The 546,690-nt window shown below is 40.3% G+C and overlaps 7 protein-coding genes and 1 long non-coding RNA gene across 14 annotated transcripts; 4 read left to right on the top strand and 4 right to left on the bottom strand.

Moving 5' to 3' along the window:
- Positions 1–3,055: 3,055 nt before the first annotated feature.
- On the top strand, positions 3,056–38,386 carry slc15a2 (solute carrier family 15 member 2). The gene is made up of 22 exons (XM_028022140.1): positions 3,056–3,438; positions 7,580–7,667; positions 8,919–9,060; positions 9,247–9,339; positions 9,588–9,687; positions 10,893–10,983; positions 11,071–11,148; positions 12,437–12,519; positions 12,698–12,781; positions 12,890–12,979; positions 14,544–14,588; positions 14,861–14,896; positions 16,848–16,936; positions 18,012–18,093; positions 18,280–18,405; positions 18,772–18,936; positions 19,196–19,242; positions 19,330–19,437; positions 19,536–19,635; positions 36,729–36,872; positions 37,216–37,320; positions 37,428–38,386. The coding sequence occupies exons 1-22, from the start codon at positions 3,430–3,432 to the stop codon at positions 37,659–37,661; spliced, it is 2,139 nt and encodes a 712-aa protein (XP_027877941.1). The 5' UTR covers positions 3,056–3,429; the 3' UTR covers positions 37,662–38,386.
- A 1,115-nt stretch (positions 38,387–39,501) lies between these two features.
- hspbap1 (hspb associated protein 1) lies at positions 39,502–57,857 on the bottom strand. Of its 3 annotated transcripts, none has more exons than XM_028022141.1 (8): positions 57,696–57,855; positions 55,967–56,189; positions 55,451–55,629; positions 53,949–54,085; positions 51,556–51,727; positions 49,266–49,349; positions 48,223–48,333; positions 39,502–40,622 (listed from the first exon to the last, which is right to left on the bottom strand). In XM_028022141.1, exons 1-8 carry the CDS (start codon positions 57,777–57,779, stop codon positions 40,119–40,121), a joined length of 1,494 nt encoding a protein of 497 aa, XP_027877942.1. In that variant the 5' UTR covers positions 57,780–57,855; the 3' UTR covers positions 39,502–40,118. The 3 variants fall into 3 exon arrangements, with proteins under 3 accessions (XP_027877942.1, XP_027877945.1, XP_027877943.1); XM_028022144.1 differs by having other exon boundaries at positions 57,646–57,778; XM_028022142.1 differs by lacking the exon at positions 49,266–49,349 and having other exon boundaries at positions 57,696–57,857.
- A 46-nt stretch (positions 57,858–57,903) lies between these two features.
- On the top strand, positions 57,904–109,883 carry slc49a4 (solute carrier family 49 member 4). Its single transcript, XM_028022145.1, has 9 exons — positions 57,904–58,330; positions 63,047–63,140; positions 72,832–73,103; positions 74,549–74,678; positions 79,105–79,213; positions 83,831–83,898; positions 89,918–90,045; positions 94,867–95,049; positions 108,225–109,883. Exons 1-9 carry the CDS (start codon positions 58,033–58,035, stop codon positions 108,338–108,340), a joined length of 1,398 nt encoding a protein of 465 aa, XP_027877946.1. The 5' UTR covers positions 57,904–58,032; the 3' UTR covers positions 108,341–109,883.
- On the bottom strand, positions 66,786–70,214 carry LOC114147636 (uncharacterized). The gene is made up of 2 exons (XR_003596092.1): positions 67,765–70,214; positions 66,786–66,959 (listed from the first exon to the last, which is right to left on the bottom strand). It is a non-coding gene; the product is annotated as an uncharacterized LOC114147636 (long non-coding RNA).
- A 29,588-nt stretch (positions 109,884–139,471) lies between the features above and the next one.
- sema5ba (sema domain, seven thrombospondin repeats (type 1 and type 1-like), transmembrane domain (TM) and short cytoplasmic domain, (semaphorin) 5Ba) lies at positions 139,472–381,208 on the bottom strand. Of its 2 annotated transcripts, XM_028022681.1 has the most exons (23): positions 380,940–381,207; positions 329,553–329,630; positions 281,448–281,693; positions 259,504–259,603; positions 259,034–259,079; positions 225,525–225,587; positions 224,674–224,772; positions 224,360–224,573; positions 214,292–214,577; positions 198,137–198,272; positions 194,105–194,312; positions 193,791–193,998; positions 171,410–171,527; positions 170,112–170,296; positions 167,188–167,331; positions 166,357–166,504; positions 165,359–165,584; positions 161,180–161,392; positions 155,547–155,717; positions 149,914–150,051; positions 146,657–146,701; positions 145,000–145,205; positions 139,472–142,148 (listed from the first exon to the last, which is right to left on the bottom strand). In XM_028022681.1, exons 3-23 carry the CDS (start codon positions 281,644–281,646, stop codon positions 141,972–141,974), a joined length of 3,330 nt encoding a protein of 1,109 aa, XP_027878482.1. In that variant the 5' UTR covers positions 281,647–281,693; positions 329,553–329,630; positions 380,940–381,207; the 3' UTR covers positions 139,472–141,971. The 2 variants fall into 2 exon arrangements, with proteins under 2 accessions (XP_027878482.1, XP_027878483.1); XM_028022682.1 differs by lacking the exon at positions 146,657–146,701 and having other exon boundaries at positions 380,940–381,208.
- Positions 381,209–382,846: 1,638 nt separating this feature from the next.
- On the top strand, positions 382,847–447,732 carry pdia5 (protein disulfide isomerase family A, member 5). 2 transcript variants are annotated; one of them, XM_028023609.1, is made up of 17 exons: positions 382,847–382,997; positions 394,106–394,235; positions 397,897–397,984; positions 404,539–404,622; positions 404,789–404,834; positions 406,555–406,647; positions 408,206–408,266; positions 408,931–408,998; positions 411,316–411,407; positions 415,198–415,269; positions 419,100–419,236; positions 426,454–426,524; positions 429,427–429,590; positions 430,681–430,811; positions 435,446–435,516; positions 443,650–443,784; positions 444,743–447,732. In XM_028023609.1, the coding sequence occupies exons 1-17, from the start codon at positions 382,932–382,934 to the stop codon at positions 444,821–444,823; spliced, it is 1,590 nt and encodes a 529-aa protein (XP_027879410.1). In that variant the 5' UTR covers positions 382,847–382,931; the 3' UTR covers positions 444,824–447,732. The 2 variants fall into 2 exon arrangements, with proteins under 2 accessions (XP_027879410.1, XP_027879411.1); XM_028023610.1 differs by lacking the exon at positions 382,847–382,997 and adding an exon at positions 385,052–385,117.
- Positions 447,733–450,870: 3,138 nt separating this feature from the next.
- sec22a (SEC22 homolog A, vesicle trafficking protein) lies at positions 450,871–467,563 on the top strand. 2 transcript variants are annotated; one of them, XM_028022572.1, is made up of 7 exons: positions 450,871–450,990; positions 452,184–452,394; positions 455,610–455,773; positions 457,483–457,662; positions 458,952–459,070; positions 460,653–460,718; positions 461,018–467,563. In XM_028022572.1, the coding sequence occupies exons 2-7, from the start codon at positions 452,213–452,215 to the stop codon at positions 461,216–461,218; spliced, it is 912 nt and encodes a 303-aa protein (XP_027878373.1). In that variant the 5' UTR covers positions 450,871–450,990; positions 452,184–452,212; the 3' UTR covers positions 461,219–467,563. The 2 variants fall into 2 exon arrangements, with proteins under 2 accessions (XP_027878373.1, XP_027878374.1); XM_028022573.1 differs by lacking the exon at positions 450,871–450,990 and adding an exon at positions 451,020–451,709.
- Positions 466,831–538,425, bottom strand: adcy5 (adenylate cyclase 5). 2 transcript variants are annotated; one of them, XM_028022570.1, is made up of 21 exons: positions 537,436–538,425; positions 506,754–506,903; positions 506,042–506,163; positions 492,903–493,014; positions 489,458–489,585; positions 489,116–489,274; positions 488,854–488,995; positions 485,730–485,852; positions 481,353–481,375; positions 479,224–479,383; positions 478,383–478,480; positions 476,719–476,806; positions 475,780–475,896; positions 475,531–475,689; positions 473,628–473,812; positions 473,517–473,537; positions 473,130–473,262; positions 471,465–471,728; positions 471,009–471,213; positions 470,692–470,816; positions 466,831–469,887 (listed from the first exon to the last, which is right to left on the bottom strand). In XM_028022570.1, exons 1-21 carry the CDS (start codon positions 538,423–538,425, stop codon positions 469,759–469,761), a joined length of 3,633 nt encoding a protein of 1,210 aa, XP_027878371.1. In that variant the 3' UTR covers positions 466,831–469,758. The 2 variants fall into 2 exon arrangements, with proteins under 2 accessions (XP_027878371.1, XP_027878372.1); XM_028022571.1 differs by having other exon boundaries at positions 479,224–479,368.
- Between the last annotated feature and the right edge of the window lie 8,265 nt (positions 538,426–546,690).

The following is a 546,690-nucleotide window of genomic DNA, read 5'->3' as shown; positions in this document are numbered from 1 at the left end:
GTTCTTGACGAGTCTACCCACTGCATCTCAGGAGAATCTGTTCAAGGGAGAGAACAAAATGTCTTCTTGAGAACTCGTGTGTCGTCAGATCGAATCTGAACAACCTTCAGTTAAACTCTGCTCTCTGCAGAACATTTTCCTGCAGAGATTTTAGTGTATTAAAGGGACTTTGTTGTATAAAAGTACCAGTCAGTGGAAGGCTACAAAACATTTGTCTCCCCAGCAGACGTGATTGAATCAGATGGAGATTTTATTCTCCATTATTTGATAATAAAATTATTATCAAATCACAAACTTTATACAATGTGAAAAGTTAGGTACAATACAAAGTGCACATCTTTCAATAACGACCCGATCGTAACGACGTTACATCCTTTTTAAATTCGTAGTAAATAGGATCACGTTTTTCTAGCGACTTTTACTCAAAAGCAAATTTTGGTGACTTCAAATCAGCGTTTAATTTATTTATCAGTCTTGGCTAAATGCAGAAAGTGTTTTCACAGGAAACGTGACCCAAATCCTTTGTTTATTGATGGAAATAATCAATTTCCCCCTATTTTTTGCATTTGAGTCCAAAAGGACGTGTGCCTGGATGCTTTGAATTAAGGCCAACCTGGAAAATAATTTTTAACGTTTTGTAACAAAACTTATTTTCATCATAAATGTTAATCATCATAAATCATGTATGTGAGAATGTGGCTGTTCTTCTTTTTCTTTTTTTTTGCCAGTTGTTTGTTGATTCTTGCGTTGTGTGAATTGTGAGACAGTTTATTTTTTGTTTTTGGACATGTGCACCAACTGATGGCACCCTTTGAATTTCGTTGTCCTTGTGACAATGACAATAAAGATTTATCTTATCTTATCTCTTATCTTATCTCTTGAAGACACAAAACACAGTGTCTAACGTCACGACTCACTTTCTAGATAATTATCTCAGAGCTCATATACAAGTTTCCATGAAGCACCACATTTTTTGCAGCTTATCATTAAGCGGTTGAAATAATTGTTCTAAAACATGTTGCCTTGCCAGGTTGTTTTGGACCTGAACAAGTTCAACCTGTTAGGACTCAGATCGTGAACTAGTTGTTCCTTCATCATTCGGCAGTCTTATCTGATTAGATCTACACCCACTTTGTACCAATCAAACCAAGATCATCAAATATTCTCCTGTGTGAATCACGTAATTAAAACAAAAACAAAAAAAACACGACTCTCTGAAAATAACCTCTAAATAAACCTTCAACTTTCACACATGTTGTCACTTTCCAGCCAAAAACCTCCATATATTTAATTGAGGTTGTTTGTAGTCGTCCACTACAAAGTACAGTGGGCTCCTGTGAGGTTTATCTGTGGAACGTAAAAATGCGGCTTGGATTTCTGGAATAGCTAGCCGCAACTCTCCTTGGTGCTTGATTGGCTACGGAAGTAAGGAAGACCGTTGATGTCATCTTCTGCTGCAGTGCTAAGACGGTTTCCACTGGATACCAGTGAATATTACGATATATTTGGTGTTTGAACCATTAAAATAGGCAGCTAGTGTTTTGAGAGGAGGTCTCAGGTATTACGGTGGTTGTTGTCACTATAACGCAGCAAATACTGGGTGTGATACTTAGTGAAGAACTGTGCAGTGGATTTCCTGCTGAAAAACAAAAAACAAAACAAATACTGCGTCTCCACAGCATGATGCTGCCACCACCGTGTTTCAGGCAGTCAGTGATATGGGGAGTTACCCAGGGCTAAATTTGAAAGGGATTTGGGTCCGGGGGTGGAGGCGTACATTCACCAGACAATTGTACTCATTTGCACATCTTGACCGACTCGTTAACTACGTGAGGGCGCATCAGTGGGAAGCTGAGCATAGGAAGAGTGTTCACATGCTTTCCTGCAATCTGATTGGCTGGGTGAGGGTGGCAAGAGGAGAGGCTTGGTCATTCGTACCGCAACTACAGCTGCCTGCGATAACATTCAGGGTCACTTTGCATAATGTCCACTGAACCTTATGTGAAATGCACACAAGGCGTGGCGTTTAAATGCTGGTACATTTTTATTAATGTAAAACAATACTTAAATGTTTGAACATTCTGAAGTTGTAGTGCATATGTTCAGGTCCAACATTCTCACATGGGACGGTTTTAAACACCCTGTTGATGTGTAGGCCTGTTTATCAATATAATGATATTTAAATCTGATTGATTCTTTTTTTTTCTTTTTTTCCAGGTAGGGCACCAAAACTGACCTCAGCCCGGGGGCCCTTATCATTCTGGCTGCGGCCCTGTGTGAGTGCGTCAGTGTGAACACAAAAGCAGAATTAGAAAACTAGCAAACATGCGAGGTTTGCTCAGGACTTTATTTTTGGTGACGCACTTCCTCTTAGTGAATTAGTGTGCGTGTTAGTCACAACGCTGCAGTCCTGCTCAGCCATGAGAAGATGACCGCAGTGGTTTTCAGGCTGCAGTGACCTCAGTGGTGTCGTTCCTATTATCTTCAAGGAACAACAAAAAACAGGAAGTTAAAAAAAAACAACAAAAACACGCGCCCCCCCACACACAGACACACCACGACTTCTCATCCTGCGTGTTTTAGATCCGTCATCGTTCTATCACACCTGATGTAAATGAAGTCCTTAACGTGACTTTTTTTTTTTTTAAATCAGGAGAGATGAAGCACAAAGAAAGAAATAAAAAAAAGACTCCAAAAGAAGCAGGACGGTGGTCGACAGGGTGGGACATATTAGGAACTTTTTCAGTGTAGACATGGAAGAGGCTGCAGCGTTGTGACTAACACACACACACACACGTACACACACACGTACACACACTCACTAAGATTAAGTGCGTGTTGCTCATAATGGTTTTAATCACCATGCCTTTAAATTATCCAGCCGGAGAACCTGGACAGCACTGCCAGAACACTTTGACCCAGGATCCAGGACCAGGTTTGCGTCCGAGCGCAACAACGGCGCTATTGTGCACCCAGAGCGGCTGCTGCTGTCCCTCTCCTCCCCCCCGCCCCCTCCAACCTCCCTCTCCACTTCCACTAACGGACCTCCTGATCCACAGAAAGTGAGTTTCAAACGCCAACTTTCTGTCTCTTAACGATCGTCGGGACAGAACACGAGCTTTTTGGATCGGATCAGATTGGAGGGCGCAGTTTGTCTCATAAAAGTGGCAATAAGTCCCAAGTTTTCCTCCCCAGTGGTGGAAGATTAACTTTAAAGTCGTCGGCGTTTTTTTTACGAGCTGCGTGATCTCGTTTTGTCCTCCTCTTTTTATTTATGTCCGAGCCCCGTCAGAGAGCGGAGCAGAGAGAGGGAGAGAGGGGACGGACTTGGAGGTAAAGTCGGAGCTGCCAGATGCTTCAGTAAACAGAGATCCGCAGAAACAACAAACGTCGCACAACGGTGTGAAAAAAAGCACCAAAAAAAGCAACATGGGCAAGGTAAATACGACCGATGCACGTGTGTAGTGTGCGCATCAATTTGCATGTTTTCTTTACTTTCGTTGTGTGCGCATTTTTATGTTTTTTATTATTATTATTATTTTTATTTTTTTTTTTAAACTAGTTTGTTGAAAAGTAATGGGTCTACTTCGGGCTTGGAGTCGAGCCGGTTTCGGAATATTTGGCTTTCCGAGTCAGGATCCGACGGTGTTCGGTTTAATCCGGGGTGAAATGACGCGACCGCCTCCTCTGCAGAAGAACAGTCAAAAAGTTGTTTTGGTGAAAGCCGATTGCCACGCGTGGCCTCCGACCGTCTTCCCCGGGAGGGAAGCGCATCGCAGCGGCTCATCTCTTTGTCCTCACAGCAGTGGCGTGAGGTTCATAGCTGGTGAGGCACCGACTGAATCATAATCAGGTTTACAAATATTGACTCCCATGCATGTTATTTCGCACATGCGGGCAAAAACATTATTTTTCTACATGTCATCCACAGCCGCGCTGCCGCCGTGGAATAATTTAGAATAATTCCGTTAATTCAATCAAACTTGGACATTAAGATATTATTAATTTCGTGCTGTGCTCCACAGCAAAGGAGAAAACCCGTTAAAGTAAAACTCAAACCCGCGTCTTTTTCTCTCTCTGTATCAGCGCAGATACGCGCCGACTCGTTGCCATAGCAACTGATAACGCCACAAAAAAAAACAACCACTCAAATATTTCCCACACAGAGAGCAGAACATTCAGTCTGTTGCAGTATTATGGTTTTAGGCTTAATCTTTATTTTGCGATTATTAATAACTGATTGCTGTGGTACGAGGAGAAAACTATAAATATATCGCTGCACTTTACTGTATTTCTAGCTCGCTGTTACCGTCTCTTACTATGCAGTTGTGGAGTCACAATGTCTGGGATCATGAGCGCCCCCTGCCATGAGGCAGGAGAACTGCCTGCCTCACCTCGAATCTGTTCTCTGACGTTTCTGATCGCTCCTCAGTTCACGAAACACGTTACACACACAGTTGGTGACAAAAAACACTGTACACTATATACATAAGCTAAATGATGGAAAATCAGTTCATATATTAAATGTTTTTTAGCCATTTTATTGGCGACGTACAGACAGGAGGAACATGCTCCCATAAAATGGCAGCCAGTGCAGTTAGCGAGAGGTTGATCAATCCCAGGTGAGGCTCAGCTCGCTGCCTCCTCACCGAGCATTTAAATGGAAAAATGCGAAAATTCAGCGATTTAAAAAAAAAAATCAAAATTGGTTAAGGTAAATGAAAAATGGGTACTTTATAGTACAAACACACAGGGTGAAAATAACAATATAATTTCTTTTATCACTGCCTCACAGTCTGTTCTGTCCGCTTTTTTATGAGATAAAAGAATTACTTTGTGAGGCTTCAGTATCACATGGCAGGTTGTTTTTTTTAAGATTTAGTTTAAATTGTCTGTGCCGAGTTGTTAGAAGGGTAGAGGAGCGGGTAAACAAGTTTGACTGGTCCCCAAACTTGTGTGGACAAGTTTCCTATTGCTTTACAGTGAGCATTTATAGGTTTGAAGATAATAAACCAATAAACCATTTCAAAATTGTTCTTAAGCACATTGGGCAACTAGAACCGGGTGTGTATTATTGAAAGAGTTGCAGAATCGAAGTGTCTTAAGCAGGTTTTTACACCTATTAGTGGTCTAACAAAAAATGGTCATGCATAAGAAGAAACAAGAACCTGTCAGAATGAGCTCGGCTCAAACTGCTGTCTTTTGATCACCTTCACTGCATTGCACCCTGACGAGCAAGCAACACTTGATGCATGTGATAATGTTAACTTTTATTTTATTTTTTTTTAACAAATACTGACCTCATCATTCATCCACATTGTGCTTAAGCCGGGTGATGCCTCTGAGTACAGAGGCGTTGCTGCTGCATTACAGTACAGTAGTCGTGGTTAGAAACTGTAGAAGTTTTTTGTTTTGTTTTTGTAAAACAAACAGAAAAGCCGGTTCGATGTTTGACACTTCAGATGAAAACCTGCGTCGATGTTCCCCTTGTCAATGTAGTAACGATTTCTTCATACTTGATGTTTGTTTTCTCACCAGACTGAAATAGTATATTTGGTGTCCTATCACAGCTGGAGGCATTTTCTGGCAATTCTGCATCATTTACAGAATTAGTTTGTGGTCTCTGAGTTTTATCATGTTGCATAAATAAATATGATGAGCACAGAACCCAGTGACTTAAATGTGGTTTAAACTTCCCTGGTTTCCTGCTATCTCCTTGGTTTTTCCTGGTTGGTTTTGTTTCTGGATTATTTAGTGCTACTTTCAGATAAAAATTTTTTGTTAGCTACTTTTTTGTTACAAAATAATCATCTGCAGAACATTACGCTTCTTTCTTCTTTTATTTTTTTTTACGCCTGCTGCATTCGGGTCAGCTCTTAAAACGCATCACGACAGTGGGTTTTTCAGTGTGCCTGAAAAACCCACAATACTGCCCCTTTAAAAAATGTTTTGTATAAGACAAACATGGTTAGATGCTATTTTCTAATGATTTAATTTAAAATCGAAACCAGCACGGTCGTGTATAGTTACCCGTTTCTTAAATCACGCATTAAACAAATTTTCTTCCGTACTGCTGAATTCAATTTCGGACCAAAATGTACCAAAACTTTCCTACAAACTTATCCAGGTGGTCACACAAGAACCCAGAACGACATTTAAAAGTGCTTCCCAACTTACTGACCTGAGTCAGTGTTCATAATTTGGAAATAAGAAAAACTGCCGAACCAAAAAAAATCTGACGATTCTACTCCTTGATATTATCCGCAATTTTTAATTAAGAGGAAGAACAGTTAGACAAATGTTACAAATCTCTTTATCTGACACGTTAGAATTTAGAAACTAGCCTAATAAATGACCTAAGTTACTAATCAGTATTAATGTTTCTGTTTACACTGTCCTCTTTACTATTACGCCTCATAAACACAGGCTGTATATTCATCTACTTAATTGCAAATTACTTTACAAACAGACTAAGCATACAAACTAAACTAGGGATTAAATGACACTGTCAACTATAAGACGTGGCAGCCAAACCGTGCGTTCGGGTCTCATTGATTCTCCTCGTACTGAATGGGTAACGAGCGGACCTGGCGACCCAACTTGGTTTGACCAAATCCAACACAAATCAACCAGAAAACGGCAGCGTTAGTGTTTCATGAGCCGGCACACACAGATTCATCCAGGACACAAGCTGCAACCGTCGACTTCCTTGTGTCGCAAACACCAGGAGAGTCTAACTGGGCTAAGGTGATCAACGGTTCAAAAGTCCTCAGCAGATGAAAATAAATTTTGCGTTTTTGATTTGGAAATCAAGATCCCAGAGTCTGGAGGAAGAGTGGAGAGGCACAGAATCGAAGTAGCTCAAGGTCCATTTGTATACCAAGCCACTTTTTTTCCCCTAGAGTTGTTCCGTACCAAACCTACGAAGGCAATTCAGCATTGTGTATGTGTATGCTTATTTTCTATGTGGAAAGGCTCCATTTGAAAGTGTTTTTTCAATGCATTTCCTCAGAATGTTGTCACTGTAACCAGTGGTAAAGTGAGTTAAACAGAGGGAATGTACTGTACATGCAGTTCGGTGTGATATTTTATGGTACAAAATGGTGTTGCCGATCACATATTTTCCTCTGTTTTCCACAGCGTCTGATCCCATCAGAGGTCTCACAGCTGTTAAACTTTCATAAAATCGCTATTTGTGCATAATAATTAACCCAGAATGTCACGACAACCGGAGCGACATCGACAACATTCCTTGGATCTGCGTTTGTCCAGCGAAAGGCTGGAAGATAACGTTAGAGTGGATTTATTGTAATTTATTAGGTTTCTTTGTCTCGTCTATTGGCGTACCAAACCAATTTTTTCCCTCAGTGCCTTGCTAACGAAATCACACCCTCACCTTGCTGAAACAATGGGCAAACTCATTTTTTGCCAAAAGTATTTTGGGCAAGTAGAGGCAATTAAAAGGGACAAGGTTTTTTTTAAATTTTATTTTAGTTGTTTGTTTTTCTTTGGTAAATCACTTGTGACAGAAAGTGTGGACTACTGTATTGTGAATGCATGTTGTTGTTGCTCTTTTTAGAAAGTATGTGGAACCAACTACCCAACCAGCATCTGCTTCATAGTGGTGAATGAGTTCTGTGAACGTTTCTCCTACTATGGCATGAAAGGTAAGGGATGCTTTCTGCAGATTCTCCTGGTTGCTCTTCTCCTTCTCTCACACGACCGCCTTCGCACTCGCATGTTTGTCACAGTACAAACTTACACAAGCACGCCGTTCACCAGGCCAGTTTCCTGCTCGACGGCGTTTACATTTCTCACCGTAAAGGTCTCGATAAGATATGTTTTGAGCGTCGCTTAAAATCGCCTTTTAGAAAGCGGACGGAGAAATCAGCGAGAGAAGAGAAGCTTTTAGTTTTTTCTTTATCTTTTTTTTTTTTTCCTGAGTTTTATTTCTGATTTCTATAAAAATCCAAGCCTGAAGTTGGCCTCTGAGTTTATCACTGGCACATGTTTGTTTTTTTCTTTTTTTCTCAGTTTGTATCAAAACACATCTTTTTTTTTTCTCACTGTCAAATGGGGCAATTATAGAACCACAAATTACTGTGAAATGTTTTTCTCTACAGTTCCAGATTTCTCATGGCGATGAATGCTGGAGGTTTTTCTTCCTTCCATGTCGTTATTATTATTATTTTTTTTAAGTTCATTAAACTGTGTATATTTTACCTACTTTCCACACTACAGTTTCTGAGTGAAGTATGAAAAATGAAGATAAATCATGTTTGACTTTTAGACCTCTGTAATGATTTCCATTCAGATTGTGTATCCAGCTCAGATCAACAGATTTATGGCACTTCTGCACAACCGACTCACTTTATATCGAGGAGCTTTGTCAACACCAAATAATCACGCAGATAAATTTAATTATATACATTTCAGGTCAGTTAATTATGCCAATTGGTAAAAGTTTTATTTTTTATTTTTTTAACTAAGGAAACCCATCAAATGTAACTTGGTTATGGAGTCTTTAAGTTTGCAGCAACCTTGTAAAAGTAGAGAGGAAATTACAGAAAACATACCTGTTGGCAGATTATTTTCTCTTGTAACAAGATAGTTTTCCCATGTTATAAGTGAAATAATCTGCCAGATATTTGCACTAAAAACCATATAGACCAAAACTACCTGGTAAGATTTTGCATTTTTGACAGACTAGCAAAGGAGACTGGAAGCTGAACTGAATACAAAAGTTTTTTTCCCCTTGTTGTCCAACACATTAGTTTTTCAGTTGAATTGTACAAGGTTAATGTCACCGTACATGTGGGGAAAAAGTTTTGAAACAATTCGTCTCGCTACCTGGCTTTTATTTGTATTTTTTTATTTGTTGGAGGGTCTCAGCTAATGCCTGTGTGCTCTGATCGCAGCGGTGTTGACGCTGTACTTCCTCAGCTACCTGAAGTGGGATAAGAACCTCTCCACCGCCGTCTACCATGCCTTCAGCGGCCTCTGCTACTTCACTCCCATCCTGGGAGCCGTCATCGCCGACTCCTGGCTCGGAAAATTCAAGTGAGTTCGCCTGTCGCCTCGCCTCTGACCCCCGGGGGTCATCGCCGGTCAACTCCGCGCGACACAACGTCTAGCAATCGGCGCGTGGCGAGGGAGGGCGTGAGCCGCTCTGACCACACATGACCAAACAAGAAGATTAGAGGAGCTCAGCGCCGCAGGCACACAATGACTGTTTACTCCCAACAGGACCATCATCTACCTGTCCATCGTTTACGTGATCGGCCATGTGGTTAAGTCTGTGGGAGCCATTCCCACTGTGGGAAACACCGATGTGCACATGTAAGTCACAGATTCTGGACCTTTTACACTCACACGGACCTGATTTCATTGTCAGAATGAGTAAAAGAAACAGTCATTAGCTAAAATGGAGAAAGAACCACACATTAACAAAATAACAAGAAATGCTTTCCAGGGTTGTTTTAGAGTTAAAGAGCCATTAAACTCTGTCTTAATTTTGTCCAGTATGCTGATGACGGATCGTTCTCTCGACCCTGTAGTGAGTCTGACTTTTGTCTTTTGTGCTCCAGCGGTCTGTCCATGTTTGGCCTGATCCTCATCGCGTTGGGCACCGGAGGAATCAAACCGTGTGTAGCAGCGTTTGGAGGGGACCAGTTCGAGGAAGAACACGTAAGCGTCCAATCGGAGTTTATGGTGTGGCTCTTTGCCAAGGGCAGCATGGCCGTGGGGATGGCCTGACACCTGACAAATGTATGATAAACTGTTACTTTATCTGTATCAGCTGAACATTAATTCAGCTGAAAGTTTACTTCCAGGTTTAGTTTTACTTTTTTGGCATTGGTATCACTTGAGATACTGGGAATGTAGCACTTTTGAAGTAAGACCTTCTGCTGCTTGCAATCTTTTCCTTAGATTGAAGAGATAATACAATCTCTTCAGATATAATTCCTCCATTATCTAAGTAGGACGCCGCGTGGGGATTAAACCATAAAAAGAGTCGATAGGTTGAGGAAATGAGGTAAATCAGTCCTTTATCATGATGCATTGATGCATTCAAGGAAATCCAATGTGTGTAAACATCTCTATCACACACTTACCACTTTGGGCCAGTGTCACAATACAACGTTTTTGTATATATATATATATCGTATCGTATTATTGCATATTGCAGCTTTGAGTATCAGTCGATACCAATATTGACCCAATATGATGGCACCATGACTCATACATACTTTTCTGACATATTTCGGTTGTTTGCTCAAACAGAAAACAATAGTCAACAACAATAGGTATGAGAACAACTGGCACAGTCATTCATTATTAACCGGTGGGTCTGCGTGCGGGAAACAAGCGCTGTTGGATAGAAATGGTGACGCAAAGTAAATACTTGTAGACTGATTTAATTGTAATGCTTACATAGGAGATTTTAGATGCAGGCTGATACGATCCGATACTCATTATTTAGCTGATATTGGACCAATTTCCGATATCAATATCTGAAATTGCTGAACCACTAGCATCTATTTCAGTCCATGCTTGATCGTTATAGTACATTAGAAATCTTTATACAGCCAATTGGTCACTTTAAGGGGAAAAGGTATCAGGTGCTTTTCTGCAGTAAATTGGTGCCCTGGTAGGTAGTTTTTTATCCTGTTAAAGGAAGTTTAATCAGGATAAATGTGCAAAAATGTCAACCTTTAGCAGCATCAGAAAATCTACAGCTCTGCTCCAGAGTGAAATATTAGAATTTTTTTCTTACAATGCTCTTTTGATTTTAAAACCATCATTATCGTTTAGAAAATACTAAAAACAAGTGCACAGTCACATTTCAACGCTTTATAACTCTTTTTAAAAAAAATTTTCTTTACCTCCAGATAAAGGAAAGACAGAAATTCTTCTCAATTTTCTACATGTCGATCAACGCCGGGAGCGTCTTGTCGACGCTGATAACGCCCATCCTCAGAGGTGAGCGTTCGCCGTCGTGACGCTCGGCGCGTGTCGCGCCTCCTTGGGAGCTTCCTGGCGTCGCTAAACGCCGTCTCCTCCTTGCAGGTGACGTGAAGTGTTTCGGTGACGACTGCTACGCCCTGGCCTTTGGCGTTCCTGCGGCTTTGATGGTCGTGGCTCTGGGTAAGGATTTTATCCAGGTATTTCAAAAGAGGCAGGGAGGGAATTCAACCATTTACAGAACAGCCTGAGAAAGGCGTGATGGAATCTGGAGTCTGGCATTCAAAGACGATAAGAGACCAGGGTAATATTTGTTTTTACACAAAGTCGTTACAGATGGATAGAAATGTTAGATATTTTGTGTTTGTTTTTACTGAGTCTTTTGTGTGTGTGTGTGTGTGTGTGTGTGTGTGTGTGTGTGTGTGTGTGTGTGTGTGTGTGTGTGTGTGTGTGTGTGTGTGTGTGTGTGTGTGTGTGTGGAGCCTAAATCATATTTGGTAAAAAAAAACGTTTTTGTCTTAATTGCTACAGGGTTTAGCAAGTAAAAAAAATATGCAAACTGCGGAAAAAAAACAAACAAACTAATGTAAACGTTTATAATCTACGGGGACCTCGATGCCGTTGCAGGATGTGGGGGTCATCACAGGCCGCAGTGTGCAAGCTGAGGCTGTTTTCACAAGCCGGGCTTCACCCTGATCAAGGCCCGTCCTCATCCGTTGTGACGGCCAGCTTTCTCTGCCCGCCGTTTCCCCGTCAGCCCTGATCCATGTGGGATTCATGCCTGGTCGCCTGCTCACTGTGGGAGCAAACTGTGACACGAATGACACACAGATGGATGTGGAGTTTATAGCCTGAAAGGAGCTTTAAGCATTCAAGGTTTAATTTGTGTTTGTTGGTGGTTGTTTTGAGCGAGGGAAAAAACAGAATCATTCTTTTCAAGATTGCTTTGCTGAAGATCAACTACTGTATGTGTTACTTTTAAAGCAGGACCGTCGGAAAGGGAACCGTATTTTGTGAATAGGCGGTTCATCTCAATAAACGGCAGGCATTTGGGAAGAAAAAAATTTGCATCTAAGGCATTTTTAAATGCGTTTTACAAAAATGTATCAGTCCACAAGAAATGAAATCCTGAGATTGATTTACTGAAGAGCGACTGTGTGCGACAAAAAAAAAAGAAAAAAAAGAAAAGAAAAGCATGGACCCTCTGGAAAAGGTGAAAGCAGTTTTAAAAAAAGCTAGATAATGCAATGTAGGAAAAAACCTAAGAGATGAAATAAAATAAAAAAATCAAACAAACGTAGGACGACTAGGGTACAGAGAACCAAAAGAATAGTCAAAATGAGCAGTATGCTTTGTGAAATGCGACTTATTTTAATAGAGGTCAAACTTTTGGAAAGACTCCCGTCTCCTCTGGTGGTTTGAAAATAAATTGGTTTGAGCTGATGCTAGTTCTCCATCTGGTCCTCCACAGCTGTGTTCATATTTGGCAGCGGTATGTACAAGAAGACGCCGCCTCAGGGAAACGTCCTCGGGGAAGTCTGCAAATGTATCGGCGTGAGTCATTTCATCTCCAACTCCTCTCCTGTCAGGTTTAGGATTAGACATGTGTGTGTGTGTGTGTGTATGTGTGTGTGTGTGTGTGTGTGTGTGTGTGGGATTAGCTTAGTGCACATTGAAGTAGGATTGTTTTGTTTTTTTCTTTTTTAAAATTCTTATATCTTCCTCCGGTCAGTTTGCCATCAAAAACCGCTGGAACAGCTCAAAAGATGACGTCAAGAGGAAGCACTGGTTGGACTGGGCCGAAGACAAGTACTCGGTAACGACCGGCGAAACGCCAAAGCTGCTGGAGACCTGCTGGAGGAAACTCGCTTCAACCTTCACGGCTGCACGAATCCATCCGCGTTTCTGCTTCTCTGTTTAACAGAAGCGACTGATTCAGGAGATCAAGATGGTTCTGCGGGTTCTGGTGCTCTACATCCCCCTGCCAATGTTCTGGGCTCTGTTTGACCAGCAGGTACACGTTCACATTCATCCCACTTTGCAAGGAAATTAAAGTCCTTACCATTTAGCAGCAATTGACTGATTGTAAATTATGTCATAGAAAAGAAAAACAACAACATCTATTGTCATAAGAAATACTGAAGTTCAAGAGTTTTCTCCTTTCACTTTTTGTTCTGTCTCCACTTTTTAAAAAAATGTTTTAAACAATTAAATTGCTTCCTCTTCAACCTGTTGGACAGCGGTGAGGCAGCCAGTAGGGATATTGCAATCCACAGTTAAGGAAACATCCAGTACAAAACATCATGAGCATTGAGTAGTAGCTGTAAAGTGTAAAGCTTACTGCGTAGAAGCTTAATTTATACATTTTTTGCCAGTAAGTGCCGCTTGGACAGAGTATGACGAAAATGTCCAACTAGGAATCCGGCTTATTGTCTGAATCCAATGAAGATTTTCCCAAAACATGGCTGTCCAAAGTGTGGCACAGGGGCCATTTGAGGCCCTTTGAATGATTGTGTGTGGTCCTCCCCAAAGCAATGTAAGAATAGTGCAAACGTGACTAACCAGAACAGGCAGTTCATAGGATAGAGAAAGCATTAAAAAAAGTGAGTCAAGTCAAGTGAAACAAGTAGCAACAGTTATGATGTCATTAAGTGTCATTAATATTATCTCTTATCTACATAATTTTTAAAGCTTAATCAGTAATACTTTTATAACACATTTATGTCAGATCGTAATTTCTTGGTTAATGTCAAGTTGTCGTAACAAAGACATTTTGAATAATGTCAACTTTGTATTAAAAGTGTCATGATTTACCGAATGACACTTTATGACAACAGTCATAAATATTCATGAAGACTTACTCATGTTCATAACATGGGTTATGTCATGTTTATGACGGAGTCATGATAGTCTTATGTACACGTCAAATAACGTGTTAGCAAAAAACTGAATGGTGCATCTTGATTGGCTCCTTTGCGAGCATTAGCCAATCACGTGTCAGCTAGGTTTGAATTTCAGTTTCTAAAGATGCATTTTCTTTAAAATATGCCAGATATGCTCTACAGAAAAATGACTCATGAATACTGAATGGTGAATATGCGGGGATCGACTGTAGTTTGGTTCTTTCATTATAGCCAAAGTTTCCTTAATATCCGAACATGTTAAAGTTATAAAAATAAAAGAAAAACATCCAAACATTTGTACATCTTGGCTCATCGTCAGAATTATTACTCTGTTTTAGGTTAGATTGTGAGAGAAGCTCTATTTTTACTGACTCTGAGCACGAAACAAAGTATCAGTTTGTATATTTGTATCCGGTCAAAAGCTTGTTTTGTTTAATTCTCTACACGGACCAATGAAACCGTCACGACATTTCCCATTCCCGACTTTCATCTTGATGAGCTCCTCCTTCACTTGGCGTAAAAACTGTTGGAAAAAGTTTATTTTAAAAATTGCAGTTTTCTTCGATGGCATATGAAGTGTTTATTATTCAGTTCTATTGTTATTATCCCTTTTAGCAATGTGTGATCAAAGTGTCATTCTGCTGATGTAACTCTGAGCTGGTTTCTTTATTGCAGGGTTCCCGCTGGACTCTCCAAGCCACACGGATGAACATGGCTTTTGTAAGTCTGTCTTTTTCACGTCATTTGAACGTGCCACAGAAAAAATAAAAACAAAAAATTAAATGCTGACATTTGCGCTCTGATATCTGTGGGCGGATTTCGATGTTGAATCCGATTGCACAAACTGTCCCATAAAGCAGATCTTCCTCCGCGTTCCGACATCGTTCGCCGTTTTATTCCAGTGACTTTTTAATGTTTATGGCTTAGATAGCCCATGCAGTGCCCAGTTTTGGATTCGCTGAGTTAAACTTTAACTTTCTGTGTCATAACAGGGAGAATCCTTCACAATTAAGCCCGACCAGATGCAGGTATGTATGTGCAGCTCATTCTGCCGTCGGTGGGGTCCGTTTGTGTTGTGTGATGCATTCTCATGCAACTTTCATGAAGTGACGTGATTTAGTGTTCATGAGTGGAAATTATGGGGTTCAGAGTTTATTTTTCATTTGGGGACAAATAAAACAATTTCCCATTTTACTTGAGTTCTGCACTATTTTACCTTCATTTCATTCTTTGTTGAAAATCGTCCTACGTTAGACTATGTTTCCTTTATACTCCTTATACTCCTTTATGCTCCTTTTTCTGTTTTGAACAATAACTGACACCTGGGAAGAAAAATGTACAAGAAAAGACTTGCAGATAATGATGTGGTTTATATAGATTATAGGGAGTTCTTATATTTTGAGAAGCAGGTGTAAATATAGAGGAAGTTTGTTTGGGTGGTTTTGACCTCTCCTTTTAAGGAAGAATGTTTAAAATGTCCTGTTTTCTGGTACAAATTACTCACAAAAATGTTAACAAATTGTTAAATTACACTATTTATCTCAACATCCCTTTTTAAAGTGCTTTTTTATTTTTTATTTACATTTTTTACAATAAACTCTTTTTTTTGTTTGTTTGTTTGTTTGCCAAAGATAAAATAAAATACCATCAACTATTTGCGCCTTAAGGTATGAAATGCATGTTTAAAATGTCACCGGCACTGTGACAAAAATGAACAGAAGCTTCGCAAAAGTCCTTATTTTTATATTCATAATTAAAAGAAACACAAATCAAAGCATTCAGAATGTCAAACATAACGAGAGAGAGCTGGAAATAATTACGAAAACATGCCTCAGGCCTGCGGGAGTGAAATTTCAGAGGAGAAAAAACCTTATAACAGACTTGTATTTATTAACTGTGTGTTTTATTAGATTTTTCAGTCATTCTGATTTACTGATCTTAAAAGAAAAAAATGTCCTGTTCCATTTTGTGTCCAGCTGCTTTTTTTTGGTTTTCTTGCGTTAGGCTGATTTTGTTAGAAGCCACTGAAGCAAGACAAGAGACGGCCAACAGCAGCAGTGGGTGAACATGATGTGTGTGTTTTTGCAGCTGTAGGGCCAAAGCTAGCAGAAAAAAGTGAGCTGGTAGGAGGGTCGTTTCCTGGTGCCCAGGTTTCATTTCTAGGTACACTCACTGCATTTTATGCAATCTCACTTGATCGGCTCGACCAATCCAGTGGGATTCCCACCTCCTAAAAACAACATCAAAGTGAATGGGAAAGTAAAGTTTCACAAAGGTAAAATAGGTTGATTTGTGTGATTTTTGTGTAACATTTGTCAAGTTTATGCTTCTAGTTTAGTTTTCTTGTATTTCTTACTGATGCTGCTGTGGTTTAGTTAGTAAGGTGAATGACAATCGCGTCCTCTTTGCTCAAATCAAAGCTGCTTGTTTTATGCGTCTCTGTGTCTGTCCCTCATCTCAGCTGAGATCATTTGAGTTTACATTCATAAGACGCAGACATTATTTTTTTGGTTGCCACCTGTGAGTTTGATGTCACGTGGCTTTCAGTCGCCGTGTTTAAAGGTGGACTTGTCTGTAAATGTACTGCAGAAGTTGGTGTCACATTAAACCCTAAAGTCTGTAAATGTTTTGACGTGGTAGACCGAGAGACTATAAAAGTTTATTTATCTTGTTTTACCTGTCCCCCCCCAATCCTCACATTTTCATTTGTTTTTTTATACCTTTTAAACAGTGTTAGTATTTGCATTTTCAAATTAATAGTCAAACATTTTTCTTCTAAGTTGTGAACTCTGCGTCCACCGCAGGAAGACCGCCGGAGTTAAATGCTGCTGTCACTGTTATGTCAACACTTTTATGAGCGCTTATCGCTGCCATCTTCTCTTTAAACTCATTATATTTGAACGACGAGGCGTTTATGAGTTTTATTGAAGTTTTACTGGGCCATTTTAAAGGCTTGTTGTCCTCATGTCCGCTGCCCAGATGCTGAACGCGCTGCTGATTCTCGTCTTCGTACCCATCTTTGACCTCATCATCTATCCGCTCGTCGGCCTCTGCAGAATCAAAATCACGTGAGTAAACCGCTGTTGTTCTGGACGTTCCGGCCTCTGCGGCGGCTGCCAGCCTTTGGGCGTTGAAGGAAACACAATGATTAATAGTATATGTTGTATAAACCTCTGCAACTACTTAAAATGATTGCTGTTAAACTAACACGGCAACACATTTTACTATTCTAATATTGTTCATGGTGATAAAAACTCATAAGCTACATCCAGTACATGTCACGTTTCCTTCATTAAGATGTTCACACACACAAACGTATCATCATCTGATAATTAATTTTTCGACATAAAATGTTTTGGGGTTTTTTTCTCTTCTGGGATGGTTTCACAATGAAATAAATGTCAAGGCAACTTTGCAAAGTATGAGCCACATTTCCACTGAGAAAGTAGAGAAATAGTCAAACAGATGAATTAAAATCATGAATCACTTTTAAGAAAGAGACATAAAGCTACCAAATCCAAGAGCAGCTGATTAACCTGGACAAGTAATGACAGTATAAAAATATAGAGATTCAGTTGTTTACAATATGATCTTATTGGATACAAAAAATAATAATAATAATAATGGCAAACTAAGTCATCTGTGGTATAAGTCTATCCTTTCAACATTTTTCGTTTACATTAGAATTTTGATGCGTGTAAAAGTCGTGACAGGGTAAGATCAAGAATGTTACGAAATAAACAAATAAATGAGGAGGAGCAATTTAAGATCAGCTCACGTTAAACCAACAGTCCTCACAATAAAGACTTGAGGTGGAAGTCCAGTGGTTGGGGAACACAGCGGTTGCCTGGATGAAATGTCTCACTAGGCGCAGTCTTCAAGACGGCAGAAAGACCGTCGTCGAAATCAAAGGTTTGAGTAAGGACAGAAGGGGGAAAGCTTCGAAAAGGTCGCCGACTCGTCTTGGATCAAAAAGGAAATATTGGCGAATATTCTGCAGAAAAACGTTGCAACATTGGTCTTCCACATAAGGATCAACGATCATCAGAGAGATGCCAACTAGCCGACTAAAAGTCATTCATTCTTGTTTTGTGACGCCTCCAATTCCTACATAGTACATGACGCGTGTCACTCTGCCTTCAGGCCTCTGAGGAAAATGGCCACAGGGATGATCTTTGCAGCTCTCGCCTTTGGCGCAGCCACCCTGGTGGAAATCAATGTTGTGGTACGTCTGAGCGCCAATCACACTGTTACCGCAGGATTTTACTCTTAAAGTATTGTGTTTATAGGAGATAATACTGATACCTCCTATATAAGGAACTGATTGTAAATGTGTTTTACCTTTTAACAATCATGAGTCAGTAGGATGTTGATGAAACATCGTTCTGTTTACTGTGATTGTGTCTGCTAGAAAACTGTGGTGGAACCTGCACCCGCTGAGCAGAGCCTGCTGCAGGTCTTCAACCTGGCAAACGGGACCGTTGGCGTGAAGGTCGCCGGCGGCAACCCGTTTCAAAACCCCATCAGAGAACTTCAGGTAACTCGAAAAGTGCCTGAAAAGCCATTTCATTGTTTTAGTTAGTTTTTTTTTTTGGTAAAAACCAATAATATTTATTCTTAGTTTTTGGTTTTAGTTGCATTTGTTTCAGCCTAATTTTTCCTGGTTTGTATTTATTCTTTCATACTAATAAACTAGCCTCAATGCTAGACAGAGATGCCATGGAAACACTTACATGAAACATTTCAACAATTTTATACCAAGATTTAATTTGCTGTTGGAAAACTCTTTACTGTTGCTCCGTTTTGGGTCATTAATGGGATTTATTTTGTATTTTTTATTTTTTATTGTGGTTTTATGTCCAAATTTTCACCATTAACACTCCTCTCTCTCTCTCTCTCTCAGGACCCCTCGACATACGAGCCTCTCCCCCTGGGGGCCCCCAACAAGGAACTGAGTATTGATGTCACATTTACAGGAAGGTCGTATTCTTGCCGCCATGAATTTGAAGAACGAAAGGCTTACAGTCTCATCGTGCACCAGAAAGCTCCTGGCATCGAGTGCAAACTTGTAAGTACACTTATGACTTGTTTTGATTATAGCATTAATTGTTAAGGTTGCAATAAGCTAAACATTTCTCATGCGAGGTAAAGTTAATAATAAGCTTGTAAACTGGTGTGTATTTTAATAGTAGTCAGGGGCAGAAGTCTTCATGTAGTTCATATCCAAATGACTGAAAACTGAAAGAATACCACAGATAAGCTAAGAATAAAATGCTAATGTATGTTACTGATAGAAAACTGCCTCAGTATCCATGTTTATGTTTCAGGTGGAAGACTACATCATCAAAAATGAAGATGGGAACCCTAATGTGCGGTAAAATATGTTTTATTCCTGTGGATTATACTGGTTTCCATGTAATTTGATCTAAGTCCCCTGTTGAACCCTGTTAATTCTTAACAGCTTCTTCAACACATTGCCAGAAGCCATGAACATAACTGTGGGAGAAACGGAGTTTTACGTGCCCCCGGACTACAGCATGTCTGCAAACAGCGCCGTGAATCGGGGATTGTGAGTAGCACGATCAGAGTCATTGATTTCCTGAATAAATCAAGCTTAATGCTTTGTTCCAATCCAGTTTTTTTCCCCCCTCCTTCTTTAAATTAAAGCTACCCGGCAGTCCGCTGCAACCACCAGTCAAAGAAGAGTGAGAATCTCAACCTGGGCCTGCTGGACTTTGGAGCTTCTTACACGTTCATCCTCAGGGAGGTAAAGACACTAAAACTGATTTTATTTCTGTGATTCTTGTAGAGCTTTGACCTGCTGCATCCGACCGATTTTAGCCGATTCTGATTTCTCTTGAAACGCAGCGACATACTCAGATGTAAGAACAGCATTCAGGATATTATTTTCTCCCGTTCCTGCCGTTAATGGTCAGTAGTTACCGTATTTTCCGCACTATAAGGCGCACCTAAAAACCTTCAATTTTCTCAAAAGCCGACAGTGCGCCTTATAATCCGGTGCACCTTATATATGGACCAATATTGAGCCACAACAGGTCTCACAACTACGGTAAGCAGCCGCCGACTTCATTTTCCCCCGTAGAAGAAGAAGCGCGCGGCGCACGCTGGGTTTTGTGTAAAGACCCCAAAATGGCTCCCATTAAGAGACAAGCTTACGGCGCAGAGTTTAAGCTCAAGGCGATCAGTCACGCAGTAGAACATGGGAATAGAGCAGCAGCGAGAGAATTTAACCTGAACGAATCAAAGGTGCGGAAGTGGATATACTGTACATTGTGATTGCACTAATGTTTGATTTACCGTAACAGTATCAGACTGTTTTTTCCGTGTTTATTGAATTGAGGAAAGGTTCCCCTCCACTATATGTTATACCTTGTTGTTGTTAAAAGATAAACTGTGTCACGAAAATACCACGTCACTGACTTTACCTCGGGGAAAATAATAAAACAGCTGTTTATTCATTTTGGGAATGAACGGAGTTCTCAGAACGCTGGTTTGTAATCTATTAATAAAGTTTGACTGACCTATCTGACTATTTTGTTGACATTCCCTTTAGCGCAGCTCCAACTAATGGATGCATAACGTAACCCCAGCCTCTACTGTAGCGTCTATTCTATGCACCTTGTATATGAAAAAAGTTTTAAAATAGGCCATTCATTGAAGGTGCGCCTTATAATGTGGAAAATACGGTACTGTTAATATAAATAAAAGCTAACAATCGGATTGAGTTTCTGATTTAGTGCTATAAATCAGAAGACAAAACTAAAACTTTTTATAAATTAAATGCTAACAATAAACAGTCGCAAATATTAGGAGCTGAGATACTTAATGGTTTTAATTGTGATTAATCAATTATTGAAGTGATTGTCAACTAATTTAGTAACTGATTAATCATTAACTGGAGTATACAGACTCAGAAAAGTTATTTGATAAAAGAACAACATCCTCAGAACAGTACTCAAGGCAAAATGTACAAAAATATATACATTTTGCATTTGAGATAAGAAAAACCGTCTGTAAATACGTTCTGCCCAAAACTCATCAAGTGGCAGTTTTAGCTTCACCTGGTTCAAATTCAGTCCAAAAAATAATCTCACACTAAAACACATTTTCAACTCTACAGCGCATTAACGTTAAGTCAAGCACAAAGGACACAACTTTTCAAATGTTGATGTTAGAGATCATTTTCAGCTGCAGATGCATCCTTTGCTATCGCTGATCAAGCATGCTATTTAGGAAATAAAATTAATATTTTCTCATTTAAAAAGGATTTGAACTAATTCCTTATTTGTATATTTCAGTGTATTTCTGATTGCATAAAAAAGTCTTAAATAAAAAATATATTTTTTAAGATAGTAATTAGAATTATAACTAAAATAACCTTTAGTTGAACACGAAAGTTTAAGTTCAGGAGTCACAGAGACTTCACAGTGACTTCAGCCTCTGTGATTCCTGTCGTCAGAAGTTTTCAACCTCTGTGACTCCTGACGTCACAGAGGCTGAAAACTTCTGATGTCAGGGGTCACAGAGGCTGAAAACTTCTGTAATTCTTGACGTCAGAGAGGCTGAAAACTTCTGACGTCAGGAGTCACAGAGGCTGAAAACTTCTGTGACGTCAGGAGACACAGAGGCTGAAGACTTCTGTGACTCCTGACATCACAGAGGCTGAAAACGTCTGACGTCAGGAGTCACAGAGGCTGAAGACTTCTGTGACTTCAGGAGTCGCAGAGGCTGAAAACTTCTGACGTCTGGAGTCACAGAGGCTGAAAACTTCCGACATCAGGAGTCACAGAGGCTGAAGACTTCTGACGTCTGGAGTCACAAAGGCTGAAAACTTCGGTGACTCCTGACGTCACAGAGGCTGAAAACTTCCGACATCAGGAGTCACAGAGGCTGAAAACTTCCGACGTCAGGAGTCACAGAGGCTGAAAACTTCTGTGACTTCAGGAGTCGCAGAGGCTGAAAACTTCTGACGTCAGGAGTCACAGAGGCTGAAAACTTCTGACGTCTGGAGTCACAGAGGCTGAAAACTTCCGACATCAGGAGTCACAGAGGCTGAAGACTTCTGACATCAGGAGTCACAGAGGCTGAAGACTTCTGACGTCAGGAGTCACAGAGGCTGAAGACTTCTGACATCAGGAGTCACAGAGGCTGAAGACTTCTGACGTCAGGAGTCACAGAGGCTGAAGACTTCTGTGATTCCTGACATCACAGAGGCTGAAAACTTCTGTGACTCCTGACATCACAGAGGCTGAAAACGTCTGACGTCAGGAGTCACAGAGGCTGAAAACTTCTGTAATTCTTGACGTCACAGAGGCTGAAAACTTCTGACGTCAGGAGTCACAGAGGCTGAAAACTTCTGACGTCTGGAGTCACAGAGGCTGAAAACTTCCGACATCAGGAGTCACAGAGGCTGAAGACTTCTGACCTCAGGAGTCACAGAGGCTGAAGACTTCTGACGTCAGGAGTCACAGAGGCTGAAGACTTCTGACATCAGGAGTCACAGAGGCTGAAGACTTCTGACGTCAGGAGTCACAGAGGCTGAAGACTTCTGTGATTCCTGACATCACAGAGGCTGAAAACTTCTGACGTCTGGAGTCACAGAGGTTGAAAACTTCTGTGACGTCAGGAGTCACAGAGGCTGAAAACTTCCGACATCAGGAGTCACAGAGGCTGAAGACTTCTGACGTCAGGAGTCACAGAGGCTGAAAACTTCTGTAATTCTTGACGTCACAGAGGCTGAAAACTTCTGACGTCAGGAGTCACAGAGGCTGAAAACCTCTGACATCAGGAGTCACAGAGGCTGAAGACTTCCGATGTCAGGAGTCACAGAGGCTGAAAACTTCTGACGTCAGGAGTCACAGAGGCTGAAGACTTCCGATGTCAGGAGTCACAAAGGCTGAAAACTTCGGTGACTCCTGACGTCACAGAGGCTGAAAACGTCTGACATCAGGAGTCACAGAGGCTGAAGACTTCCGATGTCAGGAGTAACAGAGGCTGAAAACTTCTGTGACGTCAGGAGTCACAGAGGCTGAAAACGTCTGATATCAGGAGTCACAGAGGCTGAAAACTTCTGACGTCAGGAGTCACAGACGCTGAAAACTTCTGTAATTCTTGACGTCAGAGAGGCTGAAAACTTCTGACGTCAGGAGTCACAGAGGCTGAAAACTTCTGTGACGTCAGGAGACACAGAGGCTGAAGACTTCTGTGACTCCTGACATCACAGAGGCTGAAAACGTCTGACGTCAGGAGTCACAGAGGCTGAAAACTTCCAACATCAGGAGTCACAGAGGCTGAAAACGTCTGTGACTCCTGACGTCACAGAGGCTGAAAACTTCTGACGTCTGGAGTCACAGAGGCTGAAAACTTCTGTGACGTCAGGAGTCACAAAGGCTGAAAACTTCTGACGTCAGGAGTCACAGAGGCTGAAAACGTCTGTGACTCCTGACGTCACAGAGGCTGAAAACTTCTGACGTCAGGAGTCACAGAGGCTGAAAACTTCTGACGTCTGGAGTCACAGAGGCTGAAAACTTCTGACGTCTGGAGTCACAGAGGCTGAAAACTTCCGACATCAGGAGTCACAGAGGCTGAAAACTTCTGTGACTTCAGGAGTCACAGAGGCTGAAAACTTCTGACGTCAGGAGTCACAGAGGCTGAAAACTTCCGACATCAGGAGTCACAGAGGCTGAAGACTTCTGACGTCAGGAGTCACAAAGGCTGAAAACTTCGGTGACTCCTGACGTCACAGAGGCTGAAAACTTCCGACATCAGGAGTCACAGAGGCTGAAAACTTCCGACGTTAGGAGTCACAGAGGCTGAAAACTTCTGTGACTTCAGGAGTCGCAGAGGCTGAAAACTTCTGACGTCAGGAGTCACAGAGGCTGAAAACTTCTGTGACTTCAGGAGTCGCAGAGGCTGAAAACTTCTGACGTCAGGAGTCACAGAGGCTGAAAACTTCTGACGTCTGGAGTCACAGAGGCTGAAAACTTCCGACATCAGGAGTCACAGAGGCTGAAGACTTCTGACATCAGGAGTCACAGAGGCTGAAGACTTCTGACGTCAGGAGTCACAGAGGCTGAAGACTTCTGTGATTCCTGACATCACAGAGGCTGAAAACGTCTGACGTCAGGAGTCACAGAGGCTGAAAACTTCTGACGTCTGGAGTCACAGAGGCTGAAAACTTCTGACATCAGGAGTCACAGAGGCTGAAGACTTCCGATGTCAGGAGTCACAGAGGCTGAAAACTTCTGACGTCAGGAGTCACAGAGGCTGAAGACTTCCGATGTCAGGAGTCACAAAGGCTGAAAACTTCGGTGACTCCTGACGTCACAGAGGCTGAAAACGTCTGACATCAGGAGTCACAGAGGCTGAAGACTTCCGATGTCAGGAGTAACAGAGGCTGAAAACTTCTGTGACGTCAGGAGTCACAGAGGCTGAAAACGTCTGATATCAGGAGTCACAGAGGCTGAAAACTTCTGACGTCAGGAGTCACAGACGCTGAAAACTTCTGTAATTCTTGACGTCAGAGAGGCTGAAAACTTCTGACGTCAGGAGTCACAGAGGCTGAAAACTTCTGTGACGTCAGGAGACACAGAGGCTGAAGACTTCTGTGACTCCTGACATCACAGAGGCTGAAAACGTCTGACGTCAGGAGTCACAGAGGCTGAAAACTTCCGACATCAGGAGTCACAGAGGCTGAAAACGTCTGTGACTCCTGACGTCACAGAGGCTGAAAACTTCTGACGTCTGGAGTCACAGAGGCTGAAAACTTCTGTGACGTCAGGAGTCACAAAGGCTGAAAACTTCTGACGTCAGGAGTCACAGAGGCTGAAAACGTCTGTGACTCCTGACGTCACAGAGGCTGAAAAATTCTGACGTCAGGAGTCACAGAGGCTGAAAACTTCTGTGACTTCAGGAGTCACAGAGGCTGAAAACTTCCGACATCAGGAGTCACAGAGGCTGAAGACTTCTGACGTCAGGAGTCACAAAGGCTGAAAACTTCGGTGACTCCTGACGTCACAGAGGCTGAAAACTTCCGACATCAGGAGTCACAGAGGCTGAAAACTTCCGACGTCAGGAGTCACAGAGGCTGAAAACTTCTGTGACTTCAGGAGTCGCAGAGGCTGAAAACTTCTGACGTCAGGAGTCACAGAGGCTGAAGACTTCTGACGTCAGGAGTCACAGAGGCTGAAGACTTCTGTGATTCCTGACATCACAGAGGCTGAAAACTTCTGACGTCTGGAGTCACAGAGGTTGAAAACTTCTGTGACGTCAGGAGTCACAGAGGCTGAAAACTTCCGACATCAGGAGTCACAGAGGCTGAAGACTTCTGACGTCAGGAGTCACAGAGGCTGAAGACTTCCGATGTCAGGAGTCACAGAGGCTGAAAACTTCTGTGACTCCTGACATCACAGAGGCTGAAAACGTCTGACGTCAGGAGTCACAGAGGCTGAAAACTTCTGTAATTCTTGACGTCACAGAGGCTGAAAACTTCTGACGTCAGGAGTCACAGAGGCTGAAAACCTCTGACATCAGGAGTCACAGAGGCTGAAGACTTCCGATGTCAGGAGTCACAGAGGCTGAAAACTTCTGACGTCAGGAGTCACAGAGGCTGAAGACTTCCGATGTCAGGAGTCACAAAGGCTGAAAACTTCGGTGACTCCTGACGTCACAGAGGCTGAAAACGTCTGACATCAGGAGTCACAGAGGCTGAAGACTTCCGATGTCAGGAGTAACAGAGGCTGAAAACTTCTGTGACGTCAGGAGTCACAGAGGCTGAAAACGTCTGATATCAGGAGTCACAGAGGCTGAAAACTTCTGACGTCAGGAGTCACAGACGCTGAAAACTTCTGTAATTCTTGACGTCAGAGAGGCTGAAAACTTCTGACGTCAGGAGTCACAGAGGCTGAAAACTTCTGTGACGTCAGGAGACACAGAGGCTGAAGACTTCTGTGACTCCTGACATCACAGAGGCTGAAAACGTCTGACGTCAGGAGTCACAGAGGCTGAAAACTTCCGACATCAGGAGTCACAGAGGCTGAAAACTTCTGACGTCAGGAGTCACAGAGGCTGAAAACGTCTGTGACTCCTGACGTCACAGAGGCTGAAAACGTCTGACGTCAGGAGTCACAGAGGCTGAAAACTTCGGTGACTCCTGACGTCACAGAGGCTGAAAACTTCTGACGTCTGGAGTCACAGAGGCTGAAAACTTCTGTGACGTCAGGAGTCACAAAGGCTGAAAACTTCTGACGTCAGGAGTCACAGAGGCTGAAAACGTCTGTGACTCCTGACGTCACAGAGGCTGAAAACTTCTGACGTCAGGAGTCACAGAGGCTGAAAACTTCTGACGTCTGGAGTCACAGAGGCTGAAAACTTCTGACGTCTGGAGTCACAGAGGCTGAAAACTTCCGACATCAGGAGTCACAGAGGCTGAAAACTTCTGTGACTTCAGGAGTCACAGAGGCTGAAAACTTCTGACGTCAGGAGTCACAGAGGCTGAAAACTTCCGACATCAGGAGTCACAGAGGCTGAAGACTTCTGACGTCAGGAGTCACAAAGGCTGAAAACTTCGGTGACTCCTGACGTCACAGAGGCTGAAAACTTCCGACATCAGGAGTCACAGAGGCTGAAAACTTCTGTGACTTCAGGAGTCACAGAGGCTGAAAACTTCTGACGTCTGGAGTCACAGAGGCTGAAAACTTCCGACATCAGGAGTCACAGAGGCTGAAGACTTCTGACGTCAGGAGTCACAGAGGCTGAAAACTTCTGTGACTTCAGGAGTCACAGAGGCTGAAAACTTCCGACATCAGGAGTCACAGAGGCTGAAGACTTCTGACGTCAGGAGTCACAAAGGCTGAAAACTTCGGTGACTCCTGACGTCACAGAGGCTGAAAACTTCCGACATCAGGAGTCACAGAGGCTGAAAACTTCCGACGTCAGGAGTCACAGAGGCTGAAAACTTCTGTGACTTCAGGAGTCGCAGAGGCTGAAAACTTCTGACGTCAGGAGTCACAGAGGCTGAAGACTTCTGACGTCAGGAGTCACAGAGGCTGAAGACTTCTGTGATTCCTGACATCACAGAGGCTGAAAACTTCTGACGTCTGGAGTCACAGAGGTTGAAAACTTCTGTGACATCAGGAGTCACAGAGGCTGAAAACTTCCGACATCAGGAGTCACAGAGGCTGAAGACTTCTGACGTCAGGAGTCACAGAGGCTGAAGACTTCCGATGTCAGGAGTCACAGAGGCTGAAAACTTCTGTGACTCCTGACATCACAGAGGCTGAAAACGTCTGACGTCAGGAGTCACAGAGGCTGAAAACTTCTGTAATTCTTGACGTCACAGAGGCTGAAAACTTCTGACGTCAGGAGTCACAGAGGCTGAAAACCTCTGACATCAGGAGTCACAGAGGCTGAAGACTTCCGATGTCAGGAGTCACAGAGGCTGAAAACTTCTGACGTCAGGAGTCACAGAGGCTGAAGACTTCCGATGTCAGGAGTCACAAAGGCTGAAAACTTCGGTGACTCCTGACGTCACAGAGGCTGAAAACGTCTGACATCAGGAGTCACAGAGGCTGAAGACTTCCGATGTCAGGAGTAACAGAGGCTGAAAACTTCTGTGACGTCAGGAGTCACAGAGGCTGAAAACGTCTGATATCAGGAGTCACAGAGGCTGAAAACTTCTGACGTCAGGAGTCACAGACGCTGAAAACTTCTGTAATTCTTGACGTCAGAGAGGCTGAAAACTTCTGACGTCAGGAGTCACAGAGGCTGAAAACTTCTGTGACGTCAGGAGACACAGAGGCTGAAGACTTCTGTGACTCCTGACATCACAGAGGCTGAAAACGTCTGACGTCAGGAGTCACAGAGGCTGAAAACTTCCGACATCAGGAGTCACAGAGGCTGAAAACTTCTGACGTCAGGAGTCACAGAGGCTGAAAACGTCTGTGACTCCTGACGTCACAGAGGCTGAAAACGTCTGACGTCAGGAGTCACAGAGGCTGAAAACTTCGGTGACTCCTGACGTCACAGAGGCTGAAAACTTCTGACGTCTGGAGTCACAGAGGCTGAAAACTTCTGTGACGTCAGGAGTCACAAAGGCTGAAAACTTCTGACGTCAGGAGTCACAGAGGCTGAAAACGTCTGTGACTCCTGACGTCACAGAGGCTGAAAACTTCTGACGTCAGGAGTCACAGAGGCTGAAAACTTCTGACGTCTGGAGTCACAGAGGCTGAAAACTTCTGACGTCTGGAGTCACAGAGGCTGAAAACTTCCGACATCAGGAGTCACAGAGGCTGAAAACTTCTGTGACTTCAGGAGTCACAGAGGCTGAAAACTTCTGACGTCAGGAGTCACAGAGGCTGAAAACTTCCGACATCAGGAGTCACAGAGGCTGAAGACTTCTGACGTCAGGAGTCACAAAGGCTGAAAACTTCGGTGACTCCTGACGTCACAGAGGCTGAAAACTTCCGACATCAGGAGTCACAGAGGCTGAAAACTTCCGACGTCAGGAGTCACAGAGGCTGAAAACTTCTGTGACTTCAGGAGTCGCAGAGGCTGAAAACTTCTGACGTCAGGAGTCACAGAGGCTGAAAACTTCTGTGACTTCAGGAGTCGCAGAGGCTGAAAACTTCTGACGTCAGGAGTCACAGAGGCTGAAAACTTCTGACGTCTGGAGTCACAGAGGCTGAAAACTTCCGACATCAGGAGTCACAGAGGCTGAAGACTTCTGACATCAGGAGTCACAGAGGCTGAAGACTTCTGACGTCAGGAGTCACAGAGGCTGAAGACTTCTGTGATTCCTGACATCACAGAGGCTGAAAACGTCTGACGTCAGGAGTCACAGAGGCTGAAAACTTCTGTAATTCTTGACGTCACAGAGGCTGAAAACTTCTGTGACGTCAGGAGTCACAGAGGCTGAAAACTTCTGACGTCAGGAGTCACAGAGGTTGAAAACTTCTGTGACGTCAGGAGTCACAGAGGCTGAAAACTTCCGACATCAGGAGTCACAGAGGCTGAAGACTTCTGACGTCAGGAGTCACAGAGGCTGAAGACTTCCGATGTCAGGAGTCACAGAGGCTGAAAACTTCTGTGACTCCTGATATCACAGAGGCTGAAAACGTCTGACATCAGGAGTCACAGAGGCTGAAAACTTCTGTAATTCTTGACGTCACAGAGGCTGAAAACTTCTGACGTCAGGAGTCACAGAGGCTGAAAACCTCTGACATCAGGAGTCACAGAGGCTGAAGACTTCCGATGTCAGGAGTCACAAAGGCTGAAAACTTCGGTGACTCCTGACGTCACAGAGGCTGAAAACGTCTGACATCAGGAGTCACAGAGGCTGAAGACTTCCGATGTCAGGAGTAACAGAGGCTGAAAACTTCTGTGACGTCAGGAGTCACAGAGGCTGAAAACTTCTGTGACTCCTAACATCACAGAGGCTGAAAACGTCTGACGTCAGGAGTCACAGAGGCTGAAAACTTCCGACATCAGGAGTCACAGAGGCTGAAGACTTCTGACGTCAGGAGTCACAGAGGCTGAAAACTTCCGACATCAGGAGTCACAGAGGCTGAAGACTTCTGACGTCAGGAGTCACAGAGGCTGAAAACTTCCGACATCAGGAGTCACAGAGGATGAAGACTTCCGACGTCAGGAGTCACAGAGGCTGAAAACTTCTGTAATTCTTGACGTCACAGAGGCTGAAAACTTCTGACGTCAAGAGTCACAGAGGCTGAAAACTTCGGTGACTCCTGACATCACAGAGGCTGAAAACGTCTGACGTCAGGAGTCACAGAGGCTGAAAACTTCGGTGACTCCTGACGTCACAGAGGCTGAAAACTTCTGACGTCTGGAGTCACAGAGGCTGAAAACTTCTGTGACGTCAGGAGTCACAAAGGCTGAAAACTTCTGACGTCAGGAGTCACAGAGGCTGAAAACGTCTGTGACTCCTGACGTCACAGAGGCTGAAAACTTCTGACGTCAGGAGTCACAGAGGCTGAAAACTTCTGACGTCTGGAGTCACAGAGGCTGAAAACTTCTGACGTCTGGAGTCACAGAGGCTGAAAACTTCCGACATCAGGAGTCACAGAGGCTGAAAACTTCTGTGACTTCAGGAGTCACAGAGGCTGAAAACTTCTGACGTCAGGAGTCACAGAGGCTGAAAACTTCCGACATCAGGAGTCACAGAGGCTGAAGACTTCTGACGTCAGGAGTCACAAAGGCTGAAAACTTCGGTGACTCCTGACGTCACAGAGGCTGAAAACTTCCGACATCAGGAGTCACAGAGGCTGAAAACTTCCGACGTCAGGAGTCACAGAGGCTGAAAACTTCTGTGACTTCAGGAGTCGCAGAGGCTGAAAACTTCTGACGTCAGGAGTCACAGAGGCTGAAAACTTCTGTGACTTCAGGAGTCGCAGAGGCTGAAAACTTCTGACGTCAGGAGTCACAGAGGCTGAAAACTTCTGACGTCTGGAGTCACAGAGGCTGAAAACTTCCGACATCAGGAGTCACAGAGGCTGAAGACTTCTGACATCAGGAGTCACAGAGGCTGAAGACTTCTGACGTCAGGAGTCACAGAGGCTGAAGACTTCTGTGATTCCTGACATCACAGAGGCTGAAAACGTCTGACGTCAGGAGTCACAGAGGCTGAAAACTTCTGTAATTCTTGACGTCACAGAGGCTGAAAACTTCTGTGACGTCAGGAGTCACAGAGGCTGAAAACTTCTGACGTCAGGAGTCACAGAGGTTGAAAACTTCTGTGACGTCAGGAGTCACAGAGGCTGAAAACTTCCGACATCAGGAGTCACAGAGGCTGAAGACTTCTGACGTCAGGAGTCACAGAGGCTGAAGACTTCCGATGTCAGGAGTCACAGAGGCTGAAAACTTCTGTGACTCCTGATATCACAGAGGCTGAAAACGTCTGACATCAGGAGTCACAGAGGCTGAAAACTTCTGTAATTCTTGACGTCACAGAGGCTGAAAACTTCTGACGTCAGGAGTCACAGAGGCTGAAAACCTCTGACATCAGGAGTCACAGAGGCTGAAGACTTCCGATGTCAGGAGTCACAAAGGCTGAAAACTTCGGTGACTCCTGACGTCACAGAGGCTGAAAACGTCTGACATCAGGAGTCACAGAGGCTGAAGACTTCCGATGTCAGGAGTAACAGAGGCTGAAAACTTCTGTGACGTCAGGAGTCACAGAGGCTGAAAACTTCTGTGACTCCTAACATCACAGAGGCTGAAAACGTCTGACGTCAGGAGTCACAGAGGCTGAAAACTTCCGACATCAGGAGTCACAGAGGCTGAAGACTTCTGACGTCAGGAGTCACAGAGGCTGAAAACTTCCGACATCAGGAGTCACAGAGGCTGAAGACTTCTGACGTCAGGAGTCACAGAGGCTGAAAACTTCCGACATCAGGAGTCACAGAGGATGAAGACTTCCGACGTCAGGAGTCACAGAGGCTGAAGACTTCTGTGATTCCTGACATCACAGAGGCTGAAAACGTCTGACGTCAGGAGTCACAGAGGCTGAAAACTTCTGTAATTCTTGACGTCACAGAGGCTGAAAACTTCTGACGTCAGGAGTCACAGAGGCTGAAGACTTCTGACGTCAGGAGTCACAGAGGATGAAGACTTCCGATGTCTGGAGTCACAGAGGCTGAAAACTTCTGTGATTCCTGACATCACAGAGGCTGAAAACGTCTGACGTCAGGAGTCACAGAGGCTGAAAACTTCTGTAATTCTTGACGTCACAGAGGCTGAAAACTTCTGACGTCAAGAGTCACAGAGGCTGAAAACTTCGGTGACTCCTGACATCACAGAGGCTGAAAACGTCTGACGTCAGGAGTCACAGAGGCTGAAAACTTCGGTGACTCCTGACGTCACAGAGGCTGAAAACTTCTGACGTCTGGAGTCACAGAGGCTGAAAACTTCTGTGACGTCAGGAGTCACAAAGGCTGAAAACTTCTGACGTCAGGAGTCACAGAGGCTGAAAACGTCTGTGACTCCTGACGTCACAGAGGCTGAAAACTTCTGACGTCAGGAGTCACAGAGGCTGAAAACTTCTGACGTCTGGAGTCACAGAGGCTGAAAACTTCTGACGTCTGGAGTCACAGAGGCTGAAAACTTCCGACATCAGGAGTCACAGAGGCTGAAAACTTCTGTGACTTCAGGAGTCACAGAGGCTGAAAACTTCTGACGTCAGGAGTCACAGAGGCTGAAAACTTCCGACATCAGGAGTCACAGAGGCTGAAGACTTCTGACGTCAGGAGTCACAAAGGCTGAAAACTTCGGTGACTCCTGACGTCACAGAGGCTGAAAACTTCCGACATCAGGAGTCACAGAGGCTGAAAACTTCCGACGTCAGGAGTCACAGAGGCTGAAAACTTCTGTGACTTCAGGAGTCGCAGAGGCTGAAAACTTCTGACGTCAGGAGTCACAGAGGCTGAAAACTTCTGTGACTTCAGGAGTCGCAGAGGCTGAAAACTTCTGACGTCAGGAGTCACAGAGGCTGAAAACTTCTGACGTCTGGAGTCACAGAGGCTGAAAACTTCCGACATCAGGAGTCACAGAGGCTGAAGACTTCTGACATCAGGAGTCACAGAGGCTGAAGACTTCTGACGTCAGGAGTCACAGAGGCTGAAGACTTCTGTGATTCCTGACATCACAGAGGCTGAAAACGTCTGACGTCAGGAGTCACAGAGGCTGAAAACTTCTGTAATTCTTGACGTCACAGAGGCTGAAAACTTCTGTGACGTCAGGAGTCACAGAGGCTGAAAACTTCTGACGTCAGGAGTCACAGAGGTTGAAAACTTCTGTGACGTCAGGAGTCACAGAGGCTGAAAACTTCCGACATCAGGAGTCACAGAGGCTGAAGACTTCTGACGTCAGGAGTCACAGAGGCTGAAGACTTCCGATGTCAGGAGTCACAGAGGCTGAAAACTTCTGTGACTCCTGATATCACAGAGGCTGAAAACGTCTGACATCAGGAGTCACAGAGGCTGAAAACTTCTGTAATTCTTGACGTCACAGAGGCTGAAAACTTCTGACGTCAGGAGTCACAGAGGCTGAAAACCTCTGACATCAGGAGTCACAGAGGCTGAAGACTTCCGATGTCAGGAGTCACAAAGGCTGAAAACTTCGGTGACTCCTGACGTCACAGAGGCTGAAAACGTCTGACATCAGGAGTCACAGAGGCTGAAGACTTCCGATGTCAGGAGTCACAAAGGCTGAAAACTTCGGTGACTCCTGACGTCACAGAGGCTGAAAACGTCTGACATCAGGAGTCACAGAGGCTGAAAACTTCTGTGACGTCAGGAGTCACAGAGGCTGAAAACTTCTGTGACTCCTAACATCACAGAGGCTGAAAACGTCTGACGTCAGGAGTCACAGAGGCTGAAAACTTCCGACATCAGGAGTCACAGAGGCTGAAGACTTCTGACGTCAGGAGTCACAGAGGCTGAAAACTTCCGACATCAGGAGTCACAGAGGCTGAAGACTTCTGACGTCAGGAGTCACAGAGGCTGAAAACTTCCGACATCAGGAGTCACAGAGGATGAAGACTTCCGACGTCAGGAGTCACAGAGGCTGAAGACTTCTGTGATTCCTGACATCACAGAGGCTGAAAACGTCTGACGTCAGGAGTCACAGAGGCTGAAAACTTCTGTAATTCTTGACGTCACAGAGGCTGAAAACTTCTGACGTCAGGAGTCACAGAGGCTGAAGACTTCTGACGTCAGGAGTCACAGAGGATGAAGACTTCCGATGTCTGGAGTCACAGAGGCTGAAAACTTCTGTGATTCCTGACATCACAGAGGCTGAAAACGTCTGACGTCAGGAGTCACAGAGGCTGAAAACTTCTGTAATTCTTGACGTCACAGAGGCTGAAAACTTCTGACGTCAAGAGTCACAGAGGCTGAAAACTTCGGTGACTCCTGACATCACAGAGGCTGAAAACGTCTGACGTCAGGAGTCACAGAGGCTGAAAACTTCGGTGACTCCTGACGTCACAGAGGCTGAAAACTTCTGACGTCTGGAGTCACAGAGGCTGAAAACTTCTGTGACGTCAGGAGTCACAAAGGCTGAAAACTTCGGTGACTCCTGACGTCACAGAGGCTGAAAACTTCTGACGTCAGGAGTCGCAGAGGCTGAAAACTTCTGACGTCAGGAGTCACAGAGGCTGAAAACTTCTGTGACTCCTGACGTCACAGAGGCTGAAAACTTCTGACGTCAGGAGTCACAGAGGCTGAAAACTTCTGACGTCTGGAGTCACAGAGGCTGAAAACTTCTGACGTCTGGAGTCACAGAGGCTGAAAACGTCTGACGTCAGGAGTCACAAAGGCTGAAAACTTCTGTGACTCCTGACGTCACAGAGGCTGAAAACTTCTGACGTCAAGAGTCACAGAGGCTGAAAACTTCGGTGACTCCTGACATCACAGAGGCTGAAAACGTCTGACGTCAGGAGTCACAGAGGCTGAAAACTTCGGTGACTCCTGACGTCACAGAGGCTGAAAACTTCTGACGTCTGGAGTCACAGAGGCTGAAAACTTCTGTGACGTCAGGAGTCACAAAGGCTGAAAACTTCGGTGACTCCTGACGTCACAGAGGCTGAAAACTTCTGACGTCAGGAGTCGCAGAGGCTGAAAACTTCTGACGTCAGGAGTCACAGAGGCTGAAAACTTCTGTGACTCCTGACGTCACAGAGGCTGAAAACTTCTGACGTCAGGAGTCACAGAGGCTGAAAACTTCTGACGTCTGGAGTCACAGAGGCTGAAAACTTCTGACGTCTGGAGTCACAGAGGCTGAAAACGTCTGACGTCAGGAGTCACAAAGGCTGAAAACTTCTGTGACTCCTGACGTCACAGAGGCTGAAAACTTCTGACGTCAGGAGTCACAGAGGCTGAAGACTTCTGTGACTCCTGACGTCACAGAAGTTTTCAGCCTCTGACTCCTGAAATCGTGTTCTGTAGTCTGAACAGGCAAACAACCTAACAGTGTCCCACATGCGCAGTAGAGGGCGCAGTAGCGTCAGCGGTCTGAGTGTTCTCCCAACCGCCATAAAAAGAAGAAGTGCTCAGTGTTCAGACTGTCATGAAAAGATCAGATACAGGTCGAATTAAGTAAAAAAAAAAGAAAAAGAAATCAGAAGTGGGTCACTTCAGGCTGCAGTGTGAACGCAGCTTGATATGTATTCATTAAAATCAGAGTAATATCAGTCTGTTCCTATCACTAGTTCATGTTTTACATGGGAGAAATGATGAGATGTGCTTAGCCGCCAAGACTACATCTATTCGTGTTTGGCACCACAAACAACGTGTGACTCAATTTCAGCTGACAGATTGAGATTAAAAATAATGAAAATTTACACAAAAATCAAAAATGGGTTTCTGTCCAAAAAAAAGGGCTATTACCGTATTACCGGGCTATAAGGCGCACCTAAAAACCTTCAATTTTCTCAAACGCCGACAGTGCGCCTTACAATCCGGTGCGCCTTATATATGGACCAATATTGAGCCACAACAGGTCTCGCAACTATGGTAAGCAGCCGCCGACTTCATTTTCCCCCGTAGAAGAAGAAGCGCGCGGCGCACGCTGGGTTTTGTGTAAAGACCCCAAAATGGCTCCTATTAAGAGACACGCTTACGGCGCAGAGTTTAAGCTCACGGCGATCAGTCACGCAGTAGAACATGGGAATAGAGCAGCAGCGAGAAAATTTAACCTGAACGAATCAATGGTGCGGAAGTGGATATATATTGTGATTTAACTAACGTTTGATTTACCGTAACAGTATCAGACTGTTTTTTATGTGTTTATTGAATTGAGGAAAGGTTCCCCTCCACTATATGTTATACCTTGCTGTTGTTAAAAGATAAACTGTGTCACTAAAATACCACGTCACTGACTTTACCTCGGGGAAAATAATAAAACAGCTGTTTATTCATTTTGGAAATGAACGGAGTTTTCAGAACGCTGGTTTGTAATCTATTAATAAAGTTTGACTGACCTATCTGACTATTTTGTTGACATTCCCTTTAGTGCAGTTCCATCTAATGGATGCATAACGTAACCCCAGCCTCTACTGTAGCTTCTATTCTATGCGCCTTATAATGCGGTGCGCCTTATATATGAAAAAGGTTTTAAAATAGGCCATTTATTGAAGGTGCGCCTTATAATGTGGTGCGCCTTATAGTGCGGGAAATACGGTACTTTTGTATGAGTAGAGGTGATGTAACAGTGTTGTGTAAGAGAGCAGTTGTTGTAAAACAAACCTAAAAACAAAATGAATGGAGGGTCGACATTTAGCATCTTACATTAGCGACTAGCATGGTTAGCATAGCTGCTAAAAACCTCCATGTGTATTCGCTAAAGAATGTTGACTAAGCAGAAGTTTAAAGCTTATTAGGATAAAACTTTGCACCTTATTGTCATGCATGTCGCCTTCTTGTTATCTGCTGAAAGTCTTGCTCTTTCTCACTTTCTCACAGCCCAAATGAACTGCAGAAATGTCCCAACACGCACTAAACAACACAGTTTATTTTTTAAATGGTATGCTTTACGTCACCTGGATTCATTTTAAAGACCTGACTGGAACTAAAAATGGCTGTCCAAGTAGCCAGCTAACAACTTCCACACTAAAGAGTGTTATCACTTCAGATTGGTGCGATCACAGAAAAAGGTTGTGTTTCCATCCATCTCACCACCAATCGGGATTAAAAAAAAAACAACAAAAAAAAAAGTTTCCAGTTTCTGTTGCTAGGTAAATTCTGAGTGATTTTCACACGCTTTGGCATAATTGTAATATTTCGCACAACGTCACAGATCTCGCTCTCTGTGTGTTTATCTCATCAGAAAGATGGTAAAATTGTGGCTGAAAAGATGGAGGATGTGAAAGCCAACAACGTGCACATTGCCTGGCAGATCCCGCAGTACGCCCTCATCACAGCAGGAGAGGTCATGTTCTCCATCACAGGCTTGGAGTTCTCCTACTCACAGGTTTGCCATAAAACTGTTAAATTAGTCTGCGTGTATTGAGTTGCAGATTGAATAATCAAAAAAATTGAGAAAATGGCAGAAAGCTGTAGTTTTTCACCACCAGCTTGCAGCTAAATCTGCAAATAGAAAATAACGAATCCAGTCACTAAATGTCAAAACTACTTTGAAGGTGATTGAATAGTAAAAAAAAAATCCAAATAATCTGGAACTCCAGCTCTTGAAGGAATAGCAAGAGATGTTGTTTTTATTATTATTATTTTTGCTGTGCCAGTCGTTTTTGTTTTGTCCATTTTAAGCTTTAGATCGCTGGGATATTTCTTTGCTTACCCGTTTCGTCCTCCAGGCTCCGAACAACATGAAGTCGGTGCTGCAGGCCGGCTGGCTGCTCACGGTCGCGTTCGGAAACGTGATCGTTCTGATTGTGGCCGAGGGGGCGGGACTGGAGCAGGTATTCGCTTTCAGAAGACGCAGAAGGAATCAAAATTCAATTCTTCCTAGCGATATGAACCTGAAGAGTTCAGCTTGTTTACCACTTTTTGTGTGACGTTTCCTCAGTGGAAAGAGTTCCTGCTGTTCGGCGGCCTCCTGCTGGGTGTCTGCATCATCTTCTCCTTCATGGCCTACTTCTACGCTTACGTCGACCCCGAACAGCTGAGCAAAATGTACGCCGGAGACTCGGGGAAGAAGAAGGAGTGTGAGGAAGAGGAGGACGACTGCGACAACATGAAGAAGAAGGAGAAACGTGACGTCATACCCCTGACCGAAAAAGGAAGGAGCACCAAACTGTGATTTTTGCGACACAGGAAATAGTTGTTTAATTTGTTTAATTTTTTTTTCAGGAATTTCTTGGTTATTAGACACTAAAGGTTCAATACTGATGACATTGTTAATATATATACATAATCTGTGAAATCTTTCAACAGCCTACTCAATCTTGAGCTTGTAATCACACAGGAAGCCACTGGAACAGCTCATGTATGTGTAATAATGTTTACCAGATGCAGTGATTTTTATTTTTTTCCCCTCTGATTGACAGTGTTTAACTTTATAATCTGTATACGTTTGCTGCTTACTTTGTCGCACAGTGAAATTCATGAAATTATGTGGTTTACAATCGGTTTCTGAAACAATACTCGACAGCAAAAGAAACTTCACATCGACACTTTTTTTTCTTTTCTTAAGCTAAATTACAGTTTCTTCAGACTGGACTGTAATATATGATCACATTTACTGTAAGTATTATGAGATGGCAGATCAGGAAAACATCTGCTGTCCATCTAGCTTCTTCTCTGCCATGGTCCTTTATGTTCATGCTGTCTTGATTTACCGGGAGACTGTAATTCTGGCATTAATATGACCACTATAGCAACATCGTTCTTCTTCTGTGGTGTCGTAATCTCGTGTGTTGTGCCAAAACCAAAGCTATAGACTTAATCCGTCAGGTTTCGTGACCGTCTTTTGTTTTCCCATTCAGGGAAAAACTAATCAGGCTGCTCCCAATAAACCTCTGTAAATAAATATCTGATGGTGAACGGATCTTGTTCTTGCTAATATTTGTAAACGTGTCATTTTCTCTTAAAAAAGACATTAAAAAGGAAATCTATTTTAAAACTATTGGTACTTCTGAATGGATAACATCAAGGAAAAGTTTAAGTAATTCAAAAATTGCATGACACTGAATCATTAATCACAGTTTTATACACACTACTTAGGGATATTTAGCTTTTGAGGGAAATTTCAAGATGAACCTAAAATGCACTTTAACCTTGACAGGTGAACTTAATATGATCTTCTCTAAAACTTTGAATGCACATATACAACTGTTCAATGATGTGGTACTTTTTGCACAACTTCCTGTTCTCCAACAGGAAGTTGCTTAATTCACAACAAGGGTTTGATCCAGGACCTGACAAATTTCCTGGTTCAATCAGAATCTGTATTTCAACAGTCATTGAACGGTTAGCCGCTAGCTGCATAGCGCTGCACCCAAGGTTGTTATTAGAAGGTTTAGAGGAAGGAAAAAGTGCACAAGCAACATGCATTCCACACAGACTGGTATATTTCAAGTGTTTATTTCTGTTTAATTGTAGATTACAGCCAATGAAAACCCAAAATTGAGTTTCTGAAAAATTTAGAATTGTAGAAAAAGCCTAATATAAGAATTTTTAAAACAAAAAGCCAACCTAGTGAAGGGTAATTCCCCTGTAGGACACAGTATTTACGCTCAATGCTTTTCATGAGATTCCTTTTGCACAAATTACTGTATGAATGCAGCAAGCCAGGGAGGTTTTAAGGAAGCCCAGATTGCTTCAACAGTGGTTTCATCATCTTACTCTTGAAACACACCTAGTTTATTAGGTGTGTTATGTTTGCTGGCCAATCAAGCACAAGGACACCATGGTTATTAGGGCAGGTATTGGTCTTTTTTTTCTCTTTTTTGCCTAGCTGTATTTAAAATTAAAATCTTCATTTCCATAAGCTTCTCAGCAGAGGGAAGCTGATGTGCTCTAAAATGTACCTTTCAGTTTTTCCTTCCGCTAAACTTCCCACCTATGAGTGGGTACCGATTTTCATGAAGAGCCTTGTTCTTGTGAAGGGTGTCGAGGACTGTGTAAACTATAACACAACATTTCTGTTTTAGAAACCCTTTCCTTTATTGTTCTGATGTAATATCTGAACTTTTCTACGACATTCTAGTTGACAGAAATGGACTTTTGTGCAACGAACAACAAGTAAAATCAATTAAATCAGAAGTATATTACACTTTTAATGTAGAAGTCTGAAACATTTTGGTCAGTTTCGGTCACTAACTCCACGTTCAGCTCTTATACATCCTGAAACCATTACGATCAGGAAGTCATGGAGGTTCAGGCCCAATTTTGTTTTATCACTAAATGACAACAAAACATCACGGAGAGAACAAATGCTTCCACCAGAGGAATATTATTCTGAATTATTTGATGCATTAACATGCTAACTTGATCGAGGTGGTCTTTTTTCCTCTGCTAATCAGCTAAACCAGATTAGCATGTTCTGGATGACACAGGGAGGAAATGTCCGAGCCACTCGTCGGCATGACTCACCACATAATTGCGTTTATTCAAATTTGGAGTCTGCAGCGCGAGGATCCCAGAATGAGGGGACAAATGAAAGGTGTCGCATAACAGCAGGAAGTGAGCAGTTTGCTGCTGGAGATTCATGTTCGACATGGAGCGCCTCCCGTCTGCGGCAGGTGAAGATCGAAGATTAAAGATGGCCGCCTCCGTGCCGTTCCAGGAGAAGCTCTGTTACACGGCTGATGATGTCTGGATGGACCAGACAGTCTAACAGGTCGTTAGTGGTAATCAGCGAAGGTCCTGAGCCCTGATTATTCCCGCGCTCCGTCGCTAAATCGCAAGAGCTAAATTGAGTTAAATCAGCACCACATGTGTGTTTTCCCTTAGCGCCAGCAGAACCGTCCTCCCCGGGAGAGACGGCAGCATCACAGGAAGAGTCCTCCGGAACCGTTTTCTCCGGTTCGTCTTCTTGACACTTTACGGGGATGAGATGTTGCCCGAACGGGAGTCGGACGGACGCAGGGACCTTGACCCCGTCTCCTCTGAGCTTTAGTCGTCCACATGAGTCCCGTTTGGCAGGCTGGGTGGCCCTCGGGTCCGGGCTGGGCTTCCTGTGGAAGAGGCCCCTCTTTCTCTGAGCAGACACTGCCAGGTTAAGATACTGCATGTTTTCTTCATGGGAGAGCTTTTCTTCCTGGAAAATGTAAAAAAAATCTTTCAAAATATTTAATGTTTTAAACTTCATAATGCTTTTAAAAAGATCTGTTAGTTTGCTGCAGGCCTACATTTCTCCAGAAGAAGGCCAGGATTTCAGCTAATAATCAGACAAAACACTTTATTCAGTGTTGTGTGAAAATGTTTGAACTTGCAAAAGCTTTACACCAGCGACAGTAAATGAAATCAAACGGCACGACACAGATGCCTCTTCTAACTCCAGGAAGAATCAGATACAGTGCCTTGCACAAGTATTCACCCCCCCTGTTTTGTCATATTTATTGGCATTTTATGTGTTGGCCAAAGGAAAATAATACATCAAACATGGTTTTCAACTTTTGTCTAGGACTTAAACAATTAGATGTGATGAATCGATTATTGAAATAATAACTGTGAACTAATTTAGTAATTGAATAATTGTTAATAGGAGTGTACAGACTAAAAAACCGGAAAGAACAATGTACTGAAAGCAGAAATTAAGCCAAAACTGTGAAAAAAATATACTTTTTGCATTTAAGATACAAAAAAAACTCACTTATAAATCTGTCCTACCCTGAACTACTCAAGTGGCATAGTTTTAGCTACACCTGGTTCAAATACAGTAAAAATCTCCTTTTTTTTGATATCTCATTCTTAATTGGTTAAAAAATAAAAAACTCAACAATTCAGAGCTATACTTAAGTCAAGCAGAAAGGGCTGAGCTTTTAACGTGTTGATGTTGGAAGTATTTATTTTGCTGATAGAGTGTACATTAAAGGAATGCTGTCATTGCATTTCAAGCAAGAAAATGAACATTTTCTTGCTTGAAAAAGAAAATGAAGGACTTCCGGTTTGAACGTCATCGTGATGGCCGCGCTGTGAACGGGCTCCCTAGAGAACCTAAGAAATTGAAATCCCAACCCCACTTAAACGACGAAAACATACCTATAAAGGTGAAAAAGAACTGGGGTGAGCGAAATACTTCAAAACTGATGCTTTGTAACGCCAATAAGCGGACGTTTAAAGTCGAGAAAATATTGCTAGCATTTTAGCTAATGCCAACTGCTATTCATCTCGAACCTCCGGTCTGAAAAATTACCGCTGCACTTTTTGACTTGAACTAAACAAACAACAGTGATACTATGGCTGAATGGGAGACGGTATTGCAGGAATTAAGAGGCTTCCGACAGGAAAATAATGCGCATCTGGGGGAAATAAAAGAAGAAATTCGAAAGATGAACACCAGACTAGATGAGGCTGAGGATCGGATTGAAAAAGCGGAGGAGAGGATTTTAACCACGGAGGACGCCGTCACTGAAATAATAAAGCTACAGATAAAGCTGGAGGATAAACTAATGGACCTAGAAAGCCGTACACGAAGAGAGAACATACGCATTTATGGCGTACCCGAGGCGGCAGAACGGGACTCGGCGTCAATGGGTGACTTTGTGGAGAAGTTGCTCCGTGAGGGCTTGGCGCTGTCCCAAGACGAGCTCGACATACACATTGAACGGGCCCACCGCTCTCTAGGCCCTCCGCCTCCAAGCGACGCTCCCCCGCGATCTATTGTTGTGAAATTCCTCAGTTTTAAAACCAAAGAACTTCTCCTTCGCAAAGCATGGCAGAAAAGAGGATTTACCTGGAACGGCAAGCAAGTGAATTTGGACCATGACTATCCCCCTCTGATTTTGAAAAAACGAAGAGAATACGCAGACGTGCGCAAGATTCTGAAGGAGCAGCAAATCCCCTTTCAGACTCTCTTTCCTGCCCGGCTGAGGGTGAAATATGGAGATGAAACGAAGATCTACAATACAGTGGTGGAAGCTACTGAAGACATGTCCAGTAGAGGCTACGCTGTGCGGGTCGTTAAGTCACCAGAAACGGCCCTGGAGCATCTGAAGCAGCTGACCTGGAGCAGAGTACGCGGCGGACCGGGGAGTGGGCCAGCAAACAAGAGGCGGGACCCCGCAGCCGGCTACAAAGAAAAACTCAGAGCCTTCAAGAGGTCTTCCCCCGCGCACAAGGAAAATTAAGGTTTATTCACTCAGTTACTAACAATCAAGACTTGTATTTGGTTTATGAAGTACAATAAGTAAATAAGGCAGGTTTCTCACGGTGCTCTCTACACTGAGGCCATAGCCACCAAGGGCCCCTTCATTAACCGATGAAGAAGCTGCCTCTGGAGGTGAAGCAGGGTTCTCATCTGAGACCCCCACCTTGGAAGTCAAGAGTTCAGTTTGAGTTCTGTTTGTTCTTAATGTTGACTTTTTTATATGTTTTATGTTCAGTGTTTTTTAGAGTGAGCGGGGAGCCCAATAATCTTTGTGATATAATTAAGAAATATAAGTTAGATGAGTAGCAGGTTGATAAAATTGGTGTCAAACAACATTAATGGCTTACATAGTCCAGTAAAAAGGCAGAAAGTCCTATCTAAATTTAAGAGAGATAAAGCCCAAATTGTTTTATTGCAGGAAACACATCTACCGGATAGCGAGCATGTTAAGTTAAACAAGATGGGTTTTAAACATGTGTTTTTTTCGTCCCACAATTCTGGGAGGCGAAGGGGAGTGGCAATTTTGTTATCTGGAATTCTTAACTATCAACACATATCAGAGTACAAAGATAAAGAAGGTCGCTACATAATGATTACGGGCAGGATTGATGGTATCATGACCACCATCCTGAATATATACATTCCACCGGGCAGTGATTGGTCCCTGTATAGACAGGTTCTCGAAATTGCAACAACGAGGAGTCAGGGAACTTTAATATGCGGGGGTGACTTCAATATTTTATTAAACACCAAATTTGATTCTTCTAGTGGGAAAGGCGATGGACGAAATATTGGTAAGAGGATGGGACACCTCATGGACGATTTAGGATTAGTTGATGTATGGCGAGAACATCACCCAACTAATAGAGAATACACCCACTTCTCTCACCCTCATAACTTATATTCTAGGTTAGATTACATTCTTACGTTCAAGAATGATTTGTTTAAAATTAAAACTTGTGAAATCGGTCCATGTACAATCTCTGACCATAATCCAGTTTACGCTGATATTTGTCTGAATGGGAAAAAGAGATCTACATTATGGAGGATGAACACAAATATTTTAAACTACCCAAACATTAAAGAGAAGTTAAAAAAAGAAATAGAAAATTATTTAGCTCAAAATGATAATGAGGAGGTGTCACCAGGAATATTATGGGATGCAATGAAGGCAGTGATTAGAGGGAAAATAATTAGTATATCCACCCACCTAAAAAAGGAAAACATACAAAAACGTAAATACCTGGAAGATAAATTGTTAAAACTGCAACACGAACACTAGGTGACTATGAACTACAGCATTAAATCGGATATAGCAAAATTTAAAAAAGAATTAGACGACTTAAGCATGGTTGAAGTACAGAGAAAAATAATTTTTAACAAGCAGCAGTACTGTGATGTAGGCGGGAAATCATTAAAACTTCTTTCATATAAACTCAGAAAGCAGCAAGCAGAGAGGACTATACACAAAATAAGAAATCCTTTAGATGGCCAATTAGAAACCGAAGAGGAGAAAATTCAACAATGTTTTCAGAACTATTACAGAAAACTTTACTCCCAAACCCATGTAGATAATAATCAAGATGTTAATACTTTTCTGTCTAATTTGGAGTTACCAACAGTGACGGAGGAACAAAATAAATTGTTAGTATCCACAATAACCAGAGAAGAAATTCACTCGGCAATTAAAAGATTAAAAGGGGGTAAAATGGCAGGATCAGATGGATTTGGCCCAGAATGGTATAAAATAATGCAGGACCATTTGACTCCCATCTTGCAGAAAACATTTAATTGGGTAATGAAGGGAAAAATTGTACCCCCATCATGGAAAGAAGCAATAATCTCTATAATTAAGAAAGAAGGAAAAGACAACCTAAATTGTAGTAACTACCGCCCAATCAGTGTATTAAATATTGATTATAAGTTGTTCACTTCCATCATCTCTAAGAGACTTGAAACTATCCTACCAGGACTAATACATAATGATCAAACAGGCTTTATTAAACATTGACAAACTCAAGATAACATTAGGAAAGTTTTACATATTATGAACCAGGTTCACAGACAAAAAATAGAGACTTTAGTGTTAAGTTTAGACGCCGAAAAGGCATTTGATTCTGTGAGGTGGTCCTTTTTATACCAGGTTCTTGAGAGATTTGGATTTGATAAATCTATAATAGATACTATATCTGGGTTGTATAATAAACCAACAGCCAAAATTAAAATTAATGGAGACCTTACTGAATCACTCATACTCGAGCGAGGGACTCGACAGGGCTGCTGTTTGTCGCCACTCCTCTTCGCCTTGTTTATAGAACCATTGAGCCAGTGGATCAGACAAAGACGGGATATAATTGGAATAAGGACCATAGGAGGGGAGCAAAAATTGGCATTATTTGCTGATGACTTGTTGCTTGTTATATCTCATCCTACTCAGGCTCTCCCCAAGTTAATGAAAATCTTATCAGATTTCGGTCTATACTCAGGATACAAGGTTAATGTGAACAAAACACAGGTTCTAGCGGTGAATTATGACCCACCAGCTGAAATTAAAAATTGCTATAAATGGAAATGGGAGGCAGATAGTATTAGGTACCTGGGGGTGGTGATCCATCGTGACCCTAATGAAATGTTTGAAGCCAATTATGCCCCCTTGAACATAGCCATAAAGTCAGATATCCAAAGATGGAACGCCATACCTTTTTTAGACCTACACTCCAGGATTGAGTCAGTTAAATTAAACATTCTCCCCCGATTTTTGTATTTATTTCAATCCCTACCAGTTCCCGTACCGTCAAAACAATTTGTAGAATGGGATAAGATGCTGTCCAAATACATTTGGAAAGGGAAAAAAGCCAGAGTCAAATACAAAACTCTACAATTAAAAAAGGAAAAAGGGGGTTGTGGGCTTCCATGTTTACGAGAATATTTTTGTGCAGCTCAGTTGAGACCTTTGATATGTTTGTGCTGTCCGGATTACACTGCAGGATGGAAAAATGTGGAAGGGGAAACGGTCAAAACAATGCCGATTAAAGCCATAATAGCTGACACAAAATTACAGAGTAAAATTAATTTGGCAGATGAACCAATATCACAAGTAATGATATCTGCATGGAACGAAGCAATTAGAATCTGTGATTTAGAAAATGCCTCTAAACTCTTAAGATGGTGCGCTTATGATTCGGATTTCCCCCCAAATCAACAGGACGATAGATTCAAGAAGTGGATTTCAAAAGGCCTAACTAATTACTATTCCTTTGTCCATAAAGGGACATTCCAATGTTTTGAGACCCTGAAAAGAAAACATGATTTATGTGCAGATGACTTTTTTAGATTTTTACAGGTCAGAAATTATTTTAATAAAGAGCTAAAAGTACATTTACATAATTTGAGATTTGTGGAAACGTTTATATTACTAACTAAATCAAAACCAGGTAAAACAATTTCCAGGTTATATGACGCCATCCTGCGGTGTAAGAAGGACAGCACTGTTTATATTAAAATGAAGTGGGAAAAAGAAGCCAGCCTGACAATTTCAGAAGAAGATTGGGGCCACATCTGTAAGATTCCATGGACAACAACAAGATCGAAGGTTTGGCGTGAATTCTGCTGGAAAAATATTATAAGATTTTTTATAACCCCAAAGCAGAAACGATACCAGGGAAGGGGTTTTACCTGCTGGAGATGTGGAAGGGATGACGCCAATCATTTCCATATTTTCTGGGACTGCCAAACCATTCAGCAATATTGGTCTCAAATCCATAATCATTTACAGAACATCTTCACGGCTAATTTTCCTTTAACTTTTGAATGCATATTTTTATGTAACATACCGGTTGACAAACTGAACTACAACGATCAAAAACTTCTGTTCATTTTACTGGCCGGGAGCAAAAAGGCCCTCACAAGAAAATGGCTTAAACGGGAACCTCCAACAACTAATGACTGGATAAATGTAGTGAAAGAGATCTATATACTGGAGAGACTATCTTTTTCCATTAATGTGCGGAGAGATGCTTTCTACAAGATATGGTCAAAGTGGACAGAATATGTTAAACCTGTTGTGTCTGATTTTTCGTAAACCTTGCTGTCATTCAGATTTATGCTCTAATTTGACATGTCAATTATTGGTCGGTACTCGGGTCGCCCCGCCGCTCCCATTTAAGTTTTTTTTTTTTTTTTCCTTTTTTCTTTCTCTCTCTCTTATCTAAACTTAGAAAATAGAGGAAGCATGTAACAATGTGAATGTAATCGGCGCAATTATATAATTGTATTGTAATGTGCCTTCTCAATAAAAATGTTAATATAAAAAAAAAGAAAAAGAAAATGAAGCATTTGTTTATCCGCATCTTTCATTTCTAAAGTTATATAGAAAGGCTTAAGTGGTTAGATGAAAAATCTGCAGACTGCCACGACTGTCATTTGAATTATGGATAGACTAATCATTAGCTAAAATAATCGTTAGATGCAGCCCTACTTTCATCTAGAAACAAAAATCTGAAAAGTGTAGCATGAATTTGTATTCACACATTAGGAGCTGGATATATTTAGATTACACACATATACCAACTTTATTTATAATTATGTGACTTCTGAATGCAACTGGCTGTAATGAATCTTATCCAGAGGTATCAGGGTAAAATTAGGCATGCTTTTCAGATTTAGATTTTCCTTTGTGAAGTGGAAGGAAAGAAAAAAAAAAGAGAGAAAAACGATTTTGCACCGCTTTGTGTTAGTGTTTTATATAAAATCCCAATAAAAAGAGCTGTTTTGGCAGTATGTGTGGAACGTACTGTACATGTTATAAGTCAGCTGGTTTTATTGTCATCAGCATAGATTTAAAAAAAAAAAACCTGATTCTCTTACACAGTTATTCTGGCTGATCTCTTAAACTTCACTGTACAACAATACACACATCCGGTGTCCTCTGGGAAGCTCCTGCTCATCTCTGCATTTTCAGAAGAGCTGTGGTCTCTCTATGCACACTGTGGTCTCAGTGGCAGGAGCAGCTTAAAAACACAAACTAAAGAATGTCCTAGAGGTGGGATAACAAAATTTTCATGAGGTACTGATAGAAGAAAAAGAAAAATGTATCTGGTAGTCCCAAAAAGAAACACTAGAGGGCGACCAAGGTAAGACAGACCCTGAAAAAGTTTCCCTTAAAGGTCATGATGATTTGTATCTGACTACAGACTGGATGGAGACTTAAAAACTATTAGATGTTTTCTCCAGAGACAGGGATTTTTGTAGCAGATTTTTTTAGTTAGATGAAAATAAGGATGCTTAAATGGAAATAATACCGTCTGATATTTTTGTTTCTGTTTGATTTAAAATGGCTGCCGCTTTCAAAGAACTTGCCGCACATTTTGCTATTTCCTGTTTTTCAAACCTTAGTGAAGGAAATAATAAAAAAAAGAAAAAAACATGTCAGTAAATATATATATAGTATTTGGAAACTGGATTTTTAAATCCATCACTTTTGTTTTTTAATTTTATCTTGGATTATGAGGTGCTTCAAATGTTTTTCATGGTAGCATGTACTTGTTACCTCAGTGGGGTTCAGCCAGGTGTCGGCGTTGTCGTCACTCGGAGCACTTTTCATCGCACACACAACCGTCCTGGTCACGGCTTCGCTGACCCGAGCTGCGTCGTCCACTTCCTGTGCAGAAACAGAGAGACAAACGTAAGCAAAATCTCACCCGCATTTATTATAATTTTTGCATTTAATGCAGACAGTTTTATCGTGTTTGTGACCTCTCTGGGAAAATGCTTAGAAATTTGCTTTTGTTTTTATTGTTCGAATGAAATGCCTCCAATCAAACACATTGTATATTAGACAAAGATAATCTGAGTAAATATAAAAAGCAGTTTTATAATGATTTTAATTATAAGGCAAAAGAGGTATAAATCAACTCGGATGATAAAATTGATTTTAAGTTTCGCCAGCCCACCCACCTCCATCTTGTTAGACAATTATTTTGAATATAAATTCAGGTCAACTCAGAGAAGGGATGACTAAAAGACAAGTCAGTTTTTGACAATATTTTCTGTTATTTGTAATTTCTTTTTAAGAAAAGGAAGTGACAAAAACAAAAATGATTAAAATCGTAAATCAAATTTGGTATGAAAAAAAAATAAAGATTTTATTTTTAAGCCAAATCTCCCAGCCCTGAAGCAAGCAAGGAAGAAAAGACAAGAAAGCTCACAGAAGCGTGTGAGGAAAGACAGGACACGACATTTAGACCATGGGACAGGGAACAAAGTCTTGAACAACATATATTTTTCCACGATCAATATTAAAATTCCAGTGTTTTCCAGACTGCACACAGGAACCCTGTTACTTGTATATTGTAAGATTATTACATTATTTTGGAAATTTCAGCTTTTTAATTAGAGAAAATCACAGCATTTAACTTCTTTTCCCACAGCTACAGGCCTACAACACAATGAAATCTAATTCCTCCCTTTCCCAGACTCCAAAGGAACCCAGTTTAAAAACCTCAAAGCGCTTGGGCTATTTAGAGCGTCGTTTCAGGAAGGTTTTAGGTGAAGAACACAGGATGAAGGAGAGACGTGACGGGGCGCCGGTACCAGCTCGATCCAGGAGTTGACGCTGACGGTGATGGGATCTATTGACTCCACATAGTGCCACCAGTGCCTGGGGACATAAAGCACCTGGTCACAGGAGATAAAAAAGAGAGAGAGAGAAAAAAAGCCCATTTAATTTATCAAGAGTTCAATGGCAGCAATTAGTTTCTAAACTTCTGTTTTCCAAAGATAAAAAGCTACTAAGTACACAGATAATCCACCAGATGGCAGCATAAACCAGAACCCTTGACGGTTAGCGGTCCATCAATTCATAAGGCGACTCTTTTAAAAAAATAAAAAATAACGCAGAAGGTTTATCGATTTCAGTCCAGGAGAGATAGAGACCAACAGCCTTTCCTTCCATGTCAACAAGACATTTCCAAATGTAGATAAAACAAAACTCAGGCCAAAAGCTGTCCTCAGGAACCAAAGGTTACCGATTATGTGAGCTGCAGCACAAAACACAAGGCCAATGAAATCGATGGTTAAAGGTGCAAAGGTCAGGAATGCCACACAGACTCGTTTGCGACTGGTTTATGGAAAAAGGATAAGGATAATACTTTTCCAGAAAAAAAAAAAGAAAACAGGAAAACAGGGATTCTGCTGAAATATATTTAGGTCATCTTTCTCAGGAGAGATTTCAAATTAAGCAGGTAACAGTGACTTCAGCTTATGAATCAACTCGCATCAACATGTAGGCGGGTTTTTCTAAAGGTTGAGGAGGCTCCAAGAAGAGCAGATACAAAGGACTGATTTCTTTGTTTCCTGAGTAAAAAAAAACATGAGAAACAGGATGAAGAAGGGCAAGTAAAGGAAAAAAGGAACTGAACGGTGAGAAAGAGGAAACGTTAATGGTCCTTTCCCCCCTCCCCCAGAGTTTACCACAGCTCTGCTGTGATGTAGAGCTCATCTTTATCTGAAGTGGGAAGTTAAGTCAATTGTCACTCGACCTGCTGACCTGGTCTTAACCCTGATTTCTTCCCCCCACCCGAACACATAATCCAAAGAGGTGATGAGGTTTACCTTTACAAAGCTATGAGCTCTTGCTTTCTTTGACATAAAATCCCAAATCACCCTTGTTAGAGGTGAAGCAGAACCACAACAAAAGTGTAATTTCATACGGAGAAGAGATACAAAGAGAAATGAAATCCGTTTTATTATTTTCAAATTTCTATCTTTTTTTCCCCCCCCAATTTCTACTTTTACTGTGTACATTTTTTCTGGAATCCATTTTAATATCACGGGAAAAATGTCTTGTTATAAGTGAAATAATCTGCCAGTAGAATTAGCACTTTTTAAAAAATCAATTTTAAGGAATTATTGATCTAAAACAAGCTCCTATATCTTCCTGAAAAGTGACTTGTAAGCCAGGTTTGTCCTATTTCAACTGTAGTAAGATATTTGCACTAGAAACAAGACCAAGAGTACTTTGTAAATTTGGAGGTTTTTTTTGCAACGAGAAAAATACAGGACAGCACCGGACGACAGGAAAAGGATCCATGAACACACATCCAGAGCTACAATGGAAATGTTTAGAACAAGCCATGTTTCACAACGGCCCAAAGTCCAGATCTAATTAAAAATCGGTGTAAAAACCTGAAATCCTGACGTTCACAGATGTGCTTCAAAACAAAAAAAAAAGCAGCTGTGATTGCAGGGAGGTAAGGTTAAGGTACAATTTATTAACTCAGTGGTGCTGAATACGTATGATCTCAACTCCTTCTTTGATGTTTTATCCTACACAGTTTTGATAAATAATGTTTCTCTTTCTTCCCCGTTCGCAAAGACACGCTTCTTTGTGCTTGCCTATGACATAAACACAATAAATCCATAGATTGTTTTGAGTTGGCTTTGGTATGAGAAGGAAAACCATTTCAAGGGGTGTGAATACTTTTGCTATAAAACCGTATGAGAAGCACTCTGTCTGTTTAGATAACTTACTAGAATATACATGTTCTAATCTGTTAAATTTTTTTAAATAAAAGTTTGGAAAACTTCACTTTTTCCATTCTGGTTCAGACCAGAAGTTACAAAAGGACTTTTAAAGACGGCGTATGTACCGTGTAAATAAGGTGTTAAAATAAGGTTGTAAAAGCCTGAATTTCATAGAAAGTGGCCATCGATTCATCAATCGACATAAGAAAAAGGAAGTAAGGAAGATTTAATTTAGTCTTTAATTAACTTTAAAGATAAATCAATCCAAGCCTTTGTTTGTGCGTCCTGGATCAATAAACTCATCAAGTAGTGTCATCTTTGAAATTAGATTGCATTTTTAACCTTGTCACTTTCTGACCTGCCCGGGCTCCAGAGTCACCGTGTGGGCCCTGGCCCCCTGGAACTGCGGGAACTTCCTCAGGTCTGGATGGAGAACGTGGACCTGGCTGAAGACGCTGGACTCCTCGTAGGGGATCCGGGTCGGGTAAAGCTTCGCTGTGTCCTCTGGAGGGAACAGATGCCAGCGTTTCCTGCAGAGAAGGGACACCATTTTAATCTGAATCCAATCTGTTACACTGTATCCATGCCACATAAATAAAAAGGAAAAAGCAGTAAAAGAAAGCTGAAGTTTCTAAAAACCCAAACCCAATCCAAATTCCAACTCTGCTCTTATTCTCCAGCAAAGGCAGCTGCAAAGCCATCAGTCCCAGACAATCTTTTCTAACCTAAAACCTAAATTACATTCTCTCTATAGTTTGTTTAAAAACTATTTGACTTTGCCAATGCTTTTTTTTTATTTCCTGTTGATCTGATCTAGCAGAAGGCCAAATGTCATGATATCAATCAACACCGTTGTATTTTCATAGATCAGCAGAGTTAAAAGACCGCTGGAGCGGCATTTCATTCCTTCAGAGATCAATACCAAATAAAGGAACCTGAGACCCAATTACAAGCTGTGAGACACAATTGTTGCTCCCCGAGAGGCTGCCAAAACGAGATAACGCAGACCTTTCCCTTTTCATTTCTTGGCTCGCTCTGTCCCGTTATTGTGGCTCGCCCTGTCGTCTGCTCTTTCCTGCTCCTTAGGAGAGCAGAGGGACAAATTAAATCCTTTCCAGAAGGCAGAGGACGGATCGTGGCGAGTGTCAGCAGCCGCGGTGCTTTTCACCTTCAGTGTTGTGGAAGAGTTGCGCACTTAGGAGGCTGAAAACGTTCACATGAGAAATCCTGCTCAGCTGCAGGTCCGGTCTGTTAAATTGAAGTGTGACGTTGTTTCAGATTTAAATGGCAGGGATTAGTTTAAACCAGTGGTTCCCAAAGTGTGGGGCACAGTGCCATTGCAGGGGGGGCGCGGGAAGCGGTACGGATGAATGAAAAAAAACAAAACAAAACAAAAAAAAAACTTACACAAAAGTGTTTCACTGTAAAGATGGTTTGTAGTGTGTTTTGTTGCAACCTGAAGTGTGAAATAAACTTCAGTGCAGTTTGAAAACAAAATGTGTGTATAGGTTTATGTCTGTTTGAACGATGTGTGTGCCCAGTTGATTTTATATTTTTTCTTTTTTTGGGTCGGATGTTATTGTAATCCATAGGGGGGCCCAGAAAATCTTTGGGAACCACTGGTTTAAACCATTAAATTCAGCTTTAAAAAAAACTAATTTCTCAGATGCCTTCATCTGTATTTGATTCAAAAACTTTATTTTCAAAGTAGGGGATCTTTTATTCAAAAAAAGGTAAACATTACCTTAACCATAACTGACCGACTGAAAATAGTATAGATGAACCGATATGAAAGTTTGGGCCGATGTCAATATCCGGTATCCGATACCAACTCTGCTGTTGTTGTCAATAACCCGTAGCTACCAATATGTATATTATTGTATATTTCCATACACTTTTGACACTGTGTAAAAGCGACCACACCAGTTCGGCAGAACAGCAAACACATATCCAGCTACTTCCACCTCCCGAAACACAAATGACAACAAAACCCAAATAAACATTGGTTGTTCACGTTGTACCACTTTTACCAACCGATACCCATATGTCAGAAAAAATTACTAGCATCAGCCGATACCAATGTTAATGCGGATGTATCATGCATCGACAGACAATAAAATTGTTGAGCATGATTACATTTTTAAACATTCCTTCTGTGCATGAGAGAAACACCATGATCAATGATGTGGCTCCTCTGAAGAGTTTCTAAATTTTTTTCAGACTCAAAATTCCAGAGTGCTCAGCATTTTCCTCCTGACTAATTTAAAATGCAAACCCTAAAACTCACTATGGCACAGTGGCACCAACTCCTGTGCCAGAGAAGTAGCTATTGGCTGACCTAAAGGTCGCTAGAGGTCAAATGCATGATGGGGAGATAATGAAGCTAATTTCTTTGATTGATGGAGGTTGTGTCCAATGTGAATTTGATGTAGTGTGCAGAAGTAACGTACCCACAGTAGTTTTGTTCCTTTTAAAACAATATTTTTGACTCTTTTTTTTTTTTTGCCAACTCATTTTTAGACTAATAAGTAAACCATTTTTCAAAAATTGGCCTGTTTAGTTATTTGATTCATTAATAACAAACAACTTTTAATTAATTTATATTTTTTAACCTTTTATTAATTTATACCCCTCTAGCTCCAAAACAAAAGCCGGAAAAGTAAAATTTTGGGGGCTCGTCCGGGATATAGCTGAAGAGCTCAGGTTGTGTAATATTTTTTTTTTGTGATGAGTTCAGGTGTTCCTTCTTACCGTCCTTGAACCTGCAGCACAAGGTTACAGCCATAGGTGTCCAAATGGCACGGCGTGTTAGCCCCTTCTGAGCCAATCCAAAGAGTGCTCTCCTTCCCGTTACGTCCTTCAAAGCCAAACTCAGACCACTTTACATCCTGGAATAAACAGCAATCATTTATTCCTTTCAAAACAGTGTTGAAAATATAACTAAATTTAGTCCATAATTATTTTAAAAATATAGGAATAAGGCTGATATAGTCACCAGAGTTACAACCCTGCCATCTCATTGCTTATTTATAACCTTACACCATCAGCTGCAGTGACAGAGCACATATACGGTAACAAATGAAGTTGTCCAAGCAGAAAAAGTACACTTAAGATTGGTAATTGTTTCTAGGAAAACTGCCTCATCAGTTACATACTACCAAAGCAAAAATACTAAATCCCACAAGGTCCCAGAATAATAAAGTCATTATTCTATATGAAAGCAGCTGGAAATGACAGACTGGTCAATTTAGCCTTGAAGAAGCCTTCCTCCAACACCATGATTCTCTTAAGCCCATGTCTGCTCGTCTCATAGCCATAAATGTCAGTAGATAATAATTACAGGTGGATGCCCAGTAACAATTTACCACACAGACTAAAAAATGTAATAAATTCCAGGACATTGCTAAAAAAAAAAAAAAGAAGTGACACTTATGTAATTCTTGAGCAGAGGATGAGTCAGTAAGTTAATAAACAAATGTAAAATGTCAAACAAGAGGTTCAAATTAAATGCAAGATTGGAACTGCTATTCTGGCTTTTAAGGCTGTGTTTTTTTAACAGAATGCTTAATATTTGAATTGTTGAACATTACAATCTCTTCCACAAAGTTTGGCAGGCTGAAGTGAGCAGCATATTTTTATTTATTATTATTATTATTATTATTATATTAAATTAAATCATGAGTTAAGATATTTGAGGAGTGTGCAAATTAGTTGAGACTAAAATATAAAAAAATAACTATAACGTTTAAATTAAGAACATGTATCGAGTACATTTCTATGAAAAAATGTCTAAAGATCGTTTTGTTTTAACAAAACTGACTGGTGGTGCTACTATTAGCATTCAAGATGCTCATACAACAGCACTTAGTCTTCTTCTATAACATTTCACAAGGTTAGACAATACATGGAGAGACTGAGAACCATTCATTTGTTACATCATTCAGAGTTTTGGGACTTATGTTCTGTTCCTTTCAGCTCACCCAAAAGGTGTATTTTTTTTTTTTTTTTTTTTTAGGATTTAGGCCAGAGGACAGAAATGGCCATTGAAGAAGGCTGTGTTTTTTGTCTGGTGATCCATTTCAGCATTAATTTGGCCACTTGCTTTGAAAAATTATCCTGCTAAAAGTTGCAATAACAAGCTGTTGAGCATGTTGAGCATTTTTTTATTAAAATCTCAAGGTGTTCCATGGCGATACTATATTCAATAGCGTCCAAATACCAAACAGAAACAAAAAGCGGCGCAGTACGGTTACCTCAAACATGGAAGGTTGATCGTGAAACAGCGTGGTGATGTACTTGTAGTCAGCATAAGCCCAGTACTCTGAGCAGGGGTATTCAGAGAAAGACCCCACATCGGTCTGATGCTGAGTCCAGCGCAGGAACTGAGTCACTGTGGCCTCAATGTACGAACACTGAGTCTCAAACAGAGGAGCTACAAAGAGGGAGGAAGAAACAAGAGAGTTTGGATGTAAGAACTTCAGTCCTATTCATAACCCCTTTGTTTTAAAACATTTTAAATTAATTATATAAACAAACAAAAAAACCTACAACACATTTTTATAAGCCCTTCAGTCTTTTTTCAATACTTTCTAATGGTTTTCTTTCCATCTGCATTTTAAAGCTGAATTCATAAACAGCTTTAACCTGGTGAGAGCCAGAGTAGGCTCACTGTAGCTTGAGGTCTAATTTCTTGCTAAACATGGATTCTAGATGATTTATTACTGAGGAGCGACGCCTTCCCTCTGAAGGGATTCATCATCTGTTCTTACCGTTTGTTGCCTCTTTCCTTCCGAGTCTGAATCGGATCAGCCTGTCTTGGAGGCAGCCTGACAGATGCTGTGCAGTCCAGTGCAGGACAGGCCAGCCCTGGGTCATGTTCAGGAAAACTGTAGGATGCTGCAAATGCTCCAAAATCCATCTGGTCTCCTCTGGGCTGAAAGGTTTAATGGGGGTCACGGCAGCCATTGCCTGGGGGTCCACGCTGTTCACAGGCTGCAACATGGGAATAAGATAGGGTATTAGCAGAGTCAGCGTTTAACATTATTGTGCCAAACACAGATGGCATGCAGAAGGTAGAGAATGATGTTTTCTTTTTTGAGGCATACAGCAAGTGGAAAATTAAAGGAAGCAATGTTAATTTGACTCATTATCAGATTACGATATATTTTGTAAAATGTATCTCTATGTTTCCAATACAGTTTATTTGGATTACTAATAAATTCACTTGACTTTTGAATCCGATGATAAACAGACCGGTCTTGGTTTATTAGATGCAGTTTTCAGTCATTTGGATGCCATTGATTTGTTTGGTCTTTGCCCTAATTTCTTTTTTGCATTTTTAATCTCTACTTACAACTGTGTTATTTTATAAGCATAAAATAGAAAGACTTGTAATTCCTTCCCTGGTCTTTTTGTTTAAAAACTTTGCATAACACACTATTGAAGTTCGTTTTGGTTCTTCTTCCTCTTTGGGTTAATTGACTCTTGACAGATTCTAACCTCAAATAAACTAAAATAACTCAGAAAACACAGCTGCTGGTAAATACACTTTACTATAAAATAACCTAATTTCCTAACATAAAACTACTTCTAAATAACAATCAAAACCACCACCTAGTGTGCATCAGCTAACAGGCAGCCCTTTTTAGTATCCAAAAATCTGCGTACGAAATTATCAAAAGAGATTTCTGAAATTAGAACAAAGACACAAGATGACATTCATCCTGTATGACCACAAAACCTTTACATAAACTGAGAGTTTATGTAAAAACAGAGTGGTGGGGCGGGGAGTTATGTGCTTGTTAGCAACAAAAGGTCTTGAGTAAAAGAAAACAAAAAATCTTCTGCATATTAACGCTATTTTTATATTATGTAAAATGTTAAAAGATCTGAAGAAGATTTCTGAAGAAGATTTGTTCGGATAACCTGTTGATTTTTGAAAATAATATAACTATTTAACCACATCCTTGTTAGGTTTGGTCACAATATTTGCCAGGTTAGTAATTTTGCATCTGTTTTGAACGTCGTTCCTGTTTAATGACTTTTTGTTCTCTGGAACGTGTTTGGTGTGTTTTGAAAGCAATTTCCCGGAAAAAACATTAAAATTGAATCTTGCTGGGAAGCTAAAGCTAATTTTGAACTTCCGCACTGAATGCTAATGAACTGTAATGAGACAACAGCGGGAACCCAACGACTTATTAACGTTATCTTTTGCTTTTAGTATACTTCAATAATTGAGATGACGTCTACTCTAATTTCAATCAGAACACCAGCTGAACGGGACTGTACATTTGTTGAAAAATAAAAACGGAACTAATGATGTTAGCTGCCTTATGTTTTTTGGTAAATATAGATCCATGTTTTCCGTTTAACAGTGAAAATTTCCAAGTAAACCCAGCTCCAGCTAGCTTCGTGGAGACGTCTGTATCTGTGGAAAAGCCACACTCACCTATCCCTACACGTGCAGAGGAACTTCTGGCGGATGTAAACAAAACTCACATGACACAACGCGGCTCTCAATTTACATTCGGCACTTTCCGACATGTAACTGCTCCATTTCGGCTCTGTTTTCGGCTTCAACATCCTCAGTGAAGCTCGCGCTTAAGCGGGGCCGTAATGGCGGCGGTAGCACGCCAGTTTCCCACACCGAAACTACTTCCGTTTGGACATGCGCAGTGGAGCAGCTACGAAAAAAAAAAAAAAAAAGGGGGGGGGCTGTCGGCTTGGCTGTTATTATTTTTGTACACGACAATAGCTGAGCAACACGTCTGTTGTCCTTCAAACAGACGTAAAAGTTAGCTTTCGGACTACACCGACAACCGAGCGAGCGGCTACTATGGGTGCCGCTTCGAGCACCGAGGCAGAAAGGGAGCCGCTTCTTGCTCCGACTTCCGCTGGGACTACTAACAGCCTGCCTGTAAACAGCCGAGTGTATGGCAGAAGATGGCTGGTTCTGACCCTGTTTTCCCTGCTGGCACTCATGCAAGGGATGGTGTGGAACTTCTGGGGACCCATTCAGAACTCGGCTGTAAAGGCTTATGGGTTCACCAAGTCTGACATCGCAGTTTTGGTTCTGTGGGGCCCGGTTGGGTTCTTCCCCTGGTTGCTGTTTATGTGGTTAATGGACAAAAAAGGTGAGTTGTTCTAATTTGGCACTACGTGTCCTGTCTGTCTCGACGTTATATTGCTGCTTGACCCCTCATCCTCGTCAATACTGTGACACATAGATGATCGAAGTTTCGATGATCAAAACACACAAAGGTTTGGGTGACGAAAATCAGATATTGCAGCATTTTAAAGACGACAGTACTGCCACCGTTTTAATTTTTATTAAGGTATGAGTACATTTACTTAGTCTTTGTATGAGGATTGTTAGCTTAGAACAAAACTTTGAAAACAAAAAAACCCCACATTTTTGCTAATTTTTAAAAAAATGATTTCACTCAGTTGTTCAAAGATCTGATCACAGGTTAAATAATAAAAATACAAAATATATATTTTCTCCCCTACACTTTAAAATATTCTTGCATTGTAAAATAATCAATTTCAGGTTTAGCCAGTCTAGACATTTTAGACTTTGAGCTGATGAAATGTAACCAAACAACAAGCAAAACAAAAATGTAAAACAGTCTTTGGATTGAATTTGAAACTGTAAATAAGCTGGCATCTTTAGACACTTTCGTGTGCACTTGTATTTTCTTACAGTGTATAAACTGCACATTAGTGTCGGGGTGTCCATTTTTCATTGACAGGACATCTAAATAAGCAAGAGAAGTCTTAATTTTTGGGCCCCTAAAGCTGTGCTGCCCTGGGTAAAGAGCCCATATCAAAACTGTAAATTGACCAAATGATGAATTAATGATTCCATAGTTTCCTTCAGTAAGTTTACAGCTGAAGTTGGAGCCATATGAACATAAACACTATTGATGATGCATTAGAACATATTTGCATTTTAAAACTTCAGACGTCACTGACGTCAGCATTTAGAAATTCCTGAATATTTTGGGAAGCGCTTTCGATTTATTACGAGGAAGTTGAAGAGGCCGACGTAAGCCTATGAGTCAGAGTGGGCTCCACCTAACCAGTTCAGACTGCATCACCTGACACAAAGTGTGTAATGTCCACACTGAACTGGTTAGTAGTTTTGTCTGACGAAGTGCTGCGTTTCATTATCCTGATTGGAAACATGCAAAAACCTGAGTGGAATAATTCTGCCAGTCTTGTGATCCTGATTCACCAGCATTTTGGGAGTTCTGTTTTCATCTGCGCCAAAGTTGGTTTCAGTCGGCGTTTCTCCTTCTTTACATAAATGTTAGGAAATTCATAACGATGAGGCAACATAAAGCTGCTCCCACATACTTATAAAACCTAAAAAATAAATGAGGACAAGATGTCCTATTTTCTCAAATTGCTTTGTCACATGGTCTGATATTGTTTACAAGAGCGGTTGCTGCAGGTTTAAACCTGGTCTGCCTTCATGGATTTCTGTGCTGCATATATACACATGTTGACATCCACATGCAGGGACACGAATCAGTGGGGGAAAGGCTTTCGCTCCCTGCTGAGAGCTCCCGCTTACTCGGAGGTAGAAACTGCTTGTGAACAACGAGGCAGGCGTCGCCATTTAAAGAGAAATCCTGTCAAAGAAGCGTCAGTGTTACAAAAGATGCTTTGAGAGTATAATTATTTGGTGATGGAGACTACTTTCCAAAATTCTGATCCCAACATTTTGCTTGTAATGTTATTACCACTTCACAGTCTTCTTGGAAGCACATGTTAATTATAAAACCACTTCTACCTGCTGATAACTGTTGCTCACGTTCTTTCATTCAGTTTTTGATCAGAGTACATCCGCCGGTTTTATTAGAAGACTTTTATATAAAAGGCTGGTCACTGTGGACGAAGGATTTTCATCTTTAATCTCTAGGCAGAAAGAAAACTTGAAAATTAAAACATCTTACTGCAGACCGAGTCGATAAATTTGAATATTATTGAAAAGCCCATTTATTTTAGAAACTTTACACCCATTATGTAGTCACAGATGGATGTTTGAAAGCTTTTATTTCTCTTAATTATGATCATTTTCCACTTACAGGTAATTGAAAACATGACATTTAACATTAGGATATTAAATCAGACCGATACTACAACTACTTTTAAAAACAGAAATATTAATGAAAAGTATGTTTAATTCTTGCTTAAAGGTGCTTTCCATGATTTCTGTAAGTGGTGTTTTTAAGACGTTTGCTTTATAAAACGCATTTAAAGAGCAGAGAGACGAGTAACTAAAACAATATGAAGCATTAAAAAAATATATTTCTGATAACCTAAATAAAAAATCTACTCTATTTTCACCAATGAAACATTGTGAATTTTAAATTCACTACACTTAAATGGTGATGAAGGGAGGAAGTGGAAGAACCCGTGGTTACCTGTTGACATGGGATCAGTCAGGTGATGACGGTGTAGCAGCCTCTTAAAATATCTGCTTCTGCAAACATTTGTAAAGAAGAATGATGAAAGCCTTAAGCAATAATGCCGTGTGCAAAATTTTAAATGGTTATTTTCATTTCTGGATGTGCTGACATTTCGTTCCCGAAAAATCTTTTTTGTTGTTGTTGTTCTGCGTGCATAACTCAATCGTATTGAATTTTAATTACGCTTAATGAAAAAAAAACATATTTCTTTCATCTGAAAAGGTGAAATGGTTGGTTTTGAAGTGTTTGAAAGAATGTAAAACAAACGTTAAAATGTGTATGCATATTATGGCTTCTCCTTAAAATTAATGACCAATAGTTGTTTTTTTTTTCTTTCTTTCTTTTTTGGATGAAATACATCTTATTTGAAGCTTTTTCTCACAAGAAACATCTTGACAAGATGTTTAGCTAGTTTTTTAGTCATACTTTTCTTGACTTGTAATTGAACCACAGACAGCTAACAGCCTTCGAACATGGTGCGTTTGCCATACTTTTATACCACACCTATTAATGAGATAAAGCTTTATGGTGACTATATCAACTTACAGTGTGCAATATTACAACATAGCTGGTCCACTGACCCACATAAGGAGCAGATAATAATGCTGCAGATATGATTGGTTTCTCGCGCAAGTATCAGTCGATCGTCAATCTTACAAAATTATCACTCCCACTCAGCGTTTGTCCAATGTAGTAACCATATCCACAGCAAATTTTTGAACACCTAAACAAATAAAACAGTGCTGCAGGAATATGTGTCAGGAATGAGTCCCACGTCAGGTCTGCAAGAGTAGAACAATTTCATTTCAACCTTACAACACAACAAATCGCAAAAATATTGGCATCTCATAATCAGCGGGCTCAAATATGTTATTACACACAACTGTTTTGTACGCAGTCTTTGTTGGATATTACTTTCAGGTGTCAGAAATGCATTTTGATTCTCTTAATGGCCATAATTCATTATCGTTTTGGACAGTGTTCGCTGGAGCAGATGCCCACATTTGGCACGGTTGACAGTACTCTACCTGCTGAGGTCACAGAGGTCACTGGAAGCACCGTAGTGTCTAATGCAGCATCTACATCAGTTCAAACATAGCAAGCAACGTAAAATATAAAACAGTATGTACATTAGAGAAAGCATAAAAATTGAGTCGCAATCACTAAATTAGCTAGGCGCTCCTGCTGGAAGTCAAATGGGAGGCTAACTTTTAAACAGCTGCAGCTCTGACAAAACCTGCTCCAAGACAATGTTCCAAGGCAGGCTGCAAATGTGCAACACAGAGGCTGAAACACAAAGGAATCAAGTTGTTGCACAGACCCAGAAGCTAAGGCAACGCGCCCGGTAGAAAACTGAAGTAATGTTGAGAAGAGGTGCAGATCAGAATCAAAGCCCCTATTTACTAGTGAATGTTTATCCAGCTAATCTGACCCCTTCTGTTTTATTATAGGCTGCTAACCAGAGATCTGGGATATACCTGGAAATAGGCCAACTAATTGTGTAGCTTAAATACCCTCAAGGCTAAGAGCGATAGTCTTTCTCAAAACTTTATTCATTGTATTGATGTAACCCAGGCAACCTTTAACAAGGTACTAAGAGCTTTTTTTGTTGATATACATGAAATGTTCAGGTGATATAAATGAGGCCTTCCTGTCCCAAATCCGACATACAGAGTTTCATGGTTTACTTTTTGTTGAAACTCATTTTAAAAGAAGTTGATTTTAAAAAAAGAAGGAAAAACCGCAACCATTGTTTTTTTGTCCAACTGAAGCCGACATAATGCAGTGCCTTTCAATTAATAATACTGCGGTAACTTTCTGCATTTCATCACATTACAGCCACAGACTACAAAGCACTTTGTTGAGATTTTGTGTGATAGATAAACACAAAGAAATTAATAATTTTGAAGCGACAAGAAAAAAAAAGTTTCTTTTCGCAAATGAAAATGCAAAAAGTGTTGCATGCAGGAAATCTTTCTGCATATCCTCAATGAGATTGAGATCTAGACTTTGACTGGGTCATTCTACAACATTAAACAATTCAAGGAGTTATGAATATATTTACTCAGCATTGCATTTCTGTAAGTAAGATTAGTTGAAATAATAAATGGAAACCTGAAACGTAGCAAAGTGGTTTTTCAATAATTAACCAGTTTTGCTGATTGATTGAACTGAACGTCTGTTCTTGAGCTACAGGAAGTGAGGAATACTTTCGGAGGTTGCAGCAGAATCATGCGGCACAGAAATGTTGATCAGGGCAAATTGTGAACACGGTGTGGTTATAAAATAAACCACTCTCACTCGTTTCAGTTGCAGCCAGTTCTTCCTGTCTAGTCGTCATCTTCTTTAACATCTGTGCCTTTTGCTGTCCAGGCTTACGGGCTTCCCTCCTGCTCTCGGCCTTCTTCATGCTGCTGGGATCGACCATGCGAAGCATCCCGCTGACAGACCTGAACCTCAGACGGTGGTAAGAGTCCTGCATGCATTATGGAAGCAGATGGTCTTAGAGGGCAAACGTGACGCTGAGGGTGAAAACGAGGCACGGAGCGACTTGCGAACTGCAGCCTGGTCATTTCGGAACTAGACGCGTTTGACGTATTTTTATGGCTAAGCAACAGCTTGACGGAAAAAGAGACCAGCATGTCAAAGTCAGGACCTCTTCTTCTCTGACGAATCTGATAGTGAGGTATAGCTGGCGATGTCTGCTATTTTTTGTACCCTTTTTGATCCAGTGTCAGTTAGGAATTTGAGGCATTTATGCTAAACTAATTTTCTAATCTAAAGCACAAAATCTGAACATGAACCTATCGCAATAGGTCATATACGTCTGATTTGTTCTTTGATGTTTTATGTACAGTAATCATGTTTGTCAGTACTTATATCGATTGGTATCCTAAGTTAAGTAGGCGAGGTCAGATGAGGTTTAGAGAGATTTATCTCTTGCTGCTGCCTTATTCACCCTTCCAGGAAGGATAAAGTGTGGACTCTTCCATACTCACTCATCTGACTCAATGGCTCTTAAGTTGTTTTTGTTATTTTTTTATACCAGTATCACTAGGCAACATGGCAAAAATATTACCACAGCTTTTTTTTTTCACTGGAATTCTTGGTACTAAAGTTACAGCGACAAAGAGACTTTAAGCCAAAGAACATTTCTAATTCTGAACATATTCTCATCCGTTTGTGAAATTTTGCCAACCTGGATCAAGTACAGTTAGCATTCAATTAATTACACTTAAGTTTAACACCATGTCAGAAATGACATTACACTTTGTAGGAAGTCTGTGTTTTTTTCCCCCTCGTCAAAGTGCTTCAGGGAATGACGATCTCAGACTCTCCTGAAGTTATGTTGGTTTTTTTTTTTGAGCTAATGAGGATCGAGCTAGAGTACAGCACGCAGCTTCAGTTATTACAGCTAGAAGCTAATCAGGCCTGAAATCTGACCTGGACCTTCAGAGCCACATAAAGACAGTTACAAAGTTGGCCTTCTATCACCCAGAGAACATTTCCAGGATTAGAGGACTAATGTCTCAGCGAGATCTAGAGAAACTCATCCATGTGTTTATCTTCAGTCCCATTGAATACTGCAACAGCACAACTCAATTGGGCAAAATGCTTCTGTTAGTCTATAAATCACTGACCAGCTTAGCACCAAAATACATTACAGATTTGTTGTGGTTCTATCAAATTTCCAGACCTCTCAGGTCTTCAGGTTCTGGTTCTGCTCTGCATCTCCAGAACCAGAACCAAACAGCATTCAGCTTCTATGCACCACAAATCTGGAACAAACTTTCAGAAAACTACAAAACCCTGAGTTCCTTTAAATCTGGACTAGAAACCCACATCGACCATCATATTTGATGATGCCACTTGATGATGGCATTTGACTAAATGTAATGTTTATTGCTTGTTTCGTAATTGGTGACAATGTGATTTTTTTATGATGTAAAGAACTTTGAACCGCCTTGTTGCTGAAATGAGCTGTACAAACTTGACTTGATTTGAGCATCAGCAAACCTTCGGGTGCAATACTGATAGTTTCAAAACGTCAGCAAACTTACAACAAGTTACAACCTTGATGACCGCAAAGTACAGCAGAGGAGAAGCTTCTCCATTAGCCAATCATCAACCGGTAGTCTTCTGATGTTGCATTTCCAGTTTGACTTTAGTATTGACCAGTCAATACTAAATCGTTTCTGGTAGCTTGGACCAGTATCTACTGGGAAATTCTATAAACTGAACAGAGTCGACTGTTGCTTTTTGTATGTGGAATGGATTACCAGTAGGGCTTCATGATATTGGAGAGTCTTGCAATGGTGATGATACTGGTAACTTTTTTGATGCCAACGTCAACCACTATATATTCCCTATTTTCCTTTTTCCTCTGTTTTTTATCTGTCAATCCTTCACTCTGTGACCTTTAGCATTTTGGGTAATCTAATATTTTTCCGCTGAGCATCTGCTGTTGTGGAACTCTATCCAACGGACTCGATATCACATGAAAAATGCAAGTTTATAACACTTGGAATGGATCAGCCAACAGTTGCTGCACTCCAACCAGTCCTATGCTACACAAACATTGCACACAGTGATACTGCAGTGGAGATAGATCTGTGATATATTGTTGCATAACACTGTAATTTAGAAAAAGCTTTTCTCTTTCTGTTTTTACACCACTTCTCAAATCTTATCCTCTTGTTCGGGTCTTTGATGCTAATCTTACTATTTTTCTGTCTTGTTTTATCTTTTTGTTTCCTCTTACACTAACTAGTCTGATGTATTTTCTTCTGTGTGTTTACTGTATGCTGCACTTTGGTCCTTTGTGGTGTTTAAAATGTGTTATAAATAAAGCTGGGGTCAGTACTATTTAGATATTGAATTATCCCTGCTATGCTGTCAGTGAATAGGATTTTAGTGGTAATTTAATTTTAAATGGTATTTCACATATTGCGTTTTTCATCTTATGAATGAATATTTTGTTAACGTTTTCCGGCCAAACTTTTCATTTGGTATTCCTCATTGGAGAGAAACGCAGCCGCACTGAGGAACTTGATTCTGAAAGCAAACTGCTTGTATCTTAAGCACAACTCTCCTTTCATTTAAGATGGCAAAAATAGGGAAACAAACTTTTTATTTAACTTTTTTAGTCGTCTTTGTAAGCCCAAGGTTTCTCTTTCACAGAATACAAGTTCTCCGAAAAGTTAATTATTAAACTGTTTCAAAAATGCATTTTCATTGTGTGGATAATTTCCTTTGGGCTCTACCATAAGGCAGGATATCCAAAATGAAGCCTGCAGAAAATTGTTTCTGTTAAATGAATCATATCAGTTATACTTTGTAAAATATTTCCTATTAAGTGCTAATAAATAATATCTCACTTTGTGTCTCATTGGGGATTTGGTAAGAAAGCGGTTAATGAAGGGATTTGCTGTGCACAAAAAAACAGCTCATTTCAGTGCCACTTTATATAAAAAATATTGTTTCAAATAAATTCTTTAAAAGAAACAATTAAAATGCAGTAACTTAGGCGTCATACATTTTAATATATTTGTTTTTATATTTTAAAATATTTATTTGTCAAATTATATTATTTATTGACATGTTGACAGGCGTATCTGTTTTCTACGCTTAAAATAAAATAATTCTTCATAAAATGAAGCTTTCCTCATGAGACTGTTTTACATCAACTGTATCTTCAGTCAGAGGCTTGTTGAGATTCCCTGTAATACAGACTGCTACAGGTGCTCACAGCCGCCACCATCTACAACAACTCCTTTTAAGAATCTTCAATAATGAGTTTCAAAAACATTTACCTGAAGTATTTTTAATTAAATTGAAAATGAGCAGGTCCAGTTTCATTACTGCACCTGGACCATAAAACCCCCCCTCAGAAAACTCTCAACAAATTTAACAATTCTCTACTTTTCTCACACAGATTGGAGTGGAACAGCTCAGCAGTTTTCTGCTCACATATTTTTTAAACTCCGAAACTGTAGTGGATGACTCATAAAGAGGAAATTAATTATACAGAGACCGTTCTCCTTTCGAATGCACTCAGAGCTGGATTTTCGCAAAGCTTCCAACACAAGCTAAAACTTTTCATTTTTTCCTTCTTCTTCAGCGCAGCGTGCCTACGTCTTATCTGAGTCCAGCTACACAACACCATACATCATCCGTTGGCATCTGATGAGCCGAAGCTAAATAGCGCGCAGTCACAGCCGCCTGCTGTTTCCTTTGGCAGGAGTCGCCCTGCGCAGCCGTGACCTTCAGCTCTTTTGGAGTTTTCCTTCAAAGGGGAAAAACAAGAAAGCCCGGTGAAAGCCGAGACAACATTAATCACACCGCAAATGTTAGTGTGACACGGTTCAGATTCATTTGCATAATAAATGTAATAGGTCAGAGCTTGTGAAGCCATGTTTTAATGGATGACCTACTGCATTCTCGGAGGGAAAAAGAAAAGTCAAAGTATGCTGTAGCTACACGGACCACCAGTAGGTGTCAGTCTTTCCCTTGCATTAGGGGGGACTCGGCTTTGCTTTGTTATGTCGCTGTGGACTGTGCTGCCTCTCTTGTAGCCGCCACTTGTTTTGTATCAGACATATGGAGCTGAAATGACTTTGATTATGTGATGGAGGGGAAAAATAGACATTAAACATTCAAATAGCTGAAACTGGCTGGCCTACAAATTGTGAATGAGTTTTAAATCAAGGGCGTTACATGATCAGTCAAATCCCAGCAGGGACTTTTCCCGTTTCTGTGATCAGCCTTGTAGTTGAGAAACAATAACGTCCCTTAAACCCCCCCCCATCTCTGTTTGTTCCAGACTTCCAGACATCTTTTCATATTTGATAGGCTAGGCCCTTCTCTTTGTGATTTACCTTTTGATTTGCCTCTTTGTTTCATGTTTATAGGAATGTTTTAAGGGAATCAAAGGAAGCCGGGGGACGCTGACCGGTCTAACTTCCCTTCTCTGTCGTGTGTGTGTGTGTGTGTGTGTTTGTATGCAGAGCTGCTTAAAAAGATTTCAAAGACAAAGACAAATTTTGAACAAGATTCAGGGTTTGCATCAGTGGTCACTGATTAGACCTCACCGTGATTTGTTCTTACTCTCAGATGAAAAAGGTCAGCTTCTTTGACCTTTTCCATCTCCTTTGTTTTCAGACGTTCACTCATTCTCTTGCCATCTCCGGTCTCGCTCCGTCTATCTGTCTGGCATTAACATACAGAACAGCTGTGTGATTAGCGTAAATCAGGTGGATTCCACTTTCCCTCGCAGACTGTCTGATTGGCCACCAGACCCCTTTCCGCTGCTCTCGCAGGAGGCTCTTATATTACCCATGATTGCTGCGGTGCCATTTTCCACAGGAGAATTGGGTTGGCCTTTTTTTTTTGTTCATTTGGTTTTTTTTCTGAATTGGGTCCATAAGCTCTTGCAGACCAGAAGCAGTTGGGCTGATTTCGCAGAGGGGCAGGTTTCTTCTGTGTCTCGTTCTCAATCAAATTCGGCCTGACAGGGTTCATCGACTGTGATTAATCGTCACTTTTTGAAATGGCTACTCCATTTCTCCCCTCTTCCTTGCCTCAAACAGTGCAGCATCCTCAGCTGACCTCTAATTCGTCTTGTTTGTCACCATTTTTCTTCATCTGCTGTCATTCCGGAGACATTTTTGAGATCACATTCTTCCTGTGATTTAATAGACAGCAAGGGACCAAACTAAAAAAGATTTCACAATCTCTGCGGTCCTGAATGCTCTTTTCTTTTCCAAGTTGGCTAGCTGTTTGTTATTTTTGCTCCATCTACAGTTTGCAAATAATCTAATTTTTTTAATGGATTAGCTGTTTGGCAAGTAATCGTATTGTTAAAAGATGTATGCAGAAAAACAAGAGGAAATAATTCAGTTCATTTATGTAATGCAAGTTCACAGCAAATGTCAGCCTCCATTAAATGCAAGTACTAAGTAACAGAGTATAAGCAAAGTGTATTAATGTTCAGAAATAATAAAAAAATAAATCATGAAAGGCCTCATTATAGGATAAAGAATAGAAAAACATAATAAAAATTTAGACAAGAGACTAAAACGACACTAAATGAAAGAATTGCTGTTCAAACAAAATCATTGTGTGAAGAAGACGGCTTCTGCTGCTTTTTAATCGACAGAGGAAGTGGATTCCCAGGTGTTGGTGTCACAGATAAATCCTCTGACTTAAACATCTAGTGCAGCCATTGGCTTATCCAAATTACTGAGGCATGATTTAACAGAGGAGCCTATAAAACTGAGATATTGCTGGATCAATGGCTCCGTTTTATATTCATTTAGCTGGAGAAAATGGCCATTAAACCCTTTTTTTCTTCTTTTTAAAAAAAATTCCGACAGGCACTAAATTAACTTAGACAATTTATGAAACTCGGAATAACCGAGAGGAAAAAAAACAAAAAAAAGAAACAAAACAGTAGAGCTGGATGTCACCAGTGGATGTACACAGCGTAGGAAAAGAATAAGGCCCAGAACTGAAGCTTGAGGAACCCCACAACATGAGGCTTTCTGATGCGAACAGATTCAGATGAAGACTGTTTCTCAGATGTGATGCAGGGGTGTAGTTTATTTTTATAATCATGAACTGGACATTACTGGTCCAATTTATGCCATTGGCTTCTGAACACATAAGCACTTAAGCCTACTTTCTATGGGAATAAAAAGAAAACAAAGAGTGCACAAAGTCACTGTCTATAGCTTCATTACAAATAATTTATCTTATTCACGTCACACAAGTTTGATACAATAACACAAAAATCAATCTAAATTTAACTGGAAAAATTCCCAGACTGAGAAAAAGTAGTTATATTAGTACAATCTTAGAATCATCCAAACCAATCTAATCATAAGATTTATCAAAACAGAAAGTACATCACATTGATATGAACAGATGCTACTTTATTTTACTTGGAGTATCTTTCTTTCCTTATTTCAAAGATAAACCGATCCAGCAGGTTTATAATCATTAGCGGCATAAATCAAAGAGGTTTATGTCTGAATCTCAATAGAAAGAAAAAGGTGATGCACTTTCCAGCACTGAAAAACCTCGAAAGGGTTAAATCGTCGCAACCAAAGACGAAAGAGAAGGGAGTTCAGGTTCTAGTTCTAAAGAGTCAATTGGTTCTGTCGTTCTTAACAAAACACCTTATTTTTGTGAGGCTGTGTGAGCTCTGACTGAACCTACCTTTCCACATCTCTTGTGTTTGTTTCCCGATCACGAAAAGCCAAGTCTGCTTTGCCTGTTGAGTTTACAACAACAAAAAAATAACAGTGCAAGGCAGCTGGTCGTTGGTTCAGAGTCCTGAAACAGCTTTGTTCGAAGCGTTTCAAAGCAGCCACTCAGCAGTCTTGAGTGGGACAAAGTGACTCAGGTGGGGACGTTGGACTTTTAGCTTTTACACACTGAGAGCGTTAAGTAACACAGTCAGGAAAGTTACAGACGCAGAGTTCAAGGTTTGTCCTCCCTGAACTTAATATCCCCTGCCGTTTTTCTTTTTTCAAACTGCATCCCGTTTCATAAGTAGAAGGTTAACACTTAAAAATTTACATTATCATTTCTTTATATTTGAGATTTCCTGACTTAGTTTTTTGCCCGTTAATGTCTTTACTAGATTGCTGCAGCAAATGTTCCCAGCTTTATCAAAAGTGTTTTGTGAATGCAATAACTTTATTATTAATGATGAGCCAATCAATCAGCTATTAAAAGAAGTCAATGTTTTTAATAAAGATATTTGTTTTTTCCACGTTCAGTAAATGCATCAAAACTGAAAAGTCAACCGGTAGTCTTCACATTTGAAAACTGTTTTTTTTTTTTTTGTAGTGAACATTGCCAAATTTCTGCCTTTTAATTCAAAACGTCACGTGTAGTGATGAATTGTGGGTAATATACTTCACCAAGGTCCTCCTGGATGTGGGCTTAGCAAAAGTACGGAAATAGGACCCAAAAGGGACGGGGTGAAAGACGGATGTGGAAAACTGGGACCCACTACGCACTCAAACCCTTCAACACAAATGTGGATTTGAAGGACACAAGGGTGGAACGCGAGTGGAAATGCGAGTATTGGGACTGGAGCTATATGACTTATCATGGGGGCAATATTGGTAGTAAAAACTCTCTTTTATAGTTGTGAGATTTATAGAAATTGAGTGAGACTACTTCTTTTCGCTCAGTGGTTGCCCAAAGCAGGATGTGTAAATCCCTGATATATAGACTTATTGCCAAATGAATTGGTTTAATAAAGTTTATTGTACTCTTGATCGTGAAATTTCCATTCTGAAGGGAAACTTGCTGCATATTTTTGAGTCTTCAAAATCTCCACATAAGCATGAGATCTCCTCTCCTCGCCCTCTTTGTTTGCCATCATTTTCTCTCCCCTCCTTTCCCGCCTCAGTCCCCACTGAGCCACCTCAGACTGCTGTGAATGAACGGTGTCTTTACTGAGCTTAGAGACAATCAATCAGCCGTGAGCTGTCTCCAGCGGCTGGCTGTCTCAGTCAGACAGGTCCGGAGGGGGCTTAGGGTGGCGAGGGGCTCCGGTGGCATCGGTTGGGGGCGATATCTCACAATGCATCTGTCTCGCACAGTTGGGTCTCAAGGTACGAAAGTGCGACTGAAAGTTGGACTCAAGTTGCTAAACTAATCCCTGGAGATAATTACATCTTGCTTTTTTTATTCCTTCGCTTGCCATTTTTCTGTCAGACGCTCATAAACAAATAATTTACTGCATGTCTTCATTTGTTTACTTTATGTTTCATGAGTACACTGATGGAACGCCTTATGCCGTCTTTAACTTGGTTATTTATTAGTGGAACAGACATTGACAAATTTGTCGCCGTCTCAGGCGAAGATGTGTAACAAATACAAAAAGAAATTAGGTTTTTCTACTGTTACCTAATTTCACACTTAGCATGTCTTGGTGGGGGGGATCCTATAAATATTAAAGAAAAATAAATATTTTAGAAGGAAAGTAGCTAAAGATTGTTTCAATTTATGCTTAACTTTTCTTTCGGATTCTTCAATGTTTCTAGAAATGTCTAATTGGTATTTCGTGACTCTGCTGTCTTGAACCTAAAAAGATGAGCTGTCTCTGTGCTTCCTCATAAAGAGGATATACTGTAGATGTATCTTTCACAACTGTGAGTTTACACTAACTATAGTCACCAGTCATCACTATGTCTAAAATCTGCACTGTAACTCCCTATATGTTATTTTGAAAACAATAATTGACGACAAACTTATTGTATAGATCTTGTTGTTGCATGACCAAAAGCTTAAACTTTAAAGAATATATCTTGCCTTCTCACGCTCTGAAACTCAAAATCGGTTTTGTGAGTCTCTTCCAAAGGCTCTCCTCGATAGAATGAGACTATGTATGGCATCATAAGTACTTTTTAATACCAAGACATTTCAAATTTAACAAAGCTGTAGAAAAGAGAGCCGGCTAGAAACCATGGCCAATCCAGAGGGATGGTGCAAAGAGGATTGGTGAGAGATCTTCTTTACTGCTCAAACGTTACAAACTGTTCTGGCGAAGACTAATGGCCGTCCTATTTGCAAAAGACAGTACCCAGGGTGATGCAACTGTGCTTTTGTTAAAAAAAACTGTTGTTTCTTGCTGTAGGATTTCTACTTTTAAATAAATCTCTTCAAACAAATAGTTGGATTTCTTGGAAAATGACTGGATGTGTGCAACACGGCGATCACATAGAACTGTTTGGATGCAGTGTCTGGTTGTGCCGTGCCTATAAACTCTGCTTGTCGATAATATATTTGACCTGTTGGACAGACTTTCACAGCCTTCACTGACTGGATGTATGTTTGATGCTAAAGCTAAAACAGTGTGGACATTTTGATGAAAGAAAACAGTCAAGAGTTTAATGTAAACATAATTGATATCATCATTGGAATATTCATCTAAAGCAATTGATCAAAAATTTATATTGTGTGGCCCTATCTTTCATGCATATTTACCAGGTGTGCCAAGTAATGGGACAGTGAATGGGGATTAATTTTTTAAGGGAGCGAGTAAACAGTTTTACTCTATCTTTTAGCAGAAATGCATAATTTTTCTCTTTTTTTTTTTGCGTGGTTGAAATTACCATATTTTACCTTTTCTGTTACAGGGTAATACATGGAGGCCAGTTTCTAAACGGTCTGGCCGGGCCAACCATAATGAGCGCCGGGCCGTACCTCTCCACCACATGGTTCGCCCCCGACCAGAGAGCAACGGCAACAGCCGTGGCCTCTCTGTTCTCCTACCTGGGAGGCGCCGCGTCGTTCATAGTGGGACCTCTCATCGTTCCAGCTCCCAACGACTCCCAGACGGGCACCGCGTCTGCCGCACCGCCGTCCACCGCCTTCATCCGGAACAGAATCCAGCTGGTTATGTATGCAGGTGCGGGTGAAGAGCAAGAAACTCACAAAGGCACGCGCGATCGATGGCACATTATTTCGACATTGTGTCTGCGCCGTCAGGGGACAGAAATACAATCAGGCAACAGGGTTTCAAGAATCTTGCACAAAGAGCTCCAGCTATAATCCTCGTAACTGTGCCTCTGAAAAATAGCTTGCTGGGACTGTTATGCTTAACTGATTCAGAAAATTAAAAGGATGATGAAAAGAGAAACAAGTGTGCTGTAATAGACTGAAGCAGCGGCTTTGTTTAATCTAAGGTAGTGTTATTAATTTTTGAAGGACACAGCAGACGTAATTTATCCAATTGGAAGTTTTTGAAGGTCATGGAAAGGAAAGAGAGATTTCCTACTTGAGGTCCAACAGGGCAATATTTGTAGTTCACTCCTATGGAAGAGTGAAAAGAAATTATAAGAAGTCCCATTTGTAATTTGTCTCTAGCTACGTAGGGAGCAAAACAAACATGTGGATGAAGGCTAATTGGCAAGATGAGACCAGTATTAGACGTTTGGCCAACCAAAAAGAAAAAAAAACTGACCGCTGCACATCATCCTGAACAAGATGATCACTCAAGTTTCAGTGTCAAAGTCAAGCTGCAGTTTCAGACTAGATGACAAAGCAGGCAAATGTGACCCCATTTCCAAGGTTTTCGTGGGAGTCTGAACACCTCAAATCAGACTCCCACCCAAAGAGTCTGGGTGGGATCTATAAACAGTCTTTCTCTGGTGTGATCAGTCGTAAAAGCAAGCCAGTGTGTGAGTAGCAGACTGCAGGTCTGACAGGTGATGCTTATAATTTCCTACAAAAGGATGCGCTTTATTTATTAGCCGGTGACAAGTGATGTCAGTACGAGTAATCTAACTCGTTTCTATTTCAAATCCAGTAGTCGAACTGCAGTTACTTATCGAAATCACTTTGCGTTACTGTGTGTTACTATCTACTTTTGTAATTTCATTTTATTTCCTCTTCGCGTCTTGGGGAGTGACCCCCGTTTCTACGCGACAGTGTCAGCTGTCAATAAAGTAAGTTGATGTTTGAATGACAAAAACCTCAAAGTGTGGGACTACTTTTCCTTGCCACTGTCAAAAAAAACAAAAAACAACAACTTACATTTCACGCTTTCCTCCATGTTACAGTGACAGAAAAACAACATGGTAGTGCAGTTTTTCCGTCATTCTTAATCCCGAAAGCGTAAACCAGATTACGTCCCCAAGAGAAGTGGGTTGTAGTGTCAACCAGATGATATTGTCAGACACATTCATTTTAATGTCATGTCTTCTAGTCTACAATTTTATCTCAGTGAAGAGTCTTCAGAGGACTCTTCAGAAATGTCATGTTGACCTTTTTCTCTTTCTAAAAAAAAGTCACATTGTTGAGTGTCTTACTGTATCTGTAAAACTAACTTTCAGCGTCTCTGTGCTGTGGCAGAGTTGGTGGCGATCGGGGTGTTTTTCGTAGCCGTCCTGCTCTACTTCCCATCACGCCCACCCGTGCCCCCCAGTGTTGCCGCGGCTAGCCAGAGGCTCAGCTACAGGAGCAGCATCTGCAGACTCCTCAGGTAAAAGTCCTCATGCTCAGACGGCAAACACAGACCTACCCACACCTTGTCTGCAACATTTCGCTCTCCTAACCTGTGTTTGTGATTGTTGAGATCCATTCCCACAGAAACTGCTTTTCCAGTGCTGTATTGTTTCATGGCCTCATTTCAGTCAGGGGTCCGTGGGTGTTGGGGGGGTGGGGATGTTTTTGCAGAAGCTTCAAAGTTTTGTCCGCAGAGTCTGGCTTCTCGTTTGCAGATGCTAGGGGCTCCTGAAAAGAGCCAAGCAATGGATGGCGGCCATTGTTACCAAATCAAAGTTGTTATCAAAGAAACTCCCCTGCCCTCCCCCTAGATTCTTAACGGATGATAAAGTAGTTGCTATTTTATATAAGCATTATTCCCAAGAGACGCGTCTAATGTTCAGACAGAGATGGTCTATTAAGACAAGGCCCTGGAAGTCAGTGGCATCTATTTGTTGTTTGTCTATTTCCACCCACAAGAGACTCAAAGAGGAGGTAAAATTGAATCACACTTTATTATAATCCTGTGCACTCCCTTCCTACCCTCACCCCTCTCCCGTCTCTTCACACCATCACACTTTCCATCAAGGGCAAGTTTATCCCCCTGGGCCACCAGGAAGCAGCAGCGCCTGAGAATCAGTGCTTGGCTTGTTAAGGAATGACGCCCGCAGCAGTGGCCGGGGAATAAAGGCTGGAGAGAGAAGAAGACAAGCCGGGCGACGGCAGTCAGGGAGTTGGCTTAACTTTCTTGGCTGCATTTGTTCTCCTTGAGTAAGAAATCACTCCACTGTGGCGCCTGGATTTTCAGAGGCTTGTGACCAGCTCAGAGAGGCTCAGCGCCCTCCACTGTAGGAGTTCCTGTTGATAGATGACAGAGACCAAGCAGATAGAAACCCAGGGGGATGGTTCTGGACAGAGGTGTACACATTTACATGAGGTTACAAATGGGAACTCGAGGTTCTGCTGCAGTCACGATGGGTGGCCTGCCCATTCTGATTTTAGCTGATAACAATTTTTTATTTTTTTATTTTTGCAACTGGCATCGTCAGTCAGCAAATGGATTAACACACCCATGATTTCTGCCTCTTAAATGTTTCATGTTTTGCTTCATTATAACCATCAACTCCAATGCAGTCTGTATTGGGCATTTTGTAATAAAAAAACCCCCCAAAGGAATAGCCAAGTCAAGTTTGAACTTTGAGTTAAAATTGACTCTAAAAGTTGGTCATTCATTTGTATTTTGCCACATTTTCACTAAATCTAAACCTTTAGATTGTGACACAAAAAGCTAATGAAAGCTTTGGCTGTTCTTGTGTAGCTGAAGCTCAGTCAGATTGGATTGAGGCTTTTTATGAAGGTACGTCTCTAGTAGTTTGGTACATGTGGGGGAATTCTTGCCCATTCGTCTTTGCAAAATAGCAAAAGCTCACTGAGATTGGATTTATTATTTTCATTTAACTTTTACTTAACCAGGATAGAAACTTGGTGAGATTAAACATTGCATTTGTTTTGTACATGCGTTAAAAGGAATAGTTTCATTTGTTGCATGCCTTGAGAAAACTCCCATTGTAATTTTATGTTGTTTTCTTTCTATAATTGCTTTCCTTTTGCCACTTTTCCATAACATTAACACTTTAGAGAGCACAGCTTCTGCTGGTTTGAGATCTATGTCGAACTCCTGTTGGTAGGTTTGGTTGATCCTGCATTTGTACACGTTCACATTTTAAGTCTATTTTAAGCTGATCAAAATGTTAGACATAAATGACCATAAATTTACGATGAATGTTTTTCTTGGTCAGCCGTGGCGGGACAGCTATCCAGCAGCTGGAGTTACCGAGTTTGAATTTTGAAATGAAAAATGTAGGACTACACATAGTAACTTTGAAGGCAGGTGCTGCACAGCAGATCACTTAGTATTCCTGACACCTTCCCACTGATGTATCTGCTCATCCATTTACCCTGTCAAGATCTAAGCACACGCTAATGATCTTCAGCTTGATGTGAGCTTCCAGTTGCTCACATCTGCTTCCACAGCAGCCGCCTAATTAAAACCCTGGCTGTGTCTTCGCATTGTATATATATATATATATCTGTGTGTTTTTTCCCCATTTTTGCCTCTGGGAGATCAAACTCCACAGACCAAAAAGCATGAGTATTGATCATCCCTCCTTTCCGATCAGACACACTTTTAGCTTTGAAAGTTGTCGTCTTGATGCATTCGCCTCCAACCTGCTGGGCCAAGGACAAATGGCACTTAGCTGATGACACCCTCTTTTTGAGACCTCCTTGGAGACTCCTGCAGAGGTATTTCATCACTGCCAAAAACTGGAAAGTTAAAGCATACCTAGCATGTGCTTGCTTTCCTTTGGATGTCTATATAAGGTCATGTATAAAGATAAAGGTGCTTGGGTATTGATTTTATGCTGTTGTGGCAAGGTTAATGAAAAGGGTGCTCAGGAAGAAAAAGAAAAAAAAACCCACAGAGTGCTCCATCAGAGTGCTTTTATGATTGTCCTGCCACGCTGTCACCAAGGCCAAGGAGCCTCGTGTTGCTCGGGACGGAGCGTGCAATCTGCAGCAGGGAGAGAGCTGGAGTTTTCTGTTCACTGTTTTGAAGTGAAACAACATGCGAGGTCCACCATTGAAAGAAAGGAGTGCGCACATTTTCCCAAAAAGCTCGCTTTGTTCTCTGCTCAACATTTAAGCCACAGAGTCTTCCTTCTGCAAAGTACCGTTCAATAAATACTCGGGTTAGTATATATAAAATAAAAAAAAGTTAAAAGGGAAAAACTCTTCGAGCCTGCCGCCTGCTCTGCCAGCCTTGCCTCATTTGTCAACCGCTTAGTGTCTCTAATCGCATTGTTTGGGCCGAGTAGGTGGCTCTGATTTTTAAATTAGTTTGCCACCTCACTGGGTAAAGGTGATTAGATTTTTGTGTCCCCAGTGATTGTATTCAGGTGTCATATGAGTGGAGAGGTGCCACACGATCCGAAATAGGAAAGTGAAGTGGGCACACTTAAGCTATTAGGGAGTTGGTTTTGTTTTTCTCTGATGGCAAACAGCACAGAGTTTGTGTTAAATCCTGCAGCACGGTACTAGTAGTCTATCATGAGTAGTTTTATTTATTTTAATGAGATAGGAATAAGCCAAACCAAATCAATCCAATTTGTTTCTCTAGAAGGTCTTTATAATTTACCATCATGGTCAAATTACAATCACCAAAATGTCAAAGTGAAAATTTATTTTTTATAAAAAATAATGACAATTTGACAAAAACATGCAAAATAAAATAGTAAAATGATGTTGATCATGACTAATTTATAAACTAAATTAAATGGCACTGCTATTTGAACAATTTTCCTCTCTTTTGAGACAATCATTTGTTTTGTTTCAATAATGTCAGCTATACATGAGTCAAGGTAAAGTTCTTACGGTATGAAAACATTTAGTAAAAATACCAACGATTTAAGGTAACATTGGCAAAATATTTGAATAAAGATGATCATAGGATGATCTAATTGTGTTTATCTAAAAACTAAGAAAAACAAAGTTTATTCCTCCATATATTACAATTACAGTGATCTTATATGTAGCATGGATATCATATTTGAATTTAAAGCACACACATATAAAATATTGAATAAAGAATTGTATTTAAGTAAAATTTACTAGGTGTTTTATGGTGTTTGTTGTGGCAAATGTTATGTTTTCTCCTCCTGCCCCTACATTAGCGAGGCAGGCTGTTTGGTTGCTAGCTATTATTTTACAGCAGCATTTCCTTCATAAGAATGGCTAGAACTTCCTTAGTGTTGAAATCATTAGTTAGTGTTTTTAGCTGGGAGACATGTTTTCCTTTCTTAAAAGTTAGGGAAAACTAATTAGCATGCAATTTGGAAATTGCGAAGTAATAGGTGGGGGAGGGGCCATCCTGTGTTACTGTGAGCTCCATATAGTTGCAGTTTTCCAGTTCCTTCAGCTGTGTGTCTGGATTTTTAATTGACAAACGTTGAAACAACAGTAAAGGTTTGACAGAAAATTTCAAATTTTCTTTTTCTAAACTGTGGTTACTTAATAAAAATGTTGGTATACATTGATGCAGTTTACCATTACATACATAGAGCCTGATATTGTTGATTTTATTAAATTACTTCCATTCATGTTCCTTAATAGACAAACATTTAACAATGTAAAACTTTCAATTTTATATTTTGGTAACCAATACTTTTATGGGATACAAATACCATGAACTAGAACTCCAGCTCATTGACTCTTTGGATAGACCGTTTGTTTGTTTTTTTGCATACACTATATGGTTAAATACTTTTAGACACTGAAAATTAAATAATCAGTAATAGAAATGTGAATTTCAAGGGATTGTGAGCCCTTTGTGTTCAGGCTTGACTCGTTTTCCTTCTCGCCTTTAGTAACTTCCGTTTCCTGATGATTGCGTTGGCCTACGCGGTCCCTACAGGAGTGATCGGCGGCTGGTCTGGAGTCCTGGACATGGTTCTTACTCCGGCCAAAGTCAGCCAGGTAAGATCCAAATTATTACACGGTCCTTCTAAGTTTGAGCACAGAAAACATGTTGAGTTTAAACAGACAGTGATTTTTATGTGTCCTTTTGATTTGTGAGCCAAAGCGCACCATTTTTCATGTTTTTAAAATGTCAATTATTTAATAAAATAATAATAATAGCAGGGAAGTGTTTTTTTGTATGTTAGCCCTACATTTCCGCAGCTCCACAGTGTGTCCTCGTCTTAATTTTATTCCTGCTGGGTTATTTGTTCACATTTCTCAGACCTGTCAGATTGTCATCGTTGCTTTCCTGACGTTGCCAGAGTTTTGGACATGTTGAGTTAGGGACGGGGCTGTTGTGCAGCTCGGAGAAAAACACTCTGCATGATTTGTACCTCCCTACCTTCAACCCGTGTCAAAACAAGCATTATTTTGAGGTTCTCATCAGACAGGTGCTGCTTGTGGGGAATTTACACACAGGAGAGCAGAGGATGAGACATTTCTTGCCACACCTCTGCTTTGTGCCTCTCTCGGGAAACCGCAAAGAAGGATACAAGTTCGTTCCTAGATTTAATTTCCCCTCGAACTTATCAAAATCTTTTCATCAGTGCTCGTTAACGTTAGTGTTTTGAGTGAACTTTATTGCTGGAATTTGTGCATGTATTTCATTAAAGGCAAACGAGAGAGCAGAAGGGCGGAGGTTGCTAAAGTGAAGGAGAGGTATTGCAGTCAGGGGAAAACAAAATGTTTGTTTAGTGACAGTTTGGGGGTGTCTGAATGAATAAAAGATCATATTTAGACATCTTGTGCGAAACCCAATGTGGGCTTACATACTCCAACTACATTTCAACTCATCCTGTCTCTCTGTCGGTGAAAGCTTTAGAGATGTTGTTCAGATCCATAAACTATGCAGATAAAAGCACATCACATAGGCATCCTGTTAAACGGTAAAGGCATCGTGTCTGTCACCCTTCTTATTTTTAAGTGAAATTTATTTATGCTGCACTTCTAACATAGATGACTTTTCCTTCCTTGTGCCCACAGAAAAATCAGTGTCACAGAAAGCATTAGTATAAATATAAGAATAAAATGTTTTGCTGCTGTAGGAATAATTATTGCTTTCAGTTTGAAATAAAAGTATTTAGACTGTGTCACACATTTCTTGTGTGTAAATGCCATAATGGGGTTAAACTCTGGTTTTTTCACTCTCAGACCAGTCCACGAATCCAGCACACACTCCACACAAGCAGGTGTGTGACCTTGCATTTGATTTGGCAGCTTTCCTTGAAGTATGTCCATTAGTTATTTAATCAATCTTTTTTCTAATTTAACACCAGATAACACGGGAGCTACTGCTGCTGGATGTTTTTCATATGTGTACGTTTTGATTGTATCTAAAAAACATAAATAAAACGGGCCGCATCATTTTGTCCAAAATCTCCTGTAGATGTAAAACACACGTATCGACTTCAAGGCCGGAGAGAAATGGTGACAAAGTAGCTCTGGTCTCCCTGCTGTCATCCTGAGATGCCAGTTAGACCTGGAAATGCACCCAAACAGATTAACAAGTTGCATAAATTGATTCTGCAAGCGATAAGCACAGGCGCAAAGGCAAAAAAAAAAAGAAGAAAAAGTCTCGCTGGCTGGTAGATGGTACGCCAAGAGGGATGTGAGAACCCAGAAAATTAATAACAAACATGTTTTTTTTGTTGTTTTGTTTTAGTCTCACAAGTAGCTGCTGTCTTACATGAACATGAGCAAGATTTTCAGAAGGAGCTAAGGTGTTTGGAGAGTATACTAGTCTCTCAACAAGCGTGGTTTTTCACAAATCGTGTAGCCATTAATTAAAAAATTGCTCCTTTTTTACTTCATCCATCAGCTTATTCCCTGCAGCTACACTGGCAATGCCTCACCTTGCTAAATCAAATCATTTTAGCCAGGTTTTTGCAGGTAATGGACATACAGTGAACACCTGATATTCATGGGCTTTAGGGGCCACAACAAATACTTGAGACCCCCTTATAACTGCCTGTTTTAATAGCTCAAACACCAAATATACCTCATTGTGTCAACACTCACAGTAGACACTATCACAGAAGCTAAAGCCTGGTTCAGACGGTGAGACTTTTATGGCAGATTTAGACCTGATCTTCCCCTTCTGACATCTTGGCATGCTCTGATTGTCGTGACTACTCTAAAGAAATTCCTGCTGTGTGTGGTGTGTGCTAAGAGTGATCTAGGCTGCTCAAAAGAACATCGGGACATGTGGCCTGAAGCCAATCAGAAAGCGATGTGATGGAAACACCTCGCTTCAAAATACAAGATACAGAAGACAAAACGTTCTGCCATGGCATACCAAAAAGTCAGATGAACTTTGGAGACATCGTTTTCTACTGTCTTTTCTCTTGATAAAAACAGTCCTCAAGCTATCCCCATTGCTTCTTCTTCGTCGGCCATGTTTATTTGAATGTTTGTGAGTGAAATCTGTTTGTTGTCTTTGTCGTACTCGGCGTAGGACTAAACCTGTTCTGTCGATGATATTTATATCGTCATATGGGAGGTCTCTCAGGTTTTGAAAATCACCAGACAATTTCAAGTCTTGCTGTGTGAACCAGGCATCACCTCTCGGCACAATGATTGCCGCTTCCCGATTGGCTGCTTTGTAAACGCCAGCCGATTAGCCTTTCAAGCAGGTTTGCGACTCCCAAGCTGCATTTTCTTTTGAATATTTTCGACATCTTCCATGGAAAAATCCCCGAATGGGCAAATTTTCCACATAATTTGGAGTTGCATTGCACACAAAAAAAAAAAATCCATGAATAGGTTGGGGTCTACTGTATACCATGCCTACAGGTGTGTATCATCATAGGACATAAATACACGCAAGGTGTATTTATAAGACTGTTAAGGGGGTACTAAAATGGGCATTAATAAGGATAGCCACAGTTTTCACTTTCAAAGCGTTTTGTTTTTTTTGTCTGTGCGTGTGAAAGCCCTCATTAAAGCACAAAATAATGTGTAAAGTGACAATGCTTGCTCGCGTACTAAAGGATTAGTATACTGAAGGTTTTTTTCTTTTGTAAAAGCATTGGAAAGTATGCAGGATCTGTGTATGGGGAAATCTGTGAAACCTGTCGACAGGCCCATTGAGCGCGAACGTCCCGTCACCATAACGACTACGTTTCAGGAAACAGGTGCTCCACTTTGCTCATCAGTCATCTGCTTTCACTGCTTTAATGGATATGCATTTTTAATTCAAGCACCCAGAACACTGATCCAATGTGTCTAAGCTTCTTTTAGGTTAATTACCTCGTTTTGTTTCCCCTTGGAATCGTTCTCCAAACCACTTTCCAAGGTCCAATTTGACCAGAATGCAGAAGCCGCCTTTTCTTCCGAGTTCAACCGCTAAATCTGACGTGTGGCTTTTCAAGATTACATGAAGCCGTTAGGAGAACGAATGTGCCGTCGAAATAGAGCTGATAGTAATATTTGTTTTGACTTTTGGTTTGAATAGATTATTGAGAGAGCAAATTAAAGACAACAAAGATGAAAACCGGTGTAAAGCCTGGAGCCTTAGATTTACCTTTTTATAGCAGCAGTCGTCTGAAGCTTATTAACACACTTTAAATATAGCAAAGATGATTAGGCGTCAAATCTGCCCTTTCTAAGTTTTCCAAGGCACTAAGAATACCGCGGTTAATTAACTCTGCATCCGCTCGTGGTGCACGACAATTCAGATTTAGGAATTGGAATATCTTAGGAGCTTATCTATGTTTCGCTTCCTCAATAAGAGCAAATGTTAAAAAAATAAATAAATCTTGCTATTGTGCTGCACAAGCTTGCATTGACAAATATTGGATATTCATTGAACCCAAATGTTTGGTTGTAATTCTCCTGATTAAAATGTTTCTTTTTGGATCTTTGCTACACGTCTGCGTTGGAAGATGCAGTTGCGTTTTGAGAAACCTGGTCCTCCAAAGGACAGTCCACAGGAAGTCATTTACATCAAGCATAATGGCATTCAGGCATTCATCACTCACTACGCCAAAACACATTTTATGTTCAATAACTTTGGCAGTACACTTTTATTTATTATTGCCTTCGGTGACACTTGGGCACAGAGGATGATTAAGCAAAAAGCGCCGGATCCTTATTTTGACTCTGTTCCCTCGCTGCGTCGTCCTCCATCTGGTCGGATTTGGTGAGAAGTGAGTTATTGCCCCGGGGAGGCTGCTGGCACTTGCTTGTTTTCATCTGGGTGCCTCGCCCTTATTGGTTGTGTGTTTGTGTGTAGGTTTGCAACACATGCAGCATTTTACCTGCCATTGATTCTCCGACAGTCCCCTGGCCATAACATCCTGTCTCCTGACTTTGAGCAAATGCTCCAGCGTTGGCTTCCATTCCTCTAAATAGAAGCGGGACAACAATCCTTTATACACACACACACACACACACACACACACACACACACACACCCCTGTCAGACTAGGCAATTTAGCTGACATGGTGACTGAAAGGTCTCAGTAGGCTTCAAACACTTAGTGCTTGCTCTCTGTCTTGCTCTGTCCTCCCTCTCTTACCTTCTCTTTTAACCCACTGTTCAATTTCTTTTTGTCTTTTTTTTTTTGCTTGCAGATGAATGCAGGCTGGATTGGTTTCTGGTCTATTGTTGGCGGGTGTGTGTTTGGAATAGGAATGGCCAGGTAAGTTAAACACTGCTACGTTTACTGTACATCACACCAAGTTAAACCTGTTAATTCGTGTTCAATTCAACACAATCCACCAGATTTCGACATCTGATTCAGCAACAAGGCTAACCAATTTAGCCTGTAGAACTGAACAAACAAGTCAAGACTTCTGAGTATGATTAAGTATGATTATACAATATGACTAGAGTGTGTGATAGACTCTCTAATTTTCAACACGGAGACTCTTTCGGTACTCTTCTCTATTAACACTTTAAATTATAGTTCTTAAATGGAAGGAAAAGGTTTTTGAGGTTTTTGTTCTTAAATCTGTAATGTGTAGCATAAATCTCTTTCCACATCTGGAGACTGATATTTGTGCCAATGTGTCTTGCAAAAACGGTTCAACCTCTTTCTAATTTTACCAAGAGCATCAATGAACTGGAGTTTTCAAGCTCTACCACAGATTCGCCACCAGACTTTTACTGAGCCACATGAATTCATATTAAACTAAACCAATCCATTGTAGCTACATCAGTGTTGTTGTCCTGGATCATCTTCTTCTGAATGTGTTCTGTCTCCCCTATGTGGCTTGTAGCAACCTGCAAATCTGACTTCTGCTGCCTTCTTTTAAACAAAAACTTCCTTCTTGTAATTCTTCCAGTATGATCAGATTTGTGGAGCGGTAGCTTTGTTAAAAGATTCTTTAGTCTGAGCCATCGAGCCCTACAGCTCTTTTAGAGTTACAACAGACTACAACGAGGGGAAGCAGCACCACAGAAAACGATGTAGTAGGTATGCCGGGCCAATCGGTGGCGCTGTAACACTGGCAGAGAACGACACAAACAGCAAGTGGCGCCATTTTTGATACCGTACTTGTGAGAATGAGGTGCATGCAGGACAGAGACTTCATTGTTGTAAAGAAAAACATGAAGGCAGCGGATACACCTGGAGCTGTTTGTTTGAACGGACCTTAGATTAACTTTTGCCTTAATTTATAATTAGTTGATTTCTGAATTCAATTGTAAGATAAAAAAAACCCAAAAAACTTTCTCTCCTACTACACCCGTCTGCACTTCTCTGTGTTGGTCTGTCACATAAAATAGTTTAGTTCACATTTGTAACATGCGATTGTGAAAGAAATATGTCTGAATACTTCTGCAAGGCACTGCATGCACATTCTTCTCATCTACACTACCAGACTTTAACAGCAAGTGTCAAAACGAACGCGGTCTGCAAAAGCAACCCTTTGCAGACTCGCGAGACAACCGGCCTCTAACATATCTGATTTTTAAATGGCAGTTCAGTTTGTGTATTAAGCTAATACAAGCCAGCTCAGTAGAAACTTGATGGAGCCACTGAGGCATTAAATTAGAAAATAAGCATTCACTGTAACACCTCATTAACAGCTGCGCTCCTTACTTGCAGCTCAGTTGCACACACATTCTGTGTCTAATCCTCAATGTCGTGCTGTGTCAGTTATTCAGAAGAAAAGGTCGTCTACAGCGAAAAGAGGATGCAGGCTTGTTCCCTCTGAAAGACGCGCTTTATACACATGAGGAAAGTCACCAGTTGCTGTTGGTGAACTATAAAGCGCGCAGTTGTTTTAGATCAGACCTTGCTAGACTGGGAATTGGGGTTTGGTGTTAAATTTTCTCTAAAATATAAAGGAGGCCATCCAAACGTGAAACGGTAGCGACAGAAATAGACGGCAACAAAGTGGATTTCAATTTAGGAGGCAAGATAAGATGGCAAACATACAAATTCATCTTTCAAAACATCTGCGAGTCTAACATATATGACAGCTGACAGACTGTCAAAACAGTATGGAAGTATAAAAGGCGGTTGTCAGTGAGGTGTCATCTGAAGACGTATTCAAGACGTATTCGTGTTCTTTGCGGGAGCCTCGGCTGTCACTATGCTGCCTAACCAGTGAGATGAGCCACTTCTCTTCCCGCACTTTAGCAGCATTATTTATAACATCAGTCGTAACCGATAAGGCCCATGTGAAGAACAGTGGAGCGTCCACTTGAACTTAACAAAGAGGATCTGTCTCTTTTGTTTCCCCCCTCGTGTCATCTGCTCTCTTTTTTTTTTTTAATACAAGAGCCGAGAGCCCAGTGACAAAAGAGAGAGTGGAATTGATGCTGATGCAAGTACCCCCTCCGCTGATGGATAGAGAGCCACGCGGTGAAGACAAAGCGTGGAGTCTGCAAAAGACGGAGGGGGGAAAAACTGGTTCAGGCTCTGATGGATGCGGGCCGACGGCCAATCGTCGCTTCCGGGCAGTTCTGGTGTTTTCTTTAGGCCGTAATCAGGGAAATGAACCCGTTGCTCTCCCGCCTCCCCCTCCCCGATCTTAATCAATATGGCCGTTTGCAGCACGAGATGAAAGCATTTGGTTGTAAACAAAACTGATAAATTGTGGTGTAGATTATGCATTCTGAGAGTCAGGGGAGGGAATAATTCCTCTCTCTCGTTGGAAATGATTTTTGGCTTTGGCAATTATCCCGTCGCTTCTTTCGCTGGAAAAATGTATTGAACAGGAATGGAATCATAGTAATGAGGTTTATTAATCTTCCAACAACTCAAATATATATATATGTATATTTACACTGGCAATTTTTTAAAATTACATTTTAATTTGGATTTGAGGTTAAAAAAAAAGTCTTTTTTTTTGTATTGGGAATTTTTTTGTCTTAAGGTATCATTCTGAAGAAGAATGAGAAAACAGCATAAAAATTAGACTTTAGTTTATACAACCACATGTAGTGGGAAAAGGTTGTTGCTGTGTAGTGCAACCCATCCACACGCAGCGACCATTTAACCACACTCACTGAACTTATGACACGTGAAGCGATGAAGGAAAGCGAAATATGATTAAAGAGCTGAATTGCAGTTTTAGTGTCTTTTTATCACAAGAATCTGGTGTTCTCTTTATCCATATCAGCGCTCACTGGGACTGTGTTTAGAAAGTAACCTCGACGATGCGATTTGACAACTCTTTGATTTTAAAACAGTTTTGCAAGAGCTGTTTCACATAAGATGAACCAAATAGGAACTAAATAGAATTTTTATTTCTTCGCTGACTTCCTTTGTTCATCCTCTTGTATCCAAATATGAGCTTTGATTTATATTTATTTATTGTCTGATCTTGTCATCTTGCTACAATAAACGATCGCTTAATACATTCTTTTAAAATCGTGTTTTCTTTCCACTCGCAGCCTTATTGTAGCATGGTTACAATGTAACTTAAAGTTATTATACAGCCCCTGCAAAGATATTTATACCCTGTAAAAGTTTAGAAGAAGTTCATAGCAGGGTTAGATTCTAGAAAATATCCCAAGCTTTGGAGATTTCACGCAACAGTCTGTAATCCAGTTCATCATAAAAGATCATTGGCAGCTACAGCGAAAGCCATTAATCTGTTTTTAATCCTGGATTAAAAGCAGATTAAAATCCTGGTTGAAGCAATCAACACCTTGTTCCTGAAGCAAGGTGTTCGGGAACACAGAGCTCAGCATTTACCTACAAATTGGCTCTTTCCAGTGGGCGCTCTCACGACGGCGTTTGTTAAACCAGCCGCAGTCCGAGTCTTCGCGCCTGTCATGAAACACACACGGCAGAAAAACTAGTATCTGTTCGTCAGCTGATGGGTTCAAAGATCCATGCTGCGCCCTTTTCTTTTCTTTCTTAAACGAATCAAAGAATGTGGAAAGAACAACTTAACGAGCTTCAGCAATTATCCTCCCATTACAATTCCCAAGAGAGGCAGAAAAGCAAACCAGGTAATTTTCCTGCACGTCACGGAGGCCTGAGGTGCGCAAATCTCCAGCTTGATGAGATGATACAGAGCAAATACAAATGATGATCAGCTTCGGCCTAATAGGCTTTGCCTGTAACCAGGGACGATTTGTGATTGCGTGTTGGTCATCGTATTATTCTATCTGTGCTTGCCACGCTCAAACTACGGACAGGCCTGAACAATAATATCATCGCCTGCATGCACTGGAGAGCAGAAAATGCAATTTGATTCGACGCTACTTAGATGAGCTTGTGTTTATTGGTAATGAAATCTGTTACAAAGATGGAAAATACTGACTTTTATTTTGAATATTGCCTCACAGATTTAAGTCGCCTAATTTACCAAATGGCATTTGGTAAATTTGTCTCTCTCTCATGTCTCTCTCATGTGAGAGACAAAGTTTTAACAATATTTTTTACGTTTTAAAAGAATTTAGAGTCCTCTGTTTTTTAATTTTTTTTACAGGCTTTGCAAATCCTGTACTGTGTTTTGACAAATCTGCGATCAGTGTAGAATATTCCAGCCTTAAGCATTGTATTTATTGCATTTTTTATGACTAATACTATGTTGCTCCTGATTCCAAAGAATGTTGAAACGGCCTGCTTTCTGTTTACATATCTTGACTTTGTTTTAAATAATCTCTGACGTAGAATTATTTAGTTCAGGTTTGATTAGTCCAGTTATGGGCTTACGGCTAGCTGCTAGCCGCTAACAACTCCACTATTAAGTTACCATTAGCTTTACAGCTTCCCACTGGAAAAGCTGCTGTCACCCTGTTTTCTGTTTTAGCATTTTAACTCAATTCAGCTTATTTATATTTCACCAATTCACAACATGTCATCTCAAGCTACTTCCCAAAAAAGTTAATTCAGTCCAGTCATACATAGATTCTGATTATCAAACACTGCAGTCAAGTTTATCATTCAAATTAGTTAAGAACATTTTCTATCAGGGGAAACCCAGCAGGTTGCATCGAGTCCTTGACTCCTCTTTGAACCCTCAAGTTCAGCTGACATTTAGCAAAAGCAGTAACAAACATCTTTATTGAGTGTACTCTGGGACTAGATGGGGAACTATTTGAGAAAAGCTGCTTGGTGTGAATAAACGAGCCGATTGGAATTCATACAGCTCGGTCGTCGGTGATCTTCTCCGCAAAAGAGTCGAGAGGCTTTTGCGGGGCGCGGGGGGAAATGTTTTCGCACATCTCTGGCACCAGAAGTGCGTGAAGAGCTGTGGATGCGAGCCAGCCTCTGGCAGATGGCGACTGCAGATTTTAGCGGTGCGACTCTGGGCTAGGAACAGAGATCCATGTGTTTTGGCAAGTGCAGGACCATGAACGCCTCATTCGGTGTTTCGTCAGGTTACGCTCTGTGGCCTGTCACGGCGATCCGTCGAAGCATTCACACGTTTCTCTTGTCCCGCGAACACAGAACTAATTTGTCAGCGTATAGAACGCATAAAAGGCATTAGTCTTGTAAAAATGCCACGGCGGAGCACAATGTGTCTCTCAACGCAAAGGCTGTTTTCTGTCATCCCCTCGCTTTCAACTCATTGACAGAACTCCACCACCCAGCCGAACCGATCAATCACTCGCAGCAGGTTCTTTTATTCTCGTATCGGGTTGCTTGTCAGGCTCAGCCCTCTTTTCTTCTGCATCTCGTCTGTGACCAACGAAATGAAAGCAATTAGTGCCTGTCTTTGCTACAGGCAAATCCAGCCTCATCTAATCTTCCTCAAGCATACATATGTATACCCAGAGGTAAAGAGAGGGCCAGCTGAAATGAATTTAGACGGGGCTGCGGAAAAAAGTCTGGAAACTTAAAGGATCTCTTTGTAAATATGGCCCAGTGGTTTCCCTTCCACACTATAATATGCTGCGTGTCTTGAGTTTGCCTGCTCAGTTGGTGAGACAAATTGAATCAACTCGACGCGTTTTGTCTCCCAGTCTAATGAGAAGTAGAACTGACGCACTCAGAAACAAGTGGGAGATGGAAATGATCTATCCTTCCTGTGAAACAGTGCGTGTGCTCTGTAATATATTTTGACACTCGTCACAGAGGAACCTGAGTTGCTGAAAAATTGCGTCGCATCATCTTGTGTTTGTGAAGGATGCGTCTTGTTTCCGGAGCAGCTATCTTTTAATCTCGTCAGCTTGTATGTATCTTTGAATTTTTACGCAACAGGGAGTTTTATTGTTGTTTTCCACCCTCCTTGCCTTTTTCTGAACCTCAGATTTGCAGACTCCATCCGTGGGATGCTGAAGCTGATTCTGGTGCTGATGCTGGCAGGAGCCTCGCTGTCCTCGACATGGTTTACGCTCACCTGTTTGAGCACAATTACCCACCTCCCGGTTACTGCAGGTAGGCCCGCCGTCAAGGTGACTCTCAGATTTTTTCTTTTTTTTCCAGTCACTGAAGCTTAGTCACATGTTCCACCCTGTAGTCACTGTCTCATTGTGCGTGTTGGAGTACAAAGTCAAAATGATTAAAGGAAGTAGGTGTGACAAGCCGAGCTATCAATCAATTCACATCAGCGATAACATGGGATGTTAGTGGATTTAGCTCCCCTTCCCTAAGCCATCTAATAAGCATATAATCATGTATTTCTAAACCACAGATTGTAATCACGATCGTCCATCATCATTCTCCCAGCCCCTGGAACCGCTCTCTCTCTAGCTCATGTCCTTTTATACACTGGCAGCCTGATGCAGCCAGCTCCCAGTCTCATTTGTCTGGCATCGTACCTAAGAGGGCAGCAAGACATTGCGATGTGACACCTAGCATGCCTTTCTCTCTTCACAAGGACTTTACATTGACTTTAATTCAATTTTCATTCATTTCTATAACCTGGACCCTTACACTAAACTTAACCATTACCAGCACATGCTTAAACTTAAGCCTAACCTAAACTCAGTTCACACCTTAGTCTTAACCCTTAACTTTAACTAAAACCATAACCCCTATCACAGGGAGGTCCACAGCATTAGGATTAGGGCTGTTGTAAACAAATATTTTAGTAATCTAATAATCTATCAATTATTCTTACGATTAATCGAGTAATTGGATAAAAAAAAGATACAGTAAAAACATCTAACATAACAGCAGTATTACTACCGCATATCAACATCAGTCCAATTTTTCATATTTGAGCATCCCTAACAGTTACTTTTTTGTAGTTTAGAAAATTAACCTGTAACAATAATAGCTCACTTTCTAAGTTAACCTGAAGAAAAGTTAGACAAAAATCTGAAATTATATTCAACTCAATAATAAAGAGGCAGGCTCACAAATACACTTATAAAAATGTCTATGATCCAACTTTTTGTTTATGTATTCATCTGCAGTGAATTTAATAGATGAACTCTCACCTTGCCCAGACATTTATAGCTCTTGTGTTTATGTTAGCGACGGGATTTGACATCTTCGTTCGTCACACAGAAACTCGTCTACCAGCTACGTGTCACCAAGATGAGCTCCACCACCCATTTGTTGAGACCGGGATGATATGAGATAAATGTTCTGGTTCGTCTGTAAAGCTACACTTACGTTAATGATCTAATGCACAGCCGCCCGCAGTGTTCATTCTTTCCACTCACCTGTATAAATACACCTGCAGCGCTGTTCCCCACTGTTCGCTCTGAACTAACCACGAGGCAGCAGCTCTGGGAGGAAAAAAGCTGCCGTACTCCAGGCATCTCGCCAGTCATTTTAAGGATGCTTATTGGTCCCCCGAAAAACGATAAAGACCCAGACATAATCATCAATCAATAAAATCCTCCCAGGCCGGACTTTAAAACTGGACGTTATGCTGCTAACACTTATCTTCCGTCAACAACTCAGGCGGAAGTGAGAGCACTGCACAATGCAAGTAATACCTCGGCCGGAACACGGTGCACTAAATAATAAAACATAACTTAACGAAGCTTCGAGGTAGATACATTTTCCGTAAGAAATTTTAATAATCGAGGTACTCGAATCACTCGAGGAATCATTTCAGCCCTAATTAGGACTAGGCTTTGGTTCCAATAAGGACCATTGGTCTTCAGAAGGATAGTAAATATGCCAGAAATAGAACTAAGAAGAATAGCTTCTTAGAACTATAAGAAAGTACACACACACAAGTTTCAGGGTTTTCTTCAGTGTATTATCAGCCTGGCGGGCCAGTAACAGTAAAGACACCAGTAACAGTAAAGACATTTTTTAAACACTCAAACATGGTAGCGTTACCCAGCTCCCCCTACCACCAGGCTTAGCAGGTTTTCTGGAGGAAACCCTGAGTTTGTATTTCTGCCCATGTTAGAACTTTGTATTGACTTTCATTCATTTTAGTGACTGTATTTATGTCTAACCCAGACATTTTCCTTGACCTTAACTAATACTAAATCATTCTTAACCCCAACCTTAACCAAACTTAATTCACACCATACCTCTAAACCTAACATCTAACACCGAATTAGACCCTTGGGTCTTCAGAGGGTTAGTAAATATGTCAGAAATAGAATACCTAAACAAGTACACCCCTACACACACGCAAACACAAAGAAGCTAATGCATTCCGTTGAAAAGGAAGTATCATATTTTACAACCAGAAAACATCCCATTCATCAACATATAAAACATAAATTAATCACAATTGGGCATTTCACAGTTTTTCAAGCAGAAACATAAAAGGGATGTTAAAACACATTTTTCTGACACAAAAGCATTTGTTCTCTCACCCATCACTTATAGATGATGTGGCATCTGGAACCACAGAGCATGGAAGCGTATTTGTAATCCAAAAATCACTTCTCATTCTAAAGGAAATGAGGTAAACTGATTGATGGTCGAGGGTTATAGATATGCAAGGAGTCTATGTTTACAGTATAGCAGACGCAAGATTGATCTAATAAAGTGAGTCAAGCAATTCAGATATCTCCAAATATCCCTTTTCTCTAGAGTGACACTTCCCTGGTACATGTAGGCAAGTAGTATATCCATGTGGTATGCCTAATATGCCAGGCGAAAAGAAAAAAAAATATTCGGTGGGGCTCCTTACAGCAGAATAAAAAGGAGAGTGCGCACTTCTTTTCTCCAAAATTCACCAAAGTACATTGATTAGTTTTGTCATATTGGACCACTTAGGAGGATGGAATTACCCCAAAAGCAATATTTCTGTTGGAAACATTATTGCCCCAATTGCTAGAAAAAAAATGAAAAGTTAGCAACAACTCAAGGCTAATGGACAAGATCATGTCTTATCAGCAGCTGCAAGTATTGTTTGAAGGCATTCTTGGTAATAAAATATGTTGTTTCAATGTGGTTTTTACATTTTGTGTGTCAGTACTAAACATAACCTATGTATAAATCAGCAGACAATAAATTAATGACGGACCCGCCCAACGGGTCACATCTGAGGCTAACAGTAGTCACCACACTGATGCCAACTCAGCAACTTTGTCGCTAAAGTTTGCAACTTTTCAGACAGAAAAAAATTGGTATCGGCCAAAATTTGTAATCAGCAGGAAAGACTTTTTTAAAAATCAGTGATCGTCCAGAAAAATGCAATTGGTCCACCCCTACTGATGTACCTTATTACCAGTCAGACGTTCATACCTACTTCCAACTAAATACATAAATAACCCAAAAATACAGTCGGGTTGTGACTCAAAACCTACTTACCAACATAGAAACCCACTCCAAATATTGGTTAACATAGAATCCACAATTAAGACATGAACGAGTGGGTGGAAAACAGGATTATCTATAGAAATATCACATATGCTAAGATGGAACACAAGGTATTCTATCTCAGCATGTGCTAGATGTGACCCAAACACCTTTTTGTGACGGGGTGACAGTTCACTTACTCAGAAGGCAACGAATGGATACAAGTCTTTTATGTAACAAATATTTATAGATCTGTAGCGCTAAATTCTGGTCGTGTTCTCATTTTTACATTTTCTGCCAGCTTACAATATTCAAAGCATTCCTCAGAGATGATTAGTTATCGTCTTCCTTCAAAGGGTCTCCTCCTACCTTTTGGGACCCGACATACAGAAAACACATCTCCTTTTGAAGGCAGCCTCTTGGGGGCGAGGATTCCCAGTTGCAAACCTGTTCTCAGGAATGCAATGTACCTCAGAGGAGCTGCGATAAAAGGAACATGCAGACACATTGCCATCGTTTCGCTGAGATTAGGAAGAAAGCGGGGACTCTGGCACGATGAGTTGGTTTCTTTACACGTTGGCGTCACCTCGGATCGAATCGGTAGATGTCGAATTAAAAGCTCGCCCGCAGAATAAGAAATTTCATTTTGATGTACTGTAGGATCCGTGACATGAGCTGCATCTTAATGTGGCGTGCGCAGGCGAACTAAAACCAGTGATATATTGCAAAATAAATTGAAACTGAATTTGTCGGCCAAGGCAATCAACATGTTTTTGTTGCACGACATGCCAGACTGGTACAAGCAGTCTCCCCAACCCCAAGTGGAGAGTAAGAATTAGGACAGGATACATCACACCTCACTCAACTTTTTGTAAAGATAGTTGCAACAATTATGAGTCCAGAGCTAATATATTCATCATTGAATATTTTCCCCAAAGTTAAAGATGAATTATTTAAAAGATTTAAGTAAGAAAGAAGAAACTGAAAACACAATTTGGTGGAAAAACAAATTGCTGTTCTAGAGAAACGTGTTTTATTCTTACATGTTCTATTAGCTTGTGCACCTTCTGCTTCCAACCTATTACTTCTGAGACAGCGCTCATGAAAGAGAAACATCATAATTATGAAGTTGAGCCGGAGAAACACATTTCGAGTGACAAACTAATCATGTCACACCGAGGAAAAGGGGCAAAAGCACGCTGGAATTGGGTTTGAGAAAGAAAGCCATTTACTGTGAAAACACCTACAGTATTTTGGTTTCCTGTTAAATTGCCACCTGGAGGCCTCGCTTACTAAATGGACCGTTGTGTCGTGGTGAAGGTCCGTCATAAATCTGGTGCTGGTAAAAAAAAAAAAAAAAAAGGTGGAGCAGGAAGCCCTCAAAGGTTGAATATATCACTCCTGTTCCACAAACTGCATCCTCGTATCTTTCTTTCAGAAGAATCGCTCGGGTTTATTTTATTAATGTGTTGCTTTAAAATATATTTATTTCTTTATTTATTTGGTTCCGCCGTTTGTTTTATCTCTCCACAGCCATCCTCTACACTTCCTGCATCCTGGTTGGCATATTCGTGAACAGCAGTGTGCCGATATTCTTCGAACTCTTCATTGAGACGGTGTACCCGGTCCCTGAAGGCATCACCTGTGGTGTCGTCACCTTCCTGGGGAACTTGGCTGCTGGACTTCTACTCTTCTTCCTCACCTTTTACCCAACAAGTAAGACCAAAGGGCTGAGATTACCTGTAAAAAGGTCAAATCAAGTTTATTTGTGTAGCACATTTCAGTAACAAAGTGATTTACACGATAAAAACACAACACAATAACAAACAAGCAATAAACGTTGCATTTTGTCAGATGCCATCATCAAAAAACATACATGTCAATTATATTAATCAATGTTCCAGTTGTTATTAATCAAAAGCAGCTCTGAAGAGGCGGGGTTTTAGCCTTGATTTAAAGAAAGTCAACGTTTCGGTTGTTTTGTAGTTTTCTGGAAGTTTGTTCCAGATTTTTGGAGCATGAAAACTGAATGCTGCTTTTCCATGTTTTGGTTCTGGTTCTGGTGATGCAGAGTAAACTATAACAAGAAGACCTTATCATTTTAATCAGCAGAAATCTTGAGGTATATGCACATCAACTTATTTTTTTTACTTAATTCCTTTATTTTTGACTGTTGCGTGCATTTCGTTGCAACTGTTATGTTTTGCATTTTTTGCATAGTTTATTATATATTTTCTGTCTTTTATTTATCCATGTTAAGGGTTAGAGTTTTACATTTTCATTCCGGTTAATTAATTGTAGAAAACGTAAAGCATTTAACCTCATTTTATTTCACCAAAAGCAGAGGCTTCGTGGTTGCCTCGGGAACGGGGATCATCTGCAACCTTACTTATGTAAACACACATGAACTCCTGTTTAAATGGGTAAATATTAGACATCCTGGTGCACCTGGAAGGAAATGTTGTTTCTAGGGTAAGCTGGCCTACTGGAAGGTACAAACGTTTTGTTGCATTTCCCTCCTTTTATGTCTTTGAGCTGGCTGTCAGTTTATGTAGCAATTCGTGCAGGGATGGGACATCTTGTCACCTGCATTTCTTCTGTCTTCCAGGCAGTTGCTGTTGCTGTGTGAATACTGGTGCAAACTCAGAACCATATTGTTATTTGGGATGCTTGATTTTTTTCCCCTCCATATTTCCTTGCTTAAAGATACTAGAATCGGATTTACCTTTGATAAATCACCCGTGGTGTTCAATTAGAGGCTGTACCATCAGTGCGGCTTCACGTGTTGAGCAGCAGTAAGCAGGGTTGATGCGTCTGCGGATTTATCTTTTGCCGCAACGGGAAGTGTTAAGGGACGACTTAATCAGAGTGAAAGCGGCTTTGAAATCTGTGATCCACAAGACAGGTAATGTTTTCTGATTTATTTGAAATGACCACATGCCAGTACGAGGATGAATCACGGAAGAGACAGAAATACATCAGGTGTGCACTGATCTACTGCAGCCTGACACGAGAGCTGAACTTATAAAGTATACATGATGCATCCTCTGCTCGGTATTTCTCTCTGCATCTCTGAATGATTGACTACATGGTGTGGCTGAATGCAGGATTCGGCACATCTAAGTATGTTGTGTGCATAGGGTGTGTTTGCGTGTGTGTGTGTGACGGGGGAAGCTCAGGGATGTTTAAGTCAGATCTCCACAATCAGTGTGTCAGGAATTGAAAAGATCAGGCACATTAGAAGGAGGCTTTAGTTTCTCCCTTTTTTGCACTTGCAACCTTGAAGTTGATAAATAGATAATGATGCACCCAAGGTTTCTTGTTCGAGACTTCTCCTTGCTTCAGGCATAGTAAAGGGAGCGTGGAGATGGCTGCCACGGCGGTGGATTGCTAGCTTCTTACTCGGAAAGCGTCTCTGAAAGTCTGCTCCCGCATCACCTTGTCTCAACAGGCATCGTGTGGTGCTTAGGGCTGTAAATTGACCCAATCCTGAGATTTGTGTATATTTTAGCATTGAATTTTCCCTCTTGTTCTTATTCTTCACCACAATATGAATCCAAAAATAATAAATCAAATCTCTGGTCTGTCTTTTAATTGCTCTCCACGTTGTGTAAAAATTTCCTGCTGAGCTCTAAAGAGAAAATTAAGACATGTAATTTTTAAATGTACAATTTCTTCAATTTAATATAAGAATGTTATGGACAACACTGACCGTCCTCTCCATTGCAAAACAGAGTGTCTTCAGTCGGAGACTTCTTCAAATTCGTTGTAATACAGATTGCTGTATTTCAGCAACAACTCTTTAATTAAATGAGTTGCAACACAATTTAATTTCCCTTTGGGATCGATAAAGTATTTTTGAATTGAATTGGTGACCAGCTGGTGGACGACTCAAAGATCTGATTCTCTTTTCTGATTAGAGATTGCACCATCTATGATGTTACTAAATGAGAAAGATTTATAGTTTTTACTATTTTCAGCATTAGTAAGCTGTTGTAGGTAAAATAAGGGGAATTGCAGAGATTTAAAATAGCTTTTTAAATGGAAACTGTATTTTCCACAACATGTTGAGACATTCCTGTGATTCATTTGGGCTGCGAGAGAGTGAGAAAGAGCAAGACGTATTATAGCAAACTTGCTTTTTTCTTTTAGAGCTTGTCTATTTGTAAGTGTTGGTAGCATTTTGGTAGTATCACTTACGCTAATGAGGAATCTGTGCAAATAGAAAAGATCTCAAAGGCATTTTAAAATGTCCTCTCCCAAATCACTTTGTATTTGTTTTAAAACCCTGTTTTTATAGATACTTTTGCCTCTGCTCCTAATATAAATAAGGCGGGAAATCTGGAAAAGATTTTGAATTCTTTTTGCTTATATCGTCTTGCATTACAGTTCTTCTAGAGAAATCCAGTTTGGCTGAATCAGTATCAACAGGTCAAATCTTCACATAAACCGGTCATCGATCAAAACCATCTAGTCGAGGCTCCTCTGCTACATAGTAATTGTCCAAGTCGTCTCTACATGCCCTAAAGGACTGATTAACAATAAGATGGTGAGTTTTTGCTGTATTACAGACCAGACCAAGGGTTAAAAGCAAGATTTAACAACAAGAATGTAATTTAAACATGAGGTGTTTCTCTCATCTTTGGTTCTTAGCATTTACTTGAATCCAATCAGACGCAGTAACTGGCAAAACGTTCTCGAAACTTCACTGATGTACAGTATCATGGCTGAGTTTGTAGAACTGTGTCGTTTTCTCCAGATTGTTGCTGGTTTGGTACAACATTGGTGTTGATGTGCAACTGGACACTCTTATTTCAAGAAGAATATTTCTTCTTGAAATATTTCAGAATATTTCAAAGAGCCGCTGACCCTGAGCGTCTAGAACGATCACAGGGTTCGTTGCCATCCTGAACTAAACTTCCCATTTCCGAGGCATTGATAAATGCCCCTCACAGCAGGCCGCTGTTGCCGTCATTTTTCACTGTTGGGGTGACAACCTCAGGGTGATGACAAGTGTTGGGTAAACACCGCCGGCAGTGTTCGCCGTAGTGGCCAAAAGAAATCTGCTTTTGTGTCATCCAGCCTCAGGTTTGAGGAGTCTCCAGGAGAGGGACGTTTGGACAGTAATCCACACCTGATTTCTTCACAAAATGTCACCCCATTGACCCTCAGCATCACTGTTTCTCCATTTCTTTCTGTTTTAAGGCACTAATCATTGGGGCTCTTCCTTATTTACATAACTTTTCATCAAAAAGGGTTTGATGAAAAGTCAAAAACCTTTACTTGATAAGCTCTAGTAAAGGTTTATAATATGTATATGAAATAGTTATTTAAAAACATCTAGGTAGCTTCTTTTTTGTGGCAATCATGTAACCCCTGGCACAGACAAAAAGAAGATTGACTTAAGTACTGTTAAAGAAGCAGGTTTTTACGTCCTGAACTCGAGACACGCTGTAACAAAATGCAAGGGTTGTCTCTTCGTTTAAATAGTTGCAGCAGATGTAATGACTTTAGACACTTTAATACCAAAAAAATATATTTTCTTTTTGTGTCCCAAAGACATATCACTGCTCAGAGTCAATTTTAAAGTCAGCAACATGCAGTCTGTTTGTTCTTTGGACTCTAAAACATTTTGTGATGCTACAGGCAGCCACAAAATGTTTCTATCCAAGTTTCTTGATAGGATTTTTTTTTGTACTCTGGCAGTGTTCTTGATGCTCTTCTACTAAAGTCGGATTTTGGTCCTCACTGGAGAACCTGCACAGCGACCGCTGTCTAAGAAAAGCACAACACATCACAAAGGACACTTCTCACCCCGGACATTCTCTGTTCACACTGCTGCCTTCAGGCAGAAGATACAGAGCAACCAGAACAAGAACCAACCGTCTCAGAGACAGTTTCTACCCGATAGCAATAACAAAACTAAAGGCAATCGAAAACAACCATTAATCATCATAAATGATGTATGTGAGAATGTGGCTGTTCTTATTTAGTGTTTGGTTTTTTTTGCCAGTTTGTTGATTCTTGCGTTGTGTGTGAATTGTGAGACAGTTATTTTTTTGTTTTTGGGCATGTGCTGACTGATGGCACCTTTTGAATTTCGTTGTTCTTGTGACAATGACAATAAAGATTTATCTTATCTTATCTCTGGTAGTTGACAGTCGATTTTCTCACCTGAGCTGTGGATCTTTCTTTTTTGGTGCTTTCTGACAACCCCCTGAGGCATTTTCAGAAGATCTGTGCTTACGTAGAGATTAGATCACACACATTTGGACTCTATTTACTAATTAAGTGACTTTTAAAGCAACTGGTTTCACTTTGTCTTTGTTACGTAAAATCCCATCATGATTCATTGAAGTTGGTGGTTGTAACGTGACTGGTTAATGATCGTAACAGATTGTAGTGGGCTTTTATGCGACTTTGCAGCATGTTTTCTATTCCACTCTTAAATTTCCACTCTTATAAGACACATTCTGCTTTTAAATATACGTGCAAGTTGTCCAACTTTATATTGCCTTGTGACAAATGAATGAATCCGGTTTTGTCTTTAAAACAACATTCTGTTCTCCGCAAGAGATCACTCGTGCAAAAGAAAATTGGATTATCAAAATTCACTTTGGAAGTATTCCAGTGTGCGTCTCATTAATATGATTTTATCCTCGCTGTGGTCTCATAATGGATGAGGAAAATAAGATTCAGACTTTGAATCGAATCAATTCTGCATCAGCGTCATCTCTTCGAAACCCGGTAACCTCTCGCTATTGAAAACTTAGCAAAACTGACCTTTTAAAGAAAAAAAAAAAAAACCATCCCCTTCTTTTTCCACTTTAAAGTTTTCCCTCTGGCTGCCCACTTCCTCCTTAAACAGCCAGAATTACGGCGCTGGGAGCAGGGAGGCGGTTATGAATTTACCCTCTTGTTCATTGTAATATCTCTTAGAGGTTGGTCGTGGATCAGTAAGCTTTGATAACTTTCAACTTCATTGTGTTTTGAATATTTAAAAAATGCAGGCCCCCGGGGCCATATATGTATATATTGTCGCTCTCTTCGATTCCGTCTGCAGAGTGTTTGTGTCATTGAACAGGGAGCACAGGGTGGAATGCAAAGCAGCGGAGGGGCATTGTAGAACCAAGACTGCATGTGGAGGAGGAGGAAGGTGAGATGAAACTTAAAGGGTGGCGTTGAGTTTTTCCCACAGAGCGGTGCGTTGTCAGACCTCCTACGTGTTGGGGGGGGGGAGGCGCATATTATTGAGCTCTGAGGAACAATTGCTGCTCTGCTTTAGTCCCAAAACCAATTTCTTTTTGGTTTCTGCTAAAGTTTGTATTCAGTACTGAAATAAAATTGTCTTTAAAACTCCCATAAACACTGTGGAGGTTTTCAGGGAAAAAGACAAACTTTTAATCATGGACTCAGACAGTACCGAGACAGCGATGCTTTTCTCACAAAGAAGTTATAAGTAGTATTCAGGAAGACTTTCTGTACGCATCTCAATGCATCATTGAAAAGTTAACTTAAGTGTCAAATTGAATTATTAAATAAAATGTACTTTTTTGTGATCTAATTTATTTTGATACACTTGTAAGATGAAATGATTCTTTCTAAGTAATCTTGTTATCTATACCTAATTCATCATGAGGTGTGACCCCCCACTCTTCCCCTTCCAATGCTTTCATGCAAAAGGCCAATGCCGTAAAGAAGTCAGCGTCATTAATCACATCCCCACTCTGACCTCAATTAAGGCTCATAAAAGCCATAAGATGGCCGCCGACACCCGTTCCTGTGCCGATCAGAGGCACTGTTCTGCTGACACTGGCAGCAGTTATAATAGGCTGTTAATATGAGGGACTGTCGCCGCTCACACAGCTGCCCTCTGAATGTGATCCTACAGATAAACCATTTCCTGAAATGATGCTCTTGCTCCCCATCACGTGACTGACCTGTCGCCAAGTAAGATAATTGCATATACGATCAGCTTATTTATTCGCCTACTTTGTACTACACCACTTTTAATCAAACTTCATTTACTTAAAACAGAAAATGGACAATTCTTCCTACTTCTGCGATAAAAACAACAGCAGGTTGGCCATTACAGTTATAGCTGTGTTCACCAATTAAATCGATACTTTGATTTTACAACATTTTACAAAGACATGGATCTGACAGTTTCCAGTAGCACACTCTACAAACTAGCATTGCAAATCAGTGTCATTAAAAAGCAAAAAATAATAGTTGAAAACATTTTATGTGGCCCAGTTCATTTTGTTTTATCATCTAATGGTCATTAACCAAACTTTCTTACTAAACTTTCACTGTCTTCTCCAGATGGATTAGTTTGTTTTTACTTTGTCCTTCTTATAGGGTATCTATCTACCTGCCTGTCGTCTTGTCTTTATATAAAACAATCAGTGTTTCTGTCAATCTCATCCTGCTTATTGTAAAATTTCATCTCCAAAAATGACTACAAAATGTAACTCCAAACGTCCCTGCTTGAATCCCTATTTCAATTTAGCATAATAAAAACCATGTTAACTTTGTTTTGTGCTGGTCGTAGAAGAATGTCAGAGATGTGAGGTTCAGCGGGGGTTCATGTATTTATGTAGGGATTTTTAGACTTTCATGAGGTTTCAAACTCTCCTGGTGTTAATATCTGTGATTAGTTCTTTTTTCGTCTCTTTCCTTACAAAATGAGCAATCGTTGACTTAATAAAATTGTTCAGCATAAGAATGATTGTCACTCTGTTTTTAAGTCTCCTCCCAATCGCTCCCTCCTCCCCTGTTCCGTTTGTTAGGTATTTCAGCTGAGTTTCTTCCAGACTTTCTGACAACTCTGTCCTTAGAAATCAGAGATCTCGTAAATCTTTCAGCATCGCATTAGCATTCCTTTAAAGCCGTCGCCTCTCCCCCCGACAAACACGCTGAGTTTCTCCCAACTTCAGATGGGTGAGCCTCAGACAAGAAAGGGAGAGAGTTTGAGACGGAGAATGCTCGTCAGATAAATACACTCCATTAACCTACCTCCATGCCTGGTCTCCTGCTGTCCAACTCACACAGTCCTGATTAATGAGGCCGCTTCTGGAGTCTTGACTTCTCTCGGCAGACACCTACATCCCAATCCCTCAACCCCTCTGCTCTTGAACCACATGCCTTTCATCTTCGTGAATCCTACCCAATGTCCATTTTTTCGTAGAAAAACAGGAGCATGAAGTGTGCGACAGTGTAAGCCTTATAGTTTCATCTGTGTGCTCATAGACATGGAGACAACACTGTGTAACTTGTACTGTAGTTGAAGAAATAGTGTTGTCTTGACTAAGACTTGTACAGAGTGACACTTGACATATGCCGGGTTCACACGGCAAGATTTTAAAATCGTCTGCCAGCTTTCCAAAAATCAGAGACCACACACGATGATAATAAATCTTAGGGATGACAGGTTTGATAGTATAGTGTGACGCGACACTATACTGCCAAACAAACCGATTTCACTCACTAACATTCCAATTTCAGACAGAAAATCTCTCAGAAGAGTAAACACACAAGGCCAGCTAGGAAGAAGCAATGGCGATAGTTTGTGGATTATATCTGACAGAGATAAAGCAATACAAAGACATCTTCAATGTCCGCTGGGCGTTCTGGTGTGCCATAGCAGTTGTTTAGTTTTCTGTGTGTATTTTGAATTCCCCGCAGTGTTACTGTCACCTCGCTTTCTGATCAGCTAAAAGACATATTCAACAGGCTGTGTTCTGATTTTTCATCGGAGAACACCACACAATTTATCCTGCCAAGACAATCCAACGTCAAATATCCATCCATCCATCTTCTTCCGCTTATCCGAGGTCGGGTCGCGGGGGTAGCAGCTTCAGAAGGGAGGCCCAGACTTCCCTCTCCCCAGCCACTTCCTCCAGCTCTTCCGGGGGAATCCCGAGGTGTTCCCAGGCCAGCCGAGAGACATAGTCCCTCCAGCGTGTCCTGGGTCTTCCCCGGGGCCTCCTCCCGGTGGGACGTGCCCGGAACACCTCACCAGGGAGGCATCCAGGAGGCATCCTGGCCAGATGCCCGAGCCACCTCAACTGGCTCCTCTCGATGTGAAGGAGCAGCAGCTCTACTCTGAGTCCCTCCCGGATGACTGAGCTTCTCACCCTATCTCTAAGGGAGAGCCCAGCCACCCTACGGAGAAAACCCATTTCGGCCGCTTGTATCCGCGATCTCGTTCTTTCGGTCATGACCCAAAGCTCATGACCATAGATGAGGGTGGGAACGTAGATCGACCGGTAAATCGAGAGCTTCGCTTTTTGGCTCACCTTTCTCTTCACCACGACGGACCGGTACAGCGCCCGCTTGACAGCAGACGCTGCGCCAATCCGCCTGTCGATCTCCCGCTCCCTTCTTCCCTCATTCGTGAACAAGATCCCAAGATACTTGAACTCCTCCACCTGGGGCAGGACACCCCCCTTGACGCGGAGAAGGCACTCTACCCTTTTCCGGCTCAAGACCATGGCCTCGGATTTGGAGGCACTGATCCCCATCCCGGCCGCTTCACACTCGGCTGCGAACCGCTCCAGCGAGAGCTGCAGATCATGACCTGATGAGGCCAGTAGGACCACATCGTCTGCAAAAAGCAGAGACGAGATCCTAAGGCCACCAAATTGGATCCCCTCAACTCCTTGGCTGCGCCTAGAAATTCTGTCCATGAAAGTAATTAACAGAATCGGTGACAAAGGGCAGCCCTGGCGGAGTCCAACTCTCACCGGAAACGAGCCCGACTTACTGCCGGCAATGCGGACCAGACTCTGACACCGGTCATACAGGGACCTGACAGCCCGTATCAAAGGGCCCGGTACCCCATACTCCCGGAGAACCCCCCACAGGGCTCCCCGAGGGACACGGTCGAACGCCTTCTCCAAGTCCACAAAACACATGTAGACTGGTTGGGCGAACTCCCATGCACCCTCCAGGACCCTGCCGAGGGTGTAGAGCTGGTCCAGTGTTCCACGACCAGGACGAAAACCACACTGCTCTTCCTGGATCCGAGGTTCGACTATCCGACGGACCCTCCTCTCCAGGACCCCTGAATAGACCTTGCCAGGGAGGCTTAAGAGTGTGACCCCTCTATAATTGGAGCACACCCTCCGGTCCCCCTTTTTGAACAGGGGGACCACCACCCCGGTCTGCCAGTCCAGGGGAACTGCCCCCGATGTCAATGCGATATTGCAGAGTCGCATCAGCCAACACAACCCTACAACATCCAGAGCCTTAAGGAACTCCGGGCGGATCTCATCCACCCCTGGAGCCTTGCCACCGAGGAGCTTCTCAACCACCTCGGCGACCTCGTCCCCAGAGATTGGAGAGCCCAACCCAGAGTCCCCAGGCTCAGCTTCTTCAATAGAAGGCATGTTGGTGGGATTGAGGAGGTCTTCGAAGTACTCTGCCCACCGGCCCACAACGTCCCGAGTAGAGGTCAGCAGCACACCATCCCCACTATAAACAGTGTTGGTGCCGTACTGCTCCCCCCGCCCCCCGAGACGCCGGATGGTGGACCAGAATCGCTTCAAAGCCGTACGGAAGTCTTTCTCCATGGCCTCTCGAAACTCGTCAAATATCCAATTTCGAATATTCCCAATTTTAGATCTCTGCCGTCCCGACGTCTCTCCGAGTGTAGCAGATCACTCTTAGCACGCCACACATAGCAGAAATATCTCCTAAGATTATCTTGAGCTATTCCGATAATCGGTGTGTCCTTAAGATTATTGGAAGGCAGAAGTCAAGATAAAAAATCGGCATAAAAATTCTTGTGTGAACCATACTTTAGACTGCAGGTCTGGGACTCAAGAAGAAGAGTTATTATCTTTTCTTATAGTAGTTGAAAATAAGTCAGTAAGTCTGGGTCAGTTTGCTTGTAATCATAACAACCGCATTAATGGGACTAATGGGCAGTATGGGACTAATGGGGTTGTTAGTCATGAGTTACTGGTTCTACTCATTGTTCTTTGGGTTGATGTCACTTATCGCAGCATGTGAGTAGCACACGTTTGAAGGTGTGAATGCGTGTGTAGATGAGAACACTGCACTGTTGGTGCTTAGAAAGATCAAACCTGAGGGCACCTGTGTTGGGTTTCTATACTTAATCACTCCTCTGGAATCCCCATTCTGCCTTGCAATCTTCAAGAGTGCTGTAGATGAATTACTCAAGCTTGACGCTCTTCTGCGTTGGGACAGTGCTTTTGCCTGGCTGCTTTTTAGTTTCTCCACTGCAGAGGTCTAAACATTCCTCACTGCCCAGGACTGCTTGTATCACATCACCGAGTTTGTGTTTAGGGGGTTTTATCCGTCAGGGAAACCAGTCTGTGTTCAAAATACAATATATGAAATGTAGCCTTCTGAGTCTCTTGGACACTTCATCCACATTTGGAATGACAATGTTTTTCCAGCTGGTTTTTTTTCCTCCTCTATGAGCTGGGCAGAGTGTTTTTTGTTGTTTTTATTTATCTTGGCTCACTTTATAAAAGCCCAGTTGGGGTATCTACTGCTCAGTCAGATACTGGTTACCCTAACGGTCCTATCATCGACCTTAACATCCCTATTAAATGTGATCAATTTATAAGCCTGAAGCTCCCAGCTCATCTTCAGAACTGAAGAAACCTTTAGGTTTAAATGTCTTTAGGAATCAAGAAAACAAGTTCAGTTACGTTCTATTTAAGCACTTTTAAAAATAATGCCCTGGAAAACTGAGGATCTAGCCTTGTGTTTGTATTCATAGCAATTACTTTAGCCTAACATCTTATTCTCTCACTTCTGAGCTTGCGTCATTGATACTACCTGTGTTTCCATTGACCACATAATTGCACAATTTAGCATTTCAAAAAGAAATTTGCTTAATGGAAGCGACAATCGTGTTGTCACTTTTCAACAAAACGTTTCGCCGCTAATGGAATCACTTTTTTTTTTTTGCATCACAAGTCACATGATCAACAACTGGATGTTGCCACTGATGCAAACCACAAAAAAGACGGCGACAGGACGTAGTTGGAGGATCATGGCGCCACATTCTTTTTAATGATTTATCGCACAAACAAACTTATTCACATCTGACTTTAGTTATGTTTCTTATTTCATGGAAACGTCGCTATTTCAAAATTGTGTGTTCCTCGACATTAGTGAAATATTGACAAAATTCTCTGCACATTTATAATAAAAAACCCAGCTACTGACATTTACGGTTCTTTAAAAATAAAAGCACCCCCTCTTTGATTAATTCAGTCGCTTACTGTTGAATTGTGTTAATATCCCACGTAAAAAAATTTTTCTGTACGTAGATTTCTTTTCTTTTTTTTTACTTTCTAAATAAAGCTGGTAAGAGTTTGTGTTCAATTTGGAAAGGAATGTTTGAATTAATAACCTTCTGCAGTTCTGTATTGCAGGTAGACCCTGGATGGCTTGCATTAGATGAGAGAGTGTTAATTTTCTTCACTCGAAGCAAAGCCGTTGTGCGTTGTGGCACGTTGTCCTGGCATGTGTCCCAGACCCCCACTGTTTGTTTTGACCTGATTTTCCTATATTTAGTTTGGCCTGCTCTCTGGAGCAAAGCACCACTGCCTCTCTACTGGCTGAGATTCCCTCGCCAAACAGGTCAAGTTTACCAGACTTGGTTTTTTTTAAAGACACAGTCAAATTCCATCTGACGGCTGTTTATGTTTTATGTGTTTTAAACGGTCTTAGCATCATTTAATTTTGATGAAGAGAAGCGCGTGTCTTAGATGTGTTAAAGGCAATGTGGAATTAGGGGTTCGGTGGTGGTGTGAACTTCCCAACCTGTCCAACAAATTCAGCATTAACAAAGACAGCAAGAGCAACTCCCCTGTGCCTAATGGAGCCTGAACAAACCGGGGCAAATAAAACGGCTCACTCTACACAACACTTAGGTTCAAGTGTAGGTCAGTGGTAGCAGGGAACTCCGCCAATACCATTGAATTATTCAGAATGATTGTAAAAGAGCAGCACAAGCTCATATTTTTTTTATGGCATGTCAGAAATTCTCATTGATTATATGTTAGCCCTGTGCATAAATCACTTTGCATCTGACCAACTCATTTGGGTTCAATATATATGTTGATGACTCTTTCGGAAGGTGTACAGTATATATCAATATATTGTGGTGTATTGCTCAGGATTTATGTACGTACGGCTGAACTTAGGCATGCTTTTATTTGTGATGCATTGGTAGGCTGCGTCTGCAGACTTACAGTTCATTCGGAAACGATTCACAGAGCTTCACTTTGTCCACATTTTGTGATGTTGCAGCTTTGTTTCAAAATTACAGCTGGTAAATGAAATGGTAAAACCAGGAGTCTGCGACCTTTACGACCCAAAGAGACATTTTTTACCCTCTGATCAGGTTCAGCGGTTCTAAGTAAATAAAACTTACTTAGCGCCACAAACGTTACATGAGTTTTAAAAAAAAAAAGGATAACATAATTTCTGATGAATATTAATTACAGGATTTATTTTTTTTTTGGAATATTTAAAGAACGAGCATTTCACTTAAACTTTTACATTAAAAAGATCAATACTTTTTTTTCTATGACATGTCGATATGAAAATGATTAAATGCAGAACAATATTTTTTCATTTGTGAACCTCTGACTGCAGCGACAAGCACAATAAGTTGTACTTACTTTTTTTTTATCAATATTACAATAAATGCCACCAAATATTGTGATAAGAGTTTAAGAGCATATCACCTGCCTCTAAAACCTATTTTAGCATGTTTGTTGATTTTTTAAAATCATTTTAGCCAAAGTTTCGGCTCCAGAGCCTCAGGTTGGAGACCCTAGCTCTAAACTTGTACTAAAAACCTCGTGTCTGAACTTTTGTCTTTTTTTTGTCTCACGCAGACTTGTCATGGCTGAACTGGTGCGTAACCGGCTCATGTCTATTCAGCCTCGTCCTCGTCCTTTTCTTCAGGGAGTCCTACGATCGTCTCTACCTGGACGTCTTTGTCTCCGTGTGACGCTTACGAGGAAAGAAAAAAAAAAAGACGAAGAAAATCAAGGCTATTTAAACACCTACTCTTGCACAGTAAAGAGGAGAAAAGGGACACTGAGAGCAAGTTTGTGAGACGTAAAATTTTAGGACGTAAATGTATATATGTATACCTGTAAAGCCCCGGTGAGGGTGATGCACGTTTCCGCCATACGGAGGCGTCGTTGTTTACATCTTAGAAGTAGTTAACCCAAGCTTTGATGATGGTTTGACCTGTTTTTAACGGTTTCCTCTGTTTGTCCGTGAAAGAATTGAGGTGGACCCACCTGAACAAACCGTTTGCCCCTTCGCAGAAAGTTTGAGATGGAAAGTCACTCTCCGGAAGCTTCCACTCGCCTGATCTCAAAAAGAACCTGGAAAACTCTCCTCGAAGTTTACAAAAGGGACGTCAAACAGAGTCCAACTCAACACCGAGCGACTTTCATGCACATTGAAGTAAGGACTAGTCCCTTCAGGAATTAAACTGGGACCTCCTTGTGTTTTAGTGCTGGCCATGACTCACCAGGAGGCTTAACTGACCCTACAGCGTTAAGCGACCTGTGATGTTGCCTGTCAGCAAAAAGGCGAGGCACTTGAATTGTGTTTTATGGCCCTCTCAAAATGAATATTATGCAAAAAAGAAAGAGGGATGCCGTCAGATCGACAGCTGGACGCCAGCCAAAGACGCGGACTTGCGACCGGACTCACCGGCGCTTCTCGTTTGGAATGAGAAGCGCATGACGGAGGGTTTTCTTTTCAGTTCTTCAGCCCACTTACAACTAATAATGTCCATAATTTTAACGTAACTTTAATTTGTTTTGTACAGCTTTTTTTTGTTTTTTTAAATCATCCACTTTTCTTCCTAAGCGGTGTGCCAGTATTTATTGAAACAAAAAGAATGTCTCAACACTAACAACAACCAGAAACAAGAAGTTTGATGACGGACCTTTTTTTTTGTATATATACAAGCCTACGAACGATTTTTTTTTTTGTTCAAAGCACCAGCAGAGTTCTTTGCAGCAACTGACTTAAAAAAAAAACCGCAAAGTAGCCCATCTCACGGATTTGCTGCCTGATGAAAACTACAACAAAAGCATCTCCATATTAACAAAGCGAATCTCTCCTGTAGAGGGGGAAAAAAAAGGTTTTGTCTAACATGCTTATTTTTTGGTGGGTTTTTTCCCCCCCAGAAACTATAGAAAGTATTTTTATGTTTTTCCTCTGGAGATAAAAAAGGCTGCGTAATTTGTTCCTGGTGCTGTTTTTCCCTCTCTCGCCTTGTAAAGAAAAGGTTCTTTCACCTACAGATGTGTTGCCTTAATTGTCCAGTGCAGTGCATTCAACCCCCTCCTCCTGTCCACACTGTGAATATTTTATCTCTGGATTATGTCAAAGGTCATTTTCTGTTTGTTTGTTTTTTACACTAGGTAGCGTCCTAGGATTTGGTTATTACTTTGTGTTCCTTTGGGGTAAAACAAACACGACCGTCAAAAATGTTCAGCACCTTATTAAAGTGATGATTTTACAAATTACAGCGCACATTTCTGTCTATTATTATGGTTTGCCTTTGTTCTAGTCTTATCTATTTTATGTGATAGATTTACACAAAGTCATGAATGATTGTGGTTAAAAATAACTATAAAAAAGTATATATCTGTATGGTTATCAAATAATGTTCCAAAAGTTCCAAGAATTTGGAGTTGCATTTCACAGAAAAATCTGCAAATACTGAACTGCGAATAGGCGTAAAACTTATTTATGAAGGTTTTTTTGGTGGAAAGAGTAGACATAAAGCTTAGCTTAAAGGTACCTACCTGCTTTCACACGATAAGACTCGGGTGGTTAAATACAAATGCCTGTCATACTTTTTAAGTTTCGTTTACTCAACTTTACAAGATCTACTTACTTTGTGATGGTCGCTCACTTTAAGTCGTATTTAAACTGCCATTTGTGTTTCTAATGTGACAAAACGTGAACGTTTGAGCGGTGCGAATGTGCTGTGTAATCTTCCACAGAATGGGAAGACTTTTACATGCCGTCTTATTTCTATTTGCGTCCGTCGTGCTTCATCGGACTTCTTGTTGAAGTTTCCTTCCATTATTATCAGCCAAAGCCCTTTGTTTGCTCTCCACAGAACCACAGTTGGAAGATTTTTCTTTCATGCATCTCTCACGATTAATTCCTTTTCAGCTGAACGCCGAACGTATTTAAGAGTTTAGAAATTGCTTTTGCTCCGTTATGTTTTTCATTATGTAATTTCCCTTTGTTGCTCTTTTTCTCGCCATTGTGCGCCGCTGCGGTTGAAATGTTGCATTGAGCTGGAGATCCGTTTAAAAAATTTTTTTTTCTTTGACGCTCTTTCGCACATCCACGTCCGATTCACTGCAGTTAAATCAACCAATCAATTCCAGCTAATGGGTCACTTAGGAGCAGTTACTCATAATATCCCTCCAAGCCCATGTCTGCTGAAGCTTCTCTATAGGCTAATTTCGATTTAATACACCATGTCATTGCTCCTCCATAATGTTGCCGGCAATTTTGAAAGAAAATCGAAGGAACAGAGGCAGAAATTATTGTTTTTTTTTGCTTTCACTTTTTGGCATGGTTCAATCTATTCATAAGAGCCTGCCTGGCTGGAAAATGAGTATGGTTTTTTTTCTGACCTCTACATTTAGTTCCTATTTTCCATTAGAAATCTCATGACATCAGCATTTCTCGCTCAGGCTTGGCGGAGCTCAGCAGGATCTGCAGTGACATCCCTTAACTGATTGCACGAGCCGAGCCGATCTAACCATGACTGATGCTCCAGACCCTGAAGTTGCGAGGAGGAACTGCCACCAACGTTACATCCTCTGTACTTTGTTACACACTGTGACTAATAGCCGAGCTGGCTACGAGTAGTGATGGCTACACACCAGAAAACTTTAAATTATTACTGTTTTGTAGTTTTTGTTTTTTCTTCCACTTGGTGCACACTCACATCTTACTTGGTGAGGCCAGAACTAAGTGCCTTGAGTCACCAGATGAGAAACCAGCACAGAGTTGCTCAGTTGTGAAGCAGGAGAATGTCCATATATACCCATATAGCTGAAACATGTGGAGAAATGGCTGCTTAGTCGCTTCAATGTAACGCCACTATATTGTTCAATGAGAACTTGAGAACTGCTAATTGTAGATGCTTTCCATCCAGGCAGAGTTGTTGAGGTTTTGACACTTGCTACAATTTATCCAAAAGGTGATTCTGAACACAGTTTTTTTGTGTCAGGTTATCTTTTGGAATCCCGATAAAAACACATTCGTGGGAACATTTTCGCGAGTCATCCCGAGGAGCGGATTCTCTCAGGAAACGTCTCTCTTTTGAATATCCAGGAACGCGGCTGACCCGCAGGCGTGACCTCATGGTTGTAAAAAGCTCTCCGTGACGTCTCTGCTCGTAGCCCCCTACACACAAACACACACACACCCTCCTACCCTGATCCTCCTCTGGCAGCCCAGCTGGGGATGAGCTCATGCTCCGTCGCTGGTGAGAACAAAACTCTCTGCATGCTACAATCCCATACAGCATCGCTTATGTGTAGGAGATTATTAGGATGCTAATTTGTTGTGACCTGAGGCAAGATGTTTTGTTTTTTTTCTTTTTGTTGAGAATTAGATTCAGAAAATTAAACAAGTAGGGGAAAAAAACAAAAAACATCTGGATGGTTTCAGGCTGGGTGTGACCTCAAATTCTTGCACATAACCCAAAACTGATGGGATGCATAACGAATCCACTGCATGGAGCCCCTCACACTATCCTGCACCGATTGAAAGACAATCAATGGCTCCTCAGTTTATCGACGTTGCATTGACAGCGTTCCATGTTTTTAGTTCACGTGTATGATGTAAAAATAAAGCTATGAAAAAAAAAAAAACTTTTGGTAAAGCTGACAATCTGCCAAAGACAAACATAATTGGTCCTAATTATTGTATTTATATCAAGAGTTTGTTTGGAGAGTCCAGTCCACAAACGGCCTCAGGGAAAAGTTACTGAGCCAAAAAAAAACCCCAAAAAACTTTTTCCGTATAACTATTCTGTCATTAGAATGTTCGTGGTGACCAGACAGACGCAGATGCTCCGTTATTACAGCTGACCATGGAGGTTTTCATTTCATAAAATGGATTTTGGATCTAAACCTCGTCAGTGTGCAGCAAAAATCTGTTTATGTAATAAGCACCTATCTATTTATTTATTCCATCTTTCTCATGAAACGGAAGAAAGCGTGATTGAATCATAATCCCTCTGAGAAGAAGAAGAAAAAGTAGACAAAGCTTCTCGTCTTACAAAGAGAAACTCCTTCAGGCTTTCTCTGACAGTTGGCCTTAGGGGGTAAATTTTTTTTTTTTTGAGATTCTGAGATGATTCCAACATCCTGTATACAGGGCTTTTCAAAAATAATTCATACTTTGTTTCACAGTTTGTGAGGTTATAACCACAAATTCCACTATTATTGTGACTGTATGAATTAAAACACTGTCCAGATGTGAAGTGCAAGCAAAGTGATAAATGTTTCTAAACCTTTTTTTATATACTGTATATCAATGAAGACCCCCATTTTTAAGTTTTGTGCTGCAATTACGAGAGGTGAACCTCCATCTCAATCTCAAATTATTTGCAGCATAATCAAAGTTTGATTATGTTTCAGTTCAATTCAAAAATATTAATCCAAGATGAAAATTAAATGACGTAACTCTTATTATCCGCGTTTCTTCAAACAGTTGTAGATGCTGGTGACTGCGGGCAGGAAGCATCTCCTGTAGCAGGCTGTGTTACAGCGGCACTGAAGAAGCCTCTGACTGAAGACACTCTGTTGTGTAACAAGTTTCATCCTTCGTCACACAATCATCTCCACATGTTCCAGACTTCTCTATAAACCTTTCAGATTATTTGGATTGCAATAAATTATGGGGATGGGGGGTGAATACCTTTGCAAGGTACCTTTACGAAGATGTGTTTTTTTCTTTTAGTAACTGTTAAGGAAAATGATTATTTAAGTGCTAAAATACTTACAACATGTGTAAAGGAATATTAAGCACTCTTATTGGAAAAACAGGCTTTGTGTGACCCTTTGAGATGGCCCGATCGAGACAAGCAGGCGCCTATACAAGGGCCATAAAATTAGCATCTCCATGGAAACGGCAGCTGGAATGTGGGAGGAAGAAACTCCAGGGGAGTCGGCGAGATTTATATCAGGACTTCGGTGCTGGGGACTTTCCCCTGTTTGGTGTGACAGAGAACAGATCATCTTTGAGTTGAACTGTAAGGAGGGGAGTTTCGCGGGTTTCTCTGGGGCCGAAACAGGTCTCTGATTGGTTGAACAACAGAACGCCTTCTTTGCATATATTAAAGTGAGGAAACGCCTACTCAGTATAAAGTACATGTAACGCTAATATAGAGAGAGTTTTTTCCATCTTTTCTCCACGTGGGCGCCTTTGTCTGTCTATGTGTTTGTGTGTGTCTGTCTCCCTTGTGTGTCTGTTATTTTGTGATAAAATGCATATCTCTGTACCTCTGCAGCTTTGGTAACTGATTCATGCGTTGCTTTGTATGAATTAAACTCTGTGATCTGTGACGTCAACACGCCTTGTTTGGTTTCGTTTTACAGCTGGCCGCTGCTCGCCGAGAGGATCCAGGGCTTTTAAGGAAGAGACGAGCCAAACGTTTTGTTCAAAGTTTTAATAAATAATTCTTCCTTTACATAACTTTTCACAAAAGGTCTTCATAAAGGTAGTTTCATCCTGTCAGCTTCCTCCTGTCAGAAGTGGATCTGGGACAAGATGAACCCACAGAAAAATATAACATTACTCAACTTTTTAACTGCAAGCAGTTTGGGTTTCACACCTTTGTTCCTGTCAGAGCCATAAAACTGACAGTAGGGCGGACAAAAACTCTGTGCCTGGCACTTTTATGCCACTTCAATTTTACACACTGCTGTTACGTTTTTTTTTTTTCTATGTTGGCTTTCCTTCGTCTTCGTTTTTCTTCTTACAGCGACTTTAAATTTACTGGCGTCTCCTTTTCCAGCGTTGCACCTCGGTGTATCCTTGGGGCTCCCTGAGCTCCAAAAGTCCCTTAATTGACTTCGCCAGGATTATGAAAAATGAGTCATGCTTTCAAATGCCTCATTTAGCAGAACGGCTATCGCAGCGCCCGCTACTTTATCATCAGCATATTAAAAGGGCTTGGTGTGCTTGATGAGGAGCGATGGGCTGCAGGAGCCCAGGCTCTCTCTGTCTGACATCTGGCCACTAATTTGGCACTTCATCACTGGTGAATCTGAGCTATCTGGCTGTTCCTCTAGGAAAACAAAACATACATTAGGATGAGTAGGCCACCGGTATTTCAGTAAACCCACTGTAACGCTTTTGTTAGGTGTAAAAGACACACACAACTTCGATTCAACACTAGTATGCCGCTAATATGATGTTTCAACAACACTGTTTGACAGAGACAACAAACTAATAAGAGTACAATTGACATGACGCCAGCTCCGACCCCATGCTAATGTAGAGCAATCCTCCTCCAGGATCTTTTTTTTTTGAAAATCCTTTAACCGGATTCTGACGGTTACGTCTTGAGCGTCAACATTGAGCCCACAAGCAGCAGAATGATTTAGTGTGTCGGTGCGCCCCCCCAGAGAAAAAAAAAATTAAGTTAGCTGTTTGAAAAAAACAAGGCTAGCAACTGGTTAGCTGCTGACTAGCTAACTGCTTACGGCGTTAATGCACAAGAAGAACAGCACTAGACATGAGAAAATGTTTTCTGTTGAGGCTTTGTGTCAACTGACATTTTTTACTTTATCCTACTTTAACTAAGATCAATGTTAGGATATAACTTTTAAATCTAACTTCTGTATGCTCTGTTTGTTGTGGGATGGATACCTCATATCTTCAGCAGTCACTGGGTGAGAGGCGGGCTGGTTTAATCCCTTCTCTGTGCTCAAGAGAACCCCCCAACCTCACCATGCCCCCCAAAAAATCTGTTGTTGCCACAAGAACAACAACCTGTTTTACTGATATTAACGTGAGACAGGTCTAAAATAAGTTTATTTAAATTTTTTTTTGTCACTCAGCAACCATGTATAGCTTGTGATTTTCTTTCGTCGAAATCATTGTGCTTTGGTTTCGTGCAAAACTTTTATTCCAAACAAAAATAAAGAATGTAATAAGTACTAGCTTAGATTTTCAGTATCAATCAAGATGACTTAGCGTCATACGAAATTGCTGTCACATTTTGAGATGTGATAAATCAATTGATTTGAGTAAATAAAATAAAAATACATTGTTAAAATTGTAAATGGCTGTCACCTTGTTTGGATTGAGGTCGGACCAACTTAGTTTAAAAAAAATGCACGTTTGCAAAGAATTTGTTTCATAGTATTTTTAAATAAAATACCCAGCTAAATAAAAGTTAGATGCTGAATGCTCATAAATACACCACACAAGCACTGTCCATTGCCTGAACGACTTTTACTACCAGTTTTTTCATCTCCTGCTGTTAAATTTGAAGCCTTCAGTACATGGAGGACATATTCCGACATGGTTCCTTCAAAATGGACATAGCTTAACGTCATTATGAAGAACATAGAAATATGTTAGATATATCCGGATCTGGATGGCCGTAGGCGTCGAATCATGAAGTGTTCTCTGATCCAACACGCTCTCGTTAGTTGTAAAACTTGCCACTGCAAACTTTCCGAGATGTTCAGAAGAGAGGGGAGGTTGTACATGTTATGGCAGGTTCTGCTTAGCCAAGCCTCCACGGTCCTAATGCATCAGGACATTGCCCTGACGGAAGCAGCATGTCCTCTGAGCAAGAGCAATTATGATCACCATGCAGGCGGAAAGCTTGCAGCCAGAAGAACAGCAAGACGGGCTTTGATCCAGCAGGCTGCCTATTTAAATCACAGCTCCCCTCCGCCGCAAACTCCAGCCTCAGCTAAAGTAGAAGGACCGTTAAAAAAAAATAAAAAGAAGCCTGAGCTCTTTGCTGGCTCCTGGGAGTATTTTTGTATTATGACTTAGAGCTTTCTCACCTCTTAAAACATAATTTGCTTCCCCCAGTCCTTCTTCCTCATCAAAAGGTGATTGAAGCTGCTTTTGTGCTACACGGCGCGCTGCTGAGAAAGTTCTCCTTTTAGTGGTTATTAGGCAGAACGGCTCTGCGTTACAACATGCGGAGGCAGCTGTAAACAGCACAATGACTTTTGAAAATGTCGCCGTAGCTCCGATTTTTTTCCCCATTTCGGCCGCAACGCTTTGAGGAGAAAGAGATGGTTTGGTCAGAAGATGACCTTCATATTTCAACATCACGCTGTAGGACACAAAAGTCTGTGCCCTACTGTGTTGTGTTCCTATATTAATTGTAAGATACTTAATTATATAATTTTTTTGATGATTATTATCAGTAAGCATAAATTTGGACTTTGTGCTTTTAAGTTGTGATTTTTCTGGAGTGGAGTTACTAACAAGAACTGCTTGTGCAAATTTGAATGTATTCATTCTTTATTGATTGTAAAATTTACACACACACGCTCAAAAAATACACCCACATCCCCACTAATGCTTGATTGACTGACCCTAACCGCCACACTCTTCGTGTCAAAAGTCGAGTTTATTTGTGTCGATTTGTTTCCTGTTTCCAGAGCTTTTCTGGCTTTAAAGCATTAATCCATCCATTTGTTGTTTTTTTAAATACCGCGGAGGTCAAAGATTTTCCAGAAATTTGGGATTAGCTTACCTTGTCCCTTCGAAGTCCAGTTTTGAGTTGCGTTTAAGAAAGTTTTCCTGGGAACGCCCAGCAAGGTAGGTCCTAGCTTCGACCGTCTCACCCAAACAATCCCTATTAGCTGGAAAGAAACAGATTATGACGATGCAACCAAAAAAAGCAGGTAGTGCCATGAACCGTAAGATTCCACAAAATGAGCGCCTCTATCTAGAGCAAAGTGAGTTTAACGTCAAAGCGAACTGAGAAGGACCAAGAAACAAGTGGCAGATCTAAAATCGACGCCTTGAGCGGCAACTTAAAGTTGCCACAAATACAACCTAAATCCTTTCCAAAAAAGACATTTTATGATCAGAGAAAAGGTTGGAGGCTTTTCACATCCAAGAACACTGACTGATGGTGGTAGTGTGTTGTAAAAGGAGCGAGAATAATAAAAAAGGATGTTTTCCAACAGTACCTCATAACAAAGACCCAAAACTTTTCCAGCAACTGGTTTTAGCTTTATATAGAACCCTAAATGTTCCAAGACACGTTCAATCTTATGTCATTAGTTACTTGGTTGGAGGTCATAAGTTCTATCTTCAAGCATTTTTACCAAGAACATTTAAAACCTGAACCAAAATCTCCTTATTTTTCCCCCCCTTTTTTTGTGCACCCAAATCCCAAAGATGTTGTTTCCTCTGTTTTACCACTTTCTTATAGTTTGAAAAATAAAAATAATATTCAGAGCAGCAGCTCTGACAGAATATTATTAATTTAGACCAGTTCCTGTCTTTGTGCGAACATCTGTTGTCGCATCGCAAGTTAATCTTTTCTTTTTTACATTGATTTTTTTCTTCTTTTTTATCCTGAATAGTAATAGAAAAACAAATTAGTTTCTGTGTACCTATTTTTTGGCAGAAAAAAAAAAACACAACTCATTTTGCATTTTGATCCTTTTCACTTCATCTATTTGTTTTTCTTTTTAAACAAGATCCATAAAAACAAATTTGTTGACTAAAAATGTTTCTGATGTGTGTGAGCACACAAAACAAGCAGAGAGATTAAAAGGCACAATATGCCAAAAATGTGAACAGCATTTTTTGTTTAAGAAAAGAAGAAAAGAATAACTAATTGATCAATTTCTCTAGGTGCTGGACGTTTAAAATAACAGAAAAAAATAATCGTGGAACATGTTGACATATTTCTTAGTAAGTACGTTTCTAATTGGACTACTGGTATAAAATTCTCATTTCAGTTGTGGGTTGAGTTCTAGATTTAGCTAAATGTTGGTTCTCCATGTTTGATTATTGATCTGGGTTGCTAAGTAATAAACTAACAGGAATTTCTCCATGTGTTGCTTCGATATTAAAAGTGTAATGTTGGTATAAAGTAGTAAGGACCCCACAATTTATAAAAGTAAGAAATGGAAAAAGTATAACAAATAAGTTGGATGAAATTACATATCCTTATATGACACAAAAAGGAAAACATTTTCTTCACTTCTGATATTTGAATAAACATGCAAAAAACATTCATATGGTGAGCCAAAAAGGCATCAAACTGTTTATCAAACACAAAAAATGTGTACATTTTTTACAGTGCTAAAAAAATAAAAACAATGTCTTAGTACAGATATCTCTTCGGAAAACTGAGCCACAAACCTTTTAGCAATACTCAAGTTCATAATGCATGTGGCATTCATCCAACAGTTGAAGAATTAGTTGGAAATTTTTCAAAAGTACATGACTGGGTCAAGATTAGCATCCATGCTGTCGAAATCCACTGTTTCATTTTGGATTTCATCTTCTGAGTTTTCTTCTGCTGAAGAGGATTCTTCCGATGAAGAAAACTCATAGATTTCTTTAGAATGTGTCCACATAGCATTTGTGATTTCAGAATGAGCTTCCTTATTCTTAGAGGAAGCATCCATGTCTTTAGCATCCACATTGTCGAAATCATCTGTGTCATTTTGAATTTCGTATCTTGAGTTTTCATCAACTGAAGAGGATTCTTCTGATGAAGAAGAATCCTCAAAATTCATCATTTCCTCGCTGTAACAGCCTGCTTTCACATCCAGGTCCATTTGGTCATGGGGAACATTGACACTTTCAAAAGCATCAAAGTCTTCTGATGTCTTTTCTCTGTTTATTTCTGTATCCCCGGAGCAAGCTTCCAAGTGCAGCTTCATTTTCTTATCAGGAACATAGACTCTTTCCAAAGCAATAATGTCTTGTGATGCCTTAACTGTCAAATCCGTGGCAGTGGTTTTAGTAGTAGCGTCTCGATGACAGGACCGACGGAGGCACAGAGAGGTATGACACTATTGGCCATCATTTAGTGAAATACCCTGCCAAAATTTTACCAGCACCAGAAAAAAGCCTTGTAATAATACTGCCCCTCTTTTTCTGGTGCTTTTCCAGCTGACTTACAAGACACAACACGATTATGTCGTCGACTACCTGATGCTCCATGAAAGCCAGAGTCCATCCAGCAGAATAGCCCAAGGTTTTAGTTAAGTCCCTGAAAACCTTTTTGGTCAGGCTTGGAAGCCATTTCTGCTGGATTTCGATTGGCTGTCCCTCAATGTTACCACAGATTTTCTTGACAATGCGTTCCTGTGCCTCTTTCAGGTACTCAAGAGAGCAACATGTCTTGGATTCCCTGATGCCTTGACACATCAACAACTTCACAAAAAGTCATATTGTGTCTTTTCTCTGTTCCTCATAGGACTTTCTCAGTTCTTCAATTTTACGTCTCATCATTATCAGTTCTTGAACAATACTGATAACAGGTTCCACCAAAGAATTGAGCCCTAAATCCAACTTGAGAAACGCTATGGGGTCTTCATCATCCATAGGAGACGTGACCACAGATATAACATGCTTCAAGAAAAGCATGTTAAATACCTCAGTACACTCTGCCTGAAAGTTCTCTTCGATCCCCATAGCCTGGGCAAAGGCATGAGAAACCAGGTTTACAAATATGGCTTTTAAGTCGCCATATTTGTACTTCAAGTACTCAAGTAAGTCCAAAACGAAATCAGAAAAAACCTCCGTCAGGTAGCGCAACACGTGTTTGGTCCTCTCTCTGATGCTCTCATCCAGGTGTAACAATTCAAAATCCTCCCAATCTTCCTCTGGAATTTGATAAATAAATTCCTGGACCGCAGGTATTGCATAGTCATTGACTAAAACCTGCAGATCTCCTCTTAGTAAATCCTTTTTCCATTTTGTCGAATCTGATCTGTAACCTCTGGAACTGTCTTAGAATGTGGCAGAATTTTACCAACAGGACTTATATATACCCCACCCACATGTTACACAACAATATAGATATATTAATTCTCAGGTAATATTAATATTACATACAGTATATATTACCTATATCCACAGGTAATATTAATATAACCTGTGAATGCGCTCCAGAAAACTGCAAACATCGAGACTAATATGAACAGCGAAATAAGAGTAAAAAAACTTGTCATATTAAGATGCTACAAGGTACCAAAAATATAATCATTGAGACTGAGACCAAGTTGATGTCACAACAAATCACAATTTTACATATGTTATTAAAATATATTAAACCCTTTCATGCATAGTGGTCACCACAGTGGACAGCTGTCTGAAAACCATTTTCGTCTGCTTCTTGTGGATTTTTGTGTTATAAAAGCACACAGACCACTGAGGTGGACACCAATGCATCATAAAATACACCATCAACTACTAATGCAAGAAATTATTTTTGTTAAATCCAATATGGCCGACAGACTAAAAAGCATGAAGACCGACCCGATTCCTCCTTCTACTGTAGACTGTAAAAAAAAAAACTACTGTGACATCAGATAACCCCTAAAGATCAACACTACTGATGTATTTTTCAAATAACAACTTTGTATTTGGAGAAAATTACGATTGATCACCAAAAACAAATAAAATAAAATAAAAAAATTTTTTTTACAAAAAATGTTTTCCTACCTTTTTTATGTCTTAAGAAAATAAAAGTGCATGAAAAGGTTAATATGAGTGTCACTGTAAAGAATACGGTTCAGGGCTACTAAAATAATAGAAAATTAGATCCACTTCTTACAATAAAATAGCTATCACTTTTCAAGGAAAGCTTATTGATTAAACAATCTAATTGGTCTGTGTTTGCGTCATAATCTGCACCATAATAAAATAGCTGCATAAAAAAACTTTTAATAACTTAGATGTCTCATAGCAGGTCTTTAACAGCTTTTACATTTTATTATGTAGTTCTTATTTTTGTAACTGTCTACTTGATTTATGTAAATATTTGGATAAATGTGTCTGGATTTATAATAAGTGATGTGCTTAAATGACATGTCGATTGCGTCACAACTGCTGAGCAGACGAGCTAAAAAAAAAAAAAAAGATCCAGATGCAGAGTTCCCTCTCTTGCTATCGGAGTAGCAAATGCTAAATGTTCATTTTTGCTACCGTTAGTCTAAAGCCTGTTTACCAATCGCCAGTATAAGTAAGCAGTCGGTTGAATTAGCTCCCAGTGCGATGAAACAAAATCACGATTAAATTAGGAGTTTACAGGTGACTGATGTCAAAGCGATACGAGTCATTACAGACTGACTTTGACTAAACAGCTCTAATCAATATCCACATTAAGAAATTCTACTTATACTTTATTGACAGTTTATCGGATAAAACATTAATTTACCTTCTTATTTCCCGCTGCACCGACGTCCTTGACTTTTTTTTTTTTTTTTTAATGTGGAAAGTTCCAGAACTCCAAACCCAAGAAGCGCCGTGATTGGTCGATGGTATGTGGAAAGTTCCAGAACTCCAAACCCAAGAAGCGCCGTGATTGGTCGATGGTATGTGGAAAGTTCCAGAACTCCAAACCCAAGAAGCGACGTGATTGGTCGATGGTATGTGGAAAGTTCCAGAACTCCAAACCCAAGAAGCGCCGTGATTGGTCGATGGTTTAATACATTACTCCGAGTGTCCAGTTGTTTAAGTAGAATATAAAGTGTAGAAAACGACACAAGATGTGTTAAAAAAAAACATGTCTTTTAAGAGTGCACCAGATTTTGGTGGCACATGAATGAATAAAAACAGATTAGTTTAGGTTATGTGTATTAAACAGGAATGAAACAGGAAAATGAAAGAAACCGGAATGTAATCTGTCAGCATCTAATGCACATGTGTCAAACTCAAGGCCTGGGGGCCAAACCTGGCCCGCTGTAGCTTTTTATGTGGCCCTTTATACTCCAAATTACATAAATAAGTCCTTCCAGTTTTTCACAAATCCTCAAGATTTACACAAAATCAACAGATACACACATTTGACACACGCGTCGTATGCAGTGACGTTGGTTCCAAAGCTAGCCCCTTTCAGATATATTTACTTCATGTTCAGTCATTATTTCTGCCACAGTGTTTTCAACGTGGACATCTCAGCAGATGACACGTGCAGAGCTAAAGATTAAAAAGCAAAACAAAGACTTTGTGGAGATAAACACTTTTTTTTTCTTTCTTAAATGCCTTTTCAAGTGTTAATTCCCCGATGGTTAGGTTGTCTGAAATTCACACCTGAACAACACTGTATATATATATATATGTTTTATCTGAATAGAACATGTAGAGGAAATATTTCTATTTCTGTCTCCAAGGATCAAGCTGCATGAAAAACGATTCTTGACACTGCTACACCTTCCTCCTACAGTGTTTTTGATTTTGTTAGAACGTTTTTTTTTTCCCTTTTCTTTTCTCTTCCTTGTCACTACAGCGGAGGGAACTCTGCAACCTTTTTACTCAGTTTGCGATCGTTGAGACGAGCTCGCCGCTGTTGGACGTGTCTTACGTGCAGCCGCCTGGAAACTCGACATGAAACAGGGAGGGAATAACAACAGTTTAATGAGAAGGCCGGAGCAGAGGGGTGTGTGTGTGTGTGCGCGGGGTCGACTAAATGAGACGGTGAAGAGATGCTTCTTCACACTTACCGCCAGACAGCGGACACACGCTGCGGCCGCGCTGCTTTGGGGAAAATCTGCACCGCTGTCCATGCTGACAAGAGGCGAACAAGTTGCTCAATAAACATCTTAGATGAATACAATGTTTCATATGTAAATATATAAATATAATTATTGTGAAACTGAGAATGAGAACTGCTCCCAAATCTTCTTAAGTTAGCTGTAGTTTGAGCAAAAAACAAAAAAAAATTGTTAGCATCTTTTCCAGAAAATTTCCACATTATATAGTTTTGCTGTTGCATCCCAACTAATCTAAATACAAGTGAGAACAGTTACTGAAGTATCAGATGTTCAAATATTGCATGTTTGTTTGGCTGGTTTCCACAAAAATCAGTTTGTTGCCACATTCTGATCTAATAATATAACGTCTTGCCATATGGGGAGCTTTTTTTTTTCATGCTTTCTAATCTAATCCTAAGAATTTATGCAAAGTATGCAAAGTGATCAAATCTACCACTTATAGAAATGACCTATGACCTATGGTAGAGGTCATGTCATTACAGTCAAAACAGCAATTCTTGACCGTTTTAGCAAACACTTTGAATCTGTTCAATCTGATTCAGTATTTCCAGGATTTCCAGTCAGCATCTCTCCTCTGTGCCTGAGGCGCTCCGGGTTTTTTAGCTTCATGTCTTTCTCTGTGTCGGAGGTTTGAAGAGCTTTAAAAAAATGTCGACACAAGCAAATCTGCTGGTCCAGATAAGCGTGATCCTTTCTTTCTTAAGGTGGGCTTGCTGATATCATCGCTGAACCTTTAACTTTTATCTTTAATTTGCCTCTCACCAACAATACCATTCCTGAAGTGTGAAAGCTACTAAGAGGTGGGGATAGCTGGATTGTTAACAAAGAAAGACCAATCTCTAGGTTTTGTGTCCGAGCAAAAATCCTGGACCCACTAGTCCATGAGCGGCTTAGAGATTTCCTTTGATTTAAATTATGTTTTGTCAGATTGTCGGTCTGGTTTCAGTTGAATCTATAAATAGAGGGATTGTAGATCTCAATTAAGTTTTTAAAATCTGGCTAAATAAAGGCAATAATTATTTGCATTTATGGCCTACTGTTGAGGAATGCAGCAGGTGACACTTGGAAGCATCAAGTGCCATTCCAGACAAATCTTTTTTTCACTGCAACTGCACCACATGAAGAGTGCTACGTGCGCCAAACAAGAGCTAAGAAGGATTTAGTTTCGCCAAAGGATGAAGCGAAAGATCCATCTGTATAAAAACAACAATGGCCTTAAACAATAAATCCGCCTGAGAACTAAAATACCGGCTGAGAAGCAATGAAGAAAGTCCTGGGCCGAGTCAGAGCCCAGAGAGGCTAGAAACAGGCGGTACAGAAATGAAACCAGTCAAACTTCTTCCAGCTTCAGCTGAGAAATGGATCAAATTTTCCTCAGACAAATGTGACAGACTGGTAAATCTAAAAGTAAGGAAGTATATATGTTTTTCAAATGACTGTCGCCTCAGTTCAGAGAGTCTAAAGGTTAGAAATATAAGACTATTATGGAGGTTTTTCATTTTAGACTGTTTTTCATACTATCCAAGTTACAACAGAGCAAAATCACCAGAAGATTCACTTTACTAGCAATACTGGAGAGATCAAGATAGTCTTGTTCGGAGTGATGGAGGTGGCTGAATTTGTAAAATACAAGCCCAACTTGGTCAGGTCAACAATCTATCAAAGGGAGCTGTACAAAGATAAATAACTCCAAACATGCTCCTATTTATGGTAAGTCTTGATTCACCCCAACAGGAGAGGTAAAGCAAGAGCATAATTGTCAGTGTACTCATTTGAGTTCAAAATGTGGAACTCCTTTTGCTTAAAAACTGTAATGCTCTCTCCACAAAAGCACAGTGCTGCCTTAACGGTGGATTACTTTACCTTTTTACATCAATAAACTGCCATAATGTGAGTTTATTAGAAAGTCAAGGCAGCCGTCCTTCCATTAAACCCCCCCAAAAATCAATTTCTACCTTGAATCAGAGCCTTCAGCCTCTACACCGGTCCATCGGCAGCGCAGTTCGTATACCATTTAAAGTATGATTATCTGTCTGCTTGCAAAGGGCACACAAGAAGTCACAGTAACGTTGGGATTGTTTTCTTTATGGGCTTTGCCTGTTGGACTCCACCGAACGTCCCATGTGGATTAATACTTTCATTAACCCCTCCTTGTTCCTGAAGTGCAGGGAAAGGGCTCGGCATTTTTTCAGCTGCAATTAACCGGCAGCAGTCTGGACTGTGGCTGCATCGCCACCTGAGTTAAGGCCGAACGAATGACTGCCGGGCTTCAGGGAGGCCGTGATGGAGCTTGAATGCATGTGTCTCCAGCGGATGCTGAAGTTACACTCAGGAAAACTCTGCTCCAATTCAAGGCTCAAGTGGCCCATCCAAGAAACATTTGTAAGCACTTTAAAAGGAAATGGTGCAATTTTTTCCTCATTTTGTTCCCCCTTTGCATGACTCATCCGGGTGTCAGGACTGAGAGAAACAAATGTTCGCTGGATGTTTCACACATTTTCCCAAGAACAATTACTCTTTAAAGAAAATGAGAGAATGTTTTCGCGAGGATTACAGGTAATATAGCACAAAGCCCGAACTATTCAGAGGCTGTAGCTTTGCTTTCATTTATTTTTCATTCTATGTTTGAAGCTCAGCTACTTTCTTTGATGAGTTGTTTTGCTTACGAGGCTTCTCTGTCCACGGTGCCTTGATGTGAGCGAGGAGAGCCTGAAGCACAGAATATAACCAAGAGACTTGTGGTAACTCTGGAGGAGCTGCAGAAAGCCACAGCTCAGGTAGGGGAATATGTTGACAGGAGAGATAGTTGGCCCAAAAACCAGAAGAGTGGTGACAGTGTTTCTGTAGTTTTCACCAACTCAAATTTCAGACATTTTAAGACGTGTTTAATACCACTATGAGTTAAATGTAAGACCTGTATCACAACAGAAATGTACAAAACAAATATACATATTTTATAAAGTAGTAGTGCCAAGTTTTTTTGCCCACAATTAATGTAGCATCATACGTGTTTGCAATAGAAGTGATCCAAAGCCAAAGACAAGCATCATCCAGAAAACTGGTGATAGATGTACTTTTATCCTTAGTAGCTAGCAAAGATAAAAACATACCCTAGCTAACATGCTAGCATATGTTAGGAGCTAGTTAGCCTCAACCGCCCCGAGTCAGAACTTAATGATGATATTGGCGTCCGACTCAAACTTTGCCCGACAGAAAACTCAAACAAGAAAAAATAAACTACATAGAACATGTGAGATAAATCATTCCAGCATGCTACCACAAAAATTAAAACCTGCAATAAGACATTTTTTTCTTGTAATGAATTTAAGACATTTTAGGGCCTTAATTTTAGATACATGAATTAAAGGCTTTTTAAGGATCCACCGACAGCCGGGGTGAAAAATAAAGTATGGCTAGTGTAGGGCACATATAGAATAGAATAGAATAGAATTCAACTTTATTGTCATTGCACTGTCACAAGTACAAGCAACGAGATGTAGTTTGCATCTATCCAGAAGTGCTCTACGAGATATAATATTTATTTACAGATGTACAAGACTATGTATGTATGGACTATAAGGGGTTATAGCAAGAGATATAGATATTGTGTATAAATATAAATATGGGAGCTATATGCACAGATTATACAGATTATATATATATATATTATATTATATTTATATTACATATAAAGGAAATGTTACAAAAAAGGCAGATGAAACCAAATTCGAACCTACTGTGAGAGACAACCAACACCGCAACCTGTACACGTCATCCCCATGGCGAGACAAGATGGTGGCAGGTTAATGATGTGGTGATGCTTTTCTTTAGCAGGGACAAGGAGCTGGTAAGAGCTGACAGGAAGATGAATGGAGCTGGACACTGTGGAACATTAGAAGAACACCGGGCCGAAGCCGCTAAATAAGTGGAAAAAGAACAGGAGCATTTTAGCTACCCCAATCAAAGTCCAGATCTAAATCCTATTAAGAATCACTTGCAAGACTTGAAACCAGCTGTTCACAGATGCTCTCCATCTGATCCGACTGGGCTCACATGTGCAAAGCTTTTGGAGACAAACCCTGAAAGGCCCCCAGCTGTGCCAGCAGCAAAATGTAGAAGAAAGTGTTGACTGAATAGCAATGCCATGCTGTTCAGATTTTTATGTATTAAGTCATTTTGAATCATTTATCATTCTCCTTCTGCTTCACAACTGTGCTTCACTTTACGTTGCTCCAGCACATAAAACTCCAATAAGGTACGCTGAAGGTTGTGGTTTTAATGTGACGAGATGTGGAGATGTTCAGCTGGAAACTGATTTTTATTTTTTACCTTAACATATCCCTACAAAAGGCATTTTCACTAATTTGAGACAAAACATGCTTTTATATCCAGACAGACAGACATATACTGTAGATAGATGGATAGAAAATAATTTCGTTTTTTGAATGTGTTTACTTTGATACATGGCACAATGGGACACTTGCAGACAGCTATAAATACATTTAGATTAGATAAATTTGTATTATGTAACAGGATTAGTTAGTTCCTATAAAAGTAGCACATTTGTTTCCCAACCTTTCAAGCCTGTGGTGCAATAAAGAAAAATGGGGATACATAAATAATGCAGTTAGATGGCTGTTTGTGCTTGCGTTTCTAAATGGCTCGTTTTCCAACCGCGACACAAATGCATTTCTGAACAACTCACAAAACTTCAACTCAAAAGCACCTTGGATTAACTCTCCTCCACTGTCAAACTTCTAACAATGTTCAAGCAGTGCCATGAAAGTGAATACCATTTCCCAGGAGTTAGTCCTACTATACTAAACTGATAGCTGTAGTAAAAACTTTGAACTTAAGCAGAAGTCTTCATTAGACAAAGGAAAAAGCAGGTTTTAGTTGGTTTAGTGATTTCAGTGTCCACTCCGTTTCACAGCAGAAGCAGGAACATGTTGAGAAGCCCTGCAACCTTAAACCAGTTTGTTGTATTTTGGGTAAAACACATCAGAAGCTTGATTTGTCTCTCGGTTGTGAGTGCCCGGCGGCTCGGCAAGGGCTCCACCTGAAATGGAAACAGGGATTCAGAGATGAAAGTTGTTGCCAAGTTCTTCCTGTGATGCTCGAAACCTGAAAGCTCGCAGCTATTTTCTGGACTGACTGATTCCGTAGCCGCACACAGTCAGACTGTAATTCTACACATCTCTGGCTTCGACGCCCACGCGCCGCTGATCTCACCGGAGCGCTCATGAGCGAGATGAAAAAGGTTGTTTTTTTTAATGTACTTGCGAATGGCAAAAAAAAAAAAAGAATAGAAAAAAAAGCCACGTTTGTAATGCAGCAGGTTAGGAGAAGAAGTACAACTTTAGCTAATTACTGCACAGTCCCCTGAAGGACTGGATGTTGTGAGTCAGCGGGAGAAGAAAGGCATGCAGGTGGGAAACAAAACAAACTGATCAGGGTTCACAATGTGAAAAACAAATTAGTTGCAATATTACTCTGGACACCCAGAATAAAAGGCACTTTAACAAGGTAGTAACCTTGTTAAAGTGCCTTTTATTCTGTTTCGGCATATAAATCCAAACCTACAATCAATTACAGTGAACCAGATCAATTTAAAACTTAACTCAACCTTTGGATCCTTAACTTATGGGTGGCCAGTGCTGGTCCTCCTCTGGATGTCATCGTGTTTTACAGACACCTATCAATGACCCTCTGATCTACATCACATCTGCCTCAGCTAGTACTAGGACTACCAGGATTTTGAGAAATTCCTATCTCTACCAAGAGGGGCCAAATTGGGTATCTTCCTAGAACTACCGAGAGAGGGCCAAACTGGGTTATTAGCATCCAAATGTGGCCAAACTGACGACTCTGAATGGTCTAATTAGCATCCCTGTAGATGTGACCATAGCCTGAGGGACCAGCAGGGGGGAGGAGAGCCAAACTCACTACATCAACTTTCACGCTGATTGTCCTTGGAACAGGATAGTAATGGCCTTATTTACATAACAAAGGCGCCTCTTCACACCCTCTCTTGGAGGGCCAAACTGGCCCCTCTCTGGTACCTAGCGGAAGATTCCCATTTTGGGAATCTTTGGTAGTTCTAGTGCTAGAAGGCATTTAGCTAACTGTACAAAGATAAATAACTCAAAATATGAGCAAAACGGAAACAGGTTAATGTCAAGAAGCTGAGCTTAGAAACGCAGCTTTGTTGCTGGTCGCCTGGGCTAGCCTGATGCGTAGTGAAGCACTTTCCAAGCTGCCTTTCCAAGGCAGACTTGCTAACTGTAGGAAGGTGGTCGAGCAGCTAACTGTTCCCTACACAGACGTACCCGGGCGAATAGCTCCGGCCATCTTGTTTAACAGACCTCTATTCACTGTTGGTTATGTTCTGGGCAGAGATGAATAGCTGTTTGACACAGAGCAGGCCTAAGTGTATACTACACGTTAGCTAAATCCACCTATGGTTTGAAGTGTTCAAAGTTCATCCCAATGAGTATTTCAATCACTGACGGTCGAGTAAGGTGAGCTTGTTATTAACCTTATTCTTGTTTCCATTCTTACCACTAAGTAATGTAAAATAACATCAAAACGTTCTAAAATGTCCCGTTTTTTGTTTATTTTTAAAGCTAATGGCAGCTAAGCTAAATATAGCTACAGGCTACAGTATTCAAGACAGATTTTTTTCTGCTCATGAAGTCAGCCATTTGAGTCTGGAATGTCCAACACAGAAAAATAAATGAGACAAAATGGCTGCAACATTTAGGTCAGGTTCATTGATGTTACATTTCCAAGAACACAAAGTGTTTCACGAAAAATATAGCAACTAAAACAAATAAAGTACGCATCAAGGATGCAATGAATATAGAAATTAAAAAAAGATACAATAAGACATTTTAGACCATTAAAATAGCATGTGCCTACAGTAAAGATTTAAAGTGTTCCAGTGTTGAGTGCAAATTTGATATTTAGAGGCAGACTATTTCAACCTGGGATATACGCAAAGAAGGCTCTGTAAAATTTATATATTTATAGTCAGACAACCTAACATGTATTTTTAGCTTGTTGGAGGATTGATGGATATTTCAGGCCAGTCGGAGGAACAAGTGGACCTGGAGAAAACCCTCATTTATCTCTGAAGTGACACAACCGCCATGCAGCCTTTATAAATGGACATTTGATCTGTAATTGCAATGCCAAGCTTGTGGACAGCTAAGAGGAGAAAAGTTCCCTAATTGTCCAACAGCAGAGTTTTCTTTGAAATACATCACAAGTTAATGGAACACACTGACTTTGACTCATATATTTGTGCTCGTACTCTAATTAAGTTGCACAAAATGGCGTCAAGCAACTACACTGACGGAAAAATTACTTAAAATCCTTTTAGTGTGTGGAGAATGCCGGGCCTGAAAACAGTTTGCAGTTACTTTGTCAGCCTTTCACCCTGTTGAATCTTTAATAACAATATTTTCTCATGTGTTCCTAAGCCATTTTTTTATGTCGACTCCCCTTCTGTCGTCTCACGCAGGAGTGTAAACTCCTGAACATAAAGGATTGTTCAACTTGTTTTCAATAAATAAATAGCTTACGTTTAAAGCTCAGGGTGAAGTATGTTACACATAGCCACTATAAAGACATCAGTAATAGACGACAGTTTAAATAAATGTGCCACGAAGGCAATAAAACACAGTGAAAATTTGCTTACAGCAGGTCAATGTCGACCAGTGTCAATCATTCACCTCAAAATTATCCCAGTTTGTATTTAGGGCTACACTGCTTTGCATTTGATTTATTTTTAAAATTTTTTTATCGTGTTACGGCCACAAGCTTTCATGTGTTTTATCTGGATTTTATGTGATAGAGTAATGCATGATTGTGAAGCGGAACATAAATTATTCACGACTTAAGCTTACATTTAAAAATCTAACAATCCAGAAAGGGTGGCATGCATTTAAATTTGTTTCCCTGGACGCCAGTACTTTGTGGAGCTTTTGAAGTGACCCCCCTGCAGGTCTCTACCGGCTATGTACGTCTAGATAGCTTACATCTAGGTCCGAATCCGTTTTAACGGGAGCGCCTGCATCAGAGGGTTGCTGCTCCTCTGTGTTTTAGATGCATCAGAGTAAAAAAGAAGAAGAAAAAAAGCCCAGCTCATCTGCTGTAACTCAATAACTGAATCTATCCAAACCGAGGTCTTCAACTGCTTTGAAAGAGTAGGAGAGGCTAAGACTTACTTTTGATTTTGATACCCTTTTCCGGCTCAAGACCATGGCCTTAAGAAGGCAACAGACTATTTACAATACAGGATGTTAGTGCAGTACAGAAAAAAAATGATTGTGCAAAAGACACCATGTATGTAATCGCATCGGGATGTTTGTGTGAACAGGTTCTACAAATGAGGCTGTAGACGTTGGTGAAGCTCATCACCAGCGGTTCAGATCAAATAAACTTTGATCTGAACCAGGGGTATTAGATTCTTGGCATCTGATAAGTTCTGGTAATGACATGATTATTTGATCCAGGTGTATTGATTAACAGACACAATCAACAGTAGGAGGATACTGGCCCTCATCCACTGGGATTTGAAGTTCTTCAGTCAATTTTGGTACATCTGTGCCCAGTATTAGGTCTATTACACTACTTAAAGTATTTTTTTCCCCCCTGTATTTAGCTCCATCCATGTCCCCATGAACTCTGACCTGGTCTGATGTCCCTGCATTATACTTCCGCCACCGTGTTTCGCTCTAGTGATGGTGTGTTCAGCAGAAAAATGTGACTTTGGTCTCATTTGACCAGCTCATTCAAAAGACAGGGTTTGTTTTTGTTTTGTTTCGTTTTTTGTGAAGGATTTGATTTTGCTGTATCAGAATAACATGAAAAAAATGAAAACTTTGCATTTCACCATTATTCTTTAATTTGTCACATACATTTTTAATTAGAAAAAAATATATAATTTCAGTGTGACGTGACAAAATATGGAATACAAGCCGCTGTGAATTTAAGAGGACGTCAAATGAGTCATAAATATAAAGAATCGTGTCAGATTAATTCATGGCTTGGCTGCATAGGCATCATAAAATATGAGCTATAGGGACTGTAGCCCAGAATATTTTATGCATAGCTTTGGATCTCATTATAAATTAGTAAATTAAAATCTATTAGAAACCTGCCTCAGGCCCCTACAATATCATTGGAATTATTTTGTAAATTAGCAAATTTGTTTGACTTTAACAGTTTTTGTTAAAGAAATATTTCCGCCACTCAAGACCTCTCACTGCGGACCCCTTTAAAGAACAAAAACCAGTTAATTTTAGCCTGTAGCATCAGAACCGAAGCTGTGATTGTCCTCAAAAGTCTGTCAGGTCTGCAGCTGCACAGCGATTATTAGATTTTTTTTTCTTCAAAGTGCGGCTGGGGCTGGAGGAGAAGTTTTTTTCCCCCCGTCGTTACGGTAACAGCTCGACTCACTCAAGTGGTTGGAAATGTTTCTGTCATCATCTGTGAAAACTGAGGATTATCTCTTTTGAAGAAAATTGATGAAAAATACAGCGCAAATGAATAAAACTTAAGGCAAAATAGACAAAGAAATATAAAAGCTTGTATTTTAAAACCCACCTTGCTTATCGCCCTGTAAGGTGCTCCAGTAGTCTTCTAGACAGAAAGTCTTGCATAGTTTCTGTTATTTTATAAAGTGCCTTTTGTGTTATATCCATGGGTGTTTGACTTTTATGAAGGTTGATTTTCTTTGACAGGGATTTATGATCCACAGTTTCCACCTGATGAATTCTTTCCTTCAGCTCTATTTTCACAGGTTCTGCTTGCTGTACATCTATGTTATTTCCTTTAAATTGTTCCTGTCAGGTTCTTCTAGTGTTTGTGTTTTTGGTTCTCTTTTGTGTGTATTATTCAGAGTTTTGTCATTGCTGTCCCTAGGGTTTGGTGTATGATGCTTGTTCATTCCTTAAAGCTTAATGCTGCGTCTTGGGGGCGGCTGTGGTGGCGCAGGGGGTTAGCACGCCCCACATTTGGAGGCCTTAGACCCGCAGACGTCGCGGGTTCGACTCCCGGTCCCGACGACCTTTTCCGCATGTCCTCCTTCAAAAATGGCGCCGGCTCAGCTGGCTGCCTGCAGACGCAGCTCCCGTTGTGTGTGTGTTAATCTGTGTATAAAAAATTCTTGCTGTAACTGCGAAATAATTTCCCTGCTGGGATGAATAAAGTAATTCTTCTTCTTTTTGTGTCTTGTGTATTTGTCTGCTTTCACAGATTAGCTTGAGGTTTCTTTCTGTCTTGGTGTCTTTGCTGCTGTCTTTGCTGGGATTTCTTTCAATCCCAAGAAATGTCAGACCTAGAAGTCAAGAAGACATTAAGCCTTATTTAGTCATCTATGTAATTTGTTCAGCTATGTCACTGAACTGACACAATGGAAGAAGTCAGTGAATGAATGGACTTATAAAGCATACCTAAAATTTAAAATATAACATTATAAAACACCAAAAAGAAATGAAAACAAGACTTTAATACAGTAAGATTATAATAAAATCTCACACTGTGGCGGAGAAGTTTTGTAATGACAATTTGTAAAGAAATTTGTAATCCATACTGCTGCTATGACAGGATTCATGAGCAAAAATAATAATAATTTCAGGCTCATTTATATTCTTTTGAGGTCTACACTGAAGTATATTAATAAAGTGTTTTTGGTTTTTAGGCTCTAATCTGACCAAAAACGGAGAATATCAATTTAGAAATTGATTTTGTTGAAATATTTTTGGGATTTATTGTTGGAAAGGAATAAAAAGAAACGCTGTGGGGCGTCAGACGTTGATGGAACTGTTGGATCTGAAACATCTTCCTCATATGTAGGAAGATGAGGAAAATGCAATTTCTAAAACATAAAGTGAACAAATATGATTGAAAATTTTGTAAGTAATGCCTGAAAGCAGCAAGTTTTTTTTGGTAACCCTTTATTTGATGGGGTGTGCATAAGACTGACATGACTGTCATGAACATGAACGAGTCTTTTTGAACATCTATAACACTTTAATGGAAAGTTGGCACTTCTAATGGACTTTTAATGCAAAGTTTAGAGCAACTTTGTATTAAAAGTGTCATTATTCACCCAATGACACTTCATGACATCGGTCATAGACATTCATAACGACTCGTTCATGCGTTATGTCATGTTTATGACAGTGTCATGTCCGTCTTATGCACACCCTGTCCAATGAAGTGTTACCATTTTTTTTTCTTTTCTGGGGGACTTTTTTTTGACCCAAAGTAAATGTAAAAAGATTTTTACACATTTGCTCAAATCACAGTCATCCACATCCCTCACCTTTAAGCCAAAAAGACTGGTACAAAACGTTGCGATATTTTCAAGCGAAATGCCTCTGTCTGTCTGTGACATAAGCGCTGTAATTTTGCCCACCGCTGCGGATCAGGAAATAAACGTGACCAAACCTTCCAGTCGTCGTTCAGGAATCCGTGACCCTCTGATTTATCTTGCTGTGAGGTTATGTCGCCTGGCGTTCCGGGTCCCACGTGAGGCGCGGCCCCCTCCGTCTATATCTCTGTGTCATCAGCAGTTTTTGTTTACAGCGCCATCATCAATATTGCCTGCCCTCGGTGTGGCTGGCAGCCTTTAAGACCTCTGTCAGCTAGTTAAGTAGATTGAATAAAACACAAATGGCTCGCTCAAGCTCCCCGTCACACAACCACCATGAACCCAAATGTTTGTTGAATGAGATTCTTGGAAACGGGCCCTCAGCTCCAACGGTGAAATGTGAGAAGCATGGCTCCATGTGAGAAGCATGGCGTCCGGGCCGGGGGATTTAACATGGCTTGCCAGGCCTCTCTCTCTGCCTTATTGGGACGAGGGGAGGACTCTCCATCACTGCCCGCTCACTCCGTCCCTCTCATCCCTCTCTGTCAGCCGGGGTTAACCGGTTGGCGCCCGCACTCCGACGTGGCTCCTTGCAGAGAAGTGAAAGGCGAGCGTTCAAAGTTCTCCTTTGGTTTCATCACTTTCGGCTTCAAAAGGAACCGCTGGGAACAAAGAGTCTCCTGGTCCGTCTGCACAACGCATCCTCTTGAACATGCGGTCATGTTTAATAAATTAGAGCGTGTGCTCTGATGAAGCTCATTAGTCAGATTAAAAGTACGTTTTTTGAAAATTCATTAATCAGGCATTGGCTACATTTCTCTGTTCATTGGTTTGAAGTAATCTAATTTTAAATGTCATATTTTCAGTACTTGTAAGTGGAAACTCATTGTAGTTGACATAAACAGAGGCTTTCAAACATCTATCTGTGTGTAATTAATCTACACAATGTTTATTGTGAACGTAACTGCAAGTTATTTCAGAATTCACCTATAGACCAAAGTTTTGTTGTTCTCCAGCATTTTTAAAATATTTGAAAGAAAATTCAGCTTGGGAGTCTGAAATGCATCGGGGCATTGTCACTTTAAACGCAATTGGATGATGTTTGCAAAGCAGCCAATCCACGAGCGCCACTTATTTTCCTTGACGCTGATTGGCTAAACCCCCAAAAGTAGGAGATTCAGGACATGGATGTGCTAAAATCGTTTCCACTGCGCATATTAGAACATAGTACTGCATATCTGAAGTTTGAACTATTAAAATAGGCAGTTTTTAGACGAGGTCTACAGTTGAGCAATTGTCATTTAAAGCTCAGGTTGTTATTAAACTTTGTAGACCACAATTTAATGTTACACTGAAACTTTCCTGTCTTATTTACCCCCAAAATGGGGTCAAAATCAGAACTTCAATCCAAAATAGCAGACTTCCTGTTTGACTTGCACATTCTGTGCATCTTGATGAGCTCTACAAATGTACCAAATTAATGTCTCTACGATGAAGTAAGTCCAATGCGGACTGTATTTTGAAAGTTGCCAGGAGGCGCTGTTGAGCCGTTTCTTTAGCGATTTTAGCGACGACCTTAAAATACGCAATTTTCACGCAGACTTGACACGTCCGCCAACTGAATATGATAAAGCCCCCACAAAGCTAATTCATTCGACAGAAGCATAATAACAAGAAGTAGAAACACAAATAGGCCTTCGCTTCGCTGCTCCTGCCTAATTAGGCAAAGAAAGAGAACTGAAGCAAAAGTTTATATTGTGGTGTTGCAGTAAAAAGTGTATTTATTTTAAGGCTTCATTCCAAGAAATGCCAATAAAAATTGAAGTAGCCACATATATACAGTACAGACCAAATGTTTGGACACACCTTTTAATTCAATGGGTTTTCTTTATTTTCATGACTATTTATAAGGCAAGAAATCCCACTTACTAACCTGACAGGGCAGGTTGACCTATGAAGTGAAAACCATTTCAGGTGACTACCTCTTGAAGCTCATCAAGAAAATGCAGAGTGTGTGCAAAGCAGTAATCACAGCAAAAGGTTGCTACTTTGAAGAAACTAGAATATAAGGGGTATTTTCAGTTGTTTTACACTTTTTTGTTTAGTGCACATTTCCACATGTGTTATTCATAGTTTTGATGCCTTCATTGTGAATCTACAATGTCAATAGTCATGAAAATAAAGGAAACTCATTGAATTAAAAGGTGTGTCCAAACTTTTGGTCTGTACTGTATATCATAGGTGTTGGAAAGGCAGTGAAGGAATCACAGAGAGGTTGATCAATGCCTCTTCACGGCATTGATATATTCAGACACACTGAAGTAGTTGGTGCATAAAAAGCTCCTGAACGATCACTGGCTCATGGACAAAGACACAGATGCTGCAATGTCTCCATCCATGCAGTTTTTGGCCTGAGCTCCAGACATTTTGTGATCTGCCCATCCTGTCTGGCTGAGCCCAGAACGAGGACGCGCCCGTCTGTCTGCCGGCCTGCTGCGACTCACGGCTCAGCTCACATCAAAACAAGAAGCTATTTACTCTGTAAACAAGGCAGCCGAGTGAACGTCTGATAATCCTAATATGCTGCTGCGTAATGTGACGGCTTCCTAAACGGGTGCAAGTTGAACGAGCCTCTGCAGCAGCAGCTGCTCGGCAAACATTATCCACAAACGTACACCTCGGGCGCTATTGCTGTATTAGCATAAAATTAATTACTGCTGCTGTGCTTTAGATCATGATTATTAGCAAATATTTAATTAGCCAATCAAACCACAATGGAAATCTGCAGATATTTAAAGAGTGAGAACCATAATTTCTTTTTTTTAAGCATTTTTTTCTCTTTCCAACTGTTTTCAGACTTGCAGTTCAAACTAATTATATACATTTCCATGTCAAAACTGGAGAAATATGTAAAAAAGGCATGGAAGTAAAACAGCTGGCACATTTCGAATACAGTGTTGTGAGGAAAGATATTTACAGACTTTCAGACATTACAAACGTTTTTGTTTTTGCTTTAGCATCACATAAGTGTGAGTATCACAATTTGTTGAATAATCTGAAATATATGTCAAAAATTGTTGTTTTTTAAATATAGTGCAACACATTGCCTATGTAGTGAACACCTCACTTGAGTATATATTACCATAAAATTCATAACTACTATTTACATACTGTATATATACTGTATATATATGCACACACTATTAAAAATCCCAATATGATTTCAGTTTGTGGTTGTAACAGATCAAAATTTTTATTTGTGGCAGCTTCAGTAGCTGCACCATAATGAAATAAAAAAAATGTATTACATTAAAAAAAAAAAGATTTGGTCTCCTAGTTTCTCTTCATTTGATAAAAAGGTATTTCATCATGTGAAATGTTAAACTTGTAAAACAATTGCCCAAAGGTAGGGCATCACTTCCAAGATAGCCAACGATAAACAAGTGCAGTGCTCTTTTTGTCCAAAATACGGACTCAATTTTTCACACAGCTGTTATCTTGTTTTTTAACACAACTCATTAATATCGACGGTCATCAGGAACCAGTACTCCCCTTGCTTACTTGTCATCGTCTTCAAAGCGGATGGCAGCGTTCCCACTGGCCCACCTTCATCTCCTCCAGCGTTCTCCTCCTCCGGCCCACTGGCTCCTCCCAGTGACCTCCTCCTGGCTGCCAGCCAGCCCGTCTCTGCTTCTGTTTGCAAGCAGAATCCCCCCACTGATAAATACTTCCAGCGGGCCCATTAATAACGCTCCGTAATTGAGAGGTACGGCGTAGAGTTAACTGAACCAGGACGTTGCGTTCTTGTGCGTTTATGAGTTTCAACCTGTGCGTTGGAGCTGCTTGGCCTGACAGTCGCCGTGACGTTGAGTCGCAGTGAAACACAAATAGTGTTCTTCTCCGTTATTTATGTGAGGGCTAAAGACTGAGAGCGCTTTATTTAGCGACTCACCTGCCTGTGACAGAAGCTGTTCTTCGGCTCCGATCTTGATTTTCCTGCGCAGCAGCAGCAGAATCATTTGTGGTGTAATGATAAAGCGCTGGTGTCTGGGCCACTGGCACCAGCAGTGATCCACGGGCTCTCTGCTGGACACACCCTGACTACTTGGTTCTGTTGTCTCATCCATCTCTTCCCTCCCCACCACCACCTCTCTCACACAGCCAAGGATTTCAGCGCTGCAGTCATTTGTTGTCTCTGGATGAAACGGAGAAGATGCCCTTCTGTGACACGTTTTAAGCTCAGACTGTTTCCACTTACCTGCTGGGTAGAGGAGCAAATTTTACAGGCAGGGTAGTCTCTTATTTAAGTGGACTGAATGATAATACCACACCTAATGTGATTTAGCTCTATTATATATTTCCCCTAATGAAATCCCTGCTTTGCAGTCGATGCCACTGCTCGGTCTGCTACTCCCACTGCCGTATTTCACCCGACACATCTGCCAGTTTGTGCAACAAGGAAGTCCAAGATGTTCCTCCAGCTTCCTGGTGGGATCAACTTTTGTGACGTTTCACATCCAAACTGGGAATTAAAGTGAACCGTTCCTTTCAGAATGCGTCTCTTTACGTCTTCGAGAGGACAGAATTAAAAGTATCCCGATCATTTGAACGCCCTAAATCAACCTGAGCTGTCACAAGACGAGACGATGCATTGTTTCCTGCCAAGCAGCTTACGGTTGTAAAGATTGACCTTACCCTGTTCGGCGGACGCTCACTTCGAGTCCACCATGAGCATGAGTGGACCTCAGCACAGGATGCCCAAGTATGTGGGGCCTTAAACCAAGGCAAATATTTGCTGTTCACCCTCACATCCCTTAAATAAGTTAAAACAAAACATTGACGTGTGAAGAGTTTTTAACTCGAGCGTCCATGTTCATACTTACCTGTTTTTCACTCAGGGTCCCAGTCTAATCCGCTGGATAATCCAAGCGATTAGGCCCACACACCCAGCTAGCCATAACAGTGATGTGTTGGCATCAAGGTTTATTGTCCTTAATCATGTACAATATACAAAAATATAGGGTACAAAAAAGTTCACAGTGTCTAAAAGGCAGTGATTATAGTCTACACGACAGGTCTAACAGTACACCTGGTAAGTTGCATAGAAGGGGCACAGAGCCTCACATCGCCGGGGGCCGGAGCTCAGAACGACCAATCGCGTGTAGAGCTTTTAGACCGGGGCCAATAGAAAATTAGAACGATCAAAATGATCCGTTTGTTTCCAGTTAGCTTATTTTATCTGATCCATATAGTTTTTGATTCCCGTCAGTGGTACAGCCAGTCAATCTCATTTGTTTGGGCAGCTGGGGGAGGTCGCGTCAGCCACAGGCGGTAGGTCACATCACGGAGCTCCGACCCCAAACAAACCGCAGGGTTTATTGTGTACTTAGCTGCTGCACTTTTTTTTTTTTTTTTAAACAACTATAAGGCTTCTCTCTTTTTTTTATTTTTAAACAAAATGTTAGCTATACAATATACAGAGTCATTTACACATTCCTCTTCAGGGACATTGAATGGGCAGAAGGCTGCTGCTATATACAGAGAGAGCTCTCATGTCGTGCATGTACATTAGCTTGAACTTGAGTTAGCCTGGCCGAGTTAGCATTCTTTGATCAGTGAAAATGCCCTTTTACAAACCAAGCTATAAATAATGTACATTCCACGTTTGACTTACGATTAACATCTCGGACGCGAAACAGAAAAAAACAAGCTGAACATCTGAAGAGTGACAGAATTTGGAAACACACACACAGATAAAAACCGCCTCATATGTATGAAAGCATTTACATGGTACAAAACAAAGCAACCCTATTGTTTTCCTTTTTTGTTGTATTGTTTTCTCTTTCCACGCTAACAGTTCCCACTTTCACACATTCATGCATTCATTTTCTTCTAAGCAAGCATAAGTTTTTTATTTATTTATTTTTTTTATCTTTTCTATTTTCAAGAGGGGGTGAAAGGGATTGGTTTCGTTAGTATTCATATAAAAGAAACCCCCCAAAAAGGAGACTTTAAAATCCATTGTTTTATTTTTGTAACATTTCACGTGGTGACGATGCATTTGTTACGAAAATGAAATTAGAGAAGCAAGAATTATTAGTCAGTTATATTCTTATTTAACAAAATATTCTCCTTCTATGCTACAGGTCGTTGTGAACAGAAAACCGCCGTAAAAACAAAACATTTAGAAAAGAACAATTGCCAGTCTGCTAGCTTATTCTACCGTCATAGAAAAAAACAACAACAAAAAAACCCCGATCCAGTTCTTCAGCACACTGGCCATATTTGATATGACCACTGAACTATTTAGCACTCAGTAGAATTGCATTCATTCAGTGGAGAATTAATTGGAGAATCAATCAATCCTCGTCTTCGGGAGTCCTCGTTGTTCTCGGATGAAGCAAAAAGAGAGGAAAAAAACAAAACAAAACAGAAATGGGAACAAAATTCAACCCAGGCACCCGCGGCATTCCCAAAGCTTTTGCAGTTCCGAACAGCCCCACCAAATTCCCGGCTATGACCTTCATACAAGCACCTCCTCGTCTTCCAAAACGGGACGGGGACTTTGATGGAAAGCAGATTTAGACAATAATTCTCTCCAGCTGTGGGTGACGGTGCTTCGTGTGAGTTTTCCCAAACAGCCTCACAAAAGCTTAATCAACTTTAAACTTCTTATCTTTCCCGTCACGTGAAAATACCAACAACGGGGAGGACGAGAGAGCGAGCGCATTTCCTCTCCCACTCCACCGCACTGATATCGATCTGTAATTTATTTTGTCATCGACTTCATTCAGTTTTCTCTTTTGTTGTCGTTGCCTCGCCCTGTGCTGTGCGGCGAGGACGAGGAACACGTGTGCCCATTGTTCTCCGAAACTGCTTTTGTTGTTGAGAGACTCAAGTTCATTACAGGCCAAAAATGTTGTTTGTAATGGAGAGCCAAAAATCAAAAAGGTAACTCTTATCCCGTAAAAAAGTTTACTTTTTTTGTTGTTGTCCCATCGGTGTTTGCAGACGGGGGTCGTCGACCCGGCACCTGCACCGAAGCGGTCGCGACAATCTCCTCAAAGCCAGAATTCGGCCTTTTGTTGACTTTCTTTTCACTTGTTCCCCACATAAAGCGCTGGCGTTGACACAGCGACATCCCCGACAGATTCCTTACAAAAACACACGCCCCCCCAGACTGGTTGCATAAGTTCTTGACTTCACCAGGAGCCGGGCTTTTGTAGTCCGAATCCACGTCTCTCGACGGGAAGTTCCAAAAACAACCCTGAAAACACAAACGCCACCAGGCAGAAGAGACTACGGGTTCAGGGAGGTGACGGCGTAGAGCACAGAAACATTGCCAAGCGCTGAACAACATTTCTGTTCGCATTGGTTCACTTATGTCACCATGGTACCGGCGTCCATTTGGGGCTGGGGGAAGACAGCGGGACAGGGGTAGTGGAGGGTCATCGGCGGGCTGCGTCTCAGCTGTTGTTACTGTTGTTGTAGGTTCTGCATGGTGAGGGGGAGGAGTTGGGTTGGTAGTCAAACTTGCCGAGTGGCGTGGGATAGTAGGTGGTTGTGTAGACGTTGGTCTGCTGTAGCGGCGTCGGGTAGAAGTTGGATCTTTCGTCTGGCAGCAGGTTGTTCTTGTTCAGTGTCTGGAATGAAACAACAGAACGAATGAAGAGTTCAACATCTGCTCTTTTCTTAGTCAGCCATATTTGTTTTTTGTGCAGCACTATTCTACTGTAATACAACTTTTACTGTTTTCCTGTTTTATGTGTTACAATTAGAGAGATGTTTTCAACTTTCTTCAAATTAAGAACTTTATATCTGTGATAGGATCAAACTTGTAAGTTAACTGTTCAACTCTTCCTCCAAATGTTCTATAGAATATAATTCAGAACTTTGTGAAGGCTGCTCTAAAACATTGGCTTTATTATCCCAAAGCCAATTTGAAATCAATGTAGAGGTACAGTAATGGTCTATGTCCTCTAGGAAAACCCATTTGTAACAAAGCTTTAACTTAATGTTCAAGATGGCGGATGGTGGCCTCCATGCTTTGCTCTCTCGTACTTTGAATGTGAGTTTCTTTTAGGGTGTTTTCACACCTGACAGTCCGGTAGACTTGGTTTGATCGGGGAGCCAAATGGTAACATTTGTTACATTTTCAGCTGGTGCGGTTTCACTTTCCCACAACAAACCAACCAAACCCTTTGAAAAACCTGTTCACTTCCTCGCCTGTGGTGGTGCTGCACCAAAAACCGCTGAAGGAAACAACATGAAAACCTCTGTAGAAGACACGAGCGCTTCACAAAATTCAAACAAAAATGGAGTGGCATCCGATTTTAGCAGTTGTAGGATTACTCTCATCTTAAAAAAAATCCCAGAATGCCCTGCTCTATAGTCCGCTTCCTGCTTTTGCCGCGGTCATCGGTCCGCTTGGCATCGACATATGCATGCAAACCGCGCCAGAGTTCACTTCAGATGGACCGACGTTTGAGGAGTTGGTGTGAAAGCACCCTTACGCTTTGCTGCTCTTCTCTGGCTACTTTCACCCAGAGAAGGACTCCTAAATCAAAATGTCCTCTCTACATATTTATTCTCCAATTTGCTGAAGGCGCAGCGCTCCATATATGATTTACCAGAAATGAAGACAAGGTTAACAGGAAGGCATCCTTGTCAAACTTTAACAGCGGAGACCGTCCACACCCTTGCCCTCAAGCCATCTGGCTAATGTCCGCTTCCTGGCAAATGAGAAGGTCAAACTGCTGCTTCTAGACTCAAAGAACTACAGCACACGGAGTTTTCATCTAGATAGCTCTTTTATAGCTCACTTGACTCAAGTGATGTAATCTCCTTGTGGTATAGAAAACAGACATCTGGAAAATCCTTAAAGTACTATTAAGCATAATGAAGAACATACTGTAGCTACAACATGGACTGCAACGATCCATCGCTGTAGGTCGGTAGAGAAAAAGAATGTCTTGATGTTATTGCTTGCTTATGTGTGTGTTTATAAGCAAACAAAATCAAGGTAACAAATCTAATTTGAATCAATCGTACTCAGTGCTCTAATACATAGGCTGACAAGTATCTAATGGAGCAATCAAGAATAAAAACGAGTCCAAAGCCCACGTTTTATTTTGACGCCATAGCCAACTCGCGAGTAAAAGCCGAACATTTTCCAGGGGAAGCTTTGACTAATGTAATCCCATCTGAACAACTCTGGAGACCAAAGCAGGCAGATAATCAGGTTAGAGTCGGTGGAACACACGGTCGGGGAGCTAACATAAATTGGCCTGGAGCCGAGGGAACCCGCCGCACAAAAGTGGCGTTGTGGTAGGTAGACACCGTCTGTGCATCCGGCGGGGTCCGGACCCCCCCTGCCCCCCGTGTTCGTTAAAAGCTAATGAGTTCAGCTTTTAATACAGCAGTGGTTTTCGGTGCCGTGTGCAACCAACCGCAACGGTAACCATGAGGATTCGGGAGTTCTGCGGCCGTCGTGGCACAGAGAGCGGGGAATCAGGAACGAGCCTTTTCAGTGCCACGTTTTAGATGTCGGGCTAAAAAACTAATTGAATCGGGATTCAATTTGCTTTAAGATTGTGTGAATCTTAAAGCAAAAAACAATAACTATTGCAAACTCCCCGCTTCCCAAAACGTTTACATGTGACCTACTTTTTTTTTTTTGATGAAATGAACTCTACGGATGTAGCTTATGATCGAACTGCCATCTGAGTTATACATTCACAGCCCGTGAATTCGGTCTGAGACGGACCTAACCTCCGCAGTATGTATTTGTCTGCTTTTCATCAAACAGTTTGATTTGGAGGAAGTTATGTTACTCGTTATTGAATTGCACTGAACAAAATACCACACTGGGTCATGCCACTTTAAAGACAACAAGAATGCTCACCGAGGTGCTGTACAGAACAAGACAAAGCAGAATTAAAGGAAGACAGACTAACGGTGAGAAGCAAGGAAACAGCCAGATAAAAAATAAAATCAGTCTCAGGCCACAAATGTGACCCAAATCCCATTTTTTGCCCTCCTATGCGCCCCACATCCAACTTTCACATGATGGTTTGAATGACCCAGTTTAGATTTTTTTCACCCCTCACTCCAAAAATAAATAAATAAATTAAAAAACATCAGATTTGTGCCTCTTTCATATCTGGTACTAATTTGGATACTTATCCTGGTTCACATCCAGAAGAGGCTGCAGCTATTAGCTGTACTTCCTAGATCTTAGCTTCCTTCATCTCCTTATGATCTTGTGATGCATCTTGTGTCACATCATTCATTAGTGTGAATGACCAACAAAAAGAAAAACAGATTTCAGGAATCATTTGGAATTGAGCATTAAGACCTGCTATGTGAGCATAGTCAAAGTCTCATGTGGGATGCAGTATTTAGGTAGCCGAATGAACACAAGCATTAAATAGAACCGGACGCCACGTGTTTTGCGTTTGGAGAAAGATTAGGTGACCAAACATCCGCTCCTACCTTAAACTCCATGGGTGTGTACTTCTCGTTCTTTGGTGTGGTGTTGCCTTTGTAGTTGAGGTGGTTCGGCGTGGTCGGGTGAATGACGGCGGACTCCTGCGAGGGCTTGTGGAACCGTTGGCAGTAAACGTAGATGAGGAAGGACAGCAGCCCCGCTCCCAGGAAGCAGGAAACGCCGGTGGCGATTAGGTGGATGGAGGTGAAGGCTGACAAATGAAAACGACAACGGGAATGTCAGCAAATGTCTGAAATATGTTTTATTCAGGCGAGGAGATTTACATATCACCCAATATCGCCGTAACGATCAGCATATTACCCTTTCACAAAAGTTGGTACTCGGGAAAAAATTGGTGTGCTCTTCAAGTCGGATCGGTATGCTGTGATAATTCATCCCGACGCCACAACTTTATTCCCTTTTTATGAAGAACAATTTCTTCTCCTCTGGAGCCATTTTCCTCTAGAACTGGTTCAAAGATGACATGCAAGGCTGCTTTATCCATTTATAACTCTGTACGGACATCTATAATTGGTTGGGGTGAAATTTGAAAGAGCGATTACGTCATATGCCACCGTCCTATTTGAATTTTTTATTCTTTTTTTGTAGACATAAATGAAGCAAGAGGGATGGATCTGACTGAGAAAGCGAGGCCCAAATTAGTTAGTAGCTAACAATAATTCCCAACCTGGGATTCGTAGGGAGTGTGTGAGGTTTTCAAAAGGAAAGGTCAAAAAGAAAACCACAACAGTTTCCGCCAGAGTTGATCTAGTTTTGAGGCGATGTACAGATTTACCTTCGCAGGAAAAATCGTTGTGAGGGAATGAATGACTTTAGGAGTTGCTGACATTGGCGAGTGCAACTTTCACATTTCCACCACCTTGATAAGTGCTAATGTCTTCTGTAAAATGTCAAACTAAGATAACTTTCTACATAATATTAGCAGGACATGCTAACAGCTGAAGATCTGGGCAGCAGAGAGGATATTTCACAGTAACGCGTCCTGAGTGACTTGGTGACAAGCGCCGCTCCTCTCCAAGTCTAAATTAGTTAAATTTACTTTAAATTAATATTTAGAAAAATTTGCCTTTTTTCTTTTTTTTTAAACATTCTGCATTTAAGAGGATATAATAAGGAAACTCTACTTTTTACACGGCTGGTTCCATTAAGTTTCCACATGTACAATATGCTGAAAAAAACTGTTTACCAAAACATCTATTTTGACCTGCATTCAAGTGTTATCACCTCATTTATGCTGCTGCTACCAATGTTACTCTGCTCCACTATAACAACACAACAGCTGCTAAATGCCTGCTTGGAAATTTCCACGCTTGGGTTGTCAGGTAAATAACATCTGAATGATTTATTTCTTTCACAACCTGCTTTCAACAATTATTCAGGGAATTTGGAAGGACCGTTTTAGTATTATTATTTTTTTTTATCTTTAAGTCCATCGAAAAACAAAAATGGACCAGACTCGTAAGAGCGTGATTCTGCCGCTGGAATTTGACAGCGAGTGAAACAGCAAACATGAAAATGCGCATTCGATGCATGAAAACACACACGGCGTTCCAGACATCTGTGGGAAACGTACAGGGAGCCGGAGGGGCAACGAAAAACCTTAACATGCGCTGGGCTCGGACGAGCCGTTAATCCACTTACCTCCGCATTGTTGGTCCTTATCAAAACCAGACGCCGGGAGAATGACTGCGGAGAGGAGAGGAACACAAGTCAGACACACAAACAGGCATGCAAACACACACACACACACACGCCGACACATGCATGTGTTCACTGTGCCCCGGAGAAACGGGCTGTAGAGCACAAACGCCGACTGTGAAACATGCAGGAATGAGAACATGAAATGAGGAACATGAGAAACTGAAATGAGTTCGCCGTGTTGTTGTGCACAGGGACGTTGGGATTAGTTTTAATTTAATGTATCGGTGAAACCTGAAACTCCCTCCCAAGTTTCGCTGGACCTTTCTTTACTAGAGACGTTTTACACCAGGAAAACAACTTTACTTGTCCAGTGCTTCCTGTCTTTCTGCAAACTTTTCCCCCCGAAGCGAACAAGCACGTGCATGTGTGTCCGTGCGAGTCAACGCGTTTAATTGCAGAACCGCATTTGCTGATTAATTTTCTTTGCTAATATTTCTTCCTCCTCCTCCCCTCCCTCTGCAGGAGACCTCCACCGATCCTTCCACGGCCTCACCGAAATGTGCAATAAAGTCTAGTGTGATTTGCTGTTTGTGACGTCCCATTAATATTAATCGCCTTCATCTCGGCTCGTTAGGGATTCAGAGACTGGAGGGTCCCGCGCTGGCGGGCCACGAGAGATCATTTCAGGAGAAAGTTTCTGAGAGCCGCATCAGCATAACAAGGTGTGCTGAGGGCCGACCATGTGAACTGCTGACTTACTGAATTGCACGCAGACCTAATTATGCGCAATTAACAAACACAGACCGGCTTACAGCGCCAGGATGTGAACTACACACACACGCCCACACACACACTCCTACTCGCGTTTGTGTTTACCGAAGCTTATGACCGGGGATGACAGTGGGGATGAATTTTAATCACGATGACTCGTATTGAACGACAAGACGAGTCCTAGGGGCTAAAAGGTGAACCCAGTGTTTTGTTTTTTATTTTTTAAAAAGAAGCTCCTTGCAGCATTTTGTAAAGAGAAACAAACAAAACAATGCGTCGAACATACAATCGTATGACTAAGAGCGATCTAAACAGTAACTTCAGAGCACAAACTACTGCTTAGACCAAACTGCTTATCCATATCTAGATATTGCTGGACCTGACCTACTGCTTCCTCTCACGACTAATGTAAAATACCCAGGAGGTTTTCAGCTTCAAAAGAATAATACTGGGAAAATAAAAAATAAAACACAGTCTCTCTTTCTAGGTGAACGGAATTAGAGCGCCCTTTGTACGTGTTGTCACCAGCGGCGAAAATGTATGAAAAGAATTAAAATAAATGAATTCCTTTTAATGATGTGTGGGATGACACACATGTTTAATGTGTCATCTGGTGGAATTAAATATGCAGTTTTAATGCAGCTGCTTATACGGATGTCTTTTTTTCATTGACCAATAGCACAATGACTAGCCTTCAAAACAAACGCACCTGTTTTTTAGCTTGTTGAAATTTAGATTTTTAAGTCAATCAGAATTTTTAATGAAATTTCTGAAGGATTACCCTTGCATTTTACTCCTGAGGTAATACAAATATTTTAGAGGGACCCATTATTCTGACTCAGCAGGCGGGAGAAGGAACCATGTTCACTTTTAACCACAAACAGAGATTAGCATGGTAATCAAACTCCCCGTTGGAGCAATTGCACTAAGAAGGGTCACCGATTCACCTTGTTTGAGAGCTATAAGAGATACAAGAGTATTTTCTGTCCTATCGTTACAACATAAACATGTAAATATGGCTAAACTCTGCAGGAACCATGTGCTTTGATCTGTTGAAGCTACAAGGCTCAGATCTTGTGAGGAGCAAACACTCCAGGTGAGAAACTAAGGGCGAAGATGTCGAAAAGCACCAGATTCCCCACTGATAATATTTTTGGATTATCTGTGTTACCAGATTATCAGACTCTCCCAAACGCCATGGAAACCTTGTTGAAGTGCATTGAGAAATCAGGACACAAATGGTTGAGCAGATACACAATCGCCCATCATTCTGTATGGGTGATTCAATATTCTGCAAAGGAATATTTCCTGAAGGGGGCAATGTTGCGCAGATCTGCTCCTGGGTTCAGATGTGGGTGCGTAAACTTACACATTAGTGTGCCACTCTGCAGCACTTCTCAGCGGGTGAATGAAATCTGGTCCAATCAGCAGCGCCCTCAACTCAGGCAATATAAGGAATCCACCAAACATTTGGCTGGTTTTGCAACAGAGCGGAGGAAGGCTAACAGTCTCCAAAGCAGCATTTTCATGGGAAAAGGACTTGGATTCAGCAAAGTCCAAGCCATTCACTGGACTCAGTTGAAATGTAATTTGACTGTGGTTTTGCATTTGATAAAAAGAAATGCAGGATTTATTGAAGGAACAGTTTGCACTGCTAGGTTTTTTGGGGTTTTTTACAGTTTGACTCTATTAAAAGCATATTTAAGATATTTAATGTAAAAACTTATGTCCTGAGGAAAAGAAAAAATGTAATTCTAAAATATTTGGATTTGTTTGATTCAACCAAATACAGAATTCAATTTAATACTTGGATTCATGGTTAAAATTGTGACAGAAGTGTATGTCTAAGGTTAAAAATGGAATTGGTCATTAAGATAAAATATTAACTTTAAACCAAATGTTTCAAATGTATGTTAAAAAATTTTGTATGGGTTTTTGTAGGTTTTTCACCTACAGATCACTTTGTTGTGATCTGTAGGTGATCATGAGACCATGCCATTAAAAAGGCTGGGACTGTTACGCATTCATTTTGATTAATTAATTACATATATTTTAATGTTAAAAATTGCTTTGCTTTTGTTTGTTACACATTCAAAAGTCCAGAGCTGGAACCGTTGTATTTGTGTTTTCCTGGTACGGCGCGTAAATCAGCAATAGACGTCCTCAGCGCCAACACAGTCCATATTTTTAAGAAGTTCTTTCCCCCCCCAAAGTTCAGTGAATTATCAGGGGTTCCAGAAACGATTGGAAGCTGAATGGGTAAACTAGCACTTTACAGCAATCTGATGGTTGAACAAATATCTTTGTTGTTCAAGTCACGTGTCTATTTATTCAATGATTTAGCAGCAAAAATGGTTTTTGAATTGAAAATGTTGCTCATTTTGCCTATGCGATTAATTGGGATTCTAATCGAGCCCCACAGCTGCTCCTTCTGCGTTCGAACAGCCAACCTTGTGACATCGTGGAAGGAGAGTCGACTGACTCACCGGGGATTTCATTGCAGTCCCTGCGCTGGGTGCTGTTCCCCACACAGGGGGCGCTCCCCGGAGCGCCGCATACCCGACTCCTGGTTTGGAAGCCAGAGTCATCGCAGGCTGACCACAGAGACCAGGCCATCCATCCGCCTGAAAACAGAAGGGGGGGGGACAAGAGAAATCAAAAATAAAGAAAGACATTCAGAGGGTTAAGTTAGATCCAGAATGGACTGGAAACCATGTGGCCTCCCCCAAGCGGTCACCACCAACCAACCCAAACACACCAAAAAGAGGCAAAAAAAAGTGAAACCTAAAGACTGTTTAGTGCATAGCAGAGATATTTGTCTCCCAAGCCAGGCTTCAGTCCCGTTTCCCCGCAGCAGGCAACCAAGCAGTAAACAAAAGCTCCTATCCAATAGGAGAAAAGAAAAAAGAAAACCTCCAGCTTTCAGAGCCTCCCTTTGAACTACACACTTGTTGCACTCTTCTGCCCTGCATTCAAGAGCAGTGGAGTGGAGGGGGCACAGGGTGCAGTGATGAAAGACCGATGAACAAAGTTAGTTTGGTGCTCAGCTTGCTCCACAGCTTTGGCAGAAAGAATCTCTGTCAAAAGAAAGAGGACGGACCGCTTTTACCTCTCCTGTCAGTCCCGGATCGACCAACCTGCCGCTTTGTGAGCACAATCTGTTCTCTCCTGTCAGCGAAAGCCTCTGGGCAAATAAAAACACCAAGCAACTGTTATAATATCCTCCGCTCCTGTTCGTATTCCATCCAGAAAACCCAAGCTATGCACAGCTCACATGACGACATGTACCAGAGAGGCTCCCGGGTATCTGCTGGTGACCGGGTTTCAACCTTGATCGACTCCGACCGGACCAGCCGTTGAGAAGCGGTACTGTGTCGCACTTACAGCAATCTTTGGTGGTAATAAGTGAAGAAGAAAATGTAATTTTTAATGTCAGTGAGATACTTTTGGTCACAGAGACGGTAGAAGGTCTGGAAAATGTCGAGACCATCCATCCATCCATCCATTTTCCGTTCACCCTTGTCCCTAATGGGGTCGGGAGGGTTGCTGGTGCCTATCTCCAGCTACGTTCCAGGCGAGAGGCGGGGTACACCCTGGACAGGTCACCAGTCTGTCGCAGGGCAACACAGAGACATACAGGACAAACAACCATTCACACACAACACACACCCCTAGGGAGAATTTAGATAGACCAATTAACCTAACAGTCATGTTTTTGGACTGTGGGAGGAAGCCGGAGTACCCGGAGAGAACCCACGCATGCACAGGGAGAACATGCAAACTCCATGCAGAAAGACCCCGGCCGGGAATCGAACCCAGGACCTTCTTGCTGCAAGGCAACAGTGCTACCAACTGCGCCACTGTGCAGCCCGAATGTCGAGACATGTCTGCCATTCATTCAGGCTGCGAGACGGCGAGAAAGAGTGAGACTTACAGAAGATAACGAGAAAACTTAGGCGTTATTGTAAATGCTCGATTTAGAAATGCTGGCAACTTTAGTAATGCCAATTGTGTGCTATTTTCATAATGTCAGATGCTAACACACTAGCATCTGACATCGTCTGAAGCTTTTCTGTGACACAAGAGATATGAAGTACTAATCCGGAGCGAAAGCGTACAAGCCCAGAACTCACGACTGTAAGATTTACGCTTCGCCTTCAGAGACAAATAACAAAAACAATGGCGGATAGCATTGTGCTGTGTCGTGCTGCTTAACCTGTTTAGCTTAGCACAACTTCTGATAAGGTATATCTACATTGTATGAGCACTTTGCTCATGGGAGACAGGTTACTGGTGGAAGCCAATGAGGTGGAACTTAAGTGTCAAAAGCTCATCCGTGTTTGATGGCATGCTAAAATGACAGCGCCATCGAGTGGCCTGGCATGACAACTACAGCTGACTCAAGGTGTCTTGCTGGTGCAGACTAAACGCTGAACTTTTTCCCAATCAACATCAGAAAGTATTAGCAGTTTTCAGGCAGCAGAGCAATAAGCAGGCGCAGCTGGGCTGAATAAACTGATTATTGCTTGACATGTGAGCAGGCATGCACACAAACAGACTGAATAAGATTCAGCATTACAGATCTAAAGGAGAAGTCCATACTGGCAGATAAAACTGTACAAAAACCAACAATCGGAGGTTATCCGACAGATTTTAATTGTTGTGTTTTTTTAACATTTGAAATAAAATGACCTCGAACGGGAGCATCAACTAACCCAGTGACTGACAGCCAGTAATTACACATGCACAAATAGCTGTTGCACCAGGTCAACCCCGATTGATCAGGGTCTTCCTGCTCGCCAGCGAATGAGCAGACAAGCAGACAGATTGGGCCTGATGCGGGGTTAACCGGATGTGTTGGTTCACGTCAAACAGGAAAGCATTAGGATGATATAACAGAGCCTGATTAGTGTCTAGCGACGGGGGGGAGGGAGCACCAAGCCATTAGGTGCTCTTTGTAATTACCAGGGAGGCTGGCGGTATGCATTAGTCCCTCTGTAAATGACAGTTTGATTGATTCAGAATGAAAAGCATCTGAGAGAAATGACAGCTCAGGAGACGCAGTCGTTTAATTCAGACGGACAACAAATGCAAGTCAGGCGTCGAAACGCAAGCTTTACACATCAACGACCCCGGGGCATTTCTGATTTCCATGAGAATTATTTAAAAAACACACACGCGCCCACACACACTGGTCATTTGATATTAAAAAATGAAGAATCAGGGTTGGGCTAAAACCCTAGGAGATCTGATGCCGGACTTCTAATCATCTCGGATTAGGAAACTGATGTCATGAATCTTTCAGTGACCATGTGGGAACAGAAAGGAAGAAGACGATTCTTATACTTCCCATCCCGCTCATTCTGTCTGGGCAAAAGTCTGAAACGTGTGCCATACATACGGTATTTATTCAACCTACTTTACTTTGTCGTCTGTAAGGAAATTAGGTGCAGTAGGAAAGTAGGAAAAACAAATGTTTGATACACCAGTGATTGCTTTTAGGTTTCCCCACTTGCAAAGAATTGAGAGGTCTGTAATTACATCATAGGTACACCTCAACTGTGTATGCATAATTAAGTAGTTCATTTGCATTTTATTACAGAAAATAAATATTTGACACAACAGAAAACAAGAAGTTAATATTTGATACAATTCAATTTAAAAATGTTTAATTGATCCCAAAAGGGAAATTAATTTAATTAATTTACAGAGACTTTTGTTTACATTAACAGAGGTCAGATGTCTCCTGCAGTTCTTGACCAAGTTTGCACTACAGCAGAAATCTTGGCTCCATCCCTCCATGCAGATCTACTCCAGATTGCTCAGGTTTTGGGGCTGTTGCTAGGCAACGCAGAGTTTCAGCTCTCTCTAAAGACTTTCAGGGGCTGGAGGCCGACTAAGCCACTCCAGGACCTTGGAATGCTTTTTACTGGGAAGAGGCACCATGATTACTCTGAAACGTTGTAAAGATCCACCACTCAGGTGCAAGAAGCTCTCAACAGGACAAGCAACGTCACGCGCTCAACACATCTGGCTTGACGAGTGACGAAACAAGAAGTCCAGTTTGATGTTTTCCACAAGTAATGAGAGGGACACGGCCCCAGAGAAGATGCTTTGGGTCCATTTTTGGCTGATAGTGGTCACAACCTTGAACCTAGTGACTGCACTGACTTTCACTCCACACTGAAGCTGCCCCTCATGGCGTTCTGCCACATAGAAACACAACAACGTATATTAATGACTGTGGTTGCGACGACGACAACGCTGCAAAAACACAAAAACCTCACCAAGGATTTTTGTCTAGTTCCTAGTGCGAATATCTTAGTACGCTTCAAATAAAACAAAATAAGTTTAAACAAAACTTTCCAGCAAGATACAGGAGCTTGTTTAAGTAAGTAATTCCTAAATATAGATTTAAAAAGCACCAGTACAACACTGGCAGATGATTTCACTTATAAAATAGGAAAAATGTCTTATAAGTGAAATCCTCTATCAGTGGAGCTAGTACTTTTTTCAACATTATTAAGGAATGATTGGCTTACAACAAACTCATCTATCATCTTGCTGAAAGGCTACATGCAAGTTAGTTTTGTCTTATTTAAAGTGTACAAATATATTTGAAGTAGAAACCAGATATAAAACATGTAGTCAGATTCTGTGTTTTTGTAGTAAAAGTGCAAAAAAAAAAGTTCAAGGGGAATGAATTGTTTAATTTTGCTAAGCAGTTGTTAATGCGTAACCCACTGTAAATCACATAAGTTAACCACTTTAGAAAACGATGTAGAGGACAGCTGGTTTGAATTATTTATTGCTTCCTCCAACTACTGCTTGCATTTTCTTGGCTACTTATAGCTAATGTGGGTTCTCAAAAATTTTGCAGCCTGGTAGAAAAACCCACTTGTAAATGTTTCTGTTTTTTGGAGCCTACAAACAACATTAAATTTACCACCACAGTGACTCGAGTGAGAGGAGAAATATTTTTTCCAAATTGAGTGAAAGTAAAAAGTTACGAGGTACCTCCAGTGAGTGCTCATAACTTAACTGACCCAAGACAGGAAGCATAAGAAACTCCAGGCTCCACTGAATTGTGAGTTATAAAAACGTCCGAGTGTACAAAAATAAAAGACTTTCTGAGTACAAATGAACGAGATCTTGGGATTTTTTCCCCCCCGTTTTAAATGACTAAACTAAAAAATGTAAACATTTTGCTCTGATATTTTTAATAATATCGACACAATGAAAAACATTTGGATGTGTTACGCAAAAGTTTCCATATGCGTCGCAGCATGAGGGTGTCTCTTTTTGAAGCTCCTCAGAGGAGTTGCCATGGCGCTCAAAGCTCCAGCTGCACAGCAAGGGGGGCGGCTTGTTTTCTCAGCATGAATGTTTATCTACCTATTTCATGCAAGACTCTCTTAATTCATTAAAAAAAGAAAAAAAAAAAAACAATTATGAAGCTGACTCACCAAGGGGGGCAGCACAGAAATGACACAGGCAAACGGCGCCATGCCTAAGTATTCAAACCCTTCTTAGCCTTTTGTCATGTTCAAATCACAAACTTCAATGTATTTCAGTGTTTGAACTCAGCACATATGATGCAAATCTCTGTATTATGAGCTTTTCACTGGAAAGACAGAAGCGTTTGAACGTCTACAGACGTTTTTGCCCATTTTCTTTGCAATACAGCCGCGCTGACGCTGACTGGAGGAACCGTGTTTGTGAACATCTTTTCGAGTCTAGCCACAGATTTTCATTTGGATTATTTATGCGTCATTCAAACACATAAATATCGTTTGATATAAACCACGCTATTGTTGTTCACACTTTTATTAAGTCCATGTTAAAGTACCTAAATGGAGGCTGAAAATAAATGTGTTAAGTTTCATTTGGAACTATTCGCAAGTTTTGAAAAGCGTGGATATCTTCTCTCACACTTACACAAACGTCTCTTACGTTATGCATTATTTCTGTTGGCCTATCACGTAAAAATCCCTCTAGGATTTGTGGTCACAATGAGGCAAAATCTGAAACACTACAGAGAGCAACAACAAATGTTGTTGAGAAATGCTACAAATGCCCAAAAATGAGTTGTGATGTCGAATTTTATGCAAGACCTTACCGTCACAAGTGTGTGTGTTGCACAGGGCCTCCTCGGTGTGCAGGCCGATGCAAATGTCTCCTCCGTTGGCGGGGGCGGGGGTGCTACAGGAGCGGGTCCGCTGGTAGTGGCCGCTACCGCAGCCCACTGAGCACTGAGACCAGGGAGACCAGCAGGACCAAGCACCTTTCACTGCAACACACACACACAGAGCTACATTAGGTTATGCTGCTTTTGTGTATGGTACAAAGCAGCATGGAAGCCATTTAACACTGAAATATTACAGTCTGTGAGGAAAGGCAAGCTCTTATCGCAACCCTGGATTTATTTCAGTTTCTATCTAATAAGAAAATGTCCACAGGGGTCAAATGACTGAGAGAAGAACCGAGAAGAGCAGCTCAAGGGAGATGTTGTGGGAATACTTATAGAAATGAAGCTGAGATTTTAAAGGGCAAACAAATAAAATATGAATAAAAACAACTGTTTTCTGATTTTCTACAAGATTGTGCAATACTGATGTGTTTAAGTAGGTTTCTTTTCAAGCTATTTAAATCTTAAGGCTGCCCTGTATCAGTGTTTTCACATTTTCCACATCGAATACCACAGAAAATATTACACCGCACAAGTGAAAACAGTAAAATAGAGTTTGGAGACAAAACAGGTTCCTGTCCTAAAAAACAAGAATTGCGTTGGTTGTTGTCAGCATCTGACACATTGGAAAGAGGAGTTCAGCAGCAGACCAAATATAAACAATTCAGAAAGAACTGGTTCTGAAGTCGAATCTTTACAGATGTTGGTCAGATGTCTGTGGTCTGCTGCCCTGTGAAACATGGAGGATGGTGGTGGATGAAGGTGTTGTTTAAATTCTTCAGTTTGTATAAATAAAAACAAGAACGAGGAACAAAATAATCAAGCGGATCCCTTAGCAGTGTGTGTAAGCAGAAATATACTGTTGAATATGTGACTGGTTCATGCAAACAGTGTTGCAGTTCATCACCTAAAAGCTGCTGTTCCTCCACCTACGGTAAAGTAGTGTTGCTGCGCACAGTCACTCAGCTGGCTGAAAAAAAGACTGCCATATGTTTCTTTTTTACAAGACAGAGCAATTTGGAAATATTTCTGGTTGGTCTGACTGTTTGACTTGTATTCTGTATTACCGGCAGTAGCAGTTCAGATTTTGGTCCAGAATCTCAGGCAGGACTCTCAGTGATGGATATCTGCAATTGTTTTTTTTTTTTTTTTTAAATAATGTAGGTATAAAAATTTATTAGTGTGGGAATCTTTCAAAAGCTACAGCATATTAATACAACAAATGTATTTCACTAGTTAGTGTTTAAAGACTGTTTAACTCAAATCTGCCTAGAAATATGACTGAAAGCTAACAGACTCACTGGGCAACTGCATCAGTTTTTTTTCTTTGTTTTGTTTTTTGGGAAATCAAAATTTAGCACAGAATTAAGTTTACAATGCATGACAACATTAAGCCCAACAAAGCTGCACCCATTCTATTCCAAACTGAGTTCTCCACACGTCCCACAACATTAAACGCAATCTGTCTTCAACTTCAGTACGCTCCATATATTTACATGTGTTTTTTTTTGGTAAACTAGGGATAACTGTGGGACATAAACAACATGTTGGTACCCTTCTACTGCCGTCTCACTGATCACACCTCCTCCCACATCTTCTACCTGAGTAACGTACTGATTTCTTCTTCCCGTGGGGTGGAGGAGGGGGACTGCTAATGCCTCGTCTGATTTAATCAGAAAGGTGTGGGTGACTCATTGACCGTCTGGTTGACTGGCTGATGTCTGTCTGACGGAGGCAGGGAGGCGTCGTTGCCAGGTAACTTGAGAGGCAGACTGGAGACTTGTTTAGCAGAGAGGACGACAGAGAGTGAAGCAGGATGTTACTATTTAACGCTAACCGGCTCTCACAGCGAGCCACATCTCTGACTGATTGACTCTAACCTGACTGGATGAGCATCTGACTCACCGAGTTACAGCAAGTCACACCGATAAACTATAAATATAAAAATATTTCCTTAGCTAGAACAGATTCATCAGGCAAATCAAGTTCTACTTTTTAAAATTTTGGTAGCTATTAAATGACACTCATGCTTTTTTAACTGCTTTTGCATTGGTGCTGCTGTTTTGGTTCATCCAGGACGTTTCATACCAACCAAATGTCAATTTGTACATGGGAACATTTTGTACCTGCTTTGACAGACAATTATCTGGAATAATCTTCTACATCCTATTTATAGTCTATAATGAGAAAATGGTACGATTCCTATATTAAATCAACCAGCAGGTACGGTTAGCTATCTGGGGACGTCATCATATTTTAATAGTTAACGTTCCCAAACAGAAATCAGGACAAAAATACATTAGAACATAGAGTAATAAACAGTTTTCAGTTTAAACATTTTGAGAACTGTTTGTCTCCTATGTTTATGAAAACACTCGGCTAAAATTAAATTGTGGGATCGGTTTAATTACACAGGTACGAGCTGGTTTGTTTACAGGTGCAAAATGGCAAAAATGTTGATAAATAAAGTTGAGTTAAAACTGGTGAACAGATGAAAACTGGAGTTGTTCTCTGTGCAATGAATGGGATAAGTAGTTTTGTTGTTTCATATTAGCTCCATTTTGGCTCTCATTAGTCAAACAGTTTTGGTTATCAATCAAAAATCAGGACTTAATGGGCAGCGACAAATAAATCTAGTCAGATTTTTAAAAATTCCAAGAAAACCATATTGAGAATATTGTTGGATATAGTCACGGGGAATGGGCAGCGCTTCCCTTCCCCCACCTGTTGCTGCACACAACTGGTCAGCTAGCTAAAACACAGCTACTACACAGAAACAGTTGGGCTGCTGGGAAACTCTCTGGGTTGCAGCGCGTCTGTCAAGCATTTCACTTCAGACTTGTTAGCTAAGCAGAGAACCCAACTAATATCAGCTAATATCAGCTTGTTAGCCGCCAAGAGTTATGGCTTCAAGGACAGACCAGCAAAAACTAACTCTAAACATATTAATGTGGCTCATGTTTGTGTATTAAATTGATTTAAAAAAATAATAAAATTACCATAACTTTAATAAGAAATCCAGCCATCGTCATCAATTGTGTTTAATACCATGATATCATAAACTGTGGTATTTCTGAGGCTAATACTGTTAAAAAAACACCCACATCTAGTTACTTGTTGACATCCTTTGCTATTTTTCTTCTTTGCAGGCAGAAATAAGTGCGGCACAAATTATTTTCTGTCCACCCCACAATGTAAAAGTCATTGTCAAAAAGCAAAATTTCAGCAATGTGGCTTTGAGAATACTGTTAGATTTTCAGAGTTTTTACTCTTGGTGCTGCAGAGTTCATTTGATAACTCTTGAGACTCAGTTTGCCTCGTTAGACAAAGACGAGGAACGGCTTTGTGGCTGAATCAAATACTCCTCTGAAGTAGAGGTTTGGTGTGTGTTTTCAAAGTTTAAAAATGTTGCTAACAAATTCGTGTTCGACTCTCAAAAGCGAACTGGGATTTCTTCTTTTTAAATGTAACTTTAAATTGAACTGCTTTTCAGTCCAAGCTTCCCGTAATGAAAGACGGAGCTCTGTCCTCTTACCGCCTCGCCGATCAGACCAGCAGACAACTGCTTCCACTGCACAGATGGAGACGCGGACATTATATTTTAATCTTTTCGGCCATCTTCATTGCCTCCATCCCGCCCTCTAATTTCATCATCAATTACTATTTCACACTCATTCTCTCTTCTGTCACGGGCCTCGTCCTTCTCACCTGCACGTCCTCTGGGGGCCACACGGAAACGTGACCAAACTGGCAAAATGACTCCTCGCTGCAATCTGGGCTACCTGAGGTTACGCCTCTCTACGTCTCGGCCACAAAGGTCTTCATTTGAACGCCGACAATTAACATTCAAACACAGACAAACACAAATTGATAATTCAGAAGATATCAGGCGAGAAGATAAAGGTCCGTCTCTTCAGAGGAGACCCTTCGCTGTGGTCTACTCGTTTTATGTGTTTGTCTGTTTAAAGGAGTGTGTGTGTTTAATAAGCAGAGCCAGTCCGTGCCGTCCGGGTCAGCTGATTATGATGGTTTGATGAGGAGTTTGGAACAGATAACTTAATTTGTTCAGGAACTCTTCCTGCTCAGCTGCGGCTGCTGGTAACCATTAGCAAATGAAGTTAATTGCCCACTCAGCAGTATTCTATAACTATCATTGACCCCCAACACTCTGTCTCTATAACGGCCTCTTTTTTTTTGCTTCGCTTTTCTTTAGAAACCATAATGTGCTGGAGACATCAGCATAAGAGACTTTACATCAGCTTACTTCTCGCATTTTCCCCTACAGCAAATACATTTTTAGAAAGAGCTGTTGAGGTAAGCTAACAAGTAAACTTAATGCTTTACATTTGGAAAGTATTCCTCAAATATCATCTGTACGGATATTAATCTGTTTATTTGAAGCTAATACTCCATTTTCAGAACATTAAAACTTGCCACGTAGTGCCTTGGACAGGAATTAATACCCTTTGACCTTTTCCCCATGTTGCCATGTTACGAGAACAAATTTCAATGTACTGAGAAATGTCTGCATACACATTGTTCAAGCAAGCAGTTTGGATCTTGAAAATTTGGAAACACGTTTCCCCCATTGAAAAAAATAAAAATGTAAATAATTTGTTCCAACTCTTTGAACTCTTTGTCCTATATGTTAAATGGACCAACCTCTTTCACTAGGAGTTTCAAAGGATTTCAGACTGGTAGAGGGCCAGAGTTTTTTTTGAAAGGTTCAGATTAAATCATAATCACATGTCAGAATGGTCTAGTCAAAGTCCAGAGCTAAATTCAATTGAGACGCTTAAAAAGCATTGTTCGTAGGTGGCTTCTACCCAGCATATGTTGGATATTTTGATCTGCAGAGCTAGTAAAGACATGCATCAAAGAGTTGTTTGTGAAAAAACATATGAAAACCATGCATCATTTCCCTTCCATTTCATAATCAGACACTAGATTTTAGTTGATATATACCATAAAAATACAATTAAAATCTCTGGGGTTTTGGTCACAGTGTGGCATAATGTGAAAACCATTAAGAGTCATGAATACTTTTGCAAGTCCCCTCTAAAATGAACTTGTTGAACTCTTTTAGGAGTCAAGCCATCAGCACATTTCACAGGAAACAAGTGCAGTTCAGTCTATAATTCACAAAGTGCAATAACTATGTTTTTTAAAACAGGACCTTATTAGGCTTTAGGGGGTTCCTATGTGCACTCAATGTGTTTTATAGCTCTTATGTCCGTACCAAGGGGAGTTGTTCTTTCCCAAAATAGGTAGTCATCCTGAAATGCCTGAAATATCTCACAGACACTGCAGGCTGATCTACACCGCTATGTCTCAAACAAAGAATAACCAGCAGGATTACAAAGTGAGCAATTCAGAGATGATGTGACAAGAGGTACTGCAATGTGAATAATGAAGGAAGCAGTTTTATTGCTGATCCTCAAGAACAGCAATAAAACTAAACGCATATTTATCTAAAAAAAAAATAATAATCTGATCTGAACAACCTGTTTGTTTTGAGATTCTTTCTCCGTGACTGTGAACGTAGCCAAGTTGGACTCACTCACCGGGACATGCCTGCACATTACAGTCCTGGTATTCCACAGGGGAGCCACGGCATGCCACGGGGGCGCTCTTCCCCTCCGGTCCGGAACACGTCCGCCGACGGGTGCGGTAACCTTTGGCACAACTCTGAGAGCAGCTGGACCAGGTCTCCCATGACAACCAGCTCGTCCCTGCCGTTCTCACCACTGGCGTTTTTAGCAACTCCTCCACCAGGCCTACAAATAGAGAGATTTAAAAAAAAATATTAAATTACCCCAGTGTGATTCAAGGTGAAGAATAATAACCATGGCTGGTATATTCAGGATTTAAACCAACGAACAGCGATAGGAAGCATGCAAATCGAACAGGACAAGACCAAGAGGCATTTTTCACCGTCTCTCTCCTCAAGGTCTGTATCTTTTGCACCCCACAGATACCTGCTGCCGGTGTTTCATCAGTTTGTTAAAGTTGATGCAGCAGACCCGCGGGAGGCTGACAGGGGGAGACAGATAATCAATATAGAAGAGGGCTTTGTGAAAAGGCCACCAGTGGCAAACATCAGTCCACTGCTGTGGCGACTCCCTGCGTGTCAGTGGGTGTGTTTAGTGCCGGACTGTGAGCCCGTCACTAACAGCATGTAGTGGAGCTAACGGGTCTGACGGGGGATGTATGGGTGTGTCATGGATCTGCTGGGAGAAATCTTTACATGCTTGCTTCTCACTGTAATTACCATGCACACACACACACACACACAACCCCATGCCCGCGCACGTCCACACACACACATACACACGCACACACACACACACACACACACCCTCTTACCCAAGGGGAAATTTAGAAGGATCAATTAACCTTTCTGGCATGTTTTTGGACTTTCCACGCGGAAAGACTCCAGGCCAGGATTCAAACTCTGACTTTGTTCCTGCAAGGCAAGAGTCACACTGTTTTTTATACTTTGGCTGGTACTGTCACTTGTAGTCCGGAGCGACTTATATACGTCTTTTTTTTTTTGCCATAATTCATAGAGATATGACACTGTGTGATGACACAGACATTACAATCTGCGGCAGCGAGGCCATCTAATTGCGGGCTGAAAGCTAGATGGCCAAAGCTCGAGGAACAAGTCCACATTCAGTACAAAAAGAACACGCTGACCATGTTCGGACGATCTGCTACCTCGTCAGACATTCCTACTGTAGTGCGTCTAGATAGCTGAGTCTTGTCTGTCGGTGCTACTTTCTGAAACACCTGGAACAGCTGTTGATGATTGTAAACAGTTCATCTACGTCTCCACGCCCTGGTAGTTGCCAAAGAGATAGATATAATAGAATTTGCAGCAGAATTTCTTGGTGTTAGCTCTTCATGCTACGCACCAGCCTCACTGTCACCACATATTTACTGCTCGTCTCTTCTCTGCCCCGCTGCGCGCTTCACCGGAGGAGCGGGTCATTCCTGACTCCCTGACTTTAGAACATGGACGCTGGTGTGTCAGAAACTGCCAGCAGACGTCCAATACAGTCAAAAGGTTTACACAGGTTTGTTGAACACAAAGTGTCACCGGATCACATCGTTAACCTGGACAAGATCTCCCTCATGTCTGACAACTTCTAAATCAATCCAACTTATAGTCCAGTGAATCATTATGTTTCTATTTCTCCAATTCATTACACATTATTTGACTAATTCAACTTATTCTCCCAAATGACTTAAAGTCTGGAAAATACCAAGACATGGTCATTGACCTAAACTGAAAAATCAGGCAAGGAAAGCAATAATCGTCCAAAAGGCCTCTATGGTAGACCAACTGTCTATCTAGAGCCATCAGAACTCTGAGTGGTAAAAAGAAAACCAATGTTGAAAGACTTAAACAGAATCTGCACTGTGTACACAGCGCCCCCGTCAATTGAAAAGGAGTTTTTTTTGTCTCAGTGGGATTTTATCTTGGTAAAATAAAGGTTAAATAAAATAAAAAATTGAGTGGCAGAACAGGGTGAGTGGGATCCAGTTCTGCTGGAGTCCTTTGAAAACTTACTAATAAGCTTACAAAGGATTTCACAATTGTTATATTCATTGACTGCATGATACATAAATGTGGTTTTGTAAGAAAAAGTACATCAGGTCCTTAAAATCAGTAAATTGTTGGAAAATAACTAACTAAAAGTGAAGTTAAATAACCAAAAACTGGCCTTCTTATGTCCACTTTGATTAAACAGGAAAAAAAATAAATCTTTATTTCAAATAAAGAGAGTTTTCATTTATTTGAATAATCAGCCATTTTCCCATTATTGACACTTAATTTGATTTATTTGATCATTTTTCTTATAAAACTGGATTTTTTTCATTCTGCTTTACTCAGGAAGGAACAAATACATTTAGCAGATTATTACTGTGCCACTCAGGAGAAAAACAACATGGCAGGAGTGGATGCTACAGCATGTTTCTGCAAAGTCATCTGTCCTATTACTACTTATACAAAGATGTAAACAAAACACTTTGTTCTTCCACGATTGCAGCGTTTTTCTGCGGCGGCTCCAGCCGCCTTTAGCTTAGAGCCCTTAAGGTTGACTTCTGCTCTCTGGATGACAGCCGTTCCAGGTCACTCACAGGTTTATCACTAATTCAAACTCTAGTTCCCGTAAACTATTAAATTTATCTTCACTACTGACGATAAAGATGTCATTTTTAGGGCTTGTTTTTTAATCTTAACGAATGAAAACAGCTGCAGCAAGCAGACGGGCAATTTGAACTCAGACCCTGGTGCTACCCTGACCGCGTTTTGAAGGGGAATTCACAAAGTGCTGCTTAATCTGCTAACTTTTTTGTTTTTTTTGCAATGTTTTGCAAGTGGCATTTGCTTTATTTTTGCATCAGAAAGTAACACAGACGCCCTGGATACATGCAGATGCAAATGATTATGATCTTTTAGAATACAAACTAATTTTCTACGGCTGTAATTTACACATAAATAAAGACAGAATTTCCCCTAAACATCATGGAGAGTCCCTCATTTAAATGTGGGAAGCATGTGTCAGTGGAGAGAGATGCTATTTGCTAGGGAAGCGCTTTACAAAGTATAAGATTTCTTTGTGAGTTTTCTTTCTGGTTTGCACACAAATTGCTTTATGAATACGTCTCTTGTTTGTGTTTTCTTTTTAATTCCTAAAAATTAGACATCCACTAATAAGTAGACCAGAGACCAGAATAAGCCAAATTTCAGCTTAACAAGCCTCTTTACCATCTGGCTTAAAACCCAAATATCCTGTCTTTTTCCAAAACAATCAACACACAACATAAACGCTACCAGCTCACGTCTTAACAACACTATTTGGTGTAGAAGCTTTTTACTGAAGAAGACTGATACTTTCGTTATTATAGTGAGGTCAGGAAGCACAAATATGTCAGAAGCTGTTTAAAAGGAGTTCAGGTTCAGCAGATAACAGGAAGACTGAATGAAGTACATCAAATGTTCTCTGTTTTATCCCTTTGAGCTTTAGCAATGTGTCTGAACATGTTGGGTTTGGCAATGCTGGAAGCATTGTATAAATATTAGGATTACAGGATCTACATTGTCTAACAATAACCCACAGAGAGATAGACTGCTGTTTTATAATTGGCATGGATTGGCAGCTCAAGGTGTGCACAAAGCTGAAGACTAGCCACAAAATGCGCCGCAGCACGTAAAATAGCCCAAAACCGTAGGCATCAAAATTCCTTCGGTGAAAAAGATATTAATTCATGACACTGATGGTATCTGCTGCTTGGGGAAAAGAATTATGGAAATGTCAATGGGCTGTAGAAAGCCAGGCAACGCACCATCGATCACAGCTGCATCAAAATAAAATCCAATATTAGGACAAATGTATTCAGTCCGGCTCCTCGACAGCCGCGTCTGCTTTACATGGCAGAAAACTGCTGCAAATACGAAACACGGCGAAATGTAAAACTCCAGTGTGACTCTGTGAATACAAATATGGGCTGCTTCTTATCTCTTTGTGTTCTCTGGACATTGAGTGGGTGCAGTAATAGTTCTTATCTTTTGCAATACCTCAGAATCTAGCACTACGCTATCACTGTGATCTATAAGCGAGCCGTTAAACCCACAAAAAGGAAAATAAGTTGAGCAATCAGACATCTCGAGGTGATAGAGTTGCCTTATTGGCGGCTGTAAACGCAGAGCTGTACTGGCGCCTGCCACTTACTATCCGTATCGCAGACCACCGTCCCGTCATTTGGACAGAAACGCGTCTCCACCTTCCTCCGTCCGATCTGCAGCTCGTGGGGGTCGGCCAGGTGGGCCCGGCACATGTAGCGCGTCCTCTGCTCCTGACGGGCTCCGCCCTGGGTCACGTTGACGGGCATCCAGGGCGTCCAGGGAGTGTTCCTCTTCACCTCTGGACATGCCTCCAGGTTGCAGGCCTTGTACTCCTGAAGGACACAGTGGAAATTTACAGACAAGTTTTATTCATAGATGAAAAGCAGAAAAGTAGTTATTTGTTTTACACTAGCATTTCCTAAATTAGCTTAAATTGGTGATGCAAAGAAATTCTGTATCCTGCTTACATAAAAAGTATAAATTTGGTGTGACTTTAGCTGTCTTTTACATCACTGGAGACACATTTTCTGTTGGCTTAGATTGACATTTTTACCTACTCTGTTGCTGATTCAACATTCAGACTACAAGCTTGCGGTTTTTCTTAAGCCAGCTTTAGCTCAAATCATCACCACAACTATGTTCGACAGCTGGTCTGAGGCGTGTATATGTTCTTTCTTTCTTTTTCTTGTACACTAACGTCACTAATGTTTATTAGAAATAAAGTTACTTTAACATAAACTAACATTATTCAGCTGTTCAAGACATCAGGATTGGGTTATTCGCTAGATTCTTCTCTGTCAATGTGTACAAGAAGCATACTATGTGCTGCATTTATTGATATAAACATTTGTAGTTGTGACTCTTTCTTCTGTAAGAGTCATAATTACGCTGCATGCCATCAAAACCTTCATCTGTTTTGTTTTCTTTCGAATATCTTGATAGTGTTTTTTTTTCTTGTTGAATCCAAAAAAATAATAAAAACACCAAACTCATGTTTAACGCTAAAATACCAGGTTTTGCATCAGTTTAATTTTTTTTTTTTACACCCACCAGTTCTGACTTTCTGGGTCAGAGTGTGTATTTGTGAGTGCGTGTTTTCCCTACCAGTGCACATCCTGGACAGGTGTTGCCATTCTCACAGGACCTGACCCTGGAATGGACGCCTCCACCGCACTCTGTGTTGCACTTGGTCCACGAGGCCCACGGTGTCCAAAAAATGGGCTGAGGACATGATACGCCCTCATTGCAGAACCTGTTGTGAAGACAGTGGTGGGAGGTGTTCAGTTTGCTGAATGTGGCTGGAAATTGCAAAACGTCATCGGAAAATTTCAGTTAGTTTCGATCGTACTTAACGGCGAAGTTAGATCAACGGTTGGTTAGGCATTAAATTACCTGCCAACATATTTTAAAACATAACATGACACAATTCAAGTACCTTTCTTTTACCATTCAGCGCTTGTCTGTCTTCAAACCTACAACTGCACATTCAAGAAGTTTGTATAAAAACATTTTTTGGATGAGTTTAGTAGAAACACAGGCAATGGAGGTAAAAATGGTGTCAGAAAAAACTCTTTGATGTGAATTGTTTTAAGAAAAGATGGAGTCTTTTCTAATTAAAGTTCAAATTAAATTGTTGTTTCACATGATGCACAACTATGTAATTTAGACACAATGTGGAAACTTCTCTAAATGTGATAAAGTCCAGTCGCAAAATATGACCATATTTTGTGGATTTTAGCATCCACAAAGCATAATTGCTATTATTTACCAATTGCATAAAAAAATTAAATATTTTAAGTAGGGTTAAAGCGTCTTCTATAAATTAAACAACGTGTATCAAACTTTTATGTTTATGCTTTTGTTTAAATATTAAACTTTAGATGTAGTTTTCTGAGGGAATCAATGCAAAAGTTTATTTAAAAGAGATTATTTTACCGTTCATCCCTGGTGGGCCCCACGCACACGCGTCCACCGTGCCGGGGTGACGGGTTGTTACACGAGCGCTGGCGCAGCTCAAAGCCTGTGCCGCAGGTCGTGCTGCACTGTCCCCACGACGACCACGGTGTCCAGCCTCCATTTCTATGGCAACAGACGCACGGGCAGACGTTGGCAACCTCTGGGTCCGCTTTTATCCGGAAACCTAATTTTTCTACTAATAACTTAACATTGTTTTCTCACAAGGCGTTAATACGATACTAAGTTAGAGAATACAAAAATAACCTTTCAGCTCTGCCTTTTAACTCGCTGCTCTAATTCTGAACTTCTGCGAGCAGAAACACAAGAAGAAGAAAAAAAAAACGAGCTCATTCTGACTAGGAAACATTCACTCAATTTGCTAAAGTGCTTTGTTCCTGGGAAGCTCTCCTCGTGACTTAATTGCCACTCTCTACAAAAGCACAATTTAATTTCCATACCAAGGATTAAATCTGCCATAGCTATCCAGAGGGATGAAAGGGCTTTAACTCTTTGTCTCTGTTCTGTGATTGGCCCATTTCTGCTGGAGACAAAGGAAGTGAGGAATTTTTCAGGGGAAAACTTGATGTCACCTAAATAACAAACTAGAACCTCCTGTCACCAAAATCAATGCTACAATTATGGTGTGATGCCAATGAAACAATCTGTAATCATAGTTTTGTGATTTTAATCAAGCACCGAGTCCAGTTTGTTTGGATGTGAGACAAGACAAGAAGAGGGCTCATCAAATCTTCACAGGCGGAAACTTTAAATTATACATGCAACAACCACATATTACTGAATCTCTGTGTAATAAAATGAAAATGGTAAGATGTATATCTTGTGTCAGTGACTTTAGCGCACGCTAGTTTAGGTACCTTTCTTTTACCTTAGTTAGCACATGCTAGCAGCCTACTAGCTATTCAAAAATGGGCTGTAATCTGCACTCAGTTTCTACTCTGAAGTCTCATTTTCTGAGTCTGCAGTTGGAAATTCAACAACAATGATGCCAAAAGTTGAAATTTGAAGGGAAATGTTTTTACAATGCAAAGAGAAATACATTGCTATGTGGGTTCTTCACAGTATGTAGCACCACTTAATGAGCAAATCCCACTCATTAAGTTTGCACTTAATAAGTGGTTTTCCAATTTGCAACTGGAATGCTCCCGACTTATAATACCTCTTGCTCCAACAAGAGGCAACAATAATGTCTTCATCACCCAGTTATATTTCATACTGTGTTCTGTACAGAAGATAAATTCTAATATGCAGATTCAGATGTTTATCAGTAAAGTATTAATAGACACGGCAGGGTTTTCATTTTCCTTAACTATTTAAGATAAAAAAAAGTCATTCTAACCAAATTATTAGTAATCTAGGTAATAGGTTATGTCTTTTCAACCTGCACTTTGATGGTGTTGATGTCACTTTAACATATTTTTTGTGTTGAAAACCTAACCCAGTATGCTGGGTCAGACCATGAAGCCAACACTAAATCAATCCACTGGAGGATTTGTCCATTTATAACCAGATACTGGGTTAGTAGAATAACTCAAACTGTGTTGAAATTAACCCAGCAAGGTTTATAGTGTATGGGTTACTCACTATCCCTCATCATTCTTACGTTCAGAAAATCTAGTTGCAGGAAACAGGCCCAAAATGCCATGAAAGAAATTGTATCATTAATGAATGAATCGAGCTGTTTGCAAAATATAAAATGTTAAATGTTTGCAAGTTGTTGAATAAAAATGCAGTTCAGAGATTTTTCGGTTATTCACAGAGGGTTTACTGTCTGGAAAACAACTTGGGGGATTCCTGGTAAGGGTAACATTGGCAGGAACATTGCCTTAAAGCCACCATCAAAACAGGATCAATAGCGCAGCAAACAATCTGGAACGATTTAAAATAAATGTTTCTACAACCGCTTGAAAGCAGTTACAAAATCTAAAACTTTACTGGTTATTGTTTGAAAGTACTGCAGACTGACTTTAACTGGATCTAAGCCTCTACTTCTTCATTTCTGCAGAAGCTGGTAGATATAGTATTAATTATTTTAGAATATTCACACTTAAATGTACAGACCAAAATTAGTCTGCACATTTAAGACATTTAAGTGGATAAACATTATTGTAATTGTTAAATATTAATTGACCACCTAGGATAACACAACCACATTTCCCCTGCTGTTAAGATAAGAATTTTGGAATTATTACAGTCTTTGCAGTGCGGTGCATGGCTTTCTTTCTTTCTTGTTGACAGAAAACTTGCCTTTGTAAAGACAAATAAAAAAGATAAAACTCTTGGTACCTGTTGTTTAAATTCTAATAGTTCTACCATAAGGTTAAAGAGTGTTAAACACACATCAAAATTTAAGACACTCTTCCCTAACAACTCTTTGGCTTTGATAATCATAGTCTGACAGCTGTTGTAGCCCGTCTCTGAACAAGGTTTTTCCCATTCCTTCTTTTAGCATCTTACAGTGTGATTTTGGGCTAAACATGCCAGGAAAGCCAGACTTAAACATGTTGGAAGTTGCTTTGCATGTCCTCCACCTGTAAATTACTTTATGTATAGCGGAATGACTGATTTGAAATGCCTTTAAGAACTCTTTTAATCCGTTACCAGACTCACGACTTGCTACAGTCTTCTGAGGGCGTCAGTGTGCTCTTTAAATTTGATCATAATGTCCACGCTCACTTCAACAGTCAGGAGCCAATCTTAAGGTTTGAGCAGAGCAAATCTCCTTTACGATGCCAAGGAATGAGTTTCTAATTGTGTGCACTTAATTTGAGATGCGTGTGTGTGACTTTAAGCCATTTTAAGTGGGTATAACTTTGGAGATGTCCTAGTTTATAACTCAGCTCAAATTACATTACGACTGAAATAAACACATTTCTTCTTCTGACCTGGAGCAGTTTGAGACTTCGATGGTTGGCCCTTCACAGGTTTTGCCCCCGCACCGAGGGGCGGGGCTGTCGCATGATCTGGAGCGACACAAACACGAGCTCATGCCGTCCAGTGCATCCTCGTTGCTGCAGGCGTGCCACGGAGTCCAGGACCCGAAGCCGCCATCTATGGTCTGGTTCCGCAGCTGGAAGACAGGCATCATTCTCACGGTGCATCAGTGACAGAGTCTACTTGTCTTGTTATAAGTGAAGTAAATTTTCGAGGAATGAAAAAGCAACACAGGTTTTACAATTTACTTCGCTCAAGCTACTGATGAAAAACTTGCTTATTTGATATTGTTTTGTTTTTAAACTTGTAAAACAGATTAATTTTTCTTATAAAGCTGTCCTAAAGAATCTCAAAATCTTTCTTTTCTTTTTGAAAAAAAGAGAAAAAATCATAGAGAATAGCTTAGTTTTATCATTGCACACATTGCAAAAACATGCAATCTTACCAAGTATTTTTGTCTAATTTAAAATGCAAATATCTTAGTGAACTTCAATAAAGACAAAACTAATGCAAAAGTAACTTATCAGCAAGATATAGAAGTTTGTTTTGAGTAATAATTCCTTAGTCATGGTGAAAAGTATTTGTCTCATTAGCAGATTATTTCACCTAAAACATGTGTAAATTGTCTTGTAATAAGTAAATTTATCTGCCAACGGAAAAAATACGTTTTCACCAATATTAATATTTATTTAAAACAAGCTCTTTACGGAAGAGATACCTGTATATTAGTTTTCACTTATTTCAAGTGTAATAAGATAATTGGACTAGAAACAAGACTAAAATTATTTGGTAAGATTTGGTGTTTATTTGCAGTGCATTTACGTCCCAAATCATGAAACATTTGAATTTTCCTGTTTTATAATTTTTTGTTTATTTCTTTAATATGAAATCACATAATTGCCAAGAAACAGACACCAAGTAATTACAAAGAAAAACAATGTGAGTCCAGTTCATAAGCACAGTTCATTGGGCAGAGTAAACTAAGCTCCCACCTAGAAGGATGACAAGATGAGAAAGTCTCAAAAAGCTTAGGAAAACCTCATAATCCAACACATACTTCATGTGTTCAACATATGGCGGCTTCCTGACGTCTAGAGGCTCAGGGCCGCCACTGTTTATTGATATTTCAACAGGAGACAGACGCAGTGATGTAAACGCTGACGTGTGCAGAGATAAACAATCTGCTGAGTTTGGGCCGAACGACACAATGGATGCGTGCAGTAAACGCAGCGAGAGGGGTCGGCCTTACCGGACAAACGGTGATGTTCTGTTTCCACTGGCTCATGTTGGAGCTTTCCTCCAGCGTTGTGCATCTGCGCTGCCTGAAGTCCCAGCCGCAGTAGGGGTCCCTGGCCTCCAAGCATAGCCTGGAAAGACAAGTGAAGAAATGATAAAGGTTAACAAAAGGGAAGACAAACTATCTGCATCTGTTTTCCCTGTTTAAAAGTGAAACATTTATATTTATGTACAGGTAGTAAGAGATTTGGACATTATAAAAAGCTTTTCCAAAGTTTTCTTGTCTGACATTAAATTAGTGGCACGCAGCAATCTGCACATGTATTTATGACAAGATCCTTTGCAGTTTAGATGCAAAAAAACTCAAGAGTATCAATTTGATTTTTGACTGATTGGGTCTGGTTAGGATTTTGGGTCGTTTTTGTCTTTTCCCAAGTTTATAGTTTTAGATAATTTGTGCTCTCTGTTTTGATTACATCAATCTGTTCATAGTTTTTTCAGTTTATTTTCATTCCTTGTGTTTAGTTATTCTTTCGTCACCCTATTTGTTCACTCCTCTTTGTTCCTCTGCACCATCTCTTCCTCTCTCTCCCTCAGCTTGCCTTCCGCTCTCTCCTCACAGCTGCACCTTGTTTCCTAATTAGTACCAGTCCATTGTTCCAGCAATCAACATCCCACTATTTAGCCCCCTCTCCTTCAGTCACTCCTTGCTGTTGTTAACTTCAGAAACCCAGTTCCCGTTCGTTCCTGCCCCTTGCTCCCAATGTTCCTCCTCTTGCATTGCAAGTTCTTGTTTAAATTTTCTTTCATTAAAAAGTCACTATCAGCTCCTCACCTGTTTGTATGCCTTTGGGTTCCAATCAACACACTCATGATAACAATTGTGACAACAGTTAGCAAGTCCCACTGGTTTTCAAACTTGCAACTGGAATACAAGTTAGGGGAGATGAAATTCTCAGATCCAAGTTATGTTATCTGTAAATATTCAATGTGTATCATCGCTGGCCTGGGGGCCTTTGCATTGATTTGATTGGATTGCTTTGTTAGCTCTGCCCCTGCTTTGTGAAGCAGCTCCAATAACAATGTTATATTTTCATCATTATGTAATTTATTCACTTGTTCAGTGTCAAATTTCTTAGGAAAGAAGAAGAAAGCTGGTGAACGTGAAATCCTGGTGTAAGTCTAAATGTTTAGGCCGTATCTGTTGCGGATGCAGCGCAGAGATAAAAGAGCGTTAAACGAATGAAATGTTTCTCCCCTTTGCATTCATACCAACAACGCTACGCATGGTACATTACCCAAACAGTGATTAAATATTTGTGAGCTCCTCCAGTAAAACAGAGGCTTAATGACTGCTAATTAAATCCAAAGCTGTTAATGACGAGGCTAAGCCGCCAGAGCTGATCGGGATGCCTGAGGAACATCGAATAAAAGGAATCAACTGAATAACTCCTCTTCCTCTCAAAAGCTTCCCTTCGCTCTCTGCATTCCTCTCTCTATTTACCCTTTTTCCCTCTTTAAACTCACTAATTACAGAACTGCAGCTTTGCCCTCAATACCTCTGGAAAAAAAGAAAAAAGTTCTTGTTTCTTCTTTCCTGGCGCAGGCTCTCGCAGTTTATTTGGAGAGAGGCCTGTACTGGTCAGCCTGGAGACGGAGGAAAGGTCCGTGTGTTGCTGTTAGAGGTCCTCGTGCCAGCAGGGCTAGAGAGCCCTGGTGAACCCGAGGTCAGTTTACATCTAATAAAGACATAACGCCTTAGTCAGCACATCAGACAGGAATGAGGGAGCGCACACGTTCAGGGAGCGGCGATGCACAGCGAAGCCGGAATAAAGACAGCTTCCGTCTTGGCCAATTGTCTGTCACCTTGTGTGCGTGTCATTTTCCTTTTATGAAGTCACTCCATTACATCAACGCCGAGCGCCATCTCGGCAGCAAATGGAACAATAATCATAATGAGGTCGGCCGCGCATTCACACTTCAGTGAACATAATCGTTATTTTCCCGCGACGTCGGGAGGAGCTCGTCGCCGTTTCGGCTCAAGGTCGGCCATATTGCGTTCGCATTGACTTTGATGTCTGGTTCTGCTTCGTCATCACAGCCGAGGATTTCGTATTTGGCTTTCTGATTACCAACACACTCGACTATAGCACACGCCATTACAGGGTTCAGCTGAGCGTAAAAATTAATAAGTGCATAATTCAAGGATGGGGAAATTATTAAAGAAGGATGGTGGCAGGTCTATGACGCTTAGTAGCTTTCAGTGGGCCTGGAATCAGACTGAAGGGCTTCTGGTGTTAGGTGAAGATACATTTACATCGGAATTCACCAAAAAATGGCATTAATTAAAATAAAAATGGAAGTAGAAACACACAAATGAGTTTGAAAGAGATTTCACTTATTGCAGTGCAATTGTGAACGGGAATCAATAGTGGATCTCACTTTTCAAACAAATGCGTTACGTGTGATGCATCAGACAGAGCAGTAAATGTTTTGGATAGCGATTGCTTTAGGCAGAATGTTGACAAAGTGCCAGCATATTCCATAAAATTACATAACAGGGTTTCCCCCAGAGTATTATAAGCTGGCGGGCCTCCAGGCTTTACTTGTCCCCCCACTAGGGGCATCGTTTGCTTATTTTAAACTGGTCCGTCCATCCATCCATCCATCCATCCATCCATTTTCTGTTCACCCTTTGCCCCTAATGGGGTCGGGAGGGTTGCTGGTGTCTATCTCCAGCTACATTCCAGGCGAGAGGTGGGTTCACCCTGGACAGGTCGCCAGGCTGTTGCAGGGCAACACAGAGACATACAGGACAAACAACCATGCACACAGGGAGAATTTAGAGAGACCAATTAACCGGGCAGTCATGTTTTTGGACTGTGGGAGGAAGCCGGAGTACCCGGAGAGAACCCATGCATGCACAGGGAGAACATGCAAACTCCTAGCAGAAAGACCCCGGCCGGGAATCGAACCCAGGACCTTCTTGCTGCAGGGCAACAGTGCTACCAACTGCGCCACTGTGCAGCCCCTTTTTATACACCACTAACCATAAAGACGGATTAAGCTAGGTTCATAATTGACACACTAAACTGGGCATAAGTTCCCAAATTATGATGCCTGCTTATGGATGTAAGAAGTGTTGTAGCTTTTAACACAAAAACACACTGGACCGCTAATGGACCGCCCTAGTATCTCCTAACACCGGGCTTAGCAAATTATCTGGTGGAAACCTTGTTTCTCTCTTATAAACATGTCATAGTACTACTTTATGTACTACTATGACAAATTTTATTTTTTTTAATGTTTTGTCATAGTACTGCTTCTTCTTCTGCATATATTCTTGTGAATTTCTCTTGAGCTCAAGCCAGATCATCATTGTAAGCAAAAATTAAGACACTGTTTTACATTTTCTTCCACATATTTTGCAAAAAACGACTGGCCAAAAATAAATTCAACCTCAATCACAACTAGAGACATATTCTCTAGGAAAGACTGGTTGAAATAGATTATTCTACAATATATTGACTCAGAGGGGATAGAATACAAATTATCCCAATTTTCTAATTTTTATTTGTAAAATTCTTTAAAAAACAACAAAAAAACAACAACATATGTACTACTTTGTTCATAAAAATCCCCCCAAATAATGTAAAGTTTTGTAGAAAAGTTGATTGGTGAGAATACTTTTGCAAATCACTCCAGTCTGTCTCCGACAGTTTAGAGTTTCCATCAGAAACGACATGATCAGTTAAGAGAAATTGTAATCACTTATATACTGTTTATACATACAGCCTATGGGACAAAATAAAACTTTACAGCCATTTGATTTTCTTCAATCACTTCTTCCCCCAGAGCCCACTTTCAGCATTTAAAGGCTCAATAACGTAGCGATAAAAGATGTTACGCCATCATGTCCCTTTCTCTCTCCTCCTGACCTTTTCTCTTCAGCCAGCTCTTCCTGTCCTCGCTCAGCTAGTATTAAAGAGGAAATTTATTAGGTTAGCTTAAATTTTGGAAACAGCATGGCTCTCTTTTCCTCCTGTTAGCCGGGTCTCGAGCGGATGCCGTCACGGCTGGAAAAACAGACGGCGAGGCTCAATGACGTCACAGAGATACAGAGTTTAATTCAATAGAAAACACCGTATGAATTTAACAAGAAAACTTCAGAGTACAAAGAAGTACATTCTTTACCTGAGACAAAAGAATTAAAAAGAACAAAGGATCCTTTGGAGACAGCTGTTGCTTAAAAGCAAAACAGGGCAGTTGTCTGAATTTTTATTGTTGCGCATTCCCTTTTTCTAGTGAAGGCGTTTCTCTTTGTTAATATATGCAAATAGGGCGTACCCCTGTTTTGACCAACCAAGAGCTACCTTGGAAAAAACTTAGACCTTCCCCTGAGTTTTAATGACAAATATCAAGAGTCATTTTAGTTATTAAAGTTATAAGTTATTTTCACAAAACCTATCTTGCTCCTCTGCAGTCAGCTTCTCCCAAGATTTGAATGTTTGCTTTATCACAAACAATAATGAGATAGAAGTCTTTTTCAACCTGTAAAACATAACATTTAAATCATTCTCTTTTGATTCCGATATTGTCATAGTTAGTACATTTTCAAATACATTCGATTTACTAGATTAGTACTTGTAGCTTGGGTAATATACTTTAATCTAACACACTATTGCTACCAATATTAAAAAGGTATATCAGAAATTAAACCTTAAGTGTTCCCAAAATTCCTAAGTTGTGATCAACTCCAGATGCAACTCTGAGCTCCTGGGAAACCCCCAACCTCTGACCTGTGAGCCGGGGAAGATATTCTTTATGGCCTACTAATTTAAAGCCTTTCAAGAGCATAGTGTTTTATGGCTGCTCTAAGTTACAGCCTTGCCAGGAGACTGTTTATCTCTGATCGTTTACCTTGCATCAGCTTGTCCAAATAGGAATGTTGATCTACTTAAACGCACATGGCATTAGCTTAACTATATTAAACAATCAAAAATAGCCATATTTCCTTAACACTAGCCAAAAACAGTGATTGATTTTACCGCAGCACTGTAAAAGTCCATGTGGAGGAGAAGTCATAAGCAGAGAAAAGCTCATTTCTGAGACAGCTACTGTGAAGCCATGTCAACCAGGTTGAGAGATAAAGAAAGAGTCTACAAATATGGTGGATGGCAAGACCTATAAGAACGAGCATGCGAATGCGTGTAGCCGCCAGCTCCCCGAATAGCCTTTAAATATATGTTATAGGGGATATATTTGAACCGCAGATTCATGCCCACCTGGGAATCGCCTTGACACGTCAGACGATGGGGGGCTGCTATTTATTTCAGTGCCGCGGACACCCGATGGCACGCTATATCAAAACAGATGAGCCGGGCCATGTGGCCGGATAAATTCTGAAGCGAGCCGCTAAAACTCACCAGGCCGTTTAACAATGTGTCTGGAGTCTGGCATCGGAAGATTAATCTGCCGTTTTCGCTCTGGGTGTTTAATTGGCTTTTCGAATCGTTTGTGAGTGCTGTAAAATAAGTGTCTACTTTTATTACAGCGCCTTCAAAGACTAGACATAAAGCAACACTTCACCTTTAACGGCAGGAAGTCACGGGATGACTGCAAATATGAGCTGATAAATAATGGATCGTAGTCATTGATTATTAGCCGTAGGACCGGCAATGTTGGATCACTGTATGCTCAGCTGTCCAGAGAGTCAAACTCAGTTAAAAAACATATGTGCGCCTCTCTTCCTCTTTGCAAGAACCCAGTGTTTTGGAGAAAAATAAAAAAATCTCCTGCTGGCATTCTCAAGAGACCAGCACTCAGACTCTTCCAGCCCTCTCTGCAGGGCTGAGAGTTGGTCCCTGGAGCCTGTTTCTCCCCACTGAGCCGGCCGTTTGGGAAGTCTGCTCATGATTAACTGGAAACACGCTGAACTCCTGCTAGCGCTCAAAGCTAATACGTCCAATTAAGCCCAGTTAGGAACGGCCTGCAGAATGACGGGGCCGAGAAAGAGAATCGGGGGAAACAAAAGTGAGATGGCTGTCAGAGAGGAACCCCTGGGGAACGAGAATCACAGGAAACCAACAGGGAGGGAATGACCAAATAAGGCAATATGACTTACAGGTGGACATGTAAATTACATTTCCACTGTCTGTCAGGCATTAGAAAATAAAAGTGGTATATACGTACAACATGTTGTACTATCTGTACACACTGACTAGTTCACACTTTTGTAATTTGTAGTATAAATTATCGTAATCCTCCATTTTCTCGTCCTACTTAATTCATTTTTAATTTAGTAGTTTTGGCAAGCATCCCTCCCCCCCCATCAGTACATAAAAGTAATAATGGATTATCATTTTACTTTAATGTATGTAAAATGACAAATTATTGCTTGTTTCATTGGAAAACAGGCCATCTGGATATTCTTACATAGATCTAGACTGTAATATTTAATATGTCTTGTTTTTTTTTTTTTTGACAACAGATGAAATATCCCCAGAAAAGAAAAGAATGCAATGTGTTTCATGACCACACATTCAGAGTCAGAGTATTGATCATCTTGAATTATAGATATGTGTAAAACACCTGTTGGATAAATTGTATTTTTAGTAATTATCAAATATTCGTTGTATTATGTAGCCTTGTAGTTACATTTAGATAATGTTTCTGTGTGTTCATTAATTCTGATTTCTTCCTAATCCCTCCTTGGAAGAGGGAGGTGACAGATATTCTCAGCAGGACTCCCTGTGAAATGGAGGTGTTAGTTGTTCCTGGCTGAGTTTTACAACCCTAGAGGAAACTCTGCTTTGTTCTTTGTGCTACAAAGCCGTTGCTTTGAAGCTATACAACGTGTCCCATTCGACGCCGTGCCTGGAGCAAGAAGGATTTAGATTGTAGATAACATGTGTTTAGTTAGTGATTGTTATTTAGCACTGCAACTAAAATGCTTTGACCCCACCCTTTTAGAGTTGCAGTGCTCTCTGTGATAGGGTTCCTAAAATCAATAAAAAGAGAGGAGCGGGAGATGTGTTTTTCAGAGCGGTAGGAGATTTGTAACTGAAAGCACATCTCTGTCCGTTCTCCTCGCGAGAAACAAAGAATCTAACTCTCTTGTCTTTCCTGTGTTTGTTTAAAATTGTCTCTAATAGGTATTTAGACCTGACACACCTCTGCCATCATAAAGGTTAAAAACGTCTTTGCAGACAAAAGGAAGCTTAAAGAGCAGCGAGCTAGAGGTTAAGACCTAGCGCCTGTATGAATTTACGGAGAAAAAGGGGGAGAAGATTGAGAAAGCACCACAGAGAGAGTGAAACTGGAGGAGAGACCAAAAATGATTACACTGAGCCTCAGCCAGAACAAAGCCAGTAATAAAAGTAACAGCATTCTGGACCAGTAATAAATACATCCACTGTGTGAACACAATTTCTCTCTCTCGTCCCTAGCCTCCCGGCCGGCGAGGTGTTCCTGTGATTGGTCACACGGGCTTAGCAGCGGTGGGCTCCGGTAACCCGCTGGCAGCCGCGGCCGACAGTAAATTAGGTTTGCCGGGAGAGCGGCCCGCAAGCTGCACTCGCACAGAGACGGGCGGGCGGGGAGGTCCGCCGGTCCCGGGGCATCCTGCGGGAATCGCGCTGACGCGTAGAGAAAATCGGCGTTCCAGCGCGCAGCGTACACAGCAGTCGCCAAAAGAGACAAACACATAAAACATTTGTGCAGATGCTGAAAGTCAAACGAGACTTGGCCTCCTTAGCACACTGCTGCTGGGTCAATCCAGTCGTTAAACCCACTCTCTCTCTTGAAGAGCAACTTGAGTTAAAGCCCTGCAGGATGAAGGCAGCAGGACTTTTGTTTTTATCTTGTGGTGAAACTTGACGTTTTGAACCAAAGACTAAATTTATTCCACTTCACCCTGGTATCAGTCGGGTATATCTTTTTATTTATATGTTCCATTTTTTATTGGCTTTCAAAACTGTTAACTATATGATATATGCCTGATGAGGTATTGTTTTATGTTGTCACAATGTGAAGCACTTTGAACTGCCGTGTTGCTGAAATGTGCAATACAGTGAACCCTCGCTATAACGCGGTTCACCTTTCACAGCCTTGCTGCTTCGCGGGGATTTTTGTGCAGTTTTTTTTTTCACAGTGCATTGTGTTCTGCGTCCTGATTGGCTAAACAGTCTCCGTGCTTCTTCTCTACCTGTGTGCCAATAACGTTACGGTATTTAAATATACAGCTTGGCAAATTTTGGCAAATATTTTTGCCCAGAAGAAAAAAGAGCGACAACAACAACTACCGATAACAACTATGTTCTTCTCTAGAAAAAACACGCCTGCACCACAGGCTTCAGAAGAAAAAGCCACTGGAGAGTGAAGTCAGGCCGCAGCGTCACAGTCAGAGGAACAGTGAAATACGCCAGTCACAATTTGTCCTACTGTACTTCGTATTGACGACTAAAATGATTATTTTACTGTAGTTATTTGTAAGAAAGCTTTACATTCATTTAAAAAATGCTTGGGCCTGAAAACAGTTTTTGTTTCTTTGGTTTCAATGTGGAGCATTTAATTATGCTGTATAATAATTGTAAAAAATAAAGGTTACTACTTCACGGATTTCGCCTATCATGGGTTGTTTTTGGAACCCAACCTCCGCGAAATACGAGGGTTCGCTGTACAAATAAACTTAATTGATTGATTGATTGACTGACTTCCAATTGTTCATTCTAGTCATCAGTATCTTCCACATGGTTTCAAATTTTGATTTTTTTCACCACAAAGCAAATATGCAGTTCTGTGCCTAACACAATTTGTGCCTAATCTCTTTCAAACCAAAATGGAAGTGAGGAAAAGGCAATATTGGCTGAAAACACTTAAATATTTCACTTCTCAGAACTCCTTTACCATTACCGTATGTTGAAGTCAAAGAACAAATATGCCTTCATCACTTCCTCTACATTTCTTGGTTTTGACCTAAACAGAGCACGTTTATTGTAACATAGTAGGTTAAAGGTTTTAGAGGTCGCTCCACGAGATTATTTATGTTCTCCTAGAACTAAGATGCTGCACACATACTGTTAAGCTTTGGCGCCAATTTTAAGGCTATTTCCTCTCTCGAGTATTTTGATGTATTCAAACTGATCCATAATCTCTGGCTTGATTTTTTTAATAGGCCCAACAAAATAGCATAAGATTCATCTTTACCCCGTAGTGCCTGAGCCAGAGTGCTTCACAGTGTATGGAATGCAAAATATTGGTTTTATCGCTTGACAAGATGTTGCTCCATTTCTTACACCAGTCAGTGTGTTCCTTGGCAATGCTTAGTCCCTTTAAGTCTACGTTGTTTGTTCAACAATTGGACTGCTTGTTTGGCTTCGGTGAATCTGATTATTGGCTGAGTTTCTGCCACTTTTGCTACTCTTCAATCCATTATAGTAGTAGTTTTCAGTTTTCGTTCACATTTTCTGGTGCCTCGCTTCCATTTCAAAGCATGTGAGGGCTTTTAAGTGTCCTTTAGTGTTCTGCTTTTCTTTAAGCAAGCCTTGTCCAATAAAATTTTAATCAAAAATATTCATCTAACAATGTCTGGAACAAACCATTTTACTCAGAGAGGAATGCACTTGTTGTTGTGCAACACCCCCCCCCTCCTTTCTGTCTCTACTCTCTCACTCTCGTACTTCCTCTTCTGAGAGGGGAGATGTGCTACCAGCTCTCCGTCTAACGGGTAAGTTGAGTTTCCTAAATCTGCTGGGATTTACCCTGTACAGAACTGAAGTAAACTCTGTTTAAGCTGGTTTCGAGAAACGATTCGCCTGGTTATCTGACGGCCTACATCCAGGTGTCCCAACCTTCTTCCCCCTGTGAATTAGCCAGACTGAGCAGCCTGCAGCCAACTAGTTTCACAGAGCACACCTGTTAACGGTCGCTCGTTCTCTATTTTACAACTTGCATTTGTTATTGAACCAGGTAGGTTTTAGTGACTCGGGCGAGTCCCAAGGATGAGGTTTTAAATATGGGCTACCAGCAACCTAAAAACATTTTCCACCTCTTCCTCTCCAGAATCAAACATCACAGCTATTTTACAACCATCAAAGAACTTTAAGGTGACTCATTAACTGAATGTCCACAACATCTTTAGATTTTCTTTATGCTAAATATTTTATTAGTAAGGCATTTTTGCAAGGGTCAGTACAGCTTAATTCAGTAGCAGAAATAATCAAATAAGTAAAATCAATCATCTAGTCTATCTTTCCCTACTGCTGACACTGAGAACTAAAAAAGGAACCTTAGAGAGAGACGGACGGAGTTTGGTGTTTCGAACCCCAGACCTGGCTTGATGATGAAGAAGGTGCTGCAACAGGAGGAGGAAGTTGATCGACGAAGGCAGGGATCTCTGTAGGTCTGATGAGCTTCTTCTCCGCACGGATGCTGAGGTCACACAGGACTTGGTGCTGGCAGGAAAAAAGGCACCAGTTCTTCTTCTTTGTCTTTGCCTTTGTCTTTGTCTTCATCTTTGTCTTTGGGGTCTGAACCCAGCTGATGAGAGAAGTGCGATGTGAAGCCACAGGTTGTGGGCCGGACGGGTTGGTCCCCATGACCAGGACAGTCGTCGGCTCCGTGGCCCCGGCTCTTCTTCAGCTGCAGAGTTCTTTGTCCATCTCGATCTTGGCTCGAAGCTGCCTGGAGGATCCAACGCGCGGTCCTCTGCTGTTACTCAATCTGCTCCACCGTGTTGTCTCGTCTTCAGCGCCGCGAACTACGAACAGATGCTTCCTCAATTCAGCCCTCTTTTATACAATTCTCCACTATGTGTGTGTATGGCGAGCTTGGTCTACGTGATTTTCTGAACACCTGCTGATTCTTGTGCAAGACCTCGACTTGTGTAAGGCCCCGACGGCCCCCACCCTGTTTGCTGGGTCTTGCGAAAGTCCCATCCTTTCTCAGCTTGCGACATATCTTGTCAGCAGGGCCTCACTTATCATGCTGATTCTACAGCAGGGCCTCATCATGCTGATTCTAACGTTATAACTTTTCCTTGTTACAAATCTTTAACTACTGTATTAAAATCATTTTGAATTAAGGTTTTTAAATCATCTCAACATCATCTCAACTTTGATATTAGAATTAATCACATCTTTCTTACTATAAATCATTAAACATAATCATTACCCGATCGTAAAATTATCAATCATTACAGTGTTGTTACCATTTCAAATCATTATTCAAAATTACATTTGAAACATTTTTAGTGATTACTTATACACCTATTACCAATCATATTCATACATATTCAACTTAATTATTATTTTAATCAAACCACAAGATTGCTTAATTTCTCTCAGGCCTTCATGCACCTTTTCTCTGAAACGTTTACGTTGTTCAATCTGTTTCTAAATAAGGTGCTGATCATCTCTGCTTTCCTGTTAGTTCCCCTGTTTCCCTTCCTGTCACCTTTCACCTACCATCTACCTCCAACATATCAGTGATGTTTAATTGCAGTTTTACACCTTTTACACCATTTCAAGTTCAATGTCAAAATCACATTTATTTTCCTTAGCTTCTCTGATTTAGCATTCATTTATAATTTTATAACCATAACTTATTAATTATTCTTATTATAATCTTAATGTGAGTTATTACAGATGTTTTCTGAAAAGAAACCAAGAATAATCCATGATTCTAATTATTTGATACCAAAGTTACAGTTACTTGTTTTTCTTGTAAGTGTTCCCACAAATATAAGTGTAAGTATTATTACAAGTAAATCAATATTAATATAAGTATTTTACTTTGAATCTTATCAAATTACTCAAAAGGTTTAGATTTAATTCTTTAAAACTTTCATGCTTTAAAATAAGGAATAGTCTCAGCTATTTTTATAAATCTGCAGGCTGGAAACTTCCTCTTTTTCCAGGAAACCTGCTTTTCTTGTTTCATGAATCTCTCTGACTGACTATGATTTCTTATGATTAGATAGAAAAAAGTAGAATTAAAGCAAAGTTTGCATGAGACAAAAACAACACACACAACTAGATTTATTTTATTGACACTTAAGTCTACTGTTGGGCCTTGATGTCACTTGAGTGATTCATTTTAAAGATAACTTTATTTATTATTACTGTTAAACTTAAATCTCCAGCATGGGGAAGTGGGATGAGCTCGGATTTTCTTGACACACTATAGCCAGCATTTTCTATCTATGTCCTTAAATAAGTACTGCCTGTTTGTTAGCAGAGTGACTGGATCACGGTTGAGCCTTACATTGCTATTATTATCAGCAAACTCCTTTAAATGAATAAAATAATTAAACAAACAACAGCACCCATGTTATCAGTTTATTTGGTTTCTTATTCATTAACCCTTTAATACCAAGGTCTCAAATCTCTACCTGAATATTTTTGCTTATTTTATTATACGCAGTTCTTTAAATGTCCTGTGAGTAAATATATTTGCCCAGTTATCCATAACAACTGGAGCTTTCAATATCTAGCAAGTTATTTTCGCAATTTACCGTCTATTAAAAGAGTCTTTCATCAGATTACTTTCACTTCCTGCTACGGTGGAGGTGAAATTACCGTAATAACCCAATATTGGCTGGAAAGCGCAACGTCTCCCCTTTCAGAAACCGCTGGAATTTTTCACATAGCGCAACGTGTGGCGGGATTACGATACTGAAAGTTTGGCTGGATGGTCGCCGATCCATTCAGTCTGGAAGGGTTAAGATAAAATACCATTTTGTATCAGACATTCAGAATTTGGCTTCCCAAACCTGGACTTTCCATACCATGATTTGAGTCATAGTGTGAATGTGCATGCACTGTTCTTTTTTTTGCCACATATCGCAAGTTTATTTATTTCTATTTAAGTTAGAGAAGAAACCTTCCCCTGCCTAGTGCTGAAAGTGTTGGTGAAAGGTTTTTATTGGAGAGGAAGGAGGACAGACAGAGGCTGCTTCGATTTATTTATTTCAGTTTCTCCCTTTTGGGAGCAGAGTTTTACTAAAATCAGACAGGCACAGGAATCAGAACCGATGGCTGCAGAATTTCAGTGAATAGGGTAGAGTATAGTGGTTAGATTTGGGTTTTAATCAATGCTGTCAATCCATTAAAAATCAGATTAATTGCACTCTAACACTGTGATTAACCACTATTAATCAGTATGCTTAACATTGGGAACATGAAATGTAAAAATACAAAAAATGTTTAAAAAATGTTTTATTGTCTCAATAACCAGACATCTCAATTTTCCAGGTTTTTATATTCAGAAAGAAAAGTCATTTTGTTTCAATCTTAATTTAGAAATGTTTACTATAAACTGATTTTTCTTTGGTGGAAGTAAAATTCACCTTCGCAATAACTCGGCCACATGCTACCTTGGTTTAATCCAAACGTCCTTCACTGTGTTTGTTTTGTTTTGGTACCAGTGGCCTCTATTTGACTGTAATCTGACAGGAGAGAGCAGAGAGAATGTGCAAAAATCAAGCTAAGGAATTGTATTGTTGACTGCAGTACAAGACCGTATAACGCGTCACTTTGCACAAAACAACTCTACGTGGGAGAGCATCTTTTAGGTCAAAATCAGTAGTGCGATCAATCTGCATCATGTAATAAACATTTTAGATTAACTGCACGGATTAACACATTAGCAACGACTGCCCTAGTTTTAATAGTAATTAAATATTCTGACATGGATCCTTGCAAAACCAGTTTGGCCTCTGTCGTACGTTAATTAGATCTGGTGTGACAAAAATTCTGCTCATACTTATGTTGGATTTTTTCGGGACAATGCAAGTGAAGTGAAGTAAAAGATCTGATGAGCGCAGTCAGCATCACAGCACCGGCACACTCCTGAGGCCAAAATAAATCACTTACCTAACAGAGTGAGATGGAGAGATAGGAGCTGCGTGGAGGACAGAGTGGTGCTGTTAGCCAGAGGTGCCAATTGGCCGGGTCAAATGTAATTACCACAAATAGAGAACAGATACACAGTTATGTTCGCACACACACACACACACCCGCCCACAGAGTGTACACACACAAACCCACAAGCTGGGCCATTTGTCTGCAAGCTGCCACTAAAAGGATATAAATCAGTGGCAGATAAAGAGGTTTAGCAGCGGAAGAAAATACACTTGAGTTAAAAAGGATGATGCAAATCTCCATTCTGTGGTCTGTAAGGCTTGCCGGCACTGCTAAGATAACAGCGACTTTTAATATACTAAGCCATGAGTCAGCAAATAGACTTTAGGGATCGCTGTCTGACAAAAACCAACCGTCTGACCCAAACGGTCAGCGTCAGATAACAGGAAGTCAGGCAGGGTGTTCGAGAACCAACCAGAAGCAAGAGGACCTTGACATGAGCTGGAAGCTGATGAAACGCAAGTTCACTGTCACTCAGCGAAGCCAGTTTGACATCACCATAGAAACAGAAATGACTAACTAGGGCTGTTGTAAAAGAATATTTTAGTAATCGATTATTCTTATAATTAATTGAGTAATCAGGAGGAGAGAGAGAGAGATTTCCCGACCAAAACGCTGACTTGCATAGATTTACCAGCAGCGCTCCAGGAGGAGAAAGACTGTCGTACTTCTAGCATTGTGCCAGTCAATTTAAGAACTCTTATTTGTCCCCCCCCAAAAAACGATAAAAACACAGAAAATTGGACGCTAAGCTGCTAGCACTTAGCAACAACTCAGGCGGAAGTGAGAGCACTGCCCAACACAAATAATGACCCCGCCGGAACATGGTGCGCTAAATAATAAAACATAATTTAACGACCCTTCAAGGCAGATAAATTTTCCTCGAGGAATTGTAATGATTGAGGTACTTGAATCGTTACAGCGCTTTTACTAACCAAGAAAGACGCATCTGCTCCAGGATGGAGACCTTCCATCTTTACCCTTTACAATCGGACGAATCCAAGATGAAGGTACTTGGCCTCAAAGTGAAGCGTTCATACTAAGCAATAGTTGGCTAACTTTCCTGCATGGTAGTGGGAGCATCATGCTGTGGGTTGTTACTCTCTAGTGGTACCAATGTATTATGTTCAGGAAACATAAAGCAATAATAAGGAAAAGGGAAATTGACCGTTTTCTTCAACTTTTTTTTCTCAAATGAGATTGTTGAACCTGGAGACAATTTAATATTCCAACAGGATTTGAAGCTCACATTAAAAATATTTGACCGGAAACCAACTAATTTAAACAAGCTCTGACATCAACAATGTCATTTTTTATTACATGATTATTCCACTTGGAAGAAAACAACTTTAAAAGCCTCAAATCACTATGACATTTGTCGACAATGATGGCGTAAACGTCTGACTGACAAGGTACGTACACTGCAGTCTATCAAAATTCACTCTGCTCTTCAAAACAACGCAGCTCGCCTGTGAATAATGTCACGTTAATGTGGCTAAAGTATTTTGCCGGTGGAGAAAACGACGTGTGTGGCTGCCTTTCAGCTGCTGACGGATTTAAAAGCCGCGGAGAACATCCAGCTGTTCCTCAGTGTGTGAACGGGGACGCCGCATGTTTTCATTTAGGCAGGACGACCGCACACAATGCAGACGAGTCGGGCGGAAATCCATTCAGCTCATTCAGACAGCAGTACAATAACAGGAGCTGAATTAAGCGAAACAGTAGGTGGGACTTTGTCCAAATAAGTCTGAGTCGTGCGTCCCCGGAGAAACGACTGAATATCGGCGAACTGAAAAGAGAAAATTGTTGTCGACCTCTGCTCTAGTCGGTACTTGGTAAGGCAGGTAGTATTTTTCTATTTCAGCTCAGAATTGTATAACATCTCCTACAGTAATCATGTCTGCAGGATTAAACAGCGAGATAAAAAAAAAACTGACGGCTATCAGGTTAAGATTGGCTTGCTTTTTATGTCTTTTAAATAATTCCTCGCTATGACTGAATCTTGCGTTAGAAACACTGTGACCGGAAACCAACTAATTTAAACAAGCTCTGACATCAACAATGTAGCAGAAAATGTTACGGCAAACTACCTGAAATGCTTGTAGATCGTGTCACTATTGTTTCAAATCAGATGGCTTTCAGCTTTGCTTTGTCCTTGAAAATGTTAAAAGAAACATCTTCCTGCCCACCTAAGCTCTCTGTTAGAGCTGTTGTAAAAGAATATTTTAGTAATCGAGTACTCTATAGAATATTTTTACGATTGTCCGAGGAATCGGATCTCTATCTCTCTCTGTGCCATTCCTACCGTTCGCTCCAAAACCATGACAACGCGACTCCGGCGCCACAAAAGTTGTCGTACTCCAACCATTGCACCGCAAAATTCAATAATCCTTATTTGTTCCCAAACCCTGACAAAACGGCGCACAACTCAACACCATGCTGCTAGCACTTCCCAACAACTCATAGGCGGAGGTGAGAGCGCTGCCCACCATAAATAATGACCCGGGCGGAACACGGTGCGCTACATAATACAAGATAAATTAACAAAGCTTCGACGCAGATAACTTTTCCTCAAGGAATTTTAATAATCGAGGTACTCGAATCATTCGAGGAATCGGTTCAGTCCTACTCTCTGTAGCTTTTTTGGAAATATATGATATATTCAGAATTTGATGTTGTGAGCCGTATGACTTTTATAAACCATTAATATCAGCAAAGTCAGTCCTTCACAGCAGCAATAATGTCTACTGGAATGTGAGTTTTTTGTTCATTTCTTGTATCTGCAATCTGAAAATGACCTTTCAGGATTTTTGGAGTGATAGATAATCCCCTTGGTGACTTCAGATTAGATAATGCTCAAGGTTGATTCTAGTGACTTGTCAGAGACCAACACCAAAGAGGGTTACTACCTTCCTAGAACAACTCCAATCACAAAAACGCTAAAGCCGTTTATGCAAAGGTTTACTTAAAACCCTTTAAACCTTTAAGTCCTGAACGTAGCGCCAGCGATCCAGTAGAATTTGCAGTACCGTAATTCCACCACACTTTGCGCTATCTGAAAAATTCCTACAGTTTCTGAAAGGGGAGGCCTTATTCTTTCCAGTCAATATTGGGTTATTACGGTAATTTCACCCCCCGCCGAAGCAGGAAGTGAAAGTAATCTGATGAAAGACTCTTTCAGTAGATGGTAAATTGCGAAAGTAACTTGCTAGATATTGAAAGTTCCAGTTGTTATGGACAAATGGGCAAATATATTTACTCACAGGACATTTAAAGAACTGCATACAATTAAAATAAGCAAAAATATCCAGGCGGAGATTTAAAATTTAGGACATAAAAGGTTAAACTACCATCCATTTTTTTGCTTTGGAAGGTTGTTTTCAGTGAAACTCAGTAAGTTTTACAGCACAAAAATGCAGCTGATATTACCAAAAAAAACCAACAAAAGCCTCCTCTGGTCTGGTGAAATTGCTCTGAGAAACATCTTATATATCTAACAACTCAGCAAGCACAAAATACACCAACGCTATGGCTGAGGATTTTGGACGCCAGCAATGACTGACAACACATTTTTAGCTGTATGCCGTCAAAGATGAGGCACATGTTCATTATCTGTCTGCAATCATTTCATTCCACTTCAGAGTGAGGCTATGAACTGCTCTACTGCTCTGTCTTAGGCGTAGGTGTGTTTGTGTGCGTCAGTCATTTGCTGCGCCTACACCGTGGGCTCTGCTGTCAGCTGCGTTTCTGCACTTCCCCACTGTGGTCTGCGAGCACATGTGGATTTCTGACTCCAGGACTCTGGAGTTGGTCTGTCTTCTGGGAGAGTGCGCGCAATGCGTCTGAGCGGTGCTGGAGGAGACTCGAAGTGAGCCACGGTGCGGAGCAGAAAGGTGAGGGAGAAACAGGCGAAGTGAAAAGGAGCTGAACTGACAATATGTTGTCAAGTCACAGTCTAATGCGGCGAGGTGTCAGGCGAAAACATAAGACCGGGCCCTGTCACTGTTGCTGTGGGGGAGTGGGTAAGGTGTGTCGTGGAAAACTTTCGAGAAAAAGCTGCTGCTGAAGAAAATGTAAAGTTTTTAATCCATTAGCTTGTTAGAGATTTATATTGGCAACTTATAAATAAGGATAAATCACCAATCACATAGCATAAATCACCAATTGGTGATTTATGCTATGTAGACATAGATTTCACAAGGCCAGACAAGTGTGTTGTGTCTTTTCATTGTCCTGTTCTAGCAGGATATTTGACCATGTTCTATCCCTGCTTAAACGGGCAGCATTATGTGTTTTCCAGTCAAATTGTATCACTTTCTAGCACAATAAAGTAACTATGTCACCTTCAGTTGTTATAAAAATGCTGTATAAATTAAATATAACTGACAAGAAGATTTTGTAATTTAACGAAATTGGGCCTCTGTCTCTTTAAGAAAGTTCGGGTCTTTTTAAAACTTTGCCTTCAAGAAGTCATCACAACACAGCTCCTCTGTTAACCCTTTAATGATGGTTTTCTTAAAAGCGTCGCACTGAGACGTAATTTATATAATGAGCTCAGCAGATGCGCAGATCCACCAGGTGTTTGCTAATTGCTGCTGGCTAGTTTGAAGGAGCTGAGTGGGGGAGTCGTGGGATGCAGTGCTCTGTACTGCTGAAGCTCAGACACTTGGAAACTGCAGCTCGGAGGAGGAGTTTCATTACTGAAGGCGGAGCTAGGTCCACCCAGGTGTTTTGCTCAGCTGAATGGTTGCCATGGGAGATTAAAGGATTTCTCAAACATACATGAAAGAATCAAAGCAAAACACTCCAGGTATGTTTTTAAAGAGGCAATAACATTCTAACATAACGTAAAGCTCAAAAATGTTGATTTTACATAATTGTTTCTGCCCCTTTAAGAAAGGTATTCCCACAGCATCCTGCATCACCACCATGTTTCACTCTGCAGGCGATGTGCTCAGCATTCTGTTCATAGGCCCGAAACTTACATTTCGGTCATATCTGACCAGAGCACCTTCTTCCACATGTCTGCTGTATCCCCCTCTTGGCTTGTAACAAAACTGGTAACATGACTTGTTTTGGCTTCTGTTTTGCTACTCTTCTATAAAGGTTCGATTTGTAGAGCGCACAAACAACTGCTATCCTGTTGACGGACGTCTGAGCTAGAGATCTCTGCTCCTCCTTTAGAGTTATCGAGTTCTTCTTGGCTGTTTCTTTGATTAATACCCTGGCCTGTCAGTTTAGTAATCATGTCTTGGTTGGTTTAAGGTGGTTGATACTACTTTTATTTCCAGAAGATAGATAGAACAGTGACCTGTGTGATCATCAAAGCTTGGAATAAGCCTTTATAACTCAACCCTTCTCCACATTTATTTCTCTGCTCTGTCTGCTGTGTTCCTTGGTCTTTAAGATGATGTTTGTTCACTTACAAAACTCTAAAGCCTCCATAGAACAATAGTTTTATACAATAAATTACATTTCCCACTGTTGGGATCTAATAAGGTCACTTCTAAAGACAAGTAACATTAATAAGAGGCATTGCAAGGCCTTCTTTACTCTGGTAAAGGAGGCAGAATATTCATGCTCAAACGCTTTGAGTGCTGTTGTGAGTTGCTTCACTTTCACATCCATTCATCCCTTTTTTTCCTCTCCAATCTCCTGATTTTACGCCACCCGTCTCCCTTCTTTTGAGTCTGAACAAATACGATCAGCCGTCACCTTCATTGGCAGGTTGACATCTGTTGTACTCTGAAGACCGGTGTGCCTTAAGCTGCTGTGCATATAAACGATTGTAAGTGCAAGTGAGCCACATAGGTGAGGTGAATGTTGCAAAGTAGATTAAGGACATTCTGTCTTTCCTACACACTCCATCTCTTCCTCTTTTCCTTTAAAGAGTGAAGGGCTCACTCTTCTTATTGTCTTAGCGCACATTATCTTTTATAGGCCCTGCTTTTTTATGCTTCTAATGCCCTTTGTCTCCGTATTGCTGTCCTTCTCTGTCTCTGCCTCCAGTCCTGTGGATAGATATTCAAAGTGTAGCTGCCTCTGCTATGCCTTGTTTTTAAGAGTTCAGACCTAAAAGAAATGGCAACCTGCAGCATGCGTCCAGGACCAACCCCAATACAAATCCAGCAGACTTTCTTTCATGAACACACACACGCAAACATACACACCGAGCGGATTTAGCATCTATTTGTATGCTAAAACAAAGCTGAGAGGCCAGCTGCAGATCCTGATCAAGAGACCTGACAAGAGAAAGAAAGTTGGACGAACAGCCAGTGAGCCTTTCACCTCCCCTGCTCATCCACAGCACAGGGATTTTCATATAAATGACAGTGGAGTTGAAGATTCACTGAGTACTCTCGTGGCTAGCACAGAGAATCGTTCTTGTTTATCAGTCTGAGAAGTGGCTTCAAACACCGGCAAACAGGAAAAAAAAAAAAGTATTTTCTTTGAACTTTTCTGGACTTCATTACAGCGAAAGCACAACAAATTTATTTCTAATTTATTTCCTCTAATGAGCCGAAGGAGATACCGCCCTCGTCATTTGTCTGGTACCATAAGGACTTTAATGATTATCGGCCATGTCTTCCGGACATCAATCCCTGTTGCGGACAGATAATTGATTTCAGCTCTAGACCGAGCAGGTTGAAATAAATCACCTGCCCAAATGTATAAAATGATCATTAAAACATGAACGCCGTACACTGAACAGCGGCGCGAGATGGAAACATTTTTTTGAGCTTCAGTACGTGGCCTAAATGCTAGTTCTAAAAGTCAGATCCAGGATTTTATTTGCTAAAGACGTTCAGTACTGCGAGCGGTAAGATAGGATGTGGAAGTGAAGGGAAATGAGTTATGGAAGCTGCTATGAGGTACAAGCTTATTAATGAAGCTTAATTCACCCATGGCGCTGCCAGCTTGTCTTTGTGGGGGTGAGAGGTTGTTGAGGCCTGTCTCTAGTTGCAATCAGGGGAGAGGTGGAATATACCCTCGGCAGGTTGACAGTCCATCACAAAGCAGCAAACAGACGCACAGTGCAAACAATCATACACACATTCACACCAAAGTGTTTTACAGACAGACTGCTTAACTTAACTCATAACGTTTGGCTTTGAGAGGAAACTGGAATTCCCAGAGATAACCAATGCACAACCTCCTTGCTGATTAAGTATTGTTGACAAATTGTAGTGATAAACAATCATTAAAATGTTGAAATACTCTAATTCACTTCTAATTTTTTTTCCTTAAGACTTTATATTACAGCAAATTTCTTTGGTAATTATTCTAACTCTACCATGTTTCGAAGTGGAACACCCAAATCTTAAAGCGTGGCAGTCAGGGTCCCAATGAAGGCGATGCGCTTTAATGAGAGCTGAGACAGTGACATAGAGAACAACAGCTGGGAAGACGTCACTGTCTGACAAACAGATCTGACGAGGACTGAGCAAACCAGGAAGGAACACACACAGAGGGAGGATGGTTACTGGCATAAAGGAGCCGCTTGATTAACTGAATGTGGAATGAAGCATGAACAGCCATAGCACTCATGAGCACAATGAAAACTATTACTAAACTGAACATAGATAATAACAGAAGAGACAAAATATGCAATCAAGTGAAAGTGACGAGGCAAATCAAGAACATGTATTACAAGAAAACACCAACCACAACTCAAAACAGAGTCCAAACCAACGCAGGGAAAACCTGAAGCCTAAAACAAAACTTCCCAATGAAAACGATGTCATTCAACTCAAGATGGAGTCCCGTTTAGATTCCTCAGCTTTTGCAAAAATTGACAGGTTATCTGGCCCCTGGGAAACAACAACAGACTACGATATGACAAACCATAGATATAGGGCAAGATCACATTTAGTAAGCAAATGTCTGGTCCATAACAACAGCTGAAAAATTCAGGTCAGACTATTTCTCAGCAGTGTTTTTTTTTATTTATTTTTTTAACAAAAGGCTCAATAACAAGAGAGGCTAATCTGCACAACTAAAACCAGAAACAAACCAGAAAAGTAAAGAATTATGGAGAAAAAAAACAATAAACACAATTAAACAAAACATTAACTAAACGATAGAAGACGATGTTCGCAAACATCTAAGCATAAACCAAATCTCCACAAATGATGAGAGAAAATCTGCTTACACAGTGATCTGCTGCTTCGTCCACTTTTTGTGTGTTGGTTTCAATCTGTTTTTCAATACTTAAGATTGTTCCCAGGAGCAAAATGCATTGATCCATGAAAGAACATAAATATTTCCTTCAGAAAACAGTAACTGCAACTTTATATAATTTTTAACATGATTTCTAAAGCTTATATTTGGAGATACAACTGATAGCGGTTGAGGCTAAAGAGGATAATGCTCCAAGGTCTTTCATGTATGTGACAGGGCCGGACGAAGGCATCCACTAACTCTGTGGATACTGTAACGTCCTGAACGTTTTAGATTTGATGCTCTACTCACGTCTCGGTTTTGTAGGAGGAACACCTCTCGAGAGGGATCTTCAGGACTCTGTCTTTGAGGCCAACGAAGAGCGACCTGTCGCTGTGCAGGATCTGAAGGCTCAGGATTGGCTCTCGGACACCGGTCCGATGGAGCTCCATCTCCTCCAGGTAACAACCCTGCAGGTTTTTGTTGGGCGTGGCCAGAGCCTTCAGAATGGTGCCATATTCTGAGCAAAAACAACACAAAACAAAAAGACGTGTCTGTAAAAAAAAGAAGAAAAATCAAGCTTTTCTTTTAGACCAACACATAATCCGATTTGAGACAAACCAAACCTGTGCTGATGTACATGACGTGGAAAAGGGTGTCCATGCCCTGGACGATGTCCACAACCAGGTTTGAGAAGCGGACGTCGTCCTGCATGACGAGAGGATCCACGGACTCTGGCTGCACCACGTCGTTCATCAAGTACAGCCGCTGCGCATCCTGAAGGCTGCGCTCCGTCAAACCCTCATTGGGACCTTTGTCATTTATAGTGCCACACTGCAGAGGGGAAAACACAAAGCCGAGAGGCGTTTGTAAATTAGATGCATAAAAGATTGTAAAGCAAACAAGAAAACAAGATTTGTTTAAATTATAAATGTACGAAGCCATGTTCTCGACGGTTGTTTTGTTGATTTTCAAGGAAACCACGCAGCTGCTAGAGCTTCATCATAAACACGTTGTGTGTTTTTTTTTTCCACTTTTATCCTCAGTAAGTTTATAGACACATATGATTAAAAAAAAAGGGTTTGTAGCTAAAATTGCTTTGTGGATGAGAAAAATGTTCCAAGTTTTTTAAGACACTATGTGAAATAAATATTGCAGACCAGAGATGCACCAAAAATGATTTCAGCCCTTATTTATTTCTGACTATTGACCAGCCAGTCAAACATTTAAAAACGTGAACCTTTAAGATCAGTCATCTAGCAACTATCACATGGTTTTCACTGTATTTGAAACTATTTTAAAGGAAACAATACTTCCTATAATCTGTGGAGAGATATCTGAAATTCATTCAGGGTGCAAGACAGCAAGAGATAACAGATAACAGGAACGGTGAATGGAGAAGAGCATTAATCTCTTAGAGGTTTCTGTCTGCCAGGAAAGGAACATTGCCGATTTGGAAATGTTGGCAGCCCTTTAGAAATCCCTGATTTAAAGTAAGAATGCTATTTTACAAAGGCCAGACCCACCAGCTGTGTTAAGAGCTGATGCTAAAGACTGCTTCAAGAGTTAAGCCCATAATTATTTAGGCTTTGTATTAGTAATAATTTAAAATAGCTGTTCTACAGCACATGGTGTGTCATTTCCCCTGCTATGAAAATAAATAATTAATGACTTTGTCATGACAGGAACCTTAGAAAAACATATTTTTGATGCTGTTCCCATATCCTCTGTTGTAGTACAAAAGGAGAACTCTCAAACTAATTCAGTTCAAATCGAAAATACTTTAAAATTTGAAATGTATTAATATGTATGGCAGGGACAATTTACGTTAATAAACATTGTAGTAAATCCACCTGAATTAGCCAAATAGATAATTTCCATCCACTGTCCCTGATCAAAAGGAAAATTTGTCTCACTAAAAACAAACAAATGCTATACAATGACAAAATAAAGTTAAAATGAAATTGACTGTTCAAATTCTGCAAATAATACAAATAATACAATAACTACAGTAAGCAAAGAAAACTACAATACAATTATTAGAACAAAAATAAGTAGTCATTAAAACAGATTTAATTCTTCATCAAGATGGGAAAACACAAGTGGTCACTAGACAGGATTAGCTAAAATTGCTAAAAATATATATATATATATATAAAGTTTTAAAAAGTTGATGTCATATCTAATGTGTTGGGAACCAGTTTGGGTTTGTCCCAAAGAGAAATTAAACATTGTCATAAGTCATTAATCCACATAAAAGTTTTAAGACTTTTAAGTCTTAAAATAACTTAAGAGTCATTTAAGACTTTTAAGTCAGTCTTAAAATGGATCTAATGATTTTTGACCCTCTGACTCATGTATGACCGTCTCATGACCAGCTAGCAGCTCCGATTCCCTGCAGCAGAAACAATTTTCCGCAGCAGCATGTCCCAGATGACACCATGAATTGTTGGCAAGCCCTGCTAATCTACCTCATTTGCTTTCACTGCTCCTCTTTAAGTCTCCATCTGGCCGGATGTTTATAAAAAGTCATTCACAGAGAAGTTGGAGTTGGAGTTGTGATCTCTGCCCATGGGCGTTGCAATTATTATGAATGACGTTTCCCTCCCTATACATTTGTAAAATATTCCTTTGGATCCCCCCACACATTTAGTATAAAATATTGCTTCCCCACTGCTGTATCTATTGGTTCACAAATGAATCCAATCCACTTGAATTACAGAAAAAAACTCAAACGATTCAAACTCTCCTGGTTTTCCTGGTTACCTGCAACTCACCGTATTGCAAGCTTCAAGCATCAACAACAAACAAGGTGACCGAGTCCGACTGATGTCTCACAGCCTCTGGCTCGACAGAACTGTGCTGCTAGCTCAGTTGTAGCAACAGATGATTGAACTGCAGACAACTGTAAAGTGTCTTTGCTGGAAGGAAGTCGAACAGAGGCGGAAGCTGACATTTCTCAAATTGAATGACTTTTCAAAATAAAATAGTCCGCAACCTGCACTTAAAATGAGAACCTAGACAGACGGGTTAAGCAGAGAAAAGCCGCATGCGACTCACGAGCCCAAGCTAATGAAGCCCTCCCCTTTCCTCCACATTACAAATGCTTGTGTCGCCTCTGTACTTGCCTATTATAATCACTGGATGGCGTGAACTTCTCTTCTCTTTGGACCATGCTCTGAATCCACGAAGCCCTGTTTTTCAATCCGTCTGGGACTCAGGGGTCATAGTTCAGGTGTCGGCTGTCGCCGCAGCCCCATTACAGATGCACCAACGGACTGCTCTATCCATACTAGTTTGAGATGCCAGATTAAACCATTACACTGACATCAAACTAATTTAGCGTAATTGTGATGTGTGGGAATGTCTGAGTATGGCCCACAGATCCCGATCCTCAGAGGCTGCTGTCCTGCATATTTTAGATGTGTCCCCGCACCCAGTCATCTGACTCAATCGTTGTGAATGTCTCCTCCAGGTCTGCAGGAGCCTACTAATGACCCATTCATCTCAGTCATGCATGTTTAAGCAGGAAAACATCTAAAACATGCAGCCCTGGAAAACAGTTGTCAGCCTCCTGCCAGAGCCCGACAAGCACACCTAAAAACATTGTGCGACGATGATTGTGTTTTCCTTATTGTTTCTTTGTAATTAAATTCCTCTGTTAAATAAATAGTTTGAAACTCTATCAGGCTGTCTTATCAATTATTCCTGACATAATAATCCGTTTGTGGGCTGTTCTGTTTTATTCACAGCCACATGCTGATTTAATTGGGATCGTATGACGGAGACCAACAAGTGATTTGTGCATCATTGTGAAATGAAAGAAAAATGATGCAGGTTTTGAAACGTTTTTACTAGCATCTTAAAAGTGAAGCATGCCTACATGTGCCATCCCCTTTACACCGATACCCATAAATAAAATTCAGCACAACAAAAACAGATGAAATTAGTTCAGCTGTGTGCAATTTCATCTCTGTGTAAATCCAGCCGTTCTGTGAATCAGATTGGTTTTTTAGACAACATTCGAGAGCAACGCATCAGCTGGGCTGGGCACAAAGTTGTGGAGACATCATGGTGGTAATATTATGGTATGAAAATGTTTTTCTTCAATAGAAACATGGAATCTTTTCATGTTTGGGAGATACAGAGCAACTGTGGAAGAAAACATATTGGAGGCGTCAAAAGACTTGGCATCGCGATGGATAGTTACCTACCAGAAGGACGACAATCCTAAAAACACATCAGAGCTACAATAGGACAACTTACATCACGGTATGTTAATGTGTTGGAATGGCTCAGTCAAACCCCAGACATAAATCCAATTGAGAATTTTTGACAAGACTAGAACGAGTTTACCGCTGGTTTTCATCCAATCTGTCAGAATCTCAGCTAACTTGGAAAGAAGAAACGTAAAAACGAATAGAAACATAACCCAGAGGTTGTTTATATCAGCTTAGCACAAAAAAAAAATACATCAACATTTTAAATCATTCTTTTTGCAAGTTAGATAACAAGCCTCTAAACCTTGTCTGTGACATACTTTTATATTATATTTTTGTTACCTTTTCTCTGGTCCCAGCTTATGCCCAGCTGAAATTGAAATGACAATTCTGTGTGTATCGCCAGGTTCCCCGAAGAGACTCTGTGTGGAAACCAACCTGGAAGTTGTGGATGGGGTTGGGCGTGGGGAGCCAGGTGGAGCGGGGATTCTCCTGGGAGCGGAAGGGCCCATTGAAGGTTTGGGTGATGGCGCTCAGGTTGAAGGCACACACTGAGGAGGCTGCGATGCTGTTGCTGTTGCAGCGAGAGGGACAGAAAGCAAGCAAAAAAAAAAAAAAAAAAAAACGCACTTAAAAAAAGCAATGCATTTCAAAAATGATATTCAGAGCAGCTCATATGCTGGATGTTTTTGAAGGCATATCAGAAATCAGCATAATGCAGCTATGTAAGAAAGCCATTCTGCAGTGTCTTCCCGCCTCCTAATAGAAGCCGTATCTTTTATGCCCACACTAAACAGCAGATATGTGTCTGGCTGGCTTTGCTGCAGGCTAATCTATGCTATCGCTGCTGCACAGTGACAGTGGACGGTATTAAGCTGAGGATATTGGAGGAAATTGTACAGATGATGAGCAAATCAAGTGAGCTCAGGAGCCAGCATGGACTGGCTTCTGAGAGACTGATAAATCACTGCTTATTGACTGGTAATGTTATGATGAAAGATTGAGACAAATGCAGGGGGGAAAAAAAGGTCCAGCGTATGAGAGAGAACGGTGTTGTGCAACTGTTAGCTAACATGAGTTTTGACATTTTTTAAAATATCTTTAAAAAAAAAAAAAAAGATGCGACGACCTTTGTGAATGTCACTCCTTTTGGAAAAAGGAAACAAATGAACAGATAAAGTAGAAAACCTCAAAGTGCGACTATAACGGCTGAGCTTTAGCTGCACTTTTAGAGCACACAGTGACACTGACGTGATCACATATGTCTTTACACGAGTGTGTATTTTGCCAATCATTCAAGAGGTTAAAGTTCAAGAATTTCCTACTTCATGACTTCTAAGCTAAATATCAACAACAGAAAATGAAAATCAGCTTTAAGGAAAAGTAGAAAATCTCTTAAAAATTAGACCTTAGCTCAGCTCACAACCGGGGATAAAAAGTGCAACGTAAAGAAGCACAATGTCTTTAATACTTACAACCTTCATACATTGTAAGTATGAAGGTTACTTCATACATTACAAAATGTTTTCGAGTCAACGCTGATTTATTTTGTTCTTCTTTGCTTTGAAAGGTGAGAACCTCTTCAGATCTGCGAAGAAACTAAAGCGCTCCGTTATTACCGCCGGGTAGGAAAGTGCCGTAGAGCACTAAACGAGATCTGGCTCAACACAGAGGGAAGTAAAACAGGTGGCTCATTCGCCGACTCCCAGGCTACGGAGTAACGCAGCCTCCAGACTTTTAATTTAAAAAAATCTGTTTCTTCCACACTCTGGTCTGATGCCTCTGATAGAGACGAGCGCGAGATACAGAGAGAGAATTTTAAAGTTGAGCGAATCTCTGTGGCAAGCTGACAACAAGCATATCCCATCCGAAGGGAAAAAACGGGAAAATAAGATGGTGCCGCCCTGGGGGTTGAAGAGGGGACAGCAACTACAGTTTTGCACATTCACAAACTCATAGAGACAGTTTGACATAACAGGAAGCGGAACTCCAGGCTCGGGGGTTGAACTGTAGCTGCGGCTTCTTCCATTTCTGCCTCGCAGATTCTGACACTGTCCAGACTATTTAGGAGGCCTTCTCTGACAGCGGGTTGCCGCGCACGATGTCAGGAGAGCAGAGCAAAGGGGGCGCTGGAGGAAATATGGGTAAAGACAAACTCTTTATCACAATCAACACACACACACACACACACACACACACACGCCTGCACACACAGCAAAGTTTATTTTGACTCCATCCCTGCTCTTGCGGCCCTGCTGCCAGGAGTAGTAATTAGAGGACCTGATGAGAATTTATTCACTAATGAAAACAGTCCCCCGATACATTCACTGTTTACTTCTGTTTGAAGAGCCAGCTGTTCCAGGAAATTAAATATGAAGTTGTATTCAAACATTTATTTTTTTTCTTATAACATTTATTAATTCTAAGAAACCCACAGACCTATTCCAACTATTCGACTCGGCAGTGACGGGTGATTTCACAGTAGATGAATCTCAGAGCGTTAGGAAATAAAGAGAGTTAGACGAGTAATGAAGTCCTGGCGGAGCCTCGGCAAAAATCTGTAATGATCTGCTCGCCAGAGAGGTTTTTAAAAACAAAAACGAGAGGCCGGTGTGCATCGCCACGGATTGTTTCAATGCCACGTAAAGCCCTTGCAAAAGTAAAAATAATTATTTATTTATTTTTAGATTTTTCAAGTGGAAATCATAAATTTGGATGTATTTTTGGGGGATTTTATGAAGTAGTCGAAAGCACAACGCAGCACAGAAGAGGGAAGTGGAAGGAAATCGTTCTTTTAAATTCCAGATAAAAACCTGAAGATGCAACGAGCGTCACTATTCGACATAACATTTTGCAGAACCATATTTCATGCAACTATAACTGCGAGTGTATTGGAGGTATTTTTTCTATTGGTTTCGCACATCTACAGGCTAAAATATTTGCTTATTTGTCTTTGTGAAGTAACTCAAGCTCGGTCATTATGGACAAATCCGTAACTGCAATTTCTCCCACAGACGTCGAACAGTAGTCTATATTTTGTCTGGGCAATTTTAAAAGAGCAGAGTTTATTGCCCCCTTCTTGTGTTTCCTGTTCCTTGTCTGCAGTCATAATCAAATGTGAATATGCGTTCTTGATGAGGCTCATTTTTCAGATTAAAAATACATTTTGAAACCTGACAAAATTTAAGCAGGTAGTTTCCATCAAGCAAATTATCTTGAAAATGTTTTTTATTGGTCTCGCATAATATTTTTTCATTTCAGCCATAAGTGGAAAACTCATCATAATTAGCAATAACAGAAACTTCAGATATCCAACTGTATGTAATTAATACACAAATTAGGTTTAAATTAGTAATAAAGTTCTTGAAATAAATTCTAATTTGCTGAATGGATCTGTGTAGCTAACTGTTCTCCATCAGGAGTTTACCATCCAATAGTCTCACCTGTTTTGCATGTATTAATCAGATCCACACTACGTAGGTCGCCACTGTTAATTCAGTTTTTGTTCTTTATGTTTCTTGATATTTATATTTCTTATTTCTGTTGGGTTCAGAATCAGACACACAGGTCAAAGAGGTCAGTTTTGGTTTCGCCTGAGCAGACCTCCTTGTTCTACATTTGGTTCGTCTCATACGTGGCTTGAGACAAAGTCTTTAACTTTTAATTGTTATATGTTGATTTTTGTATTTTGACTGTACTTAGTCATGGCATGTGCCACAGAATAGTTTTGTTATTCTATTCTTTCTGTAATATGCCTCGTGTTTTTTTTTTTTTTGGTCTTCATACGTTTCAATTCTTCTGATTTGACTTGCATCTTTTGATTCAAACTTTTTCATGTTTACATCACTGTTGATACAGTCCATCTATGTTTTCTAGCTACTTTATATTATAAATTATGGGGAAAAGGCAACAGCTAAAATCCACATTAAGGCCAATATTTCAACCTCAGTGAAATACCACCATTACAGCAGAAAAGACAGAAAAAAGGCCCACTCAGCAGAGCCACAAGGCCGCAGGGACCAGAAACTGAACAGAGGCTGCCGGGATTAGCCATACATATTTTTACACTACAAAACAATATAGGCCAATATATAGCCAGACTGAGACAGCAGCATCAACTCTAAACAATACGGCAACACAACAGAATACAGATCTGATCGGTTTAACGGTCAGAAAAAAAATGAAAACGTGAAAGTTGAGGCAGAGATACAGTTTTTGGTCAAAACTTGGCTTGAAATATTTTATCTATTTATTTTTATTATGATTTACCCATAAACCACTCAGCTGCTCAGGTCAGGCCTGCTGTTGAACTAAAGGCTTTTGCATCTGGGGGCAGTTGTTTACCCTAAGTCGATCGCAAAGAGTCATTTTCACACTTTGGAAAGACAGGATTCACCGTTCTGTTTCTGATTTACAGCTCCTCTTCCATCAAGAACCGAGACACATTATAACATTAGGATTGATTTTATTTTCATTCGATTTGGTTAAGTGTCTGCGCTCCAAGCCAAAACTTGTTTGTTTCATCGACACAGCTGCTAACACCGACATTAAGGGAAACAGAAACTACTGGAAAATGTGACAGATGGTTGAAGATCTTCCAGGCCAAATTTAATACAGCATATAAACACGTCACGTTGTTTAACCTCCAGAAACAAACTAAAGCCACCGGTGACGTGTCCTGCCACTAAAAGAGGGGAATTAAAAGCTGTTTAAACACATTTTTTAAGTTTTTAAACTACACAATTAAAGAAATGCAACATTTGTGAGTTCTTGCAGATTCTGTACCTTAATGTAATCTTTGTGCCTACTTCACTTCAGCAGTGAAGCAATATGTTGAATAAAATACCTTTGTCTTAATCCTACCATTAACTCACAGCTGTCATATCAAAATAAAAATCAAGGTTTTGAAGAGTTATAGTTTTAAACAATTTCATATTGTCTATTTTCTTTAAATATTGATTTAATGAGAGGCCAGAGAAAGTGCTAGAATAATCAAATGACTAAAAAGAGGATGCACAGATCTGCCTTTTCACGGTTTTTACACTTTCTTACACTTTTTTCTCATTGACAAAAAAGATAAATTGTGATATTTGGAAATATTTGCAATTATAAAATGAATGGGGCTGAAATTAAAATTGCTCATATTGAGGCAGCATCACTTTCAAACGACGGTTGGCAAAATGAGAGTTTCAGTTCTGTTAAGCAGCGGACTGCAGGCTAGCTATCCAGCTAATATCAACATTTACACTTAAAATACAAGAATGACAAAAAATATCTGCAAAATAAGAATGAATGCTAATAATATAAATACAATTAAAACAAGAGACTTGTTATTCGTAGTATAAATTGGTTTTGTTTTATGAATTAGAATGGTTTTTGCATTTTTCCTTATTAAAATGTTTCTGGAATCATTATGTTGTAAAATCATCATGATAATGTTTAATTGTGAGAGTTTCATCCGGACACATGCCTGGTTAAAAATGGTCGCAAACATAAAACCCTCCAGGCTGCATCACTTAAAACATTGAATGTAGTAAAGATTTGCAACAATTAGCCTGAATGTGATTTTCCTTTCTGACTGATGACATCAAAACATTTTCAAATTTAGCTTAACCAAAAAAACAGAGGAGTTACTTTTCATGTGGGATTAAAACAAAAACACAATAGTTTTTATCTAAATAATAACCTAAACTATAAACTAATGCATTCATTTCTTTTAAGCGCTTCCTCCTCTTCTCCTTCTACCCACAGCCTCTTAGATATGAGAACCTCTTACAAGCGGTGAAGTGGTGGGTCAGCGAAAGAGCCAAGAAGAAGATAAGGATGTTCATAATTAGTCAGTAACGGCAGGTGATCCACCTCCACAGGAGGGTTTCGCTTCCAGGCAGAGCCCACCACACCGGGGTCCTACCAATAAGGCCCCAGAGTTAATTAAAAGACCAGGCTGAGCTCGCAGGATTTGAGTGTTTTTTCTTCTTTTTTTTAGCAGAGAGCTAAAACCTTCCTTCTGCAACAGCTTGAAGGCTCTTATGCTACAGCATTCAGTCTCGTTTTACTTCTTTCCTCTTCCATGGGGTGAAAACTAAAAACTGTTGACCACGTTTTTCCATTAGGTGGATTAAATGAACAAAATGGCTTCAAAATAAATTGTAGTACACGACTAAAGGAAAGCATGTTTAAAAACTGCCTTTGCTTAAAGTGACCATGGTGGTTCTCCGATGTAAAGGATTGCGTTGCTTTAATATGCAGCAAAGTGTGTCCCTTTTATCGCGTTACTGCAGGCCTTAATGTGTTTCATAGGAATTGTACGTGAAAGACCAACACAAAGTGTACGTAACGTGTGAAGTGAAAAGAAAATTATGGTTTTAAAACTTCTTTGCAAATAAAAATCTGAAAAGTGAATGTATTTGCCTCTCGCTGCAATTACAGCTGCAAGTTTGTTTTTTTCTATCGTATCTTTCTACCTGCTTCACATCTGTGAACATCTGTTTTCAGGTATTTACATAGATTCTCGTTTAGATTCAGGTCTGGACTTTGTCTTTGCTTTTATTTACTTTACTTATTTATTTACATTAAATTATGAAAAAGCTGGACTCTATTTACTAATTGGGTGGCCTCAAACTGTCCTGCTGTATTTTGTTTATGGGTATCCAAACGCATGCCACACTTTTCAGGTGTTGATTTGATTTATTGGTGACACTATCTGAAGACTGACATAACATCTGTCATAAACATGAAGGAGTCTTTATGAATGTTTGTGACTGTCACGAAGAGTCATTTGGTAATATAATATTTTATAATTATTAATGAAAGGTTGCATTAAAAGTCCATTAAGAGTGTCAACTTTGCATTATTTGGTCAATAATGAACCGTTTAATGCAAAGTTTTATTAAAATTTGCAATAAAAGTCAATTAAAAGTGTCAACTTTGCATTAAAAGTGTTATTTGCCGAATAAGTTTCAGGAAAACAGGAAAAAATTCATAAAGACTCCTTCATGTTCATGACCGGTGTTCTGTCATGTCAGTCTTATGCACATTCCTTCAAATGAAGTGTTACCGATTTATTTAACCATCTATCCTTTCCTTTTTTCTTCAGCTAAATAATAGTTTGGTTTATCTAACAACATGTCAGTAAAACACATTTATGTTGACGGCTAAAACATCACCACACATGAGAGTTAAAGGATGATAATTTGCAGGGAAGTTTGTGTTGGTCAATGAAGGTATTGACCAATTCTAATTCAAAAAGTTTGAATTCAAGTTCGACCTACTGTACATTGCAAACACTTGCTTATGCAGATATTGCATATTTTGGACATCTAAAATCAGAAATAAGTGAGTAATCAGCCAAATCATTCACCCATTTTCTGCCTCTTTTGAAAAATGCAAAACACAAAGCTACAACAAAAAAAGAGAGACGAAAAAAGTTTACATTTTTACTCCCTTCTTAAACCACACTCAAACTAGGAAAACTAGTCCGCCACACAAAGCAGACAGCGTGTCGGACGTGGCGCTGACGTTTTGGCCGGATTGCGAACGGACAGGAAGGAAAACCAGCGCCGTTCCAACTCTTCCCTCTTCTGCTTTACAGCCACGAATCCCTGGGAGCAGCTGTGAGGCTGCTCAATTTAGGCCAGACAGATGGAGACAGTGTTTTCTGGTGATTGCATTGCCATATACCCAAACCCTGATGAGGGGAAAGCGGTTTTTGGAGAAGGGGCCAGCGAGGCCCCTCAGATAGGCGAGAAGAAACAATGGAAGGAGGACAAAAAGCTTGGAGCTCCGTGATTTTTCTCATTACATCCTTTCATCTCGTTCCTCTTCCTCCACCTCCTCTCTCTTTACACACCCCGACTTCTCCGTCCATTTCTCTCTCTTTCTCTCTCCAAGTAGCTGCTGCCATTAGCTTGTCCTATCTATCACTGAAAATGGCTGCGGACTGATGGGAGGTAGCCATGCAGTGTCAAATACTGGCAGATTAACAGGCGAGGGAGCAGAAGGTTTAAGACACAATTCAGCTTCTCCCCTGACAGAGAGCAGCACACGCTAGAATACCAAGCACGGGATGTTCTCACCCACGCACACACACCCCCAAACGCCCACACACTCTGCTGGATCTGCAAGGTTAGCAGTTTGCAATAATGTTTGTGTTGTTTTTTTGTTGTTGTTTTTTCCAGAGAGTTAAACTTATGTGGCAGATTGAGAATGCTTCAAATCAAGGTTAACATAACCAAAATCCCTCTCATTTGGAATGGGTCAGCAGTTTGCTTGGATGACATTTATCAAAGTTATTTTAAAAGTCAGATGAAAATAATCTGAGTAAACACAAGATGCAGTTTTCAAATGCTGAGTTGATTAAGTTTTTTATAGCTTTTTTTTAATGTAGTACTTGAGATTACCAATATAATCAAACTACTTTTTTATTTTTATTTTTTGCTATTTTGTAAACTACTGTGGGTAACTTTGTTTCATATAAAAATTTCTCAAATTTAAGCGTGACAACAATCACAAAATGTGAGGGGACAGACAGTCTTTCCAGGTAAAGTGTGTCTGTGTGTTTTTTACAGATGAGGTCATGTTTGCACCATTTGAGAACGCAAGCAGATAGGAAGCACTTGGAAGGACTGTGTTGAAATTTTAAATGTTGCTAACATTTGGCAGTGATGGATTTTTGACGCCATAAAGCTGTGATGTACATCGCCTCTGATGTACAGCCAATCAGCACCAAGGGGATCGAACAGCACTTCTTGATTGACCTCATTGCGAACGGCAGCACATAATTTATCGAGTAGAGTTGCACCGAGGTATTTCAGCTTCCCAAACAGCAATTTCTTTTGATTAAAGGTATTTTGAAAAATTTTATATATTGAACCACACATATAGGCAGGGATCCCCCGCTGAGGCCCATATTCAAACAATGAAGGAGTGAATGAACACCGAAAAACTGAGTTATGGAGGAGATCTGTGTGGGGTTCTTTTGATGTCTCTGGGAAAAATCTTCAAGGCAAAGGAATCCAGGAAACCCACATACAATGTTGAAAATATTACAGACCTGGGTTGACTTTGGAGAATCTGGGATAAGAACAATGCCAAAAGTGGCCAAAACTTTGGGGGTGAAGGGGACAACTCTTTATTCCCAAAGGATGATTTAGGCAAAAAAAAATAAAAATAAAAAAATCACTCTTGGCAAAAAGTGACACAGGCCATTCTTTTAGGAAGGTGACATGTTAAGGTTCTAATTATTCTGAGATCATGACTGCGTGGGCAAATTTTTCATACAATGATGATACTTTGTTCTGGTGCAAGAGCTAAAATAATTTTTAAAAAGCCTAAAACTTAAACCGTTTTTCTTTTGAGAGAGAGAGAGAAAAAAAGGTGACCAGACTCAGTTTGACGTTGTGAAACAGCCAAACTGCTCCAGTCTGATGACTTTTAGTTTGGCTAACCAAGTTAGCACAAGCCACAGCTGTTCTGTAAAGGCCTCGACTAATTAACACACCTAATTGGTCTGGCTTTCCACCGAAACCAACAGGCTGGCCGAGGTAAACATTCATCAGAGAAGCGGCCAATACGGCCGTGTTGGGCTCAAATGGGAGAGTTTGTTGTTTTAATCAAGAACTTCATTTATAAACTTTACAGAACAAAACACATCTAGCATGAAGAAAGCCAAGGGTGAAAAAATGTTTGTAATTAGCTGCATTCAACCTTTTAACTAAACTCAAAATGCAGAGGAGACGTCTGCAGCGTTCAAACTTTGGATGTGGGTGCTTCCTGTTTGCGACAAAGTGTGCGACGCCACCAGCTGTTGTGCAGCGGAGGAAGTGACTCCGTCTGCGGATCCGGCTCGTCTCGGAGCCGCGCTGATCAATACAAACAGGTGGGAGGCTGAAAACTCTGAAGATTTCTCTCTGTGTGTGTTCTGCTGTGTATAGGTGGGAAAAATAAAAACAGCGGGGTAACTGCAGATACAAAACGCGAGAGGCCAATGAAAAGAAGTTGAAGTGCGGCGGTTTGTTTGTGTTTGTGTGAGTTTCCTGCAAGTGAAATGCTCAGTGGAAAATTTTAAAGGAATAAGCAATATATTAGTCTTAACTTTTACTTTCTTAAAAATGTTCTTTGTTTCATAATATATAATTTACAATAGCATTATAATGTATCCCGCATTAAGTTTGCAGCAAATTTAAGTAAAAGTATCCCTGGACGCTCATGAGATTTCTGGGTTTTTTTTTTAACATTAATTAAAAAAAAATATTTATGTTTCTTTTGAGGTATTCAGTAAACACTCAAGAATTATTTTCACAGGTTAATAAAAACGGACTATTTACCCGGTTGCTTCTTCTACTTGTGTTTACGTGATTAATATACGTTTCAAGAGAAATGAGCAAATCTTGCTGCAGAGAAAAATAAATAATGAATAATAGTAATAAAGTTTATAGCAAATTACTGCCCACTGAGGGCTTACAATCAAGGTAACAGATTTGGAAAGAAGCTCCAAGTAAGGAAGCAACATGACTAATAATTAGTGTGAGGCTTGGCAGAATATAATGAACTGTCTGGGGATACGTAGCGCCGTTAAATCCCACAAACTGACATCTTGTTATTACAAAATTCTCATTAAATTGGTTTCCCAAGAAAGCCTCTCCAGCACACAGAAGAATGCAAGTGTGTAAAATGAGTGTGTGTGTGTGTTCAGACATGAGAGCCTCAAATTTACTAAAAGACATGATAACTCTGTTTGTTATCATGTTTGTCAAACAGTGAAGATCGTAATGCCTCACCTTGGAGGGAGCTTGTTGCGACTGTAGCGCCGCTTCACAGCTCAGCTTTCATTCTCTGTATCCATTTTCTCAATGCCTGAGAATTTGCTTGATTCGATTAATGAGAAGCTCTATTCAGATTTCTTTGAAAGTTCTGAATTTTTTTTTTTTTTTTTTGCGACGTTCTGAATAACTGGAATGAAGCATGACGGCTTCATCTGCCCTGACTCAGAAAATTGGAAACTAAATTAAAAATGTTTGGGCTTCTCGATGGCGCAGTGGGTAGGACTGTTGCCTTGCAGCGAGACGGTCCTGGCTTTACCTGCAAAAATACAAAATCTTCCCAAGTATTTTTAATCTAGTTTCTAGAGCGAATGCCTTAATACACCTGAAATAAGACAAAACTAACTTATATGTAACTTTTCAGTAACTTATAGAGGTTTGTTTTAAGTAAATAATTCCTTAATATTGATGAAAAAATACTTGTTCCATTGGCAGATTATTTAACTTATGACAAGACATTTTTACCTTGTTATAAGGTCATTTATCTGCCAATAGAACAAGAACTTTTTCACCAATAATAAGGAATTATTTACTTAAAACAAGCCACTATATCTTACTGAAAAGTGATTTTTTTAAGCTAGTTTGCCTCATTTCAAGTTTAGTAAAATATTTGCCAAAATTACTTGGTAAGATTTTTGTGTTTTTGCAATGATTTGCAGATACTCCGGTTTCCTCCCACAGTCCAAAAACACAACCGCTAAGCTAATTGAGCTCTCTGAATTACCCACAATTCTGCACAGATAACGGACGGATAAACATCAGTGAACACATTATATCTAAGGAGCGAAGTTGGTGATGTCAGCACTCTTCTGTGTGGATGTTGTCACGGAACGAAGAAGACTCAAAGTTAGCTTTTTTTGCTACCACTGATGTGTTCAAAATGAATTTAGGGGAAGCACACAGATGCACAAGGCTTTTTAAGAGAGGACAGTTCAGCTGGCAAATCTCTGTTTGGACAGATAAGGAGTAAACGATTTGGCTAATAGAACCTCTGAAAATGGAGCAGATGTGAGGTCAAGACGCCTCTCATTATTCCAGGAGGTCAATTCCTAATTCTCAGAACTTCCAACACACATCCAGTGTAAGACGGAGCCAGAAGAGCTACGTAAACGGAAGACTTTGGATTTCTGTAACAATGTGGATGTGATGTTTTGGTATAGCAGATGTGCAGTAAAATCTTCCCGTTCGACTATGAGCAGAAGGAGTTCAGAGTCTTGTGTAATTCTTTATTTATATATTCTATGAGTTTCTATGAGGCACCTTTCAAATCTCCTATAATTGTTAAATAGAAGACAGCAAAGTTGCCCTTTAGAGTCTCCAGAAAGGGTAAGAAAAAGAAGTATTTTCAATGTTGTTCCTATGTTCTATAGTTTTTTAAAGAGAAATCAGAAAAAATTAAATATGTCAGGTCATTTTTACAAATCAGGCACAATCAGACCCACTCCTTATTTGATGTGCTTATAATATGCATATGCCAGTAGTTCCAAGAATATGACTACATACACCATAGTTACTGTATATTTGCAGATATTGCAGACTTCCAAAAGATTCACTGGATATATAAAAAACCTTTTCTTAAACAGCTGCAAAGGTAAATGACTTTAAAACAGGCTACAACCCTAAAATGCATTGAAAGAATCAAAAAAAGGCACGCAGCTTGCATTCCTGTCAAGCACTTAGAGTTTGCAGTAGGGCTGAAACGATTCCTTGGATGATTCGAGTACCTCGATTATTAAAATTCCTCAAGGAAAATTTACCTGCCTTGAAGCTTCGTTAATTTATGTTTTAGCGAACCGTGTTCCGGCCGGGATAGTACTTGCGTTGCACGGAGCTCTCACTTCCGCCTATGAGTTGTTGACGGAAGCTGAGTGTTAGCAGCATAACGTCCAATTTTTAAGCTCGGCCCGTGGGGATTTCATTGATTAATAATAATGCCCGGCTTTTCATCATTTTTCGGGGACCAATAAGCATCCTTAAAATGACTGACGCGATGCCTGGAGTACGGCAGCTTTTCTCTTCCGGGAGCTGCTGGTTCAGAGCGCTGCAGGAGTATTTATACAGGTGAGCAGATAGACTGAACACGGCGAGCGGCTGAGTAGCTGATGCTTACAGTGCAAGTGTAGCTTTATGGACGAACCGCACAATAAATTTCATATCATCGAGGTCTCAACAAACGGATGGCAGAAATCATCGTGGCAGTACATGGCTGGTAGATGAGTTTCAGAGTGTGATAAATGAAGGTGCTGTAAATATCCTGAATTGCTACTTGCCGTTCTTACGTTCGTCCCCTGGTCTACCGGTCGTACATTACGTTTGTTCGTTCGTCCCCCCACCCTGGACTTAGGTTCGTCTGTCCCCTGGTCTATTTCCTCCCCTCCACCCTCATCTTACGTTCGTTCGTTCGCCTGCCCCCCACTCCAGACGACATTTCCCGTATTCTCAAACCCAAAGCTTGACAGGTATGGGGCAAGGTGAGAGTTCATCTATTAAACTGAGTGAAGATGAATACATAAACTAAAAGATGGATCATAGACATTTTATAAGCGTATTTGTGAGCCTGCCTATTATTAAATTGAATATAATTTCAGATTTTTGTATAACTTTTCTTCAGGTAAACTTAGAAAGTGAGCTATTATTGTTAGAGGTTAGTTTTCTAAACTACAAAAAAGTAACTGTTAGAAATGCTCAAAAATGAAAAATTGGACTGATGTTGGTAACCGATAGTAAGTGTTATGCCAGATTTACCAATATTTTATTTTATAATTTTTTTAACAGATTACTCAAGTAATCAAAAGAATAATCAATAGATTACTCGATTACTAAAATATTTGTTTACAACAGCCCTAGTTTGCAGTAAAGAAACAAACAGATGCACGTCTGCAAAGGCGCGAGTCAAATTAAACATGGTGTGCTTGAACAAACAGGTGCCTCTGCTTCCAGTGAGATCATAATAAATCTTAATGAAACTGTTGTAAAGCCGAATGTGTATTTTGAGTGAGCCTAAAATTTCCATTCAGTATAAGAGGTGGGATTTCAGGGATAACTCAGTTTTAACCGTACATTAGTATGTGCAGGAGCAGCAGGCGTCCTCAATGTTTTTGTTTTTTTCCCTCAGTGGCACTTTATGCTCCAATCTCAGCTAACACTGTCAATGTGGTCACGTTTCCAATAACGCATTTCATAAAAGATGCATTTTGGCGCAACCGGGTTATCACGGAAATCTTTATGGAATCAATATTTGACGGCCGCAGGCGGCTGTGTTTCTACAAACCAAATGGCTTTGTTCTAAAAATCATTGCCGCTTGTTATTCTGTCCAGAGAGGTGGAACTATGTTACACAGCGCGCTGGTTCGAATGCGGTTTGAATAGTGCGCAGACAGCAGAGTGTCGAGACGAAACTGGCTGAGGTGTAATAACAGAAGAAGTGCAGAATTACAGCTCCGCCGGCTCCTTCAGGACCACGGACAGCTCCATGAACGCATCAGCGTATGAAATTGAAAACAAATGATATCCGCACTAGGAACAGTGGCACATTTTGACTGAAACAAACAAACAAAACAAAATGTTTAATTCATATTCACAGTACTGCTATTGAACAATCGGAGCTGAAATCATGGACTAACAATTCCCTGACTTCTGTTCATTTCCTTACTTTTCTGAAAACTGTTTTTTTTTGTTCAGGCTTTTGTTGTTATGTTACATTTGCTCTCTGCTATCAACTTAAACTACCTGGCTTGTCCACCTAAGCAGTTCTTATTTTATATCTTTTCTTTCCTTCTGTCACCAGAAGGCAAAACAAAGTCTGAAACTGCAGTTTGGAGGCATGGCGAAGACCACTGCCATCTGGAAGAGCTTTAGCCAGCTCTGTCTGGCTAAAGCTTTCTGCAGCAGTATACAAGTACAACAAGGTGTGCAGAAAAACTTGAACGCTATCATTTTGGTGTACGTCTTCTTTAGTAAGTGCACGAGTAGGTAAGAAAAAGTCTATTTGATTGTTTATACCAAACTCTGGCCAGAAAAGATTGAAAATGTCCAGTACTTTAAAAGTCCAAACTGGATCGTTAAACCGATTTCTGTTCCAAACAGGAAGTAAGAAACAAAAAGGTGAGGGTGATGGGAGCACTTGTAGAATCCAGTCCCCCTAACAGCTGCAACCTGACTAACCGGAACCTCCTTTATGTGCACAAAACGATCCGACACCTAGGATTTGATACTTTTCAAACTCGGACATCAAACTGTAGTCTTAAAAGTACTTAAAAGCAGAATGTCACCAAGGAGCGACATACAAAAAGGGTAACACTTTATTTGACAGGTCGTGAATAAGACTGTCATGACACCGTCATACACATGACATAACACCTGTCATGAACATGAGTAAGTCTTCATGAATATTTATGACTGTTGTCATAAACAGTCAATCCAGGCGATCGGCAGAGATCGGCCTCATGGGTAATCAGTATTGGAATCGGCAGCAAAAAACCTGATCAGAGCATCCCTAGTAATAATAATATCAAAATGTGTGTGATAACGGCTTAGTACACTACATTAAGGATCCGTTGTGGTTGTATCAACCTTCTGGTTGTCTCATGTCTTTTGGTTCTGGTTCTGCTCTGCATCCCCAGAAGCAGAACCAAACGTGGAGAAGCAGCTTTCAGTGTCTATGCACCGCAAATCTGGAACAAACTTTCTGAAAACTGTAAAACAGCCAAAACACTGACTTCCTTTAAATGTAGACCAAAACCCAGATGTCTAGAGTTGCATTTGTACCATAATAAATGAAACACCGACCAACATTTTGATGTATAAATGACGACACTTGGAAAAATGTAATGTTTCAATTGTTGATTTGTGTGTTTTTATGAAGTAAAGCACTTTGAGCTGCCTTGTTCCTGAAATGTGCAATACAAATAAAATTTGATTGACTGACTGATAACACCGAGTTACAAAAAAAATACTTTTAGGAAGTTGTCCATGTTTTTTCAACTGAATAAGAACTATTTTGTACCAGCTGAATCCAAAAATGACATCCACTTTTTAAAAAATGTTATTTCCTTAATTTAACCAGGTAAACCCCGTTGAGATCTAGATCTCATTTTCAAGATGGACCTGGGCAGAAGTCTGCAATACACAGCAACCTGGTTACAAAATAAAACAAATTAATACATACGCACAAGTATAAAACAATAGAAAACGGTTTAAAAGCAGTGACACTGTTTAATAACCTGACCCGATTTTCTCAGTCAGGCCAGGTTTTTATTCTAATTTGATTTAGAGAAATCCGATCTGTGGACTAAATTGATTATATTTTTGTGGCATCATCAGTTAAACCTCTGCTAACATTTCTCATCCAAAAAAAGTTTTAGGAGAAAAAAAAAAGTTTTCTAACAGAGTGTATTAATTAAATGATACACACTTGAATTTCTGTAAATTGAGTAATAAAAACTGATGGTCAGGGTAAGTACTTATAAATTGAAATTTAAATCTTCATTGTGCAAAATTCAGGGCTGGAACGTCCTTTTCTTCCAACACCTCATATGTTCAGCTGCAGGGATATCTCTCTTCAGAGCTCAACAGCAATCAGCCATCATCCCAGCATCTCAAACTCATATGCATCATAGTTCAGAAAGTCGACCCGATTGAGCAAAACCAATGTGAGTTTTCGATTCAGCACATCAAAATGACCCTAAAACAGTTGAAAAACCCCCAGACTATGTTTTTTTTGGCTGTTGACCAGCGTGACGAATGCGTGTGACACACGTCGTAGTCCACTCACACATTGGTGGTGAAGATGCCATAGATGAGGTCTTGCTCCGGGAGGTAGAAGGTGCTCTGCAGCTCGTTGTAGTAGAAGGGGATCTCTCCGGACCGGGAGCAGTTGAGCCGCGCCTTCATGAACGTGGTCCAGGTGTCCTCCAGGAGGAAGCGCCCGCCGATGTCGTTCTTGCACACCCGGGCCACGCGGGAGTACACCGTCTTGCCGCAGTCGTGCTCCACCGCATTCTCCCTCAGGAAGAAGAAGGTGAAGAGGCCGATGTCGTAGGCGGAGATGAAGTGGGGCTCTGCGGCGGGGAAGGAGGAGACACGAGGGAGAGGAAGATCATTATGTGGACCCGGGAGGATGGGGGGGAAAAAAGCAAAAATATATTTGCAACATTTGTCTTCTGGACACTGTTGCTTTGAACTTTGTTCGCATTATTGATTGCAATAAGGACTTGAAATTTCTACGACCAAATTCCTGTTTAGGCTGGCTTTGAAAAAAAGAGCCCCTGTGGCAAATGAGTAAACAAGAGAAGATGCTGCAGAGGGCGAAGGAGAGTGGAAGATACAAACACGGTTTCACATAAATCTGTCTTGAGGTTTTGATGCTAAAACTGAATGCCTGTGTTGCTTTTATTGCCCCTGAACGGCACAGGGGATGATTAATGTCCGCCTGCTGGACGGGTTTCCAGGTAAGAGACTGCAAAACAGGGATGAGGAGATCTTAAGTAATTGTTTTAAAGGAATTAGACGGCTTCAGCCAGTATATCGGTTTCTGGCACAAGTTAAAACAAATTCATGTCAGAGTTTCTGTGCAGGAACTTTGGGGACTTTTTGTGACAGACATTTGGACAGGGACCTCAGAATAATTTCAGCTCCAGTTACATCCTCTTTCTGGAGCTCACAGTGTTTCTGTGAAACCTGGAAACTCAATGAGCTTCCTCAAGGTTTAAGATTTTTCTCCTTTTGTTGCAACCTTGTTAAAAACAAAAGTTGTTCTTTTTTTAACTCATGGAAACTAGATCTTTTAGAGACAATTTGATTTTTACAAGAGAGGTCTGACAGTTTCTTCAGAAGTTACTAACAAAAACACAATCGAGTGTTGTAAATGAATACAATAGATAAGATATAATGAAAGTCAGGCAAAAAACATGCAGTGGTTTTGCAAGAGTGCTTGTAAACCTTGAACTTTTTTCTGCTATAAGCATAAATATCAGCGTCATTGTGAAGTGGTAGAAAAAATACAAATTAGGGATGCACAATATTGGATGTTTGGTTGATATCCAATATGCCGATATACTAAAGCTCATTTGGCCGATAACCAATACCAATACCGATATTGTTTTCTACTTACTGAAACTATGTGGCTTTCTCTACTATGGAATTAAAATACTTCATTATCTTTGTCAGCTTAGCCTGCTACCAAATAAAAAATGCTAAGGAGGAGGCTGAAAATGATGCAACACTTTCAACTATCATTATGTTTAAAGTCACATTTATTCATGACATTTACTCTCTCTAGGGCAATAACACTGAAACTTTGCAAATTTGACGTTGTGCTGTGCTGCAGGCATCATCGTCACTGGTTTGTCACTTAAAAACATTTTATTTTGACGGAATGGCCGATGTCCAATATTAAATTTTTAGCTAATATCGGCCGATACCGATACCATGCCAATAATATCGTGCATCCCTAATACAAATAATTATTAAAATGTCCCGGAGTTTTATATTCTCTAAATCTCTGTAAACTCTTTTCCCCCTTCTGCAAGGATTATTTCTGAAAGAAAACCTGAATTTTTATTTTCCTCCCACAACCGCGCATGGATAATAGATGGAAATACAAGTGGGAATCCGTGGAATGTGTTGGTCCGTCACACAGAATCCCGATATAGCATGGTGACATGAAAACAAATTAAATGAAAACAAGGAGTACCAATACTTTTCTAAGGATATGAAGCATAAAGAGCGAATCCTTCATTTAATGCTTTGCAATTAATAAGCAGACATCGACAGAATGTCAGAAAGAGAAAGAACACTGGTGTTTTGATACGGAGCTGATTGTGGTTTCAACGCTGGGAAGATTTGTTTTGTACTGTCATCTTTTCGTCTGTCAGGTTTCTGCACGAATGATTAAAAATAATAAAAGAAAAAAGAAGAAAAGACTTGCCGTTGCCTCACTTCACCACCGGGACCTGCTTGTTGGAAGTGAAATCCAGAGCAGCGACAGCAAAATTATAAAAACCTTAATTTGCGCATGTATACATGCAAATAAATGATAACTAAGCTGATTTTGCAACAGAGTCACTTAAACACACAAACAAACACACACACTCAGAGAGGAACCTGTTAACCATTCGGATGCAATGCACCTCTGGGGCCAACAGGACTTTTTTTTTTATATAAAGCATCTGAAATTGAGCGGGAGGAGAAAACGACTTTGGTGTCCGGAGGGCAGCGGTGGCATAATTCCATTTCGCTGCGACTTTTTCGGACTGCGGCATTGATGAAACCACTTGTGGTGTGAAAAAACCCCTAAAAAAACAAAGAGGTAATCAGCTGCAGGAGGGATGCAATTTTTTATTTTTTAAAAAGCTGTAATCAAGTTTTATAATTCTCTCTCCCTCTTTGATTACTCTGCAGAAACATGGAGCGGGGGTCTTTATGCAGCGCCGGCTAATTTAGCAGGTGATCTAATCCACTTATCCAGTTTAGATTTAATGAAGTGAACGTCCTAATCAGTTTGTACCCAGTTTGTGTTCTAAATAATGACAAGGAAACGTGGCATTGAAAGCAAAACCAACTGAGTGCATTTATCATTATTAGACAAAGCAGTCAAAGGCATCCCTTAATAATAATATCTACAATAAAAACAACTTAATTGAGACCATTGTAATTTACAGAGGGTTAATTAGTGTCAACAAGAAGCATCAGTTTTTCCTTCCCTCAGGCTAACGGCTAGCTGAAACACTGCTTTCCTCTTATGTGTTTATTAGCTCAGCAAAATAAATCATTCAGCAATGACCTGCCTGATTTAGAGCTTTGTGTGTTTATGGACACAATATACACGTCAGGCAAAGAGCGGAAAAAGATGACATGTTCTGCACTTCAATAAGAAAGGTGACCAGGCGCTTCCTGCTGAGCCGTAAACCCGTTTTTCCTGCCTGACAGGTGAAACGCTGGGGAAGCAACGTCAGGTAATGTTGCAGGTCAGACGCAGCAGCACTACATCAAAGGCTACTTAACAGTCAAATGTGGAAAATGTTGAGAGAATACAGTACAATTCATTCATATTTAACAGATGAGTAATGCTTTTTGGCTTAAGACGGCAAAATTAATGCACACAATAACTGCTGGAAAAAACACAACAAAAATTATTTTAAAATATTTTTTATATATATTTTTTAATATAAATTTGTTAAAACTATGACGATGCTGCGACGGCATAGCATAAGACAGATTATCTTGAGTGTTAAGTGCTGCCAGTGTTAAGTAAAAACAACCAATCAGAGCCAAGAGGCGGGTCTTAGCACTGTCAGTCAAGCTTGTATACACAATGCTCCAGACCGCTTCCCCTTTGCTCTCTGCTACGCTAAAGCTACTTCCCTATAGTGAGCGTCACGATATTAAGTAAATGTTTTTCCTGAAACGGTAAGTTGCTTTGCCAGCAATAGCAAATTTATCAGCATGTACACGAGCATGAGTGACAGCGCTAAGACTTTCCTCCCGGCTCTAATTGGCTGTTTTTGACCGAGAGCAAACTGCAGGGCAAAAGTAGCTCAGGGAGGAGCTTAATCCTTTCACAGAGTATCTGTCTGATATTATACTGTCATTGCAGTGACCATTTTAACATATATGTAAAGAACATATTTTATAAAAGTTACATATTGCAGCTTTAACCCAAATGTTATTAGGAAAGAGGTTGGCTATTTTTAACCCAAAATTGGGTCAAAAATTTTAACTGAGCTCCTTTGAGCTAAGTTGAAAGCTCTGCCCCGAAAGGACAATGGAGGATTTACATTGGCACAAGCTAATGTGCCAATGTAAATAAATATTTCCTTTATTTATTTTAAAGGAAATAAATACACTTTCAAATTTGTTGCCAAGAAGCGTTGCTGTAACAAAAGCAATGATCCATCACACGCACATTTGTTTTACTTTATATGTGAAGTGCATTAAGTGTGAAATTTGTCACCAAAATGAAACTGCATGTCAGGGAAAATACAAAACACAATGAAATTTGCATGGTAGTCTGATCATTTTTATCTCAAAAGCGAACTTCGTATAAAAATCATCCAGAACTGCATGGCAGTACAGTAGGTGGCGGTACCATCTCCCCCCGGATTTCTAGGTGTACTTTGTATCTTCTCTCCTTACAATAGTGTGTTCTGGCTTCCTCTCACCATCCAACAATAGGTATCTTAGGTAAATTGGCCCCTCTAAATTCCCCATAGGATGGCAGTTTGTGCGTGCAGCATTATTTGTCATATTTATGTTTATATTCCACTGTAACGTAATACCGGCCATCCAGTATATACACATCGTCTCTCCCCCGTTGACCTCCGAGGACATTACCACCCCAAACGGATGGATACACTTAAAAAATTACAACAAACCTTCCGAAATTGCAGTTGGTGAAATTTATACTCAATAACGTGTCAGTTCTGTGTAATTAAATAATATCTTGGCAACATTTACTGGTGCCCTGGCAGCAGAGGGGATTTATCACTACCTTCACAGAGGGCTGCTCAGTTATTGAGTTTCATTGTCCTTGTGCACAACGCTGCAAAAAATAAAATAAAAAAGAGGAAAAGTCTCTTCAAGCCTGTGATGCCACTGTGAGGAAGAAGATTCTGAACGGAGAGCGGATAAGAAAAGCCTGTCAGCATTTTGTTTCCAAAACAAAGAAAGTTCAGTTTTCAGGATGAAAGATCTCCTCTTCTCTATATATATTCGCCTACTATAGAAATAAGAGAAGTTCTCGACATGTTTTGTTTTTATATTAGGCAAACATCGTGCGTCAGCGACACTTCTGAGAAAGCTGAGTGGAGGCTGACGTGAGTAACTGCAACGTAAATCAATATTTCATCACACTTGAAGTCTAAGGACTTTTAGACGCTTACATACCTTCAGAAAAACCCAACCTTTAATTTTAATAAAAAAATATTCAATCAGCAGGGAGAGAACGTCTAATGTGAAGCTTTGCTGTCTGCACTGATGAATGCTGACTCGCCCTGGCATGCTGTGTGCTTGAAACTGTAAGTAGATTTACCAAATATTTAATGATTTCAGCCAACACTTGCCTGACCACTTTCAGACACGTGTAGCACATTATAATGTCATTCTCAGGCGGTAATCTGATCCTTCAGTGTAAAAAAAAAAAAAGACAGTAACATCAGGGCAAAAGTGAAAAAGCCCATCCTAAATCCACACCTTTGATCCCAAGTCACGCACACTATTCAGAACAGCAACACATTAAGAGAAATGTACTTACTTCAATGACATGAAAGGCTTCATGTTCCACAAAATCCCCTCTAATTTTCTCAAATCTAGACATATATACAATTTATGTGTCAATACATCTGCACGCTTGGCTTGAAATGCAGCTTTATAGCAACAAACACTCCACTTTAAGGTGGAGAAGCATCCCATGATCACTCTTAACTACGGTGAAGGATATACTAGCAAATCTCTTTTCCAAAGGTGCTGAAACACTTCATAGAGAGCATGGCATTTAGTTGTGATTGGGTCTTTCAGGAGAGGCTACAGGTCCATCTCTCTGTATACTCCAGCCTTGTTAAATGATACAGCAGAAAATTGGGGTTGTCCTGAAAGCTAAAGAGGGTGGCACATAAAATATGAGGAGCAAAGAATTGGACTCAGCAGCGATTTTGTTAAAGCAATAACTTTTTTTTTCACACGGGAAGTTATTCCCCCCACATTTTAGTAAATATGCTAAAATTAAATTAAACTGCTTGTTTTGAATTGTGAGGTTATGCTATTGCAGTAAAGCATTACTTTATTTTTACGTTTGTTTTAAAGTGTTAATTTCCATTATTTTATTACATAGACTTTAATGTGGGAAAAAAAATGGTGACGCAATTAACTGTATTTCATTTTTACATGCAAATGTCCAAAGCCGGAACCTTTGTTTTTATGCGTTTCTGGTACGGCAGTAAACCTGACACACCAGCAACATCAGCAGCAATGATGGATGAAACAAAACTGCTTCTCTTCACCTACCAGAAGTTAATTTTTGCTTGAAAAAAAAAAAGCAAACGATCTGATGGTTCGCTGGAAAAGACTGTTGTGTGCAAGTTGTGCAACAACCATCACTGAAGCTAATCAAGGCTGAAAGAGCGTCTCAATGCTAAACATGTTGCAGCATGCACAGACGTCCCCAACGCTAACATCAGTGTCCACAGAAACCTGTTTCATGAACAGTCAGAGGTTCCTCAAACAATTAAAGCTGAACTGGTATAATAATAGCATTTTCTGCTAATCTGGAGGCTGAATAATCTGAACAACAGGTAAAAAACAATTAAACATATTTATTTTTGTGCTGATATGTCTGTTTATTCAATAATTCAGTAGCAAGAAATGGTTATTTTGTCAATGCACGGTTTTTGATTAAATTCAATAAATTAATAATTACAGGCCCTGCAATTTAATGTGGCCCCATCGCCAAATTTAAACCTTCTTATGTATCTTTTCAACGGTTGCCCAAAAAAAATGTACATTGTTTTTGACGGCAGGCCCCAACGTTCCTTGTGACATTCAGATGTATGACAGAAAACAGTCGGTCAGCACCTGGCAGACGACCAATCCAATAAAGGAACGAATAGATTAGATCTAGCACCCCCCCCTCCCAACCTCCCCTACCCGCCGGCCCCTGCGGTTCTCCTGAACCAGCGAGAGCTTAGAGCTGGAAATTAGATTTTCATTCACACCCTGAAATCTACCGGGAACCCCATATTCCCTCACAGATGCCGCCACGAAAGAAAAAAAAAGCAGGTTTTGCACGCTCGGATGGAGCCCAACATGTGCGTTTAACTGTCTGCCTGATCGGGACATTATCTACTTTGTTACTCATCTTCCTCCGTCTCGAATCATTTCACAAACTCTCTTTCCGCTCGTGTGTGCGGTTTTAAAGCCATGTGCACGCAGCTGCTACCCACACGCCGCCTGATTGCTGTCTAAATACTCACCTGCATGGTGAGGCCCTGCGTGGTGTGACACATGCTGTGTGCTGTAATTTCACCCTGTCTGTGGGACGAAGAATAATTATATCGCTCACTGACTCCCTGGTCTGTCGTCTCTGCATCCAGCGCCGCCATCCAAACTCTGTGATAAGCGCACAAACTCACAGCCTCTCCTGTCATCCATCTTTAGTTGGACCCCATCTACTGTGAAGCTTCACTTTTTCCACGGGACAGCTAAGGAAGTGGAGAGCCAAGCTTTGTCAAGAGGGTCACGAGATTTAAGAGTCGTGATTTGCTCTCACAGTTTAAAACTCGAGTGAAAAAAGTAGTTTTTAAAAATGACTTATGCATTGGACATTAACTACTATATCCTCCTCCATTCACATTCTATACAGGACGTAGAATATATATTTTCAGTGGTTCCACCCAAACCACTCTGGAACTGGTTTAGGTCCTTAAACTCTGCTCTATGTGATACTTGCTGTCGTTTCCTTGGTTCCGGCTGCCATCTTTTTCTGCCTGTACCACATAAAGTGCATCTTGTCGTTGAGTCAATGAAGCTATGAACACCAAAAACCTTCATCCAACACCCAACTCCACCCCAACCTTCATATATATTTTCATCAGCCTATATGACAATTACCTAACTGACAATGTGCTCTCCATGGTCCTGAATTTTGAAAAAATAAAGCAAATAAACTCACACAAACCAACAAATAAGAGCATACAATCATATTTGTAGCTAAATTAACTGTTTTTTTTAAGAAAACAGAGTAGTTTGAAAACATTTTTGTGGTTTACTTTAGCGATTACTGAAGAGAGCCAGCGGCGTGTAAGCAGATGCTCTAACATCATCATCTATTTTATTAACTATATTAATAATATAGCGTTGCTGCTGAACAACAACCAGTGTGATTTTTAATCCTTGACAATCCTAATCAGATGATCTTTCATCCGCACCAGCAGCACTGAAAAACAGGAGTTTAACACAACTTTTACAGCTTCATTCATTACCACAACCTGGTGATTTTAAAATAAAACTTAATTGGAAATTGTGTTTATGGAAAATCCTGAGGCTAATGCAACATTGTGTTTTGCGCAGTGTTTTAACAGTTTTGGGTTTTTTTTCTTTTTATGTTATTTGACTGATAAAAATCATCAAGCACTTTCACCAATTAGGCGCCGGATCAGGATTGGTGGAAAATGTTTCTAATTATGAGCCTAATTAACTCAAAAACTACGGCAAGCATTTAGAATGCTAAGGTCGGAGTCTTCATCAGACAGACAGAGTGTCTGCGTAGCCCAGCATGAGATGAAGATCTAACATTATCACAAAATGTAAGTAGCACTAACAGAAATTTTGATTTTGATTTATTTGATGTCCATAAAGTTTCTATAAAACAATCTGCGGCTGCATGGTTTAGCATCTGATCAAAACATTAATGCTGCAATTTTATTCCTCTGAGGAAAGGGTGACGGAATTTGATTTATTCGAAAGGCATGCAGTTAAAGCACACACAAAAAGATATACAGTAGTGTGAAGGGGTATTGCTAATCAAGTACTTGGCAGATTTTTGTTAGTTCGCTGCTTTAAACCATGATGAAAGCAAAGTGATAATGCCATGCATCAGTCTTGTTGCACTGTCCACATTTTCTTCTGAGGAGTTTTAGCTGATTTCCTAGTAAAGTGAGCAAACAAGACAGAGGAAAATACAACATAGCAATCAGGCAATCTACCTGCACACTTACTGTACAAGTATTTCTGTGTTACTGAAATAACACAGAAATACTTCTGTATTTCCTTCTGTATGAAGGAAAACTGGACAGGGATCTGACTCACGTCTACGTTTCTGCTGAATTCAGGACATGTGTAAGCAAAAATTTCTGCTGCAGTGTGTTGTCCCAGGAAAAGACTCAGTGTCAGCAGCAAAGAGATTATTGACACTAACCCCTGAAGGACAGACAGCATTCCATGTTTCTTCCATTTCATAAATCCCACTGAGTCCCGTACCCAACCTGAGCCATGTTCCACATGCAACTCTGCACCAAAACAGTCTCTCTAATCCTTTTGCAAACACCCCTACCGGACAGGTCCGCCTCCGCTACAACGAGACACAATTGTTTTGGAAGCGAAAGTGCGGACTTGGCCTCGTCCACCGCGCCGAAGAGGCCAGTGAAAATGTTTGAAGGAACGGCAGGAATTTTCAGAGGTTTGTTGAAACAACTTGTGCAGATTACCGGGGAATCCAGCAGGCTTTAGAAAATATCAGATGATATCTCTGCGGAGATTACATTTCTCTCGGGGTGTAAAAGACAATCACTAAACATCGAGTCTGTGAAATACTGACGAAGATAATACCACCGGAGCAGCTAGCAATTTCAATTTTGATGTTTTGTTTCTTTTTTCCATTTAAGAGAATTGAGTGAAAATGAACTTTTCAATAATATTCTAGTTTATTGAGATGTCCTTGCTGTTTGTTTAGACTATTTTCAAAATTAGGAGACATTGTTGAACTGGTTTGCATTTTGGGTTGTCAGAGTGAAAAAAACAAATATGCATGCCACACTTTCCAGATATTTGTAAAAAGATGCTAAAAACAATGTACCTGTTTCCTGCCACAAGTAGGAAACTAGATCCAAATAAAATACTGAAGTTTGCTGTTTAGATTAAATGGAAAAAGAAATAACTGTGGGAAATTGTCAAGAATTTGTGACTCTCTGTACTAGTTTTATGGTATTTTAATTTATTTAATCTTTGTGTTCATGGAGGTTGACTTATGTTAAAACAAGCAAAAAAAGCTTTGCTGTTTAGGATTTAAGGTATATGAATACTTTTGCAAGACACTTTAACAGTACTGTTCTTAGTGTTGTGTAGTTTGTACCGTTCAGCCACTTGGAGTTGTACTGGGCAGTGCGCAGCGGCGGCATGCCGCCCAGGCTCCTGTAGATGACGGGGTCGCGACCCGAGAAGTCGATGACGGTGGCGGCGTAGAGCTCCCCGCTTTCGGTTACCACCGCCGTGGAGTTGTGGCGAGGGTCGTACGGGCAGCGCGCCACGCCATTTACGCGCTCTACCACTCTGCTGATGTTGCCCACCTGGAAAAGAAACACAAGACCGAGGAGCAAGCCGAGTGCCAACAGGAGGGAGGAGGAAGTGATGTCACCGACTTCATATAAAGCTATTTCCTCACTTTACCTCTCTGCTGATGCATAGCGGCTGGAAAGCATTAGTCCCGCAGGTCATGACCTCTGTCTTGTTCACCAGCAGGACTCTGATGTAATTCTGGCATTCCATCTGAGAAAAAAAAAAGAGAGATGAAAATGAACATCTACAAAAGGTAACAGCAGGGTGAAATCTGTATTGGTTCGCTGAATGCTATTGGACGTGTTACTAAGGAGAACAATGGAGCGAGTTTCCCGGTGCAAAATTGGAACGTGGCGTTTGCAGCGTTCGCCCGTGGGCCCATTGTTGAGAAATATGAATGCTAGTTTGGAAGAAAATGGCAGATTATGTATTTGTGGCATCGACAAAGACTCAAAGTCAACTGCATGTTTTTCAGCACAAAGAATCAAATTCTTTTCCAACAAAAGCGAGGCATTGATTTATAGGCCTTTCTCTGCAGAGAAGTGAGGTAATTGAGCAAAAAAAAAAAAAGTTTTGTGCATCTGGTTTCAATCTTCACCTTACAGGCTCAGTGGGAGATGCATATGATTTTGCAATCAGTTCCTACAAAACAATGCGAAGGAAGCAACTGAACTCAGCAGCTGCTCTCAGGCATTTTACAAAGGACGTCCTTTCTAAGTGTCCCAACATGTCCCCACGGGCACTTTCTTAGACATTTCCCTTCCCTTATAAGTCTGAGTGCTCTCTCCTATAAAGTTGAGAAAAACAACTTTTGATTGAAGGTTTTGAAATAGTGCTTCTCTGCCGAGGAACCTCCCAAGAGACTAACAAGCACCGAGGCAGAAGATATCAAAAAATGGCCCCGCTGTACGCCGAGCCGCACTGACACGGAGCGCCGTAATTGGGGGCGTGATTGAGGTTACCTCTGTTTTGCCTTTGCTCTGACACGACTTCCTGGTTTCTTCATCCGGTGCCCACTCTGTCGCCTAGGAAACAAACACAAGATGACAAAGAGGTGACAAAGAGGCCGAGGAGTGGCGCGCGGACTTCCCCGAGGCACTTCGGAAAGTTACACAACGACCAACTTTCGCTAGCGCCTCTGGAAGGCTAAAGACGACGCCTGAAAAGACTTTAACCTCCACGCTGTTTGTTTATTGTGTACACGTTGCGATTGGCTTGCCAGCAAAGAGCCCATTTGAGGGGCGAGGGCGAGGCGCGCAACGAGGCAGCTGAAGGGCTGAGGACGGCTTTAGCATGTAAATGGCTTCCTTCTTCTTCTGCTCTTTCTGGAAAAAGTTTGCAGCGCTCACCTCCTCTGCCCTCTTCCACCGTCAGCCTGGACGAGCCAATTATTTCCCTGTTGAGCGTTACAGTAGGCGCTTGGCTTAATTATGGATGCAGGCGGCGGCGGCTGCAGTGCAAACACACAGGGTTGCTGGCCACAGGAGCTGCGCTGGATCCCGTTAAGTGGGTTGAGAGATGGTCCTCGTTTGGCCCGAACTGGGCGTGAAGAGGTGCCAGAGGGCCCACGTTGTGTGTGTCGCTGGCCTCATTTCACCCGTCCTCTCCCATCTCCTCAGAGAAGCGGCCCAGACAGGACGGGTGAGCTTAAACTTTAAAGTGTAGCTTTATTGACTATTATTATAATTATTATCTCGCTGTTTGTGTTTACAGTTTGAAACAATTATTAGTTTAGAGCTAAATCGTAGTGTAATTTAACCAAAGTGTTAGCATAGCTAATCAACTCCACTTTTTTTTTTACCCCTCCAGGTTTTTTTTTTTGTGACCTTAAATGAAAGTAGGCTGACATGCGGGAGGCGTTGTCCGGTCCGGGAGTCGAACCCTTGACAGCCGCGTCGAGGACTCAAGGCCTCCAAACGTGGGTCGCGCTAACCCCGACGCCACCACGGCACGCCCATCACGTAGCTTTTTACTGGCTTTGCTCCTAAGTAGCCAGTTGGCATTTAGGTGAATATTGAAGGTTGTTATGGCGACTTGGTCATCCCAACATGACACACTTTGTTTCATTTCTCCAACAGTTTGTTTTACCCCTCCATCCACCCTGTTCATGTGGTGCCAAGACAAATGCGGCACCGCGTTCAGCATTGTGACCAGAACTGGACCTCAGAGTCAAATGTAGAATCCACGGAGACAGCAAGATGCTGGCCATTAAACTGGGGTGAGTGACTTGTACAAAAATAAAATATGTTATTTAAATATTTGTTAAAATTGTCACTATGTTGTGACAATATGGTATGAGCTCCTGTCTCTTCTCAAACTAAAAGTTGTATTTTTCTACATTTTTCTGTGTGAGATTATGCCATATAACAATAAAAGGTTTATGCATTTCGGGTTTCTCAGGGTTTCCACAGATCGTTACCCGGTTTGCCAACAAAACTCATTCTCCCTATACGTCTTACCTAAGCAGATAACTCTCCCAGGTGGTCAAAGACAATTTTCAAAATTAATGACGCCTGACAGTGACGGGTCAACGTCAAGCACAGAACAAATGCTTTTCAATAAAAAAACAAATAAATGAACCTCGTTTACTCTGGAGCTCCTCTCTAAACACATTCTGTGTGTGCAGCCTTGAGGTACTTAACTTTTTTTTTTTCGCCCCGCAGTGTCTTTGCAGGTATATCACTCTAACTCTCTTTCTTCGGTTTTAATTAAAGCTCAGCAGAACAGCCTAAATCTGTGCAGCCAGATTGTCAGAACCTCTGCTTTGTAACAGTCTGCTTAAACTTTAAATGCACTTTTGAATGGAACAAAATCTTCTTCTGGGCATGAAATGTTCCGTTTTTAATTTGCGGAGCACATGAACAGGTCACATTGGTCTCTTTTGTGTCTCAGTCCAAGGAATTTATCAACCCTCCTTGCAGCCGGGGAAATTATTAAATTTAAGGTGATTAGCATCTGCATAAATTGTTGCTAATGAGTAAAAATACCAAACTGAATACCGCAGATCCCAAACTAATGAGCTAGTCGAATACGTCCAGGACCTGGGAATATCCGGTCATCTTGGTATTAAGCATATTCTCGCTGACATTTTGTTGTAAGGATTGTAATTTCATATTTTAAATGCAATTCCTGATGGTTTTAGAAAAAAGCTAAAGATTCACTATCAAGCAGGAACTTCTGGGAACGTTTTTTTTGCTTCCAATCCAAAACAGAAACACCACAGTTTCAAAACTAATGTTTGTAATATCTTTGGATTTTTTTTGTCTTTCTCAGAAACAATTGCGTTATTTAGCTGAGTTTACTACGAAGGTTTGCTCTAGAGCACGTGTCAAACTCGAGGCCCGTGGGCCAAACCTGGCCCGCCATAGCTTTTTATGTGGCCCTCTAGAGCAGCGGTCCCCAACCCCCGGGCCGCGGACCAATTGGTACCGGGCCGCGCAAGAAATAATTAAATATTTCCGTTTTATGTATTATTTGAGTCTGGAGGATCTTTTATTTTGAAAATCCTTTAACCGGATTCTCTCGGCTCCGTCTTGCGCGCCAACATTGATCCCACAAGCAGCAAAATGAGTAAGAAACAGATCAGATTCTTTGGAAAGTTTCTTTGCGAAGGGGAAAAGACCCAGAGAAGAGACAGAAGCCATTTTTGTATTTTACGCGAGGGCCACACAAAATCACTTCGAAATGACGCTTGGGGAGTGGGGCCACCCTGCTCTAAACCAAGTATCACCATTCGCTCAGATGTTATCAGTCTCAGTGTGAGCGGTGTGTGTTATCTGAAGGCCTGCTTCACATTTCATTCTCCAAAAACACTTTTTATCTCACTGCAAGCCTGAGGAGACGAAGAATTGGAGGAAAAGCAGAAAACACAGACGGAAGGCGTTGTGGCTGTGCTTGAATACATTAGGATGAATACAAAAAACAAGTGAAACTTTTGTCACCATCGTTAAGAGTGTAGGTTAGAGGTGCGACTGAGACAAAGCCATTAGTGTGGTGAAGCTACATCTGGCTCCTGCAGCCGTTAGAACGGTGGGCTCTGACCCATGCTGATGGTCAAAGCTCATCTCCCCTGGCAGATCCCTTCAGTTAACCCCCTCCAGGCTGAAGTGCAGGAGGCAACCGGCTGCGTAACATGATGGACTCGGGTTAAAATGATACCAAACAGGAAGACGAGAAGAAACGGCACGAGTGTCTGACCGGGTGTGCGGGAGCTCCATGTTCTGTTCACGTCGCTGCGGCTGCTGAACAGTACGCAGACCGTCAACAACAACCTCTAATCCAGTTTCCACCCAGAGCTCAGCGAACAGCGTGGCACCTGCCAATCAGAGTGCGGCTCCGCCCCCCCCTCGCCCTCCTCCTCTGCTCCAGTGCATCAATCTGCCGGCTGAAATGAAAACACTGCTCCTCCACAACCTCCGTCTGTCAGCGCCTGTCAGCCAAGGGGACTAATGGAATGACGTCATCGTAAACACACACACACACATAGAACGAGAGGGATGCCTTTCCGGTGATTCACAGCTTGGAGCGTTACCATCTCTTTCTGCGGGGCCCCGTCTACAAGAATCCCCGTCGGCTTAACCCACTGACCTTCACCAAAAACCGCCACCCTCCTCCCCGTCGCTCCTCTCTTAATTCATTTCTTCTTTCTTCACGTCGCTTTGGAACAAAGCCACACACTCTCTCTCTCTCACACACACAAACACACACACACACAGCCTGGGAGAGTACCAGGCTCTGCCTCGAATTCCTTCCCTCCCGCTCCAAAAAAACGTGAATGGCCCGCCGGCCGCCAGCTGAATGAATCGCAGCGAGGCTCTGGAGTCCATGTTTTTGTCGGGGCTCTCATTTATTTTCTGTCATTTGTGAAGCAGGGAGGGAGCAGATCGGTTCTGCATAAATTTGCAGTGCGTTGATTTAAAAATCAGGTTAAAAAAACCCCTCAAAGACAAATCTCTTCATATGTTATTAATTATAAACAGATTAAATAAGAAAAAAATAAGGGGAAGGAAATCACAATGCTATTTTAACACAAGAGTCCAAATGAGAAATTTTCCAATTAATCGCACTAGAGAGATTTAATTATAAACGCTGACACAGCACAGCATGCTGCGGCTAAAAATGGCACAAACACTAGCAACTTGGAAAAGAAACACATTTGATACTGATGCAGGATAAACAGGCGAGTGAACTGAAATCTCACAAAGAATAGTTTTTACGATGGTGCAAATTAGAAGAAAAAAAATCAGCGCAGGTGCTTTAAGGCACAACAAACAGAGATAGTTGCTTTGGTATGCAAGTTCTCAGATACTTCCTTGAGCTTCGGCTAATTTTCAGACCGGCTAATAATTTAGTTGTCTGGCTGTGAAAAGCTGCTGGAGACTCGCTCTCTCCAGAAGAAGTGGAGCGCAGAACTGTTGTATGAAATATTAAGTGGAGGAACAGAAATGAACGCCACACGTTTGGTCCGTGACATGAAATCGAAATAAAACCTGCTGGAGTTTTGATAACTGCGACGGAGCTTAAGGAGTGGGGATGATTTGCTGGTTCTTTTAGTTTTAATAACCGCACATAAAATGAGCAAAAAAAGATGGGATTATTCAGAATTAAAAAAAAAAACTTTATGTATCTGATCCCCCTGTCAGGTCGGTAGAGATTTTTCATCTGCATTCCTGCATTCCTTCACTCTGGTTTGTTTCTGTCACCTGTTTTTGTTGATCTGCATGCTTTTGTTGTTGAACTAACAGCGGTCTGCTTGTGTGTGATGTATCCTGCATGTTTTCCTTCAACTACATAAAGGGCCACGTTCACTGGCTTCACTGAATACATCTCGCACAGTCAGATTTAATTACATGAAGTAATCGGAGGCGTACAATAGATCGATGCAAGTTTAGTGCAACGAACACACGAATCAGAGGGAGCTTGTGAGTAGAATTTGCATCCCTTCATTTGCATTGATGTCAATTAGATGTCCATGCTCTTGTGCCAGATAGCATGCAGCACTTTTGTTAAGTGTTTAAACATGCTTTGGTTGGAAACAACCTGAAATTCATACTTAACAGGATATTTATTTTCTGAATAGCCGTTTTCTCTATCAGTTTTCTCACTAAGGGTATTAGAAGGGAAGTTAAGCAGCCCATTCAATTTGCCACCATATGAATGGATGGCAGCATTTTATTGAGTTAAAAACATTAAAAAATGGGACTTGTGTGTCTTAAGGATCTCTGAAGTCGTTCCATGAGATGACATTTGAATAATTGCAACTGTGAAGATTTTTTTTTAATAGTTCTTTTTTTTGTTTTTAGGTGCACATGCATCATAATTTCTACAATTTCTAAATATTTTCACGTTACGTCATGTTAAGTCATAAAATTCATTGCAACTCCTCTGGGTTTGACGAGACGGGCCAATGGAAAGCAGCGTAAATGTGAGGGGAACTTTCAAAATAAAATCCACTGTAACTTAGGAAGGCAGTATCTTACCGTCCTGAGTCATCAAATGTGTGCGATTTAATCTGTGTGAAGACCTCAGATGTTTGTTAGAGAACATTTGCACAAAAAACAAAAAAAAAAGGCAGCTTTACAAAAATCAAGGAACCAAGCGGAAAAGTCAGGGATATCAGGGAAATCAAGTTCTGGACGTGGAGAGTAAGGTGAAATATTTAGGTCATATTAGAAAGGAGTGATCTTTGTGATGACGCAAGCTAATATTTTGGCAGTGACACATAAATTTAACATGATGCCAAAGTGTCCCTTTTTCAAGCCTGCTGCACTTCTCTTTATAGCTTACTAGTATAACTACAGTGAAGCTGTACTGAAGAATAATGAAGACGCTGCAAGTGCCCAATCAGGATGCAGCGCTCAGGCTGCTGAGACGGACACCTGCAAGTCAAACGTTAGTCGTGAGCAACGTCCCGTCTTTTCACGCCTTGTTCATGTATAAATTTATGCACCTTTCTTGGTATTCCGATGCGTTATACTACTTAAAAGTCAAGACTTCTGTCAACTGGAACATATAGTGACACAAGATGTACTGTACCTCGAGGTTTTATAAGGATTGGAATAACTGTTTATATGCTTTATTATGGATGTGTTTGTCCTCTTTTTGTTTTCGTTCTGATTCTTAAGTGATATGGACTACTTTGTGTCTGGAAGTTAAGGTTGTAATTTAATTTAAAGAAACGGACGCCATCTTCAGTTTGCCACCAGCAGGGGTACACCAGAGAAGAAGCTCTGATGAGAAGAGAGTAAAACTGACAATTTTGCAAAATGCTGTATAGCGAAAAACTCAAACTATGGATTGAACATAATGATGTGAGACATGGCAGTGGTAGCATCATGCTGTGGAGATGAGGTGTTTTTTCAGTAAAGTGAGAAATCTTGGTATTAATCTCCTCCACTTCACTGTTTCAAGCTCCTCTTTGTTTCTTTGTTTTTCAAAACATGTGAAAAATGTGTTAATACATCAAAGGTTTAAATATTTTTTCCCAATATATAAATGTGCTTTTACACTGCTAACCTCCAATATTTGAGAAATAAAATAAAAGTCGACAAATGTGACATAGATAACAAATATTGTAATTCAAGATCTACCAGCTCAACTGAATTAGTGCAATGTTTTATTTTCAGGCCAGAGAGGCTTCATTATTCGTACCTGACGTTTCAGAAGCAAGCTAGGGTTCATTTTCATCATTTAGCAAGGCCAAAGTCAATCTGCAACCTCCGCCATCAGTTCCCTTCGCCCAACCCAAACTTGACACCCCATTTCTTCCCATTTCACCTCTCGTTAGACATGGTAAAAATATCTTGCCCTCTGGCAACTTTCCCTAAAGGAAGCAGGACGTGTGGGACGGAGGGAGCTAGAGAATTTTTAAAAAATGAAACAAAAAAAGATTTTTATGGGCAAATAAAATAGCAGATAACACAATTAGCACCATGATCGAGGATTCATCACTTTTACGGCAGAAAGATGGTCTCTGGGCTCGGAAATGAATTCTATTTTTATGAGACGTGGAGAGAGAAACGGGGCAAATGATGGAGAGCTGGAGATGCTAATGAAGTGAGGAATCTGCTGCTAGCAGCGGTAAAACACAAACCTGGCTCCTGGAATGTGATGCTTGCGTTGATAAGGATCGCCTCTCGCCGACACACCGCTAACATCACGCGTGACAACTAATTAGGATCCATGAATATTGGCAATAAGTGTGTCGTGGGAATTAATGGCTGTTCGAACTGGAGCTGTGTGACACTTGTTAGAAGTCGAGACGGATTTGTGTTGGAGCTGACGGTGTAAAATTAGAACGTGGGATGTGCTTCAGACGACTGTATTTACCATTTTACAGGAGAAAAAGATTTCTTCCTCACTGATAAGCTTATCCGCAAAAAATTGCATAAGGTGTTCAGACTAGCACAAACCCACATTCTCTGTTTTCTCATGATTCTAAACGCAGTCGGCCATTTCAGATGACAGCCCACACCTGGCATAAACACAGACACTCACCACTTGACATTGCGGGCGAATCTGGCAGCAGTCGTTGCCCGGGTGGGTCAGAAGAGCAACACTTATCCACCAACGCAGCAACAGAGTGAACAGCCAGCGTTCACAGGTCTGAGCCACTCAGGAAACCGCTGGTGATGTTCCATATCCATTATATGTTTCCAGCAGAACGCAAGATGATGCAATATCTAAATCAGCAACCACAGATGTGAGCAACGACGTCTAAAATGTGGGCGACTGTGGCTCTTTGGTAGCGTAGTCGTCTTGCGATCGGAAGGTTGTAGGTTCGATTCCAGCTTCCTCCTGCCACATGTCAATGTGCCTCTGGGCAAGTTAAGACTTAACTCCAAATTGCCTACCGATCTGTGTATTGGTGTATAAATGGGTGTGTTTGTAAGTGCGACTGGGTGAATATGACTCTAGTGTAAAGCGCTTTGAGTGGTCAAAATGACGGGAAAAGCGCTATATAAGTTCAGTCCATATAGCTGCAGAGTTTATGTAGCGACTGGACTGAGTCTTTTTTTTTCTTTCTAGACATCCGCAGTACAACCTGTGCTAAAAATATCTGGGAATAAACGTATTGGGTTTGATTATACAGACTAAATCAGTCCAGTTCCTTGTTTGCATGCACACAACAATGCAACTCGAAGCAGAATGAATCGATTGCAACTTAATGGTTCTTTAATATTCGGATTCAAGGTGTACATTTAAGAGCAATTCGTCAGGGCGTAGCTAACTGAGCACCGGAGCTAACTGAGCTTCGGTTTAAGGAAGAAAATGTATCAGCAGTGTCTTGCTTCCCTGCTGAATAAATAAACTAAAATTAAAGGTCTTATTTTTCAGGGTTGTCAGGCCAGTGAGATTATGCAAATCTGTTTCCACACCATTACCTGACAACCCAAGAGATGAGGTGGGCGGTCGGATTTCGTTCTGCGTTTCATCATCTTTATGGAATAACATAAAAGGAATTAATGAATTAATAAAAAACTTTTTAAGGTGCATGTTAGAATGGCCCTTAGCGGCTGGTTTACAGAGGAGTCTTGAGGCAGAGAAATAGTGCAGACCAACCAGGTGTTTATTCTCCAACATTTAACATTTAGACAATCCTGCTTACAACAGCCATGGGTCTCAGCAGCAACCACACCTACCAACCTGCAATGTGGCCAACATGCAGGTTTTTATAGTTCCTGGCTGCTCCAATTAACAAACCCACCAAGAAACAGGGTAGGACAAAATACATGTACACAAACAATCTTGACAAAACAACCAAATCTTCAGGATAATATTAAACACTCTTCATTTTTAAGCAGCCATTTCATTTCTAAAACTACCTTTATATAAATATAAATCCAATCATTAAATTTCTAAACTGCATAGTTCTATCACTCCCCCTCTTCCATCTGCATTGGTCTCTTCCGGAACCTTTATAAGGTGCTCAGGCCCCCGGGGAATCTTTTAGCCTGAACACCCTGCAGAGGAAGAGACAGAGGTAAGCCACATCTACACAAACATTTCAGTGCATTTCAAACAGTTACAAGACCCATCCATTTGTTTGTTTTATTTTAACAGGACACCATCAGTTCCAGCTGAGATGCCACTGCACAAAAACACACAAACAATAAAATGCTTCAATCTGCATCTGTCTCTTATTCAACACACCCTTTTAAGTGTTTTCATCTCAGTAATGAAAACCTTCATTACAGTGCAACAGCTAAAACATGGCAGCTTGCATAGCACATGTAAGCTAGACATCATCACCTGCTGATATCTGTTTGATTTTGCATGCTTATTGAAACATGAAAGGAAATCCAGATTTATAGATGTAAACTCCATCGGTTAAAAAAACAAACTGAAAAACCCCCAACAAAAAACCAACAATGTTGAGTTTCCAGAAACCGTTGGCTGAATGAAACATGACTTTAAACCGTTTTGTCTCATTGTCTCCACACACTGATCACACCCACACTCTCTCCTTTGTGTTTCACTCTCAGTCCAACATGTCCACTCGCAACCACTTCCACACAACAACACACACACACACACTTATCTGCCATGAGCTCATCCGCAGAAACCTCTCCGAGTCGAACAGAATGCAGCAAGAGGCTGAGTCGGAGCAGCGGCACATGATGTTCATTCACTTACTGCCACCGACGTGGAGGAAAGTGCAGCAATATTCAGAAAAAAAACTGGAGACTTTCTGTCTTTTTCTTCTTTCTTCTTCTTTGACAAATTGTTCATGTGGTTAAGAAGCACATTCAGGTGCAGAGACCAGCAAACAGCCGGCAGCAGGAGGTGAGATTAACTGTGCCTAAAGACGTTCGGTCATGAAATCTGCTGAATGACTTGCATTGATCCAAACTGACATTGAGTTTCAAAAACACCATGAAGACAAATGTGTAATACGCAAATCTGTTTTAGTAGATCTAGCTGGATGATGGTAAGAAATGTTTCTCTTTCACTGCAAGGAAGAAAGAATAAAACAAAAAACTATAGGTGCTGAACACAACAGTGATATGGAGGCTCACAGCACAGCTACTGCACAAAAACCAAAGTATATCTACTGATATGCATCTATTTATACAAGTGGAAATTATGTTAAGTGTCTGGCAGATATATTGTCAAAATGGACAATTAAATTCTGCATACTGCGTATCAATAATTGTTTACCAGCTACTTCTGTGAAGTCAGAAGAGTTAAAGAGGCTGGCAACTGGAACTGCATGATGGCAGTCAGGTTTTATCAGTAACTGGGTGGTAGGACGCACAGAAATCAGATCTTTTTCAGTCTCTAAATCCACCATCAGAACCACTAAACCACTTTATGACCATGGTGATGGCAAGACTGAGTGAAGAAGATTTAAAATGACTTATTATCAGTATTAATTAAGTGTTTATAGTAAGAGGTATTTAAAATAAACTATTATCTAAGAGGTGTCTTAGATAAACTGAGCTACATTCAGGCTTTGAGAGATCCAGAGACAATGTCACCCTTAGCAGATAACATTCAGGTACGGTTAAGTTATAAAACAATATCCGACACTTTGAAGATCTTATGGAGGTCTAATTGATCCACAACTAAAAACAAAGTTAGTATGGCACAACAGCAAACCTCCCAGATCTCCTAATCTGCCAAGTCAGGATAGGTGAGGATTACTTTCTTTTTCTTTTAACATACAGTACAGACCAAAAGTTTGGACACACTTTCTCATTGAATTCAATGAGAAAGTGTGTCCAAACTTTTGGTCTGTACTGTATACCGTACCCTACATGAAAACGACTGTGGCAGAAAACTAGCACTGCAGATAATCCAGAAAACGCCATCCCTTTGACATCCCCATCTTAAAACAAAGCAGATTCAATTTATTTCTGGAGGTTGCAAAAGACCTGAGGTTCACCCTCCATCGGAACAATGACTCCCAATACAGACACAGCTGTAGGAATGCTTCTGATAAAAGCATATTCATGAGTTGTGCGCTTCACATGCAAATGGACTTGGACTGGGTCATTACCCAGTCCAAGTCCAGGCAGAAATTCAATACTTGAAAAATTGATGTACAAGAGCTACCCATCAATTTTGAGCCATTTTGCAAAAGAGGATGGTCAAATACTTCAATAGAAGTGCAAAGCATGCAGAGATATGTAGGCAAAAGACTTGTGGTTTACGCTATTCTAATAAAAAAAAAAACAATGTCCAACTTTTGATTCCTCTTTTAAAGGTGTTGCTTCTTCACATGCAAATAAAAGTTATTCTTTCCCAGTTGCTTGGCCAACCTGCGACGCATTACAGAGTGACGAGTGGCCCTCGCACCAGCAGTTCTGGAGCTCACTCACTGATTATCCCTCCGTTCTGACAAAGGCTCCATCAATAATTAAATCTGCGGCCCGATTGCAGCACGGAAACTAATGAAGGGTGGGAATGAAATCAGCTACGACTCATCAGGCTCAGGGCAAGACAGAAGATTGATGCTAAACAAGGGAAGCAATATCACAGCGGGTCAGCTTAATGTCTGCCCTCTGGCCTCCTTTTCATTTTGATTTTCCACTTTCCACCTAAAGTCACTCCCGTCCTTGAGCTTTGTTCATAGCAAAGGCGGAAAAAAAATCACAGATATGCATATCCAACAAAGCTCGCTTTAGTGTAATATCGTCGGCGTGAGAAAACGTCGGCCTTCAGCGGACATTAGCTCGCTCTGTCCCAGGGGAACATCCAAATCCAACAAAGACAGCCACAATAACAGATGGATTTATTTCCTCTTTTGGTGCGCTGGGACGTTCTCCATCATCTCTGCTGAGGAGGGAGTTTGGACAAGGTACCTCCTGTAAATAGGAACAAGCAGTAGTGGTTGACCTGTTGACTCTTTGGATCAGCTGGAGGGAGTTGAAGAAGCACAGAAGGCAAAAAAAAATCAGCAACAAGCAGTGAGAAGCTGCTTTCTCACTCATTTTGCAGTTTTCTTGCTGCAAAAAACTGGTAACAAAATATTTGCAGATTTGAGCGTGCGGGATGGAAGTGTATTTTAGGAAATATCACACCTTGTCGAGTCTATGAAGAGTTGCTTTTTAAGTATCTTATTTTATATAGTGTGTGTATATTTGGTTTACGAAGGGTTTAAACTTTGCAGTGCATCATTGTGTCAAGTCACTAAGTCTGTCAGTGAGCGAACACAAACATATGAAGATTAATACTCCATAACACGGTGGGTGACTGTCCCACAGTGGTCAAAAATAAATATAACCTTAATTCATCCAGAAATAGAAGAGACTGTCTTCAATCACTTCAATTATCCTGCATGCTAAGATGAGAGAATCTTCATAAGTGCAGACAGAGATTCTGCACAGTGCAGCTTAAAAGATGTTCAATTATATTATTTAATTTTAGTAATGCATTAATATTTTAACTGCTTGTGATCAGGTTTTATCAATACATTCTGTCACAACCGGCCCTTTAAGAGCATTCATGATCTTGATTTGGCCCAAAACCAAAATGAGTTTGACACCAAAAGGATTTCTGCATTTAGGTAAAAACTGCAGGACACAAAGACACTGACATAAAAACTAAGGTGGCTCAACACAACAGACTGAATTTACACTAAGTAAATTCAGTCAGTAAAACGGAGTCATTCTGCAGTCTAAATCAGATGATAAAATTACAGAGAATATCAAATATCGCATTAATATCACAAATTGATTTCCTAATATGTAGTTTATGTATCTGATGTTGTCAAAACTAAAGTAGTTCTGTTTTTGGAGGCTGACTGTTGTTAACCAGGGGGTGTAGATGAAGATGTATTAAAGTCTAAACCAGGCAAATATTTGCAATTTCTTTCAAATGGAAAACCAATAAAACTTTGACTTTACAACTTGGTTTGATACCTGTTTATCTGCAAAACTGGTTAATTTTGAAATGCAAAAACCCTAAACAGATCTTGGGGCAGGAAACATAAACCTGTATTATTCTTTTTTTTATTCTAATTCTTAGTTTTGACTTTAACTTATTTTTCAATTATTTATAAAAATGACTAAACTAAACTTAAATTCTGACAGATCGTGACAATAATGTCTGCTATCTTCAACATTTTCGCCGCTGACTTTCGATTGCTCAAAGCACTGGTTACGTGCATGTTGGGACAGGCTATCTAAATCAAGATTGACTGACTGATTATCAAGTTAGTAAAAGTGTAGATGTACAGGAGAGTTTACAACAGTTTGATACGGAAAGAATATCTGATGTTTTTAGGACAGGCTACGTTTTTGTTGGATTCATACAGAGAAAACATTTAAACCGTGTCACAAAAAGGGGGAAAAAAACAAAATTGTCTCTGTCATTGTGGGACTTGTGTTTTTTGCAATAGCAGCAGAATAACCTTAAACTATCACGTAGCATTTTCATTAAAATCAGAAAAGTAAAATGCTTTCGTGAGCCGCCACAGAGAGGAAGTTGTTGCCGCTCGGAGTTCTTTCATTACTTTTTCACAGATCTTTTTTTTTTTTCTTTACAAGTTCATCCTCTCACCTGCTTGTGTATTTATTTGTTCAGATTTACTCCTGTTCAGAGTTGGAGGTGGGCTGGAAGAAAGAAAAAAAACTCAACTGAAGGAGAGAATAGATGGACTTAAGGTAAACGCAAAGACAAATGAGACTGCGGTTCAGACACACACCTACAGCACAAGTGACTCAAGTGTCAGAAAGAAACCAATATGAACGTGTTTCTGACGGTGGGAGAAAGCTGTGCTTAGAGACGAAACAGCAGGCGACAAGAAACAAAACAACACCGACCGTAAAGCGTCATGCTGATAATTAGCGATGGCAGCCACCAAAACAAAATCCTGCACCCACATCGTTTTCAAAGTTAGAATATCTGACTGGAATGTTACACAACTTGGCAGTTTTTCTTGATGCATTGGATGTTATTTTCTTAAAGGGGCAACATCATGTATTTTCCATGAACATAGTGCCATTTTATAGCACAATCAAGAAGTTATGTTTACTTCATACTATATATGAAATTTGATTTTGTAATTTAACGCCTTGAAATCGCGTCTCTGTCTCTTTAAAAACCCACCTGTTAAGAGTTGTATATGAAACGTAATCAATTACAAATTTAATGGCACTTGACTCAATGCAATATTTTGATTGTTCATTCTATGTTGCATGACTTTGTGTTTTTGTGTTTGCTATGATGTAAAGCACTTTGAAATGCCTTGCTGCTGAAATGTGCTATACAAATAAAATTTGATTGATTGACTGATTAAAAACTCCTGCTCTTTCTGACACTCCGCCTTCAGGAAGTCATCACAACATGGCTTCTCTCTTAACCTTTTAACAATGTTTCTATACCAGCGTTGCTCTGAGAAGTAGCTCCTATATTGAGCTCAGCAGATGCTCAGTTCCACCAGGTGTTTGCTAATTGCTGCTGGCTAGTCTGAAGGAGCTGAGTGGAGGATTTGCGGTGGAAGGCTCCTCCGTGAAGAGGAAGCTCGGAAACTGCAGCTCAGAGGAAGAGCTTCTTCCTGGGAGGCGGCATTCATTCGCCCCCAGGCGTTTTACACAGATGATTGGTTGCCATAAGAGATTAAAATATTTCTCAAACATGCATGAAAGAATCAAGGCAAGACCCCAAGTATGCTTTAGATGATTGAGAAACATTACAACATGATGTAAAGCTAAAAAAAAAGTGGATTTCCCAGAATACTGTCATACTGGAGTGGAACCATACGCATCACCTTCAGCTGGCTGTGGGAGCCTGAGAGCAAAACTCAGCTGAAACAACTCCAAACACCAACTCCGCGCTGAGGCCGAATCCCATGACCCAAACATGCAGGGGCCCTTCTGCTGATTCCAAAGTTCTGACATTTCTCAACGGGAAGAAGTCTGGAAAATGTCTGGGGGGAAAAAACAGAGGTGACCTCAGAATCAAGAAAGTCTTAGAAGTCGGGAACCTTCAAACCAGACGATTGGAGGACGGTTGGTCTTTTCCGCCACCCCATTACTCCACCCACACCTCCCCCTTCATTCTGAAAGGGCAAGGCAATCAGAGGGAAAGTTGTGCCCCATTTCATGGAACACTGCGATCCGACCGCGCCACACACGAGAGATCAGAGACAACACACACAAAAGTCACGCTGGACTGTTTTCACTGGTCTGCACTGAAGAATGTTTTTCAGACTTCTCCCACAGCCTGTACAGTGGTCTGAGTTGCTCGTTTGCATGAATGAATGCGAGAAGAAAAGGTCTGCACACGCTTTGATGTAAGTCTGATTGCTGAAAACGAAGCAAGCGGCAAAACGAGCAGCCGCTGCAGAGGCCGAGGAGCCTGACAGAAATCCGACGGCGGTCCCACCTAGGCGTGGGCACCGTGTTTTTCTGGCTGCAGGAGAATGACAAAGAGGGAGAGAATAAGGCCTTTGATCTCTTTTTTCACTCAACATGTGGAAAAATGGAGAAAGATAGGGAAAATATAAGGCGAAGCACGCGTGAAGGCGGACGGACGCAGACGGATATGCGAGGAGCCAGACTGTAATGTGGTGTTTACATTCCACCTCCATGTTGCCGCCGTCGTATCTGCGCCAGAATTATCTGATGCACTGACAAAGACCTTTCTCCACCCTCTCCCCATCGCCGCCGCCGCCGCTCACTCCGATGCGCTCGCAGCTCATCAACAAACAAATTGTGTTTACCTCTGTTGCTCTCATTGATAAACCTATTGGAGCGAGAGCATTAGCCTCTCTACTTCATGTAGCTGTCAATGCTGGCTTAGATCAGGCTCGGTTTCTCACGAGGTTTTTATGCGGACTGCCCTCACATTAGACATCTTTTTAAATTAACTGTTTACCTTGTCTGAAGGTGACTTTACGCTTTATTTTATTTTTTTCTCTTCTGGGATCAGTGTTAAGCGCTTTCATTGATGCCTGCAGGTGTTTTTATCTCGATGTTGTGTTTAGACTCAAAAGTTTAAAGGTTAGTTTGAAATTATGGCACTTTTTTATTCCCAGAAGTCATTGCTGACAGATTAACAGAGTTGGGTAGTAACTAGTTACATTTACTCAGTTACATTTACTAGAGTAGGTTTTTTTTAATTAAAAAATTACTCTTAGGAGTGTTTTTTTGACTATTTTTACTACGCTCTACTTTTTACTCTTACTTGAGTAAGATTTCTGGATTCTCTACCCACTGATTGAAAAACAAACATGTTTTGACAAAAATTATTATTATTATTTTTTAATGGAACTGATCTGGAAAAAAATATTTAGCTTGATTTTGTTATTTTCTGTTACATGAATTATTGTCATTTTGATCCTTAAAATACCAAGGTTCTTATATTTTGGACCATCTGATAGTGTAAATTTTAAATATTAAATAATTGATCACTCGATCAGTTACTCAGTAATTGAGTAGACTTCTTACAAAATACTTTTTTACTTTTACTTGATTAAAACTATGTTGAAGTAGTGCTACTCTTACTAGAGTCCATTTTTTGGGTACTCTGCCAAAAAAAGATTGGTAAATCCAGTTCATTTTCCTTAAAAAGGCTAATAACTCTTTGCTGAAGCTCCAAATCAGAAGACTCAAATCGGATAGAAACTTTCTTGCAGTGAATTTCACATACTTACAAGCAATGAAAAAGTTGTTTGGAGTGCAAGAAACGTTCAAATTCTCAGGTCAATCCAAAGGCAACGCTGTTCTGGGCAATGAGCCATTGTCGAAACCTGCCACTCCTTATCACCGATCCGAAAGCCCGCCAGTAAAAAAAAGAAAGAAAAAAAATCTAATGTCACTTTCACATCTAATACGTTTGCTCCGCTGCGGTGTGAAAACACTTCTAGGACCCAGCCAAGGGACGACGACTCAGTCTGGATCAAACTGAATCATTACTTTGTTCTTTGTTGATCAACCGTTTGGAGCTGATCCACCGATGACAGCAAAGCGACAAGAGAATACAGTCTGAGAAAGATGAAAGGAAGGATGAACAGCGCTGACACGCTGGAAGAGGAGGCGGCTGAAATTTTCATGTGAAGCGTCTGAGCTGTCGATGTAAAAGATTTAGGCAGAAGGGTCGGAGAGATTGTAAGATATTTATGGAGAAAGGTGATAAAAAGTGACACGTTGAGAGTCACTTGGTGTTTTGAATAAACGAGGACCATCTGTAAATGGAGACCACAGATGGATGTAAACAGTCTAAGCACATTTACCTTGAGAAACTTTATTTGAAACATATCATCCTTTCTGGTTCGCCATGCCCTTATCTGCTGGGATTCGTTCAGGCGTCTGCTCAACATGCAGGCAGTTAGCAGGTTTTGTCCTCTGTGAGGAAACTCAACTTTTACTTAGTCATTCTGTCCAGTTCTGGTCATTTTATATTTCACTTGTTGAGGCACAAAAAGAATCAGTCTGCCACAGGACTCCGTTATCCGTTCATCAAATCAGACATTTTGTACCCATTTTGACAACCTCAGTACTTGGGTAGACTTTTTTACCAAATACTGTTTTTACTCTTGCTTGAGTAATTTCTTGGTTGGCTACTTGATTAAAAATATGGTGAAGTTGTGCTACTTTTACTTGAGTACAAGTGAAAGTACTACTGAAATATTTAAAGGTTTACAATATTTAGTTATACTAGGATAGTATACTACTACAGTAGGATATACATCATACTATATTTAATACTATATGACGGTAAATGTTGTGGACAATTATATATATATATATATATATATATATATATATATATATATATATATATATATATATATTTGGGTCACAGATTTTCCTTGAATGTCTTAAAAACAGCGGTGTCAAACTCATTTTGGTTTTGGGCCAAATCAAGATCATGAGTGCTCTTAAAGGGCCAGTTGTGCCAGAATGTATTGATAAAACCTGATTACAAACTGTTAAAATAATCAATGAATTCTCAAAATTAAATATTGCTGAAATTTGGCTCACGGGCCTCGAGTTTGACACATGTGCCTTAAATATAGAAGTAAGTGTGTCCACTTTTGTCTGCACAACTGGAATATTTGAGGGCTGGCAGAGCGGGTCACATGGCCAAAGCAGTCTCTCCTTCAGTGTCAGTGTTACTGTAAAGCATAAAAAACACGGTTTTCATAAGCCACTTAAATAAAATCAGTTTCATTTTTATAAATAAATAAAAATGGCATCACGAATCAGAGGTGCAACTGGAATGAAGCCACAGGCAGAACAGCAAAAGCAAGTTGTTGGGATTTGAGTTTTGTACGAGCATCAGAACTTCACTAAACTCAGCTAAATGTTAAACTTTTCCATCGACCTGCAGTCTGGCACCAAAAGTCTCTCTCCCACACCGTTTTGTTCTGTGTCCTCCTATTTTTCAGACCTCCTTGCCTTTTTTTTTTTTTTCTCTGACAATGCTGGTACTCAGACAGGAGCACCATCCATGGCCTCTTACCCAACAAGAGTTCTGTACCGGGAATGATGAAACTCCTCTTCAACTTTCAACAAAACTTCAATCCTTTGATGGTGTAAGGCTGTCACATAACCTCCTATCTGGAAGCGTATGCAGCAAAAAAGACAAAATAAATGTAAAAAATACGCAGTTTTAGGTTCTGGTGCAGAAACATACAAAGATTTGATTGGGCAAGTTGAAGAAGACACCTTATTGCTTTAGACAATAATAAGACATGAGATATATAATGCAATTTATACAAAGGTAAAACAACATTTAGAGCAATTATGCAACTCTGTGCTCATAAGTAATTATATTTGCAAGAGACAAATCAATCTATCAGTCTATCTCTTGTTAGCGACGTCCATTGTGTTAAAGATAGCACAATCCAGCGAAATAGGGCCCATCTTCTGCTACATTCAAGTGCTTTGAAATAGAAAAAAGAAGAAGAAGGTGAGAGACTATAAGACTACACTGAAGTTTGCCCATCAAAAGTTGCCATCGTTCCATTATTTTTCCTCTGACAGAAACAGAATTGCTCGGAGCAGACATATGGTAGAAGTGCCTCCTCGCACTGAGAGAAAAAAAAATGAACAAGAGAAACAGATGATAGAAAACAGAGCTCTTACTTCAGCTTTCCTTTCCAACTCCCACCCATCAAACACTCCAGCTATTCTGTCCTTCCGCTGTTTTTCCGCCACTCTCCCACTTCTCTGTTTTTTATCCCCCTCACCTCCGCTGCCGCCGCCGCTCGCATACGCCTCCCACCACCTTCCTCCCCGCCGCTCTGATTGCGGCAGAGATCAGGCTGACCCCCACATCAGAGAGAGAGAGAGAGGGAGAAGCTCTGTCTGTGGGTGCCGCTTGGACAGTGCATGTGGGTGGATTGCAATCAGGCCCACCTCCGGCAATAATACCAGCACTATATCCCACTAAAAAAAAAAAAGGCAGAGTGAGGAATTGTAGGAAAAAAGAAACAAAAGAGGAGAGGAAAGGTGGAGAAGACGGACGCTGAACTCTATGAATATGCAAGAGGAGTGTCTGATGTTGACAGAACATATACGGTCCCACAGTGGGGTGTCTGGGTAGGTGATGGCGTACTGTGTGTGTTTAGTGTTTGTAGCAACAATTGTTGTATTAAACTTATGACAAATAATTTATTCATACGTCTTCATTCAATTGTTCATGGTATATTTTCTGCTGACATAATACTGCTTCAAAAACAAAGCAAGAGTTCCTCCATATAAAAATATTAATTATAGAGTCGGATACACACAATTTTAGGCTCAATTGGAAGAAAACGGTTTTCCAAGTGAAAAACGTTATTGTTGCAACGGTGTAACATATTTTCGTTTTATTGTTTTCGTCGCTTATTCGCTACATTTTCTGTCATGTGAGAAGAACCTGTTTTTGTGCCACTCTTCCTAAAAATGCATCCTTTTCGGCACAACTTTGGATTTTTATGTATTTATTTGTCTGTTGTATTTAATTACATTCAGCTTCCCATAAGCAGAGTTTTCATGATGCTGCTTGGTCAAAAATGTTCTCTGACAAACCTCTGCCGCCTGCACAGATCGTATAATCTCACATAAGAGATTATATTGTACAGAAGTGGTCTGAATTTACTAACAAAGCGACTTCTAAAGGCAAGTGGCTGCACTAAATTGTATTTTGGTGAACCACAGTAAAATGGGGTAGGAAGCTGGCACCAGTCTGCAGATATTTGTGAAACATTATGTAACCATGGATTGACGGTTTTGTGATCCGTGTTGGCATATAGCTTACAGAGCCGATAAAATACATTAAAGTTTGTGGTTGTAACCGGAGGAATTACTGCTATAGTATATCTGTCAGGCTCAACTCTTTGCAGCTCCAAATAAACTAAGCCAGAAAGAAGCTCCAGAAGCCAAAAATATCAGAGGCCTGACCTACATGTAACCAAGCACAGCAATATGAAGACGAGCACGCTGTTGGAAACCAGCTCTGCCAAAGTGTCAAAAATTGATCCGCCGAGGTTCCGAATCGAAACGGGATTTTTTCCCATGTCAATTGAGTCTTTATGCTGAACTCACGACTATTAAATCCTTAGTAATAATGACTATGGATTCCTGGATTAGCTGCTTGTTTGTTTAGGTTCATTTTCTCTTCTGATCCGTAATGCTCTCTAAAGGAACTGAATACAGTTGCATAAATGCTAACGCCTTAACCCCTCAACCATTTTATACAATTAGATAATGTAAGAAGAGTCCTCTGAGAATGGAAGGAGATTGGGTACTGAACACTGTGGAAACTATTGTGTTTGGCACAGAGACTCACCAAATAAAATCCATGCTGGAGCACAGAGAGAGCTTGTCACCTGTCTCGCTCATATTCTCTCCCTCCTCTCGTTTGTCCCTCTCCTCTCAGCTCTGAAGCCTGTGTGATTTTTCTCCCTTGTCCTCCCGGTCAGTGCTTGTCATTCTTTTCTCACCTGTTATCTTCTCTGTCTTTCATTCTCTGTCTGCTGCCCACCTTTCTTTCTTTCTTTCTTTTTTTTTATCCCTGCTGCTTCTCCCCACCATCTTCCCTCCCCTTCCTCTCTTTTTTTCTTCCTCCGCTGATTGCCTACGCATTCATTCTTCTACGCCTGCCTGCTCACTAATGGCAGTGGCAGGTGTTCTCCCAGGTGCCTGAACAGAATGGTCTGGGCTGAGCCTTTAAAAGCCCTGGCATCAGCACCTCGGAATAACACCCAGCCCCTCCTACCCCCTCTTTTTACTCACCGTGCCCTGCAGAATTGACTATCTTCAAAACTCTTTTGTCGCCGGAAAACTGCACAACACGCCGCTGTCGTCCTCCGCACTGAAAGACGCCAATAAATACTCCGAGAGAACCGCTCATTTCTTCGTCCCGGTTTGATTCAGGTGTGAGAAAGAGCCATCTGTTCCCGTCGCCAAATAACACGCAAACAATGTAAAAGTCCGCAACAATGAGCGCGCTCTTTAATGGGCCCGCGCTAAAAGGAAACGTGACACAGCAGTGTGCGGTTACAGGCCAGAAGCGTGGCCTACTTAACAGATGAATTTGTGGTCGGACCACCCTCTCTGTCCCGTTTGCTTTTCCATCCATCAGCAGGTAAAGTCTGAGCAACATCGGTGCGACTTTCACCGGCACATAATGGGCAACCTCCATTTCAACGTAAAGACAATGATGCTTAAAGTCCCACAGGGATGGCTCTAATTCTACAACACAGCTGCTCATACTTAAAAAAATACATTTAACTTAACCCGTCAGTACTGTACATATTTCTAGTCAATATAATTTACAAGTGTACAAATTTACAAAAGGACGTTTAATACTATGTGGATTTATGCCAGTGTTGGTTAAAATGTTCGTCATTGTTTTCATCAATGACCATTTCCCCCCCAAATGAAGACAAGTAAAAAGCAAAATAAAAACTTGTACTGAACTCAGAAGATGGCATTTAATTATTATTTTTTTCTATGATATATGAATTATATTGAGCAGTGCTTTTATTTTACAGCTCTACGTCATAAGGGAATAGTATGAGCAGCAACATAATGTAGGTCTTGGTATGAAGCTCTTGATAAATCTGCTGATGCTGTTTTTGACACTACAGAAGCAGCAGTTTTCTGTTGACAACCAGGGTGTTAGGTTGACCTTTGACCTTCTATACACTTAAAACCTGTCGATTTCTGCATGTTGCGTTTACATCAAGCATTGAGAAAGTATTTTAAATGTGTATATGAATAGTTTTGTGTGTTTTCCCGCTGTTTTGAAAATTGACATTGTTGTGGACAGAAAAAAATGTGACAATGATAATCAGTTCTGCTGGGAAGGCGTGGCAAGATGGAGAAGTAGCCAATGAGATGTAATCTTTGGCTACAAATCACATGCTGTTTCTATTTAGTGAATAACGCTAAACTGAATAAAACAACTTATAGTAATAATCATGATTATGCCAAATATCAGAGAAATAAAAGGTTATTTGGTTCTGCAAATTGCAAAACAGTTTTTTTCACTCTATGCTAAGGTAGATATTGATAGATGCAAAAGGAAATGTCTTAGAAATATCTGCCACTAAAAGATTCCTTTCTGTCATGTAATAGCCGACCAAGTTTAATGTAAATTTAGTTGCTACTAATATTTAGTTGACTAAAAGCAAAATGATAAGAAAAGATGATTAAATTGTGATTGAAACTAAGTTGCATTTCAGTTCCCCGACTATGACTAAAACTAAACTAAACTGCTCTCTGAAGTGACATTGATAAATTGCTCTTTGTGTGGCAGAGTTTGGGTTTCTCGGTTGTTTATATTTACAAATTGACATCAACTACATCCTCTTATGATCATATGAAAAAGTAACAGACTAAAAAACAAACGCAGCTGGCTAACCCAAGACTGGTAACGATGCTAAGGTCAGCCTGTGCTTGTCGGTGTAAAACTTAAATACTATTTAACTTTTTTTTATGAATCTGGACTGTAGTTGATTGCACACACAATGTTAAATGTTAAATAAATATCCCTTAAACCAGACCTGCATAATTCTACAATGAAGACATGTTTAAAACAATTTGAGGTTTATGAAACTTTTACTTATGCAAACACAATAGTGACTCTGTGACACTTAGGACAATTTCATAAAGAGAGGCATAAAAAAAACCCCACTGCACCTGAAAATCTGAACTACATTTTAGGGATTGGTGAAACCTTATTTTAAAAATCTGAAATAACTGTGGATTGTTATTTTTCCCAGAAAATATTGCTAAAATCTGATCTTGTATAAACACATTATTAAAACAGGTCACAGAGTAATTGACCTGTACAAATAAAGGAGAAATAGCACAGGTCAACATTACCAAATATTTAGAAATACAAAAAAAAAAAAGATTATCATGTAAGTGTCTTAGTGTGGCACCTGGATAGTTTATGGTGAATACATTAAGGGAGGTGGCCAACAAACAAATACAATTTGCATCCTCTGCAACAAAAAGAAAATCCCTTGGGAAAGAGTCACACGCAGTCATAAAACTGAAATATTTTGAAACACAACAAGCAAGAGGAATCATATTTCACACTTCTGTAGGTGCAAAAATACCAGCTGGTCGTTGCTGCCGACCAGAAAACCATCCAGTAATCGAGGTCAAAGGTCTCAACCTGTAACTCTGGAAAGGATAAACTAATTTCAGTGTTCATTGGCGCGTTTATGGTGTTGTGGAGAGTCTGGGCAGGTCTCTCTTTGGACATTAAGGTACCAAATATTTCACTGAAACTCAAACACTAAAACACTTTAGGATAACAACAGCCATTACAGTGTACGTCACAACAACTCCACATTTTTCTGACATTATTGCTCTGCTCCAAGTGGAAATACAACTGAGCTGATTTACTTTGAGCTCTGTGTATAGCGAGAGATCTTAGAGTCATTATTTATTGTGATTAAGGTAATCTGTTGGTTAGCTCAGATTGTGCAGGGGTCAACACTCTGTTTTGATCTAAAAAGTATTTTAATGATAATGGATCAAATCATGATTACCACCTTTAGTACTGACCTGTCTCAGATTGTTTGGGAGAGACACCTTGTAGCATCTGATTAAACAGAAAAGTAGATTTTTAGCCTTAGCTTAGTATCTCCCATGTTACGGTTGTGTGATTTCAGAAATATTTACAAAAATCTATAAAATCCAAAGTCATTCAAACAAAATATCTGAAATCAAAGTGGTAATTTCAGAAACCTTAGCAGTTTCCGTGTGTAACCGAGTACAGAAAACATTATAAAGACACAAAACTGGTTAAGACAAATTTATACGGTGGTATTAAATTAATTATTTGAGGAACAAAAGTGTAATAATCAGTCAGCTTCTTCATGAGCTCTATGTCTAACATTTATATTTACAAATTGACATCAAGTACATCATCTTATGATCATGCGAACAGCATACACCTTTCCTGATGACAATTACAAAAACACTCTGAATACAACAATCCATTTACTATAACCTATTATTTCAACAACATCCTGTGGGCAGCCAGGTCATAATTAATTGCTTTTGATTGTGGAGAAGAGACAAAGCCCTGTGTTTTATTGAAGCACAAAGGACAGGGATTATATTGGGATGCTGCCCTCCTCTGTCCTTTTGGACAGCTTGGTGTACTGGCAAAGGAGCTCAGGGGTACAGACCCTCATCTCTGCTTCACCGGGCGGTTTGTATAATGTTCCCATTGATTTTTAGCCTTGGCATCACAAAATGACAACTCTGCTCTCGTCAGGACGACGAAGGATCGATCTCATTTAGATCTCAGATCGTAAAATGCTGCAGATGTGCGTGTGTGTGTGTGTAAAGGAGAAGGGTACAGAAACATAGTGCTGTTTTTGCAGATGTGTGCGCGCATACGTCCTACGTCTCTCATAAGAAGAGCGAGGTTGGCAGATGACTTCGTTTAAGGACAAGATAAAGAGACGAGTCTAAGGGAACGACACGAGCAGAGAGAAAACAAATGAAAACCCTCTTAAGTAAACATCCCTCCTCAGAAAGCAGACAGGCAGGACGTGCAGACAAAGGGTGCATTGATATTGGGAGTGACACATGGGTGGCAGCTGTACACACCATGTCATTCAGCAGTGGCTGCTGTGAAAGGAGACTTTGTCAGACAGGTCGGGCCTGGTGATGGGCCCTCGTCTCTTATGGAAATGCTGCGCAAAGTAACGCGAACCGTAGTTTATACCACAGAACAATGAGGGGGTTATCTCAGAGCAATAAAATTAATTCAGTTTCTCTTTGTTACATTTTCACACCCCAAGAACTCTTCGCTGCACCGCAACCACAAACTTTAGTGAATTTTATAGATTTTAAGAGATAGAACGAGGTAAATTATTACAGAATAGCAAAAAAAGATACAAGTGAGATAGATCACTGTTCACTGGAAAGAGTGTGGCACAGCTGAAAACCTGCCAACACCACGGATGTTCACTTAAGTCGTCAGGCAGACTGAGGAGAGCGACATTCACAAAAAGCAACCAAAAATCCGACGGAGGACCTGAGGAGGTGCAGGGGATAGGTGGGAGAATTTGACAACAGGAACACAAGCAGTTGCGCTCTCCGTAAGTCTCGCCTGGGAAGAGCGCCAAAAATAAAGCCGCCGTTGAAAGAAAGCCAATAGGAGTCCCGGTTCCAGTTTGTTACCACTCATGTAAGAGGGGACGGCAAACAAGAGGAAGAAGGTTCTCGTGCTGAGACGAGACAAAAATCAAATATTCAGACAGGCTTTGTGTGAAACACTCCACCTCCACCCTGAACAAAGACCACGGTGGCAGCAGAGACGGAGGAGATAAAGCTAAACACAGAGCAATCCTAACCAAAATGGTTTAGATTGACACATTGTCAAGATCTGAACCAGATGTATAAATCATAATTCAATTTGAAAGTGGCTACTCAATTAAAATATATACCAAATTTGAAAAGACTTGAGTGATTAAACAAAGCAAAATAGGCAAAAATCTCAGACTCCAGTATTCAAAAGCTGGTAGAAATAAACCCAATAATACCAGCAGCTGTATTTGTGGTGAAAGGGGGTTCTGTGTAGTTTCAGATTATTTCTTTTTTTTTTTTAATTAGACATACGTAATTTTATTTCCAATGTACAGTTTTGTGTTGGTCAATGACATTTAATGCCAGTGACACAATAAATTTTTTAGGTGTATGATGCCCAACGTGAACAAACTCAACCTTTTCGCACCACATTGCGTTGGTAGTATTTGGTGTATTGTAATATTTGGTCCACCTAAGCTGCTGCTAAAAAGCTTGAATACCTAACAACTGTATGAAAAAGGGGGCTGCACAGTGGCGCAGTTGGTAGCACTGTTGCCTTGCAGCAAGAAGGTCCTGGGTTCGATTCCCGGCCGGGGTCTTTCTGCATGGAGTTTGCATGTTCTCCCTGTGCATGCGTGGGTTCTCTCCGGGTACTCCGGCTTCCTCCCACAGTCCAAAAACATGACTGTCAGGTTTCTCTAAATTCTCCCTAGGTGTGAGTGTGTGTGTGCATGGTTGTTTGTCCTGTATGTCTCTGTGTTGCCCTGCGACAGACTGGCGACCTGTCCGGGGTGAACCCCGCCTCTCGCCCGGAACGTAGCTGGAGATAGGCACCAGCAACCCTCCCGACCCCATTAGGGACAAGGGTGAACAGAAAATGGATGGATGGATGTATGAAAAAGGCTTTGATTGGTGAAGTGACGTGAAACCACAAATTCTGAAGCAATTAAAAGAGTTAGCGCGGCGCCATCAGCAGGTCGTAGTGCTGCAAGCTGTGTCAAACAAAGCTGCATGAATAGGGGAACAAATATTTAGTCTGAATAATCAGAATCAGATGATTATTCATGTTGTCTGTTGAAATAAAATCTTTATTCACTTTGATAGAAAATTATCAAGTTGAACTTTTTTAAAGTGCTGAGGATGAGCTGCAAACATGGATAAAAGTTTTTCATTTTAAAAAATAAAATTGATTTATATTTACACTTTCTTAGGCCAAGTCTTAACCTCTTTCTGATTACGTAACCACAGTTGTATTTTTTGTTTTGTGTTCTTATTTTACAAAACAAGTAGAAATTAAATAGGAACTCGTCATTTTCAGAGGAATAGTAATTATTCCTGTGTCCACAAGATCATCTAGAAAAACTAGAGACATGCCGGGAAAAATCCCAAATCCTACATCAGAAGTAGCAACTTTTTAATATTTAAAATTTTCTAAATATCTTCATGTTTGATGTCAAACTTTAAGCGAACTAAAGCCTAAAGCACGTTTAGTCAAGAGATTGAATCGGCTGTAAAGGAAAGTGATGTAATTGCATTACTGGATTGCCAACTGTAGCGGCTTTTAACGCAGGGAGTTAAATTACAACAGCAGTGTTTAGGCTGATCCTATTATATTCTCTGGCATGGAAAGGGAAATAAGCCTGCAGCATTAGGAAGATCTTCAGTCACACAGTGCCGTGGTGTCAGACACATTTACTGGCGCCCCTGTTAAAGAGGTGGAAAAAAGTCTTAAAATAAGCCGATCTTTTATGCAGTAGCAAAAACCCCATCATGGGGGTTTGTTGAGTTCAGAAATCCAGAGTTTAAAAATGAATGTTTTCACACGGCTGGAGCATGAGGAATGATCTCTGACCGTTACTCTTTACATACTTTCTCTGGACTGTTAACAGCTCTTGATGCTTGACTTCAGCTCAGCCCACAGGTTTTCTATAGGACTTGGATCTGGTTATGATTCATTTTATGTCCGGTGATTCATTTCGTGTTGATCTGGACATACGTCATAAATTATTATCCTCTTGAAAGAATCAGTGCTGATTTGTTTTCCATTGTCTGTCAGAAGTTAAATAAATAAAATTACTGTTAATAAATAAAGTCACTGCTGCCATGTATTCCAAGATGGTTTCCAGTGAAACAGGCCCGCAGCATGACAGGTCCTTAACCATACTTATCTTTGGATATGAGCTGCGGTTTGTCCACATCCTTTACAAACAAGTATGGTTTGTTGAATAGTTCAATTTTATTCTCCGCTTACTGAAGGCCACGGGTTGACTTAAAGCTTTAGAAAACTCTAAATGTTAATATTTGTGATGGTAGGACACAAAAAGCTATTTCTTTCCCAAACAACTGGTTGACGTAGAGATAACATGGTTGCCATGGTGACTTAAAAGCTAATCCTCCTGCTCACTGTGCAGGAATTAGTTTGAAGTCTTTTTTTTTTTACACATCTTGACCAGGGGTGGCAATAAATATGATATTGTATCATTTCCACATTATATAGCATAAAGTAACTTCCATCTAATGGGAAAACTACAAATTTCAAGCTGACATAAATCACAAAAATGGCTTTCATTTTAACATACATGCATCCTTCATAACGAGGTCCAGCAGAAAGTCTGTAATTTTGATAATCTTTTTCCTTTTTTCAAAGAAGGAAGTGAATCTCCGCAATTTGAGAACACTAATTTTAGTGATGCTGATGTTAAGGTTAGAACAAAATTGATATCTCCGTGTTGAGAAAAGCCGGCTATTATACACTTATTCTAGAACTATATTATTTTCAGTAAACGCAGCTAGCAGATTGCTTTCTTCTTCAAACACGCCGGAGCTTCGCACGGCGGAGTTTTTAACAGGAGATACGATCAAATATGCTGGAAACAAAAAGCAAGCAGAAGGTTTATTGAGTACTTTGCCATAAATGGACGTTAACTGAACAATAGAAAATCAGCTTCAGAAGTCGAATTTACACAAACGAAAATAAACGCATGCACACAGTTCATAGTGATGGTCTCCGTTCGGCGGTAAAACAACACGCCTCTACATTTCCCTAAGGGCTTGCTGTGGTTTGAAATGTGCTGTCACCAGTCACAAGCCGACTTTATTTCAGTACAAAACTTCAGCAATAAGTGCAAAATGTCAGCAAGATTGCTCGGGAAAGTTTGGCAAACTAAAAGGAAGACATCCGAATTCATTTAGAGAATGAAACCCTGCACTACTGCACAGCGATTCTCTTCCCACGGTGGGAGAGGTATTTCGGTCTAAATCACACAGACTCATAGAGAAACCCGGGGCTTGTCAGTTTTAATGTGTGGTGCAACAGTAAAGCAACCTTGTGACACTGCTAACTATACCAAAGCTTTTTCCTGCTGAGTGCCAGTGTTACCAGAAGCCTTTCACAGAATGTGCAAAATCATCCGCGAAGCTCTGCTGCTTAATTAAACCCTCTCTGCAACATGCTACATAAAAAAAGCTAAAAATAAGTACATTAACAGCTCTGCATCGTTTTTCCAGATGATCGAAGCTATTAGTAAAAAAAAGATGTATATCGAATTCTGGCTTCTTCGTAGCCCGAGTGGCGAATATTTTTATTTTTTCCTTCCTTGGTGAGCATTGAACAATAATATTTTTTGGCTCTTCACACAAAGTGAAGCAATTAGATCTCAAATTCTCAGGATGTGAGAAGAGTGGTAGTGAAATAACTCGAGGAATCTCCAACTATCTACCAACTCATCTTGAACATTCGTGTCTTTACAGCAGAATTTTGCATGTTCCACATTTCGGGTCACATCTGTCGGCGTTTTGAAAAGGTAGCGGGAGGACGTGCCATACGTTTTATGCAAATCGACGTTTAAATTTGCTTAGAGTGACATCAGCAGCAGGAAAATGACATCGAAGGGGAAAAAATGAACATCTCTGCAGAGATGCAAAGTGGCCAAAAAAACACAAATTCATTTTTTTGTGACAATTTCCGTTTCAAAACGTAAACATGCGTTTTGAAAAGGAAGTATATTTACTCACGTGAAAATGTTTACATTTATCACGATGTATTCTAACTGCAGTAGGTCATATAAGTAAAATATGCTTTGCATGGAGTTATGACATGCAGATGTTCTTACTGTTGCTGGACAGTAAGAGAAAACAAAAGTAAAGATTATAAAATAAATCTTCTGTACAATATCAGACCATCTCGGATCAGCTGTCTGCATGGTGGTGGACGGGTGATGCTCTGAGGTTGCTACGCAGTTTAGGAACTGGTTAAAGTATTTTAAAGTATTTTAGAGTTAAATGAGTCAAAAGTACATCATCACCTGGAGAACGAGCCTCAAAAGAGAAATGGACAATGGCCCAATCAAAGTCCAGACCTGAGTCTGATCAGAAAACTGTGGTTGGAAAATGGACTGAACTTCTGTAGCGCTTTACACTAGAGTCACAACATTTATACACCTATACGGATTTGCCATCGACATGTTGTAGGAGAACGCTGGAATCGAACCTACAAATTTCCGATCACAAGACGACTACCCACATATCCACAGTCGCCTTCAAAGATCTTTGCACCAAAAAATACCTTGAAAGCTTCAGTGGAGTGAGGGACTGTAAAGAAGGGTAGTAAATAATCCTCAGGAATGATTTGAGAGGCAAAGAGAGTCACATAAAGAAATGCCTACGGCTGAAATATCTACTGGATTTTCCACTGCAAGTGGGTGAACGCTACTTTTTCTTTTTTTTCTTCTTGACTGATACCAGCTGATGAAGGTGAGATGGAACCCAGCTGCTTTGTTCCTCCCAAAGTGCGTTTCATTAACTAACACTTTATCATGGTGCCAGAAAATGTGCTTCATTAAAAATAAATCAAAGTAGTAATGCATCGTCTGTGTTTGGAGGGTTTGAAAACCAATTTGATAACGTTTTCTGCTAGACGTCACAATAAACTGTTCCCACGACATAAAAACCAACATGACGTATTGTTGAGATGACGTAAAACATATTTTATGAGTATATAGAGAAACATAGACAGGCTGGAACACCATCTGTGTTTCATATTCAGACATGGACTAAATCTTGAGTTTATAGTTCATGCTTTTTCTGTATTACAAATAACTCATTAGCAAATATTATAGCTACAGTTGAAGTCAAAATGCCTAATATTCTGATATAAATGACTGTATTACAGCCACATTCTCTATGCGATGTTTCCTCCAGTTACAATTCATGCCTTTGGTACAAGAGCTAAAATGTAGCATGCTAAATGATGCTGCTCAAGAGGCCCTTTTAAGCAAAGAGTAGAATTGTGCCTGTTTTAGGCATAAGCAGCAAGTGTGAAATAACAGCCCTGAAGTAAAAAAAAAAAAAAAGAAATCCCATTAAACAAAGCTCTTTTGCTTGAAAACACACATTTGAACTGAATATTTTTGGCAGAAGGGCTCCAAATGACTGCAGGCTGTAAACATCACACGTCTTCATTTCCAAACATGCCTTTTGTAGACAGAGAGCCGAACAGAAAACTAACAGAGGTTGTTCAGGAAGCACGAAAAGAGGCACTCTGTCGCAATCGTCTCCATTCTCCTAATATTTTAACCTAAATGTACCAAACTGGACATTTCTCATCGAATCAAACCGTCTCAAGACACACTGTGTTGTTGCTGTGAAATAAGTGTAAGATTTCAGCGTGTGTCGAGGATATGGAGATGCACGTCTTGAGTTTGACACCCTGTTGATTCATCTTTGCCGTTTTTATTTTGAAGCATAAAAGAAAATTACGATTGAGTTGGCCTTTTGTGTTGAAAAGCTGGCTAATAAGATTTACGAGTTACAATACATGATAAGAAGCGTATTAAACAAGCTGTCAATGCTTAATTCGTTTGCCAAGTCTAGTCTAAATGCCATTGCAAAGATATCATAAATTGCTAGCAGTTAGCCGCTAGCAATGCAAAAGTTGCTAGTGGCTACTTTTGTCTCTAGCAAAAGTAGCTAATTTAGAGCTATCAGTTGCTGCTAAATTAAAGCCCTTTTTAAATGAGTCAGGATGAAATCCGTATTATTATTATTTTTTCTCTTTTTATCAACTTATTCTATTATGTTAGTGTTTCAGCATGGCACTTTGGTGCAGTTCTAAACCTGTTTTTAAAAGGGCTATATACATAAATTTGACACTGACATTCGTAGTAAAAAGCGGATAATTCTGTATTTTTCACGCACTAATTAATTTGGGTATTCTACTGGTGAAAACACACAAAAAAAGGGGAAGGTTTTCATCAGCTTTTGGCATTAGGACCACTATAGACTGAGAGAAGCATAAAAACAACAATTCAACCAAGATATTTTCAAGAATGAATCAAGCGTGAAGGACTTATTCCAACCTGATTTTCTTTTATTTGAAACAAAAATAAAAAATGTATTTATTTATTTTTATTTGTACCTGAGGTACAGATGTGGACAGACTTTTATTTCTCCCATCCTGTTCTCTTGAACCCGGCATTGTGAGCTAGATATATATAATCACAGCCTGACCACAAATCACAGACATTCATATCTGAAATCAAACCCACAGTGTACCAATAAGCAAAAGAAAGCCACAGACAGCGATGTCGGCCCACTTTTCTCAGTAACAGTAATCTAACGCGTTGCTATTTCATATCCAGTAGTCAGACTACAGTTACTTATCAAAATCATTGTGCGTTACTATTTTCTTTTGGAATTTAATTTTATGTCCTCTACGCATCTTGTCGAGTGATCGCCGTTTTTATGCGACAGTATCAGCAGCGACAGAAACATAAACAATGGAGGGAGATGCGCATTTTGTTGGCAGAAAAACAGGAACTATTTTGAGTTTCTGTCGCCAAGTCCGATTATTATAAGCGGCTGTGGGCTTTTTTTTTTTTTTTCTAAAGTTGTTAGCAAATTTAATGAGTCGCGGGTTGAGTTTTTTGGGCTCGTTTTTGAACGTGAAGTTGCTCATTTGGGCTTGGAAATAAGCGGACATGAACCCCAGAATGTGTCTGACCTCCAATTAGTTTTAGTCAGGCTCTCCCTGTCCATCATTTCCTGGATGATCCGTCCCGCTGTGTCTTTGTTAATGTCAAGTTAATATATTACCTGTCAATTACGTCGAGTTATCCAGAACATTGGAAACATCGAGACTAGTATGAACAGCGCAATAAACGTGAAAACAGCCACGAATGAACGAGTCCGTAAAGTTGTGCAACTAAACGCCATTATAATTATTAATATTAAGATAAGTGTCACAAATCTGTGCAGCAGCCATCTGAATTGTGGAGCCACAGGAGGAGCTCTGTGCGCTGCGCTGTGACACCAAACGAAGGGCCATAACGCACAACCTGGAGGCTGGGGGGGGTTAAAATACTTCTTAAGAGTTTTCCAGGCAATAGTGGACACACAAAAACATGCACAAATTACTAACGTTTCCTTTTTTTTTTGTACTATAACCACTAAAAAAATCTCCCCTTCAGTTCAACCTTATAAGTGGAGACACATTGTTGATGTTACCTTTATAAAATAGCTTACAACTAAGTTTTGGCAAAGATCAATGTAATTTTCACAGCGTTGTTGTTAGCAGCTGCTGAAAGTAACTAAAAAAGTTACTTTTAATGTAACTTAGTTACTTTCCAAATCAAGTAGTCAGTAATCTGAGTTACTTTTTCAAGGAGTAATCAGTAATCCAATTACAGTTACTTTTTCAAAGTAACTATGCCATCACTGGGCACAGATAAAAGAAACAAAACAAACAAACCTACCTGTATTAGAGAGAGGTTACGGAGATCCAGTCTGAAAAGGTAGTTTCTGGAAAGAAAAAGAAACACATGAGTGATTTTTCCTTTGAGTGAAGAAGCTGCATTACTGCTCAGTGAATTATTGTTTTCAGTTCAATGGAAGTCTGCGGTATTACACATTCATGAAATATCCGTATTACTTCGACATGAATGACTGTAACAAGACCAAACCAGGCACAAAGCTTAGCTCATATCCTTTCATCAGAACATGCACAAACACACACACACACACAACCGCAGAATGACGCATTTCTCTCAAACTCCTTCCTCCTGCCAAAATCTAAAGCTTAACTTGGTCCAGGGGGGCTGCAGCAGAGCAAGTTAGAGGCGTCATTATCCGAAAACCGCGCTGGATGAGTGAGTCAGAAAGGGTATCAGTTTCTCAGTAATGTGCTCTGTAGGGTGAGAGGCTGAGTGGATTTACAGTTTCTTACCTGGCGCCCACAATAAGCTCATCCCTAGTCAGGTCGAGGGTGAGCTGCGAGTAGTCTCTCACGCCGGGGTGGGAGAATGCGGAGATCCACGGGCTGAGCGCTAAGGAAGAGAGAGAGACGGAGGAGTTAGCAGGGGCTGAAGAACCGGGAAAAATAATCCTGTGAAATATGACGAAGAAGAACAGTTCAGATTTCTACTTAGCAAAACGAAACTCTTGGTTTTGAACAAGACACTTTCGGTACTTATTTGATGCGCAAGTGGAGGTGTAAGGTCATATCACCATGGGTGACGGGTTAGAAGAAAATAAACTACAGCGAATACAACGTATTCATATCCTCCTTTTCTTAATTTTGGATTTTAATTTATAGACAAAAAAATGGTGTAAAAATATGATGTTTGTGTTCAGACTCAACCCAAAGAACCAGATTTCCTCTACCAGTTGCTCACATGTAAAGATTGACATTTCCAGCCATTAGTCCTTATAAAGAAGCTGAAGCACAGTCAGACTGGATGGAGGATGCGTGAGAACACTGAATTCAGGTATGGACTTTGACTAGGCCACTCTAACACCTAAATATGCTTTCATATTAACCAGTCCGCTGAAGTTCTGACAGTATGTTTTAGGGTTGGAAAATAACTCTCAGTCTCAATCCCGAGTATTTCGTTCCCTCTAAGAGGATTTCGTAATATTTCCATTACTGTCCTGTATTTAGATCTGATTTGACAGTAACCATCAGCAGCACAATGCTGCCGCTAGTTTGCACACCCACACTCGTTGGGTTTTGATTACAGCCAGAAATTTAAGTTTTGTTCTCGTCCGACAAGAGCATCTTCTGCCACATGTTTGCTGGGTTCCCAAAATAGCTTGTGCCAAACCACAAACATGACCTTCGTTCAACAGCAGCTTTCTTCTTGACATTTTTCCAAATCCAGACTTGTGGATTTGGAAAGCTAACATCCCAACCTTACTGTACCATTTCTCCAGAGTTACCATTCCAGTACGAAAACTAAATAAATAAAAACATTGACATTTGTTGCATGTCAAAAATGTTCACACAGTAATGATTTTGCCTGGTACTGTAAGTATTAGCTACAGCCTTTTTTGCTCCCATTTTGTTACATTGTTTTCTATTGTCTCCTACGTAACAGAAAAGCCTTTTTTAATTTTATTTTTTTTTTACACTAAACAAGCTGACTTTCTACAGACTAATCAGCGCGCTGACTGTTATTGAGCAGCAGGGTGAGAGGAATAACCAGAGCAGAGAAAGCCTGCTCCAGACTCAGGGTGTTTCCTATAGAGGAGCACAAAGCTGCCTGGGCCACATCAGGCACAACGACCCTGATGCAAACAGACGTCCTTACAAACACAGCTCCGTATGGGGCGCCGAGCTGAATGCTCGGCACTGTTTGAGTGCGGCATTGACAAATCAAAATTTTAAAGCGGCAAACCGGAGGGGCCGACCGGCGAGGCTTTTATTGTCACATCGAGTAATGCAGGACGGAGAACTTTCTCCTTCGTCTTTGTGGGGATCCTCTGTGCTCGTCTCTAAACGGATTTGACCGAGTCAGAGTTTGTGCAGCATGAAGGGATTTGCCATATCTCACGCCGGACAAACAATTAGAGCTGTAAAGCGAGGACAGAGGTTCCCTTTCACGGCTTAAACAGCTGTGGTAACCAGATTTGAGATCCTTTTCTTTTTCTTATCCGCTGTGTTAAAACAGAGTTGAATAACAACTGGGAATAGAAACAAAAACTACAAACATTTATTTAAAAAAAAAAAAGGTGCAAATGTGCATTAAAAGGGGGGAAAAAAGTGTAGATTTAAAGGGAAGAAAAACTGATATAAATAATGACAAATTACACATGTACTGTAGAGAAACGGACAAACTGGTCGTTATTCTGACAAACTGTATGTATACATTTGAGCCTGAATATTTAATTTTGTCTGAGATAAGAAAACTCCACATTAAAAGTACATTCCCGTTAATTAATGCATCACAAGTAGTGTAATTTCAATTGATCAAGTACGGAGAGTAATAACGTGCTTTATTTTTTATATATATATAGAAAAGTCCTGAGCCGGATTGTATTGTGAAATCTGATGAAAAACAAACATCCACAAACAACAGTAAATATGTTTGTTGCTGAACCCATGTGTCTATTTACTCAATAAATCAGCAGCAAAAGGGTTTTTTGAATTGACAATGTTGCTCATTTTGTTGATGTATTGTTTTCGATTAAAAGGTGATTAATTGCGATTAATTAATTACTGACCTGCCACTAATTATAAGTCATTAAATCTCTATTTCTGATCAATTCATCCTGGACAAAAAAAAATGTTTAAATGAATAATGAAAAGCTGGAAAGTTATTACAACGATTTTGACGAGTGCATGTAAACTTCTGACCACAACCAGAACCAGAGATACAATATTGATCTGAAAAATCAGAGTCCATGACGGACAATCTCTTCAGCCGGAGGTTAAGCTGCGGCCCCTCTGGTCCTCTAAACCGAACCTGCTAGGAAATGTGCAGATAGACAAAAAACTTAAAAATAAAACAAGAGCAGTCAAATAATCTCGCAGCAATAGAAACCTCTCAGCAGGCCAAAAATAAAGAAAATGGATGAAAATCCCCCTCTTGTCTGCAACAAAACAAAGCTTACAAGCAGTAATACCGGCCAAAGTCGGTGCTGCTCAGCACTGACCACACAGGGAGCAAAACCTTTCGCTTGGGGGCTTTTTTTGTTGCCGTTATTTTCAAGCTACAAAAGACGGATAGAATCCCCTCCCGCAAAAAAACAGACTCACACTACCATATGTACAGCTAATAGCAAAACAACAGACGGCTCGTCGTTTCAACAGCAGCTCTAATCCGATCAAGAAGATAATAAAAGCGTCACAAGTCAGGTAGTAGAAGAATGCCAAGAGACAGAAGCCTTACAAAATTGATAACAGAATACAAAATTCTTTTACAGATGCAGAAATCGTAAACAATTCATTATGTAATTGCTCAAAATGTGTGGCATGCCTTCTACTGCTCTCGTTATAAATATTTGGGCTAATACCGGCTCCCAAAGGTCCGCCCTCTCACGTTGATGGATGTGTTATTTTGTCTGGCCGTGTCTCAGACGTGTAGGGTGGATGTGGAGGTTAGTGTGAGCAGGTGAGTGGGGCCAGAGCTGCAGGACTGTCTGATTTATAGCCACAGAGGCCGAAGCTGGAGCGAGAAGGAGGCAACAGTCGGCACACTTTTGGGCACCTTTAGCCTCGTAGTCTTGGTAAACACACTCACAGTGCATGTAAAGAATCCATCATGTTGGACAGAGAGGGAGCGCTGGCTTTCCACAAGGGAGAATAAACATGGTTCTGACGTAACGCATCGTGAAATTCCAGAAAACTGTCTCGCATTAGCAGTCCGAAAGCCTAAATAGTCAAACCACTCACTGCTTCTTGCTTTAACATCAAAATGTCTGCAAGCTTCAGGTTCTTTTCTCTTATTGTGGCGTTTTCTCACCTCCCGTTGCTTCCATATGCTCATAGATAACATAGCAGTCATGCAAACCGAGATATTGTCGCTGAACATGACACGCTGCAACCCACAATCCACCCACGCCTCGACATTATAGCGACAGTGCAAGTCATTTCTGCTCTGATGTCGATGCATGCTCTCACAGATTAAGGCTGATGCCAGCTGTTGAGACACATGTAGGGTCAGAGAGCCAAGTGTAGTGTAAAGAGTCCACTGTTACTGTCTGTATGTTTCCATCCAAATTACATGCAGGTAATGCAGAGCTTTTAAAATGTTTAGAAGCCAGGGTACGTCATTGGTTGTTGACGCTATGTACGGCTGTAACAAACAGGAAGTAGAGGTTGGACACTACTTTACTCTGGAAAAGGTGCTGTTTTTAAGGACTGTGTTGCTCTTGTTCACACTGTAGTTGTTCTGTCATGTCAGCCAGTATAAGCGATGTTACATGTTGTCCCGAGACGTAGAGAAGGAAACGCCAGTCTACTGATTGCAACATGGGAAAACTCCCGCTACATTACAACTTGTTTAGCAAATGTGTTTCCATCTCCCTTTGCATCAACTCTTCTTCGGCAAAGTCAAAGAAAACAACAACAACAAAAAATAAACGCCTCAAGCGAGTGTAGAAGCTTTTCTGCCAAAAGAAGGAAGTCATTTAAAATTTGGCCATTTCCAGCAGCCTTTCCTAATACTTGAAAACAAAATTTTGTCATGACGTGTTGCTTCAGAGTGGACCCAAATTCAGAGAGGTGGAGACAGCTTGGAGGTGAAGGTTGTTTTAATTAAGAAAAAAAAGATGAATTATGAGTTCAAAAGCGGTAAAATTGTCCATTCGTCTGGTTTGAGGTTTATGTCCAACTGAATGCAGCATACTCCTCAAACACAAACAGACATGCATCGCTGTAAAAACATCTTCTTGTCCACTTACTGGAAACTTAATTGTTTCAAAATGTGCTCAGTTGCACAAACCACACACAGAACATTAAAATTATTGACGAGCCACCCTTGATTCTTATTAATACACTTGAAAACTGACAATTTAAAGGATATAAATTCTAAATTTTTGCTCAGGTTCATGTGTCAAAGCAAAAGAAACAATAAATGAACATAAATAGCGATCACTGGGCTATATTATTTTAGAAGCAGTAAAAATAGTATCTTGTGAAAATACTGTGATAATTTTGGACCACAGTTATCTACATGTGCAATAAATTACTTTCAAATCCAATCCTTGTTTCACCGTGTTCAAGCTATTTTTGTCAATGACTTAATTTCAATGTCCAAGCAAGCGTAAGTAAGCGACAAAACGTCTTTTCATGAAACCAGAAAAACCAGCGCATTTATCGCATTTAGCAAACCCTAAAAACAAACTCCCCGCTGGAAAGCTAACCGAAGCTAATCTAATAGCATCGGATGAGTGGGATATATGGCAGGCCATCAAGACCAAATTTGGCCGACCCCCCTCCTCGTTAAATGCAAAATATATCCAGGAAAACATCCACAAGTCAAAACAAATGGCACTTTGGGAAATGTCAGACAGCTTAAAGTGACTTATTCTCCCCATATAATAAGGCCATTAAAACTGAGCACGCAACACAAACCGTAAAAAAAAAAAAAAAAGCCTGTGTGGTGGAGAAATAGATAACAAGAAAATAATTTTCACAGAGGCGTAATGCACCTAGCCATGAAAAAACAGAAGCTGTTAGTGTTCAGTTAGAGTTTAATGCGAAACATAAATCTCTTGAAATCCATACAGGGGAAGCGTATAAAACTTTTCAACACATGGCTGTAAAAAAAAGAAAAAAGCAGAATTTGATTAAATGACCTATAGAAGAGCTCACAAGTATGTTTATTCTTTTAAAGGAGCCTAAGAGCAACCAATGAGCTTCCACTAAGTGACATTTATCCTCCTGCTTAGAAGTGGCTTTATGTGTCGCTGATCGCTTCTGTCCCCTCATAACCGTCTGAGTGGGCAGCGGGGCAAAAAAGGGAAATATTACCAGGGGATTATGGAGGCTTTTTCTCTTTCAGCTAACTGGGGGCTCAACCCAGACATGAGGAATGACAATGTCTGTCTTTTACCTGTGCAATCAGCAGGCGAAGGGGGGAACGAGGACATTCATTTCACCCAGGTTTAAGTCAAATTCCTCCAAGCTGCTCTTAGGTTTTTCAAACATTTATTCCATCCCGACGTGTGGAAAGAATGAAAAAGGAACCCGCGACTGACAAAGAGTCACTGCAAGGCCAAGTCTGGATGAAGAGCAATCAAATCTTTAAAATGCCAACCCATTACGGGCCGGGAGAGGAATAAAAGCCGGAGAATCTGAAAAACTAACGCCCGTGAGATTCTCCACTGGTCTGAGTTTACCGAAAGGGTTATCTGATAAAGATCCGATCGTACCTTGATCTAATCCCTGAAAATTTGAGCCTTTGAATCTTCTTCGAGCTAAGCTGTCAGACTGTGTTAGACTCTGATCCGGGAGAATGGTGTCAGCTTTTAAGGGTATGGCCCAAAGTGAAATATAGGAAAGAGACTTTAAAGTATATTTTCCATTAAAGCTGTGTAATAAATCAATCTGAGACCTAAAAGTTGTGCTTCCAATATGCTTCTCTAAACTTTTTATCTTCTGGAATCTAATTACCCCAAAACCTCAATCTCCCCTGAACGGTATTAGCACTGCGGCGCTGTTAAAATGCTTACCATAAATGGATTAAACCCTTAAAGTATCATTTTCTCTGGAGGATTGCTGCCCCCTCTGTGTTTACAGATGGCGAAATGTAAAACCTTGCGATTTAAATGAATAAAAAGCTCTATTTCCAAGAGTAATAATAAAGGTTTTAAGTAATCAGGAGTAAATTATTCCCTTGGTGTCTTCATATAGTATAAATCTAGATTAGTTGGTTCCGGAGGCTGAAATCAGCACCTAGATGGATAGGGACCAAAACCAAAGCTGACTTATATCATCCTACAATGATTCAAGTCTCAAAATCTTCATAAATGTTTATTTCATCAAACTCTGTCCTAAAAGCTTCTAAGCCACTGCCGGGTTTTGGTCTGGATGACATTACTTGCGCAGAAGTCAGTGATTATTCGCTTGATGAATGGAGTTGTCAAGCAGTGCGCCACCATCAATCTTCCTGTGTGAAACGCAAACAGACAACCAAGCATGTGCTTTGTTTCCAGTCAGCAGAGCTTGAAACCCAACGCTGTGTACAAATCAATAAACTACCATTCATTGATTAAACGGCTACAAAACTTTGCTCTACGTTAGTGTCGCCGACTCTGATGTCCGTTTTCAGCACTTGTTTCACACAGGAAGATTGTTGGTGGTGCACCGTCTCTACTTTCTGCTTTCTATGTGAATATTTGTTGATGTCAGTGTAAATATCACTTTAAAAAAGCAGTTTAAAGAGACTTGATATTATGTTTGCATTGACCACAAGATTGCAGTTAATAAGGGAGATTTCACTACATTCTCGGCTGAAGCTAGATGTTAGCTTCAGCCAAGAATGTTAGGTAGGAAATTACCATTATCCTACCTGAGACACTTCCTGTAAAAAATGTCTGCCAGAGTAACCGTTTTTTCCCCCTTTTAAATGCAGAGCCATGCGCACTATTTTACTAAATCAATTAATCAATTTACTTGTATAGCACATTTAAGCAAAAGGGCAGTTCAAATTGCTTTTAATAAAAACATAATTTGTCAAGTGCCATCGTTACACATCAAAGTGTGGATTAATGTCTCATTAATCCATCGTCCAACACATGTTCCTACTAACGAAGGAACATGAGTATCATGTGTTACTAAAAAGTAGTGAACATGCGTCGACAGGCAGGAGCACAATGGGACAGAAGAGCCTGAGCGGTAGAAGAAATGGTGTTTTTGTGAGGCTGCTTCATTGAAAATCCAATTCAAAGCTTGTTCCCGGCTACGTTTTCTCATTTGGAAAATACTGGCTCATTACTTAAGTTTTTAACATTAAATGAGTCACGGTTCTGGTTCTCTGGACTTCCACGGCGACTGCAGGTTTGGCCAAAACTGGCATAAAATGACAGAGAAAGGGAGCAGATTTTTTTTTTTTAAACGCAAACTCAAGTTGCAGAGTAGTTTTAGCATTTTTGTCTTTTCTTTTTATTTATTTATTTGTAATAGCTTACCATAATTACTGAAGAATGAAGTGGGTTTTGCATCGTTAGGCCAATTATGTTTATAGAAAATGGTTACTTTCGTTGTGACGGTTGCTGAGCCCTTCACGGTCTTCCTTATAAAACTCTGAAAGACGTTCAGGAAGCCCTGAGAGGCACCAGTCCGTCCCACTTTAAAAGACTAAAGGAAAACGTTCTGCCTTAAAAATATAACCCAGTGTATTTCTCAAGCCTTGTTGCACTGTACTGTAGAAATTACTCAAACTGTTTGCTGTTTTGTTCAGATATTCAACAGGTTTGTTTCGGGCTTCTGGGGCGGTGGTTCCCTTTTGGACAGACGTGCAGGCTGAACATGAACGCACCGGATAACAGGCTGCAAAAGCAGCTAAAAAAACCCCCCAAAAAACACAATAAATGTACTTACCGAGTTATTTTTGCAGGCTGTTTGGCTAAATGTTACCCCTCTTTAAGTATTAATTCATTTGGATTGCTTTCTTAGCCTCATCAGCTCTGCCAGCGAGTATCATTGTCTCCCCTCTGGATGGTCTGACCGTCTACCCACACAGATTAATGAGGCAAAAATCTTAATGGCTTCGCTCAATTTCAGAGTTCGAACGCTGGAAGCTAAAGGAAACTTTTCACGTAGATCACAGTTATCGTCATGACTCAAGAGGGTCCAATAAACCCTCTGGATGTGCATCCAAAATGCTAATCTGACTCATTTTCTTGAACTTTTCCATACTTCACATCTGTTCTACATCTCACAAGCTGTATTCAAAAAGACTGATTAGGGTTTAAAAACATCTTACAAACTTAATTTCCATTTAATTTCATTTAATGTTTCTGTCCTTCTCCCTTGATTGCCCTGGGGTCTTGTTTTCAACCCCAAAAGCTAATCCAGTTATAGACATTTTCACTCCTTTTACGGTTGAGATCAGCGGAGGAAATGGTTTATTAGTATTATTTTATTTTTTTTATTTTTACACAAACCCAATTAGGAAATGTTACAACTTCATTTCAGATATGAGGTGAAAAAAAAAAGAAGCTCAATCAGCAGAAAACGGCCATCTTGTCTTCAATCCAGATGATCAGAGTGAAAAGCTTAAAGTAGCACCGTGAGGTCCGGGCGCTGGACCAGAAATCTTTGACTCGAGCCTCAGCTTTGAATTCCGCATCACGTCTGTTCCAAAAAGTACATTTTAATCCCACGGCGGGCTTCTTTCGTCGAGCCAAAACAACAACAAAAAAAGATTACTCAATGTTTTTACCACATGCAAATGGGATTACTGTAAATGAAAATGAAAGAATCGCTGTCGCAGTCGCTCCACACCTGAGCTGCGTGGACGCCGATGAACACAAGACTCTGCTCCGTCAATTTCAATTTCAACAGGTTTTTGTTTTGCTCTCACAATGTTTCCACCAATTTCAGCCTCGGCGCCACTACAAAAACACTGGGAGGCCAATAAAACTAATCCAACGAGCCAGATATCTTATTATGCTGCAGAATTATGTGAAACTTCAAATAAAATATCCCATCAAGCGTTGCACCCGAACAGTGCTTTGCGATTGTGACGTTGTAAATAATCATTTTTGCAATAAAAAACTGACACCCTGTGCATTGTGTAGCTCTAATTTATATCTGTATAGACAATGATTGGTCCTGTACTGCTTCCATTTTTGTGATTGTTATTTTAGACACGCTAAGAAAAAGACATTGAGGAATAGTTTGTTTCCGGTGTCGTATTCTGCATAAATAAAAATAATAACAATAATAACAAAATAACAGGACAGTGAAAACTAAAGTTAAACACTAAAAAAGAAGCTAAATGAAAGGACGCCACAACGAATGAAGTAGCCAGAAAGTTAATTGGGATTAAGAGGAGTTTGACAGTGAGTTCATTTAGAGAAGTCCTTTTTAAGACAGCTTAGCTGGACGAAATCCAATTAAAACCCCCCACTGGAACACCACTTGGAGAATATTTCAATAAAATTGTATTTCCATAAAATTAGCTTTACCCACTTTCTGTGTCAAAGCAGCTTTTGGTGTGAAAAGAAAAACAACCCTCCACTTTGGCATGTTTATTTCATCATTAGTATTATAATCTGGCATCTTGGTTGGCTTTCCTTCTCAAGTGCTCTGTTGTTTAATGACCTATAAATGATAAATATTGTTCTAAAGGTGAATGTCTATCATTTTCTTTCGGGGGGACAAAACGTAATAACAAACCGTTTCACTAATGGAAATGAGACAATTGCAGAGAAGCGATACTAAAAAGAAGAGGCTATCCGCAGGGCAACGCGGATGTTTCCAATATTATTAACAAAAATGGTCACAGGACGTCTGGCTGCTCTGTGCCATTTGGCAGATGAGTCTGCGAGAGAGAGAGATCACTCCAAGTGTCAATTATCACACATTTGATGGTACTCCAAACAAATTTCCCCACAGCTATCATTAGTAAGTGTGAAAGTAGAATATGGGAAACACACAGGTGGAAAGGAAAAAAAAAAAAGGAGGTCCTGTAAAGCACAGATTTACAATAAGCATTCAGAGAAGACATGTAGCGTGTCTTCATGTTTCTCCAGGAGAAAAACGTGTTTCTGCAGTTTTTAACCGTTTTTCACGTGTTACAGCCACAGCCATCGATGAGGCGTTGGGATTTTATGTGGCAGACCAACATGAAGCAGCGCAAAGTTTCGTAGTGGAAAGAATGTGACTCTAAAATGTCCCCCCCCCCCCCCGACTTAGAAAAATCTCGCAGTGTGGCTTAATTTTGCTTTCAGTCCCTCTGAGTTAATATTTGTGGAACCAAATGTTACTGCAGTTACAAGAGTTATGCGATACTTCATATTCTGGTATCTGATACCAATACCAATACTTTATGATTCAAGTTTGATATATCAAACTTCTGACTTTAAAGTGTTTCTGTGTTTTTTTCTATGAATTGCTTTGTTTAAACCTTGGACAGAATTTGGACAAAGTTTGTAAAATAAAATATTTATTGTATGACGTACTTACATGACAACCAGAAACATTAGAAAAACAAAGCAAATCTGTGTGCATTTTCCCTAAATAAACAAGTACAAAAAAATTTTTTAATTGAGAACAAAATCAAAACAAAGTAATTTTTTAGGTAGAGTTGAAATTTCAAGAGGAAATATGATACTGAAGTACTGATTTTACCACGCTAGTAAAGATCCACTACTGATATCGATATTGTTATCGATATTATTGATATTTTTAGATATTTCGATACTGTAATATTTCAAGCAATTAGTTGAAATTGCTTGAAATATTATTGCTTGAAATAATTGATATTTCAAGCTGCTTCTTTTGGGCTGCATAGCTACAAGGATTGCAAACAGAGAGATTAAACTTTAAATACATTCTTCTTTCCATTCTTGTACAAAACAACTTAAGTGCAGTCATCCCTAAATGGATTTAGGTCTGGACTTTGACTGGGCCATTCGAACTAATGAATATGATGCATTTTGAATTAAACAGCGTAATTTGGCTAAATACCCTCTTCCTTCCACCTCGCAATCATCCACTGCTTTGTGATGGACACAGAATAAAATAATAAAATCACCTACATTTTGAGGATGTAATGTGACAAAATATGTAGCTAAGTGTTCAATGGGTGTGAAATCTGTCGCAATGCACTGTAAAATCCCATCATATAGGATTTGTTTACTTTAGTTCATATCAGTCTTTGCTGGTCTCCAGGTCTGTCTCCTGTTCTTCTCCTATCACCCCTATAACTTTCGATTTTCTCCGTGGCTGACTTGTGTTTTGAAAGAGGCTTGTTTTGCCTCAGCGGAGCTCCGTTCTCCCGCTACCGAGCCGCGCCACCCGCCCCATTCCCTCCGCTACATGGCTGAACCCAGATAGAGGGCTCAGTAAAGGAGAGGAAAAGCCCGGAGAGACCGAGACCTGAGCAGCCACTGGAGGAACGGCGCCGCGGCCAGGAGGCTAATGGCCTCTCAGTCAGTGACCGGTAAAGATGTCTGTCAGTGTTTCTACTGACAGGACTGCAGCACTCCAGCAAAACTGACCAAAAAAACTCACCAAAGGCAAAAACTAAATATTAAGGAGATATTCAATTTGAACAAAAGAGTCACCTTTATTATGGTTGGTAGCATAATAATCTTAAAAACCCGACTCGGCCACTTTGATAAGGGCTCATTGAGGTTGAGAGTAGCTCACTTGGCTGTCAGACTGGAAAAGAAAGTACATCCTGCTCCATCTCAGATTAGTAGAAATCTATTCTCTTTATTTTATTCTCCTCCTAGTTTCCTCTTCAAATCTTGCAGGACTCAGATCCTCAAGATTTGAGTCTTGAGGATTTGAGTCAAGTCAAGTCAACACCTGTTGACTCGTTCAATCAACAAGTCAACACCTGTTTGCTCCAATTTGTTGCTTAACTATAAAGTTTCATAATCGGTCACACATCCCTTATCTTTAATAAATCAGGTACTTAACGTTTGATCAGTATTTTATGTTGTGTTTTACACGATTACAAGGAAATAATTGTAATTATCCTCTTTGTTATTACCAGATAAAAATCTAAGCAAACTTTCCAATTGTATATTTTCGTTCTGATAAGAAATGTACATTAAGATTAAAGGCATGATTTCACAAAATACTTTTAAAAAGACGTTTTTATTACTTGTATATTCTGTAACTTTAGTAAATGAATTCTGCTGGCTTTATCACATGGAAAGAAAGATACTTTGAAGATATTCAGATTGCTTTTAATCTGGTTTTTATATTGTGAATTAAGAAAAAAAAAATATATATATATATATACACTGCTCAAAAAAATAAAGGGAACACTTAAACAACACAATATAACTCCAAGTAAATCAAACTTCTGTGAAATCAAACTGTCCACTTAGGAAGCAACACTGATTGACAATCAATTTCACCTGCTGTTGTACAAATGGAACTTTGTACAGAACAAAGTATTCAATGAGAATATTTCTTTCATTCAGATCTAGGATGTGTTATTTGAGTGTTCCCTTTATTTTTTTGAGCAGTGTATATAAATTAATAAAACAAAGAAATTACATTGGAAGTATAATCAATCTGATGGATTATAAATTTCAACCCATTTTTCAGCCCAAATTTGAAAATTTTAAATGACCCAGTTTTGGGTCAATTTCACCCAACCTTTGAGTGGTGGCCATAACCCAGTATGTTAGGTCAAACCATCAACCCAACCCAGTGGAGTCAAAACAACCCAGCGGTGGGTCAGTCCAAATTTGATCCAGAACTGCGTCACAAATTGGATTGTTTTTAATCCAGCACCTTTTAGAGTGTATTTTTTTAAAAAGAGAGCAAAAAGACAAAACCGAAATCTAACCAATGCTTGTTGACATTTTGCAAAGTCAGAACATTTTCCCAACTTATGAATAATGTTTCGAAAATCAAAAACTGGCACAAGAGAGCAAAAGTGTGCGAGAGAAAGACTGAATGTGTGCACACACTGATAAACACGTCTTAGACTAGAAACTATCACAATTGTACCAGTCCTTTGTGAGTGAAGACTAATTTTTTGGGGAGCTGTAATTCACATTTCTTTTCCCCGTCTAGCAGTCGGTCTGTTTAAGGTGAATGATTGAACGGTTCTCATAAGCTCATTTGTCACCATTCTGAAAAGCAACAGCTTCATTTGAACATGACAGGCCCATTAGGAATTGTGACACACTATATAAAAGATGGAGCGGTGGCGGCGTTAAGGCAGAGCTGTCATGTCAGCCGAGGACGACTCGTCTCACAAAAACGTGTTAGTGGAGGATTTAAAAAAAAATCTATCCTGCAGGTGGAACATTTCTAGCAACACGCCGCTTGCTTAATCACTGCTGCTTTCCCAGGGTTCTCAGCGGCCTGAGAAAGCATTTATGTGAGAGCACTTACTGAAATGTCACTTCCCTGAATGCCACACATGTAGATATTTATTCTAAAGTGCTCTTTCTTTGATTATTGCTTCCCATACCTACTTCCATCAAGGGGAGCTTCTGATATTTTCAACAATATTTAGGTTTTGTATACTGTATTTGAAGTAGTTTGATGGTTCCTAAATATGTGAATATAAAAACTCTCACAACTAGAATTCAGTTTCCCTTGTTTGTGTTAAAGAGACGGTCATAAGATGCGGGCCGTGACACAAAACTGAACTTTTCTGCTTTGGCTGCAGCTGAAGGGGACTGCAGCAGGAGGACTGGGCCTCCAGTGACTGATCTGGAATCGGGAAAGGGAGCATCACCGCTTGCTATGAAAAGTTATAACATGTCAGAGTCTCTAATTGCGGGGTCGTTTAACTACCAGAGTACGGAAGATTCTTTTCTGCCATAATCCAAGAGCACACATTTTCAGTATGAAAATGTGTTTTGTTCTCAAAATGTTTTATACTTTTGCTTACATTTTTATTTTGAAAGCAGGACCTCTTGTCTTTCTTCTTAAAACTCGCAACGCTTGTACTCAAAACTTCTCTTTGCGCTCAGACTTAAGTCTCTGCTCGCTCACAAAACATTCGGTTTGCTTCTGGAAAACAAAAATGCACAGTCACTTAGCGACCTCTCAGCCAATAGAATGAAAGTGTTGTACTGGGCGCGTTTGTTTCCTTCTAGCGGGTGTGCCTGTGTGGCTGCTATCGACTGTAGCAACCTGCGCCACCCGCTGGAGGTAGGGAGTTGTAAACATTCATGAAGACTCCGTCATGTTTATGACAGCGTCACCTCAGCCTTATCCACACCCCGTCAAATAAAGTGTTACCAAATGCCCCTTTATGTCCTTTTTGGGAAGCCGTAATCTGTCGGAAAAGCGTATTTTTTACATCTCACTGTAGCGGGAATGTTTCTCATTTTAACGAGATGCAAAATTCTTCTGATTAAAACGAGTTTTTGCATCTCGCTACACAGTGAAAGTTTATGTCGTAACAAGGAACGGCTCCTGAATTTATTTCCAAACTTTGGCAGTTAAAAGCTTCCAAATATAATTACACCGGAAAGTCATGTTGCCTTTATTAGAGCGGTCAGACTCTTCAATAATTACAGTCATCACCGTAGTCGCAAAGTTGGCACCCCGGGTGTTGCAGCGCATGCCACCTCTTATGCAAATATGTGTTGTTGTTTTTTTTTGCCACTCTGACTTATCTGATGTGAGCCTAAATGGTAGTTAAAACACTTTCCTACTGCAATCATGAGTCAGTAACTGTTTTATCATTTGATAAAATGGTTTAAATGAAAAGGAGTGGGGGTGGGGCTTAAAAACCATTCCGATAATATAAAAAAGAAAACGGATAGAGGATGAAAAAAGAAGAGGGAAAACCCCTGGCTGCTTTTCATTTCTGGGTTAAAATGCCAATAACACAGTTAAATGTTTTCTCCTCTCCGATCCGCTTTGCAATCTCCCAGGGCAGCATCAGATATCCAGCAATACCATCAGCCTGGCCCCCATGAAGCACGCTACACACTTGGCTCTGCTCGGGCCTGGTCGATGGCTTCAGGCGCACCCACGCGTCTGAAGCCGCGGTTCCAATTAGACCTACCACTGTAATCATGAAAGAGCCGAGAAAACAGAGACAGATAAGGACGGCGCAAGGGATCGGAGTTACGCGAGCAAACAAAAGCGATACCATTTGCTCTCCTCTTGAGCCCTGGAGATGGCGACGCGTCTCTAAAAGGCAAAGCCATTACAACTGACAGAGAGAAATGGAACGGCAACAAAATAACCAATTCCTTCTCCACGTGATATGTGGTAAAAAAAAAAAAAAAAAGAGAGAGAGAATCTTTATTTTAAAAAGTTAAATAAAAAGTAAAATAAATGGAAAGTGACCGGAAGAGTCCAGGAAAGAAAATCAAAGAGGAGGAGCTTGGGGAGAAAAATAAATTTTAAAAAGAGATTATTTAAGAAAACTGCAAATATCTAAAAAAAAAAAAAAAAACAACAACAAAAAAACACGTTTGCCTTTGAAACATCAGTAACTATAATTCAAGCGGCCGACAGAAACTGTGAACCAATTTCTAGTGGTCAGGAAAAAATTCCTCTGAGATTTGAAAACCAAACTCAGACCCGAGCCAAAGTTCCACGCTCCCTACTGTTACTGTTCGACACGAACTCCCTTCTGCAACGAGAAAACACTACTCCCCACGGAGTAGCAATGTCTTTTACGAACAAGCCGACCCCCTTTTTACCCATAAACAATTTATGGAGCCTGATAACGTCGTAATCCACAGCATCTCCAGGAATCCTCACGAAGCAAACTCCAAAACCTGGAACTCGGCCCCCATCGTGCCACGCTCTTATCAGACCCGCAGCCTCTTGCTCCAGGCCCGGTATCATCCGTGTAAATCAGGAGCTGGCGGCTCATGCAGTGCAAGGCCGTGGGCGGAGGAGGTTACGTGAATCCAGAGCTGTCGTCCTGAAACACCGCCACGGAGTCTGGAACAGTGGAGACACAAATATCAGGCTGCAAGAGCCTCCAGAAGAATGTTACACTACGAAGGCGGAGAGCTGGGTTTGAGTTGTTGTCGACAGCAACTCTCCGTAAACCTGGAACATTGGTAAATGTGATGCGTCAAAACTTGTGTCACTAGGGGAATAGTGACGTTTTTTTCTGAAAACAACACACGTATGATTCTGAGACTTAAAAAAAACCCCATCATACTTTTTCGTGACCAACTTAATGTGCTTATCTGTTTCTTAGACATATTTTCAAAACACATTTTCCCATATAGCGTCTGTGAATTCTTGACTTATGGCCAAAACAGCGGTCGGTATGGCAGCGACCATACTGACTGTTAATCAGCATCTCTTGCTCAATATACCCTCAGGTCTAGGTAAACATATTTGCCTAATTTGATGTATTTCCTTAAAGCATTTACGAACACAGGAACCTGGGACTGTTGCACATTTCCATAAACGGCTGTGGCATCAAAACTGGATATTACTCACATAAAAGATCGGACAAAAATATAACTAAATCAACAAAAACTGAAATATCAACTTTTTGACTTTTCTTGGTGTAGTAGGACATCGCAAATGTGCAAAGTGCACCATTTCATAGCATTCTTCTCAGAAAGTGAAACTCGTATATTATATAGAATTAGAGTGATATATTCCAAGCCTTTATTTGTTGTACTTTTGGTGATTATGGCTTAAAGACAATAATAATAAGAAAAATAAAATTAAGTGTCTTGTATAATACTGTGACAGTACTAACTTGCTGAAAATGGTATGTCCATTTAAATAACTTTTTGTGATTAAAAGTAAAATACAAACAACTTATTAGTGTAAAAAAGAAAAAAGTGAGACTTTCAGCTACTTCCATTCACTGCTGCTGTGTTTCACACAAACCTAGCATGCTCACACAGTCGATCCTTATTGCACCACAGCTCAGAGAGAAGTGACTGTCTCTGACAGCCATGTGAATCTGGGTAGCAATGATGTCATAAGTGAAGCAGACATTTAGACTGGGAATATATATACATATATATTATTATATTTTTCTCTCAAGTTAATACGTTATTGTGGAAAATCAAAGACAAACTGGGTCTATGCTGGCAGACAAAGACCTGTTTGTTAGCTCTCTCCCTGACTGAAATCACCACATCAATATTAGCCACATAAAATCATTTATGCATTGATGTCTGAGTTTGTTTTTCCCTGCGTAAGGTCTCAACTCTTTGGTCTTCTTGGCAGCATTGTACTCAGATTATTTTTGATTTTCTTGTTCCATTTTTTTTTGACTGAAGACATCAAAATGATTGACAATGACAACCGACACAAGCTAAGAGTCTGTGCACAATTAAAAAGGAAAAAGTTGTAATAATGATAAATTCCCTTTTTTTTAATTTAATGTTTTTTGTGAGAGGAAAAAGTCTGCCATCAACCCAGAGTTCTTAAACATCCAATCTGCTGTCTGACTTCTGCATAGAAATCGTCATCGAATCCTTTTTTTTTTTTCGCTGGCACGCAGCTTTAAATTCAGACAACACACATAATTACATTTGATTTTACAACAGGCGCACGCTCTTTTATTGCTTCGGGCGCAGACTTGAGCTTGAGCCTAAAGATGCCTGTGTTCTTAGCTCGCTCTCTATGGTCTCCTCCAGGTGACTGCTGCAGTGCTCCAGCAAGCCGGTATAAAACGCTCATCAATCACAGAGCCTAATCTCAGGTTCTCGCCTTCATTGTGCGAGCCTTTTCTATAAGGCTGCCTTCACATAATGCCCCCGCTCAGCCTCCTCTTGACAGAGCGGCGGCCCTGCAGCTCCCTGCCATGAGGGCCATTCTCGAGTGGCACGTCTTTGAAGTGAGGCAGTGGTGGCGCTTTCGGCTAATCTGGACATCTGGAGGCCCAGAGGGTGAAGGCGGACAAGGGCCAAGGACGTGGCATATAGGTGGCCGCAGATGGCTACTTGATGTTTAAATGCAATCATTTGGATCTGAAGCAGAAGGATTATTTGCAATGGTAATCAAGAGGAAGAGATTTTCTCTTTTTTCTTTGTTTTTAATTTGTTTAGCTTGACTCAGTTTATATGCGTCAGTAATAAGTCAGTACAGGCTCGTATCTAACCCAACATTTTTGGCGTAGATCACGAAGAGAGCGGTTTATTAATAAATCTAGTCTTTTCTTGTCCTCGTGAAGATTCTATACGTCACAAATGGCAAAACAGCCGAAACACCGACTTCCTTTAACCCTTTATTTTCTAAATTGAAAATGTCTGCCTGGATATTTTTGCTTAGTTTAATTGTACGTACTTCTTTAAATGTCCTGTGAGACAATATATTTGCCCGTTTATCCATAACTGGAACTTTCAATATCTAGCAAGTTATTTATTCGTCTATTGAAAGCGTGTTCCTCAGATTAAATTCACTTCCTGCTACAGCAGGAGTGAAATTACCGTAATAACCCGAGATTAGCTGGAAAGCGCAACGTCTCCCCTTTCAGAAACAGTTGGAATTTTTCAGATAGCGCACCGTGTGGCGGAATTACGGTACTGCAAATTTGGCTGGATTGTCAGCGCTTCATTAAGGACCTAAAGGTTTAAATCAAGACTAAAAAAGCCACTTGTTGCCTTTGAACCGTTACACTGATCAACAGCCAAAATACTGTCTGGAGTTTTTCCAACTGTTTTAGGGTCATTTTGATGTGCTGAGTCCAAAAATCCCATTGGTTTTGCTCAATCAGGTCAACTTTCTGAACTATGGATGCAACATAAGCATCAAAATGCATGACTTGTTCTCACATCTGGATCGGTTTGTTAAGAATCTGGGATCAATGAGTGACGAGCAGGAGGAGAGACTCCATCAGGACAGAAAAGAGACGGAGAATTTTACACAATGAAGACATAACATTCAATTAACACGTACATACCCTTATCAGTGTTTATTATTCAATTTACAGAAAATCCAAGTTTTTATTATTTAATTAATACACTCTATTAGAAAACAATTTTTTTTTCTCCTAAAATATCTTTTGAATGAGAAATATGAACAGAGATGAACTGATGATGTCACAAGAATGTCATCAATTTAGTCAAAAGATCAGATTTCTATAAATCAAATTAGAATAAAAACCTGACCTGACCGAGAAAAATGGAGGTAATTTTTTGATTCAGAGGCACAAGATAGTCCTAAATTCTGTTGGAAAAAAAAAACATAGACAACTTCCAAAAATAATTTTTTTGTAACTCCAACATATACGATTCGTTTTGATGTTTGTGACGATGTCACGCCATGAAATGTAAAGTTTGCTCTCAAATTGGTGACTGTGTGATGTTTTTGGGACCTTTTGATTTCGTGTTTCTTACGACAAAAACACTTTGAACCGCCTCGTTGCCAAACTGGGCTATGCAAATAAACTAAATGGATTTCTAGAGTTCAAATCAAAAACAATCTTTTCAATGTTCCTGTCAAGGCTTCAGTCGCCATACAGCACTAAGACTTCACAGCGATGCCTCTAAAACATCTGTTTTGGTTTTACTAAATGTGGACAGAATGAGAAAGTGAGTGGGTTTGTGTGGTACTTTGCTAAATATGTTCAGATTTTATTCCACAGATTAGGACAATGTGTCATTTGGCAGTTGTTTTGTCTCATGTGGGGTTCCTCAAGGCTGCTTTCTCGAGTCATTTTTAATTAAATAAATAAAAGCTTCTCTTTCCACAGATATTACCACACAACTGCTTACCGCACATATGCTGACGACGTAATGCTTTACGTTTCTGTGTCAGCACAATCACTAAGAGAGCATGTCTGTAATATCAATGAGCGAGTTTCATGAATAAAAAATATTATTGTTTAATATTCCAGCATTCCAGAGGCAGAGTACAATCTGAACTGGTCACTATTCCGTCACAGATTCCTTGAGTCATGAAATACTCAGGTGTTACTGGCATTTTTCATGTATTGTCTGTCTAATTTGATTTTTAAACCCCCTTGTAAAGCACATGGAATTTGCTGAGAATGTGAACAGTGCTACACATATCAAACTGTCTTCCCTTGACTCGCATGAGCCAAAAATGAGATTTGCAACATGGATGAACTGGCTAAGGAGAAGAAAGAGCAACTTTAAGATTCAATGAAGAAATGTAAAAATAAATTCAAAGAACATGTTTGCAAAATTGCTTGGAAAGGCAGAGTGTCTTCCAAATCAGCTCCCTTCTTTTGTGTGTGTGTCTTTATCTGCGATCCTCACCACTGATCTTTTTTTTTTTTTTTTTTTTGTCTTTCAATCTTTGTTGCAGCTCTTGGCAGATGAAACGCAAACAGCCCCATTCAAAAATAAACACAGCAATTTTGAGCATTTTGACATTTCATTCTGCCATATCTGGTAGTCTGTGCTTCAAACCATTCCATTTCACATTGAGAGGGGAAAAAAAAGAAAAAGAAAAACAAAACAAAACAGGTGTCTTGTGCTGCTGTGCAGATGAACAGCCCAGATAGTGGGTGGGTTTTTAACTCCACAATCATTTCTACCTGGTCATTTTGTGCGTTTGCGTTTATTTTTATAGATGCAGCCTGTTGCGAATGGATGCCAAACAGTGGGCTTTTACTGCAGCTGACTTGATGATATTTTCATTCATATACATATAAAGATTAAAAAGCATAGAAACTTGCCAAATCCATTCAGTGATTTAATGAATAAATTTCGCCAGGCTTTACTTGTACCCCCACCAAGCTAACTAAGCATTGTTCATTATTAATTTTTTTTAAAATGTTTGCATTTTTTAAGACTTGTTAGTTGGTGTTAAGGTATTAATCTTCCAATTTTCAATAGCACAATTATCAAGTGATATTTTCATATTTTTTGTCAACTTTAAAAAATGTTTAACTCAAAAACACGGCGATTGATGAATGACTGCCCGAGCGCCACTACCACCGGACTTAGCAGGTTTTCTGTGGGAAATCTTGAAGTTGTTCTGAGTTTTCCTAAACATAACACTGACTGCATCTGGTCCGTCTGATAAAAACATTTCTCACATTAACGCCGGAAGGTCAACCCTGATTTCTCCAGTTCCCTTCAGACAGATTACCACAAGGAACCCATGCTAATAACAAGCATCTACAAGTTGCTACAGTTTGCTGCAGTTATTTTACGTATTTAGTAACTGTTAACCAGACACTATAAGGCCTCATTAAAGCAAAACAAAAATAAAACGTTCCACTGAAAAAGCTACTATTTCATGACCATTTATTTCTAAAACCAAAGATCACTTTCTTCCACCCTATGCAGTTGTTGAAGTCACCAAGGAGCCATTTTCATATATTTGGCTGTTTTTCTGTTCGCAGGATTTTTAAAAAAGCAACAAGGCAGATTTTCACTAAAGAAATTTGACAAATGGACGCAAGAAATCCATTAAAACTACGTGTGGGGGTGAGTGGGTGTGTGTGTGTGTTTAGAGACTTTTTTGCACTTCAACCGCACTTTATATGCTCATTATTACATTCAGTACAACTGATGTATTGAGTTAATCTTTTATGCTTTTGGTATTTTTATGTTTTTATGTGGCATTTCCCCCCCTCAACTAAACAAATGGACACGATGTAAAGGCTAGATTTTTATGAACATCTTGTGGCGAGACGAGACAAGGCTATGATTTTTAAAGCTGTTTCGACGTCTTTATCCGGGATTCTAACTAATGCAGAGACTGCTGTACCAAATAACTTAAGTACTGAAGTTTTAGCTTGAAACAAGTTCTTTTAACTTTACGTAGAAAAGTATGCAAAGAAAAAAAGAGAAAGAGTCATGATGATGTCAGACCTTGGATGGAAACCTTTGGATGTTCTTTCTTTGTGCACTCAGGCTGGGTGAGCGGGTCGAACAAAGGCGTGGTCGGGCTCGTCGGGACCGCCGAGTTCTGCGTGCAAACAGCTGGGAAGAGGAGGAGGTGGAGGAGGAGGAGGAGGAGGAAGAGGCCAGCCAGAAATGAGGGGTTGGAGTCCTGTGAGGACGCTGTCATGGTGATGACCTCTCCTCTAACTGCCAAGGTGGGCCTCTGGGGAAAAGCTGGAGAAGAGAGGAGACGACGTCAGCACCGCGCGATGCAACATTCTCACACCTGGCTTCAAAAGAAACCGGGCTCTCTTTGTCGCTTCAAAAATGATTTCCACCCTCTAACCTTCGGTTCCTCGGGGTTCTCCGCTCTGAATGAAAGTACAGACGCGGGAAAGTACAGACAGAGGGGGAAAAAAAGAGAGATGCAAAGGAATACACTTTTTTGAGGGTGAGGGGGGGGCGAATCACTGAAGGATGAATGAAAATGGAAGCCAGATAACGAGAGAGTAGCTGGCAAGACGAGATAAAAGGGCTGAATAGGCTAAATACCGAAAAATGAAAATGAAAGCGGGAGAACTCAAGGTACAGAGTCTATGAAGGACAAAGAATAAAAAAACTGCTCAGGAAGCAAACGAGTCCTGTCAAAGAAGAGACTGACCCCTGACCTTGGAACAATTAATCAGTCTTGCAATTAAACTTCGGGAGTTCATTTAATGGCTGATTAGGATTATGAAATCGAGTGGGATGGTTGACTATTCAGTGAGATTTAATGATGCAAAAACAAGCTGATGTGAAATTCTCCTTTGAAGTGAGCTGAGAAAAAAAGAAGAAGAAAATGTTCGAACAACTTTGATTTCCGTCTACACCCGACGTTTTTACAGCAAGTGATACAGCTCACTACATAAAATGACTTTCCATAATTCTTTCACTCCAGTATTCAAATACTAGGCCAGCAGAGCTATAAGAAAACGACCACAGCTCGAAACACACGCACTCTCAGGCACTCTTTTACTTTCTAACTAAATGTAATCTCTTCCAGTCATAACTTATGAGTCTACGGTGCTGAGCTGAGACCAGCAGTTCATCATCTTCCACCCCGCACTCCTCACAGTGTTAGCTTAGCGACGTGTAATGTCATTAAAGTAGATTAAAAACCCAGAGCGTCAACTTTCCGGAGCACTTTGACTCGGTTACATCCCCGTGTTGTGTTTTCCTCACTAATGCTTCAATCAATAACAAATTATTAGCCGGGTTGAGTTGCAAATCAACCATACCGGCCCGCAATCAATTATCCCACTTACAGTAGCGGCTAGCTAATTAGGCGAATTGCTGCGAATGGGAGACATCGACTCCCAGCTACTGGTTAAAGCAGGTGAAAGATTTCTGAACCAGAAGTGACTCTTTCATGCTGTATTTATCAATTTATCGCATCATTTATCATTTATTGTGTTAAATTTCTTATCACGGTAAGAATTCTGATTCATTCTTGTCACAATAATTCACAATAAAGGATTTTTAAAGCTACCTAAAGCTGTCTGTGTTGTCGAGGTTGCGAATTTTACCATTTATTTCCCCACAATTTGTTCAATTGCTATTCTGAAATTTAAACATAAATGTACAAATATGAGGAAGTAAAGTTATTCTGTGCAGCTTAGTGATATAACTAGCACTTATCTATGTGTTACGCTTCTTTACACCCATTTATAAAGAAGTGTAACACAAACGAGTGTGTTTGTCAAGCGCAGTTACCTGAAAAAAAAAAAGAAAAAGTTCTTATTGTCACTTTTATTAGTCACAAACATTAGCACCACAATATAAGATGATAAAATGTCTAAGTCACATCCATAAAGATTATATTTATTTATTTTTTCACTCTAGATCTGTGTCTGTTTGTCGACTAATCATTTTAGCTACAAGTAAAAATACAACGCTTTATGTTAAAACAAATCCGAGAGCATGATCTAACTGATTTCATTTGGAACAAACCCGCAATAATAATTCCTACTTTTGCTGCCTCTGCGTGTCTTTGTGAGCTTATGGAAAAACATTTTTGTGAGAAAGGTCTTGAAAAGAGCGACGGATGGTGCTGCTTCAGTTTCCACACCATGATGGTCGCAAAAGCTTTACTAGAAGTTAAGCAAGAAAAAGTGACGTTTTCTCCAATCTGACCCTTCATACAGCTGGAGAAAACTCTCTTTTCTTCAGCGCTCCCCCATTAACATGGCTTCCTATCACAGAGTCACGGTGAAGGAACACTTCTGCAGTTTTGAAACTGTAGCTTTTAATGCCTTCCCAAATCTTAGCGCGCGCCTTTAGCGATCGCACATGACCTAGTAGCAACGGCACCCGATTGCCTTACAGTAGACAATGAGTAGATTAAATAAAACAACTTTAATGTGCTGTGGAAGGTGAACCAAATGGTCGGTATGAAATGTCCAGTGGCAGATGGGTCGGATATCAAACAATCAACTCTGCAGAAATGCAAAACAGGAAGCAAGAGTGGCCGCCGAGCCCGAACTGAGGGTAGAGCTAGACAAATGAAAACTCTTCCACAGGTTGCATTATGTTTATGGGAAGTAGAAATATGTACAAATACGGCTCATCATTCTTGTTTTCTTTCCCTTCACTATTTGAATTATGAGGACCTTCACCACAGACACACTTGGTTGGTGTCCAGCTTCACAGTCAGCTACTGCAATAGCGTTAGCTGAATGGGAAAGTGCTGGTCAAACACTGTTATTTTTCACCTAACAAGTAGGAAAGGTCTTCTTTCCTACATCCTTAATCAACAAGAAAGAATTGTTTTTGATACAATCGAGTAAATGTCAACTTTTGGTAAGTGGATATGCATTTCACATTCAGATTTTGCCCTTAGCAAGATTCATTGACGAAAACTTAAGAGAGAAGCTATTTTTTTTTCCTTTTACTTTCGACGCTTGTGTCTTATTTAGTCAGCAGATTTGGTGTTTAGACCCTGAACTACCTTCCCCCTTTTATTGCCAGCGTTTTTTTTCACTTTGTCCATGTACTTCTTTGTTAAAGTAAGCCACTTACTTTGCATGCAATGATGTGAAACACCAAGCATGACTAAATCCTTTTCAAAGAGTGTTTTGCCCAAACAGACTATGAGGATGAGGAATTGCATTTCCAACCCTCATCTCTGTCTGGCCAGCAGAGCAGCGGGTTTGACGGCGAGTTGCATAAGTGAACTGACATTCTCAGCTGTTTATTTGACATAAAGGCTGGTCTTTTTTGTGTCTTTGTCGAGTGGAAACTCGATAAAAGCTCTGAGATGATGTGAAAAAGTCTTTGCTCCCTTTGAGATTTCTTCAGTCATTTTTTTCCTCTTCAGTCACATTTAAACGTTTCAGACCGAACAGATTCTCACATCACTCAGAGATAATCAGGGCAAATACTTATTGCAGTTTTCAGATGATAAAGGAAATAAACTTGGCCCTAAGTGAATCTCCCACAGCCCAAATATAGCTAGTTTACATTGAAAAGATGGGTTCAAATTCAACAAGCAATTGTGAAAAGCTTAAGGAAGGATGCACAAAATGTTTGTTCTAGATCGTTAAATTACAAAGGCAATTGTTCTAACTACCAAAGAAATATAAACTAAAGTTAAAAAAGTAAAAGAAAAAAATAATATTCCAAGCAAAACATTTTCATAATGCTAACTCACCTGATATAGAAAAAGTCTAATCAAATTTATTGTCAAGCAGAAAAAATCTGTTTGCCTTAAAAATTTGGCTTTAGCCTCATTTAACAGAAAATGAAAGTCTGACAAATTTCTCCTTTAACATATAAAATGTTCACTTTCCTCTAAACACAAGGTGAAGTCTAATTAAGAGCCAAGTGAAATTTATTTTGTGCCTAATGGAATTAATAAATCGCACATCGTGTCTTCGACACATTAGACTCTATTAGGCGCTGCAAATCTCAAGAATATATGACGCAATGGCTTGCCATACATCCACCACTGTTCCCACTGCTTCTGTATGAGAAAACTTCATTTTCCAAACGTGTGTTCTGGTATTATTTCTGCAGCTCAGTTCAATGTTACTGGTATCTTTTCTATCATTAAAAACTTTTCTGTTTTTGATGTAAAAGTTTTATAAAAAAAAACAAACTTTTATCATTCATGTTCAGACAATGACTAGCTGGATGTGCTTAAAACATTTTGAGCTTTAATGTTAATTGTTGAAGCATTGAGTCCTTACACTCAATCAAGGACTTGAGTGTTCAAAGCTGTTTATACTTTAGATGGACTGAAATTAACTTTTAGCTCAGAAAACGGTTCATTTTAGCTTTAACCCACGAGTCCCATCAGCAGCGAGACGGGGTTAGCGCCTGGATGTCGGGCGTCCAAGTGAAAAACTGGCATGGCCCAGCCATGGACAGCTGGTCACACTCCACACTGGGTCCCAACATGCGGGCAGAACTGCTGCATGCTGCGTGCCAACATCAACTCCTGAGAACGAGTTCACTCCTTTCCTCTGCGAACAGAGTGTGCATGAGGGAGGAACGACAACATTAAGCCACTGCAAAGAGGCCTTAATGTGGTCCATCCAATTTCCCGTCCCGCTGCGTCGAGAATCAGCAGTAGTTTGTCGTCAGCAAGGAAGCGGTACACTGGGCACGCCGCTGAAAAAGTTGTTTCAACAAACATTGACATGCAGGTTCTACTGTAAAAGACTCGCAGAGCCTCTGATAGTAACTCAGTCAGACACAACGAGTCGATGACAGGGACTGCGTGTGCCGAGAACTTATGGGCAAGCTGCATCGATCCCAGAGCTCAGAATTTATGAAAGAAAAGTACAAATACTGCACCAACAAAACACGAGAACATCCATCTTCTTGCACCCTTGTCCCTAGTGGGGTCAGGAGGTGCTGGTGTCTAACTCCAGCTAACGTTCCGAGAGGCGGGGTCACCCTGGACAGGTCTCCAGTCTGTCGCAGGGCAACACAGAGACAGACAGGACACACAACCATGCACACACACACTCACACCCAGAGTACCCAGAGAGAACCCACGCATGCACAGAACATGCAAACTCTGTGGAGTAGGACCCCGGGAATCAAACCCAGGACCTTCTTGCTCCAAGGCAACAGGTCTAGCAACTGCGCCACTGTGCAGCCCACACGGGAACATGACAGGATTTCTTTAACCTTCACTGATCAGGCATAGAAATTATGACCAGAGAGAGGGGAAGAGATCATTTCTCTTTGTTGCACTTACTGGAGGGTGAATTACAGATTCTAAGTGAAAATGTTGGATTGTAGACATTGCATGTACTGTATATGTTGCGTATTCCTAAATTTTTGCCGTTTGTCTTGTTTGGTTAAAATATATTTTCAAAAGTTAAGATCCTATTGTACCACACATTATTAGGGTCACACTAAGAAAATATTTTCAAAAATCAAATTGTAAGAATAGTCATTAAATTACAAGAATAAGGTCGCACAAGAATAAAGTCGAAATTTTGAGACTAAAGTTGTAGTTTTTTTTAAGTATAAAGTCAAAGATAAATCAACTTTATTCTGGTAACACTACAACTTTGTTCTTGTAATATTGATGTGATTCATGAAAAATAACTTTATTCTCATACTGTTTCAGCTTCATTCTCGTATAATTATGTCTATTCTCAATTTTTTTGTATTTTGTTTTGTACCTTTCTCAGAATGCATATGACTGGGGCAAAAACAACAAGGGGAAATATTTATATGTCAAGCACCGACAAAGGTCTTCCATACATATTTACTTTTCGGTTTACTCTTTCATGTTATCAAATTCAAGTTTGTGAAAAAAAAAAAGTAAATTTAACGCTGCATCAATTTCAAGATAAAAGCTTGATATTTGTTGCACAGTGTGAACTCTAAACAAAACGGTTTCATCTCTTAGGAATCCTCTTAACATAGTCTAAGAAAAAAAGCAACAACAACAAAAAAAAGCTGAGTAATAGACTCTCTCAGTCTGGCTCTCGTACAGTAAAATACCCAGATTGCTAAGTGCTTTAACACGGAATAGAAATTGATTACCGCATTCCTAAAGTGCTCCGGCTTAATTATTCTAATAAGACAGAGCATTTGAAATGTAAATTGTGCCATCTCCCCTGTGGATGTGTACACTGAGAACTTAGGGCAGAAACTCATTTCAAGCCTCACGCCGGTAAAGTCTCGAGGCAGAATAGCTTCTGTTCAGGTGCGCTGCATTGATGCGTCCATGGAAACTGTTTGCTGTAAACAACCCAGAGCCACACAAAGAATAAACCCCGCTCTCTTCCCTCTCTGCAGCTCACAACACACAGTGCACAGTGCCTTGAAGTCAAAACTATTTTTGGAACGCTCAACCCAGATAAATAAAGTAAAAACGCCTTTAAAAGAATATATAATAATCCAGATGGCAGTCTGTAAGTCTCAACAGTTCCCGTGCAGGCTGTCATAAGTCTCTTCCAGCGATAAAAGCGTAACTATGGCAACAGAGCGACAAGCTTGAAGTCGAGCGGCAGGAAACCGGGTTGAGTGCATTTCGGCTCCAAAGGAGGCGGCGAGTGGAGGTCTGCTTGATGATGCAACACGGCGACAGGAAGTGAAGTGAAGGGCTTCAGACCATAAATATAAATGTAGAGGAGTTGAGTCCTGAGAAATAAACTATGACTCTATGAAGTGACTGGAGTGTGATCTGCAAGTTCATATACCAAATCAGAACTTGCTTAAAGTCCAGAGAAAACTTAAGTCACGTTTATGAGATTAGCAATACAAAATTCTCATCTAAATTCACTGATTACAACTTAAATATAAGTTCTTAACTTGCTTAACTTTTGTAGCAAACGTTTCAGCAACTTTTATAAAACATTTAGTTGGATAATTTATTGTCTGTTATTCACCTTTTGTTGTCTATCGCATCATAAAACGAAATCGTTTGAGTTCTGATTGGCAGGGTTGTACAGGTTCAGGACTGAACTACTTCAAATAACCCTTTAAAGTTTTCTCAAGGCCATCAAAGTCACAAAATGCCCTTTGACTTTTTAATAAGTTTCAGTTTATTGTGAATGTGTTTATAGCAATGTTAAAAGCCAAAATAAGGACGACTAAAGTGTTGACCTAAATGAAAATCTAAACAAAAGTATAATTCAATTATATCAGATTTACTTTTCTTTTGTTGCTACAGGAAATTAGAAATGCAGATTATCTTTTACTAAAATAAATCACCAGCAACGTCAGGAAGTTCTACACCTTCTAAGGTTACTTTGGGAACCTGGACTTGGACTGGTTTTCTAACCGAAGCTGCGTGTTTTTGGAGTGTTGGGCGGAAAGACCTCGGGTCACAAATCGAACTCGTGGCCTTCTTGTTGCTAGGCAACAGTGCTACCGACTGTGCCGCTCTGTAGCTCCTACAAGAACTTCAATATTTTGAAAAAAACCAAAACAAACGGAAGCAGAATTTAACTTTGGGATGACCAACACACAAAAAAAAACTACATTAAAACAATATCATATCAGTTAGACTATAAAACCAAAAATGTAAATGATTTCAAGGTGGACCTTTATTTGTCAGACTCTACTTATTGGTCCAGTTTGCCACTCAGCAGTTGTGTCCATCCTAATCACACCAGTCATAAAACTCTCTCCTTCTCCTCCTCCTCGTCTTCCTCATTTGCTTTGGACGGCAGAGCGGACATTAATAGACCAGGCTCTTCCAGAGACCATACGTGCCGTACTCGCCTCTTCATTCCCACCCATCTTGTAAGGAGGTTGCCTCTAATTACAAGTCAGCGCCAACTCCTTGAGGCCAATCTCATCAGACTCTGTTACGACAGTGATTAAATTGCTTCTGGTTCGTTGGGGAGCGGCTATATGCGACGCGTGGAAAGGAGTCTGTGTGACCGGAAGCCGGGGAGGGGGAAAAAAAAAAAAAAGAGTAGCGTGATGCTTTTAGATGAATCTGTCACTCCCAGACAACACATAACATGTGTAATTGGTGATCTCAATAGCATAGCTCCCACAGGACGAATCTCCCCTGTCCTTCAGTTTGTTAGAAGTGATTACACGTCATTCCTAAGCGTCTTTTTTAGCAGTGTTTTTTTAAGCCGAGCCCCTCCGGAGCTCTAAGTGCATGAAAAATGGCGCGCTCGCACACGGGCCGCCGCGAACCTCCCAGCGCTAATCATGAGCTTTTCATTGCGCACAAATAGTAATGCCTCCTCTTCTATAAAGCTCCAAGGAATTCTCAGTCTTGGTGCAAAAAAAAAAAAAAAAGATTATAGCAGGAGGTAATAGCACCTGCTTCCATCCCCAAACTAAAATGGCGATCAATGCCTCTAACCCCGGAGAGAACATCAGCAGAGCTCATTTCACACATCTCGTTTTACCCGACCTCCGCGTCTTTCCAGCAGAAAGGAGCTGGTGAAGAAGGGAAATAAAGTGCGTGGATGTTGATGTTTCTCCGTTAAATCACACCCAGCGAACACTGAGATAAGCACAGACAGGCAGAAGCACATTCCCATCCCATTCAGAATCCCCTATTCTCGCCCTTGATGATGGGGTGGTTCAGCCAAAGTCACATTGACCATGTCGAATTGACCTCAAAAGCCCAACACCACTAATCTCCTTAATGCCAACCTTTGTTGGGGGCGTTGGTGGAAGATATGTAGGAGCAAAGTCCGTGAGCGTCGTAAAAGAACTGGGCAGAACATGAAGTCGGTTTAAGGGGGGGAAGGACAGTGAAATGAGAGGTGAAGATGGTGACAGTGGGTCTATTTTCTTCTTTTATGACAGGAGAGGGTGCTGGAGGGGTCAGTGCAATCAGCCCTCTCTGGGTTCCTCTAACAGCCCTTAGGAAAAGCCGAAACAGACAAAGAAAGGATCCTCTAAAGAAATTAGAGCTGGCTGACCTCAGACTGGAAAGGCAATGGCTGTTTGGAACAATACAGAGCGACTCAGGATGAGGTGACATGGTGAGGCTGGCAGATGTGTCTCGTATGAAATTTAGCTGAGCGGCGTAATTGTTGGTATCTGGGAGACTATAGGCATAGGACAATCAACTTGCTGCGACAGGAATAAAGACACTAAGTTCCAAAATCGAACATTTTCCAGTAAAGGCCGTGGGTGACAACAGGTGGTTTGGTTCCTGCAAACACTTCCAACATCTACAACATACTTTATTTTTTTTTGCAAAAATATAGACAAAGTCAAAATCTCTTACAACTTAGTTGAAAATGAAAGTTAACTTAATCTGATATTTCAAGTTTAAAAGGGAGTCCAAAAAAAAAATCATTTTATAAAAACCTCCCGTCACCACACACCCCGTCTGTTCTTAATCACTGCAGTTAATGGGAGGGTCTCAAAGTTACCAAAGTAATCTAAGCAATTACAAATATTAAAAAAAATACTACAGATTTTGGTTCTAATCCAACTTAAATTCTAAATAAAAGAAACATTACGCTGATAGAACTTGGGATTTACCAAAATTCAACATAAACGGCACATGAGATACAGTATTAAAACATACAAAATACCGAGTCAAAATGAAAAAGTACAGAAACAGTTGATTGAGTCAACTCAGTAAAAGTAAATACTTATAGTCTTACACTGTAATGTAAAAAGATATTCGTTAACAACCACAAAACAATTATGTTGTGATGAAAAAAAGCTAATTTTAGCATCAAAAATAACATCAAACAGCTCTATTCTGTCGAAATGCCAAGTTTTAAACTGGATATTCAATTCACCTTCTCCAGTTGAGAAACATGATTTCAGGTTTCAGACTTTGAGGAGGAGTGAGATCTTGAGGCTCCCAAACAACACACCGTCTTTTCCTTGACTATCCCGACGCGTATGCACCCCATACTCCAGCTGCCCTCTCCCCCCAACAAAATGCCTTTGTTGTACAAAGCCAGGACTGGTTGTGGAAAGCCAACACATCACACGTTCCCTTACATCAATATTTGAAGATGAAACCAAAATGAAAGTCAAGGTTCAAAGTGCAAAACCTTAGACATGTACAAAAACACCGGAATGAATAGTTTATCACATCTCTACAGTGTAGCATACACGGAAATATAAGTTACACTGGAAAACCCGAAGGCCTCCACATCAATAGATAGTTTCTAACCTCACCTGTCTCCAGTTTCCAACGCGATCACCTGCACCGGCCAGGCCACCTCTACAGAGCCGTGGTGTGTAATAATACGCTGTGTCTGGCCCTCCGAAACTCTATTATGATTTCACTTGGCACTGTCAGCCACAGTTCCGTACCTTCATTCACACACACAGAGAAGCTATAATGCTGTATTATTGACTGCATTTCTCAGTGTGTCTACCTGATACTGTTTCATTGGGCCCCCTCCCCCCCGGGGGGCACAGACTCATTTAGACCGCCTCGGCTGGTTCATAGACTCTCTGGGAGTGAGAGAGGGTTCAGGTCTGGCCACCGGTTTCAAGTTAAGAAGTTATTACAAAGGACCCAACGACTACGGGGCGGCACAGAAAACGACAAATCCAGCCTCCAAGTAGTTTTAGAATCACCGCGGATGTACGTTAAGTCACATCACAAACGCACGAAATATATAAAATTCAACATATGTCACGCAACGCATAAACATAACACCGATAAAGCTTGAGCTGTCGATTCAAAACATCTCAAAAAAATGAGATTTAAAAGTTTTCATTTTACATATAGACCTGAAATAAGAGGCACCAGAGCTTCACAAACGGCCAAAAGACGAGAAAAGGTGATAAACTGCTTTGAATCCACTCATGCAGCTTGCAAATATCTCTATCTCTGATTAAACACAGGAAAGTTTACCTGGTCTTATCTCTCTGTTTGAGGGAGGCTCTTAACCAGATGAACGCTGTTTATTCAGCGAAGGAAGAAATGTGGAAAATTCACCCACACCCATCCCCGCCCCATCTGGATGGCAAATATTCACATAATCCTAAAACAGCGGACCTGCTACCGTAACACCGCGCGCGAGACAGCAATATAAGCTCACAGTTGAAAAACAAACAGGAGAACAAAGTAAATAAAAATAAAAAAAATCACCATATGCAGTGCGGCACATGCACACCAAAAATGTAGTCAAATCAAAACATGTGCTTACTGACCGGGTTTTGCTAGTTGTTTTTAGCAACAAAACAAACAAAAAAAACAACTAATGGTACAATAATTGACAGCTCTGTTATTAATTCATTAAAAAGCTTACTTTCGTCTGCAGGACAGCTTTTAGTCTGCTACAAAAAACATTTCACAAGGTTGGAGCAAATGCAGAGATCTGTGGTTTTGTCTCAGGTCGTCTCTCACGCTCCATTTCCTTCAGGTCACCCAACAGGTTTTCTATGTCATTTAGGCCCAGGGACTGAGATGACCATAAGCAAAGGCTTATATTGGGGCTGCTGAACTATTTCTGTTTATGTTGTCAGTCTTGTACTATTACCCTGTTGGGAAAAAAGCCCAAGATAAGACAGCTGTAGTTTTTATTTCAGTCGAGGCCAACAGATTTATTTATTTTTTTAAAAGATTTTCATGTTTTTCAAAGAGGAAACAAACTCACAGTTACAGCTTCCCATTAGACTCATTCAAGAAAAACACAAGGCTCTGGTTAAAGGCCTAGTAGACTTTAGAAGACTTAACTAATTTACAAAATGAGACAGGAACATGGTGGAAGCTTTGTTTTTCTAACATGTATCTGAAACAACGAGTAGGCGTGTAGAGAGAAAGAATAAAACAAATAAATGACTGAAGCGCCTCAAAAATCTAACAATTAAGATCTCTTTAAGAACAAAGCTGAAGCTGGAACAAAGACGGTAGCATTTTGTTTGGTTTTTATACTAGAGACCGACTGAAGGAGTAAGAATTCACCTAATAAAGTAAAGTATGGTGTAAAGTATAAACTCACAAAACATGGAGCTGACCAGTCGCTGCAGATTGTGTGCAGCGGCTCCAGCACCGCTTCAGTCTGCCTCACCAGCCTCGGTGACCATTTATTAACCAGCTAATTCAATGAGACTTTCTCCTTCAAGGGAAAACATGGCACTAAATAAAATATGGCTCAGTCAAATTTGGAAACCTTTTCATAGACAGTGTAGATCAGGGGTGGGCAACTCCAGGCCTCGAGGGCCGGTCTCCTGCAACTTTTAGATGTATCTCTACTTCAACACACCTGAAATAATGAGGTCATTAGCAGGCCTCTGGAGAACTTGACTGCACTTAGGAGGTGATTCAGCTGTTGGATTCAAGTGTGTTGGACCAGGGAGACATCCAAGAGTTGCAGGACACCGGCCCTCGAGGACCAGGATTGCCCACCCCTGATATAGATGCTGGTGTCATTTACTGCACACATCCCAAACATTGTGTCGAGATACAAATTGGATAATGTAGGATAATAGTGGATAATGTAATGTATGTAGACTCAGGGTTTCTCCCAGTGTATTATTAGCCTGGCGGGCCACCAATGCATAGCCCTACCAGGCTAAGCATTGCTTATTTATTTAAAGTTTGTTTTTAAATGTTTGCTTTTTTTTTTTTCTCCGAAGAGTTTTTGCGGCGCTAGTGGCTCGTATTTTTTCGACAGTAGGCAGACAGGAAGGAGAGCGAGGAGAGGGGGGAAGACATGCGGCAAAGGTCGTCGGGACCGGGAGTCGAACCCGCGACGTCCGCGTCGAGGACTAAGGCCTCCAAACGTGGGGCGTGCTAACCCGCTGCGCCACCACAGCACGCCCCAATGTTTGCATTTTTAAGACTTTATAGTTGGTGTTCAGGTATTAATATTCCAATCTTTCAATAACACATAATTATCAAGTGATATTTTCAACTTTAAACATTTTTTTAACTCAAAAACACAATGGCCGCTGGAGGAATGACCGCCCTGGCGCCCAGCCACTGGGCTAAGCACGTTTTCTGAGGAAAACCTTGTAGACATTGTATTTCATATTTATTTAGGCACAAATTAAAGAAGTGCTTTCTTACTTAAAAATTAATTGTTAGGAATACTCAGCATTTCTTCTGCATTCGATGATCTTAACGCAATAAGAAATGAATTTATTTTAAGGGTTTTTAGTGGCCAAATTTGACCAGCATCGTAAGTGTTTCTTGCAGGAACATAATAAGATGAGGCAATGAATGTTTGAACTTTTATAAAACTCCGTTATGCTTTGTTTGTCAGCCTGCGTCGCTGTAGCAATCTCAGTTATCGCTGATAAAAGCGCTCTATGTTGACTGCTCCACATTTAATGTCAACAAAAACAAATACTTTTCACACGTCCCTTAGAAAGAGCCCACCAAAAGAACTCGTCAAATCAAGTCACATCAAAAACCTTTAAATGTTTTGTTTTGTTCAAACAAAAATGAAAATCAAAAATCATTTGACATCCATCCAATCAAACAGTCACCATATCACACCCGAATATATGTTAGAGACAAAGATTCCCTGTCATATCTTTTCTTGTTGTTGTTATATATTGTATATGTCCCAATGAGTATCTTTGTCAAATTAAAAGTATCTTTTGAAAATAGTAACCTTTAACCAGGTATAAAACATACAGTTCATTATGATGTTTTTTTAAAATAGTGGTTTTATTGGCCTGATGGAAACTCATAATTTTAAATGTTAGCCGTTTGCAGAAAATCATCACGATTGAGAGAAATATCAATTGTTTTGTCTAATCTGCTGATGAAGTAACTGAAATAAATTCACTTTTCAGCAATATCCTAATTTATTTAGTGAGTCCGTACATGTTTCCCGATCTTTGCTCTTTTTATTAGTCAAACTGCATTTTTTTTACTTTTTACGCCATTGAAAAAAAAGAATTATTAAAAAGCTATTATACACACTGCAAAAATAAATTAAGATGGAAAATAAAAGCCTGCCTCAACTTTTCATCTCACCCCGTAGCACATTCAGCCAGAGAATGAGATTTCTTGTAAATTTGCAGTCATCCAGAGTCATAACCTTCTTCTTGTTTGGCAAAGCGATTTGTCAGAGGGTCAAAGGTACAGTGCCGGCATGATGGGCTATTATGGGAAGTAAAAGGCAGGGGTATGAGTAACCACTTCAACCAAGGGCCTGATCCACACATTTCCTGCTGAACACAGCCAGAAAAGAGGGGCGCCAGACACTCTGAGGTTGCTAATTGAAGCAAAAGGCTACAAAGAAAAGGCGGGCTTCTATTGCAGATGGAGGTATGGAAAGCTTTTATCCTGGTTTTGCTGCTTGTGTTCTTTATTCTGTAAAATCAGATGAAACGTAGAGGAAAGTGAGTCTTTTTTTTTTTTAAAGAGGCATAATGAGATGATTTTCACAGCACTAGAATGATGGATGATGTTTTTAGCCGGCTCTTAAACTTGCCTGTACCTCGCTTTATACCGAGAGTTCATTCAAAAATACGAGAGGGTCAGAGAGAGAGAGAGAGAGAGAGACAACATGCACATTTTTGGACTTTGGGAGGAAGCTTGAGAACTTGCAGCCCAGAAAGAGTCTAGTCTGTGATTCAAATTTAGGACCTTCTTGCTGCCAGGCTAACAATGTCAGACATTGTGTAGCCTATAATAGTTATCAATCTCTTCAAAAAGTGATGTATGCAACAATTTACACTTGAAAAATATCATCAAAAGATTCAGCAAGTCAGAGTGAGTCCAAGAACATGAATGAATAAAATGGATAGGGCACCAAATGAGGTATCGTGGTTCAAACTGGACCCAAATGAATCTGGTCTAAACTGGTTGCTATTCAGAATATTTTTTAACCTGCCCGTTCAAAAATAAAAACAAAACATCCACAATACTCTAGTTACACTTACTCTAGTTACAATACTCTAGTTACACTTAAACGGCCTTATTGTAGCAGTAAGACCACGTAAAATCAAGTGGAATGCTGTTATTCAGTAACTAGTTTGTTTCTGGGTTGAATGACACAAAGCATACGGCGTATTAAAGGTAACTTCTGAAATACTAAGAAGTGTTTTTTTTTTACATTTTATTAGATCCACTGCACATTTTATTTCTTTGAACAAAAGACAGAAGTTTTTCGAGCAATCTTCACTAAAGATGGGGTTCACAGGACCTCAGAGCTCTCAGACAGTGCTGCATTCGGACCAATCATCCCACTCTGATCAAATGGCTCGGAAGAGCCTCGGAAATCACACTGTCATCCAGTTCTATTAAACCAGAGATGGGAAAAAAAAGACCCTGAGATTATTTTAGGTAATCTGTACAAAAGAGTCTGTTCACAGTATGGGTGTGCATTAGCCCAAGGCATCGTTGACTTGAGTCTTTGAAGACGAGGCATGCTTTGGGATTTCGGAGAGACATATGCTGTCAAAATAGGCATTGGTGCTAATAGCATTAAAATGCCAGATCTGAGTGTTATTACAACATTGTGGCTTCACGGACTGGCATGTTTGCAGTCCAGATATGTTTTCTGTTTCTGTTACGTCAGAAAGAAGAAAGCAAAAATACATTCATAGTTGAGTAGCTAGAATCTTATACTCCGACAGCGGTCCAGTTTCTCCCCTTCTGGCAAAACTGGAACATCTTTGATCTCTGTTTCAGTTTGTTGAAGATTGAAGCTAAAACACTGATTACAAATTTCTTATGTTTTAATAGAAGCAAACTTTATTGGCCCAGGAGGCAATAAAGTAATCATGACCTCAATGAAGCAAGTCTGACATTCTTACTTTTATTTGAAAATGCTTGTTGTTTCCTCAGACCAAAGACGTTTCCACATTTCCAAGAGTGTTGCTTGCCTGGAAAACTCCCATAAAAGGGTCTGTGATGAGATACAGACACAGCAGGGCAATAGAGGCTGGACTGATAACACCTGATAACGCGAGATAAAAGAACAAGACTGTCTCTTCTCTTCCAACATCAATGAACCAGGACGCCAAAGAATCTCAACAGCCTCGCTCGTCAACATAAACACAACAAACTTTCCCTAAATGCCACACAGTGTGTCTGCCGCCAGCTTCCGCCGCCTGCCTGTTATTTACGCCACGCCCCTTTCTAGACGCTTTCCGCCTTCGTCGGGGGAGACGAAAGCAGACATTACGAGGCACGGATTCAGACGGCCCTCTCTTATCAACTCGCTATCCCAAGGACGACGTGGAACGTCCTGCTGTAATTAACCAAAGCAGACACCGCAGGAAAACACACAGACGGCAAAGTCAGACACTGTAATTGATGGGCAAATTTGTCACGTTCCTGCTTCAAAGACAGACAGATTCAAAACATATTCAGTGATGAGTACGGTGACAGAGGAGCATGAGGTTTGTAAACAGCATGTGCGTGGATATCAAACTCAAGATGACCAGGCGGGTTTCATCGATATGAAGCCGCAGCGTGAGCAAATGACCAGTGCTGTGGATCTGCTTTAATAACAGCATTTGATTACATTTCAGTTTTGACAGGTTGCCCTGAACTTTCCAGCTTCTGACCCACAAAATAAAAATGTAAGAGGGTCATAATGATCATTACTCATTACTCAGAAAAAGTTACAAAATAAGAACACAATCAGCCTCAACATTCAGAATTTTGGCCAATATGTTGCTTATTTTTAAGTCCTGTGTTTTTTCTTGCATGTACTTTCTCATCATCATCATTATCATCATTTTTGGTAGTTAGGGTCATTTCTGAATAGAATCTGAAGATCCCAGACTTACATATTCACGACCCAAGTGGGATAGCTTAATAGTCATCGTATTATATATTTTTGTGACTTTAACATTATAACATTGTAACAACTCTGTAGGCCTCAACACCAGAAACTTGGAGTACAAGACTCACATATACTGAAGGCGCTAAAGACTAAATGAAAAGTCAGTGAGTCAAACAGAAACAAAACTAATGGCAAATCTGCTAAAAACAACTCAAAATATGTTGCGCAGGAGGAAAAGTGCTTTAGTGCTTCCTGCAGTGGGATCATGCTACACTACACCAGAACAGGTCACGTTTAAAGGTATAAGCAAATGGCTGAATGGAGTGGATACATGTTTTTCCTGGACATGTTGTTAACGGCATTCTCAAAAGGAATTACGATGACCGGAACAGCTTTCAGCATTTGTCTTCCTCATGGGAACAGGATCCCATTGTTCTGTTATTGTGCATGCGTCTCATGTATGCTAATTTTGCTAACTTAGCATTACAAGGCCTGAGTAAAAATTGTTGCAGAGGACTTTAGAGAGAAATTAACATGTACAACACAGGGCACAAGACATGTCCGACGTGTTCAGATGGAGAGGAAAGTGGCAGTGATGGATTGTGGTCGGAGGCTCTTGCTGCCTGTATTTGTTCATGTAGAACTCCTGGATTCTTGGAAATTGCAGCATGAGCACTTCAAGGAGCTGCTGGAAAAGTGATGTTCAGTCCTGATTACTAAGTCAAAATAGCTAAAAACATGCAATAAACAGGAGTATAGCTATTTGTTTTACTAAATTGTTAATGTACAGATGAACAAGCTGTACTTTCTGGTGTCCTTTCATCGTTGCGGTTGATGTAACTTGCCTGCCCTGACAAGGCAATCAAGCAATGTTTGTGAGGGTGATGCAGGCAATACCTCCTCCCTCCCCTGCCAATTAAAACGAGGGTAGGAGGGCGAGTGTTATTAGCGGAGGTAATCCGCCGCCGTGATCCCATCAGCAGCCGCCATGCTCAGGGACGGACACGGGGCCAATGAAGGAGCCCTCAGCCAGCAGCGGACGAGGCTGGATTTAATCTGCTGGCTGCCCTGTTCGCTCACCCCGGACGCTGGAGCAGGAGAGCGTTAAAGCAAACCTACATCACATGCAATAACACACATCTGCAGTGCTGTACTGCCGAAACTGAGAGGGAAAAAACCCGTATGTGAACTGAAACTAACAAGAAGTTATCCCACTTTACTGGACTTGCTAATAAGTTCCAACTATTTAATTCAGAGGCAGTATTATGTGTTTTCCAGCACCATAGAATCATTGTATGATATATAAAAATGCTGTGTCAGATACGAGTTAAAAGAAAGTCAACTTTGTAATTTTACGCCTTTGGGCCTCTGTCTCTTTTGTCTCTTTAAAAACTCCTGCTCTTTCCGAAACTCTGCCTTCAGGAAGTCATCACAGCAGTGCTCCTCTATTTACCCTTCAGCAATGTTTTTAGCAGTGTTGCAACTGAGAAGTAGCTCCAATAAAGAGCTAGGCAGATGCACAGTTCCAACAGGTGTTTGCTAATTGCTGCTGGCTAGTTTGAAGGAGCCGAGTGTGGGAGATGCGGGGGATTGAGGGCTGCTCTGTGAGGTGGAAGCTCGGAAAACTAAGCTGACATCTGGTCAGCTTAACTTGTTGAGCTAAGTGAATTTTCATCAGTGCTGACAAAGCGTCTGCATAATGTAGTATATGAGTAATAAAATCATGATTAGTGGATCATTGCTGGTTCCGAGCAGTTTTCAAAATTATTTAAAAAAAAACAACAACCGTATGATCATGAGAACTCATCAAATTTCTGAAAACACCATGAAACACGCAGAAGCAACACAAAGATGCACTAAAATAAAGAGACAGCAAGTTTATATATATATATATATATATATATATATATATGATTTTGACCTAAAAAGTTTGACCTTTAAATGTTTTTGCCATTTTTTGTTTTGCATTACTAGAGATTTCCTTTGTTTCTGCAGTGCTTTCGTGGTCTTTCATCGCTGTTGAAGTTCTATGAAATTATACATTTATTTATTTTACCAAGAAATGTTAAGACTTTAGCTTAAGTGGATTTTCGGTGATATAGGTTACTTTGTCTTCAATCATTTTCATTTCTGTAAGCCGCAATCTCGTCTTTGTTCGAAAGCGCCGTAAACCATGACAATGGCTCAGCGGGAGGCCAATCTCTACCTATTGCAAATGCTGCGAGAACTGCTGGAATATTATTTACAACTTCGGGTTGTTTTATTTCTTTCCTTTTCCTTTTAAGAATATTGAGCAGCAGCTAAACTCTTCCTTCCTTCTTTTCTCTGTTCTTTTCCTTTGACATTGAGCTGAGAAGGGAGGACTAATGAACCCTTCTGCTCCTCCAATGTCGCCTTCCTTCCTCAACTGATGGATCTGAATTGTAAATTCCCATCTCTACACTCCTCCTTTCCTTCCCCGAGCATTGTTAATCACCATGAAGCAGGAGAGGAACCCACGGGGATTAATGCACCATGAACACATTGTGTTTTTTTGGGGTTTTTTTAATCACCAGGCTTCAGTTATGTCCAGTTTTGTCTCTGACGGAGAGAGCAGGAGAGCTTGGAGAATCCACCGCGGGGCGAGGTGGGCGACGATGACTGGGTGATGATTTTTTTTTCCCCAAGCATGTCTCATTATTAATTCTATTACGAATGGCCTCCACACATGCTGCCCCATTAGCCCGCTGAAGCACGGCAGACCTGAAGCTTAATTGACACCACGACGCACATGGGAACCACGGAGAAGGAGCGATCTGAGTGCATGACTGATCAACGCAAATGCCATCGCCCGCCCTCTCCCGCAGGAGTCCCAATTTGAAGGAAGAAGTCGAGCAAATGTTTGAATACATATTCCGACAGGAAGAATCATACACAGAAGGTTCGGGAGCCTCCTGGAACTCCGGTCAATTTCATATTCAGTTGTAACGAAAAACCGGAGCGAGACAGTGCCTTTGGTTTTCTAAGTGGATTACAGATATCTTCGGTAATATTTAATTAGGAGAGAATGTTTATTTATTCGGGTGCACTGTGTGATGGGTGGCGGCCAAGGGAGGGGACCCTGGCGGTCCGATCCTCGGTTGCAGAAACTGGCTCTTGGGACGTGGAATGTCACCTCTCTGGTGGGGAAGGAGCCGGAGCTAGTGCGTGAGGTCGAGAGGTTCCGGCTAGAAATAGTCGGTCTCACCTCGACGCATGGCTCTGGTTCTGGAACCAGTCTCCTTGAGAGGGGCTGGACATACTTCCACTCTGGAGTTGCCCAGGGAGAGAGACGTCGGGCAGGAGTGGGCATACTTGTTGCTCCCCATCTCGGCGCCTGTACGTTGGGGTTTACCCCGGTGAACGAGAGGGTAGGATCCCTCCGCCTACGGGTGGGGGGACGGGTTCTGACTGTCGTTTGTGCTTACGGGCCGAACGACAGTTCAGATTACCCACCCTTTTTGGAGTCCTTAGAGGGGGTACTGGAGAGTGCTCCTCCTGGGGACTCCCTTGTTCTGCTGGGGGACTTCAACGCTCACGTGGGCAACGACAGTGAGACCTGGAGGGGCGTGGTTGGGAGGAACGGCCCACCCGACCTGAACTCGAGCGGTGTTCTGTTGCTGGACTTCTGTGCTCGCCATGGATTGTCCATAACGAACACCATGTTCAAGCATAAGGGTGTCCATATGTGCACTTGGCACCAGGACACCCTAGGCCGCAGTTCGATGATCGACTTTGTCATCGTTTCATCGGATCTGCGGCCGTATGTCTTGGACACTCGGGTGAAGAGAGGTGCGGAGCTGTCCACTGACCACTACCTGGTGGTGAGTTGGCTCCGGTGGCGGGGGCGAAAGCCGGTCAGACCTGGCAGGCCCAAACGTGTTGTGAGGGTCTGCTGGGAACGTCTGGCGGAATCCCCTGTGAGACGGAGCTTTAACTCCCATCTCCGGCAAAACTTCGAACACGTCCCGGGGGAGGTGGGGGACATGGAGTCTGAGTGGACCGTGTTCCGTGCCTCCATTGTCGAGGCGGCCGATCGGAGCTGTGGCCGCAAGGTTGTCGGTGCCTGTCGCGGCGGCAACCCTCGAACCCGTTGGTGGACACCTTCGGTGAGGGATGCCGTCAGGCTGAAGAAGGAGTCCTATCGAGCCTTTTTGGCCTGTGGGACTCTGGAAGCAGCTGATGGGTACCGGCGGGCGAAGCGGCATGCGGCTCGGGCGGTTGCTGAGGCAAAAACTCGGGTGTGGGAGGAGTTTGGAGAGGCCATGGAGAAAGACTTCCGCACGGCTTCGAGGCGATTCTGGTCCACCATCCGGCGTCTCAGGGGGGGGAAGCGGTGCAGCACCAACACTGTTTATAGTGGGGATGGTGTGCTGCTGACCTCTACTCGGGACGTTGTGGGCCGGTGGGCAGAGTACTTCGAAGACCTCCTCAATCCCACCAACATGCCTTCCACTGAGGAAGCGGAGCCTGGGGACTCTGGGTTGGGCTCTCCAATCTCTGGGGGCGAGGTCGCCGAGGTGGTTAAAAAGCTCCTCGGTGGCAAGGCCCCGGGGGTGGATGAGATCCGCCCGGAGTTCCTTAAGGCTCTGGATGTTGTAGGGTTGTGTTGGTTGACGCGACTCTGCAATATCGCATGGACATCGGGGGCAGTTCCCCTGGATTGGCAGACTGGGGTGGTGGTCCCCCTGTTCAAAAAGGGGGACCGGAGGGTGTGCTCCAATTATAGAGGGGTCACACTCTTAAGCCTCCCTGGCAAGGTCTATTCAGGGGTCCTGGAGAGGAGGGTCCGTCGGATAGTCGAACCTCGGATTCAGGAAGAGCAGTGTGGTTTTCGTCCTGGTCGTGGAACACTGGACCAGCTCTACACCCTCAGCAGGGTCCTGGAGGGTGCATGGGAGTTCGCCCAACCAGTCTACATGTGTTTTGTGGACTTGGAGAAGGCGTTCGACCGTGTCCCTCGGGGAGCCCTGTGGGGGGTTCTCCGGGAGTATGGGGTACCGGGCCCTTTGATACGGGCTGTCAGGTCCCTGTATGACCGGTGTCAGAGTCTGGTCCGCATTGCCGGCAGTAAGTCGGGCTCGTTTCCGGTGAGAGTTGGACTCCGCCAGGGCTGCCCTTTGTCACCGATTCTGTTCATCACTTTCATGGACAGAATTTCTAGGCGCAGCCAAGGTGTTGAGGGGATCCGATTTGGTGGCCTCAGGATCTCATCTCTGCTTTTCGCAGACGATGTGGTCCTTTTGGCTTCATCAGATCGTGATCTGCAGCTCTCGCTGGATCGGTTCGCAGCCGAGTGTGAAGCGGCCGGGATGGGGATCAGTGCCTCCAAATCCGAGGCCATGGTCTTGAGCCGGAAAAGGGTAGAGTGCCTTCTCCGGGTCAGGGGGGGTGTCCTGCCCCAAGTGGAGGAGTTTAAGTATCTCGGGATCTTGTTCACGAATGGGGGAAGAAGGGAGCGGGAGATCGACAGGCGGATTGGCGCAGCGTCTGCTGTCAAGCGGGCGCTGTACCGGTCCGTCGTGGTGAAGAGAGAGCTGAGCCAAAAAGCGAAGCTCTCGATTTACCGGTCGATCTACGTTCCCACCCTCATCTATGGTCATGAGCTTTGGGTCATGACCGAAAGAACGAGATCGCGGATACAAGCGGCCGAAATGGGTTTTCTCCGTAGGGTGGCTGGGCTCTCCCTTAGAGATAGGGTGAGAAGCTCAGTCATCCGGGAGGGACTCAGAGTAGAGCCGCTGCTCCTTCACATCGAGAGGAGCCAGTTGAGGTGGCTTGGGCATCTGGTCAGGATGCCTCCTGGACACCTCCCTGGTGAGGTGTTCCGGGCACGTCCCACCGGGAGGAGGCCCCGGGGAAGACCCAGGACACGCTGGAGGGACTATGTCTCTCGGCTGGCCTGGGAACGCCTCGGGATTCCCCCGGAGGAGCTGGAAGAAGTGGCTGGGGAGAGGGAAGTCTGGGCCTCCCTTCTGAAGCTGCTACCCCCGCGACCCGACCTCGGATAAGCGGAAGAAGATGGATGGATGGATGGATGGATGTTTATTTGAGAGAGACACATCACCAAGTTCTCTCACAGTAATGACAGTGAAGCGTGCCAAAGTGATCAACTGCAGACAGGCCGAACCAGTGCCAAACATTTAAAGAGCTCTTTGTGTCTGAGCGCCATGAGTGTTGGGACGGCAGCGACAAATTCAGCGCTCTGGTCATTCAGACCCAACACACACACACACAGCCCTACACACGTTTTATGTTTCTTTCTTTTTTTCCTTTGTGAGGCTTTTATTGTTTTCATCCATCTGTGGCTCGAGGGGCGCCAAATTATAAGCCAATTAACATATAAAGTTATTTTGTCTTTATTTACAGCCACAAACTTCAATCTATTTCATTTGGATTTCATTTGATAAACCAATTTAACACAACACAAAATTGTGGAGTGGGAGGAAAACGAGTCAAGTAGCCCACTGACACGCGAACAATGCACATGACGGGACAGAGTCACGTAGAAGTTGTGAGAATCGTTCAGTCTTCGTTTGAAAGCAGAGAGAGCACAACTATGCATGTGTAGGGCAACTACAAAACTACGAAAACGTGGTAAACGTTGGTAAACCACGGTTAGGAAATGAAAGCTTTAATGAGCAAAGAAATCCAATCGGAATTGGATTAGATTGACCTAAATATACAAGGCAATTCGAGTTACAAAATAAAAACTGTTAAGATGCTGCAAAAGACCAAAGGTAGGAGCTTCAACCTTTAGCCAGCAGCCTCCTCTCTCTGTCGCAATGGCCCAGTCAAAGTCCAGACCTAAATCCAATTGAGAATTAGTAGCAGGACTTGATGCTCACAGACATTTCCTATCCAATTTGACGGCACCTTCAGGCAAAACAAAATATATCCTTTAGGACACAAAAGAGTTTCTAGAGTGAATTATCTACATCTTTCTGGTGAAAACATCTAAAGAACTAGACTCACAAGTTCAAATCATAATCTTGATTAAGCTTGAACAATTTATCTAAAGAGATAACGAGTGACCTTTTTTTTGTAATTACTGAATTATTCCACAACGTAAAGGACTGCAAAACGTCACGCGTTTCCAAGGGAGGGAAAGTAGCATCTGGTACAATAAATGATGCGAGACTCTCCAGGAGTCAAGCCTGATGCTTCTGCAGGTTGTTCTTACAAGCAATAGACAGGCACAGAGCAGAAATAACACACATAAATATACAAATGGCATCCAGCGATGTTATGGTGAAAAGTATTCCACTGGTTCGTTTAGTTTCACTAAGTTGCATTGGGATTTCTTTTGCAGAAATTAGGTGCAGCGTGGCTTTTTTCTGTCCCACCTTTTTAACGTGTGAAGAGCAGGCCTGCTCTCTAGCAAAATCTCTCAAAGGTTGAATGTTGAATCAGTTCGAGACCTTACACTCAAGCACTCGTTCGTTGTCAGGCAGTGACAGCGATCCGAGAAAACCCTCACCAGACCGGCCTCTGAAAGGCTAAAAAGATGAAGGTTTTCGGAGTGGCCTAGTCAAACTCTGAACTTAAACGTCGACCAAGATGCCAGCACGTATCTTTTAACAGTGAGTTTCAACATGCTTAATATTTCTCCTACAGCTATGTTTCCATTGAGTACGTAACTGGAATTCCGAAAATAAATTTGCTTAAATGAAACGCGCCAATTTGTAAAAAAAACTCACATTTTCCGATAAAAGTTTTGGCGTTGCGACGAATCGAATGCAATGGAAATACTTTTTTTTGCATCACACGAGTCATGTGGTCAACAACCGAACATTAAGAGGGAAAAGAGGAAGAAGACGACAGGAAGTAGTGGGAGGGTGATGGCGCAGCATGTTGTTTTTTTTTTATGACTTTTCACATAAACAAACTTATTCACATCTGGTTTTAATTGCATTTTTGTATTTAATAAAAACACTACCATTACAAAAATGAGGGGGGACGGAGGGGTCCTACATTACCAGAACATCGACAAAGTTTTGCGCACGCTTGCAATGAAAACCCAGCTAATGTGGCTAAATTAAGACGAGGATATAAAAATAAGTTTTGCCGTTTATCAAAAAAGATGGTTTTTGTTGCCCCAGAAGAGGAACCACCAGTGATTAGATTTACGGGAAAGAGCCAGGCAAGTTTGAATACTTTTACATGAAGTCGGAGTTCATATAAAAATCTGAGTTTGAAAGCAGCTTTTTTGCATTTACTCAGGTCATCCCTTTCTAATAGTTAAAAAAATAAAACATCTCAGAGAGACATTTAAGTGTAAGTAAACATAACAAATCCATAAGGGGAGGGAACAGTTTTCTTCAGGGCAGCGGATACTTTTCGCCATTCCTGCAGTCAATGTTTAAACACAACGAAGCTCGGAATGTACGGCCTTTCCGCCGGCGGTGGAGCCCAACGCAAATCTTGCGAGTAATAAAGTGCAGGTTTATTGTTTTCTCGCGGCCCGATTCTCCAAGCTGTTGAAGTGTTCGGCGCAGCAGTCTGCAGCCTCCCGGCGCTCAAAAGGTTATGCAGCGACAGAGAGGAGACGACGTGTCTGTCGCTGTTGATAACCAACTGCTGCGCCGAACCCACTTCAGACTTGGAGCCGAGGCTTGGCGAGACGGGCCACACAGGTGGCGTTCCATTAAAGAGCGGCAACGTGTCTTTTCTGTTGATTACAGAGTGCTGATCCAGCGTGAATAAATGAGTAATTTGGAGCCGCGCTGCCCGATGAACAACCGAGAGGACGTATTAAGACAGAAAGTGACAGAGAGAGAAAGAAAGGGAGTGAATAAACGGATGCTGCTGTTCCCACCGAAGCCGTCTTATTGGATTTTTTTGTGGCCGGCATTCATCACTCCCAAACATCGTGCTACTTTCGAGATTGGCTGCAGAACTTCAATAAGAGCTCAGAGCGCAAACCGACAACACATAAGCACACAATCTGTCAGCAGCGCCTTTGTGCTTCCTAAGAAAGAATTTCAAGGGGGAGCATTAATTTTGCTGTGGAAGGCCGTATAACAACAATTGAACAATCATTTTACAAGACCACCCATATATTGCACGCAGTCACCGTGTTCATAAAAACATACCAAAAAATACATAAAAAGGTACAGTGTGAAGCTGAAAGGGTCATCACCAGCAGCTGATTGTCGAAGTGTGTGTGTGTGTCGCTTTCCAGAGGAGGATCAATTTTAGATGATCCATCCCTCTGAATAGCAGCTCTTTGCTTCTTAACAAGTCTCCTCAGACACCGGGGCAAAACGAAGGTAGCAGGTCAGCGGCGGCTTCGCTTCAGGAAAACACACAAACCGGCTCGTTTTCCTGTCAATTGCTCCGATCTGTGGCATAACAAGCTTCAGTCTCATTTCCAGTCACAACACACAGATGGTTTACTACCCCAGAGCAGCTCATTATTTTCACTAGCAGCAACATTTCTGATTAGCTCCTAAAATTGCTTCAAAAAGCAGCATCCCGCAGAGCGCACTTGACGAAGCGGCAAATTGGTCCGCCGCGTCGTCTTCTGCTGACGTCTTCTCTGCTCGCGTCCAGGTTTGCGATCCATCAAACTTGCCTGAAATTTGCTGGTACAATTTTGCAGGTAGCTGCAAATCAATAGCATGACGGTAATAATAATCAGAAATTAAAGTGACTTGAAACAATTTCCTTTGAAAATCCTCATTTTTGACCTAAAGCACTGGTGGAGGGACTTTCTGTCAGATTCCAGTACATTGGGTGTGCCTTTTCTGTCACTTCTTTAACTCACAAAGACTTACTAAATTATAACGTACAATGTAATGAAATCACATTTCCTTGGTCCAGTGGATATTGATGAAGAAGACTTTCCCTTCAGCAGGTAGGAGACGAAAGACGTTGAGATAAGCAGGGGAGCGTCCGTCTTCTCATCTCTCGATGCACAAATTGCTGGATGAGTTGGCTAAGAAAACGGACGACACCACGTCTCCATCGGTGTCTTGTCTCTATGGTAACCAGCTGTTGGCTGTTGTCCCAGCCGACGGGGAGGTCGGAGGGGCTGGTAGCTGCTTCACGTTGCTATGGAGACAGCCAAAAACAAAGCAGTCTATTTGTGAGTTTACCTAATGCGTGCTTACTAAGGCATTAGCAGAAAAAAAAAAGCAGTCAAACTCAGCAGCTCAACTCTAACCCATCGACCAGCTTCTGTCGCCAAGCGACCCCGCTCTGTGTGTCCTCGCTCGGTCAGCTGGCTGCCTCCACAGCATGTTGCTCATAACATGAAATGCTTTTCATACCTTATTGATGAATATGGTTATTGGAATCAATAAGACCCCTTTAATTAGGGTAGCAGAAAAAACTTTGCTCACCACACACACACACAAAAAAACTCTGTTGGTAGCTTTTTTTATAAGACTCCATTAAGTCTCCATGGTAACCAAATGCTGCACAGGACCCAGTCCCCATTGTCCATAAATGTTCCCATTATCCACGAAACGTCAGCGGCGATCCTTTCTCCATTCCTTTCTCGATTTTTAGGTTCTTGTTTCAGGATTTCTCCCTTTGTCCTCACTTTAGTTATTTGAAATCTACCAATGCTGCGCGCTGTGTGACAGCTCATGGTGTTTCCATCTGACACATTAACTTTTGGGATGACGAGTCAAGCCATACTTCCTACAAACATGATGTGTCCAACGATCCGACCAGACAACATCCTCTCAATATGTCACTGAACTGTCCAAATCTTGAGCAGTAAACAACAAATTACCGTCAAGAGACCGTTTTTGGTTTTGTTTTTTTCAGCAGTGGAGTTGTACGTAAGAAGTGGCGATAGAGGCTGCTGCTACTTGCAGGTTTTTCTGAAGTTTTATGAGAGCTCCTCGACTGTTGGACAACTCTGAAGACAGGAAATGACATTCTTCTGAACTCAATCTTCAAACAGTACCATGACGAATAAAATAAGCATAGAGGAACGGTACCAAAAAAACACAAGCATCCCAACCATAAATATATTTTTGCTCTGTTTCCTATAGTGGCGTTGAAAAGTATTTTGGTTTTCCATTGGTTTATTGCATGGCAGAAAAAATAGAAACTTAGAGCCATCTTATTCCAATGACCTTTGACCGCAATCCTCCGCCAAACGAGGAACACGTTCCCAGCAAATAAGACTGAGCAAGTCAAGAAGAAACAGTCGAAATAGGAGCTCTGAAAGATATACTGCATATTTAATACCTTCCGTCACGTCTTCTGTACACAAAAACAAACTACATAGATATTTGCTCGAAAAGAAAAGCAAATTTTCAAGACATCATATGAGCAACAACCCCAGACAGAGAATATAATTATATTGTCTCCTCAGATCTCGAGTGCCTCTTAGTTTGACAGTATTTGTTGTCAAATTTGACAGGAGCCACAATGCAGACACTTTCTGTTCCTGTAAACTCGGCATCAGAATGAATCTCATGAGATCTAGAGGCAACTAGACAGCCATGAATATGACTGTCAACACATATGAGCTCACCCATTTCTCTTTTTTTTTTCCCCCCATTTTTTTCTTTTTGCCAGCCAGGACGCTGGTCTTGGGAGAGTGGTTTCTAAATTATTTAGCATAAATGTTTACTCATGTCTTCCTGAGCACACTTCTTTCCACGAACCAGATTTTGGTTTTCGTCTCTGCCGCTCTGTCCTGCATTGTACATGATCCAGGGGAACGCATTCAGATCAGAAGTGGCAACTTGAGGCGCAACTTGTCCCACACACTGTGCCTTGTCAAAAGTTTGCGCATCTCTGTATCGTCTCCACAATTTGTATTTTATAACCTCAGATTGATTTCATATCCTCAACAGGAAGTAGCACATAAATATGAAGTGGAATGAAAATAGCACATTATTTATTTATATATTTATAACTTTTTTTTAATTTTGAAGAAAATTCTAAGAGTAATTCTTCTTTTCGAATTACCCTGAGCTCAGTCAGACTGGATGCAGAGAATGTATGAATACCATTAAGTTCTTCTTCCAGTTCTCAACTGGACATTGAATGGGCCATTATAAGACATGGCCATTTCTTATAATGGCAGCACCACATATCTGTAGTTTTCTTTGTGTTTTTTTTTCTTAGTGATGCACTGGTCTTGTTTTTGATGATTTTTTTTTAAGTTCAAGGTTTCTGTTGTTTCATATTTATTGTTTTTTTGTGTTGTTTTCATTAGTAAATGCTGTGCTGATAGTTTATGCCTGATGCCAGTGACATATGTTACCACAACCAGCATCATGCACAGGTATTGTCCGTTCAGCACTATCTACAGTGCTTTTTACAACAAGTTTAGTTGTCTCATCTGACAACACTTCCTTCTACATGCTCGCTGTTTCCCCTTGCATTACTTGTGGATATTGTCTTTTGACACTGCATTTCATAATGACTTTATTCCTGCCACTTTTCTGCAAAGACTCCCCTATTTCCAGATGACTGATTGAACAGTGCTCCATGAGATGCTGAAGGTTTAGGACTGTGTTTTCGACTTCTTCTCACAACTTCACCTCTGAGCCGTCTCCTGTCTTCACGATGTCGTTTGTTCGCTAATGTTCTCCGACAAAAGTCTTGAGTCTTCACAGAATAGCTGTCCGGAAAACTGAGACTCAACTACACGCAGTTGGACTCTGTTTCATAATAAAATTAGGCGGCTTCAGAAGGCAATTTGTTACAATGGATGTTTTTTTATGTGTTTTTCAGAGTAAAAGGGGACGTCAGAGATTACTTTTTTCTTTACATTTAAAAGGTTTTAAGATATATTTCTATTCCCTTCCACCTCACAATTATGCACAAAGTGGTTGCGCCTTTGAGGCAAACAAAACCTGTATCTTCCCTTGAAACATCCAAATATTCACCATAAAAGCTCTGACTCAGCTGTTAACCTCTGTGCAGTCTTATAAGCAGCCTTTTCCCATCAGCAAATAATCCTTTTAAAGACTGTCAGCTGATAATTATTTGTTTTCTTCCGAGACTGTTAAATAAGGAAGTGGGATGAGGTTGAAAGAAAAAGAAAAAGAAAAAGCCTAAACGGATGATTCGTCTTGTTTTGTGATGTTCCGATCTCCCTGATGGCAAGCCGTGCTGAGCTTTAGTATCAGTTTGTTTTCAAAGACTGATTACAGAGCGGTAAGCGAAGAGGCATCCAGCTTATACCAAAAGAGACACGAGATCCTCACTCGAAGCCTCAAGCAAGGCCTGTTGCTTTGCGAAGCACGAGGCCGTAATTAAATCCATTGTGATGCAATTAGGGGGAAAAAAGAAAAGAAAATACATCTTGTATCCTGATTTAATTGCTATGCGGTCTCACAACACAGTTTCTCATTACGGTCTTCTTGATGCATGACCCAGGCATAATGACAGGAAATTTGGTGATTAATATGAAAACAGGACTGATCAATGGCGGTATTGTTCGCAGCCCCCGGCGCAACCTGCAAACGGTACGCATAAATAGCGGCTGCAACACTGGAGGAAACGCGCCGCGCCGCCATTTTTGATACGACGAGCCAGGAAAAGAAATTGGCCTCTTTCCTTGATGTATCACAACGATTCCTTAATTTCTGTTTGCTTTTTCCCATTAGTTCTGCAAATGAGCATTCTGACCGAGCAAAGCCGTAAATTGTGGGCTGCAACGGGAAAATCTCCATCACGCACTCTGTGCGCTTCTAAAACACAGTCGGTGAACAGCATGGCTAAGTTCGACTACCTGTTATCCAATGCACCAAATGCTGCTGCAGTAATCTTGTTTTTCTTCTTTTTTTTTACTCTTTTTGGTCGTGACGTGTTTGCTTGCTAACTCTCGGATTTTGTAACACGAACCTCTGACTTCTTGCCTTTAAATCCCATCCTTCGGTTCTGAGTTTAAACATCGGATGAAAGTGAGACTGAAGGACAGGAAATGTATGGAAACAGAATTGTAATCTCCTCAGCCCCAAAGCTCATAGCAATTAGCTCTGTGAAGACTTTTAATTCTATCAAAAGAGAAGGTCGTTTTGTTTAATGGACATAATCCCACTTTGAAACATCGACTTTTAAAGTTAACATGCACTGAGGGTGAAAGACTGTGCATAATTTTAGGCACATTTTGCATATAAATACACCTGAACGACACAAAAAATATGTTGAACAATGAAGTGATATGTCCACGATAACTAGCTAACTGCAGAACTGACTGTTTTATGTTTCGGCTCCCTGGTGCTAACACCTGTGCACTATTTGTTTATACATTGTAGTAAAAAAAAAACAAACTTTGCGGCCATCTGGAGCCCACACAAAGTGTTTGTCTTCATCCCACAACTCTGACTGGTTTAGTTTCCCTGCGTCCTTCAGATGTTAAGCTTATGCTTTTCTGCAGTGCCACTATTTATGCATTTAAATTCCACCTCTTTACATTGCTCACAGTGTCTTTCGAACTTTACTCAGAAATCTTTCTGGGTATGAATATGATGGAGCTTTACCAATCATACAAGGAAATCATTCAAGTTAGGTTATTGCGTGTTAATTTTTCAACACCGTATAGCCTTCATGAAAGTACCTGCTTCACAGAATTTGCCAATATTTAGCGTCAAAGCAAAAAAGAAAACAATCCACATGCCACACGCAAAACATACAGTAAAAATGGTAGAGGAGGTAATAAAAATGCCCACAGCTTAGTAGTAAAGAAGTACAGGAAGGAGTGGCACCTCGGCGTCTATAAGCCTCCATTGTAACCATTAAGACTCCCACATACTCAGGCGGGGTATACGGTTGAGTTTTCATTGTCAGATTTCCTGCACTTCTCAAGACAAATTCCTTCAATTCCCACAATCCTGAAGGACACTAGCAAGTTTGATGAGCTAGTTGGGAGACTAATCGTGTTTCCTGTGCACCAGTGAAGCCACCACACAAATTAAGAGCGGCACAAAGATTGACAGCCACGCTGTCAATCTTTACAACTGTCAATTTTTACAACTGGTTAAGCTGACTCTCAGCTCAGTGTTGCACACAAAATAGCTCACTGTGAACACTTTCCAGCCGAGCAGCTTATCTGCACAAGTCTGGTATGCAGCGGTAAAAATGCATCTTTGTGCAGACGTGTCTAGTGGACGTCCATATTGAGTCTGCCTTGAGTACGCACTGGTCTTTGCACTGTGAAGTACAATCAAGTAAATGGGAGCCTTTAGTCACTACCTACATGCTAACCTTTCTGTCCTACCATTGTTAAAGGTCCCAGGCCTTTAACTGGGATGGTCAGACTCTTTCTCAACTGCCACTCTAGGTGGGTCTGGCATGAGAGACAGTTTGATTATCTGGGAGATCAAGCTATGTCCACAGTTAAGCACAGCATGGTGGGGGATCCACCATGCTGTGGGCCTGCTTCTTTCCTAAATGCCCTGGGAACCCATTTTTGAAATTACACTGATCCAGTGAAGCACCAGAAGATTTAAACTGAAATTCATGTTGCCTCTGTCAAATAACTATGAGCCTTTATTGGATCTTTCAACTGGACGATGACGCAAGAGACACAACGGCCAAATCAATACAGAAACGGTTCAGAAATGGACCGAATCACAACTTCTTCCCTTCTCAACTCAAGTCCTCAGATTTTAATCCAAAGAGGATCCAAAGATTAAAGGTCAACGATCACTCTCTTCTTATGCTAACCTATAAAATGTCACAGGTGAAACTAATTGTTGTCCAGTTGGCAAAGGGGGATTACAGCAGGAGTGCCAATGAGTGTGGCCCATCTGAATGTGTTCCGACCTGAAAACATTTGCTAAATTAAAGGTTTCATTTCTTTCAAACATCTTCAGTGTTTGTGTATGCTCCTGTAGTGACAGATGACTTCCTTTTAGAGCAAGTTCTGGTTAGCTTGCAGCACTGACGTCGCTGTATATTTCTGGGTCTGAAACACCGATGACTTGGTGCGTCTGTGCATGTTCCAATGACGTTTCCTGACCGATGGACCCAAACACCAACTGAATCGGCCATTTTTGAGGCTAAACTCATGACTGACTTTGTTCTGAAGCCTCAGCAATTCAAATGGAAGAAAAAGCTTTCCTAAAAATGCAGGAAGAGTTATTAAAACCTGTCTGCCATTTTTGAATAATTTATGCACTTTTTCTTTTTTAGATGTTATGATGATATATCACACTTCATTACGCCCACGGCCACATGTGGTTTTTACATGATAGCCCCATCCAGTGACTAATACCACAGCTGACACACTAATCTGAACTCCAGCGTATTAGAGGTCTTTGATTAAAAATGGATTGAACCATTAACAAGGTGTCTCCTGCAGAAGTGAAATTGATTTGGCTCAGCGCTGGAGCTCCCGGAAGTTCTCGACAGGCTGAGCAAACTCATACATCCATAATTCAACCCTTTCTCCAGCTGCCCTCTTCATCCATGTGAAGTGGCGCAGCGCGATGTGATAAATTCAGTCGAGAGGAGAAAAAAAATAGAGAATAAAAACCTAAAAAGAACAGTTGCAGCGGTCAATAAATAGTTGCTGGCGTGGAAAGCACATCAGGGGTTTGTTTTGACTGGCAGCCATCATTATTTCAGAGCATTATAAATGCCTTTCATCTCTTTTTCTCCTCGGCCGTTTCAAATCCGAGTGTGTTCCAAACACTTCTGTGATGGAAATGGATAATGAGCTTTCCCAGCGGCCTTAATAAAACCTATTGTCCAACCAAGTAGGAAAAGATGCGAGAGAAAAAAAAGGGGGGGAACTGATTGATTGTGTTGCCGGGGTGAAAGAATCGCTGTCTTTTTTTTCTTTCAGGCAATTCCTTGTTTCCTCGTTGATGTAGACGGTGATTTATTTCGACAGCTAAATCATTGAGCTTTATTTGATTCCAATGAAAAGTCTTTGTCAAGTTCTCACCACAAGTGGCAAGAGAGACAGATACAAGCAGAGAGAGGAAACGAGAGAAAGAGAGATGAGTGGTAAAAAATAAAGAGCAGCGATAGGAAGATGGCAATTAGGAATGAACACAGGAATAAACATGTGAAAGCTGGAGCCGAGAGTCGCCCCGAGTGAGCCGCTGGCTGAGAGCCTGGTGGGCTAGATGTGACCCCTCAGAGGAGGAGAGAGAGCCCACGGGCCCGTCTATAATTAGACAAACACACTGCGCCTCTAATCCTCGCTGAGCGATTAGACAGCAAACAGCAGGTTTACAGCCAGGAATCGTTCATGTGAGGGAGGGAAAGTCGCGGCGAGGGCGGTTTTCAGCCGAGTTAGAAACCCAACCCCAAACAATTGAGACTGAAGTCGTTTCGCACCCAAAGTCAGCCGGGGAGTTCGAACGGGATTTGGGAAATGCCGACATGCAACAGGTGGATTTATGTGTGAGGAAAACACAAACATCGGGCAGCAACAGGGCACGTGTGAAGCATAAATTTTGTGATGAATCTTTTGGAACAATTTTCTTATAGTACATATAATGAATAATTAATAGTGACGTGCCGATGAGACATTTGTAGCCAATTTCTGAACCCTGGTTTTTGTAAAGCTTTTGGCCTGCCGATGCAGATTTTAGGCAATTACTCCATCAGAACTATAACAGCAGAAAGGCTGGAAAAAGACATTTTGAACGTGTTAATTAGTGGTCAGATAAAATTGTACTGGGAGTGGAGGGAACATCTCACAATGTATGTGTGTGAAAATATACACCTTAAAACAATGTTATGCTATTAAAAAACAAAGAAAAAATGGTTATAAAGTTGATATTTCAAATGACCTTTTGCATTTTAATTTGAATTAAAGCCGCCATGGTAACACATACACACACACACACACACACATATATATATATATATACTGCTCAAAAAAATAAAGGGAACACTTTAAGTGTTAAACACCTGTTTAAGTGTTCCCTTTATTTTTTTGAGCAGTGTATATATATATATATATATATATATATATATATATATATATATATATATATATATATATACACACACACACACATATACATGTCATCTAGTGGTAAAAGTAAAAAAAAAAAAAAAAAAGAAACTAGTATGCTCTGGACTTAAGACGGAGTACATGCACACATAATCATGACGTGCTTTGATTAAACTAATTTATCTTCGGTGTAATTCCAATACCTAAAATTTAACTTCATACCAGGTGAGTCTCTCTCACCTGAGAATGGGCTGATTCTGTATCTTCAAATAATTGGAGAAGATTCATAAGTCTGAAACAGGAACAGGTCTGAAAAATCTGTCTGTGTGCTACTCAAGAGAGAGATTCCTTTGATGCATCAAAGAGTGATGTCATCACTGCTGATGTCACTGTTACCAATGGAACTGGACATTCTAATGGTGCGTTCACATCAAACTCGTTTTGAGCGTCAGGCGAGTCTGGTTTACATTCAAAGTCTATGTGGAGTGTTGGACACCATGGACTTGCTTGACGCGTCAAACGGTTCAAACGGCCGCTAGACGCTCCAAACACACAACATCGGCCCTGGACTTTGAATGTAAACCAGATGCGCCTGACCCTCAAAACGTGTTTGGTGTGAACGCACCACTATATGTCCAGTGTCATATTAGTTCCATCATATTAGGACCAAAGCCTGGTCCTAATATGATGGACTCATTGCTTTGAGTCAAGGGTAACGTTTAGAAGTAAGATGTGTTTAGTTAATGTTAGGGTTAGGAATAGACTAGTATTGTTTAGGGTTAGCGAAAATGTCTGGGTTAGGCAAAATCACAGCTACTAAAATGAAGGAAAATTAATGCAAAGTTCTAATATGGGTCGAAATAGTTTTGACAAATCTGTATAGTATTTTGTTTTCTAAATCATTCTATAAATAATGATGATATAATGTTAGGTTGTATTTCTGTCAATTGCATAGCTGCGGTACACTAGTGGTCTAATGCGTTGAATGTGCTGTGACACATTCAATGCATTAGAAACCAATCAGAACCAAAAATCAAACGTTTGGTTCTGATTGGTTTCTAATGCGTTGAATGTGCTGAGACACATTCAACGCATTAGAAACCAATCAGAACCAAAAGTTTGCTGAGCAGCAGAGTCAGAGGAATTTTCACAGATTCTCTGTCTCATTCACACCTTAGGACAATTTAGAGAATTTTAGAATTTTTTTAGAAATTCTACCTGCTGCAGTTTTTATATATAGGAAAGTTTTAATTATGTTTATTTTGGTGTTTTTAACTCTGAAATTGATCTTGTGTTTTCTCCATTGATTTTTGAGTTAGGAATATTATTTGCCTGTGTCTGTTTTGATTTCCTAAATTTGTGTAAATCATTGAATTTTCATAATGCCCAGTGTTGGCAAAACCTGGGTTTGAATAGTTACCTAGGTTAGTGCCACCTGGGTGTGGGTCGGCGTAAAGGTCGAGCCGGGCTTAGACTGGCCTTCAGGCCAACACCAACACGAACGCCCTCCATGCAACCAGTAGAGGTTGGTCGCAAGGACCTCCCTGGTTGATTGGAGGTCCATCTTTCCTCGGACCTCCCTGATTGATAGGAGGTCCCTCTTTCCTCGGACCTCCCTGGTTGATTGGAGGTCCGTCTTTCCTCTGACCTCCCTGGTTGATTGGAGGTCCGTCTTTCCTCTGACCTCCCTGATTGATTGGAGGTCCGTCTTTCCTCTGACCTCCCTGATTGATAGGAGGTCCATCTTTCCTCGGACCTCCCTGGTTGATTGGAGGTCAATTTTTCCTCGGACCTCCCTGGTTGATTGGAGGTCCATCTTTCCTCGGACCTCCCTGGTTGATTGGAGGTCCATTTTTCCTCGGACCTCCCTGATTGATTGGAGGCCCGTCTTTCTTCAGACCTCCCTGGTAGATTGGAGGTCTGTCTTTCCTTGGTCTCCTCTTTTTGCAGGGGGACCTCTGGTTGGGTGGAGGCTCTAAGATGGTTGTTTTCCAGAGCAAGTTTCAACTTCATCTTCAGGTCTGCAACTTGACCCTGCAATGATTTCACTGTTTCCTCCTGCTCTTTGAATTTGGAAGCTTGCTCAGAGTGACGTTTGAGCTGCTCTTCATATTTAAGTCTCACTTTGTATTCTTCAACCATTACTTCTGTCAGACCTTTGTTGTGGTAGGCATATTTTTCAGCCTCCCTCTTGAAGTAATCCAGCTGTTGAAGAATGTTCTTGTCGGCTGTAACCTTGGAAGAGCAAGAAACCTTTGATCCATCTTCGCGTTTGACTTGCAGGTGACGTTCTTTTTCCAACATTTTTTGCAGTTTTTGAATCTCCTCCCGCTGTGATTTCACTTCAGCCTGACATGCAATCCTTCGGTCTCTTTCCTCATGGAGTTCAAAAATCTTATTCTGCAGTTCTTTTGTAAGATCGTCTACCTGCTTTGTCAGATTGATGACGTGTTGGCTAGTCTCTTCCACGTCTTCCACTAAGGGGGTGATCTCGACGCCAGCAGAGGGAGTTGTTTCCTGCTCGACCTTAAATGATCTTGGACTCTCAAAGTCCCCGGAAGGACTTGGTTCCCCCTGGACCTCTGCTGATTCATCTTCCGGCTCGCTGTCGTCTTCAAAAACAATGATTTCGTCGTAGTCGACTTGGATGTTTCGCTCCATCATTTCGATCCATGAAAGCTCAGCTGGTAAAGCTTCATGTTCACAAGTAATCTGTTGTTGCTTCATGTCTATATTTTGGTAAATTCTTGCTTCTCTGAAAGGCTCGTAATATCTGAAATTGATATCCCGCTCGTTTCGATTAATTTCGAACGTGCTCTGAAGAGTGATCTGTCGCAATAGAACTGAGGAACAGGTCTGAGAAAACGCTGTCTGTGAGCTACATTCAAGAGAGAGATTTCTTTGTGGTATCATAGAGTGATGTCATCACTGCTGATGTCATTGATACCAATGGAACTGAACATTCTATTGTAGCCTGACGTAAAAAACATTTTGCTAGACAATGTCAAACATTGAGAAGTTTTCATTTTTAAACATTATGAAGCCCAAAAAACTCAGAAATATACAGGGCCAAGCTCGAGAATCAACTCAAACCCAGGTTCACATAAATACAAGGAAGCTAGCATAAATGTTTGGCTGTTGAACGGGACGATTCAAGGTTGCTATCAAGCTAATTTTCTTTTAGCTAATTTTCTTGTCTCTTCTACCAAGAGGTATGTAAACATACCTTTATCTTGGCTTTTCTCTATTCTTCCTCTTTTTCTCTCTCCCTGAAGAATAAGTTATTTTTTGCGACATTGGTTTGCTTGCTTATCTTCCACCGGTGCTTTGGAGGTTTGAAGACGCATTGAACGGCAGCTCAAATCGCCTTTGAAACATTACCTACCGCAGCCACCAGGGGGAACACAAGAGCAATTGATTTTTTCTTTTTGCCCATATCAAAATAGGTTTCCACATGATTAAATATATACTAATGTAAATTAAAATCACAACTGTGTGACACAATGTATGTGTATCTGAATGGCTGGATTGATGCTGTATCTGGTGACTTATGTTGATGTTAGCTCTATTGTATTTACAATCAAATTTAAATTAAAAAAGCAGACTACAGTGATGATAAATATATGGAAGGAGTCTGCCAAGGGAGTCGACTGCCCCTTCATTGAGTAGAAGTTAAATTTTATAAGACAACTGATTGCAAAAGGACAGAGCAGGTGTGCAGAGTTTTCAACCCCTTAGCATGGTTAGCATTAAATAGACAACAGTCTGTGTATGCAAAGACCTGAATCTTAAATCTATGACTTCTAGAAGACTGCCAACATTTACAAATCCACCATGACTGATAGCTTCAACGTTTCAAATAATAAAAGAGAATAACTTTGCAGCAATATGTTCAGGATCCCATGGGCTGAACAAATTGATGTCTTATGGCAATCAAGTAAATTGACCAGCATCTGCCAAAGTCTGGTTTTTTGCAGTGTGGTGCAATCTGGGAAGAATTAGGCCGTGGAAGACGTGGAGTTTTGTCACATCGTTTCATATTTTGAAAGCTGAATGCACAGAGGAACGACTTGTCACGAGTTCACAAGTTCAGAGGAGGAAACAATGATTGACGAGGTGGAACGTCTCGTTTCATTTTCCAATGTCATCGACCCGACAGAAAGAGAACAGAAGCTGCTGGGATGTTTGCCCGCTTCACCGGACCAGAACCAAGCCAGAGTTTTACCTTTTGCATTTTAACAAACAAGCCAAATGCTCCTCAAAACTATCCATCTTGCGTTTTGGCAGAAAAACTGCTCCAAGTTGAGTAGTCGGCGTTGCTTTCCATAAAAACAAAAGCGCCCATAAAATTCTGACCAATTGCACAATAGTTTCATATGTGGGGGGTGCGGGGGGGGGGGAGAGAGAGAGAGAAAAGTTTCGGGGTGAGCGGGTTGTAGCAAGAAAACGACATGAGGCCGAGAACAAAATGGTGCAATTTTCGTCACGCGACTGCGACGTCAAGAACTGATTTTGGCACTTGGGCACGACCAGGTAGAGAACTTAAGCAATTTTGGACAGGATTTTAACCATTCCCGGGCACATCAGAGCAAACGTGTTCCACAAACACAGCTCAACAGGCACCTCTCCATTTCAGAAAAGTGTCAAATGGGGAGAAAGCGTGTAGAGAGGATTTGATGGGACGTATAGCCGATATTCAGCAGAGCTTTAAATAAATATGCAACAGATCTTCCTTCTAAGTGCTGCCATGTGCATATTCATCTCGCGTCAGTCAGGACCAGGGAATTTAAATCAGTACACAGCAAGCAGCAACTCGGCCACCCAGAAACATTTCAACGTAGACATCGCCATCAATATGCAAAAAACACATACGTGTTTATTAGCCCATATTTGCAGCATAAACCTTAGAAGATTTTTACTGTGAGTTTTCACATTTCTTCTTTTGAATTTTCTGATGCTACAATTATTTTCTATATCTGCAAATATTAGACTTTTTTTCACAGTTTATCAACATTTGCCAAGTCTTAATCTACGACTAAAATCATATGTAGAAATTCCGCAAAACTGTTTTAAAACATCCTTATTTCACGTTCAGCCTTATAGTGGGAGAGGCAGATTTTTTTTTCTTCACAATTTCTGTCAAACAGTGGAAACAGGGGTGTTCTATCTGTGCACAAAGTGTATGTAAATATTTGGTTTCAACTGTACACGATATAAGCTGCAGCTCAATCAACTGAGATATCTACAAGGAAAACAAGCAACCTCTACAGCCTGAATGAAAGAGAACCTGTCAAAAAAGTGTCAGATATTCAGAAGTAAAGCTCAGCAAGCATGTAAACAGAAGCAGGATTTATTCGTCATCAAGGCTTCTTCCCTTTTAGTCTGGCAGCAGCGGTACTCAGGTCTGCACTAGCTGCAGAAGACAGCTAATCATTAGCCAGTTAGGCTCCATTATGGCCTGGGATCCAAGCCTGGCGATAAAGAACCAAAGGACTGGGGGCTCGCTGCTTAATGATCCAAAGATCAGTGTGAGATTTACAGGCTCGGGGTTTCTGCCGCGGCCTCGCTGGACAAAAGCCTCCTCCCTTTTCTTTCATCCACTCCAGCGGCGGGGACCGACTTCATAAAAAACAGGAAACAATGTTGGAAAAGTAATGAAATCTCTCTCCTCCTATCGCGGGCAGAGAAATAAAATGAAGGCGACATCAATCCCTGAAGTAACGCTCCCGGTTGATTCGATGATAAATAAAAGGCGACGCGCCAAGAACGAGTATTTCGCACGCTAGGAGTTTTTACTGGGTTTTCAGCAGCTTTCCGCTTTGGTTTTCCTCTCCTGCGTTTGACATTATAGATCTCATTCCTCTTGGAAGCTTTAGATGCTCGGTGAAAACTATATTTAACGCTTTCGTGTCAAGTGGATCGACTGTTGATGTCTCTATAAACTGAAAGGCTTCTAAAATTACTCAGGTATTTCACTTCTTTTACTAATTAAGTTATGCCATTGACATCTGACTGGCCTGACTTTCTAACGCACTATACCTACTGTTCCCTTCTGAACCTCCATGAAACTGCCCAGTGATCTGTGCATCACCAGAACATGTCCAATGGGTGTCCTGAAAAACCTAAAAAATCTAGCCCAATCAGGCCTGACTAATAAACTTTAATTATGGGTCCAAGCCCAAGGTACAGCCTACATAATATTTTACCAATTTTAGTTTAGACCATAATTTGAGTTAGCAGTGTAAATTCCAGTTTTTGGCTTTTGCTTAGCGTCGTCCAGCTCCATTTTGTGGCTTGTTGTAACAGCGAGGTGAGCGTGTGGTGATTGATGGGAGCGGACCAGGACGGGGCTTTGTGCGCGTTCTTTGTCCAGTGCGCTTCTTAGAGTCTAGTGAACAACTGCACCTTTCTTTATGTTGTCGAAAGGGTAAGCTGCCTAATCTTCTGTCTACTTTATGATAAGTGGATTGAGTTTATGTGGTGCATTCTTGTTTGACTCTAAATGTTAAAAAAACAAACAAAACGTTTCAACCTAAATTTCTACTTCTTTATTTTTCTGAAATATTAACCAGAAACATGAATAGTCATTTGATGGACTTGTATTTTAAACTCCAAGTAACCTTGGCAGAAATTATTTTATACATTAGGCTACAAACAGTTTGATCATTGAACATTTCGGTGCAAAATTTAATAAACACATTAGGTTCACAACACTTCCCCTCTTTCTTTCAGGCAGCTGCCTAGACAAAGTGGTCTGTTAACATTTGTCAGAGCTCAAGGCAGCTCTCTCTTTATTTTATGGGACCTGTAAGTGAGAACAGTCCCTCGCAGAAGTGCCACGGCTAATCAGACACTCGCGACCCAGGACAGACAGGTGTGGGTGGGTCCCCGCTCTGCCAAATAGCCACTGCACCGGGAGGTCAATCTCGCTGATGGCGGATTCTGCTCTGTGCAAATTCAAGGTCCTGTGTTACACAGGGTTTCCTCATCTGCTTTGCATATAGATGGTACAGTAGTGGGGTTGACGTTTAGTTTTTTCTTGCAGAATTTGCACATAAGTACGCTTTCGTCAAGGCTTTCATCAAAGCTATCTTTTTTGGAAATTTGTCCTCCATCATCCCTACCAACACTCTTTCATCATAGACTAATTAGACCAACAGGAAATGGTTTCAGTCTAAAAAAAAAAACAGACAGAAACTAAAGGTAGTAACACTGAGATATGATCAGCAACAGACTGACTTCTAGAGCAGAGAGCCTGACAACTAATCAACTAATCTCAGGCTGTTATATTTGTGACACCATACGAAGAGCAGAACGGCAAAAAGAGCAAATATTCTGAGAAATGGTTGAAAATTTCATCCGATGTGCTTATGTTTTTATTTCTTTGCTTTTGTCTGCTTTAAAAGCACACCAAATAAGAGTATCTTAGATGGGGTTTTTTTCTGTCCTAAATCTTGTGGAAATGTGTCAAACCGTGGCACACCAGTTGTAATTCATGGGCTTTACCTTCAATCCAAAACGTTGGGAGTAGTTAAACATTAACAAAAGGTGGAGGACCTCTACATAGAGCCAAAGAGAGCTTAGATGTTTCCTAAATCTCTATGGATACTTTAATACAAACTCTTCTAAGGAGATGTTGTTAGTCTCGTCAGGATTCTCCATGTTGGCTTAGGTCAAAAACAACTTATAAGACCGGTTCTTAATTTTTGCTAGGTCAAAACCAAACAAAATGAGACTATTCTCTCTTCCCACCTCAGACACATAAATGCATTTTGTAGGTATTAGAAAGCCAGAGTACAGAATCCAAGCCGTTTCTGTTCACTTTCACTTGCGTTTAACCTTAAGTAGAATCCACAAATGGCAGTAAAAATCGACATTAACTCGTCTTTCTTTTTAAAATATTGGACTTCTACAAAAGCTCTGTCACTTAGGGATTCTAGAAGTCCTAATACAAAGGAAAACAACAGCCTTTTTTATTCAAATAGGTTTTGTAAAGTCCATAGAGGTACAAACAAGGAAGGGGGGAAAAGAAAGAGGAAACAACTTGATTCAATGACTTTTTCAGGAGTTCATTACTCACACCTTAAAGCAAGATAAGAGGTGTTGAATCTGAAGAAAAACGGGTTTTGTGGCGATACACAAATGTGGTTCTTGCAGTTTTACTCCCATGCAAAGTAAGGGACAAATGTTACAGCACACTGAGCATAACATGAGCAAAACATATTGGTCATATTAGCATAACACTATCTCCAAAATGTGGAGATGGTGTTACATGATATTAGAAAAATAAAAGCTTAGTTCCGAGTTACAGAACACAACCCAGCATTTGGAAAAAGTGCTAAATTATTATATATATATTTTTTTTTTTACAAACGGAAATAAGAACTGACAGGCTAATCCGTTTAACCCTGAAAGGTAGCCATGAATTATTGGTTGTGTCTGGAACGAATCAAATCCTTGTTGGTTTAACGCCTTTTAAAATGCAGGATGAAGCCGGACTGTTTTGCATTCCACAACCTGCTTTTCATTGGCCCCCCATGCAAATCTGACATGAAGATAAGTGGGACAAAAATGGTTTTTTTTTTTTTTTCCTCTTTCTTTTTGCTCTCATTCCTGCCAGAGACACTCTGCAGCTGCAGGAGTCCCATCTTGCGGTAATTCACAGAAAATTGAGCACACTTACACAATATTGGAAGAGAATGGTCACTGGGTACATAGAAAAGAAAAGCTGTGGACGTAGCTGGTAGGAGTTTCATTCAGTTATTCATGTATTTAGTTAGATTTTTGCAATACCTCCAAAACCTTTTCTTATTACTGCAACAAACCCGATTGTCCCCCTGAACCGATAGATTTGGGAAAATGCTGACGTGTGCCCTCAACAAATCTGAAAATCATTATTGAAAGAATGTCTTAGGAAGTACAGTTTTATCTCTTTTTTTTGCATACATTTTAAACACCATGTAAAAGATAAAACCATCACTGCCTGTTCTAGATACTTTAAGATGCATTCCTTCTCCAACACACCTGGATCAAATACATTTCTAATTAGCAGCGGGAACACAACCATTTCGTTGTGTTATGTTGGAGCAGGAATGAAGATAAACGTTCCAGTTCGGTGGCTCTCCAGGACTTGGACTAAGGCATCCCTGCGCACGTTCGTGTTGGAATGACCCGGTCCAGAGCTAAAGCCAGACGAGGATCTGAGGAAAGACCTGAAAACTGATGTTTGGAGACACTTTGTATCCAGTCTGGCTGAGCTTGAGTTGTTTTGTAAAGGAGAATGCGCCAAAAAAGAAAAGAAAAGAAATCACATACGCCAAGCCAATGTAATTGAACTGAAAGGACTGACTCAGTGGCGCTGATCACAAATGTTTTTCAAATTTAATTTGAAAAACAAACAAAAAAAGACATAAAACAACTAAATGCTTTCAATATTACAGTATTTTGTGCTGTTCTATCAAATGCAACCTCACTAAAATACACGGGTTTGTGTTTTTAACTTGATAAAATGTCCAAAGTATATGAATACTCTTTCTCGGTGTTTGGCGAAATGAAAAACACGATCCGTGAAATATCCGCGAGCATCTAGGTGGGATCCGTGATTTTGGGCGATCAAACTCAATATGAAGCCAAACTCCTGCCACCTAAATTCAGCCGTAACAACTTCTACTCATCTCACCATCACTGCAGTCACCATCTCGTCGCCCCTGCCCCAGTGCAATGTCAATGAGTCTTGTGTGAGCGAGGCCAAGGTTCTGCCAGTGCGCCCCCGCCCCCTGTTTGTGAGCTGAATGAGCCATGGCTCGGCCACGTTTTAAGGCGCCCTAATGTGCCGTGGCTGGGCCACAAAGGCAGCATGACAATTTGCCAGGCATAATGACGCTTCCATTAATTTGGCCACAGAGGCCCAAACCAGAATGCTCTAAAGAGAATCCCATTGCAGGGATGAGTACCCTTCCTCTCCATCCGTTTAAAAAAATATATTTTCTGATCTGTCTCTCCGTCTACCAACTCACTCTCTCTCTCTCATTGGCCTGGAAAAGGCTTGTTTTCTTCCGGCTTGTTGTCATCCCAAGCTAAACATCGACAACAGTGTAGGCGAATGAGAAAGAGGTGCCATCGTTGTCGGGAGCTCCTGATCTCCTCCCAGAGGAGCAGAGGGAGCTAACACAAACAGAATGGAGCTTTTTCTTTTCCCTTTTCTTTCAGAGCGGCCAGAGAGCGAGAGGGAGGATGAAACGCTCTGCTCTGCTCCACTGACACATATAAGATGAAGAAATTTTAGACCACAAATTGAGTTGAGTGGAAGGAGGACAGCGCTGAGCAGTGAGGGGAAAACAATGGGAAGTTCGCAAAAATACCAGCGTTGGCAAATATAAAAAAATGAAAATGCTCGTGCGGCTCAAACGCATCCGCGAAGGCAAGCGGACAGACCGGAGACCAAAAGCAGGAAGTGGACGATACCGCTGGGCATTGTGGGTAAACACAACCAAAACAAAAGTAAGAGTCTAACGCCAGCGCTAGTAATGGCTCTCGGTGCTTCGCCAAAGAAAAATACTACAAATGATTAAAAAAAAAGAAGGAAGTTGCGCTCAGTGTCTTCTTCAGAGGTTTTCGTGTTGTTTACGTCAGTGGTTCTTGGTGCAGCGCCACCACAGGCGAGGGGACGAAAAGCTTTTTCAAAGGATTTGATTTGTCTGACAGTGCAGTGTGAAAGTGATCCGCACAAACAAACGTTGCAACTTCGATACCCGGCCCAACCAAGTCTACCGGACTGTCAGGCCGAAAAGCCAAACACTCAAGGATTGTGACACATGGATGCAATTTTATCCAAGTCTCTCTGCTTATAAAACGGAATATAGAAGACAAACTTTAACTGAACCAAGCAGTTATTCCAGGTTTTCTTCATGTGGCACTCAGTGTGGTTTTAAGAAGAAGAAGAAGGAGAAGAAGAATTTAAGTGTGACAAAATAAAAAAGAGAGAGAAGAAAAACGTTTTTCACTGGACAAAAATTAACTAAAGTTTTTCTTTTTGTTAATCAAACACATTTACCATTTCTCTGACTAATATCTGGAGAATAAAGTACATCGAAGTATTTAGTATTTGGTTAAAGAATTAACATTAATCTTGGATGAATGCCTTGCAGGCAGCCGACATCTGATCATTAGCTCTTTAAAATAATGTTTGATTTTAACCAGTCGCCCACCCATTAATTGCATGAGCAAATTAGGTTTGGATGTTGTAAAAAGTTTTTAATGTTAATATTTGTCCCATTTTTCTTTCTTTTTCTCATTTTTCATAATCTTTAAACCACAGATGTTGGACAAATGTTTTGCCAATGTTAGCCATCGTTCACATAGTCTTTTATAACCCATAATGACAGGAAGGGAAACATGTGTGTTAATGCAGAATCGTTTTAACAGTTTTAGCCTGGTGCAAACACTTATGTGTGATTAATGTTAACACCAAAAGATGCAAATGTCTAATTAGCTGCCGATCAAAAAAGGTATACTGGCTATTTCGGTCGTAAGTTTTTGTCTTTCAATGCATTATGCCTTTGTAGAAATTACAAAGTGATTTCACAAAAATCTCTTCATCTTGTATTATTATCAATGGGCAAAAGAAAAAAGGACATTCGCGACAAGCTTTGCATAAGCTCCTTTGAAGAGAGTAGTGACATTAATCAAGGCATTTGGTCCCATTGCATATGCATTTATTGAAATTTTCCATTAAAAAAAAAAAAAAAAACTTTAGAGGAGACGGTATAAAAAAAAAAAAAACCATTTCAGTGAGAATCCCTGTCTGTGCCATGTAACGCAGACAGCTCCGCAGGAGAGACAGCCGAGCTTACCGAACCGGTCATTAACTTTTACCCCTATAAAAGCAAAGAGCTACATTTTTAAAGAGAGCGTGATTAACTGGGACCGCGCTGAAACACGTGCTGCGCTAAGGGTTCGCTAATGTTAGCCTCCCGACTTAGCAGAGTGCTTTAAATGTAAACAGTGGCAGCATGAAATCCAGCTTCATGTAACGAGTGATATTAGACTTTAGCAGGGTTATCAGAATAACAGATATTTAGATTTAATACTAAAAATATAACCTTGAAGATATTAATTTCATTTGTACATAATTTATCACAGCCTCTCGCCTCCCTAACTACATATTTGCCCTTTTCAGGAAAAGGAAGAATAGAAGACGCTGAAGAGTTATAATTATTATGACATAATTAAAATGAAATATGCTATGTGGCATATAATTTACTGCTCATCATGCTATTTTTCAATCTAAAAAAAGGATAATTCCTCTACAGTTAAGTGGATATTAATAATCATCTACAGGTTTTTACGCAAAGGAAGGAAAACAATCTAATTATTGTTTGGTTTAACTTATTGGTCCCTAAGAAAAGATCACCATGCTGTCTACTACATTTCACCTGTTGACTACTCACAGTTACACCAAAAAACCCCACTTTCTAAAAAAAATATTAAAGCAGCTGTTCAAATTTGATAAATTTATTATAATTTGTCGTCTTTTTTACATATTGAGCACCTTCTGGGCCGAAAACTGTTGCATGATTACGGCCACGCTCAAATCCATTGATGAATTTTTCTTTGCTTTATTTACAGCTATCAGAAGATGATATTGTTTTGTAAGAAATTAGACAGCTAAAAGTGAAAAATGACCCACTTTTATAGAGAGTGTAGGGCAGAGGAAGAGCCATTGGTGCCCTAACATTGACCATCCCCCTCATGAAACTCAGCTGCATTCTTTTCTTAGTTGCAAACAAAAAGTAAATGATCCCGTTACTACTCGGAAACTTTGATCCTCCGGTGTTGAGACTATTTTACTTTATAGTTTTTTATTTTTTTGTGTGTGCAGCTAACACCAAGCAAACCAACATTCAAATGTACAAATGTTGGCTCCAGTCTGTTCTGCTGGAGGTGATTTTGCAAGGTGAGTGCGCACCCGTGTCTCATGAATAATGATTTCACTGTCAAACGGGCTCAAGGCTGTCTGCAACTGGAATGATTCACTGATTAACTCTCAAACAGACACAACACGACGAACCGCAAGCAACAAAAACCCACACCGAGAATAAAGGAGGTAGCTGAGGGATAGAGAGATTGAGCGATCGTCTTATAATTCAGTAGCCTGCATGAAGCCCTTCTGCCCATACACTCAGCTTTCATCCATACAGTATCTTATTCTCCACGCTGCTTTTCAAATTACCCCATTCATTAAAAAAAAGGGGGGGGTTTTCACCAACTTGGATGGCCTACGACTACAAAACCCTCAGAGATTGGTGCGATTTCCATAAAAGAGAGGAACAACAGAATCATTTTCAACCCAAGACCAGGGAGAAGTTTGGTGTTGACCAGCAAACTTCTCGTGGGGGAAAGACGAGAAAAGAAGGAAAAAGTCAGCTGAATAGCCAAAAGAAACTGAAAGCAGAAAGCGCAAGGAAAGCGTTAAAAAGCAACGGGGGGAAAAGTTCTGAGTGCAAACAAGTAGAGCGTACTCACCGGCTAAGCATCACTGGGGTGTGGGAACGGGGGGGGCGGGGGGGCTGAGCGGGTCGGTCTGTCCTTTTCAGATTGATTCTGGAAGAAGGAAGAGAAAGAAGAGGGGTGAGAGGCGAGGGGTGGGAGGGGGAGAGTGAGTCTTCAATGCGCTGTTCGCCTCCTTCTTATGAGTGGAGCGCAAAGCCACAAAGAAGCTGGTGCTCTCGTAAACAAACCGCCAACTTTTCAATGGGGCAGGGAAGGCGGAGCAGAAACGGTCTTTAAACTCAGCAGCCTCCTCCGGGTTGAGGAGGGCTGAAGGGGGGATTGGGGCAGGGAGCAGCGAGTAGCCTTTACATCAAGCCTAAAGGACCGAGAGGATAATAACAAACCAGAAAGTTCAAAACCATTTATTAAAGCCTGTAAAACGTAGGAGGCCTTGCGTTGCACCGAACTGTAGGGGAACAATATAGATGTAAATGAGGCGAGCAGATGCCCCACTGTGTGTGTGTGTTTTGTTGTTTTTTTTCCTGCAAACACAGATGCAAATATGGTGGAGTGCATATTAGCATTGGTTCCAAGCTTTTTGATCTCAATGCCACAGAGCAAATTGGAACAAATAGCCCTCGCTCGGTTTCTACGGCAACCTGAAGGAGCTGCTCAGAAATGCGATCCCTCTTGTGCCATCGGCTGCCGCTGCGATATGGCCGCCGTTTCCCTAACCTCCACCAGGAACAGTAAACAGGAACAAAAGGAGGATCGATTATTGTCGACAGTCGCCCCCCCCAGCCCTCGCTCCGCCCTCCGTGTCAGGCTTGTGTCGGCTGCCGAGATGAGAGACTGTGGCGCTGCTGAAGCTTAAAGGCAAGGTACTAAAGGAGTAACGAAAACCTGTGAAACTAATTTATGGCGTCGTCCAAAATCTTATCATTCAAAAACGGTAGTTAATCTATAAAGACCTTAAAGGGCCTCTAACACCAAACCTTTCACAGCCACCATAAAATGGGGGCTAAACCGACATTGTCTCTTAAAACATTTTATTCCCCACACTTTAAATAAACTGGGAGTACTTCATTAAAACCAACTCGACGCTTAAGAATTCAGCTCGTGTTATCGATCGCCGCCTTCCTGCTTGTTTTTATGAATATAAAATCCCGCCAGACTTTAAAGGAAAGAGTCGCTCTGAAAAGGGAGATGAACAACTCTCTGAAACCTTTTCACAGTTTTATCGCATCCAAGCTAACATTTTGCAGTTTATTAAATCGTAAAATGATAGAATAGAATAGAAACTTTATTGTGATTGTCAAAAAAGCTAAAACAAAATGCAAAAAATGTTTGCTTGTGTTTGTTCATCCACACATATTCCTTTCAGGTACAGACAATGTTTTTGACTGCAATAAGTCTGGCTGTTGCTTTGGGTGAAATAAATGCATGGTTTCCAAAGTGTTTTGCAAATGATAAATCTGAAATCTATTGTTTGCATATACAGTATATCATGCAATATAAGACCAGACTGAGCCTTTTTTTCCCTAATAGCTAAAGCTCATTCTTAAAGGAGAGGCTCCAAAATAAAATATCCTGTTTTGCCACAGATGCTTGTTTATTTTTACGTCTAAGCTTAAGCTACACCACTCCGGCTTACTCCCACAGTCCAAAAACATGACTGTCAGGTTAATTGGTCTCTCTAAATTCTCCCTAGGTGTGAGTGTGTGTGTGCATGGTTGTGTCCTGCCTGTCTCTGTGTTGCCCTGAGCCAGACTGAGCCAGGGCAGACTGAGAATGTAGGGCGATATGGCCCTACATTCAGGGCGCCATGGTTAAGGGGGAACCAGGGTGAACCCACCTATCGCCCGGAACGTTAGCTGGAGATAAACACCAGCACCTCCCAACCCCACTAGGGACAAGGGTGTAAGAAAATGGATGGATGGATGGATGGCTTAGACTACACCTTTATTTATTGATTAATATGCTGCATGTGATTGCTTGTTATTTTTTTGTTTGTTTATATCTAGTCATTTTGAACTATTCACTCTTTATTATTCACTCTTAGGTATATATATATATATATATATATATATATATATATATATATATATATATATATATATTACAAACTTTGTATTTATCACCTAAGATGGAGTTGTTTTCAACAAATAAGCAATTTCCCCTTGGGGATCAATAAAGTGTATTCTATTCTATAGCAGATAACTTCTTGCTCTGCTCTAAGCTGTTGCTCTATCTGTATGTCTGGTCTTATTTCCCTGCTGGAAGGTGAACCTCGGCCCCAGTCTCATGTTTTTATTCCACCTCTGACAGGTTTTCTCCGAGGATCCTCTTGAAAACAAGAGGATCCTTTATTTGTACAGCACATTTCAGCAACAAGGTCGTTCACAATGCTTTACATCCCTAAACAAAAAAAACAAAAAAAACAACAACATCAAACTGTCACCGATTGTGAAGCCACTAACAAACATTGCACTTTGTCTAGTGCCATCATCAAAATCGGCAGCAAACATCAAGTATGTCGGGAAGCATCCCAGGGATGACGGGTTGAAATCGACGCTGCTACCACAATGTAATGCTGACATTAATCATGGTGGCGTTTTGTTCAGGGCAATGTGCGGTACCTCTTAGACCTTCATAGAGTAGCTATATTTATGCAGAGAAAAAAAATCACATGCAGATGGACTCTACCGGCTAAGTAAGAAACTTCTGCAGGTAGCTGGTTCCACTGGTTTTTCATTTAGGGGTAGCAAATGAAAACCTTGTATTAATTTCCTTCCACTTTCACAATTATCCACTATTTAGTTTTGGTCTGTGTCATAAAATCATCCCCTCGAGCCCCCCAACCAAACAAATACATTAAGTTTGTGTACTAACATGAGAAAATGGTGGAAAAAAGTGAAGGAAAACTATGACTACTTTTGTATTTTTCATGTTAGCTGGGTAAGACAAGAAAACAAGGGACGCTCAGAAGCAGCTGAGCACTAATGGAAATCGTTCTCAATTAAACGACCAGCTCACAGTTTTCCAGCCCGATGCCGAAGCATTTAACAGAAAATGGTTTACAAATGAAGTAAAGCGGATTTTCTCCAGAGTTGAGCTGAGAGTTTAGGGGGTTTTGTCTAAGTGACCACTTAGACAAAAAAAACTCAAGAAAAACCAAAACAGAAAATGTTTTTTATTGACTAATGGCTTGAATAATCTTATTCACGTATCATTTAAAGTGTGTTCCTTATTTAATGGGAACATAGCAATCAACCTTGTGGTTTTTTTTTTCACATTTACATAATATGTAGGGTTTCCCTCAGTGTATTATAAGCCTGGCGGACCACCAGGCTTTAATTGTGCCCCTACCAGGCTAAGCATTACTTATTTAAGTCTTTTTAAAATGTTTGCATTTTTTAAGATTTTATAGTTGGTGTTCAGGTATTAATCTTCAATCTTTCAATAACACATAATTATCAAGAGACATTCTCAAATTTTCTGCTAACTTTAAACATTTTTTAACTCAAAAACACGACGGGCTGCTGGATGAATGACCTAGCACCCAACCACCGGACTTAGCAAGTTTTTGGGGGGAAACCTTGATATAGACAAAGAATATTTGTAATAGAAATGCAGCCACTTTTCTCTGATTCATCAAAGATCTCTGACATCCTGAGTGTCTCTGCATATAATTACACAACCGTGTTGAATGCAGCGTTTGGTTCTAAAGCGTTTTGTTTTGGGGGGTTTTGACCTATGTTTGGTTTTCAGCGGATGCTTTCGAGATCAAGTTGTGCAACTCAAATCCTTAAAATTCCTCTCCAGATCCCGGGAAGAGAAGCAGCACACACTCTAATGAAGACCAAGGAGGAAGTAGGTGAAGAGGGGAGCTATAAAACAACAGGAGTTCAGCTCGCGGTGCTCACATAAAACACACACGCAGACTCAGAGGAACACACAAACGTTCACACGGTGCACTCCAGCAGCCTCTCTTCGTGGGCTGGAGAGGAAACATGTCTAATTAGCAGGAAATTATACAGCTCACAACTTTCCAGCACGAAGCTGCAGCAGAGAACTGACGCCTGAACTGTCAAAGACAAAACACAAATAGGAGAGACAAAGGGAAGATAACTTTGAAAAGTAGCTCATAGAAGTCACATTAATTAGAAAGTCCTGTCATGCAATCTGTTTGGGGCAGAATTTGTTGTATCATTTCTTAATCTAGTCTAGTTTCTATATGAATTGCGACAGTGAAGTGGGGTAGGTCAGCCTAAATTAATCACTACCCGGAAAGTAGAGGCAGTCTAGAGGCAGTCGGACATTTGTCAATATTTGTCGGGAAAAGGAAAACACTTTATGTTGGAGGAGGATGTGAGTCATCATCAGAAATTCACAGATTTCTGTGGGAGGATGACGGATAACCTACAGGAACCAAGAGGTCATCTTTGACCAAAATACATTGGCTATAATGACCAGAAGTGACAGGTTTTATATTCGACCTTTCTTGACTGGTCACTTAACTTTTCAAACCTAAAACCGTTTCGGATCACTGAATTGCAGTAGTAATGACATAAAACTGAAATAAGGTGCAAGTCAGAGGTGGGTAGAGTATCCAAAAATGTGCTAGCGTTAAGAGTGGAACTACTTCAACATATTTTCACTCAAAGTAAAAAGCAGCCATCCAAAAAATTACTCAAGCACGACTAAAAAAGTATTTGGCAAAAAGTCTACTCAAGTACTGAGTAAACGGTCAGATTATCAATCATTTAATATTTAAAAATTACATAATCAGATGAACCAAATGTAATTATCTGTACATCTTGGTATTTTAAGGACTAAAATGACAACAAATCATACAAGTAACAAAAAATAACAAAATTAGGCTTCTTTTTTTTTTTTCAAAATCCGTTATCTTCAATAAAAAAACGTATAAAACGTTAACATGAACGTTGGGTGTGTGTTTTTGTCTGGTGTATTTTTGGTTTAAACGTGTTTGTTTTTCTTTCAAAAGAAGCAAAGAAGCTTAATCAAGTAAGAATAGTGACACTTCACAATAAAATTACTCAAGTAAAAAGTACAGCGGAGTAAAAGTACATTTTTTAAAAAGTTACTCAAGTAAATGTAATAGAGTAAATGTAACTGGGTCGGGTCTCCAATCCAGTGACGTGCGGTGAGGTTCATAGCTGGTGAGGCACTGACGTCATCAGAATCAGATTTGCAAATAGATGCATAGATTGACAGCAGTTTACAGGTTATGTTTCACTTCTGCATCCTTACACATACAAACTGTAGCTCACAAAACACACATTTCCTTAAAAAACAAAACAAAATAAATGTTATTACTGTCTTACCTGCTTCGATTGAAAGTCCACTTGAGAAAACTTTTTTAGTGTTGTAATGTAGTCATCCATGTCGAAAGTCGGGATAAGCGAGAGGAAAAAAATCACTATCTCTATTATAATCTATCGCTGCACTTGACTTGCTTCCCGAATCGTTTAGCCTAGCTCGCTGTCACTTACTCGGCAGTTGAGGAGTGAACAAGACGAACGTCTGGGATCTTGAGCGCCCCCTGCCATGAGGCAAGAGAACTGCCTGCCTCACCTCGAACCTGTTCTCTGCCGTTTATAATCGCTCATTACACGAAACACGTTACACAAACACAGTTGGTGACAAAAAGCACTGTACATTATATACATAAGCTAAATTATTGGAAATAAGTTCACATATTAAATTTGTTTAAACCATTTTATTGACGCCGTACAGCAACATGCTCTCTCCGCTTAGCAGCCAGCGCAGAGCCAGGGGTTGCGCAATCCAAGGTGAGGCAGAGCTCGCTGCTGCCTCACCGGCATCGCTTCCAAGCATTTGAATGGGAAAATAAGAAAATTCAGCGATTTTGAACAAATAAAAATCGAAATTGGTGAAGCTACATGAAAAATAAATATTTTTTAGTACAAACCACCGGATGAATATAACAATTTAAATTACTTTATGATTATATATTTTCTTTCTTTCCATGATGGCTGGTGAGGCACTGCCTCACCTGCCTCCCCTGACCGCACGTCACTGCTCCAATCACGACAAAACCCACCGAGTTTGTCGTTTACAGCCAGCAGTGCTAATCATGCCAGCTAAGTGACATGCTAATCATGCTAAACACCAACATGAGACGCTGAAGAAAGCTTAAAATGTGAACCTCGTTGTCGAGCAGAGACCTAACTTTTCCAAGCCGTTTGTTGTACAAGTGGACGCTTCAAATGTTAGCCATAGAGCTGTGCTGGCTCAGGGAGGAGCTAATGAAGAAAAACAGTCTTTTTCTTGAGTAAGAAGCCGTTTGACCAGGAAAAAAAAAAAGTACTCCACAGTAGAAGAAGGACTCCTTAAAATATTGCTTCCTTGAAAGGGAAGGGAGCATGAATATTACGTTGCCCTCCAGCCAGTGGTGGGAAGTAACGAAGTACAAGTACTTCGTTACTGTACTTAAGTACAATTTTCATGTATCTGTACTTTACTTAAGTAGATTTAATAATGGGTACTTTCTACTTTTACTCCACTACATTTTACAGTAAGTATCTGTAGTTTCTACTTCACTACATTTCTACAAAAGTGTCGCGTTACTCGTTACATCCAAGTCGCACTGCTCTCTTTTTGTCCGTTAAAATATGAAGTTCGGGGACTTTAAGGTGGCGCCGTAAAATCCAAGCAATAACGTGACTTAGTGTCTGTTGTCACCCATCGCCTCCCCCTTTACTAGCACGCGGAGCTCCAGACATGCGCAGTGGTTTCCTCTGAGCGGGAGAAGATGTCTAACTAATCGATAATAGCTGCATAAATCACAAGATATGACTACATGTAAAACCAGCAGCGCTTCGCTTTCACAGACGGTGGGACTTTGTCCAACTTTTAGCGTCACTTGGAAGGAAAGCTTAACCCTCTGAGGTCGACCTCAGAGGGTTAAAGAAAGGTAAGATCTGTGGACGTGATGCTAGCAAAGCTAGCTGTACTGAGACACATGTTGCATCTGCGATGAAAAAAAGTTGTCACTCATGCGCTGAATTATTGTGTGGATTCAGGAACGATCCGATTCTTCTGGACGGATCTTTACTAAGGTTGATGGGACTGAAGCCTCACTGAGAGCCGTTCTTTGTTCTTGTATACACTGCAATAGCTATATATATATATATATATATATATATATATATATATACACACACACACACATTTATTTAATTGCCGAATAAGTAAAAGTTGAACGTATGAACACAGAGCATGCTCATTGGTTGATTTTGTCTCCTGTCATGGTGGCAAACATGCAGTGGGAGGGAGGATGAGGACAGTCATGGTGCTCCTTCTGCTTGTTGTGCCGTTGGACAGTGTTCATAGTGTTGTTGTAATGTTACAATTACAACTGTAATTGTAACATAGCAATTACAGTTAATTGCTATGTTTCATGGTTTAATGGTGCAGACAGTTGTGGTTTCTGACATGGGCAATATGGGCAACCGCCCAGGGCGTTATTTTTATAGGGATGGCAGGCGACCTCTGCGGATTGTAGCACAGCGATGAAAGCAAAACAGAATGAAATGAGTTGTAATTGATACTGGTTAAATATATTTCAGCTCTAAGTATTTATATCTAAGTGTTTTTATGGAAATGTGGATCTTTCAGATCAATCTGAGAACCAATTTTGATAGGTGCACTTCATTTTTTTGTGTCATGTAGCGCAGGGCGCTGGTCTTGGTCTCGTGTTCAGTGGTCTTGACTACAACTCTGCTACGTGGCTCCTCGATTGCATGTCTTCCCCCCCACACCTTCGTTCCATCCCCTTTCAGTTGGATTTCTTTCTAAATAAATGTCACTAATGAAGTTCATGCTACGTTAGGACAGGAAATAAGATGTTTCCATCCCTGAAATTATGATGCATAGAATCATATATCTAAGTCTAAACTCTTACAGAGAATAAACACAATAAGAACATGTTTAATCTGTGACATTGTTTATTAAAATGGCACATTTATGATGTATTCAAATTAAATACTATCGGCACACTTAATGATATTAGCGATTAGGTTATGTATTCAGCAAGTACTTTTACTTTTAATACTTAAGTATTTTTAAAAGCCAGTACTTTTTTACTTTTACTTAAGTAAAATGTTAATGTGGTACTTTGACTTTTACTTGAGTACATTTTTGCCTGTGTATTTGTACTTTTACTTAAGTACATTTTTTGAGTACTTTCTCCACCACTGCCTCCAGCTATACTTGTTCACCAGGCAGCATTGTCCAGGTAAAAAAAAAAAAAAACACCTTATTGCTGATGATCTTTTTAAATTTCCTGAGTTAACTAGAAGAAGGGGGAGCAAATGAGTAAAATGTTAAGATGCAGTAAGTTTTTCTCTAACCTTCTTTTTAATTCTGGAGGGTTAGAGAAATGTTTGTAATTGTTTGCCAACCGCCATAAAACAAGAAGAAGAAGAAACGTTTGTTACCTTGAGGGAGTGTCTTTTTTAAGAATACCATAAATTGTAGTAAAATCTCTTTGGGTCACTTCACCTCTTTTGAGTATCTTGGAATTGAGGTTAAAGGCCGCAAACGAACTTTGACTGTAACTCTATACAAAACTCCAACTTTTGTGGAAAATTTCTTTACTGACTTGAATGAACTTCTGTCTCTTATATGTATTGATTATGATTGTTTAATAATCGTTGGTGATTTCAACATTCATGTTGACAACCCCCAAGACAGAGGGGCAAAAAAGCTCGCTAATATTTTAGAGACTTTTGGTCTAACACAACATGTCAAACAAGCAACACACACTCAAGGACACACACTGGACCTGGTTATCAGTAAGGGTGTGAATATTTCCAATGTCTCTGTAACTGATGTCGCCTGTCGCATCACTTCCTGATATCTTTGATAGTTCTTTATCTTTTAACCCACTTGGACAAACAGCAACCATCACAAAACGTTCTCTCACTGAAAACACAGCAGAAACTTTTAATCAAATCTACTCTTCTTCCTCACCCTTAAGCTGTAATGATGTAGATAAGTTGGTAAATGATTTTCAGTCTAAAGTCTCAGATATTATTGATTCCATTGCCCCAATTAAAATGAAGGTTGTGTCTGATAAAAAGAAATCTCCATGGAGAAATGCACAAACAGTTAGATCTGCAAGACAACTCTGCCGCAGGGCAGAACGAAAATGGCGTAAAACTCAACTCCACGTTCATTCTGACATCTATAAAGAAAAACTACGTAACTATCATTTAACACTAAAACATGCAAGAGAGGCTTTCTTTGCGGATGTCATAAACAAAAACATTAACAATGCTCGAGCTCTATTTGCAACAGTTGACAGAATCACAAACCCTCCTGCGACGTTACCACCTGAATTCCAATGTATTGCCGCCTGCAACCAGTTTTCCAGCTTCTTTTCAGAGAAAATTCAAAAAATCAGAGGATTAATCTGTACATCCACTATAAAGTCAGTACCAATGCTGTGCCCAAACAAAACAAATACAGGAAAAATGACCCAATTTCAACTACTTAATTTTAAAACCTTAGAGGAAATTATAAGTCAACTAAGCTCCAGTTCCTGCTGTCTGGATGTTTTACCCACACATTTCTTTAAGAAAGTCCTGCCTGTTATTGCTGCTGATCTGATCCAGATAGTAAACTCGTCGCTCTCATCAGGCGTTTTCCCCCAGGCTCTGAAAACAGCAGTAATCAAACCACTTATAAAAAAGAACAATCTGGACAAATCACTACTGCAGAATTACAGGCCGATCTCCAACCTCCCATTCATCAGCAAAGTTATTGAAAAAGCTGTGTGTAAACAATTAACTAGCTTCCTAACTATAACCAACCTCTTTGACTCCTTCCAGTCTGGTTTTCGTGCTCACCACAGCACAGAGACCGCCCTCGTAAAAGTGTTCAATGACATCCATATAAATACGGACTGTGGCAGAACCACAGTGCTGGTTCTGTTGGACCTCAGTGCAGCTTTTGACACTGTTGACCATGACATATTACTGAATCGACTGGAGAGTTGGGTCGGACTCTCCGGTCCAGTGCTTAACTGGTTTAAATCCTACATAAAGAACAGGAATTTCTTTGTTTCAATTGAAAACTTTTCATCAAAGAGGTCAAAGGTCACATGTGGGGTACCCCAAGGTTCAATCCTAGGACCCCTTTTATTCAATATTTATATGCTCCCACTAGCTCAGGTTATAACAGGAAATAATATTAGCTACCATAACTATGCAGATGACACGCAGCTCTACATTACGATGTCACCAGGTGACTCAGAGCCCATCCAATCACTGAACAGATGCTTAGAACTGATAAATGTGTGGATGTGCCAAAACTTTCTCCAGTTGAACAGAAACAAAACTGAAGTTATTATTTTTGGACCTAAAGAGGAACGATCTAGAGTCAATGCACAGCTTCAGTTATTACAACTGAAAACCAGCGATCAGGCCCGAAACCTGGGAGTAGTGATGGACTCTGACCTGAACCTCCAGAGCCACATAAAGACAGTTACAAAGTCGGCCTTCTATCACCTGAAGAATATTTCCAGAATTAAAGGACTAATGTCTCAGCCAGATCTAGAGAAACTCATCCACGCGTTCATCTTCAGTCGTATTGATTATTGCAACAGCGTCTTCACAGGTCTGTCCAACAAATCAATCAAACAGCTGCAGCTGATCCAGAATGCTGCTGCTCGCGTTCTCACTAAAACCAGGAAGATAGAGCACATAACACCAGTTTTAAAGTCCCTCCACTGGCTCCCTGTAGCTCAAAGAATAGACTTTAAAATACTGTTGTTAGTTTATAAATCACTGAACGGCTCAGCACCACAATATGTTAAAGATCTGCTTTTATTGTATCAACCTTCTAGACCTCTCAGGTCTTCCGGTTCTGGTCTGCTCTGCATCCCCAGAACCAGAACCAAACGAGGAGAAGCAGTTTTCAGCATCTATGCACCACAAATTTGGAACAAGCTTCCAGAAAACTGTAAAACAGCTGAAACACTGACTTCTTTTAAATCTCAACTAAAAACCCACCTGTTTAGAATTGTATTTGAAATGTAATCAATTACAAATTTAAAAATGGCGAGTGACTGAGGGTCACTGCGCGCACAGAAAACCCTGTCAATTCTAGACTCTAACAGGTAAAAATATTGCACGAAATCCGTGGAGGACGGCGGAGTCCTCGCGCAAAATTCCGTGGTTAGGTGGACGGAGCCTGGTGCCTTCCTGTTCAGGGAGACGGGGCCCGACGAATACCCGTTGCAAAAAAGGACGACGGAGTCCTGCGAGAACAGGCGCTTAAATTCCGTGACAAAATCATAAAGATGGGGAACGGGATAAAAAATGCATTACATGCAGGGTCAAAAGATGCAATAAGATCATGGGTAACTAAACATTACATAGGATTGGGGACTGGAAAAATGGCGAGTGACTGAGGGTCACTGCGCGCACAGAAAACCCTGTCAATTCTAGACTCTAACAGGTAAAAATATTGCACCAAATCCGTGGAGGACGGCGGAGTCCTCGCGCAAAATTCCGTGGTTAGGTGGACGGAGCCTGGTGCCTTCCTGTTCAGGGAGACAGGGCCCGACGAATACCCGTTGAAAAAAAGGACGACGGAGTCCTGCGAGAACAGGCGCTTAAATTCCGTGACAAAATTGTATTTGAAATGTAATCAATTACAAATTTATGGATGGAACTTGACTTAATGCTTTGTTTTGATTATTGATTCTATATTGCATTGTGTTTCTGTGTTTGTAATGATGTAAAGCACTTTGAAATGTCTTGCTGCTGAAATGTGCTATACAAATAAAATTTGATTGATTGATTGATTTTGTGGCAGCCATCTTGGGACTCTGCTACAGAGGAAGGCCCTCCTCAAACCCAGCTATTTGCAGGGATAAGAGCTGGAGTTTGATTGGTTGAAGCTTTATGTATTTGAATACATAAAATGTCCACCTGATATTTTATTATTAATAAATAATTGTTAGTGTTTACATTGTTAAAGTTAATTTTGTTTCCTTCCCCCCCCTGTGGAAAGCTGAGGTGATTGGCCAATTTAACTTGAGTAGGCGGGGCCTAAACAGTAGAAGCGCTACGTCATGCTGGATGTAGTGACACTTGTAATCATTTTCTTTTTGCTTGAAACATTTTGAGTACTTGTTTTAACTACGGAGCTGAGTAACACGGACTAGTTTTATACACTACAGGATTTTTGTGTGTGTGTGTGTGTCAATCCAGAAAGTTTAAAAGACAATATATACATCGGAATTGACTGAAATCAGTATCAGTAACAAGGGTTCGAACAACCGCTTAGATTTTGCTACAGCTTTCAAAAAGCTCATATAAGCCACAAATCGCATGCGAGAAACAATGACCACCGCTAAAATAAAGCTCTCTGAAAACCTAAACTCCATTAAACTGAATCTCTGGGGCTTAACGCGCGAGGATGAATACAGCGTAGACCGTAACGGAGAAAAAACGTAACGGGGGAGCACAACGAGGAGCTGTCACTGGGATGAAAGGGAGGATTTTGGATAAATGCTGACAGAAAAACATGTCAATTAAAGAAGTGAGGCTGCACATGTGAATTTACCGCAGTATTCTCCTGAATGCTCCTGCAGCAAGAACAGAGGATGCTCTATTATTTCATAAAAACACTAACAAGTCTCAAAAAGACTGGATTTATTGTGACAGGTATAATTATGGGATATCAACAATTATTCAATAGGTTACAGAACCACTTTCAGCAATCATGACTTGAAGTGGTGGGTTCTTTTTGTTTGATGTCTTTTTTTTAACAACTATCAGTCTCTCACACCATTTTGACACATTTCCTAACAATATCACTTCACTGAGGTTTGGAGACATTTCATCAGCCTTTATTTATTTATTTTTTTTTTATTCACGCATTTGACAGTTGGCCGTATCTTCGGATGCAGAACATTTTGGTATACAGGGAAATTCAAAGGTGGACTTAATGACTTGAAGGTACACTGGTCTGGTCAAGCTGCGGTCAAACAAGCCCAAATTATCATCTCTCACATTCCCTCCAAAATCCTTCCACCAAGTTCATGCAAGGCATTGGTGCACCAAGCACTGTGCACTATGTTTATTCTGTGCGAATTTCACATTCTGGCCTGCCGCTGCTGAACTTTCTGGAAAGCTCACATGGTCAGAAAACTGGCAGCTGTTTTTTTTATGTTGAGTACAATTTGGATTTGATGTTGCTTGGACATGAACTCGCAACCTCCTTACCAGATTGATGGGCGGCGGAGGTTGCTTCTCTAAGCGCTTTGCTTTCCTTTCCTTTCCTTTTTTTTGGCATTTTGTTAACATGTACTTGTATGCTCCAGAGCAGCTAAAAACAAATGCTTTTATAGAGGCACTCACACTTACTGACGATCAGTTAAACAACAGCAGAAGCAATTCTGTTACTTTTCGTCTGAATTCATACAAAAGCGGTAGGAGTGTACTTAGTTTGACTGTAACTGAGCATCACTTAGGGTAACTTAAGTCTTTTCGTTGAAGTGAATCAACTTTTCCATAAACATGAAGGCTGGTGGCTTATTGCAATAGGTAGGAGTAACAGCAGGAGCTTGTTTCGCGTGGTAGAGTCTGGTAAGTTTTGCTTTACGTGAACCCTAATAATGTAGACAGACATTTAAACTTTGTCCTTACATTTTTTTATTACTGTTTTTGGTTTTGTCACGCAACCTTTTTTTTAAATTACATCTTTTTCTTTGGACACCTGCTTAACAACTCGATATTTCATAATGTCACCGTTTCTAATAGGCCAGTAACTTGCTTCCTTCCGTTAAATAAATGTAAGACCTACAAGGACATTGCAGTGTTCACATCTAAAACCAATTAGTTCAGTCAGGTCAGATTGTGGTAATTACGCAGCACAAAACCCCTAAAAGGTCTTGGTGTTGGAAAAAACATACCAACCTCATGCTGGGGTTTTACAAGAGAGAAAGCTTTTTTTTTTTTTTTTTTTTTTTAAAAAGTAAAAGGAATAAGGTTGAAAAAAATAATAAAATATTTTAGCACGCTAATGTTATAATGAATCAAACCCAGGGAGATAGAGACGGTTACACTGGTTCAATAATTTAACGCACCCAAAAAGACCCGTGGCTGTGATCTCATGGAAGCACACATATCCACTTTTTGAAAAGGTCAACTCCTACACGCGAGACGGTTTAATTTGCTAAACCCGAAACCATGACATCGCGTTGACAGGCGGGAGTCGTCCGTTACCTTTCTTCTCTCCCGGCAGCCCGGCTGGGTTTCCATCCCGAGTCTCATATGTCCCCCCGACTCCATCGCGGCACTTGACACCTGTTTATATACGGCCTGACCTCCGACCTCCTCGCTCCCGTTTCTCAGGGAAGGTTCTTGGGTGGCGGAGGGTGAGTCACCTGCGCTACTGAGGGGAGTGGTGACAATTCGCTGAAAGGCCTTGGTCCTGAGAGGAGAATGACAGCATCTCTAACGACACGCTGAGCGGCTCACGCGCCCACGCATCCACTCCTCCATACTGTTAATGTGAATGCGTGTCCCCGCAATCCTGTTTTAATGAAAACAGAGTACCAGATCTTGAGTAATGCTTATGCGTTTCCATCTGATTGCTCACTGGGCTTAAGTGGGGCTCTGTATTAATTAAGTGGCACCTCCATTACAGAAGCCCCAGGGCTGATAATACATCAATGTAAGCCATAACACTACAAACTGAACGGCTAACCAAATAGCTTAAAGAGATGATGGAGAGCTCGCCACGGCTTCAAAATACATCTTACGTCTGGCATCAGCTTCAACATGCTGGATGTAATCAGGACAGAGTGCAGCGGAGAAACCATTCGTCACTGCACTGGGCGTGAACCATTAAAGGGGCTGATCAAGTTATTTTTTTTTAAAGAGAGGTTTTGTGACATTATATTCAGTAGCTGAGTTTCCATTGACCATACAATCGTGCACTTTACGGAAATAAATGTGCTCGATGGAAACACGCCTATTTTGATAAAACGAGTTTTTGCGCTACCGTATTTCGCAAAACATGCTATTTCAAATCACCTTTTCCGCATCACGAGAGTCCCGTGCTAAAAAAAGAAGAGTAGCACAATTAAGAATAGTCTCTTGTGAGAGTGTAGATGGTTAATATACACCAGTATAAAGTTGAATCCTAAGAATGTGAATAGTTTGAGCTTGACTTGATTTGAAAAATGATCTAAGAGCTGCCGTTAGCCCCCCAACACATGGATTTTGTTGAATTTTTGTACAAAGCCACGGTAAAATGGGATATCACTCCTACATCTAGGGGAACTATGATTGCTGACTTTATAGAATCACACTTTAAAACATCAGATTCATCCCTTCAATATGCTATTTTCTCAGTTTTATAAAGCTATACTGTATTACTGTGAACACTTTCAAGGCTACACTGTTTCTGACCCGAAAAGTTACAGAAAAGCAATTTGCTTTGTGTGACAACTTCTCTTCCTGTGCATTTGTATCCTCCCCAGCTAATGCACAGGAATACTGCTGCTGCAATTCTCAAACTGGGATTCTTCATTAAATATTGACTTTTTTTCTTTCCTATTTAAAACTCCAGCATGACTTGGCCGGGCATTTGTCCTTATTTCCACTCTCGAAAACTAGATTAGAGGCCGCTACCTCGGAGGCTGTACGCACCGGCCTTTTTTTCCCCCCAAGAGTGGTTCTGATGATTGGAGTCTTGCTTATCATATTTAGCCAATTATGTTTCTGTAATTAAGTTTCCTTACATGGAACAGAGCGTGATTTGTTGATCTTCAGATGTTGTCCTAAGGTCAGGAGACAACAGACTGAATTTAGTGCACACAAAATGATCTTACGCAACTCTGTGTTGCCCCATTAGAAACACTCAGCCTATGCTTTCAAAACAATAAAGCCGTGATTTGTTTGGTAAAAAAAAAAAAAAAAATCTATCTTTGGACTTTTTTCTAATTCACAGTTTCCCGCTGTTTACTGTTAGCAATGCTAACCGGGCTAATAGCTAGCAAAAGATGTTGTAGACAGCTTAAAATATCAAAATGATCTGTGTTTCATTCCTATATCTTCTTATGCTTCACTTGTTTATGTTGGGTTCTGCAGGGGAGTGGTTTTCTTCTCCTTCACAGGGTGGCTGGCTGATGGGATCCAGCTGTTACTCATCACCACCAATCTGCAAGGTCCTTAAAGAGGAGCGGCTTCCCGGAGGCAGATGCCAGATGGTTCCGCTTCTACAGTGGTACTCTCTAGCTGTCAGTGCTGTATTCCCGGTGTCCTCATTGTTCTGACTCCTTTTCCCCTGTTCCTTCCTCTACAGTGAACCTGCACTGAACACTCTCTGAACCAGGACTCAAAAGTATCTGTATCTGATGCTAAGTATCTGATCCTAGCTGCTCCTGGGTGCGTCACGCCCGCCACTGAGCTGCTGCCTGTCCGCCCTCAATCACCTGCTGGAACTTCCTCATTTGGAAAACCACCACATCACACCAACTGTTGGACCCCCATGTACTCTCCTCTGCTTACCTCAACCCGCAGACCGTAAGTCGCCATCAGGTTACTCCGTCATTCCCTTCATCACTTCCCTCTTTAACCGCTCGCCCTTTGCAGTTCCTCCGCTGGTATAGTCAATTGGTCTCCAACATCAGATGTTACTTTTTTTTCACTCCACATTTCATTTGGCTCATTCTACGTATGTGCACACCTCAAACCTTATTAGCAAAATGAAACAGACACGACTCCTTGTTGTGGTTTCAGTGAGTAACTGTATTTGTGCCAATGTTTTAGCTCGATAATCAGGCGGCATATGCTCGCAAATAAATTTGCAAAGTCGGCCTGTCGGGACCAGGAGAAGGGAACAGGAGTGACAAAACAATGAAAAACTGGAGCAGAACATTGGTGAGACGTGTTCGAAATGTTTAAGACGCGTAATCTTCCATGCTTGCTGGAGGAAAATTAATCCAGGCTTTTCATTTATTTTACTGTTTAAACATGAAAAACCTAATGGACCAGTCAGACAAGAATGTACATTAGAACACCTATTTCAGTTTGGAGCTGAATTCACATTTTGAGCCTAAATACAGCGTTTCTTGAAGAAAAGAAAAAATGAGATGATACTTATTTGACAATATAACACAGTAGATTAATTATATCCGCATTATTTATTCCTAGAATCTGAAGGTGAAACCCTCAGAGGGACCAAGAGCAAAGTGGACTTCTTCAACTCAAATCTCCAAAATTTCAGAGAACTACATGCGAACATAAATTTTGCCTACCCTTAAACCGCCGTCACGTTTGTATTAGACTACTATTAACGGATTTATCAGAAGATTTATCAGATAATTGAGTTCGGTGGCAGCGTGTCGTTACCGACCTTTAGAAAATGCAAAGCGTTTTCAGTCAGAGCAACAATCCGACATAAGAGCAAAGTTGCGTTTTTAAGCGGATGTGAACCGGAATGCGAAGCTGATGACTGGAAACTACACCTTCATCTTTAACGCATAACAAAGCAGAACATGACAAACGACACAAACTCATTGGACCGTCATACTACCAAAACGCTTCATATTCCCGCGTCACGTCTCAGCAGAGGGAAGGCTTTAAGAGAACCAATGCAGCAAAAAAAAACTCCCAGACTTAGTGGGTGGGAAAAAAATAATTAAAAAAATATAAAAATACAGCAAAGCAGAGCTGAATGCTTCAATCACTTACACATGTAAATATACTGTATGTACGTGCTCTTGAGACAAAAGTGTTTGTTTCCTGCCACTTGAATATTTACACCAACACACACTAAAAAAACTCCGAGGTGTGGGCTATGGATGCGCTAAAAGGATTAGTGATTATTAATTAGGCCATATGACAGCAGTTTGAAGAGTGGGGGGGGAAAAATCAAATAAAAAAATACCCCCACCGACATATCCCCCACTGGTCAGATGCCATAAACTGGAGAAGTGTGCAGAGCTGAGCAGAATACATGTAGGCATCAGTGCTATTGAGGAAAAAAGGAAGCTGGTGGGCGATGAGGAGGAGGAAACGAGAGGGATGAAAGGGATTCAGCAGCACTGCAGTGCCGAGTGAATCCAAAGAAAGGCACATCTTTTGGGAAAACTATCTCTAAAAACGCACACGGAAAAAATAAAGTAAAATAAAATTTGACAGTACAACAGGAAAGGGAGATAAACTGCATTATGGCATTCAGCATGCCTTTCAGCTGCTGCAGCTTTGTAGCTCGTATGCTTTTATACCCTCCACTATGTAAATTAGAAGCAGAACATTAAGTAAAACGTCCCCATCATCCTAATGCATTATGTGCATTAGGCAAACACACTTTTTTTTTTAGCTTGCAGCACTAAAATAAACCGGGTAAAGGACTCTACGTCTCTTTGGAAAAGCAAAATTAAACGGAAAGACAGCACAGGTGACATTTTAATCAAACGCTTCTCTCTGATGGCTTCAGCAATTCTCTCGTTATCAAAATTAATGGTTTGAAATATAATGCTGTAGCTACAGCGCCTCATGCAAGTAATTGATTCTATTTCAAATAAAGGCAATAATCAACATATTTAGGCTTTTAAGTCATGCATGACTGAATATAATTGCTCCTTTCCTTTTTTTTGGAAGATGTCCAACACGGACTCTCAACATAATGTCATTAGGCATCCTAATATTCTTAGCCGACATCTGTGGACTGTTAAAAATCAAAGATAGAATTTAAGGAAAAAGAAACACTGCAATTAAAAATATCATTGGAACGTTTTACTTGCACTAAAAAAAATTATACGGTTTGTTCTTTAGAAATACTTGCATTCGAGGTTTGTGAGATTTGCAATGGGTCAATATGTCCAAACTGAACTAAAATTTTTCATATCAGTTCTAAAGTTAAAGGTGAAATTTAAACAAAAACTTGTCTTCCTTCTATCTGAGGGAAAAAAAACTACATTTATCAGAATTTAGGTCTGAACTGCAGCTTTTAGAAAAGTCTTTGGTAGATTTAGCAGTGAGTAAAGTCTGCTCAGTCAGCATGTAACCATTGCTAATACGTCCTAACCTGTGTGCGACTTCTTCTATGGTTTTATTTGAGAAAAACAAACTGTGTGCTCTGCGTAAATTAAAATATCACATTGTCCACACAAAGAAGGTGAAGTGCGAGCAAACATACAGTGCTAAAGTAAGTTGGACCAAAGAAAGAGCCTTGTGGGACGCCTTTGAAAAACATGGAGAACCGCATTTACAATTTCCAACACAAAGAGCTTGAGAACAAGAAAGAACAATCTAAATAAAATTAATCAACTTTATAGAATCTGTTATCAGTTGCTTTCCTTCTTTTTGAAAGAAGTAAAGTCTGCTCAACTTGTTTTGACAACAAAACAAGTTGGAAAAAAAAAAATCCAATAGAAATTCTTTAACAAGGTGCCGGGAAGCCTTTTATGCCGAACTGAAGTTCACTGGCCTCGAAAAGTAACAGATACGTTGGTTTTCTGAACTGAATAATTGTTTTAAATAATCATGTAGAAACAGATTTTTTTTTTTTTTCACACAATCACGGAGCCCGACTTCACTTCTCTAAATAGATTTGAAAATGTGCTGTGCTGCAGCTGTGGAGTCCGAGGATATGAACACAAAGAAGAAGAAGAGAAAAATAAAAACATATGGAGCTGTGTGTTGCCAAACTTTGTAGAATACAAACAGGATACCGCTGGGATCCTTTCAAGATTGTTTCTGCAGTTGCACAATGTTGGGTCTCCATGAAAATCAATTCGAACTGCTGGGAGCCTGGGCTGACTACTGAAGTAGGTGTGAGGACAGCACACAATGAACAAAGAACATATTTTCCTTTGAATATATATGAGCAAATTGGGGGGGGGGAAAGAGGGTGGGAGCAAAACATATTGCCCACCAGCACTGATTGATTGAGTGTGGCCTCAATTGTTAATTCTCATCAATTTAAAGATTATCGCAAACATAACACAATTATTCACTCCAAGGATACACCGCACCAAAACAAAAGACCCAGAGACAAACTTATTCGCAAAGTGACATGTGGCCAAATGTGTTTATGGATTACGTCTGAAAGCAGGATCACGCTGAAATAATATCTAAATTACGCAATGAGAACGATTAAGCCAACAATGGTTGTTAATTAGCATGTAAATTTGAGTATGTGAACACCAGGTGCATGCACTCAGTCTGAACAGCGAGACCTGTTTACCAAGGAGAGCCTCCTCATCCGCATTCACGAGCCGCTCCGTGAACACTCGGTTGGAACGAACATGTGCTCATCCCTCCTGCGTGGGACTGCCTCGGCTGATTTTTGAGTAGCTTTGGGGAGGACGAAACAGGCTGACGTCTTGACAATTCTTCCGTTTCATTCTAAGGATTCCTAAAAGCCTCAGGACTTGTCATCGAAAAGACAGCTCAACGTCCTTTATTTGGCGAGAATGTCAATACGAACAGTTTTGTTGACGACGGAGGAACGACAATGAAGACATCAGTAGCAAAATCGCAAAACCTCGCAGTTGTAAATCTCTTCTAGTAGCTACATCGAAGGCCTGTACAGGGTGGGCCGTACGTTTCCATACATAGGAGAATGTAAAAAATATATATTTCTTTTATATTTTAGATACTCAAGACGATGCGTTTGACAAAAGAGCAAAGAATTGAAATCATACTGATGGCTGGATCGGGAAGCGGTTGCATGGCTGCATGAAACTATAACAGAAAACATGGAACGAGCATCACACACGACACTGTGGCAAAACCTATTTTCAAGTTTCAGAAAACTGGAAATGTTACAGATCAACCACAAAGTGGTCCAAGACGTGCAGCGAGTCCCACAAAAATAAAATGTCCAATATAAAATGTTTATTTCTATGTATGGAAAGCTGTGCCCCACCCTGTATAAAGAACAAACGTGATCAGGGATTCCCTCGGATTATGATAAGCCTGGCAACCTGCCAGGCTGAATGTCATTTTATTTAAAACAGGCTTTTCATACACCCATAACAGTGATGTTGGGTTAAAGAGTATCATTGGTGAAACGGTTCAAAGCAAACGCATAAAAAGTCTGAGCTTACGTGTCTGTTTTTTTTAACCATGGAACTGCTTAGCGACTGCCTGTCTCTTCCTCTCAACTCTTAATTTAGTCAATTAAAGCAACAAGTCTCGGATAAAGGATCAAACAACGTTGGACACGTTCATTTTCTGAAGTCTGAGGGGCAGTGATGGAGACAATGAGCCTGAACACGACCAAGAATCGTTAATGTTAGTGGAGCGGCTGCTAGAAACGACAGAGTCCTAGCTAGAATGGACGTTAGCACATTGTAAAAGCGACATTTCGCATATAACATTGCGCGCTGTGGGATTGATGTGAGTCAGGTAATATTTCTTTAAATTTACTTATAATAGAGCTGGCTGACTACCTAAATTATTACCCGAAGGACAAAAAAATTCTATCTATATCAATTGAATATTTTTGTCCTTGTCTTTTTTTAAGATTATAGTTGGTGTTCTCAATATAGTTTTCCAATAACACATAATTACCTAATAATATTTTCATATTTCTTGTCAACTTTTAACATTTTTTAAAAACAAAAACATGGTGGACCCCTCTAGCACCGCCACCACCAGGGGACGTTTTGGGAGATCCCTGCATCATGTTTTTATGATCACTTTTTATGCCTAAACAAAGTGTTAAAAAAGAAGATGATTTTAATGCTAGCTTTGGACAAAACGTTTGGCTCTTTCCTCTTTAATTTTGCCCGGGATCCTCGACGAGCGACGGCGTGCTGCTAAAACGAAACAACAACAAAGCGTGTTGACGTCACAGATCACAGAGTTTAATCCATACAAACAACGCATGAATCAGTTAACAAAGCTGCAGAGGTACAAAGATATGCATTTTTCATAAAATATAGACAGACACGGGAAAACAGACAAAAACACGAAACATAGACAAAAATGACAAAGGCGCGCCCTTGGAGAAAGTTTGCTGGAAAAAATGGAAAACTCTCTCTCTATTTTGGCGCTACGCGAGACTTTATACTCAAAAGGCGTTTCTGTTGTTCAACCAATCAGAGACCTGTTTCGGCCTCCAGAGAAACTCGGAACTCCCCCTAATTTACGCCAAAGATCAAAGGCCATTTGCTCTCTGATTCAACAAAAGAGCCAACAGCTGCGTCCTGGCCTCCTGGTTTCTACGGTCATTTGGGTAAAGAAAAACATAAGATAAGATTTCACAGATACCTGTGGAATCCGGAGTCTCTCCCGTTATCTCTCCTTACATAAATTCTCAGGACAAACTTAAATCCAGTAATTTGGTTCAAGGAAAGGTTATCTTCACAAAACCCCATTTAGCATAAATCCTGAGCAATTTTCTAATAGTAAACAAAACATTTCATTGTAACAATTTCCATTTGCTTCTAATATTGTCACAGATAATACAGTTTTCAAATACATTCATCATTTTGTAGTTTAAAAATGAAATAATACAATCTTCAGTAAAAACATGGTATTAATATTTAGAAATTAAATGTTAGGGTTTCAATCTTTTATTTTGATGGCTCTGTGCTCTGGCCTCAGAGAGAGGCCCCATTTGAGTGATCTGCATTTTGACCCGTTTGTCTGATTCAAAATAAGAGTGTCAAATGTACCTTTTTCCGCCTGCCGTCAGATTAACTATTTTAAACACTAAAATAATAGTTTTCCTCAACAAAAGCAACTCCAACTGTGACCAAAGGTTTTGACAGACATGCAGATGTTGCCTCTCGCAAACTATGGCTCACCATTGGATTATTCGTCAAACTGGATGTCCAATAATTCACTGTGAAGACTTCTATTGTTTAATAGTTTAGAAATCAATTTTATTGTATTTTGTTGAGTCAGAAAATTAACAACTATTCATATCCTAGCCCTATCGAAGCACTGTGGGTGGCAATTTTTTTATTTTTTTTGCCATTACTGGCTGTGTGCAAGGAGAATGACAATAACACTAGTGAAACAATGGGCAAAAAAAGAAAGGAAAAGCAAAAATGAAGCTTGTTTGTGAGATATCCCCTGTGGGGAGAGCTATGGTTATCTCCTTCTGAATAATTCATCTCTCCTCAGTTCTGTTCTTCTCTTTAAAGCGCACAAAGTAAACCAATGCATTATCGCCCTCTTTGAGGCTACAGTGATAACTGTTTATCTCTGTGGTTCAACAGAGCTAAAAATACCATGGGTTCTGGGGCGTTCTTGTCGGTATAGTCCAGGTTTCTTTTGTACACGGGTGAAGCCAGGCCTGAATAAGTCCTACCACTACTGTTGTTGTGACACTCCAGCGAAACTTTTGACACAACTGCCACTGCAGTCACCGCATCCTATAGGTGTTAGCACTGCTAATTGTAATCAGAACAGGTTATGCCATGCCTACAGGTATTCTGAGACTGTCTAAAAGTGTAATCCCTCCATGCTCTGGAGGAACATGGAGCTTAACAGATTTTTAATCAATGAAAGCGAGGTCTGTTACAACACACACACAGTCACAGCTAGCCGTGTCACGTGCTCAAAATCTGTCCGGTGTACACACTCCGCTTTTGCTTCTGAACATACACACTGTTGAGCTTTAAGTGTAAAGTTTTATTAGTCTAAATCACAGCTTTGTTGTGCCAGCGGGGGTCCTTTCCCTCTCTCTGCTGCCACACACACAGCTGAACAGGGAGTTTTTCGAGGCAAATCATTTAAAACCTGCTCCAGATCTTCTCACAGCGCTCACCCAAAAGCGTTTGCATTTACACTTGGGAACGTGACGGCCATGACGCAGTCTTAAGTCTAACGTTCTAATTGTCTGATTATACCGTCCTCTTGCCCGGTTCCGTGACTCGCTCTGCCGCCGCCGCCGCCCGTCTCCGCTCAGCTGATCCAAACTGCGTGGACGGCTGAGCTTCCATGTTGCGATTTCAAGCATAGCACCTTTTTCAAAACATGCAAACTGAAAATTATGTAATGGATAAGGAGTGAATTCAGACAGGCAGGCGAAAATAAAACCTGCTGACACTCAACCATTTAGGTACTTTTAGCTGTGATTGTGTAGTAAAAGCAAGAAAGTCAAACAAGAAGTGGACTCTACCTTACCAGCGCCACACATTTTCTAGCATTGCTTTAACTCCAGGAAGCCAAATCAGATCACTAATAGGGAGGTAGAACATTTAAAACTACCCTAAACCTTTGGGGTCAACTTTTTTGATGGCAGGTTGCTAATAATTTCTGCTTTATATGATTATTCAAATCACATCAGATTCCATTTTAAACTCCTCTAACAACCATGTTTTGAAAACATAACTTTGAATGTTTACAACATATCTCACTGGTACTTTTGTTTGCAAATACAACACAAACCAAATCTCTGATGTTAAATATCACGTCGTTTTAGTGCTTACACTCATACACTTAAGTAAACGGAGCTAATCTGAGAACAAATAGAAATAAATGGCTGTAATTTTTTATTTATTTATTTCTCTTCATTTTTACATTCAGTATGTCATTCATTTGGTTGTCCGACCGTTTCGACTACTTTGAACCATGCCTGGGAATGTCTGTCTGTATTTTGTGAATGTATGGTTGTATGTATGTTTTTATGTGGACACTGTAATGCTCCTTGTTGATTTGGGGTGGGTTGTTTTTGTTTATTTTTGTTGATGTTTAAATAAAGTTATGAAAATCTAAAAAAAAAAAGAACTAAACGCTATAGGATTTCACCTTATCCGTTTTATCCTAATTTTTATCCTAACTTGATTTTTGAAGCGTGACTCAGAGAGCCTAAACTTGGCTAAGTAAGTTTCCAGCAATGTAAATGTTTTTTTGCCATAGCAAACCCTAATGCCAGACCCGGCACCGCTCCAGGACACACAGCTTCTGCTTTACCGAGATACACACAGTGTTCAGAAACTTGATCTTCTGATCAAGTTTGTTGAAAAGACTTGCACTGTGACGATACATTGTGCTGAGACTGTCTGTCATTCCACGCGGATGCGTTAGCAGCATATAAATGCTTCGAAGTACAATGCGCTTCGCAGCGTATGATCTTTTTCTGCTAGTTATGACTTTTAAAGGGGTAGACTGAAAACGACTGTGTCTTTTCACCTCAGCTTCCCTCTCGCCCTTCGCTCCCAGCTTCATGAAATGTGACGCATGTCGAAGAGACCAGATCCAGGGGGATTCTAAATTGAATTGATGCTGGAAAAAAAAACATACTCCAAGTAGTGAATGGAAACATAGAATAGAGTCAGTAAACAGATCGGGCAAGAATTGCTCTACCTTCACGGTAAAAATTATACATTATATTGGTTCCCTCTACCAACCTCAGTCGATTTGAGTGAAATGTTAATGTCTTGCCACATTGTTAAAGTTGCTGGGTTTTGGTTTTTTTTACACTTATTGACTTTTTTTCCCCCTGTGATCATTAAGCTCACAGAGCAACACATACTGGCCAACTTTCAGGCTGAAATCTTAGTAAATAATTGATACCCAGGGTGTCGATTTCCAGCATTGCAGTGATATTATTGGGAGAAGTTAAGCAGAAACCCTCAAAAGCAGCGGAGTATGCGTGATTTATGACCCCTGGACGCAAACAGAAAAAGCAGTAGATTGTTTTACGACACGTAAACACAGTAAGCCCGGGGTCATTTTGCAGTAGAGTCATTAGTTTACGACACAACGCGTGGAAGAGGTGTGAAGTGACGGATGGCGGGCCTTTGGCTGGACTCGATCAACGGGAATCCCAGCCGAGGCCGAAGGAGCCGGGGAATTATTTGACGGCTTGTAGTGAGAAGCGGAATATTTTCTCGAAGGGAGACGTCGGGTTCCATCATAAAGCGCTCCCGACAGAAGCTCGAAGAGCAGACACGGGCGTTGCAAATTAAAACGCAGTTTCCGATGATAACGAGAGTACAGTAGGAGAGGATGAAAGTAATTAATGCTGGACTTGTGACAAGACAAAGGGCGCGAGACAGCCAGATGTAAACCATCCAGGGGCCTGGGAATCAAGCTCCCAATCAATCTCAAAAAAGTGCAGGCATCAAACAGCCATTCATCACTTTGGAGCGAGAACAGAACTGCGGAAAGCAAAGCGGCAGGCTTAGTTTTTGCCGAGACAGCAGCGGGGACTTCCTGTGCCATCCTCGAGGCACAGGAACGACATCTGATCAAGTAATTTGGTGTTTACTGCTACACACACTCATCCTTCATGCGAGCAGTTAGCTTAACAACTCTCGAAATGGAAGTAGTTAGCAATTAAGATCGAATTGCAGAGTGAAGGAATGGGTTCAAATTACACGCGAGGCAGCAAGGAAGGCTATTAATTTAGGTTCAAAGAGAGCACGGCCTGAGGGTGGGGGGAGCAGGATAGATAACTGGAGTGTGTTACACCGTCTGAATTTCGGATGTGCTCAGGTGCCGGCCGCCATGTTGATTTTAATTTCCCCTAGGCATGATGACTGGATCAACACAAGGTAATTAGCTTGCATGTGTCGACAAATTATAAAAATAAAAGAGAAGAGTGACCTCTGAGGAACCTCTGCAAGTCAAAGCAAAGTAGTTGACAGGTGATAAATTATTACGTGACGTTTCGTCACCCAGGCAGGGGACTAAACATTTTCTCCCATAGCTCTCTACATGTGAGGTAATCATGGTTGGGATTCAGCCTTCACTCCTCCGTTAACCCTCTTCAGAAGAAGCAGATCAAGCAGTTCGCGGCTTGACGGGACGCAACGTGAGGCGAATGTTGCTCCCGTACAAAAAAAGCATCTTTTGTTTACCGTGCGTCTCGTTTCCCTCCAGAGTCCCTAGGAGGCTGTTTCTGATGTTTGAATATGGGGGAAAAAAAAGAGGAGAGGACAAGTTATTATAGTTACCATGTACTGGAGAGGGTCAAGGAATAAGTGATATTTAAAGCATTTATGACTGTAGTCTATTTCTTTTATTATATTGGACGGTTTTGAAAATGGATGTCTAAAATAGTCAAAGGAAAATGCAGCTTGGGATGTTGAAATACATGGGTGTAACGCTATTTGACATGTGTTTGGCCGATTCTCGCAAAGAAGCCAATCCTGGAGTGGCATTCAATTTCCTGGGTGCTGATTGGCTCTAAATGTTATCTTTGGTCCCTTGGTGTTCACTTATGCAGTAGTTCTTTTCCGGGGATTTTGCACAAAATCAAGAGAACAATGGACAACCTTTAACCTCCTCTTCATGAGACTGTCATATACAACCGTGTCTTCAGTCAGAGACTTTTGCAGAGCCGCCGGGACACAGACTGCTACAGGAGATCCTTCCTTCCCACAGTCGTCCGCATCTACAATAAGACTCTTGAATAATGTGAGCTACAGAAACCTTTAACTTAGATCACCAAAGTACTTTTGAATATGAATTTGCCATTGAGTTTTGTGCGGACAAAAAGGACAGCATCTGTTATCTCTTTGTACAAAACACGAGTCTTCTCACGCACACTTGGCAACGTTGAAAAGTGGGTTAAAAGAACATCTCAGTCATTCGGCCTGTCATTTACCGTGGGTGTGTGTGTCGTACTTGTTCTCCGCTGTGGGCGTGTTATTTCACTGAAAGTATGAGGGCTACTCTGCATGAATTGTTGTGGTGTATGCTTAACAACAGTTCGGCTGGAACATATCAGCTGCTAAAGGGCTGATAGTCGATGGCCAGTTTCCACTGAGGTCACACAAAGATTAATCCTATAAAAACATTTAAAAGGAACCTTCTTCTTTTCTCTTTTTTTTAACATTTTGCATTTATGCTGGGATGGAGTGACAGTCTCACTGAATGTTATGAAGTGTTTTATCTAAGTTGTTATTACGCCATCTAAGAAAGCTAAAAGCATTTTTTAACCAAAGACATCGTAGAAAAAAACAGAATTAACTCTGTCTCACGTTTAAGTAGAGCCGCCAATATTAAGCAGATTTCAATTATTTAATAAGAAGGCTAGTGGAAATGTGAAATATGTTTTATTTAAAGAATGCAACAAAAAAAATACTCAAATGATTTTCATTAACTCCGACAGACATTTAGACGCGACACTCCCTACAGATTCTTTACTAGCTTTTAATTTTTTTTCCCCACAATATCAACACAGTATTCTACGCCTACAGTGTATTTTCAATTTTCAAACCCAGTCACATAAACTTTGACGCTAACAAGAGGCTGGCCTCTAAACTGGGAAGAAAAACATAGCTTCTGTGTTGTGTTTTTTTTTAAGTCTTCTTTACATTCCTGAGCCAGCTATCTCTGTGTGTCCCTGGAGGCCAGTACCACCACACTAGATCACACACACACACACACAGAGCAGAGGCAGCACAGAGAACTGTCCTGTCCTCTGTCCCCAGTTTCAGAAAGCCGTTGTCAGCAAGTCGCAGGGCCGCTGTGCTGAATTCAGACACGGTGTGTTTATGTCAATGTGTTTTAAAGCGGTGATATCATTTCGCTGCATCACAAATCTGTGTTGCCCAAGCCATCAAATGTCAACTTCTCAAGTTATTCTTTTTTTCTTTTCGTCCGTTTTTTTGTTCAGTTATTACCCTGCTTCAGAAATATGGAAAATCAAACTGAATAAAAAAAGAAATAAATTACCGACACTATAAAGCAGAATATGTTTGATCACATTTCCACGCGAGTTAGTGCTCCGGGCTTGTTGCTCTCTGTGACTCACTGTAAGATCAGTCTTGGTTTTCAGCTCCAAATTAACCCAAACTCCGAGACAGAACGGTATTTCTCTAGCAGAAAGTTTCTTAGAAGTAATCACACTCCATATTAGCAAATGCATTTTTAAGAACACATCATTTTTTAAACTTTTTACAAATAAAACTTTGAAAAATGTGGTATGAATTTGTATTCAGCCCCCTTTAATTTGAAACCCCTGAGTGAAATTCTATGCAAATACCTGCCTCAATTAAACCAAATCCACCTAAGTGTAGTTTACTCTCAATATAAATGAAGCTATTCTAAAAAAGCCTGGGCAGTTTGTTAGATAATACCAAGACAGCAGATAGTTGTGCAGAGACAGCATTTATCAAATAAGTCTGAAAAACATGGAGAAATCTGCCAGTAAGACAGTGACGCCATTCAAAATCTGACCTTTTATAGAATTTAGCCATCAAATGACACAGATGCACGTAAAACAGAATGCGCTCAAAAAAAAATAGAATGGAGCTCCAAGTTAAAAAAATAGTGTTAATTTGTTCCAAGTAATCCAACTAAGTTTATCCAAGTAAATATATTAAGTTTGTTAAGTTGTCAATGTAAAATAAACATAAATAAAATAAGTTTACCAAACTTAATTTGATTACATGTAACAAATTAACACTTCTTTTTAAGCTAGAGCTACATTTTCTTTTTTCATTGTGTGTGTGGTGAGAAACTAGCATCACCCTGAGCACAACATCCCCACTGTAAAGCACAGCGGAGGCAACGTCATGCTATGGGAATGTTTTTTGGGTTTTTTTAAGTTAACGGGAGGATAGATTAAGCCAAACACCAGGTAATCAAGCCGTAAATGGGTAAAGAATAAGTAGTTTTCAACTGCACAGCACATAAATTATTTGAAATAAATCCTGTTGTTAGTTTTGGATAACTTTGTATCTGCAAATATCGACGTGAGAAACTATTTTAAAATTAATTCAAGACTGTAAAAGCTGTAGAAAACAGTTTTATTTGAACATCCAATGAATTCCCTCGGACCAGATGCACTCGCAGTGAATGGCTATATTCGCTCCCGGCACACGAGCTGCTGTGTCAACAGTACAGTTCATTAGAACAGCCGCCATGTTGTGTCAGCAACAGCTGCAGAGCAGTGCAAGCTCATGGAAATTACATAACAAAACAAAAGTCTAATATTTCAGTGTCAGAGTCCCAAATGCATTCCATGCTGAAGAATGCAAAAATAATAATTAAAAAAAAGCCTTTAAATGAAACCAGAAGTGAGGAAAGAACTCAGAAAAACAAGGCGAGGAAACACAAGGATCAACCGCAACCAATTTTAACATTCAGAAAAATAAAGGAGCAAAAGAAATTGATCTCTAACCACTAAACACAGGCTGCTTTGGCCCCGTAGCAAACGCTGCCGCGGTTTCACGTGTTAGTTATGGGTCTCGTCGCAGAGCCCCGTGTCATACTCGCTGCCCTAATGAATAGGAGCACATCTCCGGTTAAGCGAGAAGACGTGTGGGCACAGCCGCCATCACTCCTGGTTTGTAAATTGCTAAGGGTGCCTGGGCTCCCTGCCAGCGGCAGCATGCTGTCGAAGCAGCAGGAGGGCATCAAGACTTGTTAAAGCCAGCTGCTGTTTGTAGAACTATAACTCACAGAAACAAACTCTGGAGAGGGAAGTAAACAAGGAGACGGGGGTTTAATTTGTTTAGTTTTTTTAGGGGCTTTCCGGACGAGACAAATCGTCTAAATGCGACAAAAAGTTACGAGTCAGCAGGTACACTTAACAGAAAGCAAAACAAGTCGCTTACTTCTTCAACAATAAAATGAAGGTTTGTTTTTTTTTTTACGTGGCCCTGCCATGTCTCGAACAAGGTGGCTGTCTTGTGTCGCAAAGTGCTGCTTGAACTCCACCAGGAGACCCCTCAGGTGTCTGGTTCTGGTGTGCATCACCAGAACCAGAACCAAACATGGAGAAGCAACATTCCGTTTATGTGCACCAGTAATCTGGAGCAAACGTCCTGAAAACTGCCAAACTGCTGAAACATTGAGTTCCTTTAAATCGAGACTAAAACCCCACCTGTTCAGAGTTGCCTTGGATTTATTGCAACTGGAACATTGATCAAAATATCTGATGTCAATTTGCTTGATGATTTCAATAATGGTATTTGACAAAACGTAACGTTTATTGCAGTTTCATAATCGGCTACCATATTGTGTCGTAATGGTATAACACACTTTGAACTGCCTTGTTGGTGAAATGTGCTGTACAAGTTGTCTTTTTAAATATATTAAATTGTAAGCATTTTCAGAAACTGGAGGTCGCTCTAGCCACGTCACCAAATGGGTCCAATAAATTACAACAATAGATTGTGACCAAGGACTTCTGGATCTTTCAGCGCACAATAGCCGAGCAGCAAATGGAGAAAAGTAAGTCTATGATTCGCAATGTTATGAGGCAAGTGGTGCACTTTGAAATGAAAACAAAAGATTTGCCTAACTGAGTCTGTTTACCTTCGCGTGGGAGCTCCACGGAGAAGGATGGTTATTGCTGCAGTTTATCCTCTTGGGTGTAGTGATACGTCCTGCACACGAGATGAGGCGATGCGCAATGTCGGGCTCACGAGAACAAGAGATCAGATTTTACCAACTCTGAGTGATGCTTTGGGCTTTTTGCAATCAGTAGGAAAAAAAAGTCCCAGTGTGAAAAGAGCATGAGTCATAAAAATGATCTAAGGGGCACAATGGAGCAGGTTGATAAAATGTTTTTATTATAGATGGCAACGTAAATAAAACTGGTCGTCTTCATCTGTGACTGTGACAAAGACATTTTTTTTTTTAGGTACAAGTGAAGAATCCCCCTTCCCTTCCTCGGTTGTTTTCAGAAACAAAGTTATGTTTTCACAAACTTTGTATTAAAATGATTGATATTCCAGCGTTGATTCATCCAAATATTGCATTTATTATGCTACTAAAAAGATGAAGAAAAAAACATTTAAAATGATTACGTTTTGTGGTTCCAAAAGCAAAAAGAAATGCTTTATGAACCTCCAAGTTGATTTTAAAGTCTTTGTTCATTACACAACCAGTTCTGGTGTTAATTCTTTTCTTTATTTTAGATTTGTAACAATTGATATAATATAATGCCATGCAGATTCATCAAAACGAACGACACAAAGCTCTTTAGCTGATGCTAACTTTAGCAGTTAATGGTTAACTGGTGTTTGAAATGCTCCAACTCTACCACTTTACATAAATGGGGTTATGTATTTTCTAGGCAAACTGTAATTTTATACCGCCATACAGTAAAAAATGTACTTTCAGTTATTATAAAAATGCAGTATGTGTCAAATATAACGTAAAAGAAAATTGACCTAACATCATAGATGTATCTGACGCTTTGAAATTGGCCTCTGTCTCTTTAAGAAGCTCCTATTCTTCCCGACACTCCCCCTTCATCGCATCATTACAACAACGCTTCTCCATGAGGCCGTTTAAAACTGTTTTTATTAGCGTTTAACTGAGACGTAGTTTGTATGATAAACTCGAGAACAGAATACAGAGCTCAAAAGAGTCAATTCTGCTTAACACCAACCCTTTAAAAGTGGTGGGGAGTCATCATCATTGTTTTTGTAGCAGAGCGTCTCAATATGGAAACAGCGTATTAATTACTTCTGCTCACGCTTCAAAATAAGAGTCTCAAACATTGACAGGATGCCGAGCCTAAAGCACTTATGTTCACATAAGTAGCTTAAACTTATTCACCAGGCCAAGTCTTCTGACTGACAGTAACTAGACGATGCATCGTGAGTCAGACTTCTCGTTGAGGAGAAATGTCCTAGCTTTTTAATATTGCGAGAGGTCATGCCATGGTAAATCCTTTTTTTTATTCAGGATGTTACTATGTTGACACAATATCTTTCGCTCTGGAGGAAAGCACACCGGACTCTGATGAGGAAGAGAACCTCGCCAATGACTCATTTGCCATTTATTCTAAATGAGACCGCAACTCACAAGATCCAAAGTGCAGATTGAAAACCATAAACTCACTTTAAATTCTTTACACCTTGAGTTACTTTTTCCCCTATTGGATAATGTACAAATGGTTCTGCTTACAACCAAACAAAAACTGCTACCTGACCTCTGTAGGTCAGAAAGAGGCGTACTTTGATCCTGCTAGACCAACAGTCTCACTCTGAACATCGACAAACTCAGAAAAATTGCTCTCTCTATAGCCCATTGAGAAGTGTTGGGACTATAGAGAGCTAGTCTCTCTTTATAGAGAGTCTATAGTTTCTCTCTATAGACTCCTAACACTTCTTGATGGACTATAGAGGGAGCGTGCAGGATCTGATGTGAACCACAAAGCTGGAATATGTCACAACTAATGTCTACACTGGAACGATAAAACTTTGATATTTCTCTGTTTTGAGGCTTTAAGCCACAGCACAAATTGGCACATCTACCAGAAACCGTCTGCACAAACACTAAACCCAGTAGGAAGGAACTAAAATGGTTACCGTTTATAGGAAGATGTCGCTTCAACTGCAGCTTTATGCCGACGTGACAAAAGCATTCATGTTCTACACATAAAAAAATGACAGCATTTCTAGAGCAATGGCAAAAAGTAGACCTATTTCTCGCCTTTGTTAAAAACGTTGTCCATTTTACTTTGTGTTCCTCCATACGAACTACAGACATGATCGCATTACCTGAGCGCGCCAAATACCCATCGTTCTGAATTTTATTGAAATTGGCAGAAAGTTTTTATCTTCCAAAAACTCTTTTTCTCTTTTGCCTGAAGTCTAAAAGCCATTAGCGTGAGCCGCAGAAAACGCATACTTCTGCTGTTGTCTGCTCACAGTTCCCAGAGAGCACCAAAATTCACTCGTACCAAAATGAGAAGTGAGAGAGAGAGAGGCGCGCGGAAAATGAGAGAGCAGCATGAATCTAAATAACACACACAGAGGCCCCGTCTGACCCCTTGGTAATTGCCAGCGCCGGCGCATTGATGTGACAAAAGTATTCATCTATCTGTCTCGATCATCCAGCCAGGTGTTCTTGAACCCGACAACCCGGTGCAGGTTAATCAGATAAATAAAACCCCGAGAGTTGCGTTCAAAATGAATTCGGTGCTGCGGAGAGGAGGCGCTGGGTTACAGTCTGAGAAGCTACCGAGACGACACGAGAAGCAAGACTGGGAGCTTACTCCGTCCTTGATGCCATTTCTTTACGTATTTTTTGTTTAGTGAGGAGCAAGACGTATTTCTTTACGTATGGATTATTATATATGAATATACACATGGACGTATGCTAAACTTATCTGATGCTACATTCCCAAACTCCATCTGAACACGTTCAAATTCAATAGATTGGAATATTACTGAAAAACCTTTCTTTCTTCAGCTCAGTTCAATAAGTGAAATACAATTACATAGATTTATCTTACAGGGACTGTTCTCAAGTCTTCATTTTGGTGGGGGTCAGGGGGATTATGATTTTCTGCTAACAGCTAATGAAAACACGACATTTCAGATCAGGATATTGAATCAGACCAATAAAAACATAAAATACAGAAATATTGGTTAAATAAAAAACATATGTTTAATACCTGCTTGAAAGATTGCTGTGTTCAAAAGGTGATTTTAATTTGACAAACTTCATTTGAGCGTAATTCATGGAATATGACCATGTGTTTCTCTCGCTGCATATAAACAGGTTATCTGTCTATATATGTTTAGAGGACATGACCACAAATGCACCACCATGATACAAGGATGCTTCTCGGCAGCAGGTCCTGTAACTCCAGTAAAGGTAGAATACAAAATGAATTAAAAATATAGAGAAAACTCCCAGGATTGGTTTTTTCCATCTCCAAGAGAAATGGAGGCCATTTGTTTTCCAGCAAAAACAATGAACTAAAGCGTCCAGATAAACCTATATGTGTGCAGAAATGGTTTGAAGACGACAACGTTGAAGTTCTGGAGCGGCCCAGTCAAAGCACGGGCCTCAGTCCGACAGAATTCGTAGCAGGACGTGGAAAGGGCCGTTCACGGTTGATCCACACGCGATCCAACAGAGCTTGAACAGTTTTGGTAAGGAAGAATAAAGTAAAAGTGATTGAAACCTGTTAGGATTTTGGTGCATCCAAAACGAGCTTGACGAATCTGTCAAGTTGCTCCTGATCCATCTCCATCTCTGCAGCAGGGAGAACGAGTTTTGCCAATGTTCTGGCCATGTAGTTAAACACTATACGTTGAGAACCACTACTGGGACCTGAGCCACAGTTTTACAAAAAAAAAAAAAAAAGCTGACGCTGACCGCGGGGTCTGATGAATGGGGCCGCCGGCCAAGACTAGAGAGAGCAAATCGGCTGAGCCGAAGCGCGCATTCCCTCTGAAATCAGACTTCCAGCGGCTGATTTACATGCAGCTGAAAACTGCCTCAAAGTATCCGTGGACCTAAGAGGACGAGAAGATCCCCGGGCAGACCCGTCCCTGTGAAAAGGACGGACGGGTTTGGGTGGGGGTGTGGGGGAAATGGCGAGGTAAAGTCAGTGAATGAATTCAAAAAGCCATCAGTGTATGTGGCTGCTCATTCATCTCCACATATTTTTAAAGCAGCACCAGGTAGTGTGTAGCTGCGTTTCCACTGACCACAAAATTGGAAAACAAAAAAGCCAGTTTTGAACCTTTTTCAATAAAAAGGACGAGGTAGGGGGGTTTTTTTTAGCCCTCTCGAAATCGGTGTACAGAACTTCGCAGAATTCCAGTGGAAACACTTTTTTTCATATCACAGCAGTTTCTATACAGCAACAAAGCGCTTATTTGTGGGCGCTGGCCTCATTGGACGGCGCTTTTCATGAAGTGTTAGTCATTCGATAGTGTTCTTCTGTAAAATCGCTGTGTGCGGCCCCAAAAAGCCGCGTACGCAAACGCTTGTACGTACGACGGGTTTTTCCTCCACGGCCTGAATAAGACGGCGATGAGCGCTGGCTGCGTGGCTGAAATACAGATATATCTAATGTAAGTGTTTACATCATCCACGATTTTTTATGATTTGGAAACTTTGTCACCCATGATATTAATTCCACTACTTATTCAACGGAAACTCCACAATTGCGAATTTGTGGGGAGTCCCCCCCCCCCCCCCTACGTTATTAGAGTATCAAACAAAGTTTTGCCCACATCTGTAATGGAAACGCAGCTTGTACTCTACACTCTTCAACATATAACAGGGCTGAGAGGGGACAAAAAGCTTCTCTCTCTACTCACACGCTATATGCAACACGGTGCCTGAACCGAGGCTCCTTTCATCCGCTGTGTTATGGAGGGAAGGCAGGGAGACGTGCAATGATGTGGAGTCTTTAACAGAGGGGTTGACAAAGTGAGATCCAGGCGCACAGCAGGACGCTGCAGCGAAGCTTTGAGGCTGTTTCTATCTATCACAGTCAGACTAAGGTGTGCGCGCAACGGTATTTGCAACATAAATATAATAGGTGGCATTTATGACGTGAATACCGACGTCCTCAATCATCTAATCCCAACTCTGTAAATATCAGCCTCTCCGCGTCAGTGTGAGGGTTGGAATGAGAGTGCGCACTCGGCTGCTTATCTCCGCCATGCAGATGTTTGGCCCCTGGTCTTCCATCACTCCGCTTCCTTGTTAACAGGCTGCAAGCCAGCCGGAGTGTCACGTCTTGACACATATTGCCCGGCTCCTCTTCTTCCCCTTCCGGTACGAACCACTTGTTTTGAAGTTCCAGCACATCCGGGACGCATTTACACCTCAGGAAGATCGACGCGAATAGTTTTGGCTTCTCATCAGCCGAGTGTAGAGGATTGAGTTTAAGGCGACACACAGGTGAGTCTCATTTCCTCTTTGGCCTAATCCAAAGAGAAAAAAAAAATCAATATATCCCGGCTTTAATCCACCAACTCTGAGAAGTAATAGACTTTTTTTCATAATTAATTATTTACATGATTGCAATTATTATTATAATTTCTTTTTAAAGAAAATAACTTATTTTCACTTTCATCTTCCCGGTGAGAAGACGGCGGGGCCTCCCAGAGCCGACCGTCTCTGTTTTTGCCAGGACATTAATCACTGTCACGCTCCTCTGTGCTCTTTCCGTGTCTGCCTGAGTCTGAAATAGACCCGCCGCCTCGCCTCGCCTGGCCTCACTCGCGCCCCCCCCCCCCCGCCCTCAGTCCCGCTCCGCCCCGGCGGAGAACCACCTTCATCGCCATAGCAACCAAAGCCAACCCGAGCGGAGCTGCGGAGGTAGTGGGGCACAAAAAATGTGTTTAACAATCGAAACTCTTGCCGCTTGAGGACGCAGGACCCGACGCGCCATCGCTCCTGTTGCACCCCGGCGGACCTGCTTTCTCAGTCGTGAAAGATAGCACAATCTTAGCACACTGGACTCCCAGCTGATCCCTGCCATGTCAAAAAAAAAAAAAAGTCAAAGTTCCTATTCTTAAGCCTCCACACTCAGACATTAAGTTGGATTCATGTTTTCATTATGTTCTCAATGTGTTCCACCCTCTGAGCCGGTAATTAAGGCCATTCTTTCGGCGGCCTCGGATACAACTCTCCAGACCAAAAATGAGCCTCTCAACGTGTAACATGGATCACAAATCCGCCATTTTGGCAAAGAAAGAGCCGAACCCCCCCACCGGTTCTTTGGCTCGACACCAAGAGCGTTCTGGCAAGAGGCAGAGGAAAAAAGGTTAAGGCTTGCAGCGGAGTGGATCCCTCCCGAACCTCTGGCAGGTTCAGCTCGAGGCGCAGCTTGGTGCTGCTCGCTGGGGTCACCCGGGGTCAAGTGAAAGAAAAGAAAGAGAGCAGACAATAAATAATAAGCCTGTTTGATTCCGTGAGAAATGCCGAGACGTTTTTTTTTTTTTTTTTTTTTACATCTGATACGGGGAGCTGCATCTTTAGCTGTCACATGAAATAATATCTGTTCTCCGTTATTGCCTCTGTTCTGTCACTGGAATAGAATGTTGTCACTTTGAGTGTCAGCAAGAGATATTTATATATTTAATCTGAATGCCTCTGAACCAAACGAACCCCATCTCGGTCCTGGCACATTTCTTCTCTTTGTTGTGCTGCGGATATGAAAGGCTGTATTTTCACCCATTAGGACCTAAAGCTCCCTTTAAAAGCATTCTAAAGACTTTTCTGTGTCTGAAAATACCCCCTACTAATGGAATGCGTCTGAAAAAAAACATCCTGACAGAATTGTCACCCCAAGCCTTTATTTCTTCGCCCTGTGATGCAAACAAAAAACACAGACGGGATTTCAAATTGTTTCCTTTTACTGAAGGCACAGCTAAAGCTTTGATTTGTTTCGGACGACGGCGTACGCGTCCAAAGCCCACTTTTAAAATGACGTTGCAAGATGACGGAAACTGCTGGAGGAGTGGCTGTGATTTCGTTCCATCAGAAACCATCTGTAAATACATGCTTGTTTTGTTTCTTAAAAATGCAAAAACACATAAGAGTCGCAGAATTTGCTGGAAAGACACTGGATACGTCGACATCGAGAATTATTGATTCTTTTTTTGTTGTTTTTATGTGTGAAGTGTCGCCAAACTGGTGGCACAACCTTCCCTGTTTCATCCACATTTTCACTCCACACCTTTGTTGTTCGGTTTCAAGGAGTTATTAGACATGGTGGCAAAACTTGACACTGCTGCTGCGCAAGTTACTCAACAGGTTGTTGCTAGGCAACAACCTGTTGCCTAGCCTTGTTTAGCCCGCTGTTAGAGGTTGACCACTGCAAGGCTTTCTTCTGCCTACACCTCCCAGAATGCTGTGCAGTTCTGGCTCGGAGTTCAGTGAATATTCTATATATTGAATACTCCATCAGATGTATTATCTATTGATATTGATCACGTGTTATTGATTTGTCCCGTATTTTCACCCTAGTGTGAGTATAAATGTACCAAGCAGTATGTCGTTTTTCTCAGTCCTTAAGCCAAAGTGGCGCCCATTAGCTTTTAGTCTTTCTGATTTTAGTTTAGAGAAATTATGTTAGATATATAAATAGGCTGTAAACACAATTGTAGTTGTTAGCAAGAGGTGAAATGATTCCATGTTGGCAGCAGTAAAAAAAAAAACGGATTCTATGGTTTTTTATTAGCTTTTTTCTTTTGTATTTAACTTGTTTTACGTTGGTGTACAGCACCTTGGTCCTACCGCCGGTGTTGTTTCAAGTGCGCTCTATACATAAATTGACTTTCACAGAAAGGACAGAGGTCAGGGGCATCCTGTAAATGTCGCCACTCTGTTGAAAAATAAAAACGATTGATTAAAATGACAATGAAGTCTGTCAGGAGAGGAAGCAACCGCAGAAAATGAACTTCTCTTCTAAACGCAGACAAAACAGCCATCTTTCCTCAAATTGTAACCAAGATAGAAACACAAGACACACAACAGTATTCAAAGCAGCCAGGTTAACTTCCTGCTGTTATTGTGTCTTATGCACTTGCAGCTGCTCTGCTGCAGCTTCCCTTTGTGGATCTCAGTTAAATCTCTGTGTAAATTCTGAATTAATGCCGCTGTAATCCTCCTCCTCGCTATCTTGACCGCAGGTTGTCATTCTGCTGTAATTCTGACCTCTGGGCCTGTATTCACTTCACTATGCTACTCTGACAAGGCGACCTCAGGCTTCCCGTATCAATTTCTGCATAATTTCATTCTGTTCTTCTTTCTCTTTTTTTCTTCCAAATCCAAGAGCTGTACACTAGGAGCAAACATACTGAGAAGAGATACATTGTTAAAAAAAAAAGGGTTTTGAAAGGAAAACGATCACACTTAACCGAATCAAACAAATTGCTCCTAAATTCACAGAGGTTCAGAAAATATGCTCGTTTTTACAAAGAGCGGTTCCTGTTAACACGCTGCCAAGTACACACAGTCAGAAGAGCGAACACAGCAGTGAGCATAAGCTCACAAATAGTTCTTGTGAAAACAGTGTGGTAACCGAGAGATGCAATTATGCGCAACTCGCACTCCTCGAGATGCAAGGTTAGTCCTTTCATAAGACGAACAGGAGAGAACATTTCCAGGCTCTTTGTTTTTTTACCAGGCAAAAAGGAGAATACGAGAAGACAACGACAATAAATGTTACAATCACAGAGCAGTACTGTGCATTTGAAATTGTTGGTATTATGTTTGGCTCTGACTGGCTTGTGAAAGTCACGCATTTTCTAAATCTTTTTTGTGAATTATATGTTGGCTGAGATCAATTCGTTGATTGTTAAAGAAGAGTTAGCTTAGTTCGCCTAGTTTCTCACAAAAACTCCTTATGATTTAGAGAGACCAGTTCATATTTTCGGGACTGTGGGAGGAAGTCGGGAGTATCTGGAGAGAACCCACATAAGCACAGGGAGAACGAGCAAACTCCACATAGAAAGACCCCAGGTTGGGATTTGAGCCCAGCTCCATCTTACTGTAAGACAACAGTGCTAGCAACTGTTAACTTTGTGCAAAAATTATGCATTCCAAGCATTATGTACTTGCATTTTTGGATGCTAATGTAAGATTTAGCCAGCTGGACAGAGTCCGACAGCAGCAGATGCTCACATGTACGCCAGTTCCCAAACTGCTAAAGGTCGCAGCGTGTTGGAAACAGACGAGAACGAGGAAAACAGATATTATCACGTGACTGATTTCTTTTACTAACTGAAACACAATCTCAACATCGTGCCGGTCTATTTTCCCCGTAACATTGTGCGGAAACATCTTCTCAAACATCAAGAAAACGACAGGAATGGGGAGTAAAAAAGGAGTGAATCTCAGGTACTTAAACGGACAGTTCTTCATCGGCTACTTGTACATTTTTCTGCTGTGTTATTCTCCAAGCCAAAATCTGGGTGAGGTGCAACTTCTCTGAAGGACATTAAGTGTGGAATCATTCGAAAAATGCTACTAATCCAAACCTTGGCATGTGGCTGTTCAATTATACGTGTTACAGGAACGCAGAGGAGAGGCCAGCTGCCTGATTTTGCTAACCACTATTACCCAAGCCTACCAATAAACGACAGAGCGTCCAAGACCACACGTATTCACAGCTGTAAACACAGACATTCCAATAAACAGCCACATTCACCAGAATCAGACTGTTGACCGGCAGAGATCCATGAGCTGCGCTGCTCTCTAATGAGCCAGCCTCCCCAGAGGCAGCTAATCACAATCTGACTCTGGAAACAACAGCCAGCCTGATGAAACTGTAGCACATCGGCAACCCTTCTCAAAATTTGTCTAATAGCCTTCAAAACCTCTCGCACTGACGCAATACCAAACATAATGCACAGTGCTTTACAGCAGGACGACGGATAAAGACGTTTTTAAGGTCGCTCTGCTTATTTTCAGAGCGTGAATTCATAACTGGATAAGTGCCCCAGGAGTTTCGAGTGTGCCTGCCTCCAATCCCGGTTTGAGGGGCTTACAACAAACCTATTATTACAAACTGAGTGATTCTGTGCGGAAGAGACAGGGCCATTGCAGAGAACGTCGGTGGTAAAATTAAACCCTATTCCACAAGGAGATGTTTTTTTCTTCTTCTTCTTAAAGTAGCATTCAGAACCATTATAAGGCAGCAAATCCTTGAGAAGAATGCTTGAGGATTCAATGCAACCGTACGACATCAGTCATTTTCCTATTAATGTTGAGTGTATTAAAGGAAAACTACGTAAAAGCAGTCCTTTCAACATCCACCTGTGACCATGTGGATAGTCTTTACTTGGACATAACCTACCAATTCCCTGAAAAACGTATGTATTACATTTCAAAGTGACAGGGCGTTTTAACTCGATGTATAAATAAATCAATGAGGAACAACAAAATACTGTTTCCAGACCTGAATACGATTACTGTGGGAAATTTGGCACTAGAGTTTCAAAAGGCTCTTTTTGCTGCCTACAGTAAATAAAAACCCAAATGAGGGGAATGTGTTTTGACACAACTGTGCTCCCCGTTCAAATAAAATTTAGTCTCAGAGACAACATTAAAGCTGTTCTGGCGGTTCCGAATTAAAAATGTAAGGATTCCGAAAAGGTAATCCCTCTGGCAGTAATAATCACAAGGCTAATATGGATTCATGGTATAAATAAAACATCCACAGTGCTCATCACCTCTGCAAACGTCTGTGGTCATTTTTCTTTATCGATGTCTATGATTAAGTATTGATTGATTTGGTTGGGTAGAACGATGGCGCAGATGATCAGGAACAAATGGGTTTTTGGTTGGCTGACTGACAGGTGAATGTTAGACTAAAACACAAAAACTTAGATTGTTTTCCATCTCTGAACACACCATATCAAGCCTCCTAACCACAAACCACATTGGTAAACCTGTTGTGATGAGATAAGTGGGGGTTTAAAACGCCTTAAAATGTTGCACAACTTAAATCATCCTGCAATGACATGTGGGAACACAAGATTACAGGAAAGGAGAATGTTCCGGTGTTCTGTTGTATATGTCATGTTATTATTTAATCTGTTGTGGATTGGTGAGGGGCGGGATCACGTGGTATTAGTGATTGTAGATCACCTGTTGCGGACCTAGTGACTTTAGTGAGTGGGTGATGGGGGAGGTTTACTTTTTGCTGACCGCCTTATGCTAGTATGGTTTTTTTGTCCTTGATCACTGTTTAAACCTGCGGATCCGGTTTTAATGCTCTTTTGGACACTGTTCTTGAATATTGACAATATGACAAAATAAAACCATCTTAACTGCATCCTGGATTGGCGTTTTTGATCAGCTGGCGTGTTAACAAGGATTCCCCTATTCAGCTGCTCGGCGACTTTGTTTGACAGTCGCTAATATAATCTATCCAAGGTTATTCAGAAGCCTTACATTTGGTTACATGTTTAGCTCCTGATGGAAGAGAGTTCTTTAGAGTTACAACCACAGGGAGTCACAGTTAACTAGAACTTATGTTGGCTTTTACCAGATCGCAACCCAACTTAACACCTGTGGTAGATTTTGGACAGGCGTTTTAGACAGACCTACCCAAGCCAACACTGGTTTCTAGAATCAGTGTCAAGATCCAGATAAGCTGTTCTGGCATCCCATCGTCACTCTGTCAGTCCCTTGCTTTTGTGCTGTTTATCTTATTAGCTTTCTGAAGACGTCACCATTAGGACAAATGAAAATGCTTCTGTATCAATCCCGCTCATTGATACGGGAAATTGCTTGATTTATGTCTCCGTAATCCAGCCTTGAAAACCAAAGAAATCAACCTTCTTCAACATGGCAATTGTTGATTCTCAGTAGATGCTCATCTTCCTTAAATATCCTCAGTGACGTCTAACGTGAAATAAGAGCACTCCAATGTCTTTAAAACTATCTATTAGCCCATAGAGCTCAAAGAAACCCACAGTAAAGGGGTATTCTAGGAGCGGAACGAGAACAATGTTCCCACCGTCCCCACAATGAGCACAACACCCATCTTCCAACTCAATCCTCTGGGTCACATCAAGCTTTGAATAAGTTCCCTTCCTAAAGCTTCTAGGGGTTTCAGCCGTGCATCCAGAGCATCAATGGAAACAGTGTGCACCCCCAGCCGCCCCCACCGCCACCCCTGCAATGGCCAAATCAACTGTGGGAGCACTTTCTTTTCCTTTCGCCCTTCTTTTATTCTCATCCTGCTCAGACCATGCCAAGGTTCAACAGAAGAGGGACGGAAAAAATAAAAAAAAGGCGCATGCCTTCACGTCCGCTTCGCATGCACACAAAGGGGTAAAAAAAAAAAGCTCAGATTGCTCAGACATGCACGCATGCGTACACGCACATGTGCGCACCTCGAATAAAACCGAGAGAGGCAGAAATCACTGAAATGATTAAGTTCAAGTTTAAGGATGCCCTTCTACAAATAATCGTCCAAAATGTCTCACTAGGGTTTTGCTCGTTCGGACACTAAAATCATCTGTATATGAAAGAGGATGCCCTACAATTTGGCTGCACTCTGATTGTCTTTGGAGTTTTTTGTGTCCTCCCTATTCAGACAGAAACTACTGTTGCATAAATTTGCAAGTTTAAAAGGCTCGACCCAGCTTGTTTTATGCCCTAAGTAGTGCATTCTACTCTAGCCTATATCTTTTCTTTGTGATAGCGACCAAGGATAGGTGAAACAAACACGATGATGTCGACGCGACATATTGAGACTGCTGGGTCGGATCAAGCGTTAATTAGCGGCGTTGCAGACAGAATGCGGGAACGCTCGCTTCCATATCGGATTTCACAGACAGGGAGGTTGTGTGTCAGAGCAGAGCAAGGCCAGGTTACAGACAGAGGGAGGCCTGTGAGTGAAGGCCTCTGCATTCAGGAACAATGAGATCCTAGGAGACTGACGGGACTCAGAGAGACAGGGTGGAATTATTCATTTCAACGCTCCTGCTCAGACCACCGGCTTCCCGCTGTAATTGTCCGCTAATTACGAGCTGCACTTTCTCCCTCAGTGCCCAAAGATCACGCCCGCATTTTCATCTGGTTGTTGTTAAGGTGAGCCACAGCCTACAAGTTCTCTACTGACAGCAAAACTGGCCACGGACCGCTACGAAATGCAGCAAAACAAAAAAGTGTAAGCCGAATCCAAGAGCGAAATTCCTCGCTAGGAAACAGCCGAGGAGTGATTTCATTTTGAATAAAGCGAAGGGAGCTCAGGTACAGGACCTCAATCAGGTTTCGGAGTGCGTGCGAATTGAAAATGGCGACATTTGTGTCACCGCTGTGGGACAACATAATCACATTCAGGTGACGCGGCTCTGCATTCCCGCTGTAAAGAACAGGAGGATATTGAGGTGAAAAGCTGCCATCTCAAATCATAGCGCCCGAAGCTATGATTTCAGATCTGGTGTCATATTTACATAAGAGTGAGCAACACACCCTTCGATGTTGTCCTGAATACACAGGGCGACTTTCAAGAGACGTCTCGCTCTGTGTGCGTCTTCCTTCTCCTTAAATGCCTGAAACGAAAGAGGAGGATGTCTACATTGTGACTTACTACCATCCTCCTTGGGGAAAACCACACTGAAGTGCTAAAAGAAAAAAAAAACTATTCACATCCATAAGGTTTTCCACATGTGTCTTAACACAAGGGAGTAGCTTAAAGCAGGATTTGATTATGAACAACTCTTCTAAGCTTCAGACATCTCATCGACTTTTGTTCAAGACATGAATAAGAGTATGGCACAACTGAGCCTCACCATCGTCTTCCTATGCTATTCCGCTCGATTCAAATCTCGCTTACACTTCAATCTGTGCTTTCTCCTATTCACTTGGATTCCTCCATTAGAAGTCGAACCGAACAGAAGGAGAAGTTGTAAACAATAATGTTGATTTTGTGTGCCGTTTTTGAATTGTAGTTTGCCTGTGGTTTTAGTAATACTGGCAGTGAAAGTGAATGGAGCCATTCAGTCTGTGTTGGCCACGCTTTCAAATTCTGAATTAACATTAATAGCCGTCTTTTTCGGCTCTGCACCTCTGTCTTTGCAGTGGAGGATGGTTGTTTACATTTTCCGGTAAGATTCATTGGGTCAAACTACATACGTCATCGGCAAATGTTAGCGATTGGGTGAAATGTAAAACCTAAACAGAGTCCAGGCATCCAGCAACCAATTATTTCTCAATAGTCAAGAGCCCGGACCCCCTGTGCAAAGCAAATAGCATTGGACCAGGGGCTGGTTGTTGCCAGCCCCTGATATCCGGCCTGACATCTTGGCAAGACATGGCCATCCACCTAACCCAGGAAGTTGAGTAGGGAAAGCATTAGTCAAATATTAATCAAATGTAGCCATGTGATCCATGGTAACTATCAAGATCCATTGTTCAAGTGGTAAAACATCTATCCTCCACAAATCTGCCTTCTATCACAGAAAACTAACACAGTACATCACCTTGAACACACCATTCCCACTACAAAAATGGTGGAGGGGATTCTTTTCTTTCAGCAGGCACAAGGAACCTAATCAGAGTTAGCCTAGCCATCGCCTTCCTATACGACAAACCACTCGATTCCCAGCTCCCTTCAGTGCATCCTCTGGGATTTCTCCCATGGAACTCCATTTCTATATAGGGTTGTAATTTGTCTACGACAGGGAAAAGAAGTAACGAAGCCATTCTGTCCGTGTTGGCCACGCCTACAAATACTGAGCAATTAAAGTCGGAGCAAGAGGAATGTCTGAGTGATTTTATTGCTGGAAAAGGTGTTATGGGGCAAGTCCCTGCACAGTTGTTTACATTTCCATTAGCAATGGGGTAAAATGTAAAACTTCGACAGAGTTCACACCTCAAGCAAGCAATTGTTTCTCAATAGACAGGGGTCCAGACCCTCTGTGTGAAGTAAAGCATAGGAAAAGGGGCTGGTTTTTACTAGGCTGGGTCAGTTTAAGATAAGATAAGATTTATTTGTCATTGTCATCAACAGATTACAATGAGATTGAGATTTGCTCGACTCGAGTTAAGATGCAGGTTATGTGTATATAATATACAAAGATAAAGAAATAAATAGTACAAAATGAGAAATAAATAGACATCAGAAGATGGTTGCAGCGCCTGGAGGTGTCGCAACAGAATTTACATTTTTTAACAAAGTTGTGTCAAGAGCAGAAGTTCTTATGCCTTTGAAGTTAGTGCCATGATTGCCATCGGGTAAAAACTGTTTTTTAGGCGATTTGTTCTGGTTTTTATTGCTCTGTATCTCTTGCCTGATGGCAGCAGCTGGAAGAGACCATGGCCAGGATGTGAAGAGTCATTTAAAATGTCCAAAACTTTCTTGCGGAGCCTGGAAGTGTAAATCTGTTCCATAGTGGGGAGATGGTTCAGCCTATGGTTCTCTCTGCTGCCCTAACAACCCTCTGGAGCGCCTTCTTGTCCGCAGATGTGCTACTGCCGTACCAGACACACAGACTGTACGTGAGCACACTCTCTATGGAGCAGTGATAGAAGGCCTGCAGCAGGTCTGAGGGGAGACGGTTCTTCTTGAGTATTCTCAGAAAGTACAGTCTCTGCTGTGCCTTCTTCAACAGCTCCTTGGTGTTGGTGCTCTAGGTTGATGGAAAGAAGCTTGGAACTAACTAAGACAAGGTAATCCTGGACCAGAACCTGTTACACGTGATTTGAAAATGGACTGGAAATTTAACCTCTAGCAGACCAGTGACCCAAAACACACTGTCAAAGCTCCAAAGTTGGATTGCCCTATTAGATTCAGGACTTAGGTACTGAATCTACAATCTTTTCACATATGCTCTATTTAATCTGACTGAGCTTGAGCTATTTTGCCAAGAAGAATTGGCAGATATTCCTGTCTCTAGGTGACCAAATCCGGTAGAGTCACACCCTGAAAGACTTGCAGCTGTAACCACATCATGTAGTGATTCTGCAAAGTATTGACTTCCAGCCAGCATAATGAATTGCCCCTAACAACCAAAGGGAAAAAAAGTGAAGTCTGGTCCACTTGAGAGACAGCAGATGTTCTGAAAAACTGATTTTACATAGACGACAGGTTTCCAAAAAGCTTGAGAAATGCCATGCTGTAAAAACGGTTTGCTTCAACTCTCTGACTCACTTTGGCTCGGCGGGTGGGAAAAGCTGCACCTGAAGATGACAAAAGAAGTCACTCCACGCTGGGATGAAACATTGTTTTTCCCTCGAATTTCTCAATGCGCTTGTGAGAACTGTTGATAAAAGCCGGTGAGAGGAAATTACACAAAGAGCGTGGCACTAGACTAGACTTAATCATGCCTCTTATCTGCATCCGTCTGTTATCTCTTTAGACAGACAGATTCACCGCAACACCCACACGCTTTGTGAAGGTCAGACCGTACTCCTCCTTTTGTTCTCAGGGTAATTTCAGATGAACGAGAGGACAGATCAAGTTCTCCTGGCATTAAACTTTCATAGCCGTTTGTCCCTCTCAAATCATGCCCGACAACAAAAAACAATTCAAATGGCGCGGTTTACAAATTTCAGGTAAAGAGGCCGCCGCCTCGTCTACTCTATGACACTTATCATATTTGTTAATGGGGATGAATTATTCATGCCGGCATCAGATGACACGCAGATACGAGCTCCTGCGTGTCATTGAAACAAAACGATCCCACACGCTGTACAGCAGGGACAAAGAGAACCGGGAAGAAGGTGAAAGTAGAGAAAGAAGTAGTTCAGGAGGCTGAGAAAGGGGAGAATGTTGGGAGTGTTTTTGGGGCGCTGGTTTGGTACCCCTCTCACCCAACCCACCCAGCCACCCACCTGTCAAGAGACCCTCATAAGTTCATCAAAGATGAAAACCTCTTTTCCATTTGAAAGGACGGAACCGGGAAACTAAAGGAGGCTCCTAGGCTTACAAAGGCGTTAATCATCCATAGGACAAGCATGTGGGCCTGACAAAACCAGGAAGGAATAAATGAATATCAATCAAAAGTTGTTGGGGGGATAAATGTATATATGGCATTCATCGCACGTGTTGACGAGCGAACAAAGCAACAAAAACCGAAGTCAAGCCAACTCCACAGGGTACAGATGAGGCTGTTAAAATGTATGGCTGAATATGCATGAGGACGGGATAACGATATGATTTGTCACTAAGTTAAGATTAATTGATTGATTTCATGCCACCAAATACTTTTCTCTGCGCGCTTCTGAAAGGCACAGTTGTTTCAAAGCACAACAGGGGTTGCTGCCAAAGGATTTTCAGAGGGTTGAGTCACTAACGGTTTGGGACACCTCAAAATGCAAAAAGTCCAGAATTCAATGAGTTTGACGATGCTTGTCGTCTGAGATTTAAAGCTAGGAGCCAGGATTTCCGGCAAAATAAATCAAATTCCCTTTTACGTTTCAATTTCAACCCACAGGGGAAAAGTTTTCTTTTATGCTTTGCTATGTTGTTATCATTAATTAATCTAGATTCGAGAAACACACCTGCCTGGTAGCATCACACAAGGAATAAAGCAGCTGATTAACGTTCTTTTTAGAAGAAGAAGAAGAATTACTTTATTCATCCCAGCAGGGAAATTATTTCGCAGTTACAGCAAGAATTTTTTATACACAGATTAACACACACACAACGGGAGCTGCGTCTGCAGGCAGCCAGCTGAGCCGGCGCCATTTTTGAAGGAGGACATGCGGAAAAGGTCGTCGGGACCGGGAGTCGAACCCGCGACTAACCCGCGAGGTCTAAGGCCTCCAAATGTGGGGCGTGCTAACCCCCTGCGCCACCACAGCACGCCCCAATTAGATTGACCATCTGTGTTTTTCTATTCGTTTTTGCCTCTTCGATCTCAACTTCCTTCCATACTCCTACTTCAAATATGTATTGAGAGTCAGATTTGAAAACACAGTTGGGGTTATGGTTAGGTTTAGGGTGAGTCCTAACCCTAACCCAGGGAAACATTGGTTAACAAATAAAACACACAAAAGCAGCTTGTTAAGACGAGCAGAACAGACTGAAGTGGAACTATTAGCGGTTCAGAATCTGTCAAAAGTTGCTCTTCGGCTGTTAGTTTCACTAATTCCTGCCGATAAGCTCGATTTCTTGCATCTCTGTGATGGCAGTGATTCAAATACAAGCAAACCATAATTAGCAGGGTTCTGTTTGCTTGGGAGGTTGTTTTTTTTTTTTTAATGAATTTTGAGAACTTTGTATAACTTGCTGCTGGTACATCTGAAATCTTCCCAACGTGGTGACAGTAAATAATTTATTCCCCCCACTCTATTCTTCATTTCCCAGCTACATTACCTTTAAACGCTGTCTTTTATGGAAGACAAACGAGCAGAAATAAAAAATGAAGAGATGATGTTGTGACGGCCAGCAAAATTACAGGGGGCCTCCCGCCCTCCCAGCCCCCTTTGGCACCATCAAGCACTTAATCCAAAGCACAAACTTGTCAACCTTTGCCAACACAAACTCCTGCCATGCTCGATCGGATTTTAAAGCTGTTTTACTCCTAACGAGTGCAGCGCCAATTTGTGATGTTGACGCCGAACAACAGCATTTCAATGAAATTCTGCGCACGCCGCAGTCCGGATAAGGCGAAACTGCCACCCTAAGCAGTCCTGAGCCACTCTCCTGACATGTATAAGAAAAAAGTTGTTTGATTCATGCGGTAGGACTGAGTGTGATATTTTCAGCAATGAAGACAGGCAGGAAATGGAGCAAATCTGTTTAAGAGCCAATGGCAGATAAAAGCTTGTTCAAAGGTGCTTGAAATGTAAGCACTTCAGACGGGAAAAGTCACCCAAGCGATCATCCGTGAAAGCAACCAACTTTATAAATGTCTTTATTCATTTGTTGGACCTTTGCTCCACCACACTGAAGCCGGTTTTTTTTTCCTGCTTCTGTGCCAGTGAACGTCACCTGGTAAGGTGCAGCACAGTACCGCTCAACACTGCCCTCTGTCGGGGCTTTAAGGAAAAGCTCCACAGATTCAACTCCCCATTAATCAGCTTCAAAAAACATGCAAGGAGAGCTTCTAATGCCTTTTTTCTTTTCATCACGTTCAACCTTTCTTTGGTCGTGTCATTTGCAGTCCAGTGGATCTCTCCCTGTCGGACATTTATCCTTGTTTAAGGATTCGCGATTAAGCGAAATCTGGACTGGATCAAGGAGAAACGGGAGAAGCAATCCATCCCAAGTGACAAGCTCATGAATACAGACTTTCTGGGCTCAAGTATAAGCGATATCAGCCTCGAAGGTGATTGTAAATTATTATTATTATTTTTATTTAAAAAGAAATTCTGGGGGTAAAATGTGAAACACGTGTAATGCTTCTTCCCGCGCGTAAAAGCTGCTTATGTAGACAATGAAAGCCACCAGATACAATTGACCATGCCTTAATTGTAACAGGAAAAACAAGGATGACAAGAGTCAAACGAGAGCTTAGATTTTTGTTAGACAGTTTTTTTTGTCGCAAATGAAGCTTCACCCACATACACACGCACACACAAATCTCTGCGCGATAGATTTATTTCTTTTTTCTTTAGCCCCTTTCCTAAACTGCTATTCTCAGTGGACTCCAGGAGCACAAAGTAAGTTTGAGACAGAGCTACTGTCGGGCAGGCTGAGGCAGCTCCTGCAGCCCACAAATGCGCCTCTGATCCTGGGATGAAACGTGAGTGGAAAGTAAAACTGGCCAGGCATAAAAAAAAAAAAACTACAACATTTAATAATAATAAAAAAAAACCCTTCCCTTAACAACACCTTGACATAGAAGAAACAACCAAAAATGTTGAAGCCTAAATAAAGAAAGTGAGAAAATGTTGTAGAAAGTGTCTGCGATTTTATATTATTTATAATAAAAAGAGCAAAACCCCTAATTATGCACATGGTATTGTGTTGAAGGAGGGTTGGTCCCGAGAGAGACGGACCCCTCCGCATGCCTGAATAGAGCTCCAAAGTGGCCACACCATTACTGATTGTGGGTGGTGTGCATGCAATAAGCGGCTTGTTTACTGTGTAAATGATAATAAGAAAAATAATGACTCAATGTCAGATTACATTATTTCCGCCCCTGAATGCAAAACCGATGCAGAATCCGACCTGAAAACTGAGCGACCACACACCCGAAAAAGTGCTTTGCTTTTCTCATCCCAAGGCATTCTTTGCAACAACAAAAGAAAAGTGATGTGGGTTTTTTTTTTTTTTTTTTTCTTTCTTTCCTCTTACCTCTAATGCGGGTTGTATTCCTCTGGACCATGAAAAAAAAAAATGCCAGTCGGATGAAAACACATAAAAAAAAACAAATAAATAAAAACAAACAACAAGGGGGAAGGAGGTAGTGGGAGGGGAGGGAGGGGGCGTAAAAGATCTCGCACTTTTCTGCAGCGGAGCCAGAATAGAAACAGGCTCTACGTGTTTCCTCAGCCACTGCGCGTTCCTCTCCGAGAGACCTGCAGCCGATAACTGCGCTCTCTGCTCCTCCGTCGGGCGATACCACCGGGCTAAAGAGGGGAGGGGGAGGCGGGGAGAGGAGAGAGAACCGGGGAAGGAGAAGAAAAGGAGGGAGGAGGCTGTGGGAGGGAGTGGAGAGAGAGAGAGAGATGGGGCCGATTTGCAGGCGAGGTGGGGAGGAAAGACGCGCGCAACCTGCCAGAACTGGAAGTGTGTGTGCGTGCGTGTGCATTGGGTGTGTGTGTGTGTGCGTGTGTGTGCGTGGGTGTGTTGGTCGCTGCGGACTCCAGACCGGATCAAAATGAAGAGAGCCCGGGGCTTCTGGGAAACGATTTGGCCCCTGCATGTTGGTGGGGGGTGTGCTGGAGCCTGTACCTGCGGTGTCTGCGCTGGGTGGTGGTGGTGGTGGTGGTAATCTAGCAATTGAACTCCCTGGGCATCAAGGAACCTTTAACAACAAACACAAGTTTTGTCTCATCTGCGCAGATGCAAAACTAGCCAAGGTGGATCTGTTTTAGTCAACTCTGTTATATTCTATTCTGGACATTTTTTCTTTAAAGTTCATAGTTTAAACTTATACCTATTCTATTTTGGACATTTAAAAAAATAAGCAAAGCAACAGAAACAACAAATAAAATGAATTGTTAAGTCTCTGTAAACAAAGCCATCCTTCAAAAAACAGCGCTAGTAAGACCGAAGGCTTTTGTTGTCCAGTTTTTGGTAGAAAGAGAGAAGAGAGAGAGAGAAAAGAGCAAAATGATAAATCATGCAAACGGGAATTATTGAGCTTGTTTTCATTTATCTGTTTAATTGAATTATTATTTATTGCTTGACATTTTGCACCGTTTCTTACTTAAATTTGTTGGATTCCTTCCAAAAACCAAGCTTTTGAGGCTAGGCCGTACATTTCCAACCATGTAGAAGCCAGGGGACCGACTCTTAAGTTTAGCTGCTTAATGATGGGTGTTTGGTATCATTGTATCATCCTGCTGGTACGTAGACACTACTAATCATTATGCAGTGTTCTTATAGGTCTGAAAGCCTTACCTTGCAGGCAGATTATGCAGACTGGTATTAAAGAAAAGCTACCAAACAGACAGACTACAATCTTGTCCACAATATTCAGTCAAATTATGTTGGGAAATATAGCCATTTGGATAGATAGATAGATAGATAGATAGATAGATAGATAGATAGATAGATAGATAGATAGATAGATAGATAGATAGATAGATAGATAGATAGATAGATAGATAGATAGAAAGAATGTGGTTGAATGAGTACAAAAGTAAATTCAAATACATTCAGCATTTTTCATATTGTCTTACTTTATTCATACAGATCACGGACTGCAAAATATGAGTCCATCGAGTATAGCTGATCAGGCTGAAAGAAACGGTCCAAACAGACCGTTTCTTATTTATTAATTTATCAATTAATAAATTTATTAATTATTAAAATTATTAATTTATCATTTAATAAATAGATAAAAATCTATGTATTAATTACCCGCTATAATGTAATTACATGCCAGTCTTGCCATATTTTGCTAAAAAGCATTTATCATGTAGTCTACCGTGTTCAGACTGGAGAGATAGAGAACGGCGGGGTGTTTGGGCCAGCTCAGGGTGGAAGGCTGCAGGTGCATACTATGTCCTTCCCGTGTCAATTTGAACAAGGACTTCATTTCCCAGGGTGCTCCGCGCCTCGCCCTACAATCCGTGGAAATCCGAATGCGCCTGCGTATCCAGACGTGGCAACGGCATCATGGCCTCCTGGATCCGCTGCAGGAGAAAGATGAGAGAGGCGACAATGTTCGCGCTGGTGCTGCTGGTGAGTGTGCTTGGCACGTCTGTTTTGTGTCTCGTGGAGCGGCACGAGCTCTGCGTGTCGCTCCACGCGCGCGCGTGGGGGGGAGATGGCGCGCGGCGTTTCCTTTGGTGGAGGAGGAGGAGAATGAGGAATCTGAATCGGTCTAGTCTCCAGCATGTCTCCCTAGCCTCTCAAAGCGCAGGGGCTTCGGGAGGTGAAGTTGACAGCCGCTCGGTGAAGTTCGTGCCCACGCAGACCCCCCGCTGTTATTACCGTACGGTCACGGCGGGCATTGTCGCTAGGGTTGTGTGTTTACCTGCAGACAGAGGGCGGGTTTCTGGTCTCCTGTGCTCTTCTGCGGCGTCTGAACCGGCTGGCGTTCATTGAACACAGTAAAGTCACCGCAAGCGGAACCACCGGGATAGTTAACCTGTAACTTTTAGTTGCTGTACATACATTCTACTTTGAGTTACACAAGCAGTATTCAGGAACCGCTCTGCTCTGTTCAGCCCTGCCAGCTCGTCAGGCGGGGAAATGAAAGTATATAACTTTCACATTAGCACACCGCAGTGTATCAGTGTTGAACAGAAGTGGCCTTTGGCAGCAGTACTGCGGGCCTTGCTTGGTTTATGGAGTAACTGGCAAGAAAATATACGACGTCTCATATTGTAAGACCTGAGGTGGAAAAGCCTGGAATATAAGAATCTCAGAGGTCGCTACTAATGAGCTACATTTACTCAGTTACATTTACTTGAGCAACTTTGAAATAAAAGTTGCTCAAGTAACTTTTATTTTAAAGTTTTGGCTTTAAGAAGCTAAAACTTCTTAAAGTAGTTTTACTGTATCGTACATTTTACGTGAGTAGTATTGAGTACAAGTTTTGGCTGCTCTACCCACCTCTGGAGAATCTTATGTTTTTATTCCCTAAAATGACAGAAAATGATTGATATTTTCCATTTTCGACATGTTTTTCCCCCCCCATCGTTTCGTTCAGAATACTGATTCAATCTGTGGCCTGTAATCTGACATGGATAAAACACTTACTGTTTTATCTGTGACTGCATCTTAACAGCCGTTTTCAAAGGATATGTCACGCATAGTTCCTGTGGCAGAAAACAACAGATAGCAGTATGAAGAGTAGAGATGCATTGGTGAATGTGGCTGACTTTTTTTCTTTAATTAAAATTATTTATTTTTGTTACCAATCCATACTGATTTTACTTGAGTCTCATCTAAGAACTATATAATAAAAAGATGAACAAACGTGGAAAATGTTGTTTATTTTCCTTCTTCTTCCTCATTCCTCCTTCATGACTTGCATTTGGAGCAAAGCTGGCGTCACCTCTGTGGTTGAGCGAGCAAGTTGTCGTAAAACAGGATTTTGCTATTTTAAAACAGAACAGTGTGTTGTGGTTCAGTACCACTCGACCCACAAAAGCATTTCCTTATCAGTGTAGCACAATGTAAAGATAAATAAACTTTTGAACTCTAAAACATGCATTATCGAGACACATTGTTACAACAAAGGAAAAAAAAATTACTTTTAGTTTTACTAAAAACAACAAAAATGTTGTTTTTAGTTATGAAATTCATCCAAAACTTGTGAATGAGGTCAAAAAGGAAGCTGTTCGCTAATGGAAAGGTTTGGGTGTAAATTAGAATGAGAAAGTTGATTTTAATTGAATTTTCTTTTTCCAAAATGAATGAAACATGGAGGCTAAAATAATAATAATAATAATAATAAAAACAATCCCAAAACAGAATTTTATAAAAAAAAAAAAAATCTGTTAACACTGGCATTGAAAATACATTAAATATGATGGATTCAATTTGGTTATACAGGCTGGTATCCATACAGCTGTAAACCAATCTTTAAAACAAACAAATGCTTTCCGGGTCTGCTTCCTGTAGTGCTGCAGCTTTGACAAACTGTTGATGCATGGGTGTTTCTGTAAACTCATCTCTGTATGCTTTTGGGCAGTGGCAGTGTTTGTTATCTTGGCGATGGGCCACTGCTCTTTGGAGCTGAAAGACATTCATTTGTATAAAGTTAGAGTACTCACTCTCAGCTATAATTGACAGAGTGTGTATCAGCAATAGACGATGCAGGAAAAATGGTTGGGGGACGTAAAATCAACTTAGTAAGTAGAAAATAGTTGGTTTTTAATACTTTTATTGATCATCTCTTGTCCCAATCTTGGTTTTGAATGATAATGTTGACCCTTTAGGCGAGGAATATGAAGGTTCATCTTTATGCAGGAATTTATAAGGAATTTGACAATTTTCTTGTTTCAGGAGATTTGAGATTTCTCCCTTTTACATGTCGTGACTGCATTAATATCGGCCCATATTATATCTAACACGCATGTTTTTGGGCTGTGGCTTGGCATTTATAACACCTTGAAAAGCCAGTAAAGCTGCAGAAAGGGATGAAGCGACTACAATATATACTGTTTTAGTTCGATAAGTAAACTGAATCGAAATTAATAATCGACTTTTATTTCCGTCTTGTTGCCGTTTGTTTCTGCAGGATTAAGGGAAGCGTTTGGTCATTGTCCGTGATGGCGACATTCGTTTCTTTCATGGTGTTGAAAGGGTGGAGAAAAATATATAATATCGGTAAATATCGGCTATAAAAGCAATATAAGTATTGCTTGTCTGTTGCTTGTCTGTTGACATTGGCCAAAATATTTCCATCAGTGCATCCCTTTTTGCAAGTAGTGTATTTTGTTTAAGCACATCCAAACACTAGAAATCCAACCTAAGATTACTCTGGACTGTCACAAGTGTTCGTAACACTTCCACATATTGTGTATAAGAAAAGCAGATTATTCGAGTGACTACGAAGTGTAGTGGGGCAAGGTTTGTATGGAGAGTGGAGGAGTTTTGGCAACCGGATGAGGTCAAGGATTATTCGTCAATGCAATCAATAATAAAGCAGTCATTGTTGTCCAAAGAAAATCTCATGTTTAATTATTAACCACCAGACAGAGTTGAATTAATGCTTTTCTTCTATGCTGCTTTTCACAGACATTCACAAAAATATAAAATGTAAACTTGGAGAGAAAAAAAATTGCAGAACATTTAGAGAGGCACCTAAACCTAATTAGACAGAAAATCAAAAAGTAAAATGTATGTAAGGTAATAGAAATAAAACTTGAGACAGAAACCAGATAAAAGTTTGTAAAAAAAATTTTGAATAATAATCCAATAAATCAACCAGGTTACAGCCGCTACTTGGATTGTTCGTGTCAAATGTTGCATCTGTGTCACTGATAAGGTTTGGGTGTTAACCATATTGACAGAAAAGCTAAAAAAGGTGCAAAGCATTAAACTATAGACTGATATCTCAAGAGATATCAGTCTACAGTCAAAAATGTCCACTAACCAATTTATATAACTGTAGGGCACAGGGTGTACATTTCATTTTCTATCACCGAAAGCAGTGGGCAACCGCTTCACAGTGAACGTGTAGCTCACCTGTTGCCATAGTTTTTCGCTTTTTAAGTATCCCAATAAACGTGCGATTGCAGAAACAGATGCAGGCGTGGTTTTAAACAAAGGATCTCTGCTGTTAAGAATGTGGTTAGGAAAGAAGCTGCACAGCAAAACAGAAGTGGCTTAGATAGTTTGAAGGCGTACAGACCAACAGCTGTTGGGGCATTCAAAATTCACTTCCCGCTGAAAGTTAAGGAAGATGCTTGAGAAACATTAAGGTGATTTGTGTTGAAGCTACAGATGGAGAATGGTTATCTTCTGTTCACATGGCATCCCGTTTTGCTTTTTATTGCAGAGCATGTGGCACACCTTATATAGCAGATAAGACTAGGAAAGGAACAGTTTACTCAGTTTAAGAAGGACATTTTAACAAACAAAGGGCTTGAGATAAAAGCATCAGTTTTTTGATGCCGGATGACATTTAGCGCTGTGTCTCACTGGGTCTGGGTGTTCCACTGCTCTGTAATCTGCTTAAAAACCAGATGGCAGAGATTCATTCACTTTGTTTTGTTTTTTTCTTTTTTATCATGTAACGTTGAAAAAAATAAGAACAAGTCAAAATGTTTGGAGAGCAGCGTAACGGCTCTTGATACCATCCATCGACGGGGAAAAACAAAATGTAATTTGGAACTTAAATTTGCAGCGTTTTCTCTTGCGTTTAAGTATTCCCGCGTGTCCTATCGTGGGTAACAACGTGAAAAATTACTTAAACGGCTATACTAAATTGTGGCGCCCTCCTTATCTTTTCCAGCATTGATCTCCTTCGCGACAATCAGTCACTCCGACCAGCATCTTGTGCTAGGCAGTGTGGTGATAAGAAGCACAGAGATTGTAATGAAACGCACCACCATTGTAGCGGCTCTCGCGGCCAAGAGTTGTGCTAGATATCCTCGCCTGGTGAGACGGTGAAGCAAAACGTTCAGTTCACGGGCCGAGGTGCGAACCCAGTGTGATCTGCATAAACCCAGAACAGTATCACATGGCGTTAATAGACACTTGGTCTTACGGCTTTATTTCTCTTTAACTAAAAATGTTGCACAGATATATAACATATCCATGATGGGTTTTTTTTTTCTTATCTAATCTGGATTGATTGGAACATAAAAACAGACCAGTGACCTTTTTTTGTTTTTGTCATACCATGTGAAATAGATCGTAATTTATGGTTTTGATAAATGAAATGATGAGTCAGCCTTTTCCTGCTCCAAAACATCATGTTGATGTTTCTCTGTGTGGATTAAGGATTTGACATGTTCCTGGAAAATTGTCTCTTGCGTCATGACAAATGTTTCTTTTGAGCTCTTTAAACGGCCAGATGGTCTAACTTCCTCTCTGACCCCTAAAGGGTGGGTCATCCCTGAGTTCTTTGAGAGATAGCAAGTTTTGATTTGGAAAACCAGATTGTACTTATAGTCTCTTTAAAAAAAAAAGTATTCTCACCCGTTGGATCAATACTTTGCAGATCTGCCTTTTCTTCTAGTTGAGGCTGAAGGTCTACCAGATTTACTAAAACTTATTTTTTTGTTGCCTAATGGCTCAAAGGGAGTCAGATTGCATAGATAACATTTTTAAACGTAAATTTTCAAGTCTGGCTACTTATTCTCAGTTGAATCAGTCAAGATGTTGACTGTATATTTTGATATCAATTTCTCCATTTTAGCCCTAGCTTTGTGCTTATGGTGCTTGTTTTGCTGAGAGATGAACTTTCGCACAACTCTTAAGTCTTTATGTGGCTTCTAGAAGCCATTTCCAGTTCATCTTCCCATTAACTCTGACTTGCTGAAGAAAAGCTTCCCCACATCAAGATGCTACCATCAACGACGTGGCGGTGATGGTGTGTTCAATGTTACGAGCAGTGTTTGATTTCCGTCACTCCTGCCGACTTGTTTGCAGAGCAGAACGTTCAGTTTGGGTCTTATCTGATCAGAGCAAACTGTTTCTCATGTTTGATGTGCTCCCAGATGGCTTATGGGAAACTAAAACACAAGATTTTATAGCTTTTTTAAAAAAAGAAAAGAAATCAAAGCCAGATTTGTAATGTGCACATTTAACAGATGTTATAGTAGGATTTTTTTTCTTTTAAATGCTTCTCTTATATAATCCAAGTACATCAAGAAGTTGACTAAATTCACTCTTCAGAAACCAAATATACCTTAAGTTACCTTCTTGATCAGGTAATAAACTGCAAGTAAAACCTGGTGGCCCGCCAGGCTTATAATACACAGGGTCAAACCTTGAATATGAAGATATATTTGATGTTTGAACTATTAAAATAGGCAGTTATTGGTGTTGTTAGAGGGGATCTGAAGTATTCTTTGATTTCAGCTGTAACCCTCACAAATACTGGGCATCCATTGTATTATGTCCACTGTACTTAATTTTATAGTATCTTTAGACCATTTTCATAATGTGTATTACAATTACTAGTAAAGTTCATTGTTAGAAAACCATTTGACTATCTTTTTTTGACTTGTTTTGCTTTGAACAAGTAGAAACAGACCCCTAGTAAAACAGTGAAATGCTTCATGTTCTTTTCCTGCTACTAGTCTTGAACCATTACCATATCGTTCAGGGGTTTTCCATGGAACGCCTCAGAGCTGTGGCTCTTACAGAATTAGATGTGAGATGGTGAACAAAGATCCATCAGAGATATTTGACTGACTGGATGATTTTAATGTAGAAGCTTTGAAAATCATCCACTAATCCACCTCTAAAAATAACGTAAAAGGCTTACCAGGCTCGAAGTTATCGATTATGTTGTCATTGGTAAAACAATGTATATATCCGGGATGGCTGTTCTCGGCTTGTATAAATCAAACTGCATATCGTTATGGCCAATGTGCTCCCAGATGCATTCATTTCAGCCTTGAATTAATCCGTTTCTGCCTCCGTATGCATGAACTGTTTGGAGATAAAGCCTTAGATGAAATCATGAGCATTGCAGTAATTCTGCTTCTGAATTGGCCTGTCACCTTCCATGTATAATAGAGAAACTGTCAGCCCCCTGTTTTTTTTTTGTTTTTTTTAATCATTGTACGTCTGTCACTGAAGGATGACACACACCCTTCAACTGATGGAAGACATTTTTATCACAGCCATCGGCAACCGCCGCCTTGACGACGACAACGGTGTCGTTCTTCGGCACCTCTGTTTTAGGAGGAGGCGCCGGCGCTCTGAATATTTCATGGTACAGTGTTAAGAGCTGTTCCACATTAATAGAACAAGACACTTCAGCAGCAGGCTGTTTATCTCTCCGCAACTTTGATGTGTCGAAAGAGCATTTGAACATGTCAGACTAAATAATTCATAATGAGTATGTGAGCAACAACAAAAAAAAAGACTACTTGGGCTAACATAATTCTAATTAGTGGTGATTGTTAAATTTCTGTCTGAGTGGCTTCATCAAAATGTGGTTTCCTAAGAATCAAACACCCACACCTGGGGTTAAAAGGTTTAAAAATGTTTTCTGTGTTGAATTTGTACCTTAATGGGTGAAAGAGGCAGTCTTATGGATGGAGGGGTTTTAGTAATTTATAATGAATTCTGATAACCACCTTCATAGCACTTAGGCTCTTTTGATAGAAACACACTGTATTCCTCTGATTATAGATATTTGAAGTGCATCTTCGCTGGTTCTTGTCAAATTCAAGAATAACTCCTTATTAAGTCTGGTAGCGGCTGTGGTTAGTGTGGGAGGAAGAAAGTTAGCACATTTCTTTCATATGCTGGGATTAGATTCTCTGCAATGTAAACTTAGACCCCAAGAATGAATTGTAGAACATTTCTGAAGAAATGTGAACAGGGCCTGCCAAAGTGTGCCCAGTTAGAGTTGACTCATGGTTGCTAAAAACTTTACAAGACCGACAGATTTTAGTGACATAGTGGGTGTAAAATATTGAATAAAATGTTGTGCTACATGACTGGCTTTATTTCCACTCTTACATTTAACTTTATGACACGCAAAATTACAAGTGGGTCGTCCATATTGTCTCCAAGTGTATTCTGGGTAAAGCTTGTCACCAGCCGTCCACCAATGTCATCATCAGTTACTTGGCAACAGATGGCAAACTAGCTAGAGCATTTCTACGGACTAAGTTAACATGAGTGGAGCTCCATGGAGCGGCAAAGCGAAAAGGATGGAAAAAATGGAAAAAAGAGAGCAAGGACAAGCCAAAAACTGGACGCATATTTTGCTCGTCGTCTTGGAGATGAACCGGACTTTTTTGTTGGCAGCGATTTAGACACCCCAAAACTGCCAGCACAGCCAGGGAGCCGGACTAGTTACAGGTAGCAACTCTTAACGTTATTCACAAAGTGTGAGTTAACTGTAGACTGACTGTAAATTGTATCAGTCCAGCCGCCTACCTTACATCCCCTTTCCTTTCTGTCGGTGGTACAGCGGTGATGACATTTAATCATATTTTTGAAATTAACAATATTTTATGATATTCTCATAAAGTGAACGGTGGAGAAAATGGCAAGAAAAACCCAAATAAAAACATTTCTGATCATATGTTCAGTTTTGTTTTTTATTTACCATGAATAACTGAAATTAAGAATGACAACTAAATCAAAATTTCTATCACGATAAAGGATATGATATGATATGATAGATAGCCACCCTTGTCACTTATCATGGACACATTCATTGGACTTGTCTTTTCTAGCAGCCATTGTACAGCGCATATAGCGATTATAGCACCTGACCAAACACACTTGTTTACTAATGCTGAAGTGAGCAAAGCTCTGCAGGGCCACGCTCAGCTGGGGTTGCTAGGTAACAGTGCCTGCTGATGGTGACTTAATAATCTGGAGGTTTTTGAAATGGCTCATTTTCCAGACATCAACTGAACATTTGATTATTAGCACTTGGATTCTTTTTAGAAGCAGTAAAGACCCAAATGGAAGTACAAGAAAGTGCAAAAGCACAACATTGCATAATTGTTCCCCTTTAAGAGTTAAGGAACAGTTGTGTTCCTGACTGGGAATCAAGTCAAAATGAAGTAAGCTTATTTCCTGTGGGATTTGGATGTTCCTTTTCTCTCCTCATCTCATTCTAATCTAGCTCCTGTTGCCACTGACTGATAACCACAGACTTCTCTCCTCTGAAACATGTCCCCTAGCCAGCCACTAATGAGACTACTCTTTGCCAAGCGCTCCCCTCTCGGGTCCCATACAGACACCAAAACATCTTATGTTTACCTTGTTGGCACGGCTACTTAATCACTTGCACACAGGTGACAAAAACACCACACCTGAGCACAAATTATACTCAGTAAGACTAATGGCGTGCCTTTCGTGTTGCCATATGGCTGGATGCAGCGGTTGGCACTTTCTATGAACTGAAAGCGATTCGTCGCTCAACCAAGCTGTAGTCATAAAGGTCTTTTTTTTTTCATTTTTTAAAAAAAATAAACATGACTTGTGTGTGAGTATCCTACAAGTACTAAAGTATAGTGGTTGTAAGTCTGTGAAGAAATGTTGACTTTTAATAAACGCGGATAGCCTTCCATTACTCCTTTTATTTATTTTTAAAACAAACCCACAGATCCGCTTTTGTCTTCTGCATTTTTGTTTCATCGAGGCCCATAGATTTGTGCTAATTTTTAAATTGTACTTTGATGTACGTTTCTCTTTTAAGATTCACGGCACTCTCACCTCGGAGGGGGAAATCTCGTTAGGAATTAAAGTAGAAAACGAGGCTGACAGGTGCTTGTTTTCATTCCGGGTGATATCACTCATAAGGCCGCTGGATCGCTAAGCGCGCAGACAATGTTCGGTGTCTAATTTAGTTCTCCGTCGGCAGAAACGGAGCGCTTTTTAATGAATGCTGATGGCGCGCAGAGGATTAGAATGCAAAGAAATAGCTTTATGTGGCTGGAGTGTAATCAGTCTTCTTTTCTTTAGTCATCTTTGATTAAAGTCCAAGCCACACGGTGTGGGTTTTGTTTGCCATATTAGAAGTTTCACACTATTTGCTCAACTACTGGTAATTGTGAAGGCGCAGGACCTGCCTGTTGCAGGTTTTGAAGTCAGTTTCTTTTCAGTACTGTCAGCTTAAGACGTCACTTATGTTCTTCAGATATAAATGTTGTGTATAATGTGAATTAAAAGTTTTTTTTTCCTCATAAAAACAAATTACTTTAACATACTTTGCGTTTGGAAGTATTAATATATTTTTATTTCAGCCTATGCGTACATAATTTGTGTACATATATATTCAAAAAAAGAATGATTTCCAAGTATTTTATCTAGATATAATTAAAGAGGCAGTTGACATGACATTCTCAGCGAATGTTGTTAACAAACGGACCGCAGATGCCAAGAAAAAGTATTTACATTTTTGTATTAGGGCTATTATTGATTAAAAAAAACAAACTTAAGTGATCATAAAGGAATACATTTCTACCAAAAACCATATTTGCAAAAAATTGGATATTCTCTGAGTAAGCGCATATATTTGCAATATTAAACTAGGACATTCTCTTACATTGTAAAGTCAGATATTTGCATGAAAAAACTGACGTTTTCTGAGATTGTGAATTCAGAGATAAAATGCCAAATGTCCTCTCAGTATTTATGAATAGTGTATTTGAATAGAACGATAACTCCCAGGTGCGGACGCGATTGGGACAAGTTGCAGCTTCTTCCTCACTGTTTCAGGCGGATCTCATTCGAGGCGTTGATGGTGATCTGGCCTCCTGAGACGTCGTTTTGATTCAGGAAAAGAGTCAGGATCTATTACTTACACTTTGGAAAAAGTCCCGATACCAATCTTTTAAATGTATTACTTAAACCTTAAGGACGTCCATTTTTTGGTCACAAATGTTTGACTTTTATAATGTCAGAGAACTTATTAAAGTTCTTTTTTGCTTTCTCTGATGGTACTTTGTCTTACAAATTTCTGAATTTATGATGTCAAGGAACGTCCTTGTTTTAATATCGTAAATATCTGCCTTTAATCCTGGGAGCTTTTTTTTCTCCCTCACTTTTATGGCTTTTCAACATCAGAGAATAGAGTTTTTTGGCAGAAGTTCATGCACATTATTTCTTTTTATTTACAATGGCCCTAATATTCCGTAAGTACTAAAAACACAAAGAAAGGGAGTTTTTGAAGCCATGGTTACCATGAGAAAACACTTACTTGTACAGAAGCAACTTTTTGAAAGAGTTTTATTGTCATAAATGAGCGGTTTCTGTGTGCTTTTCTTAGTGAAAGTAGATCCCTACCTTAAATCTGAGATTTCCCAAAAGCAGCAGACAAACCACATCTTCTTTACTGTGATATGTTTAAACTTGCTCTCATAGCTCCATCAAACACAGACATAGTTCTGCTTGTAGAAAGTACACTTTTCTTTTCAAGTACTTTCTAGCATCTGATGAAAAACTCCTACTTGTTGAAGGGTGTCTCCGGAAGGTTCTTTTTACGGGGCAAGAAACCTTCCTTCTCCCTAAGAAATATGAATTCAGGCATCGATTTCCTTCTGACTGAATGCTCAAAATGTTGAAGTTGTGTTCAGGCGTAGGAGGAAATGGTAAATTAGGATTTTGGTTTTCGGGTTCTGGACGTTTTTCTTTCAGCGAGTATAACATTTAACGACCAGTTGTGTGTTTCGTGTGTGCTTCCCCAGATGCTGGTGCTGTCGTCGTCGCTGGCAGCTGTGAAGGTGTCTCCTCTCATAGAGAAGGTCAGCGACCACAAAGACTTCAAGAAGCTGCTCAGGACAAGAACCAATGTCCTGGTGCTCTACACTAAGACAGGTTGGAAACAACAGCTGCCCACTCTGAATCCATAAGTTTGTTCAGCCGACAGGTTTTCCAGTGTAGCTGCTAGATCAATGGATGCAATCTGACATCTTTCATTGGTTTGGGTTCAACGCATGTTTACAACCCTAACTGTGTGACATGCCTTCACATCAGCAAGGTTTGGGAGAACATATCAATTCCCATACAGTAAACAGACAAAAGTATTTATTTGAACAAATTCTCTCTTTCTGGCAGCTGATGGGTGTTTTTATTTTTCCCTCTGAGATTTCCTGCATTGATAGTAATTATTGGTTGGATTATCTAGTGAGATTGGGTTGCTCCCAACTGTATCTGTTCATAGCTCTCTTTATGACATCCACACTCGGTGATCGTGATGCTGCTAAATTTGGCCTCAGATTTGAGAACTTCCTGATCTGCACTTGATTTAAAAGTCGAACTCGCTGCTTAAATAATTGGGAATTCATGGACTGGTCAAACTCTGGCATTTACTCCACGGTGCCGTAAAATAGACTTTTATTCAGCGGCCAAATCGGAAGCAATAAATTGGACGCTAACTTTATTATCATGTGGTGGTGGGGGATTTATTCTTCTGAAGCAAGAGAAAAAAACTGTTGAAAATGTAATTTAATGAACAGGGAAGTTAAATTAACTTTTATGTTTTTATGGGAAATCAGTTGGCAGCAGTCACCTTCAAAAGATTTGGCTTCAACTGACAGCAGTGTTGTACCTTAAAAACATTTTAATGACTAGTTGTGGAAATTAAATTTAAAGTGCGATGGCCCTGCTGGAAAAACCTACCAGCCTGACCAGATTTCCTCAGGCTTTTGCCGCTGATCAAGTTGAGATTCCCAGTTATCAGGATAAGAAGCAGCTGGCTCTTAACATCAAGTCTCAGTGACATTACAGAGTCGTGGTCGTGAGCATTGGTTCACTGCAAGTCCTCATCCCAACCATGACAAGATTAGCACACTTCAACACTAAGGTTGCCACTAGCTTAAAATAAAATAAAAAAAAACAGATTGCCACTGGTTGGTACGACAGCATATTGCAGCGATAGTAAATAGAAAAAAATGGAAGAGTAACTGTCCTCCAAAAAGCTTAGAAATTTTTAAGTTGATTTCAGAAATGTTTTTGAAAGGACTTTCTGAGTTTGAAAAGACGAGGATTTGCCAGAATTTTATTTTTTTTTGCCTTTTAGGAAGTTTCAAACGTAGAACATTTTCGACTTTCACATATTTTCTGAGTTACAAAAGTTACAAAAGACGATTTTCAAATTTTAAAACTAGAAAATTACTAGCTTACTAGTAAAGTTGCGATGTCATTTCTTGCAAATTTTAAACAAAAAAATTGTCACTTTTTTTCCCAAGAAAAATTCTGTTTAATTAAAAAATTTCTGGGAGGATTTTTGCGCAAATTTCCAGTTTTTCATTGCAGAAATTGTATTTTTTTCTAGAAAATGTTTTACTTAATTCCAAGATTTCTAGGATGTTTGGTGGAAAATGACTCATTTTTATTTTTCTATCTACACCGGCCCTAATTCACCATCGTAATCTGGTGGTTATTCTTAGCTAATCAAAAAAATGTGTGACAACTTTTCCCTTAAAAAAAAAAAGATTTATTCTTACTTAATTATATTATTAAATATTAACTTTTTTTCTTATTGCATGCCACAAACACAAAATGCAGAGAATTTACCATCCTGCTATCTCTGGCATGATCAATACAAATAAAAAGAAGCCATTATTATGTGGGTTATAAAAGAAAAGGTGTGGACAATATCAAACTGCAGTTAAACAAAAACAGATCTAATTTTAAGTCCTCATGAGTTAAACTTCTGGAAAAAATGAGTCTGTTTCTTTAAGTGTTAAAAATGCAATAGAAACCACAACGTGTTAACTTATGAGTTGAAATTTGAGTAGTTGAGTTTATTGTCACCTATGAAATGAACTCATGACAGAGGTAATATATATTTCCATCAGCTGCATGAGGTCTGCTGATTAACACAGAATTTGTGCACTAATCAACAGAATGTGGGACTAAACGTTTCCTCAAACATTAATTTTGTGGTAGACGTAGCTCGGTGGCTAATTTCACAGAGTGTATTTGGCAGGTTTAAGAACATTTTTATGCGACTTTATTGCTTTTATGTCTGCTCACAATCAACCCCTGGGTTTCGTCTCCTGGGCTGTAAATTATACATTGTGCAGAATTTCAGTTTATCATCACCCAACTTGAAGTCTGTTCAGACTTTAGACGCTTTATCCTCTGGCATCCTAAACGCGTTTTCACCAAAGATGGCAGCAGCATGACGAGAAAGGGCGGGATGAAGTTGGTTAATGTTACAAAAGTGAAAATATGCAGGTGATATAAGTAACATGAGGCTGAAATGAGAGAGTACAACACCCAGACTGTTTACCTGGAGCGAAGGGTTGACGAGCGTTATCAACCCTTATTATTATTTTCATTTCATTAATGTTTGAAAATTGACTAGACCATTGCAAGATTTAGTTGTTTTGGTAGTAGCTTGGAAATATTTTCCTACTGCATGCATGGATTACAATAAAAACAATCATTAAAGAATATGTGTGGTAACGTCCAAAAGTATTCATACCCTTTGAATTTCTCATATTCTATTAGTTCACAACCACAAAAAAAAATATTTTATTGGAATTTTATCATAGACGAGCACAAACTAGTACATAACTGCGAACATTACCTTTACTTGAAAAAGAGTAAATGTACAACTCAAACATTAATGTCACATCGCAGCTCCGATTTTATTGCCAATTATAGTCGGGGGTTATAGCTAGTCAGCATATCCAGACCTCTTGGACTCAACAGGGTCATAAACTGATAATGAATTCATTTGGTTTTGCGGTCATCTTTAAGGGTGCGGCCCTGAACAATGCTGATAGTGTTTCTGCATCTAAAAATACCCCGGACCTGGACCATTACAACAACGCATTCGGTTCACACACTAAACAAAACGCGCTGCTTTCAGTGGGAGGATAAAAATGATGAATTGCATTAAGGAGTGCAATATGTCTTTGCTTGCTTTGCTCAGAGGAATCCACTTTGCTTGCCATATCTGATAAAATTCTGATATAATGCAGTGCGTATTATATCGCGTTGGCTTTTTTTCCCTATCACAAAAAGCAAAATGTGCACCTTGGTGGTTGTTTTTTTTTTAATCTCTGACATAGGAGATTGAGCAAGTCTCCAGCGGACTCCTTTGATTGAGTTAATACAAAACAATCATAACATCTGATTATATAGCTGCTGAGATGTATAGCTCCTAGAAACCTGCGTGATTTTCATCCTCGTACCCCCAAAAAGTCGTCCTGTTTCCACCCTTTTGTGTCCAAGCATAATCTTTCCGTCTTCCGAACATTGACACTATTGTCCGGTGATGAAAGCGGACGTAACTCGAGCCGCTTGTGTTAGACCCGTCTCATGCATCCTCTTCCATCGTCGCTCTAACCCAAACCTAGCGAGCTCTTTCTTTCTCACCTTTTTGCTTCAACGAAATGCCGATCCCCCCGGCTGTAATCCAACCCGTAGTCTTTTTGTCCGAGTTGACGGCGTTATCTGCGTCTTGTCTGGGCTGTGAAACTGTTTGGGTAATGAGGCTGATCATTTTATTCTCTGTCCACAGCTACATCGGGGGACTCCTATCTGAAACTGCTGTCTGACGTTGCCCAAACAGTGAAGGGCCAGGGGACCATTGCGTGGGTCAACTGTGGGTAAGTAATTGGATGATTGGAATTAATCTCTTTCTTTGTTTTTTTTCTTCTTTCTTTCTTAATTCCATGCTCTTTTCACACATTCACTCTCTTTGTCGGGGAAATTTTCTGACCAACTTCCACAGTGTTTTCAAAGAGAGCATCAATAAATACCAAGGAAATTTGCAAATATGATTGAATTTAGCTACTGTGTGCAGTTTAGGGATACAAATCACACTTCTTCATGTGACTGGTGTTTGATAGAGACGTATTACAAATGGATTTCTTGCTTATTCCAAGAGCGATATTTATTTCTGTGGCTGCATGCTAATGTGACTGCATGACTACTGTCATGAGTTGCCTAAAACAGAAGTAATAAGTACTGTAGTTCTCACTTTTATTGTTATCACAATAGAACCACAAAATATCGTGATAAAATTTTAACTCTGTGTCACCCACCCCTATGTGGATCGGTATCGGCTGATACCAAACATCTGATATTGGTATCGGCAGTAAAAGAAAATGGATTGGTGCATTCCTGAACCTTTGCTTAGATAGATTAGATCTGCTTCACGCGTAAGTATAGGCCGACCACCGATCTCCTGAAATGAAGGAAATCCGCATCAATAAATCGGCGCACCTCTAAAACCAACTAATTTCCTTTCATATGGTTCAGATTATTGAACTTTGGACAAAACCGAGCGTCCCAGCTAGAATACGATCCTTGTTTCAACGTTGACTTTGATTTTCACGTGTCATAAACCTGTTTCAAACCACGCAGCAGAAGTCTAAAATGCTAAACAGACAAAGACGAGAATAGTTTCCTCTAAGCTACGTCTTACTTTGCTCCCCACTGATCTGACTTTTTGACTCTCTTCTTTTTTTATTGTTCTTCTTTCTGCCCTTCTGATGCTCAGTTTCACCATCTTCTTTTTTATATCTGTCAACCCATCAACTGCATGAACTCTGCTCTCAGAAGAGAGAACAGAATGTATAATAACACTAGAAACAACGAGGAAGGGAGTAAGTCCCCTTCGACACCTGGAGCTCATTCCAGCATTCACAATCTCTCTCAAGCTTGTCCGAGACCGAAGACGAGGTGGACGGCAGAAAGAGCCAAATTCAAAAATACTTTGAAGGACCTGTCAAAGGTGCCGGTGTCCGTGTTTCAGTGCAAAGGCGCTCTGTGATGCATATCCGTCTTTAGTGTATACTTTCTGCCTCGCTCACTCTTTTTCACTCTTTTACCCTCACCGACTTTAGAACATTAAAGCGAGTGCTAATGCTAAGCAGAGTTTTATTCCGTCCCAGACACCCGCCGGGGGAGTTAGAGTTAACCGGGTTTATCACTGTAGGACACGCGGACCCAATGCCAGGGCTCTCTAGCTAAGCATTGTACTAGTTGGCGCAATTCTCCATCATCTCAAACGGGCTGGCTCCGAATCAAAGCCCCAGCTGAGAGCTCATGGCGGACAGAGGGAGAAGGAGAGGAGAGAGCGTCTCGCAGCGTGAGAACTGGTGGCACTGCCAAGGAAGACGGCCACCGAGGCCAGAATGACACACTTTGAACAGATGACAGCGACCTGAGTGTTGGCCAACCGGGTTCCACCAGTGGGATGGATGATCTCACACAGGAAGGAAATGGAGGGCCGGCTGCCCCTTTCCCATTCCTCTGGAATTTTGGAAGAGAGCAAAGAACACATAGAAGGATATACGGGTTTTGGCTGACGCACTGGGAAGAGCAGAGCGGAACAAAACGAAGATTTGGGATCCAAATGTAACTTTTCAAATACTACTGGATGTCAAGGCTTTATAATGTGGACTTTGTTTTTAAATGTTGTCATTTCTTCCTTTCTGCACGCCATACTTGTGAAAGGTTTTACTTTCTCAAGTGCCCCAGTAATGTTAATTAGACATGTCTTATCGCGTTATTACCAGCAAAACGATTTTTCATTGGGGAAAGACCAATAAATAATACACGTCTTCCGCTTTTACCATTCTCAGAACTATTTCTGGTTTGAATTTACATTTCGTCATTTCACTTCAAAAGCAATTCAGACGTCATTCCAGATCTTTGAATGACGTCCAGAGTCATGAGACTCGTGACCAAAACAACCTGGATACCAAGAGTTGGACAGAGTGAAGGTTGTTGAGAGGATTCATGTTTTCAATCCATCAATCAATCAATTAAACATGTTACCAGGCTTGAAAGGAAGCAAAATTGGAAAAAATATTTAAAATCAGCATAGAAAGGCTGTTTTTCTAATGACACGTTGAGTATTTTCTTTGAGTTCTGCTTCTATGTAGAAAAATTCATATTTTTAATAATAGCTTCAGGCACCTGTCTACCCATGTTTGATGTTTTTGTTTTCTGGACAGGCTGTACTAACATGTGGATTTTACATCTGGGTATTAATAAAGTATCTTAACTCATTATTCATATATATTTTGGTGTAAGAAAAAAAAAAATTTTTTTTTTGCCATTTTTGTAAATTAAAAACACACAAAACAGAGCAATAATCTTCTGCTTCCTCACCTTCACTCAGTCATCTCCACTAAATCACTGACCAACATGTGATGCTGCCTAAACCAACGTTGGAAAATGCTTTACTCAGAGTAGAACAAAACAGAAATACCTTTTATTGTCCCACAATAGTGACTAATATCCATGAAAATGAGTCACCATTCCCAGGTTTCCTGCTCAGCGCAGTGTTTGACCATTGATGCGTGGATTGCTGTTATTCCAGAGATGAATGGTAAATGACTGCATACATTCACTGAGCAACAAGTTGCTAACGTTGTCACACTCTGTCTTTGTTGTACTGAATGAACATCCGCTGGTTGGGTCACCATAACTTTTCTGCTTTACTCACGTTTTCTTCTCGTCTGATTGATTTGGACAGCAGTCCACCGACGTAGTAATGCGGGGGGGTTTTTCCACTCTGAGTCACTTGTAGAGGAGCAACGCTACGTTTAACGTTAAGCAGGTACTGTATGTTCTGTACCTGGATGATTCTGGATTCAGAGGATCTGCTGATGTTTTATTCAAATACTGCACCTCAGAACATTTTAAAATTCTTCGCTGGGTCAGTTTGTCCTACATCTGCTCACGTTTTTAATCATTTCTAGGTTCTAGATAATATGAAGTTTTGCCATTTTCTGTCAAGCATAAGTTTTATTTTAAGCACCATGATGTTGCAGACATTTCACAGTTTGTCAAAGAGCATGGTTCTCAAACCACGGTACATGTAGAACTGATAGTTCTTGGGCTACATTTAGCGGCTCTTGGATTTCGGTATCAACTACTGATGCTCCCTGATATTCCCTCTAAAGATTTGTATAACTCCCTACTTTAGACCAAATATATGCTAAAATTGATTAGTACCCATATCTTTGCACTAACACAGAAGCTAACGTCTACAGACTTCATGGGGTTCATGCAATCAATACCAAAGGAAATAAGTGGTGCTCCTGAATTGCCTGCTTGTTCAAAAGTGCGTCAAGTAATATTCTGCCAAAGCATTTAATATTTCCAAGCTGCGTTTCCTTGTGAATATTTGATAAAGAAAAATCAGCATATTGGCAGATTCTCTGTGTATAATTTGAAGTTGTGTTCCCCAAGTTGGTCACTCCACAAATAGGCAGCAGTCTTCTGTATTACTAAAATAAGAAAGTGTGGTGGAAATTATTGATTGGCTTCAGACACAGAGGTCATTTCTTTCAAATGTGGCACATTTTGTTGTGTAAATAATTCTAAGCAAGTCTTAATCTAAAGAAACTAGCAATCTTAGCATGCTCCAGATGCCAAACCAATGCCCACCACAAGAAAATTAGAAAAGGATTACAATTTTAAACGACATCAATTTTGCATTTTCACCCACCTAAGTCGATTAAAAAAAAGTGTATTTTGAAAATGTGCCACTTTGAAAAGTTTAATATAATCTAGTGACGGCGAGCCATTTTTTCACCCGCGGCTGTGTGTATCAGTGATGTTGCCAAGCAATAAATCAGTGTAGGGAGTCGGAGAACAAAATAAGAAGACATTTGTAAAAATGTGTTTAAACCTTGGGCTATTTTCTGTCAGTGATGTAACATTTCTTCTTTCTTTTATTTGCCTCACAAACTCTCTGCATTCAGCATACCACAGTTAGAGGGAACGAGAAGGCTCGGTTTCATATCTCATATTCAGATGTCCCCAGGCTTCGGTGGAGCTGACAGATTTGCATCGCTGCCTCAAAATTGTTCGAAGAGTTTCGAAAGTGATTCTTTTCTCCTGATTCCGTTTCAGAAGTAATTTTATTTTCACGACGTATGTGGATTAACAGGCAACAAACGATACAGAATGAAATGGATACAGTTTTGAGAGCGTTTTTTCCCCCCCCCCATGCCCTGCTCCCTCAAGGTCACCTGTATAAAAACGGCCCATCTGAGAGACATTTCTGAATGGCTTCCTCGCGGCGTTTCCCTCACGTGGCAGTTTTTCAAGCTGTTGGAAGCAGCAGACTGATCTTGAATCAGGTGACTACACCTCATCTCCAAATGCAGTACGTGTCGGGGGTTACATCTGCTCCTGTTGTGCCCTTACTGTTGCCATCTGCCACCACAAGTCAGCCCTGTTGTATCCCGTTCTTCACACGCTCCTCATCTGAACTACCGCCTGGCTGTACGCAGCCACACGGATTCAATCTTAGCGCAAAACAACACTGAGCGTATGCTGTGATTGTGTGGTGGCGGGTACAGCAGCCACAGCTGAGTTCTTCCTTTCTAAAATTGGTTGCCGTCAACTTATCGTTTCCAAATGCTCCAACCATTCATATTCTCAGTCACGATGGAGGAAGAGGAGAGTTGCATCACGGTTATACTATAGCGAGTGTGAAGTACGTGTAGGCGGTTAGATGCATTTTTATTTCCAATCCAATTACAGATGTAAGTCTCGTTGAACGTTTTGATGCTGGTGAGAAGAACATTGCCAACGATGTTTATCCACACTGAATGTTTTAGCTCAGTGTTCATATGTTGGCTTAGGAAAGTTGTTTACTGCATATCAAGTAGCAGATTGAACTTTAGTGAAAAGCACTTCTGTTATATACAGTATGTCATAAGTATTAATTTATATAAATATACGAATATACTGTATATACATTTGTATACATATACGTATATATAATCATGGGGAGAGAATCATTGGTCGGCCCCTTCAGAGTCCCTGAAGGTGTGAAAATGACCTCAGCAAAGTATATGGACTTTCTGACTGATCACTTTCTTTCATGGTTCAAAAAGAAGAGCCGTACCTTCAGTAGCAAAATCCTCTTCATGCATGACAATCCACCATCTCATGCTGCAAGGAATACCACTGTGTCATTGGCTGCAATGGGCATAAAAGGGGAGAAACTCATGGTGTGGTCACCATCCTCCTCTGACTTCTGACCTCAACCCTACCGAGAACCTTTGGAGTTTCCTCAAGCAGAAGATCTGAGGGTGGAATGCAGTTCATATCAAACCAGCAGCTCTGGGAAGGTTTTCTGACATCCTGCAAAGAAATTAAAGCAAAAAATTTCCACAAACTCACAAGTTCAATGGATCAAGAATTGTGCTGTGATATCAAAGAAGGGATTTTATGTTAACATGTAACTCGTCTGTTAAGATGTTTTTGATTGAAATAGCTTTTGATTTTAGTACATGTGAACACTTAATGCTGCACATTCAAAGAATGACCGTTTGCAGTTCTTTATAATCCATAAAATGTTTACAAAATCTGCTGTGCATAATAATTTGGAACAGTGCATTTTGAGTTTTTTATTTTTGAAAAGAATACTGTTCTCATGGGGAGCTTTGTTCAGTAAAATTTGATTTATACTGTAATAGTTCATGACTTAAAAATTATACTGACCATCATTTGCATTGATCACTTAAGAAAATCTGAAAAAATATCACTTGCATAATAATTTGGAGCACGGTGTAATATACATTCATAAAACATATACAAACATAAAACAATAAAACTGTCTCAGCACTACTACAGAAGCTCCTAAGGTTACAGTCAAAAAGCACCAAGGAAAATAAGTGGTGCTCCTGGGTTGGCTGGTTTGCTAACGTCGGCCAGTAGCATGTCACTGAAGCTCGTCTTTAAAAAATGCGGCTATAACTCAGCTTTTAGCATTGCGGTTAGGTATTCCAGCTTCCCAAGCTGCTTTTTCTTTTCATTTCTTTTAGATAATCGCCACAGAAAAGTTTGTGCCTCTTTCTGTGACGACTGGACGCTGCCGTAGTGTTTATGTTTGACCAGAGATAATTTTGGTAATTCTAACTGACTTTAAACGGGAAATTACCGAGTTTCCATATTTATGGGTAAAGAGAGACAAAAAAAAAGGACGAGAATTGAAAAAATTCACTTTCTGTTGAGTGGGACTGAGGTTAAATAGAGAGGAACTGTGTAATGGGTCAAATTATAGAGCAATAGGAATTACTCCTTTTTTAAAGCTTTTTTTTTTTTTGCCTGTTTGCAAAGTTAACATTTCGAAACGTCTTATTTTAAAACACTTTTTTATTCATGTCCGCATGTTGATGTCTTCCAGTGATTCAGAGGGTCGCAAACTCTGTAAAAAAGTGAAGGTGGACCCGAGCTCCAGACGCGAGGGAGCAGAGCTGCTGCATTACAAGTGAGTCACCAGACGCTCAGCCAGACGTCACACACTCTCTTCACACCTCAGTGCATTTTGGAACGTAATGTCACTTTTGCAGCTAAAGAAAATGCATCATTCACCACTTACTTCTGGGGCGGTGTGCATTGTGCCTTTTGTGGTTTTTGATTTTGTTTTTTTCCAGAGATGGGACATTCCACACACAGTACAACAGACCGGCTACATTTAAGGTTGGGCTTTTTTGCATGTTAGCTTTGCTGCATGTTGGTAATGATGACTCGGGTTTGTTATTTTCTACACCCACTTTCTGTGTTTAGTGTGTTTTAGAATATTTAAAGGGTGATGATTTATATTTATCTGATCGATACACTGATTCCAGCATTTCAGCATAATTTTGTGTGCATCTATGCAAAACTTGCAGCAGTTAAACAGATACAGCTAATAATCTATAATCTATATATCTATCTATATATATACAGTACAGACCAAAAGTTTGGACACACCTTTTAATTCAATGAGTTTCCTTTATTTTCATGACTATTGACATTGTAGATTCACACTGCAGGCATCAAAACTATGAATAACACATGTGGAAATATGCACTAAACAAAAATGTGTAAAACAACTGAAAATAGCCCTTATATTCTAGTTTCTTCAAAGTAGCAACCTTTTGCTGTGATTACTGCTTTGCACACACTCGGCATTTTCTTGATGAGCTTCAAGAGGTCGTCACCTAAAATGGTTTTCACTTCATAGGTCAACCTGCCCTGTCAGGTTAATAAGTGGGATTTCTTGCCTTATAAATAGTCATGAAAATAAAGAAAACCCATTGAATTAGAAAGGTGTGTCCAAACTTTTGGTCTGTACTGTGTATATATATATATATATATATATATATATATATATATACATACATACTGTATATACAGTATATACAGTATATACTGTATATACATATATATATATATTCTTTTCTGAATTTGAACCAAGTGAAGATGAAGCTGCCACTTTAGGAGTTCTGGGTAAAACATATTAACAACAGTAAAAAAAAAAAAATTGCACAATGTTTATTTTTTGTACAGTTTTGTTCATTTGAAGTTTGTGGGGTTTTTTCTTAGAAAGTTGAAAGTTGCCTTTTGTAATCTGTATACTCCAGTCAACGATTTATCACATACCAATTAGTTGAAGATTGTTTCAATAATCGATTCATCGTGATTAACCTGATTAATCATTTCAGCCCTGTAGTCATGCTAGCATGAGTCAGTCAAAACCCAAACCTAAAAGGACACACAAAAAAAGATTGGATGATTCCACAACCTCCATTCCAATCTGACTGAGTTGATGTTTTTGTAGAAAGAAGTAGGGAGGAAAAAATTCAGTCTTTAGTCGTGCAAATCCAATAGAAACATTCCCCAAAAGATTTACAGTTATAAATTAAGTTTGAGGCTTTTTTCCCCCCCCACAAACTATTGGGACAGGAAGTGCAGAACACAAAAGGCTGCTGCACTTCTCAGTTTTTAGCAAAAAATTTTTTTTGAGAACTGTGTCATTCTTCTTCCTCTTCAGGTTAGTGCTAATTTATGCCGGTCTGTCACAAAAAAAGAAAAAGAAAAAAATCCCAATGGAATATAATAGCTGTAACAAGACAGAATGTCAGAAAGTTTAAGGAATGTGAATAGTTACTAGCCGATTCTTGATTTAAATATTCCAGGTCTCTGCTGCTGTATGATATATTTCTTGCCGCCTCGTTAAGACATACATCACATTACGTCCACAGTAAACATGAACGTGTTGAGCGCTAAAGATCCCGTTTCACTGCGTTGAATTCAAATTCGGAGCAACTTTTACAGCGTTGACACAAATTACATTGTTGTCCACAACATGGTTTTGTTTGTAGTGCAGCCATTGTTTTGACACATTCTGACTTTTTGTTTTTTTCCACTCCTCCAGTCTATGGTAGCATTTTTAAAGGACCCGTCGGGACCCCCGCTGTGGGAAGAGAACCCCGAAGCAAAAGACGTCGTCCACGTCGAAACGGAGAAAGTAAGTAACGACCTTGACGAACTTTTTAAAGTTTTTGGGTAGGGTTTTAAAATTCTAAAGCAGCATCTGCTGCGTTGTTACACTGGTTTTCAGCAGCAGTGATCATAAGACTCCTGCCGAGCAGACTCCTCTCCCGTCTAGTTGAAAACATTTGAGGCGAGTTTTTGCGTTTGAAGCCAGTGGTACGTTGTTTCCACCCATGTCAGATGTGACAACCTCACGAGGACGGAAACATTTCCACGCAGCTCTCATCCTGCCCTATCTGACGAGGGCCGCCATCAAAACCCTTCAGAGCGTTAGCCCGTCAACTCGCAGCCGTAGAGAGTGCAGCGTGCTGAAAGGCCTTTAATTTAATGAGCAGCAAGCCTCACAGTTTGTAGCAGCTCTCCAGTTTCCCGCTGTGGGGCTTCTTGAAGATGTCAACCAGAGATTGTGCTGAACGTGGCGTTCTGGAAGTTGCTGAGGTCATGATGGTGATTATGAGGAGAGGAAACTATTACGAGGGCTCATGCATCTTCACTCTAGAAATCCAAAAGCTTTCACTTTGTTAAAGATGTGTCTAAAGACGTTTCTTTTTAACATCTTTTTTTTGTTAAATTTGTTGAAATGTTCACAATTTATTTTTTTAATAAGCCTACTTTATAGACATACAAATTAACATTGTGTGGCCAGTTTGTGATACCAATTTTAGGACTAATAATATTCCACCAATAAGCTTCTATGCTCCACAAATCTGCAACAAACTTCTGGAAAATTGTGAAGCAGTCAAAACACTGAGTTACTTTAAAATCTAGACTAAAAACCCACCTGTTTGGAGTTTCTTTTGTATCATAATAAATGAAACACTAACCAACATTTTGATGTGTAATAACAGCATTTGGAAATATGCAGTGTTTCAGTTGTTGATTTTTTTTGTGTGTGTGATTTGAAGCACTTTGAACTGCTTTGTTGCTGAAATTGATATATAAGATATAAAAGATATATTAAAAGCAAATATTTTTGTTGTTACTGCTTTAACACTTCCTGTCTTGAATGGTTATTGATTAGTTTAAAAGTGAGCACAGGTGATTTCAAGCCGTTTTTAGCATGTGAAGCTAGTAGTTAGCATGACTGAAACCACAGCCTTGGACTAGCCAACTCTACTGGAATGAAATGGCAGGACTGCAGAAATGTGCAAATCAATGTAAAAAAACTGAAACAACAAATCACATTAAACACAATAATGCGATTATCGTTTTTAATCGCATTAAAACGATATGTGATTAAAAACACGTTATTTATTACACCATGTAATAAAACACGGTAGCATCAGGTGAGATGCTAAAATGCTGCTAACATGGGCAAAACCTGAAAGTTCTTCATCTGGTTTCATTTATAAACGCCTCACTGGTGTTTATAATAGTCAACCCTCTTCAGTCAGTCACGACTCCCATACCAAAGGGTGTCACCTGACATCGTTGCATATTGTAATTCAGTCAGGGAAATGATGGCATCTCTGCTTATGAACTGTGACATTTCACCGTTGTCTTCCTGTTTCCCTTTTATTTTTCTTCCTCAGGACTTCAGAAAGCTGTTGAAGAAAGAGGAAAGGCCGGTCCTCATTATGTTCTACGCCCCCTGTGAGTCTCCGCTTTACTGTTAGACATTCACATTTACCGACGTTCATTTTGTTTAATGTGTTGACCGTCTGCCAGTAAAAAACAAACCGCCTCGGTTCTCACTTGGAGAGAAGACCAAAAGTGAATTGAAAAGTTTTCTGAATTTCCTTTTTTCTTCTAAATTCGACCCCGGAGTTCTACATCAACCTTTTTAAATTGTCTTCAGCTCATAATGAGAGAGGAGTTATTGCTTTAAGAATATTGGTCCGCATAAAAACAGCAGGATGTCGCCATTCTGCCCGGAACCAAAATGTTTCTGCTAAACTCCTTCAACAGTTTGAATGAGCAGCATCCATATTTTACGGTAGAGTGCAGGCCACATCTGTTAGCTCATCTCAAATAGGTTTGTTAAAAAACTTTAAAATAACAAACATAGCTGTCTTTGCTGTAAATCAATCTCTCTTTATAGGTTTACCTTATGGTGCATTTTTAAGAAAGATGAAAATATCAAATTTTAAGCTGACATTTCAGAGGTCATGATTCCATACCATTACTAAAGACGGCATGTTAATTACACACAATATTCTGCCGCATTGTTTAGACATGAAAACGTCTAAACTTTCCAGATGAATAATTTTATAAGATTGTCTCTTGGTTTTGACCCGTGTTTTTGTTCTGTCTGCAGGGTGCGGCGTTTGCAAGAGGATGCAGCCTGTTTTTCAGCAGGCGGCCACAGAAACAAAAGGCAAATATGTAAGTGTGTCGCCTGTCTGTTGTGTTATTGCAGCAAGTCTCCACAAGTAAATCCCATTTCTTCAGTTTTTCTGCAGATGAAAGCGTAAAACTTTTAAAAGTAGCTCAGACCGCCTGCCGGTTTTAAATAAGAGACGTTTTGGGTTTTATTTATCATCAAATATACTCTGTAGGTTTTAATTTTTAATAACTCATATTACCTTCACATGAAATTCTGAGACTGTACCTGATTTACATTTGATCTGAGTTTTAGCACAAAGATCTATTCAGAGGTTTGTCAGTCAGTCTTTTCAGACATGTTTTTAATATTTTTGTTTCTGTCTTCTTTTTAATTTGTTCCTTGAGATGTTTCACATTTTGCCACCTTACAGCTTACAAACGTCACTGTATTGTATTGGGATTTTATGATAGACCAACACAAAGGAGCACTCAATAATAAGCAAAAGGAGAATTAGGTATAGTTTAGTAGAAACTTTACACAACTGAAAGTGTGTTGATCTGTGGCCGTTATGTCCACGTCGGCAAAGTCCAAACACTCTGTGGCGGAAAACGTTACGCAGCACAGGACTCTGAGTGTTTTTCCACAGTTGGACATAGTGGTGGCAGTATCATGATGTGAGAAACTGGTTGCAAATTCACCTGATACCAGGGGAACAATCCCAAACACGCAGCCTGAGTTACAGTGAAATAACTTGGATAAAGCATATACATGTCTTAGAATGGCCCAGTCAAAGTCCAGGTCTCAATCTGTAACAAGGTTTAAAAGTTTATGTTCATCCAGGCTCACTGAGCTTGAGTTAAAAAGATTGGACAACATTTTTTGTCTGTCTGTGTGTAACAGACAGACAGAACCCAAAAGCTGTAGCAGCAGCAACAGGTTTTCTAAAATGCAACAACTTCGCTTCCGTATTACTGATGTGTGCCGCACTTTTCAGATAAAAAACAAAGTGTTCATTTTCCATTCCGCTCCACACCTACTTGCTCTTTTGTGTTGATCTATCCCATTAAATCTCAATAACAGTTATTAAAGTTTGTGATTGTAGCGTCTCACCGAACAGCTAGCGTTACTCTTTGCAAGGCAGCGTTTGCAGACGCAGAATTTATTGACCGTGTTTTCAGCTCACACCTTTATCTGCAGTTACTCTAAGGACTAAAGTCCTTCCAGTTTGTCTTTACAAGATCTATGAAGATAAAATGCGACTTTAACCTACTTACTTGTGTTTAGTCTCTGCCTTTATTACATAAAGGGAAATCTAAAATACTTCCCCATCTTGTGCTGAGAGAAAAGGCTGTGAATACTTATCTAAATGTGATTCTTTTTCTTTCTTTTTTTTAATGGTATTCTAGTTTAGCAAGTTTGCAAAAATAAAACAAGCAACTCTCTCCCACATTCTGTGCGCAAAATTTGGAGGAAAGAAGAAATTATCGCAAATTGGAGTGAGGCTGTAGCGCGGCACATCGTCTAGAAAGCGACGCGCTGCGAACACTTTCTGGATGCTCTGCCGATTCTCAGAGTGCCGCCGTTGCCGCCTCCCGTGTTGCTTTGAAGTGAACGATGAGTGGGAGCTTAACCAAGTTTAACCAATCCATTTCCTGTCTCAGTTAAGGACGAGGGAGAAGTGCGCTCGCAGCATCTGATGTGTTTCATTAAGTCTGACTGAAAAAAGAAGGGAGAAACTCAAAAGATACTGCGGGGAAGTTGTTTTATTTCCAGTAATTAGGTTCACTGTGGCGGTGCTCTCATCGCGTTTCCTGGCGCAGAAGAGGAAGAGTTTGGCATAACTCTGACATTTAGGTTTTCTCTTTAGCTAATCATATGCATTTTACAGTTTAGTGCAATATTTGCTTTGAGCTTCTGCAGAAGCGTTGGTCGTTTTTAAGTGAGATTTTCACAGATCGCTTTGGAGCATTGGTTGGACTTTTTAAAAGCTTTCAGGTAAACCTTAGATAATTCCTCTGCCACAGTAAAAGGTGCTCTTGTTGGAAATCACCTTGACATATATATTAATAACGCTGTTAAAAAAAGTCACTTTTCTTTTTCCCGAACAACCTCAAAAGTTTTAAAACCTCGCTCCTTCTGATTGATCCTCAACTTCTGAGCCTTTTTCTCTCCATTATTCTGGTCTAAAACATCTATGAGACGTCTCTTTTAATGTTCTCTTTCCGTTTAAACTCTTCTTCATCGTCGTGGAGCTCTCTGACGGTGGCGAACCTGCTTTGATGTCCTTTCCTCCTTAGCCTCCGCCGTCACTTTTCATCCCCTCCCTGACAACTCACGTCCCGCTTTTTCTTTCGCTCTCTCTGAATTGTTCTAAAGGTACTGGCAGGGATGAATGTTCACCCGGCTGAGTTTGACGCCCTTAAGCAGGAGTACAACGTCAAAGGCTACCCGACCTTCTGCTACTTTGAGTAAGTTTGAGTCATCTACCTCGTTAAGTCTCGTCTTGAGGCTCGGCCGCTCACTTTCGAGGCCACTTCAAACAGAAAACGTAATCTGTCGAACACAAGCGGGGACGAAGGTGACAGACGTAAACCTGAAAACGTAGACTTCAAGTGTTTGTTACTTCACACTGAGTACAGGTGAAGTTTTTATTTTTAGAAACACTGGGCTCCTTTTGATGAAGTCATTGGAATTTGGTGGGACTAAACAGTATGCAGTGGCTCCTGGTTTGAGTTTGCACCTTTCCCTGGGCAGTAACTAGTTACATTTACTCAATTGAATTTACTTTGAGTGGCTTTTTTGAAAAACAATGAAGTACTTTTAAGAGTATTTTTATTACACTGTACCTTTTACTTCTATTTGAATAATTTTATTGTGACGTATTTCTACTCTTGAGTAAAATTTCAGAATTTTCTACCCACTGGATAAAGAACAAACATGTTTTAACCAACGATTCACCAGACACACACCTGCAGTTTTTGGTTGAAGTTTAATAAGTTTTCCACTGAGAGAAACTGATTTGGAAAGATTTTCTTTTGCCTGACTTTATTCTTTGTTACTTATATATATATTATGTCCTTAAAGAACCAAACTTTCCACTTAACTTTATGTTTTAGTCTATCTGCTGATGTAATTTTTAAATGTTAAATAATTGATAAGGTGATCAGTTACTCAGTACTTGAGTAGACATTTTATCTAATAACTTTTTACTCTTGAGTAATTTCTTGAACGGTTACTTTTTTACTTATACTTGAGTAAAAACAAGTTGAAGTAGTACTACTCGTACTTCAGTACAGTCTTTGTACTGCCCACCTCTGCTTGTAACATCACTAAAGGTTGGAGCATATAGAGGTTTGTGGAAGTAGGTGGTGCTCCGTATAAATGAATGATTACCATGGGAAATTCAAGAATTTAACATGGACGAAAGAATTAAAGCAACACTCCAGGTATGTTATTGATAAGGGAATAACATCATAATATGATAAAAAGCTTAAAAAAGTAGATTTTACATAATAACCCTCCTTTAAAATTTCTTGATTTTTCAAAAATGTTTGATGCCCAAGTTTCCAGGGAACTTTAGGAGTTAAAGAAGTAAAATAAAAAACTCCATATAAACAATTTTAGAAATTTTTTGCTTCATTCGACACAGTGTAGATAGATACCAAAGAAAAATGAACACAAAAAAGCACAGCTGAGGGTCAAAGAAGGCCCACTGCACTGACATGGCAGGCACCCTAAACACTTCTTAAGTATTCGATTTCCAGCATGCCAGCGCGCGCCGTTCCTTATTTCTCCCCGCTCCGGCTTTATCATCCCCATTTCCACATTAAACACTCTTTCATTCCAGTCTGGCCTTTTAATTAGGCTGGGACTGATTAAGTGCCTCTGTGGTTAGAAATTGCGTGCGCTCCTCCTCTCTTCCTGTACATCTGCGCATCTCCCTCTCTCATGCGCACGTGCACGCCTGCGTGTGCACCCCTCCTCTCCCCCCGTCTGTAGCCGAACCGGAGCCAGTCTGTTAGTTGGAAGTGCATTAGTGTCTGAGCAGAGCTAGCTAATGACCGTCCGAGTCCACTGGCTTCAATAATAAGCTCCTTGCTGATAAACTGCAGTTAATCACGGCAGAGTAAATCAGCATCAACACCTTCAGTTATCTCGCCGCAGCACCCGTTAGGAAGACCAACTTTTTCAAGGTCTTCTAATGTTTTCAGTCCCGGCAGCGAGAGAAAGTATACTTCCCAAGAGTTTAGCCAAACCTAAAAAGTTCTATTAACATTTTGAAAAAAAAAAAGAACATTCAACCTTTTTATCCTTGCTTTGTACTCCAACAAAGAAAAGCCGCCGAGACCGTCAGCCGGGGGGGGGGTTTATGTCAAAATTTCCTCAGCATGATTTTGCGGGGTTTTATTGTACTTTACAGCTGGAGAGATAAAACCTTGGAATACAGAGTTGGTCATAAATCTCACTGATTGAATTCCAAGGAAGCCACTCTTTCCTCCCGCGGAAGTCGGTTCCCCTAAAACGCTCCGAATGCAGGCGAGGGCGATCACGTATCACCTTCAATCATTCCCACTCTTATGTCCCGGGAGCTCTGGCTGCTGTCGTCACCATCCATCTGTGTGTGCAGAGTCGCTCTGCGCGGAGCCGCAGTCGCCAACACTGATCCTGTGATGCTGAGCTGGGACGTCCACCTGCGCTTCTCTGCCAACATTTAACCAGAGAGGCTGGAAAACGGGACTTGCTTAAGTTTTTAATAGTTTTTTTTATGCTGTAAATCATAGAGCTGAAACGATTAGTCATGACAAATCGATTATTGAAATAATCAACTCATTTAGTAATCGATTAATCGTTTACTGAAGTATACAGACTCAAAAGAAGGGCATTTGCTTAAAGAAGAGCATACTCAGAGTAGTAAATAACCGTGCAAAATTTAGATACATAGTTTGCACTTAAGTTAAAAAAAAAGCCTGAACATATCAAATTTTAGCTTCGTCTGGTACAAATTCTGTAAATTTTGCTATACAGTTATTAATCAGGTAATCAAATAAAAAAAATGTCACCTCTGTTGATAAGTCGAGCAGAAAGGACTGAGCTTTTCACATGTTGTTAGGAGTATTTTTTATGTTTAACTGCAGATGAGTCATTTGATACAAATGATCGATTGTTCACTGAAGTAACTTTTTGGTATTGTTTCTAGGTAATAAAATGTTTATTTTGTCATTTTAAGAAAAGAACAAAAATTCCTATGCGTTTCTAATGTTATACGAGATAAGGCTAAATGAAAAATCAGCTGAATGTACTCATTTTTTATTCAATTAATCGTCAACGTGGATTATTCTGACAAATAATCGATACATCAAATAAAAATTGGTACAGTCAATCATTCGATTCAGGAGTCATTTAGTCATACATTGTGACCAAAATGATTATTTTAGTCATTTTGGTCACAATCTGACAATTTGGTCACCATTGCAGCCAATAATTATGACTAAAAATAATCATTGGTTGCAGGCCTAGTGAAGAAACTCTGTTTTAAATGTTTTATATTGTCATTTTCTCTACTTCAGTGCACTTTCAAGCTTAAAATGCAAACTACAATACAATGAAAAGCATACATAAATCTTGATCTCATCTTTTGTCCACATTGATTTTAGTTTATTTTTATGCAAACTCTACAGAGAGTTGAGGAACTGTAGTGCTGGCTTTAAAAAAAAAAAAAAAAAGCAAACATACACAGCATCAGCGATCAAACTCAAAGTTATCTTGCAAGACTTCTTTTCATTGGGATGCTGAAAGAGCACATTATTTCTCCTTATGTTAAACATTTCAGCAGCTGGTAGGAACACTGAAGAAATTGCAAGCTTGCCACTGACTTCTTTTTTTTTTTTTGCTCCTTTGCATCAAGCAAGTCATTAGGCAGAAACGGTGCTACTGCATAACTTGGTGCTGTTAATACGTGGTGGTTAATAAGAAGCCTGTACTGCCCATCTGTATTGTCAGACTATTTCTGGAGTTTCTTCACCTTTCAGTGTCTTTACATTTTGTCACTTTGCAACCACAAACTTCTAGCAGAGGGATTAATGTTAAGCTTTTCAGGTTTATTTCAACTATAAGGAAGGAGGTTTGAGTTGTGGCAGCTAGCTTCATTCAGTAATTAGAAAAGGCTTTTATTGTTGGCTGTGGTTTTTTTTTTAATTGGGTCAGATTTATTCAGCTGCTGACTTAAAATTTATCCATGATCATCTTCTTATCTTCCAGGAAGGGGAAATTCATGCATCACTATGAAAACTACGGCGCTACCCCAAAGGATATAGCAGATTGGCTGAAGAAGTGAGTATGATTCATATCTCAACCAGCTGTTTTTTTGTTGTTTATTTTTAGTAGGCGCCCTTGAAATTGCTGAAAATGTAGAGTTCAGACTAGAAACCGTTTTATGGTCTACTAATTTAACTAATAAAATCCAAGATTGGCACGTCGGAGAGAGAATCGACGTGCTTGAACGTCGATTCTCGTCGAGCTTGAACGAAGCCCGGCGCCATCTCCCTCTTTGACTTTCTGTCATCACCTTCTTTTCTCTCGTGCGCTCTTCATCACACCTTTTCTTGCCTCGACTCCCCTGGAACACATGTTGTCATCAATCTACACCTTCTTTCCACTTTTTCTTTTTTTTGCCACCTTGTCTCACAGTCTCTGCCTGTAGGTCCTCGTCTCTGTCTGGAGAGAAAACTTAGCAGTGTTTGTGGAGCTGCAACCAGCCGGCGTAAAGTAAGGGTTTACAGTTGACAACAGAAACAATAATGACGTTTCCATGAAGAATGTACGGAAAACTTTGTCAATATTCCACCAATGTCGACAAAACTCAATTTTGCAATCGCCGTGTTTCTATTAAATGAGAAATGCAATTAAAAATCACACGTGAATAAGTTTGTTCACATGATAAGTCATTAAAAAGCATTAGGCGCCTTCATCCTCTTACCACTTCCTGTCGTATTCTTTGTAATTTCCGCCTGTTAATTGATCGCGTGACTTGTGTGATGCGAAAAGTGTTTCTAATGTAATTTTGCGAAATATGCTAATTTTGATAAAGCCAAAATAAAATCACCTCATCAAAGCGCAAAAAACTTTATCCAAAAAAAGGCAGGTATTTTTCATAATTGCTGTGTTTCTGTTAATCAAAATTATTTTACATCATTCCTGTCTGTGCAGTTTTAACATCATTGGAAACCCTTTGCCATTACAAATGTGTTGTTTTTTCACTAATGTAAAAACCCCCCCCACCATTTTACAACTGTGGTTTTCCTATTAAATAAGAAATGCAATTAAAAACAGATGTGAATACATTTGTTCACACAATAAGTTATTTCTTTTTTTTAATTATTATTATTAGTGTGTTTCCATTAAGAAAATTTATGTTTGGAATTTCAATTTTGCAATTTTAAGGTCAATGGAATTGCAGCTAATTTTTCACAGGTACATTAACTAGTCTTTTTAACTCCAGATAGATAATTATTCATAAGCAGAATTGCCTGAAAAGGCCTCAACTAAACGACAGTGAAGTTAACAGAAATCCTGCCATATTTAACTCAATAATAATCATGGATATAATAAACTCTCACCTTCCAGTTTTTCCAGTTTCCATATTTAAAACCCACTGTGGAAATATCTGCTATAAAGCCAGCGTGTATTTTACATCTCGTAAAGGTTCAAGTTGAAAAAATGTGGAATGCAAAATGTTTAGGATTCCTGTTATCGTTATATGATAAGAAATACTGGATCACTTTGAATCAAAAGGCTGTGATTATTCCTCTGTCACTGTGAAGATATTCCTTCAGATGAACTTACCAAAGCTCACCTGTTGAAAATAGATCATTAATTTGCATATGAATGGATGTGACCTCTCGGAAACCTCGTCACATTTTGTCATCTCAAAGGATTTTTTTTGTTTTTTTTTTTGTCTGGAGATACAGGAGATGAGAACAAGCTGAAATGGGGGGGTTGTGATATAAACTGTACTCATAAACTTCACAGGATTTTTGCAACACTCTTATTTTTCACCTCTAGTTTTCATTCCCTCCTCTCTTCCCCAAAGTTTTCATTAAGTTTACCGAAACATCCTATTCAGCAGTTTAGTTTTTTTTTTTTGTTTTTGTTTAGTTTCTACTGGGCCAAATCAGTCTAGTTTAGTAACAAACATTATGTACTGTAGTTCTTAATTCAAACTATGTTAATGATGAATGCTTCTGTGTATTGTTAGACTTGTATTATGCCTGACTCTTGTGTTTTCACACAATGGAAAAGCTAGAGTCTTTACATTGAGTCATATCTAGGCAACCAGATAGGTTATCTGAGGTATTAGTCAGTCAGCTACTGTAGAGGTCTAATTTTCCACAAATCACAAATGAAATCTACGTATGATGGAGGAAAATATTACTATATAGATTATGCTAAATTAACATTTTCAGGTAATTGTTCATTTTTACTTTTACTGTAGCAAATGCAGGTTTTTCTGCAACTAAACCGGAATCAATCAGGGTTTTATATGGCATTCTGTCGAAAAAAAAAAAAAAACCAAAACGCGTGGATCACAATGCTCACGTTGCTGTGTCAGTCTGATAGCGTTACATAATCTCATGCTACGCTATGCAGACTCACACTCTGCACTGGTGAAGATTCACTTCAGTAGGCTCAGAGTTTTAACTGGCTCCCGCTGATGACTCAACCTTGTATACAAGAAATTATTCGACCGCTTGAAGGCACTCGCCTGAGACGTAACGTCAAGTCCAACATAATAATCTTTAATCCAAATGCGTACAAAAATTGGAACGTAATAAAAGCAAAACAGATACGTTAAGCTAGGACTTGTTTTGTTATTTCACTTTTAGACTCATAAGTAAGGATTTTTTTTCTTGATTAACCTGTGTACATCTGTGAATAGGTCAGATACTTCCTTTGTTACCGTTTTCACCAATAAACTGTAGCGATCCATGCCTTGGGAGCGTAGGATGATCATCGTCACGTTTTTCATTATTTTACTTCTGGTTTTATTTGTGACTCTGTTACAAGTTGATCTTAACTTTCTGTTTCTGAAATGTATGAAGGGTTCATTTCCTTGAACTGATCTCTCTGCATTTGACCTTGTAAATCTTTTCAGGTTTGTGAATTTAGGAAAGCAAATTGTCTACTTTCTGAGTTTCCTCACAGCATACTATGAAAAATGTTTTCCAGTTTTCTTCAGCTCATGCCCCGGCTTCATTTCAGTAGCTGAACTCGCTCAGTGGATCCGCCGTTTTTCCTCTGGACTTTTCAGCCCTGCTTGATGTTCCCAGTTTTCCCCCTCTTCGATGGATTCGCTTTTGTTTCTCCAGCCCAATTATGGACCGTTTCAGAACTTGTTTGACTTTATGCTGAGTCTAATGCAAACGTCACCCTTGAAAATACCTCAAGACTCTTTTTTCTTTTTTTACTGGCTTAATTAGAGAATAATTAAAGTGGAAGCAGCTCCCATCTGAATACCAGTTTATATTTCAGTTGCATTTAGTCAGTTCTAGCCATTTACAAAAAAGCTACATTTCTTAAACTTGTTCTCTCACATTTTTTTGTGATCAAGTTTTGTAAACTTGTAACTCGAATTTGTTTATTAAACAGCTTAAAATGTCAATATTTGACTTCAAATATTTAGATAGGTTGTCCAGGACTCAGAGGACCGAACTGAGAGTTAGATGGATGCCTTAGTGGAACTGGAGAGCTTCGGTTACGTTACTCTTTTGTTTGTAAATGCTGTCCAGCCTCATGTGGTTTTACTGACTCAAACCGCCGCATGTGGTTTTCAAAGAAATTTTTCTTTTTTTTTTCTTTTAAAATGATGTTTTATTTGTGTACTTGTTCATGGAGTATGCCGTTTATATCACTGTCCACTCAATTCTGGTGCTGCAGCACTGGCTCCTGTCATTGAGGTGGGGCCGCTTAGTTCATGTGTGTGTGTGTGTTTTGACACATTGGGGTGGAGTGTAGGTTACAGCTGTGTTTTATTCTTTTCTTTTTCTCTTTTATATACATATACATATTTTGTTCATACAGAGTACAGACCATCTGGATTTAATCTGCTTTGCAAAATGGGTCCCGGTCCGTTTCCTTATGCTGTCTTTCCCGTGGTGTTGCAGCCCTCAGCCCCCGCAGCCAAAGACTCCGGAGGTGCCGTGGTCGGAGACGGACTCGCCGGTCTTCCACCTGACCGATGAGTCCTTTGACAGCTTCCTGGAGGAACATCCTGCAGCCCTGGTCATGTTCTATGCCCCCTGTGAGTAATACAGCATGTTCAAAACAAAACCAAAAGAGGGAGGAAAGGAAAAAAAGCTCTTCCCGTTAGTGTCAAGGTAATAAATCAGTTGCAAGGAAACATCTTTCACTTATCTTTATTTACTGGGTCTCTTTGGTTTTTGCTCTGTATTACTAGAGACAGTTGATGTTCTTTGACTGAGGCACTTGATTGTCGTCTAGGTTCAGTGCAGAAGGTTCTTCACATTTGCATTTCAACCAATATTAACAGTGGTGTCGTAAAGCTTTGATCTGCTAATACCAGTTTTAAATCATTTCTATTTCCCTTGAAGGAGTTCTACCCTTTAAGGCCAAAGTTTCAAATCTCCACCTGGATATTTTTGCTTATTTTAATTGTACAAAGTTCTTTAAATGTCCTGTGAGTAAATATATTTGCCCATTCCTCCATAACTAATGGAACTTTTAATATCTAGGAAGTTATTTTTGCAATTTATCACCTATTAAAAGAGTGTTTAATCAGATTAAACTAAAGGAAAACATTAGCGTCTCCTGCTTTTGTGCTAAACTTTTTGACAGTCTGAAAATTGTCTCATCTTTTTCTTTCCCTCCACCAGCAGCCCTCATTGTGCAACAAAGTGCATAATATTATCTTGAGAATGTTTTCAACAGTAAAAAATGTGCAGCATCCAGTCAGAGGAGCTTCTCGCTCCTTCTGGCCATGGAAAACATTCTTCATGCAGTTTTCCCGTGGGTTCAGCTGTTATTTAGCCACACAGATAACATCACCATTTCGTTGTCATGCGAAGTTGGAGAAAGGAACCAAAGGAAGGATTGGAAATGGGGGGAGGGGGAGGAAACAAACTCAAAGCCAGACCAAATGCAGGGAATTCGGAGCCCAATCGCTATCTATCACATACGAACCCCTCTACATCCCCGCGAATAGCACCTCGTTGTCGCCATATGGTTCATATAAGCCCGCTTGTCGTCTCTACACATGCTTTTCATTTTCATTCAGGCACCACACACTGTTGTTACGCAGAACTTTGTTACCCTGCCAGACCTTTTCCAACATCCAGACACGACTTACTTTGATCAAACCCGCCTCCTCATCCTCCCTGTTGGGGAGCTTTCTATTCTTCTTGTTGTGACATATAGCTATAAATTATTGATAAAGAAATTCACATTAAGTTAGACAACAACATCTTAATCATGATGCATCTTTTTCTGGATGGTCTTTTCTTTTACGCAAGTCTTGCACATCACCTCCCCACCATCAGTTCTCCCCTTCCCCTCCCTCTTTCTCTGCATATTTCAGTCTCTATTCTGTAATAATGCACAACAGTTTATTTGGGAAAAAATTGTGACATTTTAACATATAATTGTGTGCTTGCTTCTAAAAGCAATCAACTCGACTCAGAAATCAAACACACATTTTTCACTGAAGTACAGAAAACCGCTCTTTAAGCCTCACATGTTAGATTTAGTTATTAGAGCAGAGCAACTTACTACTAAATGAAATGGTTTAAAAAGAAATTATAAAACATTTTTGTTTTTCATTTTTGGGTTTCCAGTGTCCAGAAAAGTTTGGGCTGCTGATTTCTTTTGCCCCTACTGTATACCAGATCGCACTTTTGGTTGAGATTTTGGTCCCAAATCAACACTTGATTATTGCAGTTGAATTTTGTGAGTTGTCCGGGTGGGGACAGATCGGGGTCAGATGTCAAACTGATGAGTTCTATAACTGCAAGAACGAGGCTGGGATTGTGCTGGGAATTTTATGGCGACTAATTTCTCTTTACATATAAATGAATTTAGTCAAACAAAATTTCTAAAATATTTTATTTATTTGTTTATTTCAAAAAACAAGAGCAATCAGTGGGACAGAGAAAACATGTACATACATAACCAAGAACAAAATATTTTGTTTATCGCTACTTTTCTGTTCAACTCTACCACTTATCTCAATTTAATTAAATATATTACCTACTGACTCAATAATGATCAAAATTTGTAAATTAAACTAGGTGATAATGTTCATGTGCCTGTTCAATATAAGTAGATGCCATTCACACAACTAGTCCTCACTCCCTTTGCATTGGTTTAAGTCGTATGTCATGACTGTTTGGAAAGAAAATACCTAAGAGTGGAAATTTGTTGTTGATAAACCTAAATATTTGCATTATGGATTCCTGCTGTTGGTGTTTAGACAAAGAATCATTTAGCCACAACCGCTGGTTTCCTTCCAGTGCCGTTTCGCGTGTAGCAAAAATGATCACATCACTTCAACTTTCAGAGGTCACTGACAGGGTGACCAAAATCATGGTGCATTTCCCCCCCCCCCTCACCTCTCTCCGCTATTTTTAGCCTAAATGTGCAGAGAAGTGTTTGAGCGAGTGTCTGTTTGAACGATGCTGGAAGCAGATTGCTCCACTCTTTTCCCGCTGCGGTGTCACAGCTTCACAGATGCCTCTGCTGCACTCGACTCACTGCTGGAACAGCAGCCAGTCGTAAACACACTCAGATCAAGGGCAGTCGGCTGAAACAAGCCACGTCAAATATTGTCGGCGCGCGTGCGTGCGCGCGCCGGCTGCATATCGAATGCATATTTCACACACCATGACGAAAACATTTAGTGCGCACAATTGAGCTGCGTATCTCTTGTTTCTCTCTAATGGAGGCACAGACACGTAGATGCCCGGTTTTGCTGCTTCGGTGCAGTTTCTTGATGGCTCTGCTGTCAAATTGAGATTAATGTTCTCCCGGCCGACGCGATCAGCTTGCATTTCTGCCCCTTTTTACTCTCCTCTGAAATGCACAGCAGGGGAGCTTTGCGTGCAACTTCTTGTGGGCCTCCAGTTCGGTGCACTGAGGGCGGGCGATTGTGTTCTGGACCAAAACAAAAGTTTCTTTCAGCCCAAGTTATTGATGTACTGAGTGTTGTTTCAAAGCTAATTATAGTTGCATTGTTTGATCACTGGTCATTGGGCCTCCTTTCACAGGGTTTACAGAGTCTTAAATTCATGTATTTAAAATTAAGACATTCAAATTTCTTAAATTTATTGTATTTTTTAATTGTAAGTTGGCTTTAAATACGCTAATCACAGGTTAAGCTTTGTTGTATATTCCAGGGTTTCCCACAGTGTATTATAAGCCTGGCGGCCCTCCAGGCTTTACTTGTGCCCCCACCAGGCTTAGCATTGTTAATTTATTTGAGTTTTTTTTAATCATTGCCTTTTTTTTATAAGAGTTTATAGTTGGTATGTGGGTATTAATCTTCCAGTCTTCCAAAAATCCCTAACTAACAAGTGATATTTTCAAATTTCCTGTCAACTTTAAACATTTTTTAACTCAAAATCATGGCTGCCGGCTGGGTGACTGCACTAGCGCCCCGAGTGCCGGGCTTAGCAAGTTTTCTGGGGAAACCCTCTATTCTATATAATCAATTTTTATCGTGAAAGCACTTCTGTCAGGAAAAAGTTTGAGTCGGACGCAGACATTTTCCTGAGCATCCTGTGACTCAGAATGGTTGAGGCTACTGCTAACTAGCTGCTAGTAAACCTTTGCTAGCTAGATCGCTAACTTTTTATGCTTCTGTTATTGGAAAGTGTAAATTATCATCAACCTGAACGATGCTATGTGCATTCTCAGCAAAAAAAAAAAAAAAAAAGCTTTGCACAAACCCTAATATAAAATATGTGATTTTCTGGTATTACATTTTATTCATGATAGTGTTAAAAAGTTCTTTAAAAGTCTTAAATTTGAGTTGGTGAAACCTGCAGAAATACTTTTTTTTTTTTTTTTTTTTACAAATTTTGAATTGTCATTTAGCTTATGTCTTTTCCCAACACCTCGTTATTTTCTGTAAAACGGTAAAACCTCCTTTTTATTGTAACGTCTTTGTTGTTTTCCAGAGCTAGCATATTTACTGTTTTGACTCTGATCTCCCCACCATTCAATCAGCATCAGCAGTATCTAGCACACCCCGCTCCCCCGCTGAGCACACACCGGCGCGCCGCCTGTTCCGAATGCAGAGCAGGCCTGCAGAGCAAAGGACGGACATTTGGGCTTTCTCTCTTGCTCATCATTTTGAAGGGTTGTGAAAAAGAAAAAAAAGTCCTCTGAATCACTTTGCATCTCTGCTGAGCCTCAACACACTCTGCACAATCAAACACCACAGAGGCTTAGTTTAAAGAGGCACAGCTTTTCTTTTCCACAACGTGCATTACTCTTGATTTATAGCCTCCACCGGCTCTGCTTATTATACTGAAGAAAGGACTTCCTGAACCGTTATGACAAGGGCAATTTAACAAGTTCAGAAAAAGTTTGTTTCATTCTTTCTGCGACGCTTCTTTCTGGGCATTAAATGGAACAGAGAGGGTGTCTATATATTAATATAATCTATATATTTTAAAAAATTTTATTTATTTAAAGATATGTTGGATGCAAGCCCCTAACCAAGGTATTCAGAATCCCCTCTCAACATAAAGACATGTCATCCTTTGGAGGTGATAAAAGCCATAGCAACAAAAGACCACACGCACACACACGCACACACACACCGCTGCTCAGGGGAGTTAGGGACAGAAAGTTTTAAGTTCACCAGAATTGGGCAATTACAGTCTGGAAAAATGGCAAACGATGATTTTTCTGTAAATCAAAAGCCTCCACAGACAATAAATCTAATAGAGAACATTTCAGCAGTGGAATGGAAAGAGTTGGTGCCCGGGTGACTCGTATCACATCAGCATGGACCAAATAGGTCTGACAAATGGATCAGGTGCTTTGTTCAAGCTGTTCCACAAAGAATTAAGGCAGTTCTGTAGATAAAAGGGAATTAAACTTGGAACTATGAAGGTGCACCTTATAAAATGGCCAGCGAGCGTAGATCTCTGTAAAAGCAAGATTTATTTGTTTTGCAAATGAGGCCATTTGCTTTTTCTTCTTCTACATTCTTTTAGAGGAATGTATAATTTTACTGTTTTTTATTCCTCATTTCTGAATTTGTTGGTTTTCCTGTTAAACATGGGCTGGTACGACTCGCTGGATCATAAACTTGCTTTGACAGTATTGCATACATTTTTGTAATTATGCAAAAAAAATTAAACACGAACATAATTGCTTTTGTTAAAACCAATAATTAGCTCTGCCTCTGCTACAATAATATAAATGTTCATAATTACAGCTATATGTAAGCAAGGCAAGGACAGAGATGCAGCGCACTACAATAATTATCCACAGCTTTCATGCAAGTCACACATTTTTTACTCATTTCTTGTCTTTATAGAGTCGCACTAATACACCCTTCTGATATATTGATTAATAACAGACGGTGTATTAATATTATTAAGTCAGTTTTTATTTTAAAACGGCCTCATTTGCCTTATTTGGTGGAGCACCCTTGCATTCAGCTGACCAGCAGTGCACAGCAAGAGCCCCGAAAAGCTCCAATCGCATCCATTTTCTGGCGTCTAATCAGCAGGATTTCTAACTGTATGAATACTGTAATTTTCTTTTGAGTATTAGTCGCAAAAAGGGGGAAAAAAAGTTGCACTTGATTGTGAAAAAAAGTCTGAAAAGTATGTTAAATGTGATGACTGAGGCTTATTTTCTACACAATTTTGTTTGTGAAGTTAACTTCTATTGTCCAGATAAGTGAAAGCTAAATTGTTAAAAAGGTTTCCAGCAATTTGTCGTTATTTTCCATCCACATTGCTGCAGTGTCTTCAGGCGAGGGGATTGAATATTTCTGATTGAGGCATGTCTGGTTGTTAGGACTGGAGTGGCCCAAAATAATAATAATAATAAAAGTAGTAGAAAACATATTTCTCCACTTTTTATTTTTGAATTCATGCTCAGTGGTGTTTCCTGTCATCACGCAGATGAAGTTGTACACTTGGATGGATTGAAAATTGTCTGGGCCTAGTCGACGGAAAGCTTCTCAGATGAAGTCATCTGTCACATCGTCTCTGCAGTGACTGACTTTACTGCCAACTCCTCCAACGCCCCAAACCTCTGCTTTCCATGAAGCTAGCCGTAGCCGAGCATGTCGGCGTCAAATCACTGAACTGCCCCCGTCCCGTAAAAAGCTTCTCCCTAATAACACAAGACAAAATCTGGGCTCCAAGTCCCGTTGAGTTTGACAGAGAGATCCTTTCTCATATACATGGGTAGAAATCTCATCATTAAACTTCTTTGACAGAAAGAGATTTTTAAAAAAAGACATAGTTGCATTGATTAGATATGGCATTATAAGAGTTTCGATGGGGGAAAAATTATGCACTTCGCCATTCCATTACTATTCAGAGGGGCTACGATGTAACTTTGATTTGATTGGTGATTCAGCATGAGGCCTTCCTTCCTGTTTCTTGCACGTAAACTTTGATGTCAAAATGTTTACTTACTGTCTAATACATCCCGTCTGCTATTAGGCATGCCTGGGGGTGATTCAGGTGGTTGACAATGTAAATTGATTTTTTTTTATTCTTTTATCATTTCTAATCAGACATGCACCTGATTCCTTACAGTCATCTTACACTGCAAAAGTGCAAAAAGTCTTGCTAAGTATTTTTTTGTCTAATTTCTAGTGCGGATTTCTTAGTACATTTACAATAAGACAAAGCTAACTTAAAACTAACTTCTCAGCAATAGGAGCTTGTTTTAAGGAATCTTTACACTTTTATGAAAAAGTGCTTGTTCTGTTGGCAGATTATCTTTTTATTGTTTCTTTTTCATTAATATAGAGGAATGATTTGCTTAAAGCAAGCTCCTGTCTTGCTGAAAAATTAGGAAATTTATTCATTTAATTAAAAACAAAACTATTATATACAATAGAAAAAAGACATATACCTATCAATGAAATCAAAGGCAGCAGAAAGACAAAAAAAATCTTATATCTGCCCTAGAGCTTTACAAAAAACAAAACTAAACAAAAACATCAACTCAAAAAATAATTTGTATGGATTCACATTTTTCCATTCTATTGTACTTGCAAGTTGATTTTGTTTAATTTCAATTGTCTAGGATATTTGCAATTGAATCTAGACCAAAGTTACTTGGTAGAATTTTGTCCTTTTTTTGTTGTTTCAAATTAAGAAATAGTTCATTTAAATTCGTTCATGCTTGACACTGACTAGCACACATGAAATGCTTTGTTGTTTACTGTAACTTTATTGATTAATGCTACAGCTGAATAAAACCCATCTGTTTGGCTGTAACGTGTGTTCTTTTGGGTTCTTGCAGGGTGCGGCCACTGCAAGAAAATGAAGCCAGAGTATGACGAAGCGGCCGAAGTACTCAACAAAGCCACAGATGTAAGTTTCTGGGACTTTGTTTACACGTGAGCTGCATGCTTGTCCGTAAGCGTTTTGTCTTTCGTACTCCGCATCCTGACTTGCGTGACGTAGCTGCGCCTCACGAACAGGTCGTGATTATCCTGCCTCCTTCACCTGCGGTTGTTGGCTGCTGCAGCCCAGTTCTGGATGTGTTTCTGATTAGTCGGGTGTGGTCCTCCTCTCTCTCTGTCTCTCTTTCCCACTGTTTTCTGTTTAAACCTCACACTCCCAAACCTGGGGCCGGGGCCTACGGCGGTCGGTCCAGCCCGCTGACCTCATCCCTGAGCTCTGCTCTGCTCCACGCTTGGCCTTTGTCCTTGTGGCTCTGTGCCCAGCCCTGGAGGTCAATAGCAAAGTCCTAGCTATTATCTAATATTAATGGAGAGGAGTTGATCTCACCCTGAACTCTTAGAATGCAGTGTATAACTGAGGGTTGTTTTCTTCTTTTTTTTTCTTGCTTTGAATGTGTTGGGCTGTATTTTGAAATTTGGTTTCACCTTCATTTTGAGTGTATTATTAGAGCGTCTGTTTCTGAAAACATTTGCAGAGTTGCATAGCTTGCACTCCCTAATCTGCTTGAAATGCTTAATTTATCATTCAGGCTTTCCTTTCTTTACTTCACAGGCCTTCAGCGTTACATGTCCATTGAAGCTTTCCAGATTTTCTCCCAGTACAAAACTGAAATGAATTTTGTTGGGATTTTTTTTTAGATATACTAACACAACATATTGATCTATTCCATCAATACTGTGAAACGAAAAGGAAATTATCCATTGCTCTCCTATTCGTTTGCTTTTTCTTTAGAAGAAATCCTGAAAAGTGTGGTGTGCTTTTATATTCACTCTCGCCCTGACACTTTGTAGAAACACATTTTTGGGGGGTGTTTCTGTGTCAGCTTTGCACATTTAGACGTTTAAACCTTAGACTGAAACTAATGCAGAGGGGAAAATAAGCATTTAATGTAGCACAGATTTTTCAAGTTTCACCACTTATAAAGAGCAGAGACATCTGTAATTTTTATTATAGGTACACCTCAACTGTGAGAGACAAAATCTAAAAAAAAAAAAAAAAACATCCAGAAGATCACACTGTATAATTTTTAAATAATTTAGCATTTTATTACATTAAATAAACATTTTCATACAAGTGGGAAAATAGAAGTGAACATTTGGTGCACAAACCTTTGTTTCCTGTAGTTCTTGACCAGGTTCAGGACGCCGCAGCAGGAATTTTGTTGCCACTCCTCCACACATGTCTTCTCCAGATCGTTCCAGGTTTCGGGGCTGTTGCTATAGGCAACACAGAGTTTTAGCTTCCTCCAAAGACGCCAGGTCTGGATTCTGGCTAGGCCACTCCACGTATTCCAATCATGATCACTAATTCTCCACAAGATTAGATCTCGCATGGAGCCCCAGTCTGATGATTGACAGCCATCTTGAGTTTCTTCCATTTTCTGATAATTAGCCTGTTGTCCATTAGTCTTGTCCATGTCTACATATTTGTCCCTAGTGTCCTTAGACAGCTCCTTGGTCTTTCCTTTCCACTTTACATTTAAAAGGTAAAAACATTAACGTTTTTTAAGACACTGTAGGAAGTACAGTCATATGATGCTTTGTACTACATGTCACAATGAGCCCAACACGGGTTGTATGTGTTTGCTTTCAAACTACTTGCTGGCTTCTTACATGACACCAGGAGTTTAAAATGGAGGTCCTGAAGGGGAACGCTGTTCATGCCAGACTAGCCGAAAGGTTACAGCTGAAGTGGAGTGTTCACAGAAGTGGTTTTGAAATCTGTGGGGCAACAGTAAGTGTGAGCATCGAAAACACAGGCCGCATAAAGCGTCGTCTTAAAATGCGATACAGACACCGTGAGCGCCGAGAATTACGAGAATTTTCCCCAGAACATTCAGGGCCAGACGAGCGTCCTCCGGGGTGGGGGAGGAAAACCAGCGCAGTGTAAACAGATGTAGCAAAGAAAAAAATAATAAATGAAAATATGAAAGAAAATGGTAGAATGTGTCTTAATATAAAGTGTGACTGTCGACTCGTGATGAGGAGTTTGTTGTTACACAGAGCTTTTGTGTCATTGGTTGGAGCGTTGTGGACGTCCAGTCACTTTGAGATCATGTCTAAATAAATGTTTCCAGACAACTCCTACTCAAGTTCATGGAGAAGAGCAGAAAAGATTTCCTGCTTTGGAGAAGTTTTAAAAAACTAGAGTAACTGATCATCACTCCATAACAAATTGCTAAAAGAGGAAAAATAGACGATTGAATTGGTGCCTATCTTTCACCTGTACATGGATTTTGGATTTCATATACACTATTTTTGGCAAATGTTACAGCTAAGCTTTAAGTCTGTTATAACTCACCCTGCCTAAGAGGCAACATCTTGAAATAAGTCATTGTTTTGTAAAAAAACAACAATTGTCTCACTGCCCTCCTACAGTTGACTTTGCTGTCTGTTAATTTGTATTCTTAAAGCAAATTTCTTTTCCACTAATTGCAGATGCATTGTTTTGCTCGGCGCGGCGTCACACCGCTGGTTATTGTAAAAATCTGCTTGCTGCTTCTATAAAATATCTCATTATTCCTTTATCTGTTCTTCAATCTGTGTCTGACTTTAAATTTATCTTATTCAAACCGGCGCCCAAAACATTAAACTATCATTGACATTTCTTTCCGTTCTTGAACTTGCATCATTTGTGTAACATCTACTGCATTTCCACTCCTTGTACTTCTGTTATTTTTGCCGCTATTTATCTTCTGCAATCTACTGCAGCTCCAGCCTACTGTACTAAATTACCAATACTAATTTCAAGCCTTGCAGCAGACTTCTAACAGTGATGATGCGACTCGGATGTTGCTTCTCCTCCACAGAGCCCCGGCGTGCTGGCAGCAGTCGATGCCACGGTGCACAAGGCTGCGGGAGATCGCTTCAAGATCTCCGGTTTCCCCACCGTGAAGTATTTTGAGAAAGGGGAAGAAAAGTACACACTCCCACACCTCCGAAGCAAAGACAAGATCATCGAGTTCATGCACAAGTGAGTCACTGGCTCGACACACTTAGCGAGACATCGGCTCTTCACCTTTTGTCTAATGGACGCGTGTTCCGAGTCGAGCCTTGGCTTTTAAGGGGTCGGTGTGAAATGCGCCAATGTAGCTGGCACTAACACTCTGTGTCTAGTTGTTGCAGGCATGATAAACACATTATCTGTTGTATTTGTCATAAAATGATAATGGCAATAGTTATATTCATTAAAGCTCTGGAAATGCCAACTTGTTTCTTTAAGGCGTCTCTTGTTATGTTATCACAAACTTTTAAGAGTTAAGTCACAGCTGGAGTGAAAATTGTGGTTTGAATGTATTTCAGTGTGTCCAAGCATCCTTAAAAAGCCTTAAATTCATGCATCCAAATTCAGGTCTTAAATTCGTTTAAAAAGATGTAAGCTGGCCTTAAATCATCACATGTTTGTCCTGGCAGGATTACTTTATCTCGTATATGCTGTGCAGTTTGTGTTTCTCATTAGACTTTTCTGTCAGGCGAAAAAGTTTGAGTTGCACTCAGACGTCTTCATTGCGCTCTTAGACAGAAGGGGGTTGAAGCTACCGCTAATTAGCTGCTAATAAACCCTTGCTGCCCAGTTAGCTTTTTTTACATCTATTATTAGAAAGTATAAATTATCTGCAGTTGTATTAGCCACTAGGTGCATTCTGGGAAAGAAAAACCTTGGCACCACAATATAAAATATACCATTTCCTTTCCTACATTTTTGCTATGATACAGGTCTTAAATGTTTATTCATACTGGTCTTAAATTGTCTTAAATCTCAGTCATCAAACCTAGAAAAACCCTCTTTACTTTAATGGATGTCTAAGTAATCATCTTTAAAAAATTTTAACCATAAATGTCAATAGTTTTTATCCCTGGATCAAACTTTCTAATATTTGCCCCATTACAGATTTCTCCTATTTCTGCAGTTTTTTAAGTCAAATAAATTTTAATATCACACTTAAGTTAACCAAAAAAAATTTACAAAATACACATTTTTAATCATAATTTGTTACTGTGCACGTTAAAATAGGATTGTTGCTGTCATGATGGTATTTCAGGAGCTTCTCTTATCTCTGCAGTCCCCAGGCTCCTCCGCCACCAGAGCAGTCTTGGGAGGACAGGCCCTCCAGTGTCAGCCATCTTGGCTCAGAGGATTTCAGAGAAGCTCTGAAGAAGAAGAAGCATGCTTTGGTCATGTTTTATGCTCCCTGTAAGACATTTTTATAAATTTATTTATTTAGTTTTATATATTTTTTTTATTCAGAAGTAAAAACTGTTCCTATAATTTGAAATGGACATTTGGAAAACTTATCGGGTGGAATCGCAGCTCTGTTTTTGGTGAACTTGGTGCGATCATGTTCCGTTTTTAAACCAGCGTCCATATGCGTCTCAGAGGTTCTCACCAGTCTCCTCTCTGCAGCGCATACATCAACTCCACCTAATCCACAGGGAGGACTAGGAGTGACTCACATTTCTGAGAATAGATTTCAGGATTCAAAAGGGTGTCTCTAATAAGTGGAAGGTCTTGAAAAATGAAAAAATAACACTGGAAATCTCCTTTAGCTGTCTAGGAAATACAGAATTGCCATCAAACATGCAGCCTCAGATAAAAGCTTTTTTTTTTATGTTTTAAAAGTAATTCTCGTTTTGTTGTAGAAAAATCTGAGATTTCAGTACATTGTTTTTAGCAGAATAATCTCCGGCAGCCTGTCATTTTACGACAGTTTGTGAACTGAATAAATGTGCTAAAATTAAAGGTTGGATTAATTTATTTTAAGAGATACAGGAAATAATTTCTTCACCGGCTGCCGAGAGATTTATCTGTACAGTATCTGCAAAATGTAATTACATTTTCACATGAACCTGACTGACTGTAGGAAAAGACCTTGATTGGATTCAAACACTTCATTCTGTGAAGGGTTTGAAAAAATCAGCAAGTTGAGAAAGGACAGCGTTTTTAAACAATAGAAAAAGAAAATAGTCATTCATAAAATCCTCTCACAGACACATGACGTTCCTGCGCTTCTATGTATTGTTTGCGCTCTGTTTCTGATTTTCGGACTTCAAAGTCCGAGGCGGCGGACCGGCTGGGCTGCTACCTCTGAAGGCTCTTTGGTGTTAGCTTCTACAAAGGAGGAGTCCAGATGTACATCAAGCAGCATCAGCGCGCTGTCATGCCTGCCCGCCCACGCCACCTGCATCCTGCTCACTGGGTTCTGATCAGTTCACAGGCTTCTCTTAATTAAGGTTCAGATGAAACGCAGACGCCAGCTAATAAATCAAGGTTATCGATGTTTGAAAAGCACAGGACAAATCTTTTACGTTTTACTGGCGTATGTGATCACCTAGTTGTCTGCGGTACTGATATCCGAAAAAGCAACAGTTAAATTTGCTGGGGTTTTTTTATTACTAAACGTGTTTCTGAGTTTTTGGAGGTTTTCACAGATTGTGACAGAAAAGTATGAGATAGTTTTAGCAAATATGTAAAAAACACATTTCTCATAAAAGTTAAATGCTGCAGCTTGAAGTTTTTGGCCAATGTATGAATGCTTATGCAAGGCATAAAAGTTACAGAAGAGTAAAAATGATGATCACTTTCACTTAAAGGGATCATTTTTTAAGTCATGGGTTTGCAAAATCTGCTGAAGACTAAATATATCTCAAGTGCTTTTGTTTAATAATTTTTCTTCAAAATCTAAACGTAGTCTCTCAGTTTTTGTCTGTTTTCTCCTGTAAGTTATTTCGTAAATGAGAATCGAACAGTTTAGTCTGCTGCGTGTTTGAAAGCAGATTGCTGAATACTTACAATTCAGATATTTTATCGATGTCGGTAAGCAGAGACTATTAAAAGGATTTGCTATGACTTGATAATATTGACATTAATATCAATCATGCGAGGATATTAATAACGTAGAGCAGGCTGATCTTTCTTGTTGTGCTTCGTAATGTTTTATGTTTTACTTTGACGCAGTCATACAGTGAACTGCACAGCATCAATATTTGCTGTCCATTGACTTCTGGTTAGTTACGTTGCTGCTGGCTTTGGAAGCCTCGGAAAAATAATAGATCATTTCTGTCTTTTAAATGATTTTTAGTCACATACTGATGTTTTTTTGTTGGTTTATTTAGGTTTTATCTATAGCAAACTTGAGCTGATGTGTGCGTATACATACTGTAGTTTCTAATGTCAAATCCAACCAGCTTATATGGACTAATTAGACTACAAGTCACCATTTCTAAAAAACTATTATTTTTGTTAAAAACAAACTGTGTAACTCATCTTCTACACTAAGTGGATTAAAAAAAAAGAGGGAAAATTAGCTTAAAAATACCCAAACAGTAGATCATCGCAGCAGCTACGTTTGTACCTACAATTTGCTTCTTCCAGCCAAAAACTGAGCACTTTATTTATTTATTTATTTATTTATTTTGCCTCAATAATTAAACAGGTCTCTAGACCTCAGGCAACTATTCACTAAAATAAAAGAGCCATTTTATACACTACTTATGCATTAAGATAAGGCTTTGTTTTTATTTGCCCAATAATCATTAGGGACCATCTACTTGGTAATGGCTTGGTCAGTTAATTAAAACGGTTTGATTCATTAGACGTGTAAGCTGTTTAATAGCTCTGCCTGTGCCTCTGCGGCGAGCGTCTTAACTCAAAATGAAAAATTGGGGAAATGAAGGCTAATTGTGATAATGGAAAAGGCAGGTAAATGAGTGCATTCAGAATGTAAGCTTCTATTAACAGAAGACCTTTGAGTTGTTTTTACAGTTCAGTGAAGAACCTTTTTATGTTGAAACGTTATTTATTGCAGCAGCTTTAAAAATACACAAGCGGCGCAGAACAGATGCGTCGTTTTATCATCGCGACGCTGACATTAAACATGAATGTCATATCTGAAGTTATCATTTGATATTGTTTTAGTCGGCTGTGACTCTGATCTGGTGTTGGGGAAATTTAAATACAGTACATGGTTACTTACTGTACATTGTAGCTTAAAGGGGAAGTCTATTTTTAATATGCTCATTTTGGATACAACCTTGCACTTTAAGACTTTTCTGAGACTGTAAGATGGGATAAACTCTATGTCTTTTTGTGTGTCGTTTTTTTTTACCCACAATGCCTCGTCAAGACATTGTGGGTAAAACATTGTGCTAAAAAAAAGTGAAGCCCGAATCAAGAGTGTAAAAGGAGAAAACGACCCAACCACAGTCAATCAAGCATCTTTAAAAAAATTTTAAGCTGTTGTATGAACTAAGCATAGACTGAAATATTAACTTGTTCTGCTGCAAAGAAATATCTTTGCTTTGTTTGCAAATGCTTTCATTCTGAAAATAATTGGCAAAAGAGTTTTTGTGAAATAAGCCAAAAATGTCCAATTTTGAAAATTAAGGTAAATATTCTCGTAAAGAAATCGTTTTGGGAGTTTGTAAAACAAAAACAGGGCATTTTGCAAATGGATTAATTAGTTTAAAAGAATCAAGATTTGTTGGCAAAAAGCATTGGGTTGTCAAAGTAAAATTATAAAACGATTCTCAAAATCAAACCAACTTCAAAAGTCATTCAAAGACCCACTAATAACTGCGTGAAAAAATAAGAAACTTCAACATGAGTAATAAAAACAAAAACCCTGTCAGCACTGACCCAAATCAAATTTGGATTGAAGAAATTAATTGGCGGGATAAATTCTATCTTGTATTTTGAATGCCAGCATTTTTATTTCAGAGATGAGCAACGTCCGCAGGCTCTAAATATCTTGGGCTAAAAATTAAAATTTGTAGATCCAGTTTTCTTTTTCTCAGTTTGAAAACTATACTTGGTGTAGCAACCCACGGAAGAAAATGTATCCATCCTCTTTTTGCAAAAGTTTTGATCTTTATTTTTTAAAACCTAAAAATATAATAACAATAGTAATAAATTATTTAAAAAAAAGAAATGGTGAATATTTTTCACCATTTCCCAGTTTATCAGTTCTGCTGCATTCCACTATATATACATACGTTCTGTATATCTACATTTGTTGATCGTTGTGAATGTGTTTACCGACGACAAGCTTTTAACAACTCAATATAAACATGTATATTACTTCAGATCTATATTTAAAAAACAAATTTAAGTGGACTTTAAGGAAATGTTTGGCTCTTTTATAACTTAAAGCGGCAAACTGTTAATTTCCATTAATGTAAAAGTATTTCAAACGTCTGTCTGTCATGTGCCGACTGGGTCTGTAATTTACTCCTACCTCTCCACATAAAAAGCTTTTATGTCAAACTGCCTGTTGACATATGTAATACTCTCCTCAAGATGCGTTCTCGCTTTTATTTCACCTTTTAACATTTCTGACAGTTTGATGATAATGAACAGAAGAGAAGATCTGCGTACTTGACATTAACAAGAAGAGAAGAAAACAAACGAGCCGTGCCCACAGAATGTCAAGCTTCAGCCGCAGCTGAAGGCAGAAGATGTGTTATTAGCAAACAGGCTGTTGGGAAAACACACCGGGTTTACATTTTGTTGCCAGAATCCCCAAAAAATCCTCCTGATTATTGTATATTTTATGTGATTGAATGTGCAACAGATTACACTTTTCTCCACCTCTTGGAAGTTTGCAAGACTCCTATAAAATCTTTGCTAATTTACTGCATGGATAGCGAATGCAGGGTGTAGCCAGAGAGCTAATGTTTGTTTTTTTTGTGCCAGCAATGAGGAATGCTTGAGTGTATGGCAACAAATATATTTATATGGTAAACACAGGCATCATTTCCTCTCTAATTTTCCGTTTAGCCCCTAAATGTCAATAATAATTTATAAATCTCTGCCTGTTTGTTTTCCTTCAGGGTGTCCACACTGTAAAAATGCCGTCCCTCACTTCACCACAGCAGCAGAACTCTTTAAGGAGGACCGCAAGGTTAGTTTTCTTTTTCACAATTTTAAAACCATATAGTTGAGTGATGAGCAGTTATGTTGTAAAAAGAAAAAAGTAAAAAGAAATTGGTGCAATTTTTATTTTTCAGCTTTTTGTAATGTTAAACTGGAGGAAGGATAGTTCCGGGAAAACATATTTGCCCACTTGCAAATTTCTTCTGTTTTTTTCTTTTCTTTTGGATCATAAACAAACTTTAATATCAGAGAAAGTTCAGTAGATATAAATATAATTCCACTGTTAAATCATCATAACTCAACAACAATGAGCAGAAATGGCTTTGAATGTGAGAGTTCAAAGACAAAACCACTTCCTAAAACCATCTTGATGATTCTCATGACGGTTGGTAAAATATTATAAGGACTGCCGAGATAAATGCATCTTGTTACATTTGATGTGAACTAAAGAAAAAAAAAAACATTTCAGAGAAAGAACACCACGCTAACATGACGTTGGTAATGAATCTGGGGCTGCTTTAGTAGTACAGGAACTGGGTGACGTGCCTAGTTAGTAAAACCATGAATTATGCTCTTTTACCAGAAAGTCCTGAAGGAGAATATTCAACCATATATTCAAGCATCTGACCTGGTTATTTTGATTTACTGGCAGTTACTTTTTTCTTGTTTTCCTTAATAAATGAAGTCATTATTTTTAAAAAAATACAGCTTTTTGTATTTCCTCAGCTTATCTTTAAAATGACTGATGGTTTTAAACATGGGTGTGATAAACTTGGCAAAATACAAAGCAATTCTGAAGTGCAATAGTAAGAGTGTCTGAATATAAATGCTTCATTACATCACCCGTGATAAGGAGTTATTGAACTGAACTACTCGGTTATAAGTCTTTAAAGTGATTTTATGTAGTGTCCGCTGCTTTCTGGGCCTTATGTAGGAATTCACATTGCCTGGTCAGCACTCTGAATACTTTTAGCTTCTGAAATGGTTTTATGGTGCGTTCGCACCAAACGCGTTACACACGTCAGAAACACGTTCTACGCTTCAAGTTTGACGCGTGTGCACTTTGAATGCGGACGCTTGATATTTTGCTCTACCCCTAGCATTTCACGCCTCTGGCTTTCATTCAAAGTCTATGTGGAGGCGCGTCAGATGCGTCAGCTCCAGCCGTAGTTTTCCGTTGGATGCTCTTGACACGTCAAACGCTCCAACCGGTTCAAATCGCGCCGCAACGGCCCTCGACACGCTTCCACATAGACTCTGAACGTAAACCAGACATGCCTGACGCTCAAAACGCGTTTGATGTGAACGCACCATGTGAGAAAAATCTAATTTTGGCCCGCAAATCATTATTGAGTACAGTTTAGAAGTTTTAATATGTCAAATCTTTTTGTTCCTAGTCTACATTGAAAAGCTGTTCCCACAGCTTACATTTATTCCAAACAACTGGCTTTTCTATACCGTTTCATTGACAACTTTCGAGTAGCTACGGTATGTAATTGCAGGTTTTCTATTATTAATCTGCACAAAAATCACCCGAGTTCCACTCGAACATAAACAAAAAGACACCATCCCATGTTTTTTTTAACCGTTCTGGTGCACAACATTGTCCATTCCTAATATTTTTCTCTACATGTCAGTCAGGAGAATGATCACTTTGTTCCACCCCAGGCCGTTTCATAATCTGTTTTGCCCGTTTGGGGTTTGAAGGTTATTGGAGGTTCATGCAGTCGCAACAGGATATGCTCATCTTTCATCATCTCCATTCCGTCTCATTACTGTTCGTTCTGGGGCTTGTGTCCTTGCGCCCTCCCCCTCGCCCCAGCCCACTCACTTCTTCTCGTCGCTGTTAATAAGCTCAGACTGCCTGGGTTTATTTCCAAACCTTCCCAACTCCGTGACTCACCAGCTCTCTCTCCCTCACACACACACACACACACACGCTGAAGAAACGAAAGGGACGTGTCTCGCAATTCTCTTCGCAACAATCTATCATCTGAAACTGAGAGGGATGGACGAAAAAAAAGAATCGAATGTATTTTGGTTGTAAAGCTGCGTGAAGAGGTTTGACATTAATTGCTCGGTGAGCTCAGGCGATGTGATGATCTCATTTGTTGGCATTTTTCAAAATCGTTGGCAGATGGCGTGAAACGGTGACATATCCTCGGCAACTTGGTCATGGATTTTTCTGAGGCAATCCTTTGTAACATATAACTGAGACATTAACCATAAACAGATGAAACTGAAATGGTTTTGTCCAAAGTGCTTACTGTTGTTCGTCGGCCTCTAAATGCTGAGTTTAACCCTGACACACGGAGCTGTCCACACCTGTTGGCACCTTTGGTAAAGACGTGTAAAAACCCCTAGAGAATCTAACCTGTGGTTTACTTTATTTATTCAGTGGAGAACTGTTACGCCCCCCAAGGTCTAGAGGTTCAGGGTCAGTAACATAAAGATGTGTCCAGAGAAAAGAGTGGAATGAAAAAATGATTTATTACAAAAAGAAGGTTTTCACAGAACCGAAACACAATACAACCTAACCCAATTAAACAAAAGTAAAGGACCAACAAATTCAGAAATCACTGAGTGCAAATTAAATAACAAGATGTTCAAACACATCAGTCTAAAGTAACTCAAAACAACCAAAAAAAAGGACAAAAGGGAGCACCAAAACCTCCCAAACACAAGCCTCTAGCTTGTTCAAGATGTATCTAAAGCAGATTCACCACTTAGCAAAAGAAGCGAGAACAAAATTGTTCAAACTGTCCAAAAACAGTCACCAAACACGGAAGGTGGGGAGTCAGCTTCACACAACCTCTTCCTGCTAGCTGCCCCACTGGAGGAATGAACTCAGACGTCTTTTATGTGGTGCAGGTCGGTCTCATCAACATCTGATTGGCTTGCTGCTCCAATGGGGTGGCTGCTCTCCTGCAGCTTCAAGGCAGCCAATCAGAAAGCTGTGCCCGCACAGCTGATCCTGCATAATAGAAAAAAAACAAACAGCCTGCACAGCCTCAAGAGGCCAGGGGCCGTAACAAGAAAAAAAACTTTTGGCCCTGCAACCACTCTAAAAGTAAGCCTTTTTTTAAATGTATGCTTTACTTTTAAAGTTGTTTCTCAGAACATTTAATTATTAATCCCAGACTTTCTGTTTAGCTGGGTTACGTTTATGTTTTGACACAGGGCTTGTTTCTCTTAAACAGTCTTCAGATTTGTGAAAAAAAAATAATCTTTTTTACCATGGAAAGTGAGCAGCATGAAAAAGAAATCTTCAACTCTTATTGTTACAGAACTCTAACAACCATTAGACTGATAAGCCAGCCATTTGTTCAAAAAGTGATGCCTGAAAAAGATGCAATCTTTTAGCCATAACTTCATAAACACATGGAGTTTGATTAACTCTACTGGGACTTTAACTGGAACTATGAGCTTTCAGGAAACTGAAAATTAGTCATCATGTGGTCTTTCTGCAGGACAATGAATGCTGCAACATACACTATACTATTAGTAAAAATTATAAAGAAAATTGTTTTAAAATATATATCTATGTAGTCTTAAAACATTTTACAAAAATGCGTTTAGTCAACAAATGAATTTTTGTATACTACTCAGAAAAGTTTGGAATATTTGGCTTTTGGTCAAAATCTATGGAAAATGTAAAAAGTTTAGGCTACATTGAGATCCTATCATGGAAGTAGGGCATTTCAGGAGAAGCCTGCAATGGTGGTTCCCTTGTCCAACAATGTATTGAAACAAAAGCCAACCAACACCAGTGGTGGGTATGCCACAACAAAAAATGTCAGTCCCTCAGTGGCGCGTCACACGCTCTTGAGCATTAATTACATTTTGACAACGGCCTCTCATGCTGTTCACAAGTCGACTTGTTGTCTGCTGAGGCATGCCATCCCATTTTCACAACGACTTGAGCGACCCTCAGGTCGTTGAGTTGCGGACCTCTGCACACCAACTCAGCTGACCCCAGATATGACCTCAATGAGATGGAGCACCGTCAACCATGGCTTGGGTTGTTCATGCAGGGACACACTGACTGGATTAATGATGTTGAGGTTATATAAAGTTTACATGTAAAGGTTATAGTGCTTTTAAGTTCATCCTAAAATTTCACCTGAAAGCCAAATAACCCTAACTTTTTCTAATTAGAATGTCCTCCAAAATTAACACAAGGCACAAAGTTATCCGTTTTCCATGGCCAATACAAGTTAAGTCCTGTAGGAGACCTGTGGGATGAACGGGAAAAACACAGTGGTCTGGATTATCTTAATAGATGAATCACCAAAGATCCTTCTCTATTTGCTCCAACACTATGAATGAAAGAAATTGGTTGAAGAAATAATTACCAACAACATTTACAGATATGTCAATATTACAAGAACAAAAAAAAATGCTGAAGAGAAAAATAAGTGTAGCAAGGAAGCACAAATTGAGAATCTAATCTTCCTTTTTTTTTTCTCTCTTTCTAAGCAGATGGGGTTTTCTTATTATTATTTTAAATCTGGCATCTAGGCACCAAAGCTACTTCAAACGGTTTGGCATTGCTTCACTGTTCAGCTGTGGGGTTTGGATCAGCTTCTTGATCCGAGTCCCACGGTGAAACGTACCAACCAGAGGACTATAATCTCTGTTGTTTGGACACAAAACTATAAGTTTTGCTCATCAACTCCCTGCCCCCCACCCAGTTTCTAGAGGATGTTTGAAGTCTTGGTAAATCTGCAAAGTGAGCCTGTGTTTACTTGGCACTCTCCATTATTAATCAAGCCAAACCCCAGTGTATCACTCCAAGCTGGTGTTGATCAGTCCATTAGTTGCCCTTGCCTGATTCACCAAAGACAAACACAGGCTTAGCTGCCGCTTTGAAGACTCAAACAATTAGAACAACCAAGTTGCGTTGCGGTGCTGCAGAGCTGGAGCTGCGTGCAGGAGTCGTAATGAGTTGTTTGTCTTTTTCCTCAATTCCAAAGAATGACTAAATTAAAGATTCACACTGGTTCAAACAGCTTGTTTAAAAAACTAAAATCTCTCTGCTTTAGTCGTAAGACAAAAACAGCATAATCCAAAAATCTGTTTTTTCAGGATTTGTCAAGCAGCATCTAACCCTTCTGCTGACAGTGCAGCTTTATAAGTAATTTAGTGAACAGAGATGTGCCTGGTGAATTATCTAAATATGGTGATTACTGGTAATTAGGCACAGATGTCTAACTTTATTCAACTGAAAGCTAACAAAACACCAAAGAAAATTAACATTTTCAAAGTTAGCAAAGGTTAATTAGCCAATTAGCTATGCTATTAGCGCTTTAGCTGAACATGGCTATGCTTTGTTCTAAACATCATCTCTAGCTGTATGTTTAAAGTTGTTGTCCTGCTGAAAATTGAACCTGTACTCCCAGTCATTTGAATTTTCTAGCATGTTTTTTCCCAGGATCGTCTTGTTTTAGCTCATTTTATCTTCCCATCATCTCTTTCTGCTTCCTAGTCGTCGTTGAGGAAACGCCTACCCACCGCGGCATGCAATCCAAATAAAATACAAAACAAAATTGGCTGTAAGTGTGACAACATGTGTAAAAGTTCCAACTGTATGAAGACTTGAGTAAAACGCTAACAGTTTGATACTTTTAACACTGGAAGAGAACCATGGAGCACTAAGATTGGAGATTCCTTCTGTTTCTTTTAAACACTGGTGCGACCTAAGAACAGTTGTTTCTGTGAAATGCACTCAGACACTTTTAACAGTGTGAGGTAAGATGTGCCAAGATGTACTATAATCCCAGGACAGGGGAGATGCATTATCTTCCCGTGAAATCACTATTCTGAATCAAGTTTAAATGAATCAAAGGTTATGTGTTACAACACCTCCTTTATCAAAGTTATGTTCTCTTTCTTATCAGATACTACCTGATGCACATCCATATCTGCTCAGCATACATGTTTAGCTTTGCTCAGACTCTTATCTCTACGTGTATCGGCCTGCGCCCCGGTGTACTGCCGGGTGGATTGAAACCAGGACAACTGGTAATTTAGCAATGCAGTAAAATTGCTTGATGTGGGAGTCCTCTGTCGCTTGAAGATGGATCAATAACGGAATTAGCTGGAGCCCTTTGAAGAACAATAGCTCTACAACTTCATTTTCTCCTGTCAATTCGCCACAAGTCTGATTGATTGCGCAGGGTCAGAGCACATAGATGGAGCCTGGAGTTACGCTGCGAGCGTTTGTTGTCTCTGCCGCCGCCCACTGTTCTTTTTTCGTGGATCTCAAGCAGTCCCGACTCGGAGGTGTTTGGAGACGCAGAGGACGTCACGATGCGAAAGCGGTCAGGCTGATCGCACTACTGTGAAATTCTCCTTTTGTTGCGCCGCCCAACAAACTTACCCAACACTTAGCAACGTTTCTAATAAACATATTTCCACTTGAGCAAACAACTTTCAACCAGCAGTTGTATTTGCATAAAGAAACAACAAATCTTGCAATACCCAAACAAAGTATTTGTCACATTACAGAAGGTGTGCAAAATAAAATCAAATATATTGTTCCTTCTGCAGCATTTTGTTATGCACGAGCAGACAGACAGGAAGCGATAATTTCACAGTGACATGTTCAATGAGTAGCCCTCAGCATCCCGAAAGAGGGTGATATTTGGGCTGTCCAAAAGGACTTCCTGAGTGAGCTATGTATCAGTGAGACGGCATTTACGCCTCATTGGGATGGCTTGTCACTAATCGATTCAACATCCACGCAACATAAGTCTCCCTTGTTGTTGTTGGGTTTTTTTGTTGTCTCAGATGGATTGTTGCCAGGTTTTTATCTTGTATGTTCAGTGAATGGAGCACCAGGCAACTTTACAAACAAATAAAAGGAACAGGGAGTCTATATATTTAATAAGGTTTACCTCGCCACCTCTGTCAGAGCTGCTGAATAGAATTGATCACTCTTTTTACACACACACATGTTTGCGTGGCTATCTTTTGGGGACTTTCCTTTGACTTCCATTCATTTCTACAGCCTAAACCTTACTTTTACCCTTACCCATTACATACCTAACCCTAACCCTATCCAAAACTTAATTCACACCTTAGTCCTAAATCTGAGCCTGACCCAAAAACAGCATTTCCCCTTGTGGGGACCAGACTTTGGTGAATTGCTGGTTGTTCTTGAATTGCTGGTTGTTCTTGATTTACTGGTTGTTCTAGTTTAACTGGTTGTTCTGGTATTACTGGTCGTTCTTGAGTTACAATCAGTAATGGTAGTTCTTGAATTACTGTTTGTTCTGGTTTAACTGGTTGTTCTTGAATTACTGGTTGTTCTTGAATTGCTGGTTGCTAACAGAATGCTAGCTAATGAAAAGACAGCAAGATATAAGGGTAGGTAACCATGGCAACTGGAGACAAGTTAAAGACATTCCAAAGCGTTAATAAAAAAATAATCCTTCTTATTTGATTACATTCTACTTGGAAAAACGTAAAGATCAGGAAAATGTCCTTGCGTTCTACAATGGACCTCCATTTGTTGGTGAAAATGGTTAGAATGGACCTCTATAGGTTACTTACAAGTACACACTTATACACACTTTTAAAGTATTAATATGAAAATTACGTTTCTTCTTCATAAAAACTAACTTTAAATCAGCACAGAAATGAAACATGCGCAAGTCATTGTCAAAAAGTAACGCATAGGTGCTTGCTAAATTAAACTTCTATATATATTATTATGTATGCAGCTCTGGAAAAAAGAGCTCACTGCACTGAACCTCATTGAAAGCCTTCTGGTTACTCCACCAATTGTTGATTTCTGAACTCTTCCTGAGTTCAAACATTAGCTTTGTTGTTTCTAAATGAATATGAATTTGTTTTCTTTGCATCATTTGAGGTCTGAGAGCGCCTGCGTCTTTTTTTGTTATTTTGTCCATTTCTCGTTTTCTGCAAATAAATACAAAATTTATAGAATTTCTTAGACATGATGTTAGTACTTCACAGAATAAAATAACAATGTTCATTTTACTCAAGCATATACCTATAAAAGGAAAATCAGAGAAACTGATGATTTTAAGTGTTCTCTTAATTTATTCCAGAGCACACACTAACATGTTACTGTAATATTAAAATATATTTGTATGATCTCAGTTTTCTGACCATTAGCATTGCTTTCATTTAGATTGTTTATGCTGCTGTGGACTGCACAAAAGGACTGAACCATGACCTCTGCAAGCAGGAGGGGGTGGAGGGCTACCCAACGTTCAACCACTACAACTACGGCAAGTTTGTGGAAAAATACAACGGAGATCGCGGGGTAAGCTCCATCTTTGGTCTCACCAGTGTTTTAACACACTCATCTGAATCACAGCAGCCTTTCCTGGATGGATGTCACAATTAGACCTACTTTATTAAGTGCACCAGTTCCTCCTGCAGCAAAGCAGACCCACAACATGACGCTGCCACGCCCCTATTTCCCCAAAAATGTAACCACAGCCATGAAGCTCAAATGGTTCCACTTTAGTTTCATCACCCTATAATTTTAAAGACCTATATGCTTTTAAAACAGAACTCCTGTATCTATTTTTGCATGATGCTCCCGGGTTTCCACGAGTGTATTATAAGCCTGGCGGGCCATCAGGCTTTACTTGTGCCGCCACCAGGTTAGCCTTTACAGTTGGTGTTCAGGTATTAATATTCCAATCTTTTAATATCACATGACTATCAAGTGACATCTTCAAATTTTCTGTCAACTGGAAAAAAGAAAATTTACTCAAAACATGAGAGGCCGCTGGATGAATGACTGCCCAGGCACACAACCACCGGGCTTAGCAAGTTTTCTGTTGGAAACCTTGTGCTCATATCTGGAATAGCACAATTCTTTGAGAGAAATGTGGTATTAGTTACAAAGCTATAGTCCGAATCTCATGTAAATTAATGTGACAATATCAGCTTAAATGAATTATTTATGGCAAAAGCTGTTATAGTGGATTGCCTTGGCCAGATGCAGAGCTCCAGCCGAACTTCAAGCGGATCATTAAATAAAGGGCAGCTGCAACAATGGCAGATTGATCTTGATATTTCTGATTTGGCAAAGCAGAGGAAGCCGTAACCTGGCACGGCTGGGTACTTTCTCATCGTGCGGGCAGGCCAGCTTGAAGTAAAGCACAATGACAGAAGATTGAATTACAAAGTTACAAAGACTCATTAATGCACTGAACTCTGGGAAGTCTTAATCCGAACTGAACTTTTCTAATCATTCTTTCACTTTGCAGGAAGCAGGCTTCATAGGATTCATGCGTAACCTCAGAGGCCGCGACCAGGAGAAGGTGGTCAAGAGGAAGGAGGAGCTCTGAGGGGGGGGGGCCCGTGTAGGAAAAGCGGAGGCAGGGAGGGCAATGCACTGTGACCCTTGAGTTTGGCAAGGGCCCTTTCGGCACTGAAGTGGGGAAACTCAATGACCTCAGCGAAAGGCTATTTTTTTATACCATGGTGATCTCATTTGTAATGATACCAACAGAGTACTGACCTACCACTTGAGACTTCTTTCTTGTGGATATTTTGATGGGCACAAAATAGATTTTAAAAAAAGAAAGTGATTTTTTTTTTGTTTGTTTGTTTTTGCCCAGTCACTGTGACTTGAACATGTTAAAAGCTACACCCTATCTATGCAAAAGTGAGCCCTGCTTCTGCCTGTGGGAGTCTGATCTGCGATCTGACTATGGTGGAGTTCAACGTGGACGATGCATCTTCCGTCGCTACGCAAGAGGGGTTCATCTGATTCTTTTCAACCTGGCACTGTCTTCACAGATGATACATGCTGATCTTTTTCTTTTTTTTATGTTATTCAGTGCGTCGCTATCTCTTTTTTAAGATCATTTAAAATAAATAAGTCATGCGTTTCCATTTAATTATCCATTTCTGCCTAAATCCAGCTCAGGTTGGTGGTGCCATCAGGTTGACATTTTCCCAGGCCTTTAGCAAGGACCAAAAGAGAGACATGTAAGGTAGCTGAGATCCAAATCATAGTTTTTAAAATGTTTGTTCATCTTCTAGAACCTCCAAGTAAAACAAAACCAAACAAAGAAATATATATATTTTTAGCTGTACAATCAGTAATAATCCAAACTAGGCATCCTGGGGACTAAAGAGTCAATGTTCTGTCTCCAAAATGGTGGCCTTTTAAAAATCGAAGAATGTGAATTATCTGAAACCGCAAAATGGCGAAGATAAGTGGAAGAGAGTCGGAGGCCTGGTGTGACTGCAACTTGAGCCAGTCCGGGTAACATAATCATCTATTTATCACTCACAGCTGTGCTGATATTTTCTCTCTGGCTTTTCGGTTTACTGCTCGCTCATAACGAGGTTTCATGAATATGCTAACAAGGTGGAGGGCTCCTTTACATTAGCATAGAAGCTCCCAAAGGTTTTGGGGTTTAATTATAAAAGTTACCTTTTTTGACGTTTCTTTGCAGAAGTATTCACTGCCTTCGAACATCGCATCGACATTCAACACGCTTTCTTGGGCATTTTATTATAACAAAAAGTAATAAGTTGTGAAGTGGAAGGAAAATGATGCGTGGTTTTTCAAAATTTCTTAAAAATACGAATCTGAGATTGAATTCTTTTTCTTTTTTGGGGGCAAAGTAACTCTGGCTCAGTCAGACTGGGTGGAGAGCATGTGTTAAGTTTTACCACTGCTTTTCTGTTGGATTTAGCTCTGGACTTTGACTGAGCCATTGTAAGAAACAAATATGCTAACTATTCTTCTAACACTCTCAGCTTGCTAGAAGGTAAAGATCTGCCCCAGTCTGCCTCGGACCAGCTTTCCTGTCCCTTTAGAATAAGATTATCCCCACAGCATGATGCTGCCGCCGCCGTGTTTCACCGTGGGCGCCACCTCTACTTCTGAAAAGGACACAGCTTCCGTGGCGTGTCAGTTGTGACTTTTAAAGGCAATCGAGTTGCACTGGTTTTTATTTAGGGGCATCATATTATACGCGCACACCAAATCTTCCAAAACCGTGTGTCACTTTTGTTACACTTCTCAATTGTTAGCCTGCTGCATAAAATCGAATGAGTAGTTTTTACGCTTGTGGCTGTAGCATGAGGAAATGTGGAAAAGAGACGAAAGCACACAAATACTTTTGCGAGGCGATGTATCATAGGTAGTGATTCTATTTAGATCTTACCGTGAAGTGGATCTAAATGCAGAGCTGGATCCCTTCAGGCCTATTACTTGAGCAGCTGGCTTTGTGGGTCTGCAGCCTGCTGCGGGTGTCCGTGCTGCCTTCACTGACTCCTCTCTGAAACATCGCCGCTGCGTTCGCTCCAGTCCAGTTCCGCCTGTCCTCGTCCCGGATCTTCTCGAACACCTCTAGACGCTCATCCCCCTGCTGTTGCGTCTCCGCATCAAATTTGATTCATCATTAATACCTTTTCATCCCAAAAATCATTCTTTTATTATTTTGTTAGTTTGTTTCCTAACATTCAAACTCCTGTCTATTGCTCCATTTGTGTTTATTAATCAAAACCTTTTCCTTCGATACAAATACGGTTCTCAGGGATAGTGTAACACAGTTAAAAAGGGAATGCATTTACTTCTTTCCAGCTGAATCATTCTGAGCCCTTAGGCCACCGTACTAAATATTGTTTACATTTTTTATCTCAAAAACACACGTTTCATTTGTTTTCCCCTCTTTTATTTTGCCTTCGTAAATCGATCGAGGCGTGTTGGTAGTAGAGGTTACTGAACCCTTTATTGGAAAAAAAAAAACAACAACAATATTTTTGAATAACTTGCTCCAGTGAAAATGACTGAAATGTTCTGGCTGGAACCAAACACGTTTTATAACCAGTTGTAATTTCATTGTCTGCGTGAACGTCCATGAGTGTTTTCTGCGATGGGGTGTAAGAGGACATGCCGCTGTAATTAAGGTGGCGTCCTCATCTCATTAAGCAACAACTGCCTTTCATTCGTCTTTCCACTGGTTTATGTTCAGCAGCCGCCCCACTGACAGTGTACGTTTCTTGAATAATCGAGAGGTTTCTTCCCAAAGGGATTCATGTTCTGTGGGTATTTTTCACAATTTATGCCAAGAAGTCATTGTTGCCTTTTGTTGATTTTTTTGTTTGTTTGTTTGTTTTTTCCTCTGTGCCCGCCCAGCCATATGTACAGTTTTGACCCTTGCAGTAAGAAAGTAAAATAAAGCCAACATTTTGTTTTGCCTTTCTATGGAATAAATGGTTCTTTTTGTAAAGCGTTTCCATGATGTTGGCATTTTTAGTTTGTTTTATATTTTTTTTGTCTAAAATAATTCAGCGAATATTGAAGTAATTGCTCGTGAATTTGGTATTGACGTTTATTGCAGCAGGAAAAATAGCAAAGCGGAGCCGGACTGTCAGAATGCGGCATCAGAATGACCTTGTTGGGTTTCTGAGCTAATGGACCGTCCTGGTTGATGCAGGTTTGTCCTTGTTTTTATTTTCTTTTTCTTCTTTTTCATCCTTAGAATCTTTAAAAGTTGAAGCAAATCGACCAGATGGAAAATCTCCACATACGTGTTGCTGATGTATCTGATAATTAGCCCCCGAAAGTGAAACCATTTCACTTTCATTCTATGAAAGTGAAATGGTTTGACTGCATAGTTTGGATGCATTTTATAAACAAGGAAATCAAATTAGGGTCTTTTAATTTAATTTCTTCAGTTTTTGTTCAGTACAAAGCTGCATTAAACGTGTCAACTTTGCATTATTCTGTAAATAATGACACTTTAAATGCAAAGTTGCATTCAAATTTGCATTACGAGTCAATTAAAATTGTCGACTTTGCATTAAAAATGTCATTATTTAACAAGTGACAGTCATAAACATTGATGAAGACTCCTGCATGTTCATGACAGTGTCATGTAGGTATTATGCAGACCCAAAGTGTTACCAAATATGATGGATGTAAAGAACTCCTTAAGCTACGATCACATCAAATTGAAAATTTGCATTGATGCATCTGCATTATTTGATTGTGCATGCATATATACAGTATGTAAATGTATTTGTTTACACTGTCAGTGCAAATGACGACGCTGTCTTCCTCACACCTGACACTTTCTGCATTAAAACACCGAGTCCTGTGGATATTCATCAACCTGTCAGCTGCAGCACACATCCATCATCCACTTCCCCCCACCGTCTCTCTGGCACACACACACACACACTTAGCCCAAGGGTGTGTTGTGGAGCATTTCCCTTCAGGCTGACACGTTGTGCTCTGGGGAGATTGCAGAGGAGGTATGCGTGAAGGACGAGGCCACTAACCATCTCTGTGCTGCTGTTTTCATTTCCTTTGTCACTTTTTTTTTCTTTCTCTCTCTTTTTTAAATGTATAAAAATTTTTTTAGTTTTACTTTTGAAGAGAAAACTGATGCAAATTGAAGAAAACGCTGATGCCAGTGAATGGCCCATTTTAGATCTGAGTGGAGCATTAAAACTTTGCAAGCCATAGATAAATACTTTATATATATATATATATATATTACAGTCATAACCTAAGAAAAAAGAAAAAGTGCCACCACATCAGAAACGTTGAAAATCATGGTTTCTGCCGGTGTTAAGTGATGAAACCAGATAGTTGGAGAAGCATTGTAACTCTAACAGGCTTTAGAATAGACTGTCTTTATAATAAAGGTAGTAAGGTTATCCATTTGTAATTATCTGATTAAAAAGGTCAGTACATAGAGTAAATTAATGCATCATTTCCAACATTAATTTCTTTTCTGAGGTATTTTCTTTAATTTCACCTGTTCAATTATACTTTTGATTTAAATTGCTTTAGTTTTAGTTTGATGACTATAACTGCATGATTTTCATCTAACATTAAACCAAAAAAAGTGTCGGAAGGCAATTAGCATCCTTAAACAAAAAGTCATGATCTGACATAAATTTGTTATAAAAGTATTACTGATTAAACTTTAAAAAATTATGTAACTTTATGTTATTAAAGCTAAAGTTTAATCAGTAATACCTTTATAACAAATTTATGTCAGATCAAGATTTCTTGGTTAATGTCAAGTTGTCGTAACAAAGACATTTTGAATAATATCAACTTTGTATTAAAAGTGTCATGATTTACCGAATGACACTTTATGACAACAGTCATAAATATTCATAAAGACTTGCTCATGTTCATGACGGGTGTTATGTCATGTTTATGATGGAGTCATGACAGTTTTATTCAAAACCCGTCAAATAAAGTGTTACCAAATTTTGTTAAAAACAGAGCAATTGGGATATTTTGCATGTTAATGTGAGGGTACTCTTAAATTATTTTAACCCGGTAAAGAACATAATCTCTAATGTTATGGTGTGTAAGTTCAGTTGTCATGTATGAAGGTCAAGTCATACATCCAGGTGCATCTTAGAAATTTGGACTATCATTGAGAATTTAATTCATTTCAGCAATTCAAATCAGAAAGTGAAACTCGTTTTGCACAGAATAATTCTTAAAGCTCTCCTCTTATTTTTGACAGTTATGGCTTACAGCTAAAGGAAACTCAATATTAAAAATTGTTGGTATAAAATAGTTCTTTCTGATTTTAAAAGAAAAAGATTGGCGTCTATCTTTAGAGCTTTATATTATGAAGTTAATTAATGCTTCTAGATTCTAGTACGTCTTGCATTACGTCATTATAGTCACTGTGTGTACAGTGAGTATAATACAGTATAGTATTTACATTTTGAGATTTCCAAAAGGCTAAAAACATTTCTAAATACAGCATCTTTCCTGACTTGCAAAGACAGAAAATTCACACAGCCACTGCATGCCTTAGAAAATAGTTTCAATTTAAACAGATTTTTATACCTTTCCTTAATTTTAAATAATCTAAATTTCTTCAAGGCATCGTTTTATGCTGTTGCTGTCAACGCCGTCCTGTCTGGTCGCAGATTTTAAAAAATGTCTGCATGTTTTTACCTAAAACTGTTTCCATGTACTGATAATCACAGCTTTCTTAAATTGCTTAAATATCACTCTTATTTTTTCCCACTATTGGACTTTATGCTGTTAAAAGATAGTTATGAGGATTCCCTCATAAGAGTTGCAAAGTTCAGTTTTTTACGTTCCTATATCTACCTGCTTTAATGTGGATTTCTCCCAGGTGATGTATTTGAGGCTTTCCAGCTCAGGTATGCAGGACTCGCCTCTCAAACGGAACTTGATGCTTCATCTGAAGGTTTAGATTCCCCTCTTCCTTTTTCATATTAAAAAAAAATAATAACGAATTTTTGCTACTTAAAATTCAACATTATATTATCTAACGCATTTTAAAATTGATTTCATTGTGTTTAATTTTTGCATGTCTTTGGCTTACTACTTTTGTTATTTTTACCCATAATGCAAAGCGAAGCAGCCACGTAAACGATAACGTCCTCACGTCGCTGCCTGCTAGCTGCCTATGATTCCTGTTTGCGTAACATGCCCAGTGCAGCCTATTACACATAACTACATGATGCAAAACTTCTTCAACAGGTACAGCTTTTTGTCAAATAGCTCTGTCAGTTTCTCTGAGATGTGAATTCATTCTACTTTGAGGCTACAGCAAACCAAAGTAACTAACTGTTAGCTCTCGGGCTAGCCGATTCTGCTAATGTTGTTAGCTCCCTTGCTGGCTGCTTTGGTCTCTGCTGTTCAGAACTTGGCTACCTTCCGTTTCCTTGTAGTCTTGAGTTGATATTTTAGAATACATTAAACTGTTTTAGTACTTGTAATTCGTCAGTACTCCAGATATTTGATGTATAGCACTGTTATGTCCGCATAAGTCCAATAATGATAGTTAATTTAATGTAATTGGATTTTAGCGTTAGCTTCTGCTAGTCACTCCAGAGTCTCTTTTTTGTTGAACTCAAACGTAACTTTGAATTGCAAAAAAAGGGAGGTTTAATGTTTAATTCGCCAAGAATGCATGCAGTCAGTGTTTCACCTCACTTCCTGTCAGCGTGCTTTCATTCAATCGTGGAGCTCTCCGTGGTTCTGACGCGGAGGGCCCACCCCACCTCCAGGTTTTAAACTGCATTAAAATGAGTACTGCACCTTAAATGACCCACAGAAGGATAACTGAGCAGCTTATTAGTTGAAATCAATCCTTGGTTGACTGTGGGGTTAGATTAGATTTTTTAAAAAGTCTTATTTTGGGGTACTATCCTGTTGTCGCTAACGAGTATTTTTAACACCAACGGATGCTAATAAAGGTAAATAACCACAGGTGTGTTAATTAGCATTTGTCGTCTGTCGGAACACATATACTCTAGAATAGATAGTTTTTAAAAGTTTAACCTGTAGTGTTCTATAAATTTGTTCAACCCCCTCAACTGGAACAATGTACAAGCTAGTAGCATTTTTGTAGTAAAAAAAAAGAAAGAAAGTCAAACAGTAACAAATTTTAGTTGCTTAACATAACTTTACAAAATACAAAATTCCAATAGTCACTATTAATATTGTACAACTATATTGATTACTTTTTTCTAAAGCTATCCAAAAAGAAAATAGCCTTCACCTTACCCCATTTAAGATGATATTTGTATAATTGTGTACCACTCAGCAGGGTTTCTTGAGATTTCTTAGTTGCTTATGGAGAATAGTTCAGTCATTAATTGTCTTTTTGAAGATTCTAACTTTAGGGTCGAAGCTACGAATTTTACTCCCTGTTTTACATCCGTTTACAGCAAATCAGTGGGACAGCCTCATCTGTAAAATGTCGACAGTGTTGTTTGCCTCTGTGGTTCGCGTCGCGGACGGCCTGCCTCTCTCAGCATCCACCGACTACGAACAGGAGAAAGACCTCCAGGAGACGAAGAGGCATCTTAAGGGTCTCTCCAAGAAGCTCAACCAGTTCCCTGACCGCTGTACACTCAAGTCCGGATCGTACAATGTGAAGTACGTCCTGTTCTGTAGCATTTCTTTAAATGATATTACATTTAAGAGGTGACATGTGCTTTTGTTTTTAATGACAACTTTCAATAAGTAGGTAGAAAGCATTATGCAATCAGTTTGCGAGTTTATAAAGTTCAATATGAAACATCATTCAGTTTCGTCTATAGTGATCGGGAACTGTGACAGTTTTCCTACTTGTTTTTTCTTTTTCTTTTATTAAACGTTTTTATTGAATGAGGCCGTCTACTGTGAGTGAATCTAAAGCCTGGGCGCTCTTTAGGCTTTCTGTTTCAAAGCATTATTTCTGAAAGCCCAGCTGGTGCTCTTGGGAAAGCCTTTGAAATGCTTTTAAGCTGTGTTTGTTCGGCGCTAATTAGCGATGATAAGAAACAGGACATGACCTTAAGGGGAATGAGACAGTTGCACCTTTCAGCAGCAAGAGCTTCCCTTTGATTAGACTGTCTTTAATTTATATAAGCCCATAATGACTGAAGTGAAGGTCAGAATGACGCTTAGACGTTAGAAATCACTACTTAGTCTTTTTTTTTTTGTGATGTTCACGACCATTCAGACGTTTTCATGTGAAAGTTTCTTTGGAGGGAAGAATGATGCGTTAAAATCTCTAGAGCCTTAAAGCTAAATTAATTTTTTTATGCATTAACTATATTAGAACATAATGCAGATCTGATGGGATTAAAGGATATTCTGGTATTCCATTATAAATTACTTTAAATTCTCTAATAAGTTCTCTTATGCAGGTTCGTCTGGTGGTGAAGCTTTACAGATTTCACCAGTTATACAAAGACTTTTGCTTGCCTTTTTGCTTTTAAGATTTACTTAGCCAGATGTTATTGACTTTTATGATGATTACATTAGTGAAGGTGAAACATGCCATCTGTCCAAAGACATTTAGGATATTGAATGGTGATGCACCAGCTAACACTGAGCATTAACGTTTGACTGGCTTCCAAAGCTGGAAAAGCCCAAATCCTGATTCATGTACAGTAGCCGTATCACAGGTCAGTCATAAAGCAAATGCATGTCTGTTTGCATTTTTACTGCAGTGTTATTACTGAGGCTGCCACCTCTTTTCATAAACTAACAGGAATTGATGGGGGGAAAAATATAGCTAGCATATGTGGGTAAAGGTTTATTGTGTTGATAACTATAGATCTATAGTTGATGTACAGGTGGTAAGTTTTACTGATCTACTTAAATCGGTGAATGACGGAGTAAGGAGTACTAGCATTAAGTTCTGTTCACAAAGTACATTTTGGGAGGTATAACGAGTCTTTATGAAACTAAAAACTGCTGAATCTATTGAAAGAATGGAGGAGCGAGTAAGAAAGTGTTGCTGTTTATGTCCCGGTGAAGCTTTTCCTGGCTGCCTTCCACCCATTTTCTTTTTGGCTTTGTTCTGACTAATTCCAATTATTTACTATTTATTTTTTCTGCTGTGACACATACGAGAAAACACATGCTGCAGGTTCTTAAGTGGAGGCAGTGGTTTTGAATCCAGCAGAAAATGAACTAAGTACAAAATAACCTCTATCTATGCATCAGAGCATTATGTCCCTTAATTTATCTGACTTTGCTAAACCTTTAAAAACATTAAAATGCATTAAAATGCCAAGTTTATGGACTGAATATAGTACGTATGATTAAGGGCAAAAGGTTTTTTTCAGTTTTTAACCTGCTGATCAGGAGAAAATTGCTGCATACAAGTGATTTTTCAAGTAGCCAATAGTTATTTCATTGGCCATGGTGTTCTACTTTAGTATTACAGTTGCATTGGGAAAACAAACAGCTACCATTTTCTCAAAAGATATTAAGTATTTGATTGATTTTAAATTGTGATCTTATCCTAGCAGAAAGGTTTTAGTTACAGGGAGCATTAGTGATTATTAAGCGCTGTTTTGTTTAGGAAGTCTATCAATTGTTCGATCCCTGGAAAGAACGTCAGAATATGGGAACCAAAGAGTAATGAAGTTACTTTACCCAGATTCTGACAAGCTCCCAGCATGTCTAAATATGTTCTATACCATAACATGTTGAAATGCTCAAATGGAGAAAAAAGCTCATTGCAGTCTCCCTGTTATTATATAACAGGGAGACTGAATATGATAACATAACATTATGATAACAGGGAGACTGAATACTCCACTCAGTAAATTCTTCTACTTTGAAGACTGTTGCTGTCAGTGTACCCTCATAGCACACATGCTGGTGAATTGGCTGATTTTTATCTCCCCTACTGGCAGTTTCACCACTGAAAACCCTACAATTATTTGGTCACTTGTCGATTTCTTGGTGCATCTCTTGTTTACAGACAAATTAGTATACTAGACGGTCATGAAAGCACAATAAGTTACTCACTTTGGGATTCACTTCACGCTCGCACTGTACTAAGCAACAAGCTACATTTAATTTTACAGCTCTGGATTCCCATTTAAATTTGTTTCTCTAAATGTTTTTGTGCTGGGTTCAGATTGTGCGATTACTGGCCATCCTGTCGACCAACTCTTCAGTCCATTCGTGTGCCTATTTGCCTCTGACCCAATCAAAGATGGACAACAAATATCAAGTGCTGGCAGAAGTATTCCTAGAAAGTCAGCGAGCCTGTTGCTGTGACAAACAGCTGTTTGTTACCAACGACGAGGGCTTCTCTTTCTTTTTAGACTCCAGCTCTAATAACTAGCGCATTAACACCAGTAACTTGCTGTCTCTCTTCATTGATTATTGTTTTTTCTGTCAGATAGGTCTAGTACAATCCTGCAAATTCACCTCTTATGTTTGTAGATATTTAACTGTTTGATGTTTCCTGTTTTGTCTCTGCGCTCATTTGTGCTCTGAGCTGTTTAGATAAGGCAAGTCCTTTTTTTTTATCAGGGAAATGTAATTACTAGTGGTATGAATTCACTCTTTCTGGTAGGCTGGTAGGTATTGTGTCTGAACAGGTGCATATGAATGTTAATGTGGTTATTAAGTCTAATTAGCTGTGAAAGAGTGATTCTATTTCTTTACCTTTACAGCAGTGATGTACTTTAAACTGTGTTTGCACTGCGATTAGAGCATTAACCAGCAGAATCATTACTGCTGTTATGTTACCCTTTTGTAATTTGTTGTCCTCGTTAATTCTCCAGGGTTTCTGACCTGAGCAAAAAGGCAGGACCTCTCATTAAAATCAGGATTTTCTGTTCTTCTCTCTGGGTTTTTAGCTTCATATACTCGCTGGGTGTTGGATACCTGATGGTCTGCACTGGAAATTACCCTAATGTGTTGGCCTTCTGCTTCCTGGACGAGCTGCAGAAAGAGTTCATCATCACTTATGACTCCAAACGTGTCAGCAGCGCCATGCGGCCGTACTCCTTCATCGAATTCGGTAAGGCTCTTTTGGATTTTGTAAGTAATGCGCTTCACACTGTCATTATCTGGGTAACAAGACACAGTGCCAGCCACATTTATTAGCAACGCTGCTAAAGATGTGTGAAAAGTCTTAAAGCAATTTAAGGTTTTATTGCAACGGTGTGATTTCACTGTGAGGTGTGTAGAAAAAACATGCTTTCAATTTGAGTACATTTATTCAGTGATGAGAAAAACAATTGCTGGAACCCATGTTTTTAAAACATTGTACAACCTGCCATTTTCCAACAGAGTAGCTCTTGGTCTAACGTTTCACAAGGTGGAAGCAGACCAATGAAAACTTAAGAGCATCCTGGTCTGGATGCTGATTTGACCATAGAAGATGTTGAATTTTGTCCGTTTCTGTGCTGATTTTTAACGCATGTTTTATATAATTATGCTGGTGACCCAGTGGCACACAATTTTATTAGTGGAAATTATTAGAATTTTATTTAAAATCTCCTAGAACTTCAAAAAGTCAATGACACCATGCAGTGTAACAAGGTTTCCAGAGATTTTGGAGGAGAAACTGACTGGCAGTATCACAGATGCTTTATTATTTCTAATAGTGGATATTAGGTGCTAGACGTGAGCATTTATTGTATCGTTTATCATTTGTTAGGATGAATTTATTATCGTAATAAAAATGTTGATTTTGCGTTGCCATGATAAATTCCAATTAATAGTTTTTTTAAAAACCCAAAACTATCTGTACTGATGAGGTTGTTATTCTAATTATCTTTCTATACTTCAGTTCACTGACAATATCAATAGATATCAATGAATTTGAAAATATGATGAAATGCAGGTCCTGTACGCAGTTTAGTGATACAAATCTCACTTTTTATATGACTGGTGTCCATAAAAAAAGTGTTACAAATAGTTTTGTTTTTCAAGAGCAGTATTTGTGTTTTATGGGGCCCTGATTGCCATCATGGAGTCACCTAAAAAAGGAGTGATGAATAGAGCTGATTGCCACTTTTATTGTTCTCACAATAGTACCACTAAATATTGTGATAAAACCTCAACAACCACCATAAAAAATAACAATTAATTTAGCTTTATCACAGTATTTTCCTCAGTAATGACAAACAATTGGGGTAAAAGACGGATTTTGGTCTTTGTCCAGCCCAGTGACCAAGTCATAGTTGTACCCAGGGAAACAGAAAGCATGTTAGTTTTACATTTGAAGAGAAAACTGATGCAAATTGAAACTTTGTGCAACTTTAAAAAAAAGGAAAAAGTCATTAAAATAGAGCTACAGTTAGGTTTCTTTTAGAGACTATAATTATCCCACTGGTGATTTCATTAAAAATAACAATTTCTTCTCACCATCCGTTCTCCCCCCTACACTCCACTCATGTATTATACTGAAACTAAAGCTTGTATTTTAACTATTTGGTTAGATTTACAATAAAAACTGGATCCGTCTTACACATTATTACAAACTTCCCTCTATCTGCGCTCTGCAGTGTAGAGGAAACAAGTAAAATCTGAGACGCACGCTGAGACTAAAGATGTTTCTCTGCTGCAAAGATGTTTACTCCTTTTAAAGACGCCGCAGTTTCAGCTTCCTTGTGTTTACGCCAAACAGTGTCCTTATCTCTTACACACTGAGTGTTTATCACCCGTTATTTTGCTCCCCGCGGTACTAAACGCCTTGCTGTTGTGCTGACTGTCATCCCCCAGACACCTTCATCCAGAAGACCAAGCAGCGCTACAACAGCCCTCGCTCCCTGTCCACCAAGATCAACCTGGCTGACATGCAGACAGAGATCAAGCTGCGCCCGCCCTATCAGCTTTCCCCAGAGGACCTGCAGGCTATCAATGGATTCTCGGTGCGAGCTGCTTCTAAATACAAGGGCATAGGTAGGACTCCAGCTGCCACCGCACACAAAAAAAAGCCTTTTTAACATATGCGCCTCGTCCCTGGAAATTTCCATTGACATTCAGTGAAGGTTGGGTGGAAAAAATAAAATAATGCTAAAACCTGCAACGTTCAAGAGTATGTGCTGATAAGAGCTGGTGCCTGGTACGTTTTGCTGACATGTTTTGTTTTGCTTGCTCAAAAAATATCGGGTCTCGTGCGTCAACCTGAATGCACCTCCAGTTTGCTCTTTCTTGATAAGAACAAGTCTGGTGCCTTTCAGAAGTATTCACACCATTTTAACTTCTCCATAACTTTCTCCCGCACCCGTCTGCTGTGAAGATTTAATTACAGACAGCTCTGTTTACTAATGAGTAGACCTGTCAAGATAACAAATTTACCTGGATGATTAATTGTCCCAGTAATTATTGTGATAACCAATAATATTGATGTTTTGAGACCATTTATGGTCAGTAATATGTTTGATAATGGAATAATAATACAAGTTCACCCTGTGAAAGACTAATAAACTTTCATTTTGCAAAGAACACTTAACACTGAGAATAGAAGATGTTTTAAATATTCAAGATAAAACACAACAATCGAAGATGACAAATAAAACCGAAATTAAAAAAACGCAACCGACGCGATAAATAAAATGAATTATGAACTCTCTGTAAAGAAAATTGCCCACTAAGCAAAATTAATAATCGGAATGGAAATTATCGAGGACATTTTAATTCATCATGTGATTAATTAGTTTATTATTGCAGAAGGTTTACCATGAAGTCATTTCTGAGTGTTTTCATTAGCAAAGGATTTTGTTTGGGGGTATCAGTAAATTGGATTTCAGTATGTATGCATGCAACACTTATTAAACTTCAAATTTCTCAAATATTGTATTACTCCATTAGTTGTATATGCACATTTGATGTTATATTATTTTAATAGTGAAAAAGAGCTGAGGTAAATGTTTCATGTCTAGTTATGTCATGTCCATTTTCTCTGTGGAATAGTTCAGTTTTCAATTTTAGACCTCGAGATACTTCAAATCCTGCTGAAACTCCACTTTTCTAATTGTTTTTGTTTTGTTTCTACTACTCCTCTGTTGACTGTTTTGTTCCTAAAATGATGCTTCTGAGCATTTCTCTCCTTTTGGCTTCAATATGGTGGCGCGCCTGTATCCCGCTTGCAGAGTGCTTCCAATACGACAGATGATTACTTTGCACGACATGGAAACGAATCCAAGCATTTCCAGTGTGTGATGCATGTTTATTTTTTTTTCTCCCAGCTCCCACACAGATGTTGGAGCCGGCGACGCTCCCAGGCATTGTGTCCTGTGTGCTCAGCATCCTCTGTGGAGGCCTGAACCTGCTGAGAGGAGTCCATGCTATAGAGAGCATACTACAGGTTAGGACATACTGGACATTTGGACGCTTGGTGCAAAACCTTAAAGAATCTTTGGAGAACTTTTCAGTCCAGAAATCATTCCTCCAGTTTTCAAACACACCGAATGCACATTAAGCAGATTACTTGTTTATATAATCTTTAAAGCCATTTCTTCTCTGTTGCTTTAGATGAACAATTACTGCTGCATATTTTAGTCTTACTATAAGGAGTAATATTTTGCTCTCATTATTTAATTGTGCTGGCTATAATGCAGTTTCTTGTATTACTATAATCCTGTCTGTAGAATTGCACAGTGAGTAATTGTTTAACAATTAATGTGGGGAAATTATTTGTCATGCTGCATAACTGGTTATCATCCACAAAAGGTCTTCAGTAATCTTCTATTATCAAAGACCTTATTGAACCACAATAAGGTTTTTAATAAGAACTTATTGGTCTAAAAAAATAAGGGTTTTAGACCACTATAGGTGGACAACGTCTTCTATATTTAGTAAGAGTTACATCCTGAGCAGTTCACTGAAAAACCTCTTTCAGGAGGGAAAGGCATAAACAAAGCTGCAATTATGTGGTTCTGTGGGCGTCTACAACCATAATCTGATAATTTATTGAAGCATCTTTTGATTTAATTTCACTGTTTATTCTTCTTTGGTAGAACTTTGGCAGCAACCCACTTTTAAGTCTCAAATTCTGCAGATCTATCGTAGTATGAGGACATCTGGCCTTTTCACGTTTCTATTTAGGACTGTTTTGAGCTTTGCATAGGCCATTTCAGATCTTTATTTTTTTTATGGTGAAGCTATTTCATTTTTATTTAGATGTGTAGTTGGACTGACTGAAATGCTGGAAATTAAGATTTCTCTTCAGCTTATGACAGAAATTTTGAGCTTTTTGGTTAAACAAAGTAGTATTTTGGAAAAGACAGAGAAAAAGTGAGGGGGGGAGGAAAGTAATGCCACAGCATAATGCTGCCACTCCTGTGTTGGTATGGTGTTCTTTTAGTGTTCTTCATAGACTAAACATACCGTTTCAAATTGTTCTGAAAGGTTAATTTGTTTCAACAGATCATAAAACATTCCTGGAGGCTTTTGTTTCTGTTTTGAAACACTACTCCTTAGTTCAGATCAATTTTGAGCAGTGGGTATTATTGTCACAACTAATACATTTCAGAAATGTAGTTTTTTAAATTATTTTTAAAATCAAATATTCAGTTGTTTTTTTTTAAAATTCCCCTGTATTTCCTCCACTTGCTGTGGATTATTTTTGCTTCCTCTCTCCTGACTAATAACTTTGTGTAATCTTTCTGACCCTCTTGAAATTCTCTGAAGATAATGTGCTTATTGCAACATTTTATGTTCTTCAGTTTTGTAGAGCAAATATAAAAGGTGTAAAAAGTTTCAAGATGTCTTACGACGTTTTATCAAAATTCCTATCCCCCCCATCTGAGCTTGCGATTAAAGTCAGTCGCATCATGTTCTGCAAATACTGAAATGTATTTAAAGGGAACTAATAAACCATTTCTTGTCACATAAAGAGCATGTATGCTAAAATTATCCTGGCCTCTGTCCGTTTCCTCCCTGTGCAGAATGATGACGAGGACTTTAATTATGTGATTGCCTTCTTCCTCGGCACGGCGGCCTGTCTGTATCAGGTAAGTGATCGTCTGCGGTAAGAGCAGCCCATCGCCGGCTGACTAACATCCCTGCACTTTACGGCTCAGCAGCTTGTCAGTTAGACAAACATTCGCTGAAGCTCAGTGGCTTTCAGGCTAAAACCTCCTCTATAAAACATTTTCATCAGCTCCTTTTGTGCGGCTCCCAACGGCAAAATGGAAGCGCACAATTTAGTCGACAGAACAGAGCCGTCACATAGGGTTTGTTTTCGAATACGCGTCAGCGGCCTTTGGCCAGTTTGTTCGGCATTAATTTGATGTGATCCCGTTTCTTTCAGTGCTACCTGTTTGTCTACTTCTCCATCTGGAGGAACAGCAAGTCCTTCTTGGCGTTTGCGCTCATCTGTCTGTCCAACATGTACCTGTATGAACTGAGGAACATTTGGCAGATCCTCTTCCATGTAGCTGTGGGGGCCTTCATGACCCTGCAAATCAGACTGAGGCAGCCGCTGGGCAAAGCTCCAGACTACAATGTCTGACTAAGAGCAACAAAACAAGACTAACGCGCTGTAAGTCAGGTGCCCCAGCGCTGGCCCGTCAGACACACTGGAAGCAAAAACCAGCCTTCCCGATTCAGAGGAGGAAAAGGAGGGGCGAGCATTTCACCGGTGCATAAATGGATCCGTCTCCATTTGGATTTGGAAAGGAAAGTCTGCTGCGGTCCGACTGCTTCATGGATTTTATTGGATTGATTTTAGAAGCTGCCTCCTCTCCTTTATTGCGTGATGATGATTTATGGACTTCTTTTGCACAGCTCTGATTTAGGTCACAGGCCCGTCTGCAGGATTTCCACGGCTGCAAATCCCATGCATTTGAAAAGTTGTTGTTTTTTTTTTACTGCGTCCAACGGAAAAAGAAAATGCTAATAAATTTATGTATGTTTTCATGATTGCAATTAAAATGAAGTGAAGTACCTTTCAGAAGGCATTGAAACTGAACTCATAACCTTTTCCCCTGTATCTTCTTGTTAAACTAGCTCATATGTCAGCCGTGAGGTTTGTTAAATAAATCCTCAAATGAATAACCTGAAACTACATTTACACACCAGCAGATATTTAATTGTCTTTATAACTGGAGTGTGGAGTATCTTACATGTCTCCGTGGTTCAGGACACCTCGTTGAATTAAATTGGTCCAATCCTTGTTTCTGCAGAGCTTGACGACATATTTCAACCATTTAAATCAGATGTGTTGGAGCAGGGAAACGTCTAAAATATGTCGGATACCGGTATCTGTTTGATTGAAAATGGACTCGATTAAATATTTTAAATATAAAATCAGGGTTTTCGCCATGTCGTAACTTTTCTCTCTAAGCTCTCTCTCAAAGCAGCAGCACCGGTTGCTGACTATGCTTTATTTTTGACTTTGTGTGGGGCAGAAATTTGGACTCATTTTCTCATAAATGCATTAGTCGGCAGCTTTGTGTGCTGTAGAGGCATGCAGTTGGATCACAGAACCAAATGGACAACATGTGTCGGGAGTTTCCTTTCAATTTATCTGAGGTCCGTTGTGATCTTCACCCAGGTGGTTAAGATGCATCAAGAGATTTTAAACACAAACGCAGCCTCAGCACGCCATGTCTTTATTCTGTTGAGGCTTGATATCAGCTGGTTGTGTGAAACACCCGCCTCCTGTTCCATGTTGGGAACTTTAAGCTGATTGCGATGCATAAAGAACATGTCTGCAGATTGAAAGGATAATCTGAACTCGTCTTGAATAATAAAAAACTCCGTTACATTTTACAAAAAATCAGAAAAAATGTGCAATAATACAAAAATATGTACAATTTGCGAAGTTTTAAAACCATTTCAATAAGGGCAACTTGTATTTAATATTGTTTAAGTTCTGTTTACGTCAGTATTTTTGACAGAATGTTTGCCACCCACATCTCGTTTTAAATTTTTCTATTTTGAAAAAGATCTACATGGGATTGTATTACAAAATGCTTTATTACTAATGCTTTACAAGCAGGTGACGATAATGTCAACATGACCTAGATCAAAGCTCAAAAGAAGCTCTGCAGTCCGGCTAAAGGTTGAAGCTCATCTTTCTTTTCTTTGATACCGTTTCCTCCTTTTTCTTTCCAGTCGTTTCAACTTTAGCTCACATTTAAGGTTATTTGGAAGTGGAGTCAGGAGAAATGAGACGGATATTAACTAACCCATAAAAACTTGAGTTTTCCAGGACAGATGCCAGAGTGGGATTGTGCAAAGTATACCTCTTTATCATTGTTTGTAATGATGTCTAGATACCAGTGCACATGCATAGTTTTTAAACTTTAAGAAAAACTTGTGTGGATGCTGGACATATTTTGCAAAATGTCCACGTTGGTGTTGACAATTAGGTGGAGAATGTGTTAGGAATTGCATTGCGTTGCCAGTGTGCATTTATTTCATTTGTAAGAGTATGTGGCAAGAAAGTGAAGAAGCAATCAGAAAACAGATCTTTAGACTACAAGAGATTAATTTAGGATAAAACAAAGAAAAGCTCCAGTAGGTAGTTTTTTTTTTTACTTTGATACCAAGAGGTAACAACCTGAAAACACACAGAGAAAATCAATAATCTGAATTTTTCATTCTTTTTTTTTTTTTTTACCTTTCATTCATGTTCTGCCACCTATGCTTTCTTTTAAAACCAGCACTGGTATTTCTTCAACCAGTGAAGAAAAACCAGTATCCACAGTAGAAATGTCCATTTTTGGTGTCGAGGTGAAACTATGCAACGCTGCCTTCCTGTTTGAGTCACTCAAACTTTAAATTATTCACTAATCAGGGGTAAAACACTCATATCTTTTTTGTTGTTGTCTTTTGCAAGAGCTCATTATTTATTCAATGACTGATTTTGGTGCAAGATGTAATCATTTCTGAAATTCGTGTTTTGTTTTTTTTAAATTGTTGTGTTTTCATTCAGACGTGTATAAATGTGTACTTGTGACAACATAAAGCTCCTGTCGGCTCAGACGGTTAGCAGCCGCATCCTTCCTCGCCTACACAGCCTCCAGTGTGTGCCAGTGTCACAATGACTGTGTGAATAAACACATCCGTGTTGCCAACAGCAAGGATGCATCACTGTTTTCTTTACCTCCTACTGAGTTCTTTAGCTCAGACATCTTTTTCTGGTACTTACGACTTTTGTGCTGCTTTCACGCAGCTTATATGTAACGTTTAACATTTATTTGGGCAGCTTTGGTTTCTTTGCTCTCTGAAGTTTTACATTCTTATTGTGACCAAAGATGTGCGCAGAGGAAGCTGGAAAGGAAAACAAACAGTTTTAAGTCTTGCAGCTCTTCGCACATCTGGCATCAGAAGTTAACAAGTCGTTCTCATGCGACCTATTAATGCAGTCTGACTTTTACTCCGCTTTTCCAGCAACGACCACACCTACATGACCTCATGCCGGCTCTCGCACTGCACGGCTCAGGCTTTCTGGGAGCTGAGTGGAGTCTTGTGTCACGGACTCGACATCCTGCATCTTTGCAGTTACAGTAAATATGTTGCGTGGGCGGTTTTGTCAAGAAATTGAGATTCGGGGAATTGTCGACCAGATTTGTTTGTGGATGGAAATTGAAAGAGCGCTTGAAGATGTCATCACCAGGAAAAGAGGGGCAAAAAAATTCAAAATAAACCCTTGACTGTAAATTATATGTTAAATTTGTCATTTAATTAATTAATGTAAACATGAAACAAAATTACACTTTTCTGCATTTGGAGCGATATTGGACTGTCTACCTTCAGATGTAGAGAGAGCAAATGGCTTTAGAAAGAGACAGCAGCACCTTTTACATCTGTTGTTCCCAAACAGCAAACCTATAAATTAACAAGTCACGTTTCAGAAATCAAACTGAACAAAAGACAACGATAATGCTAAAAAATATATATGCTAATAAAGGTTAAATTACTCATGGGTTATAACGACTATACCCTAACGATTCTGTTTGTGCTGCCCTCATACCGCTGCGTAATTGATTGACAAATTTGGAAACCACAAATGTAAGAAATTGGTGTAACATTGTGGGCAGCAGTAATGTCTGTCCACCAGCCTGGCACAGTCTCCATGACAACTAGATGGAATCTAGTTTCCATTTAGATGGAAAGCAGGTATAAGGATTTATTTTAACTTAACTGTTAGTGATGGATGGATGCAGATAATTTTTTACCTAAGAATTAACAAGGCTATAGAAAAACTGGAAAATGTGTGTTTATTTTTCTCAAAGTTTTTTGAGTATCTTACTTTAGAGTCAACATGAAGTCTGAGTTCATATCTTAAGTTTCTGCTCTGCCAGTACTTGTTTTGCAGCTATTTAGCTGCTTTCAAATCACATTTCCTAACGGGCAACAACAAGCTACAGATTACCACGAGATTTAGAGACTCCACATGACACATAAGAAATTGTAATTGCTGTTTGTGTTTTTCGAGCAGACTCATACGTAACATTACATATGAGTTTTTTGAAAAACACTTGCGCTTTTTCTGGATTTTTAGATGCGCTGCTAACTTGGATAACATGAGCTGTATCCTCATGTGATGAGTGATCATTTTGTGGCAAATTTCACCCAATTAGGGCAAATTTTCCTGTCCAAAAAAGGTCAACGTCATTATGTCTGCTTCAACACCAAATAAACCCTGCTGTGCTTCCTGATAAAATACAAAACCTATTTTCTACTGAACACAAGAGGATTTCATGATCAGCTTATTAATGTTGACCAAGTACCAAACTTAATTAAGCAATTAGTGATTTGACTATAATGTAGATATAGATATTAATCCAGTTATGGATGAACCAACAGTACTAATTAGCTCGTCTGTCTTGTTTTCCAAGCTTTAATCATTAATGTCGCTCCTTCATAAACAAAAATGATGGAGCTCTGCTGCCATCTGTTGGTAGAAGTTAGGTACTTTCCATAACAGATTTTTCAATGAAAACATAAATACACTCTGCCAACACACCAGTTTTTACACACAAGACTGAGTTTATCAGTAACAAATAAAACATATGGAAGAAAAAGACCGATGTGTACCTGTGAAACATCTCTGCAGTTTATTTTACTGTAAAAAAAAAAAAAAAAAAATGGTGTCGGAACAAGACAATAAAAACAACCCATCGTCTTCTCTCTGGAGCTGCTTTTGTCACAGATGGTTCATGTCAGTGTCATTGTGGGAGAAATCAGTAGCTGGAACGCATTTAAGCTCAAACAAACTAGAAATGAAAAAACAAAAACATGGGTTTAAATTGGCACAACATTCAGCGAGTCAAATAAAACGGCATTTAAAAATGTAGTTGCGTTGCAGCAGCAGTACAACAGGTTACCGAGACAACACTCACCTGGGTAGGATATTGCAGTTTTATTTTCCAGAGGCTTAAAATATTGATTTACTTATTATATCCTACCAGTGAAGCAGAATAAAGCAAACTTTTTTTCTTATTGCCAGTAACCAAATAAGTTACGTGCATTTAGGCAGGGATCGCACCGTTAGGATCTATGATAACCTTCAATCGTTATCAATCTATGATAACCTTAGTTGAAAAAGTTTCCAACTTTCCTTTTTTGAAAAAAACATTTTAATAAAAATTATAACTATGTAATGTAAAATTGACTAGTCCCTGGTAATGCAAAAATGATTTAGCGTGTAATTACAGTTAATGTCTACAATTTGATACATTCACACACAAATAAAACCCCTGATATGGTTACTTCTGAATTCTTTAGTAGTTTCAAGTTTTTATTGTACAGAAAATTGACCATAATAAACATATTTTAACTGGTTCAGTCTGTTTTACCTCAACAGTATAAAGGGTATTGCTTCTTTAATTTCCACACTAAGGGGAGGTTTCTGTTGAATGTTCTAGGAATCTTCAACTAAAGAAGGCTATGACAGAAAACTTTTTGCAATTTTTAACTCTTAAAAGCCTTGGTATGTTCATATTGCCTATGTGTGAATATATTTATTCCAGATGTGAAACATGAGGAATGTAAGTCTGAAATTTTCTCTCTGGATTCCACTTGGCATTAACTATAGTTCTCTATGGTTACTATAGTTACACTGAGAACTTTCTGAAGGGCTCTTAAAAAGATCAAACTTAATTATTCTTCCAAACATTGCCAGTGTACAATTTATGCATGTTTGTACAAGCTGTTAATGTTTAAAGTGAAAAACGGTCAAGCCTGTTTAATTTTAAAATGGGAACTGTAAAGGAAGTGTTGTGGATTTGTTATTATCCATTGTTAATATTTTACTGTCATGGCGTCTTTGTTTACTATGAATCCAGATTAGTTGGGCCAGTAGGCTGAAGTTGACAGAAAGTCCAATAGGGAGAATTCAGAAGCTGGTCATTATTTGCGTGATTAAATGAACTGTGTAGTTTTCACCATTCGCTTACATGCACTGAGAACAGAACATGTTGATTCCTGAACTAGTAATAAAAGTTTGGTATCGCAGCTTTTGTGAGGGAAAAGATCTAGTCTGGCCGAAGCGGGCCCTGCTGCAGCTCTGGGTCGGTTTGTTGACAATAGATTCCAGCTAACAAATGACAGATTTTTTTTCTTCTTTTTATTCAATTTCCCCCCTTTTGTTGTATTTATTCACAAATATTAGCAAATTTGGGGCATTCATGACCTCTACTGACAGGAAAAGCCTCAAAGGATGAAGATTTTCATATCCAAGTACCATTTTCATATTCTCAAGTGAAAGTTTGACATCGTCCGGAAGAATTTTACATTACTATAGTCCGACTCATCCAAGCAACGGGTGAAAGTTATGTATGTGAGAGAAAGCAATGATGCAATACTGAAAGAAAAACTTTGATGCTTCGATGAGAGAAAAACATAAACAGCAGATTTAAAAAGTGCACATTTTCCCACACATGCTCAATCCGTCCCTGTCAACAGGCTGAGCATCATCATGGTAGTCGCTCTAGAGTCCGCATTAAAGGCCTCATTGGAGAACATTGGACATTCATTGTGTCGTACCACCTAACCGAGCAAACAATTAGGGCCTGCAGGTGGAGCGGTGAGCGAGGCGGAGGGGTGGACGGCTGAAAGCACCGGAGTGCAAAATGGCGTCTGAGCACCGCGGCTGATGCCTTTCGGTCCATCTAGCGAGTCGTTCCGACCGCGTTTTCCTCTCTGCCGTGACATTGAGACACATTAAAGGGGAGCAGCAGTCGACTTCCTGCAGATTTAAAAAAAAAAAAAAAAAGTATGCTCGATTTGTTCAAAAGAGCAGGAGGGGAGAGGGAATCGGGCAACACCAGTGAGGGTTTCTGCTGTGTGCACATGTGGAGACGCGCTGTAGTTTATACATAGCTCTGTATTATATGAATGTAGAAAATATATAATCTTAAAATATCTTGTAGGGTTGGAGTTTTGAAGTCAAAATACAAAACTTCTTTAGTAGTAGAAAAGCTTTTTTTTTACTCATCCTCATGTTGCAGGGTTGCCTATGTATTCTATGATTGAGGCTAACGGGAAGCTTCATATAAACACTGTTGGACTTTTCAATTAAACATAATCTATATACTATAGGAGTATGAGACAGTGTGCAGAAACTCATACAGTACCAAAAATAAAAAGTATTCATACCCGTCTGGCTTTTCACGTTTTGTCACTTTACAACATCAGACGTCAATGGGAATTTACTGGGAGCGCAAATAGAAATTGCTAAATTGTTTCTATTCTAAAAGAGAAAAAAAATGCTCAATTGCCTCCAGAGGTTCCTCTGCTGGTGAATAAAGAGTGGCAAGAGAACAAGCGGTATGGAGGCCCATGAGGGACAAACGTGGAAGAAGATGCTGTTGTCACATATTAAACGACATGCAAAACACCATGTGTAGCAGTTAAGCTATCAATATTACGTTGGGCACACTCACCCATCAAGAAACACGGCGGTGGCAGCGTCATACTGTGGGGATGTTTTTTCTCCAGCAGAAATGGGGTTGAAAGAAGGAAAGCCTTTTAGAAGCATCAAAAGGCTTGAAGTTTACTTCCAACAAATGTAGCATCCCAAAGCTAATGCTAAAACGAATAAAGAATCTGATGATAAAAGCAATTACAGAAAAACTTAATTCAAATCTAAATGAGCTTGGGTCATTTTGGAAAAAAGGAAAAGGTCAAACATTTTAGAGTTTATACGTTGGTCGAGAAATTCATCAAAAGTCTTTGTAGCTGACGGTTGTACAAAATATTGACGTGGGCACTCCACACTCTTCAGATATTTGCAAAAACGTTTTCCTTAAATCTATCCTTTTACTTAAATTTCACATATATCCCCGTCTCTGTATTGGTTTATTACATAAATCCTCTTAGAAATAAACTTTTGTCTTTTCCAAAGGGACAAAACGTGAGGAAGTTCAAGGGGTGTGAATACTTTTGTGAAGCACGCAGGTCGTCTGGTGCTGATTGACAGAGAGATGGACGCACTAACAAGCGAGGACTGCAGTGCTGCTGGCTTTGTGTCCGTACTTGAGAGATCTGCATCTGTTCCACAGATGCAGATCTCTGGTAAGGGAACAAAATATCATACAAACAGTACATAAAGTCATCCACATACACATAAAACCTTTTGGGTTTTATATGTACATAGTGTTCAGAATCAGCAGGGGAAAAAAAGAAGGCAGAGAGCAGGAGAGGAGGCGATGTAGCTCGGGTCGCCCTGCAGGTTTTGTCCAAGAACCCCATCGGAGAACCCGACTGGGCAAGTTTCTTCCAGGATCCTTTTCTTTTTATTTTCTGTCAGGGCCGAGCTGGACGAATCTCTTTGCGCTCCGATTGGACATCTTTGGTCAAAATTTCACTCGAGCAGACGTCCCCTCGGCCGTCCATGAGCTCCTCCTGAAAAAGAAAAAAAAAAAAAAGGACGAATCCTTCCGTCCATTCGACGTGCCAACAGGTTCAAGGAGCGTCCGCTGCTGTGAGGGAAAAACCCTCAATCTGCCTTAAGCTGTCAGGGGTCTGTCTATATGCCAGCTCGTTACGAGAGAAGGTGCACAACCTCCCATGTGTCTGATTGTCACTTAGTGAAGGTTAACTGCCGGGGGGTCCAGCCATGAGAAAGTAGGTCATCATCTCTCCTTTGCCTTTGACGGTGACGACGCCTCGGTATTCCAGTGTGTAGTTGTAGGAGTTCAGCAGCTGGTACAGATCCGCCGTCACCTGTGTGTAAAAAGTTTGCTTTAGATTCACCATCACATTGTGGTTCTTTCAACTTTTGAGGAAATTTGATAGACATAAAGTCTATACACACACGCACACTCACCCCCATCTCTCAAGAAGGTCCTGGGAATCGAACCCAGGACCTTCTTGCTGCAAAGCAACAGTGCTACCAACTGCGCCACTGTGCAGCCCACAGAATGGTGAACATCTCATTCATAATTAAAAAAAAACAGTTTTAGAACAGGAAGGTTAATTAAATCACAGAAAGTTGCTTTGTTTCATTTTGAGCTGTTCATCCTGTATCTGCTGTGAAGCTAACTGTGCTAACAATGCTAATTACTAATAAAAGTTGCATTGAAAATCTCTCTATATGTTCTTGACTTTACTTCTCTTAAATGGTAAAAGGCCACATTACTTAGATGTTTGTGAATAAATTACTAAGCCTTAAACTAGAAACATTTTCTTTGATATGTTGTAAACTCCTTACCTGTGAGATCAACACCTGATGGGGATTTCTAAACTGCTGCTTTTCTTGATTCCTGTAGAACCTAGCTCTGCTGTCTTTTCCACAAGTTGGAAATTATTTTTCTGCTTTTCCATTTGTATTTGCAGCCATATCTTTCACTGCTACAGCTAACAGTTTTGTTAGCATACAGTGTTCTTCACAGGTGCCTCAAATTAGCAAGTTAACTTGAGAAAGTCAGTCTGAAGCCATTTTCTGGCAGGAAAATGCTGGATGAACAGTAAAGAACTTTTACTTGAAGTTTTAAAGGAATTTCACGCAGAGTTTGTTGAGTCAGTTACCTGGATCCTCTCCGGGACCCCTGTGCTGTCCATGCGGCTCGCTACGTTTACTGTGTTCCCCCAAATGTCGTACTGGGGCTTCTTGGCCCCTATCACCCCAGCAACCACTGGGCCAATGTTTAGACCTGTGAAAACAGATTAATACATTACAAAATAAACGATTATGCCGTTCCCTTTATCTCTGAAATTTATTCCAAACTGACATTTAGGAAAATCTAGAAATCTTTTGATGCCGTGCGTACTCTCCATGTATGCATCTTTCTCCTGCTAAAGTGACATGTTGGATAAACATGGCTGCAGCGTGTTCTTTCACGGACCTATTTTCATTTTGAAGTTGTTGAAGGAGTGTTCGTTGATGTATTTCATCTGGTCCATCATCCGCATGGCGTAGTCGGCCATGGCGCGGATGTGCGAGCGCCCGGCCTTGTCGTACGTGGAATCGTTGAGACCGGAAGCCGCCATGTACGTGGAGCCGATGGTCTTGATCTTCTCCAGCTGACGGAACTGATCCTCGCTGATGATCTGTTGAGGGCAGGAGGAACGTCAAAAATATTCCAATGTCACTCCACAAAAAAAAAGAAAAGAAGTTCCAGAGAGGGACATTGCTGTGAATTTCCATTTTTCTCTTTAGCTGAAGGGTATTTTTAGATCCCGATGCGACTTTATGCAGCTGGGGAAACATTAAGTGAGAAATCTCCGCTGATGCTAATGGATGAACCACTCAGAAGCCATTAAAAACCACAGACTGTGATCCCGGCAGCGTCTGCGCTTACCTCATCAAAGTCGGCGATGATCTCATTGAGCAGCCGCAGACATTCCACCCCTTCGTTGTTGGCCTCCAGCTCCACGTAGAACTCGGAGAAGTTGCTGATGGAGGCGAACATGACTGCGACGCACTCGCAGGACTGGTAGTAGAGCTCGTCGTTGCGCCGCTCGCGCTGCAGGAAGTGAGCGGCCACGTCTTTGGGCAGGATGTTGTGGAGCAGGCGGCGGTTGTAGGCCTGCAGCTCCTCCATCTCCTCCTTCTCCTCTGTGGCCTGGAGGGGGTGGGGTCAAAGTTCGACATAGAAAAGGATAGAGTCATCTGTGGAGGGAAGCGCTCAGGCGTAGAGATGTAAGATCAATACTTAGGACCATGTTTCACTGATTTCACAGATCAAGTCATAACATTAGAATAAATGGATTCCACTTTATAAATGGTAAAATTGGTGAAAAACTAAAGTTGGTTATAATTAGTGATGGGAATTAAATACAAATTTGAATTGAATTGGTCTGCAATTAATTAACTACATTTAAACTAACGAGAAAAAAAAGTTACATTTTTAGTTCGACCATATTTTGATGCCCTTCTAGCATGTTAAAACAAAAATAATTACTGCAAATGTTCAGGAATTCAGAAGAATTAAACACCAAATGCTAAAATGTGAAAAGAATACCAACCACTTAAATCAGGGGTGTTCAAGGTTTAGCTTGGGGCCCATTTGCGGCCCCTGGACTGATTGTTTGTGGCCCCTAGTTTTAGCTCAGGAATGACACAAATTTGGCCATGAAGAGATGGAGACTTTCTATTCTTAATTAGGAAAAAATGATCACAAAGTAAAATCTTCCTACAATGGAATGTACTGGCTACAACACAAAGTATTTGTCTTCAAATCATCAGATTTTAATCATGTTTTTTTTGCATTCTCCTGCAAGGATCGGTGACTTTTACTTCAAATTAAACTTTGTCGCACCCAAATCTGCTTTTAATTAATTAAATAAACTTGGCTAAGTAAAGCAAGCATTTAAAAATAATAATAGAAAGAGACCAAAATCTTGACTTTACTGATCAGAATGGACTAAATTGTGTTATTTATTTTTTCCAAATTGATATCTAGAAAATTTACAAAATTACTTTTTATAAAAGCATCCTGCTGGACCCTTTTAAACTTTTGTATCTAAAATAATTTTAAAATTCCTTTACAGCAACAAATCTTACTACTTTCTGAGTTTAATTAAACTATGGATCTGCCCACAGCCTGGATCATTTTAAATCGCTTCTTAAAACTCATTTTTATTCCTCAGCATTTAATTAAACTAGTGTTTTGATACTCTGTTTTTATTCATTTGTGTTATTGTCATTCTTGTACAGCACTTTGGTGCAGTTTTATGCCTGTTTTTAAAGTGCTATATAAATAAATTTGACATTGACATTGACATATAGCATACATAGTTTACTGAGTAGGTAAAAAAAAACAACTTTTTCTGGCCCTCAAGTCCTTTTGATTTGAGTATTTTGGCCCCTTGTGAAAAAAGTGTTTGGGCACCCCTGACTTAGATAAGCATCATTTGACATTATACCCTGAATTTGACTGATTGCAAGCGGGATTAAAACGGAACGTATGCTGCTGAATTTCAAGCGAAGGACAGAAAATGACAGACAGACTCTTGGACTCCACCTGCAGCTTCCAGAGGAAGTCCAGCCTGGCCGTCGACTCCACCTGCTGGGCGTGAAGGTAAAGGGCGAGGACGAAGACAGTGATCACCACGGGGGTCATGATCTTCAGAGGAACCTTGTTGTCCACCAAACACCTGGGACACACACACAAACGAACAGATTGATGAATGAAACAGCAGAGCAATAAGCACAGACAAAGGTGTTGCACAAGGATTAGTAAATACTTCAAGGAGGAATCTGACACAAACAAGCTGCTCTCTAAATCTCGGCTCATTAGCGTGAGCATCTGTTGCCAGCGGGTCATTATTAGATTCATTAGCGTGGCAACTAATGACGCTGCCAGTTTAATAGATGACGGAGCGGCGATGAAACCTGCCGTCGGTCTCACCTTGTGCCGTTATCTGGTTTGCTGTGAGGGGAGAAACAGAAGAAGAGCTGATCAGACGTGAGGTTTGTACGTCACATGCTTGGCTATGGCGGCGGTGAGGGGGGCACTCACGTGTAATTCAGGGCGTTTGCCATAACCAGCAGGTCCTGGTTGTCAAAGAGGTTCACTTTAGGTACCTCCATGATGAGCAGGTACAGCAGCTCGATGAAGAGCATGAGGAAGAGTTTCCCGATGCTGTTGACCTGCAGGAAGACGGAGCAGGCCAGCAGGCTGAGCAGCACACAGCAGGTGAAGTACTGAAAGAGAGAGGAGATGTGGACACACGCATTTAGATCATTGATCGGTGTAAGGCGTTGTACTACTATGCTATGATTCCAGCTGAATAAGTCACACACGGCCGCCCCCTTCCTGATGGCGCCCTGAGTTACTGCCTGTGTTGCCCAAATCAAGAAACTCAGGATAGGAGTAAACTTTACAGTTAATCATGTGACTGGGACGGTACAAGATGAAAAGTTAGCGGGAACAAGCTAAAAGACAAAATCACGATGACGACAAATGAAGAAGAGCAGGTGTCGCCATTTTGTTGTTTTTTTTTTAAAAAGTGGCAGTTTTTTGTAAAATGTACTTTTTTGAACTTTACATCATGTCATAATGTTATTCCCTCATCAAAAACATGCATTTGATTCTTTCATGCACGTTTGAGAAATCTTTTAATCTCCATGGCAACCATTCATCTGTTCAAAACGCCTGGTTGGACCTAGCTCCACCTCCGAGGATGAAGGTCCTCCTTGGAGCTGCAGCTTCCAAGCTTCCACCTAACAGACCGCATCTCCGCCTTCACTCCCCCACTCAGCTCCTTCAGACTAGCCAGCAGCAATTAGCAAACACCTGGTGGAACTGCGTGGCCGCTGAGCTCATTAAAAGAGCTACTTCTCAGTGAAAACATTGCATTTCGTTAACTAGACGATACAGACTCAAAAAAAAAAAAAAATAGTCAATTTGCTGAAAGATGAACAAATTCGTCTTTCAGCAAAACTGCACAAATAGTACAAAAAGCATTTCAAAAACCCAAAAGCCAGTTAACGGCTAACAGAGGAGCTATGTTGTGATGGCTTCATGAGGAAGCTTCAGAAACAGCAAGACCTTCTTAAAGAGACAGAGGCTCGATTTCACAGAGTTAAATTATGAAGTCAGATTTCTTTTATTTTATTACTTTATTTGATATGAAGCCTAGGCGCAAATTCAAACTGGAAGACTCTTTTATCCCCACTGGGACCTGCTAATTGAAGCGACCCGCCTACAGACCTCGGCCTATCAACGCTGGACCAAGCCTCGTCACGTCCAATCACCGTCCAAGGCCCAGCTGACAAGGACCTTCACCCACGGTGTCCTTCGCTCTCCAGCCGAGCTCAACCCACCACCACCCCTTCTCCTCCATTCGCCCGGTCCTGAGGCCCGCTCCCTTCTTCAACCACCACCACCAGTGCCGGGCCCCTGGGGGATGACGTTCCTAACAGCATCGGGGATGCTCATCTGAAGCTTATCGCTAACGCTGCGATAACCGTTATCCCCAGCCAGGGCCCGAGCGCCAAAGACTTTAATTCCTGTATGTCACTAAACTCTTCTAATTGTCGTCTTTTCTCCGTCTGAGTCTCTCCAGATTGAAATTTGCTATGTACAACATTTTTATAACAACTGAAGGCAACCGATTTACTTGATTATGCTTTAAAATGACACAATATGCCTGAAAAACTAACAATGCTGCCCCTTTAATTAGCCTACACTTTAAAAAAAAGTCAAAAGAATTACATGGCTCAGAAGTCCTCAGTGCTTCCAGTGTTCTGTACCTTTTAGTGAAAGTTTTTTTTCATTATTAAAGCTGTAATCAAATCATATTACCACAAATGACTATTCTTGTCGCCACATCTTGTGAAATGAAACTGCAGAAAACAAAGTAATCTACCAAAGAGTGGGGGGGGAGCCAATAAAAGTTAGTTTTCAGACATACACACACCTCAGGGAAGCTGCAGATGAGAGCGTCGTCTCCGCAGGAGCCGTGCTGTGTGTCCAGGTTGTAGTTGAGGAGGACAGCGTGGCAGGCGTCCACCAGGTCCCGGCTGATGTTGAGCTCCGACTTGATGCAGCTGCGCAGGTCGTGACTGCTGCAGGTGAACTGAGCCAAACCGACCGTCAGTGAGCGGACTGGGGTCATTTACCGCGCGCGAACGCTGACCTCAGTAAGAAATCTGTACATATTGCTTACAATGTTAATGAAAGCAGACAGGAAGACGATGATGATGGTGAAGACACCCACTAAGGTGCTGTTGAGTCGGGACTGGACGATACGTTTGGAAAGAGTCTGCAGAGGAGCGGGGAAGATCTGGTGGAGAAAAATATAGAACTTATCAATTATTCACCTTCAGATTTAGGGCTGAAGCTACCGATTATTTAGTTGTTTAATCTAGCGATTGATCGATTAATTGGATTAAAATATTGGCACATTCTGCAGATTTTTCATTTAATCTCAAACCATTTTAACACCATGTCAGAAATAATTAAAAGATGCAAACAAGCAAATATTCAGATTCATTTTTTACATAAGAAAAAACATGTTATTGCCTAAAATGCAATAATGTCGTATTCCTTTAGCGAACGCAAAGAATGTAGCTAAAAAAAAAAAATACTTCTAGCATCAAGTGAGCGTAGAATTATATTGGTGCTAACGGTATTTAGCACTGGAGAATTACTGCAGGAGAGATCCACTGATAATTCATCTGGTGATCTGAGCCGTCAGTTTAAAAAAAATAAAATATCCGGTCTGTTTTCTGACCAGTGGACACACCACAAGGTCGCTCCAACAACACTCTTTCATGGTAGTTAGACGACTTTTTGTGATTTTCAAGATCATTCAGACTGACAGAGATGTAACAGGCTATTTAAAAAACCTTTTTTTTTTTTGTCCCACGACATTGGGAGACCCGTCTGCTGTTCATTTAGGCCAGAGGTCTGCAACCTGCAGCGGCTCTTCGGATCTTTCAGAAAGGCTCTTCATAACTAGCGAAGGTTAATTTTCATAGTGTAAACACTGCTGAATATCTGTAACCATCATACGACACTAAGAAAGGTCTTTAATAAACAAAAATAAAAAAAATAATAATTCTTTGATTTTACATTTTAGCTACAGGTTGTGGATTTTACTCACTCCAAAGCAGCAGTACACAGCTGAGATGAACATGACGCCCGTCAGGATGATGAAGCACGTGATGAAGAAGCCGATCATCAGACTGGAGCTGCAGAAAGGAAATAGATTATTATTTACACGATTAGTTAATAACAAGCTGCTGGTTGAAAACCCATAACTGAGCTGACTGACGTCACTGTATACATATCTGAACTGAATTCCACACGATGAGTAAAATAAATTTCTTATTTTGCAGGAGGAAACTGTTTCGATCCTCCCTGTAGGAACAGACCTGCATCGTCGAGACGTCAGGTTTTGCTGCGCTGCCCGGTGTTAAATGATTCTTCTTTGTCTTTCCGCTTAATGATTATGTAAAAATACTTTACGTTCCGATTGGTTAGGAGGAACTGAGTTATCTTCACGTAGCAAGATGTCGTTTTCATGAGCCGCTTCCTACGAAACAAACAAAAGCCAAACTGGCCCAAAGTGCAGCTAAACTTTGTTTCTTCTTACAGACAGATCTGGAGTCGAGTTTCCCGATTCTGTCAAAGCTGGACGGCTCTGACAGTAAGCTGAGTATCTGAGGAAAACCTTTGGCGGAGAGAAGCTCACCTGATTCTACCAGGTCTTTACAGCTTAGGCCACGAATTATCACCATAAAGCTGCAGCGGGAATAAGAGTTTAGTGTATAATCAGCTTCCTCACAACTTTTGTTCTTAATCTCTCTCTGGGACCGGAAGCAAAGAGGCTCACAAAACAAAAATACCAACACATTAAGAGATATGCATTAGTATGATTTATAGTGAGGTGTTTTTGTTTTTTTGGGTACCAGCCAGCAGTGTTGCATGAGAATTTAATGTGCTATAAACAACCCGTGCAAAAAAATAAATAAATAAAAGTTTGGTAATTGTTGTACATCTCCATATCTATGAACTTCATTAAAAACACTAAAGTTACATTGCATTAGTTTATTTCTGATCATTTTAATAATGACTTGCAGGTAATGAAAACCTGAAGTTAGGCTTTTCAGAAAATTCAAATACGCTAAAATATATACATAGATATATATAATTACAAACAAAGCCATGAAAAAAAAAATGTTTTTGTCATGTTACAGCAGACGCAGTAAAAGGTAAAGGGTAAGACATAGAAGGTCATCTGTACAGAAGCTGGCTGTTCACAGAGGGCCTTTCCAAGCATACTAATGGAAGGTTGAGTGGAAGGAGAAAGTGTGGTAGAATGCAAACATTTCTGGGCAACATTTATTTGAAGAAGTGCTCATAAGAGTGACATGACACTGTCATAAGCAAAACATAACACCTGTCATGAACATGAAGGACTCTATAAATGTTTATAACTGGTGTCATGACGTGTCGATCTGTAAATAATGACACTTTTAATGCAAAGTTGACACTTTTCATTTCATTTTAATGCAACTTTTAGTGCAACGCTGCATTAAAAGTGTCATTATTTACCAAATGACACTTCATGACACCAGTCATAAACATTTATAAAGAGTCCTGCATGTTCATGACAGGTGTTATGTCAGTCTTAGCTAATAATAATAATTAATACCATTAACATAGTTGATTTTCCACATTTGTCAACCAAACATTTCCCTTCCACTTAATGCTCTTGCATGCGGCCAGGGTCTGAGCATCTGTCACCATCACAGCGTGACTCACGTCGGCACAATGACGATCTGGATGAAGCAGATGAAGAAAAAGACGAGGGTGGCGCAGGCCACGTACGCACCGAACCTGGTGTCCACCTGTCTGGAGTACTGGAAACAGGGAAGAACAAGCTGGATGTCAGACAACAAACGGAATTAGACTCCGACCTTGAAGGAAAAAATAAATAAATTCCCAAAATATGTCAATAGACACAATCAATAATTACTTGATAAATACCCGTTTCTTTAGCCTTCTGAGTCAAGCTACAAATGTTTAAGTGATGCGAGTTAGCTATTAATTTCGGAGTCCATAATTGTAATGGGACTTAATAGTAAAATGTTACATTAGAAAAGTAATTTGACATTTCGAACAGCTAATATTTTGTCTCTGAAAGGCTTTAAATGCATTTCAATTGAATGTATTTATTTGATTCTGATCTATTTAAATTATTTTGTCAATTATTTTGTCTTTTTGTACTTTCTTTAGTTTTCAAATAGTTTTCATTAAATTATTGCTATTAGTAGTAGCTTTGTAAGCCTTTATGGCTGAGATGAGAATAACAGTGTTTGTATTTCATGACAGCAGCAGAAATAGTCAACCTGCGAATCAGTAACACGTTTAATCTGTTCTGTCCGTCTGAAGCCGTGTTCCTGCTTTGACTTTCAGTACTCTACTTCCAAATGTAACCTCCCGTTTCTGTGTTTTTCCCTTTCCTTTGACGTCCTCCAGGCACAGAAAGGAGAAAGCTTTTTTGTTTCGTTTTTTGTTGTTGTTGTTGTTGCGCTCGGCAGATTGCCTGTCACAACCGTTTATCCGCTGATGCTCCCGGCAGCGTGCTTGTGTGCGGCCTAACCTTTTTTTCCAGGTCGGGTTCTCTGAAGGTGAGCAGGAACTTTTTGACGTGTTCGGAGCGCAGGCGGTCGATGCTGCGCGCGTCGATGGCCCTGCCCAGGAACTCGTCCACCTCGTCCTCCGGGTTCAGGTTTTCCTGCGTGTTCCTGAAAATAAAATGCCTGAATAAAACAAGATGAGACGGAGTGACATTTACTTCTGAGGACAAAGTGGGGTGGGGGGAAAGTTTGTCCTTATTTTTATTTTATCTGACCAAAACAAAAGGACTTGTCACCCCACTTAGGATTGCGAGAATTTCTCTGCCTGGTTTATTACTTTACAGTTCACTGATTAGATATGCAGCAGAAAAAAAAGATAAAGAATACACATTGATGAAAATGCATCTTAATAATTCAAAAAATTTAAAATTCAGTTTGATCCAGTTTAATTAGAAGTGAAATATTGAAGTGTTTTTATAACAACTGGAGGTAACTTGTGCTGTAAAATGGCACTATGTGACTGGAAATCACATAAAACTGCCCCTTTAAGATAAGCAGTTTCTGTTATTACACTTATAATAACAGTGTAGTAACACCGTTACACAGTAACCACACAGTAATCAAATCACAAACATTACACAGGGTTATTACACAGTGTAATAACAGAGAGATAAACATTCAGGTTTGTCTCTGAATGTCTTACCCTACAAATCACTCAAACTGGCATGATTTACAAACTTAACTAAGAATTATGCCAAGCTTATTTGAAGGGAAAAAAATTAAGAAAAGCAAAGATTTGGAAGAACAAGGACAGAATGACTTCTTTAAAAGTTTTTTTTTCCTTTATTCTCTGGTTGAAACGGTCGGCGCTGCATCACTACAGAACGTTACTGAGCAGGTAGACTGTGAATGACAATATCCGAGGTAAGACTCCAGCCTCTTGTGCTTATGAAAATGAATTTGGCTACATGACACAGAAACTTTGTGAAAATTGCGAACACTGCCATTTAGATGAGCCGTCGGCCTCCAGGGAAGCATCTTTTCTGTCTGTCACAGGGAGAATAGATGAATGATATCAGTCCAAGGACACCAAATGACTGAGTCTGGTTTTATAGTTTCAGCGATGACTCCTAGTCTGGTACCGCACACAGAACCAAGAACAAAAGAAAACCTGCACCAGCAAAGTGCTCTCAGTCCGAAACTACAAAATTACATTTATAGGTTAAGTTCAAGCAACAAGCCGGATCTCTGAAACCCAATCAGAGTTTGACGTTTGTCTGAAAATGAAGGAATGGTAGAACAGAAGCACTGTGGGTCCATGCGTAACATTCAGGACTACAGCTGGGAATGCATTTGCTGGTGAAAATCTGGAGAGAGCCTCGAAATGAACCCTTTTGCAATAATCAAAGAATCGAATTTTAGGAAAGAAATATGCGGTGAATTTGAGTACAAATATTCAAAAGTTTGAAAAACAACGAAAGCAACTGGTTTTATTGAAAGAGAGTAGATACATTAGAGTATTTCTGATTAGCAAGCTGACATTGTCTAAACATAATTGAACGCCGAGCTTCAAAGATCAACAACGCTCCATAACGACCATTAAAAACTAAGATTTTGGGAGTGATGCTGAAAACATCCTACCATGACAAACATAAACATGTTACGTTTGCTAAGCTGTGCTTGGACTTCATCTGGAGCCATTTGCTTTGGTCAGGTGAGACAGACACCGACAACAAGTAATTTGACCAAACGTCCATTGCTGAGTGTGGTGGAGATTTATGACATTATCGGCCTGAGAACTAAAATAAACGGGTCATCAATGGATTTGGTAGAGATATGGACAAAGCAACACAAGAGGGTTAGAAAAAAAAAAGAGCAAAGAATTGACATTGACTTTTCTTCAATGGGCAGAGAATCTAATGTTATGTTAGCAGCTGGTATTGGAGGCACTTTTACACAGTAAAAAAAAAAAAAAAAAAAATCCCAACACTCATCTCCACCCGTTGGAACAACTGTACTCAAATTGAAGGTCAGCGTTTTTCAAAAGATTTCAGAAACTAATCGGCAAATTTGCTTCATTTTAACGTCGTTCTTACTAGGAGAACCAATAAACGTGACCAGTACTGCGTTTGATGACGGAGTTGTTACTCACTTGTCTTTGGGATCCTCGAAGCCCTGAAAAACAGGAACATAAAAGAAAAACAAACTATTAACTTGAGTACTTCTTGACTTATTAATAAAGCTAACAGAGGCCATGTTTTCTGGCTTTGAGTACGTTAATCTGAACAATTATCTACAATAGAGTCATTAAAAAAATGATAATACATGTTCCACTGAGGCTCATTTGTGCAAATCAAAAGTCTCTTTACAAAAATTACAACCTTTAAGCAAACTTACATTTTATTGATACCATTACTTTAATTATTTTTCAGAATGCATTTACTTTTTTGTTCTGATGTAATATCCAAATCTCAATTGTCGTGTTTTCATTAGCTGTAAGCGGAAAATTATAACTAACAGAAGTAAAGGCTTGAAAACATGAGTTTGTGTAATTAATCTATATAATGTACTTTACTAAGTGAATGGAGCTACAGAAATAAACCAACCTGTCATTTATATTCTAATTTATTCAATTACAAAGTGAGAAGGACTTTAAAATACTGAAAACATACCATGTCCTCTTTGACTAAATGATGATGGTTAATATTTTACATATAACAGCAACGTTGTTCGACATAACGATAACAATCAGCTGCAAACGAGGTATTATTACCTCAAAAAATAACTGTTATTATGGACCTGATGACATAATGATCAGTTTGAGGCAATGAGAGAGAAAAAAAAACAGGAAATGTTTCCTGTGGGTGGAAAGAAGTCAGAATTACACAGCGAAGGCGACGTCAGATGCAAGATATTTTAGTCAAATTGTGTTTAATGAATAAAAGTTCGACATAAATACAAAAGTTCTGGAAAAGACGTTATTAGCCAGGTATTAGAACTGATACATAGCCATCAGTCAGTATGTTTGTGAAGAATGTGAAAAATATAGAAATACATTTAAAGACGTGATCACAGTCCAGCAGAGCTTCACTGATGGATCATTTTTATTTTAGCTTTTGCTCTCATATGATTCACACAAGTAGCAGGTTAGCATCAACCAGGCTAACACCGACCAACGTTAATCTAGAAACAGTGTCAAAAATGAATAATCGCCATGATATAGAACCATACTTCATGTCTGCCATTTTAATTTTAACTGGAGGTTTAAAGTATAAACGTCCTTGCTGAAAAAGCAAATCAATTCTTGAAACCTCTGCGTATATATTATTATTTTTATTTTATTTATTAAATTCTTTTGTTTTCGTGATGATAAAAGCATTCTGGTCGTTTGCTCAGCTTTACTTTCTGTCTCTCTGCTCCTGCTGTTAACAACAGAAAGGGTGACGGTGAATGAGAACATGAAAACCGATGCCAGGCTCACGTTAAAAAAAAACAACTCTTGGGTAAAAGTGACAACACAAACATCTCATTTCAAGAAAATGTAAAAGAACACCAGTCATTACTTGTTGCTACACGAACGTATAAAGGGAGTAACATTCAGAGTCATCTCAGCTTTCATTTAAAAAGGGGCCTTCAGTAGGTGGCGCCATTTTCCTCTTTTTGTTTTTTCCACTCCGTCCCATCTGTTGAATTATCTACATAATTCTAATTTCCCTGCTGGGATAAATAAAGTAATTCTTCTTCTTCTTGTATAAGAACACAACTCACTCTGCGTACAGTGGCGCAGTTGGTAGCACTGTTGCCTTGCAGCAAGAAGGTCCTGGGTTCGATTCCCGGCCCGGGGTCTTTCTGCATGGAGTTTGCATGTTCTCCCTGTGCATACGTGGGTTCTCTCCGGGTACTCCGGCTTCCTCCCACAGTCAGGATAATTGGTCTGACTGTGGGAGGTGTGTGTGTGTGTGTGTGCATGGTTGTGTCCTGTCTGTCTCTGTGTTGCCCTGCGACAGACTGGTGACCTGTCCAGGGTGACCCCGCCTCTCGCCCGGAACGTTAGCTGGAGATAGACACCAGCACCTCCTAACCCCTCTAGGGACAAGGGTGTTAGAAAATGGATGGACAACCCGCTCTACATCTTGCATCCAGACTGCTAACTAGCCTGCGTATCCCATGGTAACGCACTAAAATCCACGGATAAAATCCCAATGGCTGCCTTCTTTGTCTCCGATCGCCTCATCCTCATCAATGTGCCTCATTAGGGAGAATCTTATTTAACACCTCTTTTAACACCTTTAATTTCCTGCAATTTTCACCCAAAGCACAAAGAAAAATTTTTGGTTTTTTTGGTAGCATAGCACAACATGAATGAAAACCTTGTGAGAAATTGACGCATCTGGAGGAAACTTTGAAGGTTTTTAGAGTCTGATTATGTTGGATAGCGGACGTAAGAATCGCTGTGGACTCACTATTTCACTGGAGGACGTTAAGTGGACGCTTGAGGATGAAAAAGGACTGGTTTTGTTCGAGATGGCTCTACTCTGTCAATGATATGGAGGTTCGACTGGAGAGATGAGCATTATTGTAGTATTGATTCGCATGCATAATCGGAGTCTCAAAAATCTTTGCTTTTGTTGAAAGTATAATGTTCAAAAAGCTCATTTAAATCTTTATCTCTCTAAACAAGCCAGACTCAAAAAGGGGAAAAACAAAGCGAGGCAAGCTTTAAAATGATTTCGTTTTTAGATTCTATGTATGACAGATTTAAAACAGACAAACCACAAACCAGCGTCAGCAGTGGCAGAGTTAGACTTTTAAATTTGGGGGGGCCAAAGCGGGGCCAGGGCTATCTCAGGGGGGCCACAAATGAGAAATGTATATATATACATTAAATAAATCATGTACTATTTTTACCAGTCAAATTCTAATCATATTAACATAGGGTAATTAGCCGGCTTAGTTAATATTCACCCAGTTAAACCGTGAATCCAGAGAAAAGCATCTAACTTTTTCTCCGTAGTGACAAAAACCACTGACTGTGGCCCCAATAACTTATAATAAATTAAATTAAGCGACTCCACTTAAATTACAAGCACCTCACCTGTCTCTGAACGCACAGCCTCACAAATTTCTCCTGGTCGCATCTGCAGAGCAATCTGCGCTGGTTGATCGGTCAGTTGGATCTGTCTGAACCAAACCACTCAATAGAACTCTGCGAGCTTTTTAACCTGGGCGCGGGAAGGTAACGTGCACCCGGAAGGCTCCTTTTGTTGAATCCACAGAGTGAGTTAAGTTTCAACAGTTTCAACTTTACGCACAGAGAACATAGTGTAGCTCACCATCGATCAATATAAGAACAATTTCTGTCCAAATATTATTTCTGATCTGGACGCCTTAGTGGACCGGAGGCTTTGGAGTGTCCAGCGCAGCTGATCCGCTTCTGCTGGATTTTTCTCCCGCCGAGGGAAGTGAGTGCAGGATCGGGTAACGATCAGAGTCTTGCTGGATTCTGATCACTTCAATTGGTGAAATGTTACCTGATTTAAAAACGTTCTTACTGCAGAGAAAAAGGTGATGACTACATAATGGAAATAAAATGCAATTAAAATAAAATGCAATTAACTTATCATTTGGTAAGACAATGAAAAAGTGTAGCGCGATCTCTGTTCCAAACTAGGAACATTTTCGCCCCCCTCTCCTTTCTTCAGCTGTTTTTCTGTCTTTTTGCGGAGGACAGTAAATAACTTATTGGTGTTCTACCATCACCTGGTATGAAGTGGGCTTTAGCCTTAGAGTTGCACCACAGCGCAGCACAAGAGGAACATCCAGCAGAACAGGACGGCTTGCTTTTATGGTTACAAGGATACTGCAGGCTGGGTTCACGCCTGATATAAATCTATATATGTTATCACATGGCCTTATATATTTTTTTATACATTTTCTTTTCAAATTTTTGTTTTTCTTCTTTGCATACTAGGGTGGCTTACAATGATTCAAAAATACTGTATAGGAATAAACCTGGTGTTGTTACATGTCAGTCATAAGGGGAGACATTTGAGGGGGCCAATCAGATGTCAGGGGCCAGTGATCCCCCCCCTTTGGCTCCGCCCTGTGCCCGTCCTTCACATCATGGACTCTGAACTTGCTGTGTAGAAATGCTCGCGCTCTCAGGCCTACAGAGCATGAATAAAACCCGAACCTCAGTGAGACTCGCTGTGAGTTCACATCCCTGCACCGCAGCACGTCTCACTTGAGTGCGGCTGCCGTTCCTCCCTCCTCTGTCTCCCCCCGTCCCTCTTCCTGAGTGCCGCTGAGAGCCTCTCACTGCCGGGGCTTGGTGTGCCGTGAAGGGCCGTCCCCGCCGCGCCTCAGCAACGATCAAAGCATTACGGTCGCTAACGACGCGTTGGATTCACCACCAAATGAGGCCCTGAGACGAGTTGCTGGTAGGAGAGTCACCTGGCTGTGGCCCTCTAATGAGTAAATTATCACAACCAGGCAAGCCAAACAGTCTAACAGCGTTGATTTTGCTCACCATCCTCTTCATCTCCTTGGAGATGTGGTTGTGGAAGGCACGGTCAGCCCAGTGGCTGCTGTTGTGGGTGACTGAGTTGGTCCTCTGTCGACTCATTTTGGCAATCATCGCCTTTTCTTCTTTCTGTGGAGCAAAAGGACGCAGAGGTTAAACGCACGAAACGAATGAATGCCATAAAACTTTGAAGCACGTGTCGAACTCGAGGGCCATAACTTTTTATGTGGCCCTCCAATTTCTAGACTAAACACTAAGTGTGCTTAAATATTATGTTATCAATCAAATCAGTGCAGTTTTTATCTGTTTACTGCCAAGTTATAGCAGTCCATCCAGTTTCTTGAGAATTATCATGGAAATTCATGCAAATCCCTGCAGTTTTTGCGCTAATAATTGGGAGTTTATTGCAGATTATTTTCCAAAATTGTCAAAAATGTACTTACTTGTACTAAACAGCTGCCTCAGCCTTAACTCAGATTATAGTCCGGTATCTATACCGCGAGTACTAAAAAGTCGCATTTACGTGCAAATGTCATAAATCTTCCTAAATTAGTACCACAAACACTTATTATTGTTTTATTGTAGAAAATCACAAAAAGAATCACAAAATCCTGGAGGGACTGAAAAGATGTTCAATAATAATTTTTAATTTTACAAATTCATTGACATTTTAACAGTTTGTGATCAGGTTTTATCAAAACATTCTGGCACAACCGGCCCTTTAAGAGCATTCATGATCCTGATTTGGCCCAAAACCAAAATGAGTTCGACACCGCTGCCTTAAAGGAACGTCGCCTTCAAGTAACAACTTGGCCTCAGACAGATTACGACGATTCGGCTCAGTGGTTCATTTCACGAGCTTCTGCATCGATTCCGTTTACAACGTTTAATGTTGATTTTTGCTTATTGTCTTTACTGCATGTCGTCATATTTTCAATATAGAATCTGTTCTTCTCAGTAGAGAAGCCATTTGCCATTGAGGCATTTATATTCTTAGATCTTTGCTTTCCCTTAACCAAGCCAGCATCACATTTGGCATATTGTTAGGTCTGATTACATTTTATTGGCATTAAATATAAAACTAAAAAACAGCTGAAATTAACAATTTGCAGCATGTGTAGGAAGTGTGGTGGTGATCGTACAAATCCTTTACTTCTGAGCTTAATAAAAAATATTGGGGCCCAAACAGGGACATTCCACTTACAAATAACTTGTTCTAAGGCAAAAAGAAACGTTTTATTTTCACGTATTATGATTGCAGAATTAAGATTCCTTTTAAAATACTAAAAGAAACAGCTTTAAACAGTTCCAGGCAATTTCCTAGGCAGCTCTGTTTATCTCAATTGATATCAGAACTGAACAGCTTTGAGCTGTTTTTGTAAAAACTAGAAGAATAAAATAAAAATTTTAAAAAATTAGAAAAAAAGCTAGACTTCAAAAAGTTCCCTCCGTCCTGGACCACAGGCAGCAGAATGAGAATAAAATATCACTTCACATGACGTGCTAACTATAGTCGCAGCTTGTGATACTGACCAAAAATATCAAGTCATAAACAAACAGGAGGCTGAAGCAGGGAGGCGGCGATGAACTCGGTCCTGCTGGTGTGGAGCACAAACTCAGCTTACAGACAATATTGGGAGCAAATTAACTTGGAACTTGTTTGCTATCAAAGAGACGTCTGTCAAATAAGCACTTTAAAGTAGCAGCTTTTCACATCAACACAAACGTCACAGTGTTTCACTGGAGTTTTATTTGAATATTTGTGAAGTAGAATCAAAACCGGAATCCATAAATGGGAAGCAAAAACTAAATATTAGAAATAATTGCAACATTTTATTCCTATCTTTCTTTAGTTTTGAGTTGGATTCAAACAACATCATAAAAGTCTGTTTGCCTGAATAAAGACACTATTCCCAGTCGCTCTGTGTTCATCTCTTTAAACTGCCTCTATTCAGCTTCCACATCCCCGCTAAACAAAAAGAAACCATGATGCTGCCACCACCTTGTTTTACGATTTCTATAAGTAAGTTCAATACTTGTAGTTGAAAAACTACAGGATGTAGAGAGGTAGTTTGTGAAACAACTGCTTGTTTTCTATCTTTGGAAAATCACCATAAGACCGTCATTTTTAGGAAAATTTTAGACTTTCACACATGTAAGAAATGTTGAAAATGCATGAATTTAAATGAACTACTTGAAAATACTTTTCCCCGCTCGGTTACTTTTACCAGAATTTATTTGTCTTTTATATATATATATATATATATATATATATATATATATATATATATATATTTATTTATTATTCACCATCAGGTGTATGTACAACAAACAGAGAGTAACAAAAAGCAAAATGGTATTGATCTGCAAAATAATTTGTGAAGTTGGTAAAAGCATTTTTTTTTTTTTACCAATGTACAGAGCTACCACTGTATTACGAACTAAGCTTTAGTAGGCAAACTTAGGTTGGATGTTTTTATTTTGATATTTTTTATCTGAAATGTCACCCGTTACTATAATACATTTGTCAAATTCAAGGCCCTCCAGACTCCAAATTACATCAATAATTCTTGCCAGTTTTTCACAAATCTGCAAAGTTCAAATCTCAACAAATCTCCGTATTTTTTTGTCTGATTTTACAGCAAATTTTCTCAAAATTGCTCAAAAACATTGAGTTTCAGTGACTGCTGCCTCAGCCTGACTAGATGTCAAGTTATAGTCAGTAATTGATACAGCGAGTAATAAAATGTCACATTTAACTTCATACATTAGCGCAAATATAAAAAATCCTAACAAACATTTCTAAATAGGCATCATAAAATCTGTAATTTTGATTTAAAAAACACTAAAACAATAAGAAAATCCTGGAGAGACAACTATCTATTGATATTTTAACATTTTAATTTGTTTTATCAGTTCATTCTGGCGTAACCGGCCCTTTAAGAACATTCAGATTTTTGATATGAACCAAAACAAAAAAGAGTTTCATTTTGCTAAAATTATGATTTTGCCATTTTTCTTTTTGGCATTTTACTGTAAAAAAAATAAAAAAATCTACTTTTCAACTTTAAATGAGACAAAAATGATTTCAGTTCTCTTTCATTGCCTCCTTCAGCGACGAAAGCCGTACCCTTTTCTGACTGCAGCCCACAATGAGGTAGGTTTCTATGTTGCTCCTCTTCAAGTAGGCGTTTCTCTCTCCTCCTGCTCCCGGTTCCACGTCGTAGTCCCCGTTCAGGTAGTTCAGGGTGGCCTTCGTGATGTGTATGCGCCTGAAATGAAAGCGTTCCTTTTCTAAATGCTCTGGCTGTTACGTAAATCTTATGCAGCTAACATTTATCAGAAGGAACGTTTAGGACGCAAAAATGGAGAAGGAAGCTTATTGGACGAACCCGGCCTGGCCTCCCGCTTCCATCTGATTTGCGAGCGTGACGTCGTTGGACCAGACGTCGAACTGCCACTTCCTGAGTCCCAGCACCCCGCAGTGCACCCGGCCGCTGTGGATGCCGACTCGCATGTTCACGTTCACCCCGGTCACCTCCCGCACCAGCCTGCAGAAGAAACAAACAAACAAGAAAGTGACAATCTACACAGTTAGCGTGTCTAAATGTACCAGCTGTACTCTCAGTGAATGCTGCTGGTGAGGTTTAAAAGTGAGTCGTGTTTGCCAGACATTTTTCTTTTAGTGTGCCCAGCTTGCAGAACTGCTATATTAAGGCCGTTCCCAGACTTACGAGATGGCCTCGATCATGTCCAGCCCCATCTCCACACAGCAGTGGGCGTGATCGGCTCTGGCCTCTGGCAGCCCAGACACGCAGTAGTAGCAGTCGCCCAGGATCTTGATCCGCAGACAGTGGTTCTCCTGCAGCACAGCACAAGGAGCAAGAAAGGAAGTGTACATTACGTTATTAACCGAGAAGCAAACTTATGTGAAAAGTTAAGGAAGTTCTCTCCATTTTGCTTTAAATATTGTACAAAGGTTGTCACAAAATCCTGTGTGATCCAGTGTTCAATTCAAGGCCTTTTTTTCCCCAATATTCCAGAATAAAAACAATAAAGCACAGCGTATGAGCTACATTATATCATGTGAAAATAATAAAAGAATAAAGAAGAAATCATACATCTGCCTTTGAGCAAATCTTGAGACAAATGTATTTTTTTGTGGGGGTTACATAGGTTTATATTCTTCACTGCAGTAACATCCATAGTTGGGGTTCCTCAAGAAACACTTATAGGCCCCACTCAAAATTCACTTTTGTGATACTGTATTTTGGGTGAAGATTTAGGTTTACTGTGATGCTTTGGGTATAAAAAAATCTTTCAAAAACAACAAAATGTAAAATAACTGCACCGCGGTCTGAACTGCTCGAGCAGCTCACAATCGTTGCTACTAGTTAGCAGGAACAACGGCAGAGGCTTTGTTGGGTAGGAATGTGTTCTTCTTTGTCTGCCTGTGGTGCAGAATCTCATTCACTAGCAGAAGTAAAACTGCATCAGAGCTGCACAAAATAGCACAAAAATAATTACAACAGCACCATGGCATGCGATACCAATATCACTATTCGAAATGTAATATTTGAAGCAAAATTCCAAGGCAACAGTTTAAGCTTTGCACCTCAGTGATGTGTTGAGTCTGTCTGACGGACCGTAAAACGCAGGACCAGCCAAAACTGTGAAAAAAGGTGGGACTTATAGTCCAGAAAATACGGTATTTCATTGTATTGCACCTCTGTCACCAGTACTGGGTGGAAATGTGTCTGTCCCTCCTCTGGCAGAAACTGAGACGTTTGTTGTCTTGCTCACTCGTTATGAAGACTCAACAGCTAAGGCTAATTAGCTGCATTCTTGGATTGTCATGCCAACCACTAGAGCTCGGGAGTTTAGCAAACAGATGGTAGGTGACAAAAAACAGGATTCAAAAATGTCAAATACAGTCCATTGAGAACAATAGAGAACCATGGCTCTCAGCCTAGATATCATGCTGGGAGTTGATGTGTGAGCCAACATCAAATAAGTCAGTGTGTGGGGTGGGCGTGTGTGTGTGTGGGGGTGGGGGTGGGGGTGTGTGTGGGTGTGTGCGCATCCCAAGGGTTTGGGAGACTATAATGTCTCATGATAGCCACCTGAGTATCCTTTAGCACACGGACCAAAATACAAAAGGAGCCACTGTGTAAGGAATGGGGTGAGTGTGTGTGTGTGTGTGGGGGGGGGGCCTGGGTAGGCGTGTGTGTGTGTGCTGGTGTGTGTGTGTGTGTGTGTGGGTAGGCGTGCGTGTGTGTGTGTGTGCTTGTGCACATAGAGACAGAAGGCACATCTGGCATGGAGATAAAAGTGTCAGATGCAACATTTCTGGTTTACGACAGCATTATGCCTGTTCAGTTCCTAAATATTGATCAGCAGCCAACCGTTTCACCTTTCATAAACAAATGACAGAAACCGAGGATCAGCTCAACACACGATGACGCTGGATATATGATAAATATATCAGTATTCGCAAGGTTGTGGTGCAAATATTAATAACTGGGAAGCTTCAGCAATGGCAGTGAAGATAATATTAAGTTGCTATTTATATACGAAACTACAGCATCTCCAAGAAGGGATTAAACATGAGAAATATTTTTAGTTTGAACACCACTGCTTTATGCTGCTGTGTCACAATTGTTCTCATCTAAAGTGGCAGTCGCTTCAATCTACAAAAGTTTTTGTTTTTAAATTTACTCCAACTACTTCTATCTACAATCTTTAATAGTTTAATTTGACTTAATATCCTTGCAAAACAAGTCTTTGCCGTCCAAACTGACGGATGATACATTAGGTCATAAATGTGGTCCTCTTGTTGTCATTTTAAAAATGTTTCATATCTCTGGGAAGCTTTGCAAGATCAATAAATTCCTATTCAAATTAGAAGAATTACTGGAACTTCAATACTTTAACGTGAAAAACAAATCAGTGTTTAAATAATTAAGTTTTTAAAGTTCTGATTTCTGGTCTTATAAAAAAAAAGTACAAATAAATTTGACTTTTACTGCTGATTGTTCTTATTTAGCCAAAGGAAATACATTAAAAGCTGGACTTTGTTTTCCCCATCTGACTTGTCCCTAAACAACAACACTGAAAGTCAGTCTTGGCTCAGCAACACCTGAACCACGCTTAAACACTTTGTTTTTTTTCTTTTCTTTTCATTTCTAAGCTTTGAGAACTGGAAGCTGGACTGGTCTCTGGTCTGAAGCTTCTATCCATTAAAAACCACATGCGGTTCTGGTCGGTCACAACACCTGGACCTCTCTCAGCCTCAACACGGGATGACCGTAGGGCTGTGTACTCTGCCCTCTAGCATTGACTTTCGACCCCTATGACGGCGAAGCCGCCTCAGATTTCAACTTCTTTATGCAGCTTGCTGACGACACTGCAGCTGTGAGACTGATTTCCCAAAATGATGAGATAACTGGTGTCAGATAACCAACTCCTGGTAAAAGGTTACCCAAGCAAGAAAAAACATCTGCATTATTCTCCAGGAAACAGCTTCCATCCACAGATGATTTCGAGACTTCAAGCTCCATCCCAAAAGGCAGAGAGATTTTTTTTTTTTTTTTTACACAAACCATTCAGAGCATAACTATACAGGCAGATTACCAACTGGATGTGGAACTGCACCAGGCAAGACCTACCGGCCCTAAAAAGGGTAGTTTGTTGTTTTTAAACTGTTTTTCAAAAACAACAGTTTCAAAAATTGTTGTTTTTAAAAGTGAAGACCAATCGCCAAGTTGAAACTAGTCAGGCGCCACATTTTATTCAAATTAAATATTGTAAAATAAATCTATTGCGATTTTTTTTTACCTGCTCAGCAAAAAATAAATCATACAAAATGTAATAAAACAAAGTAGGAAACAACAAACTATTGACGTTCAGGCCACTATAAATTGGGTTTCCGTGTTTGTGACTGACTAGTCACAAAACAAGTGGGGAACATGCAACATGACCTTATTTCTCTGCACATTTCTAGTCTTCCTGTATGTCTGTAAGGCTCCATAGCAACCATTAACCTCGCACTCAAAACGTCTAAAACAAAAGTTCTCAAAGTCTACATAAAGAAAATACATAAATAAATAAAAGCACACGATCCCAAGAATCCTTGCAATCCTTGAAAATTATACACGCTTGCATGCGTTGTACGCTTACCGCTGCCAACTTGTCAAAGCGGGCGAAAAGCTCATTGAGCGTCATCACCAACTCCTGTGCCGTGCACTGTGACGCCAGACTGGTGAAGCCCTCGATGTCAGCAAACAGGATGCTGCAGAAACACAAAAACAAGAGAGACATAACCCGACGTTCTCTCGTCAGCCTTGTTCACGTCTCACCTAATGGTGTTTCCTCCTCTCACTTTTCACTGCCTATGTTTTGGTGTTGTTGAAAAGCTTAATGTGACGGCAAAACCTAAGTAAGGGCTAGCCTGATGGGGTTTCCGATTTTCAGAATTATTGCGAAGATCAACCATAAAAACTTTGGTGTGCGTATTTGTTTGTGTTTGACATAAAGAGTGTTGCTATAACAACAAGACGACCCCTCTGGCTTTCAACGTGGGAATTGAATCAACATAGTTAGCGAGAGCAATCATAACGTGAGGGAATGAGATTACTGTGAAGTGACAAAAGAACGCTGTTCATGCTGAATCTTTCTAATGAAAATTGTGCAACTCTGTCAAGTCGCCGAGTTTTAGTAGCTGCGCAGTTTTGTGACCACATACGGTACTCTGCAACTCCAAGTTGCCCAGAGGGGCAAAGGTGAGAGTGAGCAGTCGTCTGCCTCCGTCTGCTGGGTGTGAAGCCCGCCTGGAGCAACGTGACCGGCCGCCGCTCCGATGCAGATAAGCAAGTGTTGATGACGGACCGAGAGTAGTTTCACGCCACACAGATGTTACCGAGTGAGCCTTTATGAAAGAATATTAAAATATTTTACACACTGCCATGGGTGTCTTTAAAGCTGCATGCTTCCATACACCACAGCTACAAACTTCAATGGTTTCTATGAGACGGATCAACACAGAGTTGTCGATAATTGTTGAGCAGAGTGAAAATGACACATGGTTGTCAACGTTTTTTGCTTCTTTTTTTTTCAAATGGCAACCAATTAGTCAATTTAGCATTGAGTTTAATTGAATTTCAGTATAAATTCTGTTGTTCTATGAAGCAAATTTTTTTAAAAATGCATAAAAAAAAAAAGAATACACCAGACAGGCCGGGCTTAAAATTAAACAAATAAAAGACCTGACCCTGTGCGTCACCCTGAACGTCCTATTTCCATTTCCAAACATGGTTGGCAGCAACATCGTGCTGACATGTAGTCAGGCCTGCTTTTATTTTGCACATGCAGGTAAGACGATGGGAACTGAAAGATGAATGGAGCTAAACACAGCAGAACGATTCTGGAAGGAGTAATTGAGACAGACTGAAAAAAGTCTCTAGATTTACAAACGTGGTAGAAAAACAACCCAAAAGACCTTTGGACAAAAATGTAGTTTAACAAAGTGATGACTCAGGAGGAGCTAGATGTAAATGCTCAGAAAAGCAGAGAATCTGAATAAAATATACACAACATATAATTTCTTCAAATGACAAAACTTACCTGGGCGATGTCAGCACAATAATGTGTGTTTTCATGGTGTTTGCTGAATTTCTCTTTTTTAATTTTATTTTAACCTATGTAGTTGATGGATGGTGTCTGTAAAACCCCTTGCCCTGGAGCAGAATTTAGTACATTATAATAGTTTAATACAATTAAAGGAATACAAAAATAATATGTTATTGCAACTAAGTATAAGTATTCCAATAAATAACTATATAAGTATCAATAAATTGTATTACATTTTTTTTATATATATTCCAACTCAACTGAAACAGTGTCCTGAGTATTTGTTTTAAATCAAAAATGTTCATTTCTATTTGCAAAGCTCTTTGAAAACAATGTATCGTCTCCCTTCCACCTAATTATCCACTGCTACGTGGTCATCACATTTCAACGACAAGAAGAGACGAGAGAAGTCAAGTGATAAAATGTGGGGAAAAATATCAAATATGGGTTGATCCAGTTTTCAATGTGAAATTTAAATGAGAAGACAATAAGAAAAAATGTGAAGAAAAAGACACAATTTAGGACATTTCTAGAAACAAGTCATTGAAACAAGGAACTGAATTGAAAGACTAAAAGGACAATTTGGACTCCAAACAAAGCCTCTTGCAAAACTCTTTTGCAAAATTTTAGGTTTTATTCTTTATGATTAATGGAATCCTGTAGTGAATTCAAGCAAATTCAAAAGACTGACGAAATCCCACGTATAAATGACTTCCATCTAAAGCCATTTCCGACTATTAAACTAATCATCTATTTTTGTCTTTTCTTCTTTTACAAACTAAATGAACATCCCTGTGACGGACTGGCTAATGCTTTTCACCGTTTGAGACGTTTTCATTATTTCCCCTGTAACTCCTGCTCAGCACCAGGACTGATGAAGATGTCATGGCCCTGCTGACAGGCGAGAGGCTGGAACGGCCTCATGTAAACTCTCAGGAAGATGTTCTGCAAGGGCCGCATTACAAAAAGCCACATCCTCCGCTCGGCTCTCCCTGTCTCAATAAGCATATTTATTCTCTGGCTATAACGGTTTTCTCTTAGGGTAAATCATGTGATGCGCTAAAGTCAAAGACAGGAGGCATGATGTTGTTGTTTTTTTCCCTCTAAGGTCTTCATGGCTCTATCAAGAACAATTTAAATAAATTCTAACTTGAAACACAGATATTCTAGCTAGATTATGATATTTTTCTAAAACCTAGTCTTGGATGTATTTAAATAAACTCAAATATCTCCACAGTGCAAATGTTAAATAGCTGCCTGGCAATGTGAGAATATTATATAAGCACCCTTCTGTCAAAATTTAATTGATGGAGTGATTGATGAGTGATTAATGACTGTAACTAATTGCTTTTAATTTCCGGTCACATGATCACCCCCCCTCTACCCCAGGATGTCTCATGACCTCAGCATGCTTAACACGTGTGACACTATATTTCTGGTCATTTCAATTCAATAGAAACAGAGACAGGCTCTGAGTTTTAAGAGTAATACAATTAAAGTATAAAAAAACCCAATAAGTGTTAAATAATCAAGAATAATAAATAGTATATACTATAGCTAGAGAAGTTCAGATTTGGAAGGTTGCAATTAACTCCTGTTTTGCTCACCAAGCCGTTTGTGTTTGTGTGTCCAGACAGAACACTGGACAGGGAGAGGGGTGACCTTAGAACTTGTCCCTCAGGATGTCTCATGATCTCTGGCTAGCATGCTTGACACGTGTGACACTCTACATTTCCAGTCATTTCAATTGGGTCAGCTCCCGTCCACTCTTATGCCCCAGACACATACACACACGCGCCTATACACACACGAAAGGCTTGGTGAGCAAAACCTTTGATAAATACAAGATTCTAAACTTTTCTAGGAAAGGTGACAATATATGTATTAATCTTGATACTGATGATCACTTATTGTTTTTCGTGCTCTAATTGTGCTGTACTTTAATTTGCTCACAAGTGGTCACATGTGCGTACCCCCCCACCCCACACACACACAAATGGCCTGGTGAGCATCACTGCCATCGGCGCTTCCTCCCAGAGGTCATGAGAATGAATCCTGTGCTGGCGTTTACATCATACCAATCGGCCCCTGATAGAGACCCAATTGAAATGACTGGAAATGTAGAGTGTCACACGTGTCAAGCATGCTAGCCAGAGATCATGAGACATCCTGAGGGACAAGTTCTAAGGTCACCCCTCTCCCTGTCCAGTGTTCTGTCTGGACACACAAACACAAACGGCTTGGTGAGCAAAACAGGAGTTAATTGCAACCTTCCAAATCTAAACTTCTCTAGCTATAGTATATACTACAGAAGTATGTGGCAAGGCATAAAGGCGATCACAGATTACAATTCACAGATTACAATCCATCCTCCCCCCCAGTGGGTGAAATTGACACATACACACACGCGCCTATACACACACGAAAGGCTTGGTGAGCAAAACCTTTGATAAATACAAGATTCTAAACTTTTCTAGGAAAGGTGACAATATATGTATTAATCTTGATACTGATGATCACTTATTGTTTTTCGTGCTCTAATTGTGCTGTACTTTAATTTGCTCACAAGTGGTCACATGTGCGTACCCCCCCACCCCACACACACACAAATGGCCTGGTGAGCATCACTGCCATCGGCGCTTCCTCCCAGAGGTCATGAGAATGAATCCTGTGCTGGCGTTTACATCATACCAATCGGCCCCTGATAGAGACCCAATTGAAATGACTGGAAATGTAGAGTGTCACACGTGTCAAGCATGCTAGCCAGAGATCATGAGACATCCTGAGGGACAAGTTCTAAGGTCACCCCTCTCCCTGTCCAGTGTTCTGTCTGGACACACAAACACAAACGGCTTGGTGAGCAAAACAGGAGTTAATTGCAACCTTCCAAATCTAAACTTCTCTAGCTATAGTATATACTACAGAAGTATGTGGCAAGGCATAAAGGCGATCACAGATTACAATTCACAGATTACAATCCATCCTCCCCCCCAGTGGGTGAAATTGACACATACACACACGCGCCTATACACACACGAAAGGCTTGGTGAGCAAAACCTTTGATAAATACAAGATTCTAAACTTTTCTAGGAAAGGTGACAATATATGTATTAATCTTGATACTGATGATCACTTATTGTTTTTCAATTGGGACTTTCTAAATGGACTCAATAACTTCTTTGGGAGGTTCGAGGCACTGAACACTACTCCGGCAAAGAAAACTGTTCCCCACCAGGAAGAGGAGGCACTCTGCCTGGACACAGCCGATGTGTTGAAGACTCTGAAAAGAGTCAACCCACGGAAGGCCCCAGGCCCCGACAACATACCTGGGCGGGTGTTCAGGGAATGCGCAGGTCAGCTGGCTGGTGTCCTAACAGACATTTTTAACGCCTCACTGGACCAAGCCACAGTGCCAGCATGTCTCAAAACTGCCTCCATCATTCCGGTGCCAAACAAACCTCAAGTCGCCTCTTTCAACGATTACCGGCCTGTGGCACTGACTCCCATCATGATGAAGTGTTTTGAAAGGCTGGTAAAAGAACACATCGTCTCCAGACTCCCCCCCACATTCGACCCGTTCCAGTTTGCCTACTGCCGAAACCGCTCCACTGAGGACGCCATCTCCTCCGCCCTACACCTGAGCCTGGCTCACCTGGAGGAGAAGAACACTCATGTGCGGATGTTGTTCCTGGACTTCAGCTCAGCGTTCAACACAATCATCCCACAGCATCTGGCAGGAAAACTGGGACACCTGGGCTTCAGCACCCCCCTGCACTCAAAATCTGGTCTCCACTTTATACCTTGCACATGTACAGAGCTAAATAACTTCTATTTTACTGTCAGTCCTGCACTTTATATTTTATATTTAGATTTATATTCATATTTTATACTGTATTTTATTTTATTCTGGAGTAACCTCACAACATTGGAAGCTCAAAACACTGTCCTGAGCCGTATGCAACAAAATTTCATTCTGTATACACCCTGTGCATGCAAAATGACAATAAAGTCAGTCTAAGTCTAAGACTATAAATTATTCTTGATTATTTAACACTTATTGGTTTTTTCATACTTTAATTGTATTACTCTTAAAACTCAGAGCCTGTCTCTGTTTCTATTGAATTGAAATGACCAGAAATATAGTGTCACACGTGTTAAGCATGCTGAGGTCATGAGACATCCTGGGGTGGGGTGATCATGTGACCGGAAATTAAAAGCAATTAGTTACGGTCATTAATCACTCATCAATCACTCCATCGATTAAATTTTGACAGAAGGGTGCTTATATAATCTTCTAATGTGCAACATTCATAGTCCAAACAATAAAACTAATTCCATAATTTAGCTAACATAAATAACACTGAAATTCCTTCTGCAGAATCTGATTAAACTTATAGTTTATGTGATTAAGTTCAAATTAGATATGGCTTGTACTTCGACATGCATCTTGTTTTCAAGTAGAGTTTGCGTTACCGAGCCGACGCCTTGCAATAAATAAATAAATAAACCAAACGCAAGGAAGAAAGTAAATATCTTATTAAAGTTCAGCCATTGGGACAGCTTAGGAAAATAATCAAAAAATATTTTTTCTCCTTATGTTACTATCTTGCCTTTTACAATTATTAGTATAATATTAACTATAATAATTTATGGTGCTGTAGAAGACTAATGTACAGATTTTCTTTTTATAATTTATCCAAACCAGCATACAGAAGCTGGTCCTCAAGAGTCCTCACTTCGAAGCCTGAAATAAGGTCAGCGGTGATACGGGGAGGGAATGACAAAGGCTGCCAGGGTCACTAAGTCCCATTTAATTGTTACCTTGGTGATGAATGACTGGTCAGTCTGCAAAATTAACTCTATGATCTAGATCTTGAAGTGAGAGCCGCTGCGGTGGCGGCTGTGAGCAGAGAGGCCACACAGAGCGTCCATGAGGAAAATGTTCACACGCATCGGTAAGCTGGTCGTCATTTTGGGACAAAAGCAGTTTCCCCAATGATTTGAGACAAGAAGAAGAATATACAGAAAATTAGTTTGAATGGACATTCATAGCTGTGCTCTCCTTCAGCAAACAAATTATGCCACTCTTTCATATACGTAATTAAAAAAAATTAATAAACAATAATTATATTTATTTTAAAGATTGGTCTTTTTCGAATATGCCACTTTTATCGCCTCATATGTCTCTTAGCCTTATTTTAAAAAGAAGTTTGTAACACTGTAGGAAAAAGAATTCTACTATTTACACCCACAGGGCTGATGCCCCAAGTGAAGCCTTGTTGCCCAAACATGACTTCATCCAGTTCATCAAATTTGGTTGTGGTTAACACCTTAACCACAATTTACTTGCATGAAGAACTAAATGATGTAGGTAGGGTGTTTTCACACCTGATAAGTCTGGTAAGCTCGGTTTGATTTGGGGGACCAAAATTTCAACACTGGTTCCATTTTCAGCCAGTTCGCTTTCACACTGCACTATATCAAACGATCCGAACTAATTGAAAAACCTGTTCACCCCCTTGCCTGTGGTGGTGCTCCTCCAAGAACTACTGAAGGGTACAACATGAAAACAACTTTCTTCCTCACAAAATGTAAGCAGAGTGGCATCAGATTTTAGCAGCTGTAGGATTTGTCTTTTGTTTTTGGGAAAAGATCACGAGTCATTTCTCCTGGCAACATTAGACTCATGATCGTTTTAGGTTGTATTTACCCATAATGCACTGTAGTTCGCTTCCTGCTTTTGGAGTGGTTTCCAGTCTTCTTGCATCCACATATGTATTTATGAATTTACTTCCATTGGACAGAGACCTGGGCTTGTAGGCAGGCGAGAGTTTGCTTTTTTGGTCCAATTTGAGTCCGATTGGGCATTCATACCACCCAAAAAGGAACCAAACTTTTTCTACACCAAGGCATTAGAGTTTGATTAAAGCAGACTAAATACAGAGGCAGAGTTCAATCTGAACTATGTATTCTGACAAAATGACATAAAAAAATCTAAATCTTAATTGTTCAATTTATTTACTATTGGACTGTAGAAGTGCCAATTTTGAGAGGGAAACAGTCATTCCTCTTCCCAATGACTCCAGCTCCTTGTAATGGATCTCAAGGTGTTTCCAGAACCATTACAGATGGTCTCTAGTGCCCAGGAAGCATCCCGACCAGACGCCTGAACCAACTCAATGAAAACAAAATTCTTTTAGCCCGTCTGGTTCTTTAGGTCAGACCCACGTCTCATGAAAACATGTAAAAACCAAAGGAGGACTAATAAATTGAGAGCGGATACTAACCAGTCTGTTTGTATTTTACAATCCAACACTAAAAATCTCTTAAAAGTTACAATGGCAAAACTACAGATAGCTACAAAACATCAGTGCACTGCTCTCCTCTTATGAGTACCAGCTAAAAGCGATGATGCAAACCCAACCACGAGCGTGTCCACTCTGAAACCACGGGGTTTTTTTTATTGTTGTTGCTGCAGGTTCATGTCTTGTTCATGCTTCCACCAGAAAATGGGAACAAAGGTGAAGGTGAGTCCCTCTAATTTATGTAACGCGGTTTGGAGAGCTGCTGGCCTACATACCAGCAACAGCAGCTTCCATCACAACGTTCTGTTGGAGAATATCACTCGTACATTTAAAGGGCAACCCGGCAGCCTTACTACACACACACATGCACACACACACACATACACCGCCTCCTAAGACATATCTTGCATAATCCCAGAACAAATCAGCATCCATTTTGGCCTCAATTTGTGAGTCACTGAGCATTGATTTAGAGGATAATTACCAGAGGGATGCCACAGTCTTTAAAAGCAAAAGGTAAAAATCATCAAACACCAGTAAACCGGCGGACATTAACCGCCATAACTTGACGTCCATTTATTGTTGGACTTGTGTCTGATGGACATCTTGTGCCTCTGCAACAAGTCCAAGCTATCCAGATTTTGCTGTTTGGTTTTGTTATTACCTTGATTTCTGAAATGGATCTCATGACATCATGCTTGTTTTGTTTTATTTGTGTTCCTCAGGAAGGTCATGACCTATTCTAATTTCGCCTCAGGATTGTGAAGTATTATTGGGTAAAATTCAAGAACACGGACAACTTCTGGATTGGATGAACTGGTGCAAAAAAACCCCAGCAAAGTTTGGATTAGAGCAACGTGGCCACGTTTTGGACAAAGTCATTGTACTGGGAACCGGATCTACCAGTTCAACTGGACATAACTATCTGTCAGGTCTGGCGGGTCTCATACATTTTATTGCTACTGGTAAAAAACGATTAGTAATAAAAACTCTGATTTGTCAACAGGGGGGAAGCTTCAAGAAAAATAAATTGTGTGTGTGCTCGTAGACACTGCATCTACAACCACTTTCACAATATTCATACTTTCAGAATCGGCAAGTAGCTCAAGTGGACGTGTTTGTGACCATGGCTAGTCACATTTACCAACAAAGGCAAATGAAGACTTTTCACCTCACTTTTGTGAACAGTTCCACTGCACTCTAGATTTTAGAGGTACAGTGTGAATTAAGCTGTGGTTAAGGATAGGGTCAGGAATAACGCTAACAGCTAGGGTTAGAAAAATAGTCTGGGCGAGACATAAATGCAGTTACAAAGGCCCATGTTGATACTGTCGTCTGTGAAGCCCTATAAAGCCTCCCCATGCTAAAAGTCTAGGTCCACCACTGTTTACGGCGATGACAAACTCAAGCTTACGATGGGCACAAACCCCAAAAACTAACAGTATTGGTGGGATTTTTAATTTTGTATAAACAAGAAAATTGATGTCTTTAAAATTATGATTACATGCAATTATTTTCTTTCCACCTCTATACATTACGTAATGAAACGATGTAGCCCTATTTTATTAAGGCAACATTTTATTATATTTATTGGCTTTTACTATATATGACATACAGTCAGAAGCCAAACAATCATTTGCGACAACACACCACAATCAATTTTCAAATGCTTTTTATTGCCACTTTTGTCTTTATGGGAATAAATACCAAAAAATGTCATGATACATTTTAACTACATAGCTCCTGTTCCTATTTGTCAGCACGCCATTTGTTAAATTAAGCCGATACTTGATGCGATTTTAACCTACACACATGTTTTGTTTTGTTTACCTGAGCATCCTCATGACTCATTCCCTGTGGTACGAAATGAGTTCAGTAACAGTGACCCACTCCGAGTGGGTAAAAATGTGTAGCCACAGCCATCAGAGACAATTTGTGCCTCTGCGCCGGATCAAAAGGATGTAATTACATGCCTTCCATGGTTCATTAACCGATTTGCCACCTCTGTTGTTGCGGCGCTCTGAATTCCTAAATTAAAAGCTGCGGACAGACACATGCGTAATGCATTTGTACGGCTGCAGCGGCAGGCTTTGGACGCCGAGCGGCACCCTGTGCCTCCCTCCGTTTGCCCTCTTGCTCTTTAGTCGTGGCGGTGGGAGCCGTCACCCCCTCTTCCTGTTGTTCTCCTGCCACCCAGCGGAGCCTCAATTAACCAAAAAAAAAACTGTTTCCCATCAAGTCCCGGTCACGCCTCGTTACCGGACGGCGCATTCGTGACCAGTGGCAGAACTCGGCCCAGGTCGGTGGACGCTGTTAACGCGCTTCGTGCTCTCAGCAAGTCGCACAGCAGCTGTTGTCCAAGTGTCCAAGTGGGGCTAAAATTTGTTTAGCAGATTTACACCTAATACTTTAGTTTTGTTTGTTTTTTTTTCAGCCTCCTAGACCGTTCACATTCACGTTCTTGCAGTTTTTCTCTTAATGAAATAAAAAAAGGATATTAAAATATCCAGATTCGGAGCCCTTAAAGGTATTCACATCACTTAGAGTCCTTCTCAATTTTTGAGTGAAAGGACATTGATACATGTTTTTATCTTTGGCGTTTTTGCATTTGATAAAAAAAAAATGCAATATCCATTTGTATTCAGCCAACCTTTCTCCTTTCACAGTAATTAATGCTTCAAGTTTTTGGGTTATCTCTCTCTCTCGTTTTGCAAGATGCTGAAATGTTTCCATTCGTAGCAGAGTAGCTCTAACTCAGTCAGACTTGATGAAGAGAGTCTACAATCCGCAATTCTGAAGCCTCGAAACAAGTTCTCAAGTCAACGCCGGACTTGGCCACTCCAACAGACGAGCATGTTTTGAACTACAGCATTCGATTGTAGCTCCAGCTGCGTATTTTGAGTTGCTGCAGTGATGGAAGATGAACCTCCACCACTGTGTTCTGCACTTCAAAGCTCTGGAAAAAACAAATAGACCACTTCAAGTGATCGGTTTCTCTGATTTTACTTTTTATAGGTATATGTTTGAGTGAAATGAACATTGTTTTTTTTATCCTATGAAATATTGACTACATGTCTCCGAAATTCCAAGCAAAAATTTGGTATTTATTTGCAGAAATGATCAAAAATAACGACAAAGACGCAGCGCTTTCAGACCTCAAATAATGAAAAGAGAACAAGTTCATATTCGTTTAGAAACAACAATACTAATGCTTTAATTCAGGAAGAGTTCAGAAATCAATGTTTGCTGGAATAACCATGAGGTTTTCAGTGCAGTGGGCTCTTCATTTTTTTCAGCGTTGTACCACCTGACTAAAGGCAGTAAAACTCAAACTGCATTTTCAGATCCAGGCTCCAGTTGTTTAGGTCATATTTCATCCACTTCTATGCAGTTTATACAGAAATAGATCAATTTCCTGTTGCTCCATAGCATAACTTCATTGATAGAGCTATGTGGTAATGTATAAATAGAAGATGCCCAGAACAATACCGTTTTCTTGCTCCACACGGTGGCGCTCAAACGGACGCCTCTCTTCCAACCCTCCATCTAATGCAGTTACAGTGTTTAAGGATCCTCTGTAATACAGCTAAGCTCTAATGATCCTTATTGCGCCAGCAAAAACATATTATGCACTAAAAACTAAAGTCACTCAACACGGCTTCACTGAAACGTTAAAGATGAACATCAGAGGAGAATAAATAAACAAAAACCATCCGATCAAAACTGGCCAGATGAAAGAGTCCATTTCCCACCATATGAAATGAAAACAATATGTTTTGCACATGTATTTCTCAGGAAACACATTAATGGTACAGAACAGGAAGTTACCAACACAACACATTCGCAATTGAGCATTTGACGATTGCATTTGGCAATTTATCACTTTAATTCTAAATAAAATGAGTGCAAATGAAGAAAAAGCAAAGTGTAAAACTGTTTCAATTGACGCAGAGTCCAACACGAATTTGAGATTTGGTTCATGTGGTAAATTTCTGTTAAGATTAGGATTCGACAGACATGATAGTCAAGAGGAAATGTTTCCTAAGTGATGCAATGCAGGCTGCAATGAAGGTGGGAAATTTCGCCCAATACCATCTTATCAACAAGTTCTTAAGGAGGGTGAATTCATATATATTTAAAATATTTGTTGAAAAAAAAAAAGAAAGGGGAAAAAATGTAATCAAAGGGTGCAACACATAAAATCCTAATACATACGTTGAAGTTTGTTGTCACATGTTGGGCATTAACGTTGTAAAACTAATTTTGCATGTTAAAAATACAACTTAAACATATATGACTTAATGTTTTTTCCTTATAAACTAAAAACACCCTTTATATTCATGACACTGTGACACATTACACTCTACATGGATGCTGTGGACAGAGTTGGGTGAAAAATACTCTCTGAAAAGTACCATAGAGCATGTTGACATGGCAACGTCTGCACTTCTCCCTCCTCGTCTGCCGCCGTCTGTGGGTGGGCTGCACTATTCTGGATTAACATGGATTATGTAAAATATATAATGTTAAATGCAGTGATCGTTATTTAAACAGGAAGCTAGAAAGGGTCAAAGGTTAACTTATTCTGTACAATCTGTCTATTGATTTTTTTTCTTTAATCAGAATTATATAGTCAGTTTTCTGAATAGAACATGTTGCGTTGCATTTATACTGCATGCATTGTTAAAGTTGTTATATATTTTTATGTTGCTGTCGACATCATTTAGTTTAGGTAGACATCAGAGGCCTAATTTGAATTTTACCAGCATATTTCTAATGACTTGGTAGTTACCCAACCAGACTGATGATTTAAACAGGATTTGATAGAGGGAGTCAAAGATTAGGGTGATGGCAAAGGTGCCTTCCAACATTAAAGCAAAGGGGCTCATTGTAAAAGATTACTAGTTATAATAATAGTGGAAACGTGCAAAAAGCTGTTCAGCATTTACAAGAGGGTTTTGCTCGATGTAACATAAATAAAATATCTGCCATTGATTATTAAGGGGGGTAGACATCGTTCCTGACATGCCATTTGTTAAATAAAATACCATTTAAAACAGATTATTTTGCTCAAAAATGCTTTTCTTTCATGTTCTTTAATTGTCATTTGAGAGATGCCTGGCTGATTTTCATGCTTGACCTGCAAACTGATGCATTTTCTGAATATCTAAGTGTATTTTAAAGGCTTGTCAAATTCGAAATGCCTTGACACTTGATTTTTTTCTGAACGTCATGTTTACCTACTGAAAAGAGCATGAAGTGTAAATTGATATTTGCTGATGTTTTGCCTTTTTTGAACATCAAACATGAGCTTTTTAAAAATGCTTTGTTCATATCCCTGTTCATCTGGCCTCCCCCTCGTCGCCGCAGCTCCTCTGATGTTACCTGACGTTGTCGTGCTTTTGGATGTAGATCTTGTGAAACATCATGTCCTCCTGCTTGGCATTTATGTCAGCTTTCATCTCCATGGCAACATGACGAGGAAGTACTGAGAGTAAGAGGCGCTCCTGCAGAAAGAGAGAGAGAAGTAAGTTTGATGTGAAAGTCAGAGAATAAACAAACACATTCCTGCTGTGATTTGTTGATGGAGACTGTCATTAAATAATTTGATTTTTAACAAGTAGAGTGTCCAAATTTTACAAGTCAATTTACTGGCATTATTTAGATTAATTTCAATGTTATCATTGCTATGTTAGAAATTGTAGAAGTTAAATGTATAACTTGTTTCCCTAAACAAACAAACAGTTATTCTAAAAAGAAAAAAAACTACTTTACTATGAAGATTTATGCACATCTCAAATTTGTATAGAAATAAATGTCGTGATTTAAAGTCAAATAATAAAAGATACAAGTGGAAGCTGCAGCGATGCTGTTTCTCACTTCAGGCCATACGCTGTATTTGTAAAAATGATACATTTTACTAAGCGGAAATTAGGAGGATTCCACAAAACTTCACGTCATGTGATGTATATGAAGTACACATACATACGTAATGTGCTTTGAATTTACATGCGTGTCACAGTAATGGTAAAACACTACAAAATTTGTTAAAATAGTACAAAAAGGCTAGTTTGTACTTCCATTCCAGCTAGCCTACCTGCTGCTGGTTTTCCCTCTGGGAGTGGAGGCGAGCCTGGATGCACTCCCTGGTCTCCTGGAAGGCCTGCCTCTGGGAGCCCTCAGCCGGGTAGTGCGTACACACTCCTACAATGTTTGAGCAGGAGAAGACCAGGATGTTGGAGACTATCTGTGGAAAGAGGAGGAAAAAACGTAAGTGAAACCCGCCGGATAAACGACTTGTTTTTCTATTCCTTGTTTTTCTATATCCAGCTGTTCAGAACTGCTCAAAATGAGGTCTACCAGAAAACTGCTCGTCACAACTAACCTCTACAACACACCTGCATCTAAGTCAATTAGAATACGACTACATTTTTTTATTTATTTCAGTTATTAAATAAAAAAATAAATGAAACTCTTATATATTTATTGTACACAGTGATATAAAGAGACAGAAAACGTTGGAATCTGCACAAATTAAAGCCGAATACAAGCAACCACGAAGACATGTGGGTCGCACTTGTCAAAACCTTATTTTTATGTTTTGTTTTTATTAGATTTTGTAAAAAAGCTGATAGCAAAATCTTTTGCTAGTAGATATCCTCCAAATTATACTGTACCTTAACCAGCTTCACATTTCAACAAATTAACACTATAACACCCCCCTGACAGATCACAGACTAAAATTTTATATCAAGGAAGGTTGAGACAGCAGTCACTTAAACCCAAAGTATTTATTTATTTATTTATTACCAATTCTGAATAAAATTTGCAGTAGAATCACAAGACGTGTGGGAATCTGTCGATTTTTTTTGTGAATTTTGAATTTTTGTAAAAAAAAAAAAAAAAATGGAGCGACTCATTGATGTAATTTTGAAATTTGATGGCCACAAAAAAGCCAGATATGGCCCCTGGGTCCTGAGTTTGACACGTGTGATTTAGAATAAAGATTTTTACCATATATTAGAGTGGCCTAGTCAAAGTCCAGAGCTAAGTTCTGCCGATAATCTCTGTTACCTTCAAAGTAAAACTGAAAATGCATCTGTAACTGCAGCACAGACCTACGAAATATTGGCAAATGCACACCGCACTTTGTAGATTTTCACTTTCTTTCCATTTTAGATTTATGCAGTGCTTTGTGTTCATGTGTCGCAGAAAATTTGAATCAAACACGCCGACGTTCGTGGCTATAATGTGATAAAAATGTGAAAACTTTTGGACTTTTAATTTTTGCAAGGCAACACATATACATATACACACACATACATATCCTACCAACCGTTTGTGTTCAGCCAAAAATATCACTAAAGACAAGCAACACGGAACACGTAAAACTTTACAAACATCCAAACGTTCGCTTTGTGGCGCACCCGTTCCAGAGCTATGGTTTTCCAGAAAGGTGCCCTTCACTAGACTTTTTACAAGCCGTGTATTGAGGCTTGAAATATGCAGAACAAAGATACGAGAAGCTCCACAACCGCAGTGAGAGAGACACAAAGTGTTTGAAGCAGGATTTTCCCGCGCTGCAGTTGTTTTCCCTCCGACTGAGAGTAGAGAGCTTTTTGTTTCTGTCGGCTCCACCGGTGCGCCTCGCCTCCCTCTCACCGGAGGGGACAGGGCATCTCAACCTTCTGCAGGGGTTTTTTTTTTTGATACACCGTTTCTGTCCAAACATCTTTATCCAAGACAGTGCCTGTCTCATTAGAAGCCGGCTCTAATAGCATCCAGAACGTCGTTGGTGGAAGGTTTCCTCCAATTTATTCTAAACAAATTTGTACTTTTTTTTTAGATTTCTTGTTCCTTTGTGGTCATTTCAACATTTCACACACAAAGAGAGAGAGAGAAACAATGAAGGAAAATGGAAAGGAAGGAGGGACACAAGGTAGAAAGAGAAGGAAAGAAGATAGAAGGAGAGAAGGGTTGTGGGAAGGAAGAGTGGATACAACGGAGGAGTTATACAGGAAAAGAAAGACAAAATGAAAGAAGGAAAACACAAAAGAACATGCAACTTTTACATACTCGTTATTTTACGAGTATCGCAAAAATGATGGCGTATCAAACTTTTGCCACTTTCCTAATTTTAAATCACTTGAATCTGTACTGGGAACAAAAAAAACTCCTTACTGAAATAACATGACTCGCAGCATTTCTGGACTTTCAGCTTCATTTGGAGGGAAAAACAAAATTGTTGGGAGAAGACAGAGAGATGACCAAAAACAATCCCACGGACCCCTGGATGTTCGAGGGCCCACTGCCAAACCCACTCAAATCTCCACCCATTTCTAGCGTGACGACTGATCTCCGTTACAACTGAATGACCAGAACTACAACATTCCTTCTTCCATAATATATATTTAAAAAAAACAGAACTTTCTAACTTGCTCTATTTTTAGCAAACCTGGCTCTTGTTGTTTCTAGCTTGCAAGCTGTCATAAGCCCAGCTGCTGCAACACTTCGTATCTAATCAACGTACAGTGAGGCTTGGCAGCCAGCTGAATCACTTCTGGATCACGGGCCGGGAACAAACCGAACACACACACACAACATGTCTGTAACCAGCCAAGAATCCCCGTCCAACAGACTTTCATGCGATGTCAAGCACAAGGTGGAAGACTCACCCAAGAAGCGAGACATGACCTAGAAAGATAAAGAAACCATCCAAGATGGAGAGAAGGTGCACTGATTTATTGTTGCTATTTTTCCCCCCCGCTTCTTATCAGTAACAGTTTGGCAGTAATGGACTGACTCACAGATAAAGAACCTCTTGGATAAATAAAGTCAAGCCACCGGAGACCGGCCTGACCATAGAAGTTCATTTCTCATGATATTCTTTATTTTCTCAGCTGGCTCCCATTGACTTTGAGACTGCTATACTTGCATATTATTTCCATAAGTAAAACTGTTTTGAATTTTCGGTCCGTGGTGGGAAACCGACACGGCTCACCGCACAAGATGAGAAAATGCTTCGTATTAACTATAAAAGCAAGACAGGGTTTTAGCACTATTTGGGGGAGGAAAAATTTAAAAAAAAATTGTTTTCACAAAAGCAAAAAAAAAAAGAAAAAGTAATGGTTTCTCAAACCACAGCTTGTATTCTAAAGAATGTCTAATCAGAGCAAAATGTTTGCTCTGAGCCGCTAAGATGGTTAGCACAACTGATAGCCATCTTAGCTCTACCACACAAGCTAACAAAGAAGGTGCTTTTATTTTTTTTGGCAGTTTCAAAATGAAGATATTTCGCACTTACACGTCTTTCGCATCATGTGATCAACAACCGGATGTTTACTGGAGGAAGAGACGAAGAAGACGACAGGAAGTAGCATGAGGAGGATGGCTCCACATATTGTGTGATTTAATTGCATTTCTTTTTTTTAATAAAAAAACACCGCAATTGCATAATTGTGTTTTTCAACTCAAGCGAAATATTGACAAATTCTTGTGCACATTGTAAAGGAAATGCAGCTACTAGCATCTCTGCGCAGCTACGTGATTTTAGAGGGACAACACTGAACATGTCTGACACTCAAATGGAAAACTAGCAGAAAATTATATTAATGAATTTAGGTAATGGTAATAATTGTGTTAATTAAACTACAGCAAAGCTTTACAATTAATACAGAGATTAAAACTTAAGCAGAGTTTATGTCTGAATGTGTGTTTCTGCTGCCTCCGTGTGCTGCAGCCGTGCATGGTGCTTCTTCTCAGAGTGCACGTAGAATCCCGCCTACAGGCTGTCATAGAAACGGCATGCATCAGATAAAGTCTTTCAACAGGTCAACACAGATATTCCCCAGCTGCAGGCCTATTCTATGAATACTGCAAAGGCTCACTCAGGCCTTATTTAGAAACCACATGAGCTTTTCCTCAACACAGAGAGGCAAAAAAATAAATAGTGTTTAAGGCCGAGATAATCCCCAGGTGCAAACATAGAAATATGTTTGCACCTGGGGATTATCAAAAAAACACACAAGGCAGCAGAAAAATCCGTGAGGTCTGAGCTCGTTACAGAAACATGTACGCAACAGGAGAGAATGATTTGTCTGAATCAGGCATCGTGTTTTGCTTAAATTGTTGAAGCCTAGGAATGCTCACACTTTCTCAATCCGTCAACAGCAAATTAGGAAAATGTGACTAAGCGACGTTCTCTGTCAAATTTGCTGGTACAAGTAATCTGCTGCTGCAAAAAAAAACAACAACATAAAAACAACAACAAATTCCCAGGTGAGAGATTAAGTTAATGGAAAATGTAACACAAAACTCCAGGCAAAATAAAAAAATTAAAAAGGTATTTTAGTCTTGTCGGTGTTTGAAACTTGCCTGTTGTATCGCGAGTTAGACTCTGCCACATCTAATGTCATTTTCAAACAATCTTCTTTATTGAAGAATAAAGCAAAGAGCCTGATGGCGTGTTTGTGGTTTCCAGTGCATCACAGATTAACAGGCTTTATGAAAGCAGTGTGAGACGTTGGAAAACATTTAGTATAAACTGTAGAAATATGCTGGGAGTGAATCACATGCAGCGTCGAGAACAGTGCTTCTGTTACTATAGTTCAAAGCACAAGACGAGATGGTTTCCAGCAGAGAGCAGGCAAAACTGCCAGCGTGCAACGCAGCGCTGGGGGAGGTTGGGACGGGGCGCCGGGGGCGAACCAGATCCCACTGCTTACGTCCTTCACGTGAAGCAAGCTGATAGCCCCAGAAACGGAGAATAAGCGCCTTCGAATTCTGACTGACAATGCAGGAAGTAGAGCTGGACACTGAAACGGTGAGGTGAGAGCAGAGTAGTTAGATAAAAAAAAAAAAAAAAGTCTAACAGAAAAAAAAAAATTCTTTATCAAGAATGAACATAATATCGACGAATGATTGGTCTATTGTTACGTTTACATCTGATTACATCTGATCAAAACTGCACCACCACTCGCCCCAACAGCTGGGTATTACACTGGGGCACTTTGTGTGTTTTAAGGACAAACGCAGATCATGTGCTGCATGCTGATGACTGCGAGCGGCCCACTGCCAGTTTGTTTCTGCAAGGCAGTGTGCCAGGGACTGAACGTCTCTCACATGAACCCCCTGGAGTTATTTGTCCATTTATTTCAGGATTTTACCTCAAAAGCTGTCAGCTGGTGTATTAATGGCTTTTTAAGAAACCCATCTTCACGGGGCGTGCACAGAATAGGTAGCAGGGCGCCTAGTCGGCCTGACGAATATTCTGCTCAAATCGAATGTAGGACCTTTATTAGAGGCTTGGCTTCAGTTGTTTAGCAAAGAACAGTTTGTGTGTGTTCTAGGTTTGTGAATTAAAGCTGTAGAAATGGCCAAACTGCGACCATGTCACCCAAACGAATGAACACAACGGATTGCAGTAATTTAAGAGTGTTCATGTGATTAATATGGACTCATTCCTATATGCGTTGCTCAATAAAGTAGTAGCAAACAGAGTTACAGGGCTGTAAAAAGAACTTATTAACTTTAATGAATACAAGCTGTAATAATTATCATTATTTGATCATTTGATATTTCATTATGGAAATGAATATCAATTTCCATAATTGATGCATTTGCTTCAGTCAAACTCTACAATAGAAAGGTTTGGCAGCTTTTTATGACCACTCAGCAAAGCACGCTTCAATATCTGGGTTTTGCTATGTAATGATGAAATCTGAAAGGGTTCAAGTAAGTATTTTACAGAAATGTATCTAAAAGTTTATTAATCACAATTTCATGCTTACTTATTATCATCGCTTTAAAATATAGATTCCATAGCTGTTTTATTAAATGGGACAAATAGAACTTGCTCTTGAACTTGCTAAGAGGACAAACTTGGTATACCCGATATGGCTTTAAAGCTCCTACTGGTGGAACTTACTGCCATCTAGTGACAGTAACGGCAAACCAAAAACAAATTGGAAAAAAAAAAGTTACTCAAATGCTATTTGTTGTTACAACAGAATATGTAAGCTCATTAAATGCATTTTCCTTCTACTTATTGTACAAAATGATTTTGATAACATCCCATTACGCGTCATTATAAACGTCAGATACGAGTCATGCCTCGTGTTTGCAACAGAACAAGTGAGGAGTGTAACCTACATGCGCCTTGTGCGCCAAACAGCGGAGGACAAGTCAATAAAACAACAGAAGTAAATACTCAACATTGCATCCGACTTCTTTCTTCAAAGCTTTCTGACAACCGAAGTAGACATTTTCCGCCGCTGATATTTTCAACAGTGTCACCTAGCTGCTTTAAAGTGGCCCCGATGCCTCACAGGAGATGGGAATCTCGTGGCAACTAAAAGGTCATTCTGTGAGTCATGCCTTTGAAGAAGAAAGACAAGCTCACAGACAAGAAGGGGGGGAAAAAAGCGTGGTTAATTTTTTATCTCGTGCTTCAAAAGAGCAAAGGAACACCGACTAACCCGAGATTCTTCTGACCAAATATAGAATCCACATTGGAGCGAGAGTCTGACGGCCAACGGGACTGCAGCATGGCACTCGAATGAATTCACTCTCAATGCTTTAAAAACTCTCACAGGAAGCAAAATAACTTTTCAAAATCAAAAGCAGAACTTGCTAAGAGGAGAAAAAATATACTGTAAAGATTAAATTAGGCACCATTGGAAAAAAAGAACCACTTTGATAAATTAGTTGAGAAAATTTAACAAAAACTTGTGATAAGGCATAGCTTAGACATGACAGCTTTCATTTTTGTAAAAAATGTCCAATCTTCTTTCTCTCTGACTAGCTCTAAGTCAAGCTTCCTCTAAATAGTCTATTGTATGTAACATGTAATGATGAATAAACAGATAATTTATCATTCTTACTGTTACCTTTGCGGAGTGTTTGATTTATTTGGAGATTTCAAACTCAAAACGAGACATGTAGCTGCTTCTGGTCACTACTGCATTTTACACAACCACTGCATGGCTGTCTAATATAGTGTGTTCTTAAGTCTTGCATTATGCTTGAATTACTCACCTCAATGCACGCAATGCTTGCCAGAAGACGGTGAACTGGCTTCACATGACATCACAAATTCAGAAAATTCACAACTGCAATAATTCCATGCAGACAGAAGCAGTGAATGGTACCAAGATCCCTCAACACTGTCAGTTCTCAACGTTTGCACAGAGCACAAAGTAAGGCTGTTGTAAAAGAATATTTTAGCAATTGAGTACTCTATATTATATTTTTACTATTAATGAAGTAATTGGATCTCTCTCTCATGCACTCTTAAATGCTGACGATGCGTTTCTGAGCGCAGAAAACCTGTCGTCCTCCGAGCATCGCCCCGCAGAGTTTAACAATACTTATTTGTCCCTCGAAGCCTCGCACTTAGCAACCACTCAGAGGCAGAAGTGAGAGCGCTGCCCACCACAAATATTGACCCGGGCGGAACACGGCGCGCTAAATAATAAAACATAAATTAACGAAGCTTCGAGGCAGATAGATTTTTCTCGAGGAATTTTAATAATCGAGGTACTCGAATCATTCGAGGAATCGTTTCAGCCCCAGCATAAAAGATTTACCACTACCTTGGAAGATACTGGGTGATCCATCTTAGCCCCGCCTTGCAAGGTTAGGTAGAGTTACAGGCGGCACCACCAGGTGTCGCTCCCTCCACAGCCTGAGCTTCCATAAAAGGGAAGCTGGAAGGTTGGCCAAGTGCCAATTTCCTGTGTGTGAGTCCAGGTGTGTGTTGGACCCACGTTCCACTGTTTACTGGCTGTGGTAGGTTTGGAGGAAAACTGTTTTAAATTGATCCTCTTAAGTAAGTTTGTGCTGACATGGTGTTTTTATACAGGGCCACACAATTAGTGACGTTCTGGTGGGAGCGTTACCTGAGCGTGTGGTTGTTCGACACCGCAGGTAGGTTTTATACATTTGTCTCTTTTAATCAGATTGAATTGTATGTTTTTGGTTTTTATATTGTTTTTATTTGGTAGGGCTGCACCAGATCTACTACATCAAGTTTGACTTTAGACTGCTGATTTATGCGATGCAGGTATGCAGTGTTTTTAATGTGTTTTAGATTGACTTGATTAAAGTGATTTGATAAGCATTTACAGTTATATCACTGCTTCCTGCTGTCTTTTAGAGTTTGATGGTCTTTTTTGTTAGTCCGCCCAGTTTTGGATTGTTTGTCTCCCCTTAGTGTTTGTGAGGGCGGACTAACAACTTTCCATTCATTTTGTTTGTTTTTGTCCTCCGTTTGTCTTTGGGTCACTTCCTGAATACTCACATCCCATGTCGCTGTAAATCTTAAATATCTGAGACCCAATCCTGTTTGGTGTGATATTGAGTATGGATTGCATGTGATCATTTTGCAGTGAATCAAGTGCGTCTTAAGTTTGCAGTGAACATTGTAGTGGTTTGTGCGGGTTTGTCCACCTGATGTGGTGTTTCAATTCGGGTCAAATATTATTGGATTGACAACGAATGGATAAAGTTAACGGGAAACCCTCTTATTTGTGAAACAACAAATGTTGTTGGCAATCTGAAATGAGATAGCAAAGAGCCCATAGATCTGTTTCTCAAATATAAGGTCAAGCAATGCCAAGGGTGGGAAAACATCTTGGCTAAGCTTTAGTTGCCGTACGTCCGTGACAGGTAACCTGTAAAGAAGGTGAGGTATTTCTTGCCCCGCTGACCACTGGAGATGGGCACCAGCCCCAGACGATTTGAAAATAATGAGCAGAGATGAAAGAAGGAAGGGATGGTGATGATACTTCAAGCCACATTCTTAAGTGTTAATGAAGAACACCTCAAATCTAATCCATGCTAGAGTTGGTAAGGGATTTTCAAGTTGATAAATTCACCAACAACACAAGTAACCAGAGAAGTTCAAAGGATCGTCTTGAGTTTTCAGGAACCTGATTGAAGTATGCTAATCATTCAGGACATAACCGTCTTAAGTGCTTAAGTAGAGGGAAACTTGACTTCCTTTCTTGTTCCTTGAAAATGTTTTAGCTGATCCGGAATACGTCTTCATTTTTAATCATGGTAAGAAGTAACATGCTTATAAACTGCAATCAGACCAATCATCCGAACAGGCTCATTGAAGTCAGTCATCAGGCAGTTAGGATATACGAGTGAAAAGCTCTCATCCCTAATCGGCTAGAGGTTTGAGTCGTTGTTGCTTTACTATCCAAACATGTCCTTGATGATGCCGTGTGAGATGCTTTTTTCAGATGTCCCAAGGTGAGAATTGCTGAAAAATCACTTTGGGAGACGAGTTAGGGGTGTGGGGTAGGTGGAAGAAATCTGAGGCCACCTCCTCTGTTCAGGGTTTTTTGTGTTTAATGTAAATGGTTTCTGTCACACTTCTCTCACCACCTGTCTTCCGCTCGCCAAAATGTGCATGTTGCTGTCTTCAAACAAGGTGTAGGAAACGCAAGATCTTTGAGATGTAAATGAAACCATTCTTGATCCTATGAGTTCACTCTTCCCAGTTGAGGTTTGAACTGGGCTACATATACCACATCCCCGTGCTTGTGTTGGGGTGTTTTATCCTTGGCATGAACCACTTTCTGTCCAGGAATCTTGTTGGGTATACAATGCATCAATGGATAATATGCCTCCTAGTTTCCTGGATAGACACGCATGGAATAAATGGCTCTTCTTCATCTCGCCTTGAGTAAACAGCGTTGAGTGTTTTATTTAAATGCCGAATGCCTTGCTATAGGCATTCAGAATTTAAGGTATCCATTGTAATCCAAAGCCACCACAAGGTAGCAGCAATGCAGCAAGTAGTTTATTAGTCATCTTGAAGCAGATGAAGACGATTCCTCTGGCAATGCATCAAACCAAGGTTCTCTGCACCTGTTGAACCCAAGTTGCTCTTTGAACTTAAGGGTTGATGATTTATCACAAAAAGGATAAGTAACTTAGCTAAAGACCAGCCAGGTGAAGGATATAGGTAATAAACAAAACAAGAAATAAAGAGCGAATCTTAGATCCCGAGCAGCTAAACTTAACATATAGTCCTACCTCAACATTGCAGTCGCATTTTTTGAGTGACGCATTCAGCAAAAGTTTTGATCAGCAGTCAGTGGCGACAACAAAAACAAGTAAAGGAAAACATGCAGAGCACTTCTGGGTCCTCTTCTCCGAAATCATGTTCCACCACCTCTACCAGAGTTGTTGAAAGGTTTCCAAGCGTCACTGAATTCCCAGGTGATCATAAAACACTTACTTCATAGACACAGAAAAATCCCTTCAGGTTGTAGTAAGTTGGGTAAATTTACTTTGGTTAGAGGGAAACGGGATGAATTCACGTCGACTGGCTCCTCTCAAATTCATTTAAATTCATAGTTTTCACCATAGTGTTATGACGCCTTTGTATGTGTCAGTGGTTGTTTCGGCAACACACCGAATCAGTTTGCAGCTATACCAACACATCCTGGGCTATAATAGTTAGCACTGTGTGACTAAAAGGCCAAATAGATTTTGAAATGTGTAAACCGCTTTAGCTGCGTTTCTGTGTGTGGGCGTATGTTTTGTTCACAGGGAGGGCCAATAGTCCAAGAATACTCAATTTGAATAATTACTGGAGGAGAGGAACAGTGTTTATACTGCAATAAATACCTCAGTAATATGGACGAGAAACATGGATGTTTTTAATATATTGCTATTAGTGACAACTGTAAAAGTAATAATAATAATAGTAAAACATTATTTTGTTTCTGACTGTATCTTGTAAAATATGGCAGGTCACTACTGGCACACCTCACAAGAAAACCAAACCAATAAAGAACAGCTTTACAGTATGTGGTTTATGATGATGAGGGCAAGGTAGAAAACAAAAATTAGACGTAAATTAGGAATAAGTTTGGCAGCTGAAATCATAAACATGAGTAGGAAAGTGTTACTTTTAGTACAGCAAAAGTTTTCAGTTTCAAAGTCTGAAGCTGCTTTGAACATGATGCAGCGCCTGTCAAACACTTAAGTACTTCACACGCAAACTACAAGACAGATACCAATGTCAACTTTAATTCTTTGCACTAAAGATAACAGCAACTAAAGTTCGTATTCAAGGTATTCCCATTTGCAGAACTTATATTTAAACAATGTGTTGTTGTTTTTTTTCTTAGCGTTACCCATTTTAAAGTTTGTATAACATCATGTTTTTAACTTCAAACAAAAAGCCGGTCACACTATCTTTGGAGTTAAAAGGACATATGTAAACAAGATTTAAAAGATATTTGCATGTATTTGCATATATATATGTACATTCATCTTGGAAAGCACCAAGAGGCAAACATGTGGCATATTTTTAGCTCTGAAGGTGAAGGCTACAATTTGACTAACAGATGCAGAAATGAAATCCTCTGAGGCTATTATCTGACTAGAGAGAAGGTTGTAACTTTTTGTGTCGTTTCAGTGAGAGAGCGCCCCCTTCTGCCACCACCAAACACACACAGGGTTCCAACAGGAAATGCAAAGACAGAAAAACAGAAATCCCGTTTGCGTCGTAACTGGTGTACGACCCTTGTGGTAGTGGCGCCCTGGGGAGTCAGCCATATCGCCCACCACAACTGCCACTGATCTCATCAACCACTGAATTATCAGCTGTGAATTTTACTAGTTTGATGACAGTACATCCAGTACACTGTTTTGATGCTTCGCTCACATAGCGCACATACATTAGAAGCTTCTACTGTAGTCATTGTGCAAGAAAATTTCGCAACCAAATTTTAAAAAACAGCAACTCTCGAAGGCAGTGTAAAAAAAAATATATATATATAATTAAATGATAATATAATATAGAAATGTAGTATAAGCAAATAGAAACAACCAGCAAGTTGCAAAAGCATTTCTGTACTTTAAAAAATAATAATAAAAATTGAAACAAACATCTTCCAAAAGAGGGGCTTTCATATTTTTGAGGGGTTTCCAATCTCTTAAGAATGTCCATCTGAGGCTTGTTTTCAGGAACAAAACCCGACAAACACACACGATGGAGACCGTAATTTAAATCCGTTTAAGTAATTTTTTTTATGTAATTCACCAGAACAATTGAATAGTCAGACACAGCCTTAAAAGATGCACAACATTAGCAGGATGTTTATCTTGATACATCAGTGTTCATTCATTTTAATCGTCATGTCGTAAAAAAAAATATGCCAACTCTTCTCCTGAACCCCGACTGCTGCTGCTGCAGCAAAACGCTTGAACCTGCTGCACTCAAGGTTGTAGAGCAACCCGACGATTCATCACTCCCCGTGTGGCAGCGCTGATCCTTTCACAGAATAATCACAAAGCAAAACCTTGATGATACGGACAGATCACTGCCTCTTCCTCAGAGCTCGCCTCTTTTCCTCGATGTTTAGGAAAACCAGCTGCTTTCTCCCCCGTCATCACTCCTCCTTAGTTCCAAAAAAAGAAAAGAAAGATCCTGCTGATGGCACAAAGCCAGCCAGAGGAGGTGTTTCAGCAGTTCATTATTATTATATTTAGCACTTTTTAATCCGTGCATTAGCCGATCGAACACAGTGCATCTTGAGCCTCCACCCAACATCATTTAATGTTGATAAAAAGATTCCTCTGCAGATGAAACTGGAGGTACTAGACGGTATCGGTCATTCCCATTAAAAAGAAAACAAGCGGTTGAAGTGTGTAGGAGAGAAAAAGGCTCGTCAAGAGAGAGCTAGCTCAGTGGGAAAAGGACCAAGCCTCAAACATAACATACCAGGCATGCCTCGTCTGACCCTTTGATGCTGCACGTGAATTTCACAACTCCTCTGTTATTTATTTGACACCAATTAGAGAAACATGATTGGTCCGTGAAGCTAAATTTGGAACTGAACTAGATGAAAAGTGCAACTGATTTGAGTAACATTTCTGCAAGCGAGTATCTGAAGGCCTCTTTGAGGGCAATTCTCTGATCGATCTGCTGGATAAACTCTCGACATCATGTAATTATGTTTCCGTTTAAACTCTACCTCTCTTTTCTTTCAGTTCCTGAACACGCAACGTAAAACATTCTCTTGTGTTCAGGAGCAAAATCTGGAAGACGAGACGAGAGAAAAAGCAGCAAAAGCCCAAGGAAAAACCTCAAAAGGAGTTCAGAGAAATGGGATAGCCGTCGATCAAAACAGAACAAAATAATTCTCCCTCTTTTGAAGAAATAACGCAATCAAAAGACCGCTTAAACCATTGCGCAGTCTATGGCTGGTTTCCATTTTTGCAATCCTGAACCTTCATTCAAGAGTACATTATCACCCTGAACCCCTAATCTCCGCTTGGCTGTTCGTCGTATCCGTTTGGATGGCAGCTCAGTTTAAGCAAATGATGTCAGCCGATGTTGAGAGACAGTTGCAAGCCGTAACTCTTCAACCCTATGAAGGCACTTATGTAAAGTCGCTCCAAGCTCCGCGCAAAAGGTGCAGCTGTGCTGAAATGCACTTCACTGTTGCACACTTCCTTTTCCACGGCGTCCGTGGAAGAGCAGAGATGAATGTCTCTTTAAAATGCAAACAAATATCCCTCCAAGTAAGCAGCCGTGACAGATGGCTGCATGCACAGAAGCAGCCATCTTTCACAGAAAGAAACAAAGTCTGTGAAAGAAAGGGAAAAAAATCAGTAAACAAAATTCATTCCTCAAGGGTTACGGCTGTTTTTATTTGTGCCTTGCAAAATAAATGATATTCTAAAGCAAAACGTTTGAACCCAATAACATTAGAGACTGGAGGGTTATTAATATCCTCTTTTGTATTATTCAACATAAGCTCATGTTGCAACCACAAACAGCGGGTTTTATTGGGAGGCTGAGATGAAGCTAGCACATAATTATGAACCTAAAGGAGTAGGTAGTATTTAACCCCATTTACTTAAAGTACCCTAAATAAAACAAGGTCCAGCTAATTGCCTTCAGAAGCACTTTGCCCAAATACAGTCAACCTGTGTGTAATTTACGTGTTTGGTCAACTTGCTCTTAAGAGGCACAGACTCGTATTTGCGAGTGATTTTTGAAAATCATTCAATTTGACTTCATTTCACAATAATCTACCAATCTATTTTGGTTTATAAAATCCCAATAAAAACCCCCAAACATTTTTGGCTATTACATGTAAAAACAGGGAACGGTTTAAGTGGCCTGCAGAGGAGTGTGACTGAAAAATAAGGCCGTGAAAATTCAACCAATCAAAAGTGGGTAGGATCCTCACTCCAAAGCTCCAGAATAAAATTAAACATCTGATTCCAGGGGTTACATTTGGACCACAGCAATCTATTTTTATCCAAGATGATGCGGTGGGAAAATAAGGTCTCAGAAAACAACCCTGGTTCCTGGAAAAGCTTTCTGTACTGGAAAGATGTTTTATGTTGGGTTTAGAAGAGAGTGAAACACAAAAGTGAAATTTATAAGGATGTTTGGAGTGGGGGCGTGGGGCAAATCAGATATATAACCAAAAAAAAGGCAGTCCGGTTTTGAAACGGCACGGCCGCCTCTGGCAGAGTGAGCAGTTTTGCCTTGAATATTTTATGGTAGACTTTAAAAGAAATACCGCTGAGGTTCTTCTAATTTCCATGTTTATCAACTTGGTATCATTTTGTTGTTGTTGTTAGCTATAGCACTAGTGCATTTCTTATATCTGGCAGGAAAATAAAGATGCAGGAGAACTGAATAGGTGTCCTGCCTCTGCCTGAATTTATGAACGTGCGTCACATGCCTCACACTCAGCTCCTTGGTTCACAGTTTAATCCACACCGGCTTTGTGATGTTCTGCGTCTGCCCGTCTGTTGCGCTCGGGTGTCTGATAGCCAGATGGGGGGGCCAGCGGACATGTTCTGAGTGATCAAACACGCCCACGCCGCGGTTTCCTCAGCACCGAGCCAAAACAAACCGGAGGGCCGTCGGACAGAATCACAGCTACAACTGACCCGTTTCAGGGACGGTTTACTCTGTAAGCACCTTTAAAAATATGCAGATGGGCCAACCAAAACACTTTGAATGGTTGTTTGACGGTGACAGCTTTTCCTAGCAGCTCAATTTAAAACAAACATTCTAATGTGTCATCCTTTGATTCAATACCAGAGCAAGGAGACTTACAAGTAGAAATCTATATCTACAATGTTTTGCACACCTGAACTCAGAGGTTCAAATAACGCAAAACATAGCAAACAGTTCATTCAGTATTTCAGCATCAATTGTCTGTAAGTGCATATGAATTGATTTTAAAGTCTTCCTGCCTTTAATCACAGGCAGGACTGCTACGTGCCTGAAAATCTTTTTTGTATTTTGATTGTTTTTTTTATTTACACTCTTGAATTTTCACAATTTCTCTAAACGCATTGAAATGTAACTGGATGTGTTTAGTGTAATGTAACCAGTAAAGTAGTCTAATGACAGTGTTGTTTGAAGAAAACTCCAAACTAACACAAAAAATACATTTGGGAGAAAGAAAGATACCTAATGGAGACAAGCTAGAGAAGAAAAAAAGCGAGGCTTTCAGAGTTCATAATGAATGTCGGTTTTCCCCCTCTGCCAGTTTTTAGACCTCTGAAATGATTTCCTTGTGAGCCTTTTATCATTCGACGCAAAAATATTAAGTATTCCCTGAGGGAATCAACAGAGTCCAAGAAATGATTCTTTCCGCAGTTTATGTCTGTAAATTATTCCTTTTTTAAAAATATATTTTAGCCTCTTAAAATGCTAAGTCGCTATAAGAAAGTAAAAATCGCATGTGAAAATTGGTGTCCACGTTTTATCAGCTAAAAAACGTTTTAAGTGGAAGACACCAAACATGCTCATCTAAGTTAAATGAGTTGACTCCATCACTATTCTTCTTCCACTGTCTCAAAAGATCTCAAAAGAGTCACATAAAATAAAGATGGAAGTGAACAATCGAAGAAAACTAACAAATAACGTCAATATAAAGCTTAAATTAAGAAATATACAAATACTACATCTCTAGGTATTCTGCTAGTTTTAGCAAGACACGACCACAAACCCATTTTCTGCAGGTCATTGGGAATTAGCAACTTTTTAGCTTTATTAGCCTGAGCAATGACCAAAAAAAAACACACACACCAGCGCTAACACGTCATGCCAACAACATTCTTTAGCACAGAAGCTATTACAGAGTGACTAAGGCTTAATGTTACTGGCAGTATCAGTAAGGTGTTTAGTTATAAAGTCAGAGGAAGTATTACAGGTAAAAGAAGCTTTTAATATGAACACTGTATTTCTACACCTTGTTTACAGCCTGTCTTCTTTCAATCTGTTACGTAAACACACAGCGACGTAAGCAGAGAAGACTGAACGTACAGGAAAGTTTCCGAGCTGAAGGATTAAAGAGTAGTAGAATAAAAGAAAAAATCTTACTTTCAAGGCAAAAAGAATGACGCTGGATCGTTGAACAATGTGCAAAAATATCCTTAAATTTGTAGCACTGCAAATTTGAGGCGGGAAAGGTAGTACACTGGAGAACCACACAGTGTGTAAACGCATCACTAAAAGAAGTTCAAATAGTGGGACTTGTTTCATGAAATACCAGTATTTTCTAACATTTCTAGCGTCAACGTTGTTATATGAAGGGGCAGTTCAACACCTTGAAATTGGCCTCTGATTCTTTAAGAAGGAGATTCAAAAGTTTCCCAAACGAAAGAATGGAAGTATCACCAGGTATGTTTATTGATGAAAAAAACTCCTTTAAAAAGTTGATTTTGCGTTCTTCCCTCTTTGCCCCCTTTTACTGAACAATCAAAATTCCCTTTTATACGTCGTTTCTCAATCATTTGCTTACCAAGAGTCCCATAATTCTAAATAAAACTGTATTCACCTTGTTCATGGCCGTCACTTTAATCTTTAATCTTTCTTTTCAACAAAAGAAAGATTAAACAGAGAAAAATATGTAGGAAAAATTATTATGCATTACATAGCTAATGCATATTAGCTATGCATTAGCTAATATGCATTAGCTAATTAGCTATTAGCATATTAGCTAATATATGCTAGTCTAGTCCCCATTTCTAATGGGGACTAGACTAGTCCCCATTAGTCTAGTCACCATAGAAATGGTCCCCAATGGGATCCATTTCTATAAAACTTCACCGTGGTTTTATAGAAATGGGGTGGATCCCCATTTCTAATGGGGACTAGAAATAATTGACCTACAAAGATGTGAGGCAAGTTAAAATAAGATACCGGGTGGATTAAAACCCCAACAAGTAAATAAATAAGTAAAGCTCTTTATATTTCCTCTTTATAAATCCAGAGGTTCTACCAAAAACTCTCGTGTGGCCTTCACTTCTCGCGATGACTTCACTGGAGCTGCACCGCCTTTGATTCCGCTTGCCAGTCATAACGCGGATCAGCGCGGCTTCATGAGGATGACAGCTACAACTTAACTCCGACCTGTAACTCGTGAGCAGCCGTGTCCAGCTGAGCCCGGCTCTCTAGCACAGTCCATATAAGGCGGGACGGTGGAGACCCGGCAGCGTTATCACACCCAGAGTTCCTCTCCACGGTCACGACACATCGCTGCCGAGGGATCCGAGGGGATAAGTCTGCTGTTTGACAACCAGCCAAAGGATAACGATAACCTCAGAGCTAAAAGACGGCTCTGCTCTCTCTCCTGATCTGGACCCTGTGTTATTTTAGAGTCTGCTTTAGCGCAATGCAACTGGTCCTTTCTAAATATAAAAAAGTGGGGTGCAGAGACACTCCTCTATATCCCGTGAGAATGAATACAGCAGACAACAGTCTAAAGAAAAAAAACTTTTACAAGCATGATTCAGTCGAACAAAGAGGATTTGATATGGTCTTTCTTATTTATCATTTTGTGTTTTAAACCATCTTCTGTGAGATTTGCTTGTCAAATGTTAAGTGATTTATAAATAAGAGGGGGACACGTGTGCAGCAGTTTCACATTTTTGCATTTACTCAACTTGTTTAGTAATGCTGCACAGTGTACCATGGCAATCTTTTAAAATGTGCACATGCAGAGTGTTTATATGCAGAACCTTAAACAGAGGTAGTACAAATGGGTGGAATGATATAATCCTGCATTCAAGAAGAAATGAGATTCTAGCAACTGTAGAGAAAACAAACATCCATTTATTTTCATAAATAGAGTACAAGTTTAACAAATCGTAACACCTCTGTATGCCCTTTGGTCCTTCACAATAAGGTGAAGAGTATCTTTTTCTCGTAGAATTGAATTTAAAGAGGAGCAAGCAATATGTTCTTCTATGATATGGTAAACGGTAACCTTTAATAAGCTTTGTGGTCATTTTGGGTAAAAAAAAAAGCAACAATCTGAGTCTTTGCCTAAAATATCACAGGCCAGAGTTGTACAATCAGCCCTATAAATACCACACTAAGTTTGTTTGACCCACATCTTACTGATGAGTCATCTAATCAGTCATATAATAGAGAATATTTTGTTTAATGGCAAAGCAGAATTTCTATCGTGTCTAGCTTTTAATGATGTGCAGACCAGACCAAAGATTGGCATTCGTTAGCGATGATAATGAAATTATATCCTAGAATCTGCATAATGGCAACGTAACAGGCTCAATGGATTCCAAGCGCCACCTCGACAATGACAGCACGTGAGGAGAAGACATGCAACATGCATAGAGGCTCATTTCATGCACTGCGCCCACGGTTCAGGTTGATAGAGGCGAGCTTTTGTCTTTTTCTTCTTTTGCTGATACTGGAATTTGTAATAAAGTACCTGCACTCATATTTGAGAATGTTTAGTGGAGTGAGAGGATTACTGGAGCTTCAGGCTAAGAAGGCCACAGATGTTATTAAAGGGGCAGCATTACGGGTTTCTCAACCATATAGTCCCATTTTATAGCGCAATCAAGTAACTATGTAACCTTCAGTTGTTATAAAAGTGTTATGTATATCAAATATGGCTTAGAAGAAAGTTGACTTTGTAATTTTAACGCCTTGATATTGGGCCTCTGTCTCTTTAAGAAGCTTTTCATCTTTCTGAAACTGTGCATTCAGGAAGTCATCGCAATGATTGTCATTTTAGGGAAAGAGCAAACATGTTCAATGTCTTACTTATTGCTTGGCAAACAACAACTGATTTTCATTTCCTATTAATAAAACCCAACTTTGTCCTGGATCTACCGAGTCCAATCAATCAGAAGCTTTGGTTGAAGTGGAGTGCACAGAACATGACCAGGTGGAAGGTGAACGACACATTAGATACTGCCAAGAAGCAGGGACTAATTGCTTCCTGAGATTTCATGCATTCTAATGGTTTCAGACATGAGGCCGCCCACCCACACAGACACATATCATAATGCAAGTTGTATTCATGAGGATGAACCCGGTATCCACTTTCTGTTCCAGCTGGAGCAATGACCAGTACAGGGAGATCTACTGTCTCTGTCCATGGAGTACCTCTGATTCACCGATTATGAGGCGGGCCTCCAAATGTGATACAAAGAAGCACCCCCTTTGGTACTGGCAGCTAGCAGGGTTCCACTAATGAAAATAAATATGGCACAACACACAGGCCAGCAGACAGACAACACATCAGGACCTCATTTTTTTTCTGGGTTACATTGTGTACTGTAGTCGTCATTTCTTTTACTATCACTTTTTGGTTTGAGGTACAATTCTCCCCAGCTAGGGGGTCAGTCTTAAGGTAAAGCACAAGTTGTACTTCAAGTAGAAAAGGACAAACCCTGATCAAAAGACTTTGAGAAGAAACAATTTAATGATTACTAAGCTATGCGGTTGCATGGCAACAAGGACCAGGAGGAAGCTGTGAACAGCAGGAGATGAACAGCTTTAGGAGAATCCCTCTCTGCACCAAAACAGGCACTCGTCACAGCTGTTTCACGAGACAAATATCCTGTCAGAATCATCTCAGGTAAACAAGAAAGAAGCCTCGAACCAAAATGAGAACTACAAGACTGCAGAAAATGCTGCAAACAAATTCTGTCTGGAGAGCTTGAAGCAGGTTTGCCTACAAGTGACGGCGGGGTGGCGTGATAAATCATTGAAACTTCACCATGGTTTTATAGAATCCACTGTGAGTTTACAAAGAAGCAAGAAGACGTCTCACCAGACTACAGAAATGCTCATTTGATTGCTAAAAGTTTGTTTCATTTGTGATTTCAACCTCTATCTGCCTTCAATATGTAAGACTTGCAAATGGTGACAGCCTGCTGGATGACGTCGAAACAGGGTGGGAACGTTTACAGTTTGGAAAATTGTAAACAGCATCCTTAGAAAACAAGGAAGAAAGAAGAAATGATGCTGAGAACTAAGGGAGGCCAACAGCTGCCAATTTGTGTTGTACATACCAGTGTCTTGCAAAACTATTCATCATACGACCTTAATGTAAGTATTTTATGTGACAGACCAATACAAAGTAGATAATCTGAAGAGAGAAAGCAAAACGATACATGGCGATACATTTTTTTGATAAAAAAATCAAACAATTTTGTATGAGAGGTATGCCATTATATTTAATGCCCTTCACTACGAGACCCCAAACTATGATCCAGTTCAACCCATTTTCTCTAGAAATCTGCTAATAGTAAAGTAGTCTTAATATAAATCCAGAAGGGGGCTGCATGTTCTGGATGGAGTGTATTTACATAATTGTTTGTCCTGCATGTCTCGCCATTTGATGGACTGGCGACCTGCCCAGGGCGCACCCCGCCTCGCACCCAGTGGCCGCTGGAGACGGGCACCAAAACGACAACCCTGACCTCAGAACTGATGTTCATAGATGTTCTCCATCTAGTCCAAGCTTAAACTTGAAATTTCAGGCTCTGTATCTGATGTAGAAATCTGGTAGAGAAATACACTCAGAGGTTTTGTAGCTTGAACTCCAAAAAAATGTGATTCTGTAAAGGAGTGATTTATGAGACTAACCCATCAGCATCGCAAAAAAAAACACACGAAGATTTCATAAGAGGAGTCAGTAACATGATCATGAGACTCGCCATGTCTTTTGCTATGGGCAAATAAATATTACAATCATTTGAAGCATAAGCTACAAACAATGTATGCCCTACTGGAAAAAAAAAAACATATCAGACCAAGTAGCGTTCGATCAATCTGACATTTATGAGAGAAGCATCTGCCTAGGCTTTAGGTTACTCTGCTGGTTCTCCAAATATGAATGGGCAGGATTATAACATTGTAAAATCATAAATACTGCTCTTACTGTACAGATAAGATCATTTTTTTAAAGCAGCCTCTTATAACATCTAAACGTTTTGCACAGCAGTGGAAATAAAAAGAAATGGGAGTGCATCATGAGAGTATTTGGTAATGCTCTCATGATCTCATTTCTACCAGAGCCAACACTGTCATATTTAGTGAGCAGAGAAAGGGCTCAGTTTCTCAAGGCCAAAGTAAATACAAATTAAGTCAAAGAGTCAGAACAGAACCAAAGCATATTTGTAATATCAACACTGAAGCGACATTTCACGCCAAGCAGCTGAATTTATATAAAAATTAATATACTGCTTCCAACGGAAAGAAGCAGAACGGTTTCCAGCGTGTAGCATGGACTCCAATGTGTGAACTCGGAACAACACGAGTTGTCACAGTTTCAGTAGCATATACATGACATGTGGGATAGCATGACGAGTGTTGATGCAGAGTGTCTCACAGAATCTGGAGAGTACGTGGCCTCATCAGAAAAGACCTCATCAGAAGGGAGTGGCTTACCTTTACCTCTACGACTTAAGAGATATTCACTGATCTCAGGGACGGTTGACAACAGGTATTAGGAAATCTACCACCAACTATGGCGATAGGGGCACCCTCCTTGTGTCAACTGAAGGTGATGACCTTGACATCAAGAACCTGGGGGTAAATTCTTGACTTCTGAAGCAAATTACAGGAAACTTTCTCTACTTGAGCCCACCCCACTTGCAAGGTAGCGTGTCACAGTTGGGAGTAACGTCAGCCTCTGGTGTGTGACGATTTCCAGCACATAATCGGTTTTGGGAAGTGAAATAGTGATGATCAAGAACTCCATACCCGTAATGAAAAAGTCTTTATGGCCCAACGTAATTTCTGAACTTTAAAAGAAGTGCCTCCAATGTTGACAGTCTAAAAATATACCGCGATAAGATCCATAACTATAATGATGTAGATTGCTATATCATTAAAGTCAATACAATGACAATAACTAAAGTGAATAAAGGATAAGAGCAGAATAAAACAGATGAAAGGACACAAGTACTGGAGATCTTGGTCCTCCGTTTCTATAGCGAAGGCTTTTAAAACCTTTCTGAGAAGTGAATGGTTTTGCTCAACAAAAACATACAAGTGGCACATTAGGCACATTTCCCAGCTTTGTATTTTCAGCCAGTGACTCCATTAAAGAGGCTCTATATAATTTCACTGCGCACAAAAACAAAATCTCATATCTCATTTTATATTCAGAACACAAACAATCCAGATGAGTTCATGATGTTCAGTTCAGGGCTGATTCAGGACAGAAATTGTAAAAAATATATTAACTTTTAACCACCAGTCTGTTAGGCGACATGCTGGTGCTAGAGATTAAAGACAAGACGGAGGATTTCCCAATTGAGCGTTGCATTGTAACACAATGAGTTCAACGAGTTATGGGACAATATCAGATCTCCAGGACCGATCAAACATCAGTGGGAAACTTGGAAAATCTCAGAGGTTTCTACGCCTCCAAAATCAGTTTCGGTCTGGAAATGCCACCAACATTTTAATCACTAGAAGATGAAGCTGCAGATGAAGAGGTTTTGTATAGCAGTGATCTGTTGCAACTCTTCATCCAGGAACAGCTCTCTGTGCTCAAACTTTTGCAAGTGCAGTAAGGATAATTGATGCGACATACAAAATAGGTGGGAGGAGAGCAACACCGAGGTTCAGAGTTTTCTTTTTAAGGAATCATATGACAGCTACCGCAAAATTGTAATAAAATTCACGTTGTGCTAATTGCGTTTTCCCTGGACCTCTTTATATTTGCATATGGAGCCAAGTGTTCTCTTTGGTGGTTTTTGTCAAGAACATTTTGCATTTGGGTTTCACTCTGGAGGACTCAACACCCGTCCGTCTTCCAGCGTCCAGCCTGTGTGCACAGTTTGGAGGTGTATGCCTAATGCACATAGCACTTCAGAGGCTTATAAAGGCCGTTGGGAGTCCTGCCAGTCAGATGTGGGTGTGATGAGGTTGTAGCCCTGGCGTGAAGCCGGTGTAGCCACTCTTCCTTCAAATTCTCTGCTAATCAAGCCATGCACGTGTGTGTGGTCTACGCATCACAGATAAGGTAGCACTGCTGCTCCCAGGATCCTGTTGTGCTGCACAGAACTGTGACAGGACAATGTTTTCTGACCAAATAAAGAGTTCAACCCCCTTGTAAGAGCTCAAAGCTATGTGGATCCTATGTTTTGTTTAATATTATACTGAAATTGATGAATATCACACAGTCTCTTTTAGCCTTAAAGCAATGCCATCTGACTCACGAGCTAAAGATGCCTGGAAATTAAATATCGACCTAGATGTACGGTTTAGTTCCGACATCTGGCCAATCCCAGAGTAAAGTGACTGACCGTCAGATTGACGGTTTTCTCATATTTACTAAGATTTAGGCCAATATACACACCCTCAACCTGAATGTGAGGAGTTAACTGAGTAGTGTTTTGTTTCAAATATACAGAAACTTTTACAGTGGATGGGACAATAGTGTCCTGCACTCAGTGATCAGTAGATTTTGCGGAAATATTGTGGTGTTAAAACGGGTTAATTTCTAGATTTTGGATTTTTTTTCCCCCATTAAGGATGCACAGTAGGAGGGGTGGGGGTAAATCTCACAATTCTATCAACTGTCAGGACAAACATGCATTTGTCTTTTTTTTTTTAATGGACGTGTTGTTGCAAATCTGAGTGAAGTGCTCTTCATCGCCACTGATGTACCAGTCAGACCCGACATAAAATAAACAGCTGCTGATAAATTGAATGTGTAGTTGTCACATAATGCTGAGTCGGTCTAGATATTTGTTGAGGATTTTAATGAAGATTAATAGTCTTATTTACATGGACAATAAAAATGTAAAGAAAAAAAGAAAAGAAAAGAAAACAACCACATTAACATTGAAAATCTAATTTTAGCTGTGGCTTGCAGCTGGAGTGGAATACTAACTCACAGAAGCGTTACCACACTAAACCGATTGATTGCAGGTTTGGGGGTGAGGATTGTAGTATAACATAATTTATAATTTCCCCTGAAAATAATCTCTCCATGAGTTCAACATAGCAAACAAAACTAATTAATGTGAATGAACGTCAGATGTGGAGAGCGGAGCAAAGATGTCCCCAGCACAAAACCAAGTGTTGCTCAGTGAAAACACAACATGGAAACTATTCACTCGTTTGAGATTTCACCTTCAAATCAGTTTTCTGCTGATGCAGGGCAACAGCAGAGCGATCACTTACGGCGTATTTTGAAAGATTTCAGATACTAAAAAGCAAGGGGACAAGAGGAAAATTAAAATATACTCAAAACAAAAATAGTGAGACAAATTTGGTCTTTCTGTGCATGTGAGGATTCTTTGCTGAAAAGAGTGTCACCAGTGCATCAGCACAAACACACAACATTGTGGAATTAGCTCATATGCGACTGGGAGCTAGCAAATCTCAATTTTCCCTAAAGAAAATTTAGATTTTTTTTTTTTTACATTTACAATGGCATTCACAGTGAAAGAAGCTTAACAGAAAGACCGTATTGGTCGCTGCAGCTTCCTGTCGGTATTATAGGCTCCGCTCAGGTAAAAGTAAATCATTAGACATTAGACAAGAGCTCATGTCCAAGCATCAGTGTCAATAATGTAAAATCTGATCAAAGGATTGAAGCTTTGTTTTTAGTCTGTTTTAAAACACCTATATGAAAAAGACACTTTTCAGATCTTAGCTGAAACATATTCTTTAGTTACTTTAGCACGCAAATTATTTTTAACTTGCAGATTTATGAGCACTTTTCACACATTTTATTTTAAAAATTGCATTATGCACAATGCCAAGCCAGACCACATAACATCTCCATATTTAGAAAAATGACAGAAAGGATAAGCTGAATACGTTTTTGGGGTTTTTTTTCCTGAAATCCTTTCCCTCTGCTTGAGAACATAAAACGGCTTAAGCCTGGAAGTACGAGCACACCGGTGCAGAAAAACAGAAGAAAAAAAAAGTTGGTTGCCGTTTGTGTGACATACCATTCGTTGCTAAGTTACAGGAACACAGAGGCGAGTTTTCAGAATATGCAGCAGAATGCGTCAGCGCCGATTTATTGAAGACATCCTCAGCTGGCCTACATCCAAGCTGGTTTCACATGAAATACCTGAAACAGGAGCCCGCTGAATTAAAAAGCAAGTAGCTGGAAGCTTCCATAGAGGATGAGGACAAATTATGGAAGAAAAAAATCAATCTTAAGCATTCAGAATCTGATCAAAAACTTTTTGTCTTATTGTGCCATGGCTCTAAGGTGGGTAAACATAAAAAAAACAAACAGATATTGTGGGCATCTGTTTTGAATTTCCACACATTACAAGCAACACGCAGCACAATTAGGCAGCCAGAAAACCCATTACCACTGGAATCCTGCCAACTGGGGCTGGTCTGCTAGCATGTACTGAGTCAGGAATCAGTTTTATACTCACAGACATCACTTCTTACCCCAGGAAGTTTCATATGAACACGATTACCCTCAAAATCCAGTGGATGGATAAGCATCTGAGTCTCTGAATTAACATGAATACATCTTCTCTTTTTTTTAAAATTATTTTTTAATCTTAATCCAAAAAGTATTTTTCTCTTAACCATAATGGACAATCTTTGTATATCTTAACTCACTCATGTTTCTTTATGTAGCAAATATTTAATGACTGTTCATATATACCAAAAAAAATACCAAAACCGAATTTGGTCCAGACTGGACCACTCACTCTCCAAATTCACCCCCAGACCAAACACAGCTCCCTCTACAGTTCAGAAACGAAAGTGGTCCTAAAAGGGGAGAGAGAAAAAACCCTTTAATATCAACGTAAAATAAAACTGAAAAAGATACAAATTATAAGGAAAGCATGAGAAATACCAGACAAATTATATCCCTTTTTTTTTTATTCATCGTCTTTACCGAATCTTTAGTAACTACCAACAAGTAACAAGTGAAAGGGGGATTGGGCGGGTTAGATATGAAAACAGCAACATGGTGCTGAAACAACAACAAATCCAGCAGTTTGTTCCCACGTTAGCGCGGAACAAACGCGGAAGCCACGCTGGTTTGCTTCCGCTGGAAACACGAGCACACGCGGGGCCAACAAGCCGTCCGCACTATAACCCAGCCTGGACTAAACATTAGACCTCGAAAACGAAACAAAGAGTGAAACTCCAGGCTTTCCACTAATTGACAAATTCTTTAGCAAGTTTACAGTGCAGAAGATCCTTTGATAATTGAGATGGCGAGATGCTTCGTCGAGTTTTTTTGGGTTTTTTTTAAAGGCGTTTTAACTAAATGTTCCCTAAATGTTGCAATAAAGACGCACTCGTCAGCCCTGCGCGACGCGTTGTAGGGCCGACGGCATGTGTCACCAAAAAAAAAATTATACACGCGACTATTAAATGTAGCACTGCCATTAAAAAGCACCGCTGGTACATCTAAAACACACCAGCGAGGCCACCACCTCCGAATGGCTCAGAAACCAGAACGAAGGTTTTTTGTTTTCTTTTGGTTTTTTTGAGCGGCCAAGTCAAAGTCCAGACTCGACTATGATTGAACTGGCGTGGTGTGGCTTGACTCAGGCTGTTCGTCTTAGAAAACCCTCCAGTTTGGCACAACTGAAACAGCAATTCTCCAACAAAGACCGGTCCAAATTCCTCAGTAGTGACATAAAAGATCTTTTCACCCCCCCATTTAAAAACTGCATTTCTATTAACTCAACTTGACTCAGATATATAAAAACGAACTCGGTAATCTGCAACAAATTAGATTAGGGCAAAACAAGAGAAACCTGCGAGGTGTTAAGCGCATTTTCGCAGCACCGTAAACCTCCATCCTCCCATGCTCCACATTCTGCAGGAACGTCAGGAGGCAAAAGACGCTAAGACTCAAAATTTCCCCGCTCATTTAGGCTTTCTTATGAAAGTGCTTCACAAATAAGAGCTGCGCTGTTAAAAGCGAATATTTATAACGAGCTCCACAAGGCCTGATTTAAATATATATATATATATATATATATTTAAAAAAAGTAAAATAGGTCAGCAGCCAAAAATAAAAAAATCAAGGCATGCAAAAGTGGCAAGCCGTTTTTACAGCAAGGCGCAAACAACAAAGGGTGCAGCAGTTTGAGGGTAAGAACACAATGAGCTGGAGAAAGTCAACTTTTCCACTCAGTGCATCTTCAGGGGGGGAAAAAAAGAGCCGGGTAAATGAAACCAGCATGTGTCAGCATCCGTCTACTCGCCATGAGAAATGCTTACTGAAGCACCAGCAGGAGTACTGGGACGTTATGACATGTAGCAGTGGGACAATAACAAAACCAGAACATCCTCTGGAACCGGCCCGACTGAGCTCATTACCAAACCACATTTGTAAAACAAGCACGTCTGTCATCGGTTCCACCCCGGAAGCAAGAGGCAAAAGCACAATTTCCACATTATGAGAGCAATTTTGAATCAGAAATTTTAAATCGGCAAGCATTGTGGGAAGGCCCTCTTTTTTTTATTATTATTATGTGAACATTGTTGAACAGACGTACAGAGACCAGGAATTGAACCCAGGACACGTTGTGGGTTTAATTCAATTATTGTGAATCAAACCTATATCAGTACTGTAAAACAGTGTGATGGAATAATCTGGGTTTTCCAAAACTGATCCTAGAAACAGAATCTTTCTTGTCTCTTACATCTGAGTTTAAGAAACTAAGAAAATCTCTGCCCAGTTAGTGTGGTAATTGCGTCTATCTGTAGAGCAGGGGTGTCCAACTCATTTTTGTTTTGGGCCAAATCAAGGTCATGAATGCTCTTAAAGGGCCAGTTGTGCCGAATGTACTGATAAAATATCAATAAATTCTTAAAAGTAAAAAATATTATGGGACATCTTTTCATTTCCTCCGGGATTTTATGATTCTTTTGATGATTTCTTGCAATAAAAATCAAAGTATTTGTTGTACTAATTTGGAAATATTGGTGATATTTGCGCTTACTTGTGACAGTAAATGTGACTTTCTATTACTCGCTGTATAGATCATGGACTATAATCTCACATCAATTAGGGCTGAGGCAGCTGTTTAGTACAAGTAAGAAAGTTATTGACAAGTTTTGAGAAAAATCTGCAATAAACTCCCAATTGTTAGCACAAAACATTGCGGAAATTTGTCTTTTTTGCGTGAATTTCCAAGATAATTCTCAAGAAACTGGATGGACTGATTGATATAATTTGGCAGGAAACAGATAAAAACTGCATTGATTTGATTGATAACATAATATTTAAGTACACTTAGCGTTAAGTTTAGAATCTACAGGGCCACATAAAAAGCTACTGCGGGCCAGATTTGGCCCACGGGCCTCGAGTTTGACACCTGTTCTGTAGAGTGTATGTAAACTGAGTGCTGGGTACTTTCACGGACAGTTTATCTTAGCTGTCCGTACCAGTTGTTTTTGCAATAAATTCAAACAAACACGGTCTAATTAACATCCGCTGCATCTTATTGCAGTTTCAAAAAGGTAATTACATGGCTGCACTTCTTACAAGCAGGAGACAATAAATCAAATCCTATATTTGCTTTGTGCCTTTGCACTTCTTCTTTTTCTTTTTTGTTAATTTAAGGTGCAAGAGTGAATTTACTCAGTTCTATTCCTAACAATTTGTAATTTTGTATCAGTAGTTTGATGCTCGTGCAAGTGTCATCAGAGGACGTTCAACAAATCAACTTAAAACCAGTTGACCAGTCCTGCATTCCTTTACTTGTGATTAAATATTTTCCTGATGACAATTACGTTCGATGTTGCTGCGTTGATTGAAGTATCCCTTAAGACAAAAGAAACCCACTCAGGAAACTCGGATTGCGTTGTCTGATTGTACCGCCGAGTCAATTTAAACACATTTTGTACCGTCAAAAAATAAAATAAACACAAGACAATTTATAAATAATAGGCAAACCGTCAAAAAAAAAAAAAAAAGCAGACGTTTCATTATGTTTTGTGATTTTCTTTATCCTGACTTCATGTAATCTAGTCCAAATTTATCTCAAATTCTAATCACGAGGAATATGGATGAAGACAGAACATCAACAAAAAACAAATATATCTCAACTTTAGTTCACATGTTGAAATATCTAAACCAGATTTAAGTTTTTGTTTTTTTTTACTGTACAATCATGGAGCTACACTGCGTGATACATTTAAGTTTTTTTTGTTTTTTTTATCTTGTTAAAATTGACTGAACATTTTATTTCTAATCTTGCTTTAATGGGGTCTGCTAACTTCCCTTCATGGCACAGATCCCCAAAAGTGACATTCGACAGGCAGATACTGAAAGGAAGCTTTCAGGGGGCGAAGGGAGAGAGAAAACCAAGCAGCGGTTAGTCAGCTGTCACTCCGCAACTTGGCTACTATCTGTACAGGCTCTTTGAAAAATCTAACTATTGCAAACTTTCTTTCTTTTTTAAAAAATCTGACAAAAAAAATAGCTATGCTTACATGCAGTCCTCCTCATACCCTTAGTTAAAAACCCAGATCACACAAATTATGCACAATGTATTAGATATTTCTGACCATAAAGAATGCAATTCTGACTCTTGTCAAACAGCGTAATGGTTCTGTTAAAAAGAAATGTGACAGATATGGATTTGCAGCTCCCCTGAGTCACACAGCAGAGATGGGAAGAAATTGAAGTTTTACTCTCACTAAAACGCAGAAGTAATGTAAAAATAAAAATAAAAAAAAAATAGAGGGGAAAAAAGCACATCTAGCATTATTCTGGTAGAAATTGGACAGGAAATGTCACAATGACACAAACAACTCAATGTTTTTGTTCCCAACTCAAAAATAAATACTAAACTACATTGTAAAAATAAAATAAAATAAAGGCGTTGTCAATATTTCAAATTCATCCCAGTTTCAAGCAACAAATCGTTCATATTAAAAGAAAACCTTCTTCAAATACTTTTCAAATTTCTGCAAAACGGAAGTAAAAGCTTCCCTTGACCCAGTAGGCTGATTACATTGAATCCAAAAAGCTGAAACAAACAGGCTAGCAGGTAGGAGTTAAAGAAGTTAGTTTCTACTCTTTAAAAGAGAAAGGAGGTTGTTTTGTTCCCACAGTGGAGAAACGTGCCTGCCTGCACAGAATCTGATAAAAACCTTTTTAGCATCACTTGTTCCCTTCCGCAGGCATTTATTTGTCTTTTCAGTTAAAACCGATGACTCTCCAGTGCCATCAGTCGTCAGAAGCGACACAAATCTCACTTTCTAAAGACTTTTCTTTTTTTGCGCCTTTGCTTATTTTAGTGCTTTTATTCCCATACTCCAAACCACCAAACAATAAACTGTCTGCATCTTATTTCTCTCAATGTTGTTCCGTGCGACGGAATTGATTAAGTGGAAGGCGCTCAACAAGCCGCAGGTTTCGACTCCTGTGCGTTTTTGTTTTCTTTTTTACGCACGACGAACCGCGCGCGTAAAAAAACAAAACAAACAACAACAAAAAACTCCAACCTCTCCGAGCGCCGCTCTATCCGCGCAGAGCACGTACCTGTTTCCACAGAAAGCTGTCCACTCCGTTTAGCATCCAAGAAATGGCCACGTGGATGGCGGAGAGAATAACTCCAGTGACGACAGCGGCGCGCATCCTGACGGGCAGCAGCGTGTAGATGACATGGATGAAGAACACGGTCCACCAGATCCCCTCCGAGGCGCTCCGGGGCTGCACCAGCAGCACGCCGATCACCTGGATCACGATCACCAGCAGGATCACGGCGTAGCACACCACCCACATGTGGTCCTGGTGGAACGCGTTCCGGTTGCACACCACCATGAGCACCAGCGTGAGGAAGATGGCCAGGGAGAACACCACCACGTAGGTGACCGTCGGAGCTCCGGAGCAGTGGAAGGCCAGCATGACGGTGAAGACCAGCACCAGCACCCCCATCAGCATCGTCAGGCTGCTCTGGTTGAGGCGGAAGAAGTAGCGCTGGTAGAGCCGCTCCAGCTTCTCCGACTGGAACTTCTTGGACTTGAAGACGCGCATGACGCTGACGCAGCACGCCACCAGGGAAACGTTCACCTCCGGCATGACCCCGTCTTCCTCCCGCTCCCCCTTGTAGTTGTCGCTCCGCGATTTGGCTCGGCGCTCCTCCAGACCCAGCTCCACGGACTTGGGTCTCACCTCGGCCAGGTCGGCGCGCTTCGCGGACGCGGGGTTGCTGTCGCCGCGGCTCTCCTCCTCGCCATGGTCCTGCCAGGCCGAGCGGGACCTGAAGCTGACCCTGCTGCTGACGGTCGTGGAGGCTCGCCCTGGAGGAGGCCGGCGCTCCGGATCGACATCCTCCGCCTCCTCCTCCCCCTGCTGCTGCTGCCTCCAGCGGCTGTTGGTGCGGGTGAGCTTCTTGCGCGGAGATCTGGCTGAGTATGGGCACCCGTTGGCCACAGAGTCAGCCTCTCCCCAGGCTGATCTGTGCTCTGTCCCTCCCCTCAGCCCGGGCGCACCGAGTCCGGGCGGGCTGACGCTGTTTGATCTGGACATTGTGGAGGACGCAACGGATAAACAGACACACAGGAAAAGTTTCGCTCCACCGACGGGGTGGATGGAGGGAGGAGGGGGCTTAAAAAAAGTCAGGGGACTATCCAGTCACAAGGTTGACTCGGTTTAAATGTCTCATATGAAGTGAGCTGTTCATCTTTGGGGACAATCTAAACATATTTAATGCTGAAAAAAATATATATTTAGGAAAAAAGTGGCAAAAAAAAAATCCTTCGGGGTAAAAAAAAGAAGAAAAAAAAGGAAATCAATTGAACATGACAAGTCACAGGGGGGAAGCAGCGCTTGATCCAGGTGGATTTGGCTCTACATCATCGGGCCCCAATTAGCGCTCATCCGTGGAGAGGTTGCGCGGCAGCGCAACCTTGTAGATGGAATAAATGCATTACACAACGCGGAAGATCCCCGGAGATCATAGCGCAGCGCCATCAGTTACACGGTGAATCCATTACGGCCGATCTGCTTCCTGTTCTCCTGTGGTCGCCTCCTGTGATGAGCATCGAAACAAAACCAAAAAAAAAAGAAAGAAACAAAGAAAGGTCCCATGTTGGCACCTACGATCTCCATGCACCTGTCCTTTGCAAAAAACAAACAAACAAAAAAAAACGTTTCAGCCTTGACGGTAGTGGGAGCAACACGTTTGGCCAAAATGAGGCATCATCATCATCATCATCATCATCATCTCACAACACGGGTAGCAAAGAGGAGAGAGCTCAGCCGCTCCTCCTCCTCCTCTTCCTCCTCTGGCAGTCGTGGTCAACGGCGCAGCGTGTGTCGCCGCGCCAGCAGCTCATCGTCAGCCCGCTAACGCCGCACAGTCGATGACCAACAGCTGTCCATCACCGCCGCTCCGATCTCTCAATGCCGAGGTGTCCGGCGGCTGCCGGCTGTGGTGGGTCCGCAAACCGGTCAGCGGCGAGCATTTCACAGGGAGCGTCCGCGCCTTTCGGGTGCTCAAGGCGTGCTCCCGCAGCCTCCGGCGAGAGCCGTCGGTGTCCGTTCCGAGCGTGGCATCACAAACAAATCCCCCACCCCGCACACAAACAGACAGATCCCCGCCGCCGCCGATTGTCGCTCCGACGATCATTCAACCAAGTGTGCTTCCTGTGGCCCGCCTTTCCGCCGCGCTTCCATTGGAAAGGGGAAGAGGGTGAGTCACTCTCCGGCGCGCTTCCATTGGATATCGGGCCGGTCATTCCCCGCCCCCCAACCACCACCACCACCACCACGCGCCCACGATCCTGAGGCTGCTCGACCCCCACGAACTACTTTCGATGAATGGGCGGATCTCAGCGGCCCCGCAGCTGGAAAAGTCCGCACACGCAAAACCAAAAACCACGCATGATGGACCAACCAAAGGGTCGGATGTTTTTCCTCTTCGCTCCAATGGTTTCTGGGCCTCAATAGTCATCACCCTCTAACTCCATAAGAATAATACAAATATATATACATATAGTCTCTACTGCAGTTTTATGTTTCTGAACCGGCTCCTTTCCCAGGTTGAAAACTTAAAAGGCTCACTTTTAATTAATTAATTATGTTCTACCCTCTTCAGTTCAGCTCTTCAGTTGTTTGTAAATTGTAAATCAGTTTTCTTTATATATATATATATATATACATATATATATATATATATAAAATAAAAAGCCTATATCAGATTAGACTGCTTCAGTCATTAATCGTTTTAAATCGCACTGGCGATTCCTGGAAGAACGGGGCCAAGGGCGAGCCACATTTAACAGGCCCCATTCCAAACCCGGTTTTACATTTCCAAATTTACACATGGCAGATACACACGAAAGCAAAAGATTAAAGCGACATTTTTCAAATTTACAACCAGGTATTTGGATTTGTCATCTACTGTTCCTAAATAGTCATTTTATTATAAGGTAGTATTTATTAAAGTGTGTATTTGTTCATTTCAACAGGCTTTTTGTGTCTTTAAAAAATGCCAAGTAATAATAATTCTTCTGTCATTTTTGTTTGGAAAGTAGCTTTATAGGTAATTTAATCAATTTATTGTAGTTATTTATTCAAATCAAAAGCAGTGGTGGCTCTTGGATGAATGGTGCCATGCAGGTCCGCACATTTCTCACAAACTTCGCTCAACTAAAGACGTACATAATCATTAATTCAACACTTAATTTGATTTCTATATTGCTCTTTTCCGGAATATGACGCAGGCCTCGTTGCAGAGGCGGAGCCAAATGGAAATCTCCAGATTTAGACCTCTCTCGAAATAAACACATAATAGAACAAACTAAAATATGTACTAAACAGTAAAACAAAAACTGACAAGACGGATATTACAGTCTGCTTTCATCCCACAGATTGTACTTCCTGGAGGAAGTCGTTACGTTTCCCCGTCACTACAGTGCGTGCACCGGTACGACGAATTGCCGCAACGTCAGTTGCTCGACGTTGACTGAGCAACCTTCTGCCTCCAGGTGTGTTAGACTGAATTTGATTCTAGAGTGAATATGACTGAATATGAACTGATCTGTACTATTTCAGAGCAGAAATTGAATCTGTTTTTCTTCTAAGGCGCTTTGGGAGGATCTTTGCTCTGAATTGTAATCATGTAAACCGATCTTTTAAAAATATCTTTCAATCTGTAGCTTTATGCCCCGATGAGTTTAGCTTTTCAAGTAAGTGTTAGTAGTTCTTTAATGCTGTGTGTTTGCTCTGCTTTTTTTAAAACTTTTTTTTTAGAATAAATAATCTAGAAACTCACTTGTTTTAGCGAAAGGTGAGTCCTGACTCGTCTGAACAGACAAAATGAAGGTTTCATACCGTTCACACCGCGTTCTTAAATAAAGTCTAGTTCAGTCTATGTACATTAACAGGATATGCCAACAAGCAAGGGAAACTCCTCTGTTTTACGGCAACTGCCATCTAACGTTTTGTTTTTTTTATAGAGGTCGTCTCCTCCCCAAGGTGATGCTGCCCTGGGTGGTGAGCCCAGTCACCATATGAATACCTGACACCGGTCAAAGGTCATAATCCCGACCTTTTAATAATCAAATTTTCGGTTTTAATGAGGCAGCTGAGGGAGATTTTCCTCATTGTCCTCTTGATGAGTCCTCGACTCTACCAAACACCCGTCCTTACTGGAAACTTTGCAACTTTAGTCACATATTTAGAAATGAAAAGTAAGCATTTGGCTCATTCGAGAACATATTAGGTGCTAATTAGAATAAAGCAGAAGCATGTGACGGCGAGCCGCATGTCTCGGCTTTGACCGTCTCGCCTCCAGCTGTGTTCCTTGTGCCCCTCTTGGAATCCGCTCAGAGTGAAACACTGTCAGCTTAGAGAACAGTGGCTTCCATTCAGAGCATCCATCCCAGTTTTTGTCAAATAAAAAAAACAAAACTGGGAGCTCAGATAGAAATCGGACACAGAATGATCTTGGCCCCGAGTTGCGCAACTTATTTTCTATTGCTCGTCTTGTGACTGCTTGTTTGCTTGGTTCTCTATGCTCTCTTAGATGTCAGCAACACGAGATGTTGGTGGGGTTGAGTTGGCAGAAATAGATGGGAAAGTGAAAAATTCAATTTCATGGTGGCAGTTTTAGACATTCGGTCAATTTACAAGAGTTTGCATTTACACATGGACTTGTAGGCTTTCGTGAAATTAAATCGTCACTTGAATCGTGTTTGGGTTTTCGGTGACAAAAATCAAAGTCAAGATGACTGATTCACAGTTTTAAGGTGCAGGTTGAAACCTTTGAGTCCTTCACAGAACGGCCACGTTTACACTGAGGTGAAATCACACACAGCTTGACTCTTTAACGAACAGGGGACTTCTGAACGGAATTTTATTTAGGAGCATCAGAGTAACAAAGGCTCTGTACCACTTTCCACATTTTTACTGAGAAGAAAATTGAAAACCATGAATCTTTATGTTTTTATTTCCACTAAACAATTACGCACTAGTCCATGTTGGCCTACCGCATGAAATCTAAAGATAAAAGCCTGCTTTTTGTGCTGGAAGCATGACCAAATGTGGAAAGGATTAGGCATTATCAAGGTACTCTAAAGAAGGAAAGAAAAAACTGGATTTTTTTTTTCTTCAACAGTTACAGACACTAAAATAACAGGAATATGATAGATAAAAGGATTTATGCAAATAGTCATAAAGGACATGTTTCTCCAGCTTTTCTCTTTTTCTTTCACCCATGAATTTATCGACTGAAATGCCTTCAACAGTTGACAAGCTCTTCAACTGCAACGCCTGAGAAAACACAATAATCCCCTCTGCACCAAACTTTGAGACGATGCAGGAAAACCGAATGCTTTCTTTCCGACAGTTGTCAAATAGCCGACAGTCTGAATTGCACTTGGTGAAGAAGGCTTGGAAGCAGCAACTTCATCCTGGAAATCCATTCCATTAAATCTCCTTCAAAATCCTTGGGCAAGTCTATCAGCCAAAGGAGGTTTAGAAGTCGGCAGCTTTTGTCTCTGCAGAACGTTATTCTCTGCGAACCGCAGCAGGGCATTTAGTTTATCGTTTCTTATTTATTGTGGGCATTTCTAATCGTGATAAGAATTTTTGATTTACCGTTGTCTTTATTAATGAGAAAAAAACCCAAAAAACAAATCTGACATCAGAAATGCTATTTTTACTAACTTCTCCACTGCTTGTTCCACAAATATCAGTATATTTGAAATGTAAGTTTAAATTGCAATTCATTTTTGCAGTTTGTAAGTCACTCTTCTTTAAGAAGCAAAGAAACCAATAAGAAATGGGAACAATTTCACTGATTGCTGTGCCCATGCATTCGCACCCATACACTAACCTAACAAAAAAACCCATAATAAAGTAGAGTGATAAAATTGTAAGTCCACATTGCCCATCCCTGAACTGTAGGCCTCAGGAAACTTTGACCTGGCTTTACGATTTTTCACATCAATCTACCACTTCCGAGATGTTGCTCTCGGTTGTTTTATTCTTTTGTCATAGCAACATTGGTGTTCAGTGAGGTCCCAAGAGTAACTCAGTCTTTCAAAATAAAATGTTTGGTAGAGTCAGCCTGAATTGCTACATCCGTTTACCTGGAAGTGAGTGGAACGCCTGAATTAATTGTAGGGTACACAGTGTATAAACCGATCCATTAAACCGTAGACTTAGGTTTGCTATTGTTTCCCCATGACGATTCAAACACAAAGACTTTATCCTCTTTGGACTTGCTGGGTCACATGAAAGGCTAAATATATACTCCATACTTCAGGACACAAAAAGAAAGAGTGGACCATCACTGTGGCTTTCCACTCTTCTAATTTTCATACAGCTGCATTTCATTTTCATGACTAGCAGCCTGGTTAGTTACCGGATTTAAAGACTCTTTGCTGCTTGTATGACATGCAATGTTTCCTCCTACATGCTGTTAAAGTGACTCACATGGACCTTAAGTCAAAACACACAAAACAGCCAGTCTCTGCACAGATAAGGAGGGGTATTACAACAGCAATTGTCAATTTTAATGATAGCAACACAAACACCACAGCAAATGTGCTTTACCATGTTTTAGGTTTATTGTAAATATATATATATGTATACTCGGTGATCCTACCCGTCAGTTTGCTGACATCCTGCAGAAGTTTGGTATCAAAACTTTTATTCAACAGAACCAGATGTAAAGAAAAATACCATGCTTAAGTTTTTCTTTTTCCCCATTTTTTCTTTTTGTTAGTTTGTTTCCACTTGGGTTATGAGACAAGTCATCATTCGAAGCGTCTACATCACCGCTTTCATGCAGTTTTCAGATGTGTTGTGCCGAGTATTTCCAACAAACGAGCCAAATCATGCTCAACCGTCACTGAAGGAGAATGGAGACAACAGCTAATTGAATCGACACGACCACAAAAGGAGATCAGAATGCAATACAGGAAACGTTTTTCTAGAGCACAGGCATCAAACTCAAGGCCAGTGGGCCAAATCTGGCCCGCCATAGCTTTTTAAGTGGCCCTCTAGATTGTAGATTAAACACTAAAAGTGCTTAAAAATTATGTTTTCAATCAAATCAATGCAGCTTTTATCTGTTTACTGCCAAATTACATCAATCAGTCCCTCCAGTTTCTTGCGAATTATCGTGGAAATTCTCGCAAAATCAAGAAATCCCCGCACTTTTTTGAACTAATACATAATTGGGAGTTTATTGCAGATTTTTCACAAAAATTTTCAAACTTTCTTACTTGTACTAAACAGCTGCCTCAGCTCTAATTAATGTCAGATTATAGTCCATGATCTACGCAGCGAGTAATAAAAAGTCGTATTTACCGTCATAAATAAGCGAATATCACAAAAATCATAAATATTTCCAAATTAGTAACACAAACACTTTGGTTTTAGTTTTTTTTTTAAATCACAAAAAGAATCACAAAATCCTGGAGGGACTGAAAAGATGTTCAGTAATATCGTTTGATTTTAAGAATTTATTGATAAAACCTGATCAACAGTTTGTGATCAGGTTTTAGCAATACATTCTGGTACAACTGGCCCTCTGAGAGCACTCATGACCTTGATTTGGCCCAAACAAAAATGAGTTTGATACCGCTGTTCTAGAGAGAGAGAGATCAGCATTAAAGAAAATGAAATAAAGCTAGATCTCAACTTGAAGAAGGTGTCGGCTTTGCTCGGAAAACATTAACGGATTCCTCAGTAAGGAAGCAGTCAGTGCCTTGTAAAAGTATTCCTACCCAGTTACTGCTACTGTATCAAATCTGAAATGTATATTCAGGTTTGATGTGATAGAGTGCCACAAAGTAGTGCATGGTTGTGAAGTAGAAGAAAAACGACAATTTTCAAAAAAGTATACAGCAAAAAAAAAGAAAATCAGAAAAAGTGTATTCTGCCCCTTTTACCACTGGTCTATGTAAAATCTAGCAGATTACACTTCTCACATCTTTTTTTCTTTATTTAAAAACATTGATATTTTCTTCCCACTTTGAAATTATGCACCACTTTGTGTTGTTTTTATCACGTGAAAATCAATAGGCGTTTGGGGTTGTGACTAAAACAAAAAAGGTCAAGAATACTTTCTGAAGACACCGTCGCTCCTCCGTTTACCCACATGGACTAAACATTTGCACTCGCAGGATACTTCGCAGCTCTGAGATTCCTGCCTTCGCTCACAATCGGCTACTTGACATTGAATTTAACATTTTTTCCTCACAAAACCAGCTTTTCGATCATTGTGTAAAATCCACATAGTGCAGTGTTTCCGGCAGCTTCCTTCTCAGAAATGAAAACATAGAAGCTACAATCAGCGTGGTCAGTAGAGTGACACCACTGATAAATGATGTTTTAATTATATTTTAAAAAAACAAAAAAACAGTTGCAAACCATTTTGTGATTCACTGCATGATGGATGCTGCCTTTGAGGAACCTAAAACCTCCATTTTCAGGCGTCCTACTCCAACTTCCAGACATATACGTGGCTAGATATCAGAATAAGTGTCAGAGGTGTGTACCTTAGTCTTATAAAAATAAAACAAAATATAGCAGAAAGGTAGAAAGTTTGAATAGTCTTTTTGTTAGCTCATTAAGTGTGACAGTTTCAGCTCACAGAAAAGAGAAAGATCAAAACTCAAAAATCAACTCCAGACACAAATTACCCACAAACACAAGCTCTTCACTTGAGAATATTACTTCAGCTCACACACCTCAACATTTGACCACACATTTGAAGCAAAGCAATTCTGTCTTTTTTTTTTCTTTCTAGAAGTTAAATTTAAACATCCAACACTTATTTAGGCTACAATTGTCTTACATAACCAAAGCTCATCTCATTTTAAAACACTTTTTGCTACAGCATGTTGTGCTATCAGTTGTTTTTATGCCAAACTGTACCACTTCTTCTTCTTCTTCTTGTTCTTCAGTAAAAGGAAACAATATGGTGAAAACCTACAAAAGCAGACGTTCAGTCAAAAATATCACTTTGAACAGAAGAGAAACGTGGAAACAAAGATGGATGCATCCAGTAACACGAGGTATTTGAACATAAACCGATGAAACAATCAGATTATGCAACACACAGAGAGAAGCTGCTAGACTGGGGATTGGAGTGGATGAACATACGGCAAAGGTTTAGATCAATGTGTGTGTTAATGAGTTAGAATACACCAGATCCAAAATCTAATTCAAAGTCTAAGGCAAAACCTAAAAATTTATATTCACAGATGTGATCTATCCAATCTGGCTGACCTGGTGCCAATTTGTTAAGACGAATAGGAAAATTCATCTTAACAA

The sequence above is a fragment of the Xiphophorus couchianus genome, chromosome 7 (assembly GCF_001444195.1).
Source record: "Xiphophorus couchianus chromosome 7, X_couchianus-1.0, whole genome shotgun sequence".
NCBI lineage: Eukaryota > Metazoa > Chordata > Actinopteri > Cyprinodontiformes > Poeciliidae > Xiphophorus > Xiphophorus couchianus.
This window is presented reverse-complemented; position numbering and strand designations above follow the sequence as displayed.

Excerpts from the sequence above, each read along its gene's own strand:
- hspbap1 (XM_028022141.1), bottom strand. The coding sequence starts at position 57,779 with ATGTTGAAGCCGAAAACAGAGCCGAAATGGAGCAGTTACATGTCGGAA. Across the intron at positions 55,630-55,966 it reads AAGGAAAGAGGCAACAAACG|CTCCTCTGTTTGAGACTCAG; the intron begins GTAAGAACAGAT and ends CCCTCTTTGTAG. Across the intron at positions 51,728-53,948 it reads GTGCTGCAGGTTCAAGGACG|GAAACGCTGGCATCTGTTCC; the intron begins GTAAGAAGGAAC and ends CCTTCTCTGCAG.
- sec22a (XM_028022572.1), top strand. The coding sequence starts at position 452,213 with ATGTCGACAGTGTTGTTTGCCTCTGTGGTTCGCGTCGCGGACGGCCTG. Across the intron at positions 455,774-457,482 it reads GTACTCCTTCATCGAATTCG|ACACCTTCATCCAGAAGACC; the intron begins GTAAGGCTCTTT and ends GTCATCCCCCAG. Across the intron at positions 457,663-458,951 it reads TTCTAAATACAAGGGCATAG|CTCCCACACAGATGTTGGAG; the intron begins GTAGGACTCCAG and ends TTTTTCTCCCAG.
- adcy5 (XM_028022570.1), bottom strand. The coding sequence starts at position 538,425 with ATGTCCAGATCAAACAGCGTCAGCCCGCCCGGACTCGGTGCGCCCGGG. Across the intron at positions 489,275-489,457 it reads GACATGATCGAGGCCATCTC|GCTGGTGCGGGAGGTGACCG; the intron begins GTAAGTCTGGGA and ends TTTCTTCTGCAG. Across the intron at positions 485,853-488,853 it reads TGGGCTGCAGTCAGAAAAGG|AAAGAAGAAAAGGCGATGAT; the intron begins GTACGGCTTTCG and ends TTTGCTCCACAG.
- slc49a4 (XM_028022145.1), top strand. The coding sequence starts at position 58,033 with ATGGGTGCCGCTTCGAGCACCGAGGCAGAAAGGGAGCCGCTTCTTGCT. Across the intron at positions 58,331-63,046 it reads GTGGTTAATGGACAAAAAAG|GCTTACGGGCTTCCCTCCTG; the intron begins GTGAGTTGTTCT and ends TTTGCTGTCCAG. Across the intron at positions 74,679-79,104 it reads AGCATCTGCAGACTCCTCAG|TAACTTCCGTTTCCTGATGA; the intron begins GTAAAAGTCCTC and ends TCTCGCCTTTAG.
- sema5ba (XM_028022681.1), bottom strand. The coding sequence starts at position 281,646 with ATGACAGCGTCCTCACAGGACTCCAACCCCTCATTTCTGGCTGGCCTC. Across the intron at positions 155,718-161,179 it reads TAATGTGCAGGCATGTCCCG|TGAAAGGTGCTTGGTCCTGC; the intron begins GTGAGTGAGTCC and ends TGTGTGTTGCAG. Across the intron at positions 146,702-149,913 it reads GGACTGCAATGAAATCCCCG|TCATTCTCCCGGCGTCTGGT; the intron begins GTGAGTCAGTCG and ends TCCTCTCCGCAG.
- pdia5 (XM_028023609.1), top strand. The coding sequence starts at position 382,932 with ATGGCCTCCTGGATCCGCTGCAGGAGAAAGATGAGAGAGGCGACAATG. Across the intron at positions 415,270-419,099 it reads ATAGCAGATTGGCTGAAGAA|CCCTCAGCCCCCGCAGCCAA; the intron begins GTGAGTATGATT and ends GTGGTGTTGCAG. Across the intron at positions 426,525-429,426 it reads TACTCAACAAAGCCACAGAT|AGCCCCGGCGTGCTGGCAGC; the intron begins GTAAGTTTCTGG and ends TCTCCTCCACAG.
- slc15a2 (XM_028022140.1), top strand. Across the intron at positions 10,984-11,070 it reads GATAACGCCCATCCTCAGAG|GTGACGTGAAGTGTTTCGGT; the intron begins GTGAGCGTTCGC and ends TCCTCCTTGCAG. Across the intron at positions 19,438-19,535 it reads AGCGCCGTGAATCGGGGATT|CTACCCGGCAGTCCGCTGCA; the intron begins GTGAGTAGCACG and ends TTTAAATTAAAG.